The 541,319-nt window shown below is 41.5% G+C and overlaps 5 protein-coding genes across 15 annotated transcripts; 2 read left to right on the top strand and 3 right to left on the bottom strand.

Annotated features, from left to right (window-relative positions):
• The first annotated feature begins 31,039 nt into the window (after positions 1-31,039).
• Positions 31,040-78,210, top strand: RTN4 (reticulon 4). 5 transcript variants are annotated; one of them, XM_082306832.1, is made up of 9 exons: positions 31,040-31,592; positions 47,807-47,863; positions 48,707-51,157; positions 65,928-66,135; positions 68,987-69,125; positions 74,895-74,964; positions 75,619-75,665; positions 76,662-76,720; positions 77,184-78,210. In XM_082306832.1, the coding sequence occupies exons 1-9, from the start codon at positions 31,154-31,156 to the stop codon at positions 77,224-77,226; spliced, it is 3,513 nt and encodes a 1,170-aa protein (XP_082162958.1). In that variant the 5' UTR covers positions 31,040-31,153; the 3' UTR covers positions 77,227-78,210. The 5 variants fall into 5 exon arrangements, with proteins under 5 accessions (XP_082162958.1, XP_082162959.1, XP_082162960.1 ...); XM_082306833.1 differs by lacking the exons at positions 47,807-47,863; positions 48,707-51,157; XM_082306834.1 differs by lacking the exons at positions 31,040-31,592; positions 47,807-47,863; positions 48,707-51,157 and adding an exon at positions 58,040-58,149.
• Positions 78,211-81,191: 2,981 nt separating this feature from the next.
• On the bottom strand, positions 81,192-200,081 carry EML6 (EMAP like 6; the record flags this gene model as incomplete). 3 transcript variants are annotated; one of them, XM_082305415.1, is made up of 42 exons in its annotated part: positions 81,192-81,216; positions 82,948-83,048; positions 83,430-83,583; positions 84,807-84,910; positions 85,632-85,794; positions 86,389-86,561; positions 87,657-87,845; positions 89,136-89,250; positions 89,946-90,103; positions 92,183-92,391; positions 93,122-93,295; positions 93,682-93,702; positions 94,974-95,072; positions 96,293-96,422; positions 97,650-97,728; positions 109,800-109,926; positions 110,155-110,356; positions 110,467-110,643; positions 111,281-111,369; positions 113,139-113,270; positions 113,542-113,694; positions 114,910-115,051; positions 116,681-116,808; positions 117,540-117,651; positions 119,015-119,217; positions 121,187-121,287; positions 124,744-124,837; positions 128,418-128,523; positions 129,217-129,403; positions 130,064-130,182; positions 133,351-133,457; positions 134,362-134,529; positions 135,439-135,651; positions 136,030-136,286; positions 138,909-139,046; positions 144,756-144,957; positions 148,787-148,922; positions 150,844-151,029; positions 153,333-153,401; positions 155,598-155,696; positions 161,377-161,536; positions 199,885-200,081. In XM_082305415.1, 42 exons carry the CDS (start codon positions 200,079-200,081, stop codon positions 81,192-81,194), a joined length of 5,898 nt encoding a protein of 1,965 aa, XP_082161541.1. The 3 variants fall into 3 exon arrangements, with proteins under 3 accessions (XP_082161541.1, XP_082161542.1, XP_082161543.1); XM_082305416.1 differs by lacking the exon at positions 93,682-93,702 and having other exon boundaries at positions 109,779-109,926; XM_082305417.1 differs by lacking the exon at positions 93,682-93,702.
• Positions 200,082-210,408: 10,327 nt separating this feature from the next.
• Positions 210,409-345,636, bottom strand: SPTBN1 (spectrin beta, non-erythrocytic 1). Of its 4 annotated transcripts, none has more exons than XM_082305707.1 (36): positions 345,532-345,636; positions 303,978-304,174; positions 264,983-265,134; positions 259,635-259,808; positions 258,302-258,393; positions 257,076-257,156; positions 256,157-256,272; positions 255,001-255,113; positions 254,175-254,362; positions 253,032-253,149; positions 251,475-251,633; positions 250,555-250,857; positions 249,581-249,734; positions 248,017-248,887; positions 247,728-247,865; positions 246,334-247,090; positions 245,872-246,074; positions 240,391-240,481; positions 235,877-236,023; positions 233,995-234,258; positions 233,075-233,299; positions 232,771-232,860; positions 232,226-232,504; positions 230,890-231,020; positions 229,341-229,545; positions 228,838-229,212; positions 226,437-226,681; positions 225,883-226,021; positions 224,668-224,752; positions 223,262-223,458; positions 222,015-222,127; positions 221,345-221,408; positions 215,659-215,897; positions 214,232-214,405; positions 212,222-212,264; positions 210,409-211,846 (listed from the first exon to the last, which is right to left on the bottom strand). In XM_082305707.1, exons 2-36 carry the CDS (start codon positions 304,123-304,125, stop codon positions 211,631-211,633), a joined length of 7,089 nt encoding a protein of 2,362 aa, XP_082161833.1. In that variant the 5' UTR covers positions 304,126-304,174; positions 345,532-345,636; the 3' UTR covers positions 210,409-211,630. The 4 variants fall into 4 exon arrangements, with proteins under 4 accessions (XP_082161833.1, XP_082161834.1, XP_082161835.1 ...); XM_082305708.1 differs by lacking the exon at positions 345,532-345,636 and adding an exon at positions 345,199-345,272; XM_082305709.1 differs by lacking the exon at positions 345,532-345,636 and adding an exon at positions 344,786-344,802.
• Positions 345,637-410,462: 64,826 nt separating this feature from the next.
• ACYP2 (acylphosphatase 2) lies at positions 410,463-455,627 on the bottom strand. Of its 2 annotated transcripts, none has more exons than XM_082307732.1 (4): positions 455,315-455,627; positions 454,650-454,666; positions 452,640-452,749; positions 410,463-411,438 (listed from the first exon to the last, which is right to left on the bottom strand). In XM_082307732.1, exons 1-4 carry the CDS (start codon positions 455,382-455,384, stop codon positions 411,324-411,326), a joined length of 312 nt encoding a protein of 103 aa, XP_082163858.1. In that variant the 5' UTR covers positions 455,385-455,627; the 3' UTR covers positions 410,463-411,323. The 2 variants fall into 2 exon arrangements, with proteins under 2 accessions (XP_082163858.1, XP_082163859.1); XM_082307733.1 differs by lacking the exon at positions 455,315-455,627 and adding an exon at positions 455,124-455,200.
• Positions 455,628-472,459: 16,832 nt separating this feature from the next.
• Positions 472,460-540,924, top strand: PSME4 (proteasome activator subunit 4). The gene is made up of 47 exons (XM_082307035.1): positions 472,460-472,699; positions 480,117-480,257; positions 480,811-480,927; positions 485,755-485,799; positions 487,098-487,247; positions 487,969-488,032; positions 491,330-491,404; positions 491,832-491,954; positions 492,428-492,520; positions 493,440-493,705; positions 495,285-495,471; positions 496,169-496,258; positions 496,984-497,048; positions 497,145-497,295; positions 498,941-499,039; positions 499,435-499,504; positions 499,957-500,024; positions 500,608-500,823; positions 502,863-503,020; positions 505,305-505,400; positions 514,630-514,685; positions 515,784-515,840; positions 516,082-516,137; positions 516,219-516,317; positions 516,816-516,878; positions 517,028-517,123; positions 517,967-518,098; positions 519,604-519,813; positions 520,533-520,669; positions 520,993-521,046; positions 521,781-521,910; positions 522,574-522,655; positions 523,199-523,352; positions 523,897-523,966; positions 524,708-524,833; positions 525,196-525,348; positions 526,079-526,183; positions 527,023-527,114; positions 527,509-527,640; positions 528,291-528,499; positions 528,814-528,899; positions 529,877-530,005; positions 531,079-531,234; positions 535,897-536,059; positions 537,404-537,537; positions 538,528-538,666; positions 539,318-540,924. Exons 1-46 carry the CDS (start codon positions 472,521-472,523, stop codon positions 538,660-538,662), a joined length of 5,469 nt encoding a protein of 1,822 aa, XP_082163161.1. The 5' UTR covers positions 472,460-472,520; the 3' UTR covers positions 538,663-538,666; positions 539,318-540,924.
• The last annotated feature ends 395 nt before the right edge of the window (positions 540,925-541,319 follow it).

Below are 541,319 nucleotides of genomic sequence, written 5' to 3'. Positions count from 1 at the left end.
GAATCCTTGACTGTTGGTCTGTTTCCAAAGGCTTAATCCCTTTTTGTCTTGAGTTTCTTTCGTTCCTTCTTATGCCCCCCCAGAATTCAATGATATTTCTGCTGCTGTTCTATTTTTCCTGAAGCAGTCCTTCGCATCACTTATGGATTATTGGTATTTTTGCACTTTCTTTTTGAAGCATTAATTTCACTTAATCCTACTTCTGCAGCACTCTGTTTCAGCTGAGATGCAAGCATACTTTGAATTGCATCAGTGCTACTCTGTCAGTCCAGAGGCAGTATCCCAGAGGGACACGAGGCACTCCTCCGGAGTCTTAGCTGAACACACAGCCTCCGCAGTTCTCCCTGCGGTTAAAAATTGGAAACAGCACAGAAATCTTCCTAGCACCATCATACCACAGATCAACAGTTTAGGGAGTGTGATGCATTAATAAGTGTTACAAATATTACAATTGGAACAAAAAGGGGCAATTAAGAAACAAGCTGTGCTCCCCAAAGTACCCATCGGTGATCTTTGTAGGTACCCTGGCAATGCTTTATTTTATTTTAATAGGTAGAGTCTTTCCTAGGTAGAATCAGCTGTCTGTTGCTATGCAGGCAAGACATCTTATCCCATTCTTCTCATTTCCTTCGTAACGTCCTCGCGTCAATCCGTGCGTCCCACGTGCACTCGGAAGAAAACAGCTGCCTTCTCCAGGCTGACTGCGCTGAGGACGAGGTTACCGTCAGCAGGACAGGGAGGTTCCTGACCTCAATTTCAGTGCCCAGCTTTCCAGCATCTGGGTTCAGCAATTACAGATGAAAGTCCTTGTGCGTCCCTGGAGCTCACACTCTGCAAGTGGGTAGTGTTTGCACAGTCTGATTACATACAGAGTTGTAAAAGACATTGGGATCTCTAGAAATTTAGTCGCTTCAAATTCAAGAAACTCTACAAAGTACATATGAGTTAGAATTTTTCTGAGGATTATATGTATATTTATTTCAGGGACAACAAGATGCATACCTTACCAGTTACCTGCTCTTCAAGGTAAAAAACAAAACAAAACAAAACAAAAAACCCAAACTCAATCCTCTTAAGATTTCTTTTTTAGTATCACCATGACAGTGTATATTTCTCTCTGACTAATTTCTCGGAAACAGCTGAATCATTTCTTGCTGAAAAGCTGTCCAAAAATTTCAGCCAATGGCATGGAAAATTTTGATGCAAAGGTTTATAAGAAGCTGAAGTCAGGTTGTTTTGATGGGGAGTGGCAGGCAGCTGTACAGTATGGAATTCTTTGAGCCCAGAGCCACATCACAACCTTAATGTTAGATCATCCAAGTGAACAGAACGTGAAAGACTTTTATTCTGTTACAGGAACTTAAAATGTTTTAAAACAATTTAATCTTTTCACTAGTAGTAATTGTGTTCATGTGGGTAAGCAAGGCTACCATATTAGATTTGCATCTGGATTTAGATTTATGGAAATCTGACCTTTCCTGTAAATCTGAGCAAGATAACAGATTTCATCTGAAGCGTAGAGTTTCTGTCTGCCTTAGCACTGTGGCTGGAAGCTTTCCTGTTACTAGCAGGCAACTGTTTTGCCATAAGTTGAGATTGCGTATCACATACTCAGTAAGTTTTTGTATTACAAAGGTTGTGTAAATTGAATTACACTAACACCACCTAAGGATTCAGGGCTATCTTATTTGCATAACAAACGGTCTTACAAACAGCGTGCATACTGTACACTCACCAATTAGGCTTTCTTTTCAGTCCTCTCGGTCGTTCATAAAAAGAGGGAAGGTTTTTTCTTTGGTGGTGGTGGTGCAAAGAAAAGCTGCTAATGAAGGAATGATGAATGGTCTGATTGTGTTGCTGTTTGTATAGTTTCACCTTCATTTGCATCAGTACCAGGCGCAGATCCCAAGACTCATTTTTCAGTTTTCAGTGCTCCTCTTCTTTGGCCCCTGCCTGCACTGGAACCAACCAAACAAGCACATTTATCTTTGCCTCCTAGGATGCAGAAGAGTAATATTTCCCTTCTTGCACCGTTGGGGCCTACACGTGGTGGAACGTGTACCTCTCCCCAGCACATCTCCTGTCTTCAGCCGCAGGCTGATTTGCAAAGCTGACAGCAGCTGGAGGATACACAAAGCGTACTGGGAGCCATCGCTATACTTTCCCTCAGGAGCGCTTAATGCATCATCTCTAAGCGTATATCCATTTCCTGCTCCAAGGGATGGATCTCTTATTTAGTATCTTTTTCCAGCAGTTCCCACGCTGTGTTTGGCACCGGAAAAATAACTCCCCCCTCCCCACCCCCAAAGCAGAGAAAGCACACAGAGTGTCAAATTGCTTACATAGCAAACCCCTAAATGATTCAAATCAAAAGTCTGAGTCCATTCTGCAGAGCAAACAGTGGAGAAATCCCTCTCTCCCCAGAGCAGCAGATGAGTATACACAGCCCACATTTGACAAGTGACTCTTCAGTTCTGGAGTTCTTTGGTTCTTCCTATTTTTCCTGTCATTTTGAAAATATATCAACTGCCAAAAAATAATGATTTTCTTTTTTAAAGAGAAAAAAAGAAAATGAAAGAATGTAGCCCTTTGTTTTCTATATCTGCTCAGGGAACAAGCTTCATTTGATTGAATGCCAGGGAGAGGATAATGCAATCTCCCATTAGGCTTGTTTGCATCTTTTTCCAGGATGACAGTTTAAGTCTGCTGGCTACAGATGGCCTTTGACAACTGACAACACTTGCTGTTATGCCAGTGTATGACTTCATCTGTGTGACACTGCATGTGACTGCAGCTTTCTTCCTCTTTTGCTTGCAGAAACTGTTCTCCATTTCAGTAGCGCCAGAATAACAGAGGTTTCCCTTGCATAAAAGAACCAGAAGCCTAAAACTGCACTGCTGCTTATGCTAGAAGACACTGGGAGCTGGAAAAAACAGCATTGTTGGAATCTGTTCGGGGTTTTACCCACCGAGTCTGAAGTTAAGTTGGCCAAATTGGGTAAAGCATCTTTGCAGCATCAATATGGTTTTGAACCGACAGTTTCCAATTCTGTTAAGGTCCACCAGGTCATTTAATAGTTTCTGTAACATCTATCCCCCATGCACCAGAGTGCTGCCCAAGTAAAGAAGCACCAGGCTTTGCAGAGCTGTCTTGTTCTGGTGCAAAGCCTGCGGACCTGTGCGGGAATTTGCAGAAGCAATTTTTGTCTCCTCTGAGTCTTGGCAACCTCAGGGAATGCTACAACTTGAATGAATGAAGTCATCCATCATCTAGCAGTGACTGGAGTAGGTTGAACTCATTCCCGTTCTGCCTTTTGCTTCAGAAGCAGGAAAAAAGTAAGGTTTATATTCTAGACTTTTCTGTTTACCACCTTTGAACAGGGCTCACAGTTTGCTCTATGGTTGGTAGCTATTATCTTTTCTTAATTTTTATTACAACTCTTTGATCTAAACATGGTCCTAGGGCCTATTCCAAGACAGCTAACTTAATACTGGCTTTAAAAAGAAGGAGGAAAAATACTTTTATCTTTTCCTCAACGTTTTTTTTCTGTTAGTTGTTCTAGACAAATAGAGAGCTGAGATACACATACAGTGGCATGGCTCATAGGCAGTGCATGCACGTGCCGTCAAAGTAGTCCATCATAGGCCTGGACTGGGGGTGAAGTTTAGCAAATATTGGGCCTCATAGCAGAAGATGATAGCCAAAAAGTTAAACATTGTACAGGAACAAAACTCCAGTCCTAACAGAACATAGCGGTGGTGTTATCTGTCAGCACCTGAATGGCAGCTTGCTCTAGCAGACATGGAAATACTTTGAATGCCCGGTGCGTGGCCTCTGAGTCTGGGAAACACAGTGCAGAAGGGACCACGAGCTTTCACTCTTCTAGGAAGTCCTCTGCTGTGTCTTGCAAGAGGGGATCTAGCTGGTTGTGGCAGAAGGAAATGCTGGCTTGCAGGGGTAAATCTGTGTGCCCAGCTGGAGCAAGGCCTGGTTGGTAGAGATGAAAATACTAGGAGTCCTATTTTTCATTCTTTTTTATTTTTAGTGGAGCTACAGGAAGCCTCCTCTGAACTGTATGGTACAAGCATGTCAAAGTGTTCATATTAGTCATTCAGTTTTAGCAAAATGATGTGTTTTTCAGTATCCAGGGAACAATGAAGAGTATATATAATTGTATTTGTTCAAAGGTCACATTTCAAAGATGACCCTGTCTTCACCTTGGAGTCACACTCCTGTGAAAATGCTACTGTCGTGAGTCTGTGGACCATGCTAGAGAATAAGAAAATGAATATGTGCTTATCTGAAAAATTATTTTCTTTGAGTGATAATGCCCTTGCATCTGGCCCACTGTCAAAAACAGTGGACAGCCTAGGAAAGGGAATGAAAATTAACATCCCAAGATTTGTATCTGGTATTAGGAAGGAGAACCCTGCTTCTGCAGAGCAGGAGGAAATTCCGTAACAATTTCAGAAGACAGTGTATTAAAATAAAATTGAACTATCGTGGATAGGTAAATTGCCTCAATTAGAGGGAAGGTTTGGAAACAAAGCATTCTGAGAAGTTGATTCTGGCTCCATACTGTAAGCAGGCTGAATTAGCCTTTGTCTGATGAATGAGTCACAGAATAGGTCTGCGACTCTCTTTACAAGATAACTTCTTCAAGTATTACCAGTAAAATGTTTTATTCCCCGCATCCTGCTAAGAAAGGGTGGGACAGATGCTGCAGATTTAAAACTTTGACACTTCTTCCATCTGGTCATATGGTAATTTAAGAGATGACAAAATAGAGGAATGACACTGACAAAAAGAATTTCTATCCCAGTTTCTTTAGTCATGTGGCAAAGCTGGTAGATGAACGATCAGGGTGACATCCAGTGTGTTGGAAGTGCGGAGTTATAGTTCCCGTACTGTTCCGAAATCCATCGCCTCCCCTATCAGGCAGTGTTTGATCCCTTCGAGCCGGCAGGCACGTGGCCAGCTAAATGTCATCTCTGTTGCGATGCTCAAACCACCCTCTTCGCAGACTTAGCTACCAAAACATTAATATTATTTCTATAGAGCCTCCTAATACAACTCCTCTTCCAAAAGATCTTGGATCAAAAAAATTGATTGCTTCTTGTGCCCTTGATCCTTGCGACTGCGGATGAATCTGTCTGCTCCTTCGTTTTGAGACTTAAGAGCATGTGAATTTTCCCCTTGTTTAGCCTGATCTTTCTCTATCTAGTGACTGTGAAGTTGAGCCCTTGGAAAGGACAGAGAATAGCAGCTGCTTGGCTGTGAGAAATCACTTTGGCTGGCAGTTTGTGAAAGAACACAGTCTGTTGACTGGTAGCGATATAAATATTCAGGACTGGATTGACAGCCTGCAGGACATCAGCCTGCTGGGAATAGTGAAATTGAGACATGACTTCTTTCCTTCTTTTGTACTCCTTTTGTGAAGGCGTGAAGGGTGTCCAGCAACAAGTTTCTTTCCTTCCCCAAGCCGTTAGAGGACAAATCGAACTGAGCGGCGAGGAGTTTTTGTTGGTACTGTTTTCCACTTGGTTTCAACTTCTGCAAACAAAGCTAGAGCTGGTAAGTGAATATGGTTTAGGTAGCTTGCTGGACCCTCCCCAAAGTGCTGAGTCTCAAGGCTGCTCTTGCTTCTCCTAGGCTGAAGAGGGGCTGCATAAATGACAGAGAGCACTTTGGTGTTGGCTACATTGGGCCTTTTTGGTTTTGTAGTTCACCTCGTTGCCTGTCAGTTTGAGACTTGATGCAAAAGATAATTAATTCCAGTGGTGGTGAAGAAGCAGCTCTCAATGACAGTTAGGGGGCTGCATTTAAAGGCTAATTAATATGGTGACATCAGTACCAAGGAATGTTATTTGCAGTCAAATGTGGCCAAAGAGACCAACGGTTCTACACCAAGGCATAACCATTAAAAAAAAAGCGGGGGGTGGGAGTGGGGTGTTTAAATAGGTTTCTAGTATACATATTCCCAGAACTTTAAAACTGACCATTAGAGCCCTTTTTAACTTACCCACTCTCGGGTCAGATGAAACCAGCATGATTACTCAGAAGCACTACTAATATCCAGGTGGGATGAATATTAGATCTAAGCTAAGAAGCTGCAGTTCTGCTTATCAATAGACCTAAAACTGCATCAGGTTTGAGATTTTCCCAATAATATAGAACAGGACCTCGATCTGTTTGTGTGTATTGTGTAGTTGCATGTGAATGTCTATGTACCTATATTTATGCCCTTTATTCCCCCTTTTCTTTTTGGGTGTTTTTGTGTATGCCGCAGGAGCACACCTGAGACAAGCTCTGAAAATTGTTGGGTAATCTGCAGGCAAAAAGCATAGTAGGGGAAATGTATGAAAGAAAAACTACCAGATTGTGAAAGGAAACCAAGACTGACTTTTTGCTTTGTTCTTATTGACACATGCTGTTTCTACTTCACATTCTTACGTTGCTGAGAAACCCTGTCATCTGCAAACAAAAACAGCTCATGCGGTATAGAGCTGAGTGTGCGCAGAATGTAGAGAGGGGGATATCTGTAGTCAGCCTACAAGAGCTTGCCACGTTATTTCCATACACACAAAAAGTTACTTGCTTTTTGGCACCAGATTGACCGCCCTGAGAGGCAACCTTGCTGCAGTTAATATGTTTTATGTCAGGAAGTTTTTCTGAAGACTTCACTCCCATATTCTTACGTAGTAAATAAAAAGCTAGCGTTAAGTTATGCATTATGTTCCAAAGCATCAGTCAATATTGTATGAAAATTACAACATGTGGGATTACTGCTATATTATACAGTCTTTTAACCAGGAACACCTGACTCAGGGTTACTGAATATTTCTCCATACCCTTGAAAAGACAAGTAGTTTTAGTACTAGCTTTATCTTGCAGACTATCTCTAGTTAGTATTTTACTGAAAATAGAATTTGATCCTGTAGTATCTTTGTTTTCTGTCCGTTTTTGTGTGTCCTGTCATCCCTTATTAACTCTCGGGATGAAAACAAGAGGCTCAGTTGTGGATTCCTTTCTGAGCTGTTCACCAGCATTTACCCAGTAAGGGCCAAGTCTCTCCTTGGATTTTTAGAAGTGTAGCCCTAACTAGAAAATGCGAAGACTGCAGGATTATATCTGAAATAAAAATTTGGTCCCAGTGGTGAAATAACAGAACATTTTCTCAGCCAAAAGCTGCTTAGTCAGACAACCTGAGAGTAATGGACTGGCTATATTTGTATTGCTGCAGTGACACATTGCAAGGCTCAAACCAAGAGGGCACAGCTGGCTCAAGATCTCTAATCGAAGATATTCGCGGTAATGAAGCATTGTCAACAGTAAGCTGGTGGTGGGCAGATGGCAGTGCACAGGCTGCTGCGAGGGGTCTCCTCACATTCAAATTCCCCATTATATCTGCAGGGGTCTTCTGTCCTTAATAGGGAACTCGTAGCTGGGCTTAATGGGCTCTGACTAATGACTAAAAAGGAAAAAAGATGAAGAATTAGCTCCTTTGTGATTTTCCTTTCTTTCTTTCACCCATCCTTGACAGGCTGTAAATGGATTTTCTGTAGCTGCTACATTTCACTGGGAAAATCAGCACGGTATCTTTTTAGATGATTAGTCATTATCTATAGGGTTTGCGCTCAGCTCTTGCACTGTAACCGTGCGAGACCAAGAGGTAACAAGGAGATCTTTCAGTCACCGAGGGAGAATTCCTACTGGGGTGTCTATGGGAAAAAATTGCCCCGGTGCTGTTCATCCCCAAGGCAGTGACAAGCCATGGCTAGCTTCATTGCTTGTGACCGACCAGGCGCTGGGCACTTAGTTTCTGCAACCATCCTGACTACCTGGCTCCTCTTTAAGCAGCTGCAAATGTGCACACTCAAACATGCTGTGTAAACGTCATGGAGAGGGAAGAGGCTGCAAACCCTCACATTTTCTACATTGTTTTAGCCCACCATCTGCATTTTTAGAAGGCTTCAGACTTCCACACATTCATCATCTAGAATATGTAAAACAAACAGCTTTTTTGTTGATAAGGCTAAGAAATGTAAAATTTTAGTTTATCCTTCAGGCTTAGCAAGTAATTCCAACTTCAAGGAAAACCCTGTGGAGTAATTTCCCTGATGTCCCGTGTTTGCACTCTATTTGCAGAGAGCTTGGCATACGCGATGTCACGGTGTCTATAGGAAGTATTGGGTCAATATTTCACTTTTGAAGTCTTGAAAAAAGAATGAGGGCGATCCATGAACTGAGAATGCTGCTGCCTCTATAGGGGGGAAAAAAGAAATCCTTACAATTCAAATAGAAAAAATGCTGTCCGTATCAACAGTATGTCCTTATTTCGGTGAGGCTATAAGTCCTGCTATAAGGCAGAAAAGGAAAACCCTTTTAATACAGGCAAGCTTTTTTCAAAGCTGAAGAACCGGAGAAGATTTGGGCTTTTCTCAAAGTATATGGAGTCCCCAAACAGATGCAGCCATCAGCTTCCTCCAAAAGCCCAGTACGGTTATGCCGCTACACTGTGGTGAAAGACAGAGGACAGGGATTATTTAATTAGGGACTCCTACCGGGGTGTCTATGGGAAGAAATTGCCCCAGTGCTAGTTTTAAAAACATGCTTTGGCAGGTGAAAATGTGTGAAGGACAATGGGGGATGGAAAAGAGAAACTTACTTTCACAGAAGGGTAAACATATAAACAATTTAAGCCACAGTTTTTGGCTTAGTGCATCTGAACTATTTCAAAGAACTTTACATGACGTGTTTCTGAGAGCTGAGTGACATCCTGGTGTCTGTGAATTTTTTTTAACAAAAAACATTACATTTGTTCAGAGTCTGTGATAAGCTTATTGTCAGTTTGAAGCTCAATCCAAAGAAATATGTTTTGTTTTCTGAGGAGGTGGTTAACTCTGAGCATGCTGCAAGTGAGTGAGAGTTTCCCCTGACCAACACTTGAAGTGGCGCAACACCGATCAGCTACTTGGACTCTCGCAGACGTGCGAAGTTTTAAAAAGGAGCCATTATCGAAAGCTTATCTGTGGTTTGCCAGTGTTGCAAAGGCATTGCATAGGTTGGTTGAGAAAGAAAAATCATTTCGGCACTCCGTAGAGCGTGACTTAGTATTTTCAGAGCTGAAAAAAGCTTATGACTGCTTCTTCCTTGGCTTATGCTTATATATCCTTTTTTGAAAGGATTCAGATGGTAGTGTTTATGGTTTGAAGACCTCATGGCTCTAAGAACACAAATGTTGGCAGCCTACATAGAATGAGTGGCATGTAAAACTTCATGTAGATCTTGCCTAATCCTGAAGACACGAGTATTTATGGATTGCGCAATGGCTTAAGTTGCCTGTCAAATAACAAAATCTGTAAATATCTGTTGTGCGGAAGTGGCCTTCCAGAGCACTCGCTTTCAAAAGGTAGGCCGCGCTTGACGGAAAGCATCAAACAGCTTTGAGCTGTCCTTCTTCCCTGCCTTCCTTCCCTTTTCCACCAAGCTGTATATATACGCACAGAGCAGTATGGCTTTTCATTCTCTCTCTTGGCACTGAATAAGAAATCCACAGTCTTAAACAGTAAATTGACTTGGTTTAACTAGGTAACATACGGAGATAAATTTTATGTTTACAAAGGAAGATAAGTAGTAGATAGAAAATGAATTCTGCTGTTTGCTACTCTAGAAGTAAACCAGAAAGAACAGCAAAGCATGTCGTAGTATAGCACAGTGCCTTGTATGTGTCTGTAAGAGGGTGAAGTCAAGGTATGAACACCTAATGTCTGTTGAACTCCGTGGAAATCCTCTAAGGAGCTGGGGTAGTCTGGAGTTTATGGCTGGGGGAGAAGACCTGATGTCACCTCAAAGCTGTGTGTCCTCTTTACTATCCAGCAATGAATTTTATCACTATTTCCCAAAATAAAGAATTAAAATATGTTTTTGTTTAAAAGCCATTAAAAAATTAGAAGGTGTTTGAAGGAAACACGCATAGAAAGATGGAAATAGGTCTAGAGGAAAAGAGGAAGATGATGTGGACCAAAGGGAATGAAGGCAGAGAGTGTTGAAGTGAGATGAGAAGTTGCTTTTAGAAAGTTTTCATTTTGAGGATTCGGATGCACGATTTTACAAAAGAATTTGTCTCCTTCTGTGTAAAGGACAGAAAGAAAAAGAAGGCAGAAGTATTTAGTAAGTCATGGCTAGGGATTGGCTACTGTTCCTTCCCCAAAGGAACTTAATTTGGATGTTTTGTTTTATTGCGGGAAGTTGCAAAGCGTACTTTGAACCCAGCGTTGATGTAGCAAAGAAAGTTTGGCGAGCAGAGAAGGCTACTTCCTCAGAAAATGTCATGACTCAGAAGTGACTCCCGGTGAGGATCAGAGTTACTCAGCATCATCGTGTGACTGGGCTAAATCAGTTCCCTGACGCCATTTTCAGAGATCTGCTGGCAAAAGCTCAAACTGGAGAAGGCTCTGCTGTGGCTGTCAAAGGGAAGATTGCTTTGTGAGGTAATATACGCTGCAGCTGACTGAAAGATGACAACACATCCCGGTTTCGGGGTATTTCTTTTCAAAGCTGGTGTGCGATGTCTCCCAATAGTAGTAGAGAAATGAAGAAGCTGTTGTAGGCTCACTCTTCTGGACTTTTGCATTTACAGTCAGCAATTCTGCTTCTCCACAAGAAACAAGCGTATTAACACGGGCAAGCATAAAAATACATAGAAATCCTGAAGGCAGTTACGTTCAGTTGGCCTAAATTACACAAGTTAATTAACATAATTGAGGTTTGCTGGTTTATTGTAGCTGAGGATCTGGCCAAAATAAGTACAGCGTGTAGCACAATTGTAATGCACCTTCAATTAACAGAAAATTAGAAACACTTGTAATTGCTAGTATATCTGGTAAGTAACTGAAATAGTCTCAATCGTTCATTTCTGTTGGAACTCCATCTGTAAGAAGCAATGGCAGTTTTTCTGAATCGGATATGTAAAATTACTCTGATAGCTTTTGTTCAGCCATGAAAAGAGACATTTAAACACTGTAGATCACCCAGCATTTTGATAACATGAAATAATGAAGTGGTAAAATGCTCTTAGTACCCTACAGATTGGTTATAATGGAAGTAAATTACCTTGGTTGAAAAATTGCTTAATGGACAACTTAACACAGGTTTCATTTGTTTGGGAGGTTTTTGAGATGTTTATTGTAATGTACAGGCAAGAGAGTTTTGGTCAAAAACTTTGAAAAAAATATGCTCATCAGAATCCTTATTAACGTAGTGTTGATGCTGTGTAATAAAGTAGTCCAGTTGGAACATGAAAACCACATTTCCAGCAGTCATACAATTCTGCGGCTTGGATGAGTCTAAGAGACAAGCATTTGTCAAATCTCAACATGGATGTTCAGTGTAATGCCACAATGCCTGTAAAAAAACAAACAAAAAAAACCCCCAAAAACCAACCAAACAAAAACCCAAAAAACAAACCCCAAAAAAACCCAAACCAAAGAAGTCGCCAGGACAACTTACATGAAGCGAAGGACTAACTCACTGTTGTCAGCCTGCCTGAGTGAAATTCGTGTGTGCAACCACTGTTAATGTAAATGCTCCTTAGGAAGAGCTCTGTGCCTCTCTGCGTCAGCTTCCACCACGGGGAGAGTTCAGAAGGCAGGAGAGTGTCCAGCGGGAGCCTTTGGAGAGCAGGGAGACTGTCCAGGGACTTACTGTCTAGGGAGACTATCTTTCAATCAGGTTTGTCTATTGGAAGGATATTTCCAGTAGCTAGCAACAGGTTTGCCTCTTTTTCAATGAATATAAACAATTCGTACTTCCAACAGGGAGACCAGATACAATTTGCTTTCTATTTTTAGCCGAAGTCATAATTTTTTGGGGCAGGTTCAGGTACATGGACTACATACACAGGCTAAACAAAGCAGACAACGAACAGTGCCAAAAGAGCAAGATGAAAGTTCCTGAAACAAAAATCAGTCTTTTTCAGGCAGGATTTAATTTCATTTTGCAACAAGGAAAGGACAAAAATGATCTATGATGCCCACTCTTGGTGGGGGGAGAGAAAGAAAAGAACGAGCAGCGTGGAAACGAACAAGAGTAATTGTAGTCATGTCCGTGAAATTTTTTTTTTTTTTTCAAACAGAAAATATTCAGTTTTAAGTGTCTCAGTTTACCCACCGGCTGCTCCCTTCGGTATGTTCACTTTCTATGGCAGTGATCATTTCTACAGTTGGACATTCCACATTTCTTCTTTCTGTCTAGAGATAAATACTGAATATCTTACAGTACAGATGGTTGCTGTCCAGGTTAAAAGTGGGAAAGCAATCATTACTGAATTGTTAATTTTATTCGGTCAGAATTTAGTGAAATAATTCTCTGCTTAACTTGCTGCTTGATATTTTTTATGCTTGAAAAATAGTTTGAATTGAAGGATTGTATCACACAGTGCGCATGACTGCTGCGAATCCGGTCCCTATTAAGGGTTTTTACCCATCCCTCTTCTCTGTTCCTCTTTAACGTAACAAATATTAAACAAGATCACATTAGGAAAAGTCTGAAGTTGTGCTATCTTTCAATTATACTTCAATATTCTTGGATTTCTGGTATCGTTCTAGGGCTAATTCTACAGTCCCTTGGGGCTGTACAAATATAATGGGAGCAGGCGTTTCAGCAAGTTCTCAGGGTTAATTCCTGAAATTCAGGTCCTCTCTTTGGAGCTAATTCTTTATGCACTTAAGTATTGCTGTTAAGCAACACAGGCTTATTTCCTTGAGTAAAATTCACATGTACAGGTGAGGCTTGTTGAATATTTCTGGCTTCTATGTAAACATGAAGCAATGTAAATCCACGTAGGCTGTAAATATTTTCCATCGCTGTTGCAATCTTGTCACTTCAATACACAAACAGTAAAATAGAATTTAGGGGAAGCTAGAAACTTAATAAGATTTCTTGAAATATTTACCAGTGCAAAGGCCCAATCTTGATATCTTTGTAATGATGTAAATTACTGAAGCCTCATGTAAGAATCTGCTACATGTGTGAGGCCTGGAAATAAATTGGTTTGTGTTTATGAAGTCAGAGGAACTATATTTGGCATAAACTGTTTCATAAAAATATAATACAGATCACTGCCTGACAGGCTGGTTTATCCTGTGTGTATGAAAGACAATTCCAGTGTTTTTATACTGAGCGCTGTCATCTTTTTGGCCGAAGTCTGCAACACTTATACACATGAATTATTTTATTTGTGTGAATACTTGTATTGAACTCATGCACGTACATATTTTCAGTGTGGAGTCTTGGTCAGTGTAAGTTCCTCAGAGAAGTGACTAAAATGCCTAATTTTTGGCTCTACTGTAACAGAAATGATAATTTAAACACATATCGGAAATATATTTATTAAAACTTCAGTGGCAAATACTCTTTCTAAAATGTGTTTTGAGAAAGGACATATCTCTTACTAACCATGAAGAAGAAATTTACGGGAGTGTAAAAACATTGGATTTATGCATGTTGGGAGACAAAATTTAAATTTTTCAGATAAACATGTCTCTGTAATCATGCTACATGTATTTAGGACAAGGGAGGGTTTTTTAAACTGACTACCTTTGAAAAGAAATTTATTGTAAAGGTTGTGGGCCAAATAAAATCTGGTATCAGTGTTTATAATCCTGTTGATTTCAGTTAAATTGCATATGGTAAGTCAGGTTTGGACCACTTGGCTATCAACGTGTTGCTCTTTTCTACAAAAGATCAAATTTAAGTCTAGTTGTGATCAAGCAAATTTCTACTGAGGTTACAGTCATACCAACTAATTTCAGGCCGTGCCAGCCATTGACCCGATTTTTTACATAACGGGATACTTAACGGAGTAAATTTTGGTCTGTCTATGGATGCATGGGAACATTCAAATACGTTCTGCCATTGGCCAAAAATCTGGGGCCAAATCTTCCACGTTAGTTAAATCTATATTCGGATGAAGTTATAAAGTCAGGTTACTACTTTACATTACTGAATAAGTTTCACCAATATAGTAACTGAAATGTGTTTGGTGGCCTAGGATTTCCTGCTACAACAGCTGTCTTACTGAAATCTTTCCTGATGCAGAGAAAATCTACTGATTCAGGTAAGAGCGCTGATCTTTTTTCTTGGACCGTTGAAGTGTAGGCATTCGGAGACATGCATCAATTCCTGCAATTCGTAATAGCGTAAAGGCCTTCAGAAGCATCTTTCTGTGCCAGGATGGAGTTCACTTTGCATGCCTTGCTTTATTAAACGCGAGAAGCACACCAGCGCTAGAAATGCCTGGCTGATAAGCTGATGCACTTTTTATCTACTTGGAGCCTGACTGACATCTTTGAACACTGTTGTATCTAAACAGCTTGAATATGTGACCTCATTCCTTAAATACCATCACTTGAACAGCTCTTGTTGCTAAAATAAAAGGAGTGTTGATTCTCTGTTGTGAAAACTCCTACAGACCCTCTGACAAGCGCAAACTAAACCACACCTTCTTCTACTATGACAAAAATGATTGCTTATTTGTAGCAATTACAGTGTACCTGTAGCAGCGGTTACAGCGGAGGTATCGCTTGCGGTTTTTATCCCATGCACTTCGTGTTAACCTGTGACTGACACAGAAAGCTCTGGCACGTGGAATGAGACTAGGAAACAGACCTGAAGGAAAATGATCCCAGAAAGGTAAAGTGGCTGAATAATTTTGTTTCCTTATACTGACAAGCAGTTTGTTAACTACTCCCTAAACCGAGGGAAGATTGGAGTTGAGCCAAACTTTCCAGTAAGACGGAAAGAGGCCAGGATCAGCTTTCTCATTTTATGCTGTCTTTTCATGCTCTGAAATAAGCCTTCTGCAATGCAGGCCTGCGTCAGTACTTTGGTAAGTATAACCAGGATTTTAAAAACACAAGCTATGCCCTCCATTCAAACACAACTATGTGTTTCTCTGGAAACAATGTTGGTAAGTTTTTTCCCAAGAGGTGGTATTTGGAAAAGCTGAACTTTTACTGGGAAGCTGAAGTATGGACTGGTTAAAAAGACGCTTAAAATTTTTATCTATGAAAACCATTTTTGTTAGAGGACTGATACGCAAATTCCCTGCAAAGTAAATAAAAAAGAAAAAAAATTCTTATTTTAGTGAACATATTTATTGACTATTGTTTAAACAGTCTTTTCAGTTAGTTTGAGTTTGGTGCTTAAAATAGTATTTTGAAACGCAGTTGTGACTACGTTTGCCTACAATTGTTTTGCAGATGCATTTATGACTACAAATGCAAACTCTGTTACTTGTTACGTTTTGTTACTGTTGGCAGTATTGAGGCAAGCGCCATAAAGGCCAAAGGCATCATAGGGCAGAAAGGATATTCAGGTAACTACCACATCTTTAACATAATCTAGACCTCTCCCCTCAAAAGCTGGCTATAAATTGTTTAAAATTGCATTTTATTTTCAGAATATAACCTGATTTTCTTAAAGTAAAAACTCTTTTGATATAAATCCTGCTCTTAGTCCAGTCCAGCAAATACTTGCTACTAAGCACAGTTTTGGATGCTAACAGGGCAGGTTGTGACTATGGAGAGGAACACACATACGCAAGCGTTGCAGAATCAAGACCTGTTAGTTGGTATACAGGCCAATGAGAGTGCTTACAGTTTTATTCATGGATGCGAGGGTCAAAAGAATTAGGAATTGGTGTTGTCCCTGAATTCTGTATTGCATACAACTGTGATTTACTTATTGAAAATTTTACTGGATTGAAATAAATGTAGATTATGTGGATTGATTTACACTAAAGAGAGCTCGCTATTTTTAATCTTTTCATCCAGTAATATGAATTGCCATCAGGATCAGTGTATGCTCGTCACCTATTTTTTAAAGCTTAGTATTATTTTGTTAAGGGAAGAGTGTGACTGAGAGAGACAACTTTAATTTGCATTTTAATTTATAACAACCAGATATAGCATTTACATAAAAATAAGAGACTTCAGTGTGACTTTGGATGTCAAACCTACATTTTGGGGGAAAAAAAGGCAAAAATATTTATTATAATCTCTGTAACTTTGGTGATCACAAGAGGTTGGACATTTCTGCAGGAGAAAGATAGTAGATGCAGTCAAGTTGCTAGTTAGCTGGGCGCATTTGTATACCTGCCGGTGAGACAGAGAGGACTCGGGCGAGCCTGTTTGGCACTCAGGAAGGTGAGGGAATTGCTGCCTTGGAGAAAGCACTCAGGTCGAGATTCCGCAAGGCTTTAAAGGTCAAGAGGAAGCACCTTGAAGCCAATATTGAATGTGGCTGGCAACCAGGGTAACTAAGCCACTAAGGGAGTTATGTGCTTACTCTGTCTGCTGCCAACAAAACTCCTGCCAACATCTTTTTGTAGTAGATGAAGTCTATTAATTCTGCATGCATACACATCAGCAGAAAGGGTCTAACATTACGCTGATCTAAATGGAACAAAACATAGACACGAAGAAGGACAGTCGCATCCGAAAGAGGCAAGGAAGCGTATTGGCAATATTCCCCAAAAGAAAGGAGAAACATTTCACTCCCGTGAAGGCACACTGGTTGTGCGCTGGACCAGAGATTCCTAGGGTTGAGAAAGAGCAGTATGAGATGTTGTAAAAGGAACGCAGAGTTTAAATTGTATCTCGATAACACGGACATTTTCTCTGTTCATACTGCATTAATTTGCAGATGTCTTAACACTCTGCATACAGAGGAGTCAGGTGCACCGGCAACGCGCAGAAGTGGCAGATGGAATAGTGGTAATGATTTTTAATTACATCTTTGTGATACTTGGCATATGAATGAAATTTAAGCTTCCTCATGATTTTATTAGATCCATAAGTGAAAAACTTACAGATTGAAGGAAAGAACTGAAAATAGCGCTGTGAGGAGATCCATAATGAGTGATTTAATGAAGTAGTTAAAGCCACTGTAGAACACAAACTGTTTTTAATTGGAAACATTGGACAGTTTAATCTTCCTATCAAATGTTCAGAGGAAATCAAATACCCCGTTGTATAAAAAGCAGCTGGGACACAGGGAGAATGGCACTTATATCAGTGCTCCGCAAGAGGTCAATGACAATTTTAATTGATGCTATTTCAGTTCTTGTGGTATGGTGGTAACTAGAATAGAAATATCTGAACTGCTTGTTCTTAGAAATATGTGGACTTTATTCAGGAGAATCTTCAGCTTAGAATCAAGTACAAAGATTAGGTGAAATCTGCAGATAGAAGAAAATGGGTGCAGTTAAAGATCGTTTTATGGGTACATCCCATTCCATTAATTTCTGAAAAACACAGGGACCGGCAACATTCACTTTTTTTCAAAGACACAGTTAATAGTTAAGCCAGATATCATTAAAAATGCCTGTTGCACAAAACCTAGTATACAGCTCTAAGATTATAAACAACAATTGCTTTAAAGATTTCTTTTCTTGATTTTTTTAGACTTTGCAGAGCCCTTTTATGGCTTGTTCTTTGTCAGCCTGAGATCACAGCATGGTCCTACTAAATCTGCCTCTTGATTTCTTTGGTGTCAGTGTTGCATACCATCCCAAATAGAAACTGTATTACTAAAGTAGTGGGAATATGGGGTCACGTTTGAACAACAGCAGTAAAACCAAACCCAGTTTGGTTTTGCTTTTTTCAAATATACAGAGGAAGATTGGTGTAGGGCATTAGAGACAACAACAGGGAACAGAATGTAACTAATTTTGGAGGTAGAATATTTCTAAAGTTTATCTGTGAAGAGGCCTACTGTCATTCATTTAAAAAAAAAAAAAAAAAAGAAAAAATTCTAGCTTTTTGTCTTTGCTATGGGCTGAAAACTTGTAGTAGGGTATTGGGAAGTATTTTTTAGATTGTGGTATACGGGTGTGTGAAGAGCAGATGATCTTTTGTCCTCTCTGGACTAAATATCGGGAAGGCGGACTTTGGGAGTCAGATGGTCCCATCCACTTCCATGTTTCTGTGATGTATGGTGAATTTGGTGTCGGACTTTAGCTTGGAGTGTTATTCTGCACAGAGGCATCTTCTGATACTATGCTTTTCATGTAGCCCACATTTCATTTAGTTAATGTTGAACCTCTTAAGCCTAACTGTAGCAAGCCAGATTCTCAGCTACCACTAATTCCCAACGGCGTGTTGATTTCAGTGAAGCAGCCTGAATCTATACAAGCTGAGGACCTAATCCAATAACTCCCTGCACAAGAAGGTTGGATCTCATTTTAATGACTATTCTCGTAAATACACAATATGAACTCCCTAGAGCTAATCTTTACCCAGGTTGGTAAAAATTAAGGATCGCTTCACTTTTCCCGGAAGCAAATATACGTTTGCATGATTTCACACATTTCTGGGGTTATCTTTTGAAAATAGTCTGGTCTACCAATGTCATTAACATGTAAGGCTGCGACAAAGTGCTGTGGTATTCTTAGAACGAGGTTGTGCTCCTTACGCCGCAGAGCTGCGTAGAAGAAAAGCTCCCTCTGGAGAAACAAGGGGGAGACGATTTCTGCAGGGCTGCTGCGTGCCCAGAAAGTGGTCCGCAATCCGCAGTTCTCAAACTGATGCAGCAGGGTTTCACATCTATTCTTGTGGTACTGCGGACCCTCACAAGCACTGAGGATTATATTAATATTGGTAACTTTATGTTAGGACAACACCAACTTCTTTCTAAGTGTCCTTTTCTCCCCTGCTAGCTGTGGTTCGTGTTGCCTTCCCAAACTCTCGTCAGATCAGCTCACTTGTGTTTTTCACTTCATCACACCAGTCTCTGGTTTGAAGTGGCTATACTGGAGTCACACTTCAGCTGAAGAAGTGATGAGTTAAACAGCTGCATCTCTTGAACTGTTCATTTCCAAGTTTGAACACCTTTTCATTTTTTTCCCCGGCTCTATTGTGCTTTCCAGGTTTTAGGTGGAATCCTTCTAAAATGCTTTTATCACATTAAAGGTTTAATTATAGTAACGGTTTTGCTTATTGTTACTATTATACATTCAAATGTCTTTTCAGGTTTTATTTGTGGGTGGGTTTTTTTGCTTAACAGTCATTTGAGGATGAATTCTTAGTCTACAAGAAATTTAATCCGAGTGGTATTCATAAATGCAGAGACTCCAATTTGTTATTATTCATTAAATGAATGCATAGTTGTTTCAGAATAGTGTCTGACTTAGGGTAACGCTTTCCTATTTTAATATCTTTATACAATTAGAAAAAGCAGAAGGGAAGGTCAGTCCTCATCATACTAAAAACACTGTAACAACTGCCTTTTGATATATCTCACACCGGATTTTAGTCCTCTTGCCTTCAGATACCTATAAACAGCTGCATTTTACTGTAGTAACATTTACATGCACATGCCTGAAAGAAAAACTGGTCCTTAGAAATAAGTTTTGAATGAGAAGGGAGTGTAGATAATAATAGAGGCTTAAATGTATATCTAAAATAACAGAACTGAGCCAAACTTTATATACATTCAGTGCAGCAAGGTAACCTGAAATTAGGGTTTTTGTTGGGTTTCTGCCTCATCTGTTTTTCTGCTTGTAAGGAGGATTTTATGCCCTTTCTTTTCTTCTGTCTTCATTTCAAATAACAGAGCTGAATCAAACTATTAATACATTCAGTGCAGCAAGGTAACCTGAAATTACATTTTTCACTGCTTCTCTGCCTCATCTCTTTTTGTGCTAGAAAAGGGGATTTCTTGACCTTTCCTTTTTTTCTTCATTTTTTTTACATTTTCTGTGTATTAGACTCATGATTCATTTCACTCTTTTTCTCTGAACCCTCTCAGGTCTGGCCACAGGCCACTCTTTCAAAGACTTAGGGATACAGGTGCCATTTTGTTCTGCCTGTTCTCTTTCCCCTCCAGCTGCTGCTACTGACACTGCTTGGCTTGTCCTCCCATCCAGCCTGCGAAGCACCGGGACCTTGCTCAGCCATCATTCACAGTTTCTGGGCACAAATTCCCACCTTTCTCATTTGCCGTTTCAGTCTCTTCCCCACATAACAACTGCTGACAAGCCCCAAAACTCCTAGCTTCAGTATTGCACGGCTTTTCCTGAGAAAATGACTTCGTTCCGACACACGGACAGGAACAGCCAGCCGTTCCTCATGCTTGCTATATTAGATGGCCATTATTTTTGGAAGAGTACCACACAGCTCGTGGCAGTGTCAGAGTTTCTGTGTACCAGCACTGAGAACACAAATACCCAACGTTATCTCTTGCAGTAATCTTGTGGGTTCCTTATCCAAGTATTGCCAAACCTGCCCATCTTGTCAAATCCCGTGTGACGTTGCCCCAGGTGATACGGCTACAAACATTGCATACACGTATCCCACACATCTGTGTGTTGGCAATACTCAAGAAAGGACTTTAAAACAAATCAGTCATGTGCTGACATGAAGCCTGACGTGAAGCAAAATAAATGGAAATGAAATTGTTCTGTATATTGTGCTATTGACTTCATGGGCATAATGATTCTTCTGAACTTTCACAGTGTGGGTTACCAGCACCTGGTTCAGCAGCGCTTCCAGCTGACGTGTTTGGCCTGTCTGCGGAGCTGTGAGAAATCTGCTTGAAAAAGAAGAAAAAAGCCCATGCTGGCAGCAGGTATTTATAATATCTACGTATCGTACAGGGGCTGTGATCAGGATCGTGGGTTCGTTGTGTGACGCTCTGTAAATAGGAGATTATGTAGTCTTTGCCTTAGAAGCTTACAACTGAAGAGAACTCACAGAAGTGTGTGCAATTAGCTATAATATAATATATATAATATATATTGCCTGTTATATTCTGGTCTGCCTATGTATCTAAATTTAGTATTACGGGATGCTATTCTTAGCTCACTGAACATAATTTTTTTACCTTTTTTTGTCAATGCGTGTATATATTTCCTTGCTTGCTTCTAGATCTGTCTTTCAAATCCAAGCAAATCCAGAACATCTGCAAGAGAAATCAACTAACCAATAATGGTAGGTAGCAAACTGACGGCTCTTTTTCCACTGACCTCTTTGGTTTGTTGTTACCTCATTTTTCCAAAACACCCCCACACAACACGTCTTTCATCCACCTGTTGTATTGTGTCCTGTGAACTGTGTGTAGGAGGAACTGACTTCTTAACGTGCCAGTACGTTGCGTAACGCAGGGAGCCTTGCTACTTGACTGGGAAGCCTAAGCGCCCCATAGGGTAAACAGGAACCTAATTAAACAAAGCCAAACAGCCGGTCAGGCCAGAGACAGTATATTTTGCTTTTTTTGGTTCACATTTTGCATATGCATTTATAAATATATAATATATATGCCACACACAACTATAAATGCATAAATACTTAGGCTGAAGGAATATCTGTAATCTGAACTGAAATTTCCAAGCAGAGAGGAAGACAAAATCCCTAACATAGTGTGTTTAAAAATTACATATTGGTAGGAATGCAACAAAAATGTAAATGTCGTTCAGCTGTCGTAAAATGATCTAAAATGGAACCAATGTATCATATACTATGTATTTATATGGGGGCACCTGGTTTTATTGTAAAGCAGTTCAAATAGCACTTGCTATTTCTGAAAAGTATGGGAGATGACATCCCGTGCTGTTTTTAGGAATAATATGTTTTATCTTTATTTGGCTGCAGTTCGATGGATGCTATATGAAGAAGTAAGAATTAGCCAGTCCTGGGCTGTTTTAGTCTGAGGAACTAAAGTGGATAGTTTCAGGTTGTGCCAGTTGCCAGTGCTGATCTTTCTATTCTGTGGGTCAGCAGCTGGAGGTCTCGTCCATTTTAGCATCCCGTTTTGTCTGCTCCCAGCTATCTTTCCTCTTATCCCACAGTGGGATACATAAATTACTTTTGCAAGTTCAGCATCCTGGGGTAGCCATGGAAATGCATTTGGGGGGAAAAAAATAAAGTGGGTAAAATAAAGTGGCAGAGAGGCTGAGGCTACAGAGGTAGTAACCATCAGCCACTTCGCGGAAATGCCAGGATAGAAGTTTTGATGAAGTATTGCGTTTAATCTAAAATACATATACATCTTGGTGTCTTACAGCCTTTCTTTCTGTTATATTCTTCAACAAAAACAAAGGATACTTTGCTTCAAAGAAAGAGTTCAGTACAACTATTGGACATCTGTACAAGCTTCAAGCTGTAAGAGGGGCAAAACCACGTCAGATGAGCAGCAACATGATGACAGCGATGATCTGGTGAGGGGATTTCTCTAAAAGTGGACTGAATTTGAGGATTCCTCTGAGAAAAGAGTAGAAGGTAAGCACGGCACTTGCACAAGTGCTGAAAAGAGTCCGCATGAGTGATCAGAGATACATCTTACGATCACATCCGTTACTTGAGCTTGCCAAAGTATGGAGAAACTGCCTGTGTATGGTCTGGGATCACACAGCCATCGAGCAAAATAGCGGAATTCTTATATTTAACTAACAGGAACATGGAGGCTGTCTTCTCACCACTGAAAGGATTTATTTGAAATGGCAATCAATAGGCCTCTTGTTTTGATTTCATTCTTTTTTACTAGGACGCTTACAAAACAGTTTTACACTGTAAGGAATACAATCTGCTGAAAGAATAAATAAAATTGACGCGAATTCAGTGGCAGCCTATAAGTATGCTCATATTCATACACCTTATTAACTTGTTCCTCCTCTAGATTATAGTCTAGGGAAAAGAAGTTACTACTGGTGTACTGTCTAAAAGCTGCTCATCATCACTTAGTGAGGGTGGCTTTTCCACAGACTACATAGCTGAAGCATTATGGGATTTTATTCTTTTAGCAGCAGTCATTTGAAACTGATTTGCCAGGTGACATTTTGAAAAAAAAAAAAGACATTTTAAGGAAGTCATTGTTCTCATGAAAAATCCGAGTGAACAGGGATTAGGTAAAAATAAAAATTGCAAGCAAAGAGAAATGGAGAATGAAATAAGTTTCTGGGAGCAGACACCGCCTGCCATCTTAGTTCATCTATATTAGCTTTGGGAAGGTTGTGGTGTGCTCCATCAGGGAGATCTGTTCAACAGTACAATGGCAGAATGCACAATTTACAAGAACTCTGTTGAATCAGTTTAGTTGGATAAATATTAAAGACTGCTACTACTAAATTCTGATTTTATTTTCTAAAGCTTAAAGTGGGTAAGATCTGGATGAGAAACAAATAACATACAGCGAGCTACCTCTAAAGCCAAACCGATTTTTTTTTTCAATTTACCCAGGCATTTCTGCCCAGGATGCAGTCAAGTTATAGTTATTTCCAGGCTCATACATTAAAACTTGCCCTGTTTAGCAACCTGATTCTAACTGACGGAATAAAACCAGTTAATCTTAGCTAATAGCCTGTGCTGAAGTAGTAATTTGAGCAGATGTTACATGGTATTCGAGTAGTTCGTTTTTACTGAAATATGTTAGTTTTTCACAAGTTACAATGAGAAGAGTAAAAACTATATTTGCACTGAAAAAAAAGCATTTGAAAACAGCTTAGAATAAGTGATACCTGCCAAACATCATGCCCTAGAAAATCTGAAGAACCTCGATTTTCTTTGGGGAATAAAGTAGCCCTATGTAACTCCTTTTTCATGTGCTGTTTTTGCAAGATCTTTTCCTTTTGTTTCTGCTCCTTTTCACAGGATATATCAGAGAGAATTCAGCCTACAAGATTTATCTCCCTTTTTTTCCCTGTCCTTGCCAAAACTGTGGCTGCACGTAGGTAGCCTTCCCCAGTTCCACTGGCATGATTCACCTAAAATACATCCCTATCTACAACAGTCAGAAACCCGTTCCAAAACCAGTAAAACTAGCAAATTCAGGTTTCCTATAGCTTCAGGTCTTACATTGTTTGCATCTCTATCCTGGAATATCTTCAGTTGTTCTCACATCTCTCTTATCCTCCTTTTTTGGTTTTGCCATCTGGGTAAGGGACAGACACGCTTGTAAAAACTACATACACGCTGATGGCTCCCACACGGAATGGGTAACAACCAATTTCTCCCAGCTCCCTCTCCACGGGAGAGCTCGTCAGCTCTCTGTAATTTAGCCAGCTGCTGATTTTTACAAAACTCTCAGGAATTTCATATCCTCGAATCTTCTGCCACTGCCGTAGTTAACTGAAATTGTCCAAAGTGTTCAAAAGCTGGAGTGTCTTCTGTGGGGAAAGGTGAGGGAGATAAAGGGCTTCGGTATATGATCGGCTCGATGTGATACTGAGAAAGCAGGGGAGTCATGTTGAAAATTTTTTTAGCTGTCCTATCTTTGTCTGACCCAGATAAAAGGAAGAGCTCCCTAAACGCTCATAAGAAAGAAGCAGCAGTCACAGTCTTGGTGGGGCCTTCCAAAGCTGCCATACCTTCTGTCTTTGGAAGTCAAAAATGCTCTGCAGCCCCAAAACACCACCGTAACTCAAGTGAAGACTCCAGCTCCTGTAGTTTGATAAAAGCAGTTACAAGGCACAAATTATTGTGCCATCCACCTTCTCTACAGTAATGGTGAAAATGTTGCTACTGTCAGTCTGTTTACTCCTCAGGCATATTTGGCAGCCAAGGGAATAACCCTGAATGTTGGTTACCAGACTGTTTCTTTCCTAAGTGGGTAAATATCAATGCCTAAAAAGAGCAAAAATTGATTTGTAATTTAAATTATACACACTTTTCCTTTAAAAAAAGCAAACCAATTTAAATTCCAAATTATTATAACTTGTATGAATTCCTAAGTTTTAAAAAAGCTATTAAAATAATGTAGATAAAATACCGTGATTTCAGATAGTTCATTCTTGCTGTTGGAGTTGTAAATTCTAGTCACCGAGCCAGCAGCACCGCTAGCTCAACATCTGGAATCAGAATGGTGGAGCTGCCAGATCTGCTCTTGCCACCTGCATCTTCCCCTGAATGTGCAGGGAACGTATTTCCCTCAAATGGTTTGTTCAGCTCATTCAGCTCAGTCATTTGTACATTCCAAGTTAAGAAACCGGAGGTCGAGCACCCCTGACTTAGAGAGGTTAGATACTCTGAGCCTGGAACATGCCATCCAAATTCTGCTTCTGCTCTAAAACTACTCTTGTAAAACTGTTCTGTCTGTGCCTAAATTTGTGATGTAATGAGTACGTCCTCTTTTCTTCACTCCTTGGGAACTGAACATCACAAATATGTCGGTACTGGGCATCGATGGACTTTCTTCCCTCCATTGAACCCCCAGGCACACAGGGAACAAACACTGCTGGCTCATCTCTTTAATTACCGTGTGGGGGATGTCACATAAAACAGAGCAGAACTGCAATAAAAGCCTAAAAAAAAAAAGCTAAGCATTAAGGCTGAAAAGTTTGAATTTAGACATGTCCATGGGTATAGATTTAGGGATGCTGAGATCTAAACTTGGTACTGATTTTAAGCACTCATGTTTAAATGAAAAGTAGGAGGGGAGAACATGAATTAGAAAAAGTAATTAGGATATCACCTGGATCTGTTTGCAAGAGGTATTAATAGAGAATGGATTTTTTGTGTCTAGGTCCAGTGAAGCTGGTGGTCCTCGGGAGTGTAAAGTATTATGGCCAAACTGGTAAGTCAATAATTTAATTGTATTTCTTAAAAGTGCGGGGGGCTGAAGAGTAGCAATATTAAACCTGACGCGGGGAATTACCTGTATTCTGGGTAACTGGAAAAATTTTCACCATTCCTTCTGATTGCTTAGAAAATTTTAGGAATGCTCACAGAGAGTCTCAGAAAACTTCACATTCTTGTATGTTTAAATTTTCTACAGTGACCTGACGAATTTCGAAAGTGGTATTAAAAATTGTTTAGTGTACATTATTCTGCCACATTCTCATGTCTTCGTTCTCCTAACATGCTATTATTAATATGTGATGGACACATTTGGTTCAATTGTGTTATTAATATATTGCACCATGGTAATAATGAAAGGTAAGCCTTCAGTCTTTATTTTCACTGACGGATTTTTCTGACTGACTGCATGTTCCCTCCGAGTGTCCAACCCTCACCCTCCTGACTGGGCAGAGAGGAAAGGACTTCAAGGAAAATGTTTATTTTAAATCCACACTACCTGCTTGTTGGGAACTTGTTAGTCCTACAAGTTAAGCAGCCTTTGCTAGGGTCAGTATTTAGATAGGAGGTTATCCAGGAACATGGAAGCGCTACAGGAAATGTTTGAGGGTTTTGTAGAGAAGTCTCCTCTCTCTTCAGTGTAAACAACATCATCTTTGGGTGTGGAAGGACCCCACTGCTTCTGGTCCTAAATGTCTGTAAGATGTAAAATTGGTATCCTAACTGTGCCTTGTCTTTTAAGACCTAATGGTTCTTTGCAAGGGCAAGAGTAGTCACACCAAAATCCAACTAACAGTGGATTCCCGTGCAGTTTTAGTGATGTTTTAGTGATCCTCACGTCATAGTTTCATTTGCTGGAGAGCATTGTGTATTATCAGTCGTTGCTTTGATTCACTTCAAATGCTGCTATGTTTGAATGGTGAGCAAATACATGCTTGTTCACTGTTGTAACATCATTTTTAATGTTATGCATCAGCTTTGGTTCCTTTGAATGAACGCTTAAACAGACCAAGTTGTGGCCTAGGAAGAAATTACCTGGATGTAGGAATTTAAAGCTCCAGCTAATGGCAACTTTGCGCTGGTGGCAGTTGGTGTAATTTAGAGCTGTCCTTAAACCACTCTCATCTATGCAGACGGACTGGCTGGCTGAAGGAAGTTTTAAAGAATGTTTTGTGACAGATCTGAATCAGAATACTGTATATTGACGGGGTTATTAGGATGTTTACTGTAGAAATGGACTGGTTTGATTTATCAAGATGATGTTGAGGGCATAAAAAAAAAAGTGGAAAAATTGGCTCCACCTAAGTTGGCCTATGGGATGTTAGAAACAATTCCAGAATAGGAAGTGCCTGGAACACTAAAGAACATAAAAGGTTTGAAAAGCTACTGTCAAGAAAATGTTAATTACTGCAGAGGATGAGGCTGGAAGGCAGGCTCCAGAGAAGATTCTGACAAAGCTGAACCTGACTCAGTTACCATCAAGAGATGGTAATCCCTCTGTACTATTGCTTTAACAATTTTCCCCTCCATATGCTGCATTTGTATCGATACACTAGGCAGTGATTTTGTCACAATATCCCACAACTGATCTTGAAAAGAAGTACAGCAGGTGTTCGAACAGAGACCAGCCTGCTAGGTAAATATGCTTGATGCCCAAGGCACTGCACCACAGGCATAATCTGAAAAGAAAAGAATCGCAGAGTTTTATCCTTCCAGAGATAAAGACATGATGCCTGAAACCTGGAGGATTGCACTTCGAGCTTAAAAGGAGGGACAGAAATGCAACCGTCCCTGCAATTATAACTCTATCTTTTTAAATTGCTATCTGAGGCCAAATGTTTTTTTTTTCTGTTTGATCCCGCTGCGAAGTGATAATACTGCATTTGTCCCATCACAATTATTTTCCTAGTCTACGATATGCTGTGATATCGTGTTACTTCTGCGTAAGATCAAGACAGAGGTCACAACAGACAGAAAAAAATCCCACCAGTACGTAGCCATTGTCAGCACTGCTGTGGGAATTCAGAAGCACACCAACTGCTGTTTCTTTTTCCCGTGCTAAATGCTCTTCCAAGTTCGCGATATGAAAACATCTCGTGAAAACGAAGTTTGTAAATTAACTTAATATCTGCAAAGTTCTCCTACTTGTCAACAATCTTCATAGGAGAATTGTAAAATGTTTTTCTAAAGAGCTACAAGAAGGGGTGTTGTGCAGTATATTTTCAGTACTGGAGAGCTGTATTTTCCTCTGGCTTGTTAACCTGACTTGCCCAGGCTATCTGGAACTCCCTTCCTGTTTCCCTCCAAGACCTTTAGTCACTTCCCTTCTCTAAATAAAAACCCCTTTCATTTCTCTTTAACTGATGATGGATTCTCTTTCAAGCGTTCTGATAAAATCAGCTGAATTATATATAGATTTTTCCTACTTGTAGATGACCAAAAATCACTGCAGTTAGATATGTTAAAATTAGTTTCAGCGCTGTGTCTGTACTCAGAATTTTACAGATTTTTAAAAGTACCTCGTTGCCTTAGGGTATATTTTAATGGAATGTTAAAATTCCATTTTCTTGTTTAACCAAGAGGTGTGAAAAATAAATTGGCTGGTGAAAGTATAAAGACTTCATTCAATCAAACTATTTTTATTTGCTAGACAAAAACTGCAGATTTACAAAACAAAACTAAAAGTCTATTTACTTTCCCGGTAATGAGTACACAGAAAAGTTGAATTTTCCCTTTAGTAAAATATTTCAGGCCAGTCATCTACCATGAATGGGGTAAAATGGCACTGAAGATTACAGACCTCTATTCATCGATAAAGTCATTAAATCTGGCCTGGTTTTTTTTTTCTCAGATAAAAGGCATCACCAGATTGCTACTCATTTCTTAATGCAATTTAGTATATTAAGCTTCTTCAGGGAGTAAAAATGTCCCGAGAATTTACATTACCGAGAACTGAGTGCTCTCCCCCACGTACATTCTCCAAACTGACTAGCTGGTAGGAAAAGAGGGGAAATGTTGTTAAGATGTTCTTTGTACGCCCTTACACTGTGGCAGCCGGTGTAAGACACCGGGTAGACATCGCAATCGATAAGTAAAAAGAAGACTGAAGGTGCCCGTTTATATCTGAAATCGTGAACCAAATTAATCACTGGCTCGGTGAAGTGGCAGTGCCGGTACTGGAGTTACAGCAGAGATCTAGAGCTGCGGTCCTCCGCGTCAGGACCCGTTTCTACCAGCTCAAAAATACCATTCGGGGACAACTGACGTCTAGGTGAGGTTCAAGGTTGATACCTAAGCCGACTGAGCTGCACGTTGGCTTGCGCTCTGTCCTAAGCAGCGTAATATAAATTTCAGTAAGGCTGATGGGAGCCACTGAGCCTGTTCTGTCTTTATTTATGCACGTGTAGTCCACTGGCTGTAACAGAGCTGGAACAATAAAACTAGGAATACAGTTCAGCCAGAACTTCCATGTTTTGTATTTAACAACACATGGAATTTAATCCATCCATCCTGCTGCTGCTGCTCTAACATCCCTTATATCACTGTAAAAAGGGCTGACTTGAAAATATACACGGATAATTTGTCACTAGAAGATATAAAATCTTAGGGGAAAAGAATGAAGTCTACAGACCTCACAGGTTGTGAAGTGCTTATTCACCTGCTGTGACATTTTTATCTCTGTTGGGATAACGGCGTTGCCTTCACTGTATTTATAAAAATACTTTTCACATTCCTTCTAGTCATTTCTGGTAGAGGTAGGGAATATCGATGTCTTTGTACATTCTTGGAAAAAATCTCATCTGGAACTTCTTGTGCCCAAACGGAGACGGGATCTAAAGCTTCTCCAGCTTCAGCTTATGAAAGCAAGGGCTGGAAAAGTGCATTCTTTTAAGCAGGTTAGAAATTAAAATTCAGAGAAAAGAACAATTTAAATTAAAGGGAGAAGTGGGAAAAGGACGTACGTTGGCCTTGAGCAAATTAAGACTGGAAGTTACAAGGAGGTCTCTCTTTATTTAGAAAATGAGGTATCTTAGAATAGCCTTCCCGATTCAAATAGCAGCAAGAACCCATCCCGCGCTCAAATATCTGGGTCCAAACAGTTCATGCAACGATCGTGGTATGTTTTTCCGAGGCAAGAGAGGACTCGAAGCTGGGACCCCAGAACCCCGCCGCTCTGCTTCGCGGGGCCGCTCACCTCCGCGCGCGTCTCTGCGCCCACCGCAGCCGACACGGCAGAGCGCAAGCAACGGGAGAGGTTTCGTCCCTCTTCCGTCCCTTCTTGTGCCTCGCTCAACCTGCAGGTTGCTTGCTCTGAACTTCTCCATGAACTAACCTCTTTATGCAGGCACACGTGGGAGAATGAATCGTCTGTGGGTTAGAAATCCATCGTGATGTTGGAATAGCATTAAATATAGAATTACAAGTCCTTTTGGTCTTATCACGGTAGCTGCGTGGGTGGAAATTGCATCCAAATATATGCCATTTTAGTTAAATTAAGTGTTACCCTAAGGGCTTTGGCCTACGCTCCATCTCTGAGCAGAAAGGAAGAGACCACACCAGTCTAACACAGGGAGATGCTGGTTTTTGCTTTGTGAACCAGCTGCCATGTTTTTTTCCTGCGCAAGCTGCATAATTCCAATTTTGAAGAGACGGTTAGGTCTGTTCAGAGGGCTGACTTAAACCAATACGAGCGGTTAAACAAGTTTGTCTCCTCTGAAAACGTCTGCTCTTTTTTTTTTTTTTTTTTTTTTTTCCAGGCCCGGGGAGTTTTTTCGCACCGTGTCGCGGCTGGAACTTCCACTCCCGCGGCGGGCAGGCGCCGACGGGCCCCGCCGCCCGCCCCGGGGGCGACGCTGCGGCCTGGCCGCGGGGACGGAGCCTGAGCCGCCCGCGGCCCCAGCCAGGGTGAGAGACCCCGCCTGAGGGCGGACGGGGGCCTCGCAGCATCGCTCCCCGGGGAACCCGCTGGTGCTCTGCCCTTTTTTTTAACAGCTAAGGGGTTCTGGCCGCTGTTTAAAAAAAGAGGGGGGAAAAAAAAAAAAAAAGTAACAGCAGTCCTGGCAGAGGAAAGTGATGAATCACGACGCGCGCTCACAAGATGTCTGTCAGGCTGCGGCCTGAGCCCGGCCCGCCGAGGGACGGGGGGGGGGGAGCCCGCCCCGCTCCCGCCAGGGCCGCGGCCCCCAGCCCCGCCCGCGGCCGCCGCAGGTGGGGCCCGGCCGCCGCCCCGCGCCCCGCCCCGCACCCCCCGCTCTGAACTTTACCCGACTTCTGCAGCCCCGCGCCGCCGCCCCTCGCGTCCCGCCCCCCCCGCTGCATATTCATGAGGCGGCCGCGCCTCATTGGCCGTCCCGCCCCCCCTCCCCGCTCCTACCGGGCCCCGCCGCTGTCGCTCAGCGGCGGGGCGGGGCGGGCGGCCGCGCCCGCCGCCTCCCCCAGCCGTGACTCACCAGGGCGTGGAGCCCGGGTCCCGCAGCGGCGGCGGCAGCGCAGCCCGCGCCCTCCCTCCCTCCCTCCCCCCGCAGCCGGCAGAGGCGCAGCCCCAGCGCCGCGCACTCATTGTTCCGCCCGCTCCAGGCACCATGGACGAGCTGGACCAGTCGCCCCTGGTCTCCTCCTCCTCCGGGCCGGCGCGGCCGCAGCAGCCCCAGTTTAACTACCAGTTCGTGCTCGACGACGAGAAGGAGGAGGAGGAAGAAGAGGAGGAAGAGGAGGACGAGGACGAAGACTTCGACGAGCAGCTGGAGGTGATGGAGAGGAAGCCCGTCGCGGCTCCCGCCCCAGCCCCGCAGGAGCGGCCGCCGCAGCTGCTGGACCTCGGCGGCCCCGCCGAGCCGCCCCGCCCCGCCGCCCCGGAGCCGCCGCAGCCCGGCTGGAGCCCCCCGGGAGCCGTCTCCTCTTCCTCCTCCTCCGCCACCACGCCGTCCCCCGCGCAGGAGCAGCCCTCGGCCCCCGCTCAGCCGCCCAAGCCCGAGCCCGCCGCCGCCCCCCGGAGCAGACGGTCCTCCTCCGGCTCGGCTGGTGAGTGCCTCCGCCCCGGGGCCGGGGAGGGCGGCGGGCCCGGCAGCCGGGCGCCTCCGCCCGAATCGCTCCGGTTCTGGTTCCCCGCTGCCCCGCCGGGAGGCTCCCTTTGTCTGCCGGCCCTCGGCCGCCTCCTGCGGCATCGCTCCCTCCCCTCAGCCGGGGCGCGGCCCCGCTCCCCGTGGCCCCGCCGCAGCTCATGCGGGGGAAAAGGGCTCCCCCCTCCCCCACCCCCTTTTTTTTTTATTTTGTATTTTTTGCAATTTCTTCTCTTTCCCTCCTCCTCCCCTCTCTGTCATGCTAATGGCGGGAGGGGCCTCGCACACGGGCCGCCCGCGGGCGAGGCCGCCGCCGCCGCCTGGCAACGGCCGCGTCGCGGTGTGGGGGGGATCGGGGGGGGCAGAGCCTGAGGTAACGGCCGCCCGCCGGGGCCCGGCCGGCCCTTCCCCCGCCGCCGGAGCCGCCTGAGGCGCAGCCCCCGCCGCCGGAGCCGCTCCGCCGGCCCCTCGCCGCGTTGTCCCGGGCACGGCTCGCCCGCGGGGCGGCCCGGCACGGCGGCCTCCGGGGCTGGGCGTGGGGGGCGGCGGGCAGCCGCTGCGGCCGTGGGAGCGTGGGGGAGGCAGGGAAAGAGAGATGGTTTTAATCTTACTCATTTTAAACCAATCGCCCGGCTGGGAGGGGCGGGGGAGAGGGATTAAGGAGCAGCGCTCCCTCCTTTCCGAAACCTGCCGGAGGGAGGTGCGGGGCGGGCGGCTCCGCGGGCCGGGCGAGGCGTGCCCGGCAGCCCTTTGTGGGGAAGAAGCCGCCGCTCCCCGGCTCCGGACGATGAGCCTCAACCCCCGAGAGGGCGGGTGAACCGGTGAGGTAGGCGTGGAAGCACAAAAGGCGTGCGGGCCGCGGGAGGTGTGGCGGTACCGGAGGGAAACGTCAGCCTGGCGCCCCGGGCCCCCCCCGGGGCAGCCGCGGCTGTGGCCCGGGGCCGTTTGAGGGGGCCCCCCCCGGGGCAGCCGTGGCTGTGGCCCGGGGCCGTCTGAGGGGCCCCCTCCCAGGGCAGCCGTGGCTGCGGCCCGGGGCCGTCTGAGGGGCCCCCCCCGGGGCAGCCGCGGCTGTGGCCCGGGGCCGTCTGAGGGGCCCCCTCCCAGGGCAGCCGTGGCTGCGGCCCGGGGCCGTCCGAGGGGCCCCCCCGGGGCAGCCGTGGCTGCGGCCCGGGGCCGTCCGAGGGGCCCCCCCGGGGCAGCCGTGGCTGCGGCCCGGGGCCGTCCGAGGGGCCCCCCCGGGGCAGCCGTGGCTGCGGCCCGGGGCCGTCCGAGGGGCCCCCCCGGGGCAGCCGTGGCTGCGGCCCGGGGCTGTCCGAGGGGCACCCCCGGTGCCGAGCTGCTGTAGCGGAGGGCGTGCTGCCCCCCGAGCCATTGCCGGTGCTGCCGGAGCCCCCCAACCCCCCCCGCAGGGTCTGGTGCGGGAGCTGGCCCGGCGTGACTCATGCCTTGCGTGTGGATTGCGATTGTGCCTTGGCTCTGCTTTCCCTTAGTTCAAAATAGAAGAGCGAATTGAGGCTGTTAAAACAGTGTAAATGAACAAATCAGTGTGCCTCTTATCACCGTGGTGCGTTCTTATCTTCATTGCTCTTGTCGTACCAATACATTGTATATCTTTCAAAGATGCAGGATTTCAGTCATAATTTGATGTCGTGGTACGAGTGAGCCCGAGACGCAAGATTTAATCAAAAAAGCATTTGGAACAGTAACAAAAAAAGGCCTATTGTTAAACCTGAATTTAATTTTGGTGGGGGGGAATTCCACAACACATTTTATTTGCATATGTGACAAGACTTTATGGTTAGTTGCACGGTTGTCTCTCACGAAGCCTACTTTTTTTTGTTCTTCTGGTAGCTCTGTGTGTAGCAATATGCCGCGGAGATATTTTTTTTTTTATCTCCACCATTTGGAGGACAGATGATGACAAAAGCTTGCAACAGATTTAAGAGGAGGGATCCTATATGATGGGTGAACAGAAATTTTTCTAGGCAAGTTGTTTGAGTGGAGCTATGGAAGGTTTGAGCAGAACAGAATGGAAGGAATAGGATCCACCAAATCGTGCTGTTGCTTTGAAAAGTAGGGATAAAAGTGTGATTTCCAGAGCCGATTTGTTTTTCTGCTCCCTGACCCCTGAAGGATAAGGCAAGGAGTGCCGTAATTCCTGAAATATATCCTCTCTATCAGAGTAGAGGAGACCTAACTGTGTGAGAATTGGGTAGTGTAGCGGAGAAGTGGGGTCAAAGAGTTATTTTATAAGGCCTGATTGGAGGGGATGGAATTTATCAGTGAAGACTGCTTTCGAGCTCTGAAGTGAGGACTGGTGCCCCTGGGAGGCCTGTTTGCCAAAGACAAGGCGTTGCAACACACAACACTCATCTAATGATGGGTTGCAATATTACAGGCTATGTTTTAAGGACTTGAAACTACCAGATGAGAACAAATTGTTTTGATAAAAGCATTGTCTAGTTAGGTCATGAATACGTTGGTCCTCTCCGACACAGGGGTACTTAGTTTTGAGTATGTTGAGTATCCATTTAAACATCAAGTATTTTTTAGTTTTGCATCTAGCAGTTGATGTTAAAACCATCTCAATCAAAATATTTAACTTGGGTTCAAATTAGTTCAGTTTCAGTCTTGCTGTGAAATTGGCAAAATGAGATTGAGGCCCGCGACTTGTGGCAGGGCGACTGTGGCGCGGATGGCCACGTGCCTGGGACGCTGCCCTCTCTTCTGGAGGGTTATGGTTTCATTTACGTTCAGCTCTATTGTACGAGTTTAAGGTATAAGCAAAGAATTGCAGTTCACAATCTAGAAATTTGAACATATTCTATCCTCTTCATGGTTAAAATCTAAGGCTTTGATTTAGTGAGGATTTGAGGCAAATAACTTTGAAATTCTATTTCCAAGAGAAGGAGAAAGCAGTGTTGCCTGTAGCAAGTATGCAAAGAATAGTAGGGATTCATTTATCTGCACCAGTAGGCCGTGATGCTGCTTTTTGTGAGTATAGCAGTAGACAAAATGTACGGACTACTTGATGGCCTATAAAAATGTATTATTTATATATCAGGAGGTGTTTTAAAAAGTAAATCTTTGTAATTACGATTAGTTACATACTTAGGAGTATTCAGTGTCATTGTTATAAGAAACCGTGACATAATTATATGTAATGCAAGCCTCTGGCTGCATATCAGCAGCCTACCTTCTCAAGAGCTAATATAAATATTTGGTGGAGAAGAAAACAAGCAAGAGGACTGCAGTAAAACTTACACTCTCCTGGACACTTTCTTTTTTTGCTACTCACTGTTACGCAGGTAGCAAAAATCACAGTTTTTCTTGCGATATTACCACTTAAATCTTTTGATGGCCTAGATTTACATACAGTGCAAAGAAAAGTAAATTTGAGGTAGTCATACATGGTAAAAGTAATGCACTTTTTTTCTTTTTCTGCTAGCTGCCCAAAGTAAGATTAACCAGAAAACTATGATGAGAAGGTACCGCTTTCCATCTTTAAAGCCTTAGTCCTAGCAGCACATAGTGCTGCTTGTAATGGCAGGTTATGCATCACTTTCCTGGAAGAGGCTATCGCAGTTCCAAGTTAAACCATGCGCTTACAAGAAACCTGTATAGTAAACCCACCAGACTGGCCACAGCCCAGCATCCCAAGTGAATAAAGATGTCTTCTTCTGTGTCAGTTGCCTCCAGCTCGGCCACGGTTCAATACGTATGCAAATGTTGTGAAGGGCCAGTTTATTAATTAGTCTTGTTTTTCATTTAGTTTTATAGGACTTGGTTTTAATTCGTCAGCGTTGAGGAGAGGTTTCATGAACAGTTGGCTTAGGTGCCAGACAGTGTCAAGCCGAGGTCAGCAGGGATGCCCCAAGCTGTACCAGCAGCACACAGACTGTTGTGTAGCAGAGCTCACCCTCACCAAGCTGACCCAGCTGCAGTAGGTGATGATTAAATGGAGTGACCTGTACCTGCTTCTGCTCACTCTGGAGAGTGTATTTTTTATCCTATGGTGGGGATATGCAGACCCTGTAATTTGCATTTTATACAAATTCTGAAGCAGCGTATACGCTCCTGAGATTTTTTTTTTCCTCTGTTGCTGAGTTTTGTGGTGTGCTGCTATGTATGCATAGACTCGTACAGAGGAGTTGTGTGGATTTTAAGGACGGAATGCGGTATGACTTGGGAAAAATACAGCTGTCCTTGAATACCACCACTGGTGACTTTCATTTGCACTCTTCGTTTATTAAAATATGTTCCTGCTGATCTTCGGTGTTTCTTTGAGGTGCAAGACCCTTTCTCCTCCCACCCTCCCAAATGTAGTCAGTAAAGCTGTAAGGGAGGTGGTCAGAACCTAGGTATATCAAAGGTAGAATGTGACTCTTTTTTTTTCTCCATTCCATTCCAAAATACAGTTTCCATTATAGTGACATGGGGAGGACAGTAACCAGCAATTTGACTGGTATAGTAAAGCTATTATCTTCATTTTTGTTTTGTGTTCCCATCTAGGTGAATTCAACAAGGGATGGTTTTATTTATTTGGTTTTATTTATTTATTTGGTTTTATTTATTTATTTGGTTTTATTTATTGTCATGTGCATGTGCGTTGTCTAGCACAGTGGGGCCTGCTTCTGTAATTCAGCTGGTATAAGAGTTTCTAAAGCCAAACAGCTATTTCTTCTGTTAACCAGAAGTATGTGCAAGGATAGTCCTGCCAAGTTTGATAGTATATTTGCTTCGTGTGTGCGTCCTGTGACGTGCTTTCCAGGATAAAACCACACAGCTTCCACCTACCATATAATGAGGTAGCCCTCAGGGAAGTTTTGAATTGCACTGGGAGTTTTCCCCTTGGAGATGAAATCCTACAAACCACAAGTTAAGAGACAGCAAAGAACTACTGGTTGGTTGCCCTTTTCTCCCTTCCTCCCTATCTGTACTTCAGGAAGTTTGCAGCATGTCTGTCTTGTCCACCCTGTTGCATTACCACTGGTGAGCACTGTTAACCTCTTTCTCATCTTGCAGGTAACCACTAACAGCAGCACTTGTTTAAGAGCTGAGGACAACATTTAAGCCTCCTGGTCAGTGGTTTTCTCCAGCTGACTGGTACAAAGTTGCTAGGAAAGTGTCAAGTCCCTTTGCAACAGCTGATCTACAGATGGGTTAGAAATGAGCGGTCGCTGGAATACAGAGGCCTAAGGTCAAGAGACTCAAACTTTGCAGCTCACGAGGAGAGAAATAAGCTGTGGTTGTTGGCAATTGGCATGGTGAAAAGACAATCTTGGAGTAGATCTGTGATTGGAAAAATACGATTTCTAAGTGGCTTGTAGATGCATCTTGTGTTATTTCAGTAATTTGCGATGCATTTTTCAAGCATAACTTTCTGGTTGGTGTATGGTGAGGATGTTTTTGCTTTTCCTTCCTCCTCCTCCAGTACCCAGGATAGGGAGGACGAGGATTTTGGAGAGCACTCAGTCTGGGAGCCTGGCTACTTAGCAGAGGCTGTATAAGCATCATTATTCTAACCCTGGAGACCAATGTTCCCGTGCTGTTAGAATCCTGTGGGGGCTTTGCTGCTTGCCACCCAATTTTGAGGGAGGTTAGTGGCTTTGGCGGCCTGTTTCAGTGTCTTGAAATGTGTTTTCAATGTCTTCAGTGTTCTGCCACACCCAGGTGCTTGGTGGCTCTCATCAGACTAGTCTGGTCTCTGTGTGCTGGGAAGGTATTAGAATAACAAAGGGCAGTTAACCTACAACTTGAGGCATGTCTTGGTGCGCTTGAGTTAGGTTTCTCTGTTTCCTGTTAATATTTTGAATGAAATAAGCCTTTATTTTGAGCTGCCATGTTACTATAGTAACTATGAAACTCAGATACAAAAATTAGCAATGCATAGTTCAATCTGAACATGTCCTTCGGGTTCTAGCTATTCTGTAAGCAAGGAAATAGTTCTTGGTCTTTTGCTGGCTGGAAAATGTAAAGCAACGTGTAGCTTACAGATAACTTGTCCTGAGGTATTTGGAAATGCTTATGCATGAAGTAGGAGGAAAATTGTGTGACTATCAAGCTGCATTAGAAACGAAAGAAAAAAAAGCTATTATTACCAAGTAAAAAACAGTGAACTGTGAGACCTATTTTGAGTAGAACAGTCCAATATGTTTTCATGTGTTTTTTTAAATGTCTTCTTTTATGATCCAGAATAGAAATTACTCCTGTTATGCTTTGAAAACTGCATAACATTTTCTGCTTTTTGAGACTGTTTTCAGGGCAGCCCAGTACAGCTAGCACTGAGATCACTGGACTACAGCTGTGTGACATACGTTTGGTGGAAATACCGATTTAAAAAGCTATCCATCAATAAGAACTATTACGATAACAATAAAATAATGGGCTTATTAATATTCACAAAGTCTGAGAAAATCAAATTATCTCAGTAGAATGTTTTTATCTTTCAAGTGGAAATAATCAATCTGCTGCTAACTGTAGCTGTCAAAATAGGAAGATTTTAAGTTAGAGATGTTTTTAAATTGCTGCTCTTCCCCATGGTTTTTAAGGGATTTGTCTCCATTTATTGCTTTCTGATGTATAAAGAAAGAATACTTTTCTTCCCCCCACCCCATATAGAAGTGTTAGGGATACCAGTTTGACCCTCCCTGGTTTTGCTGGAAGGCTTGCTTTGTGTCTTAGGAATGTTCTGTGAACTTCTAATTGCAGCTTTTTAATGAACGGGGCAATCATATCATCAACTTCATCGGCTAGGAAGACTATGTTAATTAAGATGTCTTTTAAATAAGATACAAGACTGAGATAAATATAAATGTTTCAGTTGCCAATTAAAAATGTTCTCAGTCTATTAGATGCTGTTGGCCTAATGTCAAAATCCTACTGCTTATCCAGTCGTTACTGGTTTGTGACGGTTTTTCTTGAACTCTGCTATTCCCTCTTTTCTGACAGAAGATAAAAGTCCTTAACGCCTGTCCACCTCTGTCCTTTGGGTGTGATGAGGAAATGAAGGCCAAGTAAAACAGATGAAGGAGCATGTGCGAGGCCTTCAAAAGCAGGTTGTAGCTGCAGAACTGAAAGGAAAGCAAGAGCTGGAGGAGGTAGAAAGATGTACGTGGTAGTGGTGGAAGAAGGGTTGCTTCTTGGTCTTCAGCCTGGTCTTCAAGTGTTCATGCCTTCAGCTGGAGAAATGCAGCTCAAAGGGCAAGGGGATGAATTTCCAGTGTATTAAACGCAAGCTTTCTTTAAAAGATCACATTGTTAGATAAGAAAATCAATTTTCCTGTGTGAGTGGTGTCTGACAAAAAACTGGATGGGATAGCTAAAACCTGAACTGAGCAAAATCTGTTGCAACCCAGGAACTGCAATGCTGCTTGATATCTGATCATCTTTGTTGAAGAGGAAGGCATCAGGACGGTGTCATGTTCACACCGCTTTATTAATTTCATTAAAAGATTCTTACACAAATGCTGATGGCTGTAATGAATGTCCATGTTCGTTTTCCCTCCTTTGAGATGAAGATATCTTATGCATCAACTTGTCTTTATTTTACAGACTATAAGCTCTTATGTCGGAAGCTTGTCGTGCAAGGTAACGTGTTGGGAATAGATGCTAAAAGAAATCAGTAGCATCTCTTCTCCATTCTTTAAAAATTAATTTAGCTAATAAATGTATTCTTCCCCAATGATAAAGTCGCTAATCTAAATACTGCTTAATTTGTTTAATTGTGGGGAAAGCAGGGAAAAATTCCATTGGTACAAATCGGTGAAAGGGAGTCTTAATGATTGGTATAATCTCCAAAATTAAATTGGATAATGCCTGCATAATGATAGGATTTGCATGGCTCTTTAGGCCTCCTGCCTTTGAATAAGTTCTGGTGTAATTATTATGTTTTTCTGCTTTGTGGCACTGCCAGGATCCAAATTTCTGTTTGTTACTTCAACATATGGTTAAAGAGCCCCGGTCTTAAGGAAGAGTTATTTAGTTTTTAGAGGAATTATCTAGTGTTTTCTTTGTTACAGATATTGCCAAAGACTGCATATGTATCTTTAAAGCCATGTGTAGCTGGACACATGTGTTTGCAGTTGGCTAGATTGTTTCTTTCTGCTTCTTTCTTTTTAATTACATATATTAAAGTAATTTAAATTGGTGAATATGAATACTGGATCTGTGAATGTTCGTATCTGAAATCATTCTAGATTCATTCAAAGCTTTGCCATTAAATGTATTTGTGATTTATATATTAAATATAGTTGTGATTGTGAAGTGAGTATCTCAAGCCATCGGTGATGGGCTGTGACCAGCTGAAGTTGATTATTGTGGCCACCTGACTTTAATAAAGGGAGGTGTTTACCCCCCAGCTGGTGCTAATTCTGTAAGAGGGCAGAAGGTATGTGATGAGCTCAGTTGCTACGCTTGGGGGAGAAGGCCTTCAGGGCACAGTTAATCTACGTGGCACTTTTTGCTGTGTGCCACTTATTTGTCCGTCAGCTTAGTTTATGCTCAGAAGCCGAACGATTTATCTTCGTTCTTCAGGGGATTTAACTTTTTCCTCATGGTGAGCCACTGTGGATTGCTGGTCTGTGATAGGTACGTGTGTCCTGTTTCTGAGAATTCCTTGTTCTCTTGTTATACTTGGTATAAGAATAATGAAAAGTGTCTTTGGAGCTGACCTATGTGACTTTTTGTTTGTTTGTTTACTTTTAATAACAAAATATGCCAGATAAAATTCTGTCTCTGCTCTGAAGAGATACAGCGACACTCATATTGCTGAGGGACTTCTAATAGGACGTGCATTAGAGAACTGTCCTCTAAAATTCTGCTTGGAGCCTGTCCATAGTGTTATTGATCAAAATGTTTGGTTGCAAGAGTGAGGTGAGGCTGGCAGTTATGTGTCTGAAGTATTTAATGGCCTTTTAAAAACACCCTTGTAGCGGGTACTTATTTTGGCAATCTGGGAATTGCCATGGAAAGAATTGTAATAGAGGCAGAGTTAACGTGTCCTCCTTGTCCATCTCTTCTTGCTTTGGTTGGCAGTGGGGTATTGCAGGGGAGTGGTCCCGTCTCTCTTGCTTTTCACTCCATAGCTGATCCAAAGGAGATGGAATGGCATATCCCTTATCCCTTATTTACGATAAAGTGTATTGTTGTACGCTTTACAGTATCTGCATTGCTGAGCAACTCGTCTCACATGTAATTTTTCCAAAAGAGGGAAAGTTGCTGCAAGTTGGACCATGTAAATATGATACTGGAAAAAAAAAACCAAACTTGCTTAAACCAGTTTGGTTATAGATTTCTGCTTAGATAATAAGAAAACCCTTGCTTCTTGCTGGAGACTTGTGTTTCCACACAGAATATTTAAAGCAGCAAGCATTGTTCAAAACGCTTGTTTTGAACTTATTTTCTTTATCTATTTCAAATAATGTGAAATGAGAAATCTCCTGTGCAGTATAGTGCAACTGGCTCTGCAAGGGATGCATGATACCACTTCGCAGCAATTTCCATGAAGAGCTGAGACGACCTACAGCTGCCCCTGTTAATAATCGAAACTCCCAGATCCTTTTGTGATCCCAGCTCTAATACCCTCAAGATGTTAAAAATGGAGCTCCTGTTTTTACTTAAATCTTCAGCAGTCTCCATCTTCTGTAGCAGCTTGGATACTTTCCTCAAAAATTTCCAAGTAGTTTACAGTCTGAGTTTCCTAAACTGGAAACTTCTGTTCATAAACTTACACGTATAACTAAAAAGCCAAATGAGAAAACCGAATTGCTTACTGTGGCTCTGCAGCCTGATGTAATGATGTGAAAAGATGCTATTAATAGTTAATGTTCTTTATCTTGAATGGCTTAAATATTTGGTGAAATACCATCTTTAGAACAATTGCATCATAACAGGAGATGGTTTAAACGGGGTTTGTGTAGGCAGCTGCTTTTCTCAGGAAATTCTTGCGAAGTTGTGTGCCCTTGTTTACTCTGCAGTAGGAAATTAGGCATCCAAGAACTTGACTCTCCTTGAAATCATTCAATTTAACTTTTAAATGGCCAGGTATGTTGTCCTTGACACTTTATGCCAAGAGGTAAGAATTTACTCATACTAATTTGACATCAACACACGCAGGAGAGTAAAAAAACCACATGGCCGTTTCTCCCTATGGTTTTGAAGTGTGAGGGTACTGCATTGCTCTGCAAAAGCCTTGAGGTTTTTGTAGTTCTTGAGTCTGTAACAGAGTAAAACTTCCTGGTGGTGCTACGCATGTGTGTTTTGCTTAGCTAATGGTTTGAGATCAGAAATGCGGCTTGGGGCAGTCTTCACTGTGGACAAATTAACGACTCGGTGCATTGAAGAAGCAGACAATTTCTCTTTCATATCGGCCCTAGAGGGATTGCTGCAAATGTAACTTTTAGATGACTTATGAGTCGTGTCACAGATGCCATTCCTTGGAGTATTAATTTTCCCCTGTTTTCTTTTATTGTTAAATATTTGTATTAACAAGAGAGGCCCTTCAAAATCAACGTCCCATTGTGGTAGGTCTGTAAGATAAAGGCAGTCCCCGTCTTGTTAGTCAGCCATTTTGCTCATTTTCTAGATATGCAAAGGTGAAGTGGTTTCTTAAACTTTATTCCTGCCAACTTTTTGTTTTGTTTTAAGAATAGCGCACGTTCTCCAGCAAACTAATCCAGGAAATGTTTTTTATTTTCTGAAGACTGAAACTGCCATCTAGCAGCCCAATACAGTCTCCTACCAAAGCTAAACTGTGCGTCAGGCTGAAGTTTACTCAGTGTTTATCTGTAGAAAAGAAAATATTTAGATTTTTTTTTTTTTCCCCCAAAGCTGAGCTCATACATAAAAATAAGGAGAGTATCAGAACACTAAACCTGCCTTACCACAGACCTGCTGCTGATGCTTGGAAGGAGTCACATGTGAGAGCAGATGGAAGGGGATGGCGGTTACCAAAAATCCAGCGACGAGGGGTAGATCACGTTCTTTGAGTTCTCATTTTCTGTGACTGAAGTCCTCTGCTTTCTGTTGGCAAGGATGTCAGGGGGAGAGGGGGGGTGAGGCAGTTTTTTCTTTAATTGCTTTTCTTGGAATTGTCAGTTTACTACTTGTTCATTTCAAACATTCTTCTCTCTCTGGAAATCTTTGCAGCTAACTTTACTTTCTCTTTCTTAGTTGTCTGGGAAATTTCTCTCCATTTCTCTCTCTGCTTTTTATCCAAAACTTGGATATTACTGATATTACCAGCATAAAACTTTATCTTGTAACAACACCAGTTAGTGGGCAATCAGCAAAAATTAAACTGAGAGTTTAAAATGACACCTCTTTGTCATGCTGGTGTCAGGTTTTTTATTTTTAAACAAAACTGAAATTATTTCTTGTTGGCGGAGCTTGTATTTTAGCTGAAGCTATAATACAAAGCTTTAAAGTATGAGAGTTCATGCTAATGAAAGGAGAAGCTACAGGGTTGTTTGTGGGTGGCTTTTTTTTTTTTGAGGGAATATTTAATTTGCAAAAAGCGAAGGTAAAATTTGCAGAATATTTTTGGTTAAAAATAGGAATGCAATCAGAATGAATCACTTTGTGCATCACTTTGTTCTGTTGTTCCTTAAATGCTTTTCCTTTCACATGAGAGGGATGTGTTCATGTATGTGGATATTTAAAAAAAAAAAAAAGAAAAAAGCCAGAGGAGTGTGTGCTGGTGAGCAAAACTCTTAACTTTCTCTCTTGTAGGGCAAACAGCAGTCATGCAGTTTGGTGATGCGTGGGTGTATATGTTTGAGTACAACATTAGTATTTTACTGAATGCTGTAAGATCACCTGGCAAGGTTGAGTCTGTCTATAAAGTTCTCTTTGAAAACCATTGATTGGACTAGTTCAGTAATAAATATAAAGTAATACCATTCATAAATAGGAGGTCTGTCTTTCTCTTAACTGTAACGCTGAGGGTAGGTTACTAGCCTGCACCATTACAGATTTTTGGCAGATAAAATTTGGAGTAAAGACTGTTTTCGCCTGGAGATTTAGTGTTCATTTCGAGGTCTCATTCTTCTGTATTTCATGAAACAAAGTCTGTCTTCTGATGGAAACAGTAATTGAGCAGTTCATCTTACTGAATTAATTTTTTTAGTTATGTTTTGTAAAAACTGAAGACTACGTAGATTTTCTTTATATCTTTGGGTGAAGCTTTGCTGTAGCGAAGGCCCACTTTGTAGGTCAAGAAAGGAGTTTTGAATATGGACATAAGATAACTGTGTTTACAGCTTGATACATTCTGAATTTTTTTTACTTGATTTTAGTAGTAGTGTATTACTTCTTTGTTTGTTTGTCTCAATCACCTCATTTATGCCATTGATAGGCAAATAGGAAAAGCCACCCTCGGTGACCTAGCCTTCTCGCACTTCTTTTACAAATTATGTTATTCCACTGAGCATAGTACCTTATTAAAAAACTTACTACCTTTGTTGTCAGCTGTTACCAGTGCTGCCACTGGAGCAGCGGGTGGGAAGAGGCAGCCAAGAGTGTTCTGCAGGTGTGGGCTGAAGTGGCTTGCACGCTCGGTGTGGTATGCCTTTGAGCCTGGGCAGCCTTGCCGTATGCCAGGCTATGGTCTGATAGACACTGCGTTGTTTTTTTTTTTCCCTCTTGTCTACCAAAACACCCACAGAGTTCTGTTTCTGAAAGGTTTCTACCTCCAATGTTGGAGGTAAGGATTCTTCAGTGCAAATGTCGTTGTCGGAAAAAACGCCATTCCTTTCACCATGTCATTTGAATTATGATCTGAAGAGAGTGGTTGGTTCAGTTAGCAATCATGCTGATGTGGGAGTTGCAGAGATCCTACGCGGTTCTCCCTCCTTGCCTGGAGGTGTTATACAGGGCCCGCAGCAGGAAAAAGTCCTTGTATCTTCTTCCTTTCGGGAGGAAAAAATGCCATTCTGCTGTGGGTGGAGGGAAAGTGGGTGGTTCTCCTTGGCTGGTTAGGAAATACTGCTTTTATGTAATCACTTTGCACAGTCCAGCTATGTGTGGAAAATAAAGTTTGGGTGTGGGCATAATATCCTTCCATTAAGAGAACCTGGAAATTCAGCGCCTGGCATAGCTATTGTATGCTTTTGTGTTGAGGAAATGGAAGCCAAACCTGAGGAGGAGTTTCTGCATTGTGCTGTCTTAATGGAGCACTGAAAAATCAGTGCCCATGCTCCTAAAACCAGTGTTCCTCACCAGAAACTGAAAACTCTTGCTCTGAGGTTGGGAAGTATTCGAGATTTTAAGTCTAGAATTTTTGGTAGAGATTGTAGTTGGTCTTTGGACACCAAGTGTACTGCACCTTTAGGGACTTTTGCATTTTCCTCTTCACCTCCTTACCCCAGTGGACTTTGTCTTCTTTCTTTGCCCTTTAATTTCTACATTTTCAGCACCTCCACTCCATTGACTTGTTCTGGTTTCCCTGTGCGATCGTTTTCTGCTGGGCTGTCGGGGTTCCCTGTCTTCATGCTGCACCATCTGGTCTCACCAAGTCCATCCTGCTTTCTCTCCCCTCTCCTCCGCTCCAAAGCGTGGGCCCCTTCCAGCAAATCAAGGTTATGCTGCTCTGGCATGGCCCGGAGGAGGTGAGAGCGTGTGGTTTCAGGGACGGGGCGGGCTGAGGAGCGGTCTCTGCTACCACCTTCCTGGTGAATTGCCACATCATGGGTCCTTGAGGCTTTGGTCCTGGGGGTCGCGTGTGTGTGCGCAGCGCTCCCAGGGGAGCGTGCCGCAGGCAGGTAAGAGATGAGGTGATAGATTGACACTGGCTCAAGAATGGAGTATGCGGATGCTGCTACTCCATTTAACCAACAAGTGATGAGGTATTTCAGCAGGATCAGCAGCCAGTACACAGACAGAGGGACACAGGCCTACATTTGTGGTCAGGAGATGGTGCTTGCTTGGTCCATCTAATTATAGTGTTGAGAGAAAAGGAGAGTGTGTTGCTGCTTGGTGCAAACCCTGAGGCTTGCTAGCCTAAAATCTAAAGCTCACCAGTAACTCTTGATGTCCCAGGCACGCTAGAAACTGAAGCGAAACCTCTGCTGTTCCTGCTAAAAGCCTTGTTTTGGGGAAGGCAGAGCAGCCTGAGTCCCAAGCTGCACTCTTGCTGAAGCCCCTTGTCTCACTCTCCAAACCAGGTGCCTTGCTAACTTGTCTCACGGGGCGGTGGGCCCCTTGTGAGCAGTCTGCTTGCGGAGGAGATCCCAGCGAGCCAGGGCACGCGGAGTCGGCCATCTCCTGAAATAAAGGGCATACGGTGATACTTGGCAGCGTACGGGTGAGCGTTGCAGTCCTGTGACTTAGTGTCACATATTGATCAGTTGTCCTCCAGTGTGGTTTTTGTCCTTAAAAGCTTTTGCCACCACTGAACTGTAACACTGCTTAATGTGTTCTAAATCTGGAATTGAGGTTTCTCTCTGTGTGGTCCTTAATAGGAAAATGTAATTGCTAGAAAACTGAACAAGAAATCCCTTTGGCCCGGCAGGAGTTGAGGAACCTTCTAAATACTGAGTCCTATACTCCAGTTATTACTCTGTTTTCCTATATTCTGCCATATTTTGTGGATTATAAACATCACTTGAAGATAACAGTGCTCTGCGAAACAAAGCCAACCCACTGTATATCGTAACAGGCAATGTAGGTTGTGAGGAGACTTCATTTTTGGAAAACTGCTGGTGGGATTGAGTGAGCCAGACAGGTCATGAGTATCTTGAAGTGGCATTGCTTTTGCAGCAAGTCATGGTTCAATGCCAAAACAAAAATTACCTTAATGCCTCGCTTTCCTGGATTGTTATGTATGCACTGCTGGGCCTACCATATTTCTCATTTTTTGCCTTTCAACTTTTAAAATCAATTGCTTCTATTTTTCTTTGCTTTTAATTAAAAAAAAAAAAAGTTCTTTTTCAATACTCGATTTTTGTCTAGGCAAATAGCAAAATGAAAGATTGTTGATGTCTGTACTGGAAATTAAAAATCTAATTGAAATGCTTTAATATAATTTTGCACTCTGCTAATACAATTGATGTAAATTGCAAATATTCTTTAACAGCCTTAATTTGAAAACTTCATGCACTCTTCAGAATGAAATATATTTACTTAAATGTTACTATTTTTACATTAACGTAATGCCAACAGGCCACGATGGACCTGGGAAAAATACTGCTGCTGGCACAGAAATCCAGACAAGGACTGGTTTTGATTTGCCTGGTTGCTAGTGATGGCTGTTGTTGCTGCTTCAAGAGTGGTTTTTCATTAAATGCTTGATGCAGCTTAGTAAAACGTCCTAGTTGTATGCTTTTACTTCAGATAACGTGCATATGAAACTCTGGGATTGTCTGGCTTCTAACGTCGTGCATTAGTGAAGGAGGGTGGCTTCCTTAGCTTAGGAGAAAGGTGTCCTGCCTTATATTAGTTCTTTGAATGGAAATTGGAGAGCTGGGATTGTCTTGTGAAATATTAGGGTTAAAACAAATTTGGTAAAGCAAAATATGCTCCTTGGATCATGCCGAAGAAGGCTTTAAAAATAATAGCCTTCATTCGGAAGCTTGTCTACATTATAACACAACAAAAATAGTGAAGGCATAAAGATAAAGCAAATAGTACGTAGCAGAGTCGTTCACTGGTGTCAGCTTGGTCAGTATCAGCGGGCCTGATCAGTGCTCTGTTTGTGGGGAGCTTCAGAGCTTACTTTAGTCATTGTAACTTCTCGGTTTTTGGTTGAGTCTCCTTATCGCTGCTGTTCTCACACAAGGTAGTCGGCGTTAGGAGACCGTCTGACAAAGCGAGCCGATGAAGGACGGTGTGTCGGTGTCAATGGCCGGCGCTTTTTCTGGTGCTAGAGACACTGTAGCCGCTCAATAGTGTGGAAGTTTGGAGAATGAAAATACAGAGTAGCTACTCTGGTGTATCTTATCCTAAGACTGGTCCCTGGCTTGGAGGATGGAGATCCCTCAGTTGCCTCAGTAAAGATCCCATTGAAAATGGAGAATTCTGAGTGTTCTCTCCCAAATTACCCGCTTGTATCTAGTTCTGTGGTTCTTTGTGGGTGTAGATGTTGGCTACGGATCCATTTGATTTACTGACTACTTGCGTTCTCTCTCCCCTCTTCAACCTAGCCTTTATTTCTGCTGAGGTTATTTGTTTGTTTTTCAGATGAGACCCTTTTTGCTCTTCCTGCTACATCTGCGCCTCTGATGCACTCCTCTGCAGGCAAGTTCTTTCTGCTCACCTTTGTCTGAATACATCCTGCATATCTGATCTCATTAACTCTTTCCAATTAGTCTGCCTTTACTAAAAGTCAGCATGGGTCCAAGAATAGCCTCTATCACGTTTTTCAGTTTTGACTTTTCAGTTGATCTGTTCAAGATTTTAATATGCATTCATTTCTTTACATGGTAAGCTGTTTTATAAACAAGCTACAGCCATCTGTGAATTCTTGGACCCTTGGTGTAGGAGAGAAGTTGATACTATTAACAGGTTAACACATCAAAGCATAGTTGCTTGACTGATTTGGCAGAAAGATTTAATCCATAGTAACTTTCTGCAGTATTTCATGTAAGTAAAATTTGTACCTGTAGTATTTAGTTATTGGTTTTTGTTAGCTACACTGTCCGCCAACTTCCCATTTAAAAAAAAGAAGTGTCAAAAGAAGACTTCTTACTGGCACGCACGTTTGTGCATATGTTTGTGCACGAGCATACACACATACCCTCTCTCTTCCTCACCTTGCCACCCCACTCTCCCTCTCTCCCTCTGTTAATATTGCCTGCTGTACTTGGATGCTCTGTACTTGTCCGGCATCTTCAGCTTTATTGTGATCTTTGCGCTGCATAAAGCTGCTGCTTCTCTAGCCTCTTGCATACTTCTCTGCTAGAAGAGGTGCAATAGAATAGCATACTTTAACTGATACTTTGTTTTAATGGCTAATAGTATTTATGATAGAACTTGGAAGAACCTGTTAATAACTAACATCACGTGAAGCTGTCATGAAAGTTTGTATTGACTTTAAGAGCACTTGCATTCTCTAACTTTCCTTTCTGTCCATGGTCACAGAAAAAGTTATGGACTTGCAGGAGCAGCCAGGTAGCACTAAGTCGCTTGGTCAAGAGGATTTTACTGCAGTCCCGCTTGATACTGCTCCTTCTCTTCCCTCCTTCTCTCCTATCTCAGCTGATCCCTTTAAAGAGCACGCAGCCTTTGATGCGCTCTCAGATGGATTACCTGCGAGAGGCATTTACAAAGAAAACGCAAGTGAGGTTTCTAAAGAAACTATGGAAAATGCAAGAAATCCATTTCTTGCAGAGGGAAATGAAAAAGACATTTCAGAGATGAAATACTCGGAAGCTCCATTTGCTAAAGCAGAAGCAGCCATTTTATCTCAAGCTAAAGAAGAAACGCAGCTAGAGGGCCCTAAAGAATTACCTAATCTGGAGAAAATGCCTGCACAGCAGCTGAAAATGTCTCCAGAAACTCCTCAAGACTTGTTTGAGAAAAACGAGGAAGATCTCTTTTATAACAAAGACAAATACAGAGGTGGTGATCACGGCGAAAAAGGGGCACTGAAAGAAGACCCTCTTAGGAGGGAAGAATACGCAGACTTCAAGCCATTCGAGCCAATATGGGAAGTAAAAGGTGCTAGTCACGGACTGAGCAGCATGAGAGAGGATGTTGGAAGTGAGATAGATGCCAAACTAGAAAGCAGTTTAGATGAGAAATACGGTGTAGGTAAGCTGAATGTGCAGAAGGATTACGAAAGAGAGAGTGAAGGCAGCACTGAAGATCGCTCTTTCCCAAGTACCCCAGAAGCTGTCAAAGAACCTTCGCAGACTTACATCACTTGTACTAAATTTGAATCCTCTATAAGTCCTGATGGTAACAAAGTCACATCTCTTTCTCCACTAGAGGAAGGCGCTTCAGAAAATAGAACCGACGATGAGAAAAAAATTGCAGAAATGAAAGCTCAGACGAGCACAGAACCAGGTGATTTTAGCGCTCAAGCAGTTGGCAAGCAGGAAGGCCAGGAAGCTGACTATGCTAAAACAGAGAGCGTATCAACAGTGCCATCTGACACTGCAGCGAATATGCCTGAAGGTCTTACTCCTGATCTAGTACAGGAAGCATATGAAAGTGAAATGCATGACGCGGCATGTACAAAACTTGCTTATGAAACAAAGATTGATTTAGTTCAAACCTCCGAGTCGGTACAAGAGACTCTGAAACCCGTGACACAACTCTGTCCCTCATTTGAAGGGTCGGAAGCTGCTCCGTCCCCAATATTGCCAGATATTGTTATGGAAGCCCCACTGAGCACTGGGACTGCCGGTGCAGAAGCATCTGCTGTGCAGCTCGAAGCTTCCCCATTAGAAACATTTATCCCTACTGCTAATTACGAGAATGTAAAAGAAGAGACTGAAAAACCTGCCTTATACCAAGAGGCAGTGAATGTACCGCTGACACAGGCCCAAGAAGCAAAAGAGGCATTAGCGTTTAAAAAACCTGATCATGAGAGTAGCGCCAGTCCTGAAGATATAGAGACTCCATATATATCTATTGCGTGTGACTTAATTAAGGAAACAAAGGTCTCTGGTGAATCTGCTTCTCCATCCTTTACAGATTATTCAAAGACACCGATAACAGAATGCATTTCTCAGGACGTGCCTGAACACAAGGAGCTTGTTGAAAAACTGTCTCCACAGTTTGGAAAATCTGACTTGTTCAATAGCCAGGTGATACCCAACTTCACCGAGAAAGTGAGCGAAGATCCATCTCTCATCTTAAAAAGTAAATCGACTGAGAATATTGTAACTGATGATGAACATGAGGAACGACTGGTGGATTCAGTAGCTGCCACAGGCAAGCCTTATCTGGAGTCTTTCCAACCCGAACTGGACTCTTCCAAAATGGTTGCTGCTGTGCCCTCTGAGTCAGCACCTACAAAACCAGACAAGGCAGAGAAGATGCCTCTTCAGATGGAAGAGCTGGATGCTATGGCTTATTCAGCTGATGTATCTGTTGCTACAGAACCAAAACCAGCAGACAACAAAGCTCTCTCATCTGTGGAGTCTTCCCCAGTGCCAGTGGAAGAAGACTTTGTGATGTTAGCTCATCCTAAAACTGCTCCTGAGTTTGTGGCAGAAGCCACTGACAGACAGGTAGTGCACAAAGATGAAAGTGAAGAGATCAGTAAGGCGATCCAAGGTGAGAAGAGGCAGTTGCCTTGCCCGGAGCTGCCCTGTGATCTGTCTATAAAGAATGTAGAAGTAAAAGCTGAGGAAGATACTAATGCCTTGAAAAAGTCCTTGGAGGCTGTGGACAGAGAAGTGCCTGAAGTATCCATGATGTCCTTACCGGCCACAGATACCTCACCTTTATCTGCTGAAAAAGAGCTAGTCAGTGTAGTCAAACCAGACGCTTTTGAGAAGGAAGCTGAGCGAGAAGCTGCTTCTGTTAAAGAAAAGGAAAAACCTACTGCTGTATTTTCAGCAAAGCTGAATAAATCTTCAGGTAATCTGTGTATGCTGTCTTGCAGTTCACTAATCTGCATAATTCTTTAGCTAAACTTAAGCATGTCATGACTTAATCTTTTTAAGTCACTTTCTGTGAACTTCTCTATGTAGGCTGAGGGTAACAGAAAATGTTAATGCCTGCACTTTTACCTTTTTCATATTCTAATTGCTTTAGTACTTTTTTTTCTGTTTATCAGGGGTGGACTCGCTGTCTCCAGTTTCCTCCTTCAGTTCTGCTGGTGATCTGTTGATACAGAAATAAGTCGCTACTCACTGCAAGCTCTTCTGTGGTTGTCTACAGGCTGGGCATTAGGTGGCCCTCCAAACTTGCTCTCAATAGGTGGTAGTAAGCCCAGGCGGGTGTTTCAGCCTGCTGTGTGTACGTGATTTGAAGAGGCATTTCTTTCTTTTCATACACAGTTCAGACATCAGACTTTGGAACTTAGGAAAATAGCCGTGCTGCTACTGTATGTGTCTGGAATCTGGAAAAGAACCTGCGCATCTCCACTCGTGTGACTTGCAGCTTGCATTAGATAAAGGCCAGTGGTTTAATAGAAATAGCGCACGTGAGGGAGCTTAGCATTCAGATTACTAGGAATGTGGCCATTAAGAAGTTGAGTATCTTGCAGACATTGAAATTGGCTTATACACAGCACAGATTAATTTCCACTTTTCAAGTTTGCACTTCAGTGTTGTTAATTTTTCTTCTAGTAATGTGTAGTTGAAGTAGCACAAAGTTGAAGGAAAGGTAAGACCATTGTTGTGTTGCGTTCTGTTCTCTAAACTGAATGCCTCATGGAGTTCCAACTAGAGGGGTACTTTGCTTTTTGGTATCACAGCACCCTGCTGCTACTCAAGTCTTGCACCAGAAGTATTCCCGCTTAAAACAGCTACTGCAGAAGGCATCATGACTCTGTTCTAAATAGAAAACCAAATGGTAGTTTGACTCAGCAGTAGAATATTTGTGCAGTAGCTGCAGTCTATGGTTCATAAAATGCTGCGTTCCTACCATGGGTCTTTTGCATCAAATGTATTTTGGAAGAGAAGAATGGGTGTATGTTGAGGGGAGCATCAGGGTGTTAGTGCAATTGACATAGGATTGGAAAATAAGGTAGAGGATGTAGGTTTTATGTTTAACTTTGCATGGTAGTTGCTGTTCCTCCTGTCCCACCTCTTCTATACATACAGGTAGGCAGAAAGGAGAGAGTTTCCCTGGTGATGAAATGTCAGTGATACCTGCACTGTTAAAACGCCGTGTTTGTGTTCTGTGAAGACGTCTCGCCTTGCCCTCAGGCTCCCAGCATATAGTACTGTCTAGAGAACAGCTGCTGTGTCTTATACTTCATGTCAAAGCGTTAATTGTTTAGAGATCAGACTGCTTTAAAAAAACCTGAACATTACGCTTAGTATACTAGCTTTTTTGTTAGTTTTTTTTAACAGGAAGCCTTTGCAGCGTGGTCTTTAATGATTGCATGGATGTAGCAGACTGGGGGTGGCAAATCACTGCCTTGGGAAGAAAGACTTTTACTCTGGGTCTGACAAGGACACAGCCGCTGCTTTTCTGTCTATGGGAAACTGCTGGAGAAGCTGCACGTAAAACCATTTGCCATAGCAGGAGAGGAGAGAGCTGAACGGTGCCTTCATTCTCCCACCCAGCGGCACAGTGCTGGGACAGGGCACGCGTCTGTCCAGCACTGGTGTTAGGGAGGGGTAGGAGACGGGCCAGGCACAGGGCTGGGCTGGCTGTGGGGGAAACTGGGGAACTGCCTACAGTCTTTCCGTCAGTGTTGTGCTCGCTCTGTAAAGCAGTTGCAATTTTACTTTTTGACATGTTGTGTTGTTTGGAAAGAACAATTTTTTTTCCCTTTACTCCAGAGGAACACTTTCTTAAAGCAAAATAGATGAGAATATTATTTCAAAAACATGGTCCATTTTTTTTAGGTCCCCCCCTGCCCCAACCTGTGCTGTTTACTTTTTTGCTCGCTTCTGCTGTATCATAAAATACTGAACTGGACTTCTGAGACCTGCCCGAAGAGTCTCATGACAAGCCATGAACAAAATCAGTTGTCTGCTTTTAATACCGCACTACTTAAGCACAATTTCAAAGTAGCATCAAAGAGCTAACACATACACTTGCTTCCACGCTCCCAGAGAGGAGGGATAATTCACCACAAGGCCAAGAAGTGGATCTGTGCATGTGTTTGGCCTTCTGGGTCTACCTTTCTGTCTTCCCATCAGTGCAACTGAAATAGATTTTACTGTGCCTCAAGACTTCTGGAAATCAGTTGGCGTGATGGTACGACTGGTGCTTGTTAAAACATTAATCTGAACTGCCTTGCTGGTGCACTTCAGTGAAGGTTCTTGAACACTTACTTAACAGTGCTATTTTCTGAAAGCTAACCTAAATGCCAACATATCTCTGAGTACCTGAAAGTGTAACTCCCAATGGTCCCAGTGGACTGCAGGGAGCTAACAGGAGCTCTAGAAGGGTTGCAGATTTTTTTTTTTTTTTTTTTTTTAAACCTCCACCACTCCAATAAAGCAAATATAAAGCTTTGAACAGCCTCGTGCGTGGAACGGGGAGACCCTTGGGTAACCTGTTTTATTTTGTAATGGTATCAGACCACAAGGACCGTGTACTTCATAGTGGCACATATTATTTAAAAAACAAACCAACCCCCAAAAATCCAAACCAAAACAGATTCAGAACTGCAGTTAACTATAAAGAAACCCCTCTCCTTGTAAGAAGCTCCTATAACAATTTCAACAGCACATACCCCCCTGCAACACCAGCACTTCCAACTGTCTTGGATACAGCGATGATTTTTCTTTTTTTTCCCCCTCCTTCCATTTCTCATCACATGCTGTATTTGGCTTCCTAGCAGATAATCCTGCCGCTTCACTCTCATGCTCACCAGCCTTCAAAACACACATATCTGCTCTCCATCAAAACACTGCCTATGAAGATGTGACTCCAGAGTGGATGTACCCATCCCTCTGATGCTGGTGACCTGCCCCGCAGCCGGCGCGGCTCCAGCCGGTGCTGGCGGGGTGTGCGCGCATCAGGGCAGCGCGGCGGGGACAAGAAATCATGTTTTAAGGCGTGCTCATAACAGAGGGCTTTGATGCCATCTAGTGCTTTTGTAAATGAACTGTAACTGCGGTACCCTGTGCCTTTCAGAGGATTGCATCCCAGGTTTTGAGGAACTCTGAACTCAAACCTAAATATGTTATGGATCTTAGCCCTTCTGTTGTACAGACTTTCTTCACTGATCACCCCTTATTTGTTGGATAGAGGTCATTAATTCTAAATAGGCAAGAAAACCATGCTTTCCATAAACCTTTTTTTGATCGGTGGGATGTGGAGGATTTTATGTTATTGAATTACAAAATCAAAGTGTATTGTAGAACCCCCCCCCGCCAAAATCTAAACCTCTGACCATGACAGAAGGTTGTGCACCAAAACGTAACCACATCGGCAGTTTAAATCTGTTCAGTATATTTACGTTGAGCATTACGATAATATTTGGAAATGGCGTTGAGATCTTTACTATCAACGCAGCCAGTTCCACAGGACACCCTTGTTTCATGGTGTTTTTTAACATCAGGCTCTGTAGGCATTCATTTCAGATTAAATCTTGTGGGTTTACAGATCTCTTGTTTTCGTGTATGCTCCAGGGCACTCAGTAATCGAATTACAGAAATGCAGCTAATTACTAGTATCTTACATTTCCCAGATTTTCTTGAGGGGGCAAATTCAAAGGTGAAGACCAAGTGGGAAATGTGCTTTGAGAGGGTGGCTGAGCGGTAGTAATGATGAAGCTTTTCTTTTTACTCCCGAATCATGGGGGCACAAGTAAAATACTTGCTGTGATTCTATAACAGCAAACCAGCTCGTCACAGTTACATGAAGCTTAAAAGGAGTTAGAAATGCTGCCTAACGCCAGCCCTGTACCCATTTGGTTCATTTCTGTTAGTTCCCTTATTCGTAGTTAGTTAAATAGAGCCATTCAGCAGATGGGAAGTGTTTGGTTTGGTTTTGTTTGTTGTTTTTCACTGGGGAAAAAATACCTTGTAGTGCCTCTGGAGTTTCTTTCAGGAACAGATTATTTGTAAAATACAATTTAATTAACATGAAATCTTGATTTAATTTAATCTGCTTGTATTTTTAGATTTTTTGATTGTTCAGGTCTTCGTTTATGCTACCAAGTGAATAATAATAAATGGAGACAGGGTGGAGAATTTGTGGAGGAGTAGGAGGAATGAGGAAAAAAAACCCAAACAACCTTGAGTGAAATTTTTCTGAAGGAAAGACCTAGACCTGCCGTGTTTCATTAGAGCTCTCGCGTCCCCCGTGTTGAGAGGCAAAGGCTTGTATAGCTAAGGCCGCTAACAGAGTAAGGCCTTTTGGAAGTTACTTGCCGAGTAGCAGAATTCTGGAGCAAACGGAGCGTTTGTGGTAAGTTATCAACTTTCCCAGCAGCACAGCTGGGCGGCCGGCATTGAATGAGGCTTCGGGCAAGAGCAGAATTAGGTAGTCCTCCAAAACGCTCTCCTGTGAGAAGTCAGGAACATTCTTCAGGGCAAAAATGCTGTTGTCAGTCCATCTGCTCGGGGTGATCTAACGACTGTGTAGCGAGTAAAGTGCTCGCCCTGCAAGCCTGCAGCCCCTTTGAACGTAGGTGCGTTCAGTAGCAGAACATGTTCAGAATCGATTGTGTCCGTTTTAGTTGTCTGGGTGACTTGATAATACCATGTTGTAAGTAGTCTGTTAGTGAGATAGTTTTTGTTTAAATGCTGGTGTAGAAACAGGCATGCAGTTTCCCTCATGAACCAATAAAGCTTACGCAGAAGTTTGTTGCCAGTGCTGGTACTCAGTTTATGTGCAGAGTAGGGTTACGTGGATGTATCTTGCCTGAAATGAGAGATGCGAGTACAGAGGGATACAGGCTTCATTTTGGGTATCATTTGCGTGGAGTGGTAAGAGTGAACGTTGAGTATGCAAAGAGTAAAGAGGAAGATCGTGAGGGCAGGGAGTTAGTGGCTGGTTGGAGATGGGAGGATAAGGACTGGTAGCGCAGCCGTTCTCACGGCTGGGCTGCGTGGTTGTCCATGGTCTGGCCGCTGCCGATGCGCTGTGGCCGCACGTGTGGCTACACAAAATGTCCGTTGAGGAATGTGTTGCATAAAACGTACTATTTTAAGTATGCAATATAAAGAATACAAAGAAGAAATGAAGAGGCTTTAATTGTGTGTCTTTAGAAATTTGACAATTAGTGGGAAGAACTTCCTGAAAGCATCAAGTTTTTGACTAACTGAGCGACAATGCAGTCATCCAAACAAACGGGGAGGGAGAACCGCAGATTTTGGTGGTTTCCAGTTGGTCTTAAGAATTTCAGCTCAAAGACAGAAGCAGATTTTCAGACGCGTTTTGTACTCTCTTTGTATAGTGCAATGTTTCAAATTTTCTTGCACCGTGAAGTTTGAATACATGCTTCCTACTTCCCTCCTAGAGTATGTGTTTTGATTTACCTGTTGAAATCGGGAATGAAATGCACATCTTTGCATAAGTTAAAAATACGTGTAACCGGTCTTGCTGCCAAAGGAGGCCTTAAATTTATGCAGCAATTGAAGCAATAAACAGGGCTTTCAGGTAACTTTGTGGTAATCTTTCTCCATGTAAGATTTTCTGTTTTAATGAAAAGTAAAACTGCCTATTTAAGGATCGAATCAGAATCTCCATGCCAGCCAGTCTACAGTACTTTTGTGGAAATGCTTGAATGTCCTTTTCTAGTTTTTTAGAAGATGGCGTATCAAATTTTTAAGAGGTTTTGGAGCAATGCAGGGGAGTTTTTAGCATTTTATGGTCAGCCCAGATATTAAGAGACTCCAAACTAGAAGAGTAGTGGTATTTTTTTTCGGCAGGGATGGAAGACAGAATGACAACATCGTTCTCGCAGCTCTTGTCTTTCAGATTTTGAGTTTCTAGTTTATGCCCGTCGGACGTCTGTACAATGCTTCCTGTACGTCGCTTTCTATATGTTAGTAGCGTAAACTTTCCGGTTCTTGTTTTTATGTAAATGAAGGGAGCCTTTAATTGTCTGCAGCCGACAACATAGGATGCTGATGTAAAGTAAAAAAGGAAGGTGTTTGGCTGTAGGAATTAGGTAGAGGGCGAGAGAACTGTTCTTCTCAAACCTCCGTTACGGTGAATAAATATGGCCGAGCAGTTCGTAGGGACTGAAGATACCAGCAAAAAGTCGTCTTGTGTTCTTCAGGAGCCTCTTGCTTTTGTTACAGGCACAGAAAGGGTCCTATTCTGTTTTCCTTCAAGCTTTTTTTAAAGGGAGAGGTGTGTTACAAAGATGTCTCTGTTAGTCTTCCAGACAGTCAGATATTTGTTTAAAAAAAAGAAGGGAAGGCGTATATCTAGGAGATTTATAAAGGTGGTTTAACCATTGCTTGAAAAGCAATCTGTGTAAAGCTGGTCTGGTGACTGCTTTTAGCTCCGCTGGGTCGCTGAAAGCCGCTTAGGGCGGTTCGGCTTTTGTCAGCCCGCGCTGCGCCTGGCTGCGCTGGCGCTTCCAATGCGCCGGTGCCGTCTGCAGGGAGAAGCCGGCTCCCTTCGCGCCGGCGATTTCTTTCTCCGCCTTGCGTCTTTTCGCTTCCCTTGGCAAGCAGTAAGAAGCAAATGGCTGCACCAGTCGGGGATCGCGTTGTAGCCTGGGTGCCGGAGCATTAGCAGCCTGGTTAGAGCTCGCACTGCGTCAGTCGTGCTCCACACCCCGCGCCGTCAGCTGACCGGCCTCCTGCAGCACCAGTGCAGCAGCAGACTGCAGACGCTGCTGGGGAAGCCCATGTTTCCCATCCTGGGCTGTAGATTTCTTCTCTTGCAGCTGTCCTCTTGGTATGCATAATTGATAATCACAGCTGGAGGGTAGATCGTTTGTGGAGAGATGGACAGTCAGCCGAGCAGTTGGAAGGATAAGGGTATTTGTTCTTTCACCTTTTTCTCCTTTTTTTTTTTTTTTTTTTAAAGCTAAAGATGCTGCGGGTTGTTTTTAGCAATTGGTGTTTGTAGCATGTATTTGATTGTGAAATGTATCTGAAGACGTAAGATCTATTTGTGCTGCATGCAAAATTGTAAAAGCTGTAGGTTAAAATGAGTAAATGTGAGCAATGCAGAAGAATAAATTATTTATGTAGGTGAAATAGCTTGTGTGACGCTGCGGATCTTTTTCAGTCCTACAGAGCATATTAAAGAACAGCTTGTTTTGGTATGCACTGCACAAATACCAGCATAGTCCAAATTTAGTCGATGTTCCTTTGAAAATCCTAGATTATTAATAATTTAACAATACTAACCATTAACTCGAAAGAATGTAGTGTCTGCAGTTATGCAGTTTAATAATTTTATGAGGAGAAATTGCATGCAGACCACAGCAGGGTGGTGGTTTGTTTTTTTTTCCTTCTGTTTGGCATAGTGTGTTTGGAGCCCACCCTTAATCACGTTTGCTTTGGATTTTTCATAATTCTGTTAGATTTTAGGTAAAACCGTGTCTGATTTTTCAGAATTTACAGCCGTAATATCAAATTGTTTTAGGTAAATAAGTAACTAACCTTAAATTAGTGTGGTTCTGACCTTTGTTCCTGTAACCACCAATGGGAGATCACCAGTGTAAATCTCTGTGGGTCATTATATTAGTGCTCAGTGTGTAAGAGTTTAAGCCTTATTTGAATACGTAATCTTCAAACTTTATCAACAAGACAAGCTCTAAAAAATTCTAATCATCTCTGGATACTTAAATATCTTCTTAAAGGGCCCTGCCGTGCTTGGTACTTGTGAAGTTTTCCTCCTTTTTCATAACTATTGTTCAAAATCTATGTTTTTTTCTACTTGGACAAAATCGCCAGCTGTCTAGACTCCATAGAATGCTCTATCAGAACCTAAATATGTAGCAAAAAAGCCCTGCAGGGGAGAAAACTTTGCCCCTGCAAAACAACTTTCTAAAAGTTCTAATCTTTCATTCATCTTTTCATTAAATATTAGGAAAAATGTTCTGCAGTGTTTAGTAATATGTTCTTGATGTGTAACTAGTTTAAATGTTCAGCACTCTATACGTCGGGCCTGAAATTCTTGGGGTGGGAAAAAAAAAAAGAAAGGAGCAAAAAGAAAGGGGTGAGGTCAGAAGGGTTTTGTAAAAATTGAAAGGCAAGTTCCCGTTGGGTATTCAGGCCCAATTTTCAGCTTGCCTTTTACAACCCGGCGAGCAGGGTTGGTGGTGGGCTGTCCCTCACTGCAACTGAAAGCAGACATTTCCGAGCCTAGGATTTGAGGCCTGGAGAATAATGGAGGCTTTCTTGGTTGAAAATTAATGAGTTGCCAATCATGAGCGTGCCTGTATGGCACGCTTGGGGGGAGCGCGCTAGCCAGGGCGAGCCACGCTGTTAGAGCTGCACGGAGGCCAGTAGCGCGGGGTCCGTGCGCTTGGCTTCTTCGCAAGATGTAGACCTGGCTGGCGTGTAATGGAACTGGCCTCAAATGGACACAGCAAACCTGAACCCGCCCTACGTGCATCTTGCGTGCTGGTATAGCTGTTTCGAGCGGGGTTTTAAATTCCTCTTCCCCCCTCTTTGTTTTTACATGGTGGCATCCCCTTAAGGTGGAGGAAGCTGGTTTAGTGCCTGTTTCTCCCTCCAAGGAAGTCCCTACTGCCCTGAGGTTTAATTATAATTTAACTTGTAGAGATAGAGTCTAAAAGAAAATGGAAACAGAGCAAAAAGAAAATGGAAGCGGAGCAAGAAGGTGGTTTTCTGGGGAAGCAGAAGAGTCTGGTTCCTCTCCTTTTGCAACTGCTTTTGAAGCCTGGTTTCGCATGGTTTCTGATAGCATTTATTTATAATGTGACGAAGACGCCTTGTTTCGTGTGTTCTTCCTTCGTTAGGTCAGGCTCCAGTGGCATGGAAAATGATGGCTAAAGTTCAGGGACTGATTGCACTATTCATCTTGCCCCAAAATAAATATAGAAGCAAATATTGCAACATGCAAAATGCTAAAAAATAACCTTTAAAAAATGTAATGATCAAATGTAAAACAGAGAAGAGCCAAAAGTATGGTTCATAGTTAGACTTTCCAACTAAAGCACTACTTTGTAATTAATATAATCTTAAACTTGATTTTGGTCTGCATGTTTCTTGTGCTACAGCCATAGTAGTTGAGGAACCAGCATAGTGAAAGTGGTATATCCTGTGGGATTGATTAATACCTGTGGTATTGATCATCTAGATAGGCAGGACAAAATAGGTTTACCTTGGGGATGGCATGATGCTTATTTTAGCACTTTGAAAGACAGGCCCCCATGGAGTAATCGGTACTAAAATGTCTAACATTTTTTTTTTTTTTTTAAATTATTTTGATGAATTGTTTTAATGGCTGAATAATGCTGATGATGAACACCACATCTCTACTCCCAGGCTATCCCAAGATTATTTTTTCTTTTTATTAATGTGCTGAAAAATCTATCTGAATTCTGGTTCAGATTAGTTACATGGTGGAAAAGTTTGCATAGGCTTGTGCAACCCTTGAGCTTTTTAAATTTCTATCGTGAGTAATCAGGTCTTTGGAATGGTTTCCCGAGTTCGTACTTTGTGCACACATGCACGGGTGTACAATTAAGTAGAAATGAAAGAAAAGCATTGCTTTGGCTCATTAATAGAGACAGAATTTGCATTTTTGGGGGACAATCTGGCAGCGTCGGACTTCATTTTCATTCTAGCATGTATTTTTTGAAATCTGTATCACTTTTGCTCGCTAGGGTTTGCGGGGCAGATGTGCCAAGGCCGAACTGCGTGCGATGCCGACTTGTTTTCTGACCCTTGGGATCCAGTTAGACAAGCCTGTCAGTCCCACTGGACGTGCCGCTCCTTTGTCGTGCCTGTCCGGAGGACAGGGAGAGCTCTGTTGGTTGAAGTCAGCTCCACGTGCTTGGCACCACATGCAGCCATGCAATAACCACCCAGTTCTACCAGTCTGGGATTGTTCTCTTGTTACTGGTTTGCAACAAGGCAGTCAGGGACCAAACGGGCTTCCAACACATCTGAGCAGGGTATTCCGTGGCCCAGTCTGCGACTGCTTCTGCTTAGGATGCCAACCGTGATTTTAAATGGTCATTCTGATGTAGGAAATCTTGAAAACGTCAAACCCCAGCCTGCTGACTTTCTGTCAAGTTTGTGCTTGGCAGACTTGGACCACTTGGTGGGTTGGTGGCTTCTCCTTGGGTTGGTCTGTCTCCAGCTGGGGCTGCCCCACACGGGGCTTGTCCAGGCTTTGAAAATGAAGCTGCTGCTCCGTACTCTGCGTGAAAGATCAGTGGAAACCTTGAAGATGGCTGTCGTCTGTAAACATGAAGTTTATATAGCGTAACTGGAAAATGCCTCCCTAAACAGAATTTAACAGCAGTTCGCTTCTTTGTGGTCGGGTACTGGTTTTTGCTGGTCTAGAGTTAATTTTCTTCAGAGCAGCCTGTATGGTGCTATGGTGACAGTTGTCACCGTGCTCTTCAGATGCATGTGAAAGCTGCCCATTCTCAGAGCTTCTATTACAGTTCTGTATTAGTACAACGCTGGCTGTTCTTAAATTGATCCAGAAAAGGCTCTTACTTGTGCTTCTACGCTATTTTTACTATTTATAGAGAATTTCTGCTTACCTTTCAGATTACAGAAAGGTTCTAGTGTAACGGCCGTTGTTCACACAATGTTTGTAAATCGAACGCTGTTTGCGTTTTTTTAAAACTTCCTTCTCCTTTTACACAAACAGCCTTTCTTTGGCGCTGAAACCCATTTTTTGTTTGTTTCTGAACACTGGATAGAGAGTAGTTGTCCATTGTGAAGGCGACTCTCTCTCCCGCTCGGCAGCTGCATTCCAAGGACTTAGCGCAGAGGCAGCCATTGGCGGGGGCCGGCGAGATGTCGCGCTGGCAGGCAGCGCGGCGGCAGGCGGTTGCGTCGGTACGGGACGTATAGCTGCCGACCTCCGAGCGCCCTCGCAGGAAGTGAAAGGGCTCTGGGTAGTCAGCTGTGCGGGATCTGGGTGCATGCAGGCACACTCAAGATGGATGCCAAAATGGGTTAGTCCCTTTTTCTTGGTTTTCTTTAATAGATGTGAATTCAACTCGCTTGTAGATCTTGAGGCTTTTAATTTCTCTTTCTAAATAGGGGAAAAAAAAAAAAAAGAGAGGGTTACTTGGTTCAGGTTTTTTTAAAAGAGGATTATCCGGTTGAATATATTAAGCCACTTGTTTTTGTCATCAAAAAACAATATGAATTTTTCAGTTTTAAGTTAAATGTCCGTGAAAGGAAGAAAAGACTTCCAAAAAAAAAAAAAAAGCCAAACCGGTGATAAACCTATCACGGCACTTGCTTTAAAAGCAAAATGTAATTGGATGAGTTCTGCATGTAAGGCACGGATGCTAGCAGTACTATTTTTAGACGTGCCAAGTGACAGTTCGTGCTTACCAAATGTAGGCAGCTGTTCTTGCTTTAGAATAGGCCTGGAATACTTGCATTAAATGCATGAGATTATAGTTTGTATTGTGTAAAATAAAGCTTAAAATGCTTTCCATGAGGAAAGATTCTGCTTGGCAGGGCTGTTCCTGAGGATTGGTTGGGGTTTTTGTTTTTCTGTTTGGTTTTTCTTTTAATCTGCTGTGAATATTTCGTGTGTAAGTTAAAGCCAGAAAGCTGCTTCTAGTAATGCTTTTAATATTTTTTTTTTTACTTTAGAAAGAGATGCAAATACCTGTCTCTGATCAATTGGAGAATAGAAATCAATTTCCTCATGTACTCTCTTGGACTGAAAATCACAAATCGGTTTTTCAGTGACTTACCCCACTGACTTTCCCTTTGCGGAATTTACAATGCAACCAGATCCGTCTGTCGCTAAGCTGAGGCCGATACGGTCGTTCTCCAGAGGGAGTGGAGGCAGAGTGAGGAAAAATGCTTCATGTGCAGCTTAGCTCTGGGCTGGGAGGTCCCAGCCTGGGGATTTTTTCTTATTGATTACTGAGAAGAAAAGACTTGGAGATGGGTGGCTAGAGGCCATTTGGCGTTGTGCTTTAATTCCAGCAATTTACCTTCCTTTCTTGTGCTTTGGAAACCACCCTGCAGATGAATTACCGTCTTTACATGCCTTACAACTGGGTTCAGGTATAATGCATTACTGCTTGTAGTAAGTGATTTCCTATGAAGCCGTAAGAACCCACTATCGGTGGAGAAGCTTTAAAACTGTGTTACAGAGGAGGGAGTATCTCATTTACAGAACTAATGCTGGCTGCAAACGGAGAGGAGTAGGGCTCATACTTGGTGTGCCACATGATACGGGAGCAGCACCCAAATTTGAATGTATGGATGCTCAAATTGCAGCATTTAAAAATAAATACCGTGTCAGTATTTGAAGCAAATACTCAGAAAGAAATTATTTTTTTCAGAGATTTCTTGCATGATTTAGGAGCACAAAATCCACCCAACTTTTTTTGGCAAGACTGGTTTTGAAAATCTCACCCAGGTGTTACGGATACTTGCAGCTCAATTTAGGTTTACAGTTTACAGAGATTTTTAGGTCAAGCTCACAATTTCATTCGTAAGCTCCATTCACGTGCTAAACTTGCTAACGTAAGGTGTACAGAGACACTAATAGACACTTTTGTGATTAGAAGCAAAGCCAAAGAAGCCAAGGAAAATGTTAAATTTAGGGATTATAGCCCATACAAAAGGAATTCTGTGATGACTTGATTTTGTTTGTTTGATTGATTTTTACAAATATTAAAGAAAAGCTGTCTTGCTTAGAGCTTCGCTTGTTTGACAGGGAAAACAGAAGTGCAGCTTTGTAACATGAAGAGACCCGGTGCAATGACAGGTCAAGAGGGTGGATGGATAGGCTGGGCTGCAATTTGCCGAGGACTTGAGATGGGTGCTGTTGTGAGAGCAGGGGTGTCACCTCCTTCGGTTGGCTGCTCTATCTCTCACCCCATATGTTTGTGGAGTCACATGGCGAACCACATCCAGAATCTGATCTGGCTGGCTGCTTAGTTTTTATTTTATTTCTTTGGTGCAGTAGTTGTCAGCGGCATACGGAAACCCAGGCTGGCCCTGCGTGTGGCCATGCAGAGGAAAGGAGTGGGATGGAGCGGTGGTGGAGGGGTGAGGCTGTTTATTTCCACAGCAGTTTTGGTTTGTGACAAATTTAAGGTGTTCATGCAACTGTAACCTGATTTTGTCTGTAGAGCTTCAGGAAATTGCTGAAACGTGAATTAAATGTTTGAATAACATATTTTGCATTATGAAAACGGCAGCTTTAAGGTTCTGACCGGGGTTCTCATCCTTCCAGCGCCTGCCGCTCAGTACGGTTTCCCTACGGAAATAATTAGGAAAGGACTTCAGCTTCTGAAACACTGTGAAATTGCCCCGTAGCCCCAGTGGCATTTTCATGTTGTACTTACAAAGGGATTTCGCGGACTTTGCCCTACAGAGGCTACTAAGTATTTAATGTTGGTGCATGGCCACATTGTTGTCCTGTAAGAGATAATAGTCAAAATTAATTTTTTTCATTTTCTTTTACAGTCATTCAGAGTAAGAACCTGTTTTGAATTGTGATATGCTATTTTACAGTTAATTTTGGTGATGTTTAGGACTGCTAAGTTTGTGTTGTAATCATTTTTCTAGAATTTGAGTTCTGCGTCTAAAAATTCTTAACATTATTGGTATTAACAAGCAGTTTTGATGCAGAAGAGGAATTTGTTCTTGTGAAAATCTAATCCGCTGTGGAAGTAAAATCATCAAGAATGAGTTTTATTGTGTATCTCACCATGAAGTATAAAACTGGACTAGATGCCCCTGCCCAGCTCTGTGCCCAGCCATGGAGAATGACGTTTGCAGATTTCATGAGTTCAGCAAGCTGATGAACGGGATGCAGCTGCACCTCAAAACAAACAAATCTGCAATGGATGTACTAAGCCGTTACCTATGAGTTGTGCAAGGGTGTAGTTTACTCTGAACAGTGATGCTAAAAATGGCATAATACCGTGTTCTCTCATGAGGGTCAGATAAGGAAAAAATAAACGTGGTTTACAAATGATGTGTTTTGCATTGTAGCACAGCAGATTTAGCCTGGATTGAAATTTCAGTGAGATTATTCCCTCTTGATGGCTCAGCCTGTCACCCATAATCAACATTATAAACTCCCATGGGCATGTCTTCAGTCAAAACGAAACAAAATGAAGTGTTAATGAGTCTTGAGCAGTGCCTTTGCAAGGCACTACCCGACTTGCAAAGGTATAATGGTTTTAGAGAGCTGGTGGTGTCTTGTCATTTGTCCTAACGGGGAATCAGAATCAATCTCTTCAGTGAGTGACCTCCACAAAATCCACAAAAATGAAATGAAACGAAGCACACACGGCTGTGGGTCTGGTGCAGAATACAGCATAGTAGTTGAAGAGATTAATTCTGACATTGCTTAAGGGTAGAATTGTTCTTAAATTTTAGCAATTACATTTGAGGTAATCCTAATAACAATAATCCCAATAATCTGAAGTCCAATGCAAAATCAGCGGTAAAATAACCTATTTCCAGTTGTAATTTCAGCTCTGGTTTGACAGTGAGATCGCGAGTTTCATTCTTGATGATTCTCAGCAGTCAAATGAAAAACGTTTTACTGTTTTCATATGGATGCAAAAGGTATCGTGTTCTAATTTCTCACCTTTTTTAAATTTTAGTTGTTGACCTCCTTTACTGGCGAGACATTAAGAAGACAGGAGTGGTGTTTGGTGCCAGCTTGTTCCTGCTGCTTTCATTAACAGTGTTCAGCATTGTGAGCGTGACGGCTTACATTGCCTTGGCCCTGCTTTCTGTGACGATCAGCTTTAGGATATACAAGGGAGTTATCCAGGCAATCCAAAAGTCTGATGAAGGCCACCCGTTTAGGTGAGATTTTTCTTTTCATTACGAAAAAGTGTGGTGTTTTGGGGAGCAGCAGTATTGGTGCTCTTAGAAGCAGTAGATGACATATGCCATAATATGTTGCATAATAATGTAAATAGTCTCTGTACTGAAAAATCTGCTACCCAGCCTATGACTACTCTTCTTTTGGTTTTCCTCAGTAGGCGTACGCAGCGGTAAAGAAAACGAATTGAGCACTTGGTACAGGGGATTTCCCTGGGAATGCCAGAGTATCTTACGTTACATTAAAAAAAAATCTATATACTTCAATCTAATGGAGTAATATGTGCATTTTAGAACGGTATAGTCTTCAGAATGTGAACCAGTGGCAGATGATGTGCAAAACTTAAAGAATACCCAGGAGATGCAGCACTTTCAATGCAATATATTCAGAAAAAAATCAGAATAAATGTAGCGGGGGATGTTTTTATCTTTTCGGAACTTTTTTAAAGAATGCTCTTAAAATTTATGTTTTAGTATGTAGCAGCATAGCTGTGTTCTCCACACGCAAGGCTGCCTTGTCATCAGCAGAATCCAGGTTCATTGCAGCCTGCCCAGATCAGAAATCCAGAAACTTGGACTCTGCATTCTAAGGCTTGAGGACCTGAATCATAGGATTAATTTAGGTCCTCAAAGAGGACATCCGAGCTCTTTGCTTTAAGTGATGAGCTAAGTCCTCGGGGCATACCGTGTGTGCACTTCCCTGCAGTGTGGGAATATGGTATCCGTGGTATTCCTCCTTTCCTGTGTCGAGTACAGCGGTGCCCGTTATCACAGAGCTGCCTCTTCAGAGAAATAAAAACTTATTAATGTGTCAGAGTACCTACTAAGAGTGCATGTTTCCTGTGGCCATACCAGCCCCTTCCCACACTGCCCAGACTTGCTTCTCTCCTTTGTCAATCAATGAAGTGGGTCAATCTCAATTTCCCTTACACCTTTCAGAAACTCCTGCTTGCCCCCCTGTTCACAGCGCTCTGACTAATTTTGCGGTGTTTCAATTAGTCTCGTTCTCTTCCTCTCATCTTCAGTACGGCAAAGTAACATGTTTTCTTGGGTTTACCTCCATTCCTCCCTGACTATGTGCAGTGGCTCATTTACCCAGTGGAAGCCGATCTGTGCCTAAACCAGCTGTGGGACAAAACTGGGGAAAAAAAAAAGGAGTATTTGCTTTCAAGCTTAGATGTGATATAAAAAAAATACATCTGAACAATTGGCAACAACATTCAGTAGAGCAGTATGAAATATATATCTTCTGTAAACGTAGTTTTTTCTTTGAGTTTGTTTTTTTAAACCATCGAGGCCTTGTATGGCCATCCTTACTCCCCCTCATTAGGGTGCATAATTCCCGGTTGAAATCCTGTTTGCTAAGCTGCCCAGTTGTGCTCTTCAGTATCCAAACAGCATTTCCAAGTTTGCCAGTTAAGTTCGTTCTTAGCAAGAACAAGCAAAACTTGTTCTACCTGTGTTCTCTCTGCAGTTTATTTCTAAAAATACTGATACTCATAAGAAGCTTCCAGACATTCTTGTCCCACAGACCTGGTTGCTTACTTTTTATCTGTATAGCTTCAACTACAAGAAGTGTATTTTTACTGGAATTGAGTTGGACAGTGAAGAGCACGTCCATGGGATCAATTTAGGTTTTGATTCAGGTACTGAATATCCAGCTGATGAGCTGAGAAGGGTGTGCAGATTCCAGCCAAGTGTGGATAGCAGAGTGTAGCCTTGAAATGGCCACCCTTTGTAGTTACCATTTAAAGTATTTTAATTTGTTTTGGACTTGCCACAAGGCCATGTTTAGCTTTGCCTTAAATGACATATGTAGGAGCCTCAGCTGTGCGTTTTTTGTTTTTAAAAAAAATGAAAAAAAACCACCCCAAAGCAGAACCCCCCCTAAACAAAAGTTTAACAACTGTAGTAACTGTAAAATGAGTGCCCTTTTACAGATGTGCTGCATTGCTCCTCCCTCCAACAAGCAAATCAGATAAATAAATTACTCTTTATTTAAAGAGTCTAAATTGCCGTAGCCACTGCAATTGCAGATAAAAGTCACAGTGTAGTGGAAAGAGCACTTAACCAGACGGGAGCTTCTGTCTTTCTGTTAAAAGAACTGCTCTCGCTCTCAGAAACTTTTTTAGCAAATGATGAAAAACTCGCTCATTTTACCATGCCTTAGTGTGTTTGTTACAGCTTAATGGTGATTTCGGAAGTGCCTTCCAGCAGTATGAATGCATATGTTGCTTTTGTAGGATTTTTTTCTCTTTGAGAAATGTAGGAATCTCGTAGGATATTAGGCCGCCTAATGCAATAGCAAAACCAGAGAATGGCACCCCCCTGCACCCCCCAGCCTGTCTGTCTCTCATTTTTTTAAATACACGTTGGCCTTTTTGGTGTACTAGATCACGGCACGTGCCGAGGAGCAGGAAAGGACTTCATAGGCGACGCAGCATGTGTGTCGGTGGTGCTGGGCGCTGCTTTGGCCACTCGCTAGCCTCATCTGCTCACACACATTTGCCGGCCAGCGCACCCTTTTTGCCTAGTCCGGGTAGGACTCTGTGTGTGACTTAGTAAATGCGCTAGCACAGCATAGCAGTAAGAAAGAAACATTTTTTTCTTTTCTTCTAAGAGGTTGTGGGGTTTTTTTAAGGTTCGCTTTCACCTTCTAAGAATAACTTAGGTTAGTTCTGTTCTGTCCTTTTAGCGTTCCTCATACGGTGAGGTTTTTCTCTTTATAACATAAAAAGAATGCATGTTGATATTGTGTATGTAACATATAACGTGTTGATACTGTTTGGCAGCGCTCTTGCAGCCAAGTGTCATAAGCTCCTCTCTCTTGCAGGGCTTACTTGGAGTCTGATGTCGCTGTGTCTGAAGAGCTCATTCAGAAATACAGTAATGTTGTGCTTGGGCACGTTAACGGCACAGTCAAAGAGCTGAGACGCCTCTTCCTAGTCGATGACTTAGTTGATTCTCTGAAGGTAAGTTTACTTCAGCTGTAGATAGATCTGTAAACAGATTCCTAGCTTAGCAAAGCCCACTGATCCTTATAAACGTGAATGAACGATGGCATCTTTGGCTCCGTGTAAGTAAATACCGAGTTTTAGTGTGCTTGTTGGAAGTACTAAGCCTTTTTGTTTTTCAAGAAGTATAGCTTTCTGGTAGCCCCACTGAGTTGAACATAAAGTGCTTCGTGCAGTAATGGAGTGGATAACTTTATCGGTACTTTATTTTGACAGTATAATAAAGATGAGTGGAAAACTGAAATAAGCTCTGGCTGCATGCAGTTCACAGCTGTTATACCTCCTCGCTGGTGCTTAACAGCAGAAATCTTTTAAGAAAACAAGACATTGGGCATTCAGAATTTGTCGCTAACATGTACCTCTCCCTCTTGAAAAATCTATGTTTCGGGCTAGACTGGCACGGTCTGGTTTGGTTTTGTTTTTCTGTTTGTTTCTGTACTGAGACCAGCAAGCCATTGGTGTGCAGTCCCTTGCCGTAAACAGCAGGAGTTCTGGTGTCCCCTTTTTTGCTGGAGGAGTGGGGCCTGAGGGGTGCCCTTACTTTGCTGGGAAGGTGGGAAGGTGGACGCCCGTTTCAGTCCCTGGATTTGGGTGTGAATAGCTGCTGCTTTTAGTGATGCAAATTACTGAAATGGGTTTTGCAAGTTCCTCTACCTCAAGCGTGCAGTAGCGCCTAACAGGTATCTTGAATATACCCAAGTAGTATTGAATGGGATCTATTGCAGGTGGCAGAGCAAAACTGACAGTGAAGAATAATAATTAAAAAAAAAAAAGAGAATTGGCTGAAAACCTCCTTTAGTTTTGTTCTGTGAGAATTATATTCTCTTCTTTCAAGCTAATCGCCTTTCTTCATTTTTCAAACAATTGTTTCCTTTACTGAGTACAATGTGTTGTCCATTTCTTTTTCAGTTTGCTTAATCTTCTTGAAATAAAGTTGCATTTATCCTCCAGTAAATCCCTTACTTAGTGCTCTGTAAAGTCCTTTGAGTTGTTGTGGGGTTGGGGGAAGGGGTTTCTAGTGAAACTTGGAGAAAAATGGGAAGGCTCTAAAAGTCTTTGTTATATTTGTGGAAGAGGAATCGGAGGCAGATCTCAGGACCTTACCCAGCGTTTCTAGATCCAGTTTCTCATTATGCTCCAACTTAAACACAGAGTTTGAGCCAGAAAAGTTGCACCTGATGCCGTGGAAGTCTCCTGCAATAAGAGTCCTTTCCCTCTGGAGAAAGGGAAGATAATAAGGCTGCTGGGCTGTTACCTGGCGTCTGCTGCTCATGATCAAGACTCATTTTCTCAGAAGGGAAAGAGGAGAAGGGATATTAGCTCAGGGTTTTGCGTAATCATCTTCCTGCTCCTAGAGGGCTGTGCAGTAAAAGTATTTTTATGAGGTGACTGTGCATTCTTATTTTCTGATTATTTTTCTGGACATGATCGATACTGTTGCAATCATTTTATGGCAAAATGGCTTAAATACGGCCATTATTGTCTGTGCCTCGCCAGTGTTGCCACACAGGGATTGCATTTTGATGGCTAAATCCTCTCACCACTGCCCTTCGCTCTGGTCTGTAAGCAGCTCTGTCTCGCCTTCGTGCTTAGGTGACCAAGTACTTAGGATTCATCTCTGCAGCATCTCAATGCCAGAGCCTTGACCAAAAGAATTATTGCTACATGGCTAGAATTGCATTTTGAGAACTTAAACTTGGTGTGCAAGGGAGGAAGGGAACATATTCTTTGTTTATTGTGGTTTTTAAGGGCATTGAGTTTCAGTGTTCGAAGAAAAGTTATTTTGCTTAAGATGTGTTTGGATCTGATTAAACAACATCACAGAAAAACTTGCAGTCACAAGGTCACTTGTATTTCTTCAATAATTAAGCCCTTTGTGGTATGTTCCTTCATCTGAGTTATAAGAATTTCCACACCATTTGTTTAGAGATCCCAATCCCTTGCAGTAAAGGAAAAGGAAGCAGTGAAGAGCCAGCTGCTATTTCAGTTCACACCGTTTTAAAAATTAGGCCTTTCAGAGGAATTACGTTAGAAGTAGAATTAATTCCAGCCCGAATGTCTTCAAGGCACTCTAATCACTTTTAAAATACTATGGTAGCATAGGAAAGACATGTTTATTCAGCTGCACTAATTCCTTTCCCCTCTCTTCTTCTGACATTTAAAACGTTTTATGTAGGTTAATTAGCCTAATTTATGGTAGTTGGGAGCAACCCTTATATGAAACCAGTGAATGTCAGGACAGTTCACAAGCACAAGTTACTGATTTTGAAGAGTCTGTGCTTGAGGAGAACATTCCCATGCTGGGGGTTTATGTAATATGATGGCCCTGGTTTAAAAAAAATAAAAATATCTTGGCTCGTGTAGTTTAAACATCTTCAGTATAGGAAAGAGCATGTTTGTGTATAATTAAAGTCACAGAGCTTTAATGTAGAAAATGTCTGCAGGTCAGTTTATTGTATGTAATAGTTCTGGCTGTAAAATCTGTCTTGTTAAGATTTTCTTCTATTTTATTAAGCAATGCTTCAGTCATGGAAGTCTTAAAATGGACTCTAAATATTTACGCAGCAGCAGGAGAAGTTCCTGACAGCTCTTGAGGAGCAATTCCAGAGGAGCCCTTGCCAGAGTCCCAGGAGAAACTGCACTTTGTCCTGATAAGCAGCGATCTAGGGCTTCACCCCCGGCTGCGCCGCGGGAGCCGTGCTGACACCAGGGCACAGTTGCTTTCGATTTGTCATTGCTCAACCGGTGTTTTGAGAAACACAGCTCTTTGCTGTATTTAAACTATTTTATAGTAAAGAAACTGATATATGGATGCTTCTGGATTTGCCATTAAATTGCAGTATGCTTTGGGTACTGGGGAGTCATTAATCATTGCAGTGAGGTAGGCAAAAACTCAATGCAGTCCATCAGTTAGACTGGGTTTTGTGCTGGGTTATATATCATTGGTACTTTCAGGCTGAGCTTGGGCCCTGTGCCTTCCTTCTGTCCTGTCCTGAGTGCGCAGGAAGAGCAATATTATCTTTTTAGGTCAATCCTGGGTTGCCTTCTGCTTTTTTTTTTTTGTCTTAGAGCTTTAGGTGTTTAGACATGTTTCAGGTAAGCCTTTTTGCGTTTGTAAGGTTCTCCCAGTTCGTCTCATTTCTAAGGAAAAAAAAAAATAGAGACCAATACGTAAATTTGGGATCGAGATCAACTCCGCTTGATCCCAGGAGCGTTGTTTGAACAGTCAGAGGCGTGTGAAGAGAGAAGGTGTTGTGGGAGGGGGGTTCTGAGGTTTTTGCTGACCTCCGGTTGCTGTGGTAGCCCCAGCTTTCGCAGTAGCTGTCCCTTGCCGACGCGGCAGAGCGAGCGCGGCGGTCTCGCTGGGCTCGGTGGTTCCCTCTCCCCCCCGGTGTGAGTAAGCGTAGCGGGTTAAAAACGGCACGCACGACACGGTTCGTTGGTAGACCCCGACGCTGCTCTGGACAGACCTTAGGAGAGGCAAAGCCTGTGTCAGTCAAATGTTAACTCCTGGATTTTGATCTTCCTTGGGCCGTGTATTCAATGCTCGCTAAATAGGATTGCCCGGTTCTGATAATGGTTGGACTTTGGGATCGGTTCATATCTGTTACACCTCTGCTTGACAATAGCTCACATTTTCTGACTTGGTCATAGTCTTCAGCAATATCACCGAATGTTCCCCTGACCAGGGTGGTGCTTGGCTTCGCTAGCTGTGTTCATGCAGAGGAGGCGTTGGATAGCTCTCAAGCAGCTCTGCTGGGCGTGCTCGAAGCCGGCGTATTTGGTTTACTGAACGCGCAGCCTGCAAGAGAATAGTTCTGACTGATCGCAGGCTTGGGGGCTTTTTGCAGTAGGAAAAGTTGTCGACTTTTCCCCCTTCGCTGGGGAGGGGGACGTGCTGCCTGTGCAGACTTGCTCTGAAAGGAAAGTATTTGCTCCGTTAAAACATCTTGTGCAAAGAGGCAGGCAGCCAGCTCTTACCCTGGCATTGCGGAGAGCAGAACTAGGCCAAGGTTTGAATGAATCATGAGGGAGTTTAGAGAAATCTGCTTTATTTTTCTTGATAAACCTGCCAAAATCCTTTAGTGGGAATGCAGTCGATGGTAACGCTGCAGCCTTGTCTGAGGGTTAACTTCGTGCCTCTGGCGCTGCTTGCATGACACCTGGAAAGGACAGGCAGATAAAGAAGTGCATCGTTTGCAGTCGGTCCTGCTGAATTTTGAATGGGATCAGCTTTGAATGAAGCTCTTGAAGTAAACTGCATTTCAGTACAGAGGTCATGTCATTAAACCTGTATTGATTGTCATGCCCTTATCTTATTGTTGGCTGTTAATTTTGTTTGGTTTGGATATTACGCATCTTAGAACAAGCTAAAAATGGCTGTTTGGATACATAGCTTCAGAGTAACTCAGCTGCAGGCTAGATCCTTGCCCACACCCACAGTCCTTCCACATCCATTTTTTTCTTCCCGGTGCTTTGTACCCATCTTTCCCTCGCGTGCATCTCCCGCTTATCGGAGTGCTTCACCTTCGGTTGTTAACTGTGCCCAGAGCTTCTCTCCCTGATGCCAGCAGCGGCCTCCACAGCGTCTCTGTCCGGCTCTTCGGTGTTTTGCAGGGTCTTGCACAGAAAATAACCAGACATGCTTAGTTGATTAACGGGCTGTGGGTCTCGCCTGTGTGCTCTGCGCAGTGCAAAGCGTAGTTCAGTGCTTAGCAAGAAAAAAGCCCTGGTAAATTCACCGTGTCTGACATCCAGATCCTGGCTTCTGCTCAGTTCCTTATGGGCTGTGCAACACTAGAAGAAACGGCTGGTTTTCCCTGGGGAGGAGTCCTACACAGAAATAGAGCTGGCAGCCTCCGGCCCCCTCCCGCCCGGCATAGGTCAGAGGTGTGCTTGGGACACTCTCCACCTGGCAGAACGCTGAGGGGCTTGGACTTCTGCAGGTCTTCGTGCAAAGGCAGTGAAGCGGAGCCTGTACGCGACAGGGAGCCGCACGAGTGCAGTCGGCAGGGTGGCGGGGGACGACGGTGTCTGAGCGCCTGGGATACAAAGCCAGAAATTATGGGGGGGGGGGCAGAAAAAGTCAATTAAGCCACCCTTACCATGTTACCTTCCAGACAGGTTTTTCCCCGATGTGGCAGAAACCTCTGCCTGGTCTGCTCAGCGGTTCACCGAGGCCTTTGCTGAGCCGACGCGCGATTGCGATGGTTTGGTGCCGCCGCTTGCGCTGCGGCCCCGGCGTGGATGCGCTCGTGTGTTGGCCGTTGGGCTACCACGCCAACAAGGGACCTGCTTGCTTTCTGGCTCTGTCACCGAGCGCTGTGTCCTGCGCCGGGCCTTTAACCTCCCCCTGGCCTGAACTGTTCCATCTCTTGAAGGGCGGGAGGCAGGAACCGTGTTTGCCCATCGTTAGCAAACCCGGGCTTGGAAGTGCTGCATAAACACAGAGGGCCTTGAGCGGCCACCGAGTCCTGACAGCTTTTGGTCCCTGCTGGCTTGGGCTGAATTCAGCCCGATGACCTAGACGCAAGAGGCCGCATATCCTATTACCGAACCCTTCAGCCATCTTGTCACTCATCTATAATTACATGAGCCGTGCAAGGGTGAAGTGGAGTTTGGGGCGTTTTAGTTTCATACATGTGTTTAGCTCTAAAGTTCTCTAACAACGGGTATGTTCTGGTAAGACAGACTGGGCTGACGTTTTTTTTTTTTTTTCCTTTTTAGTTTGCAGTGTTGATGTGGGTATTCACTTATGTTGGTGCCTTGTTTAATGGTCTGACATTACTGATTCTGGGTAAGTGTTTCAAATTGTGTTAAATACCTGGCATACAAAATAACCCTGGAAAAGCACTGAAGCCTGCTCGGTCCTGTGAGGCTAGTGCTGCGTTCTTGAGAGCGTAGCAGTACGTTACAGCTGCGCGTCCTTTTCTAGGACGTTGATAACGCTGCAGAATGGATCATTTTGAATTGCAGCGTTGAATTCCTTGAGATGATTGCTGATTTTCCAGACATTGTATCATTTAAAAGCATGTTCCGTTGTGTTCGTCCCCGTCAGGGTTAGCCTCACTTGAATATCGTCGCTGTATTGTGACTTTGGAGGAGGTACGCAGTCGGCTCCGGCCGTGTTTTGTTTCTTGTGCCCCAGAGCAGGCTGCCTTCAGGTGTCGGAAACCTAAGCATCCTTTTTGAAGAATTTGCATAACCCACAGTGAAAAAAATGAACTGTGACCAAACTTGCTGTGCTGTTAATGAGATCTGGAGAACAGCCCAGCTTCTCCTTAATAGGGATTATTTAAATCACCGGCCAACAATTTTTGTGTGTGGCTTAGTTACTTCTTTTTCTTGTACCTTTTTGAAAGAAAGGCCAAGGTGTGAAAACCAGTCATTGCTTTACCTGAACACCACCCCTTTTGTCCCTATTTAATACCTTTGATGTGCTCTTTTCCAGCTTTGATTTCGCTCTTCAGTGTTCCTGTTATTTATGAGAGACATCAGGTGAGTGTTTAATACCGTTCACTAAATGCTTCATAAAATGAGCTCTATTGAAGCAAAACCAAAATTCATTTCAATCTCCTAAAATCTTGAAAGCCTTTAAAACACAGGGCTTTAGCTAGGAGTCAGAGAAGCAAGCCCACACTGAAGTCCAGACTGTGCGCGCTTCCCCCTCCTCCTTTTTGGTGGAAGTGTAAGGCGGCTTCCCCAGCACAGCGCCGCGAAAGAGGCCCGATTAACCTGGAGGCCGCCTCTCCTCTGAACCAGATCTGGTCAGGACCAAAGCAGCAGTAGGCAGGGTGCGTTAATCCTGATGTAAGTACTTCTAAAACAAGTTCTGAAGAAGCCTCTTTGGAGCTGATATTCAGGGTTTGTCCCCTGAAGCCCTGTGGAATTTGTATCCCTGGCAAAAAAACAGGAGGTGGGAGATGCTCGGCACAGTCCGGTGCTTCTCCTGTGGAGAGACTAATGTAAAAGGAAGAGGTAAGGAGCTGAAACAAACAGCGTGTGATTAAATTATAGCCGCGTTTGAGCAGGGACTGTCTTCAGCAGGTCACGGCACAGGAGGGGGGAGCCAGCTCTGGCTTAGCAGTTCCTTCTCCTCTTTCAAAAACAACGCAGCCTGGGACTTAGGAAGGGAGGAGGAAAGGCGCTGAGCAGATGGCGGAGCCTCTTGGGCTCCTCTCCGCGCCCCCGGGAAGAACAAAGTACGCTGCAGTGAAAGGAAATCCTGTAGCCCCGAGGACAATTTGTGTGGCTTAACCCGGGCTCCTCAAGCCTCTTGGCGAGCTGCAGGCCGCTCTCCGAAGGCGTAAGCCGTTCAGCCGGCCCAGCCCACCTAAGCCGCTTTCCTCGGCCGCGCTGCCCAGCGGAGCCGCCGGCCCCTCGGTTGCGCGCCCTCGCGTTGGGGCGGCCGGGGGAGCGCTGGTGGCCCGTTTGGCGGGCAGCAAAGTAACTGTGTGGGAGCCGGTCTGTAACGTCTGCTGTCTTCAATTTCAGGCCCAAATCGACCATTATTTGGGACTCGTGAACAAGAATGTCAAAGATGCGATGGCTAAGTGAGTCGTGTTTTTTTTTTTTTTTATTTCATTTCACTTTATAAACAATGTTTACAGGTCTTGGTATGTGTGATACTCCTGTATCTAACAAATGCATTACATGCACTAGTCCTGGGAGGAAGAAGTAAGTAAAAAAAAGTCCTTTGTTTAAATTTGGAATGGTTATGAAATCAGCTCCTTTCTTGCTGATGCTGTTGTTTGTTAAGTAAGTTAATCCTATATTATTTCTAATAGAAAGCTGTGTATGTGAAGCCGTTAGTGAAACCCGAGGCCCTCAGCTGTTGCAATTGAGGGGTGGCTGAAGAAGAATTTAGCCGTTTTATTGGTTTCTGTGCAATAGTTTTGTGTTGCTGTGATAATTATGATGTTGCTGGTTTTAAGACTATATGTTTATACCTGCTTTTTTTTGTTTGTTTGTTACTCAAACGCTGTTCTTTTTTTCCCTCTCCTGTTCCTCTTGTAGGATCCAAGCGAAGATCCCTGGGTTGAAGCGCAAAACTGAGTAAAACGCCTGAATCAACTTATCGATAGGACGTTCATCTTTTAAGGGGGAAAAAATACTCATTTGGATTTACATGGGGAGGGTCAGGGAATAGCAAAACCCTTGACATTGCAGTGCAATTTCACAGATTATTTTTTAGCAACGCAGTGTTTGAGGAAAAATAACTGTTTTGACTGCCATGTGTTTCATCATCTTAAGTATTGTAAGCTGCTATGTATGGATCTAAAACTAATCATCTTTCTTTATCCTGTGTGCAGCACTGGCTAATACAAAAGATTTGAGAAAGCTGTACATTTTGCTTCGTCAGAGGTAGTCCCTGCTGCGTTCGGAAGAGGTAGTGCAGGTGGAGCGGAGGATAACACTTCCCAGTTTGTGCACTGTGTATGGTCTGTGTAGATTGATGCAGATTTTCTAAAATGAGATGTTTTAGAAGAATATACCATTTTAGCAAGTTTTGAAAAATCTTGCCTTTTTGGTATGAGTATAGCTGTATTGTGATTTTATTGTTTTATCAATTGCCAATATATATATATATATGTGTTTCACAAAGCTTAGATCTTTCAGCTGCTCCACAGTGCTTCATACTTCAGAGAGTTGACTGATTTCTGGACTAGCTCCATAGCACACAAGCTTGAAAAACTAAAATGTCTCTGTAAACACTAGCATCTGTTTAAAAAACAACAAAAGAGAAATGAGCGAAGGAACCTCCACATATATTAAAAGAAAATTACCGCGTACACTTTGTTGCACAAACGTACAGTAGTTGATTTTGAGCAAATAATTCTACAGTCTCTCAAACTCTGATAATCTGTGGACCGAATATCTAATGCTGCAACTGTTGTTTGGAAACTGAAAACCTTGTTATGCGAGAAATGATAAATGAAAATTTATACACTTGCAGTTTGAGCTGTATTGAACTAAGTCTGTGGAATGCATTGTGAAATGTAAAAAAAAAAAAAAAAAAAAAAAAGGCAAAAAAACAAAAACCCCAAGTATCAATAAAGCTTATAGACATAAAATAATATCGGTATTTTGCTTTCTTGAGGCAAGTTTAATATATTTGTGTTTATTTTGTTCAAGTTCATCGTGATTAAATAGCCATTGTACATGGTGGTGGAAATAGTTTGTCAGACGTATAGCAATGTGCGTAGATGGATTTTTCACGATACCTTTTCTTTTCGTCTGTGCAGTGTGAAGCAGTTTGTTCAGTTCCAGTTACAGAGTTGATGTCCCGAGTAGCTGCGTCGGCCGGTGATGCTCAGTCTGGCGCGTAGCTCTGGTAGCGCAGATTCCTGCCGGCAGCCGGGAGGCCTCGATGCCGAGGGCCCCCGTCGTTGCTGCTGCCAGCGGCGCCCACAGCGCAGCGACGCGGGGGCGACGGCGTCTGACGCCGCTTAAGTGTTGTGAGTTGGTTATTGAAAATTGTGACAGACAAACTTTTAGATTCTGCTAAACAAAGTGAAGATCCTCGGTTTCTTTTATTTTTGAGACAATAGCGTACGATGCCATATTCTAGTTTGAAGGGAATTGTAAAGCAAGGCCTAATTATCTTGTCAGATCAACTTGTTGAGTCTGATTTAAGAGCTGGACATTGAAAACTTGTATCCAAATTTATTTGAGAGACAGATTTTAAATTAATGGCATCTTGACCATTGAAAAATAAAGTCATGCACTAATGTTTTAGTTTACAGTATAATACATCATTACTTCTGAATATTTTATACATAAAGCCAAACCATATAAACATAGAAATTGTGTTTTCCTGACAGACACTATTGCTTTAAGATCTTTTTCACATCACCACTTGTTAATTCATTCTGCCACGCAACTGGTTTTATTTGGGATACAATCAATGTGAAAGGAAGGCAAACATTATTACAACATAGGCAAAGAAGGTGCTTACTGGCATCGCCACCTAACGATTACGTTATTTGATCAAGAAGGTTTCTTTAAAAAATAAGACTGCATAGGGACTCTTATTGTGTATCTGACAAACTGATCTTCTGTATAGTAATATAAGGCATTAATAAATTCAATTTTAAAAAAAGGTGATTCTTTGAGGTTGCTGAAGCACTTTTGTGTGTTAAATGTACATTGATCCACTCCTTTAACTGGATATTCCTTGCATCCAACAGCTACCTTTTTATGCAGCGGGCCTCAGAAGTGGATTGGCAGGAAGTTTCCACAGTTCAAAATTATATTTTCCTGAACTGGGACTAAAGCACTATTTAACATTTCTTTTCAAAGACTACATGTAAGTCTAAATGTTTTATTTTGGCCTTGATTTCTTTTGAGTAACAAACAGTCTTTTTAAAAGAAAGGTAATTTCAAAATATGGATGTTGTTCCATGCCAGAAATCGCAAGAATAGTTTGTTTTGATATTGCCCACATTTTCTGTTCCTTTCTAAACGGTTTCCTTGGAAAAAGTTGAACTTACTTACTTTTCTTTGTCCAATTCCACTGTCCCTGTCGGTTTTGGTTTTGACAAAATGTAGATTAAGAATTGTTCAACAGCTTTACTTGCCTTTTGTGACCATCTGCTCCTGGTCTCTTCCACATGGAGGCAACTCCCCCTCCATCTCAGCTGCCTGCTGCCCTCCTGCCCCATGAGCGCCCAGCCCAGTCCCAGGCCAGGGGGCTGCACGGGGTGCAGGAGAAGCAATGGTGGGGAGAGGAGTCCAAATTTAGCAGAGAGTATGTTTTTCTTGAGGATAGGTAAATTTTCTGGTATCAGAGTGTTTGATTTTCTACTCACAAGCAGCACGGCACTAGCTGCCTGCTGGAGGGTACGCGCAGTCCCGGCTATGATGGCCCAGGCGTTCCTAGAGATCGCTTACGTGGGATGGCTCCAGGAAGCCCCTCCAGAATGGGAAGCGTGGGAAATGGCGGTTCTCGGAGGCTTTCAAGCCACTTCCTTAATAGACTAGATGGCCGCTGCCCGTGGAAGTAGTTACCTATAAAGCACGTTTTCCCACAGACAGGGAGAGTGCAGGAACACTTGGGGAACGACTTCCTCATTATTTGTGTTCAGATTTCTTTAACCGTGTCTCTCCATACGCGCTCTCCCCTCTACTCACCGTTTGAGTTAAGCTTCAAATGCTGGCTGCAGTCAAGCTCCCACACGAACCAGTTGTGAACAGCTTACCAAGAGGCGGAATGCCATCAGGAGTTTGTCCTTAGAACAGCGCATAGCTTCTTGCTCTGGGAAACATTTTGGAATTCACTTGCGAAGGTATTAAAAACCAAAGCAGAAACCAGGGATAATGTAAGTACACATCTGGAAAAGGTGTTAATGGTTAGCCCTCCTCTGTGTGAAAGTTATAGCACCGTATGTTGAAAGCAATTGGTGGGAGGCAAGGCTGTAGCCCAGACTACTGGAAAATTATTCAAAGGCACTTCATGGATAGAAAGTTTTGCCAAATATATATATTTAAAAATAAAATGGACTTAAAAAATGATAGTTTGCTCCTTCGATTACTGAAAGCTGAAGTGTGAACCCCAGCATGCTCATTAAAAGCTTGCAGTTTTACTCAGTGCACCAAATTGGAGTTTTAAGCAAGTGTGGTTAAAGACCACCAGCTTTCTTGAACAAATGTTCAAGCCATAAATTTTGAAGTTATGCAAATTAAAGGGCCCAGCGGTTTCTCAGTGCGCTCCCTTTTCAGACACGGTTTGAATAACACAGTATTAGGCAAAAGCAGCTTTGTGAGTGAACTGTTCATCACTTTGGCCTACCCAGGTTACAAAACGATTCCCTTTCAAACTTCAGCTTCCTTCTCAAGGATATCAGTCTTTCAAATGCAAGATCACATTCACGTTCAGTAAATTCGTATGAGTAATCTGAAAATGTGTAATCCATGCAGCATCGTATGGAGATTACAGCAGCCGAGGGGTAGAGGCATTCGTGGCGGTCCAGTCCAGAGCAGTCGCTTGGTGGTGGCAGTAACAGCAGCAAGAAGAGTCTCCCCTCAAAGGCAGCGCCATACAAATACACTGCAAAGAAATCAATTCAGAGCATCGTTATTTTTCTGAGTAACTTGATGACAGCCTTCAGCATACCGTACTAAGGGAGACAGGCCGCATTGAATACATACGTGGCTATAAAAGTAGATTTAGCAGCAAGATGCCATGTAAAACAACGTTACTTGACGAAGGGCGGCACTGGAATCCGCTGCCTTTTCTCAGGGGAGTTAAAGCATTGTAACTAACTAGTGCGTGCATGTTTTAGTGAAGGCCTGGAGGCTGGACATGCTAGTATTTTACTCTGTATATAGTTACGCTTTGAATCAAGAAATCCTCCTCATAACTATATTGTCAAAATTAAGGCAGCTGATGATAAGCTTTTCTGAGTTGATGTAACTTGCAGCCTGCAGGGTGAGACTTGAGGTAGAGGCAGGCTGTGTTCCTACGCAGCCGCTTTTTGATCTGACGGAGCTTCCTCCTCTCCCACTGTGCAACCCCTTTTTCAAAGAAAAACACTTCCTTTTTCCCCCCCCCCCTTTTTCCCCCAAAGTGGGCAATGAAAACATCTATTTTGGGGTGGCTAAATTTGAAGAGCAACTCATCTCGTGCAATGGAAGGAGAGCCAAATTCACTGCAGGGTGTTGAACAAACTGAACACAACATCTATGCTGCCGGCACTGCAGGCTTACTGGGGGGAGCCTGGTGTCGTGAAACGTACGCCAGCAGTTCTCTGCTTCTGGAAAAGAGGCGCGGTCTCGTTCCCTGGCAAAAATGACTCAATCTTGCAGTCTCTGGCTTGTATTTTTCCTGCTGAGTAAGCAGTTATAAATACCTGGTTCTTGAATGCAGCTTCCTGATACTTGCTCCTGTGAGAACTGGTGCCCTTTCATTTCCTACCTTGTTGCTTTTCAGTTTTCTAGTTCTGCATTTCGCTGTTCAAAAAGTCTTACATTTTGTGTTTAACCACGTTTAGTTGTTGCTCACCTTCCTGTTTGGCCTGACAATAGTGTCCCCTCTCAGCAGTCCTGGAAGCTCAAATCGACGTGGGGAGCGAGGGCGGAGGGGGAGCCGGCAGGAATCACACGTGTGTGTGCGCACACACACTGGTGGTCTTTTTTTTTAGGGGAAAAAAAAAACCCCAAAACACCCCAACACAAACTTAAGGCACCTTTCAAGAAGCCTCCTGTTATTTGAAATGTCTTTCTAAATCTGTCTATCCTTCTGTTCAGCCGGAATTCCTGTCCTACCCTTTGCTGGGCAGGAGCTATTCAGTTATTTTTGTGTGACTGACACCCCACCAGCTGTCTTTGTCTGATCTAAATGTTCTTCAGCCACACGAGTGGTTCCCGTGCCAGCAGCCGGGGCTCCTTCAGCTACCTCTTGGCGCCCAAAGCCTCGCAGGTCGGTGCTGGCCCACGCAGCGACAGGTACGGCCTGCCTCCTCTGCCTCCCGCAGGGAGGAAGGCAAGCCACCGAGCTACAAGCAGCTGCCTGGTAAACACGGGAACCCACAGGCGAGATGTTTTACCCGGCAGAGATGACCTTGTGAATGGCGCCAAGGTGGCAGGAGGGCATCGGGTGCAAGTGACCATAAAATACAGCAATTCCAGAGTAAGAAAAACAAGCTAAGACTATCGCACACCAGCAGGCTTCTGCGAAGGCAGAGTGGGCCGAGAAAGGCGTTAAATGTGTTGCTGTGGGTTTGGCATAGAAGGGTACACGCAAAATTTTTGATCATCATAAAAATAAATAAGCAGTTACCTGCAGTCATCTCCTCCTGTACTTATAACGTACTTGTCGTCATGAGAAAAGCGTATGTTGGTGACATGCGCAGAGTGCCCAAAATACCGCTTGTGTTTGGCCTATTGGAAAAAGAAGTTCAGCAATTAGCGCAGTAGCGTGGCATCACGGAGCGACAAAGTTGCCTTGGGAGTGTAGACAAAATCGCATCCCCAGCAGTGCTGGCGCCTCCCAGCCCACAGCAATCCCAGCTTGGCGCCTGATTCTGCGCGTTGCGTCCTTCCCGGTGGCTGTCACCTACCCTGTCACCCACGAGCCGCTGTCCTGGGGACGGCCGTTCTGCCGCACAGCTAACCCCCACGCTCCCGCCGCCAGCCCTGCCCGGGAGCAGCCTGGAGGTGACCTGCTGGACCGCGCCGTCTGGACGCCTTAAAATCGTACGCTAACGAGTTTGAACATGGGGAAAAGCAAACTGTTCAGATTAAAATAAAATATCCACTTACAAATTTTTCTGTGCATGGGAAATCAAACAGTTTCACCAGACCAAAGTCATCTCCTGTGACTATATTTAGGCCAGCATGGGTCACGCATGCACAATTGACGTCTGCTTTATCTGCATTTCGCGGCCAAATTCCAATGACTTCGTCTCCAAGAATGCTGTTCCAAAACCACGTTAAAAAAAGAGTATTAGACCATAAGATTGACTTGCTGCTGTTCTCTTCCAGAGCGTGGTGGGCAACAGTGCCTGGTAATAAAAACCGGCCTTCTTTAAAAACAAGTCTTTTCCCTCTAAATCATTGCACCGAATGCGATCTCATAACAGAGAGCATCACAGGAACATAGCTTTTTTTGTGTGGCTCTTAAACCATCTCTACCCATAAATCCTGAGGTTTCTCTCCTGTGAAACCACTCGCATCATTCTGTACAAGCAGCTTGTGCAGCTACGGTCTCCTCCTTTCCTTACGGACATGTATGTACCCTCCCACGGTGATTTTTGACAGCAATGTTCTCTTAGCCATAAGCTCTTGAAAGAGGGGATGCTTGTTTGGATGTAGAGTATTTCTTAAAATAGCTGCTCTTCCCTTACTTTAAGTTCCTTTATAATCATTCCTATCTCCCCGCATATTAACTGTCAGATGTGTCTGCCCCACTCCCACAATCTGTCAAGAGTCCTCAGAAATGAGTAATTTGGGGCAGATGCTTATGCTTGCTTGATAGCAGAGCAGCAAGAGTAGGAGGACTCTCACTTACCTTCTCCTAAAAACCTGCCTGAATTATCACCCGCTGTTTACTGTCAGATCTGCTTCTGGCCTGTTCCACTTTCTACAATACAAGCACAGCCATAGATTTGTAATCATGCTGGGAGGGTCCTACAGAAATCCATGTCAGTAAATATATTTTAATGATACCCACAACTCCTTCCTTAATACAATCAGCGCATGTTTCCGTGCCTCCTACGCTGCTCGTGCGTGCTGAGGTGGGATAAGGTAGCGCCTACACCGGCGTGCCAATAAAAGCGAAGCTTGAAGTGGTACAGAGCCACGTCGGGGGCCATGGTTGGGAAGCCTGGGCCAAATGGCAACAAGCCACCGGGGATGTGTGGCAGTATATCGGTATTACTACAGTAATAATTACTACAGACACCAATTAATACAGTAATAATTACTGCAGACACCAACCAGCTACAGATGTGTGTAAACACCTAGGTGTGTAAGGGAGAGCTTTGGGGAAGGGGAGTGCATAAGCTTTCTCTCGCAGGTTTGCCAAAGCCTGGGGACATTTCAAGCGTTTGGTTGACGCAGTCTCATCTTGTGAGCTGATCTTAGTTCTGTTTTACACCTGTCCCCAGTCAGGCAGAGCTTTGTTCTTTTGTTTTTTACCTTGTCCATGTGGCCCATGTGATCTTCTCTATTAACGCAGGATCTGTTATTTGCTTTCCTAGTGGTACCTCGTGCACTTGACGCTTATAGGCACCCGTTGAGACCTGAAAGCAGGAAAGGAAAAAGTTAGTAACTTTGCCATCATTTTCTTTGTAAGATTTGCAGCAGTAATATTCTCAACAGGTTTTACCAGGAAACTAGCATCTACAATAAAATTTCTGATTTTTCAATTAGCTCTAATTCATTCTATGCAATATGAAGTAATACCGACGTTACAGGGTGATAACTGAATGAGGTGTTCACAGGCATGCTGCATAGCTGACAGATTTCCTTTTACTTATATGCTCTCTGGTCTATCTCAACCCAATTTTACTAAATCAGAAAGATTTCGGAAGGAAACCTCACATATTAATTCATCTATCATATGCATCCCATCCTAGGGAAAGGGAGGAGGAGAACTGTTTCTGTGTTGAGGTTGTAATTCACAGTTTCTTTCTCAGTGCTGCGCCCATTCCCTTGACACAAGGGAATACTTTGCCTTCAGCACACGGCTGATCTTGTAAGGGAACGGAGCTATGTTGCTATGGCCGAGATGCAGAACCCAGGAGGAAGACCGGAGTATTTAGAAAGAAAGAGAGGGCTTTCCATAGAGCTCTGCAAACATCCCGAAGCTCTGAGTTGCCTCGGAAGATTTAGAGGCACCTTGAAATTCAGAATAACTTTGGAAAGCCTCCCTCGCCCTTTCTTGCCTCCATCTTGTGACGATGTCTGATAACAGCTAAGGCAGAACGAATACAAACAAAGAGGGGTCTACCCGAGACGTACCTGAATGTACCTGCTGTCTGCAGAAAAATCCATCTGTATGACAAAACTTGCAATGTCTTTGCAGTAGCCGATGCGGTTTAGGGTTGTACCTTGAGTGAGATCATAAAAATCTACAGTATGTTCTTGTGAACCCACTGCCAAAAACCTGTTATCTGGGCTGATCCTAGACAATAAAACATGGAACGGGGATAACATTTACTGTTTCTGTGCCAGATTTTCTTTTGCTTCTCATGTTAACACAAGCGAGCTAATTTCTTTTACTGGAAAACAAGAAAAACCTTCTATCAGTAGCAAGATTGAATCCAAACCCAATCCTGATGCTTAAGAGATGAGGAAGACTGATGATATCCTAAGTAGTTAACCGATGTTAACATTGCACTTGCATAAAGCGCACAGCACGTGTGCAGAGTAACACCGATCCTCTGTGAGGAAGCAACAGGAACTGCGATTTTAAAATGCACTATAATATCAATTCCCATAACCGCAGCTCCACAGCGTACAAATGACTAGCTATATTGAAGTGGATATAACTGAATTAATGACAGGAAAACCAAGCGTGTGTTATATGAGGTATATAAGATACATAGGTATATGTAAAGCCATCAGTCAGCCAGTAAATGCATTTCGTGATTTCATGCAGGTTTCAACAAATGTGGAGTTACCAAAAAATCTGGACATCAACTTGGACACGATGGACTTTTTCTTGAGTAAGGGCTGCTGTGTATTTAGAGAACTTCAATTGAAATTTCTGGCGTACCTGATATCCTGAATTGCAGACTTCCTGTCTCGCTTTTTGCCCCAAACCTTAAGGCTGTTTACAAGTAAAATAACAAATTCTCCGTTCTTCATGCCAATTGCAACCATTTCACCGTCAGGACTGTACGCGGCACATCTTGCTGGGTGACCTAGGTTCACTTTGTTCAGCAGTTTCTGTGTCAACAAAAGCAATAGGCTCATACCTCCCCTCGAGAACACTACCAAGCACATGAAAAGCTTCCAAACACAAAGTATAAAAATCACCTATTAAACACAAATTGTGTACAGTTTCCTCTAAATATAAATCTGAAATTTCACATCAAAAATCACATCCCACCAGGCACACGTCGCAAAACAGACTTCAAAATATAGATGTCGTTCAGCTGGGGGTTTCATGTTTGCATCTATCTTGTTGCAGGGTGACTTTGAGTTTTACACCCGAAAGAAAACTCTGTAGCAGAAAAGGCTGAAAAATCGATGTCCTGTTTGGTTTGAAAGGTGATTTTGATAGCTTCTGCAACTGCTGATCGGGGTAGGTTTTTTTCCATTTCATTTGCGATGTGAAAACATAGTAGAATGCTCTTGCATTTTCACTTACCTGATTGTATTGATGATACATTCATTTTCTGTTTTTCAAATTATCCCTGTTAGTTCAGGTAACTGCCTTTTGAAAAGGTTTATGTAGGCTAGCATAAGCAGAAACCTTTTTGTTATTCTTTAAAATGTTTTATTTATGTTATTTTGAAAAATAGTTGTTGTTATGCAATTTGACTTGGAAAAAAAAAATCCTCAACTACGCATACGCAACGTGATGGGTTCCAAAGAAAGGCTCCAAAAAGGAGGGAGCCATGCCTGCTCGTAAGGCAGGCTTCTGGTCAGGGTCCGGGCACGGGTCAGCGACAGGACAATCTGCGGCACCCAGTCTGTCAGGGTGGAATGAAAATGCTTCCCTAATCCACGCCAGCCTGTACTTTTAGATCAAAATAAGCAATACGCAACCAAAGGCACTCCATCAGCACGGGTGCTTTTAAAGAACCGCATTTCTCCGCAAATTGCTTGCTTTTGGGAAGAGCAGCGTGCTGCCTCCCCAAGGGCTTACACCTTCTCACCTCGCAGGAAAAACAGGACCAAACCAGAAGAGAACCACGCTCTCTTCACGTGGCTGCTCCAAGGTGCGTACGTAGCTGGCACATCGTACGGTTGGAAAAGTGCATGGCTACGTAAAATGATCACTTTTAATCACATACTTTTCAATTTAGCAATACTCACTTTGTCACACAGGTCCCAGATTCTTGCTGTTCCATCATTGCTTGCAGAGATAAATATGTCTTTTGAGGGGTGAGTTGCTAAGCCCCAGATTTCCCCTTCCATGTGACAGTCAATCAACAAATTGGAAGCAGCATTTTTTTCTCCTACTTCAAGGATTTCTCCATCTTTTGTTCCCACTAAAATTTTCCCCTGTTTGTAGCCGAAGAAAAGAATGGGAGATGGGTTGTCAGTATAACAGAGAGAATATCAACAGCAGTAAAGTACTGATGTATTGCAGAAATATCAGCGATAACTCGTCCTGCTTTATATTGCTGGTTCATGCAGCGTCTTAAAAACAGGAGAGGAAAACACTGATACTGATCTGGTATCGTGTTCTGGTGTTACTGCTGAGTGACCGCAGTGGATTTCCATCTTACCATTACAGATTTTAATTCAGATCAAAGTGTTTACATACAAGTTGGCAAAGCACGATTCTCATGCTTCTGAGGTGACTAAATATAATTTTGGGGCAATAATAATAATAATAACAACAACAACAACAACAACAACAATAATAATAATAAATTGAAACAGAGTTTTAGGCTCAGTTAGACTGTCTAAGAGCACCTTGCATCTACTCTAGCCATGCTGCCATCATCTAAACTGCAAGAGCTTTCTTGGCAAATACTTGGAATACAGTTTGGAATTGGTTAATGGCTATTTGAACAGAAATATAAACCAACATTCCTCAGTGGTGGTGTTATTAAAAAGCATGTCAAATTCCTAAGGCTTGATACACAAGTTAAATAGAGACCATCTCATGAAGCGTTAGGTTGGCCAGATACCTATCGTGAAGTAACACTCCTGCAGCGGCACACACTCCTTTCACAACGTTTGCCAGTACAATTTAAACACGTGCAAGGGCGATTTTAGCATCTCGAATTACTCAGTTATTTCTATTGTTTTCTGCTTTAACAAAACCTAAAGCCAAACAGTAATTCTCAGTGGCAACTTGTTTGATTTGTGAAGTGGCAACTTGTTTTATTTGTGACTTAAAAAAAAAAAAAGCAGCAAGCTAGGATCCACTCTGCCTAACTGAAGCACCTAAGCTCTGCCTACATTTCCTGGGAAGCAAACCTTGTAAACTGGGTACTTAAGTTCCTTTTGCCATTTGAAAAGAAAGGCGAGAGATGAGGTCCTACCCTGGTGAAATAGGGTCCTACACTTAGCGCTGTCCTTGAGAGGCCTTCGAAGGCCGTTCCCTCTCCTTGCCGACGCGAGGAAAGGCAGGCACCGAGCATCAGAAATGCGATCCTCGCGCAGTTTAAAGCCCACCACCGAGCTCGGGAAGACAAGTAAGGAAGCGCCACGGGGCAGGTAGAGCCTCCTCCCATAACTTTACGGAAGCCTTCTCCCACGTGTCTCCCCTCCGACCTCCACCAAGAACAACACGCAGTGACGCGGGCCAAAGCATGACCTCTGCCGCGCCAGCTCACTCACTTTTCCTCTGCAGACGGAGCGCACGCACTCAATGAGCTGGCCTGTCTCAAGCTGAAATGCTCGGCACCGTTTCATCTCCTGATCCCACAGCTTTACAGCTCCCCCTTCTTTAGTGCTGAAAAGAAGCGTGTTGTGTTACCCAGATGTCTCCTGCTGCACAGGCTACAACAAATCCCATATGTAAATCCCATCAGTATTTTTCTCATTAAATAATGAAACATACATTGAATCACCTTCTACTGGATATAAAGACACCTCACTATTGTGTAACGGGAAGTAAATAACAAAAATTTAAATGCTATCACGCTTCATGTTTTAAAAAGTATCATGCCTAATTTGTAAAAAACAACTCGGTCTCTTGTCACTTAATCTCAAATATCTGTCACCAAGATAAGCTTGGCAAATACATTACTTCTGGAAAATCAAAGAACCTACTGATCAGTCTGTCTGCTGGGAGAGGCTGTCTGTAGTTTGACAGAATTAAAACATTAAGACAAACCCACTTATGCCAGGCTGGCAGGAGCTCAGGCAACAAGGAGCTTACGCAGGTGTTCATACCAGTTGCTAATTTGAGGGTCCGTATGTGCTTTGCGCATAGCGTGCGTTACTGCGACCCCCAAGCGTCCTGCCTGTTTGTCCTTTACTTACTAACACACCTGGGCACGTTGTGCAAAATTTAGACTGAAACTGCTACGGTAGAGATACCGTTTATCTCTGGGAAGCATTGGGTATGTCTAGGGCATGGGATAAATAAAAATATCATATGAGAGAGACAAAAGTTGTGCACTTTAGGAAGATTATGTGTCTTACGGTCTCTCCTTCCCTCCTGTAACAATGAGTCCATCTCGAAGAGTCGTGTACATTGTAAACACTGGCCCTGTGTGAGCTTTTGCCACAAGTCTAATCAGAAAATGATCCTTCCAGACGTAGACATCTCCATTTATGGCACCAGTAAACGTGAGGTTATTCTGCAACAAATAGCAATGATCTCTGATATAATAAATACCTTAGCATTTGTGTTCAGCTTGAATTAAAATTCTTTTAGCTACTGAATTTCCTGAGAAAAGTCAACTACGCAATGAATGTAGGAATTAAAACCATTTGTATCAAGAGAATGAGCTTAATGAGTTTAATGACTGCACTCTAATGGTGTTTCTTTGACATGTTATTAATCATACGGGTCCCAGCGTAGGGCACATTGACCTCACGCATCTCATATCTCGTAAAGATCTTGGGATCTTTCAGATGCACGTACTTCTTTTGCTACGCACGTGCTGTGTCATGTCTCCTACTGGTGAGGTGGATGGCAGAGTACCACTACTGAATTTTAAGTGATGTTACTTTCTTCTTTAAGTATGTGTCAGTAAGAATCTCAGCATAGATGACTGGCAAGCAGTAGCTTTAAGATATTGAAAATTGTGTATAAACTTAAACGCAGAACTTGCTCAACCTGATACCTCCTTTAGGCACCACAGCAATGGCATAATTTCTCATAAAAGACACGAAACTCCTCCGTTGAGCAAACCGGTCAGAGGTCTGGGACTCCCTGAGGAATGGGAAAAAGCAGCAAGTATTCTGCCTTGCAAACGCTCCTTTGGAGTGTGCTCTGTGAAACGGAAAAGCTTGAACTAAAGGTGGCCTGACCTTGAAGTCCACTGACTCGGCAATAATAGATATCAGGAAAAACAGTGAGTGAACCCTTCTGATGGGGGTTCAGAGGACAGTGCCATGTTCTGCACCAAACAGCAAGGGTGTCTGTTGAAGGGACTGGGGGACAGAAGCCCCAGAATGACTTTTCACCATTTGAGACAAAAACTGAGCGTGGCTGCGTGGCAGCACGACCTGTTGACTGGCGTTAGATGGACCTGGATGGAAAGCAGCGAGGTCCAGGGATGCATGAAGAAGCAGAGGGTATGTGCACAGCCCCTACTCTCTGAGCAACTTACTCACGCTCCTGTGAGCTGGACTCACCCTGCCAGTGGGATTCAATGACACGTTCTCGAAGAAAAAAACATCCTGCACGAACGACATACGCTAATGGAGTGGAGTTCATCTGCTGGTTTTGCAGCTGCCCCTTACAGGACATTAGTTTTATTATTTAAGAGAATAAAATGTCTGTTGGACTGCTTCTACTTGGAAAGTACAGGCAAGCCGTTTGTTTGTTCCAATATTACGTTCTCCTGCTTTTTTAAAATCACTTTTAGGGCCTTTAGTGTCCATTACATTACTCCTGTTTTATACTGGAATAACGCCATCAGAATAGAAAGAAACATTTAGTATTCAGCAATTTTTGACAGCAAAGTCGCTTGTTTGGGCACAAGAATGAGGATTTGAGTGCCTAATTTTATACACTCACATTTCACACATTAGTACTATTGTCCAGGGTGGATAATTAGGAGCAAGGGGTTCCTTTGAATTGGTGATTTGTATGATTTATGCTTAACCTCTGCAAAGGTAATTTCTGTGGGGTTTCTGGATGAAGCAGAAGCTATTTCAGACCTTCATATCACAGGAACGCTGCTTTTTCACTGTTCATAGGTATTGTTTTCCTTAACTATGAAGTCTAAAGCTGAGTACTATGGTTCCTTAATGACCGTACAGGAGGGTATTATATACTGGCACCATTAGCTGGATCACTAGCATGCGGCATACCAAATACTCTCGGCAGAAATAAGGGTTGCAGAGCCTATACACAAAATAACAATGTGACATTTTTCTAAGTTGACCAGTGAAGTGCTAAATAACTAGCAAAGTGAAAATATACAATCCATGGCAGCTGATGCTGTAGGTATGCACAGACATTAATAACAAATGTTCACCAACAGAGGAACCCAACCCTGCTTAGAAAACTTACGTGAGGATCTAAAGGCATACTAGTTTTAAATTAAAATTTAAAATTTAAATTTAAATTAAAAGTGTAACTAATAAGCAAGAGCTCCATGGGCTTGCGCTGTCCACACTGTGCTGGATTCCAACAAGGGAAATTGATGCTTGCAGTTTTAATAAAAACGTATTATCAAATTCTGTAGCAAGTAATTTGAACTCACCGCTCCGAAGGCAACAGAAAGCATGGTTTGCATTTTGGCATCTTCCATGGAGCCAATGACTCCTTTCTTATAAAGCAAAGCGCTGCCAGCTAACGTCCAGAACTTCATGTGTTTCACCCCAACAGACACAAACTGAGTGTCTGAATCTGGGCGGAACTCTACAACGAATATCCTCTCCAGGTGTCCTCCCCTGCTAGCAACTTTAGCCCCTGTTTTAAGTAGGAAAGGATGAAAATCAAGTTAAATATACCTGCCACATTAAGCTCCGATACGATTTTAGAAAAGAAATAGACCTGGTATTGGATTAGGGAACTGTGTCCCAGATGCTGAAAGCTAAGCAAATCCCAACATTATTCAGCGTATCAAACATCTTAATTCATGCAGCCTGTAAGGTCCCTGGTTATTCCACTGCCTCTGACAGTTTTAGGAAATGTGGATTTAGGTCTTCGTAGCAAGATCTGTCTCCTTGGTCAGTGAAATAACAGCACAGAAATTTTGTATATCATCAATGAGTTACCATCTGGTGAAACCCACAGGGAAACCTCTAATGAGCTGAGACGCTTCTCTCCCCTCCACCGTTTCTGAGGATGATAATTCTTTTCTGGAAATTACTTCCCAAGGGCCTATCTATGGCGTAGAATTTAAAGTTCAAGTAATTTAGGAAGAAAAAGAAAATACTTTCCTTAATTTCATGGAATTTTATGTTAACCAACAGTCTTTCCTTAACTTCTGTTTATAACGGAAGTTTAAAACTTATTTTCTTATTCATATTTCTTATTCATATTTTCTGGCACTTTGCTATCTTTAACTGATTTTGTGACTTCGGGAGCCACGATACTCAGAGTAGGAACCCAAATCTATTCCAAAGCCCTGAAGGGAAAAGCAAGTAATTGCACACAGTTCTGTCAGGCGGCAGGCACACGTTTTTTCCAGAGTTACCTTCTTGCCACCTCCACACCGTGATTGTGTGTTCTGGGTCAACTCCCACTGAAACCAGAAGTTTGCCGGTTGCACTGAAGTTAACGTAGTTGACCCCTTTGGTATGGAAGCAACGTAGCATGGAAATCGTTTGCTTACTCATAGCATCCCATATGTGAATTGTGGGAGTTGTACCTATGTGCAAAAAGATGTATTACAAAGAGAATTAATTTTTTGCGCCTGGAAAGCTTCAATGCAAAATAGGCATTTTCCAAGAACATTTAACCTAAACAGACACTTATAAGTTGCGGGGGTTTGTTTCATTTTAAGAGTAACAGTACTCAAAAAAAAAAAAAAGAAAAAGAAATCATAATAGCTTGCAAAACACCGGGGGAAATCATTGTATTTCATGAAGTAAGACAAATTCTAAAAGAACAACGTAACGTTTATGAAGAACCTCATGCAAAAGAAATTGTCGGTAGATGCTTCGCTTGTATCCGCGATTCACACAGATACAATGAGGGAACATGAAACTTTTACGTAACTCTGCTGACTAAAATTCACAAACGAATCAGCCTTACCTGGAAATTCTGTCATATCACCTGCATTGTGAGAGCAATGGCAAATGAGGAAGCACCAAGGGAAAACAATAGGTGAAATAAGTCATGTTTCTAATGCTGAAGTGCCAGCATCAGCACCAGAAGGAAAAAAAAATTAAAAATTTGAGAATGGATATGGATTAAATCAACAAAACAAATAAGCAGGAATATTGTTGAACTTCTTTTGGGTATATTGTTTCTTATACACAAATATCACAACAATATTTAGTACTTTTGAGTTTTAAAAATGGTATTTAAAGGAATGCTAAAGACATGCAGTTTTTAAAAATTATTAAATTTACAAGTTAAATGAATCTGTACTTATACAGAACATCAACCAAAATCAGAAACACTGATTTCATGGGCTCTTATTGACAGAACAGAAAAGGGGCCTTTAACAGTCGCCTTTTCTGTGTCATAGAAATCAGCATTTTGAACCGGAGCTCTGACAACCTCAGCATGGATTTGTGTGTTTAGGCAACATTCAAGCTGACGTGACAGCACTCGGTGCCAGTGGCAAAGACGGGTCGTCGAGGTGCTCAGCTACTACCATTCTTCTGCCCCCTGTTAAGTTAGGTATTACAGCAGCTATGGACCCGAGCCTCCTTCCAGAATGACATGAATTAGAATGACACCATTCCTTTTCATCAAGTTAAGTATTCCAGTATTAAGCTGGGTTAAGCGGAAGGCAACAGATCCTGCCCAAGGCTGGGGACAAACGATCCTGCATTTCCCACACAATGTTCACTCCTGCAAAGGCACTAGGGAATCTAACAGGATGGTCCATATAAATAGTAAGCAAATAAATACATATGGTTTCACAATTGGCCCCTTACATGCGTCGTAACTTGAGATCTCACTCTATTTCTTTCCTTTTCCATATAGCTTTTGTACTTCTGCGTGGGAAATTTTCAGTATTGTATTTCCACTGCTAAGCATTTTACTGCTAAACCAAGTGCCTTGGATACAAGAGGGAATTCTATAAATCTTGTGATTACAGATTAACGAGATGATTTAGTGCAGTTTATCAAAGCTTGCTTTCTGAAATAGGATTGTACTACAATTAACTCCAAACTCTAATGACTCGCAATCAGAGATGCAATTGAAATCATAAGAAAATCCTGAAGCTCGATTACCTCTTTCAAATCAAAGAAAAAGTTTGAGGACAGTAACACTGGCATGTCCTGGTAAAACTCCTACACAGAAAAGCCCAAAATAAATCAGTGCCCCTGATCATTTTTGAGTAAAACTTTGTTATATGGAGAGTCACCTACCGATCTGGCTGGTAGCCACAATATTTTTATACTTTGGGTGCTGATTCACCGTTAGGCAGAGAATGTCATCAGTGTGCTCCAGGTAGAAACTCTGACTACCTAATAAAATTCAAACATGTTTTTATTCACAACAGCATCGAAGAAAGAACCACCCCTGAAGCAAAGAATATTCAAGCAGCTGGTTGCCACGCTCGTGCCGGACTCTCCAGGGGACGGATGGGGATAGGGCAATAGCTGTGTCGACAGCCGCTCTGCTCTCGTTCCCAGGCACCGTTACCAGACGCACCATCAACGTAACCATTAACGCATATATCTATAAAAGCGGTATTTGGTAAACTAGCTATGGGCAGGGAACCGGGAGTCAGCCCAAGAATCATCCTGCAGCCTCCTGTAACTGCACGGAAAAGCAAAACTAGCAAATGCAGGGCCCAGGTTTCCCAGTAAATCGAAGCAGTCAGTGGGAAGCAAAGTGGAGAGCAAAGCCCTGTGAAGTCAGCGCTTCGCAACATCCTCCCGAGGGACGGGGCCCGAAAAGAACAGATGGGACCCTGCTTCCCAGCGCCACGGGTCAGAGGCCGCGCTAGGACTGGAGTCCCCAAAGGCCACCAGATGTGACAGCGTTTCTGCCTCCGCCCCTGCTTGGCAGCAGAGCTGCTGAGCGCCCCGCTGTGACCGATTGGTTCGCTGTGGCACCAAGAGGGAGGAAAATAAAGCCAAAATTCCTGTAATTCCTGTCTCTGTTTCCTGAGATACATGAAGAATAGAGAGATGATGGTGCTACGACTTAGGGCCAGGTAAATTTTTGGTGTTTTTCCTCCTCTTCATTACCCAAAAGGCAGGGAATATTTCTACCCCTTCCAAAGAGCAACTTGCTCACGCTGTATTGCATCAAAATGTACCCTTCCCTGGAGTGTGACTTGGCTAAAACAACTCAAAATGAAGCAATGGATGCTACTGCTCCTAACACTTTTTGGGTACTAGTCGTTTCATAACCCAGGCTCTCTTCTCCGAGACAGCCATTCCTGCGTGCTCAGCAGAGATTTTAGCAAGGCACAGCTGCAGAAATAGAACAGGTTTTTGTTACGCTTCCTAGCAGAATCTCCTACCTGCTGAACAGAACAGGGAGGCTCTGCAGGGTGACCTGAACAGGAGACATCGTCAATCTGATACAACAGCCATCTAAATTTCCCTGCATTATTTATCACGATGCAAAATGTGAGAAAGGCACAGGAATGTTAAAAAGTTAAGACTCCCAATCAGAAATATTTTACTTGTAAAGCATTTTTTTTATCTCAAAGTATTGTTTCAAGCTGAATTACCAGTAGAAAGGTTTTGAACTACGCCTGCTGCAGCCGTGTGGAAAATAATATCAGCACCATCATTTAGGTAATGAAGGTTGTTGCGGCAATCAAATCCTCTGTATCCAAAAACATGGTCTAAAGCCAGCTCCTAGTCAAACAAAACAAAAAGAAAGAATACGAGTGAAGCGAAAGAAGAAACAAGGAGATTACAGAGTTTGGATCACATAAGCACAGTTCTAAAGTAATTACACAAGCTACTAATATCTTGTAGAGGCAACAGAATAATTAAACAGTAATTAATCAGTTATCCCTGTTCTGCTGATTTATCGAGGCAGGACATTCTCACAGACTATCTACAATGCTTTCACTGGTCAGCTAAGGCACTGCATTTATATTATTTCTTTAATAATCCAGCTGGCTGTAAATGTTTTGTTTCTTTAAATTTCCATTCAAAATATATACAACTTAGAAAAAAGGTCCAATTTTATTAATCTTCCCATCACACTTTAATAGCTGTATAGGGTGTCAGGTGTTTGCAAATATCTGTACTTCTACTTTAAGAGTCTTCAGACATCATTCTCGTAAACTACCAAATTTTAACAGACCAAATTCTGACCTTAAAGTCCATAGAAGCAGCAAAGGCAGGCTATAAGTAACTCTACAATTAAGCCATTAATCAGAGGTGTAATTTCAGCTTGCAATAAGCCATTGCCAAGGAAATTTCCTCCAGAAAAACAGCGAGGGTTAATGGATTGTTGTTACAGTTGCTTTTATAGCCCAGAAGACAGACGCAATGAGGCTGTCCCAAAGACAATGACAGCTGACTTGGAACAATCTGAGCGACATGGACAGGCCAAGCAATTGTTGCAAATTGTCCATGCGGATCACAGAACGTTCCTTGTTCAGCATAGGACGTGGGAATTCCAGAAAGTTGTTTGGGGGCTCCTACAGTTTGGGGACAAACGTATGTTGCAAAGTAAATGAGCAAATTTCATCATTCCAAATCACGCACATGATTTTTCCTGTGTGAAAGTGCAGCTTCTGACTGTATTTATTTCCCTTGGGGTTATGTAGGGAGCGTGGGTTCTGCTGCGGATGCGCAAACGCTTTGGCTCTACCTGCCCCTCAAATTGAGACAAATTCGGGGTTTGCAGAGAGCTGGTATCACAGGTAAGCTTTAACACCCTGAATCTGAGGTTCTTTCTCAAGAGGTTGCTATCACATCTGGTGTTTGCTGCCAGAGCTGAACATGCTTTCTAGAAATTTCTTTCTCTTCTCTTCTACTTATACACAACTTCAGCTGCCCTCAAAATAGGGCTGAATTTCACCCAGCACGTATTACTTCTAAAGCAAATAAAAAAGTATTAAGCCTGACCTCAACCAGTTTCTTTTTTTTGTTGATGTTGTTCTTTTGCAGTTTTTCAGGCTGAGGAGCAGCTCTGCTAACTGGTGGCCTGAAACAAACATTGCAAAAAGACGACAATCAAGATGTTGGAAAGCAAAATAAAACCTTCAGAACCACAGCATATGTTTGGTATGTGAACAAGAAATGGCCAATTGCAACTATATGAGCTTAATGCCTAGGGTTTTTTTTAGACTTGTACAATAAACTGACTGAAATCGTATGCATTTTGATGGAAAGAGCAGAAATAACATTGATGCAGATTTAGTGGATGAGTGACAGAACAGACCACTGTACACCGATTTTATTTTTTTAAATCATAATGATTTAAATCCATAGGAAAATCCTTGAATACTAAATGATAGTAAATTTTTGCTTTCAGAAATGATCTAAAAGATTTTCTACAGCTAGCAGTTGACCTTTCCCCAACCTTGCTCCTTCTGAGAAATTCCATCACAAAACCTCGACAAGACCTTATTAAAATCTTCTCAAAACCATATTAGAGATAAAATGGTTACATTTTAAAATGTACAAGTCACTCATCCATGTGAATTTAACAGAGACTAAGGCCAGCAAAGCATTTTTATGCAATTACAGTTGCTAAAAGTAGCTAAAAAGACAAATGTAAAACACAGACTGAAACAAAATTTGATTCGTGCCAACAGTCTTTAAAGACAGCTACCCTCTCCTGCTGCTGTTGGACTTGGTCCTTCCCAGACAAAGAGAAGAGGCACGAAGCTCAGAGGAGCAGCGGGAGCTCAGCCTCTAGGAGTTCACGACCCTACCAAATCGAACGCCGGCTGCACAGGCTCCGCTTTAGACGCCCGTTGCGTTAATTTAAGCACGATGATTCTCCCTTTCTGCTAACAGAAATTCATGAGGGCTCGTTCTAACCCTGCCAACAGCAGAACAGAGCCGGTTACTGGAGAAATCAGCCCACAGAAATCCGGCCTAGCTTCTTGGTCCGGTTTGATCATCTGTTACTTAGAAAACGGATCTTGCCAGAAGGCTGGGGTAGAAGTGGTGATGGCAAAAAAATACAAACAGATATTATGGTTAAATGCTTGCTCCAAAACATCGCTTGCTGGCTGCTGTTAATAATACAAAAAAACGCACTGTGTGCCTTTAAACTGCAACTGCAGATTCTGGAGACGGGGTTAAACAACAGTGGGGTTCTGTAAGGAAAAAACCAAAATGCCTGGCCTCCATTTATTTAATAAACACTCAAATCTGGGCCGCATTTCCACAGTTTAAGATTTAAAAAAGGTGCGAACTTGATGTACATTATATATGCTGTGAAAATTAGATTGTTCTTGTCCTTATCCTGTAACTACCATTAATTCTTGTTTTGCAAAAATTCATTGCAGAAGAATGAAATCCCTTGTGCTTAGTGGGAGCAATTGTATTTTTCATGGAAGGTATTAAAGGCAACGAGTGACAGCACAGCTAGAACACTTACTGCTACACAGCTAGAATACTTATTGGCGGAGTAAGCAGCATGAAAATCTGAGCTCTAAAAAAGGCAGAACAAAGCTGGAAGTAAACAAACTAACCCACTTCTTAAGCAAACAAGCAAACTCACTAACTACCGGCAAAGTACATTAGTAGCAGGTGATCTCATGACATTAAAAGAGTGAAAGAGTTACCTTGATCCCCTTGTAAGCAGCAAACAAAGCCAAGTAAGAAACTTAATACAGTTTAGGTGTACTTCTGACCACTTTACTCATGCACAAGCATTTTTAGAGTTGATCAGTCATTCCTTCGTGGCACAAAACATGCTACTCAAGCATGCCAGCAAGAACTAAAACAGAAATTAAAGAGTGCACCAGTCTACAAATTCGGAAACATCGGACCCTGGCATCCCTGGGGAACTCTGAACTAAAGATCCTACGGGACGGAGGCAAAAAAGGAAGCTACATCCATGCTGCTTGCACACTTCATACGGAAGGAGAACGTGATTCCACGTCGTTGTTTTCAGGTGCCTGACAGGGATGGGAGCTGGCAGAAATGTCACAGCCTCATAAGCGCTGTTGGGAATTTCACACAATGGCTGCTTGTTTCCTCTCGAAGTTCAGCCTGCAATTTAGCCTCATAATTGTTCACTGGTAGGCCAACGTACTTGCGGGGACAGCTTGTACTTTTTTGTTCGCAGGGAAACAAGTACCTTTATTTTCTCTGAACATGGTCAACCAAGGCACCTTACGTAACCCTCGGCGGCAGCCGGGCCGAACAGCGGCGCCAGGCCAGAAGGGGCGGGGGAAATCGGTGCAAAACTTAATTCTCTTACAAAATAAAATCATTCTGTGATGCTAGAGCAGCAGAGCCATTTCAGCCCAGATTTACTAAGGCCTTTGCATCAGCACTTACGAAAATAAGAAATCATTTTCTCGTATGCTTCCTGCTCTTTTTTCTGTTTTAGTGTAATTTTAAAATGGATCACTTTTACATTTCTTTACCTAGGAATATCAGTTAAAGTTTATGACAAGAGCAAGCCAAATTTGTTATGAAAGCAAGGGAACACTACCACTATGACATGGCTGATAATCACTAGATTGTAAGCACGAGATTTAATTTGGAAACACACGCACACACACATACACTTTCATAGATATCTATTCACAGTACACACAAACACAAATGTTGTGTGCGTTCATATATACATGTACATGTATATATACACACGTATGCATTCATTGCCTTATTGTCATCTTAATAAAACACACGTAAAGCAGCATCAGACTTTTAACATTTTAACAAGTCATTTCATTTGGAACAAGTCTGCGACTACACCTGATTTATTTGGATAGCTAAGACGGCAGTGTCAAGACAAGAAATCGGCACTGTAGCACATTACATATATTCACCCTTTTTGACCTCTGCAATCTGCATTGTACATTCACAGCAATCTGTGCTTTTTCTGTGCTGCGTGTTGTTAGTACTTACTTGACAATTCCCTGCCTCCAAAGGAAAGCAAGTTAAAACATAATACAAGCATTAACGGTTTCTTTCCAGTAATTTAAAATAAATGTGCTTATATTACGTTATGGGGTGAATGAGTTCCAGGAAAGATAAGACACAGTCAGACATTAGAGGGCTTTCAGTTCTTTAGATACTGTGAATACAGCAAATAAAATGTCTGTTACTAATGGTTATCTCGATGATATGCTTACACAAGCGTGCACGGTTACAAATCGGTGAGCTAACTCCAGATTTAAACCGAGGAAATCTCACCCGCTCTCTTTACGGGCCCTGATGCAGAAATGTAAACAGGCGCAAGCGACAACCCCTTCACTCTCGCCTCCCCGGGAAGGCTGCTGAAACGGCCAAGACCAACGAGGAGGAAGAGGAGCCTAAATCACGGCGGGGGTGAACAGGCAGCACCAGGACAGAGACTAACAGATAGACAACCAAGAGCTGGGGGGCAGAGCGGGGCAGCTTGAGGGTGAAAAGAGATGTGATCTTAGAGAACAGGGCCAAAGCGGGGGGGGGGGGGAATTAGATCCATATAGATGGAAAATAAAGGAGAGAAAAAGCAGACCAAAAATTGTTATGATAAATTCTATGGGACCGGGATAACCAGCTCATGTTTTTAGGGCACATGGCATAATTGCTCTCTGATGAGAGACGCTGTCTGCATCAGTACTACATTGGTGAGAACACAAATACTCTGTTCTGAGCCCAATGGGAACAGAATTGGATCCTCAGAAGCGACAACGAGGTTTGGAGCAGGGACAGATGGAGAAAAATGTCCTGCCGCTGAGGAGGTGACAGGCTGGGCCCAGCAGAAACGGGCAGAGAAGAAGCTGAAGAGAGCCCGAGTGGGAGCCTAACGGTGCGTTTGGGCGGCTGCTGCCTGGGGAGGGAGCATAGTTGGTTGCTACACAAAACAAAAACGAGCAGGGCTGCTCCCAAGAAGAGAAAGCAAGGTTCAAAGAGACGATCCACTACTGGTAGGCTTGTTTGGACAAGAGAATTAAAAATCCAAGATTTTAAAAAATGCAGTGTTCATCTCAGAAAAAATGCCAAAGTAGCTTTTAAAAGTCCGCTTCCACTGGTGGGGAGGGTGGAAGAAGGGGGGCTCCCAAGTGCCCTGCAACTGCTGCAAAACTCCTGGAGCTTTAAGAAGTGACTAAAGGATTTTGTGAATTCTACTCCCTTGGATTTTCCCATCCCAACATACATAGGAGTTTTTTCCTTTACTTTTTGTAGATAACACAAGACAACAAAAAAGAATTAATATTTGGTATGCAAACGTCCACTCTTTAATACAGTGGATCAAAGCAAAGCTGAAACAAAACTAGAGGGAAACATCAATTGTAATCTAAATTGTTTTTTAAAAGCGTAGCACTGAAAAAGCCTTAGCATGGTTACAATATTTATGATTTCACATGTACGCTGATGCACTCTTTAAAAAAAAAAAAAAAAAAAGAAAAGGTGGTGCAGAACGTATGGTGGAGATAGCCATTTTCGTATTTTGTAAGGGAAGCTAGTCATTGCATTCACATGTCATTCTAGTTCAGTCTCCAAATGTGAAACAAGCAGAAAAGCAGATTAATAAGAAGGTTAATCAGTTCTGAATGAAATCTGAAGGCCTTTATTTTTCAACAAGTTTATTGTTCTAAACATCTTGTAAAGCTGTTAAACTAACCAGCCACTGTAAATGGGCTGGCCCCATTGCACCGAGAGCTGTCGTACATAACACGCTGGGCAGGCGGGGCTGTCTGGAAGATCCCTCAGCCCCCTTTGCCAAAGCCAGCTGCAAGGAACACGCTGTAACAGGCTTCAGGCAAAACCTAAATTCCTGTCCTCGAGCTAAAAAGTTTTTACTACTTCAGGAGAACTCTCTCCATATACTACCAAGGCATCAGAATCAAGCCAACTTCACCATATTCTGGCAGGTCTCTCTCTTTCCTTAGGCTTCTCTCGGGGCTTGTGATCATGTTTGAGAGGAAGAGTCTTTTCCAGTTGTTTTGTTGTTCCTTCCATAAACTCTGACATGTTTTGAAGCTGTGCTCATTGTATAAGTAAAAATATTAAACCCATAGTATATGGAAAACTTCTGGGCTGGAGGTAAAACATAATAGGCAGCTACCATAGCATCCTTCCCCTGCATAACGAAACGTATCAGAAACAAGGCTTTTTCAATCCTTCCTAGACTACAGCCTACACAACAGCCCTCAAAGAAAGCTGAATAATTCGCATCAGCCTCAGTGCAGAGAGCGCTCAGGTTCAGCGGGAGAAATCTTGGGAACACCTTGTGCGTCGGGCCAGCCTCGGCACCCCTCAACTCCACACCCGCTACGTGTCACGCGAATGAAGAAGACCCTCGGGCCAGCTCTGTGCCGACCCGCGGGAGACGGGAGATTGACTCTGAGTTCGGGAGGCTGACAGGGACCGTAAAAATACCAGGCACAATGCGTTCAAGCCTTGGGGACAAATGTGATGAAACCAGCATGCTGCCACATACGTTTAGGATGCATTAACTTGACATAATGCTGTTGGAAAGTAAAAGGGAACAGTCCAAAGGATGCTACTCATTCTCAAACAGCAGGTTTCTGCTGAAATAAGCCCAAAGTTATTTTCTCCGCCCCAGAGGTGTGTTTTTCCAGATACATTTTGAATAGTTCCCACCTACACATAAATACAACACAGATTCACATTCAAAGCTTTTACACTGCACCCACAGAAGTGTGCATGTAAAAGTGCACGATCAAATTTTGTAACCATATGTCTAATAATTCGGTTTATGGTACAAAGGCTTGTACTGGCCACTTGTGAGGGCCATTTTGAAAGCTTACATAATTCAGCTCATGTTGTTATAAAGAAAGAAATAATCAAAAGAATAATATTTGAAGAGAGGAAATCCAGGTTCTTAACCTTCTTTAACTTCTCATCCTTACCAGAACATATGATTACAAATGATGCATGTTAAGACGACTGAGAACAGGCTCCGAGACAGATAACTCGCAGGGAGTGAGACAAGCCAGCATGTTAAGAAAACAGAAAATGAGACAAACATGCTAATGCTGCTTTTTGTTTTCTACACATTCGACCTGCTTTAAAGGGTTTTCCATCACCAGGTACATTACAAGAGTTTCCAGTTTATGTAGAGTCATGCAAATCAAACTAAATGGCAGCTGCAAACATAGGGTATGTGTTAGCGGTTAGTAGAATGCAAAATGCAAACACATCTTTGCCTTTCGTGTTAGTAACGTAAATACAGTCTTCACGCAAGCTTGTTTTACTTCTTCTTATATAAATTCTTTGCCAGTTAAAAGGTCCCAGTTCAAAAGTCACCCCTTTTCTGAAAGGGAGCACGATTCCTACGTGAGACCCAGTATAGCTTACAATTGTCCTGGATTGCCTGGGACAGTCCCACCAGTGCCCAAGGGGTCCCGTGGTGTGGGAGCACTGCTCTTGGAGCTCCCACACCGCGAGACTGCTCCTGCAGCACCCCTCATTGCCACCCCGCTTCTGTCTCGTACAGGCAGAGCAAAGAAGAGGATGCCAATCAGGGGAGCAAAAAGGAAGAGAAAAATAAGGGTGGGTGGGGAGGATAGGACAGACATGGAAAGGGGGAAGAAGAAAAACAAGAAGGTCGGGGAGAGGAGAGAGAAACAACAATCAATTAATTATCTTAACGGAATGCACCAACTAATACAACCGCAAGATACTTCAAAACTGTTCCTCAGCCTCATCTCTCCTGTTATTTTTCCATCCTAAAGCTGTAACTGCTGACAGAGACAGTAAATCTTGGGTTCCCCACAAAAATACCAGCCCATGATTTATTTCAAATCCTGCAAGTAAAGTCTATCATGTAACTTGTACATTCCTCCGAGATATTTGCAGAATCATCATCATTTTCGTTATGTAAACAAATGAGACAAGAAAAGTACATTTGATAAAGGGCTTTCATTTTCTTTTCTAAGGAAAAACCTTAATATTATCCCCAATTTTGTCACATATACACTTTTTTTGCCCTTTATAATAGTGAAATTTCGCTTCCCAGCTTGCTTAGGGGCCCAATACTCTGGCGATGTGGAGAAGGCCAGTGTAATACAGATTTCCATTTCACCTTGCTGGATTGTGCTCAGCACAAAGCAGGTGCTGGGTAGTAACAGGATGCACAGAGCTGCTCAAAGTCGCAGTTATCTTCTACCGAGTATGACGTCAAACCTGGCCTCCTACTCTCTTACCCGTGATGGGGGAGAAAAGGGACAAGAGTTGCTGGCTCCTCTCTTCTGACAGACAGACAGTAAAGTAAGTCTTTGTATTAACTTGGGGGGAGTCATTTGCGAATTGCTGATGCCTTCCCAGGAGGGTGGTGTTTGTTGCAAAGCTTTCCCCTCATAACCCGGCACTGCCCGTATCAGCTCTCAGCCACATCCTGGCAATCTTCTCAGGAGACACCTCACAGCTCCTGAGATCACACTCCTCCTGACTGGGACAATGATTTGGTCTTTCTAGAGAGAGAATGTACTTTGAGCTTTTCAGATTCACCACTCTCGATATGACAGAAGCACAGAGTCCTGCCAGCTTATCCCAGCAAACACAAAGGTTAAAAAGATGGAAATGTAGCTATAGGAAAATAAAGCGGCCATCTTCTTGAACCAGAACTGTCTCCTAGGTGTCACATAGTACCTTTGAAGCCTGTTTGTATCATATAAGCAGGCAAATAACTTTTTAAGCAACAATTCACCTTCTGAATGGTACTATTTAAAGAAAGAAACATAGTGAGCTTACAGTCCTTGCCCCCATGAAGCAGCTCAGAGCAACAGCCCCACCTATCCCTGTCTCTTGCTTGAGCTGGAAGCTTGTTTTCCTCCTTTTTTCTTTTCTTAATTTAAACTTACTTTGTTTAATTCTGGGTTTCTACCCACTATGCCTATGAATAAGTCACAGTTTTTCCTTTCTCAGACACACAATGAAAATACAGCAAGGGAGGCTTTTCTTCTTCTTAGATCCTCGCTGCATTTTGCAGTGCAGTGGGCCAGCAGTTTTTCAGGTCTGGCGATTAACTCACTGCTGCTAACTTAAATGGCTTTCCAGCTCGTAACATAATTTTCAAAATTTACACAGTCTGTAATGAATCTCAGAGTATTCACAGTATGCACATCCCATCAGATGCACAACCCTCGGGGTCTTCATACAGACACACGGCACAATTACAAAGGGGAAAGATTTGGGATTTGGAATATTTTCTCCAGACAATCTTCCCCCTCAAAAGACTGTCAGGTTTTCCCACGTACCTGCCTGAAAGAGAATGGAATACACCCTCTTGGTTCCCTTCTTCATAGCTGAAGGGACCGGGAGAGGCTACTTCTGCTGTGCCTTTTGCAGAAAACGTAAAGCTTTGTGAACTGGCTTCAACATTACTTGTTGTCGCTCAGCCCTGCGCACAGAGATGGCAAGACTCCACATCCTGAAGGCTCACTGATTGAGAACTTAGGTTTGCCTGAACACTGCCAGCTGAGTACTCGTAAGCTTTTAATTTTGCCTGGCTTGGTCAGCCATCACTTTGGACCCTTGTAGGCGCAAAGAAAAGTCAGCCCAGTGCTTTCAGGAAGCTTTTAGGATATGGTCAGACAAATCCTTCATTAGCTGTTACATTCTTTTGTATTCTGAGCAAAGATGACATCTGGCACAGCTACGAAGCTTGCTTCATAATTCATACGTCTTTGAGGGAAGTCAGCTTCGCCTTGAAGCACTCGTAATGGGGAGTGTTGAGATTCTGCATAAATTGGTACAACTGTGGCCAAAAATTGAAGTCTTTGACCACTGCAGTAGCCAACACATTCACCTCCTCTTACTGCATCCAAAACCTTTCGCTGCATCAGTACCTTTCACAGCTTAAGGCCCTATCCCAGCACAACACCCTCAGAAACTGCAGCTTTGCCTACATTTCACCACAAGATTTCTGCTTCTAACTGTTTGACTATAAATTCTGGTAATTTATATTAATCAGACTAAGAAAGGGAAGTGAATATATCTTTGCCTAAACAAGCTATATATGAAAAGTATGGGATCTGTTGACAAATTTATCAGAACAGCAAATTCCAAATACCAAAGATGTGATTATATTGAAGTAGCTGTAATTGAAAGAGGGCATACAAAAAATGTGAAGAATAGCTGTGACTCTTTAGCAGCAAAGATGGAAAGGACAGTTACAAGGGTTTATTTTTAAGCTATTTAAAAATGAAGTACGAAACTGTTGATTACATAGAGAGAGTAAGAAGAAAACAGATACGGAGAATGTTAAAACCTTCCTTTTTGCTCTCTTCAGTCTAGAACTCGTTATGGGATAGATTATTCCCTCAGCTAGGCTACGGTATGCTGTTTTCATGTACAGTCATTAGGAAGAGACTATTATGGAAATCGGAGGCAATCTCCCTGCAGAGGAGGTGCCTACCCATTTAATCAGGCCCACCAGCTATAAACAGAGTGGGTAGTGTGGAAACACTTGGGCACACTGGAGAAGCTTCCAGCTGCAGTGTTGCGTTGTGGTACTGGAGAGCACAAAGCACGTTTTCCCCGCATTATGGCTCGTCCGTGTTGGTGTGACAAACAGGAAACCTGCTTCATTTGTCTTGTTCTGGGCTGCTTTGCAGGTACTATGTTTTGTTAAAGAGGTTGAAAAAGGCAAACCGCCTGTGCGTTTCAGGGGTGCCTTCCTCCCCAGCAACACGGCAGGGTCAGCTGAACCGGCTTATGCGGCGCAGGACTGAGATTATGGACAGGCTCAAAAGTCCAGAAGCCTGAAGTGCACGGTGCAGACCGAGATGCTCCTCTGAGAGGCAGGGTACTTGCTTGCATGTAACCACGGCCAGGTTTCAGAGAAAGCAAGCTTCCTAGGGCCCCAAAGGGACTGTGGTGATTTTCACTCCTGGACTGAAAATAGTGCTGAAAAGCTGCAGAAGAGACTGATGCTTATGCTCATATTGTTGGTAACTCACTAATACAAAACAATTGCAAGCCCAGCTTAATCGGTCAATTAAACTCACTCTACAGATGCTTTTGCATCATCAAAGCAGACTAAAGCAGCTGGAAGGTACAAGGGTTTCTGGTGTAAAACATCTGGCCATTTACCACTGGCACTTGTTATTTCATGTGTCATAATGATTTAGCAATATTCACCCCAAACAAAATATTTTTTTTTCCTTTCTTAACTCAATCTCAAAACATTCATGTTTACTAGATAATACACTATGCCTTTTTATAGAAAAACAGAGGAACAAAGACTTTGTATGAGTAAATGAGAAAATCGAAAGAGATATCCTTAAAAGAAAGGGAAAAGAAATGGTTATGGTCCAACGTTTTATTGAAAAAAAAAATCACTAATCCTCCTGCTGCATGTTTTTGTTAAAATGTTGTAATGAAAAAAAATAAAAGGGGTGCAACGTTTTTCTTCTCATTTTTCACACCCAACATTTGTTCTCCTATTCAAATACTGAGTGAAAAATTATTAATTATTACTTTCTGTCCATGATGTTCAACACTGCATTCTTTGAGAGCTTTAAAAACATAAACTAATTTATTTTTCCAAGGTCTGCATGAGATTAGGAAGCATTACTCACTCCACTTTGTATCCTGCAAATCAGGACACCAAGGAGATTTTTTAAAGCCAAAAATCTCAAAAGTTGCCACTAATTTTCAGTAGTCAAGTAAAAACCTTAGCCCTTAATCTGTTCAATGTAATTATGCGGTACGTGTTTGTTCAAAGAACTGCTTAAACGATCTCCACGTGCAGCTGTGAGTGTGCAGTTTTTCTGCAAACTCAGCCATGCTTCCCTCAGCTGCCAGCAGAGAAGGCGGCACACAGAGCGAGAGGCTGCCGGTAACAACGTTCGACTCGCCAGCCATCACCAAGCAGCTCTGCGGCAGAAGCAGGAACAGCAAGGCGGCAGCTCTCCCCAGGCTCCAGAGCACGCTCTTCGTGCCATCCCAGCCTCCTCCTACACACAGCTCTCTCGTCTTTTGCAATACCTGCAGGAGCTGGGATCCTACGCTGCACCAGCGCTTACTTCTGCAGCCGCTGCGTTCCCTGAGGACTGTGTACCCTGTCCTCTAACTAGGGCAGGATCCCTGTGGGGAGAGCAATATGCCATCACCCTAGTGCTATTGTAACTAGTCGTGTGTTCTGGGTACACTGAGGGGAAACAACTGAGCTTAAATTCTTTTTGGGGGTTAACACACCAGCGGTCCTTTTTGTCAGGGCCTGACACTGGGCAAAAGCAAGAAAACTCATGATAAAAGAACGACCACTTATAGAGAGCAATTCTACCAAAAGAAACTGCATGGATTCACAGCTGAGGCATCAACTGGATTCACAGGTGTAAATTTACTCTACAGGTGTTTATTCCTCGGAACTCATACAGTAACCGTCAGCATTCACAGGCTGTTTATCTTCCAAAAGGGCAGTAAGACACCCGTGTTACCAATAAATCCCACAGGTATTTATTGGAGCATACTTTGTACTGATATAACGTGCCTAGATCCAGTTCCAGGTTACAAAGGGGAATGCACTTCACTGGTTATAGACCCTCCTGTTCGGTCCCAGCAGTCCTGTCCCAGTCAGAGCTTTTACTCACCCGCTCCCCTAGGTCTGTGTTTCACCGGACCTCACCCTCTCTGCTTAGCTCTTACCTCTTTTCTTTACTCTCCTCTCCTTCCAGCTTATTGCTTTCAGAATAATTCAGCCTAAGGCCAACGTGTGCCACGGGAAATTTCAGCTTTAACAGTAACAACCTGACACAATTGTAAGCAACCGAAAACCTTTCGATGAAAACATCACCAAAAGCCTTAACTACCAAGTATTGACAAGCTCAGCCCGTCACAAACGCCCTGCTGCAGACATGTGTACAGCTACACACACAAACTCGGAAAGAATGTAACTGCTTACGGGAACAGCAGAAGAGAGCGCAACACTCACAGGTGTTTTACTTACATACACATATTTTTCTCCATCACATTAACACGTTGTACAGCATGAACACCATTTTAAATGTTATCTTGTGAATTTTTAAAAATTCCTGTCTGATTTCTAAGGAGTAATTTCAGTTGAATGAAAAGAGATTGAAGAGAATGCAATGTACATTTGGAAACGAATGCCTTTGTGTCACATACCTCTCTTCTACTGAAACTTCCTTCAGCTGTTGATGTGGTTTTGTCCCTTCCATTTCTCGGATGCTGACTGCGTAGATCTTAGTGGTATAGTCAATTGCTTTTTCTCTTGCAACATCGCTATCATAACCTTAGAAAAATAAAACATAAAATAAAACAAACTACTCTTGTTTCATAGTGGAAGAGCAGAAAACACGAAGATCTGCACCAACAGAAGGAAGGAAACAAATCCTGCCACGCTGTCCCTACGCTGAACTTTAGCACATGAAAGTTTCTTGCCCGCTTCAAGCTAAACACCTGCACAAGCCTCTGTGGAACGAAGACAAACGAAAGAGGTATTTTATACAATCCTTTTTACCTCCGTCTTCTTCTGCATCTGTGTCTGATTCTTCACTATCAACCAGTTTACTCTCCTGAATGCCCAAAAATTCTCTGGTCCAGATCATCAAAGCCGTATCAGCACCACCTACAGTCAGCAGCACAGAGTCATTGTGCAACCACCGCACGTTGGTTACCTGTGCGCTGTGACCCACATACTTCTTGAATTTTGCATGTTGGCCCTGTAGCACAAAGAATTCATGTATTAGCAGTCTGACGTATTGCTAACAGCGTCCTCCTTAATTCCTTTTCTTGTGCGGTTTCTAACCACAGAAATATATACACTTATTACCTTCACTGGGTATGAAAAAAGCTTCACGAACCCAAAATCATCTCCCGTAGCTAATAGCGTTCCGTCTTTTGTAAGACTAGCTGCATTTACAACGGTGACATCACTGTGCATGGGCCAAATTCCTTCACAAGTAGGACCGAGAACGCATGTCCAGGTGTCCCACTCGATCTTCTCTATCTGCAATCAAAATTTCCCCAGAAGAAGTCATCTCAATACATACCAAATACACACTGGTTTTATGCGTATAATTTTCTAAAAAAATTAACTTAATTTTTTTGTGTTTTTAGAAACTGTTCACTGTTTCCAGCTAGTTAATACAAACTGCATATCTTCATCAAAAGGCTTAAAACTTTAAACATTCCCGCTTTCCCAAGGTAGAGCATGATTTGGATACAAATCTCCTTAAGGATTTTCTGAGGTGCTAAACATTGGCAATTTTGTAGAAGAATTGTGTGTCACAAATAATCCACATCCTTAAAAGCCAGGTCATATTGTTTAAAGATGGTTTATAACCTGTATGCACACCGATTACACAGAAAACAGGTGATCGTTCAGGAAAGGGGATTATGGGAAACGACTGCTATTAAACAAATAAAAATAAATGTAGAGATACAAACAGAAACTTGCAAGTTCTACCATTTACAAATGCTAGGAAAGACACTATACAGAATGATTAAATAATTCTAATTCTCATCACTGTAAATATAGTATTTTAAAAGGAAAAAATATACCATTTGAAGACAAAATATGCTAATTTTCAACAGTCCAGAAAAATAACTTTCACAGTAAAAAATCTAGTAAGCGTAAGTCGTACCTCAGCAATTCTTATAATATGCCTTTTCCCCCTTGGTGCTTCAAAAAATAGTTGTTCTTTGGCACCAGAATTGACTTGCAATAACTTTCCTGGATACGAAATAAGAGTTTATTATGAATCTTATTTATTATTATGAATATTATGAACTTTCTTTTGATTGAGTGGGGAGATTTACTGGGGGTAAGCTAAGAAACTATCCTCCAGAGAGTTATTCATAGCAACAGTAAAAGAGATGCTTAGAATCACTCTCGTAAGAACCCTATAGTCCTGAGTCACTGCAGAAGTAATATTTTAGATACCATCCAACATCCTTAAAAAACTACTGTCTTGCAGCAAAGCACTTTCTTCTGATAAGAAATATTTTGCTTGTGTTTTCATCATCACGGTAATGGAAATTAAAAAAAAAAAAAGCATATGCTATTAATTTTCATAACAATTTTGCAAGACAGCTTTGCCAAAAGTTAACAGCATTGTAAGCTCCTCTCTATTTTGCACTGCCCAACTGGCGTATAGTCCAGCTACGCACCAAACTGTCCTTGAATATGAAGTTTACCGTACCCATACAAATACTGTGATATCATGAAGATAATCCTGTGTGCAACTGATAGTATATTAGCAAGTAGTTGTGCATGAAGAAGCAAAAAATGCTTTCAAATTCAGTTTTACAATATTTATGATATAAAAAATTAAAGGCATTTTCTGAATTTCTCAAATTCTAACAACTATACTAGCGTAAGAAATCCTGTGGGGATTTATTATCATAAAAGCAGTTCTACAATATCTAAACCGCATAACTGCCAGGGAAAGCACTCTCTTACTGAGAACCACTGGATTAGGTTATCGACTGATAGGAACTAGCGCAGCTCCACCGTCGCTATATTTTGCCTGGGCATCTTGCCCTTTGTTACACGAGCTGTATTCAGGCTGCTGGAATCACGGACAACAAGAGGTGCAATCTGGGACTATAGTAGTATCGTGCCCTTCCTATCTGACCTGTATAATTATACAGGTTATACAATTCAGTATAGTAATCCTTTACATCTAGAAGTTCAGTCAGAGTTTCCAATATATACCATTAAGGACACAAAGTTTTCTTATACTTTCTATCTGCACATGTAACGCATCCAAGAACTGGCTACTACAGATATTATACAGGTATTATCAGACAAATTGCTGTTACTGTGCGGACACCTATCAGTACTCAGATTACCAGGGCTGTCAGCAGGCAGACAGGGCCAGCTCAGCCGTGGCACGGCTCACCAGCCCAAGAGCGGCACCCAGACCTGACGGGGTTCAGAAAGGAGGTTAGCTCCTGTTGCTCAGCGAGCTTGCACCGCATTTTGGGACTAGCACAACGGGGAAGCAGGGCTCAGACACACAGGTGGTTCCACACAGAATCATATTAGGTCCGGGAAGGCTTATTTGCATGAGCTCATTACCGATCCTGCTAGACTTAATTAGTTGTGACAATAATGCTCTCTAACTTCATTGCCGTGATTGCCATGTAATGCTCAGCAAAGAAGAAAGAAAATTGCACATAAAAGGTGGAAAAGAAAAATGTGCCACACACTACAAAACTATAAAAAGAACAGGGCAAAGAAAAGCAATATTATGTTCATAAGTGACATTTTAATCATATGTTGCCAGCAGTGTGGTACCACGTACTCTGGTACAAGCGCTACGAGCGAGGATGAATTCCACCAACAAATGTAATTGCACTGAACCCATATGGTGCTTGATGTTGAAAAATCATTTGCATTAGTAGTTAGAGTTTATCTTAGTAACTGGTACGAGAACAGTTTTCTGATATTCTGTTTTACAGGCATTTTAAATCTGTTTCTCTCGTCAAATATTTTACCTCTTGAGTCCCAGTCAATGTGTGTGATATAGCTAGATGCACCTTTACAAATGCCAACTCTTTTGCTGGTAAGTACATTGTAAATATCTACAAAATTATCATGGGAAGCCACAGCCAGGTACTTTCCTGATTCTGTAAAGAAGAGACACTGAGGTTATTAAAGGTGTACATGTTATAATTATTATTGCTATGCATTTTTACTACTGTAGCGGATCCAAAGGCACTAGGTTAGGGGTGGGGCCCATTATACTAGGCTGCATATAACCTACAGAATTCTGCAGTATTTAAATACATGGAGCACATATAAAGCCACTCTCCCTTCTGAACACTCGATCTTAGGTCTAGAGGAGAAAAACAAATTCTAAGATAAACACTGCCCTTTCACTTTATCACCTGATTATACCTCGTGAAAACTTTATATCTGAGATCATTTCCTTTCTGTGGTGAAAAGAGACCATATCTTCAACAGTGTCAGCATTTACCACCAGAAAACTCCCATCGTTCAACCCTACGGCCAAGGCTTTCCCATCAGGAGAAAAGGCACAGCATCGTCCACCTACAAAAGACAATGGAAAGGAGTACCTTAAGGTATACAAACTTGGGATTGAGAAAACCATCAATAAACTGCAACTGAAAGGTTTTTACATCAAGTATATACTTTTAAAATAGATTTGTTATTTATTAAGACAAATATGTGATAGGAGAGCCATGATTATTGTTTTACTGAAGGGGAATGTACCCTCTGTATAGGCTGTTCTTGAGTTGACAGCGGTGACTTGATCAGTCTTAAATGGGTTTAGGTGCAAATATCGCCTTCCAGCTACATTCTAAAAACACCAATGATAGGAAGAAAAAGAAAAAAAAAAGAAGAAACAAACCCCAAAACCACGCAGAAAGGAAGTCCAGATGAAAAATGGAAAGACTCATTACGGGCAGCATAACTACATGTCTTTCAGGGATACCACACTTGAAAGCTTCTTTGTTATGACTGACTAATGGTTCCTTTCAGGTGGAGCACATTTAAAACAGAGATGTACTACACTTCCTCCGCTGACTTTTTGCCTCAACGTTATTTCTGACCATACCCTCTCATAGAGCTATCCTCATCCGTCCCTGAACTCACCTCTCCAAAAACATTTGACTCTGTTTTCCCTCAGCCAGTTAAGAGTTCCTGTCCTCTGGGTCTGTCACTGACAATGAAGCATGTTGAATTTATACCATAAAATTTCCTGAAGGATATGAATGAGTAGACGAAATAAGAGTAATTTTGAGAAGGCAGCATTTCAACATGGCTCATCTACTTTTATACAGAGGAGAGGGGAGGAATACTGTTCATTTTCAGAGAAGTTGGTATAACGTGTAAAGTTCATACTGCCACTGAAGGCCGATTGTGCTTAACATGCAGAAAATTTTACATTTGTATTTATAAGGAAACTTTTTAATGTCAGCAGCAAACATGCTGGCCTTAAGTATTCTCAGGAAGAAAAATGATTCTGAGGTCAACTCATTCCCCTTGGAATCAGAGGAAAAGAGATTAAAGTTCATTTTATTATTATTCATTACAATAGATTACAATCCTTTTTCTTTCTCCCCTTTTCATTGACTTGACACATGCCAAAGACAATTTACTGCCTGTGCTTCCAATTTCTTAATGACTGTGTTCTCTTCCTACCTAATTAATGTCTGTGATATGCACTGAAAGCAAAGATGGAACTGTTACAGAAATAAGTAGTATCATTACTATCCCAGTGTATGGCCAAATGAGAATTACCTTTTTTGAGTTTCCTCACTGCCAGCATGCGGTGCTGGGATGAAAGTTCCCAGATTCGTAGTGTTTTATCATCACTCACCGTTGCACAGACAGGCAAGAGAGGATGAGCTGCCAAGCCCCAGACTTCTCCTTCCATATGTCCCTAAGGGAAATCATTTAATATATGAGAAAATAATGCATTTGGGTTTGTGAAATATGGTCTAGCACTTGCCCTGCCTCCTTTTACAAGCCTCTGGCAATGAGGCCTTCATCATCTCCTCTCACAGATTTTCCACATTCAGAGACACCTGATCTGTTTCCTCTGATAACCATTTAAAAGACACTTTTGTTTAGTTTCCTCTGCTGTTACTAGCTGTGATTCCTCCTCTACCAATGCTCTCTCTTCCAGACTTGAAATGAACAGGAAATAGTTATGCCCCAAACAGGATTTTATCCTGAAATCCTAATATAGCTTATCTGTCTTCAAGGTTTATGTAATTTTTTAGATCCTGGAGAACTTGTTTGCCCAACATACACATACTTAGTTCCTTTAATCGTTCCTCGGAATTCAGTTTTCAAAGTTTTTAATCACTCTTCCTGCTTTTTCTAGATTTCCTTCAACTTGCATACATCTTGCTAGCACTGCATCTCAAGGTTAAATCATTTCTTACTATTCTCAATCTGGATTTCAGTTTGGTAACTGGCATTTTTGTTGAGATGGAAAAATACCATTAAAAGAAAAAGGGGAGGAACTGTCGTGACATCTTAATTACACCTTATGTATTTTCTATTTTGGCTCAAGTTGATGCATGCAAGCACGTAATTTAGGCTGGATGACAATTGTAACACTTCTCTTTATCATAAAACTCACAGCAATCAGGTAATTTTAAGGCAACTTTACTATCTTGCAACCTTACTATTCATGTGAAGGGAACTATATTAGGATGAGATTGCAATTCCCAATTAGTGAATGAGTTAAATAATTTATAAAACAGAACTTCACACATTTAGGTTACTAAGGCTGTCATGCAGGGAATAAAATTTGAAAGATTACTTTATGTGATCAGAACTAACTGGAAAGAAAAATACCAAAGAAACAATATCTTTGTAAAAAACAATGTTAATTTAGTCAGTTATAGAAAACAAAAAGTAAAAACTTGACAAATTATAACTCAGTGAATGCTATATATATGGTTTTCTACATATAGACATTAGGGTTATTCGAGACACTAAACCAAAGCAACATCAAATACATCAGTGGACATACACATGAACATTTTTTCACCTGACTTTGCAAACTACTTTGTCTTGCAAAAAGAGGTCTCTCTATGCTTTGCAACACATGCAATGTCAACTGCGTGTCACTGTAGAAAACCGTCATAACTCTAAAACAATTTTTCACAAATTAAAGTATAGGCTCCCTCAGACTACACTATATTATTTCAGTACAAGCAAATAAATGGAACCATGCTGTCAAAATAAAGTAAATTGTGTTAGCTCTACTCTTCATTTTTCATTTTTATGTTGGGTCCTAAACTAAAACGTCTAAAAAAATTCATAAAAAGTCTCATCAGCCTTTGAACTTAATGGATGATTTGTTTTACTTCCAGAATTTTGTCATCCACAGTGAATCTCAAAGCCATTTACATCAGAAAGCATCAACTTCTGCCTGAGCAAGGAAAGGAACAGTTGCCAAAAGGATTAATGAAAACAGAACAAAAACGACCGGGAAAATCTTACAATGTCTCGTATTTCTACAGGGATGTTTTGATATGGAAGATCCATACAGTACCTGAACAAGTAGAGTCATAGGACCACTTTTATCAATTTCAAGTATCTCTCCATTTTTAGTTCCCACTAGTATATGCCCATGTCCTAGACTGATGGCTCGAATAGAGGGATTGTCTTCTAAAAGCAAACCTGAAGAATACAAAGATATTAATTTTAGGTTTTTATTGTGAAATCAAAATGAGCCTCGTAACACCTATAGTTTATACAGCTTATATAATCTATAATTAAAATCTCTTTAAAATAATGAAACATGAGATACACTTGCCTGATCAAACTACTAGATAATCCATGGATTAATTAATAGTTCAAAGGAGGGGAGCTTGTGCTAGTCTGTATTGCGGCACTAAAAAGGTAGATATTTTACTGCTTTAACAGTGACAGCGTATCAGGGGTTCAGATGCTCCAGCAACACGGACGTTAATTCTGTGATTAGCTCTCAATATCACTTTACAGACTTCCACACCGATGCCTGGGGAAGTACAATTTAACAGGTCTTCCCAACTCCTAGGGCCCTGGTCTCACTACGTGAAACGTGGCCAGCTGAGGAAGCTAGCTGCTAAACAGAACAGATTTTGGAACAGCCAGACTCACAGGCTTGCGACATTTCTTTTTAAAATCATTTCTTCAGTGAAAACAAAGCAAATGTCACGGAATAGAGGAGGAAACAGCAGAACAAACTATAAATGGCAAAGATTGTGTGAAATACAACTTAAATCAATCAAAACAGAAAATTCCAGCACAGAGTAGTAAGTAGTATATTACTGTTCCCTTTGCGTTCTGGTAAGATTTGACACCTATTACTGCCGTTTTACCAGCCTTTGTGTATATAGTCGTTATTAAAACACGCTGAAAAATGATACCTTTAGAACTAGCAGATAGCGCTGCTCTTTTAATAGCGTACGTCTTCAGACATCTTTCAAACATATCATCCCAAAGTGCCACAATTCCGTCTTTTCCACCAGTTACAAACCCCTGTACGATCACAGTATGAAAACATACACAAATGTCAGCACTCATATGTTAATATTTAAAAAGACATGTCCAAAGCAGTATAACTTCTCCCCTGCATTTTATTCATGTGTGGAATTAAAAATACCGGAGCCTATACCTATGAAGAAAGACATATAAGAAGATTTAGAGAGTTGCTTTTCTAGGGTTATAAAGACTTATAACCATGCAGAGTGCAAACTATTGTAAATAGTAATGCCGGACCATAACATTTGTCTGCACGTGGAAATAAGCGATGGAAAAATATATGCTTCATCCTTAGAAGAAGCAGTGGTTGGTAATAATAGCTTCTCAAGTTATTCCAAATTCAGCGGACTTAACAGATGCTTCAAACTGAGTTCTAATAATGCATAGGGACCAATTATTTGATTAATTCCCTCGGTAGATTATCTGTGCCAAGTGAGTGCAAAACACAGCATAAATAACTAACCAACAAAACGTAAAGTGAGGAGGATGTTCAGAAGACAGAGTGCCAAGATCAAATAGCAAAATTGATGGAAAAGCTAGGAACAATCAATTAGGGCTAGAAAGGATTGAGCCACAGGGATCTTAACTGACCTTGATAGATAAAAATGCTAATAGCTAATATTCTTCTTCTATGCGATACTTTTAAAGTTGAAACTATAATCTCAAAAGGATATTCCATTATCAACATCTTCAAATTGCCAGTGGATTTCAAGTGGCAAAACTTTGCCCAACCTCATTTATGTGATGTCAATAACATATTTTGCCATAGTTTCTTTTAAGGATTTATTGATGCAACTGAAGGAAAATACTTTTGATATCTGGAATAATTAACGCAGAAAAACAAAACTTTGGATATTTGAAGTCGTGCTTGCTTAAGATACAGTGATAATATTATTAAAAAAAAAATCACATTTCATATATTGGAAACTGATAATGCAAAAATATTTTTGGGATCAGGTTGAAGACGCAATGAATATTATCCTGTTACTCTCATGTTTACAAATAGGAAAATGACACGCACGAGCACTGCGAGCAATAAATTCTGCATATTTAGAGGTCAGAAAGCTATTGGTCAGGTAACGAGCACATATAATGTGGTGCTTACAAATACACATCTGTCAAATAACAGAACTCATTAATCTTGGTTTTGTGATTTTAATCAGTGCAACTTGTTTTCTGGTATGTTTTGTTTATCAAAAGCACCTTCAATGGCAGTGCAGTGAAGATCAATGTATTGCTTACATACACACGTACAAAGCCTGAGTAACTGCGTTGGGAGATAGGTTAGTTATACACTTCTAAAATCCAGTATTGCAACACAAATCATAAAGATGAATGGATGACATAAGATGATAAATACCTTATCCAGTGCATGCATGGCAAATACGGGTCCATCGTGGGCTTTCACTGTCTTAAGCAACAGAGTATCCTTCCAGATATAAATGTCCCCAGTGGCAGCGCCAGAGAAAACTAGATCTTCTAGTCGCCCGTAGGAAACACTCATCATAGTCTCCAATTTTCCAGTAGTTCCAAATGTTCCTCGTTTTGATGTAAAGCCTCCACCTGCAATACAAACTAAAGTAAGTCTTTTTATATTTTGGTTTGTAGCCATAGTGCTGTAAAGGACAAATGTCTTGACCCCACCATCTGTTGTCATTGCCTAAGACATAGCAGATAACAGAAATACTGAAAACGTAGTGCACAAGGGGAAAACATAATAAAGGGAAGTCAATCTAGCAGTGACAGTTTTGAAGCAGTACAGGCTCTGTTTTTCAGATTGTTATTTCCAAGCAAATGATAAATTTTGGTGAGGAATTGTGTAAAAAGAATTAATACAATGGCTGGCGGAATATTTGTTGCACGGAACAGCCTGCCAAGCTCCTTCTCTTTAGAGGTGACCACAACTACACATGAGATACTAGAGGTCTGGTTTAGCTGTCCACTGGCAAGTTGACAATTTGACAGCAGTTTTGCAGAAAACCAAATTGCCACAGCCTTATTTTGATTCAGACAGCAGGAAGTAGCCGTACGCACCAATGAATTGAGTGCTTATAGAGAAAAAAAATACAATTACAAAATAATATAGGCAGTGGTGTCCTTGCTTCAAGTCATCATGTATTTCACAGTTAACCCAATTCCACTGAGCAAATCTTAATTCAAAATATACCATTTTATTGCAAAGAGACTGTTCTTGGAGTAAGATACTGCTTAATGCAAATTCCTGTGACAGAATTTGGCAAACAGCAATGCAAGTCTATTTAATTACTAGAAAAATAACCTAGACATTAAAAATGCAGAAAAAAAAAATGTAATTTTTAAACTGAGAGCACCTGAACCACTTGAACGCTGTAAAGTATGGTATAAGTATAGGAACTTCTTAAAACTGTCTAATCCTGCGTTGTCTTGAGTTCCATTTTCAGCTGCCCTTGTGCCACCTATCTTTGCTGAATTTTACACACAGAAGATGCTCTCTGAGATATTTTTACCAAGTACTTGTGTAGTGTGTGTATGATTAAAAGTCATGAGGAACAAAAAAGCCAGTCCTGAATAAAAAATATCCTCAATCAGAAATCAACTTTGCTGTCTTTCTCAGTTTGACAGAAGAGTCTAGACTGATAGCTGCTTCCATTCTAAATATTTTGCTTTTTATTTTGCAGAATCTTACCCTGGTTTTAAGGAATGGAAAACACATTTTCATTTTTCATTATTTAGAAAAGGAAACAAAATTCCTGTGTCATACAAAAAATATATTACCTTGATTCTTGTGATACCACATCATGATTTTTAGCCTAATGGATAAAATATAAATTACTGTAACTGAACTTCAGCAAAACACCTGGTTCTTTATTTCTTTTTTGTTTTGCCCAGGCAGGTATTTTAAGGTCCATCCTCAAACCTGTCTTTCCAGCCTGGCACTTTGAAACACGTGCTGCCATCTCTGGAAGTCATCTCTGATGCCTGAAAACCAGCTCTATCTTGAAGCTGAAGGACTGCTGAAGTGGTACCTCAGTACCTGAAGTGCAAACACCACCGCTTTTAGCAGTCTGCCAGAGGCACCTAAGATTCTTAGCTACCAGCTGGCATTTTCACAACAAGGGTCATAGTCTGCCTAAGTGAATTACGGGAGTGCGTGTTTTCTGAGAGCCAAGGATTTCAAGAGCAATCCTTAACAGTATGACTTGAGTTAAAAAACAATTAGCTGGAAATTACTTCCAAAGAGAACGGAATATTGTGATATTTGCCAATTCAGAGGCAGGTTTTCACCCCGTTAGTATTTGGGTAACTAGAAAATTGCTTTACAAATAAAACAAATTCTTAAAGTGAGAACATGATGTTCCTATATTAAAAATATATACATTCTCAAATAAATTAAATGTAAAATAGTCAATACAGGCCCTGTTGTTCCCATATTAAAAATATATACATTCTCGAATAAATTAAATATAAAATACTCAATACAGGCCCTGTTGTTCCCATATTAAAAATATATACATTCTCAAATAAATTAAATATAAAATACTCAATACAGTACCTGTTTGCTGCCAAAATTTGATGTGTTTCATCCCAACTGTGACTAGTTTGTCTACATGATGTGGATTACACTTCACTACAAATATTTTATCTTTATGGCCCCTGCAATAAAAATAAAAATTAAAAAACACTTCCAAAAGTGTTAAAACCCATTTCCAACTAAATGGCATTTCATCATATCGGACTAACCAAACCTAGTCTTCAACAGTGAGAATCTGATCACCATGACTGCCATACTCTTGGTGCAAATCCAGGAGTACGGGTCTTTAACCTGTGAGGACTGGCAGCCGCCTCACAGAGGCTGTGCCTACGTTACCTCTACCATCACTACCCGACCTAAGAAAAAGCAGAGAGCTGAATTTCTAATCTGCAAGAATTTAGCCTTGGAAGTCTGACCCACAGCGCTGGCAGAATGTATTTGAGCATACATCGTATAGGAATCAGAATACAGAAATGTGGTGAATAAAAATTGTCTCCCACTGAATTGCAGTTCAGTTAAGTCATAACGAAGAAGTAGGCAACAAAGGTCGATGCAATTAAGGGAAGGTATAAAGGGCAACATAAATATTTAAATGGATAAGAAATCCATAAATATTTAAAATCCTCTGTCAAGAAAAACAAGGAAGTCTTTAACCTACTGTGCTTCAAGAGGAAAAATAAAATAACAAATTATAAAACTATAATTTAGGGAACAGTTCATTCAGCAGCATATACACCTTCAAATTTATTTCTCTGGTAATCAAAGCTATTCTTGTTGGAGTATGTATTTATGGGAATTTGTAAGTTTAAGTTTCACCATTGCAAAAATTATTCCCAGACGCAAAGTAGTAATTATTTGTATTTGAGTGTTTTGTAAAACGCCAAAAGCAAAACCCACCAGCTTTTCAATATGAATTTTCAGGTTTTGTGCTATGATACCGTCCCTTTCACCTGACAGGTTTAGCAGATCTGAAAAATCACGTGGTTCCGATAACCCTCTTGGTTTCAGTACTTTCCTTTGGTGAATCAGTCTAGACAAAAACTGGTCCTTTACCCCTTTGACATTCAAAGTACATCCTCTTGCAATCCCTCCCTCTCCTGTTCCTCTGCCTTGCTATAACGATGCCCAGCTTTCAGTTCAGGCTGGTCATACTGCTTCTTCTGGAAGCATCCATCACACAGGCAAAACGTACTGCCCCGAGTCCAAAATCAAACTAATTGCATCCCAGTGCAGTGTCCCCTGTAGAACGACAAGAGTACATCTGCCTGGGTGATAGGATGAGTAGTGCTGGCACGTGAGATCTGGACTGTATGGCCTACGTTTCCACCCCGATTTCCCACAACGGTCAGACCAAAGCACGTATACAAGCCTGTGCAGTTTTTGTGTCCTTGTGTGCCCAGGGACTGGCACAGGACATTTGCTTTTACAGAATGAAGAAAGAAGAGCATGATGTTCACTGATTTAGATCGTAAATAAGTTTGACAATGCCCCCCTCAGCTCCCTTCGGGATTGCAGTCCACTAATACAAAACACTAGGATCAAATAGGACCAGCACTGCATCAGCATATAAGGCATGAGAAGCTAGCGAAAGCAGCTCAGCTATGTTTTGATTCTAACAGTGTACGCTTACTCAATAAGGATTTTAATGAAACCAGACAGAAGATTGTAGAGCCAAGGTAAAGAAACAAGCTGTATAATTTATCTAGTGAGCAATTAAAACAAATAAATAAGAGTATATTCTGAACATTGTGACAAGAAAAGAAAACTGAGAAGTCATGCTGAAATAAATCATCCCGAGAAGATTAACCAAAAGAATGTTCACAAAAAATAAACATAACTATAGAATAAACATAATGAATGTTTGTACATAGTGAATGTACACTTCATTTTTCAGGTTTAGTCCTTTAGATGAATTCTTCTTGTGGGTCTATACGACTGTAAGGAGATGTCCTTCTATTCTTGTCTGCAAGGCCACGTGAGTCATGTCTAAACTTTGGATGTAAACTATCCTGTCTTCGTTTTTGTCTCTCTTTTTATATGTCCTACTGTGCTTACCAGAATGGGGGACTTGCCTTTAGGCACTGCTAAAATATAAACAATAATTTAAATTAGAACTTTTTGGAAGATAAACTATTTTTTATGCTTTCTGTGAGGACCCTGCATATTTTCAAAATCATAGGTTAGCAATAATAGTAGATACATTGGGCACGTACAGTATTATACACTAAAAGGAACCCGAGTACTTCCTCTTATATGTCTCCTGTGAGCAACAGGAGACAGGTAGCCATACAGCCCATCGTTATCTTGTTTTTAAAAGCCTAGAAGGTCTCTGTGGGAATATATAAGGTATTTCTTCACTTGTGAGTCTGAAGCACAATCTGCCTGGAGACAGTAAAACTCGGATTGGAAAGCAAATGAAAACATCACGTTTTACAACACAGACAACGCTGTTGCTAAGCAAGCTCTGCCTCACAAATTTTAAACAGGATTTGAAATCTTGCTGCCTAATAAACTGGATGTCTGAGACAAAATTGTATAGCTAAAATAGATTATGGTACACACACACTTGGATCAAAACGTTTATTTATTCGGTAATGGTATACTACTAACAGATAGTGCTGCCAGGAGAACATCTTATCTTTTCTTCTGGAACATGTCACCATGTAATAGTGATAATGGTGTGATACATAAAAGTAAATTATCTTTCACAGGCACTTTTTTGCAGCTATACTAATAATTTCTACTGACCGATGCTAGATGTGACACGGTTGCAGACAGCGTATGAAATGAACTCCTTGCCTTTCTAGTATGTAAGTCCATGCTTACATGAATTCTACACAATTCTAGTGTCTTGACCTCAGAGGTACATTTGATTTGCTGGCTAGAAACCAGGTTCTCAAACAGTTTGATTCTTCTAACATGCACAAGTAATTGAATACAAAGAAAATGTTGCAATTCAATATTTTAGAAGAAGAAAAGCAAACGTAAACTGTAATCCAATTCTCTTCCCAACAGTGGTCCCTTCAAGTAATTGCAAAAGCTTCTTCACTACATGGCATTAGCTAAGCTTTCTGTTTGTAACTGCAAAGAGCAAATACCTCAGAAAAAGCTGACTCAGAAGGAAGGCGAGATCAGTAGACCTTGAAAAATCTATTTATATTAGAGGGAACACTTTTTTCTTTTTAGAAAAGTGATCTGCATATATACACTGATGGAACCCAGCATATCATCTGATGCATAAAGGAAAATATAACTTCTCTGATGACTTCTGCCATGAATCGGGAAATAAAATTAGGAGAAAATATTAACTTAACTTGAAACTCATTAAACGAGCTATGATATCAATGTAGCTATCCTAACAGAAAGGCTAGGGAACTCTTGGCAGAAACAGTCCACAGGATTTCCAAACACTAAAATGTAGAGCCCAAGGTTTTTAATCTGGGTATAGTACTCCGAACCACCATTCTGTTTTCAGAGAGATGTTCTGTTTTTTTCCTATAAACAAAGCAATACGTGTGGATGACACTATTCAGAAAAATGTAGTCAGAGGGCACATTTATGCAGAGCTGTATTCTTACCTGGTTGTCGCTAGCTTTTCTCCTTTTTTCCAATCCCAAAACACAATGGCATGATTATCATCTAGCCCAACAGATGCCAAACATTTGCCATCAGCTGTACAGAAGCAATACTTAATGTTAAAGGTGCTAAGGCTTTAGCTGAAAATATAACAGGCAATGAACACAACAAATACATTGTAAACTGAATTTCAAATGATGTATTACAAATGAAGTAAAAAAAGGAACTAATACTTTGAGAGATAAGGGTTCAGATTCACTGATGGCCTTCAGTTCCTAGAGTAGACTGCGTACAGAATTAGACAAATGAACTGAGGAAGACAGTCAGCCTGCCCAACCTCTTAAGATGACTGAAGCCTACACCTGCTGAAAGTTTTATCCACAAGGAGGATTCACATTGCAATACTTCGCACCAAAATGAATCCCTATTCGGTGAAGACGCATCAAACCGGAATCCATAGATTTCCCAGAGCACTCTGCTAATCCATGACCTATCCTTCCTCTTCTTAACTAAAGTGACTTTAAATGTGGCATCACCCTTATCGGAGACTGAACAGGTTGTGTTAGAGGTCACAACAAGATTTTTCTGCTTAATTTTTAACTGGATGATTACAAGACAAGCTATTCTTTCCTAGAAAAGGCATTCTTTGGATTTTATTGTCTTCTATTACGTTTGTATGTCTGACCTAATTTTTTTTTTTTTTAATTTGTATTCCTTGTCAAGCCATTGATCTTTCGCAAAGGCAGACACAAAACATTCCCGTGTGTAAGTACAAGGATGGTAGGTAGGATCAAACAAGACAATGAGAGTCAGTTTCATGAAGTCCAAGTACTCCAAAATCACATTACATTTTCTTTGAAATACTTCTGATCAGATGATGCTTCTTTTCTTTTGCTTGAAATGGTGACAAGAATTATTAGCGTCTAATGAAATGAGTGGTTAAAAGTTAATAGGCAATGTAATGAAACTATAAATATGATAGAAAATGATAAGGCTGAAATTAGCAGCTGGCTATCATCTCTTCTACTGCAGGAAAGACACAGCACTACTGATAATGAGAGGAAGAAAAGCAAGAACGGAGTATCATACATAATTCAACAGCACCTAGGCATCCTTGCTATGCGTATGAAATAACGATAAACAAGACCATTGTTAACAAACTTTTAGAGACAAACTACTGTCATGGAATATTGAAAATTTTTAGAAACTAAGCCATAATTGCTGAAGTATATGATAAGAGAACTGAACTTTATAGTTTTTGGCAGGAGCTGATTATCTGATTATTGTTTTTTTAACTGAAGAAAAGTTAAAGGTGGAGGAAGTAAAGAACTGGTGAGGTGGCCAAAAGAGTGAATGAAAGCAATGATTTGAGAATGTTACTTCTCGTAGAAGTTGACAGATGTTAAGGACTCTGTGCTTAAGCATATTTGACTTCAAGAACAAAAAGAGTGCCACTGGTATAAATTACTCCATTAGAACTACTTCAAAGTTCATAAGGCTGAATAGGTCCTCACAGCTAGACTTAATAGTGAGTTAGTTATTTAGTATTTAGCAACTGAGTTCTATGTCAAGTTAAGGAGGAGCAGGGGAATTACAGAAAGAGGAAAAGAGCTCACAGTTGAAGGAAACAGGCCCAGATGGAAGGAGTGTAAGTAGGCAGGAAGGAATGAAGTTGCAAAACAGGACAGGCAACAAAAACTGAGTTTATTAAAAAAAGAAAACAAAGACACAAAGAAGGAGACACAAAAAGTTAATGAGAAAGGAAAGCAAAGGAGACAGTAAGAACTATGCTATAATAGTGAGATAAAATGCTATGAAGATAGCTGATATGAAAGGTAAATATGCAGTAGTACGTATTATTTAAGAGATATATTTGTATATTTTGATGACAAGAATTATCTTTAGGGGTAACTCAATTACGTAAATGGAACATGGTTGACAAAATTTTGTTGTTAAGAATACAATTTAAACTTTATTCACTTGAAACAGGAGGTTTTATGCACTAATATGTGCTCTACACTCCAGTTACTATCCAAAATTATAGATGTTAAGTTAGCCACCAGAGGGCACAACCAAACATTGCATGAATGAAATTATAATCTTGAATCATAACACCATCAGAGGGGTCCTACCAAAGTGACCCGGCCCTGTACAGTGTTTTCAGAAATGGCCAATAGCAGACATTTCAGAAAGTGAGTAAGGGCAGAGAGAAGGGGTAGTACAGAGTCAGCCGCCAGATCAAGTACAGCCAAAAAAGGCTGGGAGTCTGTCTTTTTTTTTCTTTCAGCTCCAAGTAGTGTGACCTGAACCTAGGTTAGAAATATCTGGTATTAACACAATGAAAACTCCCTACATAAGACCAAAGTAGCACTCTGATCCCATAGTGAGGTGCATATTTGCACAACTATCTGCTCCTCTCTGTGCCAAGAACCTTAACTAAAGCCGATTAGGAATGCAGTATGGGCATCCTCAGGATCAGGGCCTAAGGCAACGCTGTAATGATGTCAGTGGTCGCTACTTTTAAAAAGAGCTTTAATGTTTTTGTACAGATTTATGTCCAAAGAACATGTGGCCAGCTTATTCTTCAGGCTTTTATAGAGGTACATGGATTCTAATACACAGAGTACTACTATCTGTACAGGAATCTTAATTTTTCTTAAAAACATAAACCACACACTAAGTGTTTTCTAAATATATGAGTGTTTGTTCAACTAGGGATCTTAATGAGAAGTTTTTTAACATCTATGCATACTACGCCAATTAGATCATCCTTATCCATTTTCCCTTCTTCTGGTAGCATATCTGCTTTCAGAGCTAGGTTACATGCCACAGCGGATCAGCAATTTCACATTTGAATGGCAGCTCTTGGATGAACACCAAGGCTCCTCTTCTGATAATGGAATATGACTCAGTTCCACAGACTTATCTTTGTGGATTTAAAACTTCTTTCATATAGTTCTGTCTCATAAATGTGATCTATGTCCTAATGAATTCTTACCATATTTCTAGAAAGGAGAATATGAAATAAATTATGTTTAATTGAAAAAAAAAAAAAAAATCAGAGTTAAGAAAAGGATAGTTCAGCTAGAGTAATCTCCTTTTTTGTTTTTTTTTAATAGAAAAGGGGAGAATGGATTTCTAGGCACTTTTATAAAGATGCAAAAGTATGTAAGTCACCACCATATGAATAATGTTTTTCAGTGCTGAATACAGGAATTACCCTTTGATAACTAGACAACTTAGGTCATCCATCTCAGAAAGACAAGTAGCAGAAACAGCAGAAAACTGTTTGGCATATTTACTTTTTCTGTAAACTCACTGAAAAATGTGGGAATTGTTAGCAAATTTGAAGAATTGTATGAGCCTACAGATCACATTTCCATCTCATTTATACACTGCAAGTCACCATTCTGCCTGCTTTTAAGTTATTATACCGCCATGGGGACAGCCACCAGAGTCCCAGCTGTACACTTGGTATGATGTATTAGACAATTATTGATCGATTGAGAAAAGGCCCATGACTGGATTTACTATACACACTACTTTTATCAAAACCGTCGGCAGACAGATGTAAAATTTGTATTGGTTGTAAAATTGGCTAGCTATTCAAATTAAGATTTCATCATAAGGATTGCTTTTTAATTAATCCTTTAGATAAATGTAGGTTGTGGCTTACCTGAAAAATCCAGCGCGCACACTCCTCTTTGATGCTGGCCTTTGAGCAACGATAAACATTTCAGTGTCTGTGTGTCCCAAACATGGATAGCAGCATCTCTTCCAACCTAAATCAGAGCGTTAATTGGAATATCTGCTCGTAGAAGTTCAAAGCAGACCAATATCAGTAATTAGCACAATCACATCTTCAAAACACTCCAGAGGTAACTACTTTTCCACTTGCCCTATTTATCTTTTTCAAGATCTATTATCTCTTTTAGAGAAATATCAGATGTTCTCTAAAACATCAGCATTCAATATCATATTAATGATATCATTTATCATGATATATGAATAGATATGAATATTCATGATATCATATTCAGTACCAGATATCAGTAGAGTGCCCTACATAAAACAGCCTTTGTCAGAATAAGGCTTTTGAATGCTACTACAATACAAAAATCCTGAGACTGACTAATGAAACCCTGAAACCTCCTAGGAAGTAGATAAAATACAGCTCCTGCATTTCACAGATGAAAGCAGTGGCTCAAAGTGAATATAAGATTTTTTGCAGGGCCACAGCATAAGATTGGCAGTTTTTCTGTTATATAGGAATGATTTAATAATCACCTCAAATAGTTTCCATCCCAGTACTCCCCAGCAGTTTGGCAGCGATACAGGAAACGATACGCAGCTTACCCATATTTAGAAGGAAACGCCATACTGAAGGGCAGAGAGAACCACATTTTTCCTAATTATATATTATTAAGGGAATCTATTTCCACATTTTGCCAAGATCATCACTTCTAAATACCCACCTGCCCAGTAGCAACATAGTCTTTCACTGGGTGAATGCTTAGGCTGAGGATGTCATCATCGTGGCCAAGATACAGCCTTTGAGTGTGTTGTTGCCTATTATATACAACAGCTACAGCAGCGATATGATACACTACTTCTCCGGTTTGTGTGTAGAACAAGTTATTTCGGCAGTCATAGCCTCTATAGCTGAAATAAATACAAAACAAATTATATTCTGTTTCAAAACTATTCTGGTACTGTGTGTAACAAGTTGTGCAAATAATTAACTTGAACAGAGTACTCCTGCGGTGTCAGCTTTGGCTCCAAAATATCACAGCACACAGCCAGAGAGAGAATATTCCCACAAAGTGCAGGCATTCATGAATCTGCTCATGGTTTACTTTGCACCTAACCCCTAAATTAGTACTAATTTCACAAAAAGAATATATAATCCACATATAATTGTGTCCAAATAAGTTTTACAGGGACTTGGGTTCAAGCAGAAACCTATCAGGCATTTTTACAAATCACAGCTATCTTGATCAACTTAACAGAGAAGCTTTGCTCCAGGAAACATAAGGTGTAGTGAACAGCTAGTTTAAAATGTCATTTTATAAAACACAACACTGATGTATTATTTATTATATGGCTACAGTATTATAACCTTCGCTTGTTCCTTAACAAATACAACTGAAAAAAGAAAATCTATGTCCGATATTCCAAAAATTACCCACAGTAATAATGACAAATTAATTGTGGGTAAGTACTGAAAAACGCTTTGATAAATGCTCTGATGTGAATTGATTAACATTGCTAGCATGTTTTAATAATCAGAAAAAACACAAGTATTATCTAATATTACTCTACCCATGTATAAACTGCAACTTTAAACTGTCCTCAGGCGCTCGCTCTCTTTTAAGGAAGGGCACAGAATGGTTTTTCTCTTTACTTTGCTGTTTCAGCTGAGGTAGGTCTTCTTTGTAAACCTGAAGAATAATTGTTACAGTTAATTGCACATCTCCAGTTTTCTAAATATTTGTATATATGAATGAAAGTGACTTTCTTTTAAGTATTAGATTGAACATATGTTAATGTGCTGTTCAGTAGTTACAACACAGAGTAAGCCACTATTGCTCCCTACAGAACTGCAGGTAATAATAAATGTTTTCCTGACAATGAAGTCCCCTGACATGTGAGTGGCCCAGCACATTCGTGTGGAGCGGCAGCAGCAGAGTGTATTGTTTCTAGAAGATTCCAGTGTCACGTAGCGAAAAGGAATTTAAATATTGACTGGAACTTTAAAAGTGTCTTTTAACTTCATATGTGCTTCAGTGTACCTGCTCAAAGCTGAACATAATGAATTAATTCTATCTAGGCATTATGGTGAAATATACAGTAACCAACAGCACTTAAGTGATTTGCCAATGTGTCCAGAATCCCAAAGCAGAATTACAGCTTTATAAATACACTAAAACCACAAAATACTATAAATCTTTCAGAAATGCTCAAACTCTGTGGAGCTGCTAAAGATGTTTGAAGCATCTTCAAAGCTGTGGCACCAAACAAAACTTGTCAGTGCTAGGAAAACAGTTGGACTTTATGATCTTAAAGGTCTTTTCCAACCTAAACAATTCTATGATTCTATGAAAATCAATTATAATGCTGAAATATAGCTTTATTGTTCGTTTTCTGTGCCTCCATTTCTTGGATTTTCCAAAAGGACAATGAAATTGCCATTCCCACAGAAATCAACCTGACTGCAAAGATGGAATACTGGATTTTACAAGAAAGGTGTTCATAGAACGAGCTGAGCTTTTGAAATGGTAGGCAAATAGAGCCTTAACAGACCGTGCCTGTCACTCGTATGTATTGTACTTTATCCTGAGTGTTCTCATCCATTTACTCTTGCCCCTCAGTGAATGCTCCCAATGAAACAGAATATAGGATCATCATTTTCTAATGCACCTCAAAATCTAGAATCCTCTACACTGCTTCATCCATAATGTTAAAGAAACCCCAAAACCACAAACCAAACCCAGTTCTCAAAATAAGATTAATGTTTTTGTTTCCATGTGCTTTTGTAAATTATTTCCTTTAATAAAATGTAAAGTGCAGCTTATTCTTGGGGTTGTCTCATGTTTCCTGTATAAGATTCTATTTTAAGTTGCTTCTAGCTTTTTCATGCACTAACCTGCCTGAAATATTGCTGTTTGACTGCCTATTTTTTCACTTTTAGTTTTTAAACCCAGACGTCCTTTTTGACACATAGACAGCGTGGAGGAGAACGCTGTCTGACTTGAATCCAGATGGAAAATCAGGAGAACGAGAGGAGGAGGAGGATGGGACAAGCACCCCAATGAGACTTGGAGTAAAAGAGAGGGGAGGGAGAAAATTTTACAAAAGCTCTGTTTCACTTGGCAAACACAATCAATCTCTGTAATAAAGAAGTAAAATAAGCTCTTGTCAGAACGACCTATGTAATTTATTGCAGAATCTAGAAAGTGAGGCGAAAAGATAAAGGGTGGTCTTTGGCTAATGCATGGAACATTAGAGGTGATCCTTCACATTCTAGAAAGCAGCTCTATGTCAGCCATTAAATCGCTCAAACCAACTTGAACCAAGCTTACTGTGTATTTTTCACACTTAGTACAAGATCCCAGTTCTGGTCTGAGGAAGTTCTGACCTTTCACCATTCCACTGACAAGGTGACAAGTAATATTCTATTCACAATGACAACAGCTCCTGAAAATCAGGTCCCAAGTATTTTTAAATAGAAGCGAAAGTCAGAAGACAGAGAGCAGAATTTGATGTTAATATTTCCTTTCCTTCAAAACAAAGACAACAGCACCCTTCTACATCACAGACTGTTATAAAGACCAGTGTTTGCGAAGCACTCGGTATCATGAATGGAATGGAAAGAACCACAAGGAAAAGAATTCTGTCTTCAGAGACGTGTTCGAGCAATATGCAATAAAGGCGGCCGTGGAACAGCCTGATGAATGACAAAGGATTGAATAGTTTCTTGTTAGGTAAGGACTAAATATCCCATACACCAAATGAAGTCAAAGCCCTGCAGAAATGTGTAATCATAATCCATGCACATAAAAAGGGCAAAACTATGTTTTATTATGGCATTTTCTAAACTTCATGTAACTTGGTGACTTGAAAAATGTTTTCTGATATAGTAGTGTGGGTGCAAATTGTTATGATGCAGGGTGAAACCTCACGTCAGGGAGCAGCAAGGTAAAACTGCTTTGTGAAAGAAGAGGAGCCAAGAGCCGAGCACGGTAAGGAGGCCAGCCAAGAGAGCGCCCGCACAGAGCGGCGTGCGGTGCCACAGCGCCCGAGTGACACGAGCACAGCAGATTGGGTGACTGTAACCAAGTTTAGGCAACGGTCCTGATCACCAGGCAAGCCCATAGTGACAACGCATAAACCAGCACTGACAGATCAGGTTAAAGAGTGGAATGGCATACTACCGTTCCTGAAAAAAATCAATGCAGGAAACAATACTTATTTGTTTTGTTTTCTTCTTGCATGGGAGCAATCTATCTTAATTTATCTCAGAACATAGTTGTACTGAAAATAGAAAAAAAATTAAGTGTATTAAGTGATTATTAGAGACCAATTTTACTTGGTTCCCATAAACTAGGGCAATTTTAATTCTTGGACATTGTTGTCCTTAGCAACAAAAAAGAATCTATCACAAATAAATGTATTATACAGGCTTCATACTCGTTAAGAGCGTTCTGCTTTGAATATGCAGAAGTCATACAAAAACCTCTGTGAGCTGTATTCTGCAAATTGGGATTCTACATTTGATAGGACTGAAAAGTCTTCTCTAAGACCTATCATGAGAGTGGGGATACTAATAAGCTCTCGTGTTTAAATTCATGCTTTTTAACATATATTCTTTATTCTAACATATAATGGTATATACACCGATGCTTTTCTCCAAACGCTCTGAAATTCTCATCTCCAACTAAAGTAAACTCTGTTTTTATGTATATTGGTTGTGTAATCAGCTGAATACTGTCAAAATAATATTCCTAGAGTAGTCTGATGAATTAACTGCAAACTTCTTTTGCTTATCTTTACTGAATAGTCACGATAAATTGTCAGGTAATTGGCACAGTGTATTAGTTTTCACTCACCTGGCGATCATAGTTGATTTGAGCTTCCTGCTCAATGTCAGAATCTAACTCTGGCACATCAGATAAATCTGAATCTGATTCTTCACTGTAGGAATCAACGCCACCTTCTGCATAAAAAAATTAAAAAATCAATATATAACACATCTAATCACATGAAAATAGTATGTGATGTTTTTAGATAATTTAGACTACAGGCAAAGCAGTATTCAACAACTTTGGGAGCTTAAGCAGCTTGTAAAAATCATGTGGGCTGGCTGAATGTGTCAGGTTTCGTTTCTGTTTCTCCTGTTTCAGTGCCTGGGGCAGGAGGGTGGCAGAGAGGAGAATAACTGAGTAGTTACTAGTACCTTTCCATCATCTGAGAGAGCACTGTTTTCTTAACAGGCTTTGGAGTGAAAACATACAGAAATAGTAAATAATAACTTTCAGCATGATCACTGTGTTTAAACAGATTTGCTGTAACACAGGTATTTTACCAAATTGTGCAGGTATGGAGTGAATTTTTGCCCTTTTGCTGAAGGGAATCCAATTTTCAGCAGTTGCCTCTATGTAGTTCATACGGCTTTTGTAGAATATTGTAAGTATCGTGGATATAACAAGAAAAATCTAAAGTACAGCTATCACATATCTATGTGAATTTGCATTGAAAAGAAAATCAAACAATTCAACACATGTAGTCAGATTTCTGCATGCAAGTTAGATGGCTAATTTTGAAAACTTAATTTGATCTAGTCATCTCCCTCTAAATGTCTTTTTTTCACATACTTTGACAAATACTACTCGTGTATTCCTGAACATACAATATAGCAGACTACAAAAGAGTTTTAACGTACCTTGCCTGAAACAAATGGTTGTCTATGAAAAGTAAAATGTCCCAAACATGCTGAGTATATGTAATTCCAGGGAATTATAATAAAAACATTTTCTGTTAATTCAATAAAAGCTTTTCCAACAGCGCTGCATTCTCTGTTGATTTTATTTAATAAATAATTATGAGGAGATCATTTTTACCTTGAGGAGATGTTTCAAGGATGCCGTTTGTTATCCCTTCTGGAATAAATCGCCACTGAAAAACAGAGTGATCAGCACCTCCTGTACTTAAAACCCACTGAAAATCATGGGACCAACGGACATTGGTTACATGTGCTGAATGGCCAACGTATTTTCTAAATTTAGCTCCTAAAAACCAAAAATAGAACTGTTAGTACTTAAGAAGAAAAAAAAAAATAACGCTCTAACTAATAAAGTGCGTCTTTTAATGGAAACACAGACTAAATACTCTTATGAAAACTGAAAACAAAAAAATACTTAAATGCCTCTTGATATTCTGATACTATTAGTAATTACAAAATAAAAATAAATGGCATAAAATCATATGAATGATACGTTCACTTCAGTTTTCCGAAAAGCACTTAAACCTTGGCAGGAAGCATCAGACACACATAGGGTTTAATTTTCACCTTTACGGCCATTATTGCTAATGTGAATTATACACATGTATTGTACTAGACACATAATTCAAATTCACTGTCAGAAAATACACTGATACGACATCAAATTGAACACCGAAGGTCATGGAAAGCCAAAACGTTTTCTTTAGTTTTGTTGGCTTTATGCACAGTACGGTGCAAATACCGAGGACACAGTCTGCATTAAAAGCCTACTACAGATATGAAGCAAATAGTTCAGACAGAGCTACATCACCACGCGCTACCAGACAGGGAATCCTACTGAAGTTTCTCAAATTGTTACTGGCATAAATTTGGACCAATTATAGTAGTGCATCTGGTGTTGATACAATTTTGATGTGATGTAAAGTCTTGCTGAATTAGTTTCTGAAAATGTAATATCAGAATAAGCACATGTTAAACTATATATTCTCAACAATCTCTAAATCCAAGTACATATACATTGGCAGGAAAGTGCTAGAGGGCTAAAGTCTCATCTTCATGTCCATTAATACTAATATGAATTGTGCACACCCTAATTTGAATTATGCGCAAGAATCAAAAGCCACCATTAGAAAATATACTGATACGGTATCAAAGTAAATATCGCATTCTTCAGAAATACAGAATTCTATCTCACCTTTCTTTAGGCATGGAAATCTGAATAATTTAACCAGCCCAAAGTCATCTCCAGTCACTAGCACTGAGCTGTTGTAATTTCCATCCACAGAGTTGACATCTGTCATGTTTGTATATTTTGGCCAAATTCCATTCACTTCAGATCCTATCACACAGGTCCATGAGGCCCAGTGAATTCCTTTGATCTCATCTTTGCTAGTTAGATGCTTCCCAGCTGAAAATACGCAAGTGAATAATCTGTTTAATCATTTGGTTTTTTCAGTAAACTCCATTTCTTTTCATCACATTTATCTGTGTATTCTTGAGATTAGTCTTTTAGCCTCGATTAATTATGAAGAGTCACAATTTTACTCTAAATTAGTATAATCTCACATTTGTGGTATTTGATGACATCACACATCTTACAAGTTCTAATGCAGCTGCACATAAACATGCTAAAAACATACAAAAGTGGCAAAACGTTAGATATTTATGTAAGTTCCAGTCAAGAAACTCTGCTGGCAGATGTACTATTTATATCATACTTTTGTTCTTCTCTTCAAATCAACGCTGAAGTTTACTTGTTCATAACATGAGCCACTTGTAAACTTACACGGCATCTTGTAGAACAGTCTCTCTCCTGCACCATCATTGGTTTGCAAGAATTTACTATCCACAGACCAGTCAATATGAGTTATAAAACTAGAAGATTTGTTGCATTCTCCTATTTTTTTATATCGCTGAGCAACCGCGTAGATATCCACTGGGCCATCGTTAGAACCCACAGCAAGGTAAGAGCCATCTGGTGAAAATTTCATTTCATGGATTACTTCTTTTCGGTCTTTAATATGAACTACCTCTGTCATGTCTCTGCAAGAACCGATAGTGAAAATGTGAACTGTAAACTTGTGAACATGCAATCCACAAATATTTAAGACAAATATGAAGATAGATGCACTGAATAATTTGTACAACAGAAAGCACATTTCATGAAAAAATCCTTTTTTTGAGAAGTTCCCATTGCTTTCATCGGTTATAAGCATACTTTTAAAGCAAAAGTTAGAAACAACTTTACCTATCAATGATACTCTTCATCCTATTCACCTAATTTTAGCAGTAAAATAGTTAGCTGTCTAGTTTAAACTAGGCCACACTTAATCTTTTTTTTAATATAGACAATGGAAAAAGAGTTCCATCTAAAGAGCGATTACCCTGTCTCTCACAAGACCATGTTGAAATGGCCTTTGGGAGATACCCATTTCTCCATGTTGCCTCTTTTGGGGAGACAGGCAAACGGTTTAGATTAGAGGCTAACAATTAGACCGGTAAAGTTAGACAGGATTAATCCCACATGCCATGACCTGTTAGCTACAGCTTTGGGGCTTCCAGCACCACCACCACCATCACCCACCAGTGGAAAAACAGAAATGACAGTCTCTTGCATGTGTCTTCAAAAAAAATCAAGACAGCTGTATAACCTAGTTTTCAAAAAATATTCAAATTTTCCCCTATCAAATTACATTTAATATTACTCCCTTTCCTATCAATCAAAGAACCAAAATTTGCAATGCGAGTGAATGCAGACAAAATTTTTGCAAGTAGGTTCCCCCAAATTCTTTGGCTATCAGGAAAGAATTAAAAGAAAATTTAAAAAAAAATAATCTTCCCCTGAGCTAACTGAACAATGAGCCAAGTCTCAGTGCCATTAATTTTGTATTTACAAAGACAATCCATACCAGATTATACATTTGGGCTGTAAGGAAATTTTGTGACAAAGAGTCTTTGGCAGAAGTCATGCTTCTATTACCTCCATTTTAAGCTTTTAAAATATTTTTCCTGATTTCTGCTTTAATTAATTACTGCTAGTAGCATCAAATTTATGAAAAGACTCAAATTTATTTAAAAACCAATAAATTTTGTTAATATATCTTAAAAATGCGGACACATAGTACTGTTAAAAGCAGAATCCTGAAAGGAGAATCATTCGTAACTGAAGACAGATTTCTGGGAGATGCTGATATGAGTGGAAAGGTTAATGTTATAGATGATTAGGATCTTAAAAAAACTAACAGAATAATTTTGTTAGAAATTTCCCTTAAAATGGTGAAACTCCAAAATGTCAATAACAGTAGAAATTTTGTTGGGAAAATTCTTATTTATTCACAGCCATTTTTTCCTTCAAAAAGTGTTTTGGGAAAAAAAAAAAATGCTTAGCTCTGCCTTATTACTGAAAACTGGTAACATGACTATGCCATAGTGGTAAATATTGCTACTGAGAAGAGCAGCTAATTCTCCGGATTATTCCATAGATCCAGGTCCGTCACGGCCAAGAAAAAGGAGAACAAAGATTCATGTCGCTGAGTAAATGATTCAAAAAAATGCCAACACCAGACATTGCCATCGTCCAGTTTTCCTGGATCACGGGCTGCAGATTTGTTACCCTGTCAGAAGATCTGTCACAGAGAAGAAACAGCTGGAGAAGCAATTGCAGGGAGGGCCTTACACAAGGGCGTTGCCACTCTGTCAGGAATAACGCTGGGTTTATCATTATCAGACTCCGCCAGCTGAATCACGAATAATGTTAGGTGTCAGGCAAATTAGCAAAGACAAGATTACTGTGAGACAAAGAAGATTAACTTCTTTAGAAAAATACTAGTCTTTGAAAAGGATTTAAATTAATATGAACAGATCACTTAAGGTTTGTCATTAAAACAGTACATTACAGAGGTTTTCATGGATCTTCCATCAATTACAGGCTTCTCCCTCCTATCACCTAGTAGTTCAAAGTATTTTAAATATATGCTTACCAAACCTATGGAATAATGTTAAGGAAGTGGTAAACTCTACCAAATATCAATTAAAATAGCTTATGTGTTTTAAAATCATGCTATTTTGTTTGGCCATTTCACACTACGGCCAATTTTATGTTTCACCTGCTTTTGCGTGTCTTCCATAATAGTACTGCACACAGAAAATGCCTACCGCATACAATGCCTTCATGCAAAAAAAGGCTTATCATCTAGTATGAAAAGCAGAATTCACATATATCTTGCAAATGCTTAAAAATGTCTTTCAATCACTGATTATTTTGCATAGTATCCGTTCTTGCATGTGGCAGGAAATGAACCATATGATCAAGGAGATCCCTCTCAAAACTATGTTATCTCTTTTATGCACGTTTCTTTTCACAAAATATCTGTATAATTTCAGAGAAAAAAAAGAAAAAAAGCCAAACGTGAAAATCTTAAATTTTATCAACATTATTACAAAGAGCTAATATTTTTAATTAAATAAAGCATAATTGCCGAACCACCACCTTTTAAAACACCAAGTGATGTTATGGAACGATATGCTCAATTTTTACTCTTTGTTTCTGATAAAATATCCAATCAATTTTTCTTTTTATAGGAATAAAAGACTTTATAATATGGTCTTGAATCACTCAGGGGACAAAAACTAATAACATGAGAAACGAACGTAAGATTTTCTCACCGTACTCGCAGAACAATGAAGGAGCCATCCTTCATTCCAAGTGCTAACTGTGATCCATCAGGACTGAAAGACACACTCCGCACTGCTTCTTCCATATTACAACGAGCTATCAAGGCATGGTCAGCAAGACTCCATAATCTGCAACAAAGGAAATTGAAAGCAGTAGGAGATTTCTCTTGACTGCACAATACTTCAATATCGTCAAGAGTAAAAACAAAAAGTCTAACTCAACTGGTAAAGGCCCATTTGCATGCACACCTCATATGAAGATTTTATAATGTATTGAGTTCCTTTCCAAACACGGAATGAAGATAATTTCACTGACTTGAGCTTATAGACTTACAGAAATTTATTTTTTAAACACTCAAATCTTAACACTTCTTAATCTAGAAGAGAAAGAGTGTGCACAATGACTGCCTGAATCATTAGATGGACACAGAATTTTCCAACAGTGGCACTGAATGTCTTGGCAAGTGATATCAAATGAAGCTTTCAGACACCTTCAAGTGAAGTTCCAGGTTCAAATTTCTTTCAAAATAAAGGAGTCTTTACTGTTCCCAGTTCTAGCAGGGATGGCACCTCAGACCTGAACACATATCTGTGATAGCGGAAGAGAAAACAGGGTGAAGCTAAATTACGTGATCATTGGTGTTCTCTCCGGACTTCACGTATCTGATAGAACTCCCCTAGACAAAAAACAAAAAATGCAGTTTCTGTAGGCAGAAAGGGTCAATGCAGACCAGACTGAAATTTTCACTGACAGTGAAAGCAATACTCAGAGAGCATAAACATTCCAAGCACAGGGAAAATTTTCTTGTCATAACCCTGAGTGAACTAGTAGACAAAACTGCATGCTGATTCGCTCATTTACATCATTTTAAATAAAAAGAATCAACCAATAAATTACTCCATAAGATGGAGAAAAGCAAATAATGTACCTATATTTTTAAGAAGGAATGGAGGGAGTTTCCCAGATCATGACAAGCTGGGTAATCAGATCTCAGTAGTATGTAAGATTTAGAAAAAAATTTTGAAGAAAAGAACAATTAAAAGTATGGAAGAAAATGCATAAAAGACCTCTTGGGGTAGAAAAATTAAGTCAGCAATACCCAACTATCTTTATTTTGAGGACAGTGTCATAAATCTAATGCATTTGTAAAAGATTTATGAAATATTCAGTAAAATGAATAGTAGCATATGTGATTATTGGCTAATCTCAAGAAAATGACAATTTGTACAAGAACTGTAATGTGATACCGGATGAAGTTTTATAGCAAGCTTTACAGAAAGAAACAATTAGGCTGGATGGAAGATACTACTGAGATTTCTAGGTACAAGCTCTGGAATAGTAACATTTCATATTTTCACTAAAGACACTGGCACAAAAGATGAGGATGCTAATGAGATTTGCTGTGGACAGCAAGCCGGGAGGCACTGTGAACCCAGAGATGGATTTGTCATATTGGAAGAAACAGAGGTTTCTTGACGATGAAACAAATAGACATGGAATGAAATTTAACCAAAGCCCATACTTTCAGAGCCTTATGTCTAGCACTGTGCTGTAAGCTTGCAACACAAGTTGAACCAGCACAAAGAAGTAAGATCTCACGCTATTTTTTAATTATAGAATGACTATGATCCATGGGTGAGCTGCAGACAGGAAAAAGGAAATTTGATCCTAGAATATATCCTGGATGCCATTCCAGAAGGTACACAAAACCAATACACAACACATAGTGGCCTCATCTGGCATGTTCTTTACAAGTGATCTCAAGAAATCGGAATAAAAACAGGAACAGATGCAGTGAAGGATTATTAGGATGAATAAGAGAATGAAGACTGTATCACGTTAAAGAAGACCAAAAGAGTTTAATTTTTATACCTTAGTGAAACAAAGGCCGGGAAGGGATAGTATTGCTTCCAAAAATACATCAATAGGATAAACGTCAAAGAAGGAGAAAAAGCTATGTTGAAGGACCATGTTGGCACTAGAACAAATAGCATAAACAGAACATTGGATAGAGCCAGAAAAGAAGGAAGTTTCTGACCACCCCAGCGGTAACATTTAGATACAGCCTTGAAGTAGAGTAACAGGAGAAAAAAATAAAGATAGAGTTTGATACATTTAGTGAAAGGATTATAGAATTTGACTGCCTGCATTGAGAAAGAAACCCTTTGGGCCTTGTCAGGTTAATGTTATTAGGATCAGCCTGGAATCAACAACCCTGAACGATGCTGCTTTCCTCTTAGGCTGAGAGAATTCAAGGATGAGAAAGAACTTGAAAAGGCTTCTCTGTGAAAAAATGGCAAGTACCATTTCCTGGTGAAAAAAAATGGATGTGGGATGTTAAGACTGTTTTCAAAGACAAAACGGAAGTAGGTAAGATGCAAGATTCTTAGCAGCCTTGCTAGGGAGAAGCTATGAGCCCAATACAATAAAGAATGAACCAGAAAGGATTTGCAAAGATTTCAAAGCAAACACCAGGATAACATTTGTCTCCAAAATGTTGTTTTCACATGGTTCACTTTGACCAATACATTAGAAGTGTAATCGCAATACACGGCAGTGCAAGCAGAATAATTCAATTTTCCTTAAAAAAAACCCTTTTCAAATTAATGGAAGGGTAATTCCAAATGCGAGCTTTTAAATTTTATAACAGGGACAAAAAGCATTTTGCACACATACAGGCATTTGTACACACAACTGACAAAAGCCTGGCTTTGTTTATGAAAATAGAAAAAGTATCTCTTCTGGCAAAATACTTCTGCACGTTGTTTTTGAAAAAGCCAGATAAATAAACTATTTCAGTATAAAAAGTGTATGTATTTTCAAATAAGGCAAAGACCTGTTTTTAGCATTCTTTGGCAACTTTCCTACGCATTTGCTTAAATGACCGAGTTTAAAAAACCCAAACGGGCTCATGAAACATTATTTTATTAGTCAATATTCCAGTCTTTTCTGTCATATACTTGACAGATGAGTTTATTTATGGGAGCACATAGTGATCGCAGCCCCCCAAGAGGCTTGCCAGCAACCACTTCATTTGCAGAAAAAGCCATAGCTGCGGACAGAAGCTTTACTGCTGCTTTGTTTCATTCAGTTGGCAGAACACTGCTCCACGCAAAAAATCAGAAATAGAAATACTCAAATGGATTCATATAAAAACAGGTTCTAATCAATCTTCTTATAAATGCAGGAGCACAGAAAGAAGACAGACAGCGTAGCAGCGATGATCTGCCAGAGCAGCAGCTACTCGTGCTCCTGCAGCTAGACGACGTGATGCGACATTACAGAAAGACACGTGCGAGTCCACTGAACAAACGCAATAAATAATTCTGTATTCGGCTGAGAATGATGCTTTTTTCCTGTTCCTGTTGTAAGAGACAGGAAGCAGGCGGCTTTCCTAGTTGATACGCTTTGGAAGTTTAAAATGTAGGAAACCTGTATTTGGCTAGAGCCTTCTCTCAGTAATTCCCTGTAACTCTACAGAGGTCCTTTTCATTTAGACATCTCACTTAGACATGAGAATATAATCTGACCCACTAAATACTTTTATTTGTAAAACAATTTCAATTCATATTATGTAGCCACTCTTTTCAAAATAATGTGATAACCAAATACTAAGAAAAATTACGCAATGAACAGCAAGGTAGAAACATTCCTGCCAATGCAATTTTATTATTGGAAAAAAAGGTAAGAAAATCCTTTTGTGTACATTTTTATCTTAATGAAAATATTTACATATTTCACTAGAATTCCTCACATGAAGCATTAGTATATAAACAAATAGCAGTGTCTGAACTAGAATTCCCACGTTCTCTAGTGCCTAAACAGCTAAATGGACGTGTGATGCAGTGCAGTAACATACCTGTCATGTCAACAAACGCAGTTTATAGAATGGCAACGTTCAAAGGCATCAGTAATACAATAATAACTATAACAATGATAATAATCACAAGAGTGCCACTAATTAAGGCTTTATGTTCACAAAGAGCATGCTTGCACTGTCCTTCATAGAGGGGCACAAGTTTGTCCCGAGCACACTTTGAGTCAGCAGTACATTATCCAGCTCCAAGCCAGCGCTGAATTACCACGCTACCAAGAGATGAGGCCAAGATAATAAATCCAAACTCTTAGCATGGCTTATTAGCTTGAGGGCAGTACAATGCTAATCCCAGCTTTGCAGCTCTTGTTTCAGAACTGGCTTGCACCCTACCAGAATGCAGGCAGGGGCAACTTGTGCCTGTCTATTAACCTGTGCAGACAAACCCGAGCAGAAGAGGCTATCCCATGCATTTTAGAAACTGAAAGAAATAATACTAATGTGTAGGAAACGGGGAGATAAGATGGCTGTAGTGAACACCCAGCAGTTTTGTTAGTGTCACAACTTGGATTTTAATGATGGTTAGAAAGAGATGGGGGATGGCAGGGATAGGAAACCAGTACAAGTAAAAAGATAGAAAGGAAAGGGAGAAAGAAATTCCAACTGACCAGCAAGCTTCAAGGCAGAGGTGAATCATAATGTGGAATCTGAAGGAGTATAAATTAGAAGCTGTATGTAGGGTAGGAGATCGATTTTTCCCCATTAAAACATGGCCAAATGGTAGAATCTACATGTACGTTTCTGAAATAAGTTGACTAGTAGTCCATAAAAACAGAAAAACTGTTCGGTAACTGCCTGGGGTTGATCCAAAAATACGCAATCAAATTATCTATAGAAGATGAAAAGCAGTCATCACCCATCTGGCATAGGGTTGGAGAAAAACCTGATGGAGGGGTTAGAAATTAGGACAGTAGGGTCAGGAGAAACCACTAAGGAGGACATTAGGGGACTCAGCGCTTGGGAAACCAAGCTGTCATGGGCCCATTGTATGCGCTGTTCTGCAAGGGGTAGGGCTTCAGGGCAAGGGCAGAACCACAATTTGAGGAAAGACTCAGGAGACTGCCATAATAAAACCCGGTTTCCCAAAAATCTCTCCAGTCCCCAGGGGGAGCTTTGGCAGTCAGGAAAATCTCAGGCTCTTTAACCACAGGTAAGTAATGAGCCACAATGGGCAGCATCCATGCCCAGCTGGGATAACAGCCAACAGCTGTGCGGGTACGGGAGTACATCCACTCCAGGGAGAGTCTTAGCATAACCTCCCAACTTTACAGTAAAGTCTTACTAAGGATATTAAAAATGCTTAGGCTTTTTCAGAGGCTTATCAATTTGCCAAATTTTAACAGGGAGAGGAAAAGAAAAATCCTTGACTTTGTGACAACTTCCACAAATATGTGTACAAAACTTCAAATCTCCGCTACAAAGGCTGAGGCACAAGTGCTACAACTAAACAGCTGAAGGATCTTTTTCATTAGGGTAAACCAGTGCATTTTCATTAATCTCATTTTCTGGCATTTTAATTGAATTGGCTTTAAATTGGATTTTCTACACACTCATGGCTGAGTCAGACACCTGCTGTGTAAAACATTGGTCAAAGGTATTTAGGTTTTAGGCCTGTTGCATATTATTAACGGAAGAGAAGTATGAGGTGACCATTCTCCATTTAGATACCTACACTTGCTGTTCAGAACAGTAATGAATTAGTACCGAAAGCAGAGTATATAAATCCAGCATGTTTTGAACACAAATTCTGATTACTTTTACACAATGCGTGGAGCGCAAATGCAAGAGCTGAAGAGAAAAAGCAAAGCTGCTAAGAAAAACATGGGGAAAAAAAATGTTGTCTTAACGGAGTCTTAACACAAGGCCAGAAAATAAAGAAATTACAAATATGTCAAATTGACATTGGTTAAAAACGATGTGTACATGAATGAATAGATAAAAAATAAATAAGATCTAGCCTTACCGTACAGATCGATCATCACTGCCTGTGACTGCTAAAGGCTTCTTTGGGTGGACCGCCAGGGCCCAGAGCTCCCCTTCACAATGACCCTGCATAATCAGCATGGGTTTATCTCTCTCTCTCACTAGCACCTCAAATATTTCACTGTCCTGTGTCCCTGCTAAAAGTCTGTCCGCTTTCCAACAGACACTTCGGATGGACAAACCTGACAGGGGACAGAATAATCTTAGGTTAACGGCAACGATGAGACAAAGCGATAGTCAGTACAGTGAAGATCATTAAGACTTCAAGAATTCATTGATAACAACTATTATGCTTTGACACTGAAGTCTTATAATACATCACAGCTGGATTAAATCTCAAAACAGTTCTGTTAAATTATCTCCATTTGACAGAAAAAGAGAAGGCTCAATCCTGGGAAAACGCTGAGTATCTACCACTTCTACTGCCAGTTTCTCAAAGGATCAAGCTCTTATGCTTTGCATACACCTTGGGAATTACTTTAAAAAACAATTCAATTTCACATAATTTAAAGATCTAAATTTTAGATTAGGCAAGGTTCCTGTGGCTGAAGCTGGTTTTATTCCTTTTTTCAGTACTTTACTTTTTTGCACATTTGAATAAAATTTTAACGGTGAATTTAAATGGTTTGTGCCCATGTTATCTCACTTCTCTATTTTTGTCCCAACTGACTATTACAAAAAAAACCCAAGCCAAAACCCAACAGAATCTTGCTTTGCATGCCTTTTAGAGACCTTGATCTTATTCCACAAATCTGATCCTAACTTTGCAGCTGGAATTTTACTAACCAGAAGCTTAAATATACCCTCTTAACAGGCTGAGCAATTTGATAGCATTCTCTGGTTGACTGCCTGCAGCATTTGTATTTTCTGCTCCAGTATATGAAAAAGGTTGGATAACGGGTCTAGATGCTGTGAGATGTGAACGAATAAAAAAATCCATTTGTCATGTAGTCAAGGTCAACCACGTCATCACTTTAACATCTTTTGGAACCGAACACACAATGCAATTAACTACTGGTCACATAAATAAAATATATTGTAGGCATTTTGTGTCATCTCTTGAGAAGGGCAAATTAATCTTTATTTATTGTCTTGTCCATTTCCAGTACCTTTTAGTTTTGACAATGTCATTTTGTGACTTAGATAAATTTCTGCTGAAGCTTTGACTTCCATCTTCTTGATAAACACCAAAGGCCATACAAGGAATGCAGTTCAGATGTTAAGTGGAAAATGGGTGTTGTTAAGTTTTAGAATATAAAGTACATCTTTTGATGTGGGAAAGGTAATGTTGTCTGTTGTGCACTGCACAAAAAGATTAGCCATTATCAGATTTTTTACTAATACACATGTATTTAAATATAAAAGCCAAGCCTATGATCAGATTGTTACTGGTGATGCATCTCACTTAAAAATGTTTACTGCTCTTCAGTACAGGATGAGTGACGAATGAGTATGTATGGGGCAGGGGGGCAAGTCTTCCCGGCAACCTAGAAAGACATTTTGGGTTTGAAAGCTGATGCCTTTGCAAACTGCTTTGGAAAAAGGAATCGGAAAGGAGGGACAGAAGGTGATAGGTAAGCAGTTAAGGCTACCACCATCGCTTGAAGTTACACGTCCTTAAACTAATCGGAGCCATTGACATAACTGAAAATGAAACAAAAGTTCCACAGTCTGTTAGTAGCAAGCACTAAATGGAAATGACCATCAGTGGATGACACGTGAGACAGAAACAGCAGGAAAGGACAGAGACATAACAGGAACATCGCAGGCAAGAGTTGTATCACATTGAAAGAACAGAGAGAGAAGAAACTCTAAAACAGGAAAAAGATAAAAAATTTTAAAAAAGACGGTGACAGGGTATAAGTGCATGCTTGGATTTTATGACCTGCAGTCACCCCCGAGGTCCTAATTTTTTACAGTTGTAGTCACACCAGCAGTCCCACCGCACTTTCCAGACATACACTTACTTAGTCTCAATGATTATGCTCATGGGCACACCGTCTTTAACTAAGCTTTGATAAAATCTTGCAGACTTGCTTAAGTCAGTTTCTTGCCATTAAAGCCAGCAATGTTTTTATTTTGACAAGCAAACATAAACCTGAAGGATTTAAATGCTTTGAAGACAGGATTTGGACACAGTCTTCTAGTTTTAGAAATCAATTCATCAATCAATTTTTTTAAGATTTGTTATCATTTACATACAAATCTAAATGGCAACTCAATTCACTTTCTGCAAATGATATTTTGTACTACTTTTGCCAAGTAAGACGACTGCAAAAACCTCTATTGCCTGACAGCCATTGTGGTGTCTGGTTCTACTTAGCTGCTCTCGTCTATATATTCTGTATCGTGCGGCATTTAGGAGATGGCAGAAATAATAGCATCAAGTTAGAATCACTCCATAGCGTGTCTAATGAGAATTCACCTCCAGTAAGTCCTTCCTTGATTTAACTTCCACCGAGATCAAAATCTCTTCTTAGGCAACCTGCAGAAGGATAGCTAGCTGCTTTCTGCAGACAAAGTGCTAGAAGAAGACGCCTTTATGAATACCTTACAGCTCTGTAATGTAAGTTTTAATCCTGAAGTAATAGTTTTCCACAGAAGATAACTACAGTCAATTAAAAGTAACTGAAGTCAGCTAATGTCTGTTTTGCATTGAGTGTGGACACATCCCAGGCAGCAGTAAGATGCATGTTTGGTGTGTCAGCACTGCTTTCTCTGTGTCACCCTTCATATATGTTATTCTGACTTCTATTAGGAACAGACTGCCTGCAAGGCTGCTATTAGCCAGAATCATCTGTCTAACCCACATGTACGGGGCTATATCGCCACAATTTTAGAAAGTATTTCTAAATTGATCAAAACTGCTGTAAATGGTCATAAGATACTGCTATTGTTTCGTAGAAATGGATGTCAAACATTATGATTCTGGCTGCCAAAAACTGCATAAAGACAGAACTACAGAGCAAACGGACTACTGGTTGGGTGTATTTGACAACTTTTTTGAGGGCTAAATTCCATGAGTGTACACTACAGTATGGCAAAGTGGTGGAGCAGTGTTCATCTAAGGTCGTTGGCAGCTTGCTTGTTGGATGAGCCTAGATATTGCAAACCTATGCATTTTAAAAGTATTAGAATCGTCAGCCGATCTGGTTTAAGTAAAATGAAAAATAAACAGAATGAGCTTGTTACTAGATCACAGGCCAAAATATCCATAATTGAGAAAGAAAATTTTATCCTTCTCAGTGGCCTCTTGACTATTCCAACGGTAATTTTAATATGAAAACCAGGTCTAAAAAGGTAAGCTAAGCAGCAGGGGAAATTAACACTAACCATTACAAAGCTGGCTGCCAAAAGTGTATAAAGCCAACTTCAGGCCAGCGAACAGACTGCTATGCTCTCAATCCAAATGAATGTGTAGAATTCCCAGAAGACTAAGATCTTGATAAAGCATGCATTATGATCTATAGAGATTATAAGTGCTCTGAGAGTCTAATCTTAAAATAAAGTGATGACTAAGATCATAGGAAGCATGATTAGATTCGACAAATACGATGGTCAAGAATTTAATAACTTCTCTCTATTAAATATGCCAAGTGCTACCATTCCAAATGAACCTAATGGAGTGCTCAGATGCTCAGCATCTTTGAATATCGAGTTCCAGAAATCTCAATTAATTAAATGAATTGCAGTTAATTAATTAAAGATTGGCTAACTCATTCTCCTCTCTTTTTGTGTTTAGCTAGTTTTTACTTAATTTTCTTCTATTCACATGGTGGGGGGCAGCAACTATAAGCATCCCTCTGTTTATACTATGAAACATGGAAAAGTCTTCAGGTTACATCAGGCTACATCATTGTCAGAGAAAAAAGGGAATACAGATCTCAAAAGTAAATACAGTCATTAAGTAAAAAAGTCAGCAGTATGCAGAGACATTTATGCTTCAAATTAAATTGTGTTATAATCCATTATCTAAATGTGTGAAAAGCCATTAAAATAATAGCTCATTACCTTTGTATCCTTGTTCAGTCTCCCTGAGATCAATTTTAGTAATTGGTTTGAAATCAGTGTCCCATAACCGAATGCAACCATCTCTCCCTCCAGTGGCAAAACCTTCCTCACAAGCATACATACTAAAAATTCCAGCCTGTTAACCAATAGTATAACAAGTTTTAAAGTTCTTTACAATCAATTCAAACACACAAAGCAAATGTTTTTGAACACTCTTGTTAAAGGCTAGAAACTGCTAGGCAGCAAAATGTTGTCCATCCAGAAAGCAAACCAGCAAACACAGGGGCATACTTTTATTTCAAGCGCTCCCACTTCAGTGATTTATGTACAAACTTTTGTACAAATACCAGTGATATAGGCTATTTGCAGAACTTTAAATTTGGTTTAGTAAATATTATTACAAGGACTATTAAATAAATAATGGAACACTTAAAATAAATAGTTACCCGGAATAAACAAAAACAAGCAAACAAGCAATACAAATATTCTTACAGGTGCGGAGATGATTGAGACATTCTTTCATGAATTCAGTTCAGACATCATTTGGAATCTGACAGGAACTGAAAGAGTGTCAATTCATTCTCTTTGTTGAAAGACAAGTTTCTATTACAGTTTGAATTGCTTCTTCATTTTTTAAAACGCCTCATTATTGATGAGTGTGCTGTACTGCATTGGAATAGCTCACAGAATGCCTGCTGAGTCAGTATTTTACTAAGAAAACCTCTCAGTTAAGAGACAAGTTGAACTGCATGGAAACTAATACAATGAAGAGAAGACCTCTGTTTTCAAAGTGGCCTTGTTCAATGTCTTAATAAATTAATACTTCTAATAATTAATTACATAGAGATTAGAAATTGGGCAAGAGAGTGCACATTTGCCATGGCAAACCCCATAATTTATAAGGATGCAACAGAACACATTATATAGAAAGAGATTGTATTTAATCATTCTAATGAATCTAAATAAAGTTCTGCAAACAAAATTCTGCAAATATACCACAGGGGTTTATTGTTTGCCAATGATATTTCCATGTTATTGCAGTTGCACATAACCACAACCTGGCACTTACACAGTAGTTCTGCAGGTAAGATGTCTCACTGACTTCAGCCTGACTGCTTTCACAAACTAGGGATTACTTCTATAAATAACAATTACTCTCGGAACACGTAGATCTAATCTGAAAAGCTACTATGAATCTTGATGCACTGCCAACATAACTAATTTTGGGAGGTCAGAAAAGTTTGCCGTGCTCTTTCTAGAAAGGTTCTAGAAGAAAACTATAGCGACAACTGTTAGATTTCATATCACTCTTCTAAGAAAAAGCCACGTTTCCTTCGGTTCAAAACACCCATGCTAGAATGGCATTAGCCACATCATATTCAAAATAGGAGTAGTTCTCAAATACATTTGAAACAAGACATGAAAATCCTACTGTGCCTTTAGTGCAGCAACAGCAGAGACATGAACTGATCATGTTAGAGTGGTTAGAAATCTAACATGATCCTATACGTTCCCCTTTCGCTCTGTAATTATAAATGCTCCAAATTAAGGGGGCGGGGGTGTTATGAAGCCAATTGGAGTAAACTGTCTTTGGAATATGGTTGGAGTGCAATTCACAGATTAAACAGGTTTACTCCACATTGAAGCTTTTACGAAGAGTCAGTCTTCAGTGTTGGGAATTTTAGTGGTAAAATTCTATTTAAAGTAAGATCATTTGGTTACCAACTATTTTTAGGTAAACTGATCATAACTGAAGCTACTCAATCTGTGAAACTTTAGATTTAGAAACTTCACTTCAGATTTAGTCTGCTTGGTTAAATCAATGCTATAAATATCAGCAGTTCTGTCAATATCAGTTCAGCAGCTAGCGTCTGTTGACAACATGTAAACTAAGTCTAAGATTACATAGAAGTTCTTAACTGATGAACAGTCTTAAACATTCTTCTGACCTGAAACAAGGAAATCTTTGTAGATAAGCCTTCAAGTTACGTTTTTCAATTCAATGAACAGTTCATTTCAACAGTTCAATTTTAATTGACATTAAAAACACGACTTACACTATGTGCTCCTTGAATTGTGCGGACTAAGTTTAGCCCTTTCCAAACATAGATGTCTCCATTTAAAGCACCAGAGTATGTGATATCTTCTTTTGCGCATGCTAAACAAAGGATAGTTTGGAGATCTCCTGTTTTACCAAATATTCCTCTCTTTGCCGTCAGTGCATTTCCACACAATGTCCAAAACTGTGAAATGTAAATGGCATATTAGGAAAAAATTCTGCAGAATTTCCGTTTTCTCATATTAGTGTGCAGATCTCACAGATGTACATCCTTAAAGAACAGCAGCTGGACAGACACTTCAATGGCTCCTGCAGTCCTATCAGAATGCTCATGACTCCAAAACCTGCCCACTTACCAAGGAAGCCTCCAGGCAAATGCAGTAAGTCTAAGCACAAAACAAAACGATCAAACTGTCTGAGAAAGCAAGGCACAATTCTGACTCACTATTGCCACACTATCCCTTCTCATTATCCCACTATCTTTTATCATGCTTTGCTGGGTGGTACCTGTCAATACCGATGCACGCTTTTTAAAGCCAGGAATGTCCCATTTTTCTTGTCTGCAAAACTTAAAATACAGCTACAGTTCTGAAGTAATAGAATACTTGATCTTGAACTTAGGTGCCTGGAGTAGACATTTCTGCTCTTTTCCAATGCACTGAAAGAGATACGTCCCTCAAATAAAGTTACATTTACTGAGAAACCATCTGTTGGATGGAGACTGCAAACGTTTGTATGTGAAACAATTCTCTGACTAGGAGAGTAGGAAGTTCTCCAAGTGTGGAATGGTGACTTTCTTGACTTCTACACAGAGCTGAGGCATCTACGCTCTGTGGTCCATTGCACACTGAAAGATACTTTCAGAGACCGGACAGGAACACTGACGTGTCTGACATAGATGCATAATGTCTATCTCATTCCCACTTTATATGCCTACATCTTTTTGTGGCTATAAGCCAAATTTTTAGGTCTTTCTCTTTGTACTTACTCCTATAAAATTCTTATAAAGCTGAATCCCAGAAATCCTTGGATCAATGATTTTTATTTCAGATCCTTCTCTATTTCTAATTCAATTCAATTTTCCCATTGCCTCTTGACATAAGCCAATTTGCGAGAACGCAGTGGGAATACTTCCCCCAGGGCTTCTGTACTGTGAGTAAAACGTACGCTCTCCTCGCTTCTGGTTAGCTGTAGAAGGGCAAGAGAGCAGGCAGCAGTGTTGGGAAATGGGTGGAGGGAGGATCCTGAGCTCAGTCTGAGATTCCTTAGCTCCTAGGCTTTACCACAGCTTCCAATATCTGCTCAGCCAAACGAGCCCATAGAACTGAAATGCTGAAGGAACAAATGGCACTATTCCCAAGTATTAGGCCCAGTTCTCAAAGTGATACAATTACTTTAGAGCTGTTCTTTTCCTTTGTTGCAAGTTACAGTAATTATCACATTCCCACAGCCTTATAATGAACAGCAAGTATATAGACTGCTGTTGGAGCATCACTGGAGGGGAATATCTAATCATTTCCCCCTCCCTGCTTTTTGGCTTTTTTGGCATGCCTGTATCTATATGTATTTACTTTGCCGGATATTGTGCATGTTCAGGGTAATTATGGCCATTTTAAACAGAATACAGGTGCCAAACAAAGACAGGTTTTGGAAAACAGCTTGCAGAATACAACAGATGGTTATCACTTCTGCCAAAAACACCCACAGTTTGAAAGCAGTGGTGGTTTTAAGGGCACAAGCTTCTCAGTAACCAGAACAAGAGATATTAACTGGTTTCCTAAACTTCTAGTTAAAGCTCTTCCCACCCCAGTCATGTGAAATAATTGCCATCTGTTAGGAATGCTTTTGATGAGACGGGGAAAATAGAAACCTGCAGGGAAAATTGGCAAGCGGAAGGATTTCTTTCTGAGCTTTTTACAGGCACGAGAATGTTTTATCCTAAACTTACAGTATATATCTAGGTTCCTATTTAAATAACTTCTGGAAAAGGTAACTTAGAGGGAGCAAATAGGGGGGCCCTAGGATTTTCATCTGTTCGTCTCTGCAGCTATCGCATACCTTACCTTCTCTGTGGTATTCCTACAAATGCTGACAGCAGTTCATACAAGGCATACTTTTAACTCAGTTCCTCCTATACCTGTTCAGTGACCCTTTGTGATGCTTGATGAGAGAAATCGCTAAAGGCTGAGACAATTTTGAGACAATTTGGGTGGAATGGAGAGGGCAGAGGACCCCAAAATTACAAGTATATAATTATGAAAATTACACCAAATGATCTTCCCGCTTTGCTTGTTAAGTGAATCTGTACCTCAGTCACTGCTGAATGTCTAAATTGGCTTCAAACAAAAAGCTTTGCTAAAATGTTCACAGAGTAAAGAAAGAAAAATACAAACTGTCTTATATTTAAAGCCCTCATCATAGAAGACGACAAATTTCTTTTGTGACATTCATTTACTTTTTAACAAGTAAACAATAAAAGCTATTTACCTTTATGTGTTTTACTCCACAGCTGACGATTCTATTTGGTTGATATTGATCCCAGGAAATATCAAATATCTGTTAAGAAATACAGTAAGCCGATATTTTAAATTATGCAGTAATTGCATCTAGGCTCAATTTGCTTTTACCAATTTTTAGGCATCATTTCTGTTGCAACATATTACTAAAAATGAAAGCATACTAGTTAGGTAAATTTGGAACTCTCGGTAAACAAAGATTAAGGCAAATATGCAAGCTTCCTCACATAGATCTGTCAACACACCTCATTCCTGCCTTCATACCACCAATCTATTCTAGCTCCAAGATATTATTGAATAAACAATATTTACTGTATCAAATAAAATGGGAATTATGGTGTATGCTAATGTTCCTCAAGTTGAGGGAAGAAAGATCTGTACATTCAGTACATTTATCTTTATTCATTATTTTAGGTAAAAGGCACAGTATCTAATTTAACCTTAGATTTACCCTTCAACCTAATTTAACCTTTAATTACCAAAAGACCTCAGTGACAAAATGGGTGACTATCATTCATCGGACCTAATCTACAGAGTTAAAAATCAAATTCTTAATTTTGATTAATGTTACATTTACATTTATAACAGCATGCATCAAAAAATGAAGTATCAGATCCTATGTACCTTACTAGAACAAACTTACAGTGTATTCTATGACTATGGTCGCATAGAACTAATGGAAAATATTAGAACAAAGAGAAAATAGAACATAATGGAAAACACTGTATAAAGTTTGGAAACAAAAAGTTTGTATTTTGGCTCAGATTTTCAACAATATGCTATTTTTAGACTTTTCACCTCTGGCATTCAGCTTTTCAATGTTCAAGCTGAGAACCAATGAGGTTATTGCAATCGTTGGTTACGTATGTAGAGAAAGACAAGGGGACTTTCTGCCGCTTTTAGCTCTTCAGCTGTTAAGTATAAATCACAAGAGAACTTCAATCAGCTTACAGCAACATATTATCTTAAGCTTACCCATCATTCATTTTATACACAAGGAAGCACTGCCTTCCTACAAAATATTTATCTTCTTTATAAACATCAGGATTTACAGTAGTTCAAGTACTATTTTACTTAAGTGTTGTTAGAACACACAAGATATTTCACCTTCAGAAATCCTTTATGACTCCTGCACACTAAATCACCAGAATTTGTGGCCTAATTAGAGATGCATTCTTTCCCACTCCCTCTTCAGCCAAATCTCCTTTTTCTGGTTGCGAAAGCCTACTGAGACTAAGATTTTAGCGCTTCTTGCCTGTCCTGGAGTCTTCTGCTAATTCAGAACCTGATCTTGTACCTACTGAGGTCAGTAGCAAAACTTCCACTGACATAACTGGAAAGTGATCAGTTCTGACAGAGAAATTCGAATAAGGACTAAGATTCCGTTGTGTTGGGAACGTTGTAAGTAAAAATGAAGTACCAGATTTGTTCAAATGACACATAAGATGCAGATAGACTGTATGTACACACAAGCTGTAAGGAAGGGTTTAGTCTGCTGCTTTGCATATATACATACTCCATCATGTGTAGTAAAGCATTATAATACCTCAAAATTCTAACAGTCTAACATGTTATAGTATCATAATATGGATAAGGAAAAGTTGTCAGAATGTGTCTGTAATTTATTTCAATGTATGCATCCTTGTGCTCATATATGTTGGGGTGGTATTTTGCCTATGCTAAATCTGTTTGAACATTTCCAAATCCTGAACAATATTCTAAACTCAGACCTCTTCAGCTCTCAAATTTATTGACATTATTATGATCCTTTACCTGAAGTTAATAGATATAAAAGGAGTATTTATCCTAATTATATTTCTCCTACAGGTAACTGTCTTAAGCAAAAATAAAAGGCAGATAATTAAACTTTCCCTCAGGATAAAATGTCTTTTTGACGTTTTCAGAAAGAACATTACCTTTGTCCACTGAGCTAGCATTTTGCGTCTTTATATATAAAGAGCTATAAATCATCCTAATCAGTGTGTAATTACAAAGTATTTCCTCCCTAGGCTCACGAGACAGACAGCTCAAGAATCCATCATGTACCTCGTTTATTAACACAGTGCTTTGTGCTATGTCGGGCACAATGAGGAGAAATAAATACCTTGTTCCGTATTTTAAAAGCCAGGTAGAATGATCAAAATTATCTCTGTATTAACCTAGTATAACCAAAAATTATTTTTAAAACACTTTAGTGCCTCCCAGACAAAATTCAGTAAACGCTTCATACAATTACCCTGTCCGAATGGCCTGTAGCTGTTGCCAGTAGTTTTCCTCTCTTCCAGTCCCAAATACACACTGTATTTTTGGCATCCAGTCCCACTGAAGCTAAACGCTAGGGAAAAACAATAGTAATGCAGTTAACAGAAAATCAACTCAAAAATCAGTTTACTGTAGTTCAGAATATTATGTGTACAAACGGATTTTCCCACACGTGACTTGTGTTTGAGCCACACTGCAAAGATATTCACACTCATCATTTACTCACTGGAGAAAGCACCAAAATGTCTAATCTTTTCTAAAAAGTCAGGTTATTAATTTCAGGTTACCAATGTCTCAAGTACAATTCTTATCATGAAAGATTTGAGGTGCTTCTTGCAGGTGCGTGTGATTCTAGCATTTTGATCAATTAACCTGATAATAAAAATAAATGGGAAAAAAAGCTCTCACTATTTCCAAATAAAATTTTGTTCATTATGCTCATTTTATTGAGCTTTAGAATCAGAATTGGATATACTTTTAATAATTGCCTTTTAGATAGCTTAGTATATCAAGTCACCAATTAAAACAACTAATAATTTTTATACTTTTAAATCTCAATAATGCAAGAAAGAAAAAGTACAAAATAAAATGGAAGGGAAAATCTTCCTGTCTGTGTTGAATTTATTAGATAGCAAAAAGGCCAGGCAGGTCTGATTCTCAGTTTCTTTGCACCCTAGTATTGACAGAGACTACTTGAATAGTTCGGGAAGCGGGGGAGAAGGTAGACTGCATACATCTGCGACATATCCAGAAGATCAACGGTTATTGTGGAGGTCGTAGGTTTTTTCCCTTCCAGTGGCTGTGCTAATTATGTCCAACTTGATGTGATTTCCATCAGAGTTTCTTATTAGGTGAGAGATCTTTGACTGCAGAGCAGAGATGGTAGAACTGGGTGTCGTGATCAGTACCAGTGCAAAGACTAAACTAGCACCAAATATGCTGCAGCTGTATATAATGGACGTGATGCCAACATATGCTGGGTAGGGATACGTAACGGATACGTAATGCATATGTCCAACATATATTAGTAAAAGGAATATGACTGAGTAAGTTGCGCCATGGGAAGACGAGGGACTATTTTCACGGGAAACAATCTTGTAGCTCGTGTAACATGACTTCTTAAAAACAGCCATATCTGTTGTGTCCATACTGCCTGTTCCGGGTTCTTCTCATTGTCCTGCCTAATTCCTTATGAAAAGAAGTTATTAACAGTCCCACTGAAGCTCCTAAGCATTTTGCTCTGTTATAGGAAAGCCTGCGCTTCAAGAACATGCCATAAATGAAACCTTTATTTTTGCCTCAAAGATCAGCAGACGACCCATCTGGCCCAAACGGACATACGCTTCAGAGATTACACTGACCACATCTTTTCCTTGAAGATTTGCTTAAGAAAGTGACTTGCAAACTGAATCTCTTCAATTGAATTTCCTTCAACTAAATGTCCACTATTTTTTGGCTCAAATTTTCAATATGCAAATTGTTTAAAGTCTGGAGACATCTGTGGTAATACAAAAGGACTGAGCCAGCAAAGAAAACAAGTGTAATTACCAGAGGTTCCTCTAAAATGGTGTATTAGAAAAAATACTAATTGCAGTAAGGCTATCAACTACTGTACAACTGCGAGAAGAAATCATTATTCATAAAGAAACAGAAGGCTCCAGTTTTCGTTCTGTAGCAAAATAATTCAAAGACAAGGTACCCCATGCCTTTTCATGCCGTTTATAAGCGTAAAAACATAGCGTACATCCTCCTTCTTAAGAGAGACACTATCAAAAGCCTCTGGTTTAAATGCAGTAGGTACATGTGCACCCATCACTGTCTTCTTAATAGTTACAGTTCCTTTATTTGAGAGTAATGAAAACTTTAAACTTTTGTTTCATGGCAGCTGACAACATGCATTATGCCTAATGCCATACCTGAGCTCTGCCTAGCGAATAATGCATAAGCCAACCAATATCCTACCAGCAAATGTACTAAGCAATCTAGTATTAATGAAAAAAAAAAAAAAAAAGAACAAAAAAAACCCAAACAAAACCCCAAAAACCTATTTACAGAGTTATGCCACAAGTTCTTCTGAGTCCAGTCTACTATTATATTGTCTTTCACTGAAATAAAAACACCTGAGGTCTTGTTGAGCCAAAGCGTGTGAGAATCTACTGCAGGAACTTGCAAGACACCAGGTAGTCGGAAGCCTTGATTATGGTACATTACATCAAAATCTGTTTGAAGACTCTCCATATGTGAGCCTTTGAAATGGTGGACAAAGGTAGGTTCAAAATTTGGGGTTCTATTGCTAGATGTGTACTGAATACCTGCATTTAACCTAGGACAACCTGCCTGATGATTAGACGTATGGCAATGAAGGACAAAGAAAATCAAATATGGGAAAGAAAGAACGTGCTCCTGCCAGTTACCACACAAAAATATTTGTTTTCAGAAAGGACTTTTATTGTAGCAAAAAGAAGTTTTATTTGCCCTTGAGCAATCTACACCTACCCAGGGGTTTGGATGCACTGATCAGAACACAAGATATTTTCCATGGAACTTTCACCAATTCCAACTTTTTCTCACCTCTTTTATACTGTTCTCTTCACCATGGAAACCATGGCAGTGCTTACAGTATCTTTCAGATTCATGATGTGAACAACATCCGACCTAAACTGTAACTACCAGTCCGGAAATTACCATTAGTGAGTTAGATGGACAGTGAAAGTACTAGGGGAACTTAAGAAATATTTTATATTTTCTTCTAACATAGGTCTACTGAGGAAGGTCTCCTGCTGGCAGAAAAGTAAAGTGATAAATGCTGAATTTCCTTTTTGGTTGAAACACTTACACTTTTAGTCCTCCTTCTGGAAGAGAGTTTGACAGAATTCTGTTCAGAGAATTCACAGAACTACCAGAAGAAAATATCTGCCAAGTAGTTTATGCACATAATTAAACAATTATTTTTAAATCTACACAGACTTAGAAGATCTGGCTAAAGAAGCCTACTGCTACCTAATACCAAATTTAGAAACATATGTATGTATTATGGCAATGCCCCCCTCCATTTTAAAAAAAAAAAAATATTTTTAGAAAGCACACAAAAAAGGTTCATCTAAAATAGCTCAGAACAGAAATTGAACTGTATAGTATTGGTGAAATACTTCAATATAAAAGACATCAGCTTTGTAAGCAATTCTGTGAAGGGTAGATGTTAGTACTTTTAAGGAGAAACTGCAGTTAATTCCCAATTCAACAAAAGACATTTTTAATTATAGGCAAAATGACAGCACTTCATTAAACATTTGAACAGAGTGCAGCTTCCCTCCTGCCAAATGTCATCTCCTGGTCATATAGAAAAAGTCCAAACTAAAACACGTATTTTTAATTAGCAACAGTTCTGCAAGATATTCACTTCCCATCAGTACTTTTAAAATACACTATTAATTACAGATAATGTACAAAATATGAAATTTACTCAAAATATATTTGTCTCCAAACTTAAAGCTGTATTGAATGTACATAAAATAACGGAAGCATATAAGCGATCCCTTGATTTAAGCTTCATATAGATCTTCTCCGTATATTATAAAAGATGACTTTACAGGAATCCAGCTCAGGTAGAGAAGCAGAATTATCTGGGCTTTCCCTCAGTCTCCTTTTATTTAGAAAGTGGACAGCTGACAGAGGTAGCTGAGAAAGGAATACATTTCTTATCGCATTTATACCTTATGTTATTGTAGAATTTATTTGTGTTTTGGCACTAAAATACAAATCTTTCTTGAATATTAATAAACATTCAATACAAAAGAATGAAAGGTATGCATCAGAAGGAGAGGGGCAAGCAATGTATGCGAAGTCTGTTTTGTTCTATCACAAGATGCCAGCTCCCTTGGGTGTACTGACTAAATAAACTGGAACTGCTAGCAGCTCTGAATTCCAAATACTCCAAGTCTTTCTACCATGCCCTTTAATTTTGGCTCGGCACAGCAGCTGCTTCTGCAAAGCCAGAAAGAGCAACAAAAAGCCAAGATACATTATCCATATTTATGTTTTCCAGCATTGGTCTTTCTCCAGATATAAAAGCGTTCTGTGCAAATTTTTATTTCCAGAATAAATTGCAACTTCTCCAGCACTTCCAGAAACAGAACGTTACTGTTCTGCAAGGTCAACACAGCGGTAAGTTCAGTTTTTAATTACAGCAAGGCACCCAGCAGGATTTTCAGAAGAGCCTCCACCTTTAACTCACACTGACTGGGCTCTTTGGTGAGTCTTTATCCCCATTAGGTGCTTAAACAGGTTTTTTAAAAAAAAAAAAGTTTATCCACCAGTTAAAAATGAGAAAAAAAATTAAGAACAGGTATTTCTGAATGAACAAGATCTTAAAAAATATTATAGCATTAGAAATTTTGTTCTGTTGATTCGGGGGCTTTCTCATCTGATTTTTTTATTCCATAATTCCCAGGAACACCTTTTTCTTTAATTAGAATTGGCACAGGAGATTTCAGAGGAAATGGCTTTACTTTAAGAAAACTGGAGGAAGATGGTTGAAAACTAGGTTTAAAATAGAAAGCAAGCTCCAATTTTTAATGGAGAAACACAATCCATAGTGCTGTTTAGTAATTCAAGTTACCCAGTGCTTTTTAAACATGTTAAAGGCAATTGCTCATGTTGGTGTCCTTCATTTTGGACTAATCCTTAAACTGAATAACACACAAGACAACGCACAATAAAAAGTACTTTTGTTTCATGTGAGAACACATTTTATGCATCGTATGGCCAGTTCTGATCCCAGAAAGAGTAATAAAAGCCCTGTGTGGTCAGTGGAAGAGTAGCGACGCATATGACAATAAAGCACTTCTCAACAGACAGCTGACCACCTAGTACGTGATTTTAAGATCATCATCTAAAGGCAGTTCTGCCCTATCGGGATGCAAGTCTGAGGTACACAAGCAAATACAAAACCCAATAAGGATCTGTGCAAGAATCCAGGTATCAGCTAATCTAAGCATTCCTAAAAATATTGTAGCAACCAGCTATAAGGCATGACCAGAGTGTTACACCAGAAAACTCATTTGCACATCAGCAATCACAAAATTGCACACATAGGTATTTATAAAACTATGAATGTGAAATATTTCTCAGGTTTATGTGAATCGTAGATTTATTTTCCTCCTACTTCATTCACAACTGAACGCTTTTAATAGTTCACCTCCGGGGGGGGGGAACCCAATGTGTTTAGCCCACCATTTACTTATATTTTAAATTTTGCCTCAAAACATCATATAATCATATAATCTAATCACATTATTCAAAGCCACACACACTGTGTCCTAACCCCATCGTTCAATTAAATTGACTGTGCACCCCAGCCAGTGAGACTCTCCTAGCAGTGAGATGACTGGAGTTCCTCTGCCAAAGAAGCTGCAGGATTGTGAGGACTTTGCCAGGAACTGATCTCTTTGAACAGTAGGTGACAAGCATGTAGTGAAGCTATTACATTTGAGGCACAGAGGACCATTTGTTCTACGGATATTTGTCCAACACCCAATGCCTCTCCTTGACTTGAACGCTAGGTTGTGATTTTCACCTCAAAAACATCTTTGAAAGAGCTGTATTTGCAGTCCTTGCGTTAAAAATCTAATTGTAATAGGAGTTTCAGTACTACAGCCATATAGCTACCTAAACATAAAATACTTTAATGTGCGTATCTTCTAGATTCAGAAATCAAACTAAATTCAAAACACAGAAAAAGAAGACATACAAACCTGGCCATCCGAATCAAAAGCTAAGCAGGCAACTCCATGTGTATGTGCATCCTTAAGAACAGACACGGTCTGTACACGGTAGGAATCCCAGATGCAAATGTAAGGGTCCTTCCCAACCTGCCCTGTAGCTACTAAAGTTTTATCCGGGTGAACTGCGAGGCTGAAATAGAACAGAGTTGAAGTTATAATACACTTTCTGAATCAGTAAAATAGTATAAATGGAATAATTAAATTAAAAAATAATTTTCTTTAGTTCTCAAAAACTTCATCTCCTTTTGATTTATTGGAATGACCATATCACCTGTCTTCAAAACTCAGTCTATCCCACTATTGACTTACAATAATATGTTTTACTGAGACCAACATGGCTAATGCAGAATACAATTTATCATGTAATAATATTTTAACTAAAAAATCTAAGGAAAACATAACCAGAGAATTTTTGAATACTTTTGATGGATAAGCTGAATGAACACACAGGCTTTTATCTTTCATAGCTTTATAAAGTCGGGGATGATTTTCTACAATTTATTCCTCTTTTACACATCAGCTCAAATATTCTGAAATAAGGACCAGTGGCTGAATAATGGTTATTTTTCATTACGAAAAATACATGCAAGAAATCCTCTCATCTTTACACGTTTAAAGATAGTAAGCTCAGAGGAGACAGAAATAAATTGTTTCTCCTATATTTAAAGAACAATGACATGTATTTTAAGATCTACTTTTAGTTACTGCTGCCTAAGAAGAGGTAAAATTCCCTGGACCTTTATTATTTTACCTCATTTTCTCTGGTAGCCAATTAGAAACAGTACTTTGCACAAAACCGGTCACATCAAGCAGTATTTCTACTACCTAAATCCAAGAAAGCTGCCAATGTTTCAAAAACTGTTTCCTGGTCTTCAGTGACTAACGCCACTTGCATTCAGAAGACTTGCTTTGACCAACTTTCTTATACATTTATGAAACATATTAAGCACTCAACTTTTTTATTCTCTGTAGTATTTGTACAGAGATACGTTACTGCAAGCTGCATTCTAATGCAGGGTCTATTAGCAGAATCAAACTATCTTTCTGTTCCCAGTCCTTCAGATATGAAAATCTCCACCAGGCAGCCCACAGCATCCTTCTCTCTCACCCCTGCCTAAGTATGAACACTAATATTTACGTTCATTTTGTTGTGCTGGGAGCATTTCTCTTAGATGTCAAACATTTTCTGGAACCAAGCAGTAGCATCATTTACAAAAAAAAAAAAAAAAAAAAAAAAGTTTCCTTCATCGCACATAACAGATTTTCATTGCAACACAAAAGACAGAAGGCCACCATTTCACAAACTTCATCCCACATTACAAGAGGAATGCAGGCTATCAGTAGTGACACAGTACCAGAAGCTGCTCTTTGCAATTATTCTGAGCTATTGTCAAGCTACCCTTCAACCCCTGAGGTATTCTCTTTGACAAAACCCAGAGGATCTAGTTTGAAAATCTACCTTGGGGATGTTAATAATAAAAAACCCTCCCGAAGGTAATATACAATACAAAGACAGTTTTACATTGTTATCCAGGAAACAAATTTGAACAATGCCCGAGTATGTGAGCTACAGATGGAACAGGGAAAAGCATCCTATTAATAAATTGACATTCAACAGATGGCTTAGGGAAGCTGAATATTTCTCCTATCCCAGGAGCAGATAATACTAACTATTAAGAAGAATTCATTAAAAAACTTAAGGAAGTTTCACAAACCTATGTATTCAATTTTTTCATGGTAAAGAACAATTCATGTAAAAAGAACAATTTTAGCAGTAAAACTGTTTTATCTTCTCCGGCACTTGCTCATTTCTCCTTTCCTTCCTAGGCTTGGCTTCTACATTGTACTGTGTGTCAACTAGTTCACCTCAGTTCTAAACCTACATGGGGAACAAAGGAGGACTCCACCATACTTAAGCTGTGATACCTATAATTAAGTTAGAATACTTTTCTTCACTGATAAAAAATAGATGGAAAAGATTAATTGGGCTAAGCTATCTCACTGCTAGAACAGAACTGCAGCTTAATTATGTCTACCACTGTTTTGTACAGTTTGGTTTTGACATACTAGAACTTCCATTTTATATTTTGCAACTGCATTCCTGGATATGAGGTTAAGAACAAGAACACATTTCCTACAACATAAATATGTCTGTACCGAACGTATCTGTTATTTGGTTTATCCTTTGTGACGCATGAAGTCAACTAGTGGGGGAACTAAAATTAGGAACTAATATCAATTTTTGGCACCTAAATAAGTAGTCTGATTTTTCAGAACTGCTAAGGACATTCATCTCCCGCTAACAGTCTTTACAATGCACTATAACTGCCTACGTTCAGTCTGGCTGTTAGATAACCAAGTGTTTATTTTTGGCAGACAGAACAGTGGGTTACAGAGTAAGGAAATGGAGTCCAATTTCAAGAACAAATCTTGGTGACTGTTTGATATCTGTATATATGATTTACGTGTTTGTTGTGCATTAAAATACAAAAAGTGTATGTGCAACTCCACAATATACCTGCAGTATGGGGTCCTTCCTGTCTTCAGACTGTGAGGTTTCCTGCTGCCACAGGTTCTGGCCCTTCCCGGCCTTTTAAAATGAGTATAAACTTCATTGCTCGTGTTTTGAACCGTTAGGTGCGTTTCTTCAACCTTTCTAAGCAAACATCCTATCCTATATCTAAAGCACTTACAACGATCCCACATCACTACTTGCGCCACTGGAAAATACTGAAATGCCACGATAATCAGTGCAATATGAAAATATGATTAGAATAGATTAGGCATTCAAACAAAAGCGATTTATGGCGTAGAAAAATATTACTGGGGAATTACTCCCTATTCCTTCCAACAGGAAGGACATCTAGAAACACAAAAGTCTTTATTATGCAACCAAATTTCTGCAAGTCACAGGCAACAAGCCTGCAGATACCTGTTTGAGATACATTAGTGTACGCCAGAGCTGTTCGACTAAAGCGAACGGCTGGACCACTGAAGACTTAACGTTGCTGAGCAAGTCATGAATTGCTTCACTCCCACACAGCTTTACCTCCCTGAGCCCGTACTCCCTTGCCCTGCTCACACCTCAGAGTTTGCACGCTCTTATCAGTGTACGTACATTTGCAGACCTATTCTCAGTATTGAGAATATGTAACAGTTCCAGTACCTGATAAAAAAATAAAGTGGGAAAAATAAAATCAAGACTCGTATCTTAAAATCATGAGCATTTCTCTTAAATGTAACGCACCTAATTCCTGGGCTTTTCCCACAAGCACACTACACAAATTACACCAGCAAAGGCTTTACCCTCAATGAGCGGTGAGAGGAGGGCTGCTCCATGAGGAACGGTGAGCGGGGAACCCCGGGCAGCCATGGCCCACGCAGTGCCCTCACTGCCCCCGGAGTCCCGCAGGATCTAAGGGTGTGGGCAGAAGAAAGTCCGCAAGAAAATTTCTCCCTGCTTTCCAGGTTTGTGGGAAAAGGAACTGGACACTCTCTCGCTAAAGAGCTGGGGTGGAAACAGAAAGGATAAAAGTAGCAGCAACTGCTGCTGGTGCTGCTTGCTGGTAGTGGCAGTCAGTTCCCCACGCCTCCATCTTCTCCCGGTGGGAACGGTAACGGGAGCAGACGCACCGGCAGGGTAAGGGGCAGAGAGCAACTGCTTTGGAAGGGCCCGCTCCCGCCCTTCCAGGGAAGGCGAAGCAAGCAAGGGGATTCCTGGCAGTCTGCGCTTCTGGGCAGCTGAATGCTTTTGTGTCTGCATAAAGCTAACCATGAATTCCAAAAGCGCTCTGATGTGTTTGCAAACAACGCCTGTAATAAAAGTGCCTCGATAGGCACTTCTTTTAAGCAAACAATCCATTTAAGATGAACTTTAATATTACTTTAGGTAACATCACACCTTATTAATAAAAAGATCTATTAGGAAGGAGAGATTTCAGGGACCATTTCCTTTTCCTTCCCTGCCAAGATGAACAATTACGAATCCTAGCATCCAAGGCTGGAACCCTGGCAATTTAGGATAATTAAAGATGCCAGTCATGTGTTCCGGCAGGGTCTGATGAAATGCTTTATAAAAGTCATTAGTGGATCCATCTGGTCTAGGGGCCCTGCCAGATGGTAAACTCTTACTACCTCCGCAATTTCTGTTGCAATAATATCCCGCTCCAAGATTTCCTTTTTCTTTTATAACTACATTAGAATTTCAAGGGACTGAAAGTATTTGTTTCTCATCTATATTGCATTTTTTTTGTTTTCTGTAACAGGTTCCATACACTTACATACATATAATACAGATCTCAAGTTTAAAACTGATAGAACTAAGTAGAAAAGTTTAGATATGGAATGCAAACTACTTCAGGTAGTTGAATTGAATATTAAATTGTTTAATTGAATTGAATATTAAATTGTAATTTCTGTATTTAAATTGTTCCCAAACTACAGATAAAACATTTTTTTCTTCATAAAGCACACAGTCAAGGAACCAGAGAATTACAGATGCTACAAAGAATGGGTGACTGGGAAGAACAAAAGAGGGATGAGGGAATTGATGATGGTTGAGGGAGAGAAGTTTGCAGGAGAGAAGGGTCAGGGCAGGTTTAACGACAGTCTTCCAGAGCATCAAAAGCAGTTCTAGAGAAGGTGAAGGTACTCTTTTGACAAGGATGCACGGTGAGAGGACAAAAGGCAAGAAACACGAGCTGCTTCATGGGAAATTCTGTCTGGATACAAGAAAAACATTCTTCACCATGAGAAGAATCAAAGACTGGGACAGGCTGCCTAGAGAAGTGGTAGAATCCCCCTCGTTGGAAATGATTCAAGACCGACTTGGCTTGACAAGACCCTGGACAACCTAATCTAAGGCCATGCTCGCAAGAGAAAGTTGGACCAGGTGATGTCCAGAGGCCCCTTCCAAACCAGACTTTTCTATGATTCCAAATACTGAAATACATCCAGAAAGTCTAAAGTAATCAAAGTAAAAATGCATTTTGGCTCACAGCAGTTTACTTGCATTAGGTAATTGCTCCTTGATGCTGCAAAAAGAAAGCAACTCCCGTTATCTCTAATACATACATACAGAATTGATAGGTTCATCGAGATCTTGAAATGGGTGTATCAGATAAGAGACAGAAGTTTAAAACTCACTATTCTGGGTCTTTCCGGTGTATCACTGCACTATCGTGTTTATCAGGTAGTCAAAACACTTTTTCATTGCAGCAGCCAAAGGCTGAACATTTGCTTTTATAGTTTTGAGTGTATAATTTTTCAAGGTATGTTTTCTATTTATGAATGCCATATTAAATTGAATCTTTTTATAACCATCCTATTAACTATTCTTTGATTAACATGAATCAAGCAAATACACTTTTCATACCAACTAAAACTAGTTCTCAGAACATCCCACCTGACAAACAAGAATTGCTTTTTGAAAGTGGAAGTAAACACCTCTGGTTCTGAAAGAAGCCGGTGCAGGCTGTGATTGAAAATCACCGTGTTAGATGGACTTGTCATCCAGCTCTTGCCAATGCAATTCATTCTCAGTGCTAGGGCTGTTTTGCACCTTAAAGCAGCGTGCAAATTTGATGCTATTCTAAAATAACTCTAGATAGTTAGACACTGATAAATTTTTCTCTACTACAAATCCATCCTGTTTGAAATCTGGAATAACTTTCATGTTTACACAAACCTTTACAGAATTATGCAGTTTTATGTAACACTGCTATACAATGATATTGAAGTCCTGGGGAGAAATGTGAGGTAAATTAAAATCGAATTCCATAGCAATGCAGATACTGTCTGTATACCGTTAATTCTCTTCAGAAAGAAATGAAAGAATTTATGCCTTCTTGCTCAAAATCTGCTACAAATCCTACAGTTTAGCAGAACAGAGAACACAGCGGGTCTTTCCTCAGAATTTAGGTCAAACTTGTTGCGAAGTACTCAGGGCTGTGCTACGCTTGAATGAAGACAGATAAATAACACAGCAACGTTTTTTCTGAAGACTTTTTCTCTGTAGCAAAAAATATCTCTGAATAAAAAACATTTCCAAGCAGCACCAAGCCTGCCCTGATACAGGCCATTACGTGCCAGTAGGTATTTTCTTCTTGGTTGCCTCCTTCTGCTCTGCACTGTTAGTTCTCGGTGCGGAAAGAAGTGACGCTTTCAAGATCCTGACAGGCCAGCAGGCATGTCTGAAGAGCAGGATCTTTTCAGCTATATTTTACTGCTCCCGCAGTGATGAGGACAGAGCTGTCTTCACATGTCAGCGAAGAACGCAAACATTCTTTCAGGAATTCCTCATTTCACAGAAGAAAATAAGTTTTCCTCAGTTGTGGGGTCAAAAGGGAAGACTACAACTCACTGTACAGACAGAGCAATATTATCAGCAAAATGAGGCAAGATGCAGCCTGATCCCCATTTCTGAATACAACACAAAACAAAACATAACCGAGCCTAATTAAAAGGAGCAATGGAATAAAGACCAGCAGTTAAGTGGAAGCGTGGGGACCTGCAGGAGCAAAGGAAAAACAGGAAGGAAAGGGGACCTGGGAAAAAGGAAAGGGAAAAAGGAAAGAACAAAGCAGCCTGCACAAACCCCACAGGATCATGCTGTAAAAATGGAGAGGAATTTTAGGAAAAAACTGCAGGAATCTGACAGACTTATTTTGCATATAATCTCCTCCCAGATTACTTCTGAAACACAAACAGCACAACTGTCATTTGAGGAAAATCAGTCTCTCGATGATGGAGATTGCTACTCATGCACACACACAGCTCCCAAGCTTTCGCTCTTCCAGTGCAAGCCTGTGACCCCCACAAGCGGTAAAGAGCTGGCAGGCAGATCACAGCCCAGGATAACCAATTTTATTTGGCATGTACCGCAGCGCAGGTGAGGGAGGCTACGGGAGTGCACTGCAGGCATATGAAACAAGTCTCACTGGGAGAACAGAGACAACAGAGATCTGGCAGCTCTGACACACACGGACTCTGTGTGTGTGCATATATATGCGCGTATAGCGCAAGTAATGCACACACTCATACAACTGAATTACTTTTTACACATGCAAACAGATAGCTGTAATAATACTTTTAAATATACAAAATATTGCCACATGCTTGTTGCAAACAACTCAAGTACAGAACATATTTGTCCTGAAAAAATAAGAATATAAATGTTCACGGAAACACCACTGGGTAAGGGCAATGACAAAATTTTAATTTACTGGCTGGATTTTTATATGGTAATATCTTGCTTATATATAACACAGAACAGCATATGTGTACAGAAGTATGTTTTTAAGATCATCTGGCCAACAAGGCATTTTTTAGGTCTAAGTTCTTACTAACTATTCTACTGCCTCCTTTTCCCTTCCACATTCCCTGTGTAGGAAGACGAGCGATACAGTTAGAGGTTCTAGCATTTATTCGTAATTCTGCACTGGCTTCCTACCTAGAACAAGTCATTGCAGGCTAACTTTCTCAGCAGCAATTTCTGAATTTGGTGGCCTGCCTCAGACAGCTACCATCTGCTTGTCAGAGGAAGTAAACACCTACAGTTCTGAATGAAGTCAATGCAGACTGTGATTGCAAATCACTGTGTTGGGCTTGGCACTCATCACTGGTCCTGGCCACAAACCGAGTCTAAGTTTAATCATTTATGAAGTGGATGTGCAGCTCAGCTGGGCTTAATAAAGGTCTTTGAAGCACACACATTAATAGCTGTTGTTATGCTAAAGTATACTTAAAGTGTCCTGGGAGTGCAAGGGGCATTTTGACAAGGATTTAATTTCCGACTGTTTTCCAGGACTCATGGCAGGGTAGAATGGTGGCAGAAGCATGCAAAGTTAGAACCATTCCTGCCACTCTCAAATTACTCCTCTTTGCCCTTGGGAAATTACTGCTGACCTGCTCCCTGTGCCAGCGTTCGTTATTCAAGCCTATGGAGTTATTCCACCACATTTCACTGCGGTTTGTTTGGCTGCTCAGTGCTTATTAGCAGCCTTGACAGATCAGGCCCATAAAGCTGTGTCAGTAACCCAGCAGAACACTGAATTTGCGGTGGCACCGCGGAGCTACAGAGGTGTCACGGAGTCACACCGGATTTAAAGACTAAATTGCTTTTGATCAAGTGATTAAAATTTCCCCAATAACAGAATGGAAAGAAGCAAGAGAAGAAAACTCTTAAAATGTAATGTTTTGAGGAAAAATGTTCTGCACTTCAATTAAGGCCAGCTCTGATTTACGCTCAATGCATCTGTACACACAGAAAAATTTGGCAGATTTAATAAAAGAGAAGGGCACTGCAGCACAGTCCTACAGCACTGTGGTTCTTCATCGCACAGGGCTGCAGTAACACGAAGGTCACAGAGTTCCCTAATGATGTATTCTTCTCATGCATATTTATTTCGTATATATCTCATGGATGTTTTGCAACTCTCAGCTTCTGCCAGTGAAAAGAAGTCCTAGGAGATTTTATCCAAAGCCCATTTAATGACATTGAAAGGTAAGTACAAACAACTGTTGATATCCTCGTGAATTGTGGTTATTGAGCCACAAGTGATCAGGGAAAAATATGCAGCATTGCTTATTAGCTGCACTACACCAAGCAGACTCTACTGTATAATTCTGAAATTAAACTACCATATACCAGTTTTCCCCTTCAGCTTTCACATGCATGCACAGAGTTTCCATCTGAGTCTAATTATACTTGCATTCATGATGATGACTGCAGCATGCTACAATATCTGAAAATAACCCCTAAAATGACACAACTATGAAATTTCCAGAACTTTTCATACATAGCGTGGTGTTGATGTGCGGGGTTTAGCCAAAACAGCTATAGTACTTTTTCTGGTCTGAAATAAAACTTAGAATTTTTTTGTGTAGAAGCAGAGCAGGGAGCTACAAGAGCTATCTATTAGAAAGGAGAGGGAATAGGCTTTTCAGATACCTGAAGGATTTCTGGATAACCTCTTGCTGCATGGTCTCATTCTTTGCCCTGCTTGAAAATTATAGGTATGTAAGTCTGAAAATCATAGCAACCACTAAAAAATGAGAGGTAACGAGACTGTAAAGACTTTGGCCAAAAGACACATAAATAAATAGCCAGGACAGATTGTCATGGTTTAACCCCAGCCGGCAGCTAAGCAGCACCCAGCCGCTCGCTCGCTCCTCCCCGGTGGGATGGGGGAGAGAATCCGAAGGGTAAAAGTGAGAAAACTCGTGGGCTGAGATAAAGACAGTTTAATAGGTAAAGCAAGAGCTTTGCACACAAGCAAAGCAAAGCAAGGAATTCATTCACTCCTTCCCACCGGCAGGCAGGTGCTCAGCCATCCCCAGGAAAGCAGGGCTCCATCACGGTAAGGGTTACTTGGGGAGACAAACGCCATCACTCTCAACGTCCGCCCCTTCCTTCCTCTTCCCCCAGCTCTATATGCTGAGCATGACGCCATATGGTGTGGGATGTTCCTGTGGCCAGCCGGGGTCAGCTGTCCCGGCCGTGTCCCCTCCCAGCTCCTTTGCACCCCCAGCTACTCGCTGGTGGGGTGGGGGGAGAAGCAGAAAAGGCCTTGACTCTGTGTAATCCCTGCTCAGCAGTAACCAAAACAGCCCTGAATTACCAGCACTGTTTGCAGCACAAATCCAAACCATAGCCCCATGCTAGCTGCTATGAAGAAAACTGACTCTATCCCAGCCAAAACCAGCACACAGATACACATGGCACCTCTTGATTTAAGCATTGTGATTTGACAAAATCAGTAAGACTGAGCTGAATCAATCGATTGTAAAGAAAAATGTACTAGAATTGGAGACTAAAAAGAGAGGGCTAGGAAAGAGCTATATTTAGTTCATCACTCTATTTGCCCCCCCATCCTATTCTATTCTATGTTTATGATAGTTAAATGGACAATGTAAAATGTTTTGAAATAAAATGCATAGTAAAACATCAAGTAGATACTTGGTCTATGATGTTGAGATAAAAACAGCAACATAAATGATACCGGGTTAACTCAACGATTTTTCAGTACATGGAAAACTAATTATACACTGCTGTAAATTTAGTATTCCTTAATAAAAACTAGCAAAACTTTCATGTTCATCTGGTATAAAGAACTGTAAGGTCAGTCTGAACACTGCGATTGAAAATCCAATTTATACATCAGATAAAATCTGTAAGTTCAGAAGTCACGGCCACTGTCACACGTCATAGGCTCCTTTATTTCCTGTGTTCCCCCTGTTTCAGTCTGGCTCTGTTGAAATACCAGATTCAAAGCGCAGCCAAAACAGATGACACAAACTGTGCATTGCTGCTAGTAATCAGACTGTTTATTTTTCTGATTTTGTCACAGTCTAGGGCTGAAGCAACTAAAAATGGACTGAATGTAGCTGTGCCTTTTTTCTCAAATGCAGAGACGTGATCAGAATTCAGGCAAAGATTAAGCCAACAGCTCTAAAACTGGTGGTCACAATGAACAGCAAATATCGGTGCTCTAATTAATTGCCCAGAGCATGATGATGTCAATCAAGTCGTCCTAGTGTTGCTGCAGATGGGTCCTGTGCTCGACAGCCCAGCTGAAGGTATTCTTTCCAGAGGCTGCTTCAGTAATTAACTGCTTTGGGATTTCCTGGATCTGCTCTACTTCTTGTATAGCTCACAGTCATCAGTGAATACAGCTATAGCTATGCGGATCACTCAAGACACAATCCAAGTGAAAACACTTGCAGAAACATCTGAGAAAGAGGAGAGAGGAAACGGGAAGAAAATCTTGGAAACGGGACAGACTATAGATACAGCTAACAAAAAGAGGAATCAAGGGAGCTACAAAATGAATAAAATATAGAAGATGTGACAAAAATAACCAAAAAGCCCAGAGAATAACAGTCGAGGAGAAATGGGAAATATTGTACAGAACAAGGAAAAAAAAACCAGCCACTGTCATAACTTTTCTGGATCACTCCCGCTTTAATTTTAAATTTAAGAGATTTCATCTCATCCTGTTGAAAATCCCTGGGTATATTCACATCTGTGACGAGTTATTTGATCTGACAAAACTCAGAGGCTTTTGTTAAAAAATTGACACTGGAATAATGATATTGTCTGCATAGGTTGGCCTTTAACTGATTAGCAGAAATAAGGATTTTAAGCCTAGGGAAGCTGTTCTTAGTTCAAGTGCGATGACTACACGGTGTTACAGCTGCATCCTACTTCGTCATTCTTCTCATGATAATCCCGTCATACGACATTTTGAGTTTAAGCACTTCAATGGAAAGAAGTAGAGAAGAGGAAGAGCTTGATTCAGTAATATATCAAACGAATGCAGGCCGAGCTGCATTTGATCGGTCAGAAGCAGATGATGATTTGTCTTCTGCAGAAAGGCTACAGATGTCTACAGAAATGACAAATATGGCAATACTAAAAGTGGCTGGAGAAAAACATTCATTTTTAGATGCCCTAGACTATGGGGAGTTTGCAGTGCTACTAAGAATGCTTTGTTCTCCTTTGAACACTCCTAGCTGACATTTCTCGTTATCTCACAGAAATGTGAAGCCAAGACCAGCAGTTTTGTTACTTTTCAAAAACATGGTATTGTACACTGGGTGATCATCAGATCACACTGAGGGAGCTAAAAGAATTTTCTTGTCGTGGAGAAGGGATTAGATTTAAGTTTACTTTTGTCCTTTCTGCATGACAACAGCCCATATTCTGCGGCCAGTTATGCCTCCACAAACTACCAGACCTCTGGGTATAACGAAGGCCAGAATCTTGCACAGCACAAAGGAACTGGAAGTATCTACATTAGCCAACTGCTGCAAAAAGCAGTTAGTCTTTGTTGACCGTGCTGTAGAAGAAGACGCATAACACTGACACATTGGCTACATATAGGGATATAGTGCAGTTTTAGGATTTCTGCTAGGCAGCAATAAAATTTCATCAAGCTTCTAAGTCAGTGTGATTAAGTGTCTGAGATCAGCTGTGCTCTGTTGTAATTCTGAGTTGTATTTCTACTTTGCCTAAGCTGAGACACCTTGCTCCGTAAGAACTGCAAAGAGGACAGAACTGTTAGTGCCATTTTATAGCAGTCAGTGGAATGCTCATGTTCTCTTTGGTTCTCAGAGAAACTCTCTTTCCCTGTATTTTAGAGGTTGAAAAATAGCAGAAACAGAAAAACAATTCCTGTATGATTGATTGTACAGAATGGCGTGCTCAAGTGAGTAACAGCAGAGATTACATTGGAGCAGAAAACATTGCAGAGCACATAGAAACCGTATTTAACATTAAAATGGGTCTACACTCTACATTTCTAGTTACAGTGCATCAGTGGCAAGGTCATGAATACCAGTCTTATGAGCACTCTTGCCAGGCTTCTGAAATTCTGTTTCACCAGCTAATTGTGTAGAACACAAATACAAACACTATTCCTAAAAAATCAAAGATTGCTTTTAACAAATACGTATTATAAATCTATTTTCCCTTTTTCTAGCAATTAAAGCAAGAAAAGTTTCTATACAATAACCCACGAAACAATTTTATTTTTCAAGAAGTGCACTTACTGAAATAAATATGACAGTTGTTAGCTTGCTTTATATTGCCTGACACAACCTGAAGATGGGATAGATTATACAAAGATGCTGTATCTCAGTCACCAGTTACCATGACAAGATGCTACCAGAGCCCATCCAGCCTTAGATTTACATGTTAAACTCCTTACGTTAACAGAATTTACCTAGTTTCCCAGAGCCTCTTCTAGCTGCCATATACAAAAGGCATAACACCCAGCTGTAGCCTATTATTACACAAAAAGCAGCTAAGTATCATTAATTTTTAAAACTAAAATAGAAAATAATTAAGGATTAAAAAGAAAGCCTTGGCTTCACCATACTCTGCTATACTGCCGATGATGAAGTTATGCAGCATCACGATAAAACCAACAAATTGGTTCACCAGTAACACACCCATACTCTGCACATAAAATCCAGAAAGGTAAGCAGCACAACACCAAAGAAACACACTTAGAAATTAATGCTAATCAGAATTTTCCACTGCTTGCCTTTTGCCTCCTCTCCTTTCTAGCACAGGCTTTGTCAGTCATTGCAACTCAGCTCATTTCAGCAATTGCTGATTTGAAACTAAGTGGAATATTGCTTTAACCACAAGTTAACCACGTTACATTTGAACCACTAGGCAGGGAAAGATCTACCTTTTAGTGGAAAAAATACTAAAAGATTTCAGGAGTTATTTTTCAATTTCTTTATCAAATGAAACTGGAAAATATTTTAAGGTTCGGATTTTTTGTTTGGAAAAGCGTAAATAAGCACTCACCAAGTCTCCTGAGCAGCTTCTGTGAGTCCAGTTTAACGACTGAGTTCTGCATCTAACCCACAACCATCTTCCCCTCCCTCTTCCAGCTGATCCACATTTGTTACAAATTGGCAACCCTGGCAAGTCCAGGTGCAGGTATTTTAGTTGCCCAGTGCTATTTGCAACTTCTGACTTCTATTTTTTCAAGTTCAGCAGGTCAAGTAGAGGTGAAAGACTCATCAGAGAAACGTGTGCTGAACTGGTGTTAGGCAACAGAAAATCCTCACAGGACGGCGCGGTTTTTATCAGAAAAAGCTAAAATTCTAAGTTCACATCAATTTGGTATCACAGAATTCATTCTACAGTCAAGGTCTTTTTCCCAGTGGAATCTGCAGTGTCTAAGATACAGACATTACACCAAACCTCTCATGTAGTTAAGGTGTCCACTTTGTCATTGCCAGGTGGAGGCTTTCAGATGTCTAGGAAAAGGAAGCTCGTTTTGAAGCCTTATACTGAAATAAAATCCTTATTAATCAAAAGACACCATTTTAATGGAAATCCGGCTCACGGCACTGCCTGTAGTTATTTAAAATGTTTCCAAAACTCCATTGCTCAAGCTGAAGGATGGTATGTATTTTGCTCCACTTGTGAAAATATGCCTAAATACCGCCAACTCACATCTCTGAGAAAATCCCCACCGAGACACATCTATTTGCTAGCGGAATCCTCTGAAGACCCCGTACGCAGGCATCAGGACTTCAGCTACGATGGCTCCATCTCTGGCTGTTACACTGGGTGCAGGAACTGGGAACAGGGAGACTGGAGGTGAAAAATGTCTAAAGACGTTAAGAGTTCTTGAATCTAGCAGCAACAGAAACCCGTGGGACTACCGAGGCCTCTTTCTTCTCAGAACTTGAAAGTGAACTCTGAATTTCTCCAGCTCCACGTTACTGCTACCAACTAGGTGGAAGCTGACTAGCAAAGGATTTCTCTCACCTCCTTCTAGCTGTTATTCACATAGAGGCACTGTGAAGGTTAAAGGACTGTAAAAGCCTATGTAAAACATAACAAAACATATGTACAGCTAGCTTAGTGCCTCCCTCTTCATCACGATAATAAAGGAAGCACCCTCTCTTCCCGAGGGCAGTACATTAAATATATCTATCTACTACAAACAAGGGCAGATACCGAATATATCTGCGAAAGGAAATCTAAAGTGATTTCTTCACAAACTGCAGGCGGATGGTGACTACAGCTAGGCTATATAACCTGTGGCCTTTGTCAATTTGAGAACCGCAACTCAAAGTATTTCAATACATTGTCATTTTCCCAAATTTATTTAAGACTAAAATTCTGCCAAGTTTTTCTCACAGTTCTAATTTTAGGATACTGGCTAACATGAGACACCTACATTTCCTATTAAAACTACTAAAAATACTGTAAGAACTAGATAAACACATCAAAAGCCCTTAAAAATCTTCCTTCACTCGACACATACAAATATTGTTATCTTTACAGAAATCACTAAAAGTATGAAAATATTACCCTTTACTATAGAGGCGTAAAACCCCCAAACTATGTCAATTAAACAAGTTTCTCTCACCTATATCTGGTGAAAGACAGAAATTCACTTTGGTCATTTTTAGAACTTAACTCTATACAGAAATTATAATCAGGAAAAGGTTTGGTGGTGGGTTTTGTTTATGTCTTTCCTGGTTCACTGATAATTTTTATGTGTTAGAATAATTCTATAATGCTTAATATTAAAATAAACTTTGTATAGTCACTTGAAAAATGTTTTACTTGTTCTACTTTTAATTTCTTTTTAACCCTTACTATTTTCCTGTGATATTGAGTATTTTCTCTAAGTCATCTACGGCCATGTTATGTAAGTACTTTTTATGCTTTCCTTTAAAAAAAAAAAAGAAACCAAGGAGACAAAAAGTAAATGGCTTTATTAGTTACTCAGTACATCAAGCTCACCCTAGTGCGGTGGTCCATACAAAAGCAGACTGCCTGAGGAGAAGTCAATTATATTATTCCATCAACCCACTGTCTAACCAAGTAAAAGAAAAAAGCAGCTTCAAATGTAAATGTTAATACTAATTACACCAGCCAAAGTAAAATCTGTCTTGCTTTTGCCTTTTGGAATCTCACAGAAGACTGTATAAGCTCTAAAAACATATTTTTTCAGGCTAATGTGGGCATGAGCAGTGCTTTCAGATGAGAAACCGTAGTTCATCAGGAATAGAAAATCAAATTACTTCTTAGACTTCTATGATATAAAATCTTATTCTTGAGATGATAATTCCAAAAATCAGGATTTAATACCAACATAGCATTTTAATGATATTTAGGGAGATTACATGGACTTCCTTTAATCTTTGTGATAACTGTTTGAAAGTATATTAAGACTATATATATGTGCATAATAATGTATACACAACAGAAAGGGTATGCAGATGCAAGCTAGTACGCAGCCTATATCTAAGAAAGCCCATGGTATGTATCCTGGGTACTGTATAAAAGGCAAGATGCAGAGGCATCAGACATCCCTCTGCCGCCGAGATCCACCAGCTCCTCTGCTGCGGGTGACAGCAGAATCTACTCCTCCCTAATGTCTCTACCTGGCCAAGGGAGGCATCATAGATTACTATTGCTAAAAGCAACAGAAATGACAGATAAGAAAGTTCAAAGAGGCTCAAGCTGCCTACCTTAACGACAGTTAAAATTCTGTAAATTCTTATGTCGTGTGGACAGTCGTGCTTTACCAGAGCAAGTGGAAGAACAAGATGAGAGTGCCCAGTGCATCTTCTCAAGAAGCAAGCCAAACGTATTATTTGGCACTGCATCCGTAAATGTGAAATTCCATAAAGGAGAAGGATATACAACAAAGTTGTCTTACTTAATATGTTGCAAGCTTTGGCTGCAATGCTAGAAGAACTATATGCAGATTTCATTCTTCATTAGCTTCACAACAGAAGCGTACGACAGCAAATACAACTACTAGAAGCGAAATAAATCAAAATGCTGTTTTCCCAATAATTGTTTAGACAATCATAATGTTTTAAGTGCATAGGAAAATGCAATTTAAGATTTGAATACAGTAAGTCCGCCTAACTCAAGTCACTGCATCTACAGGGTCTATGGGATATACCAGATATACAGCATACTCAGGGTATAGCTTTTAAAATTTTGTGGTGCGAAATAGCTTCTGAGCTGATTTGGGTATTCATATCTTGTGTTGTGCTCTCAGTATAGGCAAACAGATCAGATGGGAAGCAGACATATTTTAAGTAACGGTGCATTGGAGGAATTCCCAGATTTGCCATAGAAGGAATGACAGAACTAAGGATAAGTTTGCCCTTTTTGAGTTCCATGCTAGTGGTACCTAAGCTAGCTGGTTTAAAATACCTCCAGGAACACTATAGTCTGCAGTACTAATACACTTGCAGCTCAGCCAAAAATACAGCCGTCGATATTTTCTGATTACATTTGTATTTTTGAAAGCAAAAGATTAATATGTCCAACTTATGCGTGACACATTATCCACTTTCTTTTTCTCTCTCTTGCAAAAATATCAGACTAGTTGAGAAACAACTAGAATTTTAATATATGTTAATTTGTGCAATGTATTTTGCATAAATTTGCTTTTATTTTTGTATTATGCAGGCAGCTGGAATAAGTAAAAAAAGATCTGTAATCATCTCAGAATTAAAAAAAATTGAAAGCCAAAGCTTTATTCCATATTCATGATTTAAATATTAAAATAGTAAAATTATATACTTCAGCTTTATGATCTCATCAGGAAGTCATAAATATATTTAGAAATGTTTGCGTTTTTGCTTTGAAAATAAGCTTCATAACCTGACTGGAACATGCCTTCAAAAAAAAAAAAAAAAAGTGTTTTTTTCTACATGGCATTAGATAATCATATCCTTTTTATTTAATTGGAAAATGACTGAGATGATTGCATTTAAGTTTAATAATATTCATGTTATCGTACTTGGCTGAAAATATGGCTCACTGGACCTTTTTTTTTTTTTAATGTTTTTAAACCATACACGATAGCCTATCAACATTAAAGCGAGTAGGTGCTCCACATTTAAGAAAGATTTGAAACTACGATTAATGAAATTAAAAGCACGGAACAGAGTAGCGATAGCAACATGTATCAAATGCTACTACAGGGGACTCTGCCAAGCAGACCCCTGCGAAGGCCAAGGTCTGCTCTCCTGAAACCCGGGCTTGTGACCTTGCTCAATTTCCTCGCTGCCGCATCGGGATCCTGAATTCCGTTACCTCAACGGCCGCTGCAGCCAAGTCTGCTCCCAACCTTAACATCCCTGACAGCTCTTGTTTGTAAATACGAGGTCCAACAGGGTGTCACCCCGTGTTGGTTTCTTGACCACAACAGAATAAATCCATATGTTCAGTTATTTTATACGCATTAAGAACAAACCTAAATATCCCTTCAGGCGCAGCTCAACACTGTTAAACAAAAAAATAACAAACTGAAAATTGCCATACATTTTCCCAACAATTCCTCGTTTTAAAACCACCTTCACATCTACATAGTAGGTTTAGGAAGAGGATCCTATTTACGTTTTCATCTCTTTACAGATAATACACACATTTGAGGCACGGTTCCTCCCAGCCAGATGGAAATAGCTTGTAACATATAAAGGTGATCTCTCTTATGTTTCCCGTGAGTATTTTGGAAACAATCCTCAAAAGAAACAAAGTCTCTTCTTCAGGAGAAACACCTGTTGATGAACAAGGTAAATATTTCACTAGTTTCTAATGCACAGCAGAATATAAGCAACATATACTGAAACTGCAAGAGACTGTGGAGGTGCATAGAAAATAAAAATATTAACAAATAGGGAAGATGTTCCATTATTTCTTTGTGGTTTACACTAGTCTAGATAGTTTGGACAAAACAGTTCAGCCACCAAAGTGTGGGAGAGATTAATGCCAACGGTTTCTGCAACACTCTTCTGGGAAAGCCATCTTTCCTGGAAACCTGCATAACAGTCCTGCATGCAAACAGCGTTCAAAGGAAGTTATTTTCAGAGATACTCGTATTTGTATTAAGTTCATATGAGAGCAGAGAAAAAGAGGAACGGAAATCATTACACTGTGATGGGCTGCATTTTACCTACTTCTACAAATGTGAAAATATTGAGACGCATAGCACGATCCTGAGAGCTTCTACAAGTGACCGAGTTTTGGAGCGGCTGGTTGTCAGCCCTGTATCCATCTTGGCTTGGCGTACCTCCAGGATCTCCAGTACTGCGGCCTGATGTGAATCCGCTATCACCCTAAGCATTCCAACAAGAAAGGGTCTTCAAATTCTCAGATACATTTGTTAGCAATTTCCTGATTGCCTTTTGTTATTTAGAGTTGGATATTTAATTGCCAAGCCCTCAGCGTAAACTACATTCGTAGATATGTCTATGCTAGCAAATAAACCACTCCAGAACACGGATTCCACACTGACCCACTACCATCTCTGCTACTGAAGTAGCAGCCGTTTTGGCCCAAGGAATTTAGTGCTTTCCCAGACAACGCCTGGACAAGCTTTGGAAGACAAAACATGGCATGGACATTTCCTATGATCTGGATGCTGTCACCCTCTTTTGAGGAAGAAAACCAGGCAAGTGGGTGGGTGCAAGTTGTACCATGCTATTTGTTCTCAAGGCTGGAGAACCAAATGCCTTCAGTGTTTTATTTAGAAGAAGTCAGTTCCCTTGACCCAACAGTATTCCTCACGTTGAAAGGTTACAATCAACCGAACCTCATTTTAGGGAAATAAATACTCTTAGCTGTATAAATCAGCATCTGACTCTCGCAGATTTGGTGAAACAATGCAGATCCATAAGAAATTATTGTTCTACCCAAGAGGCATCATCTTGTGTTGACTGGAAGGAACTGTAACATAAATATCTAGATTAACACAGAAGACTGAAAATAGAACAGGAAAAAAAAAGGATGCAAGCCAAACAGAATTAAGAGAAAATAAGGCGGCAAGGAAACTTTCCACATATTAGTCAAAGAATGTCTCCGAGTTAGAGAAGAGAGACCTTTAGCCAGCCTTTAGGGAGGTGACTGGGGGTCATCAGTCACAGCAGATTGTTGCAGCTGCATGGGAGTTTGATTGATAACTACAAAGTCATCTCCCTAAGGGCCAGCCAGAAGCTCGTTTTTATTCTGTGTCAGCTGAGCTTTCTTTTTACAACAATGTAAGAAGTATAATAAATTTGAGAAAAAAAGGAAAAATTATTAAATCAAGAGAAGTATACTTTAAAATATAAATGAAGATTCTAATTAAGAAAAACAAAGATTAAATGTCTAACAACAAAATGATGCTCAAAACTTATGATATGCTGCCAGCTTTTTCTATGAACTAAATACCTCAGGGGTTTTTTACTGGTTTCTGAAACAGCTGATCAAAGACATATGCTAAAGCTTTCAAAATAAGACAGGTAAAATATGTTGGCACATCATATGAACAATTGAGCCCGGGAAGTCCCACATCGGTGAGCAATCCAAGACCAAAATAGGAGCGAGACAAACGTACTTTGTTTTTAGTTCCATCAAAGCTATTCCATTTGGGTCGGCGGATGCCAAAGGTAACGAGAAACTCGTTGTAGCTAACTGACTCAAGGGAGCCCGAGGAACAACTGCAGTATAACATGTTGGAAGGGGTATGCTAACATTCTCACAGGAACAATCAGTATAGAAGATAACTGGAAATGACATCTGAAATGCCATGATCTGTCTTCAGAAAGAAACAGGAGCTAGAAATCTCCATCATCTTCTGAGCAGACTGTAAGGTCTTATGCTCACGCCTTAAATTTATGTTGAAATATAGCAAAGCTCTTCTGTTTGTGGATTTGGACATGTTGTTATAAAGCCAGTAGACCAAACCACAAAGAACAAATCATGGTTGTGACTATCACTTTTTTTTGGTGACTATCACTTTTTTTTTTTTTTTAATTTATATCACACACCAGTGCCAAAAAAGCCCCTCCCATCACAATCCAAGAGCTTATTTTTTTACTGGTAATGTTTCCCAGGAGCCTAAAATTCTGTCACAACTCAGAAAACTCTCAGGTTTGCCGGTACTGAGCATCTCTATTTAGTTCCAACTGCTTAGCAATTTCGGGTGTAGTCCAGGACATTCATAAACTGAATGAAGGACAGCATCACTCGTCACTACTATCACCGCAACAGAAGAGAAAGTGTCCAGAAGTTAAAGGAGTAATCCAGGGGTGGCCACAATCAGCATAATTTTACTGACGAGTTCTAATACTATTGATCTGAAATTATGGTGAAATGGACTTTTTGGAAAGCTGAGGGAAGGCTCATTCCCAAATGTGTTGCTGTATGAACACACATCTTACTGGGAGAGACATATTCCTGTTTGTCTAGGGATAACTCACAACTGCATAGACTGTGGCTGTGATCAGCTCAATTGGCCATAAATCCAAAGCACACAAGATGCTGTAACATGGAATAGAGGCATGGGGCTTTTTTTAATATTGAACATTTATGTAAAATGTTTAGTCAACAATTCATTTGAAAGCCAAATACATCTATTATATTTTATATATTTATACATTATGTAATTCTACATAATTATATAATTTATATATATACACACACTTTATATATATATACACACTATATATATGTGTGTGTGTGTGTATTAAAAAAATACTAAAAAACCAGAACACAATCCTGACAAAAGACTGAGGTGGATCAGTACACAGAAACTATAGCTCAACTGGTAGTAACCTGTGACAGCTGCAGAAAATGCTCAGTTTCAAGGGGGTTAGGCTGACTAAATAGTTATATCCGATAGGGAGGAAGACGGCAGAAAAAAAATTTGTGCAGTGCACTTAACTGTCATCATGTATAAAGTACTTCATACCAAACTAAATGACAAGGTAAAAGAACATTTACCTCTAGGCAGTAGGGAGTCCCGCAGATTCAAAATGAAAAATAGCGGATACCACAGGGAAAACGTGAAATGCAATACACTCCGTACAGAGCACATTCAGAATAATTCCACCAAGTAACTATTTAATACAGCGAGAAACAGCGCATTCTGAAGAGCTGTCTTATTTAACAGCAGTGTATTCATACTTGATTTAATCTGTCCTCTGTTGAAAAACAAAATACCATGTTTATTCCTAATTTAAAATTATCTTATGACCCATCACCAGGTCTAACAGCTAACCAGAATAGAATTGTAAAATTACACTGATGTAGACACAAATGCCAAAATATTCCTTGCTCAGATAAATGGACACTGCTCTCAGCTCTCTCACAGAAAAAATCGTATTATATCTCACATTATGCCAACTCTCAGAGGAAAATACTATCTAATCAGATGTAAAATATTCTTAAGATAGGCATTTACAAAAATAAATAGCTGTCGCCCATCTTCTGTGTAGCTCTAAGATTTCCTCACGTGACTAGTCACACGCACGTATTCACCAGATTTGGGAACGTGAATCTCTCTTTCTCACCCAAACCCTAGTACGTCGATGTATACAACTCTGAGTCTCTTACGCTTGTTTGGCACTCAGCCTCACCAGTCTACTCCAAGATCAGCGGAGGTCACATGCAGATCGAGTCAGTGCTGTCATTGCTAGCAAACACATAAAGAGCTATATAACATATAGACAGTTAAAACAGAAGTCTTTACGTACACCAGGACTCCTAGCATCTCTCACAATTGTTATGTTCATCACTGACACAGTCTAATTTGAGTGACATCTCATGCTGGTGTTTTAAAAGAGAAAAGCTTCATCATCAATATCAAAATCATGCAATTCAGAGCTAGGTTCAATGTCCACTGACTCACAGAAATTTGTATAAAAAGTTTCAGCAGAGTCACATTAGTAAATTGTAAAGATTTCAGAAAAGTGTAAAGATTTTTACATTTGTCATGTTAGTATTTTACACTTAGAGATGTACATCTTAGTTCTCTTAACGTCATGCCATAATTAATCATAGCATACAAATAAGCCCTGGAAATCCAAGTATTTTCTAGAAATTTTAGACATTGAAGATTAATTTACTTCCAAACTTTTTAAATGACTCATCTGTGTTAACAGAGCAATTCATATGTTAGCACATAAGGTAGTGCCCACAGAGCCATCACGACAGAGCTGAAAAGCACATTATGTCTGTGGTAACTCTACAGAACGATAAGAGAAATAGCAAAGAATGAAGATGGGGTTTGGAAACGCAGCATGTTCTTTGAATCAGGTAAATTCCCTTCTCTGCTGGCTACAAAATGGAGAGTTGGAAAAATTGTATGAAGGGATCTTTCAGTACCTCCACTTAAGGTTATTTTAGGCAATCAGCTTAGAAGAGGTTTGAATTGCCTGCCTAGAAACAGTTCGTCTTTGACAACTGAATTAACTTAGGCTCTTGACTTTAGTTTCTCAAGTAACACCTAAGCTAGATAACTGAAAGAAACTACGTAAATACTTGACACACTGTTCAAGGCCCACAGGCTACGTGCACAATCTGACTTGATATGAACTTATCTTGAGTTACGCAACGTTGACTAGGTTGCTTTATCGTTGCTTAAAAAGGAATTGTTGTAAAAAGTAAATGCAGTAAGTTTCAAATAAAAAGTAATGCCATGTAATTAAATTAACATTTTACATAAGCAACAGTAGATAAAACTTTCAGTACGAAGGTGCTGAGGAACCAGAGTGTCCCTGGAAATGTTCGTTAATCTTCATGTTCTGGTGAATGACTGATCAGATATTTTGAAGAGACATTCACAAACCGCTTCAGCTTATTTTTTCTTCAGTAGAACTGGCTGCACTAAGCACCGTCATAATATAGGACCCCTTCTATTATTCAAAACACATGTATCTCTTTATGCAATATACAGTTACTAATCTTCCACACAGCTATTAATTTTACCTGTGTTTTATTGGATGTGCAGCCAGGCACAGATACAAATATGAAAGAGCAGTTGTTGTGAAGTTATTACACTACCAAAATCCAGGAAATGCTGTATTTGAGAGAGATTACAGTTATCCAAAGAATGGCTTTTAAACTTTTGTGTGTGTGTGAGACTAATACTAGGGGTTATATAAACAAACATGGCATTATGACTTTTTATGTTTTTATGTAAGCACTATGACTCATTCCCTTGCCTATTATTCTTTCTCTTTTTCTCTTGATTTCTTAGCAAACTATTCAAAACAGAGATTCTGAACGCGGAGTTCTGCTTTCTGTGAAATCTGAGAGAGCAGGTCTCATCGGAGCCCTTTTTGCTGTATTTTCAGTTCAGTACCGCGGCGGAGACTGAAGTTTCATGCAATTATGCAACTGCCTGGCAGCACGTCTTTCCAAGCAGTTATAATCTGTTTTACTGCTTGTCATTTTCTAATGCTCTGTTTTTTCTCTCTCTTATGGTGTCACGGATGTTACAGGTTTTTTTGCCTTCTACATCACAGTAGGAGAGAAAGCAGGCTTCATACCACAACCGGCAGGTTCGTCTGAAGAACAAAATCTACCTTCCTCTTCATATCATCTTCTCTATTTGCTTTTGCCTCAGTAGACAGAGCATTACACTCTCCCCTTACGCAGAGAAAGCGGGTTTTGCTAATAGCTCATATGATACTTGGAGGCTAAAACTGAAGAGAATATTTGAGCATAAACCCCATTTAAGATTAGGGGAGTGCTGTTTCAGTAAAATGAGCTAATCATCAACTGCGTCCAGTTTGGTTTAGCAGGCTTCCAGATTTAACCATATGATGGCAGACAGCCAGGAGCGTGAAACAGCAATGGACTTAATTGTGTGCAGGGCCATAAAGAAACAGGCCTCTGCTTTACTGATTTAAGACATTAATTAGTTTCAGAGCTTTAAAAAAATACAAGCTTTTAAAGAAGCTCTCATGTGTGCTTGTATACAGTTCAGATACCCACTTGCTCTTCTATTCTCTTGTAGGTTTCCTGAGCAAAATATCCTCTCTCCATGAAAGAATTTTGCGAATGAAACTGCATCCATGCTAGACACCCATTACAAAAAAACGTATCATACCTAATTCTTCAGTATAAACCTAAGCTAAAAAATACAATGGACAAGCTCTCCAAAAACTTATCCCATTCCTAGCATCTATTGTTAATGCGAGCCATAGATTTTTCTGTACAGTGCCTGATATTTATAATTCCTCTGGTAATTCATTAATCTATACTGCAATACAAATTGTTAAAATATACACTGACATAACTAGTTCGGCGCAAGAGTTGAAAACTGTAGGCTTTTGCCAGGTGTGCTTTTGAAGATTTATTATTCTAGAATTCTTCTCCACATCTACAGAGCAGACAACAAAACAACAGGGCATATTCTGCTAAGAGCCTTCAGAGAGTACCAGCATTTATCAACTTCTGTATTTTCTTGCTACGTGAAGAGAGGAATTATTTGCCATAGATTCGACTATAACGATAGTGCTGGCTGCTTATAGCAACTCCTTCTTGCCTCCTTCCTAGCTCTGGCACGCAGCAGCGATGCCTTGGAGGTGAGCAGCCAAAAATCAGTATGAGACCTCCATTGGCACAGCTAGTAGTATGCACTCCACTCACTCAGCAAACAAAACTAAAATCATATCGTATTCTTTCATACTGTATTTTATTTCTCTCTCCAATAAATTAATCTCCTTACAAGGAGAAAAACAATAAAGTTTATAAATCTGAAAATTTGATAGAAGCCAGAGAAAAGTAAATATGAAAACAAAAACAAACAAAAAATGCAAACCCCTCAAAACTCTAAGCTCTTCGCCAAGTTCTATTTCAAAGGAAGAAATTACTTCATATCTATTTTCTTAATGAATGAAAAGTAATGATTTATAAAATTGCTTTTTTGATAAAACTACTAGTGTTCTGCCAGGGAGGACTTGAATTTATGAAAGGTAATTTTAAAAAGGATATCAGGATCATTTAAAAGGATAAATGAATAATTTTTAAAAGGCAGTAAGTAATTTTAGGCTGCCATACAGACTAGGACATTAGCCATAAGAGACACGTTTTAGTACTGAAAGTGATTTCGTTAATAGTTCATCATCAGCTAAAATATCACTAAAGAAAGCAGCACTGTACAAGAGCAGCTAAGTAGCTCGCAACCTATCAGCTATAGGAATATCAGAAGAGTCCAAAACCTGTATACTAGTGATATAAATTTGTGATATGAAGTGAACAGGGATGTAAATTTGCTGCTCAATTACATAGAATGCAACTGTGATAATTCAGTGCCTCTATCCTCCGTCCAAAAATTAAAATCTCCCTTTTAGTTGGCTGGGTAAAATTACAGACACAGCCCAATGCATTTTGCTCACAGCAAAAAATAAAACCCATTATGTTTTGATCCCATTCTACCTTTAGAGAGAATTTGAGGGATTTAATTAAATGCAATCTTAATTAAAATGTCAGTATCTGGAGTTCATCATATCAAAATTCTTTAACACCTCAGTTTTTCTTAAAACAATATTTACTCTTTGTGTGTGTGTGCGCACATGCTTTATTACTATCTTCTAATTTTGTCCTTCACTTTACAGGGATTTATGATGGAGGTCCCTGAACATTTTCTCATCTTAGTTCTATTTGTGAATTAATAATTTCACTCAACCAGAAATATTAGCATGTATGGTAATTAAAAAAAAAAAAAAACAATTAGCCAAACGAATTTAGGATTACTATCCTTAGTTTAGAAAGGTGTATGTAAGTTTTAAAGCCCTACTGAAATCTACTTTAGCAAGGAATAAAGTACCTTCACCGATCCACTGTGTAGGGCTGTAGAGGATAATTGCATGGATTAATCTAGTTATCTACATTCAGTGGCTATAGTTATACAGTGTGGATTAAACTATACTATCTTTTTTCATCTATTCCTCAAAATACATTTCATAGCAGAAATATAAAAGCTTTCACGCTTTTGGCTGGATTCAAAGTAATGATTTACCACCACCAATAATAAATGCACGCACCTTATACACTAGCCATCCTGACTAGTCTCAAGTTACAGAAGAATATCTTTTCAAATGTGGCAATTACAGCCAAATCAGCTTTTCCAGACCTCTATTACCAGAAGAGGTCTACTCTGGAACATACCTTGCAGCTACTGCCTCTTTCACAAACATCAGCTTTCACTGTCACTGTCTTGACTGCACCGACCTCACACCAAGACAAAACGAGAAGTTAACATTTAGAAGACCAAAATTGTAAATATCAAACCTATTTACACAGATCTGCAGTAAGACCTACAAGCAGCTTGCTTTTAAGTTTCCAGTTCAAAATATTTAGCACCTGCACAGCTGCTTCATAAAAGAACTCTTCTGAACTGCTAACAATGCACCAGCAAAAATTTTGTTATCGGGTAAATTAAGCAAGTTTCACTTGGAACAAAGCAATAGTTGTATTTCTTCAATTCAGAAAAAGTCATGGGATCAGTGTGCTGTTCAGAACGCAACAAAATAGAGGAACTAATTATGGCTAACACATAAGCCTTACTCCAAAATCACTTTGTTGTTCTTCACCCTAATCATCAAAACTTTTTATGAATACAGTAGGCTATCAGTGCCTATTTATTGGCGATTAGGCCAATTTAACAATACCCAGAGGTAAAGTTTACACGTTGATGCATAGGAAATGGATACAAACTGCTTGACAGCCACTTCATTACTTAATAATCTTAACTATCCTCTTTAGTGCTCCTAGCCCGTTTTCTATTTACCCCAAGGTCCCTTATATAGTGGTCATATCTCAAACAATACATCATACAGACGGCTTTTTCCCCCCCATTTGCTCCCAAAGAAATTCAGCCTACTCAGGCAACACCATGACTCATTTCTTAAGCTATCATTGCAATACTTTTTACTGTACATACAAAGAAGAAAGGAGGAACCCCAAAGCTCTTGTGGCTAACATCAGACTCCAGCAATGTTCATAAAGTTCAGCTTCAGTCTGCAAGCCCTACCATCTCCTGGCTTCTCTTTGGCAGGGAGAAGGAGGCTCCTCTCAAGTGGGTGAAGAGAGATGAGCCTAACACAGACGAGCAGATTTCCAAAAAAGCTGTTCTCCCTCCACTTAATAGAAGGGAAATAAAGACAATTCTCTCTCCTGATTTAAACTGATTCTTTGTTAAAATTTTCTGTCACAATATGAAATGCCAAATTTTCATTTGAAATTAATTTGAAATAGTTATTTTCATTTGAGACCTGTGATGTAATTTATATACAGAATTCTATATGCAAGAGTCCCTTATGCAAAAGAAGTCGCATGTCCCCCCAGTTTTGTTTAAATTCTGAATAGCATGACATGTGGTATAGAAAACAATTCATTAAATGAAGAAGCATGGGAAATGTAACAGAGAGAGAAAGTGCCATGCAAAAATGAAAAAAAAAAAAAAAAAAAAAGGCATAGCGACCATTTCTTTAACACCATTATTTAACAACATTAAACACCCAAAAATCTTTTCCAGTCTCAAAGAGCAAGAACTGTCATAACCTGAGCCCATGTCCAATAATCTTAATCTTCTAAAAATCTCCAGGAAGGCTCTGAGCAAGCTTTTGGGTGAGCAACCTTTCCACCACAATAGATGTCATGTCTATGTCAAACTTCAGTGCACAATCCACGTCTCTTTCTTCCAGGCGGCTATATTCAAGCAGGTTCCCTGAAACAGCATTACCTGAACAAGTCCTGGGGAAATGTGTTGTGAAAACACACCACTTAAGGAATACGTGTACCTATTACTAGGTAATAAAGTTCTCTGTTGTGTGGGGTTTTTTTAAATGTTTAATGGACTATTACTAGTTTACCCAATTAATGATACTTACCTGCCAGAGCTATGGTGTTGCATTAAACTAACATGCATCTAAAAGAGCAAGTAACACTCCTGTTTGTGATTTTAGTGGGCTACCTGCTTTAAGTACCATTTGTAAGATGCTCTTTCCTGCAACCCCGTAGCTCAGGTGCAATTCTTTAAAATCTGTTTCCTGGATTAAGACATAAAATAGCCACTACAGGCTGAAACTAGAGTATGCCTTCAAGATTACTCTGATATTAGTAATTCCGGGTTAGATCCTCACCTGTACCACACCATTACGTTCTCATGCCACAGAAAAGGACTACAGCTGCTGGAAGAGAATTTACGTAGCCAGCCTTAACTGCAACCTGTGAAGGTGCCCGGTGCACCGACATGAGGGAAACAGAGCTACATTTGCTGTAAGGCCACCTCCAGATACTTAACCAAACAGCAAAGAGAGCTCTCTGGCAAAAGGCATTTGCATTATTTACCTCTTGGGAAGGAGGGATTGCATTATAAGCAGGCTTATAAGGAATACAGCACAGAACTGCCCATCCCCAAAGCAGCTTGTCAAACTGAGCTGGTGATATCTAATTCCCAGATATACCCGGACAAACTTTTTCAGCCCGACAAGCAAAAGTTTTACAATAGCTCTTTCAACAAAAGACAGCTTTCCCAAAGACTCAATATAATATCCTTTTAGACATTTGTGGCCTCCATCTGTTGCCACATATTTAGGAAGAAATGCAAACCTCTTGAAGTAGTAGAGCCAGCCCATATGCAGTAATCACTGTGTGTGTCTAAGACCTTGGACCGGGAGCATAATTGCACATTACAAACTTGTTTTGCGGCTGCTAATAGAAAGAGGAGTTTCACTGAACAGCATGTCAATGGGTGTTTAAAATAATATATAATCTCTAAACAGATGAGAAAGTAATGTTGGAATCCTAGAGGAGTCGGGAATCTGCTATAGACCTACTGCTAAAATCTTGTTTAAATTCAGCCACACTAGTACACATTCAACAGCAGTGTAAACAGGGCCAAAGAGCTGGTCCTGTTAGTGTGACTTGTCACACATACGTAATCGCCTTTCTCATGTTCTGCCAGACAGAAGGCCAAAGAGAAAGCTCAACTTTTACCTAATCATAGATTCCAGCATTTGGAGAACTAAGCCAAAAGTTCCATTAGGTACCTTATGAATAATGTTCAAAAACTAGAGATATGAAAGAAAAAATTAAGGAAATTTACATTTAACATATGTTTTCTGGTCAGACAGAAGCTGACTGTGACTAACCTTTTGTTAAATATGTCTTAAGATACGTAGAAGAAGGGAAGTATGGTCTGACTAGTCAGGGTGGAAGGAAAAAATGCTCCAACCTTAATTGCAAGTAGAGCTGTAATGGACTGAAGGTATATTTTATTGCTTGTCTTTTTTTACTACAGTTAACTTAATCATTTCTAGAATAAACAACATCTCTCTCTCAAAAAAAGAGAGAAATATTACACTGTATCCTGAATTCTTCAGACGTTCAGCTCATCTTGCCTGAAACTGTTATAAATACCCTTATTTTGCAATTAATATTTGTAAGTAATAAGTTACTACTAAAGACGGTATAAGAGTAAATGACGCTTGCAAATTTTATCTCTGCATATGGAAGACAATTTCTGAGGATAAGGAAGCAGACGTTTTGCATAAATACACGCCCAATTTTGATGTGGATGCATCGATATTAGTATGACTATATATAAACTGTATTACTAGTCAGCAACTTTCACGTAGGATTATCCTTGAACGTTCAGGTCTGCTAAAAATAATGAAAGCATTCAAAATTCCTGATAAAAATTCAGTAAAATCTTTTGTAACAACGAGTGTTAGGCAACCAAAATAAAGGGGTTGCTATATCTCTCTCAGAGTATAGTTTATTTCATATTCTATTTTATTACCATAGTTTCAGTGTACTCCAATCCATCTGTCACAAAAGAAAGACTTCAACGCCAGCAGCAACAGAAATTACATCAATAAGATCCAGTGTACCAAGGCTCATTATACTGGTAGACTGTTTAAAGAAACGTGATGTATTTTGTACGAAAACCACATTAGTACATGCAGAACACCTCAGCAATAATCCTGAAATCTGAATGGGTACAGCAAGACAACACACTTGTCAAAATTTGGAATCAGCAAGTCCACCTCTGTCTGCTGAGTTGATTCACTATGCTGTTAGTCGTGTCTGGCACGTGCAAAAAACCCAAGAGGCTGCAAAAGCAAACATACAACCCGGAACATCACCGCTACGCAAAGGCACACAAATAGCAATGCCCCTGTGTTTCGTTTGAGTAATACATCATTATTAAGCTGTTCTTAACGACTTGCACGATGTTGTTCAGAATGTAAGGTAGAAATGATGTGAAAACTAAACCAGTAACTTTTATTTCCAGTATCTTTGCAGAATGCATACAACCCTTTCCCTGCAATACCAATGACCCCAGACAAAAGCCCTGTGATGTTCTCCCCCGGGTGTGTCCAGCGTCACTGTCCCTGGAGATGCAGCAGGGTTGGAATGATGTTTCCTTTAGAGATCTCTTGGGTTGGTTCATCCTGTCCGTCTTCAAGGCAGACATAAACACATGGTCTACACTTGGCCTGAAGTTCAGGCCTACCTAAAGCTTTGGAGGTCTCATTCCAAGCCTTCTAGAAATACCACCTCTAAAGCAGAATTTAAATTCAACACATCTGGTAGACAGAAACTCCAGATACATTTCTACCCCAAGAACATTTAGTTATCTCATGAAAAACAAGCTGCTATTCCAAAGTAGAGTCTGTAAGTGGAGAAAGAAGTAGGCATTTTTGCTGTTCACCAAGGTTCCTTAAAAAAAACTGAGCAGTAGGCAAGTGAGCAGAATACTCTTTTAAAAAGACCCGAAACTCCTCCTACTTTTGCAGAGAAACTTTCAAACACTTGGAGCTGCAGAAAGTGTATGGGTACTAGGCCTAAGCCTGATACTAAAGTCATTGAGGATACTTCCTAGAAGTATTTATGGTACCTAAAACTGTCCCAGCAGTTTGTCCTTCTACAGAGATATAACAGAAGTATTGCTACAAATATTGCTGCCGGTCCTTCTCGGCCAAGACTTTTTTTTTTTTTTTAAAATAGTAACATCCACCAAACTGAAAACCCTGTTTCTACTCCCAAACAGCCATTATAGCAGAGGAGCTTTGTTCTGCACTGCAGTACAAAACCAAAAAACTCCCTCTTCCATTTCCGCCAAAGGAAGCGCAGCCCTTGTGTCCTTGAGGAAAAGCCCGAAGCGCGGACTACAGCAGCTTACACCTCCTCAGCTGAAAAGCCTCCCTTGCCAGTTGGTGTGGTGAAAACGCTGGAAGGACATTTGCAGCCCCTATCAGACACAATTCTTTCTTGAGATACCTGGTTGTGAACAAGTTAGCATGGGCAAAAGTATGACTTTTTAATACTAATTGCTGAAATACACACTATTATTTCTCCATTAAGTGTTAAAAGAAAGATGTGATTCTTCCTGCAAAAACCTAATCAAGACTTAGAAGAAAGAAAACAAGTATCTGGAAATTGCCTAGATAAATCTATCTGACATCCATTTAGTCAGGCTGATCTCTTCTGTCCTACAAGATGCAGTTTATAAACTTCTGTAAAAATTAGAATTTGTATATTTTTGCAGGAAATTTTATAGTAGAAAATGGTAATACAAAACTGTCTCATAAGTTCCCCCCCATCTTTCTAGCTAAAAAGATAATTTGAAATTAGGGTTACTCATATCAAAGCATTTTCTATGGGTTTTCATCCTGTTAAACAACGATTATGCACCACTACCTGATGATTCCTAGTCATCTTAAATCAAACTGAAATAAAATAAAACAAGAGTTGCAGAGAGTTATTGCAGAGCAAATGTAAAAAAAATATTAAGCTTAGTCTAATTTTTTTAAATTTAAGATGCTGTAAGCAGCGGGGAAAAAAAGGTAAAATAAGGTGACACAGAAATCTCTAACTGCAAAATTCCAATATAAGACTAATGCCTACCAAAACCTTGGTTTTTAATAAGCTGGATACTCAGTTCTGTGTGAGAATGAGTTGCTTCACACAAATCCAATTAAAAAATGTAATATACTAGCTGATACAGACTTAAACACCTGTCTTTTTTTCAGCTGTGAAAAGATGAAAACATAATAAAGATCCAGACATTTTCTCCAGAGGAATACAAGTGCTTCCTAGTTTGTTGGACATGTTTATTTCTTTTCCATTTTGAAAATGAGTTAAATCAATCTGATGATTTAAAGGCTCAAAACTCCACTTGTGATTTTTAATGATAAACGCCTTTTCACTTGTCCAGACAAGCAAGCGAGCTGTGACTGGACAAGCAGTAAATCTTACATATCTGACATATCACTGGGATGTATACAGGCTGCTCTGTTTAAATACCGGGGTTAAATGACAGCCATTCTCATAGACATATTGCTACCAATGCCTACTGAGTCTCCCTAGACTTTTAACTGATCTATGTATTTTTAAAATCCCGTTCAATGAGATGCTATATATATTCCAACATGTCTGATGCATTAATATGGATATTTAAGAAACAAATATTTATAGCAGCTCATGCCCCAGTAAAGACTTAAAATCTAAAAGCAGCACAGCAATCAAGCAGAGCAAAAAGAGTGGCCACCAGAACTTCATGAAATAAATGGCATTTTCCCCTGGTTTTTTGAGATCGAAAGCAAAAGAAGCAATAAGCTGATTAGATGAGTTTTTATGGGGGGATTAATTTCTTTTATATGAAACTCCTTTACCAACCTACTGTCTCAGAACAGTTCCCAAAGCACGTTAGTATACACGGATCTCAGATTCTGCTTCACCCTAACTGTTCCAAAGTCACGTCTTTCAAATTTTAACAGCTTTGCATAGGAACTTGCACAGCACTGGCATAAGAAACAGGTCTGGAATTTCTGTTGTTGAACATCTCGGGTGGCTTCACTAGTACTTTGCTATCTTTTAGGTCACTACCTTTCAGCAGACCTGCAGGCGCACCTTCTGTGACTGAAGCCAGGGTTTAGCACAAGCTCCAGACTGTGCAGTCTTCCGTGCACTCGTGTAAGAAACAACCACAGTAACTTGAACATCATTCTACAGCAAACAAGTGCTGTCACTTACCATCCAAATGGTGGCACCTAAACATGCATTTAAAGTATTTTAGATCCCTTCAAATAAGCACCACCCTATAAACAGAAATATTATTCTAATACATATTTTTAAATAAAAATATTAAAGTACAATTTAGGTATTTTAACTCTGAGGTTTTGATTTGCCTACCTCTGCCATCAATTTACTTATTCCAATAACATTTACTACAGTCAACAACATAGGACATTGCTTCAAGCATCATATTTCTTTTTTCCCAACTGCAGAAAGACAAGAAAGCACGCAGTCACGTTCCAATATGCATCCTGGCTCCTGAAACGATCACTCTAAAGAACAAACCAGGCCTCCAGTCACTCTCGCAGCCCAGTAAATCCCATCACCACTGGCACATCCGCGTTTTTAATCTCAATCTGTCAGCACAGTGGAACACACACCCCTGCATACTTACAGCAACATTCTGATAAATCCGACATTACTATTGCGTTGTAAGCAGCCTTACATAAACAACATGCTTTGGCATCCATAGATAACAGGCTGGCTTTCCGGGTACCATGCCCGGGCAGCAAACACTGCAGAGAGACCTCCGGAAGGGAGCAGTCTCTTGTGGCACTCTGCCTCACAAATGACTGGCTTGAAGGCAAATGGAATGGAAAATGTGTTTTTGTAAATGCATAATACTACAAAATATCCAGTAACACAGGGAACTGGGGTACATAAAAAGTGCAGGCGAAGTCTTTGATATGCTGTCAAAGGCGTTCTCTCAGTTAGTGTTGACATATCCAGGAAGACTCTTCAATTCTGTAGAAATTCTTGGAAATACAAGAACGGGGAGACATAACAACTTTATTACTACACCATTGGAAAGATTTCTCAAGGTTAGGAACCTCTGTTTACAAAGGAATTCTGTAAAAATAAATAAAATCAATTATATTTTCAATTATAATAAGAGGTATCTCTACTGTTTGTTTTTGTTTTTGTTTTTGTTTTCCTGTTTTCTATGTCAAGCTTTTTTGGCTTTCACGTGCATAAAGCGCAGATTTCACATGCATAAACTGCAGAAAAATTATAGGACAGGACTGCCTCTATTCAACATTTCATCAAGAGAAAAAAGAGGAGTGATCTAATTGCTTGCTGTTATACAAGTAATGCTCAATATAAAAGTAAGGAAACCTTCTGTTCTTTTGAAAGTGTTCAATTACTGTCAAAACTAATGATCCAGTCTTGCACGTGGTTATACTAAACATAAATCCTACACTTGCACGAATTTTGTTGAAGGCAGTGACGCTGCATGAATTGCAAGAGTCTCATTAATACATTGACTTACAGCCATTACAAGGAGCTGCTGCAAAACCCCACTTTTAAATTCCTGAAGAAGGAAAACAATCCCCATATGTTAATATTATAGCTTCTGAAACCTAACCCTGCAAAGCACAAATGACTGAATTCAATGAAAACAAGTTACGTGTGCAACACGTCTACACGACACTTTCTACATTAAAATGTTGCAATAGCTGTGCTTTCACATAGCTATTACACATTAGCTATGATGCTTCAGCTAGCTCACATTTTAAGAACAATCAAACGTAGAGCTACCGTGCAAGGTGCTTCAGGATTGCTTTATGGTCTGTAAGACAGACCTTAGGGCAAACGGTAGGGCTGGCAGCTCAGAGAAAGGAGGAGTATTCTGACTTTCGCCACCCCGAGCTGCTAGGCTGTACTCAACAATCAAAGCTTGCTTTTTTTTTTTTCCTTTCCCCCCCAAAAAAGAGGGAAGGAGAAGAATAGGGTGTATCTGATGCTCTTTGATTGTAAAGTAAACTTCATAAATGGCATGTCTTTTTAGTCTCCAGACAAAATGCATCAGTGGTCTTCAGAGACCAGAACCGATGCTATTCATTTCAACCACGTGTTGATCCTCTTTTATAACAACAGTACGTGTTAATCAATAGCATTAACTATTCCACAACTAAATAACATGCAAGAAGAACCGCGTTATACGACTGGAAGTAACAAAAGAATCACAGAATGCTTTAGGTAAGAAGGAGAGCTCTGGAGGTTACCCAGTCCAACCCCTCCACAAAGCAGGGCTCACTTCCAAGTTAAATCAGGAGCTCAGGACCTCATCTCATCATGAATTTACAAGTAGGAAGAGCTTGGAAGCACAGCACCTTGTAGTGGCTGTGCACAGAAAACAAAACACTTCAGAGCTCACTTGTTCATACTGTGAACATCTACCGTATTAGCTGAGTGCAGTATATTAAGTTCTTTATACAAACAGAACTTATTTTTCAAATATGAATCTGAAAAAAAAGAAGTTGTTTCTCCATTAATCCAATACAGTCTGGTTTACTTCTGCCCAAACTGAATTACGTCCGACTGCATTATCTTGATACAAAGCAAGAGGCAGGACTATTAAACTTGTGAAAACCCATTAAACGTACACTTTTAAACATGTGACCTTTTCACCAAGGACAAATATGCACTTTCATGATTTTAATAAACGCTTCAAGGTAACGCACAGGTTCTCAACCTTCTGATTCAAGGGTTCATCAATTTTTTTTCCACAAAATAATATTCACTGAAACCTTTCAACACAGAAGGAGCTAACGGCAATCCTCGGAAGCAGAAGATCTTCCCACTTCAAGGTCTTCCAGTCTTAATGATTTTGCAGAATTTTCCAAAATCTGCAAGTTTTATTTTTTTAAATCACGTTTCAAATCTCTTTAGAAATTACAACCTGTTGGACTGCAAATGTACGCACTGCTGTTTAGAAGCTGGTCTCAAGCAAGTAAATACCAACAAAACCAGGAAAAATTGGGTAAGTACATTCATCCCGTTCATCTTAATCGGATGACAGCTGCGAAGCCTAAAATGTGAGAGTTTAAATGCCTGCATTTATTAGCCATATCAGCGATAACCACACAAGGAACCATCTACTTCAAAGTCCTTACAGTGAGGGGATATTACTTCAATAAGGACCGCAGGGTGCATCAAAAGCAAAGGAGGCAACCGTTACCAGGTGCAAACAATGGACTGTTCTAGCAGCATTTTGGAGATTCTCTGCTTCCTTAAACCCCACGTGGCAGCCACTTTTCTTGGCCACGAAAAGCTGAACTTAACTGTTGTTTGGGTCCTGCTCGTGCTTTCTGGACCCCAATGTTTCATCCTTCGTTGAAACTATAGTCGCCCTACAGGATTCTGATCTTGGTGCAGATCAGAAACAAAAGTCACCTTTCCAAAGCATGAGCGGGACATGCAGCGAGTCCCTCAAAACACCTGCTAATTTGAAGAGGTGGTTGCAAGTTTTCTTTCAGGAGCAGAACGGGCACAGGCAGCGTTGAAGTACAAATACCAGACACTCGTATTCTTTCTGTTCCCGTTGTACATCCTAAACATGACGCTGCCAAAAGCCGTCTCCTAATATGAGATGGCTTAAAATAAAGGGCACAGAAGCTGTACGACACAATTGGTTTTGGGAGGGAGGTTTTGTCAAGTACAATAACCAGGACATTTTTTCCTCAGCTGATGGAATATTAAAAAAAAAAAAAAAAAAAAAAAAAAGAAGAAAAAAGGAGAGAGAACCAAAGCATCACTGCCCAACCAAAAACCAGTGGATATATATGACCAAAAACCAGTGGATACATGTAGATATGTAGGTGTGTCTTGACAAATTGTATTTCTAGTATTTAATGAGAATTCAAACACAAGCTCAGAAATATACAACTCTCTACATGGATTACACTTCATATACCATAGAGGATCAAAATTTATGTCCATACAACAAGGAAAACTTTAATTTCATGATAGTGCAGATGCATCTAAAATACTCATTCTTCTCTGAAGGACCTGAGCAGCCAAGTATCTATTTAAACAGCCTTTTGGAACGGATAATACCTTTGAAACTAGAATCAACTTTTATGCACAACCACCATATTTCATGAAATGCTACTGCTTTAACGCATTATAAAGGGGAGGAGAAGAATGCTACTAGGATACACAGCAGCCAAGAGCTCTGACTGGGAAAAGCCGATGGTTTTCCGTAAACAAGGCTCCAGAATGATTATATGACAATTATGTGACTTTGCTACCGAGCGTCAAAACTCTGACTCCAGCAAATGCTTCCACAGTACTACTGCACCATGAGTCACCTGGGACTATTCTGGTTTCACATCGTCAAGAAAACGCTTCATTCATGCTGAATTAGGTGGGAAGGGAAGGCAGCAGTTAGCTGTGCCCAGAGGAGTGGCATTACCATGCAACATCCTTTATAAGGATATTCTAGGTTCAGAGTTCTGTCGTAAAGTAGCAGAGACAACATTAATTTTCTATTTCACTGATGTAAATTTCTGTATTTTTCACAGATTTTTTTAAAAGGCTACCTTGAACTCTGTAACCACATGTGTTATCTTGTGAGGTGCAGTAAAATTAGTATTTCTGTAAGAGAACAGCATCAATGAAACCCCCTTCTCAGACAACATTTGAAAGAAAAAGACAAAAAATTTGATCAGACCAGGAGCAAGACCTGTGCTTCTGTAGCCATCTTGCACCAGCATGCTTGGGATTTTTTGGCTGGAGTACAAACAGCTAAACTTGATTTTGAGTGAAATTTTCCAGATTTTTTATATATATAAAATAAATAAATAAATAAATAAATAAAATTTATACATATAAAAATATATATATATATATATATAAATAGTTTGACCTATGTGCCAGATTTATGGCACTCTTGTGCTGGGATTTGCTGAGTGTAAGGAGAGCTACACCTGCCTTCTGTAAGACATCAGAATCGGTGAGCTAGGGTCCCAGCACTGGCAAGATTAAGGTGCTGGATCCACGATTTTGCAGCACGGCTGCACTGAGCTCTTCCCGGTGCATTTCCGTACTGAAGCAAAGTGCTTTGCTTTTGGTGCAGTGCAATATAAAAACTTACCTTCTCTCTTATTATAGCAACATTTTGCAGCTTAGCTACAAAAAAATAATAATAAAGAGTATCTAGAAACCCAGCTTTCCCCTAGACTGCTGGTAGCAAATCCGAGCTGCTTTAAAACGACAGGTACAGGCTGAGCCGTAAGACGCAAGGAGGGGGTTTTCTGCCAGCCCTACATTCTCCTCCCTTCCCTTTAAACCCCACCCCACCCCACCACCAGAACAGTCAGCCCCCTTACCTGATAATATCGTCGTTGTGCCCGAGGAAGAATTTCTGGCTGTGCTCTCTGGTGTTATAAACCACGCCGACTCCGGCCACGAAGTAAACCACCTCTTTGCCCGCCGTGTAGTACAGGTTGTTGCGGCACTGGTGACCCCTGTACCCGTAAACCCACTCCAGACGGAGCTGGCATCTAGGAGCTGTCCGATCCGCCATGATAACCAATCCCCTCTCCCCACAAGCACACACAAAACCTGGCGCTGCCCCTCCTTCCCTTAACTCCTTCCCCCTTCAGGGTTTTCCCCTGGAAAACGTTAGCGGTCCCTGCCCAGCTGCCGAAGCTTCAGGTGGCCCTTTCCAGCGACGATCTCAAATGGAAAACACATTCGCGGATCAGGGCTGCTGCCGCCGCTCTTACCGCTGCGCTGCCACCATAATCTGCTACTGCTGCCGCTGCCCAGGACGAGCAGCTGCCGCTTCCCCGCCGCTGCGCGACCCAGGCAACTTCTTGGGGGAGAAGGGAGAGCACAAAAACACACCTACATAAGCAGCAGACAGGGCTTTTTCTTTCCGAAGGCAAAGTAACTTCTGTGCGTCACCACCACCGCCACCTGCTAAAGGCTCCCTGCTGCATCTCCCGTATTGCACCTTCTCGGCTGCCTGCAAAAAGCTTCCCGGGTGCTCCTCGAGATAGCTATCTTTGGGTCAAAACTGAAAGAGAGAAAAAACAAAAGCCGTGGTTTTGAATTGCGGAATGCACGTGTATTTAAAATGCAAAGGGACTACTGTGATGGGGGGGGGGGGGGCATTGTTTGGATCCGTGCTCGGGCAGTTCTGAGCGGTCTAGGGTCTTCTGCGCCTTTTCAGGAGGATCCAGTGCTCTGAGCCTTCATATGAGATACTATTCAAAGAGGGCTCCCATACAACATCCAGCATAAATTAGGTAACATCACCCCGCTTTTCCTCATCCCCCAGCAACCCCAAACTTCCTCCTTTTGAAGTCTGCAGCAACTATGTAATTAAAACAATTTTTTACGTTCTCATTTTTCAGTCACAAACCACTCCAATTTGCCATCAAGTGGGGGGGGGGGGCTTGTGTTTTTATTTACTCTCATCCTTTGGAACGATATTCCCAAGGAACACATTTCCTCGCTTGTCTTCTGCTTTTTCTAAGGCAAGATTTGTATTGTCATTATCCCTCTGGCGTGGTTGCTGCATGTTGTTTGTGATAAGACATCCACCACTTTATAGTGTCACTCCACAAGAGACCAAACCCAACCCTCCAGAAACTCAGCCACAACCGCAGGGGAGAGAATGCTGAAATCAGAGGAGCAAAACCCAAGACTCATTGCTAGGGCACGGTGCCAGAGGGAAGGGAAGGATAAACTGCCCACGGCGAGGCTCACCGCCTTCCCTTTCCCCACACAACACGCCTCACATTCATTACCTGCCCAAACTGGAGGGCAGCGTGTTGATACCGGCTGACAGGAACGCTTACAGCGCCGGCGATACTCCCCGGGACACGGGCAGTATAACCCGCAAGCGATGCAGCCCGCCCGCAGTGAATTACGCTCCAGGCTTGAGGCAAACCTTAGAGTAAAACCTGGCATCACACCCAGAGCAAGTCTCCAGAGGAGCATCACCCCCCCACGGCCCCCGGTCCCTATCGCGGGCAGCCCGGCGCTGCCCCGCCGCCGGAGCAACGTCCCCGCCGGGGCGGGCGAGCGGGCGGGCGGCCCCCGCGGAGGGCGGCCCCGGCCCCGCCGCCTCAGGGCCGGGCGCTGCCCTCTCCCCCCGCACGGCGCCGGCGGGGGGGCGGCAGCCCCGGCGGGGGCGAGGGGCGGAGGCGCGTCCCCCCCTCAGCGCGGTGGGGTCGGGGGACGAGGCGGGGGGGGGGGGGGGGCAGCGGAGGCTCGGCCGGAGCAGCGGCTCCCCCGCCACCCGACAACGGCCGCCCCTTCCCCGTGCGCACCGGAGGCGGAGGCAGGCGGCGGTGCGAAGGGACGGCGCTCCCTCGGGGCGTGGGCGAGCGCCGAGCGGCCCCACCGCCTGTGGGGAGCGGCTTGGGTTGGCAGCCGCGGCGGGGGCGGGCGGGCCGAGCGCCGCGGCGCCTCACGGGGATGCGAGTTCCGGCGGCCGCCGCGCCGCAGGCAGCGGGCGGGGGCGGAGACTACGACTCCCAGGCTGCCCCGCGGCCAGGCGGCGGGCGGTTGCCGTGGTGACGGCTCTGCGGCGGTGCAACGGCCGCGGCGCGAGCTGGGCTGGCGCGCGCCCCCCCCCCCCCCCCCGCCCCGCTAACGGCCGCCCGCGGCTCTTCCCGCCCTTTCGAGGGCGCTCGCGGCGCACCCTGAGGGGAGCTACCCCCGCCGCGCGCGCGGCGCCCCGTCCGCCGCCCGACCCGGGGCGTCAAACGTTGGGCGCAAGTGCGGCGCCGTCCTTCCCTCAGCCGGCCCGGGCTGCCGCGCCGCTCCTCTAGAAATCTACGCCATAACAACCACCCTGCCGCTTTCCCCCTTCATGACTGCATCCAAGAGCCCCACAGGAATTATAGAAAAAGCACACACAACGAAATTCGCCGGTCCTTTCTTCGCGGTCAGCTTTTTACGGCATTCGGTTGCTTTCCCAGCAGTTAACCCGGCAAATGTTGGCCGTCACGCGCCAGAACGCACACCTTGCTTTGCCCAAACGTATGCAGCCATGAAAATGATCGGTCGCTGCTGCCAAGCACGCAACCCGTTACTACCAAAGCCCTTTTCAAAAGGAATGAGAACTGAACGTAGCAGAACAGCAAATACGTTTACATCTGCGTGCGGATCTCTGCGGTTTAAAATCGGTCGGGACGCGTCCTTTGTCTTGAATTAATCTCCCTGGGGTGATACCCCAGGACAGGCCGCGCCGTACACCTGTATAAAAACACCGTCTCTTCCAGCCGTCCTTGAGGAATGCGGTTGCAAAGGCTTTTAACGCTCTTATTTACTCATGCCAAAATCAGTTCTGCACATAAATTGAATTCTTTTAAAAGCTATTATTTAAAACATTTCAAATTCACATAGGCTGTAGCATTTTCATGAGTGCCTTTGTGACTATCTCCCACTCGTTTAGATAAATAAACTTAGGGACTTTGAAAATTTCAGTAATATGCAATTGCTACATCAACCCTCTCTCCCGCCTCCTTTTAGGTAACTGTTTAGAAAATGTGTTTAAAATAATGAAAACGTATTTAAATTTTACCATAAAGAAACTCTTAAGGGTTTAAGATACTTCATTTTCATGCTGGTTGTTACAAAATTTATTCTTGGAAGAACCTTGTGACGCCCCTGAATAAACAAGTTAATGTTTCTTGTCTTAAGAGCAAATAATTTAATATTGAGCACGAGTTTCTGTCCAATAAAGCTTGTCCTGGAAGATTTCTAGGATCAACAGCATTAATAATGATTAATAATATTATATCTGAATGTCAAACTGCTAAGCTACACCGTAATTAGGAAATAATATTTGCACTTTAGGCATTAATTCAAGCTAACGGAGTCTTGACATAAATGTACTATTTTGTCACCCATGGCATTGCCCATTAGGTATGCTACGGTAGCGTTTGAGTTACCCAGCATGTGGGCAATTATTTACACTATTCTCTTAGTGTCGTTTTCCTTCTATCACTAAAAAACCGCTGGTAAAATACGGCTAGCGTTTTGTTGACTTTTAACCTGCTCACCTCTCTCCGGCGGGTCACCTAACGGACTTGGGTGGTCCCACTGATGCTGCTGCCACAGTGATCTACACGTGGGTCAGAGCCTTTTTCTCCTAGAAGAGAAACTTGATATAGCCTCTCACATCCTCGTATCTTCACACTCTTTACGTAGCCTCAAAAGGGCAGGAGCAGGAACAGCTTTGAAGCAGCTGTGCGTTGCATTACCCACAGGCACGCAAATCCACTCGTGCTGGAAACCTGGGTGAAGTATCTTCATGTAGCTGTGGAACGATTTCAATCTCATTATTTTATTTTTGTCTGCTCCGAAACATCAGAATGTGGGAAATTGATTGTCAAGCAGTGGCTGTGGGTACCTGATAAGACTTCCAATGAATTGCGAATTCTTCGTCCTTTCTCATCTCAGTGTTACTCAATAGAATTATTTCCAATAATTATTTCCAAATTATTTCTATTATTATTATTATAGATCTCAGCTTTCTTTTTATGATTTTTTGTTACATTATATAATTCTCATTAAAAAAATAATACATATGACAAATAGGCTCTTCATCTACTTAACAAGGACAAAGGAAAAACTCGTTTCAAGTCTCTGCTTGTATGGCTGTCGCCTTTCTGCGAGCAACAGTGGTCAAGTTGAACTTTGTATTTCACCCTTCAGTAAAACCTTGGCACTTTCTTTTTTTATTTGTCATATTTGGTATGCTCAAGATGTGGAGGCATTAACCAATAGCTATTGTTTCACTAAAACTATATCCTCAGTTTTAGAAAAAAAGATTTGTTATAAATCATTATCATTATTGTAGCAATGAAGGACGCCAGTCATGAACCAACAGCCCCCAAAACCTTAAAGAAAAACCTTAAAGCTAAACACGTGGAACTACAAGTTCAGTTTTGCTTATTTTCCTATAATCTGTACTCTCAAGGATTTTGTGACCTTTTTTTTTTTTGGTGACTGAATTACCTTTCATGCTGAATGCTTTGTATATTTTTTTCCAATTAAAAGAAAAAAAAAAAAAGAAGCATTATTGCTTTCCGACGAGGAGCTGTCATGTTGCCAAAAATGTTCCTCAATACTGCAACCTACCGTTCATCGTCAGTACAACATAAATATCACTGACGCTTTCAGGTTTCCTTTCCAGTGTTAATACCGGCTATAAATCTAACTGAATGTAATTCTTGAGATAGAGGCCTAATAACATAAGTTTTATTTTAGACCGGCATTCCAGAATGGAATTCTGGAGTCCTCAGTATCACAAATATGAGGAAGGCTGGGAGGGAGCAATACAAACCAAGACAGAGCGTGAAGCTCGCTAAAAAAGGGCATTTATGTTCAAAAAAGAATAGTCTAAATGTATTTCCAATTTAACATAACTCTTGCAAAGATCAACATTTTAAAATATATGTAAGAATATAATTAAAAGATACAAAAAAATTGGCAATAGCACCACCATTTTTCCTGCTCCTTGTGGCAAGGAGCCCGTTAGCCTAGCCTAGAGCATATCTCCCACGACGTTTACTACTTCTTACATTTTAAACGTAAAAACAAGCTAACTTAGCATCTTGTACGAGTAGCACCTGAATGACAGTCACCACACTCACTCGCCGCCAAAGGGACCATTCGCTGCTGCTGGGGTTTTAGAGGGGTTTGGTGTTTTTTGTTGGTTTTTTTTTCCCTTGATTTAAAGCATACCTTGTGTAGATGATGTCAAAAAGCACCGCATCTCGAATTAACTCCAATCCTCCATGATATATCCTGCCCACTCTATACATCTCTAAGAGCCGTGATTAACAACGAACAACGACATTTTCCCTCCCAGAAACATCTATGTTGTCCTAGATCTTTGCTCCACAAAATGCCATTTATAACTCACGTTTTTATGGGTGAAGGTACAGCAGGTGCCCAGAGATGGCACATTAGTTGGTATTTCAAAATCGGCACCTCATTTGAGCTATAAATGTTTTTTAAAATCATATAAAATCTCTAGGAAGTTGGGGGGAGGGATTGAAGCAGGAACTGTGATCTGCTTGTGTGTGTTTGCTGCCCGGCATTACATTAATCCAATCCTGAGCGATGCCTCTCAGCGATTTTGCAATTTCACTACAAAATAATAACAGGAGAATTGGCTCTAAGCGCTTATTCCTTGTGGGTGGAAATGCTGATTTGCTTTGATGAGATGCTAGGATCTGGCCAGAAATAGCTGAGGGGAAGAAAAGAACAGAAAAAAATCAAGTCTTTTCCATCCTCAAATGCAAAGCAAGCCTATTTCTGAGCGATCAGACATACGTTACTCTCTCAAATCCTAGCCTGGAGAGAAAGTCCTTCTGACCAGCCAGAATCCATTTGTTTTGCTGCGCGTCTAAGTGCAGTCCAGCGCTGCCGCGTACAGCCGGTCGACACAACCCATCCGTCTTAGTCTGCCGTGCTCATCCCCGCCCGGGGCCCAGCGGCAGAGAGGGAACAGCGTGGCCCGCAGCGACCCAGCCGGCCTCGGAAGCAGCCTGGCCGAGCCCGTCCTGCCCCGCCACCCGCTGCCGTACCCCCCGCCCGGAGGGTCCCCAGACCTCGCCCCTAAGGGCTCGCTGCCCGCCTTCATCCAGGCACCCATCTGGAGCCGTCTTTCCCTGGTCTTTGCACGGAATCTCAGTGAGCAATTTCAAACTGTTATCACCATTGCAGAGCTCTCGATCTCCCCACAGGAGCTTCCCTCCTGTTTTCCATCGCGGCAAGGATGGTGGCGTTCCTCGCCTTTCAGCATCCTGGCTGCCATCCTTGACTCAGCTTCCTTCCTACGATGATTCATCTCAGAGACGCCTAAATCTTGCCCCAGCTTTACATAACTGCTTTAAAATCTGACTTTACCAAGGTAAGAGAACTTCATCCAAGCTCTCAACTCTCTGCACAACTACTACTCGATCGGAGGTGGCGGTGGGTCTGTCGCAGCTCAGCATCCCTCTGGATAGAGTGACCTCTCATGGATAATGCCGGTACTCTGCGAACCAGGGAAAGGTTTTCTCAGCTAGGTGTGGGAGCAAAAGAACAGCAGTATTAATAACAAACTAGTAACAAAATCCACGTTAGGCCCAGGTAATTTCTACTGCTATAACATAATGAACCACCACAGCACCTCACGTAACAGTTCAAGATTATTATGTGAAATTCATTCATATAAAAAGGAAATGATACTTCAAACATAGAACATGTGTAATTAAACTGCATTGTAGATTTGACGTTCACAATCACCAGGCTACTCAGGGTGCTGAGCTTAAGCAGCGAAGCAGGAGTCATTATGAAACACACCCTTACGTGCAAAATCCTTATGTCGTACTTTACGGAATAAATTAGTATTTTCTTGCAAAGCAGACCGCTTTAGGTCTCCCGGTTCTCTGCTTCGGGCCTCTCCTGCAGGTGTGAGGACGGGGCAGCGCAGGCTCTCCCCCGCGGCCGCTCCCCGCTGCGGCGCGCGCTGCGTGTGCTGCATTATGACACGCTGCAGACGCGACCACGTGGGCTCGCCGAAGCGACTCCGCTGACTCAGACGTCAGGCGACGGCACACGCAACTCCTCTAGGTTTGCTTCGACGGCATTAGCACGTGTTGTAAGGCATCCCAGCCCCGCTACGCTGCTGCTACAACGCAGAGGAGCAAAGGGTATGAGCTGAATTAGAAGGAAAACCTCTAACGCTTACGCTTTTTGCATTTAATGGCTATACACTGTAATATAGTTCTCTTTAATCTTGCTATTCACCCTGTGTACTGCAGCATTTACAGGACTGCATTGTGGGTTTGTTTTAGTCCTTACCTTATTCAGACTTTAATCTTGTTTAAAACAAAACCAATAATCCACCAGAACCAGCACAGTCATTGAATTGCTGCCGCAAGGCTAGAGAAGACTGCCTGACAACAGGGGATAAATTACATTCGGCAGCAAGGAAGGAAATCAATTGGAGTCTCAGGCGCTGAATACTGACTAGTATTGATAGTATTTGATAATTACATATAATTATGTACAATATTATCAATATAATATATTGATAATACTGACTAATACTAACTAGGCCCTACATGCCCGTAGCCACGGGGAGAAGTCAAATCCCGAAGCTGGTCCCTGCTGCAATTCCTAACATTAAGTCACTCTTTTAGCACAGCCTGATTTTCTGAGTTTGTTTTTTTGGGTTTTTGTTTGTTTGTTTGGGGTTTTTGTTTGTTTTTTTTTTTTTTAATGCAAAGGACTAACGTTTGTTCCAACTCATTGTGATTTAAATTTCTATATTTATTCAGCCACCTGTGATTAGCCAAGGTAGAAAAACCCCAAAATATCCACAAAAAAGCAAAACTCTATCTCATGACAAGAAAAAGCAAAACTCTATTGTACCTGCAAATTATTATTACAAAAGTATATTCTTATATACTTATATCTTACAAAAGTATATTCTTATATTCAAAAGTATATTACAAAAGTATATTCTTAAAGACCCTCCACATTTAAAGTCCGCTCTCTGTGAACTCAATCATACAAAAAAGAACATGGTGAAGTGAAAAACGGTCTAAACCAGTTATTTCACAGGAACGGATTAATCATCCATTTCTTCCACTTCACCATTCATCCTCCCGATGCAAGTACAACCCTACAATAGAACATACTCTCCATGCACAACAGATGGATTAACAGATTATTTGCACCAATCTAAAAGAAAACCCTCCCACCCACCACATGCTTAATTCCTACGGCTAATGAGTTGGGGTTTTTTTCCCCTCGTCGTACTCAATTTGCCAGGACGTGGGGAGGACCCTTCAGGCGCAGCTCTCCGATACCTTCTCGGCTTAGACTGCGGCACGGGGCCCCCACCAAGAGGAAAAAAGGCAGGCAGGCTGACCTGACTAGAGGATGATTTCTGTTTTTCAGAACAATGACAGCAACGTAGCTGAAAAATGGCTGGCTTTGATTAATTTTCTTTGAAAATTTTAAGGTTCAACTTCTATATTACTTCTGCAATGTATCTCCAGAGGACACATAAACAACTTCAATACGGGTTACCTTACAAAACCTCCTAACAAAGGACGCTGCGGTACAGCGTTAACCTGTACTACAAGTCCGCATTCTTCAGCGTGGCCACCAGAAGGAAGGCAAGGATCCATCTGTCAGGGGGTCTAACCGCGTTTGGTGGTGCAACTCGGAAAGGAACCCGGCCACCTCTGCAGCACTGAACACCGGTGGCAGCGACAACCTGCTCCACTTTCAGCCCCATCTCCACCACCCGTACCCAAGTCTCTCTTCTTCCTCTGACATTTTCCAGCGGTCCCTTCAGGTAATCCAAGAGAGGTTCCCCCATCCTTTCTCCCTTCTCAAACTAGCACACCAACCCGACTTTTCTGACCTGGCTTTGTCCGAGGCGGCTCTTCCCGGCCCACCAAATCTCTCTGCACGGGAACTGCACCCTTACGGTCCAGGGGGAAACAGGCAAGGCTTACTAGGGCTCACTCTTGCTCCTCAGCAACTTGAAATCAGTTCCTAAGCAGAAAGGATTTTTATTCAAGCAGTTTTCAGCAACAACTTGCAGTAAGAGGCAAGACAAAACAAGAAAAACAATTCTGAAGGCATGTTCAACCAAGATACTACAGGATTACACACAACAGGTAGTCAAGATCGATCTGTTAAGTTACTCATCCATAATAGCTTAATTTAAGTGACAAAAATGGTAAGGCATCAACATTTGTATGGACTTTAATCAAGTAAGAAGAATGTTTCATATTCTCTTCCAACGTCAAACCTCAGCTTTTTATATTGTATTAGATTTTACATTTACAAGACTAGTGGTGTTAGCCTGCATTTTACTAATAATTAGACTGGAACAATGTAATATCACAGGAGTAAAAACTCATGGGCATGAATATTCAATTGTTTAACAACCCAAAACTTCAGAAACACGAAAAACCCCACAGCATACTCCATGAAAAGAATTAAGACGCTGTAGCGGGCACGTGTTCAGGAAACTGTGGCTTGGAAATACATTAGTTTGCAGTTTGTCTGCTTTCCATCAAAAATTATCTTTGAGTGTATTTTAATTATCACATAATTAAAAACCAGGTTCCTTACATTTTGTTGATTTTAAAACTTCTAATGCCTATTAGGGCTTCTTGGAGCTATCCCTTTTAGACGGTTCCCCAGACAGCATCCAATTTAAAGAAAACTCTGAGAAGATGCTAGTCTTTGCAATGCTGCCACGGCCACGGAAACAGCGAGCTCTGGAATCACCTCAGCCGCGTTACATGTATGTCATCCCAGCAGTGCAACGGCGGCTGTACCTTAAGAGAGGCACGTTTAAAAAAAATTGACACAAAAAACCCGAGTGAAATTAAACTGGGCAGGACAACAAGTCCTCAGTAAATGATAAAGTTCAATTATTGCCCGATTTACTGAGGACTGAAGCACTCGAGCAAAGGGTAGGCAGAAAGTTGGAGAACTACAATTGCTTGAAATAACGTTCTTTTCCTGCAAGCGAGTACATGGGTATTTACCTCAATCGGGTCAGACGTCCAGGTAGCTCGTTCAATTGCCCCAGCCTATGCTTACGCCTACTTCCATCGCTTCTGCTGGATTTATTTCTCACCAAAAATATCTACGTCAAAATATCTTACAAAACATTGATTTAATTCCTTCCGTCTTTATTCTTTGGCACTTAATTTGGGGGGCAGGGTGAAAGGAGGGCAGGTGGGAAGTGCAGGGAAAAGGAAGGTAAGGGAAAGTGGAAAGAGAAAACAACCGTTTCAGCGTGAACTTTGGCACAAAAAAACGGAGATACATTTGAAGGCATACGTTTCAGTGCACAGGAGAGATGACATTTTAAAATAACTTTATTTTTGATCCTCTTTCAAAATTATGATTTAACATCGTCAGAAATGAAATAAGAAACTTAACCAGCATATTTAGTTTTAAAAGCATTTAATGACATAGCATATATTTAACAGATAGGGTAAAAGTCTAGAGGTATAGTTCGATACAACTGAAAGCCAGTTCCAGTACTACTCTTGACTACAGGCCCAGTCACTGAAAGTTCATTCCTATTAAATGTAATTTTTGATTGTGCAGTAAGATGAAAATTTTTCATTACAATAGTTACAGTGACAGAGAAATGCACACTATGTATCAAATAGCAAGGTAATGTAGCAAAATTATAACACACAGTGCTGCAGCTGACAAGCAAGTAACCATTTGAGTAACATTACTTTTCCAGTAAATGCTTCAGTTCCACTTTTACACTTATCAATGATTTTAAAGGGTTTATTATACATCTAGTCTTATTATACTTTGTACTAGAATTATCTGAAACATACAATATAATGTATTTCAGCAAAAAAAAAAAAAAAAAAAAAATTGAAATTACAGATTATTTAAAACTGTATCAGCCTGCTAATCCATCGTGTACACCAACATTCTCGTCTGCCATACTTGATGCAGAAAAGCTTCAGGTTGTGTTAATAACCAATGCCAGGATATAAATGGTTCGTCTGTAAGTTAATGCATACCTGCACTCTGTTACAGCAAAGATAATACACTATCGTTTTAATAAATGTTAGAATTGTAATGGGAGGCTCTACTAGTCAAGACTCAGCATAACAACCTTAAATGGAAGTGAACGTTTTTGAAAATTTGTACATTGTTTTTTTGATGTGCACAGTAGATTCGAAAGCACCGCTGCCTTGCATACCTTGCACTAGGAGTGGGTTAATTTCCAAGACAGCCTCACAAAATTGAGGAACAGTTTAAATATTAAGATCTAATCTACATTAACTTCATTTAAAAAAAAACAAACAAACAAACAAAAAAACCAAACCCAAAACCTGGTCCTCCCCCTCCTACAGAAGCTGCCCAATGCACCTCATACATTTGTAACTTTAGATTCTTTTTTGTTGGCTTTTTATTTTAAAACGCTCTATAAATAAAAAAATGTCAATCACATTGAGGAACATGAGGCACAGAGAGTAACGTATTGGTTCTGAGCTCGCATGCTGGAATTCCACTGGAACGGTCAGAGAAGTGCAGTGTGTGAGATGGAGTTCACTTCTTTTTCCCAAAAAGGCTGAATCTTTTCTCTTTGTCTTTCTCTTTGTCTTTCTCCCGCTTGCCAGGGCTGGACTCGCTGGTTATCGTGACGCTGGCGGGCAGGGTCTGGGCACGGCTGGAGGCTGGAGTGCTCTGGGTGGTCGGGGACACTTCGATTTTATCAGAAGAGATCGCTGATGTGATGGCCTGAATCCACGTGTTCATCTCCTCCTTCAAGAAGCCCCAAAGGCAGAAAGCTGTTACAATCCGTGCGTCACGCGCCCTCTCTAATTCACTCAACATTGTGGAAGGGGAATGGAGAGAAGTGGGAAATGAAAGGCAACGCGGTCCTAACTCATCATCTGGCACTCCTCTGGTTACGCACCTGCAGAAGACGTCTGCTACAAGCTGTACCTGAAAAGCCCTGCGGCCCTGGCGGTGCCAGCGGGAGCTTCTGAATCTACACATCTCGCGCACAACGTACGCACAAGACTGCGGACCAGGAAATGAAAACGCACCCCTGAGCTCTTAGCAGCTATTTTTTTTCCTGTTGTACAACAGCACAGATATCACATCAGTGATAAACAGTAAGAAAAACAAACTTACATCGTCTTTGGCTTGGAAGAGGTATTCGTTGCCATCAGTCAATCTGTAAAGAAAACAACCATCACAAGTTTAGCTTAGTAGTAGTCACGCTGCTTCAACTCCTGCTTGTTTAGCTACAGTACATCATCAGACTGAGACATATGGGACCGCATGGGACACTCGTAACATCTATACGTGCACAAATACACCCCAACAGCTCATGTTCCGGTATCTTGCGCTGTCAGGCAGAGGCAGCCACACACACCGCGTATTCTGGTCTCTAGACACGCTTATGATAGCGGACGTGCTCCAGAGCTTGCGATCTTCAGCAGCTGACGATTGCTGTTTCAGTTCTTAACTCTTTCAGGCAGATCTTTTCTCTTTTGCAAAAGACAGTATAAAAGTTTACTCAATACTTTAAAAAGCAAACGTCACAGGCAACACCCAGCATTTTCATGGCTTTTGTAGAAACTCAGCAAAACTCTGCAGCTGCTCTGCTGCCGTAACTACTGTGGTGGTGACTCAAGGTACTCTCCTGTGTGTTATTTATGAGTAGCTGCCTCTTCTCACACTGAAGGCCAGAGTCTCCCTTCTGTTTTATTTCTATGCCGATTTACTCAGATGGTTTAACTGGGATACGCTTAACAATGTATGTGAAGATATATACTAATTAAAAAAAAGACTGAATAACATCAGATCAGGCATCTGAACAAGTAGGAGGCAGGGTCAGTGGGAGCTGTGTCGCAGGCTTCCTCATCTTTCCCCACAAAAAGTAAGCATTTTAAAATCTCTTTATGAAATGAAATGAAGTATTAAACAGTAAAATAACAGTGAAGACAGACAGACACTAGGAAGAATATAATTATGCCTTGCTTTCTTCTTAAAAAAATTAAGAAGAATATTTCTGGCGCGCTCCCCATAGATCAGAACTAGCCCTTTCTGCGAGAGACCTGCCCGCACACGAGATCTGCAGAGCCCTCAGCCTCTCAGATGCCCAACAGCACGCCCCTCCTCGGCTCCGAGAGACAGATTTGCCGTGACGAGCTGCTGAACTCTCTGGGGACTCTCCTAATGAGAATGAGTAAAGAAAATGCGCTACACGCAATTACCCGAGAGCCCTGATGCAGGTGACAGGGTACTGTGAAAAGAAGGGCAATTGATTTTTCTGCCTTTGTATGTGGAACAGCATATCCTTACATTATCAATCCGGAGACGTTTAAAATAGTATGAAGGATGAATCACATAGCTGCAGGCCTGTCTTCAAAAAGGTAAACTTCCCTAAATTTTTGCTATATATTTCCCTATATATTTGCTACAAAGCAAATTTCCCTGGATATGGATTCCATCTTCTTTAGAAGACTCTTGTATCAATATAAAATTAAAAAAAAAAAAAAAATAAAAAATCTATCTTGGAATACACAAACTGATCAGTTCATAAAGCGAGTCTCCTTTGACAGAATCACCTAGCAGCTGTGCAATAATATTTTTTCACAGTTGGCACTAAAAGATTGATCAGTAAAACAGAAACACAATTTCAGAAGGAAAAGCCTTATTTTTTTTAACCTTTGAACAGCAAGTACTTCACATACTTCAAAATGAAATGGTCTGTAACTACATATTCTAGACCTGAAAATGTGATAGGTGACTTCAGTAGTCTCCTAAATCCATACTGAAAAAATTAAACTAGAGGCCTGATTTTGAAAATAGCAGAACCACGAACATTCAGCTCTTTTCAGTTAATTCCAGAGGGAGCAGCTGAAAAGCCCAGCTTTTTTAAATGCAGGCTCCTAGCTTTAGGCAGACACATCTAGTCTTGTCCCAGATGCAAATAAAGTGAACAGATTATTTTGAGACTCTTTTGTGCTTGCTAGCTTTGATAAATATACCATGCTTCAGCGTTGGGAAGAGCTTGTTCAGAAAAGTAGATACTGCAGTTAATAATTATGATCAGTTCCTGGGCTGGATCCTCCCATGAATTCGCACAGCAAACCACAACTTAAAACTAACAGTAGGGTGCTTCAACACGTTTACCTTAGCTTGAACACATGCTTTTTCTTTTTATAATCGACCGCTATTTCACAGACTGCTTCTTTCAAGCTGACAGGAATCTCGTTGTGGTAGGGGATGCCCGAAGCAGCAGCTTTCGAATCCTTGTAGAAGCCCATCTCTTGGTTGTTTATGACACAGTACACGTTATGCCATGATCTTCGAGACAGGGAAAACAACAAAAGTAATTATAAACCTAATGCTCTTACTTGCAGAACTGGAGAAACCAAACACAATTATTTCTCTAAGACAATGGAGACTAGTTCAGCCTGAGGACGTGAATACAGCATACACTGTCCTGTAAACTGCAGACAGCAAATTCTCTCATAAAAGCATGGCTTCAAGACAAAAGTACTGACGTCGAGCCAAACGGAATAGAGGTTTCCAGAGCTCTCTTTGATAGCACATAAGCACATCCTAACAGTGGGAGTATTGTTTGGCAGAGGAGGCAGTTTGCATACTTGGGAGAGAAACTGATTGACCTTTTAATGACTACGCCTTATTGTAGAAGGAATTCTCATTGTGCTGCAACTAATGAATGGATTGCATGTGAGATCCTGGATTGTTACAAATACTCTTAGTGGCATCGTCCACCCCGTTCTCTAATACAGCTACAAAACCCAATGGTTACTAGAAATAGAAGTCCCTAGATATCAGTATTGGTGGCTGTCACTGCCTCAAAGGAGTTCTCCAGTGTGAACAACTCTAGCTGAACAAAAATCATGGGAGTACTGTACCATTTGTGATCTGCACTCAGCTCTGCTGAGCGCTTCGGCTCCTACCAAATCCCTCAGGTGTTGGTGTAGCTCACCACAATCTGGTTCCAAGAGCTCTCTCGGGTCACGAAGGACCCCAGTCTGCTTTTCCAGCGCAGACAGAAATCTCAGAAGTTTTGCCTGTTTGAGAACTGCAGGATCAGGTCCTTAGGAAAGGAATCAACTAAGGCACACAGCATCATCTTCACCCGCTTTGCTCTTCTGAACAGATTACAGAGTAGGTGGAAAGTGCTAATGTGCAAACAGAAAATGTCAGAAGAATATGGACGTTTCTATTCTCACACCTACGTGTTTTTCTTTTCTGGTAGTAACGTACAACTTGAGAGATCTGGAATCAAATCCCACTACTGCCACAAATCCATCATGTGAAGTGGGAAAGTCATGGTTATCTTTGTGTCTCAGTTTTCCACCTTCCGTATATGGCTAACACTGCATTTTCTACCACGTCTCTTTAGACTGGAACTTCATCAAATAGACTGTTCAACCATGCATACGCAGTTCCTACATCAACAGAGGCATAAGCCTGAAAGGTCTTTAGGCGCTGTGAGAAGACAACAGCAGCAGGGATAACATTTACTGTCTGACACCTCGGTGAGTTCGGATGCAATTATCTGCATTAAGCACCGAGTACTTTACCTGCTCGAGGCTTTCTTGCTGTGTGTCTCCCACTCGTGTTTGCGATGTAAGAAGCCTTCCATCTGAGCTGAAGGAATCTCCTGTGTTTTGGCTGGTAGGGTAGCAGCAGTCTGGGCCTGAACGGCGGTCTTGGCTTTGCGGTCTGCCGTCGGAGAAGGAACAGGACTCGACTCTTTCGAACTTGTCCTCTGTTCTGCAGCTCCGTTGACCATTTCGTTGGTTTCTGCAGTTTCTGCCACCTAGGAACAGTGGAAGAAAAGTTCAGCTAGAAGCCTCCCAACACTGAGGTATCCTGCAGTTAATCTGCTTCCCTGCACAACGTGGCTGTGTATAAACTTTGCCTGGAGAATGACACAGGCCAGTAAGATCTTTCTCACACTCCACGGAGACACAGAAGGCCAAGGAAATTAGAAGGTATGAATGGATTAGTACCCATTTTATAGGTAGAGAGAGACGGGAAAATAAGAGCAGCTAAACGTCAGTGTGAATTTTACTGTGCTTTGCTCTGCTGGTCAATTCATATTCTTTTACATATCGTTATTCCTAAAATGAGAGCATTCAATTCTGTTGCTACGTTCTCAAATGTTTGGAACAGTAACAATCACACTTTCTGCAAACCTAGAGGAACAGTAGAAGTTATACACATCAGCCACCTTAAATACATTTATGGCATTACTAGGGTATTAAAGGTCTATAAAAGATCTTAACTATGAGTCAGCAGAAAAATACGTAAAAATTGCCCAGGAGCATTTACAAAAATTTGTGCAATTTATTTGTTTCTGTAAAAGCTCCTTTCCCGCTTTCCCCATTCCCCTAGTGACACAACAAAATCAAAACATGCAGAAATTAGAAAGATTACACCATGCATTTCATCTCCACCATCCCAGTTAGGATATTGGATCTTAAAGACAAGGGAAATGAGGTCATGTGTCAATTTATCAAGGTCTTTTTCAGACTTTCATTATTAGGCGGATTGGATTTTTGTTAAAGGAACTGAAAACCACCACAGTCACACAACATCACACAGCTATTTACCCCCAAACAAAGACAGAACCAAGGCCTTGCCCATCACTTGCTTTGTTGATCGCGTTGCCTGTCGCACTGTGCTCGAGATAGCCTAGAGAGCAGCCGTGTTTCCAGCAGCTCTGACTGGTCAAGCTGTCGACGTCTTCAGGAGCCATTCATCCAACAATCATTTAAATTGGAATCCTAATGGCTATAAGCTTTTGAAATGCAGCTTGGTCCCAGTTTTTTTTTTCTCGTACCGTAACTTTGACATGTAGAGCCATTGGTAGCAGCTCAGGAGTCACACAACCGGTGTGTATGATTATTATTATTATTAGCAAGTTACTAAAGCTCAGTGCTGCTAATGCTCTAGTAGATTACAAACATTCTGGACTGGTTTTATGCAGACAAGCAGGTATTTGTGAATGGCACAATAATTAGACATTCCCACTTCTGCACATGGCCTGGACAATTCAAAAGCAGCCGAATTATTATGCAACAAACTAAATTTTGCCACCGTTTGCTAGAACTTCTTATACCTGCCAAGTACGCGTTATTGTACCTCACACCGTTGTACCTCATATATTGACCTAGGAAGATCTAAGTGCCAACTTGCTATGAATATGGGAAGGATTGGTTAACTGCCTTTAAGCAATCTAAACCTCCAGAGTACAGACACTACACCACTGAAACAGGGGAAGAATCACAGCTCACAGTCCACTTCAGCCACATCTGTTTCACTCTGGCCCTGAAGGCACGTCGCCTTACAGCCTAGTTGAGAAGAGGAAACATCTACCCTGCACTGCTATCCAGTGGAAGGAAAAAATCAATGACACTGCTTCTTCACAATTAGGATAAATCTAAGCCATCAAACCTCACTATTTGTATCCAAACCTCAAAATGTAACAAAAATATTGCATTAAAGGGGAGCGGGTAAATAAACAATGAGGCTGAGGATTACCCAAACACTGCCAGCACAGCCACCGTAACACAAGTAGTGACATACACAAACAATTTGTATCCAAATCTCAAAATACAACAAAAATGTTGCTTTAAAGGGGGAGAGGGCAAATAAATAATGAGGCTGAGGATTACCCAAACACTGCCAGCACAGCCACCCTAACGCAGGTAGTGACATACACAAACAATTTGTATCCAAATCTCAAAATACAACAAAAATGTTGCTTTAAAGGGGGAGGGGGTGAATAATGAGGCTGAAGACGACCCAAACGCTGCCAGCACAGCCACCATAACACAGGCGGTGAAACCACCGACCAGTGATTCCCCAGTGAAAGCTCAATGAACCAGTCGTCACCAGCGCTGATCGCCAGCGGCCAGCAGGTCGCCTTCAAGAGAAAGGACAGCCCTTTGCGCAGCCTTTTGACCAGTGACGGCTGCTGAATTTCCAACTCTCTGCTCTTCGGCTGGCTGGATGCCTGTCCGAGCCACAGGAGCCTTTGTGACCAGCGCTAAGGGATTACACAGACCGCAGCAGCTCAGCTCACAACTAACAAACTACCCAAAACCACCCGTTACCTAAACCGATGCTGAAAGCAGCGCCTTTTCTGTAGCGATACCGGCAAGGTGTGAAAATATTGCCGATTCTGGGGTACCTATAACCACTACTCTGAAGTCAAACAGACCAGTTTCAAAGCAGCAGCCACTGCACAGCTACTTAACCTGTTTTTATGGGAAATAACGTGTAATTCAGTGCTGCAATCTGCAACCCTGTGGTTTGAAAAGATAACTGCCAACTTTAATCACGCAATCTGACCTGTAACTTCTACTTCAAATCCTACTGATTGCAAAAGGGCTATGGAAAGCTTTTCTGATGCTCTTTCAGGTTTTATTTCCTTCTCACGTGTTATCTACAATTAACAGAAAACAAGCAAAATAAATCTGAATCATAAACAGCTATGCGAAGAATGTGTCATGAAAATAGAGAAAAAACAGGAGCTAAACAAACTTTAATGGAAACATGCATCAGGCATGCAGAGACAACACCATGGAGGACAAACATTAATCGCAAACGGTACTGTTACAACAAAACAGTTATCACGTACACGAATACGGGTTTCTTAACCGTGACTGAGAGGTTAGTTGCAAGTGCTTTAGTGGCTAAAGACTGCTCTTGAGATATTTAAATCAGGACTATCACATGCAACAAGACAGCGGGTGACAATGATGGGAGACATCCCTTTGATTTTCATAGCGCTTGAAGCAACATCATATCCAGTTCGTCAACTGAAGCCTCTGCACCACAGCTTAAATAAGAGAAATGTATTTGCCTTTTTCAGATGCCAAGAGATGACAGCCTAGAGATTGTTCTGGCATAAGCACCATTTTAATGTTTTAAGCCAGTACCATGGGCTATAATAAATAGGTGAAATCTTACACTTCTAGTGCCTAAAATGATGACCTTAATGGATGACCTAATTCATTTTTCTTCATCATAAAAGTGTAATTTTTGTATCTAAGTGTACTAATACAAGTAAAAAAGTGTATCTATATAAATTACTTTTACATACTACTTTTTAGCCAGAATACATCTGAAGGCTTCCCAGATGATGGTGGAGTCTGAAGCTACAGCTATACTGCTCTGAGAACTGTCACACTCTTAGAGGCACAGAGAGCCAACACTCTCTGGTGTAGGCAGTCACCAGATCATCTGCATAAATTTTTATGGCATTTTTAAAAGCGTTAAGAAGCTATATGTTGTTATCCTGACAAAAGAAAAAAAAAAAAAAAACATGCATCATGAAGTGGAAAGACAAGTTACAGCAAAAGTACATTTACTGAAGCACATCCTTTCAATCAGCTTCCTCACTTTACGAGCTCAGCCAATACAGAACGATTCAGCAGCACTGCTCAGCTAGTCGCCAGAAGTCTAAATTCAGATCAACAGCAGCATTTTGCTCCTCAGACCAGAAACACAGCCGTGTACATCTGATGTATCGCAACACAAGATTCAGTGAACTGAGCTAAGAAGCTTTCATGAAAGACTGAAGTGCAGATGGCGAAGATTAACATGGAAATGCATTATGTATCATAAAATAAAAAAAAGAAGCAAACAGGTGATGTATAAGGCTGTGGTAACCAACAAGATGATGACGATGATCTGGGATGTGCTTGCAGGCCACCTCATGTTCCCTGCCACAACTATATATCATTTCATAAACATCAGAATGTGCAACAGAGCTCACTTCATCATTTCACATCAAAGATGAACCAAAAGGCTTTATTTAAAGAAAGAAGAAGGTAGAACTGCTTAGTGTCCTAGAGCATGGACAGAGCCTGTGTGCAGACCCAAAAGCAACTGGGATGGGCTATTTGAAAAATAAAACTTATGCTGAAAGGCATTTTCTCCCAGAGCCCCAGGCTGGGACCTGCGTTTCCTTTGCAGTACTGGTAAGAGCTCCAATATCCACTGATCTGCGCCTGCCAGGAGCCTCTCCTGCACTTAATACGGCCTCAGAGAGTGAGGTTCAAAAACATAAGAGAGAGAAGGGTCATTTTTCTCACCACTCAAAGCATTAATTGAAGCAAGTAGGCTTTGCAGGAAGATAATGGAGAGAGAAGCCAGTTTTCATCTACGGTGTTGCTTTAACTATATATACATATTTACTGTTTTTTTTATGGCTGCACATTAAGATTATTGGCATGCATCCTGACTCCACTGGGACATCCCCTATCAAGAAGGAAGGGATAAGGCATGGACCATTCAACCTGCATCTATATAAAATAAAGAGCTGGGATCTTAGACCAATGTGTTTTATTTAAAGAAAAGCATCACAACCTCTCCATAAAGGTCTGCACCCTACTCTCATTTTACTATTGTCTCTCCAGTGTCAGTAAATGGAATTGCTATAGTGTAAACTGGACAGGACCAAGGCAAAATAGGGCCCCAAAACAGCTATTCAGCAAGATCACAACTCTTCATGAGGACTAAATACCAAGATAAATCTAGATACTGGTTTTTAATGTTTTATTTCACTTTTATTTTTATCACGTTTGTTATTTATTTTATTACTTTTATGAGTCCATTCTGCATGGAATGTTATACAACTAACCTTAAGGCTTTTATTTGTCGATAGTTACAACCCTCCCACCCCTCCCAGCCTTTACTGCCGAGCTCACTTGCATGTATTATCTTTGGCCTTGTAAATAACTCGCTCGCTAATGCAGCTGATTTAATAATGTTGCCGTGCTGAAACCTGTTAGTATAACTCGATGCGTCATACCTGTCAGATTCTAGTTCTCTTCTTCATTATGATGTAATCTCATTAAATCTCAATTACTCATATAAAGGACGATTTAGCTGGAAAATCTTAATACTATTAGCGACATGAAAAACTTACAGTAAATAACATGAAATAAATGTGTCACCTTAAAGCAACTGAGTGTCAGTGGGGAGATTCAAATAAACGAGGATTAAAGTGAAGCAAATAGATCTCCAAGGGCCTGCTAATTGAATAAAAGTCAACTGATGGGAAGGAAGAGAAAAACAGCAGGGAAATCTGAAGCCAAAAGATTAAACCAGTACCAGTAAACCATACTGAAAAACGGTGTCTTTTGCTGCAAATGATTCTGTATGTCACAGTCCAGACCACGATCGGTCATTGGCTGTCCGTCTGCTAATAAAGTTTTTGTAGTTTTGGTAGGTTTGGGAGCGGTAACTAACCCGTGGAGATTCCTGGTCTGATGGCAAACCATTTTGGGAAACCTGTTCTCCTTTTGTCCCATCCCTGTTGGGAGAGAGAAAAAAGAAAAGGAAATTGTATTAAGTTCTTGAAAGTCACCCACCTTTTTCACCAAAATGAGATTTTCCTACTGAATATTGGACACCTCAGAAATTCAAGCAAGTTCTTAAAATCCTCAGGCCCAACTGAATAAATCCAATGTTAAGTGAGATCAAAACAGGCTTTCCTGACAGCTACCTTACAAATAAGTCTACTCCTATCACATAAGTAATTTTATAAATGTTAATGTTCCACGGACGTGGCTTGAAATCTCTCTGTAACTGATGCTCATGAAAGAAGAAAGCCAAGATTGTTCAGAAATCTTAATTTGTAACACAGGGGTGTAAACACAGCATTCTTACTTTAGGGCCAGGTACACCTCAGCAGTTGTAACACTGCGTCGTGCTGAAAAATTCAACTTAGCAGTGAATTCAGATGTCTGGGAAAGCTCCTGCCTGCATAAACTACATCCACCAAGTCTTCTAAAAAGGGTTTTCTAACAAAATCATGCAACCTCCAGACTCTCCCTTTACAATGCATCTTCAGCCTAAGAATTCTGCCCGAAGAAACAGCCTAAAGTTCGCAGTTCAGCTTCCCGCGCCCTGGCCTTACCATTGCTGCTGGGAGTCTGCATCCTCTGCAACCTTTGGGCTTGGCTCTGGAGTGGGCGGCTGCCTCTTCCTCTCCTCTTCCTCTTGTTGCCGACGTACTTCCAGCAGTTCCAACTGAGAAATGAAACATTTTTGTGCCTTTAAAAGCACTGCACATTTTTCAGGGGCATTTCTAGAAACTAAAATTAACTGTACATTTTTCTGAAACGTTACTGAAAGTTTATTGGAATAAAATTTAAAGGCATCAGTCTTTAAAAGTATTAATCACGCAAAGTTTGTTGCACTGAATTTGTCAGTAAAGGCATACAGTACGCGACCCTTTAGCATCAAGTGGAGTGCCTGGGCTCACCACTGCCCACGTTCCTTTTCTAATTCGTTCTATTAGAACAAAAACCAGACAAACAAGAAAGCAGCCCAAGCTATTAAAAAACTGAAAAGTGACATCCTCTTGTCTGCTTGCCATACGTAGAAATAGAGTGCTCGACATCCAACCCCCTGACATGAACGATCTAAATAAAATCAGCCTGATTTCTGAAGATGCTGAGAAACCCCAATTAATTTTGTCTGCAGCTGTCATGCTCAGCGCATGTGAAAAATCAAGCCACTTCAATTTTAGTGTCTAAAGTAAAATTATTCTCCAAAGATGGTAACGTGCTCTCCAAGCATTAATTACTGACATTGCAGCTGTGCTCAAAATGGTTTGGGTTTTTGTTTTTGGGGGTTTTTTTTTGCTTAGTATGTCTTTCTAGGGGACAATGTAGCCTTCTACTGGAGCAGTCAAAACACAACGAACATTTTTGTCGAAGCCCCCTCCCCACCACTGTCTCTTCACACTGTCGTCTTTAACTGAAAATAATTCCAAGGATTTGGATCTGGGTCTTCTTCACTCAGAATCCCCCTTCCCTTTCAGCAGTACAACCTGTATGGCAGTGGGCTGGAGCAAACTGCTCAGCTCTTGCTTCTGGGTCACCACTCCTGGGCCAGAGGCAGCCCTTTTTATAATTTATAAATGGTCATTTATCATTTAAGCTTTCCTTGCAGGTTGTTGAGTTCAAATGAACCTGAGAGGGTTTTAGTATTGTTGGGAACATGAAACTTCAGGCCCTGGGTGATCAGCATAGGCTGATCAACAAACGGATCAACAAACGGAGATTAGGCTGGTGATGCTGGGAGTTATTCCGAACAATCGGATGGCACCAAAATGAAGGGGAATGGCCAAAAGAGGCTATTCTCGCCCGTAGCGCTCACCGTGGTCAGTCTTTCCAGTGCTGCAAATCTCTCATCCCAAGTAGCTGCGGATTTTTCAAATGCTTCATGCCGCTTAATTAATTTTTCCACTTCATCAACACTTTGACCTATTTCACGACTGGATAGGTAAGGCTCCTGTCCCAGCAGCCAGGCCTCAGCCACACTTGCGTCTCTTGAAAACTGGTGTACCTCCAAAACTGAGCAAAGAACGTACAGATATCAGCACCATTAATGTCAAAAAGAGCATCACGAAATCATCAGGCTTCTTCTGAATTTACTTAAAAATACCTTGGGGAAAAAACTACATGTGTTTGGCTGAGTATTTTCCTTAGTTAAGCTCACTGAAATTGATCATTTAAAAGACAGAAATTTGTCCCGTTGGTTTTGATTTGAGGAAAAATAAAAGCTAAGGCCCACCTTCGCTTCTTCTACAGACTGTTTCATTTTGCAATTTTAGAGCTTCCTTTTTGTTCTAAGCTGCTGTAACCTACTAGCTTCAGAGCAGAAAGCCTGTTACCTGCTGGCTTTCTTCCTCAGACTGCCCTGCCTACAGAACAGCCAGAGCGTAGGCTGTAGCTCCCTTCGGCAAGCAGTATTTCTGTACTTTATACTTGTCTATAGCGCTACAGTTCCAGGTTTCCTTCCTTCCGTCTTCACAGCTGAAAAAAAAAACTTCCAGAGCTTTTGGGACTGGGATCAAGCAGCTTTGATGGATAGTATGGTGCAAACATCCAAACTGGGGGACAATCCCCCATGCTACTGCATCTCTTAAAGCCTGCTGAGGCTCAGAAACAATGAAGAAAGTATGGACAGCAGCCCAGAACCCCACAAAATGACTACGCTGCACTACACGTTTTGAGATCCTGGACAACTGTCTGCTGCAAAGGCTTCAGTCCGTATCTGATGTATGGACCTTGTCAGAGAGTATCAGAACTGGGGGGTTTTTGCTGGTGTAAAACTTGCAAAACGCTGCAATGTTTAAAAGCACACTTTTTGTCAGTAAACTGCTCATCGATATTCTAGCCTCTCAGCTAACGCAGGCACGTTACATGCGTAAGGTAGCAGGGCTTTACTTCCCCCGTTTTTCCAATAGTGCATCCTTTGTAGAAACACAGTTGGAAGGTGACACCTGCAAAATACTCTAGATTTGTTTCACCTAGCTCCAAATTTGATCATCTAGAGTAAGACCTGTGGTGCAGGTTTCTTGGTTTCAAAATCTCTGTTATTTTCAATACTGAAATTACAATCAACAGGTGTGAATCTTACAGTTGTTACAGCACAAACACACTTTCAAGCGCTGCTAATAGAAGAGTAAGGAGCTGCAGGTTTTTTCAACGCTCAGAAAGACACAGCGAAGAGTGAGTTAGATATGGCCCTGCCCAAAAGAAGTCCAAGGACATCCTTACTCAGTCTCAGCCACTCCCATCTGTCTTCCCATTTGTCAATCATTTCTTTTCTCTTTTCTGTCAGCTGCAGCAGCTTTTCCTTGATCTGGATTGGAGAGGAGAACGCAGGAGTGTTACACAAGCCCCAGGCTCGCCCCACCGTACCGCGTAAGCTGTTACCACCAGCAAAAGGCACGGGCTTTTACGGACAGGATACATTGCGCTAGACCGTCAGAAAGTGACTTAAACGTGAACACGACAGCTGTTTTTCGCTTCAAAGTATAAATAAATATGACATTTGTATTAAAATATCACATTTGCATAAGCATACAGTATCTGTTACAACTACAGCAGCAAGATGATTTGATAAAAAGAGTATAACGGACAAACAAATCTAAATAGTGCAACCATGTGTTACATCTTCTGCCCTTTTTCTAGCAAATAACGCAAGACGCGCTGCCCGTGATTGTTACGGAAAGCCTGCAGCTGCCTGCGCTAACACCACTGGCGTGCCAGCGTAAGCCCGGTGCTATTCTCAGGGTGAATACTGGCTAGCAAAACTTCCCAGTTCCTGAGCAAACATTTCTCCGAGGATACTCCACAGCCCTTGTGTGTAATGCAGACGCAGAAAATATCACCTTCCCTGAGCGGGCAGTATCTTAAATTTGGCTACCCTCTCTCCACTGAAGGGGGACAGGAAGAAATGCAGATTAAGCCTCTATCCTCTGGCCTAGACAAATCAGAAAATAAATCAAGGCCTTAAGCAGTTGGATACATTTTTCTCTTAATATGCCCTGGATTTAGTCCCTATGAGACAAACTTTTTCCTGCTCCTTCCCCTAGCAGGCCTCTTCACAGCATTCCGGTTCCCCTGTACAAAATTCAGGCTGTCTCACGGTTGTCTCTGCTCTTGCTCAAAGAAGTCACCTTAACAAACACAGCCATCCCAGAGCACGCTCTCTGCAGAACGGAATACAACAGCTTCTTTGCATTTCCTAGGCTGAAAATGATACTTTAAATTTAGGTGCCATCTCTGCTACCCGACATGAATTCACAGAGTGAAAATACATGCTCATTTCACAGTAGCCAATAAGTGGAACAGTCCCTGAAATAATGCACGTCATTATAAATAGGCAGCTTATTAATCTGCAGATTACACAACGCAAGTTTAGCCAGCGGAAACGAAATCCACAGGCCAGCTGCACTGTGGCTGTTACACATTCAGCAAGCACAGTACCTCCTCTGATGCATAGTGTTTTCTCGCCAGAAGAGATTTGCCGAGCTCAATGCAGGTAGTAAAGCTGTCGTTTCGGGCATCGATTTCTGCTTTGATACCCTGGTGATTGTTCATTAGTAGTTCAACAGACGAAACATCCCTAAAATGATCGATCCATGGTTCAGAAACATGTATTCCAGATTTAACAGCTGTTACATTTTCAAACAAGTAAACTAACCCAGAACTGTACAATAACAATATCAATTCCTAAATCGTCTTTGTAGTTCAGGAAGCAAGATTGCTAGCAGCCTTTCCTTAGGAATGGCACCGTTCTGGTCTGAACCAGAAATCAAATAAATGCACACGTGGGACTTGATCTCTTTGAACACAATTTGACCTTGCATTACTTCAGTAGCCCCCGGCCTCTGGCGGGCAGCAATACACAAAAGCAAGCTGCTACACCACCACCAGATTTTGACAGCTTCTGTCTGAATTTCTGGCTCAGTGATACAGAGTCTTTTCCTCAGCTGACCTGCAGCCTTATCTTCCGACTGGGAAGAGATACCTCACATTACCTTGGCTTTTCTTGGGCTTCTATTTGTCGGATAACATCTTCCATCCAAAGCATGAGATCACGGACCATGCTGAAGAAACGGAATTTGTCTCCTGTGTCCACCAGCCTAACCCTGCGGCCCTCGCAGGCATCCAGCAGCGCCTTCCATGCTTCCAGGACCTCGTTTTCCCTCTTCTGGATGTCATCAGCTTTGTCTCCAGCATAGGCAGCCTGAAGGCGTGCGGCATCCTCCTGCAGCTGCCTCACCTGGTGTGTGTTTATAAGAGAGAAATGCATCAGCATTTGGATAATTTGAGTCACAAACATGGGGAAATTTTAGCTGCTATTCATCGTTCGAATGGCTTTCTAAAGTCATTGCAAACACATTTGGTTGGTTGATACTAGAAAGGGTTGCTCTGTTATTAAGTCGGTATATCCCTCTGAGAATATTTCTTAGAGAAGACTGTTGGGTCAAGGGCCCCCCAGATTAACAAAGATTTGTCACAGCCTAAACCTCCTGTAAAACTGGGTGCCAATACAAAGTGACTGCTAAACGTTACGGCAAACGGGGACCATTTTCATCGTCAAATTTCCAGTGCCAGTCAGGAACTCCTATCAAAAGCTCTACTCTGTCCGAGTATGAAAAATGTATTTTAATGACAGAGTTTTTTTCAAAAATGCAGACAATGCCTTCAAACAGAAGAAAATCTGGAAATTCAAAGATCTACTATCAGAAATTTCTTTTCCTTTCAAACACTGTCTCGGGACATCAAACGCTATTTCTTGACTGTTTCATATATTTTCAAGCCAGGAATCATTCTATTAGCTCTTTTCTAATAATTTTATCTTTTATTTTTAAAAAAAGTTTGAGCACCAAATTAAACAGTGCTCACAGAGATCAGGCCACTGTCGTAATGATCCACCTCGGCGTTCCAGCTGTTTCACCCGAAAGCTATCCTAAGTGCTTTCACCACAGCTCTGTGCTATGATTACATATTCCTTCATTTAGGCCTTGATTATAATTAGCTTTTTGAGAGACTGGGATTGGTGTTTTGTGAATGTCTCCCATTTTATGGACAAAATCTACAGCTTTTTTCTTGGAAAATCAAATGGTTGCTATATCCCCCTTTATTCTAGTGTAAACAACTACGTAAATTGCAACATAATCAAGAACTGGCAGGCAGCTTGGCCATAAAAGCTATCTTTTCCGACCTACTGGGATAAATGCAGTCTGTCATAATTCCTCCATTCCTTAAGCAACTTGTTCTCTTCCAAAATGTTCATTTTGGCAGCTGAACATTGTTTTTTGGTTTAGAATCCCCTGTGTGCTTTATGAATGGCTGCCTCCTCCTATTTAACATACCTTGGCTTCAAAAGATTGGGAATTAGATCAAGTTTGGCTGCTTTTAAAAATCTTAGCCTGGACTATGTACTTTAAATCTCTTCAGACTGCTGTGAGGAAGCATCATAAAAAGCAGTATTTAAGTCAGAATGCCCAGATTCATACCCAAGTCAGAAAGCCTCTGTGTATCTCTACAGACCTCCTTTGCCTCTCAGAAAGGAGAAATAAAAAGTGCCTAGCAGAGGAGGGTTTGGTTGGGGCTTTCTGGCAAACAGCAGGCTTACACATCCCTTCAGATTTGCCCCTGTCCTCCAAGTATCCTTTGAAATACTGATTCTTCCATGGGACAGGACAGTCGTGTCTTGCGTTCACCAAGGTGAACGCAGCATAAGGAGCAGGCAAATCTAAGGTGGTTTCCAGCACAATTAATATAACCCCCAAAAACAACGTTAAGGACAGAAAAATCTGAAACCTGTATTTCACATTACCTCTGGTGTATCAAAAATTCTTTACAGACTTAGTATCTGTTCAATGTCTTTCAGAAACTGACTAAAGAGACAATACGTTAAGTCAAACGAACCTTCTTTTCTTCAAATGAAAGCTATTTTCCAACCGTCTCAGCCACCCAGCGTACTGCTGGTGCTGCTGCTTGAGGCAATCAGAGAAAGGTCCTCTGAGGAGCTAAAGCATGTTACCCTTGTGCCTCTCCATCCAGGCTGAGACTGCCAGGAGACATTGCAGCTTTTTGCTTTACTTTAAATCAATACAGAAGTTCTCTGCCTTTATGATTTCTTCTTCAACCGAGGACGGGAAATGGAATAACGTTCAACAATTACCTACATATTCAGAAATCTATGTACTTACGGATTTCTATTTTAGATAAGCTAATTAACCTAATGCAACGACAGAGAAGCAGAAAGACAGATAAGAGAATGACGCAGGTGAAGTTATTCCCACAGAAATACGCTTGGAAAGCAGCTGGCAGCACTGTCTCCCAGCCACGGAGGGGCCAAGAGCAGCGGCAGAACTCTGCAGCTCAGGCTCCCATACCCACAGACAGCGCCGTTCGCTTGCTACACACCTGGGTGCCGAGTGCCTGGATATCATGCTCAAATGTTGTGTGCATTCTCTGTAGTGTTTCCACTGTGTTTTGGTCTCTACCAAGCTCTTCAGGCAGTTTCTTATGTTTGTCTTGAATACGCCCTAAGATCTCCTTGGCATCATGGTAAAATTTGTGCAGTTCGTAAGAGGCTGCTAGAATTTGTGTTCTCGTGTCAATGAGCTCCAGGAGATCAGCCCAGGCCTCGTTGAGTCCGTCCTTCCACTCCGCAATTGTCGCAGCGTCTGAATGTCCAGAGTTGATGAGCTCGTCTGCCATGTGGTTAACAGTATCGACACGCTCCTGTCCAATGTTTCCAGTGTCTCGGGCAAATTCTCGGAATCGCTCCTGTAGCATCTGAAACGCAGAGAAACAGACTCATGCAGCGCTGTAATTACAAACTGATCTGAGCAAACATTAACCATCTACTGTCTGCAGCTTCCAGAAAAGGAAGGTCAACCTGCAGCCACATCCAAAGAACTTACCGTTACGTGTTCGTAATCCTGTCCCAGCTCGTGGGATCCTGCCACCACCTCCCTTTCAGCAATCCACTGCTCCAGGTCATCCACCTCGCGGTTAAGCTGGAACAGCCTGTGTCTCTCATCCAGCTTGCCTCGTCTCTCTTCAGCTAGATCCTTCAGGCCTGCATACAGCTTATCCACTTTGGACTGGCGCATGCTGATACGCTCACTGAAAAAAACAGACAGCACTGAGTCCTCATCATGTTTTACAAAAAATAAAGGTAAATGGAAAAAAAAAAAACCTACAAGGAATAAAAATCACTCTTGGGCTACTGAATCCACAGAACACATGTCTGCTGCATGCATGGATTCGACTCGGACACACTGGACCAATCCTCTGCTGGCACAGTTGACTGCACGAGCTGGAAAACTTCTCTGCCCTGTACGTATAACGCCCCCGGCTTTAGAGAGTGATGCTGGGAACCAAGCTCTCCATTTGTTTGACCACAGATCACACCAGAGTCTTCTCCCAAAATTACATGCAGGATCTGAGCTGCTGAGGCAAGTAGCATTTCATTTTCATTTAAATTCTGCTTCGAAGTTCAGAAGTACTCATGGGCTTCTTCCTCCCTAAAGCTCAGCATTTCCAAAAGTGATTAATAGTTCTACTTGCTGTATCTTTTGCCTGTATTTTGTGTGAGCCATATAGCCCTGTCAAATTGCCTTCCCTCTGCCTTGTAAAGTTGATTATGTTATTCCAGTACTCAGTCAGCTTGGCCAGGAAATCCACTCTCATCAGGAATTATCATGACCACAAGAGAGTGCTTTTGAGTTAAATAACAATCTCCCACCAGAGGCAGAGAGTGTCTTTCCTAAGATAGTCCTATCTTCCCATCTGCGAAGGCAGAGCAGTTAAATACATCAGCCTCATAGTCAACTCAGCCTTGCAGTCAAAGCCAACGGAGAATTCCGTTTGCTTAGCTGCAGCTCTTACAGCAAAACAGTTCTTAAGCTTCCTGAATTCTCCCACAGGGAAAGTCATTTATGAAAGTCGAGATAAATTTACCAAAACCAAGACATTAATGTGCCCATGTTTAAAGCACCAGATTCCAGTCTCTGATTCTACTGGAATCTCAAAGAGAGGAGGCAGATCTCGGGGAGCACTGCCCTATAGACAGAAGGATAAATGACTGTGACCCTATGGGCTGGACATAAAAGCTGGCTGAAAGAGTGCATGTGGACCCTTTTCTCTCAGGACTGCTATACCTCCGTAAGGTTCAGCAGTGCTGGCAGACCTGACACCACCAGCCTGTATAAAGGCATTTATTGAAGGTGTCCAGTACTATCCAGAAATCAGCAGCCACGCATACTGACCCTGTTCAGGACCCCGTCTCTGGCCAAGTCAGGGTGGTCCATAACGCATCTTGAACTGAGTGAGGCTGAACTCCTTTTCCTCTGTACGCTCTTCTGAGCTACTTACTCTTTGCTGTAGCCTTTGTGTGTCAGAACAACCCAATGAAGTGACTGAACTACTAAAAGAACGCATAATCCAATCAAAAATGGCAGTTAATACCTTTCTGGGTGATTATCTGCCACCAAAGTTCTGCTGGTCTTTGAAAGCTGGTGCACAGTTTCAGCATAGTCTTCTACAGCTTGTTCCAAAATCTGGTGCTTCTTCAGCATGGACACCGCACTCTGTTCATCCTGTAATGGTGACAGACGATGACAGTCAAGACCCCACTCCAGAGAAAGACACCACACAGCAGTTCAAATTGGTGTGCGAGCAACAAGTGGTAGCCAGAAAGGTTTACAAAGAACTGCTCCCAAGTACAGCTTGAAGACAAGTTGTTCTGACAGTGGTATATTAATGGTTGAGTTCTCAGCAAATGGTACCCACAGAAAGCAAAATAACAAGTGCAAGAGTGAATGCAACAGCCCCTCTGGGACGCAGAACAGAATTACATCAGCTGTGCATCGAGCACGTTGAATTTCCTCTTCTGTGAAGCTCTTTGTGCGTTTATACAACACTGGTGATTGTGCAGGGCTCACAAAAATGGAACAGTTTTAGGCACGTCACTTGCCAGGCTTTTCAATGACAGCCTGGGTCAAAGAAAAGAAATCCTACGGAGCCCATGCCAGAGGATTCTCCACCAAAGTGCCTGGAGAAATTCTGATCAAAACTTTCTATGCATTGTTATGATTAAGAAAAACAATCCCCAACTCTCAGTGTCAACTGGTATTGTCAATAAGCCTTTTTGTTAATATATTTTGTGTGACATACTATTCACATTTATGTTCCTTTTTATTTGCATTGTTTAGACACAAAAAAGAAAACAAATCCTTTTTAACTGAAGACTGAACACTCGTGGAATATGTTATACTGATACAAAACTGAGTTTTATTTTATCAGGGCAGCGAATGCAGTGTATTTATGCAAATAACAAATAAGATACAGCACTCTAACACCTCCTTGAAAAACAGAAGTTCGCCTACTCTTTGGTACGGCCTGAGTCTGTTCCAAATTCATTTCGCTGGGAGTAAAAGCTGACGACTAATGGCATCAACTGAGTGACCATCAGGCCTGTTTCAGGGGCAGGTGCATCCTGCTGTCCCCAGTGATTCAAAACTAGTAGAAAACTTGACTGTATTGGTAACTCTGGCCTTACAGCAAAGGCAGGCACACAGTTGCCATCGACAGCCTGAGGATGCTTCACTGACTCAGTACAGCAAGGCCTATCCTCCACACTATGAGAGATGTCATAACAGATAGGAGAGATGATCACTTGAGGTTTCACAAGGGAATTTAATTTGTTTATGTTACCATTACGTTAGCGATATTCAATTATGTCACCTGCCCCCCTCTAGCTAAGCAATTAAAACCAAACTAGTGTCACTGTGGAGCTGCTCACCTTGGCTTTCTCTTCTGACATCATGTAGAGCTCCTGCTCACTCATCCAGGCCTCAGCCTCGGCAGCATCAAAGTAATACTGCTGCGCTCTGTGAGACTCCTCTAGGCGCTTGTGGCGTTTCTCTGTCTCCTCGATTAGGAGGTTCCACAGCTGCTGCAAGTCTGCAAGCCTCTGCTGAATTGCTTCAGCATTAGGGCTACTCTCTGTGATAATGTTTTGACTCCTCTCAAAAATGTCATCGATACGAGGCTGATGTCCCTGGATTTCTTTCTGAAGGGTCTACACGGGAGAAAAGCAGACTGATGAGACACCGCACCAAATAAAAAAAGACATGCCAGTCAGGGGTCTTAACTCTAGAGGGGCAGCAAAGCACATGCCACCAGCTCACGGGGACAAACTGGGACTGCGCCCTCCCTGAACGTGCCACCGCCCGCTGGTCACATCACCACTGAAGCACCCATCATTCTACCCCTAGCCTTTCCTTCCTGAATTAGTCAGCACTAAGGAGAAATAACAGGCATGGAGCTCTAACAGCACCTACTTACCTGATTTTTCTTTATTAGTAGCTGCACAGTCTGGAGGTTGTGTCCATGATCAGTAGATGTAGCTATAGGCATCCTCTCGCCAACCCACAACTGAAATAAGAGAAGAGCAGCATATATGATTTTTCAAGTGACTCCAGAGACAGTTAGAGCAGCAGAGAGAGGCTGGTGCACACCAGATGCGAAAAGCAGCATTACTCAAACATGCTACTGAGAGACACGATCGAAAGGTTTCTGCCTGTGATAGCGCTGCAATAGGTGCGACATTTTCCTGTTGTCTGGGGAACAGGATTTCTTTCATACTCACAATTTCATCCTCCACATCCCGGTTGAACTGGTGGATCTCTTTGGAGGCCAGCAGGTTTGCCTTTCTTTCATTCAAAGGTTCCAGCAACTCCAAAAATTTCTTTTCTACAGTAAGGCGTTTGCCATCGACTTCATCTGTACTCTTCCCCTCTTGACTTAAAGCCCTCGCCTGGCTTTGCAGCTCCTCTATCTCCTTCTTCCGAACATCCATTTGGTTCTCTAGCATCTAAACAGAAACAGAGCAAAAAGGTCCTGAAAACCAGGGTTAAAAGCAGTTGATATGACGAGGCTATGTCATATAGCTTCATAAGAAGGAAGAATAGATGCTGGTTAGTAAGGTTTTGCCACATTGATAATTATTGTAGCATTCATATTGCAAGGAACAGGGCTTGAAACACAGATTCACAACGGTGGCCACCTGCTGATATCCCTCAGCTATGCCTGCTTGTGCAAATGGTGAATTTGGCCAATGACAGAGCTGAATCGCTTCTATCGGTCGTTCACAAGTCACCCTCAACAACTCTGCAGCACAGCTAATTGCACACAAGAGCTTCATTGCTCCCTGCTGTCCTTGCTGCCTTTGCAGCAGGGAATCAGGGACTGGCCAGCTTTGGCGGAGTTTGAATCGCAAGCAGGCAGCCATGTAAAGAGAGGGAATGCCTGGTGACTGGGGGACTACAGCAGGAGACGGAATAGAGATATTCATGTGGGGAAAGAAAGCAGTGTAAGGTAGAGATTGTATCAATAAATAGACAGCTGATTTGTTTCTGGGTGTATTTCTGGTTCTTCTTAAAGATACATGAAACAACAGGAAGAAAGAAAAGCAAATAAATTCTTTTCTAAACTGAAAGGATCCCCCGTCTGTTCCTCTGAGTGCAGATATCTGCTGTCTGCCCGCTCTGCAACCTGCGCTCCGTTTACCTGCTGCTTCTTCAACAGGATGTTGACGCTGGTGAGATCTTTTCCGTAGTCGTCCGACTGAATTTGACTCTCCAAACCATTCAGCCACTTATCCAAATCAGCACAGCTCTGGGTAAAAAGCTCCGCCTTGTTTGCATCAAAGAGACGCTGAGCCTTGGTCTGGGTAGTGGATTCAAGCTCTTCCCACATTTGATGGAGGCCTGTCAGCTTTTCTTTCACTACAGCTTCAGTCTCTGGTTTCTCTGCAATGAGCTGCATTCCCTCCTGCAAAGCAAAGAGCAAGAAAATGGTACCTCCTCGGGAGCACTCACAGACCGTTAGTTAAATTATTCTGATTAGTAAGCACTCAGGATTCCTCATCTGCTGGCAGCATCAGCCAAGCACTTTCTACCTCCAATCAGCCAGTGATTCCTTCCAGAATACCCGCTCCCAGGTCCGTCTGTTGCCAGGAAGAGGGTTTCCTGGCAGTGGGAAGGTCAAGCAACGCCTCCCTTCTCCTCCCCACTACACACGTTCCCTTGTGGGAGCTCCTGGGGACACAGCTCGGACAGGAGCGGAGCAGGCTGCCCCGTGCCGCCTGGGTGACGGCGGAGGAGCGAGCTGCAGCTGAAGAAGCTGCGTGTCCAGCTTCTGTGGGCCATTTCACAGGGAAAGCCATGAAGACCCAGCGTAATGCTGGGAGAGGGAGCTTATGGCACCAAAACTGAGCTGTGCACCTCAAGAGGGGTGTGTCGATGGCTTATAGCAATTACCATGGGTCTAAGCTAATATCGGAGAGGAACAATCTTCCTTGGGAAGCAGGAACCCTGTACCTAGCGCCAGCAGAGGACTTGGACTTAAGATATCTTTTTGGCTTTACAAGGATTGTAGTAGTTTTGGAAATATTTTCTTTACTTCTAATTATACTTCTACCTCTGCACCTGGGTGGTGCTGACAAGGGACAAAACCCTTTCAGATGTGAACACTACTCACAACCCAGCACATTTCAGAGCTGTGACTACTGGGAAGATTAATACAGTGATCGTCAGCTGGGGCACGATACACAACTTTGGTATTTTGCTGCAATCTGATTTTTCAGAGGCAAAGGGTGAGGATGTATTAGCATCATTAAAAAAGTACATCCAGTACTAAGAGCAGCCTTCTAATTACACCGTTAAAGGGTATTGCTACTTGCAGATCACAGAAAAGCCTCTAATAGGATACCGAGTGCCAAAGCGGGAGAGGAAATGAGCAATTAAGCTAACTTACACTGAACAGAAACCCATGCCAGAGCTAAGGACGAAACCTCCTTAGTGCTCCAGAGCTGCACGTGAGAAATGGGGGGAAGTACAGCTGATCACAGCATATTAAAGCCTTCAAAGTAACTTGATACAGAGCTGTGAATCTTAATTAATCACAAAACTGGCTGTACTTTACCTCATGCGCTAATTTTGCACAGGGAAGGGCAGCCTGATTATAGTCCTGAATGAATGAAAACTAGCACAGCAGCACGGGAGCCTAAATTCAGTTATTTGCCTACATTCAGTTCCTTCCCAGGAAGCACTTCTACTTTATTAGCTCAAATCACAACATTTGCCCCTTTTACCCTTTGGGTATGACAACTACGGTTTGCCTTTCTCCTAACAGATAAGAAAGACTAGACAAAATTAGAACTGGCAACTTGGCCAATGACTATTCTGTGAGAATGTCTGGATAAAAAACATTTAACATCAATGAGGAATGAAATGGGTTAGATGGAGACACAATGCGACAGATACTTATTCTACAGTAATGAAATCTCCTTTTGCCTTAGCTGGAGAGATGACTCAAGAACCAATTCTGCAGAGGAACAGATCCCATCTCTGACGAAGATGAGGGTATTTTTTGGACTTTCTTTAGTTACCTTTTCAATCTTCTCCAGCCATTCTTTGTTGGATGCAAGTTCTGCCATAAATGCCTGATGCTTCAGCCATTTGCTGTGCAGGTTCCTTGCCTCATCATAGGACATATCCTGGGCTGTAAGCATCTTTTCATTGATCCAGAGTGAGAGCTGAAAAGGAAAACACACAGGTGTTTGTGAACACATCTGTAGTGTGAAATAACACAAAGTATCAAAATGCCTCCAGATCAAGGACAAAGAGATGGCTCTACAGAAGAGTTGCGTGAGATTCAGAGACTGCTTTTAGGGGCCAGTCAAGGATCCACCTCTTTAACAGTTAAATTTAAACATCCGTCTCCAATATATAAATAACCCATGACTCAAGCAGAAAGGAATCAGCTCCATGATGAGCAAAATCAAACACACAGGTCTCACCCAGTTCAACAGCAAGAGGACCAGGGGCATGTGTCCTACTTATTGGTCATAGGGTATTTTCGTACCGCTTTTCCCTTGCAACATTACTCAGTGTGCTGCTCAGGACCGGGACCTGAATGTCACCGCCACACCCCTGCGGAGCCTCACTGACTTCCTGAGGACATCGCAGAAGTACACGCTAACGAAGCGGCATGCAAAAGGCAGTCTCCAGAATTAAACAGAGTCCCAAGGGAAATTTTTCAGGGAAATGCTGAATGAGAAATGCTGTATTTCTACTCATATCAAAAGTCTTAAGAATAGAGACGGGTTTGTAGCATTCACACCACATTTGTACCTCTTCCGCATAGTCTTTTCTCTATATAGGTTTACATAAATAAATTTGTTTATTTGTCCAATCTCTAGTAAGGTTTTGGTACTTAAGACTCTCCTTTTCCTGTTATAAAAAATCCAAGACTGATTTCATTTTGATTTTCTGCAAATATAAAGGCACCAAGAACAATTTCCAGATCAACACTAGAGAAAATCAATACTTTAAAAGACAGCTTATTCGCCAAGGGCAAATAGAACGGAAAAATGATCATAGCAGCCAACATCAAATTTCCTCCTATGATGAGTCTGACTGCTTTACCTATCCCTTAGGTGTGGATAAAACCCACATTCACAGGAATGTTTATAGAATTTGAAAACGATTCATTTTCTGCACATTTAGAGTCGCCTACCCAAGCGGAATACGTCAAAACAAATCTAAGCTTTCTTTCTAGAACGCCACTTCAGCGACGCACGCCGTCCTGCCGAGGAAGCACCCTGACAAGAAGAGTAACAGAGCACGGGTGAGACTCGCCGATCCTCCGCTATCTACTCAGGATACAGAGCAACAAACTGCATTTAGCGTTCACAAGCCTTTTTTAAATTGTCCCATAAAGGCACCGTTAAGCTCCACAAAAAGGGAAAGTTTATCAGAGCGATCAAAGAAACTCATCTGGTCTTGCTATCAGGTCTAAAGAGAAAAATGCTCATGTTAATGAAGACCTCTGTATGCAGTTTACAGCTGTAACAGGCTACTGTACTACTTAACAATCAACGGCCACATTAAGGATTACTGTATAACCCCAAATTAGTGGGTTTACTCCTGCTTTTCTGGGTAGGAGACAGCTGCTATACTCTGCAAATTGCACTGCTTGTCTTTCACTGTTTGCTTTTACTCAACCACAGCATTCAGTCTGCTGAGGATTGAGAAGTGCTTCCCAAGGAAAGGTAGAAGCGTTCCTGTTAACGTGGGGTGAACCGAGACACAGGCGATACGTGGTACACAGCCAGCGGCTGTCGGGATAAAACCCTCATTTCTGACGCTCACCATGTTGTTATGGTCCGGCTGATAACACAGAAGGGCAAATAAAGCATTTAAGGGGTGACTATTAAAATCTAGTTTTTGCAACCGCTGTAGTCACTGGAAGTCAGTATCTTCAGTGCAAAAGTAGATTTAAAAAATAATACAGTAATTCCCCGGAACAGTGCCTCAGACTGACGCTTGGAGTATTTATTTATCCAGAAAACCTTAAGTCGGTCGCTAACGCCAGCAGAGCTAGCTGTTAGGCTTCCCCCGGTCCTTTGCGCCTATACCACAAAATTTTGTTTCTGCTCTCAGCTCCCAGAAGACTGTAACACTCTGCAAGGAAAACCAGGCATGAACTACGAGAAACGCAGAGACAAAACCCTTGTCAATCTGGGAGAGCAACGAGGGAAGGTGAAAGAGCACCGACGGCTGCTGCACTTCCCCGGCTCTGCAAACACCCGAGCTGACACAGCCTATCTTACGGCGCGAGGTTCGCAGGCGTCTGCGCAGCACGACAAAACCTGCCGGCACGCTCTGCCAACAGGCAGAAAGCTTCTGACGTGCGGAGCCTCGCCAAGCGCTTTCCCTCTGGCGTCCCTAGAGAAATTAGCCCAGGCAGCGCCGGGACTTCGAAGCACGTAAGGGAAGATCAGCTTTAATCTCTTCGAAGGCGAGCTGTGAAAGAGCAGGAAGTCACGGAAAACTAAATGGCAGAATTTATCCCATCTCCTCTTCTCAGGATTTTCTGCTGTCACTCTTTATTTCATTCACCAGCAGATTTATTTAACACTTGCAGAGTTATGAATGCGAGAAACAGACACAAAAAGCAACACCCCAGGATTAACCTGTGACGGTGCATCTGACTACTAACAACAAGAAAATCTGCTGTGTTTTCCCCGTCTGTGACCCGGAGGAAAGGCTTCCCGTTGCTGAGCTGTCACGAGCGTCACCCTGCCACCTCCTTGAGCGCCGCTGACCCCGCTCACAGGCGGGACGGAGCGAGGGGCAGGAGGCCACGTTTACTGCGGTGCTTCGGCGCGGCGGGACCGGCGAGGAAAGCGGCTGCCCGGGGGAAGGAGCGCACTGCAGAAAGCGCTCTGCCTTTCCTCAAGTTACAGGCGGATGGGAAACCGTCCCTAAGGCGGCGGGCGGGAAGGCCGAAGGACCATCGCCAGGTGAAACGGAGACTGGTTCAAATCTGTTTTCTAACAATTCTCAGCTTCGTCAGCGCTAACGAAAAAGCAAAGGGCGAGGTATTCCCTCGGCTCCCTCCCACCCCGCAGGACAGTGGTGCTCCACCACGCAATCCCCCCAGCCCAGCGCAGGTATCCGTAGGCACTTTGTAACCACGCTAATGCAAATTCTAAGTCTCATTATGGCCGTCTTCTCAGAAAACAACCATTCAATTATCGCCAAGGCTAACGTCCTGTCAAAAAGGATTGGAGACACTTGTAACATTTGGGTATTGCAAGTTCTGTCTTTGAACTGTACAGTCGAGACATCCACGCTTTAGCGGCTGGAGAGAAACAATCAAGAGGAAAGACATTCGGGCGGCCAGACACTAGAGCTTTTATGTTTTCCTTTTTCTTTCAACGATATAGGGGAAAACACAGATCCTAGGGAACACCGCCACGCTGACAGACAGGACAGAAGAGCTCCAAGAGCCGGGGGGGTTTTGTACCAGAGATGTGACAGAGGAAGGAAGAAGCTGCTGCTAATAACAGCAGAATTTTTGCTCATCTGTCATGTTCTTACTACCAAGGAAGGAGCAATTTAAGCCAAGTTCATGGCTAGCTTACGCAATGCAGGAAAATAGACTGCATCTAGGCAACCAAGCAGTAAACATCATTTGCCCGGTTTATGATCGTCATTTTGTTTGCTTCTTGTACGAAATCTCAGCTGTGGGCAATTCCATTCAGACACGCTGCAGTGACCTCCAGTCTCTTGGAGCTGGCTAAGCTGTGCAGCTAATGTCCCGACTCCTGAATTTAAAAGCACAGCTTTGTCATAGTCAGCCCTCTTTGCAGGCTTCAGATAAGGACACCTCGTTTTTAATGCACGTCACAGGCAAGGCTCTTTAAGATCTGTCAGCATTGCATGAAATAACCTGAAAATTACTTGATTAATTCCTCATGCTAGGAAAAAGATTATTCCTAACTGTAAAATATTGCCTTCAGTGTAAACATTCCATGTAAATCACTGGAAAATCTGGAAAGGGTTTCTTTTTTAAAATGTTACAGTACTTAACAATTTTAAACGCATGCAAACTATCAGATAAATAACACATTAAAAATGATCCAGCTTAATCCTGCTCCCCTCTTATTCCTAACCTCCTACTCTTCTGACTAATGTTTTGTAGAAATCACTTGAAATCTCCTGCACCGGGCCACATACATATATACAGCTGTAGACAAAATTCTTAATGAGTTCAGTGCTAATCCCACCAGATCCCACAGGATTGATTTATACCACAGCAGAAAATGTTCACTGCTTTTGGCAATTTTCCTTCTCTCTAGCTTAGATGACAAAAGGAAATTCAGTTCATGGGGAAAAAAAAAAACAAACCGAAACAAAACACAAAGAAGAAAACAGATTAATTTTTGCAGGGTTTTGGGTGGGGTTGTTTTTTGAATTGTTTACTCCACACTAAATACTACTGGATGACTTGACTGCAAAATGCTGAGTATTCCAGTCCTCATATAATATGGGGTAAGAAGGCTCTTCTGCAGGGTGCAGCTTTTAGTGACAAAAGCGAAAGGATGTAATTTACCTCTTGACAATCCTGAAGAAACTTCTGAAGATCCCTGTTATCTTTCAGTCTCATCAGAAGTTCACTGGCTGCTTCACGGTTCTTCCTATGTCTGGTCAAAAAAATAACAGCAGAGAAAAAAACCTTGAAATAGGCATTTCATGCAAAACTATCCTTTGTTCGTGTCTGTAGCCTCCCTGGGATACACGCAGTGAGTAAGTATGTGGTGTGTGTCTTTTACTGCCTTTCAAATGAAGGACATTTCTGAAGCTCGGATATGCACGCGTTATTTAATGTGCTTAAGTTCAGCATCTACTTGGTTTTGCGACCAGTTAAATACACAGGGAAAATTTTGAAGTCAGCAGGGTTTCACAAGCGTTATGTACAGAATTTGGCCCGCTAATTTCAAGACCACAGGGAAGTTCAGACTGTTTGCCAAAAAACCATAAGAAAACTGCCTGCAAAATTGCAACAATACGATTGCATGTTATGTGGCTCTTGCAAAGCGTGTACTTGCTGTAATGCTCTTTATAAAACACCTTCGCTGTAGCTCAGCACCTCCTTCTCCCGAACAAAGCTGTAGCGGTTTATATAACCTTCCAAATGCTGTATTTAACAAACAACGCATGCAACACACCTGTGTGTTTCTGAAAATAGAAGCTTTATGCACACTGGAACATATTTTTCAGAGCGTTTAAAAGTAGACAGAAGAAAAGAAAAGGTTAGTCTAGAAGGCCTATTTTTAATTCATAACTGTCTGCCCCTTGAAGGATGAGTCATGCTGGCAGTCCCAAAGGTCTTGGTGGGCTCTTCAAATGGACATGGTGCCTGAAGAGCTGATTCCCAAGGTATCTCCGGACATGTTTTTAACGAATGCTTAATTTGGAGTGGTTATCCCTGTCCTTCAGTGCTTTCATTATTTATGAGGCGATTTAGATGGAGGAGGCAGAGTAAAGAAGATGATTTTTATTTACTGTTCATTCTGTTGATTTGTTCATATGTCACTGTACAGGGTCTTCAAGTGAAATATTGCCGCCCTTTGTAACAACCTAAGATAAATAGGGATAGAGAGCTGGAAATTATTTTAAAGGGTGGCAATTTATAAGATTATCTCAGCACATACTGGCAATAGCTAAATAAATCCATGTTAGTGGAAATCTCCAGAGACTCATGATATTCTAGAAGATTATAAATTACATGTTGATGACAACAACTGGATTAAGATACCACTTTTCCTCATCTACAATAAGTTACCAGAGCAATCTCTCTAGCAGTAATTCAGTGACTTCAGAAACACAAGGAATACTTAGGGATATGTTTTACATAAAAGCGAAAGGTCTGTAGGCAGAGGAACAGGAGAAAACCCTTTACAGGACTACAAATTGCTTGTCTTTTGTCTCAACACCTTCCTCTGAACAGCCAGGCAAGCAGCATCTCTATAGCTGCAGGTCAAGAAAACTGATTTACAGATCAGATGGCAAGGAAGACATATGTAACCACCAAAGCAAGAGGCTGGAGTCCAAGCCCAGGTAATCCTGAAGTTTTGACAAGTGTTATCTGAGAGAGCACAAAGGAAAGGGCACATAAATTGTGCCTTAGGAAAAATCTCTGCAACACAGCTAACATCATTGGGTTTGATTCCACTCTTCCTTGGCTGGTTTTTATATGCCTGGGCAAATACAGTGCATTACTCAGGTTGCTAAAATGAAGCAAGGAATTGCTTGGGTGTTTTATCATTATGATTTCATAGATTTAAGGCTAGATTACATTATAGACTCATGCATTCTGCAGAAGGCACAAGTTGTGAAATTCCTGTATTTTCATCATAGAACTGACATTCTTTTTCATGGGAATAAAGGGCCTCAAGAAGTCATTTAGTCTGTTCTCCTGCCCCAGACTGGCTATATCTAAACATTATTCATTCCTTGCACGTTTCCCTAAATTCTTTCAAAGCTCCAATGACAAGAGATTTTAGAATTTTCTGCGCATACCTACCCCTACCACTAGAAAGCTTCTCCTGCCCTCTACTACCAGTAGGTCCCAAGGGCTTTAGGTAGAATAAGCAGGCAGAGAGACTGGAGAACAGAACCCTTCCTAATACACTTGTTTTATCCAGACACTGGAAGAGTGTGGTGTTGAGGGGGCTGCCTGGTCACCCTGCCTCCCCGGCCGCAAGAGCAGAGGCCCCAGCTGAGCAGCTGGGCACGTCGGGGTGGTGGTCAGGCTGGACTGCAGCTCTGCTGAAGGCGACAAGCACTCGGCCATCCCTGGAGGGTGGAGAAAAGCACAAAGTTTGCTGTTCCACTGCTGACTGCAGTCACAACTATTAAAATCCTCCTCTTCTGAGATGTGCACGGCAGAGAAGGGCCAGAAACTCAGACCCTGTGACACTTAAGGTTGCCAATGACTGCTTCTTATTAATTTGCTAAAATAGTTTGTGGAAGAAGATCCCACACTTGCACAAAAGAGTTTGCTCTGCAGAGTCTAAGTATTTACAATGACTTTGAATTCACCTGCCTGTTCACATAAATAACCACAGATATGACTTATAGGGCTGCATTAAAAGGGGGCTTCCCTACGCATACACTGAAGAGGCAACCTCAGATCCCAATGTCCAAGCTAAGCCAGACCTACATGGTAAAAGAGGGGACAGGGAATGTACTGTAGTTAGTTAAAACGTGGGGGCATCTTCCTTCTGTGGCAACATTATGTAGAATCTAAAGCAGGAAAATGACATCTGTTCAGCGCAAGGAGGTGTCTTGACTCAAATTAATCCAAGAGCAGAGCACCAAAGTTTGCCACAATGTTCCCATGCTGCCTCCCCAGAGGCCCCCGAGAATGCTAACAATGCTGAAAACTGACAAAATCACTTGTGGTTTAACCGTAAGCCTGTGGGTTTCAGAGCCTGCGCAGGAATAATAAATCTTACACATAGCATGAATGCAACTGCCTGCTAAGAATACGGAGATAGATGCAAGGCAGTTTTAGCTTCTTTTGTTGTTCCAGCAAGCAAGAGGCACTCTCCTTTCTGAATGGGCAACAACAAAAACTACTCCTGTTCTCTGTTGAGCAGAAAGTTGCACAAATACAGAAGCTGATGAAAAACAGACCCAGATAACAATCTGAGTCAGATCTGCCACTGTCTTTAAACTAAATCTCATTAGCAGAATCAGAGAGGCCATGTGTAGGCACAGAGACCAGGCCAGCCCCCTTGCACTCTTCCAAGAGAAAATGGAGGAGAAAATGCTTCCCCACTCCGGCTGGCAGAAAGAGCAGCAAAAGCCACCAAAGCAGGGACAGCTGCACTGGGGAGACCAGCTTCTTTCCAGGCTGGAAAAGCTAGCTAGTGATAGCTTTATTCGAACCCATCTTCTCCTTCCCTCACCCTCTCTCCACGTCCTTATTCCCATTTATTCTTCCCCGAGAACTGCACTAAAAGATTGTGCTGAAGTGTTTATCTCCTATTGCACAGCTCCACTCTGCTTCTGCACCCTCCTCTGCTTCCTTAGCCTGATGCCTACCACGGCTATTTAGATGGAAACCATTTCAGAGCAGGGTCTGTCTGCTGTACCAACAGACAGTGGGGTCCTCTCTGGAATAGCTTGAAAGCATGACTGTAAAAAACACTGTTAACAATACTAAGAACTACAAAGAGCTCCATATGGGAAGTATGGAGCCACTGCACATATTTGTACTTGTTTGTTTTGGTCCTTTGTTATACATCCAGGTGGAGCTTGGTTGGGAGAGCCATTTTTTGTAAAACCAAAGAGGCTTCCTTTGCTGCCACTCCCACTACACCCAGCCCTAAGGCTTTGTTCTTGAGGCTTATCAGCCTTACAGACGCAGAGAGCAATCACACAGATTTCCTGAATAGCAGTGCACTGGATGGTTTTTGCAGAGCTCTGCATAAATAACTTTGAAATTGAGGAAATGCATTGGAAAAAAGTGGACTTGAAAAAAAAAAAATAGAGTCTCTAGGACTTGCCTGACATTCAGAGTAGGAACTCCAGCACACGACCCACGGCCAGGAGGGCCCAGGTGGCCAGCTGGGGTGCCACAGGACAACGGGGACACAGAGGAGTAGCTGCATGGGGAGGGAAACAGTCACCAAAGCACCGCAGCCGGGGCAGCGGACACCTCTCTGCAGAGCACACAGGAGAGAGGCTGACGCTGTCTCCCGCTCCAGCCACCTCAGAAAGGGCTGCAAGAAGCAGCTGACCATTTCCTACTATATCCTTGGATGCCATCTTTTAATGTGCCAAAAGCTGCAGAAAGAAGACACCTGACCAGAAGGCCAGGATCAAGTCCTGCTGCTGGGAAAAACTTACAGCAGAGGACACTAAAAGTCAGAGAGGGTGAATAAGGAAAATTAATTTCCTAGCTTTCACCTTGATTACTTGCATATATTCTCCTCTTCCTGGCCTTTGCAGATTCTCTTTGGGATCTAAAGAGAGTCAAGCTGGTTAGAGAGAGAATGAAAACGCGAGGTGCCCTTGGGGTTAGGTTGTCAGAGGGCTCAGAGGCCCTCAGCCAGCTCTGGGAACAGGAACATCCGCCTGTCGCGAAGCCATGAGCCACAGCTGAAGTGGGTGCATGCACAGTGGGACGTATTTGTCAAAACAGGAAAGGCACAGCATTTTCTGAACTACTTCAGTTTAGTTTCTCCTTGGAGATAAAGGCATCTGGATAACTCTGAGCTTACCGGCTGTGGGAAGATCCAAGTCTGATAGAAGGGTCATCAGTAACATTTGACATTAAAGTTCTGCATGAGCTTACTGCTGTGTTCTGATACTCATGATTGAAAAGTGCCTTGGAAGACCCCACTATTATTCAACCCAAAAGCAGAAAGAACCATGAATCATATCCATCAAAACCGAGCATTTGGTTTTCAAAGAAAAAGAAACTCTTAATGTTCTATAGCATCCATGCCACAACTAAAAAGACAAAGCAAAAGACTTGCTCTAGGATGAAAGACCCCTTTGTACCAATGCTTCCTAATCTGATTTCAGAAGGGCCAGACGGAAAAGGCGATCAAAGCCAAGCGGGTGGGGTAGATACAACGCCAGTTACACTCCTGAAGAGCCACATTCCTTCCTCAGAGGAAGGACAGGAATACATTATTATAATTGAATCAGCTAGGAGGTAGCAGAGGAAACTAAGACTTGTGGAACCAGGTATAGCTAACTGCTACAACTCCCACCAGAAAATAAAATCTGTTAATACTCCAAGAATTATATAGCAACACTCATACAGCCAAATTCTGGGTAGTGAGCTCATTACCTAACAAGTCTCCAGAAAATGGGAGAGGTAATATTTAATTAAGATTAGCCTGGCGCATTTTTGAAACGTTACGGTTCCTATTTTTCCACAGGACAAAGAAAACAGTCTGCAACAGACATTTTCTAACATGTTATTTTGCCTTTGGGTTCTGGTAAAAGGTCACCTCTCAGAGAACAGAATTAAAGTATGAACAGCTACGTTCTGCCATCATTCTGACCTTACCTGTCATCAATAGAGTCCACTTTCTCCTGGATTTTATCAGAGTTAATGTTCCCATCACTAACTAGCCTCCTGCCAGTCTCTACAACTGCATTGATCTTTTCTTCATTGGCATCCATCGTGGTCATGAAATCCTCCTGTTTTTTAATAGCAGCTTCTGCTCCTTCCAAGGTAGTGGGCATTTCCGTGTGCGCCAAAACATACTCCTGTGATTAAAGCATAAATCAGAGAGATAAAAGTATTACACTCAGGCTATGCTGTCTCCTCCAACAACAGATTCACCACATATGAAAAGAAACATCTCCCGAGAAAGGTCAGAAGTAAAATACAAAAAGCAAGTTATAGTTAAAAAAAGGGCAATTTATCTGTTTGTAGCTCTCTTGCCAAACGACCTTGTTTGTTAACTGCTTGCAGTGTACGGTGCCAACCTGTAGAAAGGAAGTAAGGCGTATCTTGACCACTTGCCTGGTTATTAAGAAATGCTTCTGCTTGCTTGGTATCTCTGAGAAATAGCTGGTAGGCATGAGACTGGGAAAGGAGATTTTGCCTGTTCTCCCACATTTTGTGAAGCTCATTCCATCCAGTGTCCAAAGCTTGTAGGCGCTGGCGTAAGAACATGTACTGAGCGTCAGTTTGCCCTTGTGTCACCATCTCACCCATGTCCCGCATTTTCTGGTAATCTTCCTCATAATTGTTGATTTCATTCTTGATATTCTCATGTTGAGTCAGCAGCTTCTCAGCCTCTGTCAGTGTGTTGGGCATATCTTCGGATGCAATTGCGGTCTGCGTTCTGGATAGCCAAGACTGGAAGTCATCCAGATCTCTCAGGAACTGTTGCAGTTTGCTTGCCTCTCCAAGGGACTCTTCCCGGTTCTTGAGGGTGGTCTTCATTTCTTCCCATACGTCGTTGATTTCTGCGAGCCGTGAAAGGATAGCCTGTGCCTGGTCAGGATGCTCTGATTCCAACTTTTCTGCCTCTTTTTGAAGGTCGCTTAGCTTGGCTTCGATGGCTACCAGGTCACGTTCCATGCCCGTCAGCTTCCTCTGCAGGGCCATCACTCCAGCTAGATCATTACCCAGATCTTGTGTGGATTCGATCACTTTGGTCTTTTCCCTGATCCAGGATTTGGTTTCATTACATTCAAGATGGTAGTTCTGGATACTCAGAGCAGAGAGCAGAGCATCCTTCTTCCTATCTACCAGTTCTCTGAACTGGCTCCATCTGAAATTTGTGAGGAGAGAAAAGCAGAGAAATTGAGATTTGTGTATAATACGGGAAAAGGATACGGCAACGTTGCTGAGTGAGCAGTTGTTCACGTTAGCTTGGTAAGCCATGAAATAACCTAGCCATGGTTTTTTCAGTCCTTCCCATATCATCAATAGTTTTAGCAAAACAACCGTTAACCAAGCTATGGCATATATTAGAATATGACAAGTACCAGCAATATTGAGCCCTTAAAAGTATAACGTTTCCTCAAGTGAAAAATGGCTAGTTACATCTAACTTTCACACTAAATGTAGTCTCTCGGTTTATTTTTAAGCCAAAAAATGAGTGAGTTTACATGAAATTATATTGGCTTCTTTTTTATCATAATAGTCATTACAGTGAATTTCCAGCTCTCAAATCAAGGTACCGATACACTCAGGACCTGATTGAAGCCAATAGCAAAACTCCATCTGTTGATTAAATACTTGAAAGACACAGCTCTTTTTCCTTCTGAAGCTTTAAAGGCCTACATTGAAGATACTTCAGGTAACAGTATCAGAATATCTTGAAAAACACGTATAAGAAAGACAAACGACCCCACCCTACTTGTTTCAGCCAGTATCGTGTTCATGAGCATGAGGCCTTCACTTACCTTGTGTTGAGTTTATCTTGCTGTGCTTTGATCTCCTTCTCACTTGGATGGCCGCTGTGCATTAGCTGTCTAGCAATTTGGTTCACTACTGCAACACGGGATGCCTGATTGTTCATTTCTGGTTCTAAGCTTTCAAATCTGGAGCGGGGGGAAAATAAAAAAAAAACCAAACAAAAAAAGATCACACAGGCATTAGAGAATCTGAGCCACAGGCAAGCTGAGAAAGGTAGCTGGTGTAAAAAAACTTCTACGCAGTATTCCCCAGACTTCCCGGTAAAGGCATTCTCACCTGTGCTGGATCACTTCCAGGTCCTCCAGCTTCTCTGGAATCTGCATATTATTCAGCCACTTCTCCTTTTCGTCAATCCAAAGCTCACAAGCATCTGCCTCACTGAACATCTTATAAAGAGCAAGGGTATCCTGCAAGGCCTGTTTACGCAGCCGAGTCAGCTCAGCAACCTCTTTGTATCTTTCCTCTATTCCGGACAACCTGCCCTGCACATCTGGGGATCCGGCGTGTTCCTGTGGTAGAGCCTTTGCTTGCTCGTGAAGCGAGTCAATGGTTGGCCGGTAGCTCGCAATCTCTTCAGCCACATCTTTGTGTTTCTTGACCAAGGACTGAGTGGAATATTCGTCGTGGCCAACATCATTGCTGGAGACAATTTTGAGGATGTCCAACATCCATGCATCGATATCATCAGCGTCAGCCTGGAACTGGTGAAGGAGAGAGGCTTCCTCCAGGCGCTTCTTCCTAATGGCAGATAACTGTTCCAAGTTAGCCCACTGCTCCCGGATATCCTTAATTCTTTCTCTGATTTTCTCAGACCCAAAATGCTCCTCCGCAATCATGTCTTCACCTTCTTTTATCGCTTGCTGAAAGTGGCCGCTACGACCACTCATTTCGTCTTCAAACGCCTTATGTTTACTCAAGAGACGGACGACGCTGGTTAGGTCCTTCCCATAGTCATCAGATGACAGGATCTGTTCCTTCTCCCTGATCCAACCCTCTTCTTCAGCCATTTCCCAGAAGAACTTCCAGAGGCGCCGGGACTCCTCCAGGCGGGCCCGGCGCTCAGCTGCGAGCTGGCACAGCTCTTGGTAACAGAACTCCATGTGAGCGACGCGGTCCCTGATAACCTGCGGGTCACACGGTTTGTAACCTGTTCAGGCAGAGAACGGACATTACAACTCGGACCCATTCATTTTCATCTCTACAGCTGGGGCATACACAGAGTTCTTAATTCCTGCTTGTTCCATCTACAAGTTTATGTAAAAGAATTCGTAGTTAGTCTCCTGAAAGTGAGCGTGAACTATTCAAGCTCCACCATACAATAACACAGATCAGAAAATGCTGTTCTTTGCATAAAGACAAAAAAAAAACCCAAAAGGAAAGATATTCCTGACTGTTTTCAGTGAAACAAAATTCACTGCTCCAGATTTATACCAGCTTCATACACACAACTGCACAAAATTAACATCATTTATTCTAGCGAATGACACTGGTTTAGTGGAATTGCTTTTGTTTAGCATAAACTGGGACAATATCAGACTGGGTCCAATAATTTGTATTGTTTGCATTAGAAACACAGAACGGGGAACTAATGGTGACTACTACAAAGTTACAGCAGCTGCTGGTTAGGAGCATGACATCCCATGCAAAACACAATGCCACAATGAATTCTCGAGCAAATACCTGTACAAATTAATCACTGGGAGTAAAGAAGAAACAAATGAAGCTGGATTCTCTTATTCTGGTGCTGAATTTAACCTAACGTGCCTTGCAGAACTAACGAGGCTCATAGACAACCTCGTACATAATTAAGCCAAAGAAGGATGTGTTGTCTGCTAGTTACCTTCTCCATCGGTGGCAAACTTCTGTGCAGATGCATTGACCCCTCTCACTCTCTCAGCCTGAATAGCAATGTCAGCTTCCACAAGAGCATGTTTCTGCAACAGGTCTTCAACTCCTAACAAATGTTTGCCATAGTCTTGAGACAGCAGAAGCACCTGATCAAAATGTAAAAGACAAGTAAAATGGGCTGAAGGCCATAAGCTGTTTGTTTCTTCATGACTCCAGGCATTACGCTGTTCTCTGTCGTTACATTGATTTCAGTCCAGAGAAACACCAGGCCCACAAGGAGAGCTATTTCAAATGTATAAAGACATGGCTGATAGGAATTTGAGCCAATATTTTTAAAATCGCTGGCAACCATGAAGAACTTGACTGCTCTTTAATGCAGTTTTAAGTCTAGGATGACGAGAAGCTAAGTTAGCTCGGCAGGACCAATGAAAAGCACTCAGTCCAGGTGCTGCGAGCTGCCACTGAGCTACGCACAACTTACTTTCCTCCAACAGCTTCCAAGTTCTGCTGGCTGATGGACAAGAACAAAGTCACGGCCCTCTCCCTTCCCAGATCCCAGCAGAACAGGCAGGAAGAAATTCATGCTTTTTAAAGCACAGAAGTGAAGAGGGGACTCGTTCCCCAGGTAAGCTGTGATGAAGAGAGATTACTGAATTCCCTTTCACCAAAATCGTCATCCTTACCCAAGCACTGTGACCAAAGCCTCTGGCCCTTACGAGAGAGGCATGAAGCTGAAAAGCAGCTTTTTACAGCGGTGAACTTGTTCTTTTTCCTTACTTGTTTTTAATCCTTATTTTAAAAAAATTGTCCTAAGGTATAAGGAATTTGTTCACTGCTCTTGAATGTGTATCTTCTGCATTCGTCTATTAAACCAGAGAGGCAAAATGAATCTTAAAAATTTACAAAAAAGGATATCTACACATCTCCAAAATATTTGGCCTACATTCTCAAATGGCTAACACCTACCTTCATCTCATCCATCCAGTCCATAATGTACAGCATTTCCTGGAAAATCTTTTGCAGACCAAGATTCATCTCCAGCCGCTGTCTCCGTGCCCTGAGCAGCTCCAGGAGATACTCCCATAGGCGTATAACATTGTCCTTTCTCGCAGTAATACGTTTGATATCATGGTAATTTTCAGTCTCAAGCTCCTTCGCAACCGCAACCACGGCCTGGACTCGTTCTTCATAGGCTGCGATGTCTGTTTCAATGGCCTCATGCTTTTTAGTTGCGGCTTCTACCGCTGGAAGGTCAAAGCCAAAATTATCCTGTAAAGACAGAGATGCTTCTTCAGTAACGGCTGCTTAGGAGAAAAGCCCTGCTGCTCACAACATGATTTCCGATTGTACAGAATACACTTGTTAGCAAATTTGGGATCTCAAAATGCTCTGAAAAGTCGTCTTTAATAAAATCAGAGATACCTCCGATAACCAGAGAACCACTGATAAAATCAGAGATATCATTTACTACCTTTGGGGGAAGAATCATGGTGGCCATCAGGATTAAGCTGGGGGTTTGCATTTTTTTAAAGTCATCTCTAATACTAAAAAATAAAATTAATTCCTGGGCTAATTCCACTGAATTGACCAAACTATTCAGATGAAGAAAATCTTGACTATGGGTAGATATTTTCACATCAATATCTCCTGAGTACAGACCAACAGCTTCATGGAAGGGATATCCCAAACGCATTAAAGACAGGATATACAGTACATACACATATACACTAAAGATACACTGGCATACACATACAACAAATATAAATATACATAGATTCAGTAAAATATGAGGCACAGGGGAAGAAATGTTCTCTTTGCAAGAACTGTACTCTATAATTACTCATGAGAATCATTTTAGTCACACAGACAATTTCTGAAAGCAGCACCTGAGAAACGAGACGTTGATTTTCACTCAGCCAAGTTTCTCTCATAGCTGCCTTGCGATCAAATCTGCGTGCAAGTTGTTCCAGTTTCTCTTGTCTGATGAGCTCATTTCGCAGTGCCAGTTCTCTTTCATGTTCAGCTTTTTCCAGTCTTTCCCAGGCCTGAAGATGCGGAGAAAAAACATGCGTCTTCTAAACACACATTCTTATAGGATTATGATAAATCACATCATCTTTGCATGAAATCAGGACTGAAGTCAGTACAGCGAAGTTTCACAAAACTGTCTTATTTACTTATATGCCAATAAATCTGGTTTGTATAGGCTGGCCTTACACCTTGTCTGCTAATATAAGCGCATGACTTAAAATTTTTTCTCACTTCATTCATTCATTTTCTGAGCAAGGGGTATAAGACTTGTTTCAGATGCATTTTCTCGCATTCATTTGGGTTTTGCCTCCAACAAAGCCTAAGCAAATCACCTGGCTTAAATGTGTAAGAGTCTTTGTTTAAAAAAAAAAAAAAAAGCTTCTGAGCACTACTCCCAAATAAGCAGATTCTATCTTCCGCCTTTAGGAAATGAGAATTAGAGATTCATGCCCTCTCACCTCGAAAATCAACATACAATTGTTGTTCTTTACTACACCCACTTTGGGAAAAAAAAAAAACACAACTGCAGAATTCGGTTACTTTCGGTGCACGCAAGTCCTTTTTTCCCCCTAAAGCCAAAAGTTGTTCACATGCATGACATTTGTATTACAAAAATAAAAAGTCTTAGAAGCATATTGAAAGCCAGCTAATCACCTTTCAGATCTTCTTACAAACAACGAAAATACCCACAATTAAACACCAACTACCCTAAATTCTTCTAAATCCTAACAGATGTGAAACAAAACTGCCTGAAACCCAAGTATTTTAGGCATTCCCAGGCCCAGGGGCCAAATGCAAACGGAGGGCTGTGCAGTTTACTGCTCTCTAGGACGCAGGCTGAGGCCACAGACGCCCACAACAGCTGCTCTGGGAATGCCAAGCATGATCAAACACAAACGAGGAAAGCTCACAGTTTTAAGTTGTTTGTTATCCTCGAGGGAGCTTGTCAGCTCTGCTGCTGTTCTGCCAGCTGCACCAGCGTGAAAAATAGCTGCATAAACCCCGAGAGGGAGCCCACAAGATCGGCCACGGCGCTTCCTTCGCTCTCCCACGCCGCGGGCAGCGGGGCAAGTGGGGAGGGCTGCAATACCTAGATATTGCTGCTACCTTCTGTCGATTAACTCTAATAGCCAGGACCGCGGAGGAGCAAGGCAGGGCTGTGAGATCCAGAACCAACCGCATAGAATGACAGAGCACTTTTCCACTGCAGGTCTTACAGAAGTTGAGGATAACCGGGGACTTGGTTCAGATTAGGGAGTCCCAACTCTAAGAAAAGGTCACCCCACCTCTCCCACCCCTTATGGCCCCCCACATCAAGGCTGGAGATAGCAAACGTGTTTCTTCCCAGTACACTGAGACTGAAAGAAAACAACAAACTCCCGAGTCGCACAGGAGGAGCTGGCTCAGTTTACCTTGTTAATGTCAGAGATGAGTTTGCCCTCCCTCGGCATGTATACTTTCTGATTGTTGGCTCTCATTTTGCTTTGGATGGTAAAAAGCAGCACTTCTAGGTTTCCTTTTTCTGTAAATCTAAACAAAATTTTGCAAAAGAATTGAGTTACAATAAAGCTTTCATTGCTACTAAGGTATTATAAAGCACTTCCTTAAAATATTGACATTATGAATGGAGCATTCAGATAAACACCTTCATCTTGTGTGAAAGCTGGAAGCAATTGAAATAGCCCACACAGCCCCTGGAACCAGTTGGGTCAAACGGCAAAAGAAACTTCACAGAAGTTAGTTGTTTGTGTGTTTAGATTTAAACCCCCTCAGGGGACAGAAGACTGCATATTTTTTTATTCTACTACGTGCACTGCCCCGGTTTACTCTATCAACTCAAGAAGTGGAAGTTTTATTTAAAGCTCGCTGCAGTCAATAAACTCTTCCCACTGCTTCCCCTAAGTTGTATGCCTGGGAAATAAACAAACTGTATAGGTACTAGGGAATAGACTGCCATTTTAGAAGATGTCTGGATATTCGGTAATGTTTTGGATCGTGATTATTATCCATTAGAACTTATATTAGACAAAAATAATAAACAGATCCAATATCATAATGCTAAAAGAAACTTTCCAGAAATAAGTTGCACAGTCGGGGTTATATCGGTTTCAGTAAGCATAGCTATGTTTTACAAAGCCAGGCACACTTCCTCTTGATTTTGGATAAGCAGCAAGATTCTTTTAATAGCGGTGTATTGGCATTGTACACTGCTAGCAATCCTGACTGGCGATACTACTATACTAACACGGTATGCTGCTACCACTCCTATTACAAGGCAGGCAGCTCAGCAAAGCGGCGGCTTCCAGGCCTCCGAGGTCCCGCAGGTGACACTTGTTGTTGTTGTTACTATCAGAACGTTGAATAGCATAAAGCAAACAGGCCCCGAGTAACCATGACGAGCGCCAACTAGAAATACGATATCTGGGTTTGTTCAGAAAAATAAATTCTTAAGCCAAGATTAAAATTACTTGGATGTGTTTGTTTTTAAAAAAAAAATCAACGACCGACTAAAACAAAACAAGACCACTGTTGTTTTAAGCCAAGAGTAAAATTACTTGGGTGGTTTCTCCACTGTGCGGTAAGTGTTGAATGCCTGTAGCTGCTGCTGCACACCAACTAGCGAGTTGGCAAATTTGCGATTGTTGAGGATGATAATGGTTTGCTCAATCCACTCCAGAAGGTCAGAAGCCAGCGATTCGTATTTTTCAATCATTTTCTCCGTTTCAATGGCGTTGTCAAGCACCTGCAACAAGCAGCACAACATAACACCAATAACGAGGGCAGTGCTCTTCTGTCATTTTAACCCAACAAGCTACATAAAAGCCACTGTTGAGAGACTTGACTTATGAATCAGAGCACTCGCTCCTGAGCGCCGCAGGGGCGGGGAGCTCTGAGGAATGAGGGCTCTGCATTTTTCAGCAGCGAATTCCCATGATCCCACGGCAATAGAGGGGCAGCGCCGAGGCTCACAAAGGGATTCACGTTCAGTCTGCCAGCTGTGAAGATGGGGGCAACCTGGCCAAAGGGCAGAGAATGACCGCACATTTTTTAAATGACGGACTTTTCTGGGCCCCAGAAGAGACAGACAACCCAGAGGGTGAGGAGCAGTTAATGAGAAAGGCAAAGCAGCACGGGTGCAGAATTAAGAAGCAAAAATAAAACACCAGCCAAATGTTTTCTTATACGAGGCAGCTGGAAATTAACTACTCCTCACAGTCACATGGGAATATTTAACATCCAAAACACATTCAAAAGCAAAACTAAAAACTACCATACAGTGGACTCAAAAAACTAACACCCCCCCAAAAAAAAAAAAACCACCAAAACAAACCAGAAAGATTTCAACTGCTTTATAACAATTTATAATTTGAACTCGCAAACCTTTCCAATACGTTTTCCTTCAACAGCTAAAGCTTTCATCTTGGAGAAGTAGTGGTAATATGTCACCACATAGGTGATGATTGACTTTTCATCAGGATGATCAACACTGATATCTGCAAACCAAACAAGAGTTGTCTTAGCGTACTAAGGGTGCACGGGTTAAAACAACAAAGCTAGTAATGCAACGAGGCTGCATTTAAGAGTCAGAGAGATGGGTTCAGTGGCAGTTCAGCTCCTAAGATTTACATCCTAATCAGAAATAAATTCAGCAGCTTTGGACTGGTTCTGGATTACTCGGTGTTGCACAGTTTGGACTCTGTCACTAAGTAGCGCTCCTTTATCTCTTCATCTTAGCGCGGACTGCGGTTAAAGCTCGTGTCTGTGGGCTAGGGGCCTTTGAATCTTAAGAATCAGGCTTCAGACTTTGCCACACCTTGTGCACAGCCAAATAACTTCTCTAGTGTCTGTGTGAGCTGACAGAACTACTGTCAGTTGAGAACTTCGATGCTCTATCAGTATTCGGAGAGAGGAATTCAAACCTAATTGTATGTCTGTCCAGGCAAATCTTCTGAGAGCTACAGATGGAAAACAAGTTATTTCCTTTCCTGCAGCAATTCTGAGGCACTGGAAAATAAGCAAGAAGAAACTCGCCCAAACACATAGCCTCTCTTTGCCCTGTGACAAGAAAGTTTCTTGTCCTAGCATTGCGAGCACGCCTTCCAATACGCATGAGCACGCACGCTCTCGTGAAAGCACAGGCTAAAATTCAGTGACAGTCTGCGAAAGCACCTAACTATTTGCTGACATCCACGCTGTTCATCTTCCAGCTCACAGAAAGTGTTTCTCAGAGCAGATCAGAAGGATGCCTCTAACTGGAATGATGTTATGTATACATGGCCAGTCCCCTGATCTTGTCAGGTGGGGGAAAATAAACACAGGATTAAGGGCTCCTGCGCTACCGCTGCTCAGTCCTCTGCAGGAGACATCTTGCATTCTCCCCTTCCCTCTCTGGCTGTATCACCAGATGAGTCAGCAGCATCCAGCTTCTCTTTAACACAAAAAGCTATCACAAAGCTGTGCCCTGCTATAAGGAGCGGTGGGAGAAAAGAGCCCGAAAGAGCCCGCCGTGAAGTGCTGAAACTGCAGGAATTCTTACCCTCGGGGTCCAGGAGCTTAGTAAGACCAAGGTGTTGCTCTGCGAGGTTAAAAGCATTCTGCAGATTGTAGTGTGCATTTGATTTCTTCAGCTTGTCAAAATCAATCAGATCAGGCCTAGACAGGATGGAAAATTCTTTAGATTTCCCAAAGCACAGTGCAGCCACCCTCAAATGAACAAATGAACTAAAATCTGCAATCCTCAGAAAACCTGGCCCCTCATGCTGCCAAGGTTTCGCTCGCCCAGTAGCCCTGTGCGGTTCAGTGGTAGTATTAAAGAAACGAAGTAACGCCTAGCACGTGCCATGGCAGAACCTAGCCCGCGGCAAAAAACGGAGGCTAGTTTACCAGGGATAAAGGTGACCTGGAAACGAAAGGAACACATTTGTGGTCACACAGTCTCTCCTCCTGCCCGTCTAAGTGTGCAAGCCGTCCCAGTAACTTCCCCTGAGCGTGCCAATGAGCGGCATCCCCAGCCATGTCAAAGTCTAGCACCAGATTCTGCCAGCCCTGCGGAGGGATTTCCTTCCCCTCCAGGCTGTTGTGTGTCGTGTCCCCTCCCGCCCCCCAATTCTAGGCGACCAGACCCGATCAGTGGTTACTAAACAAGGTACAAAAACTTTTCTTCCAACCTGGTCAGTCACAAACCAAAACAATCGCGTGTATAATTTATTCTCTTGAAACCAAACACAACCTGTTTTGACTTGGGATGTGAGAAACTGTTGCCCAGATGAGCTCACAGGGACCGCAAGAGCTGTAAAGCTCTAAAACAAGGCAAGTGGCTGTAAAACTCTCAGCAATTCTTCAACTTTCTCTTCTCCACAGATTTTAAACTCAAGCTGCAAGGTAACTGCAAAACCCAGTGCACGCCGCAACAGTCCAAGCTTTCAAAATCCATAAAGACGTTTACCCACACGTACCTGTGCTTATGTATTAGTGCGTTGAAAGCCATCCCGTCCCTCCAGCTTGTTGTAAAGTTGTGAATGTTGACATTGGGGTAACTGACAGAACAAAAACCAAAGAGAGCGCCATCAGTATAGCATCCCTGCTGCACCTCTGCACGCTGTCACTAAAGGCTGGCTGCAGGAGTGACACACGTATTGTAAACCTAAGGGTGGGATATTGCCATCCCGCGATGGACAATCTATCATCATGACTGTACTCTCATCAGAGGCTGACCCTAGAGGTAAGCCCACCTCATTTACTCTTGTAAACCCCACACATTCGATATGCATTCCAGAGAAAGGCTCTAAATGAACTTCGAAGTAATCACTTGAAGCTACAGTTTTATAACGCGCTGCCCAACCTGCAGCCTGTGAGGTTTCAAATCCCTACAAGTCTAAGGCCTGCTCCTGATTTAGCTGCTGGCAAAGAATCATTTTCAGGTACTCAAAATATCAAGTTCAAGAGCAGAGCAGTAACAGCTGGAGGAACAGAGGGGAGTAAAACCTGATGGCTGCAGGTGCCACAGGAGCAGCGATACGTCAAGTTTTCCTTGAAGTTGTCTGCGGTCCCAGGGCATCTCCAAGGCCTGACCCTAGTCACTGCCGGACTTCGAAACAAAGCACATACGATAGCCACCTTTGTGCCCCAGGGGTACACAGATGCAAAATTAATTTGTTTGGCGATCTGGGTATTTTGCAAGTCTCCAAAAACTTCAGGCTGCTCACAAAACACTTTCATAAGAGTTCTTGGAAGGAGAAGATGAAGTACCACTAGAGTAATGCTGAAGTGCCCCAAGTCATCACAGGGACATCCAAGTTTCACAAGGGAAACATACTGCATCTCTACAAATGGATATTTAATTACGCAAGAAGGTTACTGTCAGAGCAAGACATTTTGGAAATATTTCCATATACATGGAAAGAGGGAAAAGTTGGCGGCAAACATCTGAAGCATCGTTATTTCTTCAGAATAGGGTGAAAAAGAGTCAGCATATTACTATATATTCATGGATTACCAGATTGGTATGTTTATCACACAGCATTAATATAATAAATTCAGAATTTTCCGACTTGTAAACATCAATTCACTTCTCCTGGTTGAATCCACTTAAGGAGAGATACGTGTTTGCCCATTTAAAATTATTTCAATGAAAACTCAAAATGCTGTCAGAGCTTTAGATAATCACTTAATCCACACTCACCCAGCTGTCTTCATCTGGCACCACAAAAGCAAAGCATCTTTAGCAGATTTCTTCTCCTTGTTGTCCTCAGTTTCAACACTGATATCTTGGATCTAAAATTAACATAGATTTAAATATTTCTCTGAGAAAAAACATTGGTTTCCTTTTTGAAGAGATGAAAGGAATTGTATCAGAATATAAGCAACAATGGAAAGCTACGAGGGCAGGCGGGGTGGAAGTAGGTGAATGCTTTTCCCCATTTAAGAGCATTCATGTCAAAAGAAAGCTTCATCTGCCCTTATTTTACTGGAGGATTACTCTTTGTTTAGTCCATTGACAAAACAGTTTAAACTTCACGAGAAAATTGATATAGGGCAAACCCTGCCCTATACAGCATTACGGTTTCACCCGACGAGGTGTCTCCTGCGGGATGCTGAGCACATGGGGCTCGGGGGTGCAGCAGGTACAGGATCCCATGAGGGGATCCACAGGCAAAAGCTAACCCCGAGTTTCACAGGAGCAAACAATTTTGGAACTTCAGGCTTGGAGGAAATAGCGTTTGCCCTTAGCAGCATCACAACTATATATTCCAGATTCTAGGCTGTTATCCAGTTTTTAAAAAGAGGAAAAAGGGGGGAAAAAAAAAAGGAGGGGGGGGAAAAAAAGGGAAACACTTTTTACTTCATATAGACAAATATATGTGATTTTGTGGATAGAGTTCACTGCTTTTTAAAAAGAGTATTGTAGCTTCAGCAAGTTCCACCGTGTCACTGAAAGTTAGGCAGACACCTTCATATTAGGAAAACACTGAGCAACACCAAAATTAAGAGAATGTTAAAATTATTAAATATTTATTACTTTCCAGCCTTTTGTAACTGAAGGCAAAGACCAATGTGCAGCTTGCTGGAAAACAAGAAACCTCAGCCTTTAGCTGGGGACACTAAAACAATTCCTCTGGGCACCCTTAATCTGCTTCAGCGCCAAGTCAGCCAGGTTCGCAATAATCACCGCAGAGATGAAGGGCAGCTGAGGGCAGCACTCCCTCCCAGGTCTACAAGAGCGTATAGGTCTATGACTGGAGCTTTATTGTTATTAGTCATTTAAAAATAAAACTGTATGACTCTCCACACAGGAAACTCCCATTGGCTGCCACTACAGATCAGCAGCCACGTGAAGACTAATTTATCCTCTCCCCTTAGCTCTGGACCATGTCCTGCCCGACGCTAAGCACTTTTCATTCCCATCATCTCGGAGGGCCTGGAGCACGCCACTCTTAAAAAGCACAACGAAGTATATTCCAGACAAGTCTGGAAAACTCAAATGTGTGTATATCTGTGTATGTATACATCTTTACCTGGAATCTCAGGATAATAGTCCAAATAAGGCCAAGTGTCAGCCTGTGATTCCCATCCACAATATCGTGAGATCCCATGTTTTCTAGGTGCACTCTCTGCTCTTTCAGGAACTGGAGGGCTTTATCAACATTCTCCAGGCAATGGATGCGCATCCTTCCCTTAGTTGGTTTAGGCTAGAAGGTAAAAGGGAGAAAAAAAACATGTATTACTGCAGACGGAAGGGAAAAAAAGTGCTTGTTAACTCTTGAGTCCAGGCAGGTGAGTCACCACGTTGTCCACTCCCAGCCAGCAACACCGTATGCATTTGTTCTTCAAATTCAGTGGACAAAACCGCTCCTTGCACCTTACATTTACGCAAGGCTAATGGTAGCACGTGTCAAACCCGTGGTGGAAATGCCAACATCCCAGACCTGAGCTGCCCACACTGGGCGCCAATTTCGTTTTCCCTTCAAAGTACATTGCCTGCTTACTTCCTTCATTTTCTCCATCTAGTATAATTCATTCACTAGCTAGAAGACAAAATTATTTTGTTAGGTTAATGCCACAGCTGTTACATTTTCCCAAGATGCTTTTTTCCTCCAGCAAAAGGCCTCCAACACTTAAAAAGAAGATTCTGCAAAGCTAAAGATATGAAACAAACTGCTAACCGGCACAGACACTCAACAGAGGGAACTGGTAATGAATGCTCCAGAGAATATCTGTCAATACAGATACAGGCTCTCCAAAAAGGCAGCTCAGATTTGGACCGTAAGCTATGCAGTAAAAGTCCTCGAGAAAGAAATGTCATTGCTTGGTTTTGGTCAGTTGAAGTAGGATAAACGGTATGAAAACAACAGAAGAGATTTATTCCAAACAATTTCTTCATAAGAAAAGAAAATAAAAATTTTCAGCCACACCAATGTAACACAATTTTATGAAGGCCCAGTGCAAATGAAAAAAGCCATCAATATATTACCAGCATGTAGAAGCCTGCTGTAAAACCGAATAAAATTAAAGGAACTTCGTTGTGCAGATAAGGATTACAGCTGAATAGCCTGTTCAGTGCTCACCGAGATGTCACCAAAGGTACTCAGCCAAACTACTCATTGACATAATTTCCTTGTTTTCTGCAGCGAACGTAATTAACTGGCCATGGAAATAGCTCAGGCAAAATCCTCGCCTCAGACGGCATTCAAGGGGAAGAGTTTCAGCCGGAACCATATTACGGTCCCTAGAAACAGCAGTCTGTCAAACAGCGTGTCATAAAGATGAAACGTTTGCTAGAAAGATGCCCTTCAGGACACGTAAACGCCCGAGGCCATTAGTTTCACTTCAGCTTTCTGTTAGCACGGTTCTCCTCCAGCGGCCGGGTAACGATGCAGAGAAAGTCAACCCACAACTCCCAGCAAGGGCGAAAATTTCCAGAAACCTGCCACTGCTTTTGGGTACACAAGTCCCTCCGACGAGGCACAAATTACACCTACGCCCTAGGCACGCACCGTACACCCCAAATGCTGCTGGTATGGGGTGAAGTGGTGAGCCAGAGTGAGGTGACATGGTCGGATGAAACCCGTCGGAGACCCCTCGCTATCAGCGGGGACAATCCGAGATCTATCCTTTTGCTGGTATCATCAGTCACCCAGGAGTGTGGTAAGCTGGACCAAAGGTTTAACTTAATCTTGCAAAATACAGGTAGGAAGGCTGTTCCCAGGGCGGGAGCGGAGCGCCCAGCGGCGGGGGAAGGCGGAGGCGGAAGGCAGCTGCCGGCCCCACGGCTCGCTCCGGCCCGCTGCCACGCCTGAGCGCCCCAGATCCGCTCCTACAGGGTGTGCTCGCTGTTACGACGATGGTCCCAAAACGCAGGAACGATTGCTAAGCTGCAGCGGCAGACCTGACCCTGTCCCCCCGCCTTAACGCAGCCCTTCTCACTTACCTAAGCAGTAACTGCGCTGCCTCTAATGCCTCAAGTTATTGAGCAGAAAATGGTTTTTAAAGCTCTTTTTCCGCTCTCAGAAGCTCCAGCACCAAGGTGACAGAGCTCACAGCACTCACATTAGATGCTTTCTTTAGTCTGAGACCACCTGCTCCCACCCGCACGCTGTACGATGACACACTCTCCAGTTAAGAACCCAGTATACCTAACCTTCGGGTTACTGGGAGGATTTTTTTCTCCCACGAACGCAACGACTGCACGCGAAGCAGCAGAGCACGCACAGTAAACCTGAACAGGACACTGCAGGCGAGTGTTCTCGGGAGCAGGCTGACATATCTTCCTAGTGCTCCAGGACGAGGTGTGCTTTCCAGCTCAGAAATCCCCTGTTGGGGCTGTAACAGCTTACTAACAGCGTCACCTAGGGCTGTTCGAACTATGACTTATTAACGGTCCGAGAAGGCGCTTCACGCTTCTGCATGGACAAGAATGACAGTGCCGCCCGGCCAAAGAAACGTCGGGCACCGCAAGACGACGGAAGGGTCGATCGTTCCGTCCCTCCGCGCGGGCAGGCCACACGGCTCAAGCTACCCTTCTGCAGCGACAAGAGGAAGAGGCGCCCGGGTCCGGTTTGCACGAGGTGGGGCCGCGCTTGCCACACTCCTGCACAGCCTCGAGCCGAGACGCAGCCAGACGCGGCTTTGACCTTCGCTGGGCCAAGGCAGGTCCAGAACTTCACCAGGAGGAAAGCAGGCACGCTGAATGCGTCGTTTATTGTGCTGACCTAAACCAGAGTCTTCACACGCATGTTATTAGGAAAATGTTTTACATCAAAAATCTTCCCTTTTCCAACAGAAAACGTGACAGAACTCACTACAGAGAATCTGCTTAAACAGTTTGACCTTTGAGCATCTAGGAATTGTAAGGAATTTACTAATCCTTTATATAGTTATGGAAGAAACTGAGCTAAATGCTCAATTTTATGCTGAAAACAATTCTAAGCTTTATTTTGCTGTTTGCGAGAGGCTGGTTAACAGTGCATGCAAACAAAATTACAACTGTCTTTTCATACTGGCTGGGTTCTTTTTCGCTTTGTTCAGTGAGACTATTGCATGCTATCGCTTTCTTTCCAAATACTGTGCCGTACAGAGGACCTTATGTAGTAAGGTCTGGACTAAACACTAAAACTGGGAATCAAGCTGAGCAACGACAGGAAGATGTAGATCTTGCCCTTACTGGACACTCTCGTTTTGAGTTTCTCCAACACAAGGACTCTGGGTTTTCATCATCAAAAACCACAACAGCTTTTGAAAAAGGCAGGGTTTGTGCAAATGAGGCTGGAGATCTCGGAGAGGGCAAAGAGCAGCCCTGCTTCCCTGATTAGTATCCTAAATCCCAGACTCTGCTCCAGGGGCATACGGCTCCAGCTCCAGAATCTGAATCCCAGTTTCGAAAGTGAGAAAACAATTCCTGTTTGTTCTACTGCTTCAGTAAACACACATGTTAAAATAATTATCTAGGCTAGTTTCTGCCTTTGTTTATTGCTTTCTTACCATTTGATGTCTCTTGTCTTGATTTTAAGCTTTCTGCAAAACATACTGCCTTTAGATTTCTGCTTGGGGGTCACGGAGATGTCAGAACCTAACCAATGCCAGCTAAAATAAATTCCAAAAGGCTGGAGAACTTCAGCAAGTGGATGCTACGTGCCGATCCTCCTGGAATATTTTTGGTGTGTGTAATTGTCTCAAGGTTTAGTGCATTGCGTTATCTGTATTCTTGTTTGCAGAGGAAGGTGTGGTGGAATGTACTGTGCAAACAGAGACTGCTGTCCTCCATCCTGAGATAACGAAGCTACAAAAAGAATTTGTGGTGGTGCAGGCAGCTGCCAACGCGACACGCAAACGATGATGCAAGTGCGGATCCAGCGTTCTCACCGGGTGGCTCCTGCACCCTCCCCACCCGAGCAGCTGGGTAACCTCTGGCTGCATTTTTCCAAAGGTGGGGTGAAAAATGTAAATGAATCACGCAGCAAGAGTCACACGACTGGTCTGAGCTTCACCACTGCTATCTGACACTGGAAGTTAAATCTTGGCAGGCAGATACGAAGATTTAAACAGGGGTGGCACAGTTGCTGTCTGACTCCTGAAATAATGGGGCACGTTGGTCTCGGTTATTCCCGTATGAATAACATCTGCTACCTGCAGTGAACATGTCAAACCTAACACCTCACTGAAGTAAATGATTTGGCATAGAGAGCAACGTGTTTTGAGCAAACTGTAGTTGACAAACATTGAGATCAGTTACCTCCATCCACACAGGGTACTTCTACGCACGTCAGAGTTTCCTTACCCTCACAGATGCCTTTAGAAAGCTCCCTCTCCTGCCTTGCTGTACAGCCACTACACTGTGGGCCATATGTTCAATTCATTAACCAGAGTCTTAAGCCATGGAGCTTCCATTAATAGGAGTGCTTGATGACAAGCGATTACACAGTTGCATCCTCATGTAGCCTTAGGTCTTAGCTAAAGACCCGTATTTCTTTGAAAAGATTGCTTTAAATTAGGTGGTTAAGAGCACAGCCATCATTTAAGGAACCGAAGGAAAACCCGATACCCAGCCGTTTCCCGACACCCGGTTTTCCTGTCACGCAGCAGCATTTTTCACTCCAGGAATTTTCTTACTCGCCACTCCCTTGTGCTGGTATCAAGGGGGCTCTCTCAGCATACCCAAAGAAAGAATTTGCCCCGTTTATTTAAATTCATTTTAGATATTCCTCTAACCAAAGAAAATCCAAGCCTTATCTATCCTAGTAAAATCAGGTACACCCAGGAGCATTGCTGAGCAGCGGGGTGCAATTATTAACACCACGGCTACAACCGCCGCGACGCTTCCCAGGGCGGCCTTGGCCCTCTCCAGCCAGCTCTCCTCCGCAGCCCCCCAGGAGCTCCAGGGAAGGGAGAAGGGATGCTCCAGGCCTGGGGCCAGCAGGCAGCCTGCACGCAGCCACCTGCACCCGGTGGCTGTGTTTACTAGCACAGACACGGGCCAGCTGGCCACGGTGCCCGGGAACGTTCCTCAGCACATCTAACGCACCGTTACCGAGGCGGTCTGAGGGGCTGGAGAACACTTGGTGCTCTGTGCCCGTCAGATTCAGGAGCATGGAGTATGCCGCTGGAAGCACTCAGCATCTCACCACCAGCAAGAAACCTATGAAGGAGACTTCCTTTGATTCCTACTGAAACCAACAGGAAGATATTTTAACGGTGTCTGGATCCAGCTGAAGCAATAGACTACTTTTTTTTTTTCTTTAATATGTTGAAAGAGATTTGCAGTGCTGAACGCTCAGCACTCAGTTTTGCTGTACTTCAGTTGAGCCAAGGATTCACCAAAAAAACACCCAAAACCAAAACCCCACAATGAATATTAATAAACACTTACAAGTCTCTCTCCTGAAAGAACTTCCAGAAGTTTGATGAGCATCCTTCCATCGCGAAGGTCAGTGTACAAATCCGTAATTCTGCATGATACGCGTGCCAAGTGGGAATTAACCCACTTTGTGAAAGTCTTCTTCTGAACTGCCTCACGTTCATCTGTTAGGAAAACAACACAATGTTACTCAAAATAAATCACAGTTCATGCACCTGCAAGAAAATGTGATGTTCCAACACGTCTAATATTAAAGGAAAGGTATGGCTTGTCTTCTTAGCAGAATCACTGAAGAAATTGGGACTTTTCACTGAAAATCCACCTTTCTTCCTGTTTTATAACATTTTCTAATGTCAGTGGGAATTTTACTGAGTTACTATCTATGGAATAAATGTGAAGTATAGATTGCAGACTTAATAACTGCTCAGATAAGCAGGTTTCTCAAGGTGTGAAGGGTCTGCTGTAGAGCTACAACGTCAAAGCCACTTTGGACTCATCAGACTCTCCAGTAATTTGATCAAGACTTATCTTCCACCACTGGAAGAACAGGCCAAGTTCTGCTCTCAAACACATACACAGATCCACAACAGATCCCCTGAAATACCTGAAGTCACTTGGGATTAAGATAGGTACGAAAGGGAGCAAAGACCAAAGCTTCCCATTTACTTTTTTCCCTTCTCATTACAGTATTTATTCGCGGATTCAACATTTGTAACTGTATTTACACAACGTCAAGATGAGCTTTTCCATAACTGCATGTTTGAAGTAGACGTGCATTTATTTAAAGCCATAGAAAAATAGGTTCTTTCCACCTTCCCCTTGCAGAGTCTTTCACAACTGTTTATACACGAAAACGCTGGCTGCAAGAGCTCTCTCAGTGCACAGGCTCGCTACAGTCCACATTAATTCAGAAACTCCTAAACAGCTATCTGCCAAGCCGAGAACTCTCAGACAGAAAGCATTATACATCTTTGTGGTTAAATTCTTTTGCCAAGGGCTTTGGATGAAGCCCTTCCTTGTTAGCAAAAAGTCGTTTCACTGAGCTGGGAACTACTACAGACCAAATTTGTCAAAATACAGGTGCTCAAACTTGGACTCCCAAGTCCATAATTAGACATATGAATGAAAGCAGTCTGCTCTTCCACGCAGCTGAGCATCTAAGCCTCCCGTCAGTCTCTTTAAAGTTGTTGGCGTGCTCAGAAACAGGACAGCAAGACTGGTAAATCCTAACCCAAAACGTAACACCTCCAACTCTGAAAACTCCGAGCACGTTGTTTGAAACAGAAAACGTTAATGACGGTGCAGACCAACGCAGAGTTTATATCTGACTACGCAGGGTGTCGGTGGATGCTGTCCTTCGAAAGGAAGGACGTGCCCCCCTCCTGGCAGCGCGGCGTGGCGGGGGCACGATCCCAGCACGTTCATAACCAGTTGCAGCCTCCACACCTGCGCAACCTCGGGGACAGCAGCAAAAGCCTGATCTTGGTGACAAGGAATGATAAAGAAGCTGAGGCTGAAGAAGATATAAAGTTGGGAAAACAAGAAAAAAAGACAGTAAGAAAAGAGATCGTATAGTAGAATGGCGGTAAGGAGGAGGAACCTGACAAGGAGCAGGGGAGCAGACCAGCACTTCAGTGGCGGTTTGCCCAACTACATAAGCCCCACCCTAAGATTTCAGTTCCTCCCATGTATTTCTGAATTTATTCTTGGCAGGATGTGACCAAAGCTCATGCACTGAAACTGTCCCATTTGTAACAGCTTTTACCTACCTATAAGGTGTGAAATGAAAAAACGGGGCTCGGAAAGATGTAAAAGGTGGGGTTTGTGATAAAACAGCAACATGCTTTCAATGGATCGACAGTTTGCGTTACTCTTGTTTGTCCTCACTCTGTAAGAAGCTGGGGATTGCTACGATATAGGAAGCGACCAGGAATCAGCAACAACCGCGGCTTGCTTTCCAGCGCCCCGGAGGAGCCAAGAGCAGCTTCTCCAAAGCGGCAGCGCGTGCCCCCGGCTGCCCAAACCTCCGCCCCGCGCCCCGCCGCCGCGCACGTGCCCTTTGCTGCCAGGACATCACGGCCTCAGCAGCGCGGGGCCCCGCTGGGCATCGTTAATAAGCCTTGTCCCAACGGGAGAACGGCCGGTTCCTTAGAGAGCCCGAACCTTGCCGCAGCAAGGCAATAGTAGAAAAATTAAAAATTGCCTTTGCAGTCGAAAGCTGCAGTGTCTCCTAACCATGTCGCAATTTGTACCAGTGGCGTAACAACACAGCTTGTTCAGTCTTGGACCAAAGAAGAAAAAACCCAATGCATCTGACTAGTGGAAATAGTCATCTGTCCAAGTAATGATTTAAATATAGTGTCTGCTAACCTTAAATATATATTTTATGAACCATTTATAGCAAGTTCCTGGGAATGCTGCATCTGCATATCTGCTTGTCTAGTAATCCATGCTTTTAGTTGAAGTATTCTTTTGAAATGAGTCACAGAAGAAAAACCTTGCAATAGTTGTGCTTTTTAAAGAAAAATCCAACAGAATTTACCACATCTCCCTTCACCAGCTTGAACAAGCCCCAAACCAGCTCAGCAAGTTTGTGTATTCAATCACTGTAGTCTCTATACAGAAGCACAACATTCAGAGATCCCTGTGGTTACGTTCATTCCAAGGAGAAATACGGATGTACAGGATCCTAAAAACAGAGTTGGATATAGAAAGTATTATGTAAAACAAAAAAGCTATCAAATATCATCATGAAGCCATCCATTAAAAAAATCTTTGGTCAAAAGTTATGGTTATCAACCATCCTCCCAATGTGGGACCATGATAAAAGCAACGGGTGAGAAAAGAACATCCATGTGGTTTTAGTAAAAGAAGATGAAGGGTCAGAGCCTAATGTTGAACAGATTAAAGACGTGACACGGGAAACGCAGTGACGTGCCAAGTCGTGAAAACTTTGGTGCCGTTGCATTAACTGATACCAGCTTAGGATCTTCTGCTGTTGAAAGCAAGTCAAAGGAGGCCAAGAGATCAGGCGGCTCCGGGCAGCCCTTTCAGGAGGGGGAAGACGGACTCCTCCTGAGGACGGCACTGACGCGGCCCAGGAGTCACTCTCCCAAAAAGGCTTCTCCACCCCAGCACGACTGGTGGCCCTAAAGGAGGATGTGAAAACGCATTCTTCAGGCAGTGGGGATTCAGGGGAAAAAACCCTGAGAAAGTTCCAGTGACTCCTTTTCTTCCACGTTACCTCAGCATCTTTAAGCTCCCTGAATTATCGGTGAGGAAGAGGACGGGAACACAGCCTACAGGCTCTCCCCACCTAGCTGGAGGCCCTCTGGTAGCTGAAGCTTGGTGCCAGTACGCGTGTTTTCTTTAGTCTAGTTCAAAGAGAGCTGCCGCCTCTCCCTTTCTGCCTTCCCGTCTCCTCTGTCTCGCTCTCTGTGGTCCTCGATTTCCTGTTTACAGCGAGAGGCTGAAGGGCTCGGTTGGGTTTTCTGGCTCCGCACCCACCCCACGCTTGCTCTCGTCTTCACTCCCCTCACCTGATCCCCACCCATCCTCTGCAACACCGTCCTCCTCCCTGTTCACCCCGCCAGATAAAAATAGGGCGAAAATCTCGACCGAGACCACAGCTGTGATGGTTTCAGCGCTAACTCCTCCTGCTGAGCCTACTGTCGGCTCTTCACGTGCGTCTGAGCAACTTCACTGCTATAGACTGCAACAGCTTTTCATTTTCTTCCCATCTCCCCTCCTTTCCTCCGATTCACAGCAAGAACGGCCAAATGCAGCGAGATCCCCGGCTGCTCGGGCGCAGCCTCCAGCCCCGTGGGAAAAACCTGCGGCACCGCTCCAGAGCCAGGCCCCCACCTGCTCACTGCCAGCTTTTGGGGACAACCAGCAACTTATCTCAGAAAAATGCCACCCGAGAGACACAGCGGCTCTTTCAGCCTCCTAATGGGCCGGTCACCCAGGCAGGCCACCCTGTATCCTGCACTTGGCACAGGCGGAGCGCAGCTCTCCAGTTCCCCGCTGACGCTATTAGCGACAGAAACACCAGAAGGGAAAAGGCGCAGCCGTTCTTACCCCCGCATCGCTTAACTCCTGTTGTGCTCCCACAACGTGGGAAAGCAAAACAAGCCCGTTTTCAAAGTTGCATGGCTGGGGCTGGTCGTGTTAAAACCTCTCCTCATTATTTCTACACCGTGTTTCACAACGACTGCAGGTTTTTGCAACGCTTTTACCAACCCTTTTAAACTGATAAACTGTGTTTTTCTGCTCTGGGGTTTCAGGTTAAAACACGCACAGAAATAAAACCGATGTATATGCTTCAGAGAAAGAAACATACACGCAGAAAAGCGGTACTTACAGCTCTGAATTTGGCTAAGCACACAACTATGACTCTTTTAACGCGCAGTGCTGTGTAAAAACCTACAGGCTAAGGGCCAGGTGCATCCATGAGCGATGACACCAGGGATTTCACATCAGCGACGGGCCCTGAAGCGCTGTTTATGAATCTCGTGATTGCTTTGACAAATGTCCTTCATACTTTCAAAAACACAGTTTTAGATTTTGAAGATTAATTAAAACTAGAGGATATGGGTGGAGCTCCAAGTGTCCTACAGCTTGTGAAAACATTTGTTTCCCAAGGGTAGAGAGAAATGCACAACATGCAAAACCTGCGCAGCAGGAAAACGGAAGCCGCTCGAACAGCAGCGTTGATAATAGAGAATCCAACTTATCTTGAAGCAACACTGGGAAGGAAATTTCCTTTATGCGGAAACCCCCATGACAATACTACTAGCATACAGCCGCTTGCAAACCCCAGCTCTGTGACTGTGATAAGTCAAGGGCTGACTTTGTTTAGGAGTTTAGTAAATAAACTGGAGTTTGTACACTGAAATTCGCATAAACCGAGGCTGGACAGGATCACAAGCAGGCATCTAGCCCCTTCCCCGCTTGAGGAGAGTCATTTCTTCCTCTACTAATTGGATGAGGAAAAACCCTGACAAAAATGTGGTTAACTTTCTGAAAGACCCGAGCCAGGAGGGTCAGTCGCTGAATCCCCGGCGGGGGACAGCGGGAGGGGGGCCGCATATGCCATCGTCCCTCTGTCACACGCCCAACTCCGCTGAGCGAGCTCAACAGGGCTGTGCCAGAATAACGGAGAATTTGTCTTAATAACGGCCCTGGAAAACGCACGGCTGCAGGAGCCCGCCGAGAGGAACGTGGACGCCGTGACCCGCTGGCTAACCCTGCACGTCACAGCGTTATCAGCCCCGGTCCCTTTGCGCGGCCGCAGCACTAACCGCTGCCGTGGCAAGGGTTACCTGTGCGGCTGCCTGCTTTCTAAAAACGGCTTGAAGACAATCTGCTCCCTTCCATACCGGTCAAACCACATTTTCAACAAACTGACCTTGAATCCATTTCAAAGTGAATGGCAAATATGTTTGGCGCACGCTGCTGCCAGCCCAGCACAGGTAAAACGACTTTCAGCGTGCAACAGCTACTGCCAGCCCCTGGACGGCAAAGGCCTCCGCACCCCAGCAGATAAGCGGCGAAGGGGGTGTTCTCAAGGGAGCTGACATGCTACTGAAGAAAACAGAGAAACTGGAGCACAAAAGGGAAGGTGAAAGGAGCACCGAGCGTCTAGGGCTGCTGCCGGGCGCTCGGTGTGTGCGCAGCCGCCTTGGGACAGCCCAGCCTTCAGAGGCACCGCGGTCCTCCCTGCCGAGCCCTGCCAGCAGGCAGCTTGCCTTTGGGGATCCCTCTGGTACCTCAAAGCAAGGCAAATTAAGGACGAGTTTTAATCCCTAACTCCAAAAGCTCCGTCTCCTGCAGGTTCACGTCGTTTTTTTATTTCCATGCCGAAAGTAATTTTTCCACCTTAAAATTATTATTTTTTCACGATAGCAACAAGTGCAGCCAGCGCGCACCCTACACAAAGCATTGCTAAACACCCTGACTCAGAGATGAGCCGAGCACCGCTCCAGGCGCACCACTTCTGCTGATACCAACACCCACAGCTTCCCAGCGCTCCCCGATCACAACCCAGGCGAACCGTGCGCAGAGAAAAGAGAGCCTCCTTGCGCAGGACAAGGCTCCCATTGCTGTAGGTTTTCAGGGTGAGGGTATGACACTATGTTTTCTCGAAGATGTAAACATATGGAGTTAAATAGCCAGTAATATTCACAGTTTCACGAATTCCAGCCGTGCTTGAGAGTTTTTAAATCGAGAAAGATGCCTGAGCAGATCAGCTGCTGGGACCAGAACGTTGTGATCAAGACTTTACCAGGAAACAACACGAATGCACGTACTGCAGCAACCTTCACCATTTGTTACAGCAACAGAAGACCAATACTGAACATGAAATAATTCTAACACAGGTCTAACCTCTGCTGTTTCAGGCAGGCTTGAGCACAAGCTTGCACAAAATAGCTCTGCTGTACCTGACCCCGAGGCCGGTAGGCAGACCCCTCAGCGGATCGGACAGGACCAAGTGAGAGCTCCTTTGCTCACCACCCCAGTAGCGCCTTGAGAAAAGAACAACGCTGGTGGCTCCCGGTCCTTGCCTTTCCTGTGCAAAGCAAGGGCTGCATGCCCAGAGGAAGGCTGGGGGCTCCCTGCAGCCCTGGCCCGCGATCCGTGCCGGGGAGGGAGGCGGAGGTTGGGTATCGTGTGCTCCCGACAGCCCAGCAGGACCCCACCCTGGGGCGAGACCCTGGGCTGGGACCCTCCGTGGGGCTGCCCGCCGGCAGAGCTGCGTGGCAATGCAAATCAGCCAGCTAAAGATAACCCAGAGGTGAAAAAAGCACCTCTGTGTATCTGTACCGGAGCAGCTGAGGGGAGAAACATCTGCTTGGGTAAACACTCACGAAATGATGGCCTTTTCACATGGTCCGGTACACGCTACGTTAGTACGTGTGGCAATAAGAAGCCCAGAGAGAACAATGCGTAAGCATGCACAGTCAGGCACAGAGAGTCTAAATTAAAATGCATTGGAGTCAATCAACAGGGAAGAAAATGATGGAAGGAGGAGGACTACTAGGTGTCTGTAGAGAAAAGGAAATAAAATTAGTTTCTTTTAACATTCACGTGTCCTATGACTATCTCCCCTTTAGCAGTAAGGCAATAAAACCAAACAGTGGATGGTGCTTTTCTCCAGCTGCAGATAACGGGTCAGGACTGAAAACAGAAGTTTGAAAATGGAAAAAAATGAGTTTAATGTAGAAGACAGAAGTCCATAACACACATTTGCAGGGGCGAGCAACACCCTAGAACGAAACCTGCAGGAAGTCAAACTTCACACGCCCCTTACGCAGAGAGCGCGATACACATGGCTCCGCTGCTTAGAAACAACAGGTGAACTGCAAAAAAAAAAAAAGGCATCTCCTTCATTTTCACTTCAGTCTTGCAGACAGTTTAACACGGAGGAATGCCTGCAGCTGGTGGATTTGATGGAAGTAGGACGTATTTGTTATGGTTATCTATGGCACAAAGTCATCTGCGGCGTGATTTCCCCATCAAAAATGGTGAGATTACACCAAAGCTTTTACATGCTGGAACACGACTCAGACAAGAACTTGGATGCAAATGTGAAAGATGACAAAGCAACGAGGTGATTTTGTTCATGCTGTGTTTAGCTGGTGATTTCCATGAGGAGCAAAATCCTCGCTGCTTTCCCGACTCTGCTGCACAGAGACTGTTGTGCAGAAGGCCGGGGTGCGTGCAGTCCATTCTCTTTCACCAGGAAGCACTGGCTGGCTTCTAAATCCTATTAAATATCTACCCTTCTCTACTAAACATTACAGCATGTGACTACTTTCACTGCTGAAAATGCTCCGAAAAGAAAAAAGGGAAAGCCACATAATGCAGCATGTGGAAAAAAACAATTCTGCTGCTTTCTCCCTTTGCTGTCACTAAACCTCGCTCGCACAATAACATGATGCACAGAACAATGTCCGGTAGCCAGCCAAGCGCTCCGCGGTGTGGAAGGGCCGGTCCCTTCGTTGTCTTTGTTTTTACACAGAGTTTATGGCATTTTGGTGTCAGCAATACAAAAATAAACCTCCTGAAAACCAGCTTCGGATTGATGCAGAAGAACGATTACGTTCATCTGCAAAGAGTTGCTGTCAAGTCTCCCACAGCAAATAAATGAAATATAAAAGTTATCTGGGTTTAACCGATTAAACTGGTGGAAGAACTCGGCCTATTTTTTTTTTTTGTAATTCAGAAGACGAAGATGACATATTTAAGCCGATTTAGCGAGAATATGTGCTCAGCTCTCCCTGCGTTGGTGCAAGCTATGTGACCTGCCTGTTTGATTCAGGAAAACGGGAACGCAAAGCTGTGTAAATATCTCCCACATCGTGGCCAGCTCCCTGCAATGGAAAACACCACGCCACACAGCCCCTTTCATAAACATTAACCATTCAGCTTTTTTTTCTGGTACTCTAGGATACCAGCTGACTTCTTGTTTTTCTGCATGAAATGCAAAGCAGCTACAGAAATGCAGCCTTTCTAGTGGATGATTAAAATGGTTTAACGCTTCTAGGTGCTGCTCTTGGGAACACCTACGCCCACCTTCAGCTTCGAACACCACCATCTGCCCTGGTTTCAACACAACCACTCACGTTACTGAAGGCCATTACGAGGAAAACGTTCAAGAGGACCAAGGCCAAAATGTATTTGGAGAAAGATGTTACAAAACTGTTTTTACAGCAAAATAGCAAAAGTACAGTTGAATAAAGGAATAACTTTGTGGCCTGATGAGCGTGCAGTATAGAGTTCAAATGACCTCCTTTCAAAAACAGCATAGAAAATGCCTCGGTGTTGTCAGCGTTTACCACCAAAGGACAGGAATGCCTTACGGCTGAGGCGATGTTAGCGGTTTACACTTGTTGCCGTTTTTCCCCTCTGCGTAAGAGACGAGCCACTTCACTGCATCGGCCTGTCGCAGGACACTGACTGCGGCATTCCCACCGCAGAACAATGACGACCTGAGGTCACGGCACTATTTCAAGTACACACAATCTGGTGGGGGCTTTGCCATTTCCTTTAAAAAACATTCTGAGCATAATGCAGGGAAGTGCCAGGGTTTTTTGGAGGGGGGCAGTGCTGTTATTTTCCATACTTGCCCAAACCACCGTCTGATCAGCAGCGTTAGCAAGGCTGAGAGCAAGGCTTGGCACAGGCAGACAACACGCCGGGCACTTCACGACGTAAGGTCCATCTTATTTCTTCCCGTATTCAGCAAACCCAGCAGAATGAAAGAGTTTTTAGAGCGGATCCCTGCTTGTCTATAGGAGGAAAAACAAGGGTAGGAAGGAGGAGTTTTGGGTTGTGGGTTTGGGGTTTTTTTTGTGATTTCTGTTGTTCTTTTTTCCTTTCAGCACTCCTCCCTCTTCCCCACAGCTGCAGTTAATGCAACAGTGCTCACACAAGACTACTAGCAATCTGCTATTTCTACAATCCAATTATGCGACCAGACTGGGATCCTCCTTATCTAGATATTTGGAAATAAGAAACTGTAACTGTTAAGCAGGGATGAGTCAGTAGGGGATGGGCATCAGGACTCGGCATTCATCGCAAAGACAAAAAAACAGGTGCTGAAACCCATCTTTTCCAGAGCAAACCCAGGCGCTGGGGACAGAAGCTCGCAGCGGCACGCACCGCCCGGGAGGAAGGAGCCCGCTGGCGCGGCGAGGCTGGAGGTAGCCAAGCCAGGGACGTTCCCATGGGGTACCAAGAAGAAAGCTGTCACCGCGAGGGTGTTCAGACACTAGATCCCCCACAGGCTGCGGGATCTCCATCCTTAGGGAGATTCGCATCTCAACAGCACAAATCCCTAAGCAACCTGATCTAATGTTGAAGTTTACCCCGCTTTGAGCAGGTGCGCTGGGCCAAATAAACTCCTCTTCCAACCCAGAGCATTCTGTGATTCTATGAATTTTAGCAAGCTTAAACAAGAACAGGCCAGAAAACTGAGCTGCTAGTATTCCTATGGAATCCCATCGAGGGATTTCAGAGAGCTGTGGGATCATTTCTTTCATCTGAGGCACAAGTTGAGACATTACATGGAGAGAAAAGTCGAAGCCGTGGTATGTTTTGACCATGCTGCTTTAAAACCTCATTGCCATCAGAAAGAAGAACAGATGAAAGAAATGCCAAACCTTTGTTGGTTTCATGTTTAAATCCAATTTCACTTTAATGACAGAAAAGCATGAATAGAAAATAAATACATCTATGATGAAGGCATTTAATCCTTTCAAAATATTAAATCTCGGTGCTAAGAGATATTATTATAATTAATTGCTGTTAAATAATAATACTCATTATCACAGAAATATTTTAAATGGAAGAACATGTACTTAAACAACCACTGCATTGATCAGGGATTAATAACCGCTGATTTCATAGCCCTGCTGAACACCGTGCTTAGTTCATCCAGTCTCCATGGTCACGCAGTAATTCACGGTTATTAATCGCACGCTATACTGCAGTCAGACACGCTACGCTGTCCTGACAGGTTGCCGAATAAAAGCAGGAGCACCGCAGGTAAGCCAGGCCGTGGCTCAGCCAGCCTGAGATCTAAGCTAAGTCCCAAAGGTGAAAGCTGAATGAGTAACAGCAATAAGAATATTGTAGATTACAATAAAAATGACTTGTATAACAGAAGGAACCATGGCATTTATAACATGCAGTTATTTCTAAGAAGGGAGTTTTAAAAATGAATTAATTTTAATGAGATTTGAAACAAACTGCTAATAAGAAGCATTAGAGGAAAAATCCCTAATCTTCTCTGGCTCGAATCTGCAAACCCATCATGCAGAGCCCCAGCTGAAGCCCTGGAGTTGTCTTTTGGGGCTGGCAGAATTGATGCCTTCACCTGTTTGCTTGCTTAAGAAAAGCTCCAGAAAACCAAATCACAATGTCAACTTGAATACACACATTCCAGTCAGTCACTCTGTATATTAAAGTTCTTTTTTTAAGAAATCCATGTGGTAATTAAAAATACAATAATAATAAAAAAAACCTTTCTTTTCATGCCATACCTGCTTTCTTGGGACTTCTGAGGTACAAACAAGTTGCACATAGATTCTAATTTCCCACCTCAAAATTTTCCTGCTGGTCTGTTTGATTCCAATCCAAAGGTCATTTACTGATCTGCTTTTGTGGGACAATGTGGCATGTTTAAGCAAAATCATTTTAGCCTTTGGAGTTATGCAAGAGTGGGGAAAAAAACATCCCTCTCCAGCACATTATTTCCTGCTCATGTAATAACTCTCAAAGCAGTACCAGAAAAAAAAAAACCTTTGAAACTCTCAAAGATCTCTCAAAGATTTAAAAGGTGACACAAATTCGAAGGAATCAGCTGAGTAAAATTATACTTTGAACACCTTAAATGTGTATCTTCATCCAGAAACATCACTTGTTTTTCTAGTCCTAAAAGCAGACTTGTGAGTCGTACCGATTGTGTAATGCACTGACTATGCAAACTGAAAAGCTCTACCTGGGTACAAAGGTGTGGCTCCTGTTGAAGTTACCCCTCAGAGCTCCCAATATTTACCCTTCACTTACTTTCTTTAATTTTTAGCGCACTGAGAAAGTGCCAAACATCATCAGCTCAGCATAATCAATATAAGAAGCACCCAAACACTCCTGATCACAGTCATTTTGCTGATGCCTCCTTAATCACATTCCACGCAAGCTCCGTATTCTGGGCTCTCCCCTCCCTCAAAATGTGAAACTGTTGTTGAGACTAGGAAATATGGCAATTAATAAAGGAAACGCAGAGCACAAGGACTTCTGAAAGCTAAGTGTCGGATTAATTGTCTGTTAATGTAATATTAATGTCATCAAAAAATAATTCAGATATTGGTTAAGCACAGAACTATTGCACGTTTGCCTCACATATGCGAACAGGCTCTTTGAACTAAGACTCTGTGTGCTTATACCCATCTTACACACCTGCCTAGCCAAGTCACAGTTACACACGTGTACACAGGCATGAAAACGCATTTATGACATCTTACGCAGATTGCATGTGCCTTATTTGTGTGTTCCTGAAGCCTGAGACGTGACAACTCGCTGATTTTCAGGTGTCCAAACTTACGGGCACATTTCGACCTACCTAACATACACAAGACATTTATGCGTAAGAAAAAGCTCCATGAACACACTTCTGAATACGAAGTCCACAGTGACCTGCAGCTGGTGCCAGGGAAATGGTTTTAAACTTGGCAACAGGAGCTAAACCAGAAGGGAGAGCAGACTCCGGTAGCACAGAAACCAAAAGGTGTTCTGGCATTAGGCAGCTCACAAACATACACTTGAAAAGTGCTGGGAACCGGTTGGGATGGGCCACGCTCACGGAGGCTGGAGGAGAGGCAAAGGACAGCCCCGTAGCCAGCCCACCGAAACGGGCGCTGCCGAGATCGCACCACCCTGTCCAGTCATTTTAATCATTCAGGAAAAACAGGGGGAAAAGTCCCCTCTCGGCTGCTGCTTTATTTTGTGTCGCTACAACCGGCAGGCGCTGGTCCCAGTGCAGGACCGCGCTCCATCCCCACGGAGGGCACCGCTGCCAGGGCACGCTGCACAGCTGAAGACTTTACGTATTAGGTGTCCTTAAGCGTCGTCTGTTCTCCAGGACAACTTGCGGCTGCCTTTATTTAGAAAAAAACGGATCTGCAGTGAGGAACCGGCTGGAACACAGCTGGCCCCAGGCGCAGGGGATACATAAGCATCTTTTAAATGGCACAGAGCGTCACTAGCATCAATGTGCTGGCAAATATATACAGTGCAACTTGCCTGTTAAGAGCAAATGTTCCAGTAAATAAGGATTTATATCATGGGGATTTTATAATATCCTCTATCAGGCATCATTATGAAGATATTTATTTTGGGGGAGAGACACAGAGAGAGGAGGACTTAATAACATGTGAGCAGCAGCAGATTTATGGAAAAAATGTGCCATAACTTCCACGCCTCGCTCCGTGAACTCCTTCCGTAAGGACTTAGGCAACAGCTATGAGCAATCCTGTCCAGATGCAACCAGCACACCACCTGCTATTAGAGGCTGATGGATTATCAGCGCACCCATAGAAGTCACGGTGGCCAGAACGTCACCGAGGGAACAGGCAGGAGATTGTCTACGGGCATCACCGATTTTCTAAAGCGACTTCCTTGGGCTAGAGGTGAAACACGCTTTCCTGGTACCAGGTGAGGCCGGGAGGATGAAATGCAACTCGCACCCCGCAGGGGGAATGAAGCCTGTGGTGACACAGAGCGGGCACGGGGTACAGTTCACCTTTGAGAAAGCATATACAGTTCCCACAGCCGTAGCTAAAATAGTTCCCCATACCCCTTCCCTCTCCTTTGGGCTCAGGATCAGAGCCTCGATCCAGTCAGACTGTATCCGCTCACACGAAGAACCGCCGCGCACCCCGTGGCTTTTGGCAGGACCCCAGCCCAGGGCACAGCACGGCCCCCTCGGCACAGCGGGCGCAGGCACTGCCGTCCCGAGGAACCGCTTGTATTTAAACAACTTGAGACGCTTCGCATTTCGAGGTAGGGTTAACCCAAATTATTGAATTCCCCGTTGCATGAGAAGAACAGAAAGGTCAGAAGTTCAGAACGCATCCAACACCTGATGGTTCTAGACACCTCCCCTATTGATTCAGGGGCTGACTTCACTGCCATTCCATAATGGCTATTACTCATCTTCAACTGCAATCAAAGTACAGTCACATCCGCAATTTCAGAGCAGTCTCTTTCATTATATTGCCAGACAATCTGGAAAAGCTGAAAAGAGGAACACACCCTGAAAAAACTGGCCGTTCCGCTACCAGGGTGAGTCTAGTTGCCCTCGAAATAACCGTGGAAAGACACTAGACTCGATGCAGAAGTAATTATTACCCAAAGCAAACCATAGTTAGTTGACTACAGATGAGACAGCCATGTTTTCACTTTCCTTCTTTCCTGGAACCAAATCATAGTCAGATCATGTTTCATCAGATCAAAAATTGGAAACGCTGCTTGGACAAAATGAACACTAAGAATTGGACTTTTGGGGTTTTTGGAAGGGGAAGACTGAAGCCAACATACGGTATCAGTGTGAAGAAGCTGAAACCAAAGAGGAGTTGTTGTTTGAGAAGAATGAAGGAGCAGGCCTGAATTTGAGAGAGAAAATCCCACGAGCAAGTCCCTCAGCACCGCGCCGTTGTGCGGTTTCATTGCCTTTAATGGGGCTGCCCCGGTTTAGATCGCCGGAGAAGCGGGCTCTGCATATTGGCTGATTTGCTGAAGAGTTTGCCAAGCCATCAAGTTGAACTTAGGTATCTTCATTAAACCATAGCGTTTTTTCCCAAGAAAAATCTGGGAACCAGCATTTATTTTGTTCAGATAAACTCTTACATCTCTTTGTAGCAATGCATTGGTTTGTTTAATCTTTGCAGGCGTAAGGCCGCCCCTTGCTTGCGACTGGAATGCTGTGGTAATGCAGATCGGTTTTGTACCTTGCCACCGCGCTTTCTTCACCGTCTCTTTGGTACGTAATTCTCCGGGTACTCTACCTGAAAACTCAGTTCTGATAGAACCAAATCAGACAGGAAAACTTATAGAAACCAACCCCAAAACCAAAACAATCCTCAGAAACATATGCCTGGCCATTTTGAGAATATCCAAGGCAGAGATGTTCGCGGTCTCTGCGAGGGACAGCAGATACGATTCCGGCGCAACGCCATTTGGGATGATGCTTTTTCTGTTTGCCAACATAGGAAGTATTCAAAACCCACAAATGAAAAATCATATTTATGTCCTCCTGCCCCCCAACAACCTTAATACAGTTTTACTAAACCAGCGCAGGCTCGTGCATCCTACGGATGACCTGCCAAACAGAAAACCGACCCTGTCCGGCCCAAGTTTGTCGTGTACGGGTAACTGGGCCTGTGCTTTCAAGAGCTCCAGCTCCTGTTTTTTATGAACAAACCAAACTTGACTGAACATGGAATTATCAACATTTCCAGTTATCTCGTGAAAAGGCCACTCGGTAATGCCAGATCTTTCACAAGACCTTTGAAAAGCCACGAACGTGGCCCCTAGACTACGCCACAGTGACTGCCTGCGTGTCTGCTTAACCGTGCCGTTCCCCTCAAAAACTGAAGGGCCTTTTTCTTTAAGCTTCTTTCCGCGTGAAACAGTGGGGCATTCAGCACAGCTACGAGACTGGTTAATATTAGTTTGGCTACAGTAGTTCTCCTTCAACAAAGGAGGCTCTCAGCCCGGGATACCCTCGTTCCAGCAGCAAGTGTACAAGGTCTTTTGTGTTAACACGGGCTCTCCCGGCCACCAGGACCTCAGACTCCACATCAAAAGTCACAAGCATGAGTGGGCACCATCCCTCTTGTCTCTTCTCCTCTGAAAGCAGTGGAAGGATTCAGCTATATGGGTTTTTAGCAAGCAATTTTAGGCTCACGTGCCCTCCTTAATGACATCCCGGCTATCACAGAGGACAGTAGGGCCAGAATTACTTTGGGTGCTAACTACGGTCAGTATGTGAACGAAACGGCGTGCTCAAAGCTGCGTTATGAGTAAGGCCCTCCTCCCCAAAGCACCCCTGCTCCCCTCAGGTGGGGGGCACGCACGTTACCCTCTGCTCCTGCTTGCCAGGCCTCCGCCTTATTCCTGCTGTTCCGAATTTCAGATCCGCTGGAACGCAGAGCAATCCACGAGCTCCGTACTCTCTCCGCGAAGGACCCTTTACTCTGAAAGGACTAATTTTGAGTTGGGAGGGGAGTTGTTTGCATAATGCCTATTAAATCATCTTCATCTTTGGAGCTGTTGCATCACCTGAATGATGACACTGGGAAAAGGACCATTACATGCCAGCCCCAGATATAAATTTCCAGATAAAATTCCAGATTTGATTTCTTGTGGGAAGAGCAAAGTAGATTCCAAACCACCTTATTTATTTTTTCCTATCTCCTTCACCACAGCTTTAAAGTCAACAGAGACTGATTCCCAACATTTGGCTTACCAGTTTTCCCAAACCTGTCTGTTCAATGAAGGTAATTCATTTTCACATAAGGAAAAAATATGTCATTGTCATACCCTGCTACTTAACAGCTGATACTTAATACTTCTCAATTCAACTTAAACAGAAACAAAAAGACCTTCAGACCTGTCAGTAATCAAATACTCTTTCAATGTATTCTTACTTGAAATTCCGACTCCGAGCAGAAGGGGTGCACCTACCAAAGCCCATGTCCTGCGCTGGGATATCACGGAGGAGTAGTTTAGTACACGGAATAGGAAACGGGGATTTTGTGGATCACATTGCAAACCTGTAATTTATTTTCTTCACCATTTTTCCTTAGCTTAGGTAGCATTTCATCCACTTTAATAGTCAAAGCACGCACCCAACAGAAAGACGGAAAGAAACGAAGAAGAAAAAGGAGGAAATCGCAAAACAGATTTGAGAAAGAACTCGGGCCTGAAAGCCTACCATTGTTCTGGCTATTTATCACCGCTTTCATCTCTCTCTGTAGTCTTTTTTTATTGCCCCACTTTCCACAGAAGTTAATGGCAAAACCCACAATCAATTTGAATAGGGCTCTTGGATAGGAAAAATATGTGGAATAGGAGCCTGTACTCCTACGTGGTTACAACGCGCCTACGAAGCATTGGGATGGTCTGTGGCATTCAGCTTAGCCGAGACATCCAACGCAGACACACAAAAGGGCCGGGTCCTGCGCTAGCACAAACGGCTGCATTTCCAGATTCGCAGAGCCGTGGGGATTTACACCACTTCAGGACATCACACAAATCATTTTACTGTTCTCACTCTGGCAACAAATCACCCCCAGGGTATTCAAAATACCTTACTGTCCCACGTGAAAATACCTGCTTACAAGCTTTGTTTACTTCACAATTTCAGAGCCACAAAAAGTACGCCAGGATTGCCCTTTTTTAAACAAAATTATGCTCCAGAGCCTGGAGTTTTCTGTTTGTTTTAAAATTGAGTTTCTTATACACACAGTTAAAAAAATATTACAAACGTAATCTAAATAGAAACTGAGGAGAACAGACTACAAAAAACCTGAGGCAACAGCTCAGAGTTGTGAATTTTCACAGTTATTTCAGTAAGGAGCCAAATCCAATTTAAACGTTTACTTTTTCAACTGTATCAACGCTGACCATACTAGCAGAAATACCTTACCCCGTGCTCTTTTAACTTGCTTGCTGTATCTTCACAAGTACCAAAACCCATAACCAGAAAAGGTAAATTTCTGGAAATTTTGAAGACAAATAAAATTTCAGAGCTTTTTGAAAGAGAAAGCAGGAATTTGGGACAAAATGTTGTCTTTAGTAGCTATGGGATTATCAAAATCTGGTTTATTTCTCTAACAGTGAGAAATGTCTTAGTCCTCATCTAATCTTGAGCCATGGCAACAGTTTATCTAGCAGTAAAGATGGAGTTGCCATACTGCCCCGAATAGCCCTTTAAAACAGGGAAAATACTAAATAATGTTAGACTTCATTTCTCACTGTTCATTCTGAAAGAAAGTCTTTCACAAGAGCTTTCCATTAAGTTTTCCTCAAAATCTCCTATTTAGTTTTGTGGCGATTGTTTAACATCAGGATTGGGAGAGAATGGGAGCGAAGGGTTTGAATGCTTTTTTCAAGTTCCTGGGTGGTTTTGAAGTTTATCCTTCATAGACAAAACTATTCCAGAACCTTCTACAAAACCATCTTCCATAGGTTTGCTATACATAGTATAGATAGTTTATGTGTAATAAAATTAACAGACAACACACGTGGTCACTGGAACGTGGCTTTTGCTCCTGACTGTACTCACCTCAGCAGCCCCTGTCCAAAGGAAGGGCACACAACACAGATTCCCCGTCCCCTGCTGCAATATGTAGGGCTAGGAATAAATAACGGCGCCTGTGTGTCATTCCATGATTTCTACAATGTAATTGTAGGCTTTTACGTCTGGGAAGGGCAGAAACGATAAGGCAGCTCTGAGCAGCCTTGTCTCGCTGTGATTCTCCGCATCAGTTCTGTGCTACAAGGCGATGGGCGAAGAGTTTAAATTCGACCGGTTGGTTTTACGAATAGACAAATACAAGTCCTACCAAGTGATTTGCCACAAATGTCCACTTTAATGAAGAACCTGGACATGTTAGTTACAACACCTACCCAGTCATTTCCTCCAAGTTAAATCCCTAAATTATACACTCAATTAGTTGGCAAGATCACTTTTATAACCTGCACATTTGAAATAGTTCTAGACAGAGAAGACTTTCACCAACATTCAGCTACCATCTTTGTTTCAGATGGCGAAAATGCCCTAAAACTGAGTCTAGGATTCAGATATGTTTGCAGGAATCTTTACATTGGAAAGAATGAGGGCCCAGCTATCACAGAAATGCACATTCAAAACACTTGCTTGAGATCACTTAAAGACTCTTTGCAAGTCCGACAGGCCTTCCAGCCATGTAGCCTGTGCTCATGCATTCACCAAAACCAGAAGACTGAAGTATGCTGTGACACACGCAGGCTTTGGAAGGATTGCAGACAGCAGAAAATCAAGCAAAATTTGCCACAGGAACATGAATATATTTGCAACTTCAGTGGATCTGAGAGGGCGGGGGGAAAAAAAAAAAAAAAAATCCATGTAAACCAGACGCATATCATCTGGAATGAAATTCAGCCTTCCCGCATTTCACCTTTAACAGAAATTACCATGACAAGAAATGCCAGTGACCAATTTGGTAGACAAAGTAGGATGTCCTTCGGTTCACTAATCACCGCCTGTAGCTATGCAGGTCACTGCTCGCCAGAGACTGAAATCCTTTAAAAGGTAAATCTTGCAACAAGGAAGACAGCTGTTGAAACTGTCTTTTCAAAGGGCACCCACGTAACTTCAGAGGATCCTGGGTGTAGCAGAGGATCTCGCTGCTCTAGTGCAGGACAGTGCTTCAGCAACTCCTGCAAACTCGTCAGTCCGCAGTGGGAGCTCCCTGTTTATCCTTGGGCATAGGCAGGGACCTGGGGACAAGATTTTCTTGCAGGGAAAGCTGTGGGGAAGCCCTGCTTCAGAACAGAAAGAAAAACAAACAGGAAATTTTTTCCTGCTATTCTGCAGCCTGGATGGGAACCGATCTATGCATACGGATCCCTATATTATCATTGATCACTTAAAAACAGAAACTGCATGTGTCTCTTTTTATGCCAAACAGGAACCAAGACCAAACCTGCTTGAGACACTGCCGTTCAAAAGATGACACAGCCAAGGAGTTCCCCTGCTGAAGGGTGCTGCTATCAGAGCAAGGATTTTGCCCCAGACACCCAAGATACTCACATACAATTGCACTTTGTTTTCTGGTGCAGGTAGTGCTGCGTAGTCGCAGTCAGTGTTTCATCCCCATGAAACAGAGTTTAGAATTGATCTAAAGCCGGCTTAAACACCTCGGACGGGAAAGACAGCTCACCTTTCCTACAGGCTTATTCCAGCAGCCACTACATTAGGGGGCAAGTTTTCCAAACCATGCTATTTCTAACATGGCTCAAAAGTAGTAATAAAATAAAGGCACTTCCATCCAGGCAGCCTGGTCACCAAAACACATTAGGCTCCCGCTAAAAATGAACGGTTTTCAATCTGAAATGCAACATTGAAAAAAAAATAAACAGAATCGAAATGTACCACACAGCAGGGTACATCACAGAGCTCCCGTGAAAGCTGGCTTTCCTCTGGGGATTTATCAGGAGCACAAATCAAGCTCACCCCCATCCCCCAGGATTTTACATTTGTAATTACCGCTGGAAATTTCACACCTCGGGCACAGCCTTAGAGCCGAGACCCAACTTCCCAATTACGCTGCAGGAGCTGATAACGTCACCAAACTACTAAATGCCAGAAATGTTAATAAATACCACGCTGTCCTGTTAATCAGGTGGGAAGGGGCCCGTGAGAAGCGATGACAGTGGCTTCTCCAGGCTGGTGGCAGCTTACCCGTGGAAGGTGATACAGCTGCAGGGATCTCCTTCCAAATTCCCGACTTAACCTCCTCCTGCCAGCTCCTACCACCGCGCCAAGCCAATCCACAGGATCCTACCGTGTTAATGTAGCACAGGTGACAGACTTGGTTTATAATTACTTGGTTTGCTTTTCATTTAATTCCTCAACTGATCAGGACAAACTCTCTCCACCGACGCACCACAAACAAGTTTTGGGGTCCTGTCTTTTCTTGCCGAGAGCTACTCCAGCCCTGCAACACGATCCCTTTCTACCCAACAAGTGGCCAGGAGAACCAGACCTCCACACCTAGGTTTAAGATGATAGCAACCACTGATACTATCTCTCACTTATCATTCCAGGAGCGGGCGAACTAACCATAATAAGAACTTACTGAAACTTAATAAAGGAAACGGAACTTGCTAAAGCATTTTTCTCCCCGCACCTGCGCTGACATTCTCACCAGCCCAAGGACTGAGTATGCTAAGCTTCTCCACTATCATGCACAAGAGTTCAGGGTTTCTTTTGACACAAAGACAGCCCCGATTCACTCCTCTTCTGCCACCTCCCGCTTCACTCCGGCCCATCAAGGCAAACGGGAGCTGGGCTCTCCTGCAAGGTGACCCTTCCCAGGCGCAGCAGGAGCCAGCCTGGTCCCTTCAGCGTAGTCCCACAACTTCCACCGGCTTCACACCCCAGTGGGACAGGGCTGGAAAATCTCCTTTAAACACTCCACAATCCTCATCAAGCTGAACAACAGCCTTCCCTTACAATCATCACTTCAAGGCATTTAAAAGAGGTGGGACGTAGGAGTGCCTAGGTGATCTCTTAGGATCTGAACTCGCTTTGTCCCTAGCATTTTGGGGAAGAATTAGGTTGGCTCCTCTTTTCTGCTCGTGTGAAGCTGCCAGTGCCAAATCTAACATATGGTCTATCTTAGGAAGGAGGAGATCAGGGAGAGTTGTCCTCTACTTGTTGCCAATTCACACTTCTGCTTCGTACAAGGCCTGAGCACTTGCTCTGCTATTTTAGTCAAAACAATATGCTCCTAAGTGCTTTTTTCGAGGAAAACTCCCATCCTTCACTAGATCTGAACAGTACCTTGCTATAATCTAGCGCAAAGCTGTGGATTTACATGAAAACTCTAGGAATTGTGAAAAATGAGGGGTACATTCAGTGTGGGAAGACCATGAGTAGAGGCTACAGTAACCCTGTTAGGGTGCCGATACTGGTGCTGCTCTAGAGAGCCATCCTACTGGAGGCAAGAGGGGTGAAACACAGTTATAAAGGAGGAAAACACAAAAATAAAAAGCTTCAAAAGTTACTTTTTACCAGAGACTAAAGAAGCTTTGAAACGTGTCTGCTCTTGCTTGTTTGTACACCTCCACAATGACAAAGGTAAAACCAGTGTTAAATTTGTAATTTAAAAATATTACCTATGTTCAGCTCATCCTTGCTGGGTGTGAGTCTGGATGCACCGAGCAGTGCCTGGTGCCACAGAACACCCCATGCTTTCACCAGCACCTTCTCGGAAGAGGACAAGAATCACCTCAACATTTTACAACTGCAAATTACTGGCTTTTTTGATATTCTTCAAACAGAGAGCCATTAATCCAAGGAAAGACACCTTCTGTCTCAGCAGAGTTAAGGCACTCCCTTTACAGCACACACTATTTTGGATGGTTATTTAGCATTTCACGGAGTATCTAGTGCATAATTTAAAACATTTCCTGCACCTGAGCTCCACCCTGAACAAGATCACTGGCAGCACTGTTTTTTTCAAGCCTGTCTGCCTTCCCTACAATGCAAGTAAACAGCTATGGGACGATCTACTGCAAAGTCCCTCCTTACAACTGCAGGAGAATTCACTGCATTTTCTCTCTTTTGTTAGAGGAAATTGCAGCACATTTAGGGAGAGCATTACTTTTTTTTTTTTTTTAAAGTCAACACAGTGCATTCCACTGAGGGGAAAACTCACTTTCTGTGCTTTCAACACTGCGGTCTGCTTTCCTCTTTCAATGTGATGTAAACACACAGATAATGGATTCCTGAAGCAGTGACCCTGAAAATGATAAAATCTGCCTTCTTTAGACTGCTAACTTAACCAGCAAAGAAGGAGGCGTGAGCCAGTATTTTTTTTTTCCCCTGTGCCACAAACTTACCTTGTTCTTTTTAAAGCAAGTACCGCAGCCTAAGATCTGACAGATGTCCAAGACAAAGCCTCTAACCTATTCCCTCGCGTGCAAGTTCGGAGCCTGGATTCCCCATGCCTTGCCTCAGGAATGTCTATGTTGCCAGTGTTTAAGATGCTGTCATTTTATCTTATTATATCCAGTACGCAGCCATTACTGTGAGCCAGTTTACAAGATAAACAAAGTACTATGAATGAAAGATTTTTTTTTTTTTTTTCCCCTCCCTCCTTAAGCCAACAAATAGGAACCTTCTTTGCACTAACCAGGCTCTTCCTCCCTCTCTGACAGGAACCACAGGACCACACTTGTGGCACAGACCAGAGTAAAATAAGAAACATGCACAGAAGGGCTGAGCTTCACCGTACTCGGGCCGCTCTGGGATTATTTACGGAGTCACATGGATGTAGAGGAGGAGGAGGTTTGGGTTTGGTTAAGAATTCTTTTTTATTTTAAAACCGCAATGCTAAGAGTTCATTCATCCCCGGGACGTGCCTTACACGGAGGAACAGCAGAGCTTGTTTTACCCTGTCCGAGGCAGAGCGGTGCTGGGCGCGATCCTCCTGCGCTGCACTGCAAACAATCTGGGTTTCCAGCACAGGTCAGAGGCCTACCCTTCAGAGAGCACACGGCCGTTCCCCCAGAGAAACGGCCGTTCTCTCACGCAGATAGAGAATTTAACGGGAAGACGTTAAAGGACATTCACCTTGTCTAAGAGCAGAGTAAGATAAAATGAAGAAAACTGGGAATGTTAAAAGTACACGACTGCTTTCTCGGAGATCTTCTACGACATGAGCAAACTAATTCATTTGGAAATTATGCAACTGTTCCTCATTTGAAGAAGTTAAGCCACCCGCCTTTACAGGAGGTACGCAGGGAGTCAGAAAGGGCTCTCGCGCTGCAAACTGCACCCAAACAAAGCTAGGATTTTATGATTAATTTCCAGAGTTACAACTGTATTTTTTTATTTAAGGATAAAATAAATAGAAAGGCCACTTCCTCACTCTCCCCCTTATTGTTCTAAGCGACTTGGTCTGGGTTAGTCCTCATCTGTAATGCTGAGTGGCTCAGAGGCTGGACACGCATCTTAACGCTGTGTAAGACTGAGGACACCTTCAGAGAGATAAAAGCCACACAGTTATCTCTTAAAAGAACACAAAGCTTTTTCCTACAGCATGACTTTTGGCTTCTCTCATTAACACCTTGATGCAATGAGAACAAGCCCCGACTAACATGTTTACGGGGATCATATCATAGCAACACCTACAAAAAAACCAGCACAGGCTTACCTTGTAACTGCTTGAATCTTCCTTCTAACTGGTTATAGTTATACGGCACCTGAGCTGCATATCCCGGGGACAACGGCCCAGGCATACTGGTCAATTTTTGTAATTCCATTTACAGGTAACACAGGGATACGATGAACTGCAGCATAAAGGAACCACAGGTTTCTCTACTGTACATCCAAGTAAATCCCAGCTTCTTCAGCAGTTCGGCTTCAGTGCCTAGAGAAAACGCTCTCGCTGAGCCCTAAGTAAATACCAGCTTCGGTTCAAAATCCAGCAGTGTGAGTTGGCTGTAAGTTGTCTGTAACGGATTCAAACTTAAAGCACCATGAGGGGCTTTTTGGTGGGTTTTTTTTCCCCCCCCAGCTCCACTACAGGCAACTCCCAAGTGCTCGAATCTGCTTTCAAATTCTCGCCTGGCTGTGGCGAAACTAAATCAAATAAAAGCAAGCCTGCGATTCAGCCCAAAGTCAAAGCAGCACGGAGCCAGGCGCTGCCGTCCTCGCCAGCGCTTCCAGGAGCCGCGCACACCTCAGACCTTTCTGCTGGTTTGTAATATAATCAGGAGCCGCCTGGGTGCGGGCTGATGTCACTTCATTACCATACAGCACCGCGGAGGAAACGAAGGCTGTACCAAGGGCGAAGGGGCGGCGGAGCAGGGGAAGAGCGGGACGGCTCATGCAACGCTGCCGCAAGTTCTTCCGCTGGGTGCATCCCGCGCCGCCCCGCGCCCCGGGAGGCAAGGCGGCAGCGGGGTCCCCAGCCCTCCGCTCCCAGCGCGCCGCCGCCGCCGCGGCCGACGGTGGTATCTTCCTCAGCGAAGCTGGTGGAATTACAATCTTTTGTTAAGAGCCTCATGTAACGGAAAAGTCTCAGATTACTATCACATGAAAAGGAGGGCACTTTTCTTTATTTATCTGCAAGACTGTTCACTTGAAAAAGTAACACACACACACACACAGAAGCACTCATTCGGTATTTAGCAAGAGACGAGGAGGCGATGCAGAAAGATGTACGCTCCAGCACACTGGGAACAAACGAAAGCTTTGTGAGAAGGTTCTTTAGACAGCCGATTCCTGTCGCTCCGTTTTATGTTACTTGTCGATATTGAGGATCTTGATATCTATGTATGTGGCTCCTTGCCCGTTTATCAGCACGCTGGGTATTACGGCAAGATTAATGGTTGTCTGGGCTATGCACTGGAGGGGGAGGGCTGTAACGTAAAGAAGGATGCCCTGCCTCTGGCTGGCACCTTAATACCCTGCTGTAATACAGAGGTGCACAAGAGCAGCAGGGCTAGGCAGGAGGAGTCAGTTCCTGCAGGTGGTAATGGACCAAGGATGTCGGTTTTCCCTCGGGGCAGGAGCTCCCAGCCCTCACTTATTCATAAGCGAAATTAAAAGGTCAATTCCACCTTCATATTCTCAGTACGTAGCATTTGCCTGTTCATTCTTAAAACTGCTGATAACGTTCACGCAAATGTTCTCCCTTTTTTTCTTTTCTAGCATTTCCAAATTCCTTTCCAATGGAATCCATGTTCCCCTCCCACTCCGTCCCCTCATTAAACATTTCAAAATGTTGCCTTTGTTTTGATTCACAAGTTTCTAGTCATGTAGTAATTTATGTGAGGACAATTTCTGTGGGAGAAGCTCGGTCCACTCCCACTGACTCGCTGCAGCCCTAGCTCCTGCTAGGCGTAAGGTGGGAATCCAACCAGCCTTTGCCAACGCACCGGGGAACAGACGTGCAAGAAATCCAAGCACGAACGCTGCTAACGGAGGGAGAAGCGATGGAAGTCAACGCTTCCCAGCTGAAGCTGGGGTTTCCAAAAACACATGGACTGTTGAAAATGCCTGAATTGCTCCCAAGGTCATAAACACACTTAAAATATTTATGGCTTTTAACTATACTGTTTTACTTAAAACAGCAACATAGCCCTAGCCCAGAGTTGCTTATTATGTTGATACAGAAGGGCTTTTACTAGCATATTTCAGTGAACCCCTTTATATCAATATAGCCGTATTTACGCAGGCCTTTTGGTACTACAGCAGACCTCAAGTAGAGCCTAGAACGTTTCTGAAAGCTGGCCTTCAACCTTTCCAGCACTGCCTACACTTCTGCCACTAAAGAGCATTCAGCTGCCCAAGACAGACTTCACAGTGCCAGGGAAGAAAGCGACTGTCCGCAGGGGCAGCTACAGCATCGCCGTGCAAGGGACCGAGGTACTGGAGGGCTCGCGCCCTCACGGCGTGTTTGCAAGGCGAAAGGGGGATCCGAGGAAGCACCTGCGCTCGCCGTCGCTGCGGCGGGCAGGATGCTGCTCTCCCGACAACAATGCGCTGACGCGGCACGGCGAGTCCCCCGTTCCTGCTAAACCTTCCCCTGATAATCTCTGTCCCTCCCGCACGTGGGGGCCCAGACGCTGCACTTGTGGGATTTCCAGGCTGGGATGGGAAGAGAAGAAGGGCAACGCAACAATACAAAAAGCCTCTAAAATTTCCAGGAACAGAGCTCAGTAAACTGAGCCGTTAATATACAAACTCCCCGAAAGCTCAAGGAGCACGTTTTACCCAGCACACAAGTACGGGCTTATTTCCATCACAAACTTTTTTCCTGCAGCTTTCTACCAACAGCAGCTTTTGCCTGCGATGCCTGACCTATGCTATAATTAAAGGAAACTCTTCCCCGGGAGAGCGGGCAGGCAGCCAGGCCCTGCCTGCAGGCGTATGAGCTCGCTGCTGTCCCACCCTGAGCAAACAGGTGTTGCTATGCAGCTCAGGAGGTAAAACTAAAGTCCAGGTGACTGACAGGAGAGCTGGAGCATTTTTAACACCATGAAGGCCCCAAATCGGGAGCCAGGAACTCTTCCCCAGCTGAAAGCTTTCCCAACACCTTTGGCAGGCAACGCGCTAACGCACACGGCCATTATTAAAATGTTAAAAAGTGAAATATTACAAAAGCAAAACATTAAAAACTAAAAATAATCACTTGGCTTTGACCCATACAAAACACAGGCTAGCTTTCCCCACCCCGTCATAAAACATTACCACCATGTACACATATTTACACTTCAGATTGTCCCCTGTGGGACAACTGAATCTGGTAAGCTTAAGATTCCCAAGAAATACTGAGCAAAAGTTGGGGTGGGTTTTTTTTTGTCTGTGTCCCCCCAATTCTGGCCTGCCCAGTAGCACTAAATGCTACCTTAAAGAGAGGGAATTGCAGCAGGTATGGAGCAGCGCAGGCTACGCAGCAAGCAGGGGGAAAGCTAAAGGAAAAGGGAAGAATCTGTGTGTGAACTGTGTTTGAGCTTGTTTTGTTCAAGGTTTGAAAAACAGACCCAGGACCCTACCGTGTTGTGGAGCACTCGGCAGCACTCAGGGTGAAATCCTGAGCTCGTTTTAGTTGCCATCCAGGCTGGCATTTGGGCTGAGGAACAGGTCCCCGAGCAACAGATGCGACGGCCTTTGTTAATGATCGTGTCGGCTCCTGGGGTGGCCCTGATCGCCAGGTGCTGCCGCCCCATCTGCCAAAGCACCACCGCCGCTCTGCCGGGCCCCGGCGCGCCTTTCGGAGGCTCCGCTTCACAGGCGGGTGGGAATTCAGGAGAAAGAGCAACGCAAAATGGGGATCGGCCTGCGTTTGTGAAACTCTACACCGTACGTAGCAAGACTTCTTCAAAACGGCATCCTGCCAGTTCCCATTTTTATTTGAGTCACATCAATCCTAATACATTCGTTTGCTGTTGACTCCAAAGTAGTAGACCTGAGACCTGCCTACTGCTGCTATGTAGCAATGCATCGAATCCATCACAAGGTTCTCACACGCAAACCCCTTTTTTATACTTGGTTTCTACTCATTTTCTCTATTTCTGTTTAATTGACTAAGCCCTTGATGTTACTAATTAGATAATACGTTACAGAGATGAATTAATGCTTTAAAGGCCATAGATAAGATAACTTCTAGCACTGGTCCCAGTGCAACTTATCAAATCAACACAGCTTGAAATTGTCCGGTGTAACTCATCACTGATTACACTATGGGAGAAAAATAAGGGCCAAATCATATATTAAGTTTAGTATATCAGGGAGGGAGGGGTTTGTTGGCTTTTCCCCCCCCTCTAAATTTTGTTCTCAGTTTTCTCCCATGGCTGTGAAATAATTTTTGCTTGCGTTCTTTGAATTGCACCTCTCCCATAGTACTCGACTGGTAATGATGGCTTGCATTATTTGTGTACTTGTTAAGAGTTATTAAATAAAAACACAAATGATTACCCAGTTAGCGATAAAGCAAAGCGTGACTTAGCTGATGTGATTAGAGCTTTGCAAAGCCTCAAGGAGAACAAGAGGTTGATTACAGCAATATTACGAATGTAGAAGTAACATCTGGAGGCAGGTGCGTACCCCAGAACAGAAGAGGATCTGTCCCGGGATCTGTCTTTATGTGGTTCTGAGAATTGCCGCTGAAGTGAATGGGCTCCTACCACAAAGGAAAAACCTAACGTTGCTAAGGAAAAAACTAATGTTAGATCTAGCAAAATTACCATCCAAACCCCTAATCATCAGTGTTTCTAAGACTGAACAAAACTATCACTTTTCCCAGCCAAAAGAAATCCCATGAGAAAAATCTTCGCATAATCTCAAAAAAAGTATAGACAAAAGACCCTCTAAGAAATTCCTGGCCAAGGATCCAGTTCATAACTTTTGCAGAAAGTAACTGGTAAGCGTGCAGCGTTAACATCACTCACACAGCCTCGCTAGAATTGGAATAGCTAGAAATTCCCCGACAACCTCATCCATCCATCAATCTAAGGGATCTTCCACCAATAAAGTCAACCAACATTGGCTGGCGCCACCGGGTCAACAGTGAAGACGGTATGTGTGGTGGGCACGATGTTCAAAACAGGCCCACCCTCAAAACACACTCACTTAACGCATACGTGGAAAACCAAGAAAGCAATGCACAAAATGTTCCCTGGCTACCATAAAACAAATGCACGCTTTGTGCTGTCGTGTTCCGAAAGAAAGATGTGATTTTACAACTCCACAAATGACAATTATCTTTCTGATGGGAAGCAGAATGCACAGCAGAGCTTCAATAATTACAAATCTGGTTAATCATCACCCTTGTCTTTCCTCTTTACTCTTATTTGCTCTTGTAAATTCTCTAGTTGGTGACTAACTAGAAAAAAATTACAAGATAAAAAGGATGATTTATTAATCTAAATAAAATGCCACAGAACTCGCATAACGTTTGCTCTTCTCCTGAAAGAGGGTAAAGTTCTTGCACATCCCCTCAGCGCCACATGAAAACTGCAGTCCTGTTTGCCTTTGACTTCTCTGCTGATACCCCCGTCTACACAGTAAAACCAGAATCTCTCCTTATATATGGAATAGAGCAAGGAAAGATGGTTTTTTGCTGTGGATTGTTCTAGAATGGAATAGGAAATAGTTATTTTTATCATATTTGACAATTTGCATAACATGAATCCTGAAGAGTTAGCTGTTTTCCCTCTAGTTTCTAGCTAAGATGCTGGAACACAGAGAGAAGCAGCCCACACACTAAGCAGAAACGAGCATGCCAACTTAATTACCTCTCCTGCAGGTATCAGTGGGAACAGAACCATTCGTCTTCCAAACCCGCCATTTCCTGCAACACTCAGCAACTGCCTCAGAAGAAGGTGAAATAAATACAAACAAAACAAGAGATCTTCTCTTAGGTAGTGTTTCTATTTCAGAAAGTATTTTGATTTTTTTTTTTTTGTTGTTTAAAGGGGATGTTAGGTCAGTGGCAAACAGCAAGGCATTTGGTCCTCCAAGTCCTTTCCAGATAAGTGAGTCTGTGACTCTCGTGGGCTTGGGAGAGCCAACGCAATCAAAACGTAAGGGAAAGGGGCAGATTAAAAAGCAAGAGCCAACGCGGGTTTTTATTACAGAAGGGTCTGTTCACGTTTTCCTTTTGCCGTGTCCAGGCTGGCCTTCCGGCAGCTCCGCGCCGGGTCCCAGGCACAAACCAGCTGCGGGCTCAAGATGAACCTGTAGGTTGTGACGTCTGAGACCAAAGCAGCACAAAACCTTTGGGAATCTGTTCACAAATCAGGCCAGAATATCAATTTATTACTGAAACTGGGTCAGTTCCACCTAGTTTCGGGTTTCAGTTTACACAAGCCCCAGATGAACAGGAAAGTTGACATGACTTTAGTAACAGCGTGTCCTTGCTAACTGCAACAGCGCAAGGCTTGCCAGGAGAGCCCGCAATAGAGAGCTACATGAGCCACTCGCGTTTGGAAGAAATCGCGGTTTGTGCTGGTTCGTACCCCAGTCCAAACGGGTTCTTCTGAACTGCCCTGCTTCCCATGCTCCGTGAACGCATCAAAGCGGGGAAGCCGTCCCTGAAAAACTGCAGCAACTGCATTCGCAGGTTTTGTTTGTGGCCCTTGACATGCTTGCTCCCTGACTTCGATGAATAACCCTCAAAAAGTCTATTAAAATCAAGCATGGTGCACAGGTATGCACTTAAGATACTCGCTTTCTGTGAAATTATGGCATGAAAAGACTTTATTTTAAACCAGAAAATTATTTTTTGTGGGTTTTAATGTACTTTTCCAGAAGCTGGAATTATTTTCATTGCCTCTCCCTCCCTCCTCTATCTGAATTGCATCTATATTTATATGGAGGAGAGAGAAAGAGATTCCCACCCTCCTTTTTCTTTTCTTCCTTTTGCACGGTTTTCTTTTTTCCCCCGTTTGCCCACGAACACAGGAGATGCACCGTTGCTACACCGTAATCACTCAGGCATGAAAATTCAATCTCCCGCTACTCCTGAGCAAAATGGAAACGGGGTGAAAGCAACAAGCAGAATACACTGATCTTTACAAATCTCCATAAGCCAGGGTATTTATTTCTACTTACTTCCCCTGCTTCACAAAGATAGACCAGAAAGCATATAAACTATATTAATGTTCGCAAATACATCCCCGTTGTGACCAGCCACATTCACATGTGGTCGGTTTAGGCGAGAGGAATAAAAAAGTGTTTTGCCAGTTCCATAACTGGAGGACCTTGAGCCCCTAAATTAGAAACCTCTGAAGTTAATTGGGCTCCCTACAGAATTTTAGATCCTCTTATACCTAAGCAACAAAGGTCCTGAAAAGCCAAGGTAGTACAGGCTTCTGCTGATCGTGTAGTTCATTCAAACTGAAAGAGAAGGAAAATGCTAGAAAAAATTGTTGGAAGTTGGAGTTTGTGTTTGGTTTGATTTTGTTTGTTTGTTTTTGGTTTTTTGTTTGTTTTTTCCCCCAAAAAAACATACTACATGTAGAAACATGAGCTGAAAACCTCACTTTTAAAGCCAACGTAAGAGAGACATCTCTCTGTTTATCTTCTAAAACCTTCTTTCACTGAATCTCACCCACGAAATTTCCCCATCTGGGAACTACCTATCTCTGCAAAAAAGCTTAGTGATCAATTGAGAAGTGCTGTCTCAAACTTGTGAAGTTGTTATTCCAGAGCAAACCACATTTCATTTTTGTATAACGTATAGAATAAATGTAGCAAAACTTCAGCAAATCACCATACGACATACACACACAAAATGTTTGGCAAAAAAATATTAGTAATTGCTTTGCTCACTAGAGGAGTTCAAAAGTGTTCAGAAGAATGCTAGAAACTAAAAAAGTGGAACTTGGAAGTGGATTTTCATCCTCCTCTCTACTTGTCTGGTCCTCATCCCCGTTCCTGATCGTTTTGCCTCTTCCCCATCATCAAGGCAATTCATCTCAAGGCAATCTGGGTTTGTATCTCTCCAGGATATTACCTCAAGATAAGAATCAAAGCTCTGATCCGAGAGAATGATTTCATCACTAATCTTTCCCCATTAGAAGAGCTCCAAGGTTAACAGAAATTAGTAAACATTTTTTAATCCCGTATTGAATTTTGCTTTGCAGTATGCTCTGCTAGACATTATTTATACTTCAGGGAGTGCTTTCATGCAGTATCCAAGCAACAAATAGAAGGAAAAATGCAAGGCACATTGCAGATTTGGCTGAATAAATAAAATAAATACAGAAACATTGCTAGTTAGATGCTAAAGACATGAGACGAGAACATTCTCTTCTGCATACGCATTTTTTGTGGAAAGACTTCTTTTAAATTACAGGCTCATGACTAGGTTTTGAAATGCATCCACAGCCAACCTCATCCCTGATAAAAGTCATAAATTTAAAAAAAAATTAATTGCCATTATTGGCACGTAGTTTCTATAAACAAGAAATCCTTCCCATTATGACGACTCAGCAAAATACCTAAAAATCTCATTATTTCAATGAAGGACCATTAATAATAGTTATCCCATGGTTTCTCTGTATTAAATATCCCCAAGGCATTGATTCCAACAGCAAAGAACATTATCGTCTTTTCAGTCTTCAGCGTTCCCGTGATGGGCCACTGTGGCTCAGGCTCCCGGCTGCGGTTTCCAGCACGGCCTCGCAGAAGCCCCGTGGTCCAGATACTCAGCACGGCCTCGCAGAAGCCAAGGGAGAATGCCAGCTTATCCCAGCTGACAATCTGGCTGGTAGGTCTCCTTCTACATCACCAACTTCAGCGTGGTTTTATCCCAGCTCTACTGTTGTGCCTGGCTTAGCCCTCCCTAACTACACGGAGGGTATCTCACGGTGAGTAGTATTCCCCTCCTTGAGCAGCCGGTGCAGCCAGCGTGTTTTACTCCCTTCACAAACCCTCCTCTCCCTGCCGGCTTTGCCTGTCCCTGCTTCAGCTGATGCAGAACGCCGCATCTCACTCATCTCAGTGTTGCGGGCAGCCAAAAGCACGGCCCCCGGTGCTTTTATTCTTTCCTGATGCCTTGGTGATGACTGGATGATGAAAACTAAAACAGCCAGGAGAGAGCTGTGCTGTGCCCGTCTGGGCATTAAGGCACGGTTCTCACCTAAAAGCAGTGCAAGTAAGGAAGCACACCATGCAAGTTAGTGCGGTGCCAATGTCTCTAATACCCAGGTACGATGAAGCAGATTTACCTGCTTTTGGGATTACCCTCACGGGTGTTGCATTGCTAATATCCTAAAAGCAGACAGGCATATGCACGCATGCGCACAGAGTCAGCATACACGTGTTAATTTTCCAGCTTCTTCCTCAAGGTACAGATGGCTTTTTTTATTTAATCACTTAACTACAGTACAGAATTCTCTTGTACCTTATTTTGCTAAATTACTGAACTGCTGTCCAAGCACAGAGTCAGCCCTCTGGGCGTAAGGACTGGCGTGTGTCTGGAGCTCTCCACAAGAAACTATGAGAAGCAGATATGGTACCTGTATTCCAGTCCAGGAGCTTAATGCACAAGAATTCAAAGATCTAAAGATCGATCGGTACAGGCTCCCTTGCTGGCAAGATGCTGGGCTCTCCAGCGTACACGTCTAACTCAGCAGTGCTCAGTCTTGAAGGAATTTAATCAGAGACATAAAATGACTGCAGCTGTCAGACTTTCCAGAGCGGGGCCACCAGCGACTGCTCCTATCCTGCTCCCTCCCCGAAGAAGCAAAAAGTCTATTTTTCCAGCTCCGCTTGTCCCGCCCGAGCAGCGTGTGCCAGATTACAGTTATTCACCGGGACGCAATCACTTTCATGCACCACGCTGCTGCTGAGTAATCATGAGTGCCATCCATGGAGCAGACAAGCACGCATGATTCCACGCGTGACTCCTCCTAAGTTACATTCAGCAGCACTTTTTTTCAGAAGCTTGGCTCTGTACTCGGGAAGCTACGTTGGACCATGGATCTGGTATCCAATCAGACTATGAAGAATCTGACTTACACCTCCACGTAGTTTGCACACTACTTGTTTGATTCTGGGGAGAGAGACCAAACCCCCAAACTACGCATAATTGATACCAAAAATCATGTTACTATAGCAATGAGAGACAAATGACCCCCGTACCAAATCACAGATTTGATGGGACATCATTGAATACAAGCTGTTCGCGTTTACTTGGAAGTTATTTTATGTACTATAGACATACAGTGACACTTCTTTTTGGGTCAGTCTACGGATGATCTTTAAAAATAAAAATGCTAAGAACAAAATATTATTTATTGTCTGGTTTTTGCTATTTGCTTTAGAAACAGTTCTCCACCAGCAACTCTCAAAGCAAACACATAAATCACCCGTGACAGATGGGCTAAGCTTTGTCTTGTTTTACGGTAAGAGCACAGTGTTTGTCAGGAGTCACAGCCAGCACTGCAGGTGACATGCGCGGTACAGCAGCTTCTCCGCTGCCGTGCTCTCTCCCTTGATGGCTGCACGACACAGAACACGCAAAACGATACTCCTCTTTCTAACACCAGCCTCCTACGGGTTCTGGTGAAGTGCTGCAGCTTAGAAAGTGTTCCAGAAGTAAAATTCAGAAGGAAAGCACTGGGTGAGGCTGACATTTGGAAAAGCTTTTGTTGAAATAATTCCATCAGCTTTTATCTGAGCAAAATAAGATTTTGCACAATAAGCCCTTTCACGCTCACCTGAGCAAGCCTGCATTAGGCCTTTGGCTGCTAAACAAACACCGGGACTACTAACCAGCACTGCCGCGCCACTGCTGAGAAGATGCATCTGCAGTTTCACTGCTGTAAGATTGTTATTTCTGTTTAGTGTCAAGTGAATCCTTCACACGCCCTTCAAACTTGATTTACAAGCATCAATATACTGCTGAGTTCTCCTTCCTTAACCACTTGCTGTTATGAAAAGTAGTGCACTGATTTTCAAGTCCCAGATAGCTGAGGCACTGGATATTCATGAAATGCACTGCAAGAGATTCTTCTCAGTATGCTCTTTCAGAGCCAAGAATAAACGAAAGGTTTATTCTCTTAAGCTCTAAATCATTGTATTTTGTCCTTTTTTATTGACTTGAGACCTGAAACTTCATTCTGACCACGCAGTTTTCTATCTTTAGTGTATACTCAGAGTGAAACAGTAGAAACTTTGCTGAGACAGATGCTAGACAGCAGGGATGAGCAGGTACACGATACCTGAAGAGTACTACAAGCGGGATCCTCCTTTTCGCTTTTTTGGGGGGTTGCTCTGCTGACTTTTTGCACTGGAGCTGGGGGGGTGGCTCAAACATCAGGGCCAAAAGGGCTAATAGACAGTACCCAGCACTTTCCCATTGCAAGCTTTCTCCATCTTCTTTATCCTTAAGAAACAGGTATTCCACTATATTAAAAAGAAAAAAAACTTTCCAATAGTGGAACTTCAGTAACAATTTCAATTCTTTTCCCCTTTTGCTTCTGGGAGAATTTAAGTTAGTGGCGTGAATTACAAGCCTAGTTTCTCCGTGTGCAATAGGGACAACTAAGGAAAGCTGCAGGACGAATGCCGTCTCCTCCCCTGTAAGGCTCAGGAACAGCGACGTGCACCACCAGCGGGTGTCCTGACCCACGCACCGTCACTTAGGTGGGGCTGGAAAAGGAAGGCACAGCTCCATCTGCCCCGCACCGAGGAGATACGCCTCTGTTCTTTCATAAACTTTGAAAGTATTTTTGATTCATATGCCAGACAGCTGAGTCACAGACCTTCTGGTCACTCAGGTGAACACAGAGGACAAAAGGGCAAAATACAAACGAGCAGAAAAGCGAGTAACTTTAGCCAAGCATTTTTTAATATTGAATTAGCTAACTGAAGAAATGGAAAGTTTTGGAGGTGATGGTTCTCATACTAGCTGAAAACAGCACCTGAGATGGCGAGCATGGTACATCTGAACGTCACAGTCCCAGTCTGAGTGCGAAAAATTCTGCTGAGCAACTGTGCTGTTTCTTAAGGCTTTCCTAAGAGCTCTATGCGCTGCCAAGGCGCTGCACAGCAAATCTTGTTAGCTAATGGTCCTTGGTAGACGAAATCCAGCACCTGAGGACTTGTGAATGAAGAATTTTGCACAAACATGATATCTCTTTGGCTTCTACAGAGCAGGTAGAATTACCTGGTCTTCCAGCAAGACCTTCCACAGAACCAGAGAGAACAAGGACAGGTGAAAGATGATTTCCTACAGTGGGATATCTTACTTTACCAAGCAGAGATCAGTTACCTTCTTTTCCTATCAGTTGCAGAGCGAGTCAGTTCAACGTGAATGGCAACCAATCGGGCTGCACATCCCTTCAAATCTGGGTTCTGATTGAAAGCCGAGTTCCCAGATGATTTATTTGTTTTAAACTGAAACAATCCTTCGCATTCTGAGTTCCGTGGTATACAGACCATTTTAATAATATCGGCTAGCAGCTGCTGTGCTGACTGTAGTGCTTTTCTGCTATTATTATGTCATACCTGCTTTCACTGAGCTTTTCTCCAGTGCATTGTCTGTTCTGATCACAGATTGTTCTGACCACTGTCTCCTGCTTTGCTCTTTAAATATTTCAACATCCTGCTGGAACACGGGGCCATTACGAGTCTTTCTAGAACAGAGTATCAGACTGGCTACAGGACTCCCTTCTCACCTACTCACTCTCTACCTTTCCTTACCTTAAAGGAAATCAGCTTCATTTGAATTCCAGTACAGTAGACCCCATACAAGATGGAAGCTTCACAGAAGAGGCACTTCGCAACTTGTGGAAGAATGTGGACAGAAGATGCTTGCACCAGCAGAAGGATTCACACCGAGCATACAACCATTAGGCAGGCAGCGCAAAATGCCTACGGCTGTTGTACTTTTGAACGCAACAGCTTCCATCTTACAGATGGGGAATAAAGCAGCAGTGCCTGGTCTGTTCGTTTTGAAACCTTTTGTACTCGGACAAGGAGATAATGACACATTTGTACTTCATAAACTGCAAGACGCTGATAGTCTTTTGATTTATCTTGTCACTTCAATGAAAGGCGGACATACTGGAGGAGCTGGACATCCACAGGCAGTCTTTAGATACAACTAACCTAGGACCTCTGGAAAGAAAAACGCTGTTGTCAGAAGATGGCCAGTCTTGGAGACGTAGGAAGATGCTCATGCTCGCAAAGAGCCAGTGCCCATCTAAGTCAGACTGGAGCGCTCTTCAGAAAATCTGGGCCCTGCAGGTGGTGCACAACTACTTCTGCTTCAGAGCGCAGTGAAATTCACCCAGGAGAAAGCGATGGTGCAACAGTCAAATTTATGGGCTTCAGAGCCCAGAAGAGCCTCCTGATGTCACCCAGCCTGGCTTTGTGTGCGCTACCAGCCACAGGCTTTCACACAGCGATGATTGTGCCTGATCCCGTGACAAGCAGCTGAATTAGAGCCCACCTTTCCAGAAAGAGCCTGTCTCAATTTAAAGAGTACAATGACAGAGATTATTGCTACCCCAGCTCCAGGCTGCAGCTGTTAAAAAGCTGGAAGTGCCTTTCTGGGGAGATGCAAGGGAAGATGACCCACCAGACAGCGTATCTGAAAATATATGTTGAACGGTGCCAGGAGTACCATGGCTCAGACTTTCACGATAACTGCTGATTTGCAGTACAAACCTCTCTTCCTTCCTCTCTCCCTGCATCACGATTAGGCTTTCAAGCAGTACTGCAGCAGTGCAGTATGCTAAGCCAAGTTTTGGCAGCACACGCTATTCTCAACACTAACAGTGGAGAGTTACAGGTATGAAATGCATCAAATGAAAATAACTATGAGTAATGCTTATTGAGAAAAAAAATACATCATACTCTGGGAAAATGTTTAAATACACCTCTGAATAGAATCTTCAGCAAAATTATTTGCTTTGACATTGGTATTTGGTTTAGTCTACCTAAATAATTCAAGTACTTTCCTTGCGTTACTTCTTGAAGTAAGAGTTTCATGTTTATTATTCATTACTCAGGTGGGGAGCTCCGCTTGCCATAAAAGTAAGTGGAACAACCAACTGCAGTAAAGGCTCGATGTGGGACCCAAATGCCGCTAAGGAGTTTTGTACTAAAAGCATTTCCCACCCAAGGAACAGAATATAACCTACAACCACTCCTGTGGCAGGAGTAAAATGCAGTTTCTTCCTCAAACAAGATCAAACTGTAAAAAAGAAAAAAAAGAAAAAAACCAAACCAAAACAAGTCAAAATTCTTCTCTTCTACCACCAGCCTACCAGCACAGGCATCAGTTGGGCTGCTTCTGACCCCACCTAACACAGCCCCGTTCCAGAGCAGGCATTTTACCTGTAATTTCAAACGCACACTGTGATGAGAACTGCTGTAATTAAAAGTCTTATAAAGACAGCAAAATTTAACAGACATCCTTTCTGTGAGCAGCCCCATTAAGTCGATACCAGTACTATCCCCAGTAAGGGTTACATGATCCGCTCTCTGCCACCTGTGTGAACTATTTTATTTCCCTGTTGCTCAGCTCCAAACCTGATCCTGCCCTGTGCCTGACATGTAAAGGTGTTCTGCACCTAACGCACTCCCGTGGCCGGCATCAGGAGGAGAAAGGGCACGCTGTGCCCGCAGTCAGTCTCATCAGCAACACAAATGAAACAGATGATACCTTTGTCTCACTACGATTAAGTTCATAAACCTGCTTCAACATGTGTTGGGTTTAAAACTCTCCTTGTAACTAAAATTTCACTAGCAGAAAGCTCAGCATATTTTGAGCTTTTTCCATGCTTACAGTATGTCCCACACTACTGAGGCATTTTGTTCAGAGGTCAGGAATGTGGGCATGCTACCGTAAGAGTCAGGAAATCATTTACAGAACGCATAAAAATTGCTTTGCAGGGCAATGCCTCAGAGCTGAAAGGACATGACATAATCTCCTTGCTGCATAAACAAATTTGGCTCGTGTGCAGCCTTTAATATGCAATAATCGAATGTTTTGAAGAACAACAACAAAAAAATGACCTGATCAAATTTCCTTTCTCTGCTGATGACAGTGTACTTCAGCAGAAGACAGCGCGTATCTCAGAAGCTCTGCTTCTTCAGAAAAAAGTTATAGTTTCAGCATTATTTACTAAATGACAACTATCTCCATCTACCACATTCCTCCATTTCAGGACAGGTGAGATGTTTTGAACACCTCCAAATGAAAATATTTTGAAGCAGAATTTTGTCAGCTTTCTGATTTTTTTCCAAATCTGGAAACCAACATCACCACCAATCACAGAAACCCGATCAAAACAATTTGAATATACAGCCAAAATGATTAACATCTGATGAGACTGATGAGGTGAGAAACAGAGTCAGTACAACCTTCTAATTGGGGGGGGGGGGGGGGGGGAGAATACACGGATGAAATCTCTGCTCTCCTGTGCTTACACCAAAAAAGTCTTCACGGTAAATCTGAACAGCCAAGTGTTTGCAAAACTTCAGATATGAGCACATCCTGCAAAGCAACGCGAGACCATCACGTCCCACTGACGCCAACGGATGAAACAATCTCAAAAACTGTTTGGTCAAACTGCACTTGACCTCAGGAACATTTCAGCTCTAGTTTCCCGACGAGGTGCAGGCACTGCAGACAGACAGTATCCCATCCTATCACATACACACAGCGTCGGTTTTGCTGATGTGATCAGCACTTACCAGCTAGGGCCTTGATGCGGGATCGTTCAAACAGTCGAGCAGAACTATTTTCATTGTCCCAGTCATCGACATCCCAGCGGTTGTTGACATCGCTGTACTGCTGTTGGATTTCAATATTGTCATAATCTGTCGCTACTGTTGTCGTCATCCTGAGTCTTCTTAACCTATTCTCACCATCAGAGTCTTCTTAAAAACCTCTGTAAGAGAAAAATAGATAATAATAACTTAGACAATATACATATATTGGAAGAAAGTTGTAAAATTCGAGCTCAAGACTTCTGATTTCAAAAACCAATGACTTTTACTCGAAACCTGGGCACAAGCTCAAGAACAGGTTAGATACCAACCAGTCCTTCAAAAAGTAACTGAATGCTCCAAGTCGTCTTAAAAAAAATGAAATACTTCACAAAAGCAAGATTTCAAGCCAGTAGCTTTGCTGCATACACGTATCCAAAATTGTCATGTTCAACTCCGCACAAAGTGGAACATGTATGAAATAGTGCGGTAAGGTACTTTCACAATTGTTATTTTCAAAAGCAGCCTGTCAGCTTTATAAACCTGTGAACGTTGACTAAAGCATATGGAGACATGGATAACCCAGCTAAGAAAAATCTGAAGTGCAAAGACGACCTCAACACCTTTACGAAATGGTACACATTCGGATGAAAAAATGCAAATGCTTAAAAAGTCACAGAAGCATTTGACCAGCAGAAGCCTTTAACATAGATCTGAAGAAACATTTCTTTCCTCACATGCAAATGCTGACTTTGTGACCGGCCCTGGGAATTATCTATGAACTAATCCAGATAAAAACAACTGACTGATGCATTGCTTTGAACTCTCCCTAGCAACAAAATGGTAGCCCACCAACGCAACTCTTTACATGAGGTTCTCCTCTTTCAGGCAGTCGGATGCTGTTAGCATATTCATACCGTTTTCTGATCGGAATTTGCATGTACTTATCAGCACTAAATATAAAAGAGCCTAACACCTCCTCAAGGGGAAGAGGAGGGAGGTTATAAACGGCTGCTAAACTGGAGGCTGTGAACCCTGCAGGAACAGCCGTCGGCCTGGCAGCACCAATCCAAAGCTCTCCCCATCGCTGGGGGTGAAGTAACGGCTGCGTCGCATCCTCCATAGCCCAATCCCTCCAAAGCCAGCGCTCAGAGAGACCCAAGGGCTGACCCTGAAGAGCGAATTCACCTTTACAAAAATATGAGAGTTATAAAAAAGGCAGGTGAATATTTGGGAAAGGGGGGGCGACTAGGTTTTAACAGGAGTGGTCGGGCGCCCTGCCCGGCCGTCTGGTGCCACCTGCTGCCGGAGGGGAGCAGGGCAGGGGACAGCACCTTCTCCTGCCCGCATCCCTGCCCCAGCATCTCCCTGCGGCAGGGAAACGATGGCCTCGACGGGCCCGCGTTCAGGCCAAAAGCTGTGGACATCCCGCAGCCGACAGAAACCCAGCTCACAGGGGAAAAGCAACGCGTTCACCATCACTGCTCACGCACGCAAGAGGCATTAATCTTCCAGGCGGTCCTAGGATAAAAAGGCCGGGTTGATTTTCTGCTGTTCCCCACCAGAGACGAGAAGGTTCCGCCTGTATTTACTCGCAAAATAATCCCTTGGCTTTGCGGAGAAAGGGAAGCGAGCCGCGCTCCAGGCTCTTACATAAGCAGCTGCTGCCGAAGCCTGTTCGTGAGCGACTCAACCTTCACAAAAGGTGGGGAACAACCGCTTTAGTTACGGTAAGCTGCCAACAGATGGAGAGAATATGGAAAAAAAAAAAAAAAAAAAAAACAACCTTGCTCTGGGAAAGGTCTTTAAAATGATAGTCCGTCACTGTGTGTGCCTAGGCTGACATTTTCCAGCAGGGAGCTCTGAGGATGGGTCCCTCCTCGGCCGGACGGGTTCTGCCGCTACGAACAAACAAAAGGATGGAGCAGCCAAGGCAGGGGAAAGGATTAAATCCCACCCAAAACGCTTTTGCACAGCGTTCGCCACCTGATCCTCATCTAGTATCAAGCCTGGACAAAAGCCTCCCATTGATTCCTGTACACAGGCAGAAATCGGGGTTAATTCCAATTAAATCCATGAAGTAACGTGGTATCAACGATGAGTGGAATCAGACTGTTGTACTGCATCAGTCTTTTCAGCTTTCTGTATTCATCAGTGCCCAATGAAGAGAAAGAGACATGCCACTGGAAAAGCAGCAGCTCAAACTATAAAAATAAAAGCAGTGACCCTAAAAATGGGATGCAGCAACACACTAATTCAGTATAGATGCTACAAGCCATCAGATTTCATTTATTTCTGTATCATCTGCATTTAGATGTACACATAATCGGACCCAGAATAAATTCAACTATAACTTGTGCTTTATCACTTCTCTTACTCTTCTCGAGCACCACACAAGCAAAATCTATCCCAGATAAAGCTAAATTGAGCATGAAATGAGCCTGTTATCCCACACCTATAGGGCTAGGAAACCTGCATCCTTGTTCTGATTCTGTAGAGACGCTGAAAATAAAAGCAGCGCCTCTTTCACCGGCTGACATCAAGCTCCCTTTTCTGGGATGCGGCTCAACGACAGGGACAGCAGAAGAGGGTAGCAGACACACACTGCAGTGATAAAAATAAGTACCTTGCAGCAAAGCACTTCTGTGGTGAGGTGAGGATAACACAATTCAATCCTCACTGAAATAAGCTGCCCTGCCTTCTTCAAAGAAAGACCCGGCTACATAGTGTGCAACCACCGCCTTAAGCCTGTGCTGAAAAACAATTTTTCTTAAGACTCCTGCTGCAGCTCTGGTCCAGCCCCCACCACCCCCCGGTGCCTGCGGGAACAGGGCGGGAAGATAAACACAAGCTCCAGCAGAAACCTCCAGGCTGGAGGTCCTGCAGATGGGCTGAGCCGCAACAGCAGACCTTGCTTCCAAGTTATGGGTGTCCCTGTTTGACAAACGGAGACACCAACACTGTCTGCAACTGCCCAGAGAGTAAGGGGGGACAACGATGGGGAATTCTTCTGGAGCTCTTAATGTAGCTGAGCTCACTATTAATAATCCCATCCATAAAATTAGCCCTGCACTTGAAAGACATAAGCTGAAAACACTGTATGTCTGTATAGAACATACGCATACAGGTGACACGCATACATTTACATACCTATTTTAAGCCCAACATGTTACTTGCACTGACTGCTGCTCAATGCCGTCATTTTATTTGGTCAGACCTCCGCTGCTCGATGATTTCAACAAGTACTTTGTGAGTACAGATTTGTTTTATTGACTGCGCAGTCAGCACGAAGCAGGAGACAGTTGCATTGTGTCCCATTAGCTTACCGCAGCACTCTGCACTCATGCGCAAAGCGCCCGCTAACACCCTTGCAAGAAATCACTATAGAATATGTAGCACAAGCAGAAAGCACGGGGCAGAAGCAAGCCTGTGCTCCAGCAGGAACAACCTTTGTAATTTAAACATCCTGGCTGAAATACCAACCAAATAAAGGAACAACGTTTTCTGCGGAGAGCCAAATGTAACATGAATTTCAGCTGTCGACATCCTGAGCAGCCTCGATAGAGAGGACTCCGCGCCGACCCGTTCGCAGAACGCAACAGACACGAGCCTGCTGCTAACAAGACATCGTAGAAATGGCAGGTCCCAACTTCATTACCGTTCACAATTCAGGCACGGACTCCAGGCCTTCATACAGGCCTTAAAAACAGAGAAAACAGGCGTTGGGATTTCTCAACTACTCCACCTCCTCCTAAACTTATATGCCAGCGCCGTGTGCGCCTGGGCCTCCGAGCCATTAGCGGGCAGTTACAGGGACAAGCAAGCACAGGGGTGAACTAACAAATAGCACGCAACCGCTCCAGTCCCCCAAATACTCAGCCCAGACCTGCCATGATGGGCAAAGAAAGCTTCTGCAAACTCGAAAACTTCTGTCTTCACTGATAAAATAAAGCGCTCTATCGCCTTCTGCAGTTGATACAACACTGGAAGACCTCGTAAGACTGAAGAGATGAAACCATTTCATTTCAAAGCATTCTTTAAAATATATTGCATACTTTGAGTGCAGGGGGGTTGGCATTCTCTTCAAAAAGGAGAAATGGCTTGAAGAAAGGATCAGCTACCAGGAAGAGCATTTTCTCAGACAGTTTTCAAAGGCAATATCCAGGGGTCAGACCTTTTGTGTTTACTTTCATAAATAAACCAGATTCTGCTCTGTTTGTTTCGCAGATAGTAGAAAATAAACAGTTTTATTCAGACCATCTTAAGAATGAATTAATTGTAGAAAAATTCATTGGCTGCTTTTAAATGCAATAATGTAATTCACTAAATAGGCTAAGACTGTAATCACTAAAATTCTGCCATAACCACACATCTGGAATTACTTCCCAAGAGTTACATTTATCTTTAAAGTAAACATTATTTTTACAAGAGTTACTATTCTTCCATGAAACATTCTAAGCTGTAGTTAGTTTCATGTTACTCTTACTATCCAAGGATCGTCAAGAGGTTTTACGGCGTTATGATTGAAGAAAATGTATTTTGAACAGCAATCCCCAAATGGTCTCATTATTTATGTAAATAGACTATTCCCTGGCTAACGCACGGTCCAACCTATTGCAGTTTTACTGACAGTTAAGATAAATTGTATATGACTGAAGGGCTGAGAGGACTGAAAATGGGATACGGACACTTCCATCTCTAGGTTACAAGACCACATGCTCCAGAGACAAGTAGGAGCACAGCCCCTGTAACAGAGAGCATGGTCTCTCTCCAGTTCCTACGTATCAGATGCGTACATCAAAGAAGCCAGAATTACAAACGGCCAGTTTTTCGGTAGCGTTCTCTGAAGCCAAGGCCGGACAGGCACAGAAATCAATTCAATTGCCCTTTTTGCAGGACTTCCACCTCCGGATGCTTTCACTCCCAGCCTGTGCTGCTTTTCTCCTGCTGATGACCCAAACCAGGGTAATTAGTCCAGCTCTTCAACAACAAATTCACTTTGGAGTAATTATTATTATTAAAAGGAGGAAAATCTAGTTAAGATGTAACCGAACTTTGCATTTATTCTGAGCAATATTCAGCTCCCTCCTAACAGCAGCACAACAGACATGTTTTTTTAAAATATCATTTTAAAACCATATTTAAGCCAGAGAATGGGAACTCTTCTGAGCTCCCAGCCTCCAGCCCCATCTTGTCTCCCCATCAGGGCGAGATTCTCACCTTAGCTCCCACAGAGAGGAAGCTGGCCTGATCACAGGTCAATAGGGACACCTTTCCAGAAGCTCCAGGCTGTATGCAAAGTGACATAAATATTCAAACACACACCCCCCCCCCAAGTCAAATTCTGCAAGTATTTAAAAAATACTAGTTCGAAACTCTACAGAACACCTGAATTGAAAAAAAAAAAAAAATGAAGTCCTGTGAGTAAAGCTTAGAAAGACTGGAAAATGCATGTCTCAATTCCGCCCACTTCTTAACCTGAAGTGTAAGGAGCTGGTTTCCAGCCAAACCCACGCTCAGCCCAGAGACCACTGCCTGATGTTACATGCCCTGCGACACCGTCCTTAGAGAAAGGAGCTTCCCCTGTCCTGACAGGGCAGCGCGGGCAACATTACATTTTACCTTGTTGTTTCAGCTGCTAAACCAATTGTAAAATAATAAAAGTACTAATATGGCAGGGCTTTAACTCCCTTGACCTCCAATATCCTTTCTCTCTTGCGTGCAGGGTCTGGCTCCCAATCCCATCTTTCCTTCGACAAACAGAACCACGCTGTTTCTGCATTTTCCAACCCAAGAGTGCTCCACGTATTTTGTCTCTCCTTTCCCACTTTGCTGCCCGAGTCGGCCCACCGTCTGGTGCTGACTCCTCCGGCTGTCCACGCTCCGGGATGCGGAGGCCGAGAGCTGAAAGCAGCCTGAAAGGTCATAGGAAAGGGGCGGCCGGGCTGCGCTGCTGGGGAGTCAAATGCCACAATCGGCGTGTAGGGCACAGACGCTCCAGGAATGCACAAACAAAGCAAGACTGAAGCCTCTTTATTCCCAATACAGGCTGGAAAAGTGTGCAAAGGTCATTAAAATCACGCAGCCCGTCCTTCATGAGTGAGGTCTACTTCCCACATCGCAGATAACTCATCATCTGAAAGCCAGCAACCAGGGAGTTAAGAGTGGTTTACAGGCTCTTATTTTTCTTCTGAGGGCCGCGGGATATCACGCTCTAGCTGGGAGACTGGTACATATTGCATAAGCACTGAAACAACTTCAAAAAGTGTTTGTGCTGTTCGCTGTAAACAAAACCACAGCTCACTGTACTGGAAACCCACATGTTTTCAGCAGGGGTGCCTGTTACGCGCCCGCGACCGACACGTGTAACGCGCAGGACAAAGATTCAGACTGGTTCAGCAAACGCAGCGCTTGCAACTAAGCGCCCAGCGTCCCAGCCAAGAGCGCAATGACTGAAACAAAGTTATTTAGTAAACCTGAACCAAATCTCTCTTTCAAACCTTTCAGCTCCAGCAAGGATCACTAAAATCTTCTGGTCTGATTCTCTCCACATTTAAAGCCACAAAATTTCACCCAGTTTCTCATCCATTACCCAGCAAGTCTGGATGCCAACATTTTTTCCTGAAGACTCTAGAATAAATTAATTTATCTATAGGGTCCAAATTTGTCCTCTGTAACCTGAGGTAGCTCCACCCAGCCGAGGATGCAACCCATAGTGTGCCAACATTATTTGAAGAGCCTCCTAAAAACAGAAAGGGGGTGGGGGGGAGGCTTCATATTGGCTTCATCTGAGCTCAGACGCGTAACAGGAGCTGTGGGGTGAGACTCTCGAGGTTCCCACATTTCCCTATGGAGCATCCCAGATCAGATATTGCCTCTGAACCATCCTCTAGAGAAGCCCATGCCCCTCCACCAAGTATATATGAACCACGAAAAGACCAAACCAGAAAAAAAATGAGACATTTTAGGTAGAAAGTGGCAACTTTTTGAAAGAAGTTAATAAAGAGGAACACAAAAATCAAGCAGAACTGCACACTACCCACACGTAATGCTTAAGGGTGGAGTAAGCACCAAATCCCTTCTGGGCCTGTCCTTCCTTTCCCCCTCATCACTTGAAGAATGTAAAACACATTTTGCCAAACTGCTCAGGGGAGGGAGGTGGGGAGGGCGCTGGTAATCAGCCATCAGCACGCTTCTAGCGAGCGATATCCTTCCATCTCTACTGAAAGGGAAGGTCTACGGGGATCCAGACAGAGACTGGATGGTGGCACAGTCTGCACCGAGTAACACACAGAGGCACGTAACACGCATAAGGATTGTGCCGATAAAACTCCACATACTGCGAGTTAGTATTCATAGCCTAGTCCCAGGCTTAAAGAATACAACCTCCTTATTCAGTTTTTAAGCACAACACAGAGTACTCAACCTCTTTCCTCATATATTTACAGTTTTCCTTCAACAATCGCTGCTGGGCAAGGTTTACACAAGCTGAGTCAGGGCTAAAAGCAATTTAGTAGTTTTGTAAGAGTAAGGTTCAGCTCGAATAAGTACAGCAGAAGCCAGTCCATGGCTGCTCAAGTGAGGTCCGTGGATTAAATATGGCTTCACTCAATCTCACAAGCCACCTTTACATCCAACGTGGCCCAAACTCAGCATCCAAGAACTCTTGTCTTGTGAAACATCAACTGGGCATTTTCTAAAACCCATCATCCTGTTTTCTGCTTCTAATTAAGTCAATAAAGAAATTCCCATAGATCTCAACTTGGACAGCTTTTAGTCAATTGCTTTTAAAAAACACTTTCATCACCCTCACAGAGTCTTTCCTAAGTCAGTTAAAGGCAGCCTCTTGAATTAATGGGATATCTGGGAGTGTCCTGCTATGCAAATGGCTTAGGTGGAAAAAAACCTGGGGGACCAGCTCATCAGCTCTGCTCTACAGTTCCCCCCCCCCCCCAATCCTGCACCTATCATTTGTTAACTTCTATATCCCAGTTAATAGATCTCCCACCCATTTTCAGGAAGAGCTGCGTTTCTGGGTAAGGTAACCCATCCAGAAGGTACCTTTTACAAAGCCTAGGCCCAACGAAAATATTCCCGTGAAGTAAAATTCAAGTGCCAGTTCATAAGTTTTAAATAAACCTGCCAAATCCGCAATTCAAACTTTGCATACTTGACCTGGTGCTTGACCATCCAAAAGCAAATGCAGCTGGTCTCTTTGAAACTGAAAAGTGAAAAATAAGCAGCAAAATCAGGGACTATATTCCGGACAGTGACTGGAATAGCATCCCGAATGTTGTCAGGGCTTTACAAGACAAGTAATACGTGCTCGTGCACCTGCGCGCACCGATCTGCGGGGTCATCTGCGATGAACGGTTGGCATGCCAATACTTCTTCTGAGGAATATGATTGTCAGCAGGCCAAGAGCTCTTCAACTTTTACAGCCCATGTACTTATTTTACTATAAAACACTTAAGAGAAAATTTTGACCATGGAATTGCCTGAACTTTTTGATAAATAAGATAACATACTAGCAAAAACCTTCTGACGGTGGTAAATTAATATAAAATGATTAAAAATACGAGGAGGCTGGATTAACAATATGCTCGCCATATATACCACAACGGGCGCTCATAGTTGTGAGCCGAATGAAACCAACAAGAGGAAATCAACTGGGGTTGAAATCAAAAAGGCTCCGGGTCAGCTCAGTCCCTTCTGGAATTAGAGGAAGGACCTTACTTACCTAGGCTCTCACTGTCAAGATAACATTTATTCTGATACTCCCTTCAGCTTTAGCACAATCCAGATGTTTCACGGTTACAACAGAAGCGACAAGGAAGTGAAAAATATGGCTGTCTCCTCTAAAGAATCCAGCTGAAAGTACTCATGGATGAATATGCTGGGTCTTTAAGCTGGTGGAGGACACCCGGGACATCTTGCCTCATGGTCTGGCAGAAAGGAAAGCTGACTTATTTCAATAGTTATCAACTGGCTTCCAAAGAAACTACTAAAAAAATTCCTTCTACAGTCACTGAGAATTTAAAGGACAATATTTAGTATTACCATGTTCTAGAAGCTATCTGTGGGTTGACCTTCACCCAAAGAATGTGAAAATGTAGGGCAATTGTCTACAGTGGTATTTACCTTTTTCTTCACTGGCACAAAACAAAGTCTTTTTTAGTATTTTTCAAGTGCTCACGCAGAGCAGAGTTCCAATGAAAACCAGTTACCCTCAGAAAGGAGTTTCCCATTCTCTGGTCTCTACTCTCTCATGACCCAGCTTACGAGAAACAGAGCACCGAGCTTTGGAAAGCAGCTGCGTGTCAGTAAAGGCCTGAAAACAGAGACGCTCCTGCTGCCTGAAGGCTGTCAGGCATTTGGTTCTTCTTTGGATGAAGGCATCACTGTCTGTGCTCGGAAAACAGCAGAAAAACCTTAACGTCTCGACCCTAGCCATGACCCTAACTTGGCAAGAAGTCCCAGACAACGTGAATGCCCTTGGCGGCATCACTGTTTATTTTGATGGTGCTCCAGAACGAGTGCTCCAGCAAACAGGCAGAGCCAGGTGGTACCCAGCCCATCACAGGCCGCCGAGAGGCACCGCGGAAACGGCACCGGCTGAAGTAACCGGTCTGTAACCAAAAATGAAATATTCCTTAGGAAAAAGTGTAACACTCAAGAAGTCACCTGATCGTCCAATAAACATTGCGATGGCCTACATGTGACCATGTGATTTATAGACGTGAGTTTACACCCGTTATATTAATTCAAATGAAGAGAGCTACAGTCAAGTTTCTGGGGACGGAAGAGAAACTAGAGATGCTGTGCAACCGGAGGTTCCTGCCTCACTTCTCCCTCCTACCGAGAGGGTCTTATGCAGAAGCAACAGCCATGAATTACATTGAACAGTTGCAGTGAGAGGACAACCGAGCCTGCCTTTGCAATGTGGGAATGCAAAAGCTAACGCAAAGCTGGCGACAGCGGACTGACACACTTGCATCCGCGAGCATGTTCCTCCTCCTGCGGCCTCTCTCCGGGAACCTGAGATGCGATAGCTCTGACCTCCTTACAGGAGGAGGGCTGCCAAGCAAACAGGCCTGAGGATTCAGCAGCCAACTGCTCTCTCTCTTGCACTTCTATTTTCCCTCTCCATTTCCACACCCCACCCTTCCTAGCCTTGTTATTAATATATCTTCCAATTTCTTTGTCAGTTAATAAATACGCACAGGCAACTTTGCGACTGGAACCGCTGGAGGTCAGGAGCATGGACCAAGGATTCAGTCTACATAGAGGATACAAAACGCTATTTCCCAGTGCTGTTGCCCAGCTACTGGACCACTATAAAGCTAACACACGCAGAACAAAAAAGGGGTGCAAAGAATTACTTTTTGACCAAAGTAGCACTTCAAGCACTGAGACACGTTTGATAAACTGGAACAAAATGAGAATGTAACAGGGTGTAAGAGCTACTTCAAGCCAGAGAAAGAAAGAAGTCTATAGGAGCTGGCTACCACGCTCTAAGAGATTTGGATGTACATCCAGGCTTACTTGCTGGGGAGAAAGAGGGCAACGCACAGGTCGCAGCCCAACCAACATACATTCAACCTGTAGATGGTTAGGAGTGACCCAGAGCCTCTGCCAGGCTCTGCACCGCCTCCCCTCCCTGGATCCCCGCGAGCTCCTGGTTTCCTTCGCACAGGGAGGAGCTGGGTCATGCCGCAATGCTGAGCTGAGGCACAGCCAGAGCAAGATGCAGCCATGGGAGGCTGAGCACGCTCACGGCTCTGGCAATCCAGATGTGTCTGTGAGGGAGAGGACACAGAACCAGGGATTAATCTCAAGATATATTGCTTTCCACCTAGACAAACCTCCTCTGTATTGGAGCTTTTTATTTTAGAGCAGGGAAAGGCTCCGTCACTCTCAGCCGAGGAGGAGAAATTCAGGGAAGACAGGCTGCGTACAGGCCACCTCCTCCCTCCTCGGCGCGGGTCGGGGGAGGCCGCCTGATGACAACTTCCAGGGCCCGAAGAATGAGACTGAGCTGTTTTGGCTCTGCCTGCGAACTGCAGAGCAGCAGTGGGAAACCGCACCCAGGGAGACGCCCAGGGAGAAAAGGATGTTTTGTTGTGTAGGCTTTTGTTCTGGGCTTTGTTTATTAGCGATATTTCACAGCCAGGCAGGCAGAGCATGGAAGCAATTTAAAGGGCCAGCCTGGAAGAAATAACCTGCTACACAGTCAGCAGGTTTTGAATTAGCAAACAAACAAACAAACAAACAAACAACAAAACCCAGATTCCGGGGGCGGGAATGGGGAAAGATTTGCTAACACACTTCATAAGGCAACGGCAGGCAACACAGCTGAAGCAACAGCTGGTTTCAGCAGCACCCTAAGCTCCAGCACCAGCCCACGAAGGAGCAACCCCAAATCCAAACACCCAGAGACTCTCATTAAGCAGAGACGTAAGACAGCACTAGTTACTCCTTGGCAACACCGGGACGATCTCTCTGCTCTCGTACCCGCACTTCGTCCAGGCACCAGAGATTCCCGAGACCTCTCTGGCTGAGCTAGCTCTGCGTTAACCGGAGATGCTTAATCAGCTCCGTCAGGGCTGGACGAAGAACTGGCCTAGTAAAGAATTTGGTTTTGCACAGTGTGGTGGTCCCAGAGGAGGCTCATCAAAGACAGCTCCAGAACGAGCATTTCCTTCAGATGTTGAAACCCAAGTCACAGCCAAGATCATGCAAAGCTTGGTCTCTCGACGGACAAACTTAGCACAGCACTGGAGTACGTTATAGGGACCATATGGATTCTAGCTGTTATTTCTTTAATGAAAATAAAACTAGAATTACTAACAGAACAGGACAATTTTTGCTTTGGTGACATTATGTCAAGACAGTACTTAGCTGTTGGTTAGGGAATGCCAGCGTTTCTTTGAATTCAGAAATCTTTGGAAAGTGAACTGAGAAATGGAGCAGAGCAGTTTGATATTTAAATCCCCCACTTGAAAACACACACGTTAAAAACCGTTCTGCAAACCAGCACAAACTGCAAGTTTCAGTGCAAGGTGGTCAGCGCACCCGTCACCGATGAGCTGAGAAGCAATGGCACTGCCCCAGCGCGTCCGCACGTGAAGCCTCTGAAGTGACTACAGCCTCTGCCCCTCTTCAGTGGGAAAGTATCACGCTGCTGTATGATCTTTATTGTATTTCTCTTCGAGTCCATGATTTTTCCTTCTCTCTTTACAACGAACATACAATTTTTTACACCGAGAGACCGGGATGGCAGGTGCCCCCAGCAAGGCCATAAAGAAGGAGGGAGCATGCTGAAAACACGCGTGCCTCCGCTTCAGCCATGTCCCGTTTTCACCGGCGTAAACCTCGCAGGCAGAAGCGCTGCCGTGTACGCACAAAGCCCAGCGGGCACAAAACCCCGCCGCCCGCAGCTGTCGCAGCCCTGAGCGCAGGGCTCCATTTCAGAACTCCGCACTCCCTTCCCCTCCAAGGGACGAGGTCCTCTTTGGGCACGCGCGTATTTTTTGACTATGCAAAACCAGAAACGTGGCTGAAAGCTACTTGAGAAATGATCCTTCCCCAGAAAAAGAGGAAAATGTCAGCAGTCGTACAAGTAAAGCACCAAGTTAGACAGCACAGCGTAATTCTACCAGGCCAACGAGGTTTCTGGTTCAAGCAACCGAACGCAGCCGGAGCCGCTGGTTCCCAAGGAGGAGGGAGCGTGTCTCATCCTCCCCGGAGGACACACCGCATGTCATCCGCTCGTTAGCCTCTTGGCAGAAGAAATCAGAGCACCGCATCCAAGCTGGTCTCCTCACTTCCACACTACCCTTTAGTGGCTTAGTGGGTGCTAACCAGAGGAAGACGACAGGTAAAACTAAGCGTACTGCCTGCATTTGCCCACACTGAAGTTTTAAATGGACACCAGCTGTTAATTCCTTTCTGCATTCTTCACATTTTTTTGGCCAACTCCCAACAAGACTAACAGAAACCTTTCCCCTTAAACTTTCATCTGATGCATAGATAAAATAGTCAGGCGTTTTCAGGCAAGGAAAAGAAATATATATCATTATTGCCTTAATTTAAATGCATGCCTGTAGGTCTTCAGTGCATCCCTGCCCTTTGAAATGGGTTAAAGAGCCTTAATGCCATCTAAATTAAGTCAATTTGTTATTCAGGGCATTTGTGACCAAACAATTTGAGATGCACCCTGGGAGGAAAAAGCATGCAGGCCAGAATTTAAAACGCTGGGAAATAAGATGATGGATGTGGAGCAAAAGCCCAGAAAAGTTACATCTTAAATAACTCGGGTCATTATCTTGGTTCTTTGATGTTTCAACTACGGTTGTCTTTTTTTTTTTTTTAAGGTATTTTAGTGCACATTTTTATATACTGCTTCGTACAAGAGAGAGGTATTTATCATTTTATATACGATATAGTGATGACTCCAGGTTTCTCATATCAGCTTGCTAATAGAGTACCATCTTGCACACTTCCGCGCTTTCTGTGAAGAGGGCTGGCACTCCTGCAATTACCTAAGCTGCCGCAGCTGCTTTAGGAGGACCACCACAATATTCCTCCCCACAACTTCACGGCAGAACTCGTGCTTAGGAACGGCATGAGAAAAGTCTAGTACATAACTTTGTAAAAAGCAGCGGAGTCACACCAGATGAAAACGAAGTTTTACTTGAAACATCTCACCCGTCTCAGACACCACGATCTATTTTTGCCCGTGCGAGCCCGAAGGACTCCGCGCGGCCCTGGCTTCGTGTTAGCCACAGTCTCGGTACCGCCGCGACGCCGCTCCGGGGGAGCACGGCTCCTCCAGCCAAGGAGGCCGCACCCAGGGCAGCCAAGCCGCAGCGGTGGGGACACGCCGCCCGGCCAGCGCTGCCCCAGCTGGCCCCGCCAAGCCTGCACCTTGGCTACGCCGCCGGCGAAGGATGTTTTCCAGGCGCTGGGGCCAGGAGAAGGGCTCCCCAGCACCCTCTGCTCCCCGGGCACCGAGGAGCGCCCAGAGCAAAAGGTACTTTCCTCCGAGGTGCGCAGCATTCACAGTTCCCAACGCTCTAAGTAAAGCAGGCAAATAAACAAACCGACGACATTTAGCTCTTCCAAAATATCTAACCATTGTTATTGGCGCTTCGTTATAAACAGCTTCTGGCAACATGTAAATACGGCTTCATTTGCGTACAGCGGCTTTGCTAGCCTTGCGTACCCAGGGAGTGGGAATGGCTTTGCAGCAACAGGAAAAAAAACAACACTAATTTGCTCCAAGAGCTTCCTGGCTCTTTGCATTGACCTCACAGGCAAACAGCACTACTGTACAAATTATTTTCACACTAATGTCTCAAACTTCATCTTGTGAAGCACTTGGGGGGAAAAAAACACAAGCAAACACATTGTATTTCTTCTGAGATTACTCAGTTTCAACTGGTCACCAGGTGCAAAGCCCAAAACCTGCCTACAAATCCCAGAGAGTCACAACACGCAGCCACAGAAGCTGAAGAAAAACCAGCATAAAGCAATGATATGTAAAGTATCTGATTATTATTTCATTCTGATTTGAGTTTTTTGTCTGGGAAATGGATCCTCGGCTGGCACGTACCCAACCCAACAGCTGCATTGCTTTTCTACTTCCACAAACACTCTAAAAGTTAGCCAAACCCCTGTTTGTGCTGGCAAACACCCAACATTTTATTATTATGTACTATTAGTTCATAGTGAGAAATGTGCACTACAGGGGAAAAAGTCCAGAGAAGCTCAATAATTGGGTACAGATGTTGAAGATTTATGAAGCTGTACCCACCGGACAGTATCTTACATATTGTTTCTATCACCTGTTTGCTTTCTGAGTTTTTAATAAGATAACTATGCGTGCTATCCTTGAAGAATATTCTCGAATTCCTCCTTCAAAAGCCAATAACTTTAGATCTCCACTTGTCTCCTCTCAATAATAATCTCTCTTCATAGTTCCACAAATGCCACTTTATATTCATTTCATATTTAAATACGATCTTGGCTGTTGTTTTCATTATCTGGCAACTTTCAAATGCAATCAGACTGTTTCATTCTTACTTCATGTCCCAAAAACTAAACCTGATGCACCATGCCAAATCCCCAGCATTTAGAATTCAGGATAAAATATCTCATCATCCCAAAGACGCTGTTCTAAATACCTAATCATTTTCACCTTTTTTTTTTCCCCCCCCTTATTTACTGGCAAACAACATCTGCTCAACGTCTTTGGGGACCATTGCTTCTCCACTATTATACAGATGCCCAAGCCTCACTGAGGCCAATACGCAGGTTAAGCTGCCTACAAAAGTAACCCCATCTCAGCCAGATTTCTGAACCTTGGTTCATTACATTTATTCTACAAAATATCTGGCATGTGCAAAGTACTGCAGCTGATAGCAAACACTATGAAAGTAAAAACACGAGAAAATCACTGGCATTTTTCATAACTGACGTGTAATGGGTTTGCCATTTCAAATTACATCATGAGTGCTTTCTTTCCACCAGCATAAAATGGCAAAACAAGGTACGTTCACTTGGTTGTTTTTCCAAGAATTTACAAAAGAGGATAAATCACCGGAAAAGGTTGCATTTCTGCAAACCAACAGATGTGACTGATGACATTTCTGCCCCCGCACCGTCAAGCAAGAAGCACCCAGGCTGCCTCCCCCCCGGCCCGAAGCACACCGTGACTTGGTCGGACAACCTGACATTTGCCTTCACCTCTCCCACAGGGCACAGCCGCTGATAAACTCTTCCTGAAAAATGATTTCATCCTTTCCAATGATGCAGCTTACACAACACAGACTGTATGAAGGTCGCGACCTCATTACAGATTTAGACACTCGGTTCCCATCTGAAAAAAAAGTAGATCTGGTAAATTTGGAGGGCTGGGAAAAGGTCTATGGAGGTTAAGTTTTTCCTACAGCTCTGAAACGGACTTTGTCCATCACAATTGTACTTTTGGTTAAAAAAAGTTTTTAAAAGTCCCTATTTAGACAATAAATGTGTAAGCGACTATAGGGTTTCCCCCGTTCACCAACCGGCTGGTGTGACAGACGCCCTGACACACAGCCACCCCGTCTCTATCCTAAACGTGGGTAAAGAGGCGCCGAGGACAGCTCGCTGGTGGGGCCTGTCCCCAGGGAAGGCAGATGGCAAAAAGAAACGGTAAGAAAAGACAAGTACAGCAAAGTTCCATTTTACATCATGAAATGTTCTTCCACGGATGGCAAGCCAACATTTGCTGCGTCAGAAAATGACTACCCGTTCTCTCCGCTGCCTTTGTGAATAAACGAAGTGAGGAAACGCCTCCACTACGTACCGACTCCATTCCTTGAGCAGTTTTTGAGTTGCCTTCTACCGTTTCCAACAGATGGACTGACGGCCCAAGATCCTCAGCCAGTTCGATTTTATTTGTTTCTTTCACGCGTGTAAGAAGTTGGATGTTTTGTTGCTTTACTACACGGCTCAAACTGTGGGAAAACGGCTGTTTCCCTCAGTATCTGCACAGACTGCCCAAATTTGCTCTAAATTCCAACCTGAAGTGCAAAAGTAGAATTACATTAATTTATCCAGGAGGTGGGGGTTGTTTTGGTTGTTTTCATTTTTGCTTTTATCATCAGATTTCAATCTGACCAACTGCCTCTAAGGACAAAAATGCTGCTGGCTCGTAGTATTCAGCTTCACTATAGCTCTGGTTTCTCGATTCATGCCCCCTGCATTCAGGGCTTGCTATGGAAAACCTCCACCTTTTCCCTGCAATTCAGAAGACCTTAGCGCCTTTAATGTCTTCGGTTACAGAAATATATGAAGCAATTCCCACAGAGGAAGAAAGAAACTGAAAGAGACATCCTTCACGTGCCATCGATCACTTGCCTCAGACACTGAGCAGATTGGTCCTTGTGCCGATATTATTGTATTTCATGTACCTGCCCTAAGAATGAAAAATTATATAAGAATAACGTATAGCCAGTTTGTGGGCTGTCCAGAGCGCTCAGCCACAACAAACCAAGTTCTATTCCTTGACTGCCTTGAGACAGAGGGGATCAACTGAGGAAAGAAAGAATCCCAGACGATTTCTTGTTGCTTAGGGCAACAGCTTAGGGCCTATCGAGAACAAAAGAATCATCACACCATTTTCTTGAATTAATGGTGAGAAACAAAGATACCAACATGGATACTAAATGTTAACCTTGAGGAAGGGTTATATCCCAAAGATACCAGCAGGGAGATGCAGAATCTGGCTAGTTACAACGCAGAAATAAAAGTCCGATGAGTGGAAAGCAAATGCTTCCAGAGTATGGCTCACTGTACTCAAGCTGAGCCATCACATCCACGTTTAAAATAGCTGTACCTACCTGAGATAACCCAGGCAGTAACTCACACGAGACATCCGAGTACAGAATTTGACATTGCAGATGCAATTTTATGAATTATCCTGTAAAATAGCAGTATTGCCTCTCATATAATAATAATAATAATAAAAAATAATAATAAAAAGAAACACAAAAACCCAAAACCACCAGAAATAAAAATCAAGAACCAGGCTCTGGAATTGTTTAGAAAATAACAATGGCAGATGGTTTTCATTTTTCTCTGCATCTTTTAAGTATGACAGGGTGATACAGCCATGAAGGAATGCTTGCAGACAAATGGTAGAACCTTATTTATATTTTAAAAGTAAAAGTTAAGATTCTCACATATTTAACATTTACACCTGCAGATTTACAGTAAAAAAACCCATACAGCCCTGAAGCAATTTAGAAAGTGCTAATCCTGATCATTTTCCACCTAATGACTGTTTACTACACAGTCCTTTTAAATGCCTGGCAGCTCTCCAGATCTTCTTGCCTTCTCCTTCTCCTACGGATCACTCTAGACAGCCATCTTGGGTGAAGAAAGGCCTCCAGAGGAGAACGCTCTCTGCGGTCTTTTCAGGCTCTAAAAGCTTTGTTTCCTGAGGGAAATCCCAAGCATTGTTTCACTTTCAAGGCAAAAATAAAATCTTAAAAGCTTTAAAAGCATTGCCAAATAAGAGTACAGAGAAGGAAAAAAACCCAGGAAAGTTCTTTTTTGAAGGATTTAAAACTGCCATTGGTTTCACAGTTTTAAAGGCAGTGGGACTAGTTCTACTACTCCTACTAGGAATAGATTTTAATATACGGTACAGACCCACCCCATCACTTGTTTCCAATGGTGTTCACTGTCATTTGGCATTTTTTAAAATGGAACAATTATTTGCGATCAAAGGATCTTACTCTCCCTGCTACCCAATCAGCTGTGCTTTCATGTTACCGCTGGAGCTTGCATGCGCATCTGGAGAAAGCCAACTCTCCTCATTACCAAAAACGCAGCGTAACAGTTCATTAGTGAAAGTGCAACACTACTGTGGGCTTCCAGAGACCTCACAAGTCGCGCTGGCCTTGCTGCTTGTAATGTTCCCAGATGTCTCCCGCAGCCCCGACTACCATTTCCTCAGTGGCCCTCCGCCCCCGGTGCAGCGTGCAAGCGCCCGCTACCAACAGTAAAATCGAGCAACAGCACATAAAAGTGCAAGGAGTGTTTTAAGGGAAAAGACCAGGTCGGTCCTGCATCCCTTTGTGACGGGAAGGATGGGACCAGGCATAAGACGGGCAGCCAGACACAGCACCAGATGGCTCAGGGGCACCTGCAGCTCCCAGCGAAAATCTCAAATACAGAACGCCTTTCACGTGGCTGACCTGGAAACGTAGTGCGTGTAAAGGCTTAGACAAACCATGCATCTTGTTACTGATTTGGAATTTTAAACCATATTAAAAAGCAGCGCAATTTATCCTTCCCTGGCACAACTAAAACATCTGCATGGAGGAAACGCAGAAATACAGGGTGACGCAGCAACAGGGCCAGCTGCTCCTCACGCGAGGTGCGGTGTGCTCAATATGCTGCAATCCTGAACAGCGAGCCCCTCTCATTAACAGCATGTCACCTACACCACCGAGGGACGGGAATCAGCAGGACGCACTCTGAGATCCTAAAGTGGGCAAAATCCCTCCTCCCAACACATGATAACGCTCTCTTTCTCCGGGCACCATGGAAAAAGCGAGATCTAGACTCACAGATTTGAGCAAGGATGGTAGCTGTTACAGGAGTAAAGCAAAAACATGACCAACACACTGCACAGCAATCAATATTTTAAATGAAATCAGTCAAGCCCATATTCAAATCAGGTCAACAGTAATTAAAGTATCCGTATTTGGAATAGCAAAACCAGAAACATCTGGATCAGTACATTTCTCAAAGTGAAGATGTTAATGGGACTGTTTTGAAATGCATGATAAGCTAGTAAGGGGCTTTAATATAAACCTCAGGATTACACTATGTTAGCTTCTTGATTATTATGCTCTCCGTTAAAAACAAGGCGCTGTGAAGACAGCAAGAGGTTAAAACAGACCTACAATCACTGCTTAGCCCTTCCTTTTCCTAAGGATCCTGCTGGTAGTTTCTATTTGTGCAACGCTTGGTATTACAGCCGGACAGAATGAAGCACCGAAGGTGGAATTTTATATAAAACACTGCTATTAGTGATGGTATCAGTATCAACACAACATACACAAAGAGACCTCCTAATTTTAACAGTGACAGCAAAATTGCCCCCTCTTATTTCTAGAATGATCTGCTTGGTTGACTCCATCTTAACACACTGCCTCACCACACAATGATTCAGCCATTTTAATTCCTGAATGACTGGAGCTTGCTTTCCCTTCGGCATGGCACCGTACACCAGGCTCAGATGTCTTGAGAGCAGGAATCTCTCCGCATAAAGCACACGCAAGTCAAGGTAAAAAAAAAAAAAAATATTAAGCGAGGCTAGGGGAAGGTGGTGAGAGGTAGAGCGCAGTAATGGGACTGAATACATAAAAATGCAGAATTTTTAGATTGTCCCTGGCTTCTTTTTCCAAACAGGCATCTCAGGAAAAACTCTGCAATCTGGTTCTCTTGAGAGGGTAATGATGAACACAGGCTGTATCTATGCTGCTTTTAATAATAGCGCCGGAGAGAAAACTCAAGTTCCCAAGCCGTAGGAGTGAGCTGGCACACACCAAAACGGAGCCCGGGTGTGCAGACACTTGTAGGCAATGCAGACGCGGCGCAGGAGCGGCAGAGCCGGGGTGCAAAGCTGACAGCTTGCCAACACAACTGGGGAGTCACGTAGACGCATGAGTCACGCTCCCACCCCGAACGCCTGAGCATCCCTCCTGCAGGCCGCCCCGCACTGCTCAAGGGCAGGGGCTGCAACCCGCTGCGGCGGCGGGAGCAGCCTGCCAGCGTGGGGAGGTTCGGGGCTCTCCTAGAGAGCCCTCCACAGGCACGGGACTTCTGCATCCTGAAAATTTCACTGTTCTCTGCCTAAAAGCCAGTCACATCGACGTGCAGAAGATGGAGGTAGATGCAAATCGTCAGACAACGCCACAGCGCGGTATTTATGCAACCACATGTTAATGCCCACAGCACACAGAGCCAGCGTTGCATGAATCGGACCTTCCTTCCCTCAAACAGGAGCTGCCACTAGAGCAACCGTCACGTTAGCATCCTTTGTAAGTCACAAGGATGTATGTCACTGCATCGGTCTGGTTTTGGAAAGATGTCGAAAGAAAAGGTTACCTGCAAAATTCAAGGTTTATTTTTGTCATACTGCAATAGGATTACTTGCACTCCTCCAGCATTTAGAAGGGATGGCTTACAGCTCACACGGACTGGCAAAATGAAAGGGACATGAAACAGTAAGTTCTTTCAAATGTTCATTTCTGACATTCCACAAAACTAATGCAAGTTCCAGGCAAACAGAATGGAGCCTTTCCAGGGTAGCAGTGGATCAACAGAAAACAAGCTCTAGGCGATAGATGAATCTACGCTATCCGTTTTGGTGCTTGCTACCCTGCAAGGGCCTGAAGTACAATCCCTTCATTCAGATATTTCACATTAATACCGTACTCAGTAACTGCTGAAAAGGTGCTGTAGCTGTAAAAACAACGGCCGACCACAACAAAGGGAGATTTGTGCTGACTACCACATTCTTGTTTACCAAATACGCTATAAAACTAGCATGGAAAACATGTTTACTACCTGAGTTACAAACATCAAGAGAAAAATATTCATTGACCAGAAATGTTAATCTATCCAGAACAGACTGCAGAAGGACAGACCCAAACAAGCCATATTTGACACAGATAGATTAGACAGATGGTACGGTATGGTATAAAGGGGATTTGTGCTCGCTTGACTTTGACGTGGCTGAATTACTTATGAATTGCAGACACCGAAGAGTTATGCTGGATATTTTACAAAGATTTAATGCCTGTTAAAACTTCATACCATTCAAAATTATCATACGTTCTGTACAACAAAACAGAGATTGTTTTGCAAGTTAATTCTGTCGCACACTTCTCAGAGCCTATCGTGATGCATTTCAATATAAAATGGATATGAGCAGCATTTAGTATTTAACTAGCGCTATACTGTTCCGGAATCTTTTTGCAACCTGTGAATTTATGCGAGAACAGGGAAATTAACTGAAAGATGAATAGAAATCCTGATTTAAAATAAAACCTCTGAATTCCTGAAGGCTGCTGAAAGTCTCCAACTTCAAAAACGAGTGCACTCAGCCCAAGAGCCCTCTGGATTCACCTGCTCGCTTCACCAGTGGCTGCGATCAGATTCTCTCAGGACCCTGGCGCAGCACGAGATTAAAAGATGTTATTGCAGGGAATACAGGAGGGGGTGAAACTCAAAATCCCCATCACATTTCTGGGGACGATCCAGCCCTGAGTTAACACTGGGAGCCCACACATAAGGCAGTAACAGAAACACTGAACACAGACGCTGATTTAAAACGGGCCATTTCCCCTGAAGCTTATTATACCTTAGAATAAGCATTTCTGGCACCTGCTGTACACATCACAGCCACGTTCAGCATCGGTGCAACTCTATGGCCTTAAGCATACGCACACCTGGGTGGATTCGTTGTATTAAGAGAGCTGTAGCATCAAATGACAGCACTAGACACAGCAAAGCAAGGCATTTCTCCAAACTGGCCAAAACCAGAAGAATCAAGCCTACGGGTGTGGGTTACAGAGCGGGAGGGGAACCCAGGAGCAGGAGATTACAGAGAGCCTCAGACATGCTGTGCAAACCAACGGTTGCCAGCTATCGCCTTACCTCCGAGACGTACCCAACTAGACACCAGGACTGTCATTTCATGGGACAAACATTACCCTTCACTCACAGTCTCCTCCCAACGCCGAAGGAGGAACAATGATACCAACTTCCACTCCGACTAGCCTAAGGGGAGAGTCTCAGCTCTTCTATACAGGTGTCAGTCAGGAGTAACCCAACCGCAGAAGAGTTATTAGCTAAAAAAAAACAGCCATCACCAACTGTCCAAAATGAGAGTCAATTGTTTAGAGGTATAAATAAACAAACAAGGTAACAGACTCTGGATGGATTTGTGGAAATGGATATTCACATTTTCATTTTACCTCCCTGTTAGTGTAAAACCTTTCTCTACTGACTTTTGCCACTGAGTGCTAGAAAAGCTCAATGCCCGGTTTGTTCTTGTTAACAGAAGGCACAATTGCTGGATACCGAGTGCCCCCTTCAACGCACGCACGCAGGCTCGGAACTGGCGAGAGGACACCGAACAGCATCTGGGGAGAGGCGGCGGTAACCGCACAGCTACTGCCCAGAGAGCACAAGAGCAGAAACAACAAATTAACTAACCATTTCAACTGATGAGTTAAAAATGAGCCTCATCATCAACCCTCTCCCAACAGAACTGGCAGAAAATATCAAAAGCAATGCTTTTATCCCCAAAGCAAGAATTTCTGTAACTCTCTATGCGCCTCATTTGAGAAAAAACAGACAGCACCAAGATTCAAAACCAGAGTAACTTTCTTACCTGCAGCATAATGCTAGCAGCTTCATTTTTACTGGTGTTAGGTACCAACAACTCCCATCAAAATGAATCAGGTCTCCGACGCTCCAAGCCTAAGGCAAAACTGTCAGCTCGCTCCTTTCGTTAACCTGAACGGTAGAGTTTACAGCAGCTGCGTCTCTAGCACGGGTGCTTCAGGACCCCTCACCCTGCCGAAGCTTTCTGAAGGTGCGCAGAGGCGGAGCAGGCAGAAGACAGTGGTTATCTTCTCTGCAAGTCCAGGTAATATCCGCAAAGATTTTAACCAATACAAAAATTACACCCATCAGTATTTTTCATTTTCTGCAAGTTAGACAGGAAAGCGGACACACTTGAAGCCAGGCCACAAAGCATTCCCGGGAGAAGAGGAGCCCTAAGGGTACCAGGCGGTCACGGGGCTATGCGGGAACTCTCTAGCCCCGTGAATGCTGCTAGGGCTTTTTTCTTTTTTTTTTTTCCCCATTTAGGGCTTTTCCCCCAGATCACAGGGCACCCGAGCGCACGTGAGCCCGCGCTGGCCCAGCGCCCCAAACGAGGAGCAAGCGCCCGGCAGCGCTGCTGTGGGCAGAGCTCAGGGGCTGGCTGCTGCTGTGCACCATCCTGCTCCCCAGCACAGAGCGAGGCGGCGCTCTCGCCTGCGTACCCGGATCTCCATTTCCTACCATAACCCTAATTTCGTTACTCTGATTGACAAATGAAGACACGGACAAATTTGCCTTCAGATACCCGTGCAAAGATTAGGAGAAAAGAAGTTCTCAACCAGCAAAAACTAGGGACATTTTAGAAGCTCTGTAGGAATTACAGCTTGGGATTGCCTGCTCCTGGGGCAGATTTTTCTTTCATGAAGACTAGCACAGCTCCCTCTCCTTCCTCCCACTTCAATCTGCTATTAATTTAATCAAGGTGGTTTATGAGCAAGCTGAGGACAAGGGATCTGCAATTTAACCCTACTGAGAACAGCCAGGCATAAGCCTAAACATCATCTTCTCTTCCCTCCAGAAAAAGTATCAGCATTCTTATTCACATAATTTTCAATTTTGCTCACCTTTACAAAGCTGGTCTTGATTTTAAGCTATTTGAAAAAGTCAAATGTGTCGCCGTCACGAAAATTAAGTTATTTAGTGTAAACGCCATTGTTTCCACCCTTAAAGTACATCTCTTAGTCTGGCAAGCATCAGCTTGCCTCAGTGTTTAGGCCGCACCAAGTAAGCGGGTATTTTACCAACAATTGTAATTTTAGAGAACAAGTGAGGCTATTTCAGAGTGGCAAAATGACCTTCACAAGGGCATTTCAAGGCAATCACGCAGACTGCAGTAAGTAAAAGTGGGGAGACAGAAAAATCGCTTAGAAGCCAGGACCACGGTCAAAGAGGGCTGAAGCGCACGCTGTGCAGGAGCCCAGGGAGAGGCCTTGTTTCAAACGCAGCAGTTTTTCCAAGAGGGAAAACAGGCCGGTTCGCAAGCCTTTGCAGAGCAAGCCTAAGATTTACGCAGAGTCCTTTGGAAGCAGAGCACACACGCTCGCCCAGTCACTTACTGAGACTGCTTTTCTCACTATGATTGAATCACTGCTCAGGAAAGAAGAAACAGGAACAGATCCTAAAACAAGCCTCCCAAGACCTGATTCATGTTGCTAAATAATTACTGTTTGTCAATGAAAAATGAGCACTGAAGCCAAGGTCCCTTAAGCTATTTCAGATACTTTGACTTTTGGTGTACACAGAAGTAATTTAAAAAAAATTCAAGACACCGTTGCAGCAACTTGGGCAAATACCAGCAGGTTCATGAGGACCACCGCTTTCTTGTGGAGACCATGCGCCGCCACACGCTTTTTCAAACAACATTTAGAAATGAAAGTACAACCGAATAAAACTGGATTAGACAAAAGATGCTGGGGATGTCAAACAGAGAACGTGAAGCTGGTACACGACAGGAGGCATTAGGATCCGGCACTGACAGAACGGGGAAGTGCCGCCACATATCCACGGAAACGCACAACCTGCAGACGTGTGCTATCCAGAGCTGACGCTCTTCAGCCATCTTCTTCTTCCAGGATAACTAAAATATAACATGGAAGAGAATAAAAATTAACTTATTCGGGAGGCCAGCCCTGTGGTTACAGCCTAAGGGCATGTTTTGCCCAGATAACAATGCCAGTGTCCAGAATTTAATCTCTTCAGTATGTTACTGAATTAAAATAATGCACTTAACTGCTTGCCCAAGCAAGCACTAACATGGCATTAAAAGTACGTCAACATCTTTGTATTTAAAGTGGTTAACAGGACTCAAGTAAAGACATTACAAGGGGATACCAACGATCTGCAGGTCGGTTCTCTGCACAACACACCGCACACAAACCACTGACACGTTTCACACACATTAGCGCCACCTTCCAAAGACAAGCTACTAAATTCTACCTTGATTACTAAAGGAAGGGTAACTAATAATAAATTCATTTCTGTACATGTTCAAGCCAAGAAAGCTACCTTTAGCATGAATGCAGACACAAGTATTAGATCTGAGGGATCTAATACAAATCTAATGCAAACAGACAGGCTTAAATAATACCAGCTCCACTTAAATCAACAGGTGATCTGCTCAAGTGAAAAATCACTGGCTAATTTAGAGACCCTGAACAGCAACCAGAGGCCACTGCATACCAGGACCAAATTGTGTGGCCTCGGTTATGACCAGCCATGACCTCCCCTCCCCTCTTAATAGCATAGTTTTTTCCTGGAGTTTCATCTGCGACTGAAATTCAGCTTGATCGTGCCCCTCTAGGTTTACATGCTTTGGGCTTTATTTCGGTTAGAGAGCAAGTTTGGTGAGTGGAAAGCTGTGACCAGAGAAGCACGGCTTGGTGCCAGGATAGGTGGGAGAACACAGAGGGACCTTCCCTTTCTTGGAGCACCTCCTAAAGGTGGGAACTCCAAAGCCAGCTTCTGGGGCACGGAGGGAGAGCGTTCGCCCCGCTGAAGTACTGTGATCCCCCTGCGATGCGGCCAGACAGACTGACGACGCAGAGATTTACTGTGCCTCCTCACTTACCACTAGCAGTCAATCTGACAGCACGTCATCCAATCCAAAATGGCATTTCTCCTGGGGTAAATCCAGGACAAGCCCATTATGCCACATATAAGGGTGTCGGAGACCAAAATCATTCCAGTTACCTTGCTGGGATCCACCCTGCCCGAGTGCGAGCAATCTCCAACCACAGAGCACCCACCTCCGTGCCCCAGCAGCACGAAGCAGCAGCCCTGACACTCTGGGGCCTGACGCCCAGCCTTGCTGCGACGAGCTGGCCCCTCCGTGCCTCAGTTTCCCTGTTGCAGAAAAGGTCAGTAACGCCTGGCATGCTGGCAAAGCCCGTTGTGAAACACAGCTGGGAAACGCATCGGCCACCACACAGCTGGGGGCTGGGGGGAAATACCCTGCTCTCCTGTTCGAAGGGGACTGCAGCTTATAACAGCTGACCTTCAGAGCGCTTTCCAGCAAAATGGAACTGGTTCGACCAAAGTTAAGTTGATAAATGAAATACTACTGCTGGTCTCTTCTCTACCCACAGAAGCCAAGCTAGAGAGAACAGAACGGAAAAAAGTTTCTCTTTTCACTTTGAACTTTGAAGACAATTAGAAGAACAGTACTCCCATCACGCACCTGGACCAACAGGATTATATGGACAAATTAGATTTTCTTTTACAGCAGATGACAATTCAGCCACTCATTTTGCCTAAATGGTATTTGTTGAAAGCCTTTCTAGACTTCATTTCCATGATAAAAGGTGTGCATTGTTTGGTTCCCTTCCTTGCCTCGCGGTATCATTAAGATGACATTCAAGCCACATGATAAGTACATTTTTTTCCCCCCATTAAATACACAGTGGTCATTTCTGTTTGTTTGTCCTCTATTTCACCCTAGAGGGAATTCTCTTTTCCAATACATCTTTTGTTGATGGCAAGTTTAAGGAAACGGTATTATTAAATTTTACATTAGTTAATGTACAACAACATCGGGGAAAAAAAATAAACACCTGCCTTTCATTTGTGCATTCTTACAGCATGTAGGCTGAGGATACCAGCGCTAAGCGCACACATTTGAACTTGCCAAGCCCTTGATCTTCCCACCAAGCCCAATCACCCAGACGGCACCCGCCCTTGTAAGCGGCCTCCCAAACGGCAATTAGTGGCTTGATCCAATTTTCAGTCCTCCTGCCACAAACACACCGGGTCGAACCCGCAGCCTCCCGAGAGGAGGCAGGTCTTTCGCACAGCCGCTGCCAAGGGGATGGGGTGCTGCCTGCTGCCCGAGCCACTGCTGCCCACCCTTCTGCGTCAAAGCCGGGATCAGAGTCCTGCCCTGATGAAATTCTGTGAATGCAGTTTTCTATTTTAAATTCGTGTTTTTACTTTTGCATTCCTCCTGGTCCCTTATTTCCTCCATTTGATTTTACATACTCTTCACTTTCTTTTGAGCCATCTCCTGCTTCTTTCTTTCTCCCACCCACTTGCACTCTTTGTTCAACAGTAACAACAGATCAGAGTCGAAGTAAGAGGGGGTGAAGAAGCCTTGGCTCAACACCTACATAGCTCCAGCCTCGGGATCGAACCTTTGACATGCTGAATATTTAACTTCTCTGGTAAGACTAACGAAAGAATTCCTCTATTCACAGCTATTTTGAACGCTGTAGAGAAGGCTTAATATTTGAATACTGGAATTGTAACAGCAATTGCAAAGGGAATGGCCTATTTTAAGCAATGCACTGACTTTATGGATGACGTACAATCATGGCACTGTAATACACTGACAGGCAATCAAAGGAGAGACTCTGGCACAGTCATTTTTGTGCATAAGGCTTGCACTTGCCGTGCCATTTTGGATTCTGCACAGAAACAGAGTTGGGGAAATTTATCGTAGCCTCCAACAGAAACCACCACGCAGCAAAAGCATAAAATTAGTAATTACGACAGCTTCTCAACACATCCAGCTGCTAAAACCAACCAGGTGTTACCTCAGGCTACAGCTAAAAGCAGGGCTAGGAGGTAGGCACACACTGCAGTGTGACTAACTGGGACAATAGCTCCTTTCTTCCTCATCCCTCAACAGTCCTTGAAATTGAAAATTATTAAAAAAAAAAAAAAAAAAAACTAAAACCAAACCAACCCAAACGCCACAGCTAAAATTAACTATAGGCTTGTATAAAAATCCCCTCAGCTGCATTTCTTCTGGTTTTTGTTTGGTTTCTTTTTGCTATGATACTCAAATTACAAAGCCTCCTCCCCCTTTTTGTTGATGCTACAGCCAGCCTGTAGCCTTCATCCTGAAACCAGTAACTCAGAAGCAGCCCGGGGAAGTTTTGTATGTTTGGGTTTCCCCCCCCAAAAAATACAACTTTTAAGCAATATACTGTCGAACACAAGGCTAAGTGTACTATTGACCATTCCAATCAAGCCCATTATACCTCCCGGAGCCTCCCGTGAGGCTGGTTTGCATGGCTATCAGACTGCCAACATCAGGAGCCCTTGTTCAGGCCAGAGCGAAATAACTCAGTAGCGACAGACCAAGGCTAATTCTTCATTGTCAAAGAGACCCGGGTCCACTAGCCATAAATCAACATCAAAACGTGCCAAGTGCCAGTCATCCGAATACAAAGACCGCATCATTTCCCCAAACACGTCCCTTTTTCTGGGAATTGGCTCATCAGTCCTTGTAAGAGAAACCCAAACCCCAGGCAAGACTGACTCGGTCATTCTACTGATACAACATCAGCGCCACAGAAGCAGGAACGGGCTGTTAACACAATTATTTCACAGTATTATTATTATTAAGAAGAAAATAGGCTGCAACAAGTTTGGACACTAGGTCACTAGGCTTTAACCTCTAAGATCACATCTTTGGAAAGCCGCACTAACAGCAGAGGATTTTTCAGATGTAAAAATTAACAGTAGTTATCTCGAACAGAATCCTGGCAAGCAGAGGTTCAGACGCTTTCTTCTGCTGTGACCCCACATTTGTGTGGCTCCAAATACCTGAAGAAACAACTGCGATCCTGCTCAAAAGCATTGGAGCCTCCCAAAGCCACCATAACCCCCCGATTCAGAAACCACCACCCCAGGGAACAGGGTGCTCTCTCTGGCAAGTCACGTCACCTCCCCCAGACAGCTCACTCACTTCTCGGGAGTAGCAAGGGGTTTTCTAAGTGATTCTGGGGAACAAATTCCTAAAGTGCAGTATTCAAGGACCATGCATCAGCACAAAAAACGTTAGCATTTAGAAGCAAAAAACAGTAGCCATCCAGCCTCTGACTTCCGATACCCTCCAAAGTCTTGACTTAAAAATTGTGTTCTGCCCGGAGAGCTAAGGTGAATACTGCAATTTTTTCCTGGCACTTATGTCTGAAAGCCAGCAGATCTGGAAGTGCTAAAACCATGGTCATCGCAGTTTCAGCACCCACCAGTCTTCCACTTGGCACTTCCCAAAGGTGAACTGTGCCCTTCAGGCTGACCGCAGAAGAGAGCTCCAGCACTCCGAGGAGAAATACCTGCATTTTCCAAGCAGTAGTTAATGAAAGGCAAAACAAGAATGGACAGATTTTTGAAAGGAACAAGAATTTACTGCTCCTGATGACAACAAAAATGGGAAGCTTTCTTTAATTTTAACAACACTACCAAGGAAGGAAACTATGTACAAAACATTCCCGTCTGCTACTATACACTGAGGCCAATTCAGAGAAAAGGAAACTAAGCGGTATATTTCAAAGTTAAATATTTTTCACTATACAGGTAACTTAAGCACTTTCAGTTTCAGGAAAACATTATCGTTTAGAACACTGGAACAAAGCAAACGAGTTGGCCATCTGCAAGAGCAATTCAACCAAAATCTGTAGGAACACTCATTGGGACCACGCTCCATATTCCAAAAAAAAAAAAAAAACAACGTGACTAGAGAGTTGCAAACATCCCAGCCTCGGCCCACTGCAGTGCCACTGTTAGCACCTTGACACGAACATCTCATTGCTTCAGAAAGCAGCCCACCCAGAAGCGGAAAGGTCGGGATCTCAGCACAGCAACACGAAGCACAGACAAAACACACTGTGAAGGTACATGTGCGGGTCTACCTTTTGCACGGTCAAGAGGTCCAAGACCCTCATCTTAGACAACAAAGAGTAAGTTCACACTGGGATCGGGTTCCCCACCTCACTCGCCAGGTCCTGAGCTCCTCTGCCGGGTCCTGAGCCCCTTTGCCAAACCAGGCCCATGGACATAAGGTTCAGACAGAGACATACCAGGAACTACAATCTAATACCAACACATATGGTCCCTCAAGACCTATCAAGTTTATACTGCAAATACTTCTGACCACTGTGTGAACCACTGTGAAGCACAAAGCAAATTCAAAATATGGTTTGTTATTACAGTAATATTTGCATAATAGTTATTTATATGTATTATAAGCATAAGCGTAGTTTCAGGACAGTTAGCCCAAGGTGAATCGCCCATGTCTTTAATCCTTTAATAACATGTTTGGAATGCAATTTGGAAATTCCCCTCTGATAAAGCAGTCATGCTGCCTGCATAGTGACCATTTCTCAACACGCATTACCATCAAGCGTTTTAGTCTTTTAAAATTGCAACATTTTGATCAATTCACAAAACAGAACATTAAAAGTACATACAAAGATATTCTTGTCCTCGTTTTATGTATTTGCATGCCCTCCTATCTCTCTTCAGAGAATCACGTGATATTATGGCCAAGCCACTAAATATCAGAAAGGAGATGTATTTATACCAAAATATGCATAAAACTTGTAATGGTAAGACTGCCACAGGCGCCAATCTAATCGAGCTTGCCGAAAATTAATTTCAGGCCCAGAGCTCTTCCATGGCTCCTTGGCGTCCTGCCACAGCTTAGGACAAGCAGAAGTTAAAGATTAAAGCTGCTGTACTACCGTTAAAGGCACCCTGGAATAAGGCGGAGGCGCTGCTCTGCGAATCGCCCTTAAGGTGACATGTAGGTTCATCGCCCCACGCCGGGAATCTGAGCAACTTTGTGACTCTGAACTCAGAGCAAGCCGAGCCACTGCAACCCCAAGTGATTCACTTTATTTTCTGCCAGTCAGCAACAGCTGTAGAAACATCGCTAAAATGGCTGGCATGCCCTCCGCCAACTCGGTGCTCCACCTATCACTGGTATGTCCATGTGCTCCTCACCTGTCAGCTCTGCTTCAGAAAACACATCATCAGGTCTTCGCGGCGCTTCTTTTCCACTTGTTTAGAAGAAGACACTAATTAAAGCAATCAAACTGAGGTTTACCTCAGCCTATCAGCAGTAAATATCTAAACAAGCATCTCTAGATCCTGCTATACCCCTACAGCGTATCTAAATGCTGATCTTTGTTACACGCGCTCCAGCAGCATAATCTCACTCAGGATTTACTACCCGATTAGGATTGCTTAGACTCGAAACACAGATAAGATATGAGCTATATGCGCCCTGTCACTCACACCTGCCCAGAAAGAGGGTATCACCATCCTTGACCCTTATTTACCAACATTTTGGTATCTTTTCACATTTTTTACAATCCTTATGTTTCTAACGTGGTTCAGAAATGCAACTGAGCAATATAAAATTATCTCAGATACATTCTTCTGCATATTTTCATATGAGGACAATTTAAAACCTCAGGCCACAGACTGAGACGATGGAAATCAGCACAGCTTCACATGCTGGGATGTAGCCATGTAACCTGGCAACACTGGGGATTCAGATCCTTCACTCTTAAGCATCGCAGAGAAAGAAGACCCATAGTACTGCAATGCGAATAAGCACAGAAGGTCCCTCTTTTCTTACTAAACGAAGTGAAGAATGCAGTTGAGAGTTTCATTGCTGATCTGGCAGATGGTATAGATCATTACTACACTATGGTGACTTCAATACTTGTCTAGGAAAAACATCTTTGTGGTATATGTTTAACTCAAAGTCATCTTATGCTTGTTTGTCTAGCATACAATGGGAATGGGTCTCTAAAAATAACCTACTTCCCCCATCTCTCAGCTCCTCGGGGCAGTTTAACATATTATTAGCCATTATTCACATCTCTTAGGTAAACTGTGCAATTTCTGGAAATGTTTATGCCTCCTAATACATGGAGATAATCTGAAGGTGTGCAAGACTGAAAAAGACAAAGCTCAGTGAAACGACTGGATTGCATTTCTTTTACTTTGCCTGAGTTTTATAAAAGCATCACTCCTTGGAGCCAGATCCTGACCAGCTATAAAGCTACTTTACACACTCCAGCGATGGAAAGCTGCAAAGCTGGCTTAATGGGCCAGCTGGGGTCAGGGAATCCCCCCGTGGCGCAGAGCAGGTGTATCTGGTACGCCACATCCTCTCCCAAAACAAACTTCGGAGCATAACCACTGTGCCCCACTTTACCCTGAGCCGGTGCAACAGCCTGCCTTTCGCAATGGACTGTAAAGCAGCATAACATAAAGCACCCCTGCAGCTGCTGCCCAACAGGCTAAATAAGTCTCCTCCTCACAGAGAAGCCCAGGGACTGCGGCACAGGGGACATAAAACTGCTCTTCTCCAAGCACAGGCCATGTGCACCTCTAATACCTGGGGCCAGAGAGTTCGGTTCTGGCACAGGCACGATGGGAGAGTTACATCTTGTGGCCCTCAAGAGCTAAACTGATCCCAGGCTTGTAGTGCAGACCAGCAGCTGACGGGTATTTTTCCACAAATGAAGTAATCCATTTCCCTTTTAAAAAGTGCAGCTCATTACTTGTCCTGAAGCCTGTGTGCACTAAAAGGTCACGACTTACAGTAGTCCAGACTTCTTGTTCTGAATCTCATTATTCCGTAACATTTCCACTTTTATTTTCCCTTTTACCGAGTTCCTTGCCCAGGTCCCTGCAGCAATGCAAACACCCATCCAGGGAACAGTTATTTCAATCCATACTTTCCTACAGCAGAGTCGCACCAGGGCTAAACACAACCACCTGCCGACTCAGTGTATTACAACCTTGCTCCAAACGCTCAGCCACCCCAGCCCCCGCACTTTCCTCACACTATCCCATTTAGAAGCTAACTCATCCTCTTTCCGTAAGAAACTAATTTAAGCATCGCAGGTTTTAAGTTTAAATGGCTTATGCCAACAACTAAAGCTGCACAATCAGATTCTTCTGTTGACAAATTGGACACAGGGCTGAAAATCAAATTTGCTTATTTTTACCCTTAAACAAAACCATATACAGTCTGCAGTGGTAAACCACTGTTCATTTTATTATCCAAATACTGATTGCTTGCATCCAGTGTCTTGTGCCAAAACCCCGTCACCGACAACCAGTCCAGGCATGTCTGAGGCCGCTGAACTGATTTATCTCTGCCTTGATACTTCCAGACAGTTCAAGACGACTTTGAAGACACTACTACTAACCTACACTAAGATAAAAATCCATCTCCTTTCTCATTCAGGTAACAATGACGATCATATCAAGAGCTTTCCCCAAGCTGGGACTGCTGGGTTTGTGCTTCACTTGTATGATTTTAATACAGCTTTTTTATTCTTACCTGCAGTCCTGTCCTCCCTTCAGCTAACGACTTGAGCGGGACCTGAACGTTCTTAAGATGCAAACAGAATATATTACAAAAAAAACATCCCCCCTGAACCCTCAGTCAATAATCCATTTTTAGGAAAGAATCTGTGCTAAAATGAGGTAAGTGATAACTTTCCAGATCTCCTGTTATCCAGAGTACTATTTTAGGGAGAGTGTGACTGCATTCGCGCTTGTCGCATAGTCCTGCTTCCAATCTCCTGGCAGATCCCCAGCACATTCCGGTATTTAATGCACAGCGCTCGTTGGGATGCAGTCCCACTTATCTCCCAGACACATTGACTAAGACTTTCCCACATAAACCGACCCACCCTTTAGTAGCAAGAGGTCACTCAGTACAATCAGCCTTCAAATGAGAAAAACAATCAGGAAAAGCTGCTCTGGTGCCAAAAACACAAACAGAATAAAATACAGCAGGCTCCAGTGTTTGTTTTATCAAAACTTAAAGACTGCAAGACAGATTTTGAACTGGTGCAAACCAGTGCAGCTCTATCAAAGCCAACCAGATTTTTTTCAGGTTTAGGCCTCCTAAAAGCATTTAAAATTACAGTAAGGATACGTTACTCTAAAGAAAAAGGTTAAAAAGAAAAAGTTAGCAATTAATCCATTCACCTTTGACTATCATGAAACTGTAAAGAATTATTCATAATACTATGCGCAGAAAAAGGCCACAACATTTTAAGTAAAGCAAATATTAAACTAACTAGGCTGTCTTTACCACAGATGGACCCTACATGACAAGGAATACCTGTTAACTTAAGGCGAGCAGCAGCATGGTAGTTCAAAGCCCATTTTTTTCCCAACTCATCATCGCTGAGTCAGGCTAAAGAGACGCGGATCCCATACTTTTTGAAAGTTCAGGTACCCAAACCCAGCGTACGCTGCTCAACTCCCTTGCTTTCGTATTTCGTATAACTAGCAGAGCGGGAAATAAAATCACTAGCTTTCCTGACGTCCCCACTAGACACCCGCATGATACGGAGTCTAACAAAGAGTGCTCTACTGGATGACCCTCCTACATCAAAACGCCTACTGACTTCCATAAGTCAGATTTAGGCCCAAAGTACCCTTCCAAAAGCACAGAGGTCAGTAATTTGCCAGCGAGAGGCAAAAACTGCTTTCTCCAAGCACAGACTAGAATGATTAGCTTCATGCTGCATTCCAGTGTTGCTATAAATGTATATGCCACTAGCATACTGGAGCCACAAGCACCGGTACAAAGCTCACCATCTGCAGAGACTGGCTATAGGTCACCCTTAAACACTTTAATTAAATATTTGTTTACTAAGAGAAAAGTCAGTGAAAGCCCTTGGGAAGAAAATCTCATCATTAGTTTAGCTACAGACAAAAGCCAACACTTTCAAACTCAGATGCCCAAACTAAAACCTGTGGGCGTTAAAATAAATTTATCTACATTAAGTTAATTTACATACAGCAGGCAGCACCTTTTTCCCTTCTAAGCCAAAAAAACAGAGGATCTACTTGCTATGATTAGCTGGAGTATTTGTGGTGTCTTGGCACTAAGCAAAATTGATTTCATGAGTGGAAAAAAATAAGCATTTGGTCATACTGCACAAAACTGTATTTTCTACTCTGCGTTACCGACTGCAGCAACCACAAATCAACCCCGTTGTAAGCCAGGCTCTCGACCTGCCGAGGCAGCCAGCACTCACCGTGCCCTAAGAAACAATACATATTGCCAGCTTTCTTGCCCTTACAAACACAAGGCTCCCTTCTATCATGTAAGAGAAAGAATCAAAAGCAGATACTCCAGGCCATTCTATAATAAATCAATCAACAGAATGATAGGATTAATCCAGGATCAAATGGCAGTAACTTACAATAACAAAAAATGCAGATCCAAACTACTGCTTGACGGTAAGAAGTCCCCACAACGCCTTGTAGAAGACCTTGACCACGTACTTGGGACCGTAACACTACTGGGGACTGAACCCCACAGCGAAGATGAAAGACCTCCCAAAGACGTCTGTTGGTCTGGCTTGGGAGAAATTCCTGCCCGGTATCAAGTTCAGCAATCAGTATAACCTTAAAACGTCAGGGCCCGGCTTCCGAGAAGAGCCTCTACGTCACCTCGGAGCACCTCCCACCCAGCTCCCTGCCTCGCCCCAGCCACCGACGCCTCTGACAAAGTGGAAAAATAGAAAATAAAACTCCATAAAATTTAGGGGGAGGAGCGGGGCGATCCTTCCTGACCATGACAGGCACCCAACCGAAGCCCTGAATCATGAGATTTTAACACAGTCATTATCTTAATGTGATGCTGTGCTTTAAGAAAACTCAAGGCATACTTAAAAAAAAAAAAGACCAAACTAAATGTCTGTAAGTCCCTATGGCCAGGAAGGACTCACAACCACCATTGAACCACTTTCTGTAGTGGTACTGAACACATGAAGCATAAACGCTTTATTCATTAAGTTGGCTACTTCAGATACATTAACCGACGTGCCATTCAATCACGTGGGCAATGAAGCAGTACATAAAAGCTCATTTTGTTTGCTTGAGGGCTGCATATCTTCCTCTCTGATTACATCTTCCACCAGCTAAACTAGATCTTTTTAACTACGTTTACAACTACGTATCTTCACAGAACCAACATACTGCATATACCCTCCTACAGACCCATTTACACAGAGGACTAGCAACTGCCCACCCCAACTGATGCCCATGTCAGGGATCATTCCACGCTCTCGCAACCGCGTTGAGTCATGATTAACAACAACAAACCCGGTGGTCACTCCAATAACACTGAGCTGTCAGTCCATCCCTATTCCTTTCTTAAAAAAAATAAACAAACAAAACCATTGCTACTTCTTCTTTGCAAGTCTTTTTCAATGGCAAGTCCACTGTTTCTCCAATTACTCGCAGAAGCATTCTCATTTCGTATTCTCACAACTATCCTAACTCCAAGCAGTACAACTTTAACAGAGAAGGAGAAATGGTTTCCTCTGGTGTACAGCTGTGGATACGAGAACAAAACCAGGAGGCTACATCCAAGAACATCATTCCTGAATGCGTTTCACAGATCACAGGCGAATCGCTCAGCAGGTATAACTTCAGGATCTGGCCGCTTCTTCCAAAAAGAGAACAGTGTATGTTTGGAACCCCAGCAAACAAAAAAGCTACTTAATTTGGAACATTTACCTGTGAACAGTTTCACAGCAGTGTATTTTTAGATCTCTGAACAGGGTATTAGTGACACACCTCTCCTGTTCCAACGGCATGACTGGTATGACCAGCTAGTCTATTCGTAGCATCCAACAGGTGTGTGGTAGCATCTGCTGGCACAAGACTTCCACGCTGAGTGGCTCTTTTTGCTCAGGTCTTGCTGCCCTCTTGATGCAAGGGGTTGCTGGGTGAATCAAACCAACATACCATTTCTTTTTAAAGTTCTAGTATTTAGCACGTTCAAAACATTGTGAAATAAAGATGACTGCACAACAGTATAACATGTTTCTCTGGTGGTAGTGGTGGCACACCAAAGATATTCCTGGTGTGCTAAAAAACATGTAGCTTGGGAAAAAAAAAAAGCAAGTGTGCAATATACAAAGAGAATAGCATAAGGAAAGTGAAGAGACATGAAAAAGTAAGAACATCCTGAAATCTTCACCATTCAACAACAAAAAAAAACCTTCTGGAGAAGAGGCTGAGAAAAATGTTAATGGTGCTGAAAAGCAATAGGTCAAGACGCTCCTCAACCTGAATCTGTCCTTGGCCATAGGAAGACGTATACAGTCCCTAAGCACAAAGATTATAGATTGGTGTATATCTTTTCTCAATCACATATATTTTACTGCAAGTAGAAATAACACTTTCCGACGCAACCCCACCCTCCCCAGCCATCCTTCTCAAACAACTATAGTATCTGCCATGAACTCAACCATCAACTAACAATACATACAAAAGTTTTTTCCATGCAAAACTCATCTTTTCAATGAGGAATGGACAGTGAAAAACGTGTCTGGGATTAATACATGAAAGAAATAAAGCTGGACACAATAGAAAAAAGCTGCCTATTTAAATATATAGAATATATATTTATATATATTTTTATATATATTCTATATAGAATATAGAATATATTCTTATATTTATTTATTCTATATATATTATATATAGAGAATATATTATATTTATATATATAGAATATATATAGAATATATAGAATATATAATATAGAATATATATATTCTATATATTTAAATATCTAGAATTGATCACTGTTAAAGCTGTTAAATAAGTTGAGATCTTCTAGGCATGAGAAAAACATGTAATATCTCTGTTACATGTAATATCTCTGTAACCCTTTTTTCATTAAAGGAAAGCAAACCCTGGAAAGGTCCAGCTGTAACTGCTGCAACATTGTACTCATGTTCATTAAAAAAAACACAAATTCACAACAGATCATTTTAAGAGTAGTAATAAAAATCTGACAAATAAAAACCATATGTGGAAAAAAAAAAATAACCCTGGGGAGAGCAGTCTTCAATGCAGTCTCTTTGCAGAACACTGATTATACCTCGGTGCCATTTGACGGTACGCACATTGCAGCTCCAACACTTGCTTCACCAGGCGAGTGTTATTTGGCGATAACAATGAAACACAAGATGATTTCTAATGTGTAAAAAACACCAGAAAGCGAGAGAAGACAACTAGATTTTCACATTTAATGTCGCCAGGCCAGATTCCCGCTGGCTTAACTTGGGAAAGTTGCCAGGAGCTTAGGCAGAGGTAAGGGTCCAACGCACTGGCAAACTCCCCAGCGACATCAGTTGGGAACAGGAGCAAGCTCGAATGTCAGAAAAGCCCTATATGGCCCTACACAGTTTATGTCACGGAGCACGGGCCTGATCTCATCACAAGCCTCCACGGCATGGCGTGCATCACGCACCACAGAAAATAGCCTTCACCACCCCCTCGTTCAACCGAGAGTCGAAAGGACCCAAGGGTCTGCCGGTGGCTCCTCGCTCCGACGTAAGGCCACCCAGTTCTCGTGGCCCGAGCACCACAGTTTGCAAAGGTTTTCCTAGAACCATGAAATGGCGAGCAGGAGGCCTGCGGTCAGAGATACCAGCCTGGACTGGATTTAGGAGCTGACTCACGGGTAATGGGCAATGATAAACTATTGTACTGGTTTTTAACTTGTGCCCAGATCAGATGACTAAGGAATTTAGGTGCCTATAGAGATTAACTGTTTAAATAACTTTTGCAGTCTGAGCCTTAGACATTTGCATAAATAGACCTTCTCATCCGTGTTCCACAAAACATGCCCATGTACTCCTCGCTAATGACATACAAGGGTTATTTTACTAGGAACCCAACTACAAATATTAAATCATGTAACTGACTCACATGAAAAATAAATCCTTAGTCAGGTGACGCAATATAAATGAGCATTACGGGCCTACCCAATAAAGGGGTTTTAACTGATTAAATTTTATATACGTTAAAGGAAAAACACAACATCTTTCGTAAAATGGTTTGGTACGCCTACTTAAAAGGAGCTGCCTGGGAGACATGCAGCAGCGTTCTGGTCTCCATACATGTAGCATGAACACCTTGCCCCTTCTCTGCTCCGTCTCTGCGTGCAGGCAGAGTTCCCTGACACACAGCAATTCCAAAAGCTGCAGGATTCATGCCACCGTAGAGATGAAACAGCATCTGTGATGCTTTTTGCCACATAACTGCTGCAAGCTCCGATTTCATCCAAGAATGCTGCATCCTGCTTTAGTGAATATCATTTACTGCACTTAACCTGCATTACAGGAAAACGCAAAACGGGCTACAGTTCCATAACCTGACCTCTTTTTTAGTACCAAATCTACACTGCTGCATGAAGTAACAAAATATTCCCTACCTATTTTATTTATTGTCTCTCTAGTGCTGGTTGTGACACATCAGCGAGCCCGCTAGCCCATCCCCATAGCCCTACAACCACTGCTAAGTCATGTAGGCACCACAACAGCCATTGCCATTTTACTGAGAAACAGCTTCAGCAAGAAAAAAGAACGCCAAGGGATAATAACAATTCTTCAGAAATCGCATCCAGCTGCCATCACCCACCCTTCCTGGCTCTTTATCCCATACCGTTTTCGTCTCCTATCTCTCCCTCCAGAGGCTTCTAAGTACATGCAAGTCCTTCTTGTAGCAGAGATTTCCTGCAATGGCCCGAGGAGTCACAGTCTCCCTTGACATTTTCACACGGCTGATCTCTCTTTGAATAAATTACTCTGCACGACCCGCCTCTGTACCCCTCAGACCGGGGAGCATTGCTCCCCAAGATGTCTTTCAGCACAATACATTCACAAGGCTGCGTGAATAACAGTAGTTTTTCTGAACTGGCTAGACAGTTCCATAAGCAGGTTTCATAATATTTCTATCCTGTCAATAAAGGTCAAAGGCTGCACCGAATGCTCTGGATCTTGACAGTTTATGTTTATTCCCTCTTATAGTAATCCTGCTTCTGATCTTGAATGGTTAGCATTTATACCTATGGACGATGCTGACTAAGTACAATCTAGAAATACAGATCACTACTCACCTTCTTTAAATAAGAATATAATTTTACTCACAAATAAGATATCAAAATTACAAATCCAATTGCTCCCTCTAGTTTTGTATTATCACTCCGAGAGCAAAGGAATCAGCCTTAGAAGGCGGCTATCTACATAAAACGTCAGACCCCAGTGCCACGAGCGAGGATTTTTCAGAGCTGCTGCAGTCGTACAGTATCTAGCAGGAATCTGCCATATTTTTTTTTTGTGAAATCGGGCCTATATCCATCTCACTGCAAGAGCTATCTAGAAGGGATAAGGAAACCAAGTCCACGCATTACGCCTTTGAGCCGCGCATTCGCTTAAGGAATACGAGAACGCAGGCGACCCGCGGAGGAAAGCCATCAAAGCAACGCCTCTCATCGCCGCTCCGCAGCGGCAGCGTCCCCGAGCCCCGCGCTCCCGCCGCACAAAGCACCGCGGCGGGCGAGGACCCGCCGCCCCGGCCGCCCGAGGGGAGCGCAGCGCAGCGCAGCGGCCGCCCCTCCGCGCCGCCTCCCGCCGCAGCCCCGCGGACGCGCCCGCCCCGCCCGCGCCCCCCCCCTCCCGCAGCGGCCCCCGCCTCCGCTCCGCCGCCACAGAAAGAAAAAAAAAAAAAAAAAAAAGGAATTAAAATGAAAAATTACGTACGTTTACAATAAAAACCGAAATAGGAGCGCTAGCGGTGCGAGGCGCGGCGCGCCCGCGGCTCTCCGCACCGCGGCGGGGCGTGCGGCTGCGCGGCAGAGGCGGCACCGGCGGGGAGGGGCGGCGGCCGCGGCCCCCGGGGAGAGGCCAGGCCGGGCCGGGCCGGGCCGGGGCCGCCGCAGGGCGGCGGGCTGGGGACGAGGCGCGGAGGCCGCACCCGGCCCCGGCCCGCGCTGCTCCGGGGCCGCGGCTCGCCCGCCCCGGCCCGGCCGAGGGGGAGGGAGCGGCTGCGGCGGGGCTGCGGGAGCCGCCCGCCCGCCTGCCCGCCCGCGGTCCCCGCCTCGGCGGGCCCGCCGTACACACACACACACAGGCACCCCGGGAAGGGGGGCCGCCCTCGGCCCGGCCGCCCCTACCTCTCCGCTGCTGCCCGGGCGGCGGCTCTCCCTGCTCGGCGGCGGCTGCGGCAGCGGCGGCGAGTGACCGGCGGCGCCCGCAGCCCCCGCGGCGCTGCGCTGCGCTGCGCTCCGCCCGCCCGGCCGCGGCGGCTGCGAGGGGCGAGGGGCGGGGACAGCGCGGCGGGGCGGGGGCCAAGCGCGGCCCCCCGCCCCCGCGCCCCTTCCCTGCGGAGGCGCCGAGCGGCCGCCGCCGCCCTGCGGCGCGGGGAGCCGGGCCCGCGGCGGCAGGTGTCCGCGCCGCCCCGGGGAGCGCGGCGGGGCCCGGGGGGCCGCGCCCGGCCGCCGCCTCACCTGCTGCGGCTGCGGCTGGGGCCCGCGCTCACCCCAGGTCTTCCCCCTCCGTGCGGCGGCCTCCCCGCAGGCCCTCGCTCGCAGCCTCCCTCCAGCGCTACCCGCTGCTGCCGCCGGCTCCCGGCTCCCCTTCCCTTTCCTTACAATTTATTTGGTTATTGGGTCTCTCGGCTTCACGCTCCTCCTCCTCCGACACCCTCTCCTACCGCAAAGACAATGTTGGCTCACCCCCAGCATCCATTTCCTCTGGTGCTACTCTCCCGCTGCTCTGTCATTCCTAGTGGAAATCCCATCCCGGGTTTGACTTCCTCCACTGCAGAGTCATCCTCTCCCGCTTCAGTCCTGCCACCTTCCTACGTAAACAGCCCCCCTTTGCCGGCGTAACCCAATCCCCCGAAACTCAACCCCGGCTGCCCTTCTGCCGCACTTCCCCTCTGCCTCCTTCCCTGGGCAGGATTTTGCATGTGTCTTTCCAGAGAGAGCTGCTAACACGCAGCCCGCGTGCCTCTCCTTCCCCCGCGCCCCAGAAATGTCATTGCTGCTTCAGGTTGCCTTTGCTAATCCTGGCCCCTCTGCTCCCATCCCCTCCATGCCCGCTCCCGTTCCCTCCCGTCTGCTATCCCCAACCTCTCGCTCGCAGTATAGCTATGGACTGGTATTGTCCATCTTTTTTTAAACAACAACAAACCACCATTGGTTTCATTTGCCTCGTTCGTTATCCTTCTCTCCCGCTTTTCATCCCCACGCTCGCTCCTCAGCGCAGCATTTAACCGCTGCCTGGAGTTCCTCTCCTCTGCGCCGATCTTAAACTTCCTCTTATCTGGCTCCTGCCCCTTCGCACTCAGCTGCTTTGCCAGAGTTTCTAATATCCACTTCCTGGCGCAATCTCTGGAATATTGCTTCATTTCCATCCTGTCAAAATTATCAGCCTGGCTCGTTTTGGTATTTTGTTCTCCTTTGGTTGCCAAGACTGCCTCCCCCAGAGTCGCCTCCTTACCGCTCCTTCAGCGCATCCTTCTCATGCTCCCGGTTCCCAGTGGTAGCCCTCATGCGACACTTCGTCTCTCGTTCCCTCTGCACTTATCAGTGGGTGAACTCACCCCATAAAATACAAACCTGTGACGTACGCATTCAGTAACAGTCTCTCTGTGACCTGCCTCTCTATTTCCAGGCTTCTTATCTTACTCACATTAAAATCTCATTCTGCCCTTTTGGCACCTGCAGGGTGGCAAGCCACTGGTTCAACGTGCTCCGAAAGGGCAACCAAATGGGCCAGTAACTTATCTGCTACCTCCTGTCCTGACCGCAGCAGCCGATATCACCACCCTACTCGTCACTCGGGTCGCGGGTCTGGACACCGTCCTTAGCTGGGCTTGGCTCCTTTCTTTTTACCCAGGCAAGGCCCAGAACGCGGCCCTGCCCTATCCAGCCGGGTGGCCAACGCTCTCACGCAGATTCTCATCACCTCACGTTCCAGTTTCGGCCACATCCCCTTCTGTATCCTTCACAGATGCACCCTTGCCTATCTGAGCTCTCTCCAAATGCTGCTGCACGTTTCTTTTCCTCGTCTGTCGTTTGGAACAAGCCATCCTTTTCTCTGTATCTTTCCAGTGGTCTCACTTCTCAGATCAGGCATAAACTGGTAATCAGCAACTTCAGCCCTCCCTGTACCTGCCCCTATTTGGCATCAGCACCTACCTTTGACTTGCCCAGGACACGAGACAAGTAACCTCATGCTTTCTCTCATTCCTCAGTCCCTCAAACCTGGGAGAGGTTCCTCAGGCATTCAGAAAGCCTCTTTAAACTGATCTCTCACCATAAAACCTACGAGAGTCTTGACAAGAGGTAAACTTGTACTTTCACGTCTGCTCTCTGCGGTGGTTCATATCCAGTTCTTGGGCTACAGTAAAAATAAAACAGCTAAGGGGCGGCCCTGTCCTCCTCCCCCTCTTCTTGCTCCTCTCTTGCACTGGTCCTGGTGGTCCACTGATCCCTCCCCGCCTTGGCAAAACCTAACTCAGCACCAAGAGAACAGTCCTCTGCTGGGCCAGCGAGCGGAACGGGCTTTCAGCAGTGAACTGGCAGATCAGCTCGATCCTCTTGCCTAACTGCACTCTTAGACGCTAAACTCTCCAAACCAGGCCGTCTTTGCGTTCCCTATTTGTACAGCATCTGGTACAGTAAGAGCCCACGATTAGGGTTTCCAGATAGATACTAGAAGGTACTTGCTTCTAAGTAATGTAAATGGTGGCAGTAAAGAGGTAAAAAGAGCCTTTTTTTAATTTAACAACAAGAATAATTCCAAGCAAACACCTTCTTAACCATTACTATAACAAAGGGCAAGTTAATTGCATCAATCACTTTAAAAAGTTGTATACAGAGGAACGGAAAATAAATGAAAACCATTTTTCCAGCCTTCCCGAATTCCCCCAGACAGCGGCACTGAAATTAGCTGGAATATCTGCAGGATTAAGAGACTGCTCCTGATCGACAGGTTCACTAAATCTGGCCCAAATAACATGAAAAGTTCTACACAGTTTCTTTATTATGTGCACTATATGTTAAAACAGTTTACAAAATTTCTGGTAGCCCCGCTGGAGTTTTGCTCTTAGAAAAAGCTGAATAATTTGGCTGTGAACAATAAAAACTAGCAAGTGCCTAAGTATATGTTACTCTCTCACATTTTAGGCTCTGAAGGATAAAACTCAGATTTTTTGATCCAGCATAAATGTTGCTTTTACTTTAGCCACCAGTCATAGGAATTCAGAGAACTTAATGATGTGTGTATGTGTGTATATATCTATACATATATATAAATTAAAATCAAAATATTCAAATTCTAGGATGTTAAGAAACGTCAGGAAAAAAGATCATCCTTCACTCAACTATTAATATCTCCCAAAGAAGTAGCAGGAAAAAAAGATTATAATATATGGGAGGGAGCAAGCGCATCCAGCATATTTTAAGACTCTGTCTTAACCCACATAGCTCAAAGATGGGTGGGCCATTGATTATCATGGAAATAACTGGGTAGGAATGAATGCCTGAAGAAGCAAGAACCAGAATAGCAGGGGCACTGTGGGCTCCAACCAGTTATCCCAGTTACTGACAGTCGTTCTCTTCTTTTTAAAGGGCCCACATTTTGTGAAGAATGCGGCAGGTACAAATGTTTTGCCACTGACAGTTAAAAACAGCATCTCCAGGATGCTGTTTTCATTTTAAAAAATTACTGCAAATATTTGTTAGTATTTTCAGCATGAACCTTCAAATCCCAGGGTTAGAAAGCCAAAACCTACAACTTTGTGACAGTTACGGTGGGAACACTTACAAGTTAAAATACCAGCACTTCCTAAGACCAGCAAGAAAACCCAGTTAGACAAGCAGGTTGTTCACACCGAGGGCCACATTCCCACTCCTTTAATCAAACTGAAAGGAGTGGAGTGAATGGCCATATTAGAAACTGTGGGTAAATGAAGTGGAAAGGGTCAGCAAAGCAGCGCCGGGCGAAGTCACTCCCCTCCTGCCCATGACGCTGCACTTAGCTTTGGCCTGGAAGCCCGAGGTTTTTTTCCCTCTCATACATTTTGTCCATGCAGCCATGGATTTCGTACAATTGAAGAAATATTTAATCTTTTTTCTTTTTAAAATCCACTAAGCCACTGCTCTCAGTAATACTGTCTGGTCCTCATCCCACAGAAATATACCCATATGCGTATTAATACCTTCACCAAGAGGAAAACACTACGTAGGTATGTAAAGGTAAACACATTCCAAAATCTCTGAAAGATCATTTTAAAATAAATTATAGTTTAAACAACCTAATGCATTGTTCAAAACAAAATGAAAGAATTTAGTATAGAGTTTTACTCTTTTCAGGATCTAGGGCATTTCAGTCATCTGTGTGAACCGAAGCTGCAAGAAGGTATTTCCAAACAGAAACGAAAGCAGCATTATCTGGGTTAGATATTAAGAGTGACAATTGCTAAAGCAATATTAAAACCAGAAAAATTCTATGTAAGGATAGTGGCAATTTCCAAAAAGACAGAAGAAATTCACATAAAGAGATTAATACTGCAATAAGAAACTTCCTAGCTATACCATTAAACTGAAAAACCATTATGTTATCAGAAAGTTCCAGTTACACAGGTTCACAGCGTGACTGAGATGGGAGACACGTTCATCCCACCAGACACTCCCTTCCTCCACCCATAACGCCCAGTTTGAAACACACAGCGAGGCTCAAAGGCACAAATCCAGACCAGCGCTTTGTCTCGTTAGCAGACTTGGCCAAGATCTTGAGAGGAAAATCAAAGATGGGCAACAATCTGCCTAAAGGAAAAATTCTTAGCTCCCTCACTATGTGCACAGCTTGTCTGGAAGCACGATGGCTTCTCTATCACAAACGTTTCTTCTTCACATAACTCTGTTTCTTCTCATCACCTTAGGAACACCCAGCTCTGTGCTACACCCTTACCTTCAATAGCACCTTCGAGCAATGCATTCCCAGTCACCTATTTACAGGCGTATTTCTGTTTCCCAGCAGTCATTGCAAACAGAAACGTGTTAGATCCTCACTCCCTGGCTCCCCTTCTCTCTACAAGCAGCCCACGAAGCTGACAAGCCCAGAATTCCGCATGAGGAAAGAAACACGCTTCCAGGGTATCTCCATGCACAGCACTTTGCAGTAACCTAAGCACGGGTAGGGAAGGCGTGCGTGACAGAGGCAGGGGCTCTACTGGTAAGAAACAGCCAGCAGGAACACGGAGACCCTCAGCAGCTCTGCTCTCAGGTGGCGTATCAGCGGTCTAGGGATACTCGCTTGCTGAGAAAGTCCTGTTTCCCCTCTGTTAACCTAAATGCTCTCCAAACACCTCCGCAACTTTCTGCCTACCCCATCCTCCCAGTGTTTGTTCTTAGCCATTTTCTCTCCCATCGGCTCCCACGAGCTGAGGGCCTACTTCGCCATGTCCCCACCACACCAAACCCTGGAAAATGACTAAAGCATAGGGCACTTACAAAAGCCTTTGCCTTGGCCTGAGCCAGTTGCCGCCTCCTTCCCACGCCACCAGAGTCAGCAGTGGAAATGCTGACGGTGTGAAGAAAAGATGGCCTTCCTGCTCTCCGTGCCAACATCACGGCAATCTTCAGTGTCCGGGAGGAGTCCTGGCAGGAGTCCTGCTGCTGGGCCTGCAGCACTGTGGAGGGACAGGAAGCATTAGCGAGAACTGGTAGAGGCACAGGGCCAGCGTACCACAACATCCCACGCAGACATTTCCATTGTGTTCAAGTCAGTACATTAAAAAATAAAATAAGTGTCTTGGGACCTACTTGCATGTCCTGCAGGCTCCACACAGAAGAAACCCTATCACAGAGAACGTCTACAACTGCAGTCAAAGGTACGCCTGAAGCTGTGCAGGCAGACACAAAGTAGGTTTACCCCGGCTAGCTCACACACCAATAAACAGCTCAGCTGCAGCAGCGGAGGCCCAAGGGCAGCTGCACAAAACCGCCCTGGAAAGCAGGGTAACACTCGCGTCACACTGAGCTGCGCACTCCCACGGCTACCCTGCCGCCAGCGCTCAGCTAGCAAACTTCTCTCTGTTGCAGGCTTGCACGTGCAAGTTGGCGACGTGCACTTGACTGGAGACTAAACGCTCCCTGAAAAAGCCTGCCATTTAGTCAGGAACACCTCATGGGCAGGTGTGAGTTTCTTGCCCCTTCCAAACATCCTTTGTGGTGCAGCAGTTTGAGGATCAGTCCCATGCATTAAAGGTGTTCACGCAGCAAGGTTTCCTCACGTGTACCGAAAGAGAAATGGGGAGGTAAGCTGACCAAAAGCCTCAGCATTTATCTGTCCTAGGAAAATCTGCACGATTCTCTTTAAAAAAAAAGCTTTCCCCCTTGTTGCCAAATGTTATTCTCTATTCTCTTTCCTCTTTTCTGGTGTTTAACTGTAATTTTACTCCTCTATTTCCTCTAGGTGCATTAGACAAATAGACATTAGCCAGTCTGTGTAATTTGACAAAACAGTTGTAATGTGTGTTTGGATAGATCATGCTGGAACAGCTAGTCCATTAACTGCTTGGTGGGATAACAATGTCTCTATTTTTAACACCTGAATTTGGATATTTAATTTAAAAAAAAAAAGTAACAAGAAGAAATGCAGACATGGAAAGACAAAAATGGCTGAAGAAATCAACAGCAAAGCAGCTGATTTTACTAATGTGGCAGAAAATACAGATCTCTAGGGCAGATACAGGAGAGAGAAAAAAGCAACTTCAGTGAAGCTGTTAGTCATCTTTGCCGAGTGAAATACAAAACAGGGAAAAAAAGTTACATTTTTAGCTCCTCTCCCAGATTTTATTCCCTTTTCTGACAACATGCTTACTTTTCCTATAGAAACTGTAGCCGGTTAAAGGTCAGGTTAAGACATCAGCACATACTCCAAAAACCCATCAGCGTACTCAAGTTAGAAAAGGTAAAGCGTTGTAAATGCTTTCAGTGGTCATCACCTTGCTCTGATAATGTTCAGTTTTAATTGCTGAGGCTGTGACGCCTTGCTCAGTTCCATGCAGGTGGACCACGTTTGCCTGGAGAGGGATGTGTCTGACGTCAGTGGAACGTCATCCCGGTGCAGTCATCTGCTCCCGCTGCTTTAACGCTAGAACCATGTAGATGGATGAAATGATTCTCATAGCGGCATATTAACGAGAATTATTTACCAGAAGAAATAGGCTGCTCTAATGTTCAAAGCTTCAGCTTCAAGTTGCTACCTCCTACGCGTATTACTTCCATGTCAGATCCTGCACACACCCCACACCAGGGCTGTTACTCAGGTGCAGGTTTGCAAGTACAAGTTGTCAACTTTTAATTCTGTGGGAAGCTTTAAGAAAATTCCCCTTTCCTCATATAGCAGAGATCTCTCACCTGCTTCCAGGAAAGATGGCTTAGTCGAAAAACGTCCTGGCCTATAACATTTGCCTTCTTAATTAGGAACTCTCAGCAATGAAGACCAAGAATGATGAGTTTAAGTGTAACTCTATCAGCCTCTGTCTGGTGGGCGTGGGGCTGCTCCAATGGCAAAGAACTTCTAGGTTCTGTCTAAGAAGGGATCTGGAAAAAAAAAAAAAAAAAAAACAACAAACAACAGTCAAAAGCAGCCAAGCACAGCAGATTTTCAGTGCTTCAGGCATGGACTGTGGGATTTCTTCAAAATTCCACGCAGTAAGCCATCCTTTCACTAAATTTGACTTTCAAACTGCAGTCAAAAGTTCTTGAGTGTCTTAGAAGCCCAAAGTCTCATTTTCCAAAGTGTCATCAGCATTTCGCCTGCGTGCAGGCAAACAGAATCCACATTCCTTCATCGCTCTCGAAATGGGACTGCATATACTGCACATGCAGCATTTGCTGACTAGGAAGGTGAATACAGTTTTATCAACCCCCTACCAATGCCCAGCCGCTTGTCCACCAGCCACCAGCAGTGTTCATCAGAACAACCAGGGAAGCATGAAACTGCAGTTTGGAAAATTCTGGCATAGATGGGAAATGTATGCTCATCTATTTATAAATGAAGTCTGAAGCTAGCTTCACTGATCATCCTATAAATAGCGACTTGCATGAAATCCAAAGTAGCAGATCTGCTATTTCATACATTCTTGCTCCTTATTCTAAAGCAGCCGTTCTCTGCAAAACTTCACTTCCCCTCTATTGCTATCATACTTTTTAAAAGCTTTTTGAAGCTTACTCCTATGCGCTTGAATTCAAGGTCCAAACGTCTTTTTTACATGAGGAAAAGAAGTGAAAAGCACTATTTAGTCCTTTGCAGAAGGGATACGAAGGGAAGTCGTCTTCCTCCAAGGCTGCACCTAGCAACATTTACTTAACCATTTTCACTCCTTCCTTCAACAGTCGCTTTTGCAGGAGCGTAAACATATCAAACCGTTGCAAACCCTGCCTGCAGTTTGAGGGAAGACTGCTGCCTCATTAGCACACCAGCTAAGGTAGGAAGGAGTTTTAAAAGTCTGCTAATATTCTGATACTAACAGTTCATCCACACCTATAGGATGCAAGCCATCTGTTAGAGATTTCATCACAAAGTGGAATTAGTGGATGGCTGAAGGGAATGTTGAATTACAGAATTAAATCTTAATTGTGGGCTAGTTTCCTTGGCTCTTACTCTCAACTTTTGTCTTTACTATAATTAGCCAGAGGTCACAATGCTTTATTCCTGCCTTTCAGGGTGTATGATATTACCAAAACTACCAAAGCCTAGAGCAACTTAGAAGGCTATTGTTTAATATATTCGTCCTCTAGAAACAAAATCAGGAAAAAGAGAGCAAAACTTACGCAGCAGGCGATGCTTCTTGCATACTTCCTCTCCAGGAATCCTGTCTCCTGGAAGGCAGCTTTATTTCCAGTTAACTGAGTATTCACCTCATCTTCAAAGGTTACGACTTTTTATCCAGGTTATCATTACGAGCTGTTGACATTAGTGGAAAAATGTTAATGTAAATTTTCCATAGCCGAGCAAATTGCGACAGGCCGCACATAGTAACACTGGCTAATGGAAAATCCCCCGCTAGCCTGCCAAGACAGATCGGATCACCTGCATGTCAAAAGTTACGTGCCATTTTTTTTGTCCCTATGAGCAGTAGCTCCACAAGGATGCACTCAGCACACCTATTCTTACTGATCTGGAAAATACCATGTTGTGCTCTAGTCCTGGGTAAGCAACAGTTCCAAACCCACAGGGGATCCTCTGCAGCAAAACTGAGGTTTGGATTTCATGAAAAAATCCAGAAGTTTCTGATTTTGCAGGCAAGCCAGTTTCTTATAAAAGGCTTTCATTTGGGGCAAAAACAAAATAGCTATTAGGAAAGTTTGAAAAGTGGGATAGCTGATGGGAAGGAGAGGCCCTATAAAATCGAAGACTGCCTATACTGTTTTTCCCAATCCCCAAGCGCTTTTCGAGCCTTTGTGCTACCCACGGAAAATGTCAGCACGAAACCAGGTGACAGCATCGTGATTTTCTCAGCCAAGGGATGAATTTTTTGAAGCACCTGACAAGACCAGAATTTGATTTTTCCTGCATTCACACTCAAGATATTACAAAGCACTTTACAAATCAATGCATTACAGTGGTTTGATCATCTCTAGCAAATGGAAGCCTAGAAAAGAAAAATGGCCTTTAATAAATGACAAAAGAGTCTGATGCCAGAATTTCAGGATGAAATACAGAGAGTGGTAAAGATTTGTGATTGTACCTTTCCCCTCGAGTGCCTGGAACTCACTGGAAAACGCATACGGTTATTCAAAATACATATTGCTATGACAATGGCCTAAATGCACCCTGTTGGGATCTCACTCGGGAGATTCTGAGGACGCAAGAATGGTTAGATCCAGGGGTTAGGTGCGATGTTGAACAAAACCAAAGCCATGGGTTACATAAAACAAGTTTCACGGTACAAGTAGCCATAACTTAGGCAATTCACATAAGAAGAATGTCCAAAAAAATATACTGAGCTGGGTAGCAGTGTTTTTAAACACGTGCGTACACATGTAGGGTACACGCAGCCTTCTTAGCAGAGCCCTATACAAGGCCCTGTATCGACCCAGCCTTGCTCCCAGCATGGAGACTGGCTCGGGCCCACTGGTGGGCAGCTGCACTGATTTAGTGGTATAACTGAGATCAGAATCTGAGCACAAGTTTTTAGAGAAAATAAATGGGGGGGATTTTTTGAAAAGCATACACCACACTATCTTATGGTTTTTCCCCAACCTTATAAACACTGCTAAACAGCAGAGAAACAAATAGTAGCTATGTTTACACTGGAGGAAGTTGTAGCTTGTCAGGATACAGTTGTATAAATAATTTAAAAAATAACCCAGTACATACTGTCTGACCTTTTAAAAAGGAAAATAATAGAATGGAAAATTCTATTTTCCCACCATGCACAGAAAGCCATTCTAGCATCTGTGACACACAGGCCCGCGCTAACGCCTGTTGAAAGTTTCCTTCCTTGAGCTTTGGATCAGGCCCATGGTGCAAACAGAGAAAGTGATCTCCATCTTCCCAGTGAAGGTGGGAGAATTCAGTGTGCACTTTTCACTTAGAATACAAATCTATATACATCGCAGTTATGCTTTTATAATGTACAATACGAAAGGAAGATAAGGGTTAAATGTAACGACAATGGAATACAGCATGAAAATGCAGTCTTTTTTGTGATCTTTAGCTATTTTTGTTTCATTTTAGAATGAGAGATTCACAGGAACCTAAAAGAAAAAAAAATAACTCAAAAACCCCCAACAGCAATAGTAGTAGCTTCATGCACACTTGTATATTCTGCTTCTGCTTGAGTAGAAGCCTTGTATTTTTTTGTTTTTACTCTCATGAATACAGTGCAAGTCAACAATAAAAATACATATCACAGAACTGTTTCGTATCTGTGTTTTGTTTGTAAAGCCCTTTCACCAAAAATCAGAGTTAGGTCTAAGCAACTAATAGGTTTGAGGATGGGAAACATATATTGCAGCTTTTCACCCTTCAGATTCTAATCTAGCGGAGTCAGGAGAGAGGTATTGCTTCTAGCCAGCACTTTTTATGGCCACAGAACACTTCCCACCAGCCAGATGCTCATAATACACTATGATGACTGACAGTAACTAATACTCGTGTAAGTGGTCCCAGCAGGGAGGCCAAGGAATGAACAAGTTTCTTGTTTCAGCAGAGATACCCCAAGAGCCAGACTAAGGCAGATTAATAAAAAACATACAGGGGAAAAAAAAAAAAAATGGAAAAAAAAAATCTCTTACTCCCTGATGCCTCCCAAGCCCAGACATGCTCTATTATCTGGGTCCTTCAGCTAACGAACCAATCCCACCCACAACACTAGATGCTTGTCCTGTAGGACCAGGGTGTGTTTTCAGTGAAGCTTAAATAGAATCTGTGGTACCTCATCTAATTCGGGTCGTTAGTCCTTTTCGGATGCACATCTTCCTGGACCTCTGGAGAAAAAGGGGAAAAAAAAAAAAAAGTCTCAGTCAAAAGGCTGGTTTTGCCCTGAGACATAAACCAGCAATAATGCTGTGTTGTTACTGCTGCCTCCCGTGTTCTCCTGTTGTGTCAGGAGGAAACGTAACCCTTGGAAGACTTCTGTAATAGGTGCTCTGCACCCATCCAAGGCAAAACGTTGTTATTTTAGGAAGCGCCCTGGGGCAGGCAGCTCCCTCCCAGACCCTCTTTGCCTTGTTTGTTCTCTACCTTGCACTTTATTTTCTGACATGCTCTACGGAATACAGAAATGCAATGCAAACGAATAGACATTTGCTTTGCAACCTGGGCCTCAGCTCTCAAATGAAAATCAGTTCCGCAGTAAGGGACAGCTCAAGCTGAGACAACACAGATTCATTATTTAACTAACAGGGACTCTCTTTTGCCATCTTCTACGGCTGGCAGTTCTCACCATTGCTAGGCCAAGCTGCCAGGAAGGTCTGACAATGGTAGTGATGGCCGTAATTCTCTTTCAGCACTCGAGACCATCCTGCTCTGTTCACCGTTAAGAGTTCAGGTCTCATTTCACCCATTTTTCTTACATGCTTTGCCATTTCTACAGTAGCTGATATTTACTGACTTATAACCTTGAACTGCTTGACACAGGAAAGCAGCCTGCACAGTTCCCTACTCGGAACAGTTGTTCCTTAAGAGGCTAAGACAGAAACAAGTTCCAGATTCAGATACATTCTGAAAAAAATAACAAAATTTTTCTAAATTTCTTTGTCCAGATGAATCCATATGGGTAAATTGCACTCTGCAGAGCGTTCCCATGTAGCAACGAGCACCCAAGGCTGCTTAGCGGGTGCCAAGGACAGTGCTGCAGCTGTGCAAGGGAAGGGTCATTTCACCAGCCAACAGCAAGGGCCAGAGGCTTGCAAAGCCACAGACTCCATGATTGCTCCACAGGTCACCACAAGGCACCGCTGGCCCCCTCCACCAGAATCACTGCCGTGCATGTTGCAAGGTCTTTGGGAGAAGCGTGTCAGCACGTTTTCAAGAGACTCGCTTAAAAACGGGGCGTCTCTTTCGGTGCTGGCTGACGAGAAAGCTGCACACAAGAGGACCGTGCTGAGGACATCACATATGGCCGGGAACAGGGCGAACACCCGGGGCCACGTTACTTTAGGCAGTTGAATTTGTCATTTTTAAAATGCTATTGTTCGATTGCAATGGCCACAAAGAGCAGGTGCACCACAGCAGCATAACTAAAACTTGTGTATTCGCCACCAGCTCAGGCCTGCTGAAAGATTTCCGCTGCAGTTACGCTTGCAATAAATGTACCCAACATGTAAATTAGACTTCATTCTTGTTTAAGGGTCTCCAGTAACTTCCCCCTCCCTGGCGGTGTAAATCACAACACGATTCTGCACGCAGACAGTGACTCATGCTCTCGCTGAGCAGCTCTCAATGGAAGCTTTAAGCCAGCTTCAATGGCTTGTAATGAAGTGCTGATTTTGACAAAAAGTTTGGATTCGTTCAGAGGCATCTCATTTACCTACGTGCATCCCACCTGAAAAAATCACTTTGCCTTTGGTCTCCATTCCCTTGAAGAATCTGGTTGGCACAAATTCATCTTTTTTTTATTTCACAAAATTTTTACTATTTTTTTTGATTGATTGATCTGAGATCAGAGGAGCAGAGGAAGGTGCCTAAGCGTTTCATATTCCAAGAAGGAGCACAGTGAAAAGTGTGGAATTTGCTTCGTCTTTTTATTCAGAAGGCTCCTCTATGAATCATATTCATGCTGTTTTCTATCCTGGGATAGACCTAAATATCACTGGAGGCCCAACTCTCTACTAACCTAAGGGTCACTGAAATCAATGGGGATGTGCTGATCTCTTCCATCAGTGTTTTCCTCATAACTTTAGGTAGAAGAAGTAAGGGTAATGTAAAATTTTACATGTTCAGAAATCTTCATAGCTGACTTTGACATTATGACAAGGGAGGAATCTGGGTCAACTCTGACTCCTACTCACCTTTGTTTTCCAGGAGAAAAGCATGCCATTTACTTCTGTCATGCTAAACAGAAGTAAATGGCATGCTAAAAAGCATGCCATTTACAAAATCAAGATAGTAATTCTAATTTATCAAGCAGAGGTGAAGAAATTACCTAGTCAGTTCTGTATTTACAGAATACAGTTCAGACTTGAATCCATCAGGAAAATACAAGATCCATATGCTGAAGATAATGGCAGATAAATTCACTACAAATAAAGTGCAAATTTTCCCACCCATGTAAGTAACTATCAGAACCGTGCACTTTGGGATGTACTGAGATGTCATGAACTCTCTAGCAAATACCAGAATAAAATGTATTTCTGGAAGCGATCCTGTGGCTTCAACAGGAACTTCTGGCTAGATGAAGAAATTGGACATTGAGCTTTGATGACCTTTGCCGTGGAAACTGCACTAATCATGGTGGTTCCTTTTAGCCGTAAAGAAAAAAACGTACATACACTTCATTCACTTCACTTTTGACACCTACAAACTAGAGTGTCACCTGCTAAGTTAATGCAAATAAAGACTTACTTTCATCTCCAAGTAGTACAGCTGAATTCTATGTCATTTATTCTTCCTAAATCCTTAGCAAAAAAAACCCTCAGAGAACCTATGCAGGAGGAATGGGTGAAAGGATCAACAGATTTATTAGGGGCAAAAGTGCAAATGTTCAAATCCGACTCTGCTCTCCCTGACCTCCTATTTTTAGGAAACTAGTAAGAACTTCATTATTGTTGAAAATTCTCCCTTTCAGTCAAATGTTGTTGACTTTGGCCAGCAGCTCCAAAAGATATCGGGGAAGAGGACGACACAGATGTGTAATTCCACGTGAAACCAGGCTAAAAATCACTGTAAAATAATCCAAGTTTGTTGTCATTCTTATTCCCTCTGCTTCAATGGAGCTGAACTAACAAGTGAGTTACGGAAGGAAGCTGCAGAAGTCTTCTCTGACTCCATACACCCCTAGATAGCTGTCCGACTCCTTCAAGTGTTGTGAAAAGGCCTCTTCACATCCCTTAGTCAAGAGACGGTAACGTCATAGCCTGCCTCTTTATTTTAATTCACAGCTGAAAGTTTGTGATAAGAAAAAACAGGAAACAATCTTACAAATAAACAAAGACATGTTCAGGGTGGATCCACATCCACCTAAAAATGGAGACTTTCCATTGTGGAATGTACCTACTAATAATCCATATCTGCTTTTCACAGTAAAGGCATATTCATTTAATATATTTTTACACTCTAAAGTTCAACAAAGCCTCCAAACAGATCTTCGCTACAGTTCAGAAAAGCCAGTGGCAAGAATGATAACCTCAGTTTTTGTTCCATGGCTGCTGTTTGGAAATACCTTACTCTCCATTAACTGAAATAAATTAAAGGTATGACAAATATACTTTAGTTGTGCACATAATGACAACAGATAAGACCACCGTACTTAAGAGCCTCTGTGACCCACCACGAGCCTCCGTCTTTTAAGGTATTTACATTTTTTATGTATCTATAACAGTTACAAAAAGGCTGTTTGTTTGCTACTTGCCATGAGATCTCAGAGACAATTATTTTTTCATTTAAAAATTTAAAAAAAATAAAAATTAAAAGGCTCAACTTCTTCCTTCATTGTGGCACCTTTATCTAGCTGGCAAGACTGGAAGGAATGGAGACAGCTTGCTTTAAAGGTAGGCAGATAGCAATTGCTTGGACACATACATTTCTAATAACTACTAATTTCTAGTACTAATACTAATTTACTAATACTAATTTCTAATAACTAAATTCCGTGCCATAACTACCTCACTGTGAGCCAGGTCCCTGCTGGCCTCGCTGGAAGCTCCCAATACAGACCAACTGCTGCGTGGGTTTGATTTGCTCCTCGCACACAGGACCCCCCCAGCAGAGCTGGGAGCCTGCAGAGTCAGAGCAAGCCAATTCAAAGCAATATTTAGAAACTTATTTGCACAGTAGACTTTAACAGCTCCTCTTCTAACAAGCCAGAGGCTGATTTGGGGGTTGAGGTAATCTGTCACTGCCTAAACACACACTTTCACGAGTCTCGCGATCCACACAGCAAACACATGAAAATATGCCAGCTTCAGGGATGATTCCCTTCCTCTCTAACGAAAGAGGTTGCAAAGGCTCTGGAAGCCAGCATTGCCCCAAATGAAATGTTTTTGGAAATAACAGCATTTGAGAGACTCGCGTCACGCCACCCACGGACTCTAGCTGCAGCACGGCAGCTGCGCCTGCTTTACTCACCCACAGGCAGCCTGTTCCCAAGATACGCCACCAGGTGTTTACGGGAGATGAACAGGAAGCAACTGGTCTTTGCAAGGCCTCACAGTTATACTTTCCAACAAAATACCATTTCTTGAATATATTATCACAATTCAGTTTTCCAGTTGTCTCATTTTAGGGAGTTGTGCCATCACATTTTTGGGCAAGAGCTGAGGGACTAGGGGAGAAGTTACATTCATTTGTAAGAGGGGCAACAGCAGCTCTCTCCCGGTAAGGACATTGATCCGGGAAGAGGCTGCTGTGCACACAGTGAACTCTGGCTCATGCTCTCGCCAATAACGATTACAGGCATCGTATCACACAGCCATCTTTTCCTGACAGAGCTGATAGAGTAGCTGTGTTGCTAGCACTTACATTTTTATCAGGAATTGTAAGGCATTTGACATTTTTTCTGAAGACCCCGCTACTGGAGTCAAGTGATTGCATAAGAGTATCAGATCTCTTTACAGGTCATGCTGTTCTACCCATTGAAGAAAAAGTAAGTTTATTTTCTTTTTTAGTTGTTGAAAAGTGCTTTAAAATGCATCCGAGACCTCTGAAAGCTGAAAATCTGAAAGGCAAATATAAAAAGTTCACCCGCCTTCCTTTTTTTCTTCCATCTCAGAAGATTCAAGTCTACCTCCTTTTCAGGAGGATCTAGTCGGGGGGATGTGGAACTTCAAGGCTAGCAACAGCGGCAGTGAAATGAGTGGGTGGTCCAAGTGAAGAGGAGAATGTCCACCTCAAGTAAAGCTCTCTTCTCCTCTGGTTATGAACACAAATCAACAGAACTTCAGGGAGTCCAGGGAGAAATCCCCTAGTCTGTGTTACAAAATGCCTGGTGCTACCTGGCTAACTTAGGCTTTTGGAAATGAGATCTTCACACAGACATCCAAAGGGGAAAACAAAACAGACTCTGCCACAGATGAAACTCTTGTTAGGAGAGAGGATATGGAAATCCAATTAGCTCTTCACCTCGCAGATGAACCCTTCAGGTCATGGCTGAAGCACAGTAATATACGAGGGTGGAGAAGCCTGCAAAGCCAGTCCTAGGGCTGCATCTGCACTACGCATAACCAGAGAGCTTCGATTCCTGGTTCTGCACTTAGGATTTTCCATAAGGCACCAATTTCATTTTAAAATATGACTTTTACGTAACTAGTACATTTTGTGCAAAACTGGCTAACTCTGCGCCCTCAAAATATCATGCGCTTCCCAGCATATAAATCCCAGACCTTGACATCTAAAGAATGCTTGGCAGATCCAACAAGAAACACAGCCAAGCTAGATGTCAAAGGTATTTGTTAGGTTTCCAGTCAGCCAAGAATATTAACACCTTGCCCATACTTAAAAGGAATAAGATTTTTGTGGAGCTGGAGACAGTGTGTGAAGAAATTATAAGGTAATTTTTATGTGTTCTGCAAAAAGTTTGTGTGCTTCGTTGGCTTTGAATGCACATGTCATGGAGAGAACCCTCCAAGATCTGCAAATATGAATTCAGAGTGCTGCCTGGACTTGGTAACCTCATCTAATTTCTTAGGACAGAATCTTTTCATGGGTGCACATAGATGGAATTATCTGGAATCCAAAATAGCTGAAAGGAAGAGAGATTCTCTCAGGTGACAGCCTGCCATTTCTCAGCTGCTTTTCACTGTATCTCTCTTCAGAAAACTGCCACTGATGAAAAACAAAAGAGAGTCTGCCTTTCCAGTGCCTTGAACTCAGAGAAAAATAGGAGTGGAAGGGATCCCAGAGGACTGCTTAGCCTATCTCCCAGCCCTAGGGCACACCCAGACCTGTGTTTCAGATTCTTCTTTTGACAGCCCTTCAGTCACAGCCTCCACAGTGTTCCCTTCCTTCTCTATGCATCTCTTCAGCTATTCTAATTTTAAAAGTTTGCCCTAAAATCCGGCCCAAACGGTGGCACATCCTAAAGCAGGACAGTGGGATTTTCACGCTGTATTAATAGACACACCTCAGATTTTTATTGACATGACTTCATTACAGGCAATGGAGCAGTTTTGCACCAGCTAAGGGTCTTGCCAATATCCAACATCAGTGAACAAGCTGTGGGCAGAATATCCACCCAGCTTTTGCAGAAATCAGGACATCTTTTCAAATAAGTTCAGTAGAGATCTCTTAAAATCCAAACCAGATTTTACTGGATTTTACACAAAAACACTCCTGTTTATTGTGGGTGCAGCGAGGGAGCAGCACATGTTGGCTGCAAGAGCTGGGAGGAGCGGAGCCCTCCATGCCAGAAGATAGCAGAGGCCACGGGATCTGGCCCCAGCCCACTGGCCTGCTTCCCACTCCTCAGGGCCAACAGGTCTCCACCCAAGACACAGCCTGAGCTCTGGACTTCCCACCTCTTTCCAAAACGCCAGCAGGCTCTGTTTTTGTGCTGAAGCCCCAGACAAGACCGTAGACTGGCAGGCATGCACCTTCTCCCATCCGCAGTCCCTCTTGTCCCTGCTCCTCCAGCCACAGTGGGAGGGAGGAGGGCAGAGGCAGGCAGGGAGCGGGTCACTGGCTCCTGGCAGCCCCAGGGCAGGAACTGCCTGCCCCCCCAGAGATGGCTGCTGGGGACGGAGAGGGGTTGTCCCCTCCTAGGAGCAGCTTGCTCCCAAGCAGGATGGGTGGGAGGGAGGGGGAAGAGAATTGGATGCAGTAGGAGGAAGGAGAGGAGTAAGGAAAAGAGAGGAGATCCTCCTGCCAAATGCATTTGCAGTTTTTGAAAACAACAGAAATCTTCCTCCCACCACTGACTCAGGCAGAGCAGGTTAGAAATCCGCACGAGGGCAGGGATGACCCGCTTGGTACCAGATCACAGCAATAAGGAGCTCAGTCTATAAGGCAGTTTGGCATTGACAGGACATTACAGGCCAGATTCTGTTCTTATTTTCCACATCTTTAACCACACCATGACAGCCAGCAGCAGGGCTGTGCCACCCAGACACAGGCGGCCTTGCAACTACCTCAAGAGGTGCTGATCTCTCAGCAGTCAGCGCTGTAAATGGTACAGGCTCAGCTGGCAATTGCAGACTCTGCCTGCGAGCTCTGCAGCTGCCCCCCAACCTGTGCCCAAGCCCCGCATTTGCCTGCACAGAGAGATCCGTGCAGAGGCACGGTGCAGCATGGTGAAACACCTGCAGATGCCTGCTGTGGCACCACCACTCAGAGCCCACAGGCCAGCCACTCCCTCTGCAGTAGGTTTTTCCAGCGGTTTCCCAAATTATTTTTAAGTTATTTCATTGATTCAGGCATGTTTCAAGGTTCCAATATAATGCTCATGTTTGGAAGAAAAATGAGATTTGTTTCTCTTCCACCAGCCTTTCCTGTTCTGCTCCCTGTTCCTCTGTCACATCAGTTCTGCCCATGTCTGGGCTGCAGGAGAACTCCCTTGTCACAAGGGACAAGCATATGCCTGAAGGTCAGGATCAGCTTCCTCTTCGCAGCCGATTCACACAGGGAAGGCTGGAAATGGGAGCAAGCAGGCACAGAGCCAAAAGCATCCTCTAGCATAATCTGGTCCCTGTTGACCTTGGAACTCCAGGAGAGGTTTGGGCCCTACCCAAATGACCCCTCCTCTGGCTTTTCCTGCGACGCTCACGCTGCCAGGCCACGCCTGTGCAGCAGACAGGAGCCAATACAACGGATTCAGCTGCCACCAAGCCAGTAAAAGCTTTTCTGCTCCTTTCTGCAGCTCCACATGCACATGGAAATCTGACTCTAAAAGGAACAGCATTAAAGTGGTGGTCAAGCACACCACATGTAGAAATGCCAGAATTTAAGGAACAGAGACTTCACAACTAGGAATAATTGCATGAATGCCCCTCTTACATAGGCCACAACGTACTCCGTCGTCATTTCCTTCACCAGCAATAAATTCTGGGTAAACTGGATTACATCTTGGTTAGGTTTATCTTCCTAGGAGACTTAGAGGTTCCACAGGGAAGAGAATTTATTATTTGTTCATTATGTACCCTATTACATTGTTGCAGTAATTACTTACCCTCCTTGTTGAAAACAAAAAAAAACCCCTCAGAACGAAGAAAAAAAAATACCAAACCACTCCTCTGACTTTAATTTAACTTTTCAGCATCTTCTCCCACCTCCGCAGATGAAGAGCTGCTTGCGCAATTTTAGTTCAGCCTTCTTTGTATTATGGACTATTACACATTATTTTTTCCATTGGGCCCCAGCCTTCTTTCTGTCTCCAGGAAAAGCGGTCCCCAATAGCAACGAGTAGATACTCTGTTTTCTCCTCATTTTCTCCTTGATGCCTGCCTTTCTGCTCTTAACACTGCATTTCTCATTTCTTTACTGTTTTTTTTTCCCCTGGTGCTCACAACTAAGATACCCCGCTGCTTCGAAGCCCTCACAGTCAATCCCCAACTTTTGGCTTCCAATCTCTACCTGTTTATCCAGTCAGACTCAGGCTCCATGAAACCTCTCAGTTTCATTCATGCTGATCTACTAAATCCACTCTGCCAGCCCTCACCCGTGCCCTGATATATCCCCAAAAGGTCTGTCTCCTCCCTCCCGTATTGCAGTCAGACAGCCTTGCCTGGCTACTTGCTGCCCTTCCTGAACATCAGATACCCCAGAGCAGCCTGTGCAGCAGCAGCCGGTTAGAAAATGTCTGTGCAGCCTCAGCTTGGCTTCCAAGCTGCCTGTCATCGCTGGATCAGGCCATTCCCCGCTCAGGGCTCAAGCAGTCTCGCAGTTTTCACTCAGTGAGTCACCTAAGGCCTGCTTCACCACACACCGTCCAAACCTTGAACTGTATCCAGGACAACACATATCCAAGTACCTCCCCAACATCGGTGAATCAAGGGCAGTTGTGAGTACTCACAGGCACAGTGCTCGGTGGTATCCCAGGATAAGCTTTCAGTAGCAGCAAGGCAGCACTGGAAGGCTGGTATGAATCGCCTTCTGGCCGAGCCTCGGGCAGGAGAGGGAGTTACCCACTGTCCTGGGCTTCACAGGTACTTCCTGACGGCACAGCAGCACCAAGATTCGGGAACACACAGTTCTGTGGGGAGAGCATTTTAATGGTTTTTAGATGCTCCTTCCCTTGGTTCTCCTCAGCCTAATTCCTCTCCTGCCTTTCTCTGTCCCAGCCCCACGTTCTTCCCCTCTGCTCACCTTTGGCTCCAGACTTTACCCCTCCCAGAAAACCAGTGCTGGTCCTAAATCCCAGCTCCGCACCCATCTGTGCCACATCTTAGTCCCTTACCTACTTCTCTGACTAGGTCTCCTTCCCTCTTTATTTCCCTCTCCCAACTAAGATCATCAGTCTGCTTTCTCTTTTTACTTCCTGCGGCTGGTGCAGCAGCCGGGGAGTCCGTGAGAGGACGGGAAACGGTGTTCCCCTCCACTTCATAACTCACAACTTCTGCCCACGAGTAGGAGGAAGAATTGCCACGACGGTCTGCTCAGAGGTGGGCCTGTGCCAGAACATGCTCAGTGCTGACAAACTCTTCCCTGACTTTAGCTGACAAACTCTAACAAGTCCCTCCTTGGTAGATGGTGTTACAGATTTTCTGAGGTTTTATAATGACTAAATTCAGGCTACATTCACAGAAGTGGCAAACCACACATCTGTGGTAACTGCCTTCCTAAACAGCAAGTCAATAAAGTTTAACCAATCTATTAAAAAAAAAAAAAAAAATCATACAACATGGGACACAACTTGCTGTGAGAAACAGCTGAAGTGCTTTAGTTGAAAGTTAAAAAACCCACAGCAAAAGCAAGTTCAACTTGAGCCTGACACAGAGGGCAAGACGCTTCAGTATGAAGAGTTCAAATTTGACATTTGCAAGCTACTGAAAAAGGGGAATTGGAAGTCTCAGACAACGTATCCGTGTCATTTATTGGCACAGCCACCTGAACTTTCTGTAATATGTTTTCTTAGCAACTGAAGCTTTTTAGGAGATATCCATGTCTTAAGAGAGCCTCTGCATGTGGCTTTTCTTTTGAGGTTTTTTGAGATGCTTCACCAGTTAAATTTTTTTGGTGAAAAAAGAAAACCTGTTTCCACCCTTCTGACCTCCGTTCTGCTGCAGCCATTCACACTCAGCCATCACCTCAAAAAAAATTACAGGCAATTAATTCCACCAGCTGCTCTCCTCTCGCAGCTCTGTTTAGGAAATGTTCAGCCATGTCAAGCTCTTTTGGGTATTTTTCCACTGCTCAAAGCCAGGCCCTGTGGCTCTCACATCAAACTGCTCTTTTGCCCACCTCTAGTGATGCTAGAAAGGTTTTTCCTTAACCAAAAGTCCTGCCTTCCCTCTTCCGAAAAGAACCAATGTAAATTGATTGCTAAGCCTAACAGTCTGTCACTGACGTTTCCTAGGACAAGAACTTTTACTTATCTTCTCCTGAGATACACAGCTCAGCTGTGCAAACAATGAACACTTCTGAGCAAACTAATAAACCTGCATTTAATAGCCAAGAATTGTCTAATGGAGAAGACTGAGTTATTCTTACAGTCATAAGAGAAAGACATGAGCATAAATGATATTTAACCCACAAGCAGCCAGCTGAGGAGCAGCAAGGCTGTCAGTGCTCAGCACCGCTGAAGCTTCACAGCTCTGAAGATAAGGTTTTCAAGGGTCCCACGTAATTCAAAGTGCTGTGATTTTTACTTGCCACAGAAAGACCTCAGCACACAGACATGTGCCTTCAGACCTGTCACTTTGTTCCTAGTGCCCAGATTATCATCAACACTGCCAGAAAAAGAGCTGTGAACTGGAAGAGCAATGCGGACATTGAAATGTAAATGAGTATACAATCATCTCACTTGGCTCCAGGATCTATTGCTTACCCCCACTGACTTTTGAACTAGTACAGGGCTTAACAAAGCAGGGCATAAGCACTCAATTATTACGGACATGTGTTTACCCTGCAGATGTATCTGGATGGCCTGGCAACTTGTGTTGTAGGAAGGATATGGGATAATTTACGATAACAAAGTCAAGTATCTGTTGTTCCTCTAAACTCTGCTTATTGGCCTCAGATCCTTATCTCCTTGACACTCAAGAGTGGTGCCTTACAGATGCTGAAGTGCCTCCAACTCAGCTGGCATTGTGGGAAATCTCAAGAATTAGAACAAGAGGCTTCTTGCAATGAAAAAACACTCTTTGGGCGAGCAGAGATGCTCTCACCCATGCCCTGGAAAACAATTCATGCTAAACTGGACGAGCCTCTGCACAAGTCTGAACAGCTTCAGCTCCCACTGAAGTCCACATGAGTCACTCCCACTTATTTCAGGCCTGAGTTTGTCTCGGTGTCTGTGCTATAACGCTCCGAGGAACACGCTGTCCTTTCTGCACATTTCGCTCTCTCTGCTTGCTTTGATCAGTTTCAACGCTGCTGAAAGTTTCTGATTCACCACTGCCTGTCCTTGCCCATGTACCACAACGTTCACTTCCCTGTCCTGCCTCCCTGCCGCACTGTACCACAAGCATCTTGTGGTCCTCCTGTCTGGCTAAGATGGTGACATACATCTTGTGGGCACGACCTCACCTCAATCCAGCATCACTTAATGGTAATAGAAAGACTCTCAATAACTTTGACAGTCATTTTCTTTAAGGTCTAAGAAAGTTACCATTTCAGTGATATAAGTCTGTATCGTGGGGTTTACCCTTTGCTGAATTCAAACCAGAAGTGCACTCTGACCAATGGTTCATTGCCAGCCATATTCATCTTTGCTCTGATTGATAAGGCTTCACATCATTCTAATCCATGTGAAGCTGCGCAAGAGATGGACCCATTCCATGTAGGCTTTTCTTTTAATTTACCCAGGTGCCCTTTGATCTTGTGAATCCCTGTATTTAATTACGTGAGTGGAATGAGGTTCATATCATATCTCCTGCTGCACTTTGCCCAGGTCTTTCTTTTCTTTTTGGTTTGAGAAAGGAGAGTGCAGTTCTTGGAAGTGCATCTCTTTAATTTTAATATACTACAAGTGCAAGAGTAAGCTCACCTTCAGTTGCTCCTCATTGTTGATGCATGAATAAACAACTGGCAGGGGAAGGAGAACGTTACAGAAAGGTGCTTCTAGATGAATAGTTTCGCCAGCCATAAAGGGCCTCAGTAATTTCCTGGGGCACAAAGGCCTTGGTGGTATTGCTCTGCCACTTGCAATCAGCATATATGTAGTACATTACAGTCCTCCTTGACTGCTGAAAAATAATACAAAAAATAAAACCAAGACAGAATTATGAGAAAAAAGTCTACGCTGCACCCCAAACTAGCAGTCCAGAGCATGGAAGGAGAACTGTCATTTTGCAGTAAGCAAAACAGGTAAAGAAGTGTGAACAGAAAACGAAGCTGGGAAAAATTCCTCTTATTGCATTTCTGTCTCTTTGTCCGGCTTGCTGTCTGGCTTGGCTGACAGTTTGACCTCTTCTGTTTGTACCCTAGAAGATTCTGGGATGCACTGACAGTAATGTGATCATGGCAGACATATTATCATGCAGGCAGGTGAAAACTCAGATCCCTGGGCTTCAGTGAAATAGAATTACTCCTTGGGACCCCTAGCCCAGCTTTATGCAAGCTTTATGGGTATAAAACCAGAACATTAAGATCAGCTGGCTTGAGGACTTGGCCAAAAAGGTTGGATTCCGAGCTAGAGAAGCACCTCGTTTCAATACAGCAGCCGTACTGTGGAGTTGACCTTTGGGTAGGATCTTTCGAACCCAATCCTCAGTAGGGAGTGCCAGGCACCCACAGCTGGGCTAGAACAAGCTATCTAGATACTGTTATCAGTGCAGCAGTACAGCTCTCCAGCTCAACTGGAGTACCCTGCTCTTTGCTTATTAGCTGAGCTAGTACCACTTTCAGATTATTTATTTTTAATCCCTGCCTGCAGGGAAGTGAGCCTTTAAGAGGCTCTGGAATGGGCCAACTGGAACAGACTGTTACATTATGTATGTAGCAGCTCATGCTTGACGATATCTATCGGCTGGGATTCGGGCATCAGGAGGACCACCTTCACCTGTGGCTGGGTCTTCGAGCCACCCCTGAACAACAACTTGTGCCAACACTTCCTGTGCCATCCTAACTCGCAGCAGCAATTTGCATGGTTCCTAATGCATAAAACCAAAATCTGTATCTAAAATTAAGTTTCTACATTAGCTATGCATGGTATAGCTCATTAAAAATGGATAGTCCTTTCAAGCTCTGACACATAAGTAGGGAAATATATTGCTTAATATGCACAAAGTACTGAAATAAAATATCCATTACCTGCATGCCCCTGTTTCAGCAGAGTACTACGGAATGTGGTGGTGATTAAAAGAGCAAGACTTCGCTGTCCTGCCAGACTGTCCCTGTTGTTGGCTTATGCTTATAAAGCTCTTAGGAAGGTGAAGGAAGTGAGGGCAGTGAAGTGGCTGACCATCCTGTGGCGTACCGAGCCTCACGCCACGGGAACAGACCTTCGTGCAACGGAACTGTGTCTCCTTCGAAGGTCGTACCAAACAGGAGTGCGGGAGCACTGGAAAGCAGCCAACTTCAGAGTTCCCACAGCAAGCATGAAGCAGTCATAGCTAAGGAGAGGTTTACTATGGACTCCCTGCCATAATGATCTCACAAACTTGTTTCTCCACAGGCAACAAGCAGTACTGCAAGGCCGCAGCAGAGCCCTATGCCACAACCCTAAAGGCAGGGGGCTTCTCACACCAAGAATTGTCCCCATACCCGAACATTTATTGAAAGGCAGCTTTATTAATGAGGCCCCGTTAGCCAAGTCTGACCCTTGCGTGTTTCCTTTTTGATGAAGCAAGGGGGCTGCTGTTCCCTTTCTGAATGTATTGTCTCACACAGAGAAAACAATGCATTGTTTGCTGGTACATGCTGCTTCTAGTCCAGATCTTTGCTACAGGTTAAGCGTATGAGGAAAAAATCATGCCCAAACATTGTGGGAAACTATCCTCATCTGTGTGATGGTTTGTAAAAATGGTAATAAAACAAGGCACAGATGAAGTGAACTGGAAGTCCCAGTGACAGAGACTGCAAAACATAATAGTCATTTATCTGTTGTGGATCCACACTTTTTTTAGATTAGACAGACTGCTTACAAACGTGTTTCTTAACATCTGTGAATAGCGCATGAACCAGCATTATTGAAAGAAAAACAAAAAAGATGGTGCCTTATGTGCTGTAATAGGATTAAACTGTTTTTCAGGCTCAATTAGCTGACTCACTATTTTAACTTGCTACCAAGAAAGCATCAAAGTAATTTATGGGATATATGGCAAATACCTGCTCTCCTCAAAGGATGAATTCTGCAGCATATAAAGGTGCAGGCATGTGTACGTGAGGTGTGCACAAAACAAGCAAATCTGGCCTCTCCAAAAGAATTTTTTTTTTGTACCAATGATTCAGTCACAGAAAACACATGATTTAGCAAATACGGTTCTTACAGTAATCCTGCAGCCTGAGTCTCCTCTTGAGAGTAACTCGCTAGACGACAGGTCTGTGTGAACAAACACAGGAATCTTGATTAGACCTTTATTAAATCCTCTGTATGCACACCCAACCGTCCGTTCTCACTGAATTCTTTACAAAATCTCTTAAGCTGTAATTGCTATACTCCAGCCTCATCCACGTCACCCTTGGTGCTGCAGACTCATTGACTAATTAGTGACATAAGCTCTGGTAACCTAGGAGATCAGGAGGCAGTATTTTAGATGAGCGTTAGAATAGCCAAAGACATTTCGTGAGATTTGGATTTTGGCTCTGTTTAACATTTTACCACATCAGCAGATTCGCAATACGGCTAATTAAAGCTAGGCATGGCTGGCACAGTCAATCTAGTAATATTGCCACCATTACCATGGTGCGTTGGTACCTTAAATTCATGATAAGCTTTCAAGATTCCTGCAAAGTAGGAAAGCATCATGCTTACAGAGTAAGTGCTGATGCTCATAAAAATTGACTGGCTCACAGTCGCTATGTGGCTGGAGGAGCTCAGAGCTAGGAATCAGAGATCGGAGCCCTAGCTGAATGCCTAAAGCCAGATGCCCATCATTCTGTTCTAACAAATTCCTTCTGCTCTTTCCGTTAGGGAGAACCAAAGCTTCCAAAACCGTTTCTTTCCAATGGGTTGAGAAATCACTCAACCTAGAGACACAGATCATGATGATACTGGCAGGGTATCTTGCCTTTGCAGTGTTAATATGTAAGGTTAATATAAATCATGTAAAGACATGGTGTATTGACCCATTTCAGTGACAGGAATAGCAATTGCTAGATGAAAATGGTTTATAGCTCTGTAAAGCTATAAACCAAAATATGCAAAAAGCATTATAAAATCATTCACTATTAATTATTTAAACAAAATTCTTTTTCTGTAATTTTGTATGGCTGGAACTATTTTGATGCTTAGGCTAAAAAAGGAACAAGTCTACAAGTTCACAATAAAACAGTCCAGAAGTGGTATTTTTTTTTTAAATTGAACAAAGCTTATTACCCCCCCCCCCCCCCCATTACTGTAAAGCATCCCTGCCAGCACGCGCTGTACCAACATGTAGCAATGTCACAGGAAGGGGGCCTTCATTTTTGTTCATTAGATTTCATTCCATGTGGTAGAACTCATCTCAGTAACACAAGAAACCCAGACAATGAACAAATGAACATCTGAAGGTAATTTAGCTGTCTGTGCGATAAGACTCCTGAACACGATGCAGAACAATGTCAAGCAAAGCCACTTCACTAACAGCAGTTCTGTTACAGCAGCCAAATGCTTAGACTGGCCTAAGCCAGACCTCTCAAGCCAAATGTCTTCAGTTCAAATCAATATTCATTGCTTGTCATGAAGAGCAGCTTTGATTCCGAGAGACATTTTCTGGGCATTTGTGTGCATTATGATCACTTTGCAGAGGGCTGACGGGAGCTCCATGGAATTTTGGCAGATTCAGAAATGAAAGGAAGGTAGTGAGACACTTTTCTTATCAAGCAGCTATTCGGATACTCAGCAGTGTGATGAATGCTGCTTGCATTGCCCACGTTCTACCTGTTGTTTTATTAATGTTTTAATTGACGTTTGCAGTGAATAAATATTTTACTGTTTTCTCTGTATTGTTTTCTGCACAAGAATAAGCACACGGAGCAGCAGAGACCAGTGTCTATGTTGCACACACTACCTTCAGAGACATTTCACTGTCTAGAGCTGTTTCCAGGCAGTCTAGTCAAGGGAGGAAGGAACAGGGAAAGATTAAAGAGAACATGAATGAGAAGATCAGTGCCAAACCCGTGTGCAATACCCACCCTTCCTTGAGCGCCAGGCAGCTTCTTAACTGCTTCTTGGCTTCTGTAAACTGCATGTTCTTCTGAGTAACTAAAAATTAAGCAAACAAAGATTAGTAATTTTTAATGATCCCACTGCTCTCATCTCCTCTCAAGTATTGACAAACAGGTTTCACATTGAAAACGTCCTTCTTGCAGGACAAGTGGAGGGGGATTGGAGGCAGAGGGAAGACCACAGGCACACCTGCACTGAGCTGTGCTACAAAGGGCTTCTAGAGCACCCGTAGAGCTCCCAGTAAATCTCTCTCTTTAGATACTGTTAAATTTAAATAAAATCTTGGTCAGGACAGTGATCAGGACACCAGTACTTGCTCAACACGATGATTTCCTAGAGTAAACTTAACATATTTTGGCCCTATTATGTTCCTTAGCCATTACATTTGGTGTTTACTCACTTCCTATCACATATTCCCCACTTTCACCCATGGTTTGAACCGCGGTGTTTCACAGACACTCTGTGGTTGCACAAACCACTTCCCCTCCCATGTGCAGCGACAGCAGTTGTATTCAGAGAAGAGTTCTAGTAGGAACTTCCATGGGTCACAGCTTAATCCCCATTGATTTGTGCCAAAGAAACGCAATGACAGGGCTGTGTCCTTTTTTCAAAGACTGCAGTTTTGTCCTGCTCCCATTACTTACTACAAATGGGAAGGGCGTATTAAACTGAGGTTCCATTCCTTTTGTTAGGCTGGAACCACTGACTTTGCAATTTCATTAACTTGCGACTAGATGAAAGCCACAGTCCTCTGAGACAATTAGAACATAAAGTGCCGTTATGGGGCCGGATCCAACTACTGTTAAAGCCTATGGCAGCATTTCCATTGACTTCAACCCCACCCTATAACTAAAGATCGACTGGAAGAGACTTAATAGTACATTGCAAGTGATTTTGATTCTAAAGTGTATTCTGTTCCTACCGGTAGCTGCTGCTTTATTAAACATGCTGACCATCCACTGCCACAATGCACACAGATAATGCCACATGTCACAGAAATATGAGGGTATTACTGCTTAAGCTGACATGTAAAAGGACAGCATGACGCAATGCTTGAATACAGCCATCTCGGGCTGCTTCACTGCTCTTCACAAGTGGCCAGGCATAGAAGAGAGGTGAAGCTCTACCATTAGATGCAAGCAGCAGCCAGCCCGCCTTGTAAACGTAGCCTCGGTGCTGCAGTTCTGTGAATCAAAGCCTAGGGCAGGATACCACTCCCAACCCATGACTGGCTGTCGAGTCTGGTAATAAGCCATGGTGTCATGTATTTCAGCTATTTCGGCATTCCCGTTACGGAAGGATAGAATTGATGACCTTGCCACTGGACTGGAAGCAGACACATCCTCATGAAGCACCACTCAGCAACACCAAACATTTTATGCTAATCAGTGACAGACTAATCTATTGCAATTGCAACTGTTGATTAATCGTAAGAGGTTGCAGACATTCACTAGCCCAACCATATAGATTAAATCTCACATGTTGTGTTAAATCAGTGCTATAGAGACAATAACATGGCTAATCATTCACTGTCTTCATTCCACAATGCAAATGCAAAAATCTCGAATAATGCTGCCTTCAACTTATCTAGAATGGGATTTCCTGCACAACTGTGGCATCTTCTCCCACGTTTCTTTTCAAGAACATCTGATTTAACAGAGCTCTGCCCATCCAGGTGCGCAGACAGATTGGTAACTCACATCACAAAGTGACAGACCAATGACCCAGACACACTGGGTAGCACAGCTTCTAAAGGAATTCCTCATCACTGAGCTCCTAACAACATGCACACATGTCTAACTGCCTAATTCCTACCCACCATCCTGAGCCATATCTCTGGGGATAGGAAAAAAAAAAAAAAATCCATCTTCCCTGAAGCTCCTCTTATATTTATATATTCAAAAGCACTGTGGAGAAAAACATTGACACCTCATTGACAAGAGCTTCTCACTGCCTGGGAAGGAAGAGTGTGTTATGGAGCAAAACACGCAGCCAGGAACTGCAAGAAGCCTCAGCCATAAGTTTTGCCATTTTATGCTGGACTGCACCAATCACAAACGGAGCTCACAGCAAGATTCTGCTGCTGTCCATCACCTCAACCAGGACAGAGAACCTCCTAGTGCCAGTAGCCTGTATTAGTACAAGAACGCTTCTGTAGCAGGGTGATGGAGGCTGCTAGTGCATCCCTTACAGTGAAAAATTCTCTCAGGGGCTGAAAGAGAGGCACTACACATTCTGTACAGTTACTCTGCTAATAGGATCCACGTCACCAGCAAAAGACAGCACAGTGTCTAGTTTGTAAAGGTTGAGCAATTCAGATCATAGCTGGACCAAGTGGATTTTAGGCTGCCCTCCAGACTCGGTTTCACTGCACAGGAGGGTCAGGAAGAGCGGAGTGTGGAAGCAACAAGTGCAGCCACCAATTCTCCTTTATCCCATCATTTTTTTAACATTTCTCCACATTTATGCCTGATGTAGATAGCTACAATTCTCCAGACCTAAGCAGACACACAAACATTCAGACACAGAGGTAACATTAAAGACCTGGCAAATGAAAGACTAGACTGCAGCAGAGTGAAACCTGAAGGCCAGGCCAACGCTTGCTCACGTCTCCCTTCATTTTGTCTCATGAAAGCAGGACAAGACAAGCCCAGGCTCCACTCACACCCCAGGGAGAATAGCAGTGGGGACACTGGCTAATAACCTCTCCCGTGAATGAATCCTCTCGCCCCATGGGAGAAGCCTTCTTTTTTGGCAGAGGGGGATAATCTGCGTCTCCTCGCCGTGCCAGCACGGGTGACTGTAGGCTGGGTTGGTGACCTGTGAGAACATAACTGCTTTTATCCTCCCATTGTTGCCTTGAAGGATTTTTTTAGCTCACAGATCAATGACCCAGACACACCGGGTAGCATAGCTTCGAAAGAAACTCCTCATGACCGAGCTCCTAACAATACATCCAAATGTCACAAAAAGTCAGTAAGCACTCTGAAGACTCAAGTGCACATTCTGGACAGCAATACTGGGAACTTCTGGTTTTAGTATCCACTACAAAAAGTCCTAAAACAACAGCACATTTCAAAGATTTTACCATATTTTTTTAGTCTCTCACTCACAAAATCTCTGATTTAAAAAAAAAAAAAAAAAAGAAGTGTGATAAAACAAGACCCATCCCTTCCACATTGCATTTCTTTCCTAATAATAGCCCACGCTCATGTCAAAATCTGAGAGAGAAGGCTTAGGAGCCTTCTGCCAGAGCGCTCTCACAAAATTCTTCCCTTGCAGCTTCCTTCTGGACTGAAGTTTTCCACCTGGGAACAACCCATGAAGGCTGTTTCTGAGGCCTGAGGAACAGAACAGCTCACTGGGGGTGCGCAAGGAGCAAATACCTTGGTTTGTGGCCAATTTCTGCGTAGCCTTCTGTCAAAGCTAGCAGTGGGACCGCCTTCGAGCGGTCAACTCCTCTGTTCCACCGTACAGCACTTGGCACGGTGGAGCCCCATATGAGGGCAAGAGGTCCTGGGCACCACGGAATGCAGGGGCTTAGCCTAAGTCGTGTGTATATCTGAAGAAACAAATGGAACATGGAAGGATGAGGAAGATTTATCTCAGATTTTTTTTCCTTCTATGACAGGAAGGTTGTGTGTTATATCATTGGATGATGTCACTGATAGAAGAGAAAGCTATCTTCAGAATATAGAAATGGATTTTGTGACGAGTTCAAATTAAATGAAACTGTGACTTCTCCATATGTACAATGACTAATGAAATGCTTTCACTAATGCTCGATGAAAATAAGTATCACCAGCGAAACAACAGATCTGTTAAAGTAACAATCTGAGAAAGCAAAGAAATAAACTTGGATAATGGACATTCCAGGGCACACAGCAGAGGGACACAATCAAACAGCCAGTACAGTTACTACGAGTTCACCAGAGAAGCTCAGAACAAATGAAATATCTTCAAAAAGTAGATCTGACATAGACGAGAAGTCATCAAAAAGATTAAAGCACAGGCATACTGGTGTGGTACAGGGCAGGATAGGCACTGGACTGCGTATTTATAGTCCGATTAATGTATGAATTAAACTGTGTACAAACTAAACTACACAACATGGAATGCTTTTAGGAAATATGAATCAGAGCCTGGAAACATTTACTCATGTAAGCCATGAGTTACTCACAAGTAGAAACCAGTCACACTAGTAAGGATTTAGGCAGTCTGACCATTTCTACTGGAATATGGACAGTAATAACAGCGATTATTAATTTTAAAATTATTCTCATTGTAATGAAAGAAATTTAACTCTGAGCTTGTCCATGGCACCTGCTGATTCTTTAGATCATTTTTAAATTCAAGAACACAAGCTTCCTCAGGCTCCTCCTTTGATGACATGGGTTAGTAGTCCAACTTCTTTTTCAAGTGACACTGACTTTCCTTTGACTTTAATAAGCATCATTATACTGCCTTGGTACAACTGAATAATGCACAGGCCTAATGGTTGTCCTGTGGCAATAAATTTTCTGATTTAATTTGGCATGTACATGCCCTCTTATCCTGTAACAGACATTTCTTCATTATTTAAAATGATAATACCTGTACTTGTAATGATATTTGCTCTACTTAGAGAATACGGAATTAATTTAGTCAGGAAGGTGAGCTGGCACTGACAGAGGCTCCAAGAAACTCCAGATGGGAGAGAAAAATATTCATAGAAGTATGATTTTGGAAAACAGAGTTGATGTGCACTACATGCAGCTTGCACAGGACTACAAATAAGACAGCCCAGGAACAAGGTTCAGGTGCTTCTGCAGTGATAAAATTAAAGCTGGTGTGAAGATGCTCTGGGCACTCATGAGACTGAAAAGGCATTAGATGCAATGGCAACGTCCTCTCCATCTTGCTAACTTGGTCTTCCATTGATTTTAATTTTAGCATTTTGTTCTTTTAAGACATCTTGTCTAGAATTGTACTTCACAAAACTTAACAGAAAATTAATACAGTTTTGGGATCTGTGCGCGTGTTATATAAATATCCGATTAAAAATAACGCTGGGCTTCTGCTACTTCAAGTGAAAAAAAAAATCCATCCTGAGAAAGTATGCAAGAGCGCCAGGGATGCAGAGCTGTTTTCCCCTTTAGCTATTAAGTTGTTTAACTAAGTGCCTGGAATATCCTAACCGCGTTCTCTGTGACTGCAGGAAGAACTGAACTTAGATACGTTATCTGATAGCTTTACTGAGATATTCATATTTTGCTGTGCTGATCTCTGAGGTCTGACATAGTAGGTTTATTTAGAACAAACTAGATGTCCCAAAAGGCTGTAATTCATTTCAGGATTGGCTCTGATGCCTAATATCTGTGTTGGTGTATGTACAGAGTGTTTTAGTTCTTTCTGATTTTACCCTCTCTTCTACTCCCACTCCCCATACTTTGTCAAGTTACTTTAAAAACTTACAGCTCATTATGAGAAATGAAAAGTTGTAATGCATAGGATCAGGAAAATCCCCACTATACTACAATAGATACAGATCTGATCATTTTGGTAAGACCTACAAATGCCAATTCATTATTAATCTGGCAATGACGGTAGAAACTGAAGAGGTGTAGCTAGTAAACTAGTGCAGTTTTCATTGATACCAATGGAAGCTGAGTTTGTACAACGGAAGGCTAAATTGGAGCAGTTTCATAGATTTTTCTGTTAACTGAAGAAAACCAAAGAATTATCACAGCATGTTGTACAGGGGGGTGTGTTCATTTTGGTTATAACACAGGATCTAAAGCACTAAGTAAACACTACCTCAAATAATGTTCCCCAAAACGTTCAAGGATTATTTTTGCATTTTGCTACCAGTCATCAAGAGAAAAAACTTATAAAACATGTAAGTCTAGTAGGATTATATATAGTTAAGACAAGTATGTCTTTCTTGAAGCGGAAAGCTGACAGTTGATTTTTCATTACTCTCACTGCAGCAAAGTGCACACATGAACTCCTCTAGCGTGTAAGAGGGGCCAGTTTGAGAACTGCAGGTAATGACTTGCTCTCGTCTGTTTTATGAAAAAGCTGCAAGTTAAATTTTTGAGTTAAAATGCTGCGTCTCTCTGACACAAGAATACAGGGGACAATCTGTTGGAAATACCGGTGAAAAGTACAGGGAAAAATACTGGAGAAATATTCTTTAAAAAACTTGTCCTTCAGTCTCTTGAACAATTGTTTTGTTTTAGTATGGAGGGGGAAGCCTAGAGTAAATTAGCTGTTTTCTTGTTTCATGTGCTCTAATATGAAAAAAAAATTATAGACTTAAATCTTACGCAGAAGCAGTCTCTTCTCCCTCAAAAGGGCTTGCTCCAAGGGTTTGTCTTCATTAGCTGTAGAGAGCGGTGACATATTATTTTTGCATTCCTGTGGACTGCAGCAAATTGTCCCTCTTGGCTGTCATTGTTTCCTACGGAAGCAACAATGGCTTCCATTTATCACAAGCTGACACCACATGGCATGCAAAATTACGTTTCACACTGCAGCATCCAAAGAGACCGTGTAAATAAAAACCACTTACGTAAAACACCTAGCAACCAGCAAAAAAAATAAGAGTATAACTGGTTTGAAAAATAAAGTACCTTTTCATGAATCACAGTGACTTCTACTTCTAACCAGCAGCTCCGAAAGTGTTAACTAATTTAAAAACCATCTTATGGAATATATAGAAAGAATCCAGAGGCTGGTGCTCCAGGGAAGGCAGTGAAATTTCACCATCAAAAAAAGGTTCTGATAAACATACAGTTTTCTAGAGACATCAAAGCATGGTGCAGCTGTTCGTACGTGAAAGAAGTATTGTGTTCCCTCCAACAATTCACTGGTGTCAGCTTGTGTTTGGTGTTATTGATATTAGAATAAGCAAATGCAGTGGCCTAACAGCGACTCTGGGCTCTTTTTGTTTCAGTTGCTGATGGTGGCATCAGCGTCCGCATGTTTTTACATACAGTAGGTAACCACCCCCTCATCTATCGAAGGCCATTTCATTGTAGGATATAAAGGGCTCCTCCCCAGCAGGGCAGCCAACATCCACTTCAGTTGTCTGAGAAATGCCTGAACTTTTGTGTCCTCTCACAGGAATTCTGGGGTATGCCTTGGCTATTTCTCTGACGTCTGGTTTTGATAAGTGATTTTCAGAGCCTACTGTCTCCTAGGAATTCTGCAGGAAGAGACTGGGTGAGGTCATTCGGCTTTTCACTGAGTTTCCTTTCTCTGGTTTTGGCCGTTCTAGTGAACATGACCCTCTAGCACTCGGGAATATTTCTGTTCCCTTAGGAACTATCGACCACTTGCTGGTTTTATCTCTGCACACACAAAAGCTCCATGTCGCCGGACGGGGAAACAAGGTTGACATTAACCAGGGGAACATAAGCAGCTCGTAGATGCAGCTGTGAGCTGAGTTCATTTATTAGCTCAAGTGCTGGCAAAGCTTACACTTGTTTCTCGGCCTCTCTACTGGCCATTAGCCTAGGTCCGAATAGCTGAAGGCAATGGAATAATAGCTGGTTTGTCAGCCCATTTTATTCATGAAATGGGGCACGGCAGGAATACTTGGAAAGAAGCAACAAGTAAAAGAAAATGCATCTTATTTTCTCTGCTTCACAACCACTCTGCCTCAGAGAGTGTGTGACTTGCATACGGTTCTTCTGTATGAGACTATTCATATCAGATTTCATTTCTTACTACATGGGTTGCTATGGATACGATTCTGAACTGCTGCTTTTGTAGGCCAGGAGATTTATGACTGCATCCCAAATGATTTTGCTCATCAGGGTCACACAAGATTTTTTTTTTTTTTTTAAATAAACAGAAGCGGAAAGAAACATACCCTGCGTTTCTCAAAATATTTTTCACAACCAAATCCTGTATTTTGGATCTTTTTGAAGTCTATCAGAGTCTGTGGATCAGTTCCCCATTTATACTAAGTTACTGATTTGTAAGAAACGCATAACCATACAAACGCCTAAGAGCCAAGGCCTGGCAAAAGTTAAGGGTCTGTATCAAAACAGACCCTTGCGCATTAGCCCTTGTTCTAATCTCACTCATTCCAGCTTTTTCACACACAAAGGCAGTTGGGTTCAGTGAAGTCACAGCATAAACAGACTCTTTAGAAATCCAAATCATGTGATTTATGATTAGGTTATTGTTTATCAGACCTACAGGAAGCCTGGGTGCTACAGCACACACAAATACAAAATGGCGCATGTAAAAGTAATACAAAAGAGCATGTCATTAATCTTAACTGCTAGCAATTCTAAATCATCTGACAACAAATATTCATATCAAACAGACAGTCGGAAGTGCTGGGATAAACATACTCCTCCGCTTTCCTGGATGCTATTAATCATACAGGATGCACATTGTCTTACCGTTCCTCGGACGGGTTCATTAGCAGAGCCTCCAGCGTTGTACCGATGGCTAAAGGTCTGTTCCTGTAAAATCTCTGGAAGACCTTCGGATGCTCTAGGAGTTGCAACTGGAACTGAAAAATAGAATACTGTTAGGGAGCACTTGTACTACGTGATCCAAGGTAGCCCACACAAACACGCTACATGCTCCACAAGAGATAAGTGATAGCTGCTTTTCTTGAACTGCTCAAGTTACCTGGCCAGACAAATGAAACCGCAACATTTGCACAAGGGGAAGTGGGCACTAGGAGCTGGGCACTCAGCTGTGCTTGCACGCGTCACAGCAATGCAAGGTTTTGTTGAGGGACAACATTGCTGAAGTGGCTTCAGAGCAGTGGTTTTGCTGGGGTCAGGATGAAGGCCAGACGGGCAGATTTTGGAAAAACATTTCAGTGTGACTACTTCTAAAGTGCAGGACAAAAGGCCTGTCAGGTCACTTGGCAGGTGCATGAATGTTTCTTATGGTATCTTTCCTCTTGATTTCCCATAGACATTTTACCTCTTCACATGACCCATCCCCTCTGCAGGACAGTTTAGAAACTGCACCATCAACGACACAGTACCAGTTGCCACTACATCTTTATCAGCAGTCTTCCAGGCAATTTTCCACCCATTAACACAACAGCATTGCCCTCTAAATGAACGTGAATGATTTTCACCGTTCATCTTTAATGAAACACAGACTGACCCATTACACTGGACCATGACGCATCCAGGCACAAGAGGAAGAAAATAAATGTCAAGCACAATTTAAATACTCTGTATCGAATTCTCCAAAGTGACCAGCAATTCTGAATTTTCAGCTTGCGACATGGCATAAGACCAGATCCACTGGTGGACAAGTGCTCAAAGCTTTCTGCAAAGCAGGGCTGCTTAAAGTATTTCAAGTGGGTCAGGCTGTCTCACTAATCACTGATGAAACGTAGGCCACTGCACTTCCATTTGCACAGTGGTAGCACAGCTAAGTTGTTAGAGTCACTAGGACACAAAACCCTCAAATAAACCCCGAATGAGGGAGCAGACCTGGAATAGAGTAAATTTACAGTTGGCATCCCCATGATACAACTAGCAGCACATGAATAATGCTGACTTATTGCGATGCTGTTGCTGGACCAAGACCTGTATCTGCCAAAAGATCCTATTCTTGTTGAAAAATATATATGACAATAATGATATTCCATTAATATGTTGAGAGGTGTCTGTAACTAGATAACTACTAACTTCAAAACAGCACATTTTCTCAAAAAAAAAAACCCCCACCACGTAAAAGAATTGTAACTGGCCTACATCAAGCTCTCTGCTGCGACAGCCAGACTGCTCCTAGTAACTCAACCGACTAATTTAAGGACATTTATTTTGGTAACATGCACCATCACACAGAAATAGTGGTCCATGGGCCCCACATAGCTGCAAACGCCAGATCAGGTACGTAACTCTAAGTCCGATAACCTAAAGTCCTTTGTTAGAGTACTAGCAGCGGAAACAAGATACGCCACTGAGAAGACAGGGAAACAGAGGTCAACAGCACGAGTCCCTCAAGGTCAAAATAACCAACAGCCTGCGCCTAAGCGCTTGGCTGCCAGGCACAGCAGGCTAAGAGGGAACGCCTATGAAACCCGCTACGTGAAATCAATCTCCCAGTCTTTTCGCAAACCGGTCGCCTCAATGAGGTTGTAATTAACACGGAGCAGCTTGCCAGGTTAGCATATGGCTAGTATTGAGAAATATACTGAAGACCGTTAATTTGCTGGAAGTAGGTAATTAGTACTAACGTGATTCTGAAGACAGAGCAGATCTACATTCAAGTATAGCGCTAGCAGTTTTGGGCCACGCATCTTCTACTCAGCAATTCTAGAGCAACGCTGGGCAACGATACGTAAAAGCTCACACCTCGGTCTCACTAGCTACAGAAGGGGAACAGCAATACCTACTTACAGCCTGCAAGTGCCAACAGAGTTGTTGAAGTTCCTACAAAAGCGCATGCTTTTATATATTTGTATATATTTGTATATATACAAATATAGATTTGTAGCTGGTCATGGAGCCCTACAAGCTTGAAGCATGCCTGGAGCTAGCTACAGCTTTCTGTGCAGCAGCGATACACATTTAGAATTAATACTCCTTTATTTGTACAGAGAAGGAAGTGTTTATTTTGGTAGAACTATAAATTGCCTATCTGATACCCGATGACAGTGTTTAATAACTGAATCTAGATACGCAACTGAGGAAGACCTTATAAGTGAAAAATAAGGCTAGATGGAAATTCTAGTTCCCAATTTTCATATTGGAATACAGAGGCAAGAAGGACATTCATATCAACCATAGTAGTAGCTGTATGTACAACACTGCTATCAGGCTCTTTCTGCTGCGTGGAAAATACCATTCTTTAAAGACAAGGTAGAATCTGAATTGCTCAAAACCACAGGTGAATAAGGCCGTTGTTGAAATTTTGAGTGTGCATGTGGTTCACATAAAAGTAGTAAGGATTGTTTCCTCAGTATCTGAACACCTGCACAGAAGATCAGAACTATTTTCTTAATAAATTACTCACAAAGTAAGTTTTGTTAGCTTTTGAATACATTATCTTTCCCAAGACATTTCAGCACATTAGTTTTGCAAATTAATCTGCTGTAAAAAGACATTAGTTCATTTCTGTCAGTGGCATTTTAGGCATCAGAAATCTATTCATAATATATTATGTAAATATTCCAGTAGAGAGCCTTAATAAGTCAATATTTCCAATAAATAACTAAAAAATCCATGCACATGACTGAAAAGAAGAAAAACAAATTTGGCGCTCTGCTTTCCTTTCACAACACTGCCAGTCATCTTAGGTAGAAACATGAATCCTTGTCTTTCAGCACTCTGACATTTCACACCATGTGTGTACAAGTCTTGCACGATGAGGATCGTAAGGGTGGTCAATACGCGCCCCCAGGACACTCCAGCGACATCACTGCAAACGCTTCCAGAGTTAAAATGCTAATCTAGTCATTTCCCTAAATTTAATGTGTGTGTTGGAGAGTGATTTGATATGTTCATTATTCTCAGCTAGAGGAATTAGCATTGCTGCAGTGATTTGAATGATTCTGCCCACTGTGTCTCTCAGTTGCAAAGGGTTTTTGGCTGCAGAATTAAAAGCTTGACAGTTGCTCACAATTTAGGGAGTGAAATAATGCATTTTTTAGAACTCCATACTGAGATTATCCAAAAGGACTGGCCTGGCTGTGACACAGAAAGAAGCCTGCATCTCTCTAACAGCCTGCGCCTCTGTGTTTTTTCAAATGGGGTCACACAACACATAGGCAACATCCACTGCAGGTTTTGTACTGCTGGCACTGATGCTTCCAGAAGGATGCAGTGATCCTTCATTGGCTGGATCCTAATAAGCTGGGGCAGGGGCTGGAGCACAAGGCTGGGGAGGAGCAGCTGGGGGAGCTGGGGGGGCTCAGCCTGGAGAAGAAGAGGCTGAGGGGAGCCCTCATCGCTCTCTGCAACGGCCTGAAAGGAGGCTGGAGCCGGGGGGGGGTCGGCCTCTTCTCCTGAGTAACAAGCAATAGGACAAGAGGAAACAGCCTCAAGCCGTGCCAGAGGAGGTTTAGGCTGGATATTAGGAAAAATTTCTTCAGTGAAAGAGTTGTCAAGCATTGGAACAGGCTGCCCAGGGAGGTGGTTGAGTCCCCATCCCTGGAGGTATTTAAAAGACGGGGAGATGTGGTGCTTAGGGACATGGTTTAGTGCTGGGTTAACGGTTGGACTTGGTGATCTTAAAGGTCTTTTCCAACCTACACAATTCTATGATTCTGTGATCAAGCAGCTTTGCTCCAGTGTTGGTGGTTCAGGGAACTGTAGATAGCTGGAGAACTTGCAGAATATTTTAAAATGGTGGCTTCTTCGTATGTTAAAAATACCCCCTTTCCAGCAGCCTTTAGCTTACCACCTCCCTGGGGTATATACCTGCGCTTGATGCAGCAGAAGTCAGCAGGGCCTTGGCATGGAGGAATCTCACTGCTGAAGTCTGAAAATTATATTAATCTGTTTGTGCAGCAATATGCAACTAGTTTGACACTTTATGAACAAGAAAACCCACAAAACAGATGGGTTTGGTAGGTGCAGGGCATCTCCAAAAATCTGTGCAAAGAGCCTGCGTTCCAGCTGCACAACTTCACAAAACTAGATCGAGCTGTTAAAATACCTTTAAGGAGCTGGGTTAAAAAGAGGGGGAATCCTTATAAGCCTCAGCAGGCAATAGCCCATGCAGCCAAGTTAGCACATAAACCAGCACCAGCTATTGTTTTATTGGATTCCTTTGGCGGGGGGGGACGCTGAGCGGGAAGGAATTTTTATGCATATATGCATACACAAAAGGACTATTTTTTCATCTATGTAAAGTCAAAACATACTGGAACCATAAATTACATCCTGGATAAGTGTTCAGAGTTTATATCCTTTTAAGGAATACAGCCTAAAGTTAGCACCCCACTTCCAAGGTATAATCTTCCATCCCTGTTAGATGCTGCTGCCTGATCGCAGCCAGACAACTGGCTCAACACCAAGATCGCAAATGTGCCAACATATGGAAACAATTGCTTTCCTTTTGATTGGAAACGACATATTCTGGATATGTGCACAACATCCCCCATCAATCATCCAAAATGGTTCATTATTTGGACTTAAACTTGTTATCCAATAGAAGATCCCTAGAGCCTTGCGTGAAGAGTAGGAAAGATATTTACACACCCCAAAAAGCAAAAGAGCCTCTGCATGGTGATAGCTTGTCTGAGCCACGCTGCGTCCTGACGGAGCTGGATTCCTTCTCTGTACAAGGTTGTGTTTCACGCACCAGCATCGATGTTGCTCAGCTTCATACAAAAGCAGCTGAATCTTGAAATTATACCTGTGCAGGAAGGCTGTGCCGGCTGCTGATCACCCCTGGGACTCCAGAAAAATCTCCACACATTGGCAGTCTCAGCAAGAGAAGTGAGGGGAAAGGTTTAATAGTGAATATTTGACCATAGATTACATGCTTTGACACCAGTAACAGCCTATCTGTCGCAATTAAGTTGCAGTGGCAGAAGGCCTGCAACACAAGGAAAAAAATCAAGAGGATTTTTGTTGAACCCGCGTGGCTGATCTGGAGATAGAGAGATCAGGAAGGCAAATTCCTGCTGAGAAAGCGAAGAAAGTCTGGTTCAAACAGTTTTCTGGGCTCATAGAGCAAAGAATAGTGAAGGGAAACAAAGGCAACTAACTTTCTAAAGAACTGCCAGTATAAGTGAAAAGACAGGAGAGGTCTGTTTTTTTAAAATCAGTAAACCCTAGCGGTGGTGGTACTTTTGGATGCGTTTTTGGAGTTACTCTGGGCAGAGGCCTTACACATCCCAGGAACAGGCCCACAAACCGACAACGAAATTGTAGCACAATGGAGGTGAATGTATATTTTACCATTGCTTTCAATAAAGCCGGGGTTCACATGAATGTTTGAAGTCTACTGGTGATAGGACTGACTATTTCATGTTAATGTAAATTCTGAAATTAGTTCTTCTAGGAATTATAGAAAGAGAGAGGCTTTCGCATGGAGGAGAAGTAGGCAGAAGCACATCCAGCTGTAACATACAGCGGACAGAAGTGATCAATGGGGCTTTTTGGCAAGAGGAAGACTATTATAATAATTAAGATCCTACATGAGCAATCAAAAGAAATAGATTCAATTCCCACCTCTGTATGGCCTTCCTACAAGAACAAACACAAGTCTCTCAAAGGCAGATTTTCAAATGTATTTAGGCACTTGAAGATGCAGACAAGTGCCAGGTAGGATTTACAAATGCATCTATGCAGGCTCGATGTCTATCAGCACCTGTTTGTGTCCTTTGGGTCCCCTATCTGCAAGAAGATTACAGATGTCATCTATTCAGATCACAGCCAAATTCTACCTTCAGTCGTACGCCCAACATTTCCATGTAAGTGGAAGAGAGGAGTGAGCTCATATCTAAGGATGGGACTTAGCCCAAGTAGAATAGGAAAAAGGCTTTGCTGCATGACAAAAATAGGCCGAGTGCCTTGTCACATCTGACAAATGCCTCAGATGGCATAGCACAGATTTGTGGCGGTGCTATTAAAATAGCTTATATTTCCACTGAATAAACTGATTTCTTGTCACAGGTAGGTTGGTAGCCACTTTCTCACTGGCAGTGAAAATGGGTCTCAACATCAGTGGGTAGCAGGGAACCAACGCTTATACTGTTTGGGGAATTCAGTCCTAATGCATCCCCTTACTGCCATGTGTTGATGAGCTCTTCCAGGCTGGATTCTGCAGACCATAGAGCTCCTCATCCACACCTATTCACAAGAGCTACTCACATGAAAGGAGAAAAGAAAATTCCAGTCATTTAAAGCACAGGTTGCAAAATCAGGCCCTTGCTAAAAGCAGGGTGTGATGATCTGCCTGGATTTGGATGCTTTCAATCACAAAATAAAAGTAGGTCAGACCCTCACCTAATACACATTCATGAAGTTCACTGGCCCCTGCTGCAGACAAGGATCCAGGTAGTAGCTCTGATCCACTGCTGCTGCCTGCTAATAGTAGTTAATTTGTGTTCCTTTACAGTCTTTCTGCATTTATCTTTTGTAAACAGAAAGGCCATATTAACAAATAACACTCGAGGAACTGTGTTTTAGTTGTGAATACAAACTGTGATGAGTCGCACAAAACCCACAAGACAGCTGATGAGAAACCAGCTTGCTTTTCCTATAATAAAAGCTGACCGCCCAAGATGAAAAGACCAGGGCCTCTAACTCATTTTGGTTTGAAAAACCAGAAGTGGGCAATTACGTTTTCCAACAGATACTGCTCTGGCACAGGAGAAATATTTGTTGATCTGACTCTAGCTGGCAGACAGGCAGTTGTTGGGTGTGTACCGCATAAAGAATACTTTCATTTTCTGGCATGGTATAGCATTGCTGAAATACCAAAGACCATGGCTAATTAAGTGGAGTGATGGAACAGAATGATTCGATGATAAGATTTAATTGGTATGAACATTCTCATAGACTCGTTATTGTATCTGTCTGGGAGGGCCAGACGTTCAGCTGTGTTAAGCATTGCTCAACTGTAGCTGAGGGGTAAAGGGCACACGGGTGCCCTTTACTCGTGCTCGGTCCTGGGACTGCTCGGCAGTCGGGTCTCAGGGTGCAATTCAGAGTAGATTGTACCAGTCTTCTGTGGCCCCAGCCTGCTGTCACAGGAGCTGAAAATCACCCAGAACAGTCATAACCCCTTGCCCCCGCAGTGACTGCTGGGGAATGGAGCTACCACAGCAAACCTGCACCACCCAGAGACTGTGCCATGGAGAGCCGGGCTGCTCAAGCTGCTTCACACCAATCGATGGAGCACAGACCAGGACCCAACCATAAGCTGCAGAAATGCTGTTGCTTTCAGTTGATTATTTCCAGTCTTTCATAATAAAGCTGATTATCTTAACTTTATCAATGGGAAACAGTGCTTGGATGAGCCAGTTGGAACTCAATAGCATCATACTTGTTCCGCAGCTTGGCTAACACAATGAAACAGGTTCCTCCCAATATTCTCTACCTGTACTTCCACAGAAGCTCTCCACAAGTCCCCCATTTGGGGCTCCAGCACTACCAGTTTAGTACAGTCTGCAGTCTCCAGGGATACAAAGTCTATTTAAGGGCTCCCCCAAGGCCAAAAATCACTGATCAAAGCCACGGAGCAATGACCAGGGTCATATTAGGAGCAGTGAACTGGTGTTGCCAAGGGGAAGGGCTTGCATTTCAGAGCATTCTCCTTCCTTGGACATGGATGGATGATCGCAGCATTCTGTTACAGGCCACCTCCGTCTGCCTTGACACATGGCCAACATCAAACAGGCAGGAGAGCCAAGATCCTTCCTAGAAGAGCCCGAAAGATTTCTGCCACAAGGGTACATATTATTTGTGTTCAGCACATGTTTATGTCACCAAGTCAGGCAACATGACACAAGGGAGAGCGTCACAGGCTTCAGGATAACTTCAGGCAAAGGTAGACATAACCACCACACTTGAAAGTCGTTCTAAATTTCACCAGTCACCTCCGCAAAAGCTCTAACTTTTGCTGCAGAAAGAATGAGAAAACTAGAAGTAATTCCTTAATTGTCTCCTTTACCCTTCTCCTCAGTGTTTAGCAAAAGCTGTCATGGTTCCAAATGTGGCTTTTTATTTTCTACTACACAAGCTTAGCTATACACAGTAGATCTTAAAACATTGTTTCATAACTCACTCATATTTGGCTATGGTTTCAATGCAAAATGGTCTACACAATTAAAAAACTTGCAGCAGTTAGGCTATAACAACCACCATTTGATCTCTTTAACACCAAGTGATACCGTATAGACCAAAAGCTATACATACGAGTTAACTAACTATTGTCTCCGGCTTTCACTCCTATATGCTAACACTTGGACAGAGACCCCCTGAAGAGTTAAGAGTACCGATTTGCTGACAGATTTGTGCCTATTTCTGTTATGACATTCTTTTTCTATGTTCTCCACTAGCAGAGAAAAAGAGCCAACAACTGCCACTCTCTTTCCCCTCCCACCCTGGAGGAAAGAAAGCCAGCACATGCTAGTTCTTGCTGTAATGTAAAAAAAAAAAAAAAAAAAAAACAAAAAACAAACAACAAAAACCACCAAACAAAACACACCACTATTTTCTTCGAATGCCGTTTTCTTCCCTTTGCTGCCAGAGACCTTGGGAGCTCCAAAATCTGCCCAGTCAGCATCACCTTTGCTTCTAGCTTTGTGTTGTCTTGCAGAATGAATCTGCTTCATAAATTACTAAAGAGAAAGGGCCCTGAGCAAGCAGCCCCTCCTCCTCAAACCAGGGCAGACAAGAAATTGTCCCTCTGTTCAAGGAAACATCTCCCCTTCTTCCTCTCTCTTTTAATTACTATAATTGTCGAGGTTTTTTGGAAGGATTTTAGCACTGCGTAATCTCTACCCTATTCCCTTCACATCTCAGATTGCTCCGAAATTGCCAACTAGGGAGCCCCTCTCCCCAGACTTGAAAATCTAAGCTTCCTATTAGCCCACAGAAACTGAGCACCTCAGAGCAGATTAGTAGTATTATACTTATTTCAAGTCTATCAGGCTCTGATAGTCGAGAAAATACGTTGGGTTCTTAAACAGAGTATAATTTGTTGTGTTTCACAGTGTTTTCTGGCATTAAAATAGTAGTTCACGTGACTCTCTTTTTCGTTGAAGACAGTGCAGTTCAGCCATATCACACTGGCCTTCAAGAGTGCTGTTACATGCTTGCCACACTGCTCTCTGGGAATATCATCCGGGGACAGCGGCAGTCTCTTGTGATCCTCCTGGCACAGTCAGCGAGGGTGTTGGCTCATCAACCAGTTGCCTCCTCAGAATAAATATGCATGGAATCAAGAAATGCAGAATTGCAGCTGCTCTCCAGCAAATTCTTCTTATAAAAATAAGTGATGAAAATCACAGTAGCAGCAGTTTGAGCTGACTTGCTGATAATACACGGCTACCAGGCACATAAAGGGACACATTTAACCAGTACTGCTTTCCCAGCCAGTCAGCTCAGCTGTTATAGATATGCTTTTGGATGAGTCTTTCCCTCTCACATAAGTCCGATTTTATGGAAGACTTAGATCCCCAAATGCCCTACTCGCAGAGAATAAAATGCCAGTCGTTATGCTGACAAAACACTAGAAAGAGGGAGACAGCCTGTCTGAGAAGTTTTTTAAAAATTGGTCTAGACTTGCTGTCATTAATTTCCTTTAGAGATAGCTGGGGGAAAGGACAAGAGAACGTATTCTGCCTGCCTCGAGCCCCAGTGAGACAGCCTCTCACTAGCACTGTGTTAGTCTGGGCTGCAGAAAGTGCAGTGCAGCAGCTGGAAGCAAGCCCTCGGTAGGAGCGCATTCGGTCGGCTAAAGCGGACGCTGCAAACAACTGTCCTCTGACAGCACGATTCAGTCAAGCTTTCTCAAAAAGTTTCCAGTACCTATACATTAAGAATAGCTGAAGGAAAGTTCTTACAATTTTACAGCTTCCAGATGCATATTTTTGAAGTATTTCCTCATGTGATCACTCAAAAACCTTTGGTTTTTGCATGCCAAAGGAACAGTTGTTACTAATACAGAGTTATTTAATGGGTGAACTCTGCTAGCAGAGGCATTCAGTTTTTATAACTATTTACTTAGGATGGCAGCTAGTCAGAAGGAAACACCTCACGTGATACCAGTAGGGTAATTCTTAAAACATACTGTTATAAGGAGACAAAAATCATATCTGCAGACAGGTGCTCCCCATGAAGCATAGTTTGAAGAACGTACATTATTTGCTATTTCTGAATATAGACAAAAACAGAAAATACAACTTATAAATCTGTTGGCAGATAGCAATTTTTTGACGGTGTACACAGTGCAATCCAGTCAGGTAACTTTATTTAATATTGAAAAAAAAACTTTGAGGGTTCTCACCTATTCCAGATGGAGGCTGTTGCTGACTGAACTCAGCTAGCAAAACCAACTCGTAGACTGGTTTCTGAAGACCAGTTCTTTGGGTGCTCTGTAATTCGGTGGAGTACAACGATACATGTGGGACTCCTCAGCTGGCCACCAATGATGCTTTAAAATCAGAAGAAAAAAGATGAAATTCCACATACACAGCTAAACACAAAGCTGTTATTATTACACTGTTTCTAAAGCGTCCCCTCAGAACTCTGTCCACTACAACAAAACCCTGCCACTACTGCTAAGCCCATTCTGACACCTAATACTAGCCTCCTAAGGAAATAAATTCTGTGGCTATGTGAAGTCCCAAACTCATTTTAAATCTTAATTATGGGTTGCTCTAAGGTTGATGGCCTCATTCAGATGTTTAGAATTTTTTTTACTATGGTTATTTCATGCCACGTACCTATCTACCATGATACTGAAAGAGGACGCGCAAATTGTTCATACCTGTTTTGTCTTGGTGTCTTTTGCTCCCTTATAGTATATCGGCTCGTTTAGCAACCTTACATTGGAGCTAATTAATCTTGCATAATGTGGTTGGGGATTACTGCGCCACTGGCGAACATGAGTAGCATTTACTTGGGAGAGATATAAAGTCTCTATTGACAATTCGTGTGCATAGTTCTGGCACGTCAACATTAAATATTCCGTAAGTATTTGGACTGAAAGACAAAAGCAGACAAGGAAGAAATTTTTACACCAATACACATACTCTACTCATTGGTAATAGTTAAATAAGTTTACACCAAGCAAACGAAAAAATATATTGGTTAAGTAGTCAGTAGGTCCTAGATGATATTATTCACTGCTCTGAAAGCAGAACAAGGTTTCAGTGCAGTTATTCTGGTATAATCTGGGTTTAAGTCTCAGCAAATGCCAAAAACTAGATTCTGTTCTCATTCACACTAATTTTGTTCCAGTTACTCATACTAGAGTAATGAAGGTCAGGTTGTACAAATAGTTGCAGTGAAAGTGTTAATTTCTTGGTTCTTCTAAGTTAAGAATGACTCACTCACATCTACTATTTGATCCTGAAGGCACAAAACTGATCCAAATTCCTGGACTGGATTGCCTATTTTTGAGATTTTTTTAAAACGTTGTTCAGTGTTTTATTCCTGATTTAATTCTGTGGAGTTTGGTTGTTTTTTTTTTTTTTTTTTTTTTTAATCTGGCCATGGTGCCAGCTCTCTCAAGTGATAATGACTTGCTAACAGCCAATTTCAAAGGTTTTGACTATTCTTATCAGCTGCTTTGGACACTGATTAGCTGAGGTCTCTATTGCCTCATCAAATACTGTTTTTCTGATTCTGCTTGCCAGCGGTTTCTTTCAACTTATCTTAGTAATCTTTCCCAGAATCCCTCAATCGCCTCTCCGACTCTTCACAAATATTCTCTTCTTAGTCCCCCTCTCCTTTTTCTTTGTACCACCCCATAATGACATCTCTGATCATACTATCGACACGCTAATAATATGCAGTTACCGTTGCCTTTCCCATCCTTTCTTCTGTAGTCTATCATTTTGGTCCGACCCTCCTTTTCAATAGAAACCAAATTAGAAGCAATTAAGTACTTGTTACAAAAGGAAGTAGTTCTCTATTACAAAACATTCACCCAGCTAGTTCAGTCATTTCAAGGAAGTAGCGAACTGTACTTTTATTACAGTGATAAAGAGAACAGAACTGATACTGAAATATACAGTTAATGTTTAAAAACAGAAGTGCTCTCCTTCAAGATCAAATACTGTTTTCTGATAAGGAAGGAAAAGTCTTATGTATGCTGTACCTTGAAGTCACAGACAAGAAATCAGCTTCACAGACCAACAGGCCAGTTTCTTGTCTCAGAATATTCAGCTGATAAAGAGCCAATAAAAATTCACACTGTTAAGTTTCCAACAGCACGCTTTCGTACTGAAACATCAAAGTAATCGTTAGCCTTATTGCTATGCCAGGAGGATTGCCCTATGTCACCCGGTACGCAAATGCGCAGCGGAAAGCCAGTCTTTCACCTAAGCTAAACTTAGTGAAAAATCCTTTAATTTTATTTTATTAACAGATTTTATTGGACTCTGCAAAGATCACTGCTTTTCCTTTAGTGACTTCCTGACATGTAGCTACAGCAGCATGTGTCAATTCAGGGTTGTTTATCAGGCACTTTTGTTTACTGGTACATGTTTATATTTACATATGCAATATACATCAATTCTTTTAGGGCCTCAGGAACATAGTGTTGATAGGACAGCCTGATCATTCAGACAAACCTGCTACTGCAGGCGAGACTGCCACAGGATCCCTTTTATGTATTCACTAGCTCTATCTTAACAATAATTCAGGTTTTGCCCATTACTCCTACTCTCCTTGTACCTAAGCCTCACTCAAAGCCTCAGAGTCAAAAGCCACCTCATCTTCAGTGATGGATTTCTTGGGCCAATAAAACGCCAGTCAGTCTTATCCAAGTATTACCCTTTAGCTAAAAATTGGTTATTCTTTCTGCTGTGACCCTGAGTGCTTACCCCTATAACATAAGCAGAAATAGCAACGACATCCTCTAATACTTTTGTTTCTTTTAAAATGGGTTTAAAAAAAGACAGGTTCTGTCTCCTCTCCCAGATTTGGCCCTTCCATCCTATGATTACTGTACTCACTCCAGCTGAACCTGCTCCAGTTCAATTTCTTGAACATCTTGTACATTCTCGACTGTCAGACTGCACACAGTAAATAGTATTAACGCATCTCTACCTGTTCTGGGAAGACCTCATACGGTGCTCCATAGGACTGGATATTTCTATTACTATAGTCTTTCAGGTCATTCAGCTCTTTCTGGTCATCATCCTGACGCTCTCTCCAAATTACGTCTCTTAAATAAGCACATTTTCGCTTCTTCTCAGTGTTAATATTGAACATACACATGCACGTGTGTATGTATGCGCATGAATCCAGTAAGACTGACTTTGATGAACTTCCCCATTACTTGCCCTACAACTCACTGTCTCTGTTTGTCAGCTCTTCACCCACTTTCCAATTTTTGAACCAGGGCCCATCTTTTGTAGTTTTACTTGTATGTTCTCATGTTACCCAGGAATTACTGCATCAGTTGCTTGCAAATCAATGTTGATTTGCACAACCATGTCTGTCCTGCCTAGAAAATTAGGTATATTAACAAAATTGTTAGAAAGTCTAGGTTAACTATTATTCTTTTTTCCATTTGTTCTTGAGTCCTAAATGAAGTAATAATGAAATCTTGTCACTGGGTGAAATTACCTCATTAAGTGAGAAACTTGTAAGAACATTAGACACGGACCGGCATTTTTTTTAGATACGGACTACAAGATAAACGACCTTTTTACTGGAATTCAGACATTTTCATACGAGGAATTCTACACTTCCATTTGAGGCGCAAACCTTTTTTCCTCATGCATGTTTTGTCGCTGCTGAGGGTAAGCCCTTGGATGCCAAATGCTCAGCATTCATCAACAATTTCTACATCATCTCTATTTCTCAGGCTGCTAAACCTTACGTATTCCAGCTTCTATATATCTTGCCCATGTCTATCCGATTTGATAAAAATGAGTATTCACATTCTTGTGATCTTACCTCTGGGAGTATTTTTAGCTTTTTCATTTTTTTGTTCATTTACAGTTTAACTGGAGACTGGATGAGGCAAAGCAGGAAGTTTGGAATTGCATTATATTAATTATTATTATAATATAACAACCTGGATGCAATACAGGCATTACCTATATTACCTTTGCAGGGAAAGAAAAGGGCCTAGAAGAGGCTGACTTTTTGTTGGGTTTACAGTTGTTTGTTGTCCATTGTTCTGCCTTCCCCCCCCTAAATTCTGGACACGCACAGAAGCCTCCACAGATGTCTGTAGCAAGAACAAACATTACGCTAAGGGTGGCCACGCACTCTCACCGAATAGCAGCTTTTCCCTGCGTGCAGTGACGAGATGTGTGATAGGACCCCGAGGTCCAGCTCGCAGGCTAGAGAATTCAGTCCTACTTTGACGACTCCCTTCTGCTCCACAGTAAATGATGGGATTGCAGCGATGACTTTTGTGGAAGGCAGAGATAATGAAGTGGAAAAAGCCTGGCCAATAATCTTCTCATTAATCTGCCAGCAGATGTTTTTGCTTTTCAACCTGATACTCATCTCCCTGCCTGTCTGCTAAAGAAGAGTTTTATTATGAAGCAATCTCATTCTACAGTTGTACATGAACACAAAAGAAGGTAAGAGATGAATGCCTTTATGCCAACTTTGAGCCCTCAGAGTCAGGGCAATCTGTTACATTCTCCCTCTTCTGGATCCTTCACTGGCCACATATTGCAAAGTCCTGACACACGAGCATCTCCAGAGGGTCTGGGGTTCACCTGTGGACACGAGTTGCCAGACTTGGGGATTTAACAGGCCCAAGTTTCCACTACAAAGTTAAATCCCCTCTCAAAATACCAGTATTAGAAGTGGTAGGCAAGACCTCAGAAGGCTCAAACAGGGTTATTCTGCAAGATCTAGACTGACTTGAAGTCAATGAAATTCATCTACTATGTGGCCCTGAGTATTTTCAATTACACTTAGTATATCATAGTGAAAAAAAAAAAAAACCTGAAAAAGGGGAATTCCTGTACTTTCCAAGCAAAGATTTTGCTAGCCAAATAGTTGATTAGTGTGAAATGATTAGTGTTCTTAATATTTATATTTCTGCCAGAAGAGGTGAGACCTGTGGTACTTAGAAAAACACATAAAAGGTCTTATGAAAACCTAATTTGTGGAAGAAATGAGGGAGGAAGGAGCTTAGCTTTTAATCCTGTAATGAGGGACTCACTAATGAAAAAGAAATTCCTTTAGAAGGCTTTCCCAGGAAATACCTCGCTTCGTAAGATTAATTTGTGTAACGTCCCCATCTTTTGGATTTTGAAAGCTCTTTGAAACTGTTTATCCAGTGTGTGAGTGGCTAAATAACAAAACGAAGGAAAGAGGAAAAAAAAGAGAGGAAAAAAGGTGCAAAAGAGCTAGGCTGATAGAGGAAGTCCCTTTGAGAAAGACAGCTATAGGGAAAAAAAACAAAAGACATCCTACCATCCTAGTTACAGGCCCCAAAACAATGCTCTTAATTTCAGCCTCAGCTCCTAGTTGAGCAATAAGGTTTATGGAACAAGTGTTTTCTCTTCTACTGCTTTTTCTGTTTTGTTCATTTTTTTTGTTTACAAACCGCCTAGTGCCCAGTTCCACGCCTGGAACCTACAAATTCCTCCACAGTTCGCATAAGAAAAACTACTGTAAGCAACAGATACTTTCCCAAATCCTGACGCTTCTCCAAGACAGTTACAGCTTCTCAGAGCCCTGTTGTACTCCCCACAGCCCAAGGAGCGGAGCACCCAGGTGAAAGTCAGGATACGATTCGGCGGCCCAGCACATGATACCACACACAGCCAGCCAAGCTCAAGTTCCAGCAGCATCACGGTGCCAATAGCCTGGACAATTTCCCTCGTTTCTCAAGAGGGCTAAATAATCACTTAGGGAGACATCACTTTGCAGAACTGCTTTGCGCACATGCACACACACTCACACAAAACCAACGTACTCTGAAGACTCAAGCCTACGCCTGCACATCCCTACAAGTCTCAAATCCCAAGCTCCTGACTCTGCCAGCCCTCAGGTACTTGAGTTGCTCTTTGCATTGCAAGGCACCCCTCTGAGAACTAAGGGCCTCTCCAGTAACCATGGGGAGCTCCAAATTAGGAAATGCTCAGGCTCTGGAAGAAGTCCACCCCATAATGGCATTATACTGCTTTACTTTGGACCCAGGTCTGGTGGGTGGGAAATCTCCCCAGTCCACTTTGCTCCTGAGGGCTTAAAGCTGGGACCCTGCACTGGCAAGAGCACTTAAAGCAGGTGGGGAGGTGCCCTCCTCTTGTGAGGCACGCAGATCTCCAGGGTACAGCGCATGGCAGCTGGAGAGACCCGGAAAGGGTTTGTGAGCAGAAGGCGATGGGGGATGAGCACTCGGAAGACAGCGAGCGCTGTCTGTGCCCCCCAGCCTGGCTGCTAGCGCACAGTTGCTAGGAGACCCCATCCGGGAAGCCCGAGGCTGCAAGACACAAGCGGGACTGAGCCACGGGGAGAACAGGAGAGCGTGCGGCGCCTGCGCTGGCTCTGCCGGCAAAGGCTTCAGCCCGGCCTGCTCCCCAGGGTGCCTCCTCCTCACCTTCCCTCCACGCGTACCTGCGGTTAGTTCATATCCCCATTTCCTACCCTAGCCTGAATACACCGCAGCAATCAGTGCGGAACTGGAGATCAGCTCGACACAGAGCACTAAGCAGAGGCTTCCTCTTCGGCTGTGAGGAAGCACTCATGCAGAATGCCACAATTGCGGTGAGAGAAGGAACCCATACTGATTGAGATAAATGGCCTTGATAGATTATGTTTCTCCCCCTTCAGCAGTTAGGGATGGAATCTAGGATAATACCCGTTTCTTGATCTAACATATGCCGAGTTGTTTGACCTCACTATTTTCAGTTTCTCATGCTGGTTCGCTGCACTACTACTTTGTAAGGAAGGCAGTGAGGTTACCTTCCTGCACTCTGCTCAGCATCACCATCTAGTTAATTCAACGCTTCTCAAATAGTATGTGGGTGCTCACAGCCTTGGAAAAGCAACCTATACAGAGTATTTCTTCTACAATTCCAGTTTAGATCAAAAGACACCTTGCTACTGTTTCAGCTCCAAGCAGAAGTGAGTTAAAAAGGAAGAAAATGACCTCCAGTGCAATGTTTCTACAGCCAAACACAACTTGTAATTCCTTATCAGACATCTAACTGTGGCATGAACCATGACACACACCCACCCCCAGTTTGCAATACCCTTTTGGAGGCTACTCCTCTTGCGACAGGACAACTGTAGCCAGTACTTGCCTCAGAACCCCCATTTAATCCCAAGAAATAATTTTATCTGAAAAGGAGGGAGCAATAAGTTTAAGGTCAAGAGAAAAGGGGAATCATCAATTTCACTAACAGCTCACCTGCAGAAAAAAGATTTCCCTGGTAAATTTCCTCAGTATAGCCGAGGCCACAAGTTCAAATCTTCCTGTCCATTTCTTCTCCCAAACACATTTTAAATAAAATATAAGCATACCCTAAGGGGTATGTGAGGGTTTGCATTTTTAAATTTGCAGCCAGCATCTGAAGAAAATGGCCCTTAATGTGTCACTGGAATCACTTACCTGATCACAGGTGGATTTAAGTTCTCTTGATGACAGGATTGTTCCCCTCATGCAGAATCACAAGTGTAACATTTATGTAAACATAAGTGGGTGCACTGCAGAAATCAGCACTGCATATGAAGGCATGGAAAAAATCGTGTACTGTATCTATACCAAGAGTTAAAAATAAAATCCCTTTCTAAGCTTGGTATCTTGTGGAAGGATTTAGTCATTCTGGTTTCCTGAAGAGAAGGCAGAATAGCAACGAGGTGGCACACTGGGCTTCCACTTGTTCGTTGTAAGCCAATTGCCTCTGAAAGGATTGTAGGATGCATTCAGAGACAGATTTAGTGGGGGCTTCAGGGAAGGAGCTAGAGGTGGTTAGGGAGAGATAACTAAGTTTCAGGACCTTAATAACACTATTTACTGTAAAGTGGGTTGAAGAAGAAATAAGATCGGTTCATCTATTTTTGTTTTCTTGGATTAAATTTATTTGACTCTGACCCTAAACTGATTGGCCAGCTCTGAGATTCAATTTCCCTAAGCCTGTGCATGCAACTTGACTTTTTTTTAATATTAAAACTGTCTTCATAATGAAAAGGAAGAGCAATTTGAAAGCCCACTAGATGCCTCTAGAAAAAAAAAGTCACAAGCTTCATAGAAAAGCTTTCAGATTCAAGGAAACTAGTTCTAATCAATAAGTACCAGCTTCACTACTTTTGACTGACTGTGAAGTCTGCCTCCTTCATTTGCAGCATTGCAAAACACACTTTTTTGGGTCACTCCTCGAAGAGTAGGCCAGTCCAGAGCTACCTTTTCTGTCCCCATAGTTATGGCTGTGGCATGGTGATGCCCACATCAGCCTTTTCCTTATGAACCAGTTATTTAAAACGTTTGCAGTTTGCCATTACAATTTGCCCCTATTTGGAGTGTATTCTCCAAAGCCTCCCCCTGCAAGAAATGCAGTGCACACTGTGCCCTGAATGAGGGGGATCAGATATACTGACCCAAGCAAAGCTCCTCCGCCCCAACATTTTCTGCCTTTAAGAAGAATAATGCAAAGACAGAGACTATATTAAATATACCTATGTGGGGAAAGATTTTCGAAGCGGAAGAGTATATTGGGATCGATGAGTGCAGCCCTAGCTCTACCCCTAGCCTGTATTTTTCTACTCATGTGTTTATTTTATTAGGCTAGACAGGCACTCTCTCTTTTCTGCATGCCTGGGTAATGCAATCCCCAGTGGTGTTATGCTGTCAGGAAGTATCACCCCAAGTACCCAATGGAGTGTGGCTGCTGAGCAGGACTTCTGAGAGAGACTGTAACTACAGCAGAAGCAGGAGCCCAAGCCATTAGTGATCACTATCAGCTAAAATGGAATAGCTAGAGGAGAGGAATGAGGAGGAGGGGAAATATAAGGCTGTTCCCGGATTAGCATTACATAGGGAGCTGCATCAATGGTGAGAGTCTGAAATAAAATGGAAAGGCAAATCCCAGAAGGACACGGGAGAGCTACAAAGGTTTCTGGGAGTTAAACTATAAAACTCCAGCTGACCTCAGACTCAAGGGAACTAAAAAAGACTGTCAAGAAGGGAGTGTCTTGGAATCAGCCATTAGGATATGACAACTCTAATCTGAAGCAACAAAAGACTGGAAAAAAAATGGAAGCAGCTTAGTGTAGAAAAGTCTGTATATAGACCTTATGCTTTATGCTGCAGCTACTGGCGAGATGCGGTTCAACAACATACTTCAGAAGACTCCTAGAACTGTTTACGGTGTTTCAATTTTTTAAGTTGCTCCACTTGAAATTTTAGGTTGTCAATATCAGACACCCAAATATATAGGCCTGGGGTGAAGGAAAATGGCTAACGAAGAAACAGAAGTCTGAAATTCCATCTTGGACTAAGAATAAACATCTCTGTCACAGACAGATGGATCACAGCTCAGATGTTCAAAACACAAAAAGACATGTTTTGAGGAAAACAAATTAGTGGGGAAGTGTGAAGCAGTAACTTGGTAGGATTTCTCTTACTGAGACAAGCATTATAACAATGGTGATATACAGAAGCCAAATAGTCCATGACCACCGAGCAGCAAGTATTACATGTACTAATCAAGACAAAGATACACTGCCACTAGGGGTGGCAGCATCAGCAACGAGGTTTGCTTCAAAAGATCCCTTTACCTATTTTTCCAATAGTTAGTGGGGAGATTTCTTTTTCTAAATACGCGTTTCAATTGCCTTCCTTTAGCGGTTGTTTCAGGTTACTTTTAAATAGGTTGTTCTCTCAAGTATTTTTCTCATAGCTGCAGGTCTTTAATTCGCGGTTATTTTGTCTACTGTCTGAATTAAAGCATATTTTTAAAATTCAAAGGGTATCTTCCCCTTGCTTCTCTTACTGGATGCATCAGGGTTTTGGTGCTAAATAATGTACAGCTGACGTCTTTTTTTTATTTCAGTGAACAGGAGAATCTAAGGTTAAGTCTGCCTCCTAGTTTCCAGAAGTTAATGCTTCCTATATTACAGTAGCAGCAGAGAGAAAAATCCATTTTTTCTCTTCCACTTTGCAGTGATGGCAGCAAAAATAATCCATTATTGCTAAGGTTCTTTAGAACTGATAATTCTGTAGCATTTTTAGCAGAACAGCCCTGGTTCTGCAAACTGTCTCCTTTAGAGCGCTTGAAAACCTTACCCTATGGGCTTGCTACAAAGCTAAATAATGTATCCAGGCCTTTCCCCTAGGACTGAACACGAGTTGGATTTCTGTGATGATTTGCTTCAAGGCAACTCTGTATTGAGCGTATCCAATCTTGTTAATTATCACAGCCATGTCATATCCACTACAGCTTTTAGTGTCTCCGTTTCCCCACAGACAGTTTTTAAAAAAATGCAAATAAGTCCTGGCCATGGCTTTTTAGAAAAAAGGAAAGAGGGCATTAACAAAATATCTCAGCTTTCCCATGCGATTTAATTCCCTACACTTCATGACTGCTATATAAAAAGTTAAAAAAGCAACCACTGAGTGAAAAGTGCTACCTGGAGGTAAACAGCTGCTGGTCCGCAGAGCTGCCAGATAGGAAGCTGATTTGCTACTGGGCTTTATGTTTTCCTGTTCTCACTAATTTCTTGCTAAGACAGTAAAGAGGACAGTATGTGACTCAGAGGAAACTGCTTGGGGCTGGGAGGGAGGGAGGGAAAGTACCTCACCTAGAAACAGAAAGTGAAATTTTGCACCGCTGGCATAAGGGGGTTCATTAGGCATAAAACAGAATTTTTCCCATTCTCTTTACCCCAACACTACATTTGAAGATGCGACACTAAAGTGATTAACTAGCCTTGGCATCAGACACTAAAACAGCTCTTAGTGGTCAGTTGTATCACAAACTGTCTGAAAGGTTAAAAGCAGTCACTGCAACCCTGCACATGTACGTAAAACACTTTGCTGATTTACTTCAGTACTAGATAGCATAAGAAGCAAAATAAGCACTGCAGGCCTTATTCATTAGGATCTGCCCTTTTTGCCTGGCTGAAAGTGAACATTTCTCATAAGCAGAACTGTCAGCTCAGTATTTTCAGAACAATTAAGTTAGTTCGTTCAGAACATGCGTGCATTGTAAAGGTACCTTGATTAAGCCAAAAATTTCAGAAGTTGTGCCTGACTATTTCTGTCCCTTTTTCTTCCCAAAATATTACAGAATTTCCCCTGAAGAAAAAGAGGAGCTCAGGCGTGCAACATTTCCTACCACCCAAAGAGCAATGGATAGGTCAGAACAAAACTATTGTTTCATACCTGGTAATTTCTATAAATAATTGTGTGCGGAGCTGTAACACCACTCTGCTCACAAGAATCTCAGGAGCGAGTATTAACACCATAAAAAATGAACTATTATTTATTCCACAGGACAAAGACGCGTCACATAAATAGAAGCTGGAAGCGCACCTGTGCACCGCCAGCTATTTAAACAGAGACAATGCAAGCATCACCAGCACGTTGTGCACATACAGACCGACAGACCCCTATATCCACTGAGTACAAATATACAATGGTTTGCTCAAGTTCCTGCATACAAAGATACTATGCTCTATTCCTAACCTACACCTTGGTGCTGAGTGAGCTTCACAATCCCAAAGTCGAAGCGTTACAAAAGTGTAAAGATCCCTTTTACAGCTGAAATGCCTATGAACAAACCTTTTAACCTTTCTGTGCCTTCGTTTCCACACATCTGGCAAATCACACTTCCTACCTTTGATAAAGTAGTTCCGGACTGGAAGTTGAATGGACTGGAAGTTGAAAGGCACTAAGTATTCTTATTCATCTGGTGGTTCTAGGCAGGAAAGCTTTGGGAAGGCATTTAGCACAAAACACTGCATGCTTCTCTGGATCCAGCAAGCTTGAAGAGCTAAGAGTCTGGAGGAATCAAAAAATGCATTTTCAGTTTGAGAAGCATCAGCTTCAGCCTAGGTTAAATGTCATGATATTACTGAAAGACTAAAGGTAGAAAATGGGTCCTTCATCAGCAGTGGCAAATTTCACAGTTCTCCTGAATACTTTAAGCAGCGGAATGTAAGAATTCAGTGGGTTTAATGGACTTTGCTTCAGACAAAATGTTGCTGCAAGTGTTAGTACCGTATCTTAGCAATGAAAGAAAGCACAATCTTGTCAATCACTCTCTGCCTACAATTCAGTTTAAAACGATAGAAATAGTTTCTTCCTTCTCACAGGCACATTACTGACTGCTAGATTATACTGTCTGCATAATGAATTTAAGTAATCAGCATTATGGTATTCAGGCTATGGCTTAACTGTGATAAATAGTGCCTAAATCCTATTCATCTTGGTATATCACTCATTCTTTGGAGTACACATTACTATTTAGTCATCATTTTGTTTTGAAAGCATCAGCAAACTTGGATAACTGAACAGTATTTTTTTTTCTGGGAGTTATATAGCAGGCCATTAATTAGTTTTAACTTGGTCTGCAAATTTTTTGTCTGCCTATTTCCTGACTGCAGACAGTCATTTCTGATAAGAGATGTTACTGTTATAGCCCCTCCCTCATCTGGGGATACACATCACAACCCATTTGTTTTCCTACCTGGTACTAAGATTCCACCCCCCCCAAGCGAACTAAGCTGCTCAGCAGCACACTAGTTGTACAGTTCAGTAGTATAGGTCACAAATGTTACAAGGCTAGTTGTTTTTAAACAGGGAAAAAATACAAAACATCAGCAACAGCTGTACCAGGCTCACTTAAGTCTCAAATGTCCCCAGCTCTGACCTGCCCAGAGCACCAAGATGCTGCCATCTGAACAGATGGCTCTCCTAACAGTTGATGCATGATTTTGACCCCTCTTTTCGTGCTCCAAACACATCTCCTGAGCCCTTGCTCCTGAATGCCTTCTCAAGCTCAAGAACTCCTTCAAGATAGGACCTCTTCTGCTGAGATCCTCTTCCCCAGCTAGCCCCGTTCTGTTTATGCTGCTCACCAAGAGCTTTTGAAAAGTCCAGTTCCTGCACCGTTCCTGTTCTATATACCATCCCTATGCCTCAGCTGGAATTTTATTGTTATTACTATTAATGCTTCGCAGGGTTGTATGTATCCACTTATCTCTGCTCCCACTCTTTGCAGAACAACTTTGTAACTACAAATCAGTAACTACTTGTTTGCTTGGGATAGCGCACTATCTGGCATGTTTTCAAGGGGTGAACTTCATGCAAGAAAGTTCAGGCTTTTATAATGTTCCTGAAGCCACAGTGATACTTCGTTAAGTAGGAAAAAAACAAAGCCAGCACCCAGAGAGCGACTTAGTGTCTTTATCTTATCTACCACTTCTCAAACGCTGTCCCATTAATAATGCATTTCCTTGCTTGGTAGTGTTCCTTCAGCTGCGTGACCAATTACTGTTCTCACTGAAGTCCATGGCAGCATTCCAGTGGAACATAAGTTAGTGCCTCTGAGGACAGAACTTGTGTCTCTCCATTGTTTATTTTGTTATCTCCCTGCCAAATACAAGTAAATGCCAGGCTACCTTTCAGCTAAAGGAGAAACCCAGCGATTCTGGGTATATGTCTAATTCCGCCTGGCTTTAGCATGCTATACATATCAGATCCAGAAAAGAATCGGTCTCAAAACACCTAAAGGGCATTGTCCCTTTTTTCAGGAATAGACACCAGTGCAGGGTTACGATGGACAAAATTTACTTCTTGACACAGATGAAATGTCTGTGAATCGAAAACAAGGATTAAAGCCTTTAATGTTGCAAAACAAATTTGTGTCTCTAGCTGGTTGTGCACATCGGTAAGTTTCTACTGTGAAAAAGATCTTCAGAAAGTGTGGTATCATCCCCATTCAGGAACAACTCAAATGCAGAAAGAAACGTTACAAGACTTTCCTATTTGTAAAACAGAGGAATCACGGGCATTAGTTAACACCGAGAAGCTATTTCCACAGCTACAAAAGAGCCCACGCTGCCACTTCAAACAGCCCATCTCTTCTCTGATGATACTGGGCCAAACATCTCATCCTCCTCCATTAATGCTGTTCAGAGCCTAATTCTTCATGCTGCTACCTTCTGGTATACGAAGGCAATTACATTTCACAGCTGATTTATGAAGTGATTAATCAGAAAAGATTTTCATATATTTATATTTGTACTTAGGTATATTCACTATTATAGTAAGATCACCTAATCGTGGAAGACAACTAGTATCCTCATAATTACTTAAACCATTCTTGAATTTTGACGAGTAAAACCTTTCAATCTATTTCTGCAGCCCCTTTAACCAAAAGTGAGGTGGCTCCTCTCTTGATCTTCCATTTCAGTATTTTTTATTCAGTTATATCAGTATTAGTATCAAATGAACTGGGGCAAGCGTAGTTATTTTAAGTCTGTGCAATGGGTTTTGGTTTTGATGCAGAAATAACTTCCGACTCTTTAATACTAGAACTTATACCTACTACAGAAGATACTGGGAGGAGCCGTGAAGAATGAACAGTACTACAGGAATTCCAATTTACATTATTGCCATTGTATAAACAGACTTTTAAAAAAAATTACAGCATACACTAATTTTTGCCCTCATCATCTTTCATTACAGCGGTCCCTTCAAATTAGAGTACTTTCAGCAGGTAGTAGTATGTAGCTATGCATAATCAGTAAGCTCTCTTGACTAATCCAGTTCATTCTGTCTAGTAAGAGGATTCCAGCAGCAAACATGCATACAGTTTTCTAAGAAGAAAGCAAGCCAAGAAAGGCAGCTCCAGAAGATATCAAGAAAATAAAAACTGACAGATTGGTGTCACGTAAGAGAAAGTATGGCAGGAGATACCATCGCGCTTTTCTCTGTATGAAGGCTCAAGAATGAGTAAGTACAGCAGACCATTCCTATTCTGCATTACAACATTTTAAGTATTGAGAGCAAATAGCATAATAAAAGATTACATCATTCCTGATGAGGCAGAATGCTCTCATTCTATTCACTGCTTAGGGAAGATTTAAATTTTTTTTTATTCTTTAATCAAATATAAACAAACCCATACATCTTTGATATTGCCTGGCCATTTAGGAGTTAAGCTCCAATTTTAATTAACATGTCTGGTTTTAAGGTTTAACGATGTGAACTTTAAATTACGGTAGAATACAAGTTGGGCACAAAATTTTCCTTCAAGAAAGTCAGCATTGTCCAGAATTCACAAATAACCTGGAAACAGTGGGCACAGACTTTCAGAAGGCTCAACCCTTTTTAGATAGGTGGAAACCATTTCCACTTACAGCAAGAATGGAGCTGGCCTACACATCATTCGTTCTTGCTGTATTGCTTTTTTAAAAAATAAGTCAAAATAAAATTAAAGGGTATCTACAGTTATAACTTAGTGATACTAGTATGTAGTAGAAAAAGGTGTCAACTTAGTTTCAATGTCTAATTAGCCAACTGTTCTTGCCTTTCCTGGTTTCTATCTTACCATTGGAATTCTTTGGCTCCTCAAAATCAATGATGTTTTCATTAAATCTAGAGATACTGCTCTGACGTTCTGCACACACTGTATTTCCACAAATCGGATGATTTTGGACTCATGATACTTTAACAGAATCTGAGGATTAAATAAAACAAGAAGATTAATGCATGCAGCGCAAGACAACACGTCGTTAGTTGCAGTAACACAACATCATCTGACTTGCAGCATGGAAAAATACTCCCAAGCACCCCAATTCTACAGAGGGCTCAGATCTCCCCAAAGCTGCAGGTGTCTGGCCCAGACTCATCCAATCTCTCACGTGCTCTTCACCCAACTTGAGAACCCCTGAACTCACTAGCACGTAAGGCCAGCCTCGCTAGCCTACCCAGGAAGCAGATGGATGGAAGTTACCGCTATCTCCTGCCATGCCACAGGCTCACCATTAAGCCTTGACCTGCTCAGACTGCAGGGCTGCATCCTGCCTCGATCTGAAGCATCTTTCAGACAGAGAACAGAAGTGACTTTGAACAGTCTTCGAATATCTGTCTTGGAAAAAGTCACCCAAGTTATAGAACACAAACTGCTATCTGTTCACTTATAATGGCCTTTTCAGGAGAGCAACAATGACACAGTGTCTTCGGGGCTACTTTTCAACGTGCTTTTGACAACACCATCTCATGTAAGCTACTTACAAACTTAAATCTATCCCCTTTCTTGCAGTCAGAAAAAGCCTCCATTTCGTGTGCGGCATATCCCCAAGGAGATGCAGGATGATTTGCATATTGCTGATGATCACCTGGGCAAGAGTCCTACAAGCCTGTATTTACCCACAAGCAAGGCAGGTGCCACTTTGTGCAAATCAAACATTTCCCTGCACATAAAACAAGTTACTTCTCAAGCTGGCTATACGCCTCAACAAATACAGGATCCTAACTGTGCTGCAGGCATCTGCATGAATAAAACATGGCTACGCAACAACAGTTAAGAATGGATATGATGCATCAAAGCCTGATTTCAATGCAATGTAAAAAGAGCCTAAAGTGTCTGTAAAGGCATTTCCCCATGGCCCTGCATCAGGATGCCAGCAGCACTCAGTAAGTCAAGTATTCATTCCTCAGCTTGATAACAGATGGGCTTTGGCGTCAGCAACCCCTAAATTCACAGGGACATACTTTTTATTTTTTCTGTTATATATTATTACCCTTATCACCATCTTGGGCCTCCACCTTCAGCTAGAATGAGGCAGCATAATGAAGAGATCCCCTTGCCCCTTGGAACCCCATTCCCTTGAGCAAGCTCTACACAAGTATACTCCAGAAGTACAACTGGCTGTAAGACTTCCCAAAGCTCTGAAGGTACGGAATGGGGTATTTCTTCCCTCTTCCTCTGAAAACCCTGCCGAGGGTTTCTGGGAAACATCGACACTCCTGTAAGGCTAACTTGCTCAGCAAAATCTTAACTTCTCTAAGAATGAAAAGAATACTATGTGCAATTTATTTAGCACTGTTAGAAAACAGTTAAATACATTATGGCACAACACCAAGCACATGTATTTTAGTTTTGAATGTCAAAAACACTCAAAGCTAAACTCACTAGAGAACTTACATGTATTTTTTTGCCTCTTGTCACATCACTGATGTGAGGGAAACAGATGTTAAAAACAGAAAACATCAGTATTGCTGACTCACAAACAAAGAGGATTCTGGAACGCATCTGTAACCTTCAACCTTTTCATCAGATCAGCTCAAAACGAGCACAAAAGCAGAGGCTGAGTGTTACCGCACAGATATAGAAAAACACTTGCAACAAAGACTCAACAAGAGATCTGGCCTACAGTACATCAGCCACAGATGACAGGAATTCTATTTGCTTAATACCGTATTAGAAATAACTTCCTAACAAAGGAGTATTTTGGCAGAAAAACATTCTAAAATCCTTGGTGTAGTACTCACATCAAGACTTCAAATATTTTTGTTTTCAATATGTGAGAAAGTTGCATAAAGATTTCTTCATCTTTCAACTTTCTCAAAGTTCTCTACCTGCACGTTTTCTCCCCTGCTTCCCCTCCTCAAGCCTTTCTCCTGGCTGCTTCCCCCTCCTCAAGCCTTGCATTTCCACTGGAGTCTGGGTAAAATGACTGAGTCCTTGTGGGCATCCAGCTCCACCCATGCCAGCACATCAAACCAACAATTTCATCTTGGGTTCCTCTTCCTGTGTAGCTAATGTCCCATTTGTTTTCTGCCTTCCTCTATCATTGTTGCTCAAAATATGAGTAAAGCAACTTGGCTGGAAATGCCTTTGGCTGAGGGGATATCTTCTGCCAGGTAGCTTCAAGGAAAATGTAAGCTACTTCTGTTCGGCAGGATGCAGTTTTCAGAGAGGACGTAACATCTATTGAGCTACCGCTACACTTGAACTTTGCCATTTACCATCTGAGTTGAAAAAGAGTTATTGACAATGACTTCAACAAAGGATGCTTGTGTATAATCACAGAAGACAAGTGCAGTTTGAACTATAACAATTTATAAGGAACTCCTGCAAATTCTAGAAAGGACATTTTACTGCTTAACACACAAAGGCCCAGTGAAAATAAATCTAGTCATCAGTAGAAATACCTTTCTAGGAACACCTTGCTCTGCACAGACGAAAGTGCAATGCTTAAGTTATGAAACATCCTTTCCAGAAATTAAAAAAGTGAACCACAAGTTTGCTGATGTTGCCTACATCGATGCTACCTACCCTTAAAAGGGGTACAGAGCAGGCAGTGGAAATACCAGCTTAAAGTATCCTCATGAAGGGCATCTCAGAGGATACAGCCCAGGCAGACAACAGCTGGCTCTGCCCGTGCCCAGAGCCAACCCGAGGCCACGGCACCACGTTACCGCAGTATTACTGCGCTTTATGCACTATACACTTCTCAGGGACTTACTACAGCTTGAGCCTCCATCATAGCACGATCGCACCAATCTTGGTTAACTGAGAGCACTGCCAGATCACACAGGTGCCTGCTTGGATATATCCGAGATCTAACCAAAGTCTTCCAGTATATCCTAATCCTGACACAGAAGCACTTTAGGAGTGAGGATATAGGTCTGTCCCAGCCCCGACAGACTCCTGGGTGCCTGCAGAAAAGAGCACTATACATGAGAATTAGATCCAATACTGCAAAGACTTATCCAATATTTATTGCAAGCACATAACTCAAGTTTCTCAGGACCTTTCACGTACTTGATATGATGTATGTGGGTGCGTCATGTTGAATCAGGTTCCAACATACATTCTTAACTAAGGAGCAAGCGCAGATCCATAAGGAAAATAATGGAAGCCTTCAATTTTAGTAAGAACATCAAAAAAGCAAAAACATCAAAACTTCCTTGGTAGTCAGTATGGATGTAAGCCGTAGGTAGACAAGGAAACAAGGGGTGAGAGGCCACACATTTCATCATCTTATTCCAAGACTTATCTGCATTATTACAGAGAACTTTAAACCAGAGCTGGTTAGATAATCTTACTTTGAGGCAACATACATTTATTTTAAATTACCACTATATCTTAACTAATTATCACAAATAACATGATCTACAATACAGAGCTGTTAGAATAGATCTCTCGAGTTCCAGTTCTGTAGTTCAGTATTTTTGGTGAGATTACAAACAGTAAAACATAAATTTATTATTTTGCATCTAAAATACGATTCACAGTGTAAAGATTAGGTTCCATATGGTTATATACAACAAATCTCACTGTGCATAATCAACCACTGACACTTTTATCCATTTATCTAGCTTAAGATGCAACAATTTAGATATTGGCATTTCAGATACTAGATATTGACATTCATGGTGTAAAATGCCTAATACAGCAACTAAGAAGTCTTACTTCATGTGAACAGGGACCATTTATATTTATCTCTAGTACAGAAAGCATCCAAATGCTCTTGTGACGTTTTATGGAGGCACAGAAAATATCACGCAGCAGAAACGTCATGGTTCTGTGCTTAGCAATGCTTTCTTCTATTAGTATCTAGTGCTAAATCCTGAGAAGTCAAGCTTGGAAATCTCCTTTTCGTTGGAAAAACTTGTTCGATCTATGCGAGAACTTGGGCTTCCAACTTTACTCAGCCAGGATTTCCTGCAAGAAAAAATGAGAGAGGGTTAGCACTTGAACTGCACACGTGGGATTTATTCTCCTGTCATGCCTTTGCCTTTTTATGGGCCATAAGAAGCAGCCTTTCAATGAGGAAACTACCCCAAATATGTTTAGTTCTTTTCTGTTTCCCCTTTCTCCTTTAAAAGGAAAACAAACTATGTAAAAGGTATCAGCATTTCAAAAGGTATTATACAATATTACATAAAAATATATCTGACAAAAGGCTAAAGCAGATTTACTGTAATGATCCCTTTTCAGTGCTTATTAATAGCATTAAAATAGGTATATATTGCCTTTGCAGATTCAATACTACACTTTTAGCAAGGACCTAAAAACCATTCACAATTTAAAAATATTATGAATAAAGAATTCCAACAGCCAGTTTACCCTTTTCTGACAACTAATGAACAGAAATGAAAATGACTAAGTTCAAAGCCAGCAAAAAGACATAAAGCAAACAGAAATCAAAATGATGTCACAAAGCAGTGCTAAATTATAATAATAATAACTGAATTTTATACAGGTGTTTTTAATTCATAAGTGGCGATTTTGCATATATTTTGCATTATGATCCAATCTCAAATTATGCTGCTGCTTGCCTTCTTTCACAGCAGACCAGAAAAGAGTATTGAACACAAATTACCATAAGGTAATCGAGGCTGGAGGCTGACAGAGCAATGGCTGCTCCTACACGCACACCCACTATATTCCCATCCTGCAGTAATGTGCTAATTCATAGTAGTGATGAACTAGTGTGCGATAAAAGGAGGTGCACAAACACTTGAAGTGCAGCAGACGACACTGGTTAGAGAGGTTTATTTACAAAAGATACTTTCTCAGTATTTTCCACGGTACTAAAGTCCCAGAAATAGGAAAGAAGGTATTTTAGTGTAGCATATTTAAGGAGAAATATATTCCCATGCAATTGCTTTTTATAACTTTAATGATGCATAAACTAGTACAGACACAAATGTGATCAGTATTAAAAATATATCATTATTCATTTAAATTCCAATTTGAAGACTGTAAAAGTTAGGTCTTATTAACAGTTAATTCATTGAAAAAAATCACACTGAGCATTATAAAATACAACATTCTTGCAGAGAGACTTTATTTTCATAATGAAAATTGTGCATAGAGATTGCTTATCTTGAGCCAGTAAATAAGAGACCTGAGGTATAGAAATGTATCTTGTTAGAGACCCTATGTGACAAAAGATTTGTTGGTTTGGTTTTTTTTTTGTTGTTGGGGTTTTTTTTTGTTTTTTTTGTTTTTTTGTTTTTTTTTTTTTTTTTGAGATATTTCTGACACAAAATAACACTGCAAAACATATCAAATGTCTTAGCTGGTTATCAGAGACAAGTAGTTTTCTTCAAATTGTGCTAGCCCTTCATAAGACTGGTCCCATTATTAGCAGAGACAGTTCCAAACCTGTATTCAGGACCTACACAACTAACCTTGTTCTTGAAATTCTGCGCACAGTCTTTTGATTATGAAGAGATACACATCCTCAATACTTTAAGAAAGCAGCTATGTCCTACTACTCCTGTATTTTGAAATATAACCCTAGGAGTATGCTTTGTGGATTATAGACTTGCAGTGCCAAAGAGCTCTGTGAGCTCCTTCCGATTTGACCACTACAACAGAGGCTCTATATGGAAAGACTTCCTAGAAAACACAAACCACATATGGGTATCTCATGTTCAAAGTATGACAAGGCTTAATTTAGTACACAGCAATTAAAATGAATAAATATTTGTCAGATGTTTACACATCTTCACACCTCTTGTTCTTTGCTTCATGGTGTGAACAACCTCCCTTCTTGTCTGTTTTAGACAATGAAGCTTTTCCAGTAAGAGGTAGAACGCAGGAACAGGACTACACGAGTGAAACAGGAGAATCCAACTTTCCACTCTGTACTGGAGTGCTAAAGGCAGACCAGGTATTCCAACAGAAGGAAAAAAGCCTAGTAAGACCAGTCCATTTTGCTCCATATTATGAGAAAACTGAAATGCCCCTTGTTTATTTAGCAGACAAGTCTCTAATATAGTTAGATGTCTTGAGTGAGAAAAAAAGAACATGTATTTAAAATACTGTATTAAGAAATCTGTACTATTTTTAGAAGACTAACATGAAATACACAAGTGAACAGACTTTTTTTCCTTTTTTTCATCTCATTTTAAAGATGAGCTTGTCCTAGACAAACCCAAAAGAAATATATTCCTTGCCCAGCCTTCACAACTGTACTTAAGACCAAAATTCATCCATGGCTGCTTCCAATTCTCAAGTTCAACTGCATGAAGAAAGTAACTCTGCAGAGTTGGCACAGAGCAAACTTTATTCATTGTCAGCTCCATATATTCTCACATGAATAAGGTTAAAGTACAAGTAATAAAAAACCAATTAAAACAAATCCAGCTCCGTGGAAACTCTTTATAGGATGCATGTATTTTATTCCTTATTTAATGCAGGAGGTAGGGAAGGAAAGTGTTACAGAACTGCTCCCTACCTGGGATCTGTTTCCTCATTTATCTACAGAGCAGAAAATGTCATCTCCAACATCTTTGGTAAGGGTAATGTTTTTTTAAATGGTTTTAACTTTCATTAGTATCCAGGTCAATCGACCTGAGTTAAGAAAAGGTCCTGTATCCTCCTCTTGCTTCACTCAGCCTTCTTAATTTTCTTTCATATATGCCACGAATTTCAGATCACCCAATGTGCGCAAGGGATTAGCTACAATTACTAGCGTTTGGAGTTTTAGCTTGCCATTTACAGTGTCCATTTTAAAATCCAGTGCTGCTACCTGCTCCCCTTCAGGAGGAAGACAGCCTCCACCTCGCTTATCACATGGGGTAGGTCTGAATCAAACAAGGACATTCCTTCAAACTAGTCTGCGACAGGACAGTATATAGCTTACTCTTCAATTTTAAAGGATATATTTCTAAAGTTACACTGCTTCAATGAGTCTGGAACAAGAGCTAATCTCCAAAATAGCCATTTCCTCCCATGTTTTATTTCTCAAGTACCACATAGCCACTCCTGGCCACGCTCCAATCTTGCTGTTCAAAACCAAACTGGCAGTGCGGGGACTAAACCACCTCATAGAATCGTTAAGGTTGGAAAAGACCCTTAAGATCGAGTCTAACCATTAACCTATCACTGCCAAGTCTTCACTATACCATGTCCTCGAGCACCACATCTATCCATTCTTTAAATACCTCCAGGGATGGAGACTCAACCCCTGCCCTGGGCAGCCCGTTCTAATGCTTGACCACCCTCTTGGTGAAGAAGTTTTTCCTAATATCCAACCTAAACTTCCCCTGGCGCAGCTTGAGGCCATTTCCTCTACAAACCTAAACAGCATTCCCAAGCGCATCCGACATGCCAAGCACTGTTACTGAAGCCACTTGGAGCACACTGATTTTTCTCATCCTTGTGGATTTTGCTTCCTCAGCCCGGTGAGGACAGTTGGCCTGAAACAGCTTCCCCATATTCGTGGTGGCTTAGTCCTAGGAGTTTAAAACAATTGGCTCCATCGTTCTTTTCCTTTTATCATGTCATTAACTAAAACGAACCTTGCTAAGTGACTCTGCCTTGTTACCTAGGCAACCGGGCTCTTCCCCTTCAACGTGTTATTGGAAAACGCCACTCGAAGAGCTGGATCTGCGTCCACCCGACGCAGGCTCTCGCAGAAACAGTATTCCACGCGGGCGCCCCTCCTGCAAGCTGAGGCCCAGGCGCCTCCCTGCCCCCTTGTCAGAACGCAGCCTGACCCGGCTGAACCTGGAGACTTCTCTGGAAATGTTATTCAAGGAGCCTTGCCTCTGTAATACAATATAGCACAGCCCGAAAAAACACCCCGCTTCGACTACTACAGGCAGTAGAGTAACTTTATGGTTTCCCTGAATAAGATTTATTTTTCTTTAAACTGAAGTCTATGGTATAAAACAGATTTCTCCAAAATAAACTGTTCTGACTGAAATCTTTTCCTACTTTGATAGCAATTTCCAGCCTATAGTGTTAGAAATGGACCTGAAAAAGACCCACGGCATCAACCCTTGGTGAGCCAGGCACAGGTCAGGAATGTGTTTGTTTCCCTCCACCTTAACCACAGTATCACATGCAGGGGAACAAGAGAAATGTGTGCTTTTATTTAGAAGCAGAGAAAATAAAGGCACTGACTTGTTTACCCCTTGTTTCAGATAAAATATTGGAGACAATGTTGCCTTTTGAAGATTGTATTTACATCTGTGACAGTGTGTAGACTAGGATTGCAAATATTTATAAAATCCCTCCAAAATGTTGTTGTGTTCTGAAACAGTACTGTCAGGTTCTCATAAATCCTGATATTTCAATGTTTGCAGAAGAAATGTGGAATTCTTTCATTGCTGTCTGGCTTCTGAGCTTTTGGGAAGAACTTTAGCCATGGTTTTCAAGCTTTTCTCTACAATCATAAGGACTAGGAACATTTTACTTAAAAGCTTTGTTTTTATAAACCTGAAATTCACACCCAGGTAAAGCCTCCAGCAGCCTGTATAGTAAAGACATCTCACAGCATACTGTAGAGCCATTCCATTATCCCTACACCTCCACTCCTGCTGCACGAGCCTAAGACTAAAGTGGGAATCTGGAAATAAGATTTATAGGTTCAGTGTTGTTGTGAAAAAACTAGCAAGAAAGACAAAAACCTTGGTAACAGAAGTGTTTGAAAATAGTTGTTTGACATGATTTGAATCATAGTGTGCCCTGCAAAAAACACAACACATTTAGCATTTTAAACTTTAGCAAAAGCAATCAATGCCTTAGTAAGGTGGCAAAAACAGGTTCTCAAGAAAATACATGAGCGATCCTGGGGAGAATCCTGGGAAGAATTACTATTTTGGTGCAGGATAAGGTCGAGAGGACTCAAGCGATATGTACAGTCAAATTTCTCCTGCTGGCCTTCATCCTCTGTTCCTAGTAATTTTTTTTTAGCTCTTAAAACCAGGCTCTAGCTTGGGGTAAGAGCCTGAAGCCACCTGACCCAAGATGCGGCTCCTCTCTAGCTCTGCTCAAGGGGCCTCTGTGCTGCCATGGAAACTGCTGCACCTCCTCAGGCAAAAAGGTACTGGGGGGGGTTAAACCGCCCTGCCTCCTGCCTGATGCACCACCACCACCGGCAGCAGTCCACGCTAGGCCAGGAGCAAAGGTCTGCACTTAATTGTGTGCCCGTGCCACTTGCATACACGCACCAAGAAGAGAGAGGCCGAGAAGTGGGTGGGCTGGAAATGAAGCAGCCTGCTGAGGCGTAGGCGCGGTGCCCCAGAATAGAGCTGGAGCCTGGAGGTGTGAGGAAGGCTGCGCTGCTGCTGCCTGCTCCGGGCATCCCGACAACAGGCATTTCTTGGCCCATGGGATATTTAGCAGAAGTGCTCTAACTGTTTTAGAAAGGGGAGAAAGAGATATTTAATCAAAACTAGTGTTTGACTTTGTGTTTTTAAACACAGCTGTCAGATGAATGTTGTTAATTTGTTTATATTTCTCCCTTTTCTGTCAAACCCTGCTGCACTCAATACCAGCATTTCTCTGGAGAATACATGATGAGCTTTTCTTCGAGGTACTATCTGAAAGTAATGTCACCAGCAAGGGCAAATGAGCAGAATCTGATATATGAAAGATACAAATTAGGCATGATAATACCAAATAAGCTTCAAATACATATTTTGGTGTTGCATTTCTATTTATAAACCTGAGACAAATGACTTGTACATTAATCACATATTGCGTATGTTTTATTGGCAAGAGTTTAATGTAAATATGATCATTACTGGTTTGCATTAGCACTGCATTTGACTCCGTGTACCTCAAATTTACTTTGTTATTCATATCTGATCTATGTTAAATGTCTTCACCTCTTAATTTGAAGAGGAGGAATTACCCCAGAAAGAATGAAACCAAGGCTGATGTTGTTTTTTCTTGTGTGCAATGCAAAGATCTGTTGTGGATTTTCCTATTAATCATTTTTGTAAACTTCAAGCAGAATTTAATGATCTAAACATACGCTTAGAAGAATTGCATTTTTATAAAAAAATTATCAGAATACCTCTTTGTTTAAGCCGTGTTAGGCAAGTCACATTTGGCTTCTTTCATAGATCTTATCAGAAAAGACTAAGCAGTCTTCCAGAAATTTGTTCCAACAAAGAATAAGTAAGTAAATGGAAAGTAAAACCAAATTCAGCCATTTCAGTAACTCAAAACAGCTTTTATGTCCACACTGACCTACAGAAAGTACAAAAGAGAATTTCCTGTTAAGCTTGTGTCCTGTCTTCCCAAAGCAGTGAACGTACCAGAGAGCCAGAAGCAGCAAAAAGGCCTATTGTGCTTTTCCCCTGTGATATGTCCGCCTCTGCAGGGTACGATTTGGCTCCCAAGGCAGACCAGGAACTTTGGCTAACACCACTCCATTGCACAGGACGCAAGTGAAAGTTATTGCTCATTCCACATCTATTAAATCAAAGGCCACAGGAAGCTTAAAATGAGGAGGAACCACTGCTGTTAGTGTAGCAGTTCAGGAGTCTGGAGAAGAAAAGCTAGTTCTGACACTTAGAAGCTGATTAGCACCCATCACCCACATAAACTATATTTAAAACAAGTGACTATATTATAGAGTTGAACTAAGTAAAGTACTGTTGCCTCTGACCACGAATTTTATACCTGAAAATGTTAATTAAACCCTTACCTTGGCCATTTCAAAGCAACCCTATTGGAAGACCATAATGAATCATCACACTGACCAATTCAGTTTTTCTCAAAATCCATTTCATTACACAGCCCAGTAAAAACAAAACAGCCACTACAGTAAAGAGAGCCCAGTTACAGCCATCCGATTGGAGAATTCATATCAAACCAACATGCATCCACAGCCCAGGAAAGCATTCAAATAAGATAGAAAATTGCAGATGACAAACGTCATCAAGAGTTTGAAAGACTACACTTTTCTGTTCCCTGGTAATGAGGTTCAGCAAGGGAGACAGACATAAAAGCCATATGAGGACCAACCCCCACATTACCATGCTTGCTGTATCCTCTGTGTAATTCTCAGAAGACAGATTTACCCAGAAAAATACAGATTAATTTATTATGCAAGAACTAAAAATAATGCCAGACCAAACACAGTGAATTCCTTCAAGCACCACTGGGATTCTTGCTATTTTCCTCAAAAGTCTCCCTTACTTTACAAGTACTTAGGATAGCTTAGGCTGAAAAACAGAGACCCACTGAGAAGCTGCAAACTGGCCCTTTCCAACTTAAAAAAAAGGAGATCTTAAAAGGGAAGCATCACAATTTCTAAAGCACTATGCTATACAGCACTGAGCAAGTCTGAGTGAGAATATTTAATATTTCCAGTGTTGCAGCGACTGTACGCGGATTTACCTTTCCCTAAATACCACCGTGTGAATACTTTAGGAGCTAACAGGTTGGCTCACTCCAAAACACGCAAGAGCGACTGTTTCTATCAAAGTACCTTATAGAGGCATCCACATACGTGAGCACAGATGAGGCACCTGCTTGTCCAGCTGTTCCTTGTGCGGAAGCACATGTACAATTGCTTTTGTATGTACAAAACATTTGCCTGCCCATTTTTGTAGTAAAAACAGAACCCACCCCTCAGATTGTCACAAAAATCTCAGCCCACACAATTTTAAGCTGAAATACTTCCAATGTGCTGGTATTTCACATACATTTTCTTCTGTTAGGCCAACTGATTAACATACGTTGGGACTTACAAATTGTCTTTAAAGAAAAGATAACTGAACACACAGTGACTAGCCCCTATAGAAGTGGATGCTATTGACAGAAAAATGTAACAACTGAAAATTTTATTTTTCTTTTTATCTATAGCTTGCAAAGGTATTTTGCAATTTCATTAAGCATTCAGCTACCTCAGCTCCATGCTTTCCACTGACTTTACACTATGTGATTTAATTTGGTAATTTAAGTTGCACACTTTCAAAGGAAGCAGCTCAGCTACACCCATCTTTTTAACCTGCAATCTCCAGGAGCTTTTTTTAAAGCAACTGTGATATAAAATAGTAGACATTTTAGTATATGAATCGGAAGATGAGGAAAATGTTTTAATAATGTTATGTTAGAGAACACAACTGTTCAGAAACACTCCAAGTAGATTATACTAGCTAATAGTCTGCTTAAATTTTACACAATGAGAAAATTTGGGCTTTAAGACTTAGTTTCATAATGCTGTATTTTTACATTATAAATATAGCTACAATAAGGAAGAAGCAAAAGATTAACATAAGGATATGTTACAGCTATTATATTTTTTTACTCGACAAGAGCTATTTGTGGTTTCCAGCACACCAGAACACGCTCTTGAGGTGAACCCAGCATGGTATGTTTACAAGGAGGGTAACATTGCACCCACAGTATACAAGACATGTATATAATATTCCCTGGAAACAAAATCCCCTTTGCAATTGATTAGATTTGTTACCAAGAACTAGGATTTGTTGATATGTATTATTTATTGTTTCCCTAAATAACAGAAATAGATCTTGTATTTAAAAAGTCACATACTTCCCAAAGCCTAGCCTGTCTCCTCTGCCTTGAGGTCAATCTCCCCACACAAACCGCCTAAGGCAGCGGAGCAGACAAAAATAAGATGTGCCAAGCCTCTGGCATGCTGTCCCCTATGGAAGGGGAGACAGGCCTCATGGAAGTGACTACATCTTCCACATTGTCACATCCCAAAGAGCTGTATTTCATTTATGGTAAGAAAATTATTTTCATTCTAGCGTATTACTTCTTTATGATGTTTTCCTTATGACTTCATATGCATCAAAAAAAACATTCTTGAAACACCTAATATAAAGATTGTTTTTCTTCTACTGGCTTTATAAGTTCCATAAATTTATCATGTCACTTGTAGGCACTTTGGTTTTAAGTCCATAAGATGACACAGGCTGTCTTCACAGGTAGGTATTACATACATCATCTAAAGCAGCCTTTCAAGTCACTATCCCAAAGTACTCTGATAGGAGGTATCATATATATCAGCCAAGATCTTGAATAAGAGGTAACAAAAGTAAGCATCAACTGTAAACTACTTGATTTCCTACAGATCTATGTTATTCAAATCAGCTTTGTAACATCTCTAATTGTTAGGCTTTATACTTTCTACTAATATCGCGAGAAGCTCGATAGGAAAAAAAGACCTATTCACGTGAGCGACCACAGCGCTGCAAGCATGCCTATGGCAAAGTCCGTTGCTGTGGTCTATGAACTGTCGTTATGAATATACTCACTTAGTGAAAATAAACACACTTAACATCAAAGCGCCAAGCTATTTAAGGAAGCTATCAGCATGAACACATCTTTTGGTGCAATGTTTCCTTCTGTAAAAAAATTGTTGTTTTAAACAAGGCTTTTACTCTTTATTGAAATAAGATCTGATACACGTTCTTTGCTATTCAGCAGTTCCTGTGTTCTACTACATTTTTTTATTATACCTGTTTCTTAGACTATTTCTCTAAAAATGTTTTCCGGTTTATTTGCAACAATGATAAATGAATAAAGAAATAGAGATTTCTTTTCTAGGGGAAAGGAAAAAAAAAAAAAAAAATCTTTTTTCCTACAAAAATAAACCCAGACAGGAAACCTTAACCTGTCACCTTTTCAAGGTATCTATGGTACATGCTACTGAAGTTACCACTCACAGAAAGCAAACCAGCAGATTTACTGATTTTTTTTTATTATTATTATTATGAGGATAATGGGCTTGATCTTTCCTCCTAAACTTTCCATTAGTTTTGGACATCTTCCTGCTGACTCAATAGAATCTGCTCTTTAGCAGAACATTTTTTGGTGTTTAGAGCTTCAGAATTCAAGAACTAGAATAAAAGCAGGATTCCACTGAAGACAACATCTTATTTCTACTGAAGTCAACAGTAACACTTCCAATGGGGACAGTGAGATAGACTCAACCTCTGTTTTTACCAAATTTAAACAATGATCTATGACTACTTACAAGAAAAACATCTGAAAAAGCCCAAACCAAGAAAACCATCTTTGGAAGACAATTGGTCCATACTATTTTGAAGTATTCCTAAATAGGTATTGTTAGTAACTCTTAACGAGCACCTTATCTCACACAATTTTAATATTGTCGCTTATGCTTTATGTGATATAAGCAGCCAGAGCAGGAATGTGCCTCAGGAGGCAATCTGGAAAAAAAAAAAAAAATCAAAAAGACCCAGGAAGCACTTCTCCAACTCATTAAATGTGCAGTGAGCTGGGCAGTATTCTCCACCGCAAAGAATTTCCATTTTAGAAAACATATCGATCCCTTTTTTTTTTTAGGATAACTGCATATTCCTTTGACATGGGTATCAGCTAGCTAAATCCGAGTTTCTCTTTAGTATTTTCTAGTCCAGATAACTTGCTTGGTTTCTGTTCAATTGTTTAAAAATACATTTTCCGAAGAATTATGGGCAATGAGCTAAGATGTTTTTAAATAAGCAGTAAGACTTAGGTAAAATCAGCTCTCTGCTTTATGTATAGAATTAAGCATATCGACTATTAGATTTTCAAGAGCATTGCTCAGGCAATGCCACCTTGCCACCTACTGTCCCTCATAAAGGTAGTTTATAACAGCAGAGTAAGAGTAATATGTTTTAATTTCTTAATATACAACAGGTTTTGATATTTTGTTAAATGCTTGGTAAGAAGAGAATTACTGGCAAAGTATAAATATGTTCCTAAACTCATAAATCTTCCCTTTTTTCATCTTCCCCTCAGGCTTCAGGGGCTGTCAAGAAGTATCAAACATCTCATTTGTTTTCTGTAATTTATGCCACTCTTTCCCTTCCCCCTTTTTTGAAATTTTACTCTGCCTGGACAGTTAAAGCAGACAGATCTGTTTCTAATCACTTTCACACTGTGGACTGCTGCAGGGACTACGTAGGTTTTGTAATGTGAATCAAGAACTAAAAAAAAAAAATCCTAGAAAACCAGTAATATCACTAGCAGCTAATTTTACCAAAATTTGTTTTGGACAAATATTTCATTAGTATTATGCTTGACAAAACCTAGGTTTTGCAGCTAATTGCCAGTGTCTCATTAATGCACAAGAGGATGAGTAGTGAATGCCACCAGGCTAATCATGACTTACCATTTTGAAACCAATTTTGTTTTCTGTTGCAAAGCTTGCATGCACCCCACAGAAAGGGCTTTCCAACGGAATTCATGGAACTGGGATAATTCACTGGTACAGTCACAGGTGCTCAGCAATGTTACGTCCTTCCTGACTCAGAGCATTTCCTGTGCTGGTCATCACCTCTGTGCAGGTTTCGGCCCTTTCCTTGTAACTATAACATTCCTGACTTTCAACCATGCTAACACGCACATTAAGAAGGGATTTAGGACTGCAGTCCAGAGTGACTACTTTCTTAACAAAATGAAAAAACAACTAAAGTATTTAAAAGTGGCTCATTTCAAAGAACTCACTTCAAAATTAACTTTGAGTTACTTGGTGCTTCCAGTGACAAAGGTTTCCGAAGGCAGAGATTGAAGTGCTGGCATTGAAGACTGGCAGGTTTCCTAGAATAAAACCTCTCAAAAGGCACACACTCATACTCTTTGAATTTGCTCATAAGGTCTGTTTGGCCATTTATAAGTGCATGGAGAATAAAAGATGTTTTCCTTTTTTGCAACACCAAGACCTTAGAAGCAAACCAACGAAACTAATAATTTAGGAGGAAGAGTTATGCAAGCAGTGTATGATTAGGGGGAGCTGTTCTAAATTAATCATTTTGCAGAATTAATGGTAGAACAGTTCATGTCATCACGCACTTTAAAAAAACAAGAGTATGCTCCAGCTTCCTTGTTGTCCAGAAAAAATAATCCAAACACTTCATATAAATCATGTCAGTTAAGTATGAACTTTACATTACAACAGCTGGACTGAAATTCAGGATATAATATACGTCAGATGAAAAGGGTGGCTAGACCACACGTTTGGCTCCAGATAAAGACACTAAAAGCCTTCAGAAATTTGAATGCCCATTCTGAGGTAAACGAGGCCTGATTTTTAAGAATACTTATGATTATATGACAAATTTCACCACCAAACAGATGTAACTGGGATCAGGAAGGAGCTCAGCACACATCGCTTCTAGAAGTCACATTCCAGGGACTCAAACTGGGTACCAGTAGAAGGAGAAAACCAGAGATCATGTATGAAAAGCCTAGACTAAGTTACTTGACTGGCACCACGGTGGCAATCTACAGCAGAAGTAGATAATCCCCACATTTCAGAGCAGTGTTTAATGGTCTTGGTTGATCGCCCTTCTTTTCTTCCCATCTTACTCACTGGTAAGACTAGTGAAAACAGAAGCATGACCAGAAGCTGCAAGTCCTTTTACTACAGAGCCCACTGCCTCCTCTGAACAAGCTCTCCCTGGACACTGAACAATGCAGTGGTTCTATAAAAATTATAGTTTGTGATGGTATAACTGAGCCCCAGCTGGACAGGCACACATAAGCAGAATTAATTACAACTGAATAAGTCTTAGACAAACACTTAATTTCAACATTGCTCCTAACCCTACAGGTTGCATCCCCACCAATACCTCCCTTCCTTCCCTCAGTACATAACTTGGGAGTAACTTCACCTCTATAAAAATCTTCTGCTACTCCACCTATACTAGATAAGATAAAGCACTCTTATTTGTCTTTTTAGTCCTTCCGGGAGCAATGCTGCTTTCAGTGAAGGAAGATGGCCATGCCAGAGCACTCTGTAGGAAGAGAGCCCAACGGTGTAAGATTCTCACCCTGCAGAAACCAGTGGAAGTCTTTCCAATGGCACAGAATCAGAATTTCATCCTTTATACCCCCAACAAGCAGGCGTGATTGCCGTTTCATTCAACATATTACAGAAATGTAAGTGCAAAGTAATAGTTTCATTTCTGACATCATACTAAATCATTCTCCTGTATTTGGAAAAATTAGCAGCTTAGTATTCTATGAGAATTTTTTCAATAGAAAACACACATGCAAAGATGTCTCAAGTAACACAAGTGCTAGCACTGTGTACGTAAATGGATAGATACATCCTACATGGGGCAAAACCTGCATTATACCTAGCATAGACAAGAATACATAAAGGGCTGGATCCTTACTGTGACACTTCTAGATAGAATATATTCTCAAATATACATAGGTTTCCAATTCAAAAGACCTGCATCTTTAAAGAGCAGGGTCAGACAAAACATACCTCAAACTCCGAAATACCAATGCTATCTTAATCACCAGCGCACATTTCCTCTTGGACACGCATACCAAACCACATGCTAAATTATTTAGGAACACGAAACAGCTCCAGAAGACTGGAAATCCTGGTACTCAGAAGTCAATAGATGTCAAAATCCAGTCACCAAGGACTTCTGCTAACAATTCATTAGCCAGTGATTACTTGTAATGCTGATTCTAAGAATTAAACATATAATGCCATAAACAATCCCGTACACAGTTGACTCAGTTTTCATTGCAGTGCAGGGAATTTAGCCATAGAACTTTGATTAAAATTAAAGTAAAATATATGTCTTAACTCTGCAGCACTTCTATGAAATTCTCAGCGTATACTGTGTAGCATCAATAAAGCAACATCACTGTAGTGCAAGTTAATAGTTCCCACATTTAACTTAGCTCTCCTGTTCCTTCATTACATGACAAATACAGCATTTCAAGTACAAAAGCTGTAAGAGTTACTATGAAGGTGCATGCAAGTAAAAAAAAAAAATGTATCTCTACTCTTAGAGAACAACTTTTTCTCTTATAACGCAGCAAAAAGGATTTTTAATTAAAACAGTACCTCCATTTTGGCTTTAAACTTAATACAGGATGTTACAGTCTTGCTTACTTTTTTTTGTTTACTTAAACAATGGAAACAAGAGTTCATAATTCAAATATTGACAGATCTTTTAATACTATGGTAGAAATCACTGTTCTTTCATTCTCCTTTGATTTAAGGATAGAAACAACCTTTACTTCTTTACGCAATTTTGTTTGTTTATCCATATATTCTGATACAGTATGTAGAAAAATACTACCCACATTTTCTTAATTTTTTAATCCCCCATAATAGATTAAACTCTGCATTTCAGCTTTGAAATTATTTCCACTCCACTTGTGTTTTAATTGTTCGACATTTTTCATTACTTAGTTTTCTAAAACTGGAAGAGAAAGTCCCAAACTTAAGAAATAGACCCTTCACTATTTATGATTTCAGCTGTTAACAATGCTTCATCTTCAAGATATGTTAAGGATCAGTTCAATGAAGTTCTGTGAGACCTAGCCACCCACTTACATTGCATCCTGTTCAGGATATTCACTTATAAAAATTTTTAACCCAAGAGCCTGATCAATTACAAATATACCCAAACAACTGGTAAGCATCTCTCACTATAACTCAAAGATTAAGTGTATCAGTTTATGAAATCTGGCTTTAGCTTCTCAGACAAAGAAATCCAGTAGGAACTTGAAGAGGCAACACCCTTTTTAATCCAGACAAAAAGCAATGTGGTTACAGTTGAGATTCAGAATATTTAATTAAATATTAATGTCTACTGCTTTGCCTTGCTCTTACAGCAGCAGTAAAATGATAAAAACAAAGCCAAAAACCCTGCCCAACTGATCAAATTGTAATTGATGGCTGAGAGGAAAAAAAAAACCTAAGTCTCCTCTCCATACATTCAAACCTGAGTTACAGTGCTGGGCCTATCTACTGCTCCTTCACTGTGTCTGGGGACAGAGAAAGATCGCTCCAAATTGCTAGAGCAGATTCTCTCCAAAACCCACAGCACTAATGTATCCGAAATGCTGGATGGCATCCAAGAACTGGATAAAGGGATGACAGTTTCTTACCTTTCACAAAACGCAGAACATTGATTTTATTAGGAAAATAAGTCATGCATTTTTCCCAGATATACAATTCATACACCACTGGTATGACCAGCAAATACCAGCTAGGAAACAGACAAAACCCTGAAGCAACAGGACCCTTGGAAGGTAATAAAAACCTCTGTTTACCTAAACATGTATACAACCCCTACTTACAAGAAAGAGTAAGAAAAAACACAGTGGGGGAAAAAAAAAAGTAACAGGGAGAACCCTAAGGAGAACAAATTACCAGAACAGAAAACTATGTATAAACAATTCAGGCCTTGATCTCTATGTGTAGTTTTAATACAGTTACATTTATTATGAGCACATGGGACGAAAATGCTTACATGGCTGCAGTTTTAACATGAACCATAAACAGTTCAAAGTTGCTATATTCAAATAGAACAGCCACACAATTCTGAGAGAAATCTGCTGGACACCAGACCCAAACATAGTCAAAGATGCTAGGGAGGATGCAAAGAGCACATAATGCAGAATAATGGGTAGCTTCCCAATTCATTTATATGTGGAAAAATCTTTTTGTTCCCCCAGTTTTTTCTCCATCTCTATTACCGTTACTATCACAAATCAAGGTTACCTTGCCACTTATAAGCCCTATTGCACAACTTGAGCACTGCGAACACAGCTCTAACTTGTGTTGCTTGCCATTAGCTCCACGAGCAAGTTCTGACAGTCAAAAATCACAGGTCCTTGCTAGTGCAAAGATGCAGCTGGCACAAAGTTTCCTTAAGAACTATTGGTACTTAAGACAGAACTACTCATCAGCAAAAAGGACAGAGGAAAAAAAAGAAGTTGTTTTAAGCAGAGCTAAATGAGGCAAGGATAGAGCAATAAGCAAGTATGAACAGTAATAGTGCGCCTAAATATACACAGTTAAAGACAGAGGAACATACTACAGCAGCACTCTGCAACTCATCAGCATTCACATCCTGATTTTCAGCATTATACTCAAAATGACCCCAATCTGCATGAACATTGGCAGAAAAGTCTACAGAGAATGAGGACACCACCTTAAACCTCCTGATGAGGGTACCTGGTTGCTGGGTAGTTTGTAGATGGCAGGAATAAAAGACACACAGTAAGGTCTCCCATCAGGGGTAAAACCCAAGACAGAACATCTCCCCGTCTGATGGAAGATCAAGTGACAGAAGAAGATGAACAAGCCGCTACTTTGACCCATACACTCAAACACAGAAGCAAGAGAAACAAAGAACTATGTACACTTTCAAATAAGGACATATATAAACAGAATCACTCACGTACTTCTACAGAAATCACTTTGTAGGTTGATCCAAAGTAACACGTTCTTAAAACTGCATATTTTTGTGTAAAATGTGGTAAAGCACACCCAAATCTCTGTTCTAGGATGTTACTACGTAACATTCACATTGCACTCTTTCCTGATGTTTTTAAAATAAGTTCAGTTTTAAAGAAAATTCCAAGTCCCAAGCAATTACTTATTATTTACTGTTCTTCAGGGCACCTCAGTGAATTCTGGAAGGGACTATGTTTGCTAAGGAATGCAAAACACTTCCCTTATGGCAAAATTCTTTCAGATAATGAAACTGCTGCATGACAGATGCTGTCTAGAGGATACAAATCATTCCAGCTGATCAAAAGAATTTTTCTTAAAGCAAATTATTTTTCATTAATTACTTTACATACATTTGACGCTTTTAATAGGTATTTGAGGCAAATTTATGTTAAAAAATATACATTCAATAGCTATTTTTATCAGCAGTATCCAGGGAATACGGTCCAAGTGACTCTACACTCACCCCATAGGCCAGAAAGAGCTCTCAGCACAGCAGTGGTTAGCAAAGTTTTTAACAGGGTTGGTATCAGTTGGCTACAAAGTAATAGTAATGGCCCTGTTCAGTTCATCCCCTGGGAACGGTGACTCGGTGTGTAAAGTTGTCTCTTTGACTGATATTAAGCCCTATGAAATAACACAAAATAAATGAAGCGTAACTAGGAAGACCGCATTCTACTGTGCACCCTTCAGGAATCTCTAAACAATATACCAGATCTCCAAATCACTAGCAACACTGGCCAGCTCTGGTTCTTCAGTGATGTTTGGAGTTTTTAATCTCAAATTTTTCAAGAAATAGGAAAATCTTGAAAGATAATTATATTAATGATAAGGTACTGATATTTACTCCAAAAATTTTTAAAAAAGGGTATTTTATTTTGCCCCAAACAAAGCACTGAAAGCTTTGAAAAATTCAGTAGTTAATGCAATTACTTAGGATGCAATTATAAACCACATTAAACTTAAAAGTATGTGAACTTTCATTCATTTATGCAGACATACAAAAATATTAACTCTGATCCAAACAGGTACAGACATGCAGAAAATAATATAATGTTTCTTTTGGAAGAATTTTACCTACATTTGTATACCACTACTAATACACCCAAATTATAACAAGACTCCTGCATGATATTAAGGGCAGATTTGCCATTGCTCCAATGCTTTAATCTGACAGAATCAGAGTATAACGCAAGACATCTTCATGGTGGAAGTAACTCGTTTGAATATTTCCAACTAGGGTCAAGTTCATCTTGTGCTATTTAAAACATGTTTAAAACATTGCTTCAGTAGAAAAAAAAAAAAATCTGTCGAACTTTGGGGTTTAAGCTGTGAGACACTGCAATCAGTAGGGGCAGTTCAGGTGGAGGGCGACAGTAGCAATGCCTAAGAGATGCCACAGTGCTCCAGCCCACCAGCAGGCCCTCCTGCCCATGGAAAACCACAGCATCTGCAAGAGCTACTCTCAGTTTGGAAGCCAGCCAGGATCAGGATGGCAAAGATGACAAAGCATGTTAGCAACAGTTTCACATTGTATCTCATTTACCTCTGTCAAAAAAAATTACACAAGTTGTTAGACCAATTAGCTATTGTAGTGATATCTAAGTGTACCAGGCTTTTTTCAGAAGAGGCAGAGGGTCTGCCACAAAACTGGAGCTACAACACAACGAAAGAGGTTAACATGAGGAAGGGAGTTATATCATTGCAACCACTAGTACTTGCTCTGTGACAAGAAACTTCAGTGTAACCCACTGAATTCTGCCAGTAGCATTCATAGCAGCAGTTAGTTCTGTTTACTTCTAAACAGTTACTCAGAGTAAGATACTAAAGGTATCTAGAAAAAACAGTGGGAGGCAGAGACTTCTACCTGTACTGCTGCCAGTCTCAAAGTTTTCCCAATACTCTGAATGTCTCTGCAATGTCAAAGTGGGAAATGCGTTTGTAAATGGTACTTAAGTACTAAAACAAACAGGCCAGCTAGAAACAGCGTGGTTATATCTACATTAGCCAGGAACAGACTAGCAAGAGCAGGTTTGTAGAGTACAATGGTTGGTGCTGAGGACCTGACTTCCACACAGTATTAAACACTTCAGACGCTCCTTTTTTTCCCCTGTGATTTCTTGAATTAGGAGATACAGCAGAAGCAGGATATATTATAATAAAAATTATTAAAACTTTTTTGAAGTGTTTCTGTTCTTCTTAATCCTCCTACTCTTCAAAAATAGTACTACTTAATCACTGAAAAATTGGAGGATTCCTCTGGAGTAATAAGTACCTCTGTCAGCCACAGACACCTCCAGGACATTCATCCTTAAATAAGTACAGATGTGAGCTAAGACTTGCATCTCCTGGCTTGTAGGTGAATACCATGTTAAATGGACTTCAAACACCTCATCGTGTCTGCTACTGTAAGCCTAAAACTGTATTGTGCTTTGCAAGCACACCACAACATATCACACTGTTCCTCCTTTAATTCAAACATCTCATTTCAGTAAGACCCTGCAAGAATGGTATTTGAAGAGAGGGAAAGATATTAAGAAATCAGCACTGAAACAAGTTTCTCTGCATCTTTATGAATTATGCATTTTTCTATACAAGACAGTAGACAAGATTAATTGTACGTATGTTTATAATCAATGTTTTCAGACTTCCAAATGTTTCCTACTCAAGTTTCCCTCTCATGCTCACCATTATGACAGCAGTGTTCCTATAAGTTTAATTTGGCTCTTCTTATATCCCTCAACACACTGCCTGCTACAGGAATAGAATAAGCAGAACAGAGGTGGGGTGACATGAGCACACATCTATTATTCCCTCTAGCTTAGCATTCTATTTCTGCAGCCTCCATTTTCTGGGAACTTAGAATTGCTTCTTGCAAACAAAAGGTTTACACAGCCAGTAAGAGACTGGTCACACAAATATTCAGCCTTTCTACTCAACTCAGTACCTACAGTGTTCAAATAGCAAGACACAGCTATCAACAAGTATTAATAGGTTTGTTAAATTGCTGTTCAGCAATTAGAAAAAATATTTCTGCCTAAGTCTTTCCAACTTCTGCTTCCATGTTGTTGAAATTTCATTTTCAATTAAAGCTGTCAACCAGCTTTATGGAAATCAAAGTTTTTAATTACACTTGGCAATCCCAAAACTGCTGTCTTATTTGGAAGAAGTGTTCTTCAATATTAGCCACCAAAAGAAAACTGATATTTAAATTCATCCCTTTTCTCATGGCATTGATTTCCCTGCAAAGTAGATGGAAAACAGGATTCTACAAGTACAGTTGGTGAAAGAAGTATCTAGAAGGCAAAAAAATAGATAGCAATTTCTACATATGCAAGTAGATTGACATCTAGTGTGAAAACACTGAACTACAAAGCCTATACTGCGTATCAACAAGGATGAATTTAAAATAAGTAAAAAAAAAAATTTGTTTAAATGATGAACCAAATCCTCCAAATACGAGCACCTTTAAATCTTTTTTCAAATAGCTACACAGTGCCAAAAACATGGCACTAGTGACTGAGGAAGAGTAACTTCTCAAAGAGAAGTGAGATGTTAGCAGTGAATCTTAAAAGCCAATGAGAGAATCAGGAAAGAGACAGGAAGGCTGAGGAGAGGAGCACAGGCTAGCTGGTCAAGCAGTTTTTTCTAGCCTTGGATAAGGGGAAGTAGAAAAGTTAGAGACAAAGGCAGAATGATTGCATGACTTGTTTTAGAGTTTATGACTGAAAAAGATCTTTAATACCTTCATTTCTGTGATGTAGGCCCAAAGACTGATGAGGAGTTGTGTAAGCAGTCTCTAGAGAACTGTGTTCTTTAGCACAACACATATAGCCGTGAAAGACAAAACCTATGTGTTGTAGAACAGATTAGCGGGATGACTATGAAAAGCCCTTTAAGATTGAACCCTAGTATCAACATCATTATCCTAGAATTCAGCTTATTAAAATACCTTTAGTCAAAGATGCTTTCATTGCTGCAATGTAATCTCAAAAGTGTTTTGTCACCTTTTTACTCGTACCAGTATCACGTCTAAGTTCATGGTAGCATTGGCAGATATTTTGGACCTAACCACATTTTTCCTGGCAGTTTCAGTCATTTCAGGCTATTTGCACCTTCTTGTCTGTAGTCATTTTGTAAAAGCAGTATCTAAAAAATAGTACCTTAAAAAGCTGACAGAAGTGCATTTGCCAACCCACTTAGGATTCATTTATTGTAACAATATTGGGATATCTCTTCTGGCCCCTGCCAAAATCTCCTCAAGCCTATTCATTTCATACCCATATGTTTAGATATTAGATGGTTTCCAGAAACTAATAGCATCAGCCTATTGCTAATATTTGTGTGATGGCCCTTGTCCATGCAGCCCCCCCTTTAGGGTCAGTGTTGAAAACGACTTTTAACAGAATACACACTTTCAGCCAAAACCAGTTTCCAAACCTCCTACTAAGAGTGGAGCTACACAGCAGCAGCTGGAGCCATTTGAGATGTCATCTGCATGTACGTTCTCACTCCAGGTATTTAGAGGCAACACTCAGCCTGCCCACCCCCATCCTTATGCTCAGTGTATGAATACACTAGATGGATCACAAACATTGCTATCTCACTTCCACCTCGCTCACAAAATTCTGGAATTGAGAAGGCCTTGAGGGAGAGGGGCAGGAGCATGGAAGTAATTATGCACAGGGACAATGCAACCCGAACATCTTGATAAGGAATTTTGTTCTACGTATTTGAGTGACTATGCACATTCACACAAGGAAGCCTTCAGGCCACACACAGTACTTAATTATTTTGCATTTAGCATCACCTAATATTACCAAACTGATAATTAAGGAGCAGTCAACAGCAGAAATGTGGTACATATAGGCATCTAAAATAAGTTACCTCCTATTAGCTTCTATATTTCCCACTATTATCCCTCAACTCAAATTTTTTTCTTCCTGTTGATTGTCTCAAATCCGAAAGCCCTGATGGTTATGTTGCATTCTGATAACCTGTTGCCCTGAGTGATGGTTAATTGCCAAAATTAATTCTTTTTTATGAGTAAATACAATTCCTTAGCTTGACACTGACTCAATATGTTAATCATTAATCAACTGACAGTTTCTAGTGTTGTAGATATGACCAAAGGCTTGTTTTTACTCAGGAAAACTTAGGACTCAAGGGAACCTCTGCACTATGAGTCAGAAGTGAGTGATGACTTCAGGATAAGCTCTGGAAATGGTAAACGCATCTGGAAAAACAGAACAAATAGCTGCTTGCTGTGCCATTTTTGCAAGGGCACAGAGCAGAAAACTGTAAGCCTACACACTGAAGTAAAACTTTCCTGACAGTAACTATACTGTACACATCAAGTCAACCAGAAAATAGTTTCTTGGCACCACTTAAACTCTACGGAGTTCTAAAGAGAAAGCTAAAAACAGTTTGCTCAATACCACAGACCTTGCCAATCTCAAATATATCCAGTTTTGCTCCCCAAGCTAAGGATTTTCAGAAACTGCAAACAAGCAGACCCTGACAAAAAAAAAACCCTATCTTGTCAATTTTTGTTTCGTGCTACCAACCCAGCAATATGAAACTAACTGGAGAAATGCCCAATAAAGATAACTACTCCAGAAACATACTGAAAACAAATGAAAATTACATATTTTTGGAACAAACAGCTCAAGTTTTGTTTTCCTTGAGTATCTGACAGATCTAGGGAGTATATTTCTTTAGATTTACTGGACTCCATTCACCACATCTTACACATTAGACATGAAATTTATAGTTCATCATGTTACTTCTAAAGCTTATTCCTACCAAAAGCAGTGTCATCTCCTCCTCACACACTACTTCTGACACTCAAGGTCCTCCTCTAGCAGCCCTACTCTGTACACATGTATTTTTTCACTGGATGCAGGCAGTTTAAACGACCACCATTTTAAATATGATAAATCAAGAGAGATGTTGCATGCAACTACAGGAAGAGAAACACAACACAAACCACAAATTAAATATACCTCCCTACACCCTAAGATACAAAGACTCCACAGTTCAAGGAAAGACTGCAGGAGATGAAGAAAGGAATACTGAATGGATGAAAGAAGTGAACACATCCAGAAGCAACACATGAGATTCTTGCTGTGGAGAATCTCTAATTATAAAGCAGTTGATATTTCATACCATACTTTATTGGTTCATGAGTGACACACAACACTATATTTTAACTTTGTTGTAAGGCTGAGACATTTCAGGCCCCCTCTCTACATTCAGATAGAGCTCTGACTGAACATTTTCCAGAAAAACAATTCGGAAGTCAGTTGAACCAGCTATCAAACATGGATTCAGGATATGCTTTTTCTTATGTCATTAGTATTACACTGGGCCTGATTAGAAGTATAAAAAGACTTAAACATATCTTGGCATTACTCGAACATAACTTTCTTTACTTTTACCATCCTTTTTTCTTTATCAGGAGAACTAGACAACAACAAAGTGTGCAGTGAACCTGAACAGATATGGCACAGAACAAGAAATACCTGGAAACTATTCCTAATACTCTTAGTATCTCCTTTTCACTAATTATTACTAATCCCACACATTCAGATTTACTGATCAAGTGCCAGAAAACCATGAGACCAACTGAAATCTTAGGAGATCTTCAAAATAAAATTGAGAGGTTTTGCTTGGCTTCAGGTTTTAGCATTATCTTAACAGTTTCAACTTTTTCCTCTGTAATATGCAAGGCTGGAAACCCTTCTTTAAAACAGAACTTCAATTCCTACACAGCAAATTTATACACCAAGCACTGGGACTTGAAAAACAAAGTATTGTCACAAAAATCTTTAGTTAGCAATGCAGTCAATGAAGACACAGAGTCATTAGTGACAAGTATTATCAGTGTGCCTGAACAGGCTTCACAAAACAGACTGTTCCTGTTATCTACAGAGTTAATTAACTGAAAACTAACCTCCCTTTCTAGGCATTTTATTTTATTCACCTACTAAAATACACCAGAAGTTATTTGCTAGAGCAATAGCCCTTTTTGCATAATTTCTTAAGTTATAACCCTTTCTCCCAAGGAATTTAATTTTTCCTTTCTTGGAAAAAAAATCCTTCCATCAAGATCCATATGCTTTGAAAAAAAACCCTTTATGAGGCTGGCTTTCTTTATTTTTAATATATCACTAGATTGCTTAAATTTCATCAAGGCAGAATTCCTTTGTCATCCAGTCACTTTGTCCCACTGTAGTGGAATAAACATAGCGAAAACTTCAACTTAAATTGCCACAAGAGGAACTTGTTTGCTGTCAAGCTGTAGTAGAGCCAGAACAACTGGGAGGGCAAAAGTGCTCATGGATTTCAATGTCTGCTGGCCTTGAGACAGCTGCTCTTTGCTATGGAAGAGTGACAGAATCAAGGACAAAAAAAAAAAATTTAGAAGTACTTGATTCTCCTGCCTATCTTACTCTTTCCTCTTTAAGCTGGTTATAGAACCAGAACTAACATTTTCTTTTATGTCAGCATTTAGAGTACTTCATCTTATGCCTTCCTCTTATGTGAACTCCATCTCATTGCTCCCACCAACTCCAAAGCTAAGAAAGAAGTCTTTTTCTAAGAAAAAGATCTTTTTGCTTACTGTATCAATAATCCTGTACCCTTAGCAGACAGCAGGCTCACAAGGTCCTGTTTGAAATACTGTCTACAATGGTAATAATGCACAATGGAATGTAAATGTAATTTTTTCTTATATACTAATTATTTAAACAAATTCTTGTTTTAAGCAAAGGTAAGAGGCTTATGTTACGCTGCCATGGACTACATTTTTGTTTTCTTTAAATATATAGCAGCTTTTTAAAAATGCTAAAGTCAGTGTGAAGACCAGGATAACAGTGTAATAACGATACAGAGCATACATTATGCTTGCCTCAGCAGGCTGGGGGGAACACGTAGCACAGCCCTTCGCATTTTGTACTCCTGTATTTAGATACGACCTTGAGATTAATTCCAAAAGCCATTGGCATGTTACACCGCTGATCCACTTTGAGAGCAGGGAGGCAGTTTGGGAGGAGAAAAGCGTTACCAACCACAATGCTCTAAACAAGTGGCATCAACATTCACTTGAAATGGACTGCGTGTTCCACCCTCCGGCAAGCCCATGTCACCTCTGTTCGTGTTCATTTCACCACTGCTAACTTTCACTTGCGGATTTGCCTAATCTTGTGACCAGCTGAACATGACAGTTCTAGACTGTATTTTAGGAGGTGTAGATCAGAGAACTTATTTCTACCTAAAGACAGCTGTTTAAAATTAACACTTGCTACATACCAGATATACTTTGACACCAATGCATTATTGGAACTGCTATAAATTCTCTGTCCTTTCCCACTTTGTCCTTCGAGGTTTTCTCTAACAGCAACAATAAGCAGCCACCTACCAGGGAAACCACCACTGCAAACAAACACTTTGCTACCCTGGAACACTGACTCACATTAACCAAAGGGACTACGTATTTACTCCCCTCAGTGCTCTGGCATTTCTGTTCCTTCTCATCATTAAAAATATTGGGTTAGACAGCACATATCACCTGGCAAAGAATAAGAAGATATGCTATTTCTGTCAAGTCCCCCATATCTCAAAGCATATGCTGTGATTTCAAGCAGGTGATGAAGCTGAGTAAGGCAAATGTTTCCCATAACAACAAGTGCTATGATGCAGTCAGGGAGATATGCACAGGCAGACCCTTGCACCGACAGAGCCCCACTACAGACACCTGGGTTCCATATTTGTACAGAAGCTATCGATTTCAAGATTAATGTCATAACTTTTGATAGCCTCATTAGCTGGAAAAACATTTGGAGCATTTTAGCAAGTTCTATTTTCAAACCGCATGGTAACACAGACCTCTCTTATGCCTTTCTACAGGGAGTCACGTTCCCAGTGACACGATCCCCTTGGGAGAAGACAAGTTTCCATGCAAGACTCCAACTAAAGCCATTAACTTCATTTTTTACCTCCATTTGGGAGGCTAGTTAAAGCACAGGCAGGAAGAGGAGAGCCAATAGCACAGCACAGCTTCCTTAGGGGCACTGTTGTCAGGGTAAAGGCATCAGGCAGGTCTCCAGTGGGAAGGATTCTTCAGTGATCCCCGCACAGGTGACAGCGCTGTCCCACCAGCTCCAGCATCCCCTCCCACATCAATCCCACACAGCAACATGGCATTTTAACTCTCTGGGCAAGGCAAACGCTGGCACCTATCCCATCAACACGCCGCTTCATGCCCGGGTCCCATATGTGCTCCATACTTGCAATTTCCATTTGTCTCCAGCAGGCATACCTTACATGCCTGACAACTAGAAACGCTGAGATTATTTTTATTAGATCACTCCCAACACAATCAAGCAAAATATTTAGCATTTCTTAGAACCTGTGGGGCTCAATGTTTAGGTTGTCAGCCTTCTACATATTTCTAGTTGGGAATAACAGGAACATCTCTTAATATTAGCTGAAATAGTAAACCAGACACTAGGTCAAATAGATTTTTGTTAGCCTAAATTCACTGAATAATTGTGACTAAACTCAGGCAAAAGAACAGCTTTCAGAAGATGAGAATAACATACAGTTTTAATAAAAGACTACAGGTCTGGTTTTTAAATGTTTATCTGTGGGTCTGCAAGTCCTGAGAAATCTGCTGTATGTACTCAAACAGCACGGCAGAGACAAATCCTGCCTGCTGTTCTGGTCCTACACCAAAACCCTTTAAAAGGATAATGAAGACAGCATCACATTTCATAAGAGATTTCCTGAATGCCTGCTGAGCTGACCTTGTTTACAAGTACTCACTGAAACGATTAATTGCTCATACGTTCCACTCCACACTGCTACGGCTCAGAATTTTCTGCCTATACTGTCCATATGGACAGGAGCCAGAAAGAAAATTTCTATGTAATTATCCAATTAATTATTATTAATGCTAGCATTTAACAAAAAAATGCCAGCTGGCATACATAACAATCACTTCACTTCTATTGTGCAAGAACTACAAAAGGCATTTGTTTTCTTATTAATAGCTATAAAATACAGACAAAGTTGAACAGTTTTGGTTTGTTTTAAACTGCAGAGGACCAGAAGGGCAAAGAGAACAGAGTGGTGAAGGACTGGACTGGGAGCCAGGAAACAACTTGAATTCAAAGTCTGCAACACAGTTCCTGTGCAATAGAGCCAATCCGTTCATCTCCGTGCTACACATTTCCATTGGTAAATTTATACTTTCTCATTATTTGGCTTTATTGCTTAATTTTACTATCTGTTCCTTGGTAGTAGGAATCTCTTATAACACATTAATAAGCAGAATAGAGTCCTTACTGACTAAAGCCTATAATTTTTTTCTTTGCATTGTTTAACCTTGGGGGGATTTTGAGAGAAGAAAGCGATGATTTCTTCTGAACCTAGCAGAAACCCACTGCTCCAGCTGGCCCAGAGAAATCAACTGACACAATAAGGCAAGAGTCTTTTGAAACAGTCCAAATGCAGTTACTGGAAACTAGATAAAAGCATGCTATACCCTGAAATTTAGAGCAAGGTATTATTCTTCAGTGCCTTATTGACTTTAACTCACCAATGCACAGAACCCCAACAAGTTAAAGGAAGAAACCTTGTTATAACGATGAGTGCAGGACTGGCTATAAGCAGTCCCACACCTCCCTCTCAACTCCACCACAGATTTGCTGTATGAGACTGTACTGATGCTGCTCTGTGCCGCAGTTTATGTACAGCATAGGAATAATCCATATATAGCTACTCAACAAAATTGTTTCCAATTTTAATTCACATTTTTGCTGTAACAGACAAGCGTTTACCAAAATTTGCCTCAGCACTTATCCTAAACATACAGAATACCTTCACAGCTATCAACTTCAGCACCATTACAATAGTATAAACTAAACATGAACTCTTTTTTTGAAGTTACACTATATTGCCACTGATGTATTCATGACATAATTAACTACAATAACAGCATCAAACACCCCCTAGGCTGGGTAACAGTAGGTCCTGACAGCTGAACTTCACACAAAACTGTTGATGTGTTGTGTGAACTGGACAATACAGAAATCCATCAGATCTTGGTCTTCAGGGGATCCCGATACATATCCCAACATCCCTGGCACACTTATACAAAGCACTTGAATCTTCAAACCAAGCCAAGATGTATCTCATTTCACTCATGCTAATATTCAGCACTTTCTCCCTTAATTGAGAGTATGTAGCAGTTGGAGGAAAGCTGAAAGCACAAATACAACTGTGTTAGCAGGGTTCATCGCTAGGACAGCCATCATTCAATCAGCTTTGCTCTCCCTAGCAGGTCTCACACAACACACCGTGGGGATTACTGCCGAGTGTTCGTGAGGGCAGCAGGATAATATATTACAGCAATTCATGCTCTAACAAAAAGATCTGGAAAAGCAGCCAAATGGGCAGCCATCATTTTGCAAGGCATCACGGGAGCCCTGTTTGCCTGAACTTGTGCAAAGCTGACCACATCCTAGCTTTTTCCAAACATAAGTAGACATCACATGAGTGATGTCTGTGACAAACAGCAGGGAACAGCAAATGTGTGCTCCTGTCGCTGAAACTGAGCAATACTGCTCAAGCAGCTTCCCAGCCAAGTAGGGAACAGCACATGCAACAGCAAATCGCAGCAGCACAAGTCAAAATTCTATCTGTGTATATACTCCCAACCACAGACAGGTTACAGGTGTGATTCACTGGAAAACAGGCAGCTGATCTAAGAGTTTGAACAGATGCATCTCCAAAAGGAACTGAATTTGCACTCCAGCAAAGTGGTTTTCATCAGAATACTCTGCCAGTTTGTCTATGAGGCTGCTGGGGAGCCTGAGCTTTCAAAGTTCACAGCCCCAAGATAGTTGCGCTATGCAGACTTGCTCAAGACCAATCTTTCCAATGCTCCTGGCTCTGCAACAGCCTCTGCAGAGCTCCCTTAGGGCCAGAGTCCTTACAGCCCCCTGACTGACAAGGAAGATCATGTTTCCAGGCTCCAGCTCCTGGATCCACAGTCTGCAAAAGCCGGGCAGGTCAGGGAGATCTCAGGCTGACAGCAGCCAGCTGCTCTTCTCCATCCCTCCTAGAATACAGAGCCAAACCATCGCATTTTCCTAAACTCTTAAAGATCTCCTCTGCAAAACACTGAGCCATCTAAATTTAAAGAAGTTTTTAAACCTACACAGACTGACAGTGGGGCATAGCTGTGCTGTCTGAATAATTCCTACCTTGAAATCTAATTTCAAGGAATGGCTTATATTATACAATGAGCAGGGCCAGAGGCTCAGGATTAGCATTTGTACAGCAAAACAGCATTTCAGGTGAGTTCCTATATGGTAGATAAAACATGCTCAGATCCAAAAATGTGACTGAAATCTCATTTAATGACTGCTGGGAGATTTGTGAGCTGGAATAGATTGGGTTTGTTGCTCCAGATAGTTTTTTTTTTTCTATTATATTAAAAATCTATGGCTTATAGAAGCAAAAAAGGAAGAAAAACTATTTGCCCAGGACCCTCTCCCATCAGAATGGTCATCAGGAGTTCAAGGGATCTTTTCCAAACATAATATCAGCTGCCCATTTGAAACCCTGCTTTTCTTTCATTAAGTTCTGAATACTTTCCAGACTTTTTCCAGACTGATTGTCTTTGTTCCTCTAGCAGCGGGGAAACAAGCAGGAAGAGCCCACAGCATCACAACATCGGAGCACAAGTCTGAACACCAGTGGAAAGTACTTAAGGTACACAAGCAGAGTATTCATTATAGATTAAAACAGCCGGCTGTTTCACCCCAACTATAGAGAAAACATCAAAGAAAACCAGCTTTGAAAAGAAAGCTTCTAATCCAGTAACAGAGTGAATACAGTAAATCAACTTGAGAGCAAAAGGATGTCAGACCAAACCCAGCATCTTCTCCAAGTTTATATAAATGATTCTCTGTAAAGAGACTTCAGTATCCCCTTCAGAGGGGCCACATAAAACAGAAAGGCAAAGATACAGAAAGTAATATTAACTCTGCAGGATAGCTGGTAACATTCAGCATAGTTCAAGGGAAAAAATCTCAGGGCACCACATTAAGCAAATAAACACTATTTCCCTGGAGCGTAAGACAAGGGAGAGGAAGAAGGAGCTGGGAAAAAACAACAAGGTAAAATTGAGTTATATATTATATAATGAAGTTACCCAGCAATACATTTTTTCTACTGCTGCAATGCACTAATAGTGGCAGAGAGAAGAGCAGCATCAGAAGCAAATTTGATTTTTTTTCCTCTTGTTGGCAAAGGGTATATCTTATGTACACAAGTGTGAAACATACTCATCTTCTATAAAAATATGGTAAATAAACTGAGCACAGCTTGCCCATGAATCAAATCAGTACTACAGTAATTTGTGGAATAAACCAAGCAGGTATCTCAGCAATATAAAAAGGCTTCAGAGTTCTTTCCCCATAAAACAAGCTCTAATTAGCTTCCTCTTTCTTTCTGGCTATCTATGCAGTGTGGCATAAGTAATAAAGATTTTGCTTAAAGGCCTAGATTCACCTAGCTAATTAAGTGCTTAAATCCTAGAGAGATGATGCTTTTCCAAGTCAGCATTTTTACCACCAGAACATTGGTAAGATCAGTAGTAGCAAGATTCATAGGATACGTGCACAGTTACACTGGTGAATTCAGAACTAAATGAACTCCACCCACCCAACACAGGATTCATGGTGAACTATCTGCCCCCTCCTTTGTGTGCTGTCCATTTGGACAACAAAATCTTTGCATTCCTATGGAAGAGCTCCTGCATCTGGTACTAATACAAATGATGTAATGCATCTGAAAAATATTCCCTCCTGATTTCTCACCAGAAGCAAGGGCTACTACCAGCTTAATCCTGAATCTGTTTGCCTTGTTCATAACCCTTGTTTTGGGAACAGCAGCAGCATTCTTGTAAAGGTCTTTTCATCCTTACATTACGCAACCTTAATATTAGTTTAATGTTGCCTTCTCCTGTGGATTATAAGCACAAATCTCTAGACTCAGAATAATACTCTTCATCCCTCTAAGATAGAAAAGTGGTCATAACAGGCTTGTTCCCTACTTACTGGACTATTAATCTTCAAATATAATCAGCACACACAAAAGGAAAACAAACCCCTTCAGCCATCAAGTGGGAAGATCAGAGAACAAAACAGACATTATAGCGCACTGTAGTACAACTCATTTCTAGTCTATCCTCACTTTTGAATGCTTGGCTTTACAAATTCAGTAATGATCTTTTAACATTGCTCTGTACATTTAACCTCCATTTTTAGACCAGTTAGCTGAATTCTCTTCCTTCTCAGTAAGCTTCTGTAGGTTAGAACATTAAGTGGACACCCTTAAACGATAAGTTTGTATAAACAGTGTTAGTTACCCTTTCAGCATACAGAATATTTGTTAATTCTTATGCTTCACACTTTTCAGAAGGCAAAGATCCACTACGATATCCAGCTACAGCGTAGGTACCCCTGGCTATTTCTTGGTTCACACTAATGTCAATTAGTGCCTACTGAGGGAGAAACATCAGAATTCACATGAAACCAAACCAAAAATTTTCATACCAGAATTTATATCATACTTTTGGCACGGTGTTCTGGGCAACACTGAAAAAAGTCAAAACCATCCTACACAATCTTTGTGCCTAATCTGCTGAAACACATTAGCCTTAAGCAATGCAGCATAAAACACATTTTTAAATGCCCCAATTTATTTCAGTAGAAAAAACACTTCAGAATTTGAGGTCAAAGAAAATGCGTTTGAATAAAAAAGGCAAAACAAAAGATTACATTTCTGAAGTTGTTCTTTAAGAACCACATTAGTTGTTTTTTATTTTCAGAACTTGTTTGAAACATCACATGCAAGCTGTGGCCAAGATGCCTGTATATAAACTGGAGTTTATATACAATCGCATGTGTGCAATCCACGCACACGAATAAATTCAGTCTCACCAGCATCCGAGTCTTTTCTACATAGGAAATTATAACAACTTTCTCAATTTCCTTTCCGTTATGTTTATGCAATTTGATATAGGCACACATAAGCAAGCTCTGCCGCGCGCCAAGATGACTGGAAGCCACAGAGTATCACTGGTGAAGCACTAAGCTCAAGCTAGAAAACCCTGCTGAGAAGCAAAGTACAGCAGCTTAGGTTCACTGCCATGAAAACAGAGTCCCACAGCTTTTGGCTGCTTCAGCAGGGGCAAAGGAAGACTGTGCCTCAGAATGCAACACAGACATTGCCTCAGCCATCTTGACAGAGTAAGCCATGTTCGATAGGAAAACATTTAGAACCTTACATCACTCACGTATAGTTTTATTTCATACCACAAAAACCCAGGCAGCTTTGTCAAATATAGTATCTGTAATAGATTTCAAAGAAACCTACACTTTTCAAGTACATGCTTTTATTTTATTGATGATTACAAATTTGCTGCCAAAGATCTATTTTTAACTGTGTACACAGTGACTCCCCTTGATAAGCTGGAGTACAAAAGCTTCTTAAAAATACTAGTTTAAACTGATCTTTTACTCATTAGTGTTTCTGTAAATGTTGTGTTAGAGCACTGAAGACATCTAGAACATTCTTTCTTCAGCACAAAAAGCCAGAATAATGGCATTGAACTGTTCCGCATCCTACGTATCAGTAACAAACTATTTTCACTTTCAAAATATCAAAGCATTACACATGGTCCCAGTAATATCAACTATAAAGAATGCATAAATGCTTAAATTGTTCAAATGAATAAGGCTTCCAGTAGAAATGACACATCTTACTGGCATTTGTATTTTGAAAACAGTCTCCTAGAAAGCTCAACCAATCCTGCACAGAATTGCTCTAGAATAGTTACTGTGGTTTAATTAAGAAGATTAGAGTCAAAATAAGTTTCTTGATTTTTCAGTGTGCATCTAAAAGACACATCGCTCTTCTAATTATGCAAAAAAATCCCTAAATTGCGTGTCCAGACAACAGTTCTACTTGCCTGTGTTTATAGCACAATCCAATACAACCTTGCAATCCTACTTGCTTTTAACTGCAACAGAGATTTGAGAACTGAATGTTATCACAGATAGTCATCAACTAAGCAAATGAAAGTCTGGAATTCTGTAGAAAATTAGGACTTTGTATATTAACACTGCTAAAGGACTTTGAAGCATTAATGAAGCAACATCCCTGTGGAACCATCACTTCCAAAGAGGCAAGGCACCAGAGAGACATAGTAAAAAAAAAAAAAAAAGTTAAGCACCTTGCCCAAGATCACATACCAAGTTTTCCAAGACACTGTATAGACTAACACTTCTTATTCCAGAGGCACAATTCCAGAAATTTGGTCCTGTTTAAATGCAGAGATAACATCTGGTAGATACTCTATAAACATAAAAGGAAAGCAGCTTTGTGTCTTCTCTGTATCTAACATTTAAAACAATATTACCATGCTCACTATTAATAAGAACAGGAGACCAGGTATGTATGAGAGGCCTGCAGCACCTTTTTTTCCTTTATAGAGACCTACAAACATGCAAAGTGTGGAACACCTTAATATTTTCATGAACAAAAGGAGTCATACGGCTCCTAAAGCAAACAGACATTTCTGGCAGCTTCAGCAGGAGCTGGAAGGAAGAAACATTCTTCACTGAATCAATTCAAGCATCAAATACCATAAGCTGTTGAGAGGTGCCTCCCTCCCCCCAACTAATGAAAATACCTCAGTAGACTTGTGTTCATGGTATGAGACTAAACTATAACATGTATTTTAGAATATTAGCTGTGAGAATTAAACACTGCCCTAACTTAGCAACCTTAAGCATCAATGCAAACGTGATCTTCAACAGGAACTTTTGTTTTATTCTCAAAAGTGACTAAATTGCTAAGCCTGCACTCCTTCAAAAAATCTGATAGTCAGAAGGTGAAAACATGAGGAGTAAGCTCTAATAAGACAGTATTCAGTAAATCCTAATTAACTATTTGTATTATAAGCTGACATTTAGCATAATTTGTTAAAGTATTTTTATCAAAATATGTTACTATGAACACTTCAGTGATCATAAATGGAAGCAGACACTTTATAAAGAACGCCAGTTCCACTGCACTACTGCAGATTCACAGGGACTGTTAAAATTAGTAGATTAAAAAAATCTACAAGGTCATACCATACAGCTATCTTTATACCCCAGCAGAAGAAATGGGGGTGTGGAAAGCATTCTTTTTGCACTATTCCATATCCAGAAAGACATAAGCGTGGTTAAAAGCTTTAGTGGTTTATGGTGTTTCAAATTAAAGAACAGTGACAATCCAGCACAGTCAAAAGGACAGGACCTGTGCCAGGAGTCCATTTCTATTTCTGGCTCTGTCACTGGTGGGCTGCATGACCTTCAGTGGAGAGCTACACCTCTTCCTTCAACCACTCTTGGTCCACAGGGAGAGAATTGCCTTTTGCTGTGCCCCTAAGTGACCAACAAGAGGGGACTTCACTACAGGGCAGTCGGCACTGCTGTAAAATATGAAATAGCAAGGGCAGAACAAGGATAAGCCACCAGGCCTCCAGGTTTGTGTTGGAAGCATACAGCTCTCTCCTGCAGCTAAGTGTCAGTAATACCTTATTGGTTTTATTCTCAGAAACCAGTAACAAAAAACTCTATCTTCTGACTTACCTAACCCATTCCTTGTCTTTGCAACCAGAGTACAGTGCTACAGTAAACTGTAATTTAACAGTAATCTAGTTTTGAACTGCTAAAACTCCAAAGAACAAGGTTTAATTCCTTTCTTTTCCAGTTTGTCATCAGTAACATTAAGTAAATTTAATTTACAGGACCAAGCTGTGAGCCTGCATAGCTTACATAGTTCACAATTTAGCCTGTTAATTTTAAGCAGTAAACAAATAATCATAGATATGAAATTAATACCTCAAACATTCCGTATGAAGAGAGATGGTCACATTTACCATTATACTAGCCACAAAGATTATAGTTTAACACAATTTAATTTTCCAGTATAGGTTAGTTTTACCTTTAAACAAATAAAAATAAAACCAAACTAAAAAACCTGAACTTGTGTACTTGGACCCACAGTGAACTATAAAAATCCATCGTATTTCTTGTCATGTCTGCTACTGAGACACTGAAATACTGTAAATCAGCTTCAGCAGTGATTAATGTAAAAACTGTACTTCATTACAATCATAAATGAGAACACATCCTAACCATTTTTCACTATTTGCATTTTAGCAAAGTAAAAAAGAAAGCTTAAAGAATGCAATTTTAATTTCCCTCTCCCCTTTCCTTCAAAATATATCACTATCAGCTTCCCAAGAACAGCACATCCAGGAACTATTTCAGCCATACTATTATGGCATATAGCTGCCTCATTGACAAGGCACAAGGTAAACATTAAGTGCTCTGTATCAGCGCAGATGTATTTTTATAGAAAATCAGCATGGCAAAAAGTGTTAGTCCTCACAATTTTATAAATGTTTTCTGTAACACTGGAGCATATAGTGACCAGTGTTCTTTGTGTGATCAACCTCAAATATAGGAGATGCATTTTTGTATCTGTATGCTTTTCTAGACATGTGGGATGTTAACGTTCACTTGGCCTACACATTCTTTGATCAGATAAAAGATACAATGGAATTTCAGCCAGTGTGTTCATTAAACATGGCTAGTAATTAAATCATTCCAGTAATAAATTTTTACAACTTTTTAATAAATACAACCCTGAAAATGTATACCTAGGAATTTGGAGCCTATTTTGAGAACAACTGTATTCATCTTTGAGTAGGCTGTGAGAAACTCTTACCATTATTCAATTTGTTTTAGAAGTAGTTGTATGAAGATGGTCTAATGATCTCTTGCTAAATCCCCTCTACCATGTTTGACCATAAACTTGGTTTCACCCCCCCTCGGTATTTCACTTCCACCTCAATGCGCTTATCCCTCTGACATTCTCCTCTCCCACGCTAACAGATTTCAGAATTTTCCTTCTATCTCTAGGACCAATCTCCTACAATGTTTTTTTTTTTTTTCCCCTATTACAGCACACCTTTGGTTACTGTATCATGCTGCCTCTCTGCCCAATAGACATAAAAGTATCTTTGGAAGGTTTGCACCTTTCCTGCTAGTCTGATGTTACTCACCACTTCTTGAATCTACTGATACCCAGTCTGCAGTCACATTATTTTACAGATCACCTGTTGCTAACCCAAATTGACTTCCATATTCTGTCCCAAATCCATCGATGTTCCCAGCCTCTCTGAACTTTTCACTCAACTGCCTTTGTCTTCTTTTCAAGAGTAGGCTTCTGGGTATACCGCAGAGATCTCAAATATATCTAAAACCCTAAACCACTTCCTTGTCTGTACAAGTGTCCCCTGCAGATTCATTTCTACCATTATGCCTAGGTTCATGTGCAAAGAAGTGTTACAGTTTCTTCTCCTAAATAACATTTAGATTGAGCTGAAAATTTTTTAAAATATCCTTTTAAGATGGAGACAAATGTCAAAATACAGACTAAAAAACTATTCAATTTATATCTCAACATAAATTGAGTATTAAGATCTAGATTTTTGCTCAAGGAATCCAGTCATAGTCTAAATATGAAGGGGTTTTTTTACTAGCATTTAGTTCCATTTCATGCCATCATGGCTATTCTCTGCAAACAATTAAAAAATTATATTGAAGAAAAAAGTATTTATTCAACACCAGGAATCTTGGATACACCTGACCAATTAAACAGACAGAATGACACTTGCAATAGTAACTAATACAGAGCTCCCTTCTCCCCTTTCACGTGGTAAAAATTTCAATTTTTCTATGCAGATACACACTGAAGTAATTTTCAAGTCTTGTATCACTTATATATTTAATATTAATTCTTCGTAACTGACCAATATTAAAAATTAAAACATCCAGATTAAATTAGCATTAATTTACTAAAAACAATTTCCAAGACAAGCAATCTATATTTAATATCATGCCTTTCTACAAAGACGGGGAGAATACTTACTATGCTGTTATATACTACTTGTGTCTAAAAAACATCCTAAGATTTTGCATCTTAAAGTGTCACACTGATTTGAAATCTTTGATTTTGGGAATAAATTCTGAACTTGGCAACCTATAAGAGTCTTACCTTCTTTTTTTAATGGATAACTAAGTAATATGTCATCATTCAAAGTTCAAAAAATTCTCATAGGAAAGTAATTTCTAGCCTGTCAATGCAAGTTGCTATGGCAACAACCACAACGACTACAAAGGCTCTAACCTTATTTAAGGAATAAAATGGAAAAAATATCACAAGATACTATAATGAAAAACCCTGTACTGTAAGTCTTCCTGAAAAAAGAAACCAAAGAACTACCTCCTCTACCCCATTTAACGATATCTGGGCTGGCAAAAAAAAGCCTTCGGTTTACCATAAAACCTTACGTCACTATGTTTTAGAAATGCTGCAACTCTGCTTTTCTTGTGACTTTAGTATTCTTTGGCTTACAGACAGGTAAGAGACTGAAAATAAGCTTTTAGTATCTGAGGATAATAGGTGTTATCTATGTGGAGCAGTAGCAGCAAACAAGACTATAAAATACAGTAGGGAAAAAGGTAGCGAAGAAAAAGATGGATTCTACCATAACAGCCTAAAAATAGATGCACTTCAAATGAAGCATGTATAGTTGAAAGTATCTACAGAACAAACAGCTCCATCTAGAGGTTAAAAAGTAAGGGATATTAAAGCAAGCTTACAGGTAAACGGTTCTCATGACTTCCTAAAAACACCTTGTAAAATGGTCTGTAAGATCTCCCAATTGAAATAAACTGGTTTCAAAATACATTATGTAGAAGTCACCTGATCTTTGAGAATATAGAAGTTTTCATTAAAAACAAGCTGGAGACAAATCTTGAAATGAAAATACCTAAAATGAAAAACTGCTCATTCATACCTTAAGCTTCTTGCATTTCAGTGAAATTCACGCTGAAACTCTAGCCTCAGGGAACTCCATAAATTTTGCCAGTTTTCAGCATATTCAAGATTTCACCACCACAGGATGTAAATCAAAGTCAGCCTCCCTGCACCACTTCAACAAAAATTCATACCCATGTTCAACACTAAGTGAACGGTCCAATAAGGAATAAAACTTCTTGCACATGCAATACTTTCAGGCCCCAATCCTTCGTACTTACCTATCATTTTCCACTTATTTCTGCAAGAGTCAGAATGGCCCTGGAAGTTGTTACATGCTCCAGAGCAAACTTCATTTTGCACATCATCTTTCAAAGTAATTAATCATAATCACATTTTATGTCTGCAGGGAAACAACTGCTTCCCATGTTCTAGGACAGAATCCAGGCTTCAGCACACTGCCTGAGAAACACCACCAGGCTCAGGTAAAAGAGGCCAGTTCTTTTCCCGGGCAGGATGGGAAGGAACCAAACCCACAGCCCACTGCCTGCATGAGCAAACACTCTTCTGTTCTGCATCTGCAGCAGTAGCTGCTGCTGGATAGATATATCCTGCGCTAGCAGATACGAAGCCTCTGGCTGCCTTCCCACACTTCATCCCTCAGTTCTAATGCAATAAAGTTGTATTTGACTACCCATGACTCTCCGAAGATCATCAGTTACCTGGCCAGCTGATTTTCAAAACAGATCTTCTCTAACATGCTCTCACCTCACTAGAGGGCTTTAAGTACGGGTGGACAGTCATACCTCCAACTCTCCTGCTTTAGACCTTATTTTCTCCACTTTATACTGGTTCTGGTCACTCTCCATCTAAACTCCACACATGCATTACAATGATGCTTAAAATAGATCACCAGCACCATCCTCATAATTCCTCCCAGATTATATTTTACCCTTGCAGCCTGCATATAAATCATATAAAGGCATTGTTTCTTGAGCCTGTACCGGACGCTTCCCAGCTGTGCCTCACAATACAAAGAACGTTACAAAATAGAATAAAAAGGGTCAGAAAATCAGGAGCAAAGGACTGCTGCTGGAAAACCATTGGGTTAGAGGTCTGCCGCATTACTGCTCCAGAACAAAGGCATGCTCTGTTATTCACTCCATGCTTCTGGTAACATTGAATTGCCTCATGGTGTTTTTCCCACATTTTTTATACTTCTCCTATCTTTATCCTCCTCTCAAACCCTTACCCCTCTTTTCCTCCCTCCCATATTGCTTTTTCTATTTACCGGTTCTAGAAGTGTACTTTCTAATGGCATCCCTACTCTCTTTTTAGCCTATGTTCTTGATTCTATTTAGCATCATTAAAAGATAAACATTGTTTATGATAGACCAAAATACCCCTTCTACCTCCCCCTAAAAAATACTAACATTAACAAGCCAGAACCAGTAAAACAACTGACAAATCATTTTATTACCATTTATGTGATTTTTTTAAGAGTCCAAGTGCTGCACCTCTGAAAGTCAGGCTATTTTGTGCATAAAGTTTAATTTGGAAACTTATGCAAGTGTGAAAATACCTGTCCAAAAGACACTGCACAAACTATTCTCGAAAGATTTCCACAAGATAACACATTGTTCCAGTATTTGAAATAACACTCACCAGGAGCCTTTCTTGAAATATCTTACAATATTGATTCATATACTGTATTTCTCCAAAAAGTATTCAATTTCTCCAAACTTTTAAGGAGTGCCATACACATACAGTCTCTTAAGTTCTGAATATCTACCGAATACAAACCAGAGCTTGCACAGGAAGCTTATGCCAGAATTTCCTCCTGATTATTTATCACAGTTTGAATACAAATGTTTAGGATTACTGGTTTATATTAATTTGCCACAGCAGAAGCAAGCCTCATTTTGTTTTTATTTAATACAGCATTTTAAATAACCCTTTAATCTAGAACACAGTATTATGAATTCCTAGGAACCATGACTCAGCATTACAAAAAATGATGTAAGCTCTGGAAAAAACTTCAAAAACTCAAATCTATTTTGATCTTCTATTAACATGTACTAGCAGAGAGAAATAAGGGCCTTTCCAGGTAGCTTTTCATATACAATAGCTCCCTTTTCATCTGCAAGTTCACCAATTTGGCCAAAAATAAACTCACTACCTTTTCACTCTATCAGAGCACACACAAGGAGCAAGGCAAAGTGAACTGTTTCCCCTTCAGCATTGTACTCTAGAATCTCCAATTTAGTAATACACGCATACTTCAAAATCATACTTCAACTGCAGCATCGCAACATTATTCCCGTATCAGAGGAAATCAATGATTTCGAGCATAAAAGGAAGAAGCAGCAACTCAAAAGATTTTTTTATTTCCTCTGAATATCAGACACAATATACATGAAAAGCTTCAATTTTTTTTTAGGTTGCAATCCAGCTTGCTGACCCTGGTTAAAATTGTATAACAATGAAAAATTAAAACTTTTATTTCCTTTTGGAATAGTCTGTATGCCAACACATGTTTGAGAAGAAGCCTAATCTTTTAGTCTAATTTTGCAGCTCTACTGCAAGATCCCCTGTTACACACAAACTTTCTGGTGTTGGGGTAAGTGCAGCTTCCTTTAAATCCCATCAACACAGATAATAGGAAAGGGAAAAGGAGGGATGAAAACACTGCATTCTGCAGCAATCCTAGTTCATGCAGATACAAGAAATACCAGGAGCTAAGCTGTGCTTTCACTTAAACCTGCTTAAGACATCAACTGACTAGAAATTTTTAAGTGAAAAAAGTACTCCAACAAATAGAAACCAAATCCTGATTTCTCACACGTTCATTTTCGGTGTTCTAAATTAAGTGGAGAGATGGTACCAGGATACTAAATTTAGAAAATATTTAGATCAGGCCATTAACAAAGGTCTTCCAGAAAACAAGCATAAACTTGACCTAGGAAACAACCAACCAATGTTTCTCTGGCTTTGTAAATGTTCCGCAGCCCAAGATAAGCAACCTAATGTTAAGCTCAAGACCAAAGAAAATTATTACAAATACTTCTGTCACATTAGATAATCATATATAAATCTCTTCACCAGAAAGCGTAACACTTTTCTCTGCAAAAAGCCAACTTTAAAGTTCAGCTTTGAAGCAAGTCATGTATTGGAAAGTGCCAGCAGAATTTGCACTAATAATTGTCCATCCATAATAAAGCTTACAAAGGAAAGTTTTACCACCGCTCAGTCTTTGTTGAGAGTACAAACCACTGAAGGATTTTTAGGAACTCCCAACAATCTCCCTATATACACTTGCAAAAAATGATAGTTGGAAGCAACTGAATTGGGCTTTGTGTTTTTCCAGGCATCATTTCCTCAGAGTGATAGCTGTAAGCATTTGGAAATTGGCAGTTTAACAAAGAAAATCATATCCATTCTTTTAAAGACACCAAAATATTTCAAAATTTATTTCCAGATGGTAGAGACTACAGGCCTTTGCTGAAATGTGTATTAATGTATTCATTTTTTTTTAAATCAGAAAAAAATCATACTTAAACCCAGTTTCCTTTGAACCGATTTAAGCACAGGCTGTGCAAGCATTTCAAGAAGTTCTTCAGTCTGTTTCCTTAGAGTGTTGTTTTGCAGAATTAAAAACCAGATCTGTGCTCACATGTATGAATAAAGGCTTTTTCTTCATTTCACAAGAAAATAACGTGTTAGGGAAATACACTGACAAACTGTGTGACATTAGAAATTAAAACTGGCCAATACCACACACTATTTTTAAAGCTTACCTTCTTTTAAGCTGTAGAAGAGTTTATCTCCTCAACTCCTCAAAACCAATTATTGAAAGTACTGTTGCATTACTGACATATAAATCTACTTGTCACTTTGGATTAAAAATGTTTCTGTAAATGACTTTAAGACTAAAAAAACCACCAAAAATACTTACATTGCATTTACTTTATCTTCTGGACCCTGAACTTGGCCCGTAACAGTTCCTTTACTGGTATTTTTAACCCAGCCAACCACTCCTAATTTCCTAGCTTCCTCTTCTGTGTACTGATTCAAAAAAATAATGAAAGAGGACAGTCAGTGTCAGCACGTACACCACATGTATACCACTTAAACACCCACTTTCATTTTCATAGCTTTAAGACCTACACTTAAAAAAATCCATAGATGAGGCTCATACTTGGGCATTAAGGTATTCCTGTCAGCTCTGAAGTTGCAGCAGAAGCAGCCAACTTTTGAACAAGAATAAGATTTAACATCTACATGATAAATGCATGAGTTAATTCCCACTTCCATTTTCACAGCTTTTAATACTTTTCTTCAAAAAACCCATACATATGATGGCTCCCACTGAGACATTACACTGCTCATAAGAAGTCATCTTCCTCTTTGCTTTATCATATGTACATGCATAGAAGCCTTCTGATGGTGTGAGGCTTTTTTTCATTCACAGGGAGGCTGAAGACTTGCTCCCCTTATTTCAGGAACTTTTAACACAATTTTGACCACAAAGGACTCTACTAATCCCACACCACTCCCTTGTACCTACTCTATTCCTCCTATAGCTCCTATTACTGCTCATTTGCCTCTTCAACAATCACAGTGCCTAAACTCCTTAAATGTGCTACATGTACAAGCATCATAGTTCCTTTTTTCCAGTTTCATTTTAAATCCTTTCCACCTGCCTTTCACCCCTTAAATTCTACCCCCAGCTGCTGCATTACTACTAAATAATAGCAGCAAAGGTCATAATCTAATTATACTGTTCTTCTAATATTTTTGCAATACCACAACAAATTATGGTTTCCCAGCTATTCACTTCCCGTGATGAAATCAGGAACTTTCAAGTACCCTGTTTGAGGTGGTTGGGGTTTTTTTTTTAAACTTTATTTTCTGCCTTTTATGCACATATGAAATATACGCATGGTTTTCATAATTTCTCTCTGAAGACTGAAGTGGTAGAGAACAGAAAGCCTGTTTTGCAGGAATCCATTAAATTTTTGTTCCATGTAGGACAATAAAAACACTATTAGCCAATACACAGTACTTCATCAATAGCAAATTTATTTACATTAAAAGTACCTCCTCTGTTTTTGCTTCTTGCGTGTTTAGTAAAGATGTGTAAGACTACATGACCCATGTTTTTATCTTGTATTACAGAACATCAGACTGATGGCTCTAACAATAAGATCTGAGAGTTTTCAATTCATTTTGATGAGAAATAGCCAAAAAACATTTTAGAGTATGTGCAGTAATACCCAAATAATAAATAATTAAATTCAAGACATACTGTATTGTAATCCTCTATCCATTTCAATTTTGCACTATTTCACAATACATATAAACTATGCATAAAAAACTTAAGTCTAATATTAAGCATGGCCCACTAATTTCAGCCAAAAAACTGTTCTTATTTGAAATGTCCTCTTGTTTCTTGGGTTTCTGTGAAATGCAAAACTACCTGCTGCATGTTCAGAGCTGGTGGAGACATTTGGCTGGGATATGAGCCACAGATCGCATGTTTCTAGCACATTGTTACAAAGAAACACAATAAGCTTCTTTAAATACTGGTACTATAATTGCCATTAAAAAATTAAACTGGAACACATTGTTCCAGAAGCTAATATCAAGATCTTCAGATCTAACCTTTGTAAAGGTTAACATGTTATAATGCTCTTGGGGCTGTTTTATCACAAGTAATCCAAACAATCTTTAGATACTATACAAACAAGCAACACATTAGTAAGCTTTTAAAAATCCATTTTAATACAACAGTAATATAAAACAATTTTTTTTCCTTTTAAATCCACTTGCAATACTTAGCCAACTAACCTAGAACTCAAAACAGCAGTTGGATATGTTTACACTCTACAGACCTGCTGCTGTATTTTTAGCACTGGAAATACTATACTGTAAAGTAGAACTGGTAAATCAGACATTGCCTTACCATCCTGAAACAAACACCTAGAAAAGAAAGAAAAAGACATTAAAATAATTTGAAAGAATATCACTTCTAGGAATTTCACTTAATATAATGTTAGAGTAAACTGCATACAAGTCATCTGTGGTCTTTTCTTACAGACATTTCAGAGAGCAGTTATGAAATTTTAACATTGGGCAAACTCCACAGAACTTGTGAACAAGCTGGCCTTAAACCTTCCCTTGGACAAAAAAAAAAATTTCATTTACGCAGTGAGCGCACGTAGCTTTCTCTAATGAAGATGCCGCAGTATGGGAATTGCCTTTGCCTTAATTTTCTCTTCAAAGTTTTGCTGCCAACCCGGGGCGGGGGGGGGGGGGGGGGGGGGGGCATTCCCACAGAACCGCGCTGACAGAAGACGCGAGTATAAACGCGGCTAACGGAAAGTGCTTTTGACAGAAGAGGGAGGCTGTGCTCCCCGGGGAACCGGGCGGGCCTTACCGTGGCCATATTTACGACCTTTTTTTTTTTTCCTCCCCTTCCCTTTGGCGAGGAGGCGGCGGCCGCTCCCGCGCCCCCACACGACGCCGTCGCCTGAGGCGCCGTCGCCTCACTTGGCCTCGCGCGCATGCGCGGCCCGCCACAACCGCCGCGCCCCTCGCCCCCCGCCCCTTTCCCGAGCCCATTTTTACCTTGCACTCGCCCAAACACTTCGTAATCCACCGACTTCAGCGCGCCGGAGGCCTTCGCCAGGGCAGACATGGCGACCGCGTCGGCGAAGGGAGAGCCGCTGTCGCGTCGTGCGCTGCTCTGCGGGCCGCGGCCGAGCGGCGCCCGGACGGGAGCGCGCGAGGCTCAAGCTTCCCGCCTAAGCGGCCGCCTCACGCAGAGCCGCTCCGGGGTGGCGGGGGGCGGACGCCCCGAACCGGGTCCTGACCGGGGCGGGAGCAGCCGCCGCTCGGGATCGCCTCTCCCTCCGTCAGGGACGCGGCCCCACCGCCCGGCCCTGCGCCGCCGCGTCAGGAATACCAGCGCGCTGCGGCAGCTGCGGCCTAGGGCGTGTCGTGAGGTACTCGCCGAGCCCTCGTGAAGGTGCTGTTGCCTCATATCTGAGGCCAGAAACACGGTGAGAGAACGAAGGTCTGAACGAGGCTGCCTCCTCTTTCAGGGCCGGTGCGGTAGGCGTATACGCCCAGCCGGGTTTCCCGCCTCGAGCATCCCGTGACAGGTAACCAGCATTAGCCTTTTTCAGGGGTTTACAAGAATCATTGAAACAAAAAAAAAGTATTTGCCATACGTGAGGTAATTTTGACTGATAACATGGAAAGTAGGTGTAAAGGTGTAAGTAGTTGAGAGCTAAAACATACAAAAACCCCCAAGTTTACCCTGGCAAGGCTGTGTGACTGACTTTTCTCATACCTCCACATTACCTAAGCTTTTACTCAGTTTTAAAAGCTCATTTCTCTTCCCTGTTCAATCACTGTGCTGATCAAATGCCAAAGCCAGCAAGGGGCTGGACTCCTCAGCTGGAGCAGCCAGCCTTGGCAATAGAAAGCTCACCTCATGCAAACTATGCACCAAACCTTCAGTGATACCTATTAGTACTCATGTTTTCATAAGCAAACCTTTCCAGAAGTCTTTGCATGTAATTTCTTTTATGTAGATGCTACATATGCAAAAATACAGGCCCGAACTGGTTGTTTAGTAGGTTGATTCTCCAACTGAACACCACCAAGATTTTCCATGTCTGCTCACAGTTTAACTTCCCCCCCATTTGCTTTTTCTAGAAAAAAAAAAATCTAAGTGTATTCAGGCAGAATTCTACACTAGAAACAATATTTAACCAACCTTAGAAGATGAACTCAGCCTTACTTTAATCACCAAGAGGTAAAGGCAGGTTAACTGTGACTTTACAATAAAAATCAAAATAATAATTTTATTTGCTCTCTCCATTAGGGAACTCCCTCCCACACACCACTTCATGTCCTAGCAGTAAAGCAGCATAACCCGAGTTGTTTACATGTTTGGATCTCAAGACTAGAGGGAAGTTAAAAATAGATCAAGAACTAGAAAAAAATAAAATTGCTTTTCTGAGACACATCAAGTAACTAGAGAAGCAACCATTCAATTCTGTGCAGAATAAAAATATTCACATAGAATCAGAAAGCTTCCAGTATCGCAGGGAATAGGACCACAATAGACAAAGTTTCATCATTTGCTTTAACTGTATAACATTAAATCAAACCCTTGCCTTTTACAGGGGTCATACATTTTGCTAGTGTGGAATCAGCACCATTTTGTTTAAAAAGGAGGATTCTACACAAAGAGGAACAGAATGCAGCATGGACTGGAAGTCTTTGTCATTTGCTGCCATCTATCAGCAGTGAAGAACAAGACAGGTAAAAAATAAATTTACAATAGCAGCCTATTTACACTATAAAGCATTGTAACACAAGGCTCAAAACCAGAGCTTATTCTGGTACTGATTACATTTTGCTATCAGCACATTCTAGTACTGGCAATGGCAACCTGTGTTTTATCAAGAGAATCTTTGACCTTTCAGGTGAGTTTTCTTGAGGTCACTCAGTTGGGTCTCCTCGTACCTGCACTGGCTTGTTCTCAGGATGGGAATCCATTCCTGTCACTGTCCTTGAGAGCTTCCTGGTTCAGAGATACTCTCATCTCCTATCTTCCAACTGCTGTTGTCTTTTTTTCAGAAAAGTCAGGTTAAGTTTGTGTTTTTTGTTTTTTGTTTTTTTTTTTTTAATTTGCCTTAAGAATATCTTGCCACTCTTTCCCTAGATGAGTCCAAGTTTCTCATTATTTCATGACAAGTAGCAGAGATAGCATGCAGAGCCTGAAGAACTCCAGAAGATGATACCGTGAAACACCTAATATTTTGCAGTCCAAACAATCAACATCAGTAATCAAACAGTATTCCAATACCCTAATTAACTAAAGAGCTTTAGCATACACTATCAGGAAGTGTAGACAGTCTGTATGAAGTCAATAAAGTTCTGAATTTCCCCCCCCTTTCAGCCATTTACTCTAGGGTGGTGATGATGGCCTAAGAGAAAGGTTGCACTTCTTGGTTACACCTCCTAAAGCTACAGCCAATTGTAAAAAAAGCTGAACACCTACAACTGTTAAGGCATAAGATATACTCCTTGATTAGATGGCAGAGGAATGCAAATGATTATGAACATCTCCAGCAACAAACAAATTATCATACCTTGAGGATGAACAGAAAATGTAATGCCGTAACATCTGTAGATCATCTGGAGATAAAATACAGTCTTGCATACTGCTGCCAGCTTAGCTATTACCACATCTTGGATTCAGTTTGCTACTCAGTAAAAAAGGGTGACCTTTTTTATTACTAAAACAAAGCAGCAGCAGCAGTCATAATTAATATCTGAGTGAGAAATTCTAGGCTGCAGTGAATTCCAGTGATGACCATTATGGTGCCAGTTTGCTCAGGCCTTTGCTATGCTCACAGCAGTTGCTTTTGAGATTCATCTCCTACTTCACCATATTAATTTCACTTTTCTTTTCTGACCACTACATATCCTTGTTCATTCAAGTACGTGCTAGCCGGCTTTTATTTCTCTGCCTCTTTCAGAAGACACTGTTTTGTGTTCTCATTTCTCTCAATTACACAGATTGACTTTCACTCCCAGCACAGTGTCATCTAGGAAAAACAATTACTGCAACTTAAGCTGGTACAGAAGGGCTTCTTTCTTCTGAAAGATGCTTTACCTGGCAAGCTTTTTGCAATTGGTGAAAACTCTGTTGCAGATAGGTCTAGTTTTACCACTAGGTCATCTGTCTCTACTCTGAGCATTAAGCCTTTAAAAATTCCTCCTAGTACTTATTTTAAGTGCAGTGAAGTTTCCCCACTATCCTGTTTTTAATCGTATCATAAAGAAAGGCTATAGTAAAGAATATCATTATTGTAAAACATCGAAAAACCTGCAATGGTGCCATTGCAGCCAAACATCAGAGAAGAGCACAAGTGTGGCTACGCAAGGAGCCGAGGGTGACCCTAGCACTTACGCAACACAGCCCCACAGTACCTGAGCAGGGCAGGCAGGGCCAGGGGGGAGCAGCAGGGCCCATCCAGGAGCAGCAGAAGACTGGAGTGGAAACGCAGCTACAGCATAGAGGCAAGGTGCATCCAAGAGGCAGGACTGAAGTCTGCCTGTGACTTAGGGGAAGTGGATGTGCTCAGCCCTGAGCCTAAATGGAGCTCCAAGGGGTGTGGTTGGGTCGCAGGTGAGGTTGGTCAGGACAATTAGACCTATTGGTGCCCTTGACACTGACCACTATCAATATCAAGAAAAAGTTTTTGATAAAAGAATCTCTTATTTATTAAGCTTTTGTTGTGGTTGTTAAAGTTATTCAGAAAGTTGTAGCTTCATTATTTATGCTGTTTGTTCATCTCTGGCACAGAAGAGTTGGAAAACCATTAAAACCTTTTTTTTCTTTCAATACCCACTACTCCTGCTTTCTCTCTATGTGGCTGTCACCTCACACCACCATATCTACTTGATGTTGCCCACTCCAAAAATTACTATCTTTGGCGTTCACACAGATGTCCCATCAGGCACATAACCTCCCACCTTGCTGTCTTAATTCATCCTTCAACTTGTAACTATGCTGCTATTTTTCTGCACCATTTTAATTTAACGTGGCTCCTCCTCAGACCTGTCCATGATTGCATTTCTGCTCTCCTGCTACCTTTTTGTAGCGTTTCTTGCACCATCTACAAACTATTAACATTCCTGACTTTTCTTTGGAGTTCACCCCTCTCTCTCAGCCATCAGCTTGCTGGCTGATATTTTTAGCTATACATTTTCTTTAGAATTTTTAATATCTGTGCAACTCTGTTTCATCACTGTTTATCTGAACCAAACTCTAAACCTGACTCAGTTGCAAACGGTCCCCTGCTGATTTTGATGAGTGGTTTCCCAAAAGATACCGAAGCCTCTAGATAAAAGAAGCTACTGCTCTTGTTGCCTGGTCATTGCTGTTACCTAAGGAGCACTGAATACTCAGGAAGAAGGTTAGAAGCGATGCAAGTTTAGTTTGTCCTTTCTAGTTTCTTTTTTTTTTGCTTGTTTTCTGTCAAATGCAATGTATATCAGTCTCTCTCTTCTATCCTTTAAAATAATGCCCTGCCCTTCCTTTGTGTTTACTTCTTCAAGTAAAATGATAAACTTCCTCCTTTCTTCAGTGGCCTTCCTCTTTTCCTTGTTCCTTTATCACATTTTCGTGTCCTAAATTGCGTTCACTCTCACTACTTCATTTCTGAATAAAAATTAGTAGGATTTTCAGCTTTACAGGCTTTACTTCAAAGTTGTACAAGCTTCCTCAGGGTCTTAATTTTGCATCTGGAGCATCTGGATATAAACTAAAAAGCCAAAAACCAAAGTAGTGTTTTGCAAAAATGAAGTCTCATGTTGAAATAGAACAACATAGGAGGAAACTGTTTTCTTTAGCTGCGTCATAAACAAAAAATTACTTTGTACTGTAAAACTGCAAAACTTGAAATTCAAGCATACAAATTCCATGAAATCTTTGATGATCTACCTGGATATTTATAGTGCAATTATTACTGTGTAACCTAAAGAAAAAGAATTTAACAGAATGGTTGAAGGAAGCACTGCATTCCATTTTGAAAGAAGATTTGATTACCCTTCTGGAAAAATAAAAATTAAAGATTGTTGAAGTAATAATGTATGGACAAAAATAACAATTGCTAAAATATTTCCGTGGTGGTTGACTGATTAAATACATTATAGATGAATCTACAGTATACCCATGGCACAGGCAGGTGACCTGGTTACAACATTTGTCTCCTGATCCATTTATAATGCGAGATCCAAATCCAGCAATCTGATCCGTGTGGGAGGACCCACACACCTGTGCAGAGGCCCACTTAAGCAAGTGGAGCGTTGTGCAGAGGAAGGGTCATGCCTACACAGATCACATTACAGGACTGCAGCCAAACTTTGTGTGGATGGGACCTAAATTTGTCCCTCTCATGCTCTAAAATCATGGACTGCTTACATAAAGTAACAGAAGTTACATGGTGACAGATACAAAATTGTGAACCCATTATTTTACTGTGGCTAGGCTATATTGTGTAGATTTTGTGTTACTTCGTGATTTTTCAAACAGTTAGTCTGAGGGCCTACATGTAGAACAACCATGTTCTTGTACGGCAGATTGCATGGAAGACTGTTTTGTTAAAGCCCTAATTCACTTCATCCTGATTCTGTCTAGGGCATGAAGACCTATCAATCAACTGTGTTTTCCTCTGAAATTAGCTTTTATTTTTTAAGGTAAAGCAGTAATCTCCAAAGTTCTTTTGCTTGTGATCCCATTCACAGTTTGATAATTTTGTTTGACATCATATATAGATATGAATATTTGATGAAACTAAACCTCTGTCTGCTTCTCAACATTTTTTTTATCATTGCCATGTCAAAGTCCTTAGTTTGGTTAACACTCCTGCACATAAAGATCTAAGGCAATAAACCCCTAAACCTCTACCAACAAAACCACATGAAAATAAAGTTCAGATTTTTCAGTCTAAATTAAGCTTTAAAAAGTATTTTCACTGATATATAAAAAGAAAGAATCTTTAGGTAAATCAGTTCTAGTTAGTAGTAGTAAAAATTTTAATCTGAAAACGTAATAAGGAACTAAATCACTAGGTAAAAATAAATGCTTAGTACGAGGAAATCAGCCCTGAAGACTTGCATCATCATAAATGTCACTTAAATCATAAAGTGTTGGTAAATAAAACATGAACTGATGTATCCTATAGCAAAAAAATCCATCTCAAACAAAAATGTGACTGATAAAGTTCTGCTATTAAGTTCTAAAGCATAAGAATCAGAGGGTGCAATTTGGGGTTAAGTCTGTCAGTCCTACGCTGGTGTGATGGATCAAGTAAGTCTTGGCTTGATGATTAAATCTGAACGCAAACCCACCTACTGTAATGCCTGCAAGGATTTAAATTCACTGGGTATAATTTCATTACAGAAGATAAGTATAACTTGACTTTATAAGCAGTTTGTGAACAAAGGAACATTTTAACCATAATAATATTTTAATTGTGTGAATCCAAGACCTAGGAGTTTTATGCAAATTAGATTAGATCCTAAACTAGCAAACATGTAAAAGCAATGTTATTCAGGAAAAAGTTAATTCTGCATGCAAACAGAACGTTAAAATTCTTCAACTTAGCGAGCTGCTCTTTTGGTGTTGTCTTTGTGTTCTCTATTTTCCCTGGATTATTATTTAATGATTTGAAATGTCATGCTTCCTGAGGTTTTACTGGAGACATCAGTGAGCTCCAAAGGGAAAGAGAGAAAATGTGAAAGGATTGGGGCTTGGTGAAGAAGGGGGGCCCAGACCATCCTCTTACATTTAGAAGGAGCATGTTAGAAGTCTTAGTCACGTGGTTTGGTAGGAAAACAGAAGGAGATTTATCCGACGTTTGATTTATGAAATATCCATTCACAGGAAACACATTAAAATTTGAGGAAAACATTGACTGAGATGCTGGTGGTGGTTATATTTTTCTCTTCTTACGCAACACGCTGAGGAGGAGGAGATGCGGTCATTTAAGGCAGTTAGTTCTTTATTCCCATTGAAATACAGGAAATTTAAGCATCACTCTTCCCACAGACACTAGAACAATGATGTCAGGTTTTGTGGAGGATTTAGGGCTCTATAAAAGATCTAAGAAAGCACAAAAGAGTGTGGGTTGGTAAAGGAATGGTTTATAATGGAGGTGGGTTGACAGCTATTACATTTTGCAGTTCTGTGAAACTATTTGATTCATTCTCATTAACTGCATTAGCCCACTATTTCTTCTTAAAAGCAACAAAGAGAAGCCCTAATTAGTATTTCGGAATCTTGAAATGCATTAGTGCAGCCTGTGTCATCAGGTATTTCAGTCAAGTCTCACTGAATTGATTACCACTTCAATTCTTGGAACTGGATAACTTCAAAAGCTTAAGTTACAATTTGTGTTGAAATAGATAAAATGAGCTATCTGCTATTATTACAGGGGTATGTGAGAACCAGTGATGGCCAAGCAACTGGCATTGATGGAGTAGGGGGTCGGAATAGCTTCTTAGATTTAGCAATAAATATTGTCATATTGTCATTTGAATTCAGACCTTCTCGGGAAAAGTGAATAGTCTGTTCCAAACATTTACTTTAAGTTCCCATAACATTGCCTCCTTAAATTGGTACATTGAGTTATTATTTCTGCTAGAAAAATAAATGGTAAATTAGTAATAACAATGAAAACATGTTGATATGCTCATCTTGCTAAGATAAAAAGAGAGAAAGCATGAAAGGCAGTAAGTCCATAGATACTGTCTATATTGCAACACAGGAAAACTCTCAGATGGTTTCAGATGGTCCTTCTGTTCTCTGTTCATAGTTCCCTGATACAGGACCTTGTACTGGTAAGAGTAAGCTGATAAGAATAACAATTCTTTCCCGAATAAGCAATGTTTATGTATTCACTGTGTCCATCTGCCTGTCAACCTCCCATGTCTTTCTCCAAGTTTCAATCTGCTGGCCAACTCCAATCAAACCAGGGGAGTATGTTTCAAAGACATTAACTTGTGACAAATTAAAATCAGCATCTGGATGAAGGAAGACACTCTCTTGGCTCTGAAAGGTGGGATGAAGCTCTAGAAACACATACCGCACTATCTAGATGCAGCAGGCAAGACCTAGCGCGTGCCAAAGGCACTGAAACACACCTCTACATCAGGGCCGTGTGTGCCCTTTCTTTTGTCCTAACTAAACAGGGTCTATGCATAGATAAAAAGGTTGCTGCTGTCGGACCCAAACTTCCATCCGTTCTTGTACTCCCTTGATGCCATCTTCACCATCCAACCCAGTAAAAACATCAGTAGTTCTGATAAAATGGGAGGAATCAGCATGATTTTTGTAGCAAGCATTCATGTTTTGAATCAACTTGAATGCTTTTGAGAAATCAGTGGTTATGTGGAAAGGGGTGATCTGGTTCATAGAGTGCTCCTGGATTTTTAAAAAGCTTTTGACAAAATCCTATATTCTATTACTCTGGGCAGCAAAAGCAAGTGCCACCACGAAGAACTACAGAAGTATCTCATTACACTAAATGACTGGGCATTAAAAAGTCAGACTAAATTCAGTGTTATTAAACACTAAGCGCAGAGCAAAAGCACACCAAACTATGCAAACACAGCAGTGGTTTCTGAATGAGCCATTTATCACTCAGAAAAGAGATTCTGGAGTTACTGTGAACAGTTTTATGAGAATTATTTAATGCTTAGTGGCTGTCAAGAAAGGGCCTTAGGAAAAGAATGTTAAAGTAACAGAGAGCAAAGCAGAAAATACCCTCAGGTCACTGTGTAAACCCTGGCTTGACGAAATATCCTGTTCTAGCCATTCCTCACCTCAAAAACAACAGAAAAGGCAACAGACGAAATCAGTAAGGATGATCTGAAGCCTGGAACAACTGCATATGAAGAAAGACTAAACAGACTAATATTTGCCTGTGTCTTCTTGAGACAGAAGAATATTAGTCTGTCCAGGGGATACTACATAGGTCTGTATAATCTTAAATGGTCAATAGGCCTCATTATTTCTCAGGTATGAGAACTCGTGGGCATCAAACAAAATTACTGGGTAACAAGTTTATGACAAACCAAAGGGAACAACTTTTCACACTGTGCATGAATCAGAAATTGCAGCTGCAGAACATTGATGCCAAAACATAATGAGCTTAAAAAGCAGATGAATGAGGGGATGAAAAACCAATTTAGCACTATTAAACACAACGAAATAGCCTGTGACTCAGGATGTCTGTCTGTGAACTGAAGAAAATGGAGAGTATACAGAGGGGAAGTAAAATTGTATGCACACCCAGTTCTTAGTCTCTAGTTCTTAGTTTTAGTCTTGTCGCAGGAAACTGTTCTTGCATGTTTCCGCAGCAAAGACAGACTGAGCAAAGACTGAGGTCAGTCTTAAAGAAACTGAAAGCTTTCCTGGAAAAAAGAAAGGTTTGCATGGGTTGGAGAGAGAAAAAGGCACAGAGCCCGGGAATCTAATGAGAGAAGAGGTGAATATCTGAGTTTAAAAAAATTAAAATGAGAAAACCAGAAGGAGATACTGAACAAAGCAACCCTGATGGTACCAACCACTCCCTGAAAAGCCCCGGGAGAGCTGGGGGATGCTATCCCACGTTTTGAGCAGAGGCACGATAGCATTAGGTACACAGGGCCGATGGTCTTGGCTGGTATGGCCGTTCTCGTAGCCTACGACGTAAGCGCTGCAGCTGATGCGATGCGGAGGTGTTGTTCTCGGCAGCTAAAGCACATCAAGCCATTGTATGCTCTGTTGGGATCTGAAAGTGATCCCTATGTGGTAACACCTCTGGTACCCCTGACACCACCCCAAATTCCCTTTCCTCCCAATTTCCCATTTCAAAATGCCCTGCTTTTCAGAGGTGCTCATTTGCTGGGGATAACCAGAGTGACTCTGACCCAGCTTCTTCTAATTTCAGAGCCCGTCAGGCCTCCTGCTGATACCATTCCAGATGCTGATGAGCAATCCCTTACTCCATCTTTCCCAGGCAAAGAGGGCTGGAATCTCCAAGGACAACCATTTTTCCAAACATGTCTCATCAGGCAGATTAATTCATAGCATGATTATAGGATTTGAGCATGCATTTGGCAAAGCCAAGAAAGCACGAATCAGATTCTGCATTCATCCATTGCAATGTTACTGAAAAAGAAAACACATGGGGGTTGTAGATAGTGGTACCACTCTCTGTCTGAGGAAATAACAGTTAACGCCCACTGTATTGTCCTGCAGAGCTCTCTTGAGATTACAAGCTATCTTTTCTGCTCTTTTTTGTTCAAGACAGATTCTCTTTCTCACTTGAGTTTTTTTTAAGCTTCCTTAGGTCTTTCACCCGGTTCTTGGTACTTTGCCCAGCAGAAGGGCAGCTTCTGGCTTTATACTAAATATGGCTCAGTTTTCCACTGGGCTTAGCCTTTAAGTTACAATGTACAAATGTGGCAAAAGCGACTTTTCCCTCTCCCTGGGGTTTCTCTGAGTCCTGTTGTGTTCCTTAATTAGAACATTCCTTCTATCCTAAATGGCCTTTTTGACAGTTACATTTCAAAGGTTGTTACAAAGTGTTAATTTACAGTCATTGTTTCACCTTGAACTCTTCGTAACAGGGCACGTGACACAATAATAAACCCCACCAATTTACAGTTCCGTGAATCCCAGTTTTAGTCAGCAGGACCTGCATTGCCATAATCATGCCCCTGACACAATTATACTTATTATCCCCGTGTTACTAGGACATAAGCATAAACAAGTTGCCACGTTAGGCCAAATGAATGCTAGATAGCTCTGAGCTTGTTTCACGTGACCCTCTCAAAGGTTTGTTAATCTGCTGGATGTCTCTGTAACACCCCGTGAGCGAAGCTGCTGCTTTAGAAATGTGCCCAGAAGTCTCCGTGCAGATTCAATGCATAAAACCATGCAGCCAGAAGCAAAGTATAAATAATTCTTGAACGGGAGAGAAAGGATTGGTTGCTTAAGGGAATATTTAAGTGAGCTTGTCTCTCTTCCAGAATTCATAAATATTTAAATATTTCTGATCCACACGTCGAAACAGTGAACACACAATCCACCCAAAGAGTTAAAGCCTGAACAACCACTTGAGCTATGACCGTGATAAACACAACAATTATTTGTGCTGAATGCTGCTTGAAACAAGGTTGAACACCTAAACAAAGGTTTTTGGCTGCTATTTGATTTATCCTGGGTTGGGAAAACAGACCTTATACTTGTTTCTTTTTTTTTAAATAGACATTGCCAATTTCTTCTCCTAACTGGAACAACATGGAAGACCTTACATTTTCAGCTAATGCCTAATTCAAATGCGGAGAGACTACAGATATTTTAGGATGTAGAGCACCTGTTCGCAGGTTCCATCCATCAGTGGTATCCAAATGGGCTTTGAAGGCTTTTCTAAAAGAAAATATTCATAATCTTCTAATGCAAAGAAGCACGCTGCTGCATGTGATACCCCACTGAGGTCAATGGGACTATTTGTGAAGTAGGATACTATCACACAAGTTGGTATTTCACAATTTGTTCCTATTTCGAAAGATAAATCCTGCCCAGAAAAGTTATATATAGTTGCCATTTTGCTAACCTAAGAATTGGAAGGGAACTGAAATGAGAGAAATGAATAGACAAACCAGAGAACAGAGAACTGCAGATGAAGATGCAACAGATGCATTTACCACTGAAAAAAAAATACCATCAGCTACTCAAGCACTTGGGGTAAGGTCTGCCACAGTTCTGCTTTGGCAAACACAGAGCAGCTGTATGAAACTGCCAAGTCCATAATGAGCAGTTTCTATGCAAGTGACTGCAGGCTGCCAAGGGACTGCGTTTCCTTCATTTCCTAGAACAGCAGAATCCCTAGAATTGACCTTTGCGAGTTCACTGTCATCACATGCTCCTCTGCAGCTGGTTTCTGTTTGGCAAGACAGCGAGACAGAAGAATCCATCTCAGTGCCTCAAGGGGGGTGGCGTGGAAAAAGTAATGTCTCTTTCCCTGAAGTTGGCTGTATTTCTTTTATATCCAAGGAATTATTATTTATTTCAAATAGCTATGAGTAACTTGGAAAGAAATCAGCAGTAAGCTCCTATAATGAGGCTCAAGTCTATTACTTTTTCTTCCTGCAGGCACAATAGTTTCCCAGGATGTCTTCAGGAGTTTCAGATATGTGGAGGAAACAGACTGTCAAAGCCAGATTCTCTTGTGTGGATTTTTGCTTTCCAAATCTTAGGTGATAAGGCACCTGAAGAGAACAAATCCAGGGAGTGGAGAGGGAAAACCAGTTTTGCTATAAATTAATTGATTTCCAAGGAGGAAATCCAAGGAGGATTTTGGTCCTGGTTTTGTACAAACAGTGGCTGCCCATCCTTGTAAGAACAGTAACCCACTAACTTTAGCTGGGAAAGAGAGGAGGCCAACTAATACCTTGTGAACTGGTATAATTGAGAATGGGTTTAACTGCCTGAACTCTCATAAACAGAACCACCGAGAATGTAAAGGAAGGATAGCAATGTTGCACATATTCGGTCAGCCTTGTCTGTGTAGAAAAGTTTTACAAATTATACAGGTGCCCATATTAACACTTTAACCCCTTCACAAGTGCCTTTTATTTCTGTTCCTTTCCCAAACAATATAGGCTAAGCTGATAAACGTTCCACTTCTATTAGAACATGTGTATCTGAACAGGCATTGTAGAAACGGAACAATATCAGTGTTCAGTGTATGTGCTTTAGGTGATACTGAACCCGCCTCCCCATCCAACTTGAAACATGTAATAGAGTATTTAGACAGCCTTACTTTGGGGACCTAAAATTAGTTACTCTGAATCATGCTTTAGAAGAACCTATTTTTGTCTCATACTATACAGGAAGCTTAAGTTCCTCGGCACTTCATTCAGATGCTGTAATCTCTCTTGCCCTCATCCTCCAAACAGATAAATTCTCTGTAAAATAGAAGTTTCTGCAATAGGTGTGTTTCTAAGTTGTAGTTTTCTGGCTCATGAAAATTTTCTCTATATTTAAATAGAGCAGTGTTTCTCATATTTTTTTTTTTAAATAAGGAGGTCACGTGTCTCCAGATGAAATTTTCTAGCTACAAACCAGCATAGATATGTTGTTTTTAAAATGAGTGCTTCTGTTTCTTTGACTTAAAACTAGCGATTTAAATCACATTCACACACTTCAGAAAAGTGGTTAGACTGACTAATGCTACTGCCATCTTGCTCATTGTTTCTCAAGAAAGTAGTAACTGCAGTTGAGTTCCTAGGGGCAGGAGGGGAGACGAGCAGCTGTAATTACTGCTCTTCACTGTTTATGCCAGACAAGGAACTGCTACTACCCAAAATCTTTAGAGCAACTCAGTTTCCCATGGGCAGGGCAGTAAATGCTTTCGCAGCAGGCTGTAATTACAGGCTCTCCTCCTGTCCCCATCCTGAAGGGACAGAGCAGCTCCTTGCAATGAAAATGCCCTTGTGAGTCTAAAGACTTGCAGCTAGTAATCACAGATGATGCTTCTTGGAGAAAGTAAGTTACTTCCATGGTGTCTGAAAGTTGGTGAGCGGGATGGCAGCAGCTTCTTGCCTCTCGTTGGCATCTTTCAGTGCCTGCTTTGGATGACTGACCAATTTAGAAACACAGGGATGAGAGAAAGTCTGAGGATCCTCATCACTGACAACATCAAAACGCAAGATATTCCTCTTTATTTTTGTAATGGGGCTCTTTGAGATGGGGGGCGGTCACAGACCAGGGCGGGTATGATACAGGTAATATGAAGCTCCTGTTGGATTGAGTTCTTTTCCAAATTGTAAAATAGTTAGAAGTCCGTCACTCAAAAAATTACTCAACTTTTAACTTAGCTCGGGAAGGACAGATGGGTCACTAAGCAAAATGTCTGTGTAGGAAAAGTAGTTGCTTGAGAGCTGATAGCAGAAACCACGGTTAAGGTTGAGTGACAAGTTTCCTAAATACCGATGACAGTGCTGGTGTTAGTTGACCTAAGGCAGCAAGCCGTCCAACAAGGGAATGTGTGAACAACGCGCAATGTGACTTAAGCCACTGTTAACAGTCGCAATTTCTCATGAATGGAAAGATTGTATTTTTTTCACAACTACAACACTTGGATGCATCAGTTCTCAAGATTTAATGCCAAAAACAACAGGTGGCAACCATATTTGGGTTGCTCTCAATTCATATTCCTCCTACTTAATAAGAGAGGAAAAAGCTGTTGATGCAAGTAGCACAGACGGGTTCCTTGTTATGAAAGCTAGTCCTTCATCATATGACTCGGGAACCAAATGTGCTTTTACACACTGCTGCAGCCAAAACATATTGCAAACTTGAAGAACAAATTTATTTTTGACTCACTTGGCAAAATGTATCATTTTTTTCCTTTTAAATAGCAAAACGCCAGCATACTGGGGGGGAAATGATTAGTTTTTAAATGATTAGTAAATGTAATTAATAAATTAATCAATATGCAGAAAATACTTTCAAAATGCAAGTACTATATGTATGCTTGCTGTTGCAATTGCGAATGGACGCAGAATCTTTTTCCTTGTTTCAGATTCTGAAAACAGGAATTGTATTTCTGAGAACGAGGGGGTCAGATTAGTAGGATGGCTGTCTGAGGTGCTGATGGCATACTTTGCACATTTTTCCCCCGAAAGGTAAGTGTTTAATTCTGGTGGAAGGCAGTTGTGTGTCGAGGTACAATGGTCACAGATGAGGAGGCTCCTGGTTCAGATGAAATAGGTGCCCTGAGGTCAGAGGTGCTTATTCACATTGCAAAATACTTAGAAATGTGTGAAAAGTCAAGCTTCAGTTTTAACTCGGGTTAGAAAGGGCAGAAACCGCAGGAGTATTTTTTTGTGATAACGTAGCTGTGAAGCAACAGAGCGCAGCTTTGAAGTTCCTTATGTATCTGCCAACTTCAATTTCAGAAAATTGGACTATAATTTTGATTTTTTTTTTTTTCTCCAAGTCCAAACAATCTCTGTGTGCTTCCAATTTAATAAACACTTTCCTGCAGTGGAAACGGCTGTTTGGACAAAGCACCATTGCAATTGGGTAGGAAAGGAGAATTGCCCATAAGTGACAGAAAATACGTAATTTTAGACTTTCCAGTTTCAAGGCACAGATATTTTCACTTATCCTTAAACATGGGGTTTTTTTTATTACAGCTTATGGGCCAGTTATCCAATTTATCCTTGTCTGAACTGATGATAAAACTATTCATTTCATAGTGTTCAGCTACACCTTTTGCTTATTCCTGTTTTCACCAACAAAACAGTAAAACCAGATGTACTTTGTCTCCATAGAAATTTGTCCGTAATCACATTTCATTTTTAATTCAGGCCAGAAAGGACAGCAATTAATGTATACATTTTTTTTGAATTAGGTAGATATGAGGCAATAGAATGTAATTGTAAAGCCGCTGTGAAAGATGTTAACAAATACCCTCCAAATCATAATAAAAATTATAGCGAAGTCCAACTGTTTTGTAATAATGTAAAAGTTGATATACATCATCTACAAGATTATGTGATACAAAATCTTCTAGGAATGGAAGGGTATTTCAAAAGTCTTGAACCCTAAACAAAATTGTCGTGCTTCCCTTATTAAAAGTACAGGTCTGGGAAGGTGAGAAGAGGCAGCACTAGTTTTGTTTCTTCGGTACCTGCTAGAAAAGGCTTGGCCCTTTGTAGCACTTCAGTCCAGGGAAACGAGCAAAGTATTTCATCCTAGCCTCATCCCATAACCCAGAACAATGACGTTCGCTGAAGCTTTGGGAACAGGAGTTATTTGGTGCACTTAACGTGATTATAGACTGTAGCTTTCCCAAGATATTACACAAAAAATGCTTGATGGGAGCGCGATGAAGTAGCATCGAGCCTCCTTTGGGCGCCTGGGAAAGCCTGGTTTATGTAACGCTGATTTATCAGTGCTCTTCCTCAGAAGAACCCTACAGCATTTGCGCTGGTTATTTTTTTTGGTGACTCTAAATCAAAGCCGCGTGACTCTGCTCATGCAGGTGTAGGTGCGTATAACACACGCAATCGTCTCCTGTTGCAGTGGACTGGAAATAAAAATCATCTCTGATACAAAAGGCACATAACAAGGTGGTGTGAATGCACCCTTCAGGAAAATGCCATGACAGTATCTAAGCGTTATGGCCTTTGCTTATCGCATTTAGGTTTTCTGTGGCATTTCTCCTCTTTGTTATGTGTTTCAGCCTTTAGTTAGCCATCTTTTTTTTTTTTTTTTTAAATTTTAAGCAGAGCTAGTTTGTGCATAAAGATCAGAAAACAGGATTTGCCCTTGTCAGGAGCTTTAAATCTCATCAGTTTGCAGCTGTTGTACGGTCACGATGTAATTCTTGGGGGGAAATTCAATTAACAATTATATTTAGGAGCCAGCTGGAGATAACAGCTATCAGTCCTACTCGGGCTGTTATCCCATATCCATCGCAAGCTTTATCCTGCGCCCACGGGCCAACGCCAGGACCGGGCACCGCTGAGCTCCCCCTCGCTGACTAGCGTTATTATTTCAAATAAGCCTCTTAGGCAGCCACACAATCTGCTCTCAAGCTCCCGGGCTAGTTATCTCCATCACGAAGCCCATCCCCGCGTCAACATTACAGTACGTTTTGGGGGGCGAAGACCCCAAAAGATTCTCTTCCGAAGCTCAGCTCTCGAGAGCAGCTGGAGGGTGAATGTTTTTATTCCGAATTACGCGTCCGGCTGGCGGCAGCTCTACGAAAAGGGCTTTTTAATAAACCGCAAAGCCACAGAAAGGGAACTCTGCTCTGGAGCGGGAGTTACGGCCTTCCCGCCGCATCGTTCGGGAGGAAAAGGTGCCTGCGCGGGCAGCCCCAGCCCCGGCCTCAGCGCCGGGGGGGCACCGGGTCCCGCTTCTCCGCAGGGCTCCCGCTGGGGAAAACGGCTCGGGGCTGCCGCAGCGCGACCGGCACCGCCCGGCTTGCGTGGGCCCGGGGGTGCGCGGAGGCGCCCGGCCGAGCGCGGCGGAGCGGGGCCCGGCCCGGCGGGGCGGGGGCTGCCCTCGGCCCCCGCCTTCCGCCGCCGCGCCGGAAGTCGGCGGGGCGGGGCGGCGGTTTGTGCGCTCATCAGCCGCTCCCCGGGCTGTCGTCACGGGGCGCCGCTGGCTGAGCGCCGGGGGCCGGGCGCGCAGCTGGGGCGGCGGCGGGGCGCGAAGCAGCGCAGCGCAGCGCCGGCCATGGCGCTGCCGCCGCCGCCGCAGAAGGAGATCGTTTACAACAAGCTGCTGCCCTACGGGGAGCGCCTGGAGGCCGAGGCCGCCCGCTTCCTCTCGCAGATCAAAGACAACCTGGCCCGGGCCGTGCAGCTGCAGGAGCTCTGGCCCGGGGGGCTCTTCTGGACCAGGAAGCTTTCGACGTGAGTGCCGCAAACGGGCCTTCCCCGGGAGCGGCGGGGCCGCCTGGGAGCGGGGCCTGCGGGATAGCGGGGTGCGAAGCCGGGGCGGCGGGCTCGTCCCGCCCCGGGGCCGGTGGGGCTGTTGGGGAGGGCGGCGGCAGGCAGGCAGGCAGGCTGCCTTCATAACGGTTTCTCCTCAGCCGGAGCCGAGCGGGCGCCGGCTGCCCCCTGCCCGCCCCGCCGCTCGGCTGGGGATGGGCGCCGAGGGCCGACCTCCGCCGGAGGAGCCCGGGCAGCTCCGCCGAGCTCCGCGGGCCGGCGCCTGCCGGCCCCGGCCTCCCCGCCGGTAGCCCGTGGCTTACACAAGGCCCGCCAGTGCTTCGACATAGGAAATGGGGACAAAGGTGGCTTCGCTTCCAGCAGCTCGCCTGTCGTCTCGAAACTTTCCCAGTTTTACAAATCAAGCTCCTGTGGGTTTGTTTCTTGTTTGTTTGTTTGTTTCTTTTCTATAATGCACACTTGGCCACCTGTTTCACCTCTCGCCTTTTTAAGCAAGTTGTCCGAGATAGCATCTCCACGTAACTCCTGCGGTAGGAACGTGAAGTCTTTCTCAAGACAGGCTGTTTGTTAGTTCAGTGCTAGCAGGATTAAATTCTGGCTTAATGCTGTGTAAACACCGTTGGTGCCCTTGATATCTTGCCCGTACTGTGGCACGGTGTAGTTTGTGCTGATGTTGGCTCTGCTGTGTGTGCTGGCAAGCTGTTTTTAATACAGATAAAACCACAGTGGTTTCATAGAAAGCACTGACTAGAACATTGGTTTCTCTCAGCGAATTTTACAAAGCATACTTAACCCTTTTTTCTTAATAGCCGATATTTTGGACACTCTGGGACTGCAAATGGCATCATATGACAATGAATCCTGTGGCTTCAATCACTGAACTGTAATTCTGTGGATGTTTATCATGTTTTTTTGCTGAATGCCCTGTGTGCCTTCATAAACGGTGTTTCCTATGTGCTAGAAATGATGAAGTATGTGTGTTTTGTACAGTTTTGAGACCTTCACTTAAAAATTTTCCTCCTTACATAAGTAATTTTTTTATATTAATTGGGAATTTTATATATATTTGGCAGTCAAATCTGTTTGATTACGTATGTATTGAAATATAAGCATCCTTATATTTGCCAAGAGGCATTCTTAGATAGAATTACATTGATGGTTGCAAAATGACTCACATGTTTGTGTTATGTGACAGTTTGAACCTGCTTGGAACCAGTTCAATACTGTTTCCCTTCCCCACCCCAGCCATCTGCTAGCCTACACTGGTTTCAGTGGTACCTGTTGCCTTTGTACCTGTGGTAGAACTTTATGTACCAATCAAGTTGAAATAAACTGTAGCAGTTCTTACTACGAGAAAGACCCGCGTTAGCTAAATAGGCTAAATGTGGCACGTAAGTCCTCTGGAAATGTGTGGGGTTGCATTAGAATCACCCTATTACTCACTATATAAACTGCAATTACTGTTACCAGTTTAGGCTTCGGGGCAGTGAATTTAGCCTATTGAGAACTGCTGCTATGCTACTTTATGAATCACAGAAGGGACAGGAGGCTCTAATTTGTGGTTTGCCACCTACTCTTTGAAGTTTGAATTGATTGTGTGTGTTTGCAACTTGTCTGATGCCTGTTAGTCCCAAGATTTCTTTGTGGCATATTATATGCAGTAAGACACTGAATGTGTTTGGATGTAGGCAGGGAAGGAAACAGTGGGCTTGGCTTAAAAATAAGCTGGTGTACTTAACATGAGAGATGTTTTGCTTCTTAGTTTAACTTGACAAAGTACTTCTGTGTGTTGAAAGAAGTTATAAAGGTTTAGGCCTAGATGAAACAGTTGCAACCATATGGTGTTCTGATGTCATACCTAAGTCAAAATATTGGATAATGACAATAAAATCAAAGTTTTGCTCTCTGTTGATAGTGGGTCATTCACCTCCAAAACAACTTACTATCTTTTTGCTATAAAAAAAATAGCACATTTGTTTGATGAAAAAAAAAAAAAAAGCCTAGAATTTTCATAATAGTGTGATTGCTGCTTAGCTTTGTTGCAAATGCCTGGATTATAAAAGCCTGTATTCTCACAGTATTCTGTGAAATAATTTATAATTGAGAACTGTGGCTGACATGTCTTTATTTCTTGTACAGATACAAATGTTAAAACAAACATTGTAATATGTTCATACATATAAATGAGCAAAGGAAAAAATTGCATGCAGATTATATACTTGTACCGTTACACCTCCCCAGGTCCTTGCAACTTTATACAACCTGTATAAACCCTGTAGAGTACAAAAATGAAAGTGAAACTCAAATCTTTTTTTTTTAATTAAAAATGTGAGTATCAGTTACTGTTTCTTGATGACAGCTGAACCTGAGATCTTGTATTTCTTATACTCCCAACAGCTGAAAACATGACTTGCACATAGTTATCTTAAGAGCAGCTGTTTCAGCTGTCTGATGTCATGAACTGAGTAGGGGGGAAAAAAAAGAGCAAAACTGGAGTTTATCAGATATAATGTCTGTAAGCTGATTTGCATAACTTTTTAATGCATAATTTTCAGTGATGCGAACTGGTTCTTTGGTTGGGATGCATGTGTGGAGCGTGGCAAGAGAATTTTCTCTCCTGTGAAGACAGAAATAGTGCAGTTACTTAAGTAACTTATGACTTAGTGGGACTTCTTACGCAAGTAAAACTGCTTGCCTCAAAGATTGGCATTTTGACTAGTAAAATCTGTATCTTATAAAATACTAATCCAGTTGTGAAAGCAGAAGATTGAATCTCAGTTGTATAACTTGCTACAGTGTGTGTGTGGAAAAAGCAGGTTGCATCAAAATCATTTGCTTAAATGGACTTACGTCATACTCTTTTATGGTCTCTAGGTCAAAAATAGGCTGCTGTTTCAATTTTTCCCTCTTTCATGTTTTACATAGAAACTTTGTTTATAGTTTTCTTAAGTTTTTTTTTTTTAGAATATAGCCTGTAAATGAGCATATTAGTGTAATATGAACACTTAATAGTTACCGTACATGTAGTTGACTCTGCAGCCTGGAAGACACACAAATGTCTTTCTGTGCTTTCTACTTCAGTAGGCAAGAGTAGAGTTTTTGGAGCTGAGGGACGCAGTTTCTGTTCCTGACAATGTGATTTTAGGTGCTTGTCAGGTATAGGCTTATTACAAAATGACATTTAACTGTCTTGCTGTCAGGTGTGGAAAAAATGCAGCTCAACTGTTCTGAATTAGAATGACAGGACACAACGCTTTGGTGAGGATGAAAACATCTCAATGGGACTTTGCTGATGTATTTTAATCACTATTGCCTATAAATCTTGTTTTACATCTATTTCCCTCTCATCTTTATCAGAAAAATACAAGCTTTCCTTTTGGATGCATAAGGGATGTGTGTGTATACTGTATACACGTACATGTGTTTTAAATAGTCTTGTTGAGCACGATTCATTGTTTTTCATACAATTAGTTGAAAACTGAGTTTTAGACCAAAAAACTGAGTTTTAGACCATAATCCTGGCCTGCGTGATAGAAAACGAAAATAGATAGCTAGGAGTTCAGGAGAGTGCTTTATGCACCTTCATAAGTGAAGGCAATTTTTAACTGTAGCAGAGCAGCCAACTTTCTGGGGCAGTTTAGGATGTCCACTTGATATGATAGTACATTTCCTAAAAATAGGTCTATTGTAATTGTGGAGCGAGAGATTGGATACCTAATACTCTTAGAATAGGGAATTGGCTTTTTCATTCCACTTCTTTTCACCTCCAGAGACCCTGTACTCTGTGCAGAAACAATGAAGCTGCAAACAGAATTTTCACTTCCTAATCGTGGTTTTTTTTAGGTTGTGTGGGTGGGTTTTGTTGTTGATTTTTTTTTTTTTTTTTTTGTCCCCATGTAGCTGACCTCCAAATCAGAACCCAGTGGACCAGCACAATAAAGAACAATTTATTTATCCTTTTGGCAGTTGACTGGTAGAGTTTGAGAGCTCATAAAACCTTTGATGGTTTTCTTAAAGGAGGAATCAAAAGGGCAATGCAGTTAAGATTTCGAGAATCATCGCAATGTAGTATTACCCGCCTTCGCATAAGAAGTCTTAATTTTTGTTTTGCAGCGATGTAGTTCTAGAATTAATTTTTCCCCCAATAACCCAATTTAGTAATTTTTTTTATGCTGAAGAGCCACCATTTATACGGTGAACATGCACCTGTGTGATTAGCCTCTAGTTGTCCTTCAGGATTCATGAAGTTCTGCCTATATTCTTTTATTTAGTAATGGCGGTATTTCGTCCTTTGTGAGGGGATATTCTGAAAACGTTGCGGTTCCCTTCTGTTACATTTTGCTCATTTAATCTTGAGGGAAAGGTGATTATCTCCTTTCTAGGAGTAATTATTTTCTGTCATTGTCTTAATGCACAGCTGGGTTAAGACAAATAACCGATGGTTTTAAAATCTGCCTCCCCCCGTCCATAAAGAAGCTGTAAATGTGGGAGCAATTTGGCACCTAGTTCTGCTTCTTGGGCATAGTGGCATCTTTGTGTTCAGTACGTTTCTGTGTACTTTACTCCTCCTTCTATTTCTTAATTAAACAGCATTTTGTGTAATAGAACTGCTGTTAGCAAATGTCAAGAAAGGTAACCAGCCAAACATTTTATTTTTTGTTATATGTAGCAACGCTGACAGATTAATTGGATTTCTTACATAGTGTTTCTTTGTAGTTAAAACTTATTTTTCAGGCTTCTGCAGTTTCTTTTTTTAATCATACAGGAAGAAATGAAAGCAGTATTCTTTGTTACTTTATGCCTAGTATGATGAGAGTAGAGAGATACATGCAAGTGTGTATGACTGAAGGATAATGAATTGGAAGTTAAAGGTTAAACTTTATTTCAGAACTCTCTGTCCAACAGTGAAATGAGCCTTTGGTGTTGCTGTTTTCCTTCCCAGATGTGTACTGTCATGAAAAGGACAAATACTCTTGTAGGCAAACTGCTGTAAAGTTTGGCCATTGCATCAAACGCTGTCTTACCCTTTTATTAAACAGCAAGTGAAGACTAAAGGAAATGACTGAGTGGGAGTGATAGGACTGTGTGGCTGGTCATCTCTCTCTTGGTCATATAAAATGCCTCTGATTTGCCTATTAAGCCTAGCAGACTGTTTTCAAGGCGTGTGCTTTTCCTTTGAGAGTCTGGGAATAGCTCTTATGTCTGCTTATGAAATTTTTTGTTGTCCTGATTATTACGCCATTAATCTTGAAAAAGCTTCCAGACTTTCACATTGGGCCCTTCCCGTACAGTGTATGAGCAATGTATGCTCTTAGACGGTAAAATACTGCAATTAAAATAAGTATGATTAAGTTACATACTTCTGTTAGCCCTCACAAAATCAAGTGTCACCCAGGTTTTTTCTGAGGATTCTTTTTGCATGTCCATTTTGTGCATGTGAAAAGTGTAGGTGTTCAACTGTTTATAATGTAATTCTATAGGTAGATAGTGTTTCTGGCCAATCCAGATAATTTAGGTTGCTGTGGTAGAAGAGTGGGTTATCCTGTATTTTGTTTGTTTCCTTCTGTATTTCAAATAAGTAAAACACATTGAAATGAGCATTAGTGAAAATACTGCCTATCAAATGTAAAAATCCCCCCCTTGAAATCAAGGGGAAAAGGGAAGTGGGGGAAAAAGTGCTGTAGAGTTGGTTGGTTTTTTCTTTTTTCTTTTCCTGAAAACTGGTGATGATTGGTTTGCCAGAGCCCTGCAGCTATTCTGCTGGGCCTTCAAGGGAAACTGGAGGAAGAAGGCTGAAAAATCTTGTGAGGAAAGAGCAAGGGACTTGGTATATGTGTATTTAATGAAACTAACTCCTTTTGGTCAGATTACTAGCTGTGGGTGATCCTGAAAGTTCAGAGATAATTTTGTTTTAAACTGAGGAATGGGGATGTGGGGAAGTGGAGGGGGGGGGGGGGGAAGTACTCAAGCAGTTAAGTCCAAATCCTGTGTGCTCTTGTGTCGCTGTGTGAAGTGTGCATCGTGTAAGTGTGTTTTATTAAGGATCTGAATTGTAGTTCTCAAGTAGTCAGTTCTCCCACTGGTAGTTCTGTGAGGGATAAAAGTTTACAGAGGAGCATGAAGCATTTGAAACTAAAACAGGTATAATATTAAACTAAATTCCTCAATGTCGCAGGAGGTGGTTTCAGAAGCCACATTCAGGAATCAAGACAGCTTGTTTTCCTTGTTAACATCAGTAACTGCTAGTGTTTGCCCCTTTAAAATTACCTAGCCTCTATTACTTTCAAGTAGGAGTCCTTCAGAGATGTTTCCTTCCTGATCTTTTCATGTGGTGGTTCCAGGGTAGGATCTGCAACGTGTGCTGCCCTGCCTACTAAATAAGCAGTGTGAGATCTGGCATTCTTCACATTACCAGAACAAGCCTTGACACTCTGCTGGTGTATATTTAGCAACAAATCAACCCAACCTCTATTAAATATTAAACAAAAACAATGAACAGGCTTCTCAAAAAAATTGTTTTATAGGGGTTCATATCTTGTATGCTTTGTCTAACTGCTACTTGGAGGGTAAGGTTTCTTATGAATGCTTAAGAATAGTTGGAGCAGTAATAAAAAGGAAAGTGTGCTTCCCGGGCGAGTAGTAATTTATAGTTGTGTGACATGTAAAATGCTGCGCTAGAACCTTATATAGGTTTTGCTGGTGCAGAGTATCTTTTAAGACTTTAAATGTATTTCCTTTTTCAATCTCAACTTGAAAACAGCAAGCATGTCTTCCACAGTTAGTCCTAACGGATCTACACTTTAAGATAGTAAATATAAGGGATAGCAGTGGGACACGCCAGCAGCGAAGCTCAGGGTCTCAATCAATTGTTCAGCCTGACTGGCAGCTATCAGATTAGGACTTGACTTGATACTTACTTTTTTTGTTAGCTTCTGGGTTGTGTCCTGTCTCTTTCTTAAAGCGCCCCAGCTGAAAAGGATAGAGTATAAGGCTGCTTGTGAGAGTTGTTGCATTTCCCCCCCCACCCCCCGAGAAATACATACATGGGGATATGGAAATACTAAATTTAATGGCTTTGAGCTGAGGTGAAAGAATATGATCCTTGTTTTTGTGGTATCTGGCGTGAGCATGAAGTTATGGTATTTGTAGATTCTTAGAAGACTGTAAACTTTATTCGGTCATTACTTTTCTTTCTGTAGTTAGTTTCAGTTGTCAGTCTTCCTTTGGTATATATCTTCAGGTTCTTTCTTGTTAGACTTGTGAATCGAGTTTTAGTTCTGTTTCATTAAACAGCAAGTCGGATGGAGTCTGGCTCGGGTCTTAGATAAAATGAAAATGTTTACAAATATTGCTGACTCATCTTGTGTTTTGTTTGTAGATACATCCGATTATATGGGAGAAAATTCAGCAGAGAAGATCATGTGCTTTTTATCAAATTGTTGTATGAGTTGGTAACAATTCCAAAACTGGAGATCAGCATGATGCAGGGATTTGCACGCCTGTTGATCAACCTGTTAAAGTAAGTACAGATTTCTGCTCACTACTGAAACTTTTGTTGCTTAAGTTGATCACTTCACTTGCCGAATGTCGTTGTATACTTTAATGTAATAGCACGTTCTGTTACAGGTTACTTCACTTAATCTCCCCTGTACAGATGATGTTGGTTAAAAAGAGTTCTCATTATGCGAACACCTTGCCCCTTTCAAAGCTTTAGGAGGGGTATTGAAAGTGAAAGAATGTCAGTGTTTTTCCCCCATTAGGAAGAGAAAACATCTGAGAAAGCCAAGTGTTAAGGTTGAATCGCAAGTAGGGAGATGATGAAGACTGTCTCACAACTTGATAATGTTTATTTCACTTAGTCAGACTTTTCCTGAAGATCTTGACAGCTTCTGTTTGCGCAGAAATGCTGCAAGTGGCTAGCTTTCCTCTTGCCTGACCTTCCTGCAGTTTGTGCCAAATGCTGAAGATAAGCATAATTCAGAGCAGTGATCTGGGGTATTCTGATGTGTAGTGTGTCGATGTAAATGTTTAATCCTGAAGTACTTGTTGTGTGGTTTTTTTTTTCCTATTAGGAAAAAAGAACTGCTTTCCAGGGATGATTTGGAGTTACCATGGAGACCACTTTATGAAATGTTGGAAAGGATATTGTACTCCAAAACAGAACACCTTGGATTAAATTGGTTTCCCAAGTAAGTTTGCGTTTTAAAACATTTGATAGGCTATAAGTACCTGTAATGCTTGAAAGTACTTTGAAACTTGCTTTTAATGTCTGGAATTTGATACACAGTAAATACTTTGCTTATAGTTTCATGAAGTATATTTCAGTAATTGCTTGCAAGACTGTACTAAATCATGTGTATCCTTCTGCGAATGAATTGTTTGTTATGATGTTCCTCTCTTTATGAATGTGATTGAGTTCTTTTCTAAATATGCTGGAAAAGGGGTCTTCAACTTATTTTAGGATGATCTATAGGATGCAAATGGTATTTTCACAAACCTTTATTGTGAGGGAAAGAACTGTTCTTAAATATATGTACTGTAAACATTGCCAGTATCTGTAATCTAGGTGTAGATCAGTATGCGTACAACAAAGCAATGTGCCATCTATAGGAAGTACATATGTGTGTGTGTGTATATATATATTTTCAAGGTGATGATATGATATGGATAAATAAATTTTTTTCCCAGTTAAGAATTTTAGGAATGTTCTACTGATTTTAAGAATTAAAACTTGTTTTCTTTGGTTTCTTTACGCTGCCAATCCCTCCCCATCTGTCAAATTTCCAAAATTACAATTTTTCTAATAATTCCAATTAGAGAAGGTCCTGCTCCATAAATTACAGATTACAAAATATGTTACATGGATAACTCATTGTCACTTTTTTGAATTGAAACTTCATGTAAAGAAATGGAGGTGAAAATACTTAATTGGCTTAAAAAAACCCTTTTCTGTCCAGGGGTATTGAAGTGTTCCCACTGCTTCCTTCTACTGAGTGGAAGATCCTATTGCTGATAAGTGACACGAACAGAAAATGCCTGTAGCCTTGTAACTTGTTACGGAGCATTTCATGCTGAATTCCTCTCGTGGCTACGTAGCTGGAAAAATAACTTTGCTAAATCGCATTATTTTGCTAATTGTAGGTATTGCTTGCCAGTGAAAATCCAAAAGAGCGGGGCCTTTTTTGGTTGGTTTATTTAATGTGTATGCCAGCACCTGCTGAAACTGCATACTTTGCTCTGTGGGGATGTTGACTAGTCACTTTTCATTTACTGTGTGAGAAACTGGCATACAGGGGAGGAGGGAAAAGGGAAAAGAAGGTTCAGCTGGGAGGAGGATATCGGTTGTGATGGTCTGTCTGAAACTTTTAGCTTTTATTAACTGTATTAGATATCAGATACTCCATCTTAATATGCAGTGCGATTTGTTCTCATACGGTGTTTTTTTTAACATCAATTTTGAGGGGTATCTTTTTGGTGGAAGTCAAAGATATTTTTAAAAGCTGAATTGATTTGATTTATAGCTGTTAATTTAACTACTGTTTTAATTTTTTTTTTTTTACATTCAGTTCATATCGACCAGGCTTGTCTTCACCTAAAACATTTGTGCTTAATGTATTACATAGGTGGTAAGAATGACTTTTTGTTTTGTTCAGCTCTGGCCGATGTGTAATCTTCTGCATGTCCTGTTAGATTGTAACACTTGTCACACAGGTGTAATTTTCTGCATAAATAATTGTATTGGAAAACCAATGTTAACATTACACCACTGTTTATGAGAATGTCGCACTGTATGTAAACCTTTCTAATTGGGGAACAAGATAGCGTGTGTGAAGTGGCTGATAAAGTGGCTATACGCTAACTAATTTAACCAGCATATATATTTCGAGGGTCAAATGAAAGATAAATTTTACATTTGAGTAATTGCCGTGTCTGAATACGGACAAAATCAGTATTGGTGTAGGACTGCATGTCACTGAGTAAGTGTACCTTACTATTAAAAACGATGAAATCATGGAAAGTGCTTTAGCAGTGAGGTAATAGGTTCTGGAAAATACACCCAGCAACAACCTTGTAGCTGTGAGCTGTGAAGTGTGAAACAAAGTTTCTGTATCGGAAGAGTTTACTGTGAATTTTTGCAGTGAAAACCATATCAGGAGTTGTGGTGTATATATAAATTCAGAAAACCTGGTATAAGTGGAATTGCAGTGGTTTTTTGCTTTGGGTTTTTTTAGGAAGAAACTTTTAGTTGTACTAATCCAATGAGAGACTGCTATTTGGCTCACCGTAGTTAGAAATTCACTAAAATAATTTGTGAAACTATAGCTGGTTGCTCTTTTCATTGTCTTAATCTAAGCTCTTGTAATGGAGTGTCCGCTGCAGGGCTGGAGTTTTCACTTAAGGCCTGAATCTGTCCTGAAAAATTGAAAATTGTGCTTTTACTACTTTTTGGTAATGTAAGAGTCAACAGTGTCAGTTTGTACGTGAATTGTTTTAGCTGAAACGTGTTTCTCTTTGAAAATGCAGGAGGAAAGAACAAATAGATTTACAGATTAATATGGTTATGTCCCTTCCAAAATAAGAAAATAATCACATAGTGCCAAAATTAGACTAGTGATAGGGTTTGATAGTATTGTTGGGTGTCTTTTAATATATCCATGTGGCAAGACATAATAATAATAATAAGCTAATAATACTTCAGGTGATAAGGAGGAACTAAAAGCAAAGAAAACCGAGTGGGATGAGAAATTTTCCTTTATCTCACTGAATACCCTGTTGTTTCAGTAATTAATAGAGGATACCTTTCAGTGTGGGTGGCTTCATTATCTCTCAATTACAGATGTTTTAATACCTTATCCAAATGGTCAGCATTAAATACCTGAGCATTGAGAGTACGCACTGCAGTACGCTGGTCCAGTCTGGTGTGGTTTATGTATATAGCTGTTTGCTGTTGTGCTGTATTAATCCATGGCTAGGTTTAGTGGTAGAGTAGCATACAAAAATTTGGGAGGGTGATAACTGTAGATACTGCAGAATTGCTCAAAAATAATGGGTATGCTGAAAGTCTAACCGAAAGCGGAACAGAAGCCACTGCTAAAAAGCTTGAGAGAGTTTGTTCAAAGTGATAATGAAAACAGTAACCAGCAGTCTCTTGTTCTCCCCAGCTATATTGTCCTGTCCTTTTCTAACTCGTAGTCATCGAACGGGAATCTTGCAAGGTGTCTTCTGTAGTTGGTCTGTAGTGTAACTGTCTCTTAGATGGAAGTTTCCTTATGTACAAAATTGTCTGCTGTTGGGTTTTTTTTTTCCCCTAGCTTCCATTCTAAATTTGTGATCAGAAGACAGGAGGGGACATCCCTTCCAACCTTTCTCCTTTGCTCTCTTCCACTAACAAATGCTGAGATCTGACTGAAAACTTGTGAATTTGAAAGGCTTGTTGATCTCTGGCATCAGTATGTCTTGAAATTCCTCTGTCCTTCAGGTTCTCCTCTGTAATAGTTTCCTTCACTGGAGTGTGATAGCTTTTTTGTTTGTTGTGTCGCACAAACATTTTTCATGTTAATCTTTAATGCTCTTAAGGAATGTTGCTGGTTCATGCCTTATTTATCTACTCTTGGAACAACTGTTATCTATTTCCAAACTCTTTCAAGAACAGTATTCACTTTAACCGAGAATCTTTATGAGCTTCTTGCAGAGTTTGATCTTATTTTTGCTTAATGAATGGTTGGCCATTCCTCTTCAAATTTTAGCAGCTGTCCATCAGCTCACAATTCTCATTCTGGGAGAGGTCATGGATTTACTCTGTCACTGTTGCATAAAGTGTACAGAATTTTGCATCTTCAAGAGCGCTGCTTGAACTGAAGTAGTGTTATGAGGGCTGGGTGGGCTTTTGCTGGCTTGCAGTGAATGTTGAGGTGTTGAAGGGGAAGAGCGGTTTATCTATTTTATATTTCTCCTGGCTTGTATGGGATCAGTTTATTTTGTGTAGGACTAGAGTGAGAGTGTGTGCATGCTCAGTATTTGTGTGTCTCAAAATTAATTGACCTAAACTGATCTTTGGTAAAACTCTAAAGATGATACATTTTAATCATCTTTTTTCTGATTAAAACAGCATTTCTGTATGCTAGTTTTTGATGATGAACTAAAGTATGCTGTTTTTCTACTAAGAGTATACAGAAAGTACATCTAAAAATGTAGGAAGTCCTTCTGCCAGAACTTTTTTTTTCATTCAGGGAATGATTTTTGGTAAAAGTGCAATTTAGTCTTGAGCTCGCCTTGTAATAAACAGAAGATTTGAAGAACATCACAGTTTACTACCTTTATGGTTCCATTGATCTATCAGTCTTTCTCTTCCCCCTCCCTTTTATTGTTTGAGTTTATTCTGAGGTTTAAGTGGTTTGATGGCATCCGGTGACAATTCATGTTAAAATGATTTCTCAATCTTGAAATGGATGGAAACACTTTTAAAATTAGCTGTTAATTGTGAGGGAAGCTGATGAAATAACCATTGATTTGCAGATAGTTCACTTCTCTTTCTTAGAACCACTAGACAAAAAAACCAAAATCAGATTGAAAAGGACAGATACGGTATTTGGAGTCTAATAATAACAACTTTCTAAAGTCTGTTGCCTCTATTTATCTTACAAATATTTATGAAGTCCATAAATCCATTTTTTTTCTGTTTGTGTTTTCAACTTCCCCTAAGAAGTTACCTTGCTCTGCTGGTTATTCATGGATAAAATGCAGGATATTACTTGTAAGAAATTATAATCTTCACTTAAACACAGTAACTAGAGTGGTATATGAAAAGTAGAACCAGGAGTTTAGCAGAGCAATTTTAGTCGTTATGATTAGGTCTGTGTAGAAGGTGACTAGCTACTGCATGTTCACAGACGACATCTAATTGCATCAACGTTTTCTTAAGTTCTTGAGGGAAAAATCAGCAAATGGTTGTTTATTTCATGCTGTCATTGAAACCTGGTAATACACTATCCCTAATGCTTCCTTTCTTGTTTCAGTTCTGTAGAAAGTGTTCTGAAAACACTTGTGAAGAGCTGCAGACCGTAAGTGGTTTGTGTTTTTTTTTTTTTAAGCCTGTATTTTTAATATTACTTTAAGAGGGGAAAGAAAAGTGGTTAAAAAAGAAAAAAAATCCCAAACCAAAGAACCCACCCTACTAGTCATTCCTTGGCTGATGTTGTCCCAGCTTGTCTAAGAAGCTTGGAGTGGAGGGTAGAGACTCTTCTGTTTTACTGCATTATGAATGATCAGTACTTCAGGCTCATAGGTTGCTTAAAATTAAAACAAAATGACAGGCATGTTCTGTGGTATAATATCTAAACAAAGTATAAGGGTGTCTTTTTCCTTTTTAACAGCCTCGTTTGAAAAATCTGTTAATAGTTAGTTAAGCTAGCATGTCACTAGCTAAGGCCACCATTGCTTTTGATCTTTTTTGCTCTTTTACCTTCACTGGGAGCGTGTGTACCTGAAGCAGTCTTGCTCGCTGCACTAACTGACTTTGACTTTGTTAGCAGCTTAAGATACTGCAAAAATGCAGAGAAGAGACTTGTTCTCTTTATTTACCGTTCATATGGCCATTTGTAGTTATTGTCTGCTTTCATGGGTGCAGTTGTTTCACATAGTCCTGAGCATTCCTACAGGAGATGCTGTTTTAAACACATACTGTTAGTATGAGGAACATAAGGATAAAGCAACCTTAGGCTTCTCCCAAATATATGTGGTTTTGTAGCTAAATAAAAACCCTTAGTTTTGTTATGAATATGAAAGTCATTGAAGCAGAGTGATCTGAAAATGAAAATGTGGTATCTTAGACTCTGACTTCGGGTTGGGACACTGATAACATTACTTCCAGTTGGCCCCATGTCAACTGCAATACTTATGTTGTATAAACAGTTGTATGTGATGTGCATTTTAAATACTGCATTGCATGAATGTTTAGTTTCTTTTAAAAGAAAATAAATAACTTCAGGATTCTTGTAATGTTCAGATAAATATTCCTTGTGCCTTAAGTCATCTTTCACTATATTGCATCAAATGCGGATGGTTTTGACCAGCCTTCACACTGAGATAGTTTTGCGTTGTACAGAATCTTTTCAATAAGACAAGAATCTTCTTACGTTTGTGGTCTTAAAATGATGCACCACGGTGTCCTTGATCTCAGCTTTGTGTTTGGTGAAGGTTAAATGGAGTTGAGGACTGCCTATCTATTGCCCCTGGGTACATGGTCTGACTGTAAAACTAAGATTTTATGACAAATTAATAGATAGTTTTAAATATGTTTAAAAAAGACCCAGACTTTAAAGCTAAGCCTGTATATGTTCAATGGTTTCCTTGTTTTCAGATATTTTCCAGAAGATGCCACTGCGGAGATGCTAGATGAATGGAGGCCTTTAATGTGTCCGTTTGATGTTACCATGCAGAAGGCTATTACCTACTTTGAACTATTTCTGCCTACTACCCTTCCTCCCGAACTTCACCAGAAAGGTTTCAAGTAAGTGTAATTGAGTGATATTGGTATAGTATTCTGTGGCAAATGCAAGCGGTTATCTTCTACAGGATGACTTGAAATCAACCAGCACAATGAATGGTGGCTTTTAACAGCATTTTTGGAAGGAGCTCAAGACAGAAATTCTGTCAGCATTCTTCTTTTGTAAAAGTAACCAGGGGGAATCTTAGTACCTGTTCTCTAATGAGTTCTCCCTTCTCTAGCGTAAAGCACACAGTATACAACAAAGCAAACTACATGGAATTAAATGCACTTTAATTCTGAAGGAATAGTGTCACAAGTTAAAATCATTAACCGTAGCACAGCTCTAGGTCCTACCTTCTATTTCATTTGGGGTACCTTCTGATGAGTCCTTCATGCAGGTTAAAGTACAGCTGTTAATACAAATTTGGGATTGTGAGGTAGAGGTCTTCTATTCACTGGCAAGATGTGGAAATGTGAAATGGTCAGAAGTCTGCTATAGGAAATGAGTTTGAGAATTAAAGGAGAAACATTTGCAGGGTGGGACAGTATCTGGATTATCTTTAAGGTAGAACTACTGAACTTGGAAACACAAGCCAGTGATGTTTAGTGCATGTAGAGATTACTTAGACTGGTTAGGTTAAAAGTCTATTTGTGACATAGGGTTAGTGATAAATTGGATAAATGTCCAGTGAGGGAGCTGCTTTCACAACATCAACATTATTTTGAATCTGTTCTCTTGCAGGCTTTGGTTTGATGAATTTATAGGCCTCTGGGTGTCAGTTCAAAATCTTCCCCAATGGGAAGGGGTAAGTATTTCCTTTTCACCTACACTAGAAGAAATCCATTTAAATATTCCTACAATGTGCTTGCAAGGCATTGAAGTCAAACAGTGATGTAATGGATTTTTTTCGCTTCAGCCTTAACTGGTACAAGAAAGCACAGACAATAATTTCACGATTGTTAGCAAGCAATTACTGGCTGAATAAACGAGTCTGCACTTGGGCTTGGGGAACACTGTTTAATGGCTAGCTCAGGCAGCTTTTCTTTCCGGTCTTGGGAAAGCTGGCATTTTCCAGGCTGCCTGCTAATCATTGCTTACAATGATGCAAAGTGCTATTGTGATTTCTATAAATTATAATTCTGTAAAGTCCGATCTTTTGTATCTGAACACATCTTTCATGATCCCTAATTTTGAGTATAATGCTTTGCCTTGACTGTAATGAGTTGTTGTCATCTTTATTTTAGGTATAGTAAAGAACCTGCACTCCCCTTGGCCAAAAATTCCACTGGGCTACATATTTCAAGGAAAATAGTCTACCATGTATCTGTCTGCCTTTTTTTGTGTGTCTCTCATGACTAGATACGAACTTGGGAATAAAAATCTCGTTCTTGAGACACCACCACCAGCAGCTTAGGTGCTGTTGTTGTCAGCTGACCTGTGCCAGGGCTTTACTGCAGCGAAACTTGGCGTATTACCAGATTTTTTCCATACTCAGTATGAACATAAGCTCATTGACCATCTGGCTCCTTTTACTAATCTCCTGCCTATATACACAAGGAGGACTTCTCAGTGTCTTTGGAGAAAGCTGATTGCCAAAACACCGTTGAATGCTACCTTTGTAGCACATTCCATTTCTGGCAATTTTGTTGTGAAAAGGCTTGTGTGTAGGTCTTTCTGGTTTGAGTTACATTTCATCACAAGTAAAGGAAGGCAGGCTTTGTTCCAACAGTGGGCAATTGTCCAGATTTGAACAGAGTGATTGCTAAAGTTTTATTTGAGATTGTCTGTAGACATTTTTGCATCTTTCTGATGGCTATCCAAAAAATCACCGTTCTGTCTGCTCTTTCTGGCAGAAAGATGACAGCCTGCACTTCAATATCATCGTTTGGTTTGTTTCTGTCAAATGGTCTAACAAATAATCATCAACACTTTCATAAGTTATCTCTGATATTTTTTCCCTCTTCCACTGTATTCTGACAGTTTGCTTGGAAGGCCCAAACAATTTTATTTTTTTCCCCAAAGCTTTCACTTGTTCCCTTTGCTGTCTTGTCTACTTCTTAAGGGCAGGCTTGTTCATTTCATCAAGCTTGGATGCAGATAATTAGACATATGGGTTCTGACTATGCAATCCAATTTAAGCCTCTCTACGCTGCAAGCTTTTTCTCAGCTTGCTTTGGCAGGAGTTAGACTTGCTGTTTGAAGGGGAGCTATAGAATCAATTGCCTTTGTGCATGGTAAGGGTTTTTTTCAGTGGGTATTTCCTAGTATCAAACAAAAAAGGTAAATTCTTTAAGAAAATATAACACTTGTCTTCAGGCTGTGTCAGATGTGACTGTCCTGAACGGAATTCGTGGGTTTTCCAAAGCTATCGTGTCCTTCAGATTGAGAGGTGAACTGTTCTTCTGTGGATATCTGTCTCTGAATTAGGCAGGATTATTTAAGGCCCTTCCTTTTGGCTTTGCTGTATGTTCAAGGTACTGATAGAAGCATCAAGGCTCTTGGAGACCTGATAGGTATTTCCGTATTTGGATGAGCTAGTAAAAGGAGTGTTGGTGGATTATGTGCTTTCTTACAATCAGGATATGATCTTTTTTGTTTAGTCCTGATAACTCTCTTTCCTGAGGACATCTTTCCGTTCCCTTTTGGACTCACGAGACTGTCTTCTGGTAATGGAGTATCTAATCCTTCATAGTCAGTCACATGCTGCCATCCCATCTGACAGCTAGTGCCTGTGACCTTTACAAGCCGCAGATGTGTATAAACCAAAGCCAGCAGCACAGGCAAGCACGCTTTAAGGAGGATGGATCCTGCAGAAGCTAAATGGTCCTTCAGGATGTGTTGGGTGAATTTTCTTCAGTGTCTATATATTGATGCTCTGTTAGGCCAGTATCCACATTCAGCTCACCCGAGAGCTTTACTGGTGAGGAGGCACCATGAGCTGAGCTGACCATCGTAAGCATGTGTTAAGCTGCTCCCACTCAGAGTTCCCATAGAATGTGTGCGTGGCGTGTCACTTTCTGATCAAAGTTATCAAGAACCAGAACAATGCATTGGCAACGAAAGGGGATAGCACAGGGCCCTTTCCCTTCCCAGGAAGTGGTTTGTCTTTGGATACCTGTTTATTCTCTTCCCAAACCTCCTATCTTCTACAGAGCCTGTCTTTCTCATTCTTGCACGGAAGAGGATTCCTACTGTGTTTGTTGGTAGGCTCACGTTCTTCAGAATGTTCCTTAGGACATTTTTCCAGTAACTAATCCAAATCGTCCTCTATGCAAAGGCTATGGAAGTAGGTAGCAGGTTTCTGTTAGAGAAGTTGATGAAATAGCCAAGCTAGAGCCTGTTCTGTTACGAGGTTTTTGCTTTGCTTAAGCTGTGTTATGGATTTGCTGGGAAATCTCTCTCATAACTGTCACTTGGAATTTGTTCCAAACCTCCGCTGCAGAGGTGAATAGTCTGCTATACCCAGCTGATAAAATGGTTGTAGTGTTTGAAGGGCTCTGAAGCTTAGTACAGGTGTCTTTCTGTAAGCTACCACAAGGAGACTTCTGCTCTGTGGGAGCTGTTCAAAAAGGGGGAAAAGCTTAAAGCTGCTCAAAAGGGGAAAAGATATTTCTTAGCAAAAGGCAAAGTCTTTGACATCATATAGGTCAAGTATAAGTTTGTCTGTTGTTCTAACAATAAGTGGTTGAGAATTAAAATGGTAGTGTATTCTGCCTTTCATGTTAATTCACAGAGCATGGGGAAAGGAAGAGTGTGTGTATACCTTCTAAAAGTACTATTAGTACGTCTTTACGTTTAAAAAAACACCCAATTTTATAGAGTTAGAGGAGTGTATTCTGACAGGCTGCCTCTCCCAAACTTAGATCCCAATTACCTGCTTTGTAAGTGCTCAGAGGAGTCATGAGTTGGACTCCTGAAGGAATTCAGATGCATTATGAAATATGGTATTGGTGACTTGTGATAGAGCGAAATCTCCCTTTACAAGTGCGTTAGTGCCATGGGTAGCTTTTGTCTCTCGTCTGTAAAGTAGATTGAGGGATTTGTGCATCTTTTATTTAAATAGATTCTAATGAATATTTCCTTCTCTTATGGTTGTTTTCAGCATCTGGTAAATCTTTTTGCTCGCTTGGCCACTGACAACATCGGGTACATAGACTGGGATCCATATGTACCAAAGGTAATATTTCTCATTTTATGAAGTTATTTTGTTTACTTTGAGATAAGTCTTCAGTGTTACTATGCTAAGAATAATTCATATTCCCTATATGGGTCTTATACTGGCCCAGTTTTTCAAATTAGGCTCATTCATTTGAAGACCTAAGTTTGAGTTTGAAAACTGGAGCCATCCTTTCGTAACAGATGGCATCGGAAGTTGTTACCGTTATCACCTGACTCCAAACCAAAGCAACAACGTACCTTGCTATACAAGTGCTGTCTGATTGTGTAATTACTCCCATGTTCTAGGGGAAATGTCCCCTAAAGACTGGGGGAACCCACCCAACAAAAAACCCCCACCAAACACCTTTTGATTAGAAAATTAATTTATGCCAGTTTTATGGTGTAAATGAATAAATTAATTTATGACAACTTTTTTCTTTTTTCAGATTTTTACCAGAATTTTGAGGAGTTTAAATCTTCCGGTGGGAAGCAATCAAGTTGTTGTTCCAAGATTCTTAACGAATGCATATGATGTAGGACATGCAGTAATGTGGATCACAGCCATGATGGTTAGTAACTTTTTCATAAAGTGAGACAAAAACTAATACAAAGCTTTTTAAGCAAGTATGTATTTAAAATTCATGTTTGTTCTGTTTACCTCACTGCAGATGCATGTTTTTAGGCTATCTTTGTTTTAAAGTACATAGTTTTGCTGTCAGTTTGGAATGTGGGTGGAAAGGTTTATTTCACAGCTGCTGTCTGTGGCATTCTGGAAGTGAACAGCCAGCTACCAGCGCCGCTGTGGATACGCACTTGGGACCTGCTGAAGAACCGAATGGCCCTTTTTTTGGGTGAACCTCATCAGATTAGATGGAGAGAACTTGCTACCTAGGGCTGAGCTGAGGGTGGGGAAGGGAGGGAATCTGCAGCTGTGATTTGATGCTTGGAGGTATTGCTGTGCTAAGTGAGAGTGTTTGCTTGTACCTCGTGCTACTGTGTTACCTCTTCCATGTAATAAAATTCTGTGGTTTATTTTTTACAGGGTGGACCAAGTAAACTAGTGCAGAAGCACTTGTCTGGATTGTTCAATAGCATTGCCTCTTTTTACCATCCTTCAAATAACGGGCGGTGGCTGGTGAGTTTTTTGCATGTCAAGACAGTAACTTTGGCTGTAATTTCAATGGTCAAACCTGTCGAATCAAACATGTTGATAGATGCACTGTGTGCTCCAACTGCCAGATTGTCTGTTGGGTGTGTAATATTTTGAGGCTTTAATTTTCAAGATATGTGATGGTACTGTCATTCAAATCCTACTTTTATCCTGATGTCAGGACCACAGCTAATGAGTGTTCTTCAAGCGTTTAACCGAAGTGCAGTTTAGAAGTCCAAAACTAGACATCTAATTCATATATAGCTAGGAAAAAGAAGTCAGCAGTTTAAAGGAAGGTGATACACAGCATCAGTATTACTTGTGTGACGTTGCTTTCATATTACTGACCTACTGTCTCTGAGTCAGCAAAATCTAGTTTTGATTAACTAAAGCAAAAAAGATTTGTAATGCATATCTAGTTTGATAAAGCATAACTCTTTGATGGTGTAGCTAGTGGAGTCTTCTGCTAGAGGATATAAGAATCTCTGTGAGAGCTGGTAGGAGGTACAGATTAAAACAACAAGACTGGTCAAAGCAATGCCTAAGAGCTGACTTGTTCTAGGATAAGATATTTGCTTACATGTGAAAGTGCAGGGAATGCTCTCAAAGATGTCCCAGTTACTGGTAAGTAACCTTGATTCGTGACTGTATCCTTTGTATGTATTTTTCATGATTTTTTTTTTTTAAATCATAATGTATAGTGCTGGCAGCGTAACTGTTGGTATTTTGAGAATTGAAGTTTAATGATAAATTGTGACATTGTATTTTAGAGCTCTTCTGAGTTTTCTTTTATTGTAGTTGTGCAATTTCAAGATATTGGCTTATTAATTGCCTGTTGTACACGTAGCAGCTCAGATTCTGCTACTGCCAAGTAACTGAATAGCATTTCTTGTATATTCAACAGAACAAACTGATGAAACTACTTCAAAGGTTACCCAGTGGTGTTGTCAGAAGGCTGCATCGTGAGCGCTACAAGAAAATGACTTGGTTAACTCCTGTGCCTGATAGTTATAAACTTACTGATCAGGACGTTACGGACTTTGTAGAATGCATTATTCAACCTGTTCTTCTGGCTATGTTTAGTAAAACTGGAAGCCTGGAGGCTGCCCAAGCCCTGCAGAACCTTGCACTGATGCGTCCTGAATTAGTAATTCCACCTGTACTTGAGAAGTAAGTTCTGTAGAAATGTTACAACTTCCCTGTTCCCTTCCCAACAAATAAATACGCAAAGCAGTTGTTAAATGATAAACAATTTCCTTGCTGCGAATGAATGCTTGCAGTGAGAGGAGCTGCTAATACACACACCGAGCAATCGCCTGAGTCAGGATAGGGAGTGAGGGAGGACTTTGCTTTTTATTTGATCTTTATTTTGTTTTGTAATCTGCTGGCAAACAGAGTGGTTCTAGGAGATGTTCATAGCTTGTGCAATAAAGGGTAGTCCTCAAGTGGTTTGCCTTTCTGTTAGCATTTTGCATCAGATAGTGGGTGGATCTGTTGAAAAATCAACTTTGTACCCTTTATTCATGAGCCACCCTGTCCTTTCTCACTAGCTTTCAACGGGGCCAAATATAAATGATGGTATTGCATGTTTGTGTAGTAATGACCGCGTGTGTTATTTCTGTTTTGTGTCAGAGTATCTTACAGATTGTTTAAAATTACTTCTGACTTCACAAGCAAATCACTAAAGTATGTGCCGATGTAAAATACTTAGTTTGTACTATTACTAATGCCTTGGTGCCTGAAATTCCAGGAAAAAAATGTGACTCCTTTCCGCCCCAATGAAACGCTTTCTTCCTAGTCCCTATCCATGTTCCCCCTCCTGTACAGTCTTTTGTACTTTAACAACTCGTATTGTAAAAACAGTGGAGAAATGAGTTTGTCTTGAAGAGCCCTTCTTGAGTTCTATACCTTTGTGACTCAACTGTTTGTAAAAACTTGATAAATCTGCTCTTATATGAAAACATTTCAAGCATAACAGTTCTAAGGAGGACAGCAATGGACGCCTGTATTGGGTATGACTGCTTTTTCTGATTTGAGAGCAGACTGAATGTCTGCTCGGTAGTTTAAACTATCACTGGTATGTTTGCCTTGGCTGCAGTTCCGAATTCATTTTGTTGAGTAGGTGTAGGTCCTTTGTGCTTTGAATGACGTAGGGCAAGGGTAGCACTACGACTCTTGTTTGAACTGCTATGAGTTTGAACTGTAGGTTGCTGATAACAGTAGGAAGTGTTAAGCAGTTTGCTTAAAAAGTGCTTAGTGAAAAAAAAAAAAGTTTAAAAATCACAGTAACTTAACAGATTTTTATTAAAAAAAGGTGTGGGCTTTAATGTATCCCTTATCTGTTTAGAGGCAGTCAAGGCAAGTTTTCATGCTTGCCACAACAACCTTACACTTTTAAGTACACAGCTTGCGTTAGCTTAAAGTTCAAACACAAAAATCATCGTGGCTTTGAATCTAGGAGCCCATGCAGTTATTAATTCCTATGCTGCAACTGCAAACAAATTACTTAATCCTGAACTTGTTGTGAATAGGACTGATCAAATGAAAGGAACATTTTCTAATAGAGCAATGTTAAGTCCATTGGAAAAAAGATTAGAAAAAAATTTTGGAACCACTGATTAGCTTGAATTTTTCTTGCAGAAATTTTCTACCCTCTCTGTAGAAAATAACATGTGCAATCCAGTTTTTTTTTTTTTGAAGACCTTGGAAACATTATTGTTCCTAATATGACTGCTCTTAAACTTTATAGAACATATCCTGCACTTGAGACATTGACAGAACCTCATCAGCTCACAGCTACTTTAAGCTGTGTAATTGGAGTCGCTCGTAGTCTGGTGTCTGGGGGGAAGTGGTTTCCTGAAGGTCCAACACACATGCTACCTCTACTGATGAGAGCATTGCCTGGGGTGGATCCAAATGACTTCAGCAAATGTATGGTGAGTGTATCAATCTTACCTTTTTTTTTTTTTAGAAGATAGTTAGCCGACTAGTTGACTCTAAAAGCTTTTTTTATATTTGTATACAAGCAAGTAACTCATGTTTCCAGAAGTTCTTTACCTGATTTTGTTTCTGCACAACTTTATTTGTAAAAAGTTAATATTACAAGCCTGTAACTTATGATAATGATTTTGGCTTGTTGGACAATGCCAAGTGAATCTTTAACACCAGATTGTGATAAGTATTTTACTGACTTGTTGGGCAGCTCTAAAGAACTAGATAAAATAGATGTTCCAAAGCTCCTAGCAAATATTCCTAGTCTTTAAGATCAACAGGAAGACGTTTATCACTAGGTTTTCATTAAATTAGGTTCTGAAAGCCCACATCTTAATTGACTATTCAAACAATCTAAACATTATAGGGGCTTTGTAACCTTTAAGTTCAGCACAAGATAAGTGTTACTTTACTCAGAAAATTGAGGGGGTTTTGCACAGCGCTGGCTTAAGTTTTATAATGACTGTTAAGTTTTATATGTGACCTCAGCAATAACTACTGAAGTTCGGGGGTGGAAGAATTAGGCTTTGGAATTTTTTTTAATGTAATGATTTGCTTTAGCTCCCATACCTAATTGCCAAAGCTTTTTAATGTGCAGAATACAGTAACACTTATTAAAGAGCTGTTTGCAACTCTCAACAGATTACATTCCAGTTCATTGCAACATTTTCTACTTTGGTGCCTTTAGTAGATTGTTCATCTGTATTGCAAGAGAGAGATGATCTTTCGGAGGTAAGAGTGCTGTGCAGTTATAAAAACAAAACTATAACCTAGTTTTCAATTTAATTTTTTAGCATGTAATAATCTCTTCAGAACTGTAACAGGTTTGCTACTCTCTTTTTTGTATATGTAAAACTACATTAAACAAAAACGCAACAAAAAAAATTAAAATGTGGATCACATTTGCTGCTGGTCAGTGTGGTAGAGCTGTCATCCACTCATCCACTGCTAGAAGACTCTTCTTGTAGCTCTGAGAACAGCTAGTAGCTACAGATTACACAGCTTCTGAATGCGCAGCTACTGGAAGAAGGTTAATTTCATTGCCCCAGAGCTGCAGCAGTCAAAAACTAACAGAGGAGTTTGTACGCTGAATGTTTAATATAAATACGTCAGCAGAGCCAAGACTGCCACCACAGTTGGCACTCGCTGCCCTCCTGCTGGAAAGGAGGATCAGTAGTAAGGCCAAAGGTTGTATCCATGGAGGCAGACCCGATTTCACGCTGAGAGGTTATTTGGCTAGGCCTCATGGCCAGGAAATTCAATAGGACAGTGTAAAGAAAATGTAATAATTGTTTCATGTAGTGTACTTGAGACTATTCGGACTTTGGGAAATGCACTGTATATAATTTAAAAATTGGAAGTGTTTTTGAAGTAGTTAATATAGGAAATAAACTTCATGTTATGTTTCCTTAAGAAAAGCCAACCTTTTGTGCTTCTTTTGCGTCGGAAAACTGTAGGTGGAAAGAGAATTGTGCTCTGCAACTGCTGAATTTGAGGATTTTGTACTGCAGTTTATGGATAGGTAAGTAAGCTAAGGATAGGTGAAAGCTTGGCATGAAGAAGTTGATAAAACATTCAAGTTCCACTTACTAAAATTGTACTTATTGTATTTGTGTAGATGTTTTGGACTTATAGAGAGCAGCACCCTAGAGCAAACCAGAGAGGAGACTGAAACTGAGAAAATGACTCATCTGGAGAGCCTAGTGGAATTAGGTCTCTCTTCTACTTTCAGTACAATCCTTACTCAGTGTTCAAAGGATATCTTTAAGGTATGTAGAACTTGGGCTTTCCATCTAACTTTAGGAGGCTTAATTTTCTATTGTGAATGACTGGTGCATTCAGATTCTTCCTTCTTTCGTTGTCCTGTTCTGAACTTCCATGTTTAACCAAGGAACGGGGTGGGGATGGGAAGTTTAGGACTTTGTGTCAATTTGCTTTGTGGTTTTATGTACGTCAATACAGAGCTCTTAGGTTCTTGATTCTCTCTTAGGAGAAATCATTCTAGCAGTTTTTTATCACTTTATCATTTTAGGCTGTGATTTTTCATGTCTCTTGATGGTAATGCTAACCTACCCCATCCCCTGCTTTCCTTTTCTCTCCCTACCACTTCATCAACGGGGCAAAAGAAGCTGTTCAAGGAGCCTTGTGGCTAATGGGATCAGAAAAATTATCTGGATTAAAATAACTCTGAGGGAGGGGGGTGGAGAATCCATGTTGTTACACAGACAGATTGTTTCCTTGCAGGTTGGGTCAAAACATTTGAATCTGTCTACATTACATTATATATATATATATTTGGAGATGCTAGGTTTTGTACATTTTGAACCATTGCACTGGGCACTTTGGTATGATTTTGTCTAGAATCTTTTGGTTGATATAAGTCCTAAGTTAATTCTTTGTTGTCATTAAGTATTTAGTTTGTATTTTCCTGATCATTATTAAAGTAATTGCATGCGATCTACACTGTATATAGTGCAGATTGCCTTGCAAGGTATTGGATGGTAATAAGCTGCTTTAAAATATGCTGGCCACTTAAATAGTTGATAGTTAATTCCCTATCTATTTGTTAGCTAAAGGATGTTCTGGCTTTACATCAATTTCACATGTGAAATAGCATAGTTTCCTTAGAGAGGACTGTGAGTTATTTAGGGGAAAACTGTTTTTCTGTGTAGTTTCTCAGAAGCACCCCAAGCTTACATTAGTTAGCATGATTTATCTGACCTCCGTTCTTCCCCAAGTGAATGTTTTAGAAGTGTCTCCAATCGGCAGCTGAAAGTGGTGTCCCATTATGTCACCAGTTAAAGCGCTCGCTGTGTTTTGTTTTTAAACTCTTGGGGGCAGGGGAATATAGACCTGCCTGTAATTGAATTAGTTTAATGATAGTGGACGCTCTCAGGTATTTTCCAGTTAGTGTGTTACTGTAGCTGAGTGTTGCAATAAATAAAAGAAAAATCGGCAATAAAAAAGAAGAGAAAAATCTGCAAACTGAAACTATTTTGACAAACCTTTTGTCATTGCTACTTGTGTAGCAGCTTTTATTTTCAGCTCAAGGCAGTAGTTGCACAATTAGACATAGGTGCTACATAGCGTACAAGTTACACGTACTGGTAACATTTAGGATTTTTCCTGAGCTGTTACTATTCACATAAATTTTTAATCTTTCTATTCTATAATATTGTCAACTTTAATTATGAGAGTGGTTACATTTTACTCAGCTTTAGGCAGCCTACAGAACTGCTTTCTCTGTGTCTCTCTTCTGATTTTTTTTTAAATGTGAATCGTGTTTCCAGTCTTCTGTTTTAAAAGAATACAATATTATGTACAGATGCTGCCTTCTCTGGAACATCAAACATTTGGTGCTACCTAGTTTAAAAAAAAAAAAAGTAATCTCCATCTTTTTGTACTCACTTTTAGGTTGCCTTGGAGAAGGTCTTTAACTTTGCTGTCTCAAATATATTTGAGACGAGAGTTGCTGGTCGAATGGTTGCTGATATGTGCCGAGCTGCAGTAAAAGTGAGAGAAAACGCTCTGATTTAATTTGATCTTTAGTTTAAAAAAAAAGAAGCTACTTTTTCTTATGTAAGATCTTTAATTTTTCTTGTAAATACACATTGTTCTTAATATTATGTCTTTTCTAAAACTGGATGGTTGCATATAGCAATATTTCAAGAGAGGTTAATTCACAAGTATTTTTCTTGCATTTATGTTAATTTTTATATAGGTGTTATTGAATGTTTAAAAATCGTGATGTCAGGCTGACTCTAGAATGACTTGGAGTTAAGCTACAGTCTATTCTTTCCTCTTTTTCAATAATGTTGTTAGAAGATTTTTATCAATGTGTGTGCTGAGTTCCATAAGGTGTCTTTTTTTTTTTTTTTTAAATGGGCTATTTATGATGCTGTTTCCAGTGCCGCCCTGAGGAATCCTTGAAGCTGTTTGTACCACATTGCTGCAATGTTATAACTCACCTCACAGTCAGTAAGTTTTTATAAGATTTCTAACATTATTTGCCTTGGTTTGGGTTCGGTTCGGTTTTGTTAAAATAAAACTAATATTTAAAACTTCTGTGTGTTTTCCCCAACTTCATTTGAATGATGGAAAATTAATTCTGTCCGTTACTTCGTCTAAAAAACCAAACCAACAACTATTTATGTGTAGTTTCAAGACAGAATGCTCTCAAGCTACAAGAGCATGCTTCTTTAAAAATATGGCAGTTTAAAATGTCTCCAGACATTCCTCAAAAAGCATTCAAGATGTTAAATTAGCTAAAGTAACTTCCAGTTGGATGTGGGTGCACTATGAATGGGAAGGCTGCAATAGAAGGGTTGGGGGTAAACTTTTGGGATGCAGGCATCTGGTTTATGATTTAGCTTGTTGGGAAAACTTGACTGCGGCATAGTTACAGCAGTGCTTATCACTTGTTCCTCTAGACGATGATGTGTTACATGATGAAGAACTAGATAAGGAGCTACTTTGGAATCTTCAGCTTCTGTCAGAGGTATCGCAAAGAATGTTCTTCCCATGCATGTGTATCATTGAATCCCGTTTAATACGCCTGAAAGAAGAAAATAATAAAACTTCTGCCATTAAAACAAAGTAAATGTTGTATGAATGACATTGCATAACAACTTCTTTTTCTTTTCTAATTTTAAATGGGACATAAGTGGCTGCTATTTGAAGAAAATAAACATATGGTGTGTATGTGGAAAAAAAATCAAAGCGTTTTAATAAAACAGTTATTGAGGGGTACAGAAAGAAGAGGGATACATGCAGGGAAAAATAAGATGCTTTTGGTAAAGATAAATCTCTTAAAATTCATCTCAAAACTTACATGAGTATTGCTAGAAAATTTTGAATGGCATCAAGAAGCAATGTATATCGCAGTTCTTATGTGTTACTTAAACTTTCCCAACAGCCATAGAAGTGGTAGTTCATGTGCAAGTTCAGTCTTTAAATTCAATTCAGTATGATGTACGGAACAAAATCTGGTGCAGGATTGGTTGAGTGGTGTAATCCTCTCTTCAGTCCTCTAGAACAAAATCGGTTATGTTTACCTTTGAAATGTTTGTCTTTCCTATCAGATCACTCGAGTGGATGGAAAGAAGTTGCTACCGTACAGGGAGCAGCTTGGGAAGATACTGCAGCGAACCCTACATTTAACCTGTAAGCAGGGTTACATTCTGTCTTGTAACCTACTGCACCATCTTCTTCGTTCTGCTACACTTATCTACCCCACAGAGTACTGCAGTGTGCCAGGTGGCTTTGACAAGCCTCTTTCTGAATACTTTCCTATCAAGGCAAGGATTTTCATTTATTTAGGATTAGAGGATTTGACTTTCTTTTTTAAAAAACAATCATACACTATATTATTTGTTTTTATTTGGAGATTTCTGAACGTAGGTAGCAGCAATGGAAAGTGTAATTGAAAGATGCTTTGGGCTTTGAAACGTATAGCAAATTACCAGTTATTTAAAATTATATTGATAGCAAAAATGAATGCTTACTGTTGTTTTGAATAGTTTTATAGCATGACATATTAGTGTTTTATGACGTGTGTTTTACAATGATCGCGTGACTACAATAAGATAATAGAAAGCAAGAGTGCCTGCTCGTGTTTCTTAATCTTGTAATATATGATGCATTTAATTGAGACCCAGCTATCATGAAGTACAGTGGTATAAACAGTTAAGTCTGGAGTTTAGCAGGAGAATTTTGCTGTTTACTTTAACTTAAATATCCAGTCAGAGGAAGCATTGTTGCACTGGGATGAACTTAGTCTTTCATCTGCTTTTGTGGATGAGAGCTGCAGCCTTTCCTTTTTCCTCTTCATATAAATGTGGTTATCAGATATAACAAGTAATGGTGAGTGCATGGAAAAAAGAGTACATCAGTGCAAAACAATTGCAAGAAAGGAGATATGGCATTTTACAGGTAGGCAGAATAACAAGTGAACAACGATTCTACGCTGAGCTTGAGATAAAATGAAAGTAGAAGTGGCAATATTAAGAATTACTGAAACTGTCAAAAGTAATATGCTAGTCTGCTGTTAGGACTTTGAGGTCAATTTATCAGTATTACAGAAGAACAGCACAGCAGTTTTTAGCTGGCCTATTTGAATATAAAACTGCATTTTGCTGAAAAGTGGTCTTATATATAACTTCACAACTGCAGAAAATCTAGTGCTTGTTACTGAAAGCCAGTACAGTGTTATAAACTGATGGGAACATCCAGTTGAGCCAGATACTCATTTAAAAACAAACAAAAAAATCTCAGTTAAATACCCCAACACAAAACCAGAAGTTTTCAAACTCCTCCTCTGAAATTGAAAAAAATTCACAATTACTTTGCTGTTCCATACATCAATGGCTACTTTAGAAAGTGTACATTATATCAACTCTTAACTGCCATTAACAGCTTGAGTTTGTCACTTACATGCTTCCTACCCTGCCCAGTGTAAAACTGCAGTTCTGTCACTTTCTCAAGTAATATTCATGGAGGACTAGCCCGCCCTTCCAAGGAAGGGAAGTAATAGCAGGCTCCGTTGAGTAAGTGTATTACTGTAGTTCTTTGTACTTTTTGTCCAGTCAGACCAGTCGGGCATTTTAAGAACAGATGGTGAAGTTTTGAAATATTTAATTACCATGTAAAATTGGACAAAGACAGGAAATGGTAAATGAAGACTGCAAAGGCCTATCTACTAATTAATATAGTCCTAAGCATGGACTTCATGTTTGAATATGAACTAGTGATAAATATTGACTTGTTTCTTCCAAGTACTCAAGTGGTGTTAATTCTACAGCAAGTCTGAGCTTTGTAAGCCAAAATATAAAAAGTTGTCTTTGTTATGGGATGACCTAGCATTATATGGAAAGTCCACCTCAAAGTTTAGCTTTCTTTTTTTATTTTTAAAATGAAGGTACTAAGTTTTCTGATTGTGGCTCAAAACTGAAGAGGGGTATTATTAGATGGGCTAGCTTCTTTATGTTCTCTATAGGAGTATCAAAAGTCTGAGTTGTACTTTCTGAATTTGTATCCAGCCAAAGGAATAACAAAGTTATAGTTGAATTAAACCAGTACAGTCCTTTGCCTTTTAGTCCTTTCAGGTATGTTATTTTCCAGGTACATGTAGATGTTATAGTAGGTTTGGGATTTCTATTTGATTTTATTGTGGTGGTTTGTTTGTTTGTTTGTTTTTTCTCTGGAATTGTCAGGATAACTGCTTTACAGCAGTAGCTAGTTCATGTGTCTGGATTTTTAGTAATATTAAATGCTAACTTTTTAAAAAGTAAATTATCTTCATAGTTTGATTAATACGAACTGTCTTTATTTATTATAGGACTGGGGTAAACCAGGTGACCTGTGGAACTTGGACATCCAGTGGCATGTTCCTTCATCTGAGGAAATAAACTTTGCTTTTTATCTGCTGGATACTTTTCTTCAGCCTGAGCTCACCAGGCTAGAGGACTATGCAATTGGAAAACTAGAAATGTCCAGGTTAGTGGTGATACGTAATATGGAGGAGGTACATTTATCCACTCATGTCTGTTTTAAGTAGTTATTGCCAATCATACCGGCACTATAAAAATTAAGGAGTAAAATACTATAATGTTACACTGTCTTGGATATTATTCCAAGTATCTTTCAAAGATTTGTAACTCTTAAGAGTACGTGTAGCTTGGAAGTGCATTTCATAAAATGGATAGCACGTTGTTTTGAACAGAATCACTTTAAAAAAAAAAATCTTAAGACACTATGTTGTTATAAAGACTTTTAAAGACTTTTCTGTTCATTTTTTTAATACATACCACAAATTATGTTCCCATTTAACTGTAGTCAGCAATAAAAAAAAGCTCTTCCTCTAGACTCTTATCCTGTTACTTTGGCACAACCATTTGTGTTCCTAAACTATGAAGTGGAACACAGAACTGATTTGGCTTGGAAATCTGCCTCTCTCCACTTCAAAGTGGCAGTGTTGAAGCTGAGGAGGTAGTGCAGAGCCAGTGGCATAACAAATGAGAATGGAGGCAAGAATACCGTTGCCCAATCTTGTTAAACTCCATTAGTGTGAAACCGTTGCTTCACAAGGATAGTCTCCTAAGCACAAGATAATCATGAGTTTAGTATGTGCTAAAGCATTTATCAGTATCAAATAGCTAAAATTGTTCACAAGCATTAAATCTCGAACATTCTCTATTTCTCTTGTTAAACCTTCCCACCCTTGAAGCTATATGTACTCAATTGATGTTCATAGTGTGTGACGTTATACCTCGTGCTGTAAAGTGCAGCCCTACGTGAAGCAGGGCATGGTGTAAAAGAACCAAGACAAATAAAAACCAAACAACCCTAATAAATAAAATAAAATACGTTAAAATAAAGTTACAGTACATTATGTCTCCTAGAAGTCCCATCACCAAAGGATCCTTTCCAAGTGTTCATAAATAATAGATTTGAAATGCTTCTTGGTGCCGAGAAATGCTTCTTGACTCCTAAATAGTCTTCAAGTTCCCACTTTTTTTTTTAAATCTGAAAAAGGCAATATATGCTTGACAAATCAATGCCACCAAACTGCAATCAGAAAGTATACTTAGACTAAAAGAAGAAAGCATATGCTTCCTATTTAAGTCTTTGGTTTATTTGTATGTTTGTTTCTTTTGGTTTTTTTCTTGTCTCTTTGACACCTTGTATGTAAAGCTGTTAATTTATAACAAAATTGGACTTCCATTTGGTCAAGGCTTCACTGTGCTACTCAATAGGAGTAAATGGTGGTGATTTGGGAGAATGTAGCCAAGTGCATGAATTGCAAATTAAATTGGAAGGCAAGATAGTAAAGCTGCAAGAGTAGAGAATACCATTAGTTACTGAAGGAGTAACAGTTGTGAATAAATGGGGTACTAGGTGAGCCTGATACTGCTATGAATTGTAATATTTCTGGAGCTTGAATTCTTGTCACGTTTCTTTTTTTTTTCCAGTATTCCATGAAGTAATAATTGGAAATCAAACATTTTTTTATGTATTTAGGAGCTTCAGAGTAAGATTTTTCTATTACAAAAGATAAAATGAAAAATTCTAACAGCCTTTGTTGAACACACGTATTCAGAGAGTTGATAAGTAATGCATGAGTACCGAGAGCTCTTCAGTTAGGGAACCTCTGTAGAGGGCTGAAAGGAGTCATTTTATAAATCAGAGCTGCTTACCACAAAGCTGAGAACAAAGGGCAAAATTTGTAACTATGTGCTAAATACTACTACTACTTTAGATGAGAGCTTTTAAAAAGAGTTCCTTAATTCTCTAAAGTAACACAAAAAAGTTGTTCACACTGTTGCATTATAATTTATCTTTAGACTGTAAAATATTCACTCATAAAGAAAGTATTCCCTCATCCTGCTCATGGTGGGAAGGCGTTTTCTTGGCCTTGGGTGGAGAGTTATTTCATGCATTTTAGCTGAGACTTAAATAAAATTCTTCAAAACAATTTTTTGGGGTAACACTGTCTGTTTTGGGATTAGTTTATCTCATTATACTGATGTTTCCTTCACTGTTTCGGAATGTAAAATCTCCAAAACCAGTTTTTCGGAAAACAAAGTTGAATGTTGGAGTTCTCCAATCATTTTTTGATCCAACCTAATTCTATTAATTTCTGTAGTGCTCTCTGTTGTGTTTAGAAGTGATACAGGTAAAGAAAACGGTTTTTATAAAACTTCACTGAAAATATGGTTTATCATGTGTATATTTTCAAGCATTTATCAGATAAGTAATTGGGTTTTCTTCTTTGTTTAAGAGATGATGTGCAGCAGTGTCTTGCTATTGTGCATAACTGCTTGATTGGTTCTGGGAACATTCTGCCTCCTCTGAAAGGAGAAAGGGTGGCTCATCTGTAAGTAAAATTTATTTTGATATCACCAACATTCTTAGCAATTATGTTCATACTGTTTTTTAGTGCTTTATTGCTGTTACCACACAACTGCTTCTCGTGGCTATTTTTAAGGAACTCATACTAGTATAAAGATACAGAAATTTGAAATAGTGACTTGCAGAAACACTTGAGTACTTAAAACATGAAAGAATAAGTGCTTTTTTTGTGCAAGACTCTGAAAATGTTTAAAAAAGGTAGGTGACGGCACTGCATTGCTGATGCTACTTTATGTAAAGGAAATGGAAGCTAGGCATTTACTCATGTGTTTGCCCTCCTCTAAAAGAAGCCTTCAAACCATGGTGCGCTGCCATCTTACTGATGTTCCTGTCACCCTGAATGAGTGAAGTCCTGAACATTCTGAACTTAACTTCTTGCCGGCTGTCTTCTCATACTAAAGTAGGAAATAAATCCTGTTGAATGCTCGAACCCCTGTGAATAACGTCACAGCAGAACCTGGCTACTGGTGCCAGCATACAGTAGAACTCTAGCAAAAATGCTTGAGTAAACTTTCATTTTGGAAGTAATAGGAACTTTCTGTTGCATTACAGTAGTTCAGGCTTTAAAACGACTACGCTTTTAATAGATGGGATTGCTGTTTTAGCTTTGACTTCTTTGAGAAAGTATGTTGAAATATTAACTTTGGAGGCAATTACGGGTTTGATCTCAGTATTCTTGTTATATATAATGTTTAAAATACAGAGGGTTTCAATTAAGCTTATGGCTGCAGTCTGTATTTGGTGACTATAAAGTTGTTGCTGAGATTCTTTTCATGCCAGCTGCTAAAAGTGCCAAGGAGCATTGATCCAGTCTCAAACGCATTACGTCAGGTTCCTCGCTTCTGTGAGCTTCTTGTACAATGGGAGAGGCTCCTCTTGACTGTATGTTAGAACATTTGTTAAGCTGGAGAGCTTTGTAGAGGCTTCTTTTACCATTGACTGTGTAAGAAATTCAGGGAAGTAATCCTTTCGTTAAAGAGGCAGTGCAGGGCATTCAGGCTGATTATGTCTATCTTCTAAAATAAGGACTCCAACACCTTTCAGGAGGCATTGACTGTTCCTGTACCAGCAACGTGCTGCTGGTCCATATTGGGGAAAATGTGGGAGCACGTTAGCACTGCTGCTTGATTCAATTTGAATCCTGCCCTGGCATCTGTTAGGCAGCAAGCACGAGGCGCTTGCAGTTCATGGGGCTCACAGGTTCAAGGACAGTTTCTGGTGTTGGTCCTTCAAAGGAGAAGGATTTTTTTGTTCTTGGATGCCTTGAACTTCAAAATACAAGGCTATCCTGGCCTAAAAATTCTTTAACACCACCAAAAAAAAAAAAAAATCTGTTGTAGCTATAGTAGTCTGTTAATCAAGGAAGAAACTCCTGTGTAAGAATAAGCAGTTCTGTACCCTTGTCTAGGCTATCTGATTGTCAATAATGGAAGTGTCATTTGGTAGAAGAACGAACCTCAGCACCTGTGGAGAAGAGTGAATTGCAGCTGTCATTAGAATGTGCTCATGTAGAGTGTCTCTGGCTTTGTTTTGGTGTGGCGTGTTTAAAATCATCTTTTGGTATTGTTGGGCAAGGTCTGTAAACTCTTAGTGTACAAATTAGGACATTAGCCTATAATCAACTTCTAAATTACTTGTACACTTACAGAAGATTTGCTTCATTCTGTTAGTTCTCTATGCTGCTGTATTAGATATATGCAATTTACTTGAGAACATGCTGAAATCAGTTTGTTAGTAAAGAAATCAAAATCAGGCTTTTCTCACCTAATCTGAATTTTGGAACTCAATAGTTTATTCTGCTAAACGTCTGCAGAGGTTCAGAGTCCATCATTATCTGGTTTTGGACAGACTTGATGCATATTGATGAAATATTGTATACGCACCGTGAGCAGGTCTTACATCCAAACTTCTTATGTTTACATTAATGCTTTTTAAAAACATAGTTAAGGCAATTTATCTTTTCAGTGACTTTACACAGGACTCTGGAATTTGCCTGCTGAAGTTGAATGAATTTTAAGTAAGCTTTTGTTCTCATTCTTTGTATGATTTGAATTATCACAAATGCAATGTGGGTTTTTAATGAATGAGATAATCCGAGAGAAGTAGAATGAGTTTGTGCACAGTGGATTGTGCTTTGGCTTAGTAAGGTGGACTAAATACTTAGAGACACTTGCACTTTGTATCAATTAAATGTTAGATCCCTGTCGGTTTATTCAACTTTCTTAGCAAGAACAGTTACCAAGGTCAATATCAATTTAGCATCTTGAGAGAGCAGGCTGAGTTGATCCATCCAGGACAGATGGTTCATTCTAGCGATGCTTCTTATGAAATGTATATTCTGGTTTAACGGGTTACTGTATGTAAGCAAGGGTCACAGAAGGGAATTGTACCAAGTAGGTAGATGTCCTCTCCTCTGCCTTATTCCCTCCTCTTCCTCCACAAGGAATAACTGGAACATTTGTAATGAGGGAGATGTATTTTGGTTTAAAAAGCAATATTAAACAGGTTCCTGTGAATACTGTTTTCTATCCCATATGTCCATACAATTATATACAGTTTGAATGTAGGAGGTGTCTTTTGATGAACTTGCTATTAAAACAGAAAAAAGTTTGATTTCAATTATTATTGTGTTATGAGTTCCTAGGATTTTTTTTAAAGATACCAGTTCACATTCCCAAGCCTGTTCCCATTCTATATAGTGGGAATGCACATAAAGTATTCAGATTTGAAACTGAAGGGCTTTTATTGGAAGTGACTAAGTTAGTTACCCAGAACGTCCTTATTTTAAGTACTGTGTATTCACAGTTAGTACTTACCACTAGTGGTGACGATATTCACTGTCCTAACGTGGCAGTATAGGAGTATTTTTGATGCAGGTATTGGTAAATGGCTTGATACATTTAAGAAAAAAAAAAATCTACATGTATACTTCTAAAATAAATTGGCACAGGAGATTTCTTATCAGATACCTCCTATGCCACTTAACTCAGATGAACCGTAGCTGACCACACACCGTGTAGTGCAGCATTGTTGTTTGTGCTGGCTCTAAAGTAGAGCTGAGCAGGTGTAACCGCTAGATGTTCCTTTGTCTTGATGGTTATGGGTACCTGAAGATTTTGCCGAGACAGACAGATGATTGGTCTATGTTCCTTTATAATCCTCTACCCTGCTCACTGAATGAAAGGAAAGTCACATAGATGGGGGAGAGCTTGGAGCTATGTAATTTGAATCTCAGCAAAAGAAATATGTGGGTAGAATGCACTTCAAAACCTTGTGTGTAACGGGATGCTGAACTAGGTATGATGGTTCAGTTAGTACTGTGAACTCTTATCTGCCTGCAGGCTGCTCCTGCCACCAAGATGCTCTTTCCCTAAACGTATAGGATTTATTTTTCTCTCTGACAACTGAAAGCTACCCAAATATTTGCAGACCTTGTTTTTGGGGTCTGTTTGTGATCTTGTTTGGGTGACAGGCAGGGGAAAGCAGTGGCAGGAATACAGGAGAAACAACCTGCTCCTAATAGAGAAAGCAGTTTAACAGCATGAGACCACTGTACCTGACTTGATCGTTAATTTAAGTGACTCAGTCATAACAGTGACTAGTACAAAGCAAGATGACTGAGTGAGGAAGTAGGGGTTTTTTCTTAAGTAATAGGGAAAACTAATTATGAAAAGTGTATATTGGCTGTATGTCACAGATGTCACAAGCTGGCCAAATGCTTATTTCATTATTGGTTGTCATAATTGACCTGTGTTGTTGCATAGAATTCCCATGCATTAGATGTGAGGTTTGGGTTTTTTTTGGATGGATGAATTTAAAATCACATTATTGCATAAATGTGGTTGTCTTCTAGAGGGATGAGAATATAACAGAAGTTATGAGCACTGTTTTGGGAGAAGAAAATGAGTGAATCTGGATTTAAGTTCTAAACATTCCTGTTTTAAAATAAATTGCATTGATGAATGCATGAGGCTGCTTTCCACTAACATGGTAACTATTTGCTGCTTGGTGTTTTGTCGTTGCTGTAATTCTTTTGAAGTTACTTCTAGAGTAGGAAAATAAAGCTGTTGCAAATAAGGCCTGTCCACTAGCATGGAGACTATTGCATTTTACTGTAGTAGTATTTTTAACCTAGGATTCTGTTTTGTTTGATTATAGATGGTGTATTGATGTTTGATTATAGACAATTCATCAACATAAATCACTTACAGAAACTTTTCATCTTGAAAAGTTTCATGGGAAGCCACTGGGTCCATTTCTATGGACTTGTACAGGTTTTTTTGTTCCTCGGTGTCAAACACCTGAGAGTACCCAATAATTTCAAAATGTCTTTCTTCATTTCTCCTTGTTAAGAATAGTCTGTTTTGTGTCTTGGCAGTTTGTGTTTATTTTATTTATTAGCTATTGAAAATGGATTTACTTCTTCAATAGTTAATATATTAAGTTTTTCTGTTGGTTTCTTGTTTGGTTTTTGGTTGTGTTTTTTTATTTATTGTTTGATAAAGCTGAAACTGGATAGAATTCCCCAGCATTGGTCTGGTATGTTCTCCTTGTTAGACAGAATCAGTGTGCCCTTATTTTCATGGCTTAATAAATACTGGTTAGAGTAAAGGTTTCAAAACTTCTGTTTATCTACAAGTGTGTACATTGGCATGAGCCTTCTTGAATCTCCTGTCAATCTACGTTAATGTTTTCACGTTGATTCATTAGTTTCTCTTATTCCTTTTTTTTTTTATCTTGATGCCTGGTAGTCTCCAAACTGAAAAGTGATATATTTAGTACAGAAAACACGTTGTTAAATTGACCAACACTTGGGTATGCTCAGTGTACCCAAAAGTATACACTCTGTGTGTGTGTGTACATACACACACTTGGTATATGCATTAACGTAGCTGTTGTGAAGTGCTTGAAGAGTGATTTCCTTGTTTAGTGAACTTGAGTGCAGAAGGCTTAGGTTTCATAATGCTCCAACTTCTTCTGGGATCAAGCAGTTCTTAGGTGTAGTTTGCAATTTCTCCCCCCCCCCATTTTGGGAGCAAAATTCCCACACGTGTTTTACATGAATGACCTAAATAGTTTAATAAAAATCCTTCTGAAAATCCCATCATAGCTTAATTAAAAACCAGCTCATGCTATTTTAAATGCTTAGTATTACTGTGAATGTTTCAAACATGAGCGTGTGTTTAGGGAGATGATAGGCAACTCAGTAGAAAAGCAGTTTGTACACAATCCATGCACCAATAAACTGCATAATTGGAATTTGTCACAATTGAAAAGAATAGTTAAATTTCAGTAGGAAATAGAACCTTAATAAATGGCACTTGGAGTTGACTCACGTTTTATCCTGTAAGTAGCAAGGAATTTAAACTTCATCTTTTTTGGAGGATGAATGAATTCTCTTCTGAAGTGCCATGCATAACAAAGTAATAGAAAACTACTTCATGACTCAGCAGTGTGTACTTATATTATTATTCCACATTGTTGTCTTAATCTTTAGTAGAGATGCCATTGATTTCAGGTGTGTTCTGTGAATTACTTTTTCGATGCAAAATGGGTAGTTACAAGAGGAAGGGAAAAAAGGAGTTGAGGAGGCTGCCAGAGATTGAGGAGCAATCCTTTACGACAGCAGTAGTTTTTTGTGGCTGAATTAAGGTGTTCAAAGCCATAGTCAGAGCTGTGGTGAATTATCCTGACATAGCTGGGGAAAAAAATGAATACACAGTTTTTTCTGCGCCTGCAGAAACACAGTGTCACGGTTGCTCTGCCACACGAGATGTGTGCAGGTATAGATAATGCTTCCATGCACACAGTCTACCCTTTTTCTGTAAGGGGCACCGTAATTGTAAGTAATATCAACTCCTTTTGTTACACTGACTCTAATGGCATGCAAATAAAGATTATTTCAAAAGCAGACAGTGTAAGGTTGAGAAATCTTTCCCTGATGCTCAGGTGAGTTCCCCTTCACTTGGCTTCCCTTCCTTGCAGCCTGCTTATTAATGAGAGAACACTAAGCAGCTGATTTAGGGAGGCAAAAGCAGGGTTACTCGGAGAATATCTGTTTTTTTGTCTCCCTCTTAACTACAGCTTGGTTAGTTAGGATGCAGTATTACTCTACTCTTGCTACAGGCACTGGTAGGAGCTTTCTTAATGTCCTTTCACTGAAGATGTTCAGACTACAGGTCAGGGATAAGACCACTTCTTTTAAATGTGTAAGGATGTGATATCGTATGCGGAGGGGCAGGGCTAGCTAACCTCTCTTGGCATCTCCAGGAAACTTCCCAGCTCTGCTGGGGGAGCTGCACACAGAAAAGGAAACAGGTACTCCTCCACGGTGAGTAACCCTGTCTTCTCCTTGTTCACCTTCCGACTGTTGTCTCTTAATCTCTTACGTCAAAATAGGTTGATGCGGCCCTTGCTCTAGTCCTTAACGTGGCACAGGGCTTTTTTGCAATTAGAAAAATTTTCTCTGCAATTGGTTCAGTGGAGAGATGCTAAAAGTTATTTGTTTCTGAAAAGCTGCATCTGATTGCTGAACTGTACTTACATACTGAGGAATATGTACACAGAGACTTGAATAAAAAGTGCTCCGTAAAACGTCTGGAAGTTGAAAAATACAGTGCATTAGTTTTTATCAAATAAAGATGTTTTAGTTTTTGTACTGTGACAAATAAGGGAATGAATTCTTCAAAGTTCTGTTTAATTGGGATTTCTGTTCCAGCTATAATTTTGGATACTCTTTGTTCATAAGTTTTCTTGGCAATTTGTGTTGAAAACCGTTGATACAGAACGAAGCACAGTATTATATATACATTGCATGAAGCGCTGTCGTGAGAGCCTTACTGTCAGTATTGGCTGAAGTGAAGAAAAACATTTCATGCCTCTTCCTTTTGTGTGTCTGAAGTAAAACAGTTTTCTCTGGCTCAGTGGTGGACACTTATAATGCTGAATATTACTAGCATGGATCTTAGTTTGTGGGCCAGCTATAAAACTTCATTGTGTTTTGAACATAATATTTTTCATCCTGTTAGTAGCCTTGTTGAAATAAATGGTTCTGCCTGTGGAGTAGTGTCATGGCGAGTGTAAGGGCTGTACCAGGCTAGTTCTTGATTACTGGATGCTATGTGTTGAGTTGTTACTCCGGGTTTCCTCAGGAACCTGAAGTGTAGAGAGAGCTTGGAGTGGTGTTTTTCCTTTGCTTTAAATGTTAGAGATTTGGTTCGGAGCTTGGCTAGCTGGCAAAGAACAGCTGAACGCGTTTTGCTGGGAGTGGGAAAGAAGCGCGAAGATGTGTAATCTTCCTGTAGACTACCTAAGGAAAACTGGGAAATTGCACTTTAATTTTCCTTGCCTCGTAGGTAGGAAAGCCTTATGTGAACTTAGTTTGTGTATTTATATCAGGGGAAACTGTTTAAAGGTAAAAATGCATTAAAATACCATAGAAAAAATTACTGCTATGAGCTCATTTACCTATCAACATACCCAGCTTACTGTACCAAAAAAAAAAGCGATTGCTTAATGTCTAGCTGTCTGAGATTTAGATTTATCTGTTACCTTCTTTTTTTAAAAGAAGTAATAATATTTGGCGTGGGAAGGTTCACTCTTCTTTTTTTTTCCCAGATGTTATTTGCAGAAACATCCCCTCTCTGTATTTTCCGAACTGGAAAGATCTGATCTTGGACAAATATATAGCAACCACTTTCGAAGTCAATCGTGTAGATGATTCTAAAAGAGCAAGTGTGTGAGACCATTAAAACTTTATTTATTCAGGACCAAAGTACTGGATTGACGTTGGATGTTTTGGAAATTGTATTAGTGGCCAGGTTGTACCTTAAGCACCTATGCCAGCGCTGAGTTTGCGGGGGAAAAAAAGTGGGAAGATTTTTGGAATGGCTTATTTTCAAGTTAACGTAGTGCTACCAGAAATACAACAAGAAAAATGATATTAAGACTTGACTTCTTGATGTCTAAATCGATTAAGAAAAAGACATTTCAGTTTGACTTTTGTTGGTGCAGGCGTGACTGTTACAAGGGTTGTGAAGTCAGTTTACTTAATTTTTGATTGCAAGTTTATTTCCTTCATCTAATCAGCACAATAATTGTAGCGCTCATGTTTTAATGTGTTCACTTTTACAGGAGAAACATGACCCTCATTTCTGGTTCTGAGAGACAGAAGTTTGCCATTGCCTGAAATCTGAAAGTTTATTTTAGTATCTCGTAGCACATGCTCACATACAGAATGTATAGTGTGTTCTGATGTGTTATTTAGCATTTGTAATAGGAGTAGAGTCACATTGCTTCACTTAGCTTGTTTTGTTCTGATTATACTGTCAATGCAATTTTATGTGAAGATTATTTTTATGGGGATTACTTGTTGATACTATTTGTTGAATAGAATACACTGGTGTATTTTGTCCTTGAAAGCTTGAATTTGTCTACCTTAATGTTTTAGGGGTGAGACTGTAGGTTTTTTAAAAAAAAAAAAAGCCAACCTACAAACAAAACAAAAAACCCAAGTGTATGTTCTTATGTCTTTTAAATTCATTGGCATGTGATATCTGAGTCTGTATTTTTTTTGCATGGTTATGTAAAAGCAAATCCACAAAGACTAAGAATTCACTTTGAAAAAAATATTTTGGATAGGTAGTTGACCCAAAATCCTGGAAGACACATTGCTTTATTTCTTGATATGGTTATTAATAGTGAACTTCATATAGCAATAAGTAGGACTTCTGTAGATAATGGGTACCTTCTTTTATAAAGAAAGGACCAAAGTCAGAAAAGCTTCATCAGCTTATCTTGTCAGAAAAGGATTCTGCCTCAGCAGTCAAATCCACCTGTCCTTCCTAGACTAAGATGACTAGGAGCCATGCTTGTTTTGATAGGTATGTTCGTAGGTTTGACAATGAGACCAAATCTCTGGCTATTTAACAGAACTGATGAGCTTCTGTTAAATGAGAAATCAAGATTCTGGGTTCAAGGTGGTGTCCTTATGGTGTACTTGTCTCTGACAGTCTGACCCATAGGTACGGTTGATTTACAAATGTTAGAACTGAGGCTATTTACTGTTACTAAATCCAAACATCTTTGGCGCTACTGGCATGAAATTTAAATTATTAAAATGAACTAAACGTCAATGAAATTCATAGTCAATGATTTCCATAATGTGTAGTAATACTTGGTTTGTTTTCATGCAGGGTCCCAAGTCTGGTGTCCTTGGAAGAGACAAAACTGTACACTGGTGTTGAATATGGTAAGTAGATCCAAACTCTGTTCGGGCAGGTTGTAAGTGGTGTTTTCATTTTTCTTTTTGTCTGCTGTAAAAACAGTAGCTTCTTTTTGAGATCATAATTTTGATTCTTTATATTAAATGGGTTTTTTGGCCAACACAGAAGTTCTTGTGTACATACCATTTCATCTTCAGTGATGGTATACAAGATACAGATCTGCTGCAATAATATGGCTGGGAATGGGAGCTCAGCTCCAACCCCCAGGTCAGAGTGGTTGGACCTGTGTACTTGCACACAGATGGGAGGTGCAGGAAGCAACACCCACCACCCAAGGACTGCACTTGAGAGGCAGAAAGAATCAAGGCATAACCTGCTAAAGGCTGTGACAGCTCCGTTAGAAGAAATTTTCAGGCTTTGTGTGTATTCTTCACTATCTTCCAAGTGAAGATGACCTATTTAAATAAGGAACTGAGACACATGGTAACTGCTTATCAGACTATTAAATGGTTTCAGGTGCTTTAATACTTCCAAAATCTGGTCTATTGGCTTGCAAGTGGTGAGTTTGTAGCCATATAGCATGTAATAGAGAATGGGCGTTTATTTAGTGGTCTTTTGCAGCAATTAAGACTTTTCTGGTTTAAAACTTTCCCAGGAGACTGCTTGTGTCATTGATCCTTCTTTCTTCTGCATTTTTTGTTGTTTAGATTGGGAATGTCTGTTCCCTTCCATGTCTTGAAGGGGAGTAAGTCCCCACTCTTGTACTGGCTTGATCACCTGATATGTAAAATCTGTATTCTGTTGACTTTCTTTTTAATCCTGCTTGCTGTGTTACTCAGTTTTCATATGCTAAATAATCTGCCTCAATCTGTGGTTAGAAATGAAGCCAGCTGTCAAGGCAGATAAAGAAGGTTATGTACCTATAAAAAACATACTGTTGACTTGATAAACAAAAGAAGGCCCTATGAGAGTGGTGTCCTTAGATATAACAAGCTGGTTATTTTTGTAATAGTCCATACTGCCATTTCTGAATAGTCTGCTCTGGTTTTCCACTGGTTTACTTATCTATACATGGCCTTTTATGCTACTGCATAATAAAGAGAAAATGTTTCATTTTTTTGTAGATTTATCAAGAGAGAATTATCGGGAAACAATTGCAAGAGTTACAAGGAAATTGCTGCGTAAGTTTAACCATTCTATCTAAAAAGTACTGTGTTTTAAGTGTGCTTTTAAGCATAATTTTAAGTGTGCTTTTAAGCATAATTTTAAGTGTGCTTTTAAGTATAATTTTATAGACGAGAAACTGGTTTCATTTACTTTTCCTATAATTCTTTAAATTTAAGCTTTGTAGAAATAAAGTTCTTGATAATTTTTAAAGCTCTTTTCCTGTCTGATAATAAATTCTTTTTCTTCCAATTGCAGGCTATATACTTGATAATTCAGAAGATGATACCAAGTCTTTATTTCTAATAATAAAGGTAATCTTGTCTTAAGTATTACACATTATAAGTATACTTGTTTTGCAAAATAATAACTTTGTCATGTTTTTCTTTCTGCAGATTATTAGTGATGTTTTGCAGTTCCAGGGGTCTCACAAGCATGAGTTTGATTCACGATGGAAAAGCTTTAATCTAGTGAAAAAATCAATGGAGAACAGGGTCAGTGATTTTTCTTTGTAAAGCTTAGGTGAGGGACGGAAATAGTTCCTAATGTTCAGAAAGACTTTTTTTATATTTTCGTTACTGTCCTAATCAGTCTTCATAATTTTGAAATCTAATTTCTTGATAGTATTGTTTTGCAGTGCTTTTGTACCTTTATTTGGAAATCTTATGAGTAAATAGCTTAGCATTTCTGAACTGTAGTAACCCTCAGGTTGCGTATGTCCTTGGACCAAAGTCTGAGATTTGGCATGGTGCTCCTTTCTGGTCCTTGTTAACTGAGAAATTTCTGTGACTGGAGCTTCCTTTTGCTTACAGAGTAACAGGCAAATAAAAAGCTTTACCAGGGCAACAAAAAAATCAAGGTTGTCTGCCAAGAAGAATTTCTGCATGAAATTTGCCTGTTTCTAGAAGAAAAAGAGTACATGGGGAATTCAGTCAGTGCAAATTGCTAATACGCATACTGAAATCTCAGCCCAATTATGTGTTTGTTTACAGCTTCAAGGAAAGAAACAGCATATCAGAGCTTTGCTGATAGACAGAGTTATGTTGCAGCATGAGGTAATACTTTCACTTAAGTCTCCACTAACTACTTTACTTGAAAAGCTGATTTGTTATGTTATTTAGCAAAAGATGCAATAATCCTCTGCTAGTGTCCTACATGTGTGAAATGTAAAATGTGTCCTTTATTTGTTTTCTATGCCATTCAGCTGAGAACACTAACGATGGAAGGCTGTGAATATAAAACTTCCCACCAGGAGATGATCAGAGATCTTTTGTGTTTGTCCACAAGTTCATATGGTCAGGTAAGGAACAACTCCTTTTGAACTGAAAGATATGGAGTTTTTTGTTGATCTCTTCAAGTTATGTTTTCAGGATCTTCACTTTTCAATTTATTTCCATGGCAACATGAAATGTTTACTTACTTATTTCATTTGCATTAGTTGCCAATTTTGGCATAGTTTTTGCTTGAAGCTCTTTCTTTGTTAAATAACTTAACTGGGTGGAGAGGCTGCCAACTTAGGTTACAAATTTTTAATTTTTTGAGAAACTTAACTCTAGGCTTCTAAAAACAATAATCCAATAGCAAATTTTAATAAATATACCAGGTGGAGGTTCTTAGATGTGATGATATGATTCATTACACTATTTGGAATGCTAAGGTCTACTTTTAGGAAGTAGCTATGATGGCATTCTAGTTCTTAAAAAAATCCACAAAACAAGTGTGCTGATAGTTAGTTAGATTCTAAACTCTTTGCCCGATGGGAGCTCTGTGTATATAAATTCAGATCCATCCACAATGTCTACAGGCTCTTCAGATTTCTGCTAACTGCATCTGTTGTTCTAGCTGTTTGCTTTTCAAATGATCTTAAAAACACAGTGACTGGTTTTGGCAACGCAAAGAATTTTCTTTAACTTCATAGCTGTTCTCAAGTAAATGCTAGAAACAAGTAGGTTTTTCTAAGCAACTGTGAGCAAGGGTGAGGGGAAGCGTACTATTTACGACCTTCTACAAATAATTTTGTTTCTGTGCACAAATACATCATGTAAACTCTGTGCATAAGTAACTCAAATGGATAAGGATGTTATTTTTGTATAGCATATTTTTCTTTCAGAAGACTTTCTCGTTAATGTCTCTCTTCCCACAGGTCAGAAGTAAAGCTCAGCAAGCATTCTTCACAGCTCTGGGAACGTACAATTTTTGTTGCAGAGATATCATTCCCTTGGTTTTGGAGTTCTTGCGTCCAGATCGGCAAGATGTCACTCAAAAGCAATTTAAAGTACTGTCTCATTAACTTTTTTGTTTCGTGTCTGTCTTTTGAAAGTGTTTTTATGGGAGAAGTTTTAATGGTGAAAGTGGGATTTGCTTGTTTATCAGCATGACTGATATTTTCATGGCATATAGCTTATGCGTGACTAGTGTAAGGAATTATTTGGATTAGATCAGTTGTCAAGAGAAATTTTGTGTTCATATATGTTCCTCATTTCATTGTGTGTTCAGGTATTACAGAAATATATGTTAACACCTACTTTTAAATTATGAAATGGAAACTGAGAAGCTATAGTCCAAGGTGGTAAAACTCATTAAGCAGTTCTGTCAGCTGTAGTAGTATAAGAAAATAGCGTGAACTGGACAAAGTTGATCACCCAAAAAAGTTATACTAAATCAGGTGGGGTTTGTTATGAAGTGGTGGGTAACTGCTGATGCTGTCAGGCCTCGAAATGGTGCCGACACGGTGGTGCCAGGACGCAATCTATCCGTCCAGGTGTTTGAAAGCATCGTGCTCCCCTCCTTCCTCTGCACCCCCCTCAGTCCTCCTGGCCGCAGAGGCAAGTGGGACTCTTGTCGTATGGTCAGAACAACAGCTATGGCTAATGTCCTGCTCCAGCTGCCTGATAGGTACTACCAGACAGCATGTGATTACATTGTTTGCATATCTTATTATCCCTTTTCTTGTTTCTTGATGATTATTTTTTTCCTGCTGTCCTTGTACCTCCCTTCCTCCATCCCCGTCTCCTCCCAGATAAGCAACCCGCACCTCGTTACTTTTTCCCAATTGGTCCCAGTTTCGCTACACTTATAGCATTTCTTACCATACCTGAATTTGGTATTTCTGTTACTGCTACCGGGCAGTATTAGCCTATGTGATATTACCGATGTGGTTACCTAGGAACTGTTGTTCTTGTAAGACTCTGCTTTCCAAAAGGTCTCCAAAATTTACTTCCAATTACCGGTGAAATTTGGCCTTTGCTCACATAACTCCCATTTTATCACCTGTGAAATCCAGCCACCCTTTGTTTCACTCTGTGTAACTCTTGTCAGCTTCTCACACAGTCGCCTGTCACATTCACCAGTTTGTGTCATGTCCGGTAGTTACCCGCATCCTGTTCAGTCGCCATTATTTCAGGTGCCTAGTTAACAGCATTATGACTTGCCTGCAGCCCAAATCCGAGTAAGTTCACAGAAAGACCAGGTGTGGTACTTGATCATTGAATAACCTCCTTTATAATGTAATTCCAAAATCAGTCAGCCATTCTGTGGATAAATTAATTGGCAGGGCTTCCAATCTCATTAAAATGGTTCTTTAGCATGAAGAGGATTCTGTGAAAAGTCTTCAGTATTTTGACAATGAGGCTGCGTAGCTGAATGTTTATGGTGCATTTTAATGATCTGGTAATGTGAAGATTAGTTTTTATTCTGCGTGGGTGCATGCTTATGTAGATAGATATCACTTATATGTGAACAATGCTTTAACTTTTTTAAATTACATCTCTCGTTTTGCAGGGTGCCTTATATTGTCTTCTTGGAAATCACAGTGGAGTATGTTTGGCAAATCTTCACGATTGGGACTGTATTGCACAGACATGGCCAGCGATTGTTTCTTCTGGGCTTAGCAAAGCTATGTCCTTGGAAAAACCATCCATAGTTAGACTTTTTGATGACCTAGCAGAAAAAATCCATAGGCAGTATGAAACAATTGGATTGGATTTTGCAGTAAGTGACAGAACGCTTGGTGTTAATGTCTGGGATTCTGAGAGCGTTGATTACATAAATGCTTGAGCCTCACGTATGTTATTTGAGTTAGTGTTCTGATGTTAATCGCATCCTGATTTCTCTTAGAGAGGAACATAGACCTGTATTTCTGAGACTGAAGTAGCAGAGCTTCCTGTAATACTGTTGGAATTTGTAACTTTTTGTTAACCTCTAAGGAAGCCTGTTACAGACAGGAGGTTTAAGTTGCCTTGCAGTGTTAATTAGTATGGGCGGTGCTGATCAGGTGTGAAGATGTGTGTTGGTAGGACAGTGTCATCAAATTGACATTGGCAGTATTTGTAGTGTTGTCCCACTGTGCTAACACACAGCACTCATTACACAACTGCCTTTTGCCTTATCAGTGGGATAAATGGCATGCTGCTTATGTTAAAGAATGAATGCCAATTAATAAAAATCTTTCATAAACAAATGTTACGCTTTAATGAAGTATTAAAGTGTCTCTTTACCTTTATCTTAAAATAGAATAAAACATTTACTTAGAGAGATAATTCTACTGTGTGAACACAAAAGCTGTCTTCCCTACTTCTTCACGGACTTGTCTATGTGGACAGGAAATTCTGCACTCTTCATATGACTCTGAACTCATTTAAAAACAGAAACAAACAGAAAAACTTGTAAGTTGCTGCTCAGTCCTAAATCTTTGCATTCTCTGTCAACAGGTTCCAGAGAAATGTGTTGAGATTGCTGTTATGCTGCAAAAAACAGAACATCCAAGTTCAAACTTCACAGGTCTTTGTTCAGAAGAAATTCAGTTAGGAATTCAGCGACAGAAAGAAAAGAATGCTGAGGCTCTGCGGTAAGTTAAACTTCCCTTAACACCAGCTTGCACTGCCTGATATTTACTGTACATTAAATATAATAATCCCAACCTGCTAAACTAAGTCTTAAGCTCAACAAATTCGGAATGTCCAAGGATTGTGGTGGTGTCTTCTCTCCTGACTTGGCAGCCTCTTTCCTCTGCGCTCATATTTCCTTCCTTCCTCCTCCTCTTCTCTGTCCTCCCAGTTTGTGCCGCATTTACTGCATTGCCTTCACCCACCTTTTGTTGAGGACCTTTTATTCTGTTTTTTAAATGGTTCTCAATAGTGTCTGATTGATGATTCCCTCTTTTTCCCTCAGAAACTACGAAAATTTGGTCAACATGCTGCTGGACTGTGTGGAACAAAGAAATCTGTAAGTCTCCCTTTCTGTGCATGAGAATTTTGGGGGGCGGGATTGGTGGTGGCTACGTGAATAAATATCAGTTGCATCCAGAAGTGCAGTTAGCGCGACCAGCATTGAGTAATGTTTTTTCACCCTCAAGTTAATTGTCCAAAAGCAGTTTGTTAGTAGCAGTCTTGCATAAAATGGATTGTGGGTAGCTTCTTGGAGAGTTTTTGCAAAGGTATCCACAAGAATTGAATTTCTGGAGGTCCTTGTGCATTTGCATATGGATTCTGCTTGCCCAAACAGGAAGATAAAGGCCAATATAGGGGAATCTTGCATTACTGTCTCCTAGGTAAAGATGTGAATGAGTCTTGAATTTATTTGCATTTGAAGCTTGATTTGTTAATGTAAGGTATCATCACAACTTGGGAGTTTAGCTTTGTTGTTAATTAGTTTGACCTGTTGTTATTTTAATGTTAGTTTGTTGTGGGGAAAAAAGCTCTGGTTCTGTCTGCATAATACTGACATCTGGATAGATTTTAATTGGTAGCATAATATTTGCACTTTTGTGTTCCCAGAACACTGGAGGTTTCCCTAAATGACACTTAAGCTCGTTGGCTATAGCAGTGGCATAGAACCTTACTTAAGTTAGTCCAAACACATTTACATAATCTTAATCCATGTAATCATTTCTGTGCAAAAGCAGTACATGCAACTCTGCTACTTATTGTCTGTTCTTAATATTTATTTTGTTTTTTTAGTCCCTGGAAGTTCGAGCACATAAGTATTGGTTTTCTGTCTCTGCTCCTGAGGGATGATAGGATACTGCCTGTCCGTGCCATAAAATTTTTTGTGCAGTGTCTCAACCATGATGCAATTGTAGTTCGGAAGGTAAAAACAACATAATTATATCTTTTTGTTTTGCAACTCATTAGATTTTAGATCAGATGTTTGTGGTGTCTCGCGGTGATAAAGCACAAAAATTGGGGTGCCCGTCCCTCCTCCCTCTTCCAGCCATGCATGTGTACAAAAGCTCCTAATCCAAGTAGATGACGGTCTTGGCAGTGCTGTAGCTGTGACATAGGATGTAAAGTCTGTAAACTGAGAAAATGTGGAACGTACCTATTCGTTCTTATTTACTTCAGAATTTCGCAGTGTTTCTTTTGCAGATGTCTGTTTTTTCCGTCTGCAGCTTATTACTTGAAGGGAGCCATCTGTGTGTTATATTTGCACCTTTTATTCTGCTTGTCACCTCAGTGAGGCTTAAAACCAATGGCCGCCTCCTTTTTTTCCTGACAATGATTAGTGGGGAGGTTTTTGCAGGCTATAAAGGTCACACTTCAGCCATGTCCTGTATCCCCTGAAATGAGTGAGATTTACTTCTTTATGGGAAGTATCAGCCACTGGGGTGACGAAGTTCACTGTAATTTTCACTGGCTTTTTAGGGCGCTGAGTAGCTGGCTTAAAATGTGTCTATAATGAGATGATTAGATGCATCCTTCTGGAGGTAAGTGTAGGGAATGGATACATTAATGCCCATTTTTTTTCTTTTAGGTGGCCATCTCGGCTGTTGCTGGTATTCTTAAGCAGCTTAAGAGAACACACAAGAAAGTGCCCATCTGCCCTTATGAAATAAGTACGTTTTATTTAATATAAGAAATGTCTTACTACCATTTATCCTACATTTTTTTAAAAGCATATCTTTCTGGTGAAATTAAACATAAAATCACAAGCTTTTCATTTCTCTGTGGTTGTTCATGTCCTAAGCAAACAAAATGGTTAATATAATTAGTCCTTTTTTGTTTGGTGTTTTGTGTTTTTAAACAGTCTTGTCCTTGCAAGTGTGTATTAAGCTATTCACTTACTTGAAGTGAGTTAAAACTTCAGAGATACGGTCATTCTCCTTTCAGAAAGCCTTGTAACTTGTGAGAATAATTTGAATATCTGCTTTTTATTCTTTTTTTAATCATTTCCAATGGCACCTTTATATAACTTGCTAAAGGGCTATCTTCTGTTACTGTTAGTGTTACTTTTAATCTAGGGCAAGTCTCTGTACAGATTTGATTAGGGGGAGGGAGACATAAAAGCTCTTTAGAATCTTTTAATAAAAGTAAGTTGTAACATTTGCTGGGACTGTTAATGAAGAAGTTTGATGAAGTATCAATTCCTCTTTAACCAGGTGGAAACCCTAAGCCTTCCAGCATTCAGGCTGGCGACAGACCAGATAACCAGTGGCTGCACTACGACAGTCGGAGTTTACCAAAGACTAAGGAAGCTTGGGAGTCGTGTTGTTTTGTGGAGAAAACGCACTGGGGATATTATACCTGGCCTCGGTGAGTATCAGTAAGCATTACGGTAGAATTGTGAGAGTCAGCAGAAAAAATCCTGTGGGAAATTAAAGTAATGTTTGTCAGGTTTAATTTTTTTTAATTAATAAAACAAAAAAATATAATTTATTTCATCCTTTGTGGCCCTTGCTTGTTTTACCACTTCTGTGTGGTTTTTGTGGGGTTTTTTTTGTTTGTGTTTTATTTATTTATTCTCTACCTGCTTCTCTTTTGGTTTTGTGGGTACTATAGGTGCATATTTCATATGGCTATTTAACTGCTGGTTTTCAAATGAAGTATGCATGTTTAAAAATTATATAGTTGTGAAATACAGAGTATTCTACCAGTAATAACTCTGGATTGCTTTCTGTAGCAAAACCTTTATAATAACAGACTTAACTTTTTTAATTGTAAGTTTTTGTTTAACCTTTGCTCTTTTGGAGTTGATGATAAATCCTATTCAATATAGAGAATATAGAAAATTATCATAAGCTTTCTTTTACTTTGAAACATGTGTTACTGGGTTTTTTGTTTTATTTTTAATATTCAGAACTATGACAGTTTATGCTCCAGTTGAGCATCAACCAAAGCTGGGGCGAAGGAGAGATGAGCTGACAGAGGTAAGGGTTTTGGTGTGTTTCAGTTTTGTGGGGTTTTAATACTATTTTCCTCCTTTTTTTAATATTGTCCACAGATTACAGCGGAGACAATGTGGAGATCAAATTCTCTTCTCTATTTTAATCTAAGTATTGCTTGGCATTTAGAGAGTGCTTACACAATGTGTGGAAACAGATTTGTTTTGCTTGACTGCAAACCAAGATGGAGATTGAACTCAACTACTCAGTTTCATGGCTGCGTGGATATAATCATGTTTTTAACAGGCAATAAGTGATAGCTATTCTGAAACCTAGATCCCCACAAGACACTTTTAATTATATTTTTCTACTTCATTTTCATACTTACTGTGTTAGCATACAAGAAGAAATTATTATTATTTTAACGTATTGCAGCTTCTCTGTCAGTGATCACGGAATAATTGTATGAATGAGCACTTTCTTGTTCCCTTTCAAATATTTGTCAGAGTTTAGAACAAGGTAATTAATGACAGTGGGAATGACTACTTTGTAGGGGTTGTGCTAGTGAAAGGAAAGACAATCCAAAGTCATTAATGAAAATAAAAATCAGGAGCCTTGCAAAACATGACCCGATATTACCTATAAAATGAGGGGGGAAATGGATAACTCAGGCATGATTTTTGCCAAAAATAGAATTAAAATGAAAAATGGGACTTGGAAAGATTGGGATATCACTGTGACAATCAAGCACCTCAAAGTTAATCCTTATTTTTTTTTCTGTTACAGGCAGAACAAATTATATATGATCACTTTTCTGATCCCAAGTTTGTTGAGCAGTTAATAAAATTTTTGTCTTTAGAAGACAGAAAAGGAAAAGACAAATTTAATCCTCGCAGATTTTGCCTCTTCAAGGTAACTAGAGTTCAAGAACTAAATTGTTTCCATTTTGTAGATAATTATCAAAGTGTGGAAGAGCCACATGCTACTTGGCTTATACCCCACTGTGGCAAAATGTTGATTTTTTTTTTTTTTTTAAGGTATGCTGCTATGATTAATCCTATTAATCCTCTCTTCTGATTAACTACGTAGGGAAGCGTATTTATAGTAATATAAAAGTACATAGGATGCTTTGTATATCATTCTGTTACAAAAGCAAAGTAATTCCACTCTCTGCATATTCAAATCTCAAGCACTTCACAATCTTTTGTTCTTCTTACGAAGGCAATGGTGTAGATGGATAATTACTGAAGACACTTTCACATCTTGTTTTACAGGGCCTTTTCAGAAACTTTGATGATGCCTTCTTGCCAGTTCTTCAGCCCCATTTAGAACAACTTGTGGCAGATTCCCATGAAAGCACCCAGAGATGTGTAGCTGAAATTATAGCTGGCTTAATAAGAGGTTCTAAACACTGGACATTTGAGAAGGTGCTGAAGTAGTATTTTTGAGTGATTCTACATTTGAATTATTAAACAAATTAAACGTATGAAGTTGAGGGCTTTTAATGTGTCACCTCTGTCCAAGAAAGGACTGGAGAATGTGGCAACACGTAGCGCTTCATTGCCAAACCTTGAGCACAAGTCATGGCTTGGTTTATTGCCTGTATAATACTAGGTGCTTCACGATTAACACTAAGAACAGTTTGCTGGTAAGGAGATAGCAGAGCTGACGTGGTTTGTAATTTCCAATTGGCACAAGTGCTTATGTCCACCTCGGACTATTACATCTTTAGTCTAGACCTAGCTGTCTAGATTATCTTTAAATTAATTTCTATGCTGAAGAATAATTCTGGGAGAACCAGTTCCTTAATAAAAACTAAAAAAAGAAATTTTAAAATGGGGGGGGTCCTTGGGGTGTACAAGACTGCTGTCCTACCAGAAGCAAAGTGTAGGCAGTCTCTGATGCAATTGTACTTAAATTACCATGAAAATGGTGCATACGTAGTCCACATATTTGTAAACAAAATTTAAATGATCCCTGAAATCGTACCTCTGATAATATTTTTTTCCTTTTATAAGTATTGTACTATAGCTGCTTCCAAAATCAGTATTGTTTCTCCATGATTTGAAAAGATGGAAGGATTGGGGTTCACAGAGGTTAGATGGCCATTTTGTCCTTAAATAGACAAATCTTGTCTTTTGCCTTTTTGCTGAGCAGGTGGAAAAACTTTGGAAGCTTCTCTGTCCATTGCTTCGCACAGCTTTATCCAACATTACAGTGGAAACATATAATGATTGGGGCACGTGCATAGCAACCTCCTGTGTAAGTACCCCATTTTTAGTCTCGTAAAGCTGTATCCAGGTGGTCAAGTTTTACAGATAAGATGTAAATAAGAGCTTTATGAACAGAGGTATTTGGGTATATTTTATCAGCTAAAACTGTAAATACAGTATAAAAATAGCATCCATTTGAAGTCTCATAGCTTTTTTTTTTGGAAATTTTGTTCTCTTCTGTCCTTTGCAGACAAATACAGCATTTTAGAAAGGAAATAAAGCCTTAGTTTTCTTTTTAAGTATTTTAGAAGAGCTGTATAAGATTAGTGGGTGATCATGTGTACGCTTGCTATGTGTTCAATTTTTGTGGCAGTTTTTGAACTCAAATTACACATTGATTCTTGCTCTAAAAGTGTGCAGCTTAGCATTATGCTGCGAAAACTAAGTCTCAAGTTATCTTCTAACATACAGTAAGATTTCTGTACACCGTGGTGGGCTGGGAGTTGTGGTGTCCGCGAAGCAGGGTAAATGATAGGCCACAAATATCTTGGATCAGTAATTCTTTGAAATCACTCAGCAAAATTCAGCATAGTTTGTCAGCCAGAACCCTGACAATTAATTAGCAAAATTCAGAAGTGATTATTCATATATGTCAAAAGTGAAGTTAAAATTCTTTCTATTCTTGTCATTGTATTTACCAAATAATTAAAACTGCATGTAGTTTTATTGGGTTTCCTCCTATTGAGGTTCATTGTGAAAAGATATTTAACTTTCTGCATGCTTAATAGAGTAAACCCAAATCTCTGTCAAAACTTTCCTTGTTTATACGTTATTTACATTTTAAAAACCCTCAATTTGCTTATATCTCTGATACCTGTTTATTTTCAGGAGAGCAGAGATCCTAGGAAACTGCACTGGTTATTTGAATTGCTGTTGGAATCTCCATTGAGCGGTGAAGGAGGATCATTTGTAGATGCATGGTAAAATTAATTTTAACTGTTTTATTATGGCTGAATAAAGAAGGAAATAAAGCATGGATAAAATGTATTGAGAGCATATTGTGCCAGCTGGCTTGTAGAAGCAGGGAACAAAAGCGCTCCTTTCCAATTAGCTTTCCCCACACAACGGCAGTTTCTTCATTATTATTTTTTTTAATGTAATTAAATCTAGTTAACAGAATGTGAAGGTTTGGAACTGGCATAGCAGCAGCACTGTTGTATTATTCTGTAATTTTTACCCATCTTTGCATGCAATTCACACAAAGGTGCTTTTATACATTGACACACAGAAAACGTTCCAAAAGAAGGCTTGGAAAGGACTGGGGAAGGGAGGATCACTTTTGTATGACTAAAGTTAAGCTGTTCTGATTCCTAGCCGACTTTATGTACTGCAAGGTGGCCTTGCACAGCAAGAGTGGAGAGTACCGGAGCTGTTGCATAGACTGCTGAAGTACTTGGAACCTAAACTCACGCAGGTTTACAAAAATGTCCGAGAGAGAATAGGAAGGTCAGTGTTCTCTTCTGTGGTTCTTGGGGTGTTTCTCTCTTTGTTTTATTTGGGTAACTGAGTATCTAAATAATTACACTGAAGTGGTGACTGCTTATCTCTGTTAATATGGGTAATGCAAATTTGATAAATTATTGCTAACAGACTTGCTTTGGGAACTTCAGATGAGTTCTCTGGTTTTGTCTTTTATTGTATACGGCCTGTTATGTCTATGTACATCTCTAAAGCTCTTAAACACACAAACAAAACAAAACAACAAACACTCCAAACACACACACGCCCCCCAAGCTCAAACCACAACACCACAACCCAAATTTACTGTGTCTAAACCCTAATAAATATACAGTCATAAATATACAGGGAATCCTTTAGAGAGCATTTTAGTGACTTAAAAACTAGTTGCAGATCTGTTCAGAGGAGAGGGGGGTTACAGCTTAGTGATTGTCTAACCCTGCTTGATTCAAATATCTACAAAGAGGGTATTTGAAAAACATTTGTTTTTAAGTAACTTTAAAGTGAAGATAAGAGGAAATTTTCTACAAGTATTAAACTTCAAAGTTCAACAAATGGACCTCGGATCTCTTAGCTATGTTCTCTAGACAGTAGTCATGCTAACTGTCTGTTCTTGCTTTCTTTGTGTGCTTTTTTAGTGTTTTGACCTACATATTCATGATAGATGTTTCCTTGCCAAATACCGCTGCAACTAAATCTCCTCGTGTCCATGAATTTACTACCCGGATACTTGAAAACCTTAAACCCCTCATGGAAGCAGATGAAGAAATTCAGAATCATGTCATGGAAGAGAATGGAGTTGGTGAACAAGATGAGCGAACTCAGGGCATTAAACTCGTGAAAACTAGTGAGTTACTTAATGAGGTTAAGAACTGGGGGGTATTTTAGGACATGACGATTGAGGTCTGCAAATCACACAGTTGCAGTACACAACTTCACCTCTCAATCTGTGCTGCAGCACAGATTATCTGTTGTTTCAGGGTTGAGGTTTATAAAGTCACCTTTACAGGGTCAAATTGCCGGTATAGGTCCACTCTAATGTGTGAAAATCTCCCAGGCAACTCTTGCAGTAAATTTGGTCTATAATTTGTTTTGGGATTATTATTATTTTTATTATTTTTCATCATCTTAATCAGTGATCATGTCTCTTTATAAAAACAGTTCTGAAGTGGTTGATGGCAAGTGCAGGACGGTCTTTCTCTACAGCTGTCACAGAGCAACTCCAGCTTTTGCCCTTATTTTTCAAGGTATATGCTTTAATTGCTACTTTATTAGTCATGTTTGATTAAAAAGGGCTTCTATATATAAAGCAAAGTTATAAGGGACTTTTTAAATAAAAAGAAAACCAATAATGGTAATCAACATGCATACCAAGGAGGCTGAAATGGGTTTTTTATGCTTGGGTATGTTTACAGCTGGTAATCTAGCCTGTTAAATGGTTTCCTGACGATAATGACTTGCAGGTGAATGCCCTGTACATGTGTAATTTCGGGGGAAAAGTGTTTAATTCATTGGGGGCGGGGGGAGAAGTGTTTAATTCATGAATGAGTGCATGTTGTTTCTGTTCTGATACTTATCTTTAGTTGTTTTCTTTCATTCCATGATTATACAAGTCTTTCGAAATGGTGGTACTTCTCATGTTTTTCCTGGCACCTCTAATCCCTGTATACTTTTATGGAGCTGGGTCATTCAGTGCTACATACCTGAAAGCATTTGCATGCTCCAAAGCATGTGTCTTACTTTATATACACATCAGTCAATTATCCCACAATAATGTACATGACCACAAAATAAAGGTTTACTTATGTGAAAGTGAACTTGAAATACTGATAAAGCTTTCTCTTAGTTTTGGACCTACATCTAAAATATGAAATTAATTGGATTTGATACCAAAAGAATTGCAATGGGGCACCAAAGTCTTAATGGCACCCATTTAATCCTCCTTCAGAGCTTCAGACTAACCATACTGTTTAGATAAGGAATATATGGTGCAGGGAACAAGGATCTCATGATTCTATGCATTTTTTTCCACAGGTTATTGCTGAGAATATTTTAACTTTATAGTGATTGTTTTTCCTAGTTAACTTAATCTTTCAGCATTATTAATTAATTTTTCCTGGATAACTTTCCTTTCATGAGATTAAACTAAAAGTTTCAGGATTTTGCTGTTAGCAATGCTTATCTACTAACACTAGCCTTTTCCCTCTCTGATCTTGTTCTATAGATTGCACCGGTAGAAAATGACAATAGCTATGATGAGCTCAAAAGAGATGCTAAGATGTGTTTGTCATTAATGTCTCAGGGTTTGCTGTATCCTCAGCAAGTGCCTTTGGTACTTCAGGTGCTAAAACAAGTGAGTATGGTCTGAACAGCTGAAAGCTGCTTGTTATCTGATGCACTCTGTGCTTTTTTTTTTAAAGATTATACAATAGTTGTGATTGAAGAGAATCAAACACTGATTTTTTTTCTTAGAGGTGAAAGGAAAGAGTTTATTAGAAGCATTTTAAAACATTCTTAGAAACAGTAAATGTATTTTGGTTTGTTTCCTACTTCCAAACATTTAAACAACTTGTATCTTGATAAGAAATCGAACAGTATTTTAATAAATTAAAACTTAATTCAGTAGTAGATCAATTTAAGTCAAACATGTCTCCTTGTGAGCATAACAATTCAAAATCCAGTTTCAAAATGAGTCATCATATAAAGAACTGCCCTTGAATCTCTGCCTTTTTATAGTTTTACAGTATATTTGTCAACTGCTGCGGCTTTCTGAAAAACACCACAAATGAAAACACACTTTTGAATTGAATGGTTCGTTCTGCATACAGTTTGTTATGCAAGAAATGCATTTATTTCTCTAGTTGTTCAAGACTGATCTACAGTGGTGAAATTACCTATTGCGAAATGTTGGCGTAAGCTGTACGCACAGCCGAAATAGGAACGGCGGTGTTGCAAGCCAGGCTGCACCCGGGCCTGATGCTTTCAATACTTTGGACTTCCATAAGCACGTGAAGATGAAAGTAAAGGAACTTGAAAAAACTTTGCTTTCCAAATCCACTGTATAGAATATATACATACTCAAGCAGAATGGAATTTCTGGTTGATTTGTATCTGCCTCATCACTGATGTCGGAAATTAATCAAAGGAAGAAACTTACCTAATTATTTAACAGATACCTACTGTAAAAGACAAAGTAGGCATCTGTTAAATAACAGTGTGCTCTGGAAGTTAAGCCTGTAATAAATTATTATTTAAATAATAATTGTGCGTTTTGGAAATTGAAGAGTGTATGAAACAAAAATATTGGAATAAGGGAAGTTATTTGCAGCTGTCCCCAAAAGCTTTTTCTTAATTATTGTTAACTTTACATCAGGTAGCTGCTTTCCTTCACGTTCTTCCTTTCTCATTATTTATTTTTACCTGTAGACAGCAAGAAGCAATTCTTGGCATGCTAGGTATACCATACTAACCTACCTCCAGACCATGGTGTTCTACAATCTCTTTATCTTTCTCAACAATGAAGAAGCAGTCAATGACATTAGATGGCTGGTTATAAAACTCCTGGAAGATGAACAGCTTGAGGCAAGTAACACCTTTTCTGAAATGCTTTGTTTCACGTGACTGGTTTCTTGCCCTTGTCAAGTTTTATGAAAAAGCTACCGGTTGTAAATGAATACAGCAAGTATTTCTAGCTTAGCATTCTTCCTATTTTGAAAATATAACTAGCTTTATAGGATTTATTTCTTTTGTATTCCATTTTTTCTTTTAATATTCTATTCCAGGAAAACAGCTGTTTAGAAAATACTTCATTAGTGATTTTTAAAAGTTCCATTGTTCCTAGTTTTTCAACAGAATGGAACATTGCTTTGTTTCATTCATGGTTTAAGTACAGCTGAAATAGGGATATTATCATTTTACTATAAATATTAGCATGGATGGTGGTAGAAAATTCAACTTCCAACAAGGTGAAATGCCTTCCTATGTGAAAACTGTATAAAACCACTATTTATTACTCTATAGGTCTGGTTCCCATTTAATCATATCAGCTTATTAATGACAAAAATACTTTTTTTGTACATCCAGCTCACTAAGGGAGTATTTCTTTAGCTACAAGTAGATTTTCCTTAGTTTTGTGAAAGATGCATGCATGATAGGACAGACTTTGTCTAACAGATGCTGTTACTGATGGTGTTACATGATTCAAAAAGATAATAGTTTGTAAGCTTGCTTGTCAGTCTGACAAGTTTTTGTACGTCTCTGAGCTAGTGATACTTCAGCATATACAAATGGAAGGAGATAAAAATCCAAAGTCTTGGCTGTGGTACATGCATGCTGTTGAAGATCGGTGTATGAATGCACAGTATGCTCTTAGAAGTGCTCTCAGGATCATAAGCTTGGTCTCGGGGCGGGGGGAAAAATGGTGCCTGATGTGAATCATTGAGTTGTGTTTGTCAGGCTTCCAAAAGCTGGGGGGAAAATCACAGATGTATTTTATTCTGTATCACTAATTTACAGAACCGAAGGCTTGCATTAAATGATGTGAATTTCAGTATGTTTGATCATGTTCAAGCCCGGTGAAGAATCTTTAGTGTTAGCCTCCAGTCTGCTCCATTTACCCTGCACAATCATTTTCACTGTTTTGTGTGCTGTTGGCAAATATCAATGAAGTCCTTCTTTTGGGTGCTTGGGTGCCTTTCCTCTTTCTAGAAGAGAGAAGATTCTGCAGTGTGATACCCTTCTGCCCAAACAAAGATGCTGGTTTAGGTCTTCCTGAAGCTACATTTAAAAGAGTAGTTATACCTGAGGTGTGAAGCCTGCTGTTGTGAACAGTGAAGTGGAAATGATTTGAGTATACAAATTTAAAATTTCTGGCTAAAAAGGCTTGACATGACAATCTCTGTAAGTGCATGTAATACTTAAAGAACAGCACTTAGACTACTCGCCCAACCATGCCGATTTCAGTCTTCAGATGAGCCCTCCCATGTCTTTTGTGTCACTATTCGCTACAGCGAGCTAGAAAGCAAAAGCTGGCAATCCGAGATAAGTTGTTTCCCACACCAGTCGGAGCACTTACTTCATGGTCTCATGTCACTTTGAAAAATACCTTTTATTCACTTTAATACAATTTATCTAGGTATTTTAAATGTACGAAAATTATTCTTCTGCACTACAGAGATGCAAATCAAAAAAGCTTATCTATGTTCATAACCACTTACGATAATTTTGTTACCATGGAAGCTTTCACTTGTCTTTGAAAAGTAATCTTGTTCTTCCTTGGTAATAATTGGCAAGATGCAGTATCTTGCAGAGTAATTCCTATGTATTTTTGTTTAATGCTGGATTTTTAAGATGAGCGTGCTTTCAATAGAATCCCTAGCTTTAACTATTATTTGGTGTCTTTACTCTGTGGAACTGACATTTTGGATCTTGGATTTAAAGATACATTTACATTAATTTTTTTTTTTTGCTTATTTTGATACAAAAGTTCTGGACTGAATGATCCTGCTCATCTTGTTCTTTGCTTTAATATGCAGTTTACACTTCTAATATTGCTAGAATTCTCAAACTTCCTGGTGATCTCATATTTTTTCATAAAATCATTGCAACAAACCTTGGCAAATGACTATGTCAGATGACCACACCGGATGTCAAATAGCAATGTGACTGCAATACAGAGTGAACGTGGGTCATAGGACAGTCTGTCTTCTGTCGAATGCAAATTTCATGCATCCAACTTTAAGCATAGGTCTCTAGGATTGAGGAATGCTGTACTTAAATGGTATTGTGGGAAATTCTCCTTCTCAAAGTCAGAGGAGTCATGGAGCTGATGGAGTACTACGAATGTAAGAGCTAATGTGACCCTGCAGCTGATAAAGGGGAAAAGTATACAGTCCTGAAAAATAATGTCTGTGTACAGCAGTATAACCATCATTGAATATCACATCTCATTTCCATGTCATATAGGCAGTTGGAGAGAGCTGCAGGAATGATTTGAGTTTGGGAAAGCACATTTTGCACTGAATTATTCTATTTACTCAGTCAGAAGTAGAGGAAAAGTGAAAATGACTGTATTCAGCTTGGAGCTATGGTTAAAGTGACAGCCTAGTTAATCTGAAAGCATCTTTCTTGCTGTTTTCTCAGTCATAATTTGATCGAAGAAGCTATCTGGGTAGGTGCTTCATATGTTGATATTTTTGTAAATCAGCGTACCGAATACATAGCACTTATGTCTTGACAAATGTTTTTCATATTACACTGCAATGTTACAGTAATGGGACTATCTTCTCTTTGTGTAAGTAGCCCCTTGCAAGTACCGCACTTAGGTTTTATTGTGCTGTTGAGTGTTTTTATTCCGATATTGTTACGGTTTTGTAGACCTTGGTCAGTCAATTCTGACCAAAAAAAAAAAAAACCAAACCCAAAGCAACCAAACCATACTTGATGGGTCCTCTGCTGCTACTCTGCAGGCTTTATATTCTAGACGTCATCATGTGAGCGTGATGATCTGTAAATTTAGTGTCAGATATTGTGATGAATGATTAGCTTGTTAATGTAGGATTGTAAAGGCTTTGCTTCTAGGTGCTTCTTGCACCCAGGTGTTCCTTTTAGTTAGATTATTAATTTAGAAATGAAAGTGGTTTTAATACAACGAATAGTGATGTAAATGAGTACAGTTCACTTGGGAGCTTGCTCACTTTACAGCCAAGCTTCTTTCTATTCTGGGTCTTGCATTAGCACATCATGTTTCATTTAATAGCTTAGCTCTTAAGAGACTCGCAAATTGCTGATAAACAATACTGGCAGACTTTCACTTCGTACTTCTTTATGCTGCTAAAGTCGATCACGTTTGAATAATATGTTGTAGAAATCTAAATGGAATGAAGTGAAGTCTCAAGAGCTTATTGTTAACTTACTCCATTTAATTATTGCAGCACTAGCAGCTATACTTATTGCTTTGTGGAGGTTCAGAACGTTATGTTCAAGGATGTAATTTATTATAATCTGCTGCATTGGATTCAGAGCGTTGGTAGGTGTTTGTACTCCAGATAGACAAATGTTCTGTTTACAGCTACGTGTAACAGTATGTACTTACCAAAAATCTGGCGACTGCTGTCAGCGTTTCAAAAGTTGATTTGGTTTTCAAGTTTATAGATATTGAGAGGTTTTTGTCAGCCTGCAGTTATTGAAAGTGGAAGTGAGTTTTGGGGGGACTCCGATTTGAATATCGTCTTACAGTTCTATAACTTTCTGGTTTTGGAAGATTCGAGTAGATGAGATAAATCAGTAAAACTGATCGCTTATGCTTGCTTTTAGAAGCAAGCGATTGAGTTATCTCTACTCGTAATCCGCTAACTATGTGTTGTGGCTGTTTTAAAAGGAATGGAAAAGGAGATCTGTATTTTGAATGGTTTGGCAATTAGATGAAAATTTAGTTTAGTCTTGTTCTTTTGGGTTTTTGTGTTACCGAAGAGAAGGATATTTTTCCAATCTGCAGTTTTGGTTTTTATTCATGTAGTGAAAAGAACTGGTACTCAGGACAACAAAGTAAATAATGCTGGGACGTTATAGAGCTGAATTGTTGACCATAAGCCACTGAAGTTAGCTGTCATTGCTTATTAATCCAGCATCTGCTGTATCTCTCCAAGCATTCTTGTGCTACGGGTAGAACAGAATCAGCTTTTTCTCATGAGCACACCTTCTGCCTTCTCTTGGAAAGGCTCTTCTGCCGTTGTCAATTCTCGTGTCTCCACGTATATTTGTGGGGGAAAACGAAATGCTTTTGAATAAAGTGTACTTTTTTTTGCTTGGTAAAACTAACGTTAATCCAGAGACTATTACAAATTTTGTAAAGCAGGTTGATTATTTGAGGTGGGGCATCTTGTTCTCATTTAAAGTCTGTTTTTAAACTTTCTAAAGCTAATCTAGTTTGATATATATGTCTTGATAATGGAGTTTAATTACATTATTTGCTCAAGTAGCAGGTCACTTTATGACAGATTATGTGAAGGTAGTTCTATATTACAATAGAACTACGTTTATTAATTTGTAAAGAGCAATACAGTAAACTAGTAGTAGTTTATGATCTATGAGATAATGGGATAATATTTTAAAGATTTTTCCTGGGCAGAGTTTGGTAACTTGGCCTAGCTGGACGTGCTTAAAAGGATAGTAATAGCATAAATACCTGCTTCTTGCTGTGCTTGTGTGCTTAGTAATTGTGGCATGTGCTCTCTCTGCTCATAGGTGAGAGAAATGGCTGCTACCACACTAAGTGGTCTGCTGCAGTGCAATTTTCTCACGATGGATGGTCCCATGCAGACCCATTTTGAACAGCTGTGCAAGATGAGGTTACCGAAAAAACGAAAGCGAGACCTGGGTTCGGTGGTGGATACAATTCCTTCCGGTGGTAAGAAAATTGCTTCAGACACTAAAACCATGCATGTCGATAGCAGGTTAGGAAGAAAGAAATATTTTGTGCTACACTTAAATGCTTATTCTGGAAGCACTCCAAATGGAATAAGATTTGTCCTGTGGTTAAGCAGTATTTAGAAAATTAACATATACCCAGAGAAGCATGAGGCCTGTTGCCCATGCAAATGTTTTTCCTTGCGAAGCATTCATAAACCATAATGGCAAATCACTTGTCCTTATGTACCTGATTGTCTGTTTCTGTGGACGTAGTGCAGATCCTAATCCTTGTTAAGTGCTTCGAGAATTTGATGTACAGCATAAATGATGAATAAGGATACACTACTACCAAAAAAAGCAAATAATGTTTTTTAATGATGTATTCCTACGTTAAGCTAATTTGTTACTTTTCCAGAATTAACACTAAAGAGATTTCTCTATTTCCCATGTGCACAGTTCACATAGTTAAGAATGCAGATGATGAGGGATAGCTATTTCCTCAGTAAATAAACTTCCTTAGCTGCTACAACGTAATTTCACTCCTTAGCCACCTCGCCTTCTATTTGTTAGCAGTGTGGGGTTTTATTCTAAAAAAAAAAAAAAAAAGGCCAACACACACACACAAAACAAGAAAAAAAAACAACAACAAAACAAAAAGAACAAAAAAATGCTTAGTTAACCTTAGTTAGGAGCTTTGGCTTCTGACCAAACATTTAGTCCATCTGAGTCGCATTCAGTTGACCCAGAAGGACTGGGTTTTAATATTGTCAAATAGTTCATGTATTTGAGAAAACATTCTGAACACAGAAAAAGGGAACAGTGGAGATGTAATTCACGAGCTATTTACTGAGTAGAGAGAAAGATTCTCTGAGAGAAGGAAGCTCTTTTGAAATGTTTATAAAGTATACAGCAGTTGCAGATTAATTTTTTTACACATTCATTCTGCCGTTGGAAATTAAATATAGAATCATGGAATGAATCTATGATTCTGTAAGAAAGTAGAAGCCATTTGGAGATCCATACACTTGTGTGAATTTATTCAACTACATGGTCTATAGAACTACCTGGTTTTCTGTAGAAGCTAGAGATCTCTACTGTGGCAGGGTTGTTTTGGTTTTTTAATTCAGGGTCAAAACTCTCACTCAATATTAGTATCAGTGTGTTATTCTAATTAGACCACCTCTGTTTAATATATAGGCTCTCTTCAGCCATTCCCATCAGTTAAAAATAGCCTTGTTTTCACTGATAACCACTTTTAAGTTTGGCTGTGTCATTGAGGGGAAATGTCTTAGACAAGATAGTTGCACCTTGCCAAATGTAAATTAATATCCTGTAATTGCAGACCTGGTTAAACGCCACGCTGGCGTGCTAGGACTTAGTGCGTGTATTTTGTCAAGTCCGTATGATGTACCCACCTGGATGCCACAGCTCCTGATGGATCTCAGTGCCCATCTTAATGATCCCCAGCCTATCGAGGTAAAAATACTTATCTCATTTTTCTATTCGATATAACACATCTAAAAATACGCTTGACTCATTCTTAGTTCTGCTTTCTTAGGGAAAAATAAGAACCTATTCAGAAACTTAGTTTCTGCTGCTATTTATTAAATGGTTCCAAATATGTTTTAAGTGATGGACTGCTTTTAAGTATTTTTTTGTAGAAATTCCGTTCTTGCTTTCAAATTTAAAGCATAAACTGAATGCTGCAGGAACTATGTCTATTAGGAGGAAATAGGTTTTTAATTAAAAATGCCACTTTTGTGCATGCTATTCTAGAAAATATCAACCCGAACCAAAAAATCACTCTGAAATTTTTAAAACAAGGTTTTATAAGCAGCCCTAGAAACAAATTTTTAATTAAATACTTACCTTTAACTCTGTTTTTTTGCCCTGTCTATTTGGTTTTGTTGACCTTTGCTGTTTTAACCATAGTAGTGAGCTTATGGCTGAAGAATTCCTTAGATTTAACAAATTTTGCTACGGTGTGCTTTACCGAATCAAGACACTGAACTGGTTGGGCTTTTATTAATTTAATAATAATCTTAATTATTTGAATAACAGAAGATAGTTTTCCTCTGGTTTCTTCTGTGCACTCTAAGCAATTCATCAATGCGTTCTCATGTTTTGAGACCCAAACCATTGGCTTGAAATACCCAAGGAAAAGGAAGGGGGGGGGGAAGCATTTCACTTATAAGTAAAGAATCTATTAATTTTTTTCAAACTCAAAATTGTAGGTCAAAGAATACTTTTTATAAGAATGTTGGAGTCGTGACACTGGTCAAAAGACTAACCAGAACTGTAAAAATTAAAATACTGGGGAACTGGGCTGAATTCCTCAGAGCCCTTCTAACCTTTGTAACTGCTCAAACACTTTTGCTCCACTCAGCAGTTATTTTTGTTGGATTCAACGTTTGTTTTGTCACGGAGCTCAAATCCATAACTGATACTGATTCGTCTGTCATGCAGATGACTGTGAAAAAAACGCTGTCAAATTTCCGGAGGACCCATCACGACAACTGGCAGGAGCATAAACAGCAGTTCACGGATGACCAGCTACTAGTGCTTACTGACCTCTTGGTTTCACCATGCTATTATGCATAGAGAGGTAAGATTACTTGTTTTGACATAAACTGACAGAAGCATCAGTCCTAGGAAGTCAACTCTAGCTCTCTGGTCTAGCATGGGGTAGGGAGGAATCCCTAAACCGCAGGGAGAATTCAGTCCCTTGCACCTCCAGCGGTCTGTTCAGGATCAGATTTATTTTGGTGAAATATTGTCCGTCGTCTTATGTGTTCCTGTATTACACTAGTGTTTTGCTAAGACACTCACACTTGTTTTCTTGAATATTGATGTTCCTTTTCTCCATTTTCTGCCAGTTGGCTGCCTTTTAAATGCCTGGCAGTTTCACGAAACGCAAGGTACTTGCTGCCTTGTACTGCTGATGCCTCTGAGGACTTTAGCCTTCCACTCAGTCCAGTAGATCATCTACATCTCACGATGGGGAATGACTGCTGCCAAACTGTTCCTCTTCCACTTTGTGGCTTTGCTACCAGGTCTCTTCACACAGGCACGTCCCCAAAGAGTGAATCCATTCCTGGAGTTTCTCTTTGTTACGCTACAAGATTCTGATCTCTATTGTATTGTGATGTTTTGTGACAGTACTCCAAGAGAAGTTTTAATTTATATTTTCATTTTGTTCTGAGGCAGTAATTCTGTTTTCAATTTTTGTTTTGGATTCTTTCTTCTTTCTTTTCAGGTTTCTCCTGGAAAAATGAGGATGTAGGAACCTTTCTGCGAAATAAAGGAAACTCAAAGAAATTTATCATGTAGAGAATTTTGTGTTGGAAATCCTGATGCCTAATCAAAACCACTTTTAAATACAAACATAAAGACCTGGTTCTATTCAAAAAGAATTTCACCTCCCCAGGGAGCAGCTGTGGGAGCCCCACAGTCTCCTTCTAACTGCGCTCGCAGAGCCCGATCGTGAGTTTATTGCAAGACCCTTGTCATTGGCCTACGTTACACATCAGTCTCGTTTCTCCTTTCCTGCACACAGGGACTTACACTGCACATTTCTTACCCTGTTTTTCTGACCCTTCTTCCCAGCTGTTTCCGACATCAAAGAGACACAGAACCAGAGAGTGCTGCAAATCAGAATATTGTCAGAGAAGCTCTCAAGTTCTGCTGATGCAACTTCTTACCTAGTGAGCGTACAATACCAGGAACCTATCTTTCTCAGAGTTTATTTTTCACTACTTGGATTGGAGTGCCCATCAGGTGCCGGGCTCTGTATCATTCAGTCCACCTCAGGGCAGGATTGCCTTTTTGTATCTTCCTTGTCAAAATGTAAATAGCTGATCTTCTCTGTGCGGTATAGATGATGGCAGGACAAAACGTGGGGAGTGAAAGCTCTTGCTGCCTGGCCGGGTCTTCATAGATAGCTTGACCACGTGTGGAATAAAAATCGTCTATGATTATCTGCGTATCTTTAAGGGTGAAAGACTATGGGTGTTTCCACGTAATTAGAGCCCACAGATATGAAATTACAGACTATCACGTGATGGTTGAATTCACAGAATGAAATGTATGCACAGTGTGAAAAAGCACTGAATGGCTGACTATTTTAACAGCATATTCTCATAAAGATTGTCACTGTTTGAGCAAGCTATCTTGTTCGAAGATTGTGGAAGCTCTGTATTTTTTTGCCTGCAGCTTTGTTCAGAGACTGATATCTATTGGCTATTTAACAACATGTTTAATATGTGTTATAGTTGTAAAAGACTGTATAAATTGTAGAGGCATTGCATTGACAAAACATTGTACAGTTTGCAACCTTTTACATAACACCATTGTGAGATTAATTTGTAAAGATTCATACTTAGATGTTAATACGGTAGTAGTTCTGGCTTTTGTATCGAATCAAATGCCATTATTAGTTTTTTAAATTATTTTCTTTAACAGAATATCTCTTCGTGTCTGAAAGGCACAGATTTTGTTTTGGTTTTCTTGTATCTCATTATTACTATGTCTCATTCGGATTTTAATGCAACACTTGTGGCCATCTCTAAATGCTGACATCACATATTCTGGTGTGACGAGTTCATAGAATGTGAGGTACATTGAAATAATTCATCAACCGGTGTGCGTTTCAACTTTCATGCAGCCCTACGGGAGCGCCGAGACATTTCGAGTGATCTGCCTGCTGAGCGTGTGACTCATTCCAGACTTGAAAGCACAGCGGTGTTCCCGGTGCAGTATTTAATGAGTGTCAGCACCCAGATGTAACCACTGTATAGCGTAGTGCCAAAATTATTATTTCGATTGTGTACGTAGTTTAAGACCCAATAAATGGACTGTTTGTAACATCTGCATTTTTTGTATTTTTAAAGCGGAAATTTCTTATTTTCAGACTATAACTTAAGGTTGTTTACTGAGCTCTTTCTATGAGACGTGTTTACTGTGGGATGTAGCAGTGAGTTAAGGCAACATTAAGGATTAATTAAAGATCTAGTTCTAATGGTTGGGAAACTAGCTTTTATATTTACAAAAAAATACCTTGTACCTGGTGAGGCTTGCCACAAAACTTATTAACTTCTGAGAAGTACACTTAAAATTGGAGAAACTAGCTGGGAGGGGAGGGGGTTTTGCTGATAGAATTTAAAAAAACTTTAAAAGTAATGGGAAGTATCTGCTGCAGAGGATCATCTTTAAAGTATGTGTTGGCTGATTAACTGGTGGAGTAGATATTTACATGTGCT

Source organism: Platalea leucorodia, assembly GCF_965183815.1.
Source record: "Platalea leucorodia genome assembly, chromosome: 3".
In the NCBI taxonomy this organism is placed as follows: domain Eukaryota; kingdom Metazoa; phylum Chordata; class Aves; order Pelecaniformes; family Threskiornithidae; genus Platalea; species Platalea leucorodia.
Note: the sequence above shows the minus strand (reverse complement) of the source record. Positions and strands in the feature narration are given on the sequence as shown.

Bases quoted from the DNA above. Each gene is read 5' to 3' on its own strand.
- ACYP2 (XM_082307732.1), bottom strand. From the start codon at position 455,384: ATGTCTGCCCTGGCGAAGGCCTCCGGCGCGCTGAAGTCGGTGGATTAC. The intron at 411,439-452,639 runs GTAAGTATTTTT...TTTTTCTTGCAG, and splicing joins GAAGATAAAGTAAATGCAAT to GAAATCCTGGCTGAGTAAAG.
- PSME4 (XM_082307035.1), top strand. From the start codon at position 472,521: ATGGCGCTGCCGCCGCCGCCGCAGAAGGAGATCGTTTACAACAAGCTG. The intron at 515,841-516,081 runs GTAAGTTTAACC...TTCCAATTGCAG, and splicing joins AGTTACAAGGAAATTGCTGC to GCTATATACTTGATAATTCA. The intron at 536,060-537,403 runs GTAAGAAAATTG...CTGTAATTGCAG, and splicing joins GGATACAATTCCTTCCGGTG to ACCTGGTTAAACGCCACGCT.
- SPTBN1 (XM_082305707.1), bottom strand. From the start codon at position 304,125: ATGACGACAACAGTAGCGACAGATTATGACAATATTGAAATCCAACAG. The intron at 231,021-232,225 runs GTGAGCAGCTCC...TCACCATTACAG, and splicing joins TGTCAGAAGAGAAAGCCAAG to GATGAACAGAGTGCGGTGTC. The intron at 226,022-226,436 runs GTAATGTGAGGT...CGATCATTTTAG, and splicing joins GAAGCCCAAGAAAAGCCAAG to GGATGTTTCGTCTGTTGAAC.
- RTN4 (XM_082306832.1), top strand. From the start codon at position 31,154: ATGGACGAGCTGGACCAGTCGCCCCTGGTCTCCTCCTCCTCCGGGCCG. The intron at 51,158-65,927 runs GTAATCTGTGTA...TTTAAATTTTAG, and splicing joins AAAGCTGAATAAATCTTCAG to TTGTTGACCTCCTTTACTGG. The intron at 69,126-74,894 runs GTAAGTTTACTT...TTTCCTTTTTAG, and splicing joins ACTTAGTTGATTCTCTGAAG to TTTGCAGTGTTGATGTGGGT.